General features: G+C 37.7%; 3 protein-coding genes, 1 non-coding gene and 2 pseudogenes across 27 annotated transcripts; all 6 read right to left on the bottom strand.

Moving 5' to 3' along the window:
• Positions 1–18865: 18865 nt before the first annotated feature.
• FKTN (fukutin) lies at positions 18866–121614 on the bottom strand. Of its 9 annotated transcripts, XM_077141054.1 has the most exons (12): positions 109565–109663; positions 108717–108984; positions 104853–104972; positions 84154–84213; positions 80810–80880; positions 69174–69282; positions 67492–67769; positions 65692–65824; positions 56201–56330; positions 53833–53966; positions 50042–50169; positions 18866–26491 (listed from the first exon to the last, which is right to left on the bottom strand). In XM_077141054.1, the coding sequence occupies exons 7-12, from the start codon at positions 67740–67742 to the stop codon at positions 26278–26280; spliced, it is 990 nt and encodes a 329-aa protein (XP_076997169.1). In that variant the 5' UTR covers positions 67743–67769; positions 69174–69282; positions 80810–80880; positions 84154–84213; positions 104853–104972; positions 108717–108984; positions 109565–109663; the 3' UTR covers positions 18866–26277. The 9 variants fall into 9 exon arrangements, with proteins under 9 accessions (XP_076997169.1, XP_076997134.1, XP_076997162.1 ...); XM_077141019.1 differs by lacking the exon at positions 69174–69282 and having other exon boundaries at positions 18867–26491; positions 80810–81013; XM_077141047.1 differs by lacking the exon at positions 69174–69282 and having other exon boundaries at positions 18867–26491.
• Positions 121615–124270: 2656 nt separating this feature from the next.
• On the bottom strand, positions 124271–259379 carry FSD1L (fibronectin type III and SPRY domain containing 1 like). 12 transcript variants are annotated; one of them, XM_077140890.1, is made up of 15 exons: positions 259221–259379; positions 207075–207170; positions 195031–195162; positions 183635–183736; positions 175503–175525; positions 170399–170520; positions 165585–165794; positions 164252–164350; positions 160149–160275; positions 156981–157013; positions 148109–148209; positions 147357–147608; positions 135821–135909; positions 130804–130922; positions 124276–128156 (listed from the first exon to the last, which is right to left on the bottom strand). In XM_077140890.1, exons 1-15 carry the CDS (start codon positions 259233–259235, stop codon positions 128120–128122), a joined length of 1557 nt encoding a protein of 518 aa, XP_076997005.1. In that variant the 5' UTR covers positions 259236–259379; the 3' UTR covers positions 124276–128119. The 12 variants fall into 12 exon arrangements, with proteins under 12 accessions (XP_076997072.1, XP_076997100.1, XP_076997040.1 ...); XM_077140901.1 differs by having other exon boundaries at positions 148109–148206; XM_077140909.1 differs by having other exon boundaries at positions 124277–127829.
• A 7987-nt stretch (positions 259380–267366) lies between these two features.
• On the bottom strand, positions 267367–473330 carry SLC44A1 (solute carrier family 44 member 1). 4 transcript variants are annotated; one of them, XM_077140868.1, is made up of 16 exons: positions 473233–473330; positions 406960–407049; positions 394671–394813; positions 370274–370410; positions 359664–359757; positions 352173–352342; positions 350087–350176; positions 344305–344444; positions 341359–341545; positions 340246–340411; positions 339347–339503; positions 338575–338658; positions 327616–327753; positions 319512–319748; positions 317545–317625; positions 267367–268234 (listed from the first exon to the last, which is right to left on the bottom strand). In XM_077140868.1, the coding sequence occupies exons 1-16, from the start codon at positions 473266–473268 to the stop codon at positions 268220–268222; spliced, it is 1965 nt and encodes a 654-aa protein (XP_076996983.1). In that variant the 5' UTR covers positions 473269–473330; the 3' UTR covers positions 267367–268219. The 4 variants fall into 4 exon arrangements, with proteins under 4 accessions (XP_076996983.1, XP_076996975.1, XP_076996992.1 ...); XM_077140860.1 differs by lacking the exon at positions 267367–268234 and adding an exon at positions 312214–314551; XM_077140877.1 differs by lacking the exons at positions 267367–268234; positions 473233–473330 and adding exons at positions 312214–314551; positions 472758–472861.
• On the bottom strand, positions 327215–327285 carry TRNAG-UCC (transfer RNA glycine (anticodon UCC)). Its single transcript has one exon. It is a non-coding gene; the product is annotated as a tRNA-Gly (tRNA).
• Positions 473331–519880: 46550 nt separating the features above from the next.
• LOC143659421 (nucleosome assembly protein 1-like 1 pseudogene) lies at positions 519881–525892 on the bottom strand (annotated as a pseudogene). The gene is made up of 2 exons (XR_013163527.1): positions 525810–525892; positions 519881–521213 (listed from the first exon to the last, which is right to left on the bottom strand). The product of XR_013163527.1 is annotated as a nucleosome assembly protein 1-like 1 pseudogene (transcript).
• Positions 525893–532691: 6799 nt separating this feature from the next.
• On the bottom strand, positions 532692–533545 carry LOC143659416 (large ribosomal subunit protein eL6 pseudogene; annotated as a pseudogene).
• Between the last annotated feature and the right edge of the window lie 43171 nt (positions 533546–576716).

Genomic DNA, 576716 nt, shown 5'->3' with positions numbered 1-576716 from the left:
TAAGTGAGCGGTCCGCCTCCCACAGGGGAGAGATGAACTGAGGGCGGGGGGTGGAGTGGGGGGAGGGATGTTATATAGTTAGGGTGGGCAGAAGGTGTCTGACCTCCAGCTCTAGGCACAGCTCTGCTTTTTGAAATTATTACAAAAGTAACGCATAGTTAAGAAAAATGATACCAAAGAGTACGCAAGTGCATAAAGTGAAAAGTAAAAGGTCCCTGCCTATCTACCTACCCTGTCTCACAGCTCAGCAGGCAACCGGATTGCTGTCTATTCTCATTTTGTCTGTCTATCTATCATCCACCTATTATCTCTCTCATATCTATCTATACAACTATAAATTATCTATACACACACACATATACATACATGCATTCATTCATACACACCTTTCAAAAATCGCTATACATACGCTTATGCAACTTCTTTTTTCACTTCAACGACTCTGCCAGTGCACGTGTTAAAAAAGAACTGAGTATACTTTGCACGCCGCTCCTCGGATCGGCCCCTAAGCGGCCGCTGTTCACAGGACACCCGGGCCTCTGCCACCTGTTGGTTCCAGCCCGCCCAGCCTGAGCTCTTGGCTGCGACACATCCCGGTTTCCCCGTTTTCATTGTATGACCTTTGCTTCTCCCTGCGAAGGCTCCTGCTAACGAATGAGCATTTCCAACGTCTAGCAAAGCATCTCGTGGCTTAAGTGTCGCATCTGCCGGGTGTCTGGGGAATGCTCACGGAGACGCACGGGCTCCCTGGGCGGTGCGCAGACATGCAACGTTCCGCGTCTTCCCACCCGGTCGTCCCCACGCCCCACGGCCCTCCCGGGAGAGTGCGGCTCGAAATCGGAGCCAGGCTACGCGCTAGATCCCCAGACCCACTAGCCGGGACGACGTACCTCGTCGCCGAGAGCCACAGCCCCGCGCCGTCGCCGTCGCCGCTGCCGCCGGCCTTGTGCGCCCTCGCCTGGCCGCCGAGCCGCCGCCTTTATAGGACACCGCCCTTTGTCCCGCGGGGCCCTGGGGACCCCGCCCGCCAGGGACCCCCCCGCCCTCCCTGTTTTCCCCGGACCTGCCTGGGGAGGGAGGGGTCCCTGCCACTCACCCGGGCTGCAGCAAGACGTCCGGGATGTCATTTGCCAACTTCCTTCCCTAAAGTAGACAAGCCGCTGGAGGTCCGTGCCAGGTCCTGAGTTCAACAGATGTTAAATAGTCAAGCACCCAGTGAGTCTCCAAATGTAGAACCACTTGCTTCAGAATCACTGAGAGGAGGAGAGGGGTGTTGGAAGGCAGACCCCAGGACCCACATCCCAGACCCACTTAATCAGGACTTCTGGTACTGGTGTCTGCAAGCTGCATTTTAAGTAGCCCAGGAGCTTAAGATGCCCTCAAAGTTTGATCATCGCTGCACTGGGCAGATTCTGGGATTTGTTCATCTGTCTGCACGGTGCCCCGCTCAGGATACGGTTATCTTTCTCAGAGGTGCCTCCCAAGGGGTCCCCCAGCCCTGCCCTTGGCTCTTTCTCCAAATATCACTAAGAGGGATCCTATAAAAACCTAAGTCAGATTCCAGTCACTCCTCTGCTCAGCACCCTTCAGTGGCTCCTCATCTAACTCAAAGTTAAGCAGACTTATCTATAGTCCCTGAAGACATCCTTTCCCTCTGTGATGGTCTCTCCTTCTCTCTCTGGTGTTCACTCAGCCCCAGCTGCTTTGGCCTTTTGGTTGTTTCAGGAGCACACCAAGCACCTCCTGCCTCAGGGCCTTTGCACTGGCTGTTCCACCTACCAGGAACACTCTTCCCCCAAATTATCCACATAACTCCCTCTCTCACCTCCCTTCATTCCTTCAACACATGATTATTGAGTTGCTACAACTGGCTAGATTCTATTCTAGGCCCTGGGGACACAACTGTGAATGAAACAGACACAAATCCCTGTCCTCCAGAAACTGATATTCTTCCGGTCTTTACTCAGGTATTACCTTCTCAGTGAAGCTTCCCTGACTACCTTATCTAAAATTGCACACACACACACACACACACCCAAAGACTCCCCGTCCTCCTCCTCTGCTTTGCTCATCTCCTTAGCACTCACCCCCATTTAGTAATATTTTACTTATTTTGTCTGTCTCCCCACACTTCCCCAATGAATACGTGTTTATCGAATATTGGCTGATGAATGAATGAATGAATAAGGAATGAATTGCTAGGCATTACTCTCTCTCTCTCTCTCTCTGAGGACCCCAGTGCAGAATTTGACATGATAAATTCACAAATACAGTTTCCTAGAGAAGAGAAAAGGGCTCTAGAATTGCGTTACCCAGGTTGAAATCCCTGGTCTACCCACTTTTATGACCCTAGACAAATTATTTACCTTCTTAGTCCTTCAGTTTCCTCATCTGTAAAGTGGGTACAATAATAAGATTGTGAGATTAAGTGAGGAAAGGCAGTTAAAGCATGTAGTACTGCCCCTAGCATATAGTCAGTACACTGCAAATTCTATTGTGTTTGGTTGTATTAATGTTCCCAGCTACTGATTTCCTTCCCTGTGAAAGGATAAGGAGCCCTACTCTTCACCTTGTGACCCGCAGGGCTTCCCTGTAGGTGCAGGGAGTGCACTTCCCTGCCCCAGTTCCAGGCTTGGCCACGTGTTGGGGATTGAATCAGGTCCCCTATAAAGACATGTTCGATTCCTATCCCCTGGCCCTGCAGGTGTGAACTCATTTGTAAAGAGGACCTTTGAAGAGGCTGTTATCAGTTAAGGTGTAGCATCACTGGGAATTGGATCTTGGGAGATCCTATTTACATGAGGCCAAATTGAATCAGGATGGACCTCAACCCATGCAACTGGAGTCCTTATAAGCAAAGGAAATTAAACACAGAGTAGAGGCCAGAAGTCTGCGGAAAGCGGAGGGGCAGATTTAAGGGGAGAGAGAGAGATTGCCATGTGACAGACGATTGCTGGATGGCTACAGTCTCCAGGAGAAAATGAACCCTGCTAGTACTTCAATGTGGTACTTCTAGCCTCCAAAACTGTGAAGCAATGAATTCCTGTTGTTTCAGGCAACGCACTGTGTGTTATTTTGTCTTAGCAGCCCTGGAAAACCATGGCATCATGTGATTTGTATAGGCCCATGGAATGTGAGCAGACTGGAATATGCCACGACGGAGCAGAGGCTTGGACTGCCAGCTGGACTCAGGCATGACAGCAGCATGTTTGGACCTGAGGTTTCGGCTGGATGCCGTGGAGCAAACCTGTCCCGCACACCAACCTCATGAAACATGAGGGAGAAATCAGCTTTTGCTGTTGGGTGCTGCTGAGACTCTGGGGTTGTTGTTCCCTGCCAAATCTAATGAATACAGTTCTTATTATAAATAAAAAAGGTATTGCAGGAATTACTAGGTTCTTGGTAAGGGTAGGTGAGGGTGAGGAAAGCTCTGATCTGCTTTCCGGGAGTTCAGGGATTAGGAAAAAAGGAGGGAAATGATTCTAGCTGGAAGAGCAGAGCATGCTTGTGGGAGAGGTGGCATTTTACTAGGCCGTGAAGCAGGCCCACCCTGACATCTGGGGCCCAGGTCAACAGGGCAAATGGAAATTCCCAGCCCATCCCCATCCCTGTTCTTTCCCCACTCCCCAGCACGGCCCTGACCTGTCAAGGACTTGGCATGCATGATGTGAACTCCTTGCTCACAGAGACTTGGGGAGAGCCCTGTGCAGGCCCTCAAAGTGGGTTCAGGGCCATCTGAACAAGAAATCCAGGGGCTCCAGGTACCCGAGAGTAATCTAGAATGTGGCACATGGGCGCTGCTGGTTATCCACCCTGGTGACTGATGGAGAGCCAGAACAGAGCCATCTAAAGTACAAAAGCCAAGGCAGGAGCCCCCTTTGCCTGGGTCTAAGGGCAGGGAAGGATGGAGAGGGTCTACAAATGTAGGGATGGAGGAGAGGGCAGTTCAGGTGAGGGCAGAGCCAAGGGCTCCTGTGTGCTTGTGAACATGGGAGTCCTATGTTTACATTTAGGCTAGAAGTCTCATATTGGAGGCAGTTTAGAGGATGGATTATGGGGTGGATTGAAGAGAATTAATTGGTCAGTTTGTGCATAGGCACAAAAGGGACCTTTAGAAACATAACCTAATATTCCCAGCAAATCTCTCCCATTGGCTCCTTTTCCTACTCCTCTGTTCTCTTTGTGTGCTGTGGCAGGGGACTCTCTGCAGAAAGGGGCCCAGGCTTTTCCCACCCTCCCCTATTGTATCAGAACTCTGATAGAGCACATTTTAGATTTTAAACCAAGAACCTCTATTACCCTTCATCTTAGTGGACAACCTGGGAGGTGATGTATCCTCTCAAGGGAATATTCTACAGCTATAAAAAAAAATAGAACTGTGGCACCTGGGCAGCAAGAGTGGAAATATACAATGCTAAAGGAAACAACAATAAACTGTAAAGCAGGGTCTGTGTTGCAACTGGACAAGGACTGAAGGTGGTCACAGAGAAAGAGGCACAGTTGGCTGGCACACGGGGACTGGAGTTGACTTTTTTTTTTCATTTCAAGACTTCCTAAAATACAATTGTTGGTTTTTTTTATTTTAAAAACCAGGGAAAGAGTTGCGGTGTGCCATTTCGCGAGCAGTGATCCTTCGGGGTGATGGGCTGTCTCCCATCCTAGCCTCCCAGCGTGGAGAGTTGAGGGGCCAGTCCAGCAGGGGAAGGGGTTGAAGTAGGAATTTACATAATCCGATTATTGGAGGATTAGGTTTGGGTAGCTAAACGCCTCTGTGTGCTTGAGCTAACCCCCTTACTATTCATGGCTCTCACTGCCCCCTGGAGAGTCTGCACCTGCGGGCTCCTGGGAAGGCGAGAGGGGGCTGGGGAGGAAAGGGCAGGTCGCTAGGAGAGCTTGGGCATTGTCGGGCTCTGTGGCTCTGCTGGTTTAATTGATCTGTCTGGATTAGCCTGTGAATACTGGGCCTCCAGACCCGTGTGCAGGCGTTGCCAGGTTCAGGAAGACCAAACAAACCTGGGGCTCTAGGAAGGGATTTCTGCCAGTTCAGGTGGGAGTAAGCCAAGGTTATTTTGGCTAGAGTTCGAGCTTCAGTCTTAAAAATATTCTCCTTCCTGTCCCCCTCCCCAGTCCCTAATTCTGCATGTCGAGGCCCCTGTTACCCAGTCTTCTCTCCATCAATTTATCCATCACATGATTAGCTGGATTTTGATGGTGAATACAATTGACTGGTATGCTCTTTTAGGGAGGTTTTGTTCTTTAACTTTTCTGTCTCTTAAGTCAATTTTGAAATTATAAATGTTGACATTTTCAGATTCATTAGTCGAGTGTGACATACAGTTATCCTCTGATTTCAAAAACTCAGTATTAGCTCCTTCCTCATTCTTAGTGTTGTGGTTATGACTTTCTTCTTGAGTAGCTTTGCAGAAGTCTGTCCATTTCATTGTTCTTTTAAAAGAACTAGCTCTGAATTCATTGGTTTTTAGGATTTCCTAATGCATTAATCTCTACTGTATCTTGATTAAGTCGGCTCTTTTTCATTTGCGTATGTTTACTTTGTTCTCCTTTCTTGCATTAAATGCTTATTTTATATATTTTCATATTTTTGTTGTTCAGGAAGAAAATCATTCCAGAACTTACCTTTGGTCACAGCCTGTAAGTTTCTATTTGCAGTAACCTTGTCACTAACTACTTTCTAACATGCGTAATTTATTTTAAAAATTTTTTAGAAAGTATTTTTTCTTTTTTTGGTAACAATTTACTATCATTTTCTAGTTTTATTGTAACGTAGTAAAAAATATGCCCTGTACATATTCTGTTTTGGGATATTTATTGACATTTTCTCTGGTAAAACATGATCAACTTTTATGAATGTTCCATGGGGATTAGAAAAGGAGGTAAACTCTGTTTGAAAGGTAGGATGTTTTCATACACATCCATCAAATCAATATTCTCTGTTCTTGGTATTTTAGTCTACTTGATCTATGGAAGAGAGAGTTGTGTGAAAATCTCTCTCTACTATTTTGTGTCTGTCCCTTCTTTTTTGTTTTCCCAGGAGTGTTTGCTTTAGACTTTTATACCTTTCCATGCATTACATTTGCTGCATAAAGACTCATGGCAGTTTTATTGACTTAGGGAAATTATACCCTACCTCATCATAAAATGGCCCTCGTCCTGCTTTTTGTCATGAATTCCATTTTGTTTTATAATAATACTACCTCTACTTTTTAAAATTTGTACTTTCCTAATAAAATTGCCCATTCTTTTCCAGTTAAATTGTGTGTGAACAAGCATGTATACGAATGTGACTCTTAATCATAGCTTTGATCTTTATGTGAAACTTTTTTTTCTCAGTAAATTTAAATTCCCTTGGTCCTATGTTTTCTATTTTTAGGGAGCCCAGATTTCCATGTGGAATTCTGCAAAACAGATTTCATTCTGGTTTACTTGCTTATTGTGTGGCTTGCCTACTAGATTGTAAGTTTTATGAGGCCAAGGATTTAGTTGCATTAATATGTAGACTGGATATACTGGGCACGAACGTACAAGGTGCTTGAGAAGATATTTGTTGAATGAATGAATGCAAGACAGGCTGAGAAGGAGAAAGAGGATTCTGGCAGCAGTATGGAAGGGGACAAGAAAGGAGGCTGTGACAGGAATGTAGGCAAGAGGGGATGATGGCTTTGCCTAATGGGTGGCACTGAGCACCAGCTCTGGGCCAGGCACAGAATTCTCTATCCCCATGATTTAGAACTAAGTGCTTGGTGGTGTGCTAGGCATTTCATCCAACTTTGGTCATTTAATATGAGAAATTATATATTTTAATTATGAAGTTACTTCATATCAAGTTATTATCCTAAAGCAAGTATTGCTCCCAAATAAGTATTTCACTAAAACCTATACCCAAAGGTACAAGCCTTCAGCATGCAGTCAATTCCAGTTTACTAGTGGTTTTTTTTTGTTGTTTAAATTCATTTTTTAAAAATTTGTATTGATAAATCTTAACATACAAACATTCTTAACATACAAACATTCCATACATGGTATAAAATCAATGGCTCATAGCATCATCACATAGTTGTGTATTCATCACCATGATCATTTTTTAGAATATCTGCATCACTCCAGAAAAATAAATACAAAGAAAGCCCACATCCATACCACCCCCTTACCCCTCCTTCTCGTTGACCACTAGTGTTTCCATCTACCCCATTTATCTTAACCTTTATCTAAACAAATAAATTTGTTTATTTCTTATCCATATTTTTTACTCATCTCTCCATACCCTATATAAAAGAAGCATCAGACACAGGTTTTCACAGTCATACTGTAAAAGCTAAATCATTATACCATTTTCTTCAAGAAACAAGGCTACTGGAACACAGTCAACAGTTTCAAGTAGTTCCCTCTAGCCACTCCAAAATAAAAAGGTATATCTATATAATACATAGGAATAGCCTCCAGGATAACCTCTTGACTGTTTGAAATCTCTCAGCCACTGATGCTTTATTTTGTCTCATTTCTCTCTTCCCCATTTTGGTCAAGAAGGCTTTCTCAACCTTTTGATGCCACATCCTGGCTTATCCCCGGATTTTTGTCCCACATTGCCAGGGAGATTTATATCCCTGGGAGTCATGTCCTATGTAGGAGGGAAGGCAGTGAGTTCTTCTGCTGAGTTGGCTTAGAAAAAGAGGCTACATCTGAGCAACAAAAGAGGTTCTCTGGGGTGACTCATAAGCATAATTATAAGTAGGCTTAGCCTATCCTTTGCAGGAATAAGTTTCATAAGGGCAAACTCCAGGATTGAGGGCTTGGCCTATTGATTTGGTTGTCCCCACTGCTTGTGAGAATATCAGAAATTCTCCAAATGGGGAAGTTCACTAACCTTGACAAACCAACAAAATCTCGTCCCCTATTCAAGACTCCATGTACTTACCGTGTTCAACTAAACTGACCATCAAGTTAAATTTGGAAATGCACTACCCAAAATATAAATTTTGCACCAAATAAACATTTCTCCCTTTGACTAGTGGTTCTTAGACAACGACCTTTCCAGAACAAGCAGAGGCTGCACATTCTCACAGGTGGTAATGTCACTTGATTTTTCAGGGCCCACAGGGCCACTTAGTGATGAGCTCACATCCTCTGTCACCTCCTTTCTCTCCCCACTTCAACCTCCCTCATTTACAAAAGTAATAAAACAAGTCACTGAAGATGCAAGCAGGTGATATAGGAAACCAGGGCATCTGGAAGGGAGAATGCCACTGACATAGCCCACATCTCTGCCTGAGCAGAGGGGATGGCTCCATGGCAGAGAGATCTTTGGTCTTCTCTCATAAGGAGGGAGAGTTCTGGCTGTTGCATAATCATTTTTGGACTTCCCTGGTGCCATTCCATAGTCATGACAGAGAAGTAAAGCTGCTAGAATCTGCAGGACAGAGTCTCTGCTAGTCACTTGTTTGGTGACCCTAATAGGTTGTAATATCCTTCTGAACCTGTTTTCTATAAATGGGAATAATTAAACGCTCATTGATTTGTTTGGATTAAATGAGAAAAGATATTGGGAAATAGCAAGTGGGATGCAGCTCTGTGCAGTAACCTGGATTTGGCTTTGGCAACAGACTGGCCTAGGTTTGAATCTCTGCTCCGATACTAGCAGTCACCCTGGGCAAGTTACTTAACTGCTCCCAGCCCTAGTTTTCTCAGTTCTAAATTGGACATAATATCAACTTCATAGGTTATTACGAAGATTCAGTGAGCTAATGTGTGTGAAGTCAGTGATTTTGGATAAACACTAAAAAATGGTAGTAATGGACATTAATGAAATCATAGCTACTCAATAAGTATTTATTATTTTATTTTCATTACCAGAAAAACTCTATCCCAAAAGCTAAATGGGAAATGCATGCACATGCCTCTAAATTCTTCCAAAGGGTACACTCATACTTTTTTCCGTCTGCCCAGTCCAGCATTCTAGCCCCCACCTGTCTCATTTCTCTCACTGTGGGTCCTGTGCCATTAAAAGTATTTATTTCCTTCCACTGTTTGGAGCAAACAGAGCCCAGGGCTGAGGGAGATGTGAAAGAGGGGAAATAAAAGCTTCTCTTGAGCATCTGGCTTTTCTCTCACAATTAATTTCCACTCTCTGTCTGCCCAGATCCAGGACCCCTTGGTAACACACACACACCCAGATGCACACAAGCACACACATTTCCCCCCCAAAGCACCTGGTGTGGAGGCCAGGGATTTCTGCCCAGAGCAAATGTTGACCATTGCAGCAGAAAGCAGGCACACAACTGCCTCCAGTGAGTGGGCTTTTCTTCCCATGGTTACCAGTCAGAGCCAGGCAAAGCCCTGGCCATGCCCAGCAGCTGACCTCTCCAGCTAGGGCTGCCTTGGCCTGGATTCTGTAGGCCTGGAACTGTGAGTGCTTCTATTTCCAGCCAATAAACCCAAGGACGGTAGGGAAGGTGAGAGGAGGGGCGGGCTGGGCAGGACCAGGTCCTGGAGCAAAGAAAGGGGTGTGGTGGGGGTAGGACTACCCTTTCTCTTTGTTCTTTGTTTAAGGGACATGACTCATCAACTGGTCCCTTCGATGAGGATTTAGATGCTCTGTGGGAAGCAGATAAGAGTGCAGCCTACTTATAGAAAGTAGATTCATTGAATACTCCCCATAAAGTCAATGGTGCTGGGCTTATCAGCTGTCCTCATTCCCCACTCAGTCCCCTGGGGACTGGGCTTGAAATACAGACTACAGCTCCAGGGGCTGGAGAGTGGGAGTGCCGACTGGGTGGGGAGGGGCCTCTGCCCCCATGGGCTGCATTTCAGGCAGGTGGGGAGATCTGCCAGGCTTGAGTTGCCCAGAGCTCTCAGCTTCCCAGATGAACGAATCCCAAACTGAACACACAGACCCGGGGATGAGGCAGACACCTGGTCATTCCTGAAATCCAGCAGATGTTTCCAGGCGTCCCCAAGGGGCTTCTTAGGAAAATTAGAGCATATCACCTTAAATTCAACCTTCACTCTGACCCCATAAAAAACCTCTATTGGGAACCTTGCTTTCCCCCCACCATTGTTCTCATTTTCACTTTTCATAACACAGATATTTCCACATTGGCCAAGTGTACATCCATATTTGCTAGCTGATGGGGATTTGGTTGCTTTGCAAGTTGTCTGAAATAAGTAGGTCGCTAGCTGGGGTTTCTGACCCCTTTCTGAGACTTACACTTAACTGAAGTGACTATTTTAACAAGATGCAACCTGGGGTTAGCTCCAGGCCAGGAGGAATTATGGGCTGGCCCAGGCCCCACCAGTCCCTGCTTGGGCTCACTGCACTGCCCCAAGAAGCACAATCTAACTGGGCTGAAGTAGGGAGGAGCCAAAATAGGAATGGACTTGGCCTGGCCTGATTTAGTAGCCTCCTTCCCAGTTGTGGAGGTGGGAGGGTGCGATGTATATGCGTGGGGTCAGTTAGCATGGACTGCCTCCCTAGGACAACTGGAGCAGCTCCTTTCTACCTTTGGGGCCCAGTTTCCAGAGGTGAAGAGGCAATAGGAGAAGGAGAACTTAGTTAAGATCCAGAATTTAGAATCTCTACTAGGTCCAATTCCTTTCCTGGCCTCTGCTCTCCTGCTGGAATACTCTGGTGTTCCCACATGAGAATCCATCCTGCCTTGGTTCCTGATTAAAGCAGCAGATGTAGAAACTGCTCCGGCTTCTTCCTCACAGCTTCTAGATGGCCTGTGTGGTGGTGCCTGGGTCCAACCAAGACCAATGGGCTCCTTTGTGGCCTCATACCCCTACTGGACATTCCAGAAATTGCCCAGAACCTAGGACTTCACTAATAGCTTTACTGTCCCAATAAGTCTGAGTTTTGGTCTTTGCTCTCAAATACCTATTTCAGTTCTCTGGAACACTCTGGACAAGACCTTGCTTTGGGCCCATCACACTTTCTCTCTGTGGCCTGCATCGCTGTTCCTGAGCTCCCCACCACCAGGGTAGCCCCTGCCCACCTGGCCTATGGGCACTCTCTGCCCCTGCACTCCCTGGGTCCCTGCCTGGTCCTGGCTGGGTGTCCTAGAGGTGTCCTTACCTGTACCTCCAGGGGTCCTCTACCCTCCAGGTTAAGCTCTGTCCTCAGCCTCATGGTCCCTGGCACCAGCCTCAGTGACCACACTGAAATTCTCCTGACAACCCCCTCTAGCCTTGAAGGGGCTTCGTGTATATTTGTTCAGTTCACTATTGAATCACTGAATGAACCTTGGCCTCAACACAGGCCTTCATGAGTAGTCAGCACACCAAAAGGGTTGACTGACGGCTTCATGTTCCTCTTCTAGATTTTTCTCATCCTCTCCTAATTTAAACTTCTTAGCAGGGTATTCAGTATCCCTTTCCCCACTATTCACTCCTTGACCATTTAACTAGTTGTATTTCTTAACTATTTATCCATATGAAGCAAGATGGTCTTATTCATTTTCTCACAAAGTCCATTCTGTGACTTTACTGATTCCTTTCCTTCAGGAATGCTTTCTTCCCTTGCCTCATGTATTCCATGTCTATCTATTCTTTAAGTCCTATGACCCAGCTGAAACTTGCTGTGCACCTCCCTACCCTTTCTGGAGTCTTCCCAGCCCTGGGTGTTCAGGTCGCTTTCTACAAAATCTGGGACCTTTGGTACCCTGACCTAAGCCTGGTCTTTGAGATGCTATAATGCTGTTATGCTTTAAGGCTACACCCTGTCTCCACAAAGGACAGGCCTTGCCCTGTGTCCTGGAGGCAAAAGTCACTTCTAATAACCAAGTCAAGACAGGGCCCACTACTCAGGAGGGTTCTGAAATACCTACTCTTAGGGAAAAACATAACAGAAAAATACAAGCCCAAGACATAATTTAAAAATGCAAATGGAATTAGTAATATTAACCATAGCTATAATTATTGAGCATCTCCTATATGTAGGTAATGTACCAAGTACTATAGATTTCCTCTCATTCTTTTAATAACCCTTAAAGGTAGGTACTAACTTTAGCCTCATTTTATTTGCAAAAACTCTTCAACTTGGAGCTTAAGTATTCACTAAACTAGGAAGATCACAAAACTAGGAAGTGGTAGCCCTGGTTTCAGTGCAAATCTCTTCAATTCCAAAGCCCTTCCTGGATTCCATCAAGCCCTCTAAATTTGCATTGCCTAATATGGTAGCTATAAGGCACATAATCCTATTTAAATTTAAATCAATTACAATTAAATAAAAGTAAATATTCAGTCCCTCAGTTACACCCCTGTTCTAGTTTGCTAGCTGCCGGAATGCAATACACCAGAGATGGATTGGCTTTTTATAAAAGGGGATTTATTTTGTTAGTTCTTCAGAGGAAAGGCAGCTAACTTTACACTGAGGTTCTTTCTTACGTGGAAGGCACATGATGGTCTCTGCTGGTCTTCTCTCCAGGCCCCTGGGTTCCAACAACTTTCCCTGGGGTGACTTCTTTCTGCATCTCCAAAGGCCTGGGCTGAGCTGCTAGTGCTGAGATGAGGAATGCTGAGCTGCTTAGGTTGTGCTACTTGGTGCTCTCTCATTTAAGCACCAGCCAATTAAGTCAAACGTCACTCATTGCAGCAGACACGCCTCCTAGCCAACTGCAGATGTAATTAGCAACAGATGAGGTTCACGGACCATTGGCTTATGTCCTCAGCAACAAGACTAGGTATGCTCACCTGGCCAACTTGACAACTGAATCTAACTAACACAACCCCATATTTCAAGTGCTCAACAGCTGCATGTCATTAGTGGCTACTGTGCCAGACAGTACAGGTATAGGTCAACTCCATCATCACAGAATATTCTATGGGGCTGTGCAACTTAAGATGTTCTATGGTTTCGCCCAAGGATATGGGAGAAGCAAATCATGGCTGGGATGATATGAGAGGACATCACCCTAAAGGTATAGCTTTTCCCTTCAGCTTTTAGTGTTTTGACACCCCATGCCAGAAATTTGGCTTTCCTGCTAAGCAGGATGCTGGTTGGATTAGAGGGTTTAAAATCCAGGTAAGGTTTCAAAACAAACACCACACTCCAACCATGAGATGGTCATTCTTCTACTAAGACACCTGAAATGCATTTGATGCAATGAAATTTCAGGAAATTAGCCATTTAATTACTTTTCCTGTAACATTTACTAGAAAACAGTTTCCAAATTATTGAGACTAGTTAGAGAAAACAATCTTTAATTTGGAAGTTTTAGGTGAAAAAAGACTGGTGATAAGGATGAAATTAATTAATATTACAGACACTTAAGAATGACAGCAGTCACTAAAGAACTTCTGCTGATAAACCCAATGGGGAAAAACTCAAGCACAAACTCAAGCATGCAAAATGAGAAAAATTTTTAAAAGCTAGGTTATTAAATTTACAAGTCAATAAAAAACTGGAGGAAAAAAAATGAGACAAAATGATTCCTTTTGATTTTATTATGAACAGTATTACTATGAGTGCCTGTAACATGTGTAAGAATGCTCCCTAATAGAATCATCATAAAAACAAACAACGCATAGTGCACGTTCAAAAAAACAACGCATAGTGCACAAAAAAAGAGAGAATAGCATTTAGCGTTATCACTATTTTTCAACTAGTCACATAGGTGTGTGATGTTATCTTATTATAGTCTAAGTTTGCATTTTTGATAGCTAACAATGTTGAACCTCTCAGTGAAATGTCTGTTCATCTTTTGCCCATTTTCTAATTTGATTTTTTTATTTTGAAGTTTTTTATATGTCCTAGATATTAGTCTTTTGTTGAACATACGGTTTGTAAATATTTTCTCCTAGTCAGTAAGTTGACTTGTCATCCTCTTCACATAGGCTTTTAAAAAGCAGGAGTTTTAAATTTTGATAAAGTTCAATTCATCAATTTTTCTTTTTATGGACACGCTTTTGGTATTGGCCTAAGAATATTTTGCCTAGATCCTGAAGAGTTTCTCCTATTTTTTCTAAAAGTTTCATAGTTTTACACTTCGTATTTCAGTATGCAATCCATTTTGAATTAATTTTTATGTCAAGTGTGAGCCTCAGGTCAAGGTTCTTTTTATAGCTTATGGATGTGTAATTGCCACCACACCATTTATTGAAAAGGCTATCCTTCCTTCATTGAATTGTTTTTAGATCTTTGCCAAATATCAGTTGAACCTATTTGGGTAAGTCTATTTCTAGGTTCTTTAGCTGCTCCCTTGATCTGTATGTCCATCTCTTTCCTAATACCACAATATCATTGATTGTTATAGTTATATAGTAAGCCTTAGTATTAGGTAAAAGTGATTGCTCCAAGAGGTTGGTATCAAGGCGTAATTTAAAAATATTCTTTCAGATTAGCAATGAAAAAGAATTGGTAGAGTCACTAATGGAATTCAAGTCAGAAGACAAGGGTTAAGACCCACGTCACCTCTAAATTGCAGCTTCCTCCTCTGCAAAGCAAAGGATAATAACCGCTTCCTTATGAAATCAGATGTCTAGGGAAATGTGAGGACAAATTACAGAGGCACAAAATTCTCTTGATTCTGAATCTTTTTGCTACTTTATTCTTCTTTGTCAAGACTGCTTGGGTTATTCTAGAGTTTGCCTTTCCACTTATTTTAGACTAAATTTGTCTATGTCTACAAAAAACTTTGCTGAGAGTTTGATAAGAATTGCATTTTCTAAAGATTAATTTGAATAGAATTGACATTTTACTATATTGAATTTTCTAATCTATGAGTGTGGGAGGTATTCTTTGTTAGGTTTTCTTTGCTTTCTTTCATCAACATTTTCAGCCAACAGATCCTGTATATGTTTTAAGTGTACACCTAAGTACTTTATTTTCTTTGGAGTGACTGTAAATGGTATTGTTTCAAACCTTGGTTTCCCTATATTCACTACTGGCATATAGAAATGCAACTGATTTTCAGGTATTGACCTTATAAACTGTGACCTTATAAACTCACTTGTTAGTTCTGGGAATTCCTTAAGATCAAGAACTTCTGTGCCTCAAAGGACTTTGTTAAAAAGGCGAAGAGGCAGCCAATTCAATAGGAGATGATATTTGGAAACCACATATTGGATAAAGGCTTGATATCCTGTGTATATAAAGAACTTATACAGCTCACCAACAAAAGACAAACAACCCAATTACAAGATGGTTTTTTTTCCTGAAGCACAAATACAGATGGCTAAAAAGCACAGGAAGAACTGCTCATCTTCACTGGCTATAAGGGAAATGCAAAATAAGATGAAAATGAGATATCACCTCGCACCTCTAAGAATGGCTGCTATTAAACAAAACAGGAAACTATAAATGTTGGAGAGGATGCGGAGAGATTGGAACAATTATACACTGTTGGTGTGAATGTAAAATGGTTCAGCCACTGTGGTAATCAGTTTAGCAATTCCTCAGAAAACTAAATATTGAATTTCCCTTTGACCCAGCAATACCAATACTTGGTATATACCCAGAAGAGTTGAGGGCTGTGACACTTTAGCAGACATTTGCACACTGATGTTCATAGAGGCCCTATTCACAATTGCAAAGGGATGGAAACAATCCAGATGCCCATCAAGAGACAAGTGGATAAGTAAAATGTGGTATATATATATATATATATATAGGTATATGATGGAATATTATGCAGCATTTAGACAAAATGATGTCCCAAAACATATGACAACGTGAATGAACTTTGAGGACATAATGCTGAGTGAAATAACTCAGACACAAAAGGACAAATACTGTATGATTCCGTTATAATGACTCTGATAAAGCTGCCAGTATTTTGGAGCGGCTAGAAGGAAAAATCTGAGTTGAGGGCATAGTAGCCCATGACAAACTCTGGGAACTGTTCTATAGCTGCTTGTTGAAGTGTGCTTTGAAAATTATTGATTTTTTTCTTTCTTTCATTTGTGTATATATGTTATATTTTCCAACTAAAAAACTGTTTAAAAAACTATAGGCATCAACATCCTTTCCTGTTGAAAACACTTCAAAAGATAGGAATACAAGGGAACTTCCTTAAAATGATAGAGGGAATATATGAAAAACCCACAGCTAACATCATCCTCAATGGAGAAAAACTGAAAACTTTCCCCCTAAGATCAGGAACAAGACAAGGATGTCCACTATCACCACTATTATTCAATATCGTGTTGGAGGTTCTAGCCAGAGCAATTAGACAAGAAAAAGAAATACAAGGTATCAAAATTGCAAAGGAAGAAGTAAAACTATCACTGTTTGCAGACGATATGATACTATACGTCGAAAACCCAGAAAAATCCACAACAAAACTACTAGAGATAATAAATGAGTACAGCAAAGTAGCAGGTTACAAGATCAACATTCAAAAATCTGTAGCATTTCTATACACTAGTAATGAACAAGCTGAGGGGGAAATCAAGAAATGAATCCCATTTACAATTGCAACTAAAAGAATAAAATACCTAGGAATAAATTTAACTAAAGAGACAAAAAACCTATATAAAGAAAACTACAAAAAACTGTTAAAAGAAATCACAGAAGACCTAAATAGATGGAAGGGCATACCGTGTTCATGGATTGGAAGACTAAATATAGTTAAGATGTCAATCCTACCTAAATTGATTTACAGATTCAATGCAATACCAATCAAAATCCCAACAACTTATTTTTCAGAAATAGAAAAACCAATAAGAAAATTTATCTGGAAGGGCAGGGTGCCCCGAATTGCTAAAAGTATCTTGAGGAAAAAAAACGAAGCTGGAGGTCTCACGCTGCCTGACTTTAAGGCATATTATGAAGCCACAGTGGTCAAAACAGCATGGTAGTGGCATAAAGATAGATTTATCAACCAATGGAATCGAATAGAGTGCTCAGATATAGACCCTCTCATCTATGGACATTTGATCTTTGATAAGGCAGTCAAGCCAACTCACCTGGGACAGAACAGTCTCTTCAATAAATGGTGCCTAGAGAACAGGATATCCATATGCAAAAGAATGAAAGAAGACCCGTATCTCACACCCTATACAAAAGTTAACTCAAAATGGATCAAAGATCTAAACATTAGGTCTAAGACCATAAAACAGTTAGAGGAAAATGTAGGGAGATATCTTATGAAACTTACAATTGGAGGCGGTTTTATGGACCTTAAACCTAAAGCAAGAGCACTGAATAAATAAATAAATAAATGGGAGCTCCTCAAAATCAAACACTTTTGTGCATCAAAGAACTTCATCAAGAAAGTAGAAAGACAGCCTACACAATGGGAGACAATATTTGGAAACGACATATCAGATAAAGGTCTAGTATCCAGAATTTATAAAGAGATTGTCCAACTCAACAACAAAAAGACAGCCAACCCAATTACAAAATGGGAAAAAGACTTGAACAAACACCTCTCAGAAGAGGAAATACAAATGACCAAAAGGCACATGAAGAGATGCTCAATGTCCCTGACCATTAGAGAAATGCAAATCAAAACCACAATGAGATATCATCTCACACCCACCAGAATGGCCATTATCAACAAAACAGAAAATGACAAGTGCTGGAGAGGATGCGGAGAAAGAGGCACACTTATCCACTCTTGGTGGGAATGTCAAATGGTGCAACCACTGTGGAAGGCAGTTTGGCGGTTCCTTAAAAAACTGAATATAGAATTGCCATACGACCCAGCAATACCATTGCTAGGTATCTACTCAAAGGACTTAAGGGCAAAAACTCAAACGGACATTTGCACACCAATGTTTATAGCAGCGTTATTTACAATTGCAAAGAGATGGAAACAGCCAAAATGTCCATCAACAGACGAGTGGCTAAACAAACTGTGGTATATACATATGATGGAATATTATGCAGCTTTAAGACAGGATAAACTTATGAAGCATGTAATAACATGGATGGACCTAGAGAACATTATGCTGAGTGAGTCTAGCCAAAAACTAAAGGACAAATACTGTATGGTCCCACTGATGTGAACCGACATTCGAGAATAAACTTGGAATATGTCATTGGTAATAGAGACCAATAGGACTTAGAAACAGGGTAAGATAACGGGTAATTGGAGCTGAAGGGATACAGACTGTGCAACAGGACTAGATACAAAAACTCAAAAATGGACAGCACAATAATACCTAATTGTAAAGTAATCATGTTAAAACACTGAATGAAGCTGCATCTGAGCTATGTTTTTTTTTGTTTGTCTGTTTGTTTGTGTCTTTTTCTTTTTTTTACTATTATTTTTATTTTTTCTCTATATTAACATTCTACATCTTTTTCTGTTGTTTTGCTAGTTCTTTTCCTAAATCGATGCAAATGTACTAAGAAATGATGATCATGAATCTATGTGATGATGTTAAGAATTACTGATTGCATATGTAGAATGGAATGATTTCTAAATGTTGTGTTAATTTCTTTTTTTTCTTTAATTAATAAAAAAAATTAAAAAACAAATTTTAAAAAAACTATAGGCAGTCACAAATATTAGGTAAAATAAATTCCTGAAATCAAAAATTTGAAAATACTTAGCAACATAGCTCACTACTATATATACTACAGCAAAGTTGATATTTGTAGTAACATTTTACTTGATATTTTGAGATTGCACACAGTTTTGATAATCAAATAGCATTTAAGATACTGTTTAATATTTAAAATTCAAGTAACTCTGATATTTGTATTTATAGATATTTTTCCTTCCTTGCTTTAATTTTAAATTGTTTTATGAAACATATTGTAGAAACAGGCTTTATGATGACTTCTTAGATATATATATATATATTTAATATGCCTATGGATAAGCTAACTTAGACATCCATTTTAGGCAGTCAAAATTTCCATGTTAATTGTAAAAATATTTGTATCTTCACATTTTCCTGAAATCAGGAAAAAATTTAGTAACACAGGTCATTACTATAGCAATGTAGATATTTGCAAGAACTTTATACTTGATATTTTGAGAACATTCACAGTTTTGACAGCTGATCAGATGGTATCTATGTTAGTGTTTAATACTTAGAACCTAAGAACTTTGCTATGTGAATACGTAGATTTTTTCTTTGTTGCCTTAATTTTAAATTGGTTTATCAAACTTACTATGCAGAAGCTTTACAATGATTACATGGTTACTTTATTTAACTATGCCTATGGTTAGGCTAAGATATCTATTGTTGGTGGTTCTAAGTGTATTGTTCTTTTTTCTTAAATAAAAAAAATTAACAAAAAAATAGATTCCTTGGTATTTTCTATGTAGACATGTCATCTGCAACTAAAGACAGTTTTATTTCTTCCTGTCCAACCCACATGCCTTTCTTTTTCTTGCCGTACTGCAGTGGCTAGAACTTCTAGTACTACATTGAAGAACAGCAGTGAGGGGACATCCTTGCCTTCCCTGTATTAGGCAAAAACATTTAGTCTTTCACCAATAAATATGATGTATAGATTTTAGGATGCTCTTTCTCAAGTTAAGGTAAGTCCCCTCTACTTTTAACTTGCTGGGAGTTTTTACCACAAATGGGAGTTGGATTTTGTTAAATTTTTTTGTGTGTCAATTGATATGATTTTTCTTTAGCTTTAGCTTGTTGGTGTGGTATATTACACTGATTGATTTTTGAATGTCTTATATACTTGAAATAAATCCCACTTGGTCATGGTGTGTAGTCCCTTTTTAGTTGTTGAATTTGAACACATTACTTTTTACTCGATATCCTGTGTTATTTCCACTTTACCACAGCTACTCTTCACTAATTCTGACTGTAGCTCAAAACCTATAAAAACCCTTTCTAGTTCCTTCTTTCTGAACCATGCTATGGTGGGTGCTCTCCCTTCCTGCTACAAGCTAATAAACCTTTCTTTTATCGCAGGTGTGTTCCTAGTGGTCTTTGGCTGGCAGGCTTTAACATTGAGAATCCTTGGATCCCCAAGTATATGAGTGCAGAATTCTAGAGTTCTCAGACTTTTAATTTTGGAAATATTGCACTGGTGGCAAAATTACTATTTTACAAGATTGTTCATGTATGTTAGTCACTGTTTTCTACTGCAAATTTTGAAAATAAACACAGAACACCCCAAGAGATTAGAAAAATTGTATTCATCACCTCAAACTGGTTTATATATTACAAATTCTGATCAAAATAATATTAAAGATATTTTTCAGTAGTACCACAAAGTATCTGTATCTGAAGATAAAACCAAATAAACTGGTAAGCATACACTGAAATCTACTCATGTTTAAAACATTACTTTTAGAAAATTCATGTACATTATTTCTTGTAATGAAATTGAATGGACACAAATAGCTACATACTTTTGATTTTCATTTAGCAAACACATGACCTATTTCCCATGCTTGTGTGAGTCATCAAAAGGCTCAAAATCTTATATAATTTCTAAAAGGTTCATGAGACAGCATCTCATTTTACATAAAGAACAAAATACAGTACTTCAATTTCCTCTACATAATCTCTGTATTAGGTTGCGTTGGGGGTGGCAAGGACAGACATTCTAGACTAGATGTTCTAAGAATCTAGAAAGAGATTTCTCATTAGAAAATGTGTACTTGTCCACTGTAGCACTAGTCCTGTACAAAAGGACCAACATTAAATTGGTCTGCTTGACTTATAAACTATAATTAGGATTCAATCTGATGCAGGACAGCTTAAAATGGCATTACATGCCCTGCTGATTCTTGTCTAGTTGATCAGGATTTTCAAATAAACTTGTCCATGTAAGAGAGAGAAACATAAACTGGTGGTGGTGATAGGGGCAAATGGTGGAAATGAGTATTTTCAATTTTCCTTTCTTAATACTGATACATTCATCAGCATAGGCAAGTAAATGAAACACATGATTCTTTCCTTCTCCAAATTGTGACATATCTGATTTTAGCTTGGTAGAGATTCACTAACAAGGACAGGAAGATTGACCTCAAGGAAAAGCTAGAACATTGAAAGGGAAGTCTAGGGCAGAACCAGGCACTAAATCAAGGAAGGTGCAGAGAATGAATTGCTACGGACCAAGAAATGAGGTAGCATAGGGGATAGTATAAGGATACCCTAGAAGACAATAGTTTGTTCAAGTTCTACTGGGAGAGGAGGTGACTTAATGTTTCTGAATTCATAAACCATACAACTTGCCTTCAATGGCCTGACAGAAATTAAATATTTTTTTCCTTAAGCAAATTCAACCAGCAACCTTCTGAATAAGGCAACATGTCCTGACATACCATTTGTTTAATCCTATTTGAAAACTAATCAGAGAAGGGACATGAAAGTAGGAAACAGAACATCTCTTGAGTATATACTTAAATCCTAGGCCTCATGCTAAGTACTTTAAATAATTGTCTCATTTCATTCTCCTAAGAATCCATAGAAATATGCATCACTTCCCTCACTCACTCATGTGGAAACTGAGGCTGAGAGGTACCCCAGCATAAACCCTAGAGAATGAAGGTGGGATTCAAACTCAGGCCTTACTCAAAAGTTTGCAGTCTTTTCATGACACCGTGGTGCCTTCCCTAAATAAGAGATTAGGGGTGACTTAGCCCAGGTTTTAATGATGGAGGAAAGGGAGGAGGAAAGAAATGCTGGGACATTTCTTCAGAAAAAATGGTTTTGAGTACTTAGAAACTGGAATTTCTCCATGCCTTAAAAATGTTACAACTGATGACTATGCGTTAGGAGGTGGGAATATCACTTTCTCTACTGTTTTGAGGGGACATTTCCCCCAGGGGATTTATAACACTGATGTTGAAAGAACTGTTTATTTTCCAGAAGGTGAAACTAAGGAGAGGACTAGGAACAATTGTGATATTGGGTGAAGTTTTCACTGGAGCATGGGAGCTTGTTCCCAGGGTGTTTCCCAGATGCACCTCTGGCCCCCAACCTATAAACCCACAGCTTTCCTGCAGGTAGAGCTGTGACACCATGTCTGTCTTGTGTGCCATTTGAAGCTTTGTAGTTATGTAAGAACAGAAAAAAATGGTTTGGGGGTCACAAAATAATAAAGGAATGAGTACAATCTAATATCAAATACTTGTACTCATAAGACAGTATCAATATGAATAACTAATAGCAGTCTAAATACTTGAAACTAGATACTCCAGTCTCCTTTGAAGCCATCCAGAGGAAAAATCCTGAAGACTGCAAAGCACTCCAGTTATACCTAGCTATTGCTCTCTTTGGTGAAAGAGACCACTACTACCAGGTAAAGATCCTCCAGCAAGACAAGAGGTTGATAAAGGGCCTCAGGAATGGCTGCTTAGGAAGGAGATGGACTCTTCAGAAAGGGGCATTAGGAAAGCATTTCTTTCCTCCTCCCTTTCCTCCATCATTAAAACCTGGGCTGACAATTCCCTGGGGAAGTAGAAGGGTAATGTAACAATGGGACACATTTTCAGCTTAGGAGAATCAAGTACTCCTGATCAGTAAGAATATCATGACCAAAGGCTGATATAACCAGGTATCATTCTGAATAAGGCATTCTTCAGATAAAGGTAAGAAGGTGCCTTTTGGACAAGAAAATAACATTTTTCCTTGACCTCTCTGCCACCTTAGGCTCTCAATCTGAGCTAAAAGATACTAAGTAGGGAATGGCAGAAATTCCCTGGAAGTTAGTCCCATTGAGGCTTCTCTGCAAAGCCTTTCAGCAGGGTGAAAGATGCTGTGTCATGATATAATGAAATAACACTGGATTAGAAGTCATGACACTCTTGTGTTCTAGCTTTAAAATTTCTTATGCAAATCACTTATTTCTTAAGTTATGAAATAAGAGGATGATAAAGGGCATATATGAAAAACCCATAGCTAACATCTCACACTGAGTGGTGAAAGACTGAAAGCTTTCCCTCTAGGATCAGGAACGAGAAAAGCATGCTTACTTTCACCACTGCTATCCAACACTGAGTTCTAGCCAAAGTAATTAGGCAAGAAAAGGAAATAAAAGATAACCAAACTAGAAAGGAAGAAGTAAAACTATTTCTATCTGCAGATGACATGATCCTACATATAGAAAATTCCAAAGAATCCACAAGAAAGCTAGTAGAGCTAATAAATGAATTCAGCAAAGTTGTGGATTACAAGATCAACAAAAAAATCAGTTGTGTTTCTATACGCCAATATGAACAATCCAAAAGGGAAATCAAGAAAACAGTTCTATTTATAATAATATATGACAGAATAAAGTATCTATGAATAAACTTAACCAAGGATGTAAAAGACTTGTACACTGAAAACTACAAATGTTGCTGAAAAAAATTAAAAGACCAAAATAAATGGAAAGGCAGCCCATGTTCATAGACTGGAAGACTTACTGTTAAGATAAAATAACAGGGTTAAAATGAACCTTGCCCTAAGGCCCCATCTTGGTTTTAAGATTCAAAAGCAAGATGATTTTCATTTTCACATGAGTGTTAACTTGTTTTTAGGGGATGCTCGTAGACATTCTGACAACTAGTAGTCACATTTCTGGGTCTGTACTAAGGAACCAAGGAAATCTGCTATCCCAGCTATTCTCAGGGACCATTTTGCTCCAGGAACTCTGGTTTTATACCAGATTTCAGTAGCTGCAGCAGAGGGAAGGACATGTGTTCCTGCTTAGAGGATTGTGTGGCTACTTGTACTCTGAGTTAGGGTGGAACCCAGGAGCTGAAGCCTGTGAAGCAAGCAGACAGACATGAAACATATTTTAGCAGCCAGTGGTCCATGAAGGGATGGATATGGAACCTCTGTCAAAAGGGCCAAGATATCTTGGATTTTTCACACTTTAAGCCCTTGCACCCCAAGGACAGATAGAAGACAGTAACTTGAACAGGGGTGAGTAAGATCCCCTGGCAAACAGTGGGAGTTCTAATTTCAAACAGGCAGAAATGTGGAATGTATACACTTGTAGATGCTGAGCACAAGCAAATGATTCTCACCAAATAGGGTGGATTTTCTGCAGGAATGCCAACATTATCTGTTATTATTTTTTTTACCATACAAAATGAAATTAGGATCAGCTGTCTGGAATTTGTGTGTGAATTTCATGGGCTGATTTTCTAGCAAAGAGACATGATTATGACGGCCTGCCAGTTTGGGACAAGTTTGCTGATATATAAAGGGCCCTGAAAACTTGATGATATTATTTAGGAAAAGACCCAATGATTTCGTGTTGAAAGCTCATCCTAAAAGAGGAAGGTTGCTGGATATTTGTCAAAGATTTTTGTTGTTGATTTTAAATTTCCAAATGAAATTGTTGCACAGTATTTTTTCCTCAATTTTGTTTTAGGGAAACTCTGACAGCCTGTTCCCTTAGACCCTTAGACCTTCTGGTTTCCATTTCTGAGACTCCTAGTGTTGGTCTCAATCTTCGGGGAAAATCTGTCAAACTTGCCCAAAAGTAGTCTTAAGCAGCCTAGACAAGATATGAGACTTAGTTTCCTTACCAAGAGAAAGAAAAAGGGTTTATCCTGCCTGTATTTTCCTTTATCTCTCACTTGGAATATATAATTGAAGGGACTTGTGAAAAGATGAGGGAGACAGAGCCATTCCAGCCTACTAAGGGAAAAGAAACCAGAGGGTTCCAGAGTGGGTGGTACTCGATAAAGTAAGGAAGTATAAGTTCCTGCCCCATCTATATTCAACAGATTGAATGATTAGCGATGGGCTCAACTTTATAAACACTATGATCTGGGATGGGCTGCCAGCTTCACCATTTATCCTCCATTTTAGGAGACCTGAGAGAGGGGAGGGAATGGGCAGGTTTACATGACATTTAAATTTATTTATAGGCTGCAAGTTAAAGATACAGAGCTGTAATTGATGAATGAAGAAACTGAATAAGAGCAGAGTTAGCAAAATTAGAGATGTTTTTATTATTATTTTAGTGTTATTATTAAAATGGGGTGCAAGAAATATAAATTTAGAAAACATGAAGTGTTCATGAATGGCACTTGGTGTTCTGGTTTGAAAGGATGTATGTACCCTAGAAAAGCCATGTTTTAATCAAAATCCCATTTTGTAGAGGCAGAATAATCCCTATTCAATATTGTATGTAATTAGATCATCTCCCTGAAGACGTAACCTAATCAACAGTGGTTGTTAAACTGGACTGGGGAGATGTCTCTCCACACATTTGGATGGGTCTTGATTGGTTTACTGGAGTCCTATAAAAGAGGAAACATTTTGGAGAATGAGAGATTCAGGAACAGCAGAGAAGAACAACACAGCCACGAGAAGTAGAGTCCATCAGCCAGCGACCTTTGGAGATGAAAAAGGAAAATGCCTACCAGGGAGTTTCATGAAACAGGAAGCCAGGAGAAGAAGCTAGCAGATGACGCCGTGTTCACCATGAGCCCTTCCAGATGAGAGAGGAACCCTGACCGTATTCACTAAGTATCTTTCCAGATGAGAGAGAAACTCTGTCATATGCCCTTCTACTTGAGAGAGAAACCCTGAACTTCATTGGCCTTCTTGAACCAAGGTATCTTTCCCTGGATGCCTTAGACTGGACATTTCTATAGACTTGTTTTAATTGAGACATTTTCTCGGCCTTAGAACTGTAAACTAGCAACTTATGAAATTCCCCTTTTAAAAGTCATTCCATTTCTGGTATATTGCATTCTGGCAGCTAGCAAACTTGAATACTTGGCATATGGAAACTCTTCAAGAAATGGTGAACAAAGGATCAAATCCAATGGTTCAAGAGTTGGGACTCTTTGCTGTGTCTTCAAGCTTGTCATTTTTCTTTGGCTCCCACTGATGTTTGACAAATAGTTATTGTGGTAGTTAATTCAGTTGTCAACTTGGCCAGGTGAAGGCACCTAGTTCTGTTGCTGTGGACATGAGCCAATGGTACGTGAACCTCATCTTTTGCTGATTACATCTGCAGTCAGCTAGGAGGCGTGCCTGCTGCAATGAATAACGTTTGACTTAACTGGCTGGTGCTTAAATGAGAGAGCGCAACGTAGCACTGCCCAAGCAGCTCAGCGTACCTTATCTCAGCACTCGCAGCTCAGCCCAGGCCTTTGGAGATGCAGAAAGGAATCACCCCAGGGAAAGTTGTTGGAACCCAGAGGCCTGGAGAGAAGGCTAGCAGAGATTACCCTGAGCCTTTCCACATAAGAAAGAACCTCAGATGAAAGTTAGCTGCCTTTCCTCTGAAAACTAACAAAATAAATCCCCATTTTAAAAGCCAATCCATCTCTGGTGTGTTGCATTCTGGCAGCTAGCAAACTAGAATAGTTATCTACTTTTTTTTAAACAGGTAACAACCTTTTTCTCAGGAGGTTAATTCTCCCATTTCAATCTAGTGTCTCAGTATAACTGGATAACCTCCTCCCACTCAGAAATAGGCCAGACTCCATTGGGCTGCACATTGGGGGGAGAATGCTTCCAGTCCCATGTCTTCACAGGAATCTTCCAGGTGCTACCATAGTTGGCTTCAATGTATTCAATGGTTTCACAGGGCACATGGACTTTCATGTCTACAAACTCCGTCCAGCACAGTGTAAACTTGGGAAACAGGTATCTGTGGCAAAACAGAGGCAAGGTGGGGAGGGGTTAGGCTTCAACAGTGGAAGTTCTAATGCATCCATGACTGAACAACAGAACTCTCATACTAAACAGTTCTGAAGATAGCTATATTGGACATTTTAATGTTTTTGACTGTCCAGCATCCTGTTCCCCTTGTAATGTTAAGAGCACCCAAATTTCCCTTTGAGGAACCATCCTTCCCCATTCCCAGTCCATATGGTTCAGGAAGGGCTGGCCCTACCCCAAAGCTCTAGAGATCCCAGGTGATTTTTGGTAACCTATTTAGCTCAGACAGCTGGGGAAGAAAATCCCAGGGCCAGCTAGGGTATTTTTCAAACTCCCTTCTTATCTCATGCAACAGTGCAGTGAGAATTACATACCAGAGCACGTGAACTAAGCTGGCTTCTGAAGTGAAGCTTCAAGCCCTCTTCAACCCCCCTCCTCCCATCCCAAAAAAGATGTAGGAAATAAAATATAGATCTAATGTTGGGGTATACTGCTCTTCCATAATACCTCTCTTAAAGGAAAGCCAGACCAACCACCTTTTTCCTGCTCTTCCTTTCATCTACCACCTGTCCCTCACACACTTTTTAAAAAAATATTTTTATTGACAAATCTTCACACACATACAGCCCACACATGGTGTACAATCACAATATCATCACATAGTTGTGTATTCATCACCATGATCATTTTTAGAACATTTGCATCACTCCAGAAAAAGAAATAAAAAGAAAAAAAACTCAGACCCTTACCCCTCCCTCGCATTGACCACCAGCACTTCAAGCTACCCAATTTATTTTATCCCTTAACCCCCTATTATTTATTCATTTTGTATTCATATTTATTTACTCATCTGTCCACACCCTGGATAAAAGGAGTATCAGATGCAAGGTTTTCACAATCACACGGTCACAGTGTAAAAGCTATTTTGTTATACAGTCATCTTCAAGAATCCAGGTTAGTGGAACACAGTTCAACAGTTTCAGGTACTTTCCTCCAGCCACTTCAATGCAACATAAACTAAAAAGGGATATACATATACATATATATATATATATATATTGTATAACAATGACCTCTAGGATCCCTCTTGACTTTGATATCTCTCAGCCACTGAAACATTATTTTGTCTTATTTCTCCCTTTCCTCTTCTGGTCAAGAAGGCTTTCTCAAGTCCATGATGCTGGGTCCTGGCTCATCCTGGGAGTTCTGTCCTACACTGCCAGGGAGATTTATAGCACTGTCCCCTTCTTTCTTGCTTCCTGTTCTCAGCCCCAAACTTACTTTTCTCTACTTATTTCCAGTAGGTTATACACTGTTAAATTCCCATCAAATTTAAACTACTACTAAAATAATCTAACTAAAGAACACTCAAATAAACAGCACATGTATAAGATGACTCTCCTTTTCCATCACAATGTGGAATTCCCAAGGATACAGAGTACCCAGGACACCAAAGTGCATTCCCAGGCTTCACCTTCGGTTCCATACCTTGTGTGATCCTACAAACAGTTTCTTCCTTTCACCTCAAACTACTACAGAATATCTCTAAACCAGCCCAAGGAATGTTAGTTATAATAAATTTCACTGTACCCATGGCAGAACTATTTTGATCAGCAGGTGAGTTCCAGAAATTAACCCAAAACTTGAAGGAAGTTTGGATCAAGTAAATTAAATTATATATTTTACGAGGGAAAGCTAAAACTAACAGACTTGTCCGGTTTCTTTTAAGTTTACGTTATAGTCTCATATTCTACTTTCGAGTTTTCTGAGAAATGTTTCTTCTCTTCACAACATGGAAGAATGTTCAATGATGAGATTTGAGGTGGCGATAGCAGAGATCACAGGAATTTAAAATATCCGAGGATTAAAGAAAAAAGGAACAGGAAAGTCAGCTGTCAAAACGTAATGGCATAGTGGGAAAGGGATATAACTGGGATGTTCTCCAAGGAAAGGTCTGCTGTAATATATTCTTCCCTTGAATATCATATTTTACCATGATATTCAAGAGCACAAGAAGCCATACCCAGAAATGAGAGACTGAACAAATTCTAAAGAAAGCAGTAAGCCCCTTCCACCCAAATTAATAGGTGCTGGTAGTTAATGGACAAGCCCAGCTGGCTTCTGTCAGACAGCCAAGGCAACTCTCATAGCTGAGGAAGAAATAAGATACAGCTTAGTCCCACCATCTGCTGTTCCCAATTTTACTCTGTACACTCATATTCATGGAATTGCTTATTTCGCCATCAAACACATCTATCCCTCATCAGCCCCCACCCTCCCCCATCAGATGCTGGTCAGCAGAATGTTCACCTGTCCCATTCTATACCGTTAACACAGTGAAGTTGAAATGAGGGAGAAATTATGGTCAATCTAATAACATCGGCCAGGAACACAATTCTTTCCTAAATATTAGCCTTGACAGTCTCATCAAAGAGCTGAAAGGGAGAAAAATAGTAAGTCCAAGTAGATAGGGTGGATGTGAAAGACTACAAATTTTATAAAGCAGTGCTTGGAACAATGAGGAATTTATGAGCAAAAACATGCTGAAGATGGATACATAAACCTAAACATCTTAAATCTAAAAAACAATGTGACAATAACTCAAAGACATTTTAACTCAACTGTTAATTCTTGTTCCTAAATACAAGCTTCCTTTAACTTAGTTTTTCTTCAAATATTTCATTTACTCTAGTCAACAAAAAGAAAATTCCTGCTTCCTAGGAGAAGAAGAAAGATAAACAAACCATAAAATGTGAAAACTGATTGTAAAATGGGATTGTGGAGAGGAGGAGGGTGGCGAGTGACACAGAACAGCCCATGCCATGTCCCATATCCAGGTTACCAGCAAATAGGACTAAGCTTAAAAGTCACCATGGTCTGCAGTACTGGCTTGGCTTTTAGAGCTAGCATAAAGTTCAGCTAAGCCGTTTGCACTTTCAAGGCCTGTGATAGAACCCAATATGTGAACTAAGGCAACCCTAATTCAGAATATAAGTTTAAGGGCTCCTAACGTGGTACCACAGAAAATCTTTCCATTCATTTTCTATTCCACAACGCTTTTTTTTTCCAACAGAAATTATGACAGATATGAATCTGATGTAAAATTTTAAAAAATTAAAAGAATGTTTTATGTCAAGTAAGCATGACATGTCATTCAGATTGTGACTTCATCTTACTGGCTGGGTTTACACCTGCCTTTATGAGCAAATAAGATAGATAATACTTCAATTTAATTAATCAGAAACAATCAACAAAGATAAGTAAAAATATATAAATGTCAATAAAAATGCATGCCCATTCTGTAATCGACAAAATAATAATAATAATAATAACCCAGACAAGGAGGGCATTGTTTATGTTGTCAATTAGTTAGAAACAAGTTTGTTGGATTTTAAGTCAGTGAACTATGAATCCATGACCTATAAATTTTTGAGTAGAACATATGTATTATTTGATTTTTGCTTAAAAGTTTACTTTCCTCAGATTAGTTAATATACAATGGGAATTTTATTGTCTTTATAATCACAGACCAAGTGGCATTTACCAAATAATTTGGTAAGTTTCCATTGTCCTGACAGAAAATAATGATGTTCTATCTTCTTTCCTGTGAAATCTTTATCAACCTAGGCATTACCTGGAGATATTATACCACTGTTAAAACCTTCCACAACACTCTTACTTCATTTTAGTTTTGTAAAAAATTTCAGTCAAAATTAACAATTAGTAGAGGAGATAATTTTTTTCTCTCACAGACATCCTTAAAATCTATGAAAGGATTTACTGACAATTGGATAAAGTAATCTCATCAATTTAACTGTTCATCCTGTGCACAGAATTGCTAAATAAAAAGGAAGCCCTCCCACCATCCAAGAAGAATGCTGTTTTTATTATCACTAGTTAGCTAGGTTAAGTGGGAGAGAGAGACACCATCAGTGGCAAATGAACTCCACCTTTTTAAACATGACTTTACATTAAACTCAAACTGGGGCAGCAGGGCAACTCTTTCAAAAGAACTGCAAAATAGCACAAATGGTCCAATCTCTTCACCATTTTCTCTCCTCTTTTAACTTGCAATTTCTTTTTCTTCCGTTATTCCATTGTGATGGCTCACTAGCATACTGTTTAAAAAGAGGGATAACAAGCATTTTTTATTTTATTTTTTAAATTTTCGTGGAAAAGCTTCTGACGTTTCATCATTAAATCTGATTGCTCACTCTAGGTTTTTGGTATATGCCCTTTATCAAGTAGAAGAAATTCCACATCCCTTCTATTTCAAGTTTGCTAAAAGGCTCTTTCTATTGTTAACTGTGAGATTTTTCAAAAGAATTTAATGTCATCTATTAAAATAATCATGTAGATTTTTTCCCACTTTAGTCTTTTAATCCTCTAATGTGGAGAATTATACTGATTACATGGACACACTATAAAATTCTATTCACATTGTATTTCATTTAGGATATTTTCATCTGTATTTCAGTGGTCACTGGACTATAATTTTCCCTATTTTTGGTACTATCCATGTCCAGTTTTGCCATCAGTTTCATGAAATGAACCCATTTTAGTTTTTTCCTTTCTATCCTCTGAAATAAGTTATATAATCTATTCTGTAAAGGCATAGAAAAACAGCCTGTCTAATTCTTAGTATCTTAGTGAAAGGAGGATTTTTTTTTTATTACTAAGTCAATATGTTTAATGAGTGTAGGTTGTCTAGCTCATCTTTAGTTCATTTTGTGTTGTTTATCTTGAAAATTTTATCATTTTCACATCTTACCTAATGATCACATTTATCAACCTAAAGTTGTTCATATTCCCTTTTGAGAGAGGTGGCATAGCACAGACAAGAGTAAGAACTCCAAAACCAGATGTCCTGGGTTCGAGTGCTGGCTTGCCATTTATTAGCTATAAAGTGACACTCAGTGACTCATTTGTAAAATGGGATTAATGATATCTTCTTACAGTTGTTTTGAGGAGTAAACCAGTTAATATTTTAAATGGCTTTGAACAGTATCTGGTACCTACTAAACACTATATAAATGTTTGTTTATATAGTGTATAACTATATAGTGTATAGTGTTTATATAGTGCATAGTGTTTATATAGTGTATATAGTGACAGCTGTATTTGAGACTCTCTTTTCATTCTGAATATTGTCTTTATTCTGTCTTTTTCTTGACTAATCTCACCAGATATCTGGTGATTAGTGTTTTTGTTTTTTTATTTTGAAAGTAAATTTACTTGAATCTGTTAGATTCACTCACAAAGATATGGATGGGCAGAGACATTCTCGGGGAAGAAAAATCACATTTTTAAGGTTGCTTTTATTGCCTAAGTCTACTATGAGAATTTGGAAAATAATTTAAATACCAAGTATGTGAAAGGTTTTACAGTTTATAACATTTATTAGAATTATAGATAACCTCTAAAATTTAAAGGAATGACGCTTTTTGGCAAACTATAGGACATCCACCTAGAAATAAATTTCTTTGGAATTTCTGTTATTTTCTTGTTATTTTTACCAGTTTTTGCCTAAGATAGGATACCAAGCAGTTCCAAAAGCATGAATTATTATCCATAGCTCATACCATCTTATCATTTTTGCTTAATGAAGTAAGTCTCTCATCTCTCTATCAAGAGGAATACAGCTCATAGCCATTTGTATATATACAGAATTTCTACATATATAATTCATCCTAGCTCATCTTTCTGGTACTTTTAAAAGGGTAATTCCATGCCATAGTCTATACACCAGAATGGCAGTAAATAATCATAAGATAAATGCCAGAATTTACCACTGCATGTGGTTTCTCATTAAGATTCTTAAAAATATTTTTATTGGAAAATCTTCACATACATACAGTCCATATATGGTGTACAATCAATGGCTCACAATATCATCAGTTTTGTGTTCATTATCATGATCAATTTTAGAACATCTGCATCACTCCAGGAAAAGAAATAAAAAGAAAAAAGAAAAATCTGATACATCCCATACCCCTTACCCCTTTTTCTCATTGACCACCAGTATTTCAGTCTACCCAGTTTTTACCCACCCACCCCCCCCCTTTTTTTTAACTCATCTATCCATACCCTGGATAAAAGGAGCATCAGATACAAAGTTTTCAAATCACATGGTCACATTGTAAAAGCAATATAGTAATATACTCATCTTCAAGAATCAAGGCTATTGGGACACAGTTCAACAGCTTCAGGTACTTCCCTCCAGCCACTCCAATACACCATAAACTAAAAAGCAATATCTATATAATGCATAAGAATAACCTCCAGGATAACCTCTTGACTTTGAAATCTCTCAGCCACTGAAACTTTATTTTGTCTCATTTCTCTCTTTCCCCCTTTTGGTCAAGGAGGCTTTCTCAATCCAATGATGCTGGGTCATGGCTCATCCCTGGGATTCAGGTGCCAAATTGCCAGGGAGATTCATACCCCTGGGAGTCATGTCCCATGTAGCAGGGAGGGCAGTGAACTCACCTGTCAAGTTGGCATAAAGAGCCACATCTGAGTAACAAAGATGTTCTCTGGGGAGATTCTTAGGCATAATTATAAGTAGGCCTAGCCAATCCTTTGCAGGAATAAGATTCACTGAGTAGGCCTAGCCAATCCTTTGCAGGAATAAGATTCACAGGGGCGAGCCTCAAGATTGAGGTTATCCCCACGGCTTGTGAGAATATCAGGAATTCCCCAGATTTGGAGGTTTAATATTTCCTCCTTTCTTTTTAATTTTTATTTTTTTAAGTATCAGCATTTGGATTTATTGATCTTTGATTCTGTTTGTTTTCTCTTTCATTCATTTATTCTCTTGGTTTCCTTCTTAGCTTTTCTTAGGCTGACTCTATTGTTCTTTGTTTTTTGTCAAACGATCCTTTATTAAATATTTTCCTTTGTAGTTCTTAACTAGCTAGACATTCCACTGCACCACTGTTGATGTCATCTACGATGTCAGGAGGATGGCAGTCATCAACTTTGCAGCCCACAGACCGAGCAGTCTCAGAATCTCTGATAGTTCCAGAGAGTTCTCTGGCTAAAGATCAGTGCTGCACCTATTGAGTAATGCCAACATCATCAAGTGATATTTCCACTGTGCTTAATGTTTTTCAGCTTCTTTCTGTCTTTGGGTGTTTCCTTAGGGGCTATCATGATCAGGGCAGAGGCAGATGATACCAACTCAATCTGGGCCTGTCTGTTCTGAATAGTCAGTTTCACAGTGATCCTTAGTCCCTTCTCTCACCAATTGCCTTGGCGATGTCATCTTTGAAGATGGACATCTTTGAAGATGGACATAGGAGGCTGATCTTGGGCGCCAGAGCAGATGTCGCACACTTTCCCCACTGGTGCACCTCAAGCACGTGACTTTGATCTGGCTGGAGTAGAACTTGGGCAGCATGGCAGACACAACTGGTGTTAGATGAACTCAGTTATGTGACAACCAAAGAAAGTTGTACCTTGTTCTCTTCCAAGCTGGACTCTATTGTTTTTTCACTTTCTTCATTTGAATGCTTTGTTTTTTAAATCTATTTTTTCATATTTGATGTTTTCAAGACTGTCAGTTTTCCTCTATTCCTTTAGCTGCATCCTATAAGTTTTGGTATGTAGCACATTCACTACCTTTGACCCTTAAATATTTTATCATATCCATTATGATTTCCTTTTTAACTTATGAGTTATTTAGGAGGGCATTTTGATGTTTCTTACATTAAAAAGATGTCTTTTAATTGCTGATTTCTAATTCATGCAGAATCTCTACCCTCTTCCTAACTATGGCCCTTAGTATACTTGAACTATTCTGTGAACAATGACATAACGTCTCCCAAACTTATTATCAAGAGTTTTCCTCTTTTGTTCTTTCTCTTTTTAACACATTAAATCTTTGTTATTTTTTTTACAGGTATAGTGGGTCAAATGATGGTACCCACAAGAGATATGTCCACCTGGAATTTGTGAATATGACTTTATGTGGAAAAAAAGGTCTCTGCAAATGTAATTAAATTAAGGATACTGAGATGATACCATTCCAGATCAGAGTTTAAGAGACAAGTGTCCTTATAAGAAAAGAGATGAGGAGAAGACACACAGAAGAGAAAGCAATATAAAGACAGAGGAGGCAGAGACCAGAGATGCATCTGTGAGTCAAGCAATCTCAAGGATTGCTGGCAGCCACCAGAAGCTAAAAGAGGGGCATGTAAAAGATTCTCCCTCAGAGACTCCAGAAGGAAGCAACTGTGTTGACACCTTGATTTCAGACTTCTGGCCTCCAGAACCATGAGAGAATAAATTTCTTGTTTTAATCCAAGTTTGTGGTAATTTGTTACAGCAGCCCTAGGAAACCAATACAACAGGCAATGTTAACTAATATACTGATATATTTTATCCATTTCTGTGTTCACAATTGTGCTATGTGAATCTATTATGTACCCTAGAAAAGTCATGTTTTAATCCTGACCCAATCCCACGGGGGCAGCCATTTCTTTTAATCCTACTTCAATACTGTAGGTAGAAACTTTTGATTAGATTATGTCCATGGAGATGTGGCACACCCAATTGAGGCTGTAGCCTTCTGACTAGAGGTAAATGTGACTCCACCAACTTCAGGTGGGTCTTGATTAGTTTACCGGACTCCTTTAAAAGGAAACATTTTAGAAAGAGCCAGGAATGACAGAAGACTCAGAAACAAGAGCCAACAGAAACTTAAGAGCAGAGCTGACAAAGATGCAGACACATGGTTAATAGAGACATGGATGTATGGAGATGCTTGGACTCCAGGATCATTCCCATGAGATGTTAAGCAAGCCAGAACCTGGAGAGAGCCAAGGGAAGCCAAGAGATGAAAGCCAGTTCTGGAGAGGCAAAGTGAGGAACACCTACAGGAACAAAGGCTGAAAGCAATGGAGCCCAGGAGTAAGGGACCAGCAGATGCCAGCCACAAGACTACCCAGCTGACAGAGGTGTTCTTTGAATTAAGGCATCTTTCCCTGGATGCCTTAGTTTGGACATTTTTATAGGCTTAGAATTATAAACTAGTAACTTATTAAATTCCACTTTTTAAAAGCCATTCCAGTTCTGGTATATCGCATTCCAGCAGCTTGCAAACTAACACAACCATTATTTCATCTATATCACGTCTTATTTCTGGGTCCTTTTCTTGGTCTTTAAGTATGGATCTGTGAGGCATAAACTTTCTTTGTATATCTACAAATCTCTTTATTTCAACCTCACTCTTGAATATTAGTATTAACTTTATGGAACATTCTAGATAGACACTTATTATTTCTCCTCAGCTTTTGGAAGATGTTAAACCATTATATTGTTGCTGAGGTGTAACTGCTGTTCCTTTGTGAGCAATCTATTTTCTCTGATAATCTCTAAAATTTTTTGTTCCTGATGCTACCATTTCCTTAAGAAGTATCTAGATGTAAATGTATTATGTATTGTGCTTGTCTGTCTTTGATTTGGAAAGACTCTTTAAATACTACTTCTTTGCCATCTACTCTACCCTCTTTTAGTTCAGCTATGTCTTTTAGATGTATTTCAATGCTTTTTGTGTAGAGAAAAGGGATTGTGCTACAATGAGGAATTACTGTACCACAATGATTGTAAGTCACAACCACCCATCTTGCGCTTAAGCAGTCACCTAAGAATAAGAATCAACTTTTGAAAATGAAAGTTTCCCTGCCTAGTACTTTTTAACCATTTCCACTAAACTTCTCACAAACCCACCAGATTATACAAAAGCAAAATTAGGAATTGCTAATGTATTTTTCAGAGCCTGGCTAGATAATAGTCTCTCTAGATCCTTAATGATCCTAAAATCCATCCCTATCTCAAATATATAGTCAATATATAGTCAATATATGTATACTGTCAATATATGTATATTGACAAAATATAGTCAATATATGTATATAGCATATGTTTTCATATAATAAAATTCCACCTATTAAAACTTGTTTACTCACTGACTGCCACTATAAATTTAATGATTTCATCAACCCTAATGACTTAATCTCAGTCACACAATTCCCATGGACCACTACCCCAGTGACAGAACTAACAACCATCTACGCCACAGAGATATATATACCGCCAATGAATGGACAAATTAAAGCTTATATGGCCAGTTATCATTTGATGCCTGAATGCACATATATAAGACTATATAAAAAACTATCACCAAAACATGTACAAAACTTTTCTGCAATTGTTAATGGACAAAACCTCAGGATATTTTTATTTCTACTGCATCACTTTCAAAAATTATATCTAAAGCTCATCAAAATCCAATTAGACTCTAGTTATGCTTGTTTTCCCTCAGGCAATTTTTATAGAATTTTTCTTTGGTTATAACAATGAGAAAGGGTGGTTAAAATTATTTCAAATTTCATAGTTAATACGAAAGTGTTATTTTCTTTTATTTTGATGTCAGATTATCAAATTAGGTCACAGCAGATACAAAGGCTCACCGATCAATCCACTGGTTCTGGTCCTATTTATGCCACAGTCTCAACTTGTAATCTTGACCTCTTTTCTCTTAGCATCTCTTTTCCAATTCATAAAGCAGAAATACCATCTTTTTCCGTTTTAAACTTTCAAAATAAACTTTTGACATGTAATTTATATACAATGAAATGCACCCACTTTAAATGTACTGTCTGATGAGCTCTGACAACTGCCTATCCCTATGTAACCACCACCACAATCAAGATAGACAATATTTCTACTACTTTTTCCTATAATTCTGCTCCTTTGCAGTTATGCATTCTTCCTTCTCCATTTTGGCCCTAGGCAATCACTATTCTTATTTCACTCATGATCAGTTTTGCCTGTTCTAAACTTTCCAATAAATGGAATTTAATTGTATGTACTGTTCCTATCTGACTTCTTTCATTTAGCATGCCCTGGAAATCTATCCATGTTATTGGGTATACCAGTAATGCATTCTTCTTTGTTGCTGAGTAGTATTCCACTGTTTGAAAATACCATAATTTGTTTATCTGGTCATCAGAAGATGGGTATGGGTTGGTTGTTTACCAAAATTTAGTATGAATAAGGCTGCTATGAACATTGGGTAAAAAAATCTTTCAGTTTTTATTTTTGTATTTATCTTGGAATGGCATCTACTTTTAAATACCTAATAAAATTACATTCAACCAAGAAAATATATGGCAGTCTTTAAAGTATTTTTCACTTCATGTAAATGAAAGATTTGCAATTCATTCTGAAGTAATCGTCTCTTAAGCAAACAAACAAACCTTGCTATATAAATAACTGCCACTTCAGTATATTGTCTAAGTATATAGTTAACATATAACTATCTATGACATAGTTAGTTGTCTCCTATGTCATAGGAGATCTATGACATAATCTATATGTTGTAAAATATAAAGGCATAAACAGCCGGAAATGTGAGAAGCCAAAGTTTTAAATAAACTCATTTAAACAAATTATTCAAATTTTGTCTTTTTAGCTTCACAGCTGTAAGTACTAAAAAGACAAATGTTTCTTGAAAATTAAGATGATGTTAGCATGGTATCAATCTATGAAGCTGAAAGAGCCTATGAGTGATGTTTCATCAAATATCTCTCAACCTCATGGCTTCAATTCTCCAAAGATGCCAGGTTGGATCAGGCCATTAATTTGGAGTCAACCTATATCATTAAACAAACTCAGTGCAAGAAGAGGCATGATTTGTGTTTATCTAGGGCTCAGGTTTCATTCAGTCTGACAGATTTACCAGGACTGATTCTACCTATTACCCCAAAAGGTCAGACAAATCCATAAAAGCACCCCAATAAAGTCTGAAAGAGAAAAGAAAAGAAAAAAAAAAAAAAAAACAATGGATATTCACAGGAAGGGGAGATTATTTCTAGCTAGAGATACTGAGAAGTTACTTTTAAAAGAAGGCAACTCAATGCCCTTGCATGGACAGAATGGTGACAGTCATGATATATGATAACTTGGTACTACTAGTAACATGCTTAAGATCTAGGATTAAAAGCAAGTTTCAAAAGCCAAGTATCTAAATGCAGTGTGGTATCCTGGATTTGATCCTGGAACAGAAAGAGGACATTAGTGGAAAAACTGGTAAAATCTGCAAAAAGTCTAGAATTTAGTTAAATGTAATGTACCATTGTTGGTTTCTCAGTTTTGACAAATGAGCCATGGTAACATAGTATGTTCAAATTAGGGGAACCTGGGTGAGGGATTTATCATAACTCTCTGTATTATCTTTGCAACTTTTCTGCAAATCTAAAATTATCCCCAAATAAAAAGTTTATTTAAAATACAGGGGAAATGGGCAGTGTGATGGTGGCTCAGTGGCAGAATTCTCGCCCTCCAAGCTGGAGACTCCGGTTCAATTCCTGGTGCCTGCCCATGCCAAAAACAAAAAACAAAAACAAAAAAGACAGGGTAGAATAAAAACTGCTGACAAGGAAAATCGAGAAGGCTGGTAAAATCTTTAAGAATTAAAGGAAAAACAAGACACTGAGAAATAAAATTCTGTACATTTACTGATATCATAACATTATTCACCATGCCTACTTCTCATGTGAACAGCACAATCAAATAAAAAGTGAAGATCCAATTCATGAGATTCCCATTACTGTTTATCTCAAACACCTCTATCTTTTAGCTCTCAAATATTACCAAAAAAAAAAAAAGAATTCTCTATCCTTTGCTTAGGGTTCACTAGGTTCTTCTTTGTATCTAGGAAGGATTTTAATAAAAACAATTTAAGAATTAGTATTAAATGCAGCCACAGAATTTATGACTTATCTTCTACTTTTGTCAATATTGTCAGATATCCACCTGCTATCCAGAAACTTACTCTACTTAGAAGTTAAGCAAACTTTGTCCCTTAGCATTACGTTCATGTAGGCTACAAGGATATTCTGCTGTAACAATTTTCAGGATTGCTTTTGAAATACTAATACTATTTAGCAGTTTTTAATTCATAGATTATTATCCATCCCACATCATTAAAATAGATTGCCACCAAAGGTATTCTTTAAGTCATTTCTTCTCATGAGTCACTTATTATTTGCATGGTGTATTAGATTCAGTTGTCAACTTGGCCAGGTGAGCATACCTAGTCTTGTTGCTGAGGACATAAGCCAACGGTACATGAACCTCATCTGTTGCCAATTACATCTGCAGTCGGCTAGGAGGCATGCCTGCTGCAATGAGTGACGTTTGACTTAATTGGCTGGTGCTTAAATGAGAGAGTGCCAAGTAGCACAGCCGAAGCAGCTCTGCATTCCTCATCTCAGTACTAGCAGCTCAGCCCAGGTCTTTGGAGATGCAGAAAGAAGTCCCCCCGGGGAAAGTTGTTAGAACCCAGGGGCCTGGAGAGAAGACCAGCAGAGACCATCTTGTGCCTTCCACATAAGAAAGAACCTTAGCGGAAAGTTAGTTGCCTTTCCTCTGAAGAACCAACAAAATAAATTCCCTTTTATTAAAAGCCAATCTGTCTCTGGTGTGTTGCATTCCAGCAGCTAGCAAACCAGAACACATGGCTTTACTACTTGCTTGTCTTTCTTTTTTTAACTTTTTAAATAGTAAAATATAGCATATATACAAAAAAAAAATAAAGTTCAAAGTACATTTCAACAAGCAGTTATAGAACAGACTTTGAAGTTTGGTATGGATTACAGTTTTTTGTTTTGTCTTCTGGGAGCTCCAAGACACTGGAGACCAAAGGAAATAGCAACATAATAATTCAGCAGTTATAATCATTTGTTAAATCCTACCTTTTCTGTTATACACCTCCTTCTGTCATGTTTTTGTGAAAAATAACATATATACAAAAAAGCAAATTTCAAGGTACTTCGCAACAATTAATTGTAGAACAGATTTCAGAGTTTGGTATGGGTTACTAATCCACAATTTTAGGTTTTTATTTCTAGCTGCTCTAAGGTACTGGAGACTAAAAGAAATATCAGTATAATGATTCAGCACTCATACTCATTTGTTAAATCCTACCTTTTCTGTATAACTCCACCACTACATGTTTTCTTATTGCTGAAAATTAACATGATTGGGGCTTTCATCATCTGTTGATGGTGGAACAAGTAATTTGAGCCAACCCCCCTTTTGACAATAACTAGAAAAGCTGCACAAAATATTTTTAAAACCTGCTTGAATCCCTTTTCAATATGGAAAAAGTTAGAATGGGCATAACCCAAATATCCCTATAGATTGGGTGTAAGACCAAAGGAGAAAAAGCAGTCATAACAGAAAAGACAGGATTCAACAAACGAGTATGACTGCTGAATCACTATGGTATTTCTTTTGGCTTCCAGTGTTTTGGAGCAGCTAGAAAGAAAAAACTGAAAGTGTCAAATAGTAACCCATACCAAGCTTTGAAATCTGTTCTGCAACTACTTGTTGAAATATGCTTTGAAAATTATTGCTTTTTTTGGTATATATGTTACATTTCACAATTAAAAATATTAAAAAAAAAAAAACTGCTTGAAAGGCAGGCTTGAGAGAGTGAGGATTTAGTAAGGCTGAAATAATGGGATGGGAAATGATATACTATGTAAACAATACCTGAAAGGAAAGGACTGTAGGGTCAGCATCTACGAAATGAAAGAAAAAAAAGGTAAGCCTGGCATTTCGGGCGACTTTTTACGTAGAGTATCTGCCAATTCCTGAAGAAGTAGCTGAAAGGGTGAGGTGAGCAGAGCTTCTGAGAGTTCATTGGGGCTAAAGGTGAAAAGATCTAATAGGAGATGAGGCAGAAGCAATATTTGAAAATAAAATGGTTGAAAAATGTTCAAATCAAGTCACAGAAAAGAAAAGAATACTTAAGCATGTCTTAGTAGAACTGATGAACACCAAAGATAAAGAAAAGCTTTTATGCACAGCAAAAAAAGCCATTGTCTTCATAGACTGATAGTTGCCTTTTCATCAGTAACAATGAAAACCAAGAGATAATGGAATGACCTTCAAAGGCCTGATAGGAAATGACTGCCAATGTACAATTACTCATCCAATGAAAATATCCTTTAAAATGAAACTGACATAAAGACATTATTAGACAAACAAAAACTTAAGAGAATCCATTTCTCGCAAACCAGCAAAAAGGAAATATTAAAGAGTTCCTTCCAAGAGAAGAAAATGATGCCAGGTAAAAAGAAAATGATGCTAGATGGAAGTTTGGAGATGCAAAGAAGAATGGAGAATAACGGAAAGAGTAAAATTGGGAAAATTGAAATAAATAGGGATTATTTAAAGTAAGAATGATAATTTTCACTTGTGAGCTTTAAAATGTATGGAAAATAGGGGCGGGCCGCGGTGGCTCAGCGGGCAAAGTGCTTGCCTGCCATGCCGGAGGACCTCGGTTCGATTCCCGGCCCCAGCCCATGTAAAAAACAAAATACAATAAAACAAGAAAATGTTTAAAGATGTTTCCCTTTCTTCCTTCTTTCCTTCCCTTCCTCCCTCTCTCTTTAAAAAAAAAAAAAAAAAAAATGTATGGAAAATAAAATACCTGACAAATAATACATGATGCAGGGTCACTGCAATGTCTATGAAATGGTAAGGGTAGTAATTTATATTAGACTTTAATATGTAAAGGATCCACATGCTAATTTTTAGGATAGTCACTAAAAGAATAGTAAGAAAAAAATTACAAGATAAGAAACAATAAATATGCAAATGGAAGATTTAAACCCCAACATAATAAATTACATCTGATATAAATAAGCATAGTTCAAAGACTGTCAGGGTTAAAAAACAACAACCCACCTATGTTGCTTATAGGAAATGCAATTTAAATACCAGGATACAGAAAAGCTGAAAGTAAAAGGGTAGGAAATGAAATACTATGCAAACAATACCTAAAAGGAAGCTAGGGTTGCTTATACAGGCATAGCCTGGAGAATATCATATTATAAAGTGAATACTGCAATAAAGTGAGTCACATGTATGTTTTGGTTTCCAATGCACATAAAAGTTATGTCTGTACTGCACTGTAGTCTATTAAGTGTGCAATAGCATAATGTCAAAAAAAAACAAAACAAAAAACAATGTACACACCTCAATTTAAAACTACTTTATTGGGTGGTGCAACAGTGGCTCAGTGGCAGAATTCTCACCTGTCATGCCGGAGAACCGGGTTCGATTTCTGGTACCTGCCCACGTTAAAAAAAAAAAAAAAGTTCTTTATTGTTAAAAAATGCTAATCATCACCCGAGCTGTCAGCAAGTGGTAATTTTTTTGCTAGTGGAGGATTTTGCCTTGATGTTGATGGCTGCTGACTGATCAGGGTGGTGGCCGTTGGAGGTTGAGGGGCTGTGGCAATTTTAAAACAAGAAAATGAAGTTTTCACCTTGACTCTTTCTTTCTCAAAAGATTTCTCTGTAGCACATGATGTTATTTGATAGCATGTTACCCACAGTAGAAGTTGGAGTCAATCCTCTCAAATTGCTGTCCCTGCTTTATCACCTAAGTTTCTATAATATTCTAAATCCTTTGTTGTCATTTCAACAGTGTTCACAGCATCTTCAGTAGGAGGAGATTCCAAGATTCCATCTCAAGAAACCACTTTCTTTGCTCATCCATAAGAAGCAATTCCTCATCTGTTCAAGTTTTATCATGAGACTGCAGCAATTCAGTGACATCTTCAGTCTCCACTTCTAATTCTAGCTATCTTGCTATTTCCACATCTGCAGTTACTTCCTCTACTGAAGTCTTGAGCCATTTAAAGTCACCCATGAGGGTTGGAATCAACTTCTTCCAAATTCCTGTTAATGGTGATAATTTGACCTCCTCCCATGAATCACACATGTTCTTAATGGTATCTAGAATGGTAAATTTTTTCCTTAAAGGTTTTCAATTTGCTTTTCCCAGAACCATCAGCAGAATCATTATCTATGGCTGCTATAGCCTTATGAAATGTATTTCTGAAATAATAGACTTTAAAATTGAAATGGTTCCTTCCATGCATGGGTTACAGAATGGATGCCGTGTTGGCAAGCATGAAAACAACATAAATCAAACTGTATATATCCATTAGAGAGCTCTTGATGATCAGGTGAACTGTCAATGAGCAGTAATATTTTGAAAGGAATCTTTTTTTTTTCTGAACAGTAGGTCTTGAGCTCAACAGTAGGCTTAAAATATCCAGTAAACCATGTTGTAAACAGATGTGCTATCATTGAGGCTTTGCTGCACCATTTACAGAGCACAGGCAGAGTAGATTTAGTATAATTCTTAAGAGCCCCAGGATTTTTTAATGGTAAGTAAGCCATGGCTTCAACTTCAAGTCACTAGCTGCATCAGCCCTTAACAAGAGAGCTAGCCTATCCTTTGAAGATTTGAAGCCAGGCACTGACAAATTCTTTCTGGTTATGTGGGTCCTGGATAGAATCTTTTTCCAATATAAGACTGCTTCATCTACATAGAAAATCTATTCTTCAGTGTTGACACTTTCATCAATTTTTTTAGCTAGATCTTCTGCTGCACCTTCAACATCAGCACTTGCTGCTTAACTTTGCACTTTTATGTTATGGGGACACCTGAAGGAACCAACTTCTGCTAGCTCCGAACTTTTCTTCTACTGCATCCTTACCTCTCTCAGCCTTCACAGAATTGAAGAGAGTTAGGGCTTTGTGGAATACAGCTAAAGTCATACTTAGAGATAAATTAATTTTCAAATAGGAGGCTAAGAAAAGCAGGAATGACTTAAGCAACTATTTCAATGAGTTAAAAAATACAGCAAATAAAATAGCAAAAAGTACAAGGAAGGGAATGAAATAGATGAGTAGAAATTAACGAAATACAAGCAAACAATAGCCAAAAGGTTTTTCTTTGAAAAGACTGATAAAATAATAAAATTTGGAAGGAATGATTTAAACTCTACTTTAAAAACTTCCTTAATTAAAGGCACATGTCCTTGCTGTTTTTTCCAGATAGAGCTGATTTGGTATCTCAACTGTACATTACACATACTTCATTTATTGCACTGCTGATGGAATACTCTAAATTTGTTTCAAGGTCTAGACTATGAAATCTTGAGAGCAAAACTAAGTGATAGTCATGTCAGTGTTCTTAGCATACAGCAGGTAACAATTAATTTTGCAGAAATGAAATGAGAAATTACACAGAAACCACACTTGGATAGGAGTTTAGGCTTACAGAGACCAATCCAAATTATCTGGAAAACTATACAATAAGCAGGAACTGCAAATATCAAATGAAATACAGAGCCACTATTAGCCCAAGGGGAAGAGTCATGGTATGGTTCGTGGTAGATTTCCTATTAGAGGATGAAGAGGTCATTGGGGGTGTTTTCATGGAATAAGTTTTAACTACCCCGCTCCCGCCGCCTTTTTTTTTTTTGCATGGGCAGGCTCCAAGAATTGGACCCAGGCCTCTGGCATGCAGGTGAGAATTCTGCCACAAGCCACCAATTAACTCCCTTTTAAAGAGAGATTTCATTATTGTCATCATTTTACAAATGAGGAAATTAAGGCAGAGAAAGACTCAGACTGAGGTTTGAGAGCCCATTCTTTTAGTCACCCATGGTGTTAGCGTCACCATGATTTCTATCTACTGTTAATACTCCTTCAAATGAGTATGACTGATGAATTACTATAATGGTATTTCTTTTAGTTTCCAGTATTTTGGAGCAGCTAGAAGGAAAAATTTGAAAATGTGGAACAGTAACCCATACCAAACTTTGAAATCTGTTCTGTAACTACTTGTTAAAATACACTTTGAAAATTATTGCTTTTTCTGTATATATGTTATATTTCACAATAAAAAGCATTAAAAAATTCTCCCTTATAAACTTATTGTGACAGTTAAATGAAATGATGCATATAAGAATGGCATAGTACCTGGCACATAATAAGTAGTTAACAAAACTCAACCATTATTATTACCTCTCAAATTTCTGACCTCTATCCATATCAACCGATTCAGATGGGAAGGAAAGAAACAACCCAAAGAAACCTGGGAAGTCTCTATAAAATCTGTGAGGTTGTGCTATTAAAACTTCACCATCCTAGAGTCATATTATATACGTCACTTTTTATTACTGGTGGACTGGACTGTAAAGAAAAAATATATAAAATCAAGGCAATATTTAAGAATGGGATTTGGATTATAGGTAAAATAATGGATTTAGTTAAAGGGGTGGACAGGTTGAAAACTAGGGATGGAATGCCCATCACAAATCCTGGGGAGAAAATGCTTGCCCACAGTCACAAATCCAAATTACCACTGTATTGAAGGGGATATGCTTTGTACCAGGGCAATACAGTAGTAATAACTATAGTCAAAGTGACAGTAACAGGAATACAATAGTCATTTCAGTAGAAGCAGTAGCTTATACTTAGATAACACTTTTTATGTGCCAGCTACTGTTCTAAATGCATTACATGTACTAACTCATTTAACCTACTAACTCTTGACAGAAAGCATTTAAGCTTAAACATCAAGCAGGTCTGGGGTTAAATTTTGGCTTTGCCATTAGTGATCTGATGACCTACCACTAGTTCCTTTACTTCTCTGAGGCACAGTCTCCTCATAATAACTGGGGGTGAGATTACCAAACCCATAGGACAGTATGAGGATGAAATGAGGTGATATACATAAAGTCCCTATCCTAATGCCTGACATTTAACAGATGCCCTGACAGCTATTTCTTTATTATTGCTATTAATATTACAATTGCTATTACATTTTAGAACCACAGACATCATTCTAAAGGAATCCAGAACAATGCTTTAAAAAGGGAGAATCTTTTTTCTTCCTTCCGGAATTTCCCTTAAGCCTTTTAAAAAATGGTAAGCATTTGATGATATTATTAAAATTTTCTCAGAATGCACTACACATGAATAAAAAATAGAAGTAAAGATAAAAAAGATCCTTACACCAGCTTTAAAAGGTTTTTACCTCCTAGGGTTGGTAATGTGAAAATATGTAAAGCTAAGATTCTGCAGTTCCTTAAAGTAAATCATGCTGAAAAGAATGAAAATGGCATATGGCTGGTGGAACCTTCCAAAGAATCTACTCTATGCAGCCATTCCCTGTTCTTTTCTCTGCCTTTTAAGGTCACAGTAACATGACAGAAAATCTGGGACGCACACCATCTGCACAGATAGTTTTGTTACTGCTCATTTCTCTTGTTAAATAATCAGAACACTTCACACTTTCCGAACACTGCTACTATAAAGAGCAGTTAAAGCAGAATGAAAGAAGTTTTTCCTATCCAGAAATGTAGTAGTTGGAAATGAACAATTCTTTTGAGGTTTGCAGATTTCAGATCATGTCCACGAGAAGAAAGAAGTTCAAGCCTTAGAAGGAAATTTAAGAATACCAGGATTCTAACACTGGGTCTAAAAATTATCTTTCTTAGAAAAAAAGTGACACTCTCAAATGTGTTTCCTAAGAAGAGACAGCAAAGTTTAATATTGAGATAATTATATAGGTTTCTAGTTTAGAAATTTCTCATAAGATTAAAGAAGAATAGTTTTCTTTACTACTACTACTGGGAGTTATACTAGTAGCAAGAGGAGAAGAAGGAGTATTAAGCAGCTAATAGTTACTGAGCACTCAGGACATGCTAGGCAATGTTCAAAGCCCTTTTCGTATATTAGCTCATTTAATCCTTAGAAAAAGCCCATGTGGCAATTTCTATTATTATCGCCATTTTTCAAATAAACAAGTCATAGTTCAATTTAAAAAACATATACTACCCTCTCCCCATTCACTTAGCTATAACAAGAGAGACAATGATATAGTCACCTGCCTAATTTCTGAGTGTCTGACAATCAGAGCTTACTCAGCTTGAAGGAATCTGTTACCATAAAGCAAAATAATTTCTTTTAATAAATAAAAGTTTCAAGACTATGTTCTGGTATCAGTATTAATTTGATGATACTTCATGACTCTGAAGAAAACATTTGGGTTACTCTCAAACCTCCAGAACAAGTTTAATCTTACGAGAAGGTACCCTGACTTCAAATAAGGATTCAGGGATCCCCGTAGAGTTGCATCAAGGTACCCCAGAGGAAGTCTGAGTTTAATCCTCTTCCTGTGTTCACAGAATACTCCTTATTGGAAGCAGAGGCTCAAATTCATTCACCAGCAGAAGCTCCAATCTCAGCTAGTTCCTGAGGCACATTTACTCCCACAAGGTAGTCACATGACTGCCAGAGGAATGGCAGTAATGATAGTAACAACACAAATAATTATAACAATATTAATAAAATAATATTAATAATAACCACCATTTACTGATAACTTGCTAAGTGCTAGGCACCATGCTAAGTGCTTCATAATGTCAGGTGTATAAAGAAGGCCATACAAATGGGGGTTAAAAGTAGGAACTTCAGGGACAGACTGCTATCTGTCTGATGCCACTTACTTACTGTGTGATCTTGAACAAATTACTTAAATTCTCAGGGCTTCACAAAATATCTACTTCCTAAGGCTTTTGTGAGGATTAAATATGTTAAGACTTTTATTAACCTGCTCAGAATAGTGCCTGACACAAAGAAAAAGCATGATAAAAAGGCTCTTACACAAGTCCCTCCCCCACACATGCATCATCTTTAATCATCTCAAAACCCTAATGAGATTAGTAATACTTATCAAATTTTATAAATGAGAAGATTAATGGTCATAAAAGCAAAAAGCCACATATTAAAATCTAAACATTAAAAATGCCAATCTAACAGAATATTTCATCATGTGAGATACTTTTATCCCCCATTTTCTCATCTGTTAATCACTTCTGTATTGGCAGTGCTCTTCCTTTCTTAGTCGAACATAGAATAATGGTGTATCTTACAATCAGTATCATTTTATATTTGATAAAATATAGTAGCTGTTAAGCCCAGTGAATATCCTTTAAGGATTAGCCTTCATATTAAAGGAACAGTCCAGAGTTTGACCAACATTTATAGCCTTAGCCCTGTTCAATCCCAATTTCCTATTTACACTTTCTTTACCTCGACTTTCTCCTTCTTAGGGACCCTTATCCATTTCCAACTAATTAGCAACACCCCATAGCGCTGACAGTTAATCAGTTTTTGGTTCAGGCTCTGGGCCTGATTTTTTTTTAAAACATATTTTTATTGATAAAACAACATACAAACACAAACATTCTTAACATACAAACATTCTATACATGGTGTACAATCAATGGCTCACAATATCATCACATTGTAGTATATTCATCATCATGATCACTTTTAGAACATTTGTATCACTCCAGAAAAAGAAATAAAAAGAAAAATCTCATACATACCATACCCTTTAACCCTCCCTCTCATTGACCACTAGTCTTTCCATTTACCCAATATATCTTAACCTTTGTTCCCCCTATTATTTGTTTATTTTTTTATTCGGATTTTTAACTCATCTGTCCATACCCAAGATAAAGGGAACATCAGACACAAGGTTTTCACAATCACACAGTCACACTGTAAATGCTCTATCTTTACATAATCATCTTCAAGAAACATGGCTATTGGAGAACAGCTCTATAGTTTCAGGCACTTCCCTTTAGCCACTCAAACACACCAGAAACTGAAAAGGGATACCTATATAATGTGTAAGAATAACCTCCAGGATAACCTCTTGACTCTATTTGAGCTCTTTTAGCCATTGACACGTTATTTTGTCCATTTCTCTTTTCCCCCTTTCAGTCGAGAAGGTTTTCTCAATCTCTTGATGCTGAGTCCCAGCTCATTCTAGGATTTCTGTCCCACATTGCCAGGGAGGTTTTACACCCCTGGGAGTCATGCCCCAAGTAAAGAGCGGGAGGGCAGTGAGTTTGCCTGAACGTTGGCTGAGAGAGAGAGAGAGAGAGAGAGGGGCCACATCTGAGCAACAAAGAGGTTTTCTGGGGGTGACTCTTAGGCCTAACTTTAAGGAGGCTTAGCCTATTCTTTGTGGGAATAAGTTTCAGAGGAACAAACTCCAAGATCAAGAGCTCGGCCTATTGATTTGGTTGTCCCCACTGTTTGCGAGAATATCAGGAATTCTCTAAATGGGGAAGTTGAATTTTCCCCCTTTCTTCCCATTTCCCCAAAGGGATTTTGCAAATACTTCTTTAATCACTGTTCAAATCACTCTAGGATTTATCAGGGCATCACAATAACCTGGGCAAACCTACAAAATCTTATGTCCTAATTCAAGGTTGCATGTACTTTTGGTGTTCAATTAAACTGTCCATATAAGTTAAATTAGGAAATGCACTAGTACCTTGATTTTTTTTATTCCTTGCTTTGGCTTTCCCTTTCTGATGACTCAAGGACTTCTAATCATAATGACTTCTTGGACTGACAAGCCCAGGGACACTCTCTCTTCACACACTGTCCTTACAGGCATAACTCACTTGGCAGGCATATTTGGGCTCTAAGGGTAAGCTGAGAAAGTACCACCTAAAGGTGAAGCCTTAACAGAGCATTTCCTGCCCATCCCCCTCCATTTTCAGTTACTTTCTTAATTCCACCTCTGAAATTATTCCTATAGCCCCTTTTGTAAGTACTTATCTGATTCATACTTAAATTTTTTTCCTGTTCTGGCCTGAGTGCCTCCATTCCACATATGGTCAGTCTCTTCATAGAAGAAAAAAATATCAAGTTTTACATTGTCTTTTCCCTGGAAGGACAGTTCCAAGCTGTCTTCTACCTAAGGGGAAGATGAAAACCTTCACAGACTGAAACAAAGGAAATACATTAAAAACATTTCTTTTAAAGGAAAAGATTCTTCTATTTTATATTTTTTCACATTTTTTCCAAGTTGGAACACCTCCGAAATTAGGATACATCTTACAATCTAATTACTTAAATTCATAATAGACAATGTTGCTTCTTAAAATTGTTCACAGCTCAGAATAAATGACTTATGATAGTTCAAGTAATACTCTACAGAGAAAATTGAAAAACCTTGTTCCAGAGTCCCTTTCTGACTATTAGGAAAAGAACCAAAGAAAAAGTACTTCTTTTATTAACCAAGTAAAGCTATTAAGAAATATTTATCACAATTAATAAATACTTCTATAAATGCGGCAATATATAAATCCACATAAATACCATAGATCATTAAATTACATATTTGAACGACTGTAAAAGGAAGTGAAGATAATGTAAAACATGGATTGTTGACTTTGGACATTATACATGATGCCCAATGGATGGAGGTGGCCGAAGGATACACTGACTGAGAAGCAGAGGGGTGAACTGTGGGGTATTCATATGATGGAATATTTTGTGGCTACAGAAAGGAACAAAGTCATGAGGCATGTAACGAAGTAAATGAACTTTGGAGACATTATGTGGTGTAAAATAAGCTGGGAACAAGGGAACAAATATTTCATGGTCTCTTTCAGAAAACACCTATAAGAAAATTGGGGCCCACATTGTAAGATCTTATAACAGTCACATTTAGTCCAGAGCTGTTAAATGTTATTTCTAGATTTTGAAACGCTGGCGCCTGGAATCTCCCTAGAACTTTGGCTACCTGTATGCCACTTAAGACTCAGAGTTGGAGTTCTGCAGCTCTGAAAATCAGCACTGCTACATACAGTAGCTGTTAAAGAAACCAAAAAAAGAGATTAGACTTCTATTAGAGATAAGAATGAAGCCTATAGGTTTGGGACTAAGGTGAATCAGAATACAAGGGTAAGAAAGACATCGTCTGTGTTTTAGAACTTCACTTACTCTCTGAGACCAAAGAAAGGGAGGTTTATTTTGTTCAAAACCTAATTTTTCTGTATCATATAATCTAACTTAACCTGTCTGGATAGATCACTTAAATGATTCAAGCACATGGAATCCAGAATGGGATTGAAGGCTTGTAATTATGTTTAGCTTAAGGTAAAACCCAGATATATCCCAGAGTATGTTGGGTGCTTAATTAAAAAGTAATGGCAAAGTCCCTTGAAGAACGAGAGAAAAGATGAGCTTTTCCACTGGGGAAACCCCTGATACCATCTCAAATATTAGGGACTCCTAAGCCAACAGGCCAAAACTTTGATTTGAGGTTTGCTTTTGTGAAGCTTATTTCTGTAATGGAGAACGTAGGCCTACCCATAGTTAACGCCCAAGAGTTACTTCCAGAACACTTCTTTTGTTGTTCAGATGTGGCCTCTCTCTCTCTAAACCCAACTCTTGCCCTCCCCTCTACATGGGACATGACATCCAGGGGTGAAAGTCTTCCTGCAAAGATGGGACACGACTTCCAGGGAAAAACCTGGCCCTGGCACTGTGGGACCAATAATGCCTTCCTTACCAAAAGGGGGAAAGAAATATAATAAAATAAGGTATCAGTGGCTAAGAGAGTTGAAATAGAGTTGAAAGGCTATTCTGGAAGCTATTCTTATGTGAGCATTAGCTAGATGGTGCTAATTACCATGCTTTGCCAAACCACAACCAAAATCATTCTTTCATTCCTATTAGACCTAAAGAACACCTAAGGCTCTACCTGAGATTCTACAAAAGTTTCACATACTAAGATTTCTATCCAGAAACCTTCACCCTCCAGATGGGTTCCTAGGCCAGATGAGTCCTAAAATCCAGAGATGCCAGCCTCTCCAAGAACATCAACTAGTTCCATCCCCTTATCCTTTATTATTGACACCCTATCCAACATGAAAAAGTTAGAAAGGACAGAGCCCAAATACCCCTAAAGATTGGGAGAAGGATCAAAGGAGAAGGAGGAGTTATAACAGAGAAGATAGGATTTAACAAATGAATATGACTGCTGAATCATTATATTGATATTTCTTTTAGTCTCCAGTGTTCTGGAGCAGTTAGAAAGAAAAAATCTAAAATTGTGGAACGGTAACTCATACCATACTCTGAAATCTGTTCTATAACAACTTATTACAATGTACTTTGAAATTGATTGCTTTTTTGTGTATATGTTATATTTCATAATAAAAACTGTTAAAAAAATAAAATTGGAAGAAATGATACAGGAGATGATGTGAATAATTCTACTCATTAATCATTAAAAAAATCTAAGAACTAGGTGTTTAACAATAATAAAATAGTATAAAATTCTGTTAAATAATTAGGTAATTATATTTTGGAAATGAAAAAGTGGGTAAAACAACTCATTGAAATACTTTATATAACATGCATTAGCTATATCAGGCATACTAATCAATAAATAATGACTCTGAAGAAAAAAATTATGTACTTGAAAAAAAAGTAGAAAAAGTTAAGCTGTAGAAAAAATGGACTCTGAGAGCATTTCCCTAAAGAAACCTATCCTACAAATAATCGTATTCCCTTTGCACTTGATCTGTTACAGGACTCACCACATAAAAATTATTTGCTCATGTGTTCTTTACTCCCAATTAGATAGGGAGCAAAGGGTAAGGGTAAGGACTATAATTTACGCATCTTTATGATTCAGTGTGGAACCCAGTGGCAGACATCCAGTGAGTGTTCAGTAAATGTTTGGCTGGATGAATAAAGCTCTACTGCTTCTTTTTTTTTTTCCTAAATGGGCAGGCACCGGGAATTGAACCCAGGTCTCCAGAATGGCAGGCAAGAACCCTGCCTGCTGAGCCACGGTGGCCCGCCCTCTACTGCTTTAATTTTGATCTCAGAAAAATATTTTACTGCAATTTTTAATAAACTAGAATGATTATTTATGATGGGGGAAATAATTTTCCAGTAACTAAACACACTCATATTTACTTTCCAGGATAACACCCTCCTGGGCAGTTATAAATTAAGAGGAAGATGATTGCATGGGATCATGGATTTGGGGCACAGGGAGATTTCTTCTAGGCCATGATGACCTATCCCTGCACGACCTCTGAGAAAACTGTTTGGACCCAGGGTAGGGTTCCTTGGACAATGTGAGATAAATAAGAAATTCAAGCATTCATTTGAAATGATTCTACATTTCTGCTTCTTAGCAATAAATGTAATGTTTCATTTAGACAATGATATCTATGCTTAAATGAATGTAAAATTAAAGGACTCATGAAAAACAATATGACTTCATGGAAGATGGGTGGGATTCTTACTTATTAAATTAATTGCATGTTAAATATTATATTATATAGTATGTTCACAATTACGTTTTTCCCTAATATAATGGTAATACATTTATCTGCAAGAGCCCCAAATTCTTCTCTCCTCATTGTTAACAGTAAGCCTGATTTTTTAGCTTTTCCTTAAATAGTGCAGGTGTCACAGTGGTAATGAACTCATCCTGGTCAATACTGAATGATAAAATGATTTATACAACATTCTTAATTATCTGAGTTGCTGAATATACACTTGGTTTTTGAGATATCTTACTTACAATGTAAAAGAGATTTTTATTACTAACCTTCCCAAATTTATGTTTAAGTGGAAGTCCTGCTTCCTGAAATGCTATTATAATATCAGATTTGTAATCTTGTATGAAAATCCCTAGGTCGACATCTTTGCTATATGGAATAATGTTGCACTGCCGATACCATCCTAAAAGTAAAGAATAAATTAAAAAAAAAATTTTTACACTTAAGTTCACACAAAATTAGTCATTATAATAGATGATCTGTTTATTAATGGATTTTATTTCATAGGATTAGACAAAAGGAGTATTACCAAAACTACTATTTTCTAAATTAAATACAAACTCAAAGACTGTCTGTAGTTATAACAGCCCCCTGTTGAAGAACGTACTTTTAATCAACTTATTTAGCACTTACCTTCATCAAAAAGTTTGATGATGAATTTTAATTTCTGAATAAAGATTTAGCTTTAAAAACGTTAACCTGGCCATCCACTAAAAAAAAGTTAAATTATTGTTGAAAATTTTTCATCATTAACCTCTAGTGATAGAACTGCCTTTAAGATTTGCTAAAATATATACAATTTAATTATTTTGCTTGACCAATCTCCCTTTCCTCCAGCAGTAATTTGTGCAACTTAAGAGCTCCAAACAGTTCATATCCGCTGGATCACAAAAAAGAAAAGCAATTTTAGCCTCAATTTTCAATACATTGTCAAAAGTTATTTCTAGGTGTTTATGTATCTATTTCTCAATTAGCTGCTACAGCATAGTCAAAAAAATAAATTTATATCATAATTCTAAGGGCTCCTGGATCTCTCCTATTATCTATCCAATCATTTCACCCAAAGGAATTAAAAAGTAAATGAATGCTTAGTTACCTTTATGGGCATGGCTGCCAGGTAATATTGTTTGGAATTCTAAATCTTTCATTTCATTTTAACATAGTAATAGATTTTAAAGAGACCTAAGAAAGGTCCCCCTTCAAGTTAGACAAAAACCTATAGATAAACAGTTCTTTATTTTGCTGAAGCATCCCCATCTATCAAAGAATAAAAAACTGTTAAAAATGGAAAGAAGGGGAGCACAAGGGTAGTTCAGTGGTAGAATCTTCGCCTGCCACACGGGAGACCCGGGTTCGATTCCCGGGCAATGCACTTCCCAAATAAACAAAGAAACCAATAAAACAAACAAAAAATTCAGAAATGATGCTGCAATAACGGAATATGCACATGATGCACATGGAGAAAAAAAGAATGAAATGTGACCCTGCCATACAGCATATTTAAAAAAAAAGAAAAGAAAAGAAAAGAAAAGTGGAAAGAGTCTGAATATACCTAATAAATAAAATTCCCTTGTTTCAAAAATGCTCCTTAATTCAAGAAAACTACAGGGTTATGAAGTCAAAACAAATTATGAAAAATGCTTAAGAAATATTTTTGATGATATATTCTATAAGGCAACCTTGTTTCTAAAAAGTTAAACTTTAAAACATATATCACATAAATGTGTGAAATGCACTTTTTTTTAGCCAACTCTATCTGTAATTTTCTTGACAGAAAGAACCGTGTGAAATCTCCACAATGTCTAATGGATAGGATGATCATATATCCAGTTTATGTCTGTTATATGCACATAATTATTAACGGCACTCCTGTTCACTCTTAAACGTGTACCAAGTTGGATAGTAAATTAAATGGTCATTCTATAAAACAGGAGCTGAATTAACTTTCATATAAACACAATTATAATCAAGAAAAAACAAACGCAATTATAATCAACTACAATTACAATCAGAGGGAACAAATAAAAACAGAACAAAATTTAAAGCTCTAAGTAATTTTAAATGCCAAAGACATTTCATCTAATGGATAGTGCGCTAGATGGAGAACCAGAAATCTTTCTCAATGTCCCTTTCAACAACAACTTGTTTAAGGACTCTAGAGAAGTCTACATTTCCCCATCTCAGAATTACAGAACGCTGGAAGGCAGCGATGTCCAATCAGTAACACTGTCAACGATCTCGAAAAGGGTTGTAAGAGCCCTCCTGAAACTCCCTTCAGTCTTCCTCTCATTAGAAACCTTTGGTGAAATGCAAAACAATTTGCACAATGTGTAAGTAAAGAAATGGAACAGAATTTTTTTTAAGAGGCAATAATAATCACTATAGCCTACATGCCCCAATATACATTTTATGCACATTACTTTTAATTTTGGGTAACCACAAACAAATGGTCTTCTTACTTTTCTATTTTATGTTTCTGAAATTTCTTTAAAGAAATCAATAAACGCTTGTTCCATGCACTAATGTTCATTATATCTATAAACAAAACACTTTGAATATCACCAATATTTTCTTAACTCAAGCTAGTCATCCCTAAAGCCTAAAAAAAAGACAAATGTAAAGTAACAAGAATTTTACCTAGACAAGTTCCACTGCTCAGCCAGAACTGTACTCTCAATTTCTTTAATATTTTGGCTGCTAACTGCAACAGTTCCTTTGCGCTCTTCCGAAAGGCCACAGCTTCCACAGTGTTATCATCAAGGTACTGCTGCAGATGTGATAAAGAGTTAGCTATTACAGCCCTATTCAAATGGCTGGAAACATTTTTGTAAATGTTTCTAAATTTAATGTGTTATGTGCTGTATCTTTTCTTTACTATAAGAATCATGTTTTATAGTTCTTTATCAGCTACATAGTAAAAAAAAGAACATAAAAGTAGATCCTAGGAAAGACAAGTTAAAGCAGAAGAAATATAACCAGTTTTCCCAAAGGATGAGACTTACACTTTTATCAGCCCCCTCCTCAGTGTCACAATTTAGCAGAATGGATAGTAAGGGAAGGGAGAAAGGCTAATTATGAGAGCTATAAGCACAGCTAAAGCAAAATGCATTCACTGATCTAACGATCACTAGCAGTCATTACACACTGTAGTATGATAGGAAGAGCATGAACTCTTTTGGGGTGGTGGGAGGGAGGGACTGCATGGGTTTTGAAAAAGAAGTGCATGAACTTTTGAATCAGATTATTTGTGTTCAATCCTAACTCATCTTCTTTTTAGCTATATGATCCTGGGCATATATCACCAAAATGCTTCCAGAGGAAAGTGACTTTGTTGTGTTTGTCACTATTATTTCCAATACTAGAATAGTACCCAAAGATTTGATGAATGATAAAATGGAAAGTGAAAGATTAAAAAACAGATCTCTCTGAGATTTGATTTCCTCATCTGTAATTTAAGGATAATAATTACACGTTGCAGGACTGCTGCAAAGATTTAATGCGATATGGATGAAATAAAAACGTTTTGCCAATTGTGAAGTACTATACAAATATTATCATTTCCATTTAGTCTTCTTGCTTTTCTAATTTTCTTCACTTTAGAGCCTTACAGAAGCAAGAAAAACACTATATATCCTTCAGTGATGCCTTACTACTAATAGAACAAAACCTAAACCTCTAGGCAGAGCAGACAAAGGCATTTGTGTTTGGCTCCTGCTTAGTGGTCCAGCCTCACATCCTCCCTTCTCGCATTTCATTCCAGCAGTAACGTCAGCTCCCCAAATACACCATAATTTTTCAAACCTATGTGTCTTTAAACATATTGTTTTCTTTGCCTGGACTAATAAAATATTATAAGTATCAGCGCTACCTTATGTGAAACATTCCTTGATTTTCCAAGGAAGCTGCAAATACTTCTTCTACCAGTACTCCTATTCAGTTAAATGTTATAGACCAAAGACTTATGTTTGGTGCTAGATACACAAAGACCTACCCAAATAATTTGTTCATTCCCTCAATGAGCAAATAATAGTAGTCTAATAGTAGTCTCAGTACAACTTTTACTATAATTCTTATCATATTTAATTCCATTTGTTGATTTTATTTATACTTCCTTCACTAGACCATAAAGGCGGTTCCTTCAAGGCAAGTATTGAAAGTCTCCATCCTATTTACACAGATCTAAAATGGTGCCTGATACATAATACATTAAATATATATATTGATGAATGGGTAAATGAATGAATGACTGATCAGGCTCCTCCCATGCCTACAATATCCCAAAATCCTGTCATTCTTTTACAATACAGCAGGAGAGAACAGAATTCCTAGAAGCATTATTGGGATCTTTTTTTTTCCCTTGAATGCAATATAGCAGAGTCACATTTCATTCTTTACCCATGTGAATCTCCCATTACTGCAGCACCATTTGTTGAATTTTGTTTGTTTTTTCTTTTGTTTGCTTGTTTGTTTGTTTTTGGGAACTGCAAGGTCCGGGAATTGAACACGGGTCTCCTGCATGGCTGGCAAAAATTCTACCACTGAACAACCCTTGCACCCCTGATTATTGGGATCTTAAGCAAAAAGTGTCCCTAGGCAAAAGTGAGGCTCCCGAAGGTAAGCTGCCTTTTATAGACTATACACACATTATATGAGATCCCTTCTAAATGGAAACATCCCTTTTCTCAGAGCTAAAACTTCCCTTAGAACATATGACTGGAATAAGAAATATGTTTGTAGCCTTTGGCTGGCACCAGCACTACGCTGAAGTGGGAAAAGCCTGGAGATATGAGTTTGAAGATGTAGGATTTAATTTATGCTCAGTCACTGATGGTTGTGTAACCTACTTCTTGAAGACATAAGTTTCTTATCTGTTAAAGGAGAATATGTATCTTACTCCCCAAAGTGATGGAAAGGATCAGATTTAAGAACAGATAAAGACTCTGGGTGCCACAAAAACATCAGGCCTAATACTTACGTCCTGCTGAGCCTGCCCCCTTGTCTGGGCATATGTCCATCCCTGACCTATCTTTCCTACCATGACACTCTCAGAAATTCCATTTCTTAGAACTAACCCTTATATGTTGTGCTGGTTTGAAATGATGTATGTACCCTAGAAAAGCCATGTTTTAATCCTAATCCCAGTTTGTAAAGGCAGCTGTTTCTTCTAATTCCTATTCAGCATTGTATGTTTGAAACTATAATTAGATCATCTCCCTGGAGATGTGATGTAACCAAGAGTGGTTGTTAAACTGGATTAGGTGATGACATGTCTCCACCCATTTGGGTGGGTCTTGATTGGTTTACTGGAGTCCTATAAAAGAGGAAACATTTTGGAGAATGAGAGATTTGGAGAGAGCAGAGAATGCTGCAGTACCATGCAGCAGAGTCCACGAGCCAGTGACCTTTGGAGATGAAGAAGGAAAATGCCTCCCGGGGAGCTTCATAAAACCGGAAGCCAATGGGTGGGCCACAGTGGCTCAGCAGGTAAGAATGCTTGCCTGTCATGCCCGAGGACCCGGGTTCGATTCCCGGTGCCTGCCCATGTAAAAAAAAATTAAAAAAAAAAAAAAAAACGGAAGCCAGGAGAGAAAGCTAGCAGATGACCCTGTGTTCACTATGTGCCCTTCCAGCTGAGAGAGAAGCCCTGACTGTGTTCACCATGTGCCTTCTCACTTGAGAGAGAAACCCTGAACTTCATCCGCCTTCTTGAACCAAGATATCTTTCCCTAGATGGATGCCTTTGATTGGAGATTTCTATAGACTTGTTTTAATTGGGACATTTTCTCGGCCTTAGAACTGTAAAGTGGCAACTTATTAAATCCCCCCTTTTAAGCCATTCTGTTTCTGGTATACCATATTCTGCCTGCTAGCAAACTAGAACATATGTGTTAGGATGTATATATATATATATACACCTATATAACTCATACCTCTATTATGGATTTTTAAAATTTTAGTATACATACTTTATTTTCATTTACATTTACAAATGTAAATCTTATATAAATCTTCGGACTACTGACCCTCTAGAAAAAGACAAAGTCCTAATTTAAATATCACGTCCATTTAATTTCTCCTCTTCAACCAAGGAATGAGAACATCAAACCCAAGAGGAACCCTGAAGCTTCAGGCATTTGTGTGACACCTGCGTCTCAGAACTAGACTTTGCATCTATGAAAGTCAGTATTACCCCATACAGCAACTGTTATAAACACTGAAAAAGTGAGCACACTTCAATTAGAGGTATGAATGAAGCTGATCTGGGTAAGACTAAGGTAAATCAAACTAAAGGTAAAGGATGATACTGACTATTTAAAACTTCAAATTCTGTGGGAAAAGACATTTATTTGGTACAAAATTTATATTTTTGGTAGCACATTATGTAATTTAACTTGTCTAGTGACCTTATTTTGAATACCATAATTACATAGAACCTTGAATAGTGAGTGGGATTTTGTTGGTTTATACACGATAATGTGATGCCCTGATACATCCCAGAATAAAGCGGGCAGAAAATTTAAAAGTATTTAAAAAGTCCCCTTGAGGGACTGTGGAAAAATGTATAAGTATTAACTTCCCCACCTGGGAAAGACCTGATATTCTTGCAAGCATTGGAGACTGCCAGTCTGATGGGCCAGGCTCTCCATGTTGGGGCTTGCCTGTATGAAACTTACACCTGCAGAGGAGAAGCTAAGCCTACTTATGATTATGCCTAAGATTCACCCCCAGAGAACCTGTTTTGTTGCTCAGATGTGGCCTCTCTGTCTACGACAACTCCACAGATGAACTCACTGCCCTCCCCTCTATCTGGGACATGGGCCCCAGGGATGTAAATCTCCCTGGCAATGTGGGACATGACTCACAGGGATAAGCCTAACCCTGGTAATGTGAGACTGAGAAAGCCTTCTTGACCAAAAAGGGGAACAGAGAAATGAAATAAAATGAAGTTTCAGTGGCTGGGAGATTTCAAATAGAGTCAAAAGGTCATTCTGATGCAATATATAGATATTCCTTTTCAGTTTTTGGTGTATTGGAGTAGCTAGAGGGAAATACTTGAAACTCTTGAACTATAATCCAATAGCCTTGATTCTTGAAGACAACTGAAAAACTATAAAGCTTTTAAGTCCTGTCAATGCGATTGTGAAAACTTTGTGACTGACATTCCCTTTATCCAGTATAAGGACAATGAGTAAGAAAAAAAAGACAACAAATAAATAAATAATAGGGGTGGTGGTGGGGATATTTTGGGTGCTCTTTTAACTTTTATTTTTATTTTCTTTTAAAAAATGTACAGAGTTCCTATTTGGAATGATGGAAATGTTTTGGTAATAGATGGTGGTGATGGTTGCATGACATTGTGAACATAATTAACGAAACTGAAATATATGTCTGAATGTGGTTAAAAGGGGAAATATTATTGTGTATATATGATAATAAGATAAAAGTTTTTTTAAATCCATGCAACTGTACTATACAATAGAGAACACCTAAGTTAAACCATGATTATAGTTAATAGTACAATCATAAAAATGTGCTTTCACCAATTATAACAAATGTACCACACCAATGCAAGATGTTAATAAAAGGGTGGTATATGGGAATCCTGTATTTTATCGATGATTTTTTGTATCCCACAATTTCTCTAACAAAATTTTAAGAAAAAAAGAGGAAGCCTGGAACCCAAGAGGTTAAACCCTCCCCTAAAATATCACAGAATGACAGAAGGTACCCACTCATTTTACAGATAAGGAAACTGAAGCTCAGAAATTTGCCCAAGGTTTCAAATTAACAGAAGAAAGAGAACAAGAATATAACTGCCTACATATTTCTAGGCCAGGTGTCCACACGTTTCCATATTAGCCTCTGCTTTTTAGTGAAATTCAATAGGCTGAATGCATGAATTACTTTTTGACAGTTCATGCTGAACCAAAGTCAAGTACAAGAAAATGTACATATTATGCTAAATCTGTTCTTCTTCATAGACTGTGAGAATAATTAAACATAGACAAAGACAGGAGAGCACTTCTCCTTTAACTTTCCCTCCCTTGCTGGAAAATTCAGTACTAGAGCCTTGAGGTGGGGTAGAGCAAGAAGGACTTCCATACAGAGGGTGGCTTGGATGGCGTGTCAGATCTTGAGCTGGTGAGCAGGGTGTCTACAAGTGAGGCTGCTTGGCAGGAGATACCAATACCCAAGTAAGGTACAGAAAGCGTCCATGTAGGGCAGGAGGCAGCAGCAGTGACAGGAAATTGGCTACATACAGGGACTGAACAAATTAGTAATATAAACTAATGGGAATCAGTTGGAGAGGGGAACTATAGATAATGGAAAAATGAACTAGAATGAATCCCTATGGCGTTTAATTGGACCTGGAGATATTGATATGCACTTGTGGATTTCAAGAAATAGCTACAGAAACACACACACATAATAAATATACATAAAAGGAACCAGGATTCAAAGAAATGGCTGATTCCAAGCCTAGGGCAAAGAAATTATAAGATAAACCTGGAACACCTTGTTGTGCCAGAAAGTAGAGAGCGCTCAAAAAAATGACAGAGGGTGCACAGGTGGTTAGTGGTAGAATGCTTGACTGCCATGCAGGAGACCCGGGTTCAATTCCTGGCCCATGCACCCCCCCCCAACCCCCACTCCCAAAATGACAGAGACATCAAAAAGACACAAAAACCACTGTGAAGGTGTTCTCACTGGCCAAACAAGAAAGAATCTGAGTAACAAAGATGCTATGAAGTAATGGATTATAATCCACTGAATAAAATAGGAAACCCAAAGTTCATACTGATATGAAAATTTGATGAGGAAAGGGATGTTTACACAGTTACAAAATACTTTCACATAAATATTTACAAAGGGAAAAAGAGTAATTTCACAGAGTGAAGCTAGCAGACACCATTTTAACCAAGTGCTTGATGTGGGACAAATTACAATTATGCCCCACCTGAGAGGATGTACTGAAAAGAGCACAGCATCATTTCTGTTTTATTCCTACTACACATGTATGACCTGAATCTAACATGAGGAAAAACAGACAACCCCAAATGAGGGAAGTCCACAAAATATATGGCCTGTAATCTTCAAAAGTATGGAAGTCATGAAAATAAAAAAAAGACCAAGAAACTATTCCAGACTAAAGGAGTCTAAAAAGACAGGAAAATTAAATACAACATATGATTCTGAACTGAATCATTTTATTATAAAGGTTATTATTGGGACAATTAGTGAAATTTGAACAGGGATTAGATGGTAATATTTAAGTGTTAATTTCCTGCTTTTTGTATTAGGATATGTAGAGAATGTCCTCATTTTTAGGTCACATTTTTTTATATTATTCACATTATATATTATGCTCTCAAATAGCACAGGGGTAAAAAAACATTATTTGCATTGTACTTGCAATTTTTTTGTAAATTTGAATTGTTTCAAAAGAAGTTATTATTTTTAAAAAAGAAGGAAGTTAGGATTAGCCTGTTATCTGAGATCTGTGAGATTAGTTCTTGTGTTTCACACCAGGCACTGTATTTAAGATTCCTTGGCGCCATCAAGCGTTCAAAGTTATATATGTTCACTTTCACTTGAAAACTGATCCTCTCGTATTTTCAATCATGGTTCTAACTTAAGAAATGATGAAGAAACAGTCAAGAAAATAAGGATAAAAAAGGCCACTGATCCCATTATGCACTCTTCATCAGTAATACCAACATACTAGCAGGAGACAAAGCCAAACCGGGAATCGCAAGCCTGTCTTATTGCAAATGAGGATACCTATAACATGATGAAGAATGAATACAAAGTTCTACCTGATATTGTTATGAACATAAACACCTCGTATTGTCTTTCTATTTGATGGTACTTTCAATGTCATTATGAGGCTACAATAAGCCTGATAAGCCCTTAGAGCATTTATCATCCATATTCATTTCTTGTATGTTGACTGAGTGCCTGTTTGCCCTTAAAACATTTTTTTGACTCAAAAATTTTTATGAGTGAAAATCTGAAAACGAGTTAAATGAATTTAAAAAATGGCAAAATTTTATATTAATTCATTTTTCTTTCTCCATTTTTTTTTTGCATGCATGTGCAGGAACCAGGAGTCGAACCCAGGTCTCTGGCATGGGAGGCAAGAACTCTGCTGCTGAGCCACCACTGTGCCGCCCGTGTTAATTCATTTTTAATTATTTATTTTTATTGATACATATTATATTCACATACCATATAATCATCCAAAGTGTACAAGCAATAGCTTATAATATTATCATATAGCTGTGCATTTATCACCATCAACTTTTTTCTTTTTTGTGAAAAATAACATATATACAAAAAAGCCGTACATTTCAAAGCACATTGCAACAATTAATTTAGAACAGATTTCAGAGTTTGGTTGGGTTACAATTTCATAATTTTAGGTTTTTACTTTTTGCTGCCTAAGGTATTGGAGAGTAAAATAAATATCGATATAATTATTCAGCAATCATACTCATTTGTTAAGTCCTACCTTCTCTGTATAACTCTACCATCACCTTTGATCTTTCTCTTACTCTTTAGGGGTATCTGAGCTATGCCTATTCTAACCTTTTCATGTTGGAAGGGGTTGTCAATAATGTGCTACCCTTAACATTTTAATTTCAAAAACAAGAGTAAAAATAATGTAGTTAAAAAAACATGACACTATCCACATGATTTTCCCTATTTGGAACATTTTGCATTTACACCGCCTTACCACAAAGATCTACAAAATAAGTATGGGCAAATACTTGCTGGGTAATGGAATAGCCCTAGTACGTGTCCTTAAACATTTGATTCAGATAAGCATCCCATGCATTTATCCCACATATAGGATCTCTTTGTGCCACTAACTATGCTAGACATTGGACGTACACAGAGGTGAATGAAACAAGATGTCTGTCATCAAGAAGTTCACTCAGTCCAGTAGGGGAAAAACACAAATACTTACAACTTGCTATGATAAGAAGTGACAGCCAGAACAAACTCTCTTAATGCAAAGAGAAAGTGATGGCGTTAAAGCCCCCAACGCATATCTCTGGCATCCAGGCACCATGTGCTGAGGTTATTTTGGACTTAAAGGTTTCCAGCTTTTCACCCATGAAGCTGACTGTTGTTTCACAGCTCCACAATCAAAGATGCTAAGAAGGCCCACCTTGGTTGTCGGGCCTCAGCCTTGGGTGTCAGCACAGCACACCAGAGAAACCTTGCATCAGTGGGGTCTTGGGCACTTGGCCAGAGATAAAGGGGTATTTATTTTCCCATTTCACTCCTGTCCTTATGTATACATCTTCCTCAGCAGGGAAGCTCAGAAAACAAAGGGTAAGTGGAAGGTTAAGGGTACCAAAAATTCACTGTAAATTTGCCTATTTTCATTGTCTCTCTGTTTCATGTCATCTAGAGCTGAACTTTTACGCCCTTTAAAATCAGCTTTTATTACCAGGGTCAGCAAGTTTCTGGGAAATAGGCTTTCAATAAATGTTTATTGAATTGAAAGCCAGAGCAGCAGAATAAAGTAAAGTTCAAAAGAACTTGGTCTTTGTGTAGCATTTATCTTGGAAAATCTTCATAAACACAAAAAATTATATTTAGTGCCAATCTGCTGAGAAAAACTTCATTTTCTCATGAAGTTTGTTCTAAACCTACATGATCCATCTTCTACAGTGGCTTCATCCTACTTAGATTACTTCCAGAACAGAATACACCACCTTTTCATCTTTTATAAAGTTTATGGGCTAGCTTAACTGAAGGCAGAGGCCAGTGCTAACTCTATCAAAGTTAACTGGTCTTTCAAGGATTCTAAGACATCTTATCAAAGAGACAAACATATGAAACATTGTACTTATACAGAAACTCAAAACAAAGAGTTTTGATTTACTTTGTTCAACTATTTTTTTTCTAATTGGATATTAATCCATTCAATTAGGAAAGAAGTAGTATCTTAAGGCTAATGTTTAATTCAAATTTAAAGAAAATTAAAACAAACCAAGCTAGAACAAAACCTTTTCTTATCTATTTTCCACAAGTCCCTTCATTTGCTCCCCAGAAATATTAAAAATAAACACACTTCTTCAATGTAAAAAGTACATTATTTGGTTATCACCAACCTGAAAAAATGCCCGAGCTTCTTTATACCTACACTCAATAAATCTAGAGTGTGGTATTTCCTCTAGAAAGCGCATGGGATCTTTTGGAATGTGAACTTCTAATCCATCAATGGTAAACTGGTGTAATTCTGGCCTGAAAACAAAAGTTAAGATTAATTATCAGGAGTTAACCAAGAAAATTGGCAGCCTCTTTAAAATACAAACAATAGTAAAACAGCTAAACACCAAGTATATACTTTTTATTTACCTCAGGTATCAATTAGCAACTTTAACAGGAGCTTGAACAATCACATATCAAATAGCAATTAAGTTTTAATTTTAATTAAGTATTTTGGTACTGTATTTTAAAACATTTTTGCAGTTACTCATATACACTTCGGTATTTTAAGCACAAAGGAAAGTTAAGTGATATAAAATTAAACTATCAATTTACTTTTAGAGAAATAATTTTATTAAGGTATACAAAGAAATTACAACACCTGAATGATAGTCTCATTAAAGGGTAAAAAATGCTAATCTGGGTATCAGTTTTACATATTTTGGACCCCATAATATACAAATATTCTTTGAGAGTTTCCCATTCCATTTTTTTGTTTTGTTTTGTTTTTCTGCATGGGCAGGCAAAGGGGTTGAACCCGGGTCTCCGGCACGGCAGGCAAGAACTCTGCCACTGAGCCGCCATTGTCCGCCCTCCCATTCCTTTTTATATAAAAGTATGCAATGTAGAGATGGTTTGTTTTTTCTCTAGCTACTTACAACTATTTATATTTAATAAATACTTGTGACTGACAATTTTGAACTTTATTGAATTATTAGTGGAACGTTGAAATAAATTTTCAAAGTTTTAAAAACTAAAAGATAAATGTCTTCCTAAAGCTACTTATTTGAAATATAAAATAAGAAGAAAAATATGCACAAAAGTAGTCTGAGAAGTAGGATTTTAACTAAAATAACTAACACAAGGAGCCAAGATTAATAAAAAAATATTTTTCTCTCAGTTATTTTATTTCTAATACTTGCCTTATATCAGTAAAGGTCTGACTTCACGTACATAAAAAGTGTAGAGATCCCAGTTTTGAATACTTTCTTGAGCTGTTTCTCAAATAAGTAATTTTTTTTTTTTTTTTACGTGGACAGGCAGTGGGAAACAAACCCAGGTCTCTGGCATGGCAGGCGAGAACTCTGCCACTGAGTCACTGTTGCCCTCAAATAAGTAACTTAAAAAAAAAAAATCTGTGTGTCTTATCTGCACCCTTACATCTGCTTTAAGCCCCCAGAGATAAACTCTGTTCTGTCTTTTCTTGTATCACTTCTTTAATTTTGGTAATACTTTTACCAAATAAATATAGATAATAAACACTGTGTTGTCTGTTTAAATTTTTAATCATAATATCTGCATTTTTTTGTGCCTTGCTCCTGTCATTCGAATATAGCAGGATTCATCGACATTGTGACACAGAGCTCTTGTGCATTTACTTTCACTGCTGTATAATAAACAGTCCATTACATGAACATATATATATTATTCCTCTATTATGTATATTTACATTATGAATGTAAAGGATATATAATTTATTCTTCTATTGTTGAAAAAAATTGGATAGCTTATTAATTAAGAACACTGTTGCCATGAACATTCTTGCATGTTCTTGATGAGTTTCTTTGTGTTGAATATTTTCATTTCAAAACTGATGCATGTGAATTACATATTAGATTGCATTACTATACATGAAAAAAAAAACATGAATTCATGATTAGACAATGGAGGTTTCACATTTCCACTTTTGATTCTGGCCTTACCTATCAAAAGCTCCAGGATAACGACCAAACTGTAACTTTCGAAAAGGAACAAACTTTCTGTCAATGTGTCCTTTGAGTCGTAAATGGCCATGCCAGAGGTAGTTGCCACTCCTCTCATGAAAGACTACCAGGTGGATGGCATGAGTGGCCAATTTGCAGATGTAGTGCAGGGGGATTTCAGTTCCAGAAAGTGAGTCTATCCCATCTAGTCGGGGATCTTTGCTCTGAATTTTTAAGCACTGAAATCCCATATTCTCAGCGATCTGAAACCAGCCTTCCTGGAACCAGAGAAACATCAAGCTTGAATGTTTAAAGCCAAATACTAATAGCCAAACTAGAGTGATTCTTACAGTGAATTAAGTCATCACATTTTTTGTACTAAACTGTTCTTTGCCTGAAGATTTTTAAATGAGGGTGGGGAAAGGAAGGTGGTGATGGGAAAATAAAATGAAAGTAGCAAAAAAGAGAAGCTACATAACATGGAAGACATGTCTAAAGACTCTATGAAAATCTACACAAATTTCTTTTGTGGAATGAGAATGCTCATTTTAGAGTTCTCTGGTTAATATCTATAAAGTAAATGTTAATATAAGTATAGCACTTAAACTTGTAATTCTCAATTTAACTTCTAATAACCTTTAGCTTCAAAAGTACTTCAGAAAAGTTGTTCTTTCACCTCAGAGTTTATATCCCAACATCTTAAACTTTAAATTAGTTCTGTATAACAGAACCCCAACATAATGCAAATCATTAGAAAATAGATTGAGACATACTGTAAAGAAAGTACCTTTCACTAGTTATAAATCTCATGTAACATGATAAACCTATAAGGTAGATTATAGTTCTAATTGCAACAGCCAGTACTACAGATGGCTAAACAGCATTTTAAAAAAATTTTTATATTGTGAAAAATAATATATATACAAAAAAGCAATAAATTTCAAAGCATACTGCAACAATTAGTTATAGAACAGATTTCAGAGTCTGGTATAGATTACAGTTCCAGAGTTTTAGGTTTTCCCTTCTGGCTGCTCCAAGACACTGAAGACTAAAAGAAATATTAATATAATGATTCAACAGTCATACTCATTTGTTAAATCCTATCTTCTCTGTTATAACTCCTCTTTCTCCTTTGATCTTTCTCTCAATCTTTAGGGGTATTGGGCTCTGCCCATTCTGACGTTTTCATGTTGGAAAGGGCTGTCGATAATATGGGATAGAGGGATGGAACTAGACATTCTGGAGAGGCTGGCCCCTGTGGGTTTCAGCTCTAATCTGGCCTAGGAACCCATCCTAGGGCCTAGGAACCCATCTGGAGGTTGTAGGTTTCTGGAAAGTAATCACAGTGCATGTAGATTTGTAGAATCTCAGTCCTATGTGTTCTTTGGACTTGACAGGAACAGTTTTGACTGGGATTTGGAAAACGATGATGAACAGGAGAATCTAGCTGAAGCTTGCTTAAGAGTAGCCTCTCGTCTCTACTTGAACTCTCTCGGCCACTGACACCTGATTTGTTACAACTCTTTCCTCCTTTTGGTACCATGGTGCCAGGGACAAGCTCATCCTTGGGAGTCATATCCCATAACTTTCACCCCTGGATGTCCTACGTAGAAGGGGGGGGTAATGACTTTACTAAACAGCATTAATTATTAAGAACACCTTATATCTGAATAGGAACTTACAATTTCCAAGGAATTTTTATGTACATCATTGCATTTGCTTATGACATCTACTCTATAAGGTAGATAGCACAGGTATTACAGATAAGGAGAGTCAGAGAAGTCAAGTTTCCTGTCGAAAGAAATAAAACTATTAAGCAGCAAAGATGCTTCCAGCATTTCAATCTTATCTAACCAAATCCAAGGTTCTTTCCACTATATAACAGTACCTCCCTAGTGTACATTTATATACTGTGTATAAAGTTCATTCACATTTGATACCCACAGAAACTATCTGAGTCCAGCAAGTCAGATATTATTATGTTTAGTTTACAGATGAGGAAAATAAAGTTCTAAGATCTACTACCAAACATTAAGGTTAATAAATGATGGTGCTGGGTCTGGAAGTTTGTTTCACTGGCCATGACATCTGCCAACATTTTTCAAGAGTATTTTCTCCGTACCACTTCTTATCACCTTTCAATGTTATTATCTGATCAGTTTTTCCCTTATCTATGCTCTCACAATACATGCAAACCTCTATAGCATTTATTGTCCTTTTTTAATCATTTATTTCAACGATTAACCTCCAATAATAGATTGCAAGTTCCTCAAATAAAGGAATCAAGGGAAGAGCAAAGCAGGTGTTCGATGGGTATTTGTTAATGCACCAATAATAAGTGTCTTCTCCTTCCTGGATATAGAGCTGAACTGGGTTCTGGTCAATGCAATGTGGATGGAAGCATCATATAACACTTTCAGGTCTGGCCTTGCAATATCCCGTGTATCCAATCTCCCTCCCCTGTCAGAACGTGGGACAGTGAAGAATGCTAAGATGAGAAAGCCACACAATTGAAACAGCCTGGATCTCTGAGTTAGTGCTTAAGAGGAATGTTGCCCAGGTATATGCACACTGGATTTCATATAAAAGATATTCCTTTATTGTGCTAATTCAATTGGATTTACCTTAATGTAACCTATCCTGGCTAATCCAATTTCACCTTGATTCTTATATTAGAATTATCAACTATAGAACTCTTTTTCTTCCTTTTTTTTTTTTTATAGTATGCCATGAGGTAGAAAGTACTGACTGAGGGCAAGGGAGGGCAAATTCAGAGGAGGAATCTATTGTATAGGAAAGGTATTATAAATTGGTAAATTCAGGAAAAACTGGAAAGGTCACCTAGACCCTGAGATGAAAATCAGACACTGAGTTGTGGGAGGAGAGAAAGACTAACAGATAAAACAAATGGAATCAGGAAATAAAGTCAAGAACTTTACCTTATAAATAGGTAAAAGAGAAAAGTCAAGAAAAGTCAAGTAAAAGAAAAAAGTCAAAAGCTATTTACAAGTAAATAGCTAGGAACTGTATGAACAACTGTTTGGGGGACCTCAGTGGCTGGACACACATCCTACACCAATCTGCAATGGGGGAATGGCCTAGATCCCACATAGAAATATAAATTTCCCAAGCTGTGGAGGTTGGTGCCCCTTCTGCACAGGCACAGCAGGCTGAATGAGAAGTCCTACTCCACTCACCAGAACCAGCCATCCCAATGGGTGCTCAGAACAGCCACTCCCCTCCCCTAGGTGCTGAGAACAACTGTCCCCCAGGCCCCAAGAATAACCACTCCACAAAAATAGGTGTACCACCCCAAGTCATCTTGCTCAACAGGCCGTCATAGTTGGGGAGAGGGGTTGCTAAGGGAAGAGGTCACTCAAGAGTGCCATCTGTTGGTAAGCTTCAAGTAGAATTGCATCCCCTCCATGAGATCTGGGCCTTGGTTTGGAGGGTAATTACTGACAAACCAAGTAGAAAAGGGGACCTTTAAGACTAACCCAAGCAAATACAAAACCCAGGATGAGTCAAGGAAATCCACTTGCAAAATAAACTCATCAAGATAAACAAATGCCCCACACACAATGGAAAATCACAAAGCACATGAGATTTACACAGATATGACCCAGTCAAATGACCAAATTAAGACACTGGAGGGGAGACAGGATTTGGAACAACTAATCAAGGATATTCATAATAAAATAAAGGATATTAAGAAGACACTGGAGGAGCATAAAGAAGAATTTGAAAGAATAAATAGAAAAACAGCAGATATCACAGAGATGAAAGACACTGTAGTCCAAATTAAAAATATACTAGAGACACACAACAGCAGCTTAGAAGAGGTGGAAGAAAGAACAATTGCACTGGAAGACAGGATGACTGAACTTGAATTCACAAAAAAACAAATGGCAAGAAAGAAGGAAAAAATGGAACAGGATTTCAGGAAAATGAAGGATCACACAAATATAAGAATCATCGGTGTCCCAGAAGAAGAGTAAAGGGCTAAGAAGGTTAGCTTAAGTGATAATGGGAAAAACTTCCCAAATATTATAAAAGACATAAATATGCAAATCAAAGAGGCCAAAATGAACCCCAAATAGAATAAATCCAAATAAACATACTCTAAGATATGTACTCATCGACTGCTAGATGTTGAAGAGAAGCAGAAAGTCCCGAAAATAGCAAGACAAAAGTGATTCACTCCATTAAGGGAAACCACAAGACTGAGTTTGGACTACTGACGCACCACGGAGGCGAGAAGGCAGTGGTATATATTCAAGATGCTGAACAATAAAGACTTCCAGCCAAGAATTCTTTATCCAGCCAAGTTGTCCTTCAAAACTGAGGGAAAGATTAAAATCTTCTCAGACAAACAGAGGCTGGGAGAATTTGTCAATAAGAGATCTGCCCTACAAGAAATTCTAAAGAGAGTTTTACTGGCTGAGAATTAAAAAGACAGGAGAAGGAGGCCTGGAGGAGGGCAAAGACTTGAAGAGCATCAGTAAGGATAACTTCAAGGATAAAAAGAGTGAGAAGGAAAAGAATATATAGATCTGACAAATAAAAACTAGAAGCATTAGAAATGCCTTCACAGTAATCACTTTGAATGTTAATGGACTAAACTCACCAATTAAAAGATACAGATTGGCAGAATGAACTAAAAAAATATAATCCATCTATATGCTGTTCACAAAAGATGCATATTAGATCCAAGGACACAAAAAGATTGAAAGTGAAAGGAGGGAAAAAGATGTTTTAGGCAGAAGTGGCTATACTGATATCAGATAAAATAGACATTAAATGTAAAGATGTCACAAGGACAAAGAAGGACACTACATATTAATAAAAGGGACAATTCACCAAGAGGAAATAAACATAAATGTTTATGTTCCCAATCAAGGAGTTCTAAAGTACATGAGACAAATACTGGCAAAACTGAAGGGAGCAACAAAGTTTCAATAATAATAGTGAGAGACCTCTAATACACCACTCTGCTCTATAGATAGAACAACCAGACAGGATCATCAAGGAAACAGAAAACATACACAATGCGATAAATGAATTAGACTTGTAGACATAAACAGATTGTTATACCCCAAAACATCAGATATACATTTTTCTCTACTGCTCATGAAATGTTCTCCAGGATAGATCATATGTTGGGATATATGAATGAAAATTTTTAAGTTTAATAAGACTGAAATTATAAAAAGCACTTTCTTTGATCACAATGGAATGAAGCTGGAAATTAATAACCACCAAAGAACCAGAACTTTCACAAATATACGGAGAATAAACAACACACTTCCAAATAATCAGTGGCTCAAAGAAGAAATTGCTAAGATACCGGTAAATAAATGAAGATAAATGAAAATGAGAATACAACATATGAAAATACAGGATGCAGCAAAGGCAGTGCTGAGAGGGAAATTTATTGCCCTAAATGCCTATATTAAAAAACAAGAATTAGCTAAAATCAGGGATTTCACTGCTCATCTGGAGAAATTAGTGAAAGAACAGCAAACTAACCCCAAAGCAAATACATGAAGAGAAATAACAAAGATTAAAGTAGAAATAAACACTGGAGAACTAACAAACAAACAAACAAAAAAATAGAATCAACAAAACCAAAAGTTGAAATGGATAAATTCCTAGAAACAAACAAACCTATACTGACTTGAGAGGAAACAGAGTATCTCAACAAACCAATTACAAATAAAGAGATTCAATCAGTCGTCAAAAATCTTCTTACAAATAAAAACCTAGGGCCAGACAGCTTCATAGGAACTTTATCAAACATGCCAAAAGAACTAATACCAATCCTGCTTAAACTCTTCCAAAAAACTGAGGAAAAAGGAGCATTACCTAACGCATTTTAGGAAGCTAACATCACTCTAATACCAAAACTGGATAAAGACACTACAAGAAAGGAAAACTACAGCCCAATCTCCCAAATGAACATAGATGCCAAAATTCTGAACAAAGCACTAGCAAATGGAATCCCACAAGACATTAAAGGAATTATACATCACATCCAAGTGGGATTTATACCAGAAATACAAGAGTGGTTCAACATAAGAAAATCAATCAATGTAATAATATAGTACATTAACAAATCAAAAGGGAAAAAAAATCACATGATCACTCAATTGATGCTGAAAAAGCATTCAACAAAATTCAGGATCCTTTTCTGATAAAAACACTTCAAAATGTAGGAATCAAAGGAAACTTCCTCAATATCATAAAGGGCATATATGAAAAACCCATAGCCAGTATCATACTCAGTGAAGAGAGATTGAAAGCATACCCCCTAAAATCAAAAATGAGACAAGGATGCCCATTTTCAGAGCTAACATTTAACAATGTACTAGAAGTGTTAACTAGAGAGATCAGGCAGGAGAAAGGAATAAAAGGCATTCAAATAGGAAAGGAAGAAGCAAAACTCTCATTATTTGCAGATGACATGATCCTGTACTTGGAAAATGCTGAGATATCTACAACAAAGCTACTTGAGCTAACAAATTCAGCAAAGTGGTGGGACATAAATTAATGTACGAAAATCAGTAATGCTTCCATATACAATTACCTAACTGAGGAGACAATTATGGAAAGAATTCCATTCAAAATTGCAACTAAAAGAATCAGTATTTAAAATAAGCTTAACCAAAGAGGTTAGGGACCTGTACACAGAAAACTACAAAATACTGTTAAAAGAAATCAAAGAAGAGCTAAATAGATGGAAAGACATTCTGTGCTCATGGATAGGAAGGTTGAATGTTGTCAAGATGTCAGACCTACTCAAATCGATCTACAGATTCAATGCAATACCAATAAAATTTTGACAACTGACTTTGGAGACTTGGAAAAGTTATCAAATTTACTTGGAAGGGAAAGAGACCATAAATAGCTAAAGACAACCTAAAAAAAGAAGAGTGAAGTGGGAGGACTAACACTACCTGACTTTAAAACTTATTATAAAGCCACAGTGGCCAAACAGCAGGGTATTGGCAAAATAAATAAATAAATAAATAATAAGACATACTGATCAATGGAACCGAATGAAAAGTGCAGAGATAGATCACTAAATCTATGGTCAACTGATCTTCAACAAAGCCCCCCAAATCCACTGCACTGGGACAGAATAGTATTTTCAATAAATGAGCATAGGCAGCTACACATCAATAGTCAAAAGAATAAAAGAGGTCTTATACCCTATACAAAAATTAATTCAAAATGGATCAAAGACCTAAACATAAAAGCTGCTACCAAAAAACTCCTAGAAGATAATATAGGGAAACATTTCCAAGATCTAGTAATCGGAGGTAGTTTCTTAAACCTTATACCCAAAGCACAAGCAATGGAAATAAAAATAGATAAATGGGAACTCCTCAAAATCAAATGCTTCTGTGCCTTAAAAGACTGTCGAAAACGTGAAGAGGCAGCTAACTCAATGGGAGAAAATATTTAGAAACCACATATCAGATAACATATAACATTTTAGAAATTTTAGAAAGTACTTATAAGAAAACTGGAGCCTAGACTGTAAGCACTTACAGCAGTCACACTTTGTCCAGAGTTTAAGTGTATTTCTAGATTCTGAGATGCTGGGCTGTATCTGTATAAGCCGGTATTTCCCTGGAATACTGGGTACCTCTGTGACATCTAATAGTCAGAACTGGGATTCTGCAGCTCTGAAAGTCAGTATCACTACTGATACTGACACTGATATTACTGAAATACAGCAACTGTTAGAGTAACCAAAAAAGAGAAAAGGCTTCAGTAAGAGACAAAGGTGAAACTGATGTTTGGGATCAAGGTAAAATCAAAATACAGGGTAAAGGCTGATTGTATGCATTCTAGAGCATATTGTATGAGACCAAAGGCAGAGAGGTTTATTGTGTCCAGAACCTAATTTAATGTAACACACAATCTAAATCAACCTGCTTGGATAGCTCATTTTAACAATCTAAACGCATGGAATCCAGAACAGGAATGAGGGCTTGTAATTCAATATGGCTAAATGTAATAACCAGCTACATCCCAGATTATGGTGGATTGATAATTAAAAAGTACTGGTAGATTTCTTGTGGAACTGGAGAAAGAAATGTAAGAAAAACAAGGTATCAGAGCGGGCCACCGTGGCTCTGTGGCAGAGTTCTTGCCTGCCATGCCGGAGACCCGGGTTCGATTCCTGATGCCTGCCAATGCAAAATAAATAAATAAGGTATCAGTGGCTAAAAGAGTTCAAGGTGACTCTGGAAGTTACTCTTATGCAAGCTTTAGCTAGATATCGCCAATTGCCATGGTTTGCCAAACCCCAACCAACATTCCTACTAACCTTAAAGAACACACAGGGCTCTAACTGAGACTCTACAAAAGTTTCATGTACTACGTTTACTTTCCTGAAACTTACAACCTTCTGAGAGTTCCTAGGACAGATAAGTCCTGAAACCTGGAGGGGCCAGCCTCTCCAGATTATCAACTAATTCCATCCCCTATCTTATATCATCGATACCCCTCTTCAACATGAAAAACTAAGAATGGGCATATCTCAAAGACCCCTATAGATTGGGAGTAGGATGAAAGGAGAAGGAGGAGTTGTTATAGGGAAGATAGGATTTAACAGACAAGTATGACTGCTGAATCATTATACTGAAGTTTCTTTGCTCCTCCGATATTTTGGTCCTCCTGTGTTTTGGAGCAGCTAGACAGTAAAATCTCAGGTTGTGGAAAGCTAACCCATATCAAACTTTGAAATATGTTCTGTAACTACTTGTTAAGATGTACTCTGAAAATTAGTGCTCCTTTTCTTATTAAAAAAAAAACCTATTCTTCACTTTTTGTTCATAGGCTATATTTCACAATAAAAACATTTTGTTTTTGGTTTTTTAAAAAGGTCCCAGACACGACAGGTCTGCGCCCATAGGAATGGATGAAAAGAACACATTTTCTGGGATATATAACAGCTTCAAAGCAGCATACTATATTATGAAGTTCACTAGTTAAGAAGGCCTGACCATAACAAAATGCTTCCCATAAGTTTTTGTCCCTCCTTTATAAACATGAACAAAACCAACAGAAAATCTGTATCATGGAAAATAGAAAAATAAATTAAATAAATTCACAAAGAAGGGATCTGGAAAAGTAGGAGGAAGCAAAAAATAAACAAAAAAGAAAACCCCAAACTTTAAAACCCACAGAGCAATAAAACACAACACTGCATCCATGAAGCAATAACAGATTATATTATAAAGAAAAATCTGAGTACAAGTAGCTTTTAGAAAATAAAAATATTAACATTTTTTTCCATATTAAAAAATTTCAATGGCATCCTTGAGGGACTGGGGAGAAAGGAGGAAATATTCAACTTTCCCATTTGGAGAATTCCTGATACTCTTGTAAGCAATGGAGACAACCAAATCAATAGGCTGAGCCCTTGATCTTAGGGTTTGCCCCTATGAAACTAATTCCAGCAAAGGACAGGCTAAGCCTATTTAAAATTAGGCCTAAGAGTCACCCCCAGAGAATCTCTTTTGTTATTCATGCATGGCCTCTCTCTAAGCCAACTCAGCAGGTGAACTCACTGTCCTCCCCACTACATGGGACATGACTCCCAGGGGTGTAAATGTCCCTGGTAACAGGGGACAGAAATCCCAGGATGAGCCAGGACCCAGCGTCAAGAGATTGAGAAAGGCTTCTTGAGCAAAAGGGGGAAGAGAAAAATGAGACAAAGTTTCAGTGGCTGAGAGATTTCAAACAGAGTCAAGAGGGTATCCTGGAGGTTATTATTATGCATTATGTGGATATTTCTTTTTAGTTTATGGTATATTGGAGTGGCTGGAGGGAAGTACCTGAAACTGTTGTGCTGTGTTCTAGCAGCCTTGATTCTTGAAAACAATTGTATAAAGATAAAACATTTACAATGTGACTGTGTGATTCTCAAAACCTTGTGTCTGATGCTCCTTTTATCCAGGGTATGGATAGATAAAAAAAAAAAATGGATAAAAAAATAAATAAATAATGGGGGAACAAAGGGTAAAACAAATTAGGTAGATGGAAATAGTGGTGATCAATGAGAGGAAGGGGTAAGGTATACGACATGTATGAGTTTTTACTTTGTCCTTTTTATTTCTTTTTCGGGAATGACCCAAATGTTTTAAAAATGATCATGGTGTTGAATATACAACCATGTAATGATAGTGAAACTTCTGGAGGACTTCTGTTGTTGCTCAGATGTGGCCTCACTCTCTCTAAGCCCAACGCTGCAAGTGAAATCATTGCCCTATCCCCTATGTGGGACATGACATCCAGGGGTGAAAGTCTTCCTGGCGGTGTGGGAGATGACTCCCAGGGATGAGTCTGGCTCTGGCACCGTAGGATGAACAATTCCATCCTGACCAAAAGGGGGAAAAAAAGCATAACTGATAAAGAATCAGTGGCAAAGAGAGTTCAAATAGAGCTGAGAGGCTACTCTGGAGGTTGCTCTTACACAAGCTTCAGGTAGACCTTGCTACCTGTCATAACCTACCAACCCCAATTAGGACCATTCCAGCCAATCCTAAAGAACATCTAGGGCAATACATAAGATTCCACAATGGTTCCAGGCAGTAGAGTAACTTTCCAGAAATCTACAACCTCGAGATGGGTCCCTGGTCCAGATAAGTCCTGACACCTAGCCCAACCTCCCCAGAACATCAGATAGTTTCATCTTTTTATCCCATACTAGTGAGAGACCCTTTTAATAACAAAAATTTAGAATTGCCATAGCCCAAACAACCCCAAAGAGAGGTATGGAAAGATCAAAGGTAATGGAATTATACATAGAAGATAGGACGTAACAAATGAATATGAACGCCGAATCATTAAATTGATATTTCTTTCAGTCTCCAGTATTTTAGAGCAGGTATAAGTAAAAACCTAATATTGTGAAATTGTAACCCACGTCAAAATCTGAAATATGCTCTACAACTAACTGTGGTGCTGTGCGTTGAAATTTATAGCTTTTTTGTATATATGTTATTATTCACAAAAAAAAAGAAGGAAAAAACATTTCAATGGCAGCATACAAAGATTTTGTTAAAAAGTAGAGCAGTTAGAAAGAGACAGATAATCATAGAGAAAAAACAAGAAAATCAGAGAATCAATTCTCGAAGGCCAACATCTAATTAATAAAGAGTTCAGAAAGAAAGAATAATTTTATTCAATACTATCCTAAGTTTTCTACCTAAAGCGATAGACAAGAAAAAGAAATAAGGTATAAAAGCTGGAAAGGAAGAGATGAAATAGTCTTTCTATGTAGACAATTTCACTGAGAGAGGAAGACAAAAAGAGAGAGTAAATTATTAGTTTTTCTATAGAGTTCAGTACAGGTGCCGGGAAACAAGATAAAAATACAACATTAACAGCATTCTCATAACCTATAATGAGTTAGAAAATGAAGAGGAAATATATCCACATTACCTGTCTCTCCCCCCAAAAATTAAAAGGCAGCAAGAAATAAATCTTACAAAAGCTGTGCAAAATCTGTAAGAAAACTTAGAATACTTTATTAAAGAGCAAAGAGCACCTAAATTAAAGGAAATATATTTCATGTTCATGGATAAGAAATCTTAACATTTTAACACGTCAACTCTTCCCAAATTAATGTATAAATTCAATGTAACCGTAATCATAATGTCAGGAAGGATTTACATAGAACTTGAAAAATTAATGATAAAATTCACATAGAACAGCCAAGGGCCTAAAATAGCTACAATAAATCTGAAGAAGAACAAGGTAAAGAACTTATTATTAAACTAAAGAAGTTAGGTGGTATTGGTACAGAAGAGTGAGCCCAGAATATGCCCGAAAACTTTATATAAGACAAAGGAGGTATTACAAAATGGCATAGGAGAAATGAAAGATTATTAGATAAACTGTGGGAGATAAAATAAAACTAAAGCTTTACAATACACTAAACAAAAACAAATTTCATGTAGAGAAAGGACCTATGTATAAAATACAAAATTTCAAAACTTTATGTTTTCAGGATAAGACAAGATTTCTTAAACAAGACACAAAGCATACATCCTACAGGAAAAGTCTGATAAATAAGACTACACTCAAATGTAGTATATATGTTGTATTTCACAATAAAAAAAAGTAAAAACAAAACAAACCTATGACACACCATCATAAAGACAAGTTACTTACTGGAAAAAATACATAATATATACAATCAACAACAAGACTGTTACCTGGAATCATAAGAACTCCTATGAATAAAGACACACAACTCAAGAGAAAAAATGGTCAAAAGACATGAACAGGCATTTCACAGGAAAACAAGAAATGCTAAGTTTTATGAAAAAAAACTCTCAATCTCACAGGTTATCAGGGACATGTAAACAAAAATAACAATAAGATTATATTTCAAACCAATCAGCAAAAGCTTTAGTCTCTTATTTTTTCAAAAAACAATATGAAGACAGTATTCTAAAATACTACAGCTGAATGGTAGAAATGCAAGTATTTATGCTGTTCTCCATTTTTCTTGAATTTCAAAATATTTTAAAATGTTGAGAGTGAACAGAGAAACTGGGCATTAAATTTCTCAATAGCAAAAATTGTTTCTGAAGGATAGGAGACCAAAACCTTCAGAGTTCTGAGGAAAAATACTTTCTAATCTAGAATTCTACAGGCAGCTTTGGCAGATAGCAAAAAAAAAAGAGTTCCAATTTCTTTCCCTCTCTGTGTCAATGCCCATTACAATATGACTACCCTCATGTATACCTTATATGGCAAATACTAAAATATCATCACCAAATTCCTTCCTAACTGACTCTCTACACTGTTGGAAAAGCTAAATACCTATCTTTTTAGCTCCCCTCAGAACTAATGGAGATATGATTATAGTTCTGGATACTGAGATATAAGCAATAGTTTACCAGAAGCTTGAGAAAATTTTCCCTTCAAGGGATGACTGTCACCATCCCTTTCTCTCACCTTCCTGCCTTCAACATGTAAGTGATGCCTGGAGCTAAGACAGCTATCTTGTGACCATGAGAGAAATGAAGAAAGAATTTCAGAGATACAAACCTGACTTCACTGGGCAGCTGAACTAATATGAACCACCACCAATTTTCAACCTCTTGTTATATTAGAAAGATATATCCCTTGTTTGCTTAAGCCACTATTAATTATTTATAGCTGAAAATATTCCTAAAACAACTTATAAAAAGCTTTAAGAAAGACTTTAAATGTTTACATTTTAAACTGATTAAATTCCTTACTATTTAATAAAAGACATATTCTATGGTCTAAAAACAAATCATCTTACCTCATTCTTCCACAGGTGATATTGTAGTGCAAATGCAGTAAAGTCTCTTGGAACACAGAAAAACTTGCAACCTGAAGCAGCGTCATGAGAAGTATTTTTGACTTGTTCAAAGTTTTTATTAATCAATTTCAGAATCAAAGGATCAATTAGGAACACTGGTACATTTTGGCTGGATGTTAGCATAATAAATTTTTTAACTGCACGCTGTTTGAGAAGAAAAGAACTCCCTTAATTCCACTAAATAAATACAACAATCTATTATATTAAATATTTCTTAATTAATTTTATATAAATTTGGAGTGCAATTTCCATGCTTATCGCTGTGCTAAAAATTAGCATATAAATAAATATACAAGCCCTGCTCTCAAGTAGTCTATAAATGAAGACGAACAAATATCTATAATATAAGGTGAGATATATTACGATAAAAATCTATACAACATATTGTAAAATTATAGAATAAGCTACTAACTAACTGTATATCCAAACGGATAAGAGAATCTTCATAGAGGAAGTGGCATCTGAGATAAAAACTTTGTTTGGGTTTACAAATCATTCACTTGGTATCAGCTAAATCTTCTCAAGTAAGAGTGGGAAGGGAAACACTAGATCTGTCAGCTTTTAAAAATCAATCATGTCAAACCTTATCAAAACTAAAAATCAATTATGTGCCACTATCTCGCATTTGTAATACTGCTTAATAACTTTCTTCAGCAAAAGACTCAAGTAAAACTATAACGCATCTTTGATCATTCCCATAGTTAGTTTCATTTTCCAATAATATTGAAATATTTTAAAATATAATTCTGCTAAGCATTAAGTAGGGTCCTTTCCGGAAAAAACAAATTTCAAAAATTAGAATGAAAACAGACTAATTTACATTTAGTGGTAAATAATACCTAAAAGCAGAGATAAAGATAATAACTCATTTAAGTTACTGCTTAAAAGCCTTCTTCAATGAAAGCAATACTGATTTCAAAGGGAAATACATCCATCCAACAGGTGCTTCACAATTCTTATTCAGAAAATCTGAAGGCACTTACAGAAATATATACAAGATTAAAAAATAAATAAGGTATCAAGAATTACAAGGGTAGAAAAGTAGTAAGACTGAGCTAGGGATGTCTGTCATCACTTGTTTTTAGTGCATGAATGAATTTGTTATAAAAAAAACCTGCCCTCAGGTACAAGGGTAGTTCAGTGGTAGAATTCTTGCCTGCCATGTGGGAGACCCAGGTTCGATTCCCAGTCTATACATTTCAAAAAAAAATTTTTTTTTCCATAAATGGTGCTGCAATAATGGGATGCTCACATGGAAAAAGAATGAAACGTGCCCCCCCTCCCACCGTATAGCATATATACATACACACACAAAAAAACTGTCCTCAAAACAAAACAAAAAAATTCCAGATGTAGATGGTTTCACTGGTAAATTCTGTTGAGGATTTAAGGAAGAAATGATACCAATCCTACCAAAACTCAGAAAACTGGGCAGGAGGGAACACTTCTTCACTCATTTTATGAGGGTAGAGTAGTCTTAATGTCAAAAACTGCCCGAGACATTACAATAAATAAAAAAAAAAGAAAATTACAGACCGCTATTCTTCATGAACATAAATGCAAAAATACTTAGCAAAATATTTACAAAATCAATGTCAGCTATTTTTTTCTAAAGACTAAAAAGAAAAATAAACATCATGACAAGGAAGGGTTTATCCTAGGAATGAAATGTTGGTTTAACCTTCAAAAACCAATCAGCGAAATTCACCATACTAACAGAGTAAAGGGGGGAACCCTATGACAGTTTCAATACAGAAAAAGCATTTGAAAAAAATTAATACCTATTTACAAAAATTCTCAGCAAACTAGGAATAGAAGGGTACTTCCTCAATTTGTTAAATGGTACAAACTCCTATTTGTGTTATAGGAGTTCTTTATATAAACTTAATACCGGTCCTTGGTCAAATCTATGTTTCATGGTATATTTATTTGTTCTTACTGATGTCTTATGATAAGCATATGTTTTATCAAAAAAAAATTTTTTATGGTTACTGCTTTCAGTGCTTTATGCTAAGAATGAAAGAGAAAGAAATAGTTTGAGGAGAAACCTATCGCCTTCAGCTGTTAAATACTGAATCTCAAATTCAAACAAATTATTTCACCGCTGGACAATAAATATGGTCCAAGTAGTATGTGTGTGTATTTCTTAAGGGCAGGATGGAGATAGGGAAGGGGTACAGGGAAATATACAAAATTTATTTAAAATGATTAAGTCTGCTAAAGTTCTATTTAAACTGTGACTGGAAAGTATAAATTCCAAGTATAACATGTTTCCCTTTCTCCTCAACTACCCCAGTTTACAGAGCAGGACATTTGCTGTTTTTAATAAGCTAAAAATTCATATGGAAAAAAAGAGTTCATATGATACATCTAGATGAGATAGTTGTGGAATGTGATGACAGTATAATCACAACTGTATCTTTTCAATAGTAGTTCACATCCAGCTGGTGTCAACAATAACCTAAAATTATCTATCCTTTATGACTCGGTCTTTTGCAAGCTCACTTCTAATCTAAAGCTTTCCATGTCTCTGCTTACAGAGAAGTCAAAGACTGAAACATATCCAAGAAAAATGTCTGGCCATTTGTTTAATGTTCACTAGTAATAGAACTGTAATTTTCATCAACTTTTTTCTTTTTTTTGGGGGGGGGTGCCTGATTTGGGAATCGAACCTGGGTCTTGCACAAGAAATGTGAGCATTCTACCACTGAACCACCCGTGCACCCTAAAACTGTAATTTTTATTAGTAACCTAGAATTGTTTCTCATTCAAAACTGAGTTAGAAAAAGATAAGAAAATATATTTTCTAATTGTGGAGGCTGTGAAATTTGTAAAACAGAACAAGGATATATAGTATATGTTGCTAGTTTTCCTTATCTAATAAAGGTAACATGTTGAAAGGATTTTTATTCCTGATCATTATTTCCTATTCATAGTTCAATTCTAATGTACATATTCATTCTTTCAGGGAAGCATCACAGCTCAGTGAACAAGAGTTCTGGAGGCAAACAACCAGAGTTAGACTCTGGACACAATTATCTGTTAGCAAACTAACCTTAACATTTCTAAGTCAACTGAGAATAACAATATATACTGACTTTTAAGGTTTCATAAGAACTAAATGAGATATTACATGTAAAATATTTGGCATAGGCCTGTCCCCTCCCTTCCTACTCTTTCAAAGTAACTATTATCATTCTTATCATTTGACAAATACTTACCGAATATATAAACAAATGAACTAAATGAGCATTGGAACTGAGAAATTTCTTGTTTATACATACCCACTGTATGCTATCAAATCCAATTCGGCTTCCCTTAGATTTTGATAAATTAGTTCCATTCTAGGAAGATAACAAAAGAACATTTTAGTAATTCAAAGCCTCGTACGCAACAACTACATTTACGGTAGGCATGAGATTCAAATTATACCATTGGCTCATAGTCATTAAAAAGCGTTAGCCCAATACCTATTTCCAGTCATGAGCTAGGGATTCTACAATTATAACAATCTGCGATGGAAAACACTGACAAATTACAGTAAGTTTATTAAGTTAATTAACAGTAAAGTATATATGCCTACCATCCCTGAACTGATTATTTTCCATTGAGGAACAGCAAGCTCTAAACTTTCTCTTTGGAATAAGTATTTTTTCATTTATCTCCACACACCAAATTAGTGTTTGTAGATTTGGCAAAGAGATCAGGGTATATAACATTTATGGAGCAGCACCTTGAGTGCCAGGTATCGTGTCTGACATTTCCATATACGAATCATCTGCTCCTCTCTGCAGAGCTCCTATGCCCACCCTTTATTCAAATGATATTTTTTTAAATACTTAGGTCTAGAGAATCATAAATGAGAAGAGCTTGATCAGTTTTCACCTGATATGCCCCCCAAATAATTTGAAAGTAACAGAAAAAGAGTATTGAATTTGTCTGGTGACCTACAGACAAGAAGAATGTTTCGAGCTAAAGAAGATCCAAAGAAGTTTCTTAGGCCTTGAATGTGTTTTTTATCTCTAAGATATAGATGCAGGAATGTCGTAGAACAATTAGTCTCACTCTAAAAATGAAATGTGCCCCAAGTCTAAATCCGGTTCTGTCATGCCCTCACTATACCACAAAGTCAATGGCAGGGATCAAGTCCTCCATCTTTGCATCACTGGTGCCTAGCATAGTGCTTGGTAATTAGAAAGTGTTCAGCAAATTTTTGTGAAATGGATGGAAGGAGGGAAGAATATACTGAATCATTAAGATAGAATCAGAATTCATCTCCCCTACAGCTCTGTAACATAGCCAATAATTTTAAGACCAAGGGATAGTAGAGAAAAAAAACAACAGAAAGGAAGTTTCACAATCTTTCATTCTTAAAAAAAGATTCAAATTCTACAATATTTTTGCTCATCACAGACCTACATCTGTAGAAATTCTGGGCAGTTTAATTTGTTGGGTTTTAGATAAGGAAAATTTCTAGTGAGCTAGATTATTATTTTTTTAATTAATTTTTAAAAAATATAACAACAAACAAAAACATTCTTAACATATGATCATTCCATTCTACATATATAATCAGCAATTCAAAATATCATCATAGTTGTATATTTATCATCATGATCATTTCTTAGAACATTTGCATCAATTCAGAAAAAGAAATAAAAAGAAAACAGAAAAAAACTCACACATACCATACCCCAATTACCCCTCCCTTTCACTATCATTAGCATTTCAATCTACTAAATTTATTTTAACATTTGTTCCCCCTATTTATTTTTATTCCATATGTTTTACTTGTCTGTTGATAAGGTAGATAAAAGGAGCATCAGAAACAAGGTTTTCACACTCACACAGTCACATTGTGAAAGTTATATCATTATACAATCATCTTCAAGAAACATGGCTACTGGAATACAGCTCTACATTTTCAGGGAGTTCCCTCCAGCCTTTTCATTACATCTTGACTAACAAGTTGGTATCTATTTAATGCATGAGAATAACCTCCAGGATAACCTCTCAGCTCTGTTTGGAATCTCTCAGCCATTGACACTATTTTGTCTCATTTCACTCTTCCTCCTTTTGGTAAAGGTTTTCTCAATCCCTTGATACTGAGTCCCAATTCATTCTAGGACTTCTGTCTCACAATGCCAGGTAGGTCCACACCCCCGGGAGTCATATCCCATGTAGAGAGGGGGAGGGCAGTGAGTTTGATTGTTATGTTGGCTGGAAAGAGAGGCCACATCTGAGCAACAAAAGAGGTTCTCTTAGGGGTGACTCTTAGGCCTAATTTAAGCAGGCCTGACCTATCCTTTGCGGGGTGAAGTTTCATATGAAAAAACCCCAAGATTGGGGGCTCAATTTATTGCTTTGGTTGTCCCCACTGCTAGTGAGAACATCAAGAATTCTCCACTTGGGGAAGTTGAAATTTCCCCCTTTCTCACCATTCCCCCAAGGGAACTCTGCAAATAGTTTTATATCCACTGTTCAAATCACTCTGCGAATTATTGTGGCACCACTCTGGACAAACTTACAAAATCTTATGCCTTACTCAAGGTTCCATGTATTTATGATGTTCAATTAAGCTGTTGTTCTAGCTTGCTAGCTGCTGGAATGCAATATACCAGAAACGGAACAGCTTTTAACAAGGGGAATTTAATAAGTTGCTAGTTTACAGTTCTAAGGCCGAGAAAATGTCCCAAGTAAAACAAGTCTATACAAATGTCCAATCAAAGGCATCCAGGGAAAGATACCTTGGTTCAAGAAGGCCAACAACACTCAGGGTCTCTCTCTCAAGTGAGACAGCACATGGCAAACACAGTCAGGGCTTCTCTCTCAGCTGGAAGGGCACGTGGCAAACACGGCATCATCTGCTAGCTTACTCTCCTGGCTTCTGGTTTCATGAAGCTCCCTGGGAGGCGTTTTCCTTCTTCACCTCCAAAGGCTGCTGGCTCATGGACTCTCTGCTTCGTGGTGCTACAGCATTCTCTGCTCTCTCTGAATCTCTTTCTCTAAAACGTTTCCCCTTTTATAGGACTCCAATAAACCAATCAAGACCCACCCAAATGGGTGGAGACATGTCGTCCCCTAATCCAGTTTAACAACCATTCTTGACTAAATCACATCACCCAGGGAGATGATCTGATTACAGTTTCAAACATACAGTATAGAATAGAGATTATTCTACCTTTATGAAATGATATTTTGATTAAAACATGGCTTTTCTAAGGGGCATACTTCCTTTCACACCAGCACAGCTGTCCACATAAGTTATATTAGGAACTAGCAGATTATTTTTGTAATAGCTTCATTGAAATATGATTCATATATCATTAAGTTTACCTTTTCAAAGTGCACAATTCAGTGATTTTTAGTATATCTAGAATTGTGGAACTATCACCACTATCTAATTCCAGAATATTTTTATCACTCCAAAAAGAAACCACATATCCATTAGCAGTCACATATCATTCCCCCTCTTCCAAGCCTCTGGCAACTATTAATCTACTTTTTGTCCCTACGGATTTGTCTATTATGAACAAATTGCTAGAAAAAATGCCATACTTGGAAGTGAATAAATGCTCACCCGATTGTGGAGAAGAATTTATTCACAATCTTGCAAGAACGGGTGTCCAGCAGAACATAGGAACGAAACCATACACTATGTGGCCTTTTGTGTCTGCTTCTTTCATGCAGCATAATGTTTTCAAGGTTCATCCATGTTGTAGCATATATCAGTACTTCATTTCTTTATATGGCTGTATAATATTCCATTGTATATCCATTCAACCACTGCAGAGATTTGGATTATTTCTATGTTTTGGCTATTATGAATAATACTACCATGAACATTTGTGTACAAGTTTTTGTGTGGACATGTTTTCAATTCTCTTGGCATATACTTAAGAGGTTGAATTTCTGGGTCATATGGCAACTCTATATTAGCTTTTTGAGGAACTGCCAAACTATCTTCTAAAGCAGCTATACATTTTACATTCCCAACAGCAATGTATGAGTGTTCCAATTTCTCCACATTCTCAACACTTATTATCTGCCTTTCTGATGATGGTAATCCTAAAGGGTATCTCATTGGTAATCCTAAAGGGTATCTCAAATGCAAGGGTTTGACTTGCATTTCCCTAATAACCAATGACCTCAAGCATCATTTTCGTAATTATTGGTCACTGATGTTTTCTTTGGAAAAATGTCTAGTCGAGTCTTTTGTCCTTTTCTTTAAATAAAAAAGTGTCAAATCAACAGATAAGTTTTACTGCATCTTTAAAAGATCACAAATAGGTCTTAGGAATCATCAGGCACCTTGTAACTGGACAATTCTTAGATCTTATTCATCAGCCTGCTAAACTATACCTTTATTAGAGATGGAGATATCATCCAAAATTTTTCTGATATCCTTGTTTTCAACTGTTGTGGTCTGCTGAATCAAAGCAGCATTGATATAAGTTCAGTGTCATTGCCTTCCAGATTTAACTCAACGTTTCTGGGCTTGAGAAACCAAACAAGAATTGCCTAGCCTTCCCTTAGCCCCGTGGATAAATATTTCACCTAAGAAATTTTGAATTTCAACAAAAAGACTCCCTCTCGTGAACAACATTGATGGGAAGTGAGCATACACACCTTGTCTTATCCCAAAAGCCCAGTGTAACGCCCTTCATCGTGTTCTGTACATGTTCTGTTCAGTGCGCGCCGTAGCCAGTAACACGCTATTTCCTCACCATTTGCCAACCTGAAACCTGTTCTTTTGCTTTCCAAGGAGGATGAGTTTTACATTGATGCCATTGAAGTCCCTCCACCGAGTTCCTCTGGGGCCCTTCACAATACTGTGTGTTCCTTCAGCATGACGTCAGCATTTTGTGGAATGTCAACAGTCTGGTTGCTGAGAATGGTCTTCATTCTTGCAGCACATGTGGCAAAGCTCTTTGACTTTTCTTTTTTTTTTTTGGTTTTAATGGCATATTTTTTATTTTTGTATTTTACTAGTACAGCATTATGTATAGTAAGTTACATATACCAATTTAAAATTAAAGAGAACAAAGAAAAAATCTACAGATAAAGCTATTAATGTTTTCTTGAATTCTAAATATTAAACACTAACTTAAATACCATTTGATTAGCTATCAAAACTATATACATTCTCGCCGGTGGCGAATTCCCCAGGCCAAGGCGCCCGGCGCCCCTCTTTGGCGGGCGGCTTCCTGGACCGGCTACGAGTCTCGGATCAGAGGGCTACCCAAGCCGTGGTAGCCCTCCCCCGCGGGCGGCTTCCTGGTCCGGTGGCGAATTCCCCAGGCCGCGGCAGCCTGCAACCGATGCCCCTCTCCCGCGGGCGGCTTCCTGGTCCGGTGGCGAATTCCCCAGGCATCAGCGGCCGGCGACCAACGCCCCTCCCCCGCGGGCGGCTTCCTGGTCTGGTGGCGAATTCCCTGGGTCCGCGGCGGCCGGCGACCGACACCCCTCCAGGGAGAGGAGGGAATTTCCAACAGTGGCAGGGACTGGGTCCAACCAAACACCAATAGGGGAATTAATAAAGGAGCCACAGGGTCCCCTCAAGCCGCGGCGGCTGACGCCCCCACCACGCGCGGCCCCCCGGACCAACTGAGAGAATTGGATCGGAAATCCCCAGGCCGCGGAGAACGGTGACCGAGGGGATCCCTTCCAAACACGTGAGACAAACGTGTGCCACGAGCGCCACCTACTGGGCAGGATAAGAAAAACAGAACCCAGAGATTTCACAGAAAAATCTTACAACCTTGTTGGGTCCGACACCCAGGGAAATCTGACTAAATGCCCAGACGCCAGCAGAAGATAACGGTCCAAGCTCAGAAGATTGAGAATATGGCCCAGTCAAAGGAACAAACCAATAGTTCAAATGAGATACAGGAGCTGAGACAACCAATGCTGAATATACGAACAGAAATGGAAAACCTCTTCAAAAATGAAATCGATAAATTGAGGGAGGACATGAAGAAGACATGGGCTGAATATAAAGAAGAAACAGAAAAACTGAAAAAACAAATCACAGAACTTATGGAAGTGAAGGATAAAGTAGAAAAGATGGAAAAAACAATGGATACCTACAATGATAGATTTAAAGAGACAGAAGATAGAATTAGTGATTTGGAGGATGGAACATCTGAATTCCAAAAAGAAGCAGAAACTATCGGGAAAAGAATGGAAAATTTTGAACAGGGTATCAGGGAACTCAAGGACAATATGAACCGTACAAATATACCTGTTGTGGGTGTCCCAGAAGGAGAAGAGAAGGGAAAAGGAGGAGAAAAACTAATGGAAGAAATTATCACTGAAAATTTCCCAACTCTTATGAAAGACCTAAAATTACAGATCCAAGAAGTGCAGCGCACCCCAAAGAGATTAGACCCAAATAGGTGTTCTCCAAGACGCTTACTAGTTAGAATGTCAGAGGTCAAAGAGAAAGACAGGATCTTGAAAGCAGCAAGAGAAAAACAATCCATCACATACAAGGGAAACCCAATAAGACTATGTGTAGATTTCTCAACAGAAACCATGGAAGCTAGAAGACAGTGGGATGATATATTTAAATTACTAAAAGAGAAAAACTGCCAACCAAGACTCCTATATCCAGCAAATTGTCCTTCAAAAATGAGGGAGAAATTAAAACATTCTCAGACAAAAAGTCACTGAGAGAATTTGTGACCAAGAGACCAGCTCTGCAAGAAATACTAAAGGGAGCACTAGAGTCAGATATGAAAAGACAGAAGAGAGAGGTATGGAGAAGAGTGTAGAAAGAAGGAAAATTAGATATGATATATATAATACAAAAGGCAAAATGTTAGAGGAAAATATTATCCAAACAGTAATAACACTAAATGTTAATGGATTGAATTCCCCAATCAAAAGACATAGATTGGCAGAATGGATTAAAAAACAGGATCCTTCTATATGCTGTCTATAGGAAACACATCTTAGACCCAAAGATAAACATAGGTTGAAAGTGAAAGGTTGGGAAAAGATATTTCATGCAAATAACAACCAGAAAAGAGCAGGAGTGGCTATACTAATATCCAACAAATTACACTTCAAATGTAAAACAGTTAAAAGAGACAAAGAAGGACACTATATACTAATAAAAGGAACAATTAAACAAGAAGACATAACAATCATAAATATTTACGCACCAAACCAGAATGCCCCAAAATACGTGAGGAATACACTGCAAACACTGAAAAGGGAAATAGACTCATATACCATAATAGTTGGAGACTTCAATTCACTTCTCTCATCAATGGACAGAACATCTAGACAGAGGATCAATAAAGAAATAGAGAATCTGAATATTACTATAAATGAGCTAGACTTAACAGACATTTATAGGACATTACATCCCACAACAGCAGGATACACCTTTTTCTCAAGTGCTCATGGATCATTCTCAAAGATAGACCATATGCTGGGTCACAAAGCAAGTCTTAACAAATTTAAAAAGACTGAAATCATACACAACACTTTCTCGGATCATAAAGGAATGAAGTTGGAAATCAATAATAGGCGGAGTGCCAGAAAATTCACAAACACGTGGAGGCTCAACAACACACTCTTAAACAACAAGTGGGTCAAAGAAGAAATTGCAAGAGAAATGAGCAAATACCTCGAGGCGAATGAAAATGAAAACACAACATATCAAAACTTATGGGATGCAGCAAAGGCAGTGCTAAGAGGGAAATTTATTGCCCTAAATGCCTGTATCAGAAAAGAAGAAAAGGCAAAAATTCAGGAATTAACTGTCCACTTGGAAGAACTGGAGAAAGAACAGCAAACTAATCCCAAAGCAAGCAAAAGGAAAGAAATAACAAAGATTAGAGCAGAAATAAATGAAATTGAAAACATGAAAACAATAGAGAAAATCAATAAGACCAGAAGTTGGTTCTATGAGAAAATCAACAAGATTGATGGGCCCTTAGCAAGATTGACAAAAAGAAGAAGAGAGAGGATGCAAATAAATAAGATCAGAAATGGAAGGGGAGACATAACTACTGACCTCACAGAAATAAAGGAGGTAATAACAGGATACTATGAACAACTTTACGCTAATAAATACAACAATTTAGATGAAATGGACGGGTTCCTGGAAAAACATGAACAACCAACTTTGACTCAAGAAGACATAGATGACCTCAACAAACCAATCACAAGTAAAGAAATTGAATTAGTCATTCAAAAGCTTCCTAAAAAGAAAAGTCCAGGACCAGACGGCTTCACATCTGAATTCTATCAAACGTTCCAGAAAGAATTAGTACCAACTCTCCCCAAACTCTTCAAAAAAATTGAAGAGGAGGGAAAACTACCTAATTCATTCTATGAATCCAACATCACCCTCATACCAAAACCAGGCAAAGATATTACAAAAAAAGAAAACTACAGACCAATCTCTCTAATGAATATAGATGCAAAAATCCTCAATAAAATCCTAGCAAATCGTATCCAACAACACATTAAAAGAATTATACATCATGACCAAGTAGGATCATCCCAGGTATGCAAGGATGGTTCAACATAAGAAAATCAATTAATGTAATACACCATATCAACAAATCAAAGCAGAAAAATCACATGATCATCTCAATTGATGCAGAGAAGGCATTTGACAAGATTCAACATCCTTTCCTGTTGAAAACACTTCAAAAGATAGGAATACAAGGGAACTTCCTTAAAATGATAGAGGGAATATATGAAAAACCCACAGCTAATATCATCCTCAATGGGGAAAAATTGAAAACTTTCCCCCTAAGATCAGGGACAAGACAAGGATGTCCACTATCACCACTATTATTCAACATTGTGTTGGAGGTTCTAGCCAGAGCAATTAGACAAGAAAAAGAAATACAAGGCATCAAAATTGCAAAGGAAGAAGTAAAACTATCACTGTTTGCAGACAATATGATACTATACGTCGAAAACCCGGAAAAATCCACAACAAAACTACTAGAGCTAATAAATGAGTACAGCAAAGTAGCAGGGTACAAGATCAACATTCAAAAATCTGTAGCATTTCTATACACTAGCAATGAACAAGCAGAGGGCGAAATCAAGAAACGAATCCCATTTACAATTGCAACTAAAAGAATAAAACACCTAGGAATAAATTTAACTAAAGAGACAAAAAACCTATATAAAGAAAACTACAAAAAACTGTTACAAGAAATCACAGAAGACCTAAATAGACGGAAGGGCATACCGTGTTCATGGATTGGAAGACTAAATATAGTTAAGATGTCAATCCTACCTAAATTGATCTACAGATTCAATGCAATACCAATCAAAATCCCAACAACTTATTTTTCAGAAATAGAAAAACCAATAAGAAAATTTATCTGGAAGGGCAGGGTGCCCCGAATTGCTAAAAACATCTTGAGGAAAAAAAATGAAGCTGGAGGTCTTGCACTGCCTGACTTTAAGGGATATTATGAAGCCACAGTGGTCAAAACAGCATGGTATTGGCATAAAGATAGATATATCGACCAATGGAATCGAATAGAGTGCTCAGATATAGACCCTCTCATCTATGGACATTTGATCTTTGATAAGGCAGTCAAGCCAACTCACCTGGGACAGAACAGTCTCTTCAATAAATGGTGCCTAGAGAACTGGATATCCATATGCAAAAGAATGAAAGAAGACCCATATCTCACACCCTATACAAAAGTTAACTCAAAATGGATCAAAGATCTAAACATTAGGTCTAAGACCATAAAACAGTTAGAGGAAAATGTAGGGAGATATCTTATGAATCTTACAACTGGAGGTGGTTTTATGGACCTTAAACCTAAAGCAAGAGCACTGAAGAAGGAAATAAATGGGAACTCCTCAAAAATAAACACTTTTGTGCATCAAAGAACTTCATCAAGAAAGTAGAAAGACAGCCTACACAATGGGAGATAATATTTGGAAATGACATATCAGATAAAGGTCTAGTATCCAGAATTTATAAAGAGATTGTTCAACTCAACAACAAAAAGACAGCCAACCCAATTACAAAATGGGAAAAAGACTTGAATAGACACCTCTCAGAAGAGGAAATACAAATGGCCAAAGGGCACATAAAGAGATGCTCAATGTCCCTGGCCATTAGAGAAATGCAAATCAAAACCACAATGAGATATCATCTCACACCCACCAGAATGGCCATTATCAACAAAACAGAAAATGACAAGTGCTGGAGAGGATGCGGTGAAAGAGGCACACTTATCCACTGTTGGTGGGAATGTCAAATGGTGCAACCACTGTGGAAGGCAGTTTGGCGGTTCCTCAAAAAGCTGAATATAGAATTGCCATACGACCCAGCAATACCATTGCTGGGAATCTACTCAAAGGAATTAAGGGCAAAGACACAAACGGACATTTGCACACCAATGTTTATAGCAGTGTTATTTACAATTGCAAAGAGATGGAAACAGCCAAAATGTCCATCAACAGATGAGTGGGTAAACAAACTGTGGTATATACATACGATGGAATATTATGCAGCTTTAAGACAGGATAAACTTATGAAGCATGTAATAACATGGATGGACCTAGAGAACATTATGCTGAGTGAGTCTAGCCAAAACTAAAAGACAAATACTGTATGGTCCCAATGATGTGAATCGACATTCGAGAATAAACTTGGAATATGTCATTGGTAACAGAGTCCAGCAGGAGTTAGAAACAGGGTAAGATAATGGGTAATTGGAGCTGAAGGGATACAGACTGTGCAACAGGACTAGATAAAAAAACTCAAAAATGGACAGCACAATAATACCTAATTGTAAAGTAATCATGTTAAAACACTGAATGAAGCTGCATCCGAGCTATAGGTTTTTGTTTTGTTTTGTTTTGTTTTGTTTTTACTATTAGTACTTTTATTTTTTTCTCTATATTAACATTCTATATCTTTTTCGGTTGTGTTGCTAGTTCTTCTAAACCGATGCAAATGTACTAAGAAACGATGATCATGCATCTATGTGATGATGTTAAGAATTACTGATTGCATATGTAGAATGGTATGATTTCTAAATGTTGGGTTAATTTCTTTTTTTCCGTTAATTAATTAAAAAAATTAAATAAAAAAAATAAAAAAAAACTATATACATTCTCAAAATATCAAGTAGAAAGGTATTAGAAACATCAACGTTGCTGTAATAATGACCTATATTACTGAACACTTTCAAGTTCTTGGTTTTCAGAAAATATTAAGATACAAATGTGTTTACAATTAACATGAAAATCTTATCTTATTATATTCTTGGGTCTCTTATGAGCAGCATATAGACAGATCATATTATTTAATCTGTTCTGTCAATCTGTATCTTTTAATTAGTGAGTTTAGTCCATTAGAATTCAAAATTATTACTATAAAAAAGCAGATCTTGGGCCAAGCATCTTATCCTATATTTATAAATACAGATATCAGAGTTTCTGAAATTCTAAATATTAAATGATAACTTAAATTACCATTTGACTAGCTTTCAAAACTGTGAAGGCTCTCAAACTACCAAGTAGAAAGTTATTGCAAATATCAACCTTTCTATAGTAATGACCTATGTTACTGAACAATTTCAAGTTTTGGGTTTCGAGAAATATTATAAAGATACAAATGTTCTTACAATTAATATATGAAAATCTTAACCACCAAAGATGGATATATTGGTGAGCTTATCCACAGGCACATTAAAGAAAATATAATCATTGTACAGCCTACGTTTGTACAGTAAGTTTCATAAACCAATTTAAAATTAAGGCAAACCAAGAAAAAATCTACAGATACAGATATCAGAGTTTCCTGAATTATAAACGTTAAACCCTAACTTAATTACCATTTGATTAACTATCAAAATTGTGTACATTTTCAAAAAGTATCAAGTAAAAAATTATTAAAAACATCAACTTTGTGATAGCAATAACTTATGTAAGTGAACATCTGCGAATTTTGATTTCAGGAAAATCTAAAGATACAAATGGTTTTACAATAAACATGTGAAAATCTTATCTCTTATGATATCATAACATTTAAAATCTATTTTATCTAACATTACTATAACTACTTGAGCTTTCCTTTAGTTACAACTTACATAGAACATCCATCTCCATCCTTTCACTTTCAATCTATTTGTATCCTTGAATCTAAGATAAGCCTCTTGTGAGCAACATATAGATAGATCATATTTTAATCCATTCTACCAATCTGTGCTTTTTAATTTGTGAGTTTAGTCATTTAACATTCAAAATTATTACTGTAAAAGCAGTTCTTAGGTCTAGCATATTTTCCTATATCTACATAAATACAGATATTAGTTTTTTTTAATACTAAATACTAAACTCTAACTTAAATACCACTTGATTAGTTTTAAAAACTGTGAAGGTTCTCAAAATATCAAGTAGACAGTTATTACAAATATCAACCTTGCTATAGTAATGACCTATGTTACTGAACATTTTCAAGTTTTGGGTTTCAGGGAAATATAAAGATACAAGTATTATAATTAATATATGAAAATCTTAACCACCAAAAATGGATATCTTGGTTAGCTTATTCATAGGCATATTAAATAAAATATAATAATTAAAAAACCTGTGTTTGTGCCGTTAAGTTTCACAAACCAGTTTAAAATTATGGCAAACCAGGAAAAAATCTAGAGATATAGATATCAGAGTTTCTTGAATTCTAAATATCAAACCCTAACTTAAATACCACTTAATTATCTATTAAAACCATATACATTCTCAAAATATCATGTAGAAAGTTATTAGAAATATCAACTTTGCTACAGTAATGACCTATATAACTGAACATTTTCAAGTCTTTTATTCCAGGAAAATATAAAGGTACAAATGTCTTTTTTATAATTAATATATGAAAATGTTTATAATTAATATATCCTCATCATAACTTTAAAAATCCATTTTATCTGATATTATTATAGGTACTTGTGCTGTCTTTTGGTTTCAGCTTATATAGACCATCTATTTCCATCCTTACACTTTCAATCCATTTGTATTCTCAGGTCTAAGATAAGTCTCTTGTTGCTTGTGCTTTGAGTGTCACATCTTAAAAAAAATTGACTAATTCAAGGTCATGAAGATACAGGCTCTATGTTTTCTTCTAGGAGTTTTAGCTCTCACATTTAGATCTATGCACCATTTTGAGCAAAATTTTGTATATAGTGTGAGGAAGGGGCCCAACTTCCTTCTTTTGCATGTGGATATCAGTTGTCTCAGCACCAATTTACTGAAAAGATGATTCTTTTCCCCACTGAATTATTTTAGTACCTTTGTCAAAAAACAATTGGCCATAAATATAAGAGTTTATTTCTGGAGTCTTAATTCTATGCCATTGATCTCTGACTCTCCTTATGCCATTACCACACTGTCTTCATTAGTGGAACTTTGTAGTAAATACTGAATCAGTAAGCGTAGGTTCTCCAACTTTGCCCTTTTCCAAGATTGTTTTGGCTATTCTGGGTCTCTTAAATTTCCATATGGGTTTTAGGATCAGCTTATCAATTTCTGCAAAGAAACCACCTGGGAGTTTGATGGGGACTACCTTATCAAATTGTGGTGTTAACAATACTGCCTTAAGGGTGGATTGGTGGTTCAGTGGTAGAATGCTCAGCTTGCATGCTGGAAACTCGGGTTCAATTCCCAGACTGTGCACCCCCCCAAAACAGGACCAATCTTAAAAAAAAAAAAGAAAAGAAAAACAAAGAAAAAATAATACTGCCTTCTTAACAGGGTTGTCTTTACATTCTTAAAATGGAAATTTTCTTAATTTCATTTGCATATTGTCCATTGTTAGTATATAGATATATAGCTGAGTTTTGTATATTAATCTTGAATTCTGAAATCCTACTGAACTCGTTTATTAGCTCTAACAGGGTTTGTGTGTGTGTGTATGTGTGTGTGTGTATGTGTGTGTATTTCTTAGCATTTTCTGTATCAAGATCATGTCATCTGAAAACAGAGAGAATTTTACTTCTTCCTTTCTAACACGGGTGTTTTTTCTTTTTATTATCTAAATGTGCTGGCCAGAACCTCCAGTATTATGATGAAAAGAAGTGGTGAGATCAGACACACTTGTCTTATTCCTGATATTGGAGTGAAAACATTCAGTCATTCACCATTAAATATGTCTGTGGGTTTCTCTCAGAGGCTCTTTATTAGGCTGAAGACTTTCCCTTCTATTCCTAATTTGTTGCTTTTATCATGAAAGGGGTGGATTTTGTCAAATGCCTTTTCTGCATCTATTAAGATGGTCAAGTGTTTTTGTCCTTTATTCCATTAATATAATATATCAACCTACTGATTTTCATATGTTGAACCACTTTTTCATTTCTGGAATACACCCCATTTGGTCATTATATATAATGCTCTTTACAGGCTTTTAGCACTTGGCTGAGGATTTTGGCATTTATGTTCATAAGAGATATTGGTGTGTTTTATTTGGGATGCATCAGTCTGGTTTCTATATCAAAGTAAAACTGGCTTCTTCGAATGAGTTGGGAAATACTTCCTTCTCTTTTAATTTTTGAAAACATTTGTGAAAGATCAGTGTTAATTCCTTGTGAAATGTTTGGTAGAATTCACCAATGAATCTATCTGGGCCTGGGCTTTTCCTTGTGGGAAGATTTTTGATCACTAAATCAATCTCTTTACACATTATAGGTCTATTCAGACATTCTAATTCTTCTTTAATCAGTTTCGATAGTATGTGTCTTTTTAGGTGTTTGTAAATTTCACCTAGTTTATCTAATTCATTGGTATATAATTGTTCACAATACTTCCTTAAAATCCTTATTTCTGTAAGGTTGGTAGTAATGTCACCTATTTCCGATTTTAGGGATTTGAATCTTTTCTCTTTTTTTATTGATCAGTCTAGTTAAAGTTTTGTCTAGTTCATTATCTTTTCATATAACCAATTGTTTTGTTTTGTTGTTTTTTCCTACTTTCTACCTTCTGTATCTCATTTATTCCTTATTATTTTCTCTCATCTTTATTATTTCATTCCTTCTGCATGCTTTGGGTTTAGTATATTTTTCTCTTGCTCCTTAAGGTAGAAGGATGGTTATTGGTGTGTCATGGGTCCCCCAAACCACCCTTTAGCTCAACAATTCACCAGAAGAACTCATAGGACTCAGAAGCTATTATACCCACAGTTACAGTTCTGATAGTGAAATACGTAAATTAAAATCAGTTAAAGATAAAAGTGCATGGGGTGAAGTCCAAAGGAAATCAGGCACAAACTTCCAGATGTCCCCTCCAGTGACACATGGTTAATACCCCCAGAACAATCAATGCATGACAAAATGTATAAAATGTTGCCAAAAAAATTAATAATATCACAGTTTACCTCATTCTGAAACTAGATTCAAATTAGAAAACGCATATCCTTCCCTTCTATTATTAGGAGTCAAGAAGGAGCCCTGAATAGGATCTTATTCTTTAGGATTCCATACCTTTACCAGCAGTAATGAAAAGGGGGCCAACAGTCCATTTCTCCCTACACAATCCTTCCAACACCCACAGCCTGGCCATTATATACAGACTTTGCAACCATTAGGGTCAAACTCATTATGTCCTTTATCTTCTTATCCTTTCTTATGTCAGTTACCATAAGAAGCTTCAGATTCCCAGTTCACACTTTATCCTCCTCACTGTAATCCCAAACCTCAAAAGGCTCTGCATATCTTCTTACCTGTATATCATGGCCAGGTTCATGTGGCAACTTGGCCAGGTGGTGGTACCCGTTTATCTGGTTGGGCAAGTGCTGGCCTGTCTGTTGCCATGAGGACATTTCATAGAATTAAGTCATGATCACGTCGGCTGCATTCACAGCTGACTTTGTAATCAGCCAAGGGGAGTGTCTTCTGCAAGGAGTGGCACTTAATCAAATCACTGGAAGGCTTTTAAGGAAGATTCAGAAGACATGATTTTTCTTCCTGCTTTGGCCGGCGAGCCTCTCCTGTGGAGTTCATCCAGACCTTCCATTGGAGTCATCAGCTTCACAGCTTGCCCTACGGGTTTTGGACTCTACATTCCCATGGTTACGTGAGACACTTTTATAAATTTTATATCTATGGATATCTCCTGCTGATTCTGTTTCTCAAGAGAACCCTAGCTGATACACTGTAGTTACACCTTAATATTCCCAACTCCTGAAATCTGTAGCGTCTAGGGTATTCATCAGCAGAATCTTTTATATACCCCCAATCTCTTTTTTGAACATTCCCTTCACCTTCTTGTTCAAAGTAAAGCCTGGCTCTTTCCTGAAGACACAGCAAATCTCTCAAATTTGTCTAAAATTTTCTTCCACACCTGCTGAATGTACTATTGGTTCTGGAGATATGTTAATTGTCTTCCTTGTTTCTCACTGATATTTCCAGACTATTTTTTTCTCTCTTTTCCTTTAAAAATCCCAGTTTTGAGTCTTATAACAAGAACTTACACTATCCACATCTTTCCTTGCTGCAGTCAACTACCAACTATTTGGCAATTCCCCCTCATATCTTAACAATTTTAGATATGCACCACTCCTTAACTTCGTGTGATCCTAAATGTTCTTGCTAAAACCCTGGCCTCTCAGTTTTCTGATTTCCTCTTATCTAATGATCTCCCACCTTCCCTCAGTGATGTGAACTTAACCACAGACTTAGTCATTACCAATAAATGCAACCCCTCCATAAATTCAATTCCCTGTATCACAATTCTTTGAGCACATCATCTTTACATCTTTCTAGCTCATACTCTGTTATTCTGACTCCAGCAGTCTTTCAACCATTGATTCTACTATGTCTTCTCTCTCCTACTACTCTTCTCTTTTCCTAACATACATCATGTTCCCATTTCCCTCCTTCTCCAGCTAAGTCTATGGTATAATTTATAATAACTCCCTTGTATATAACTGCAGCTTACCTCAATCTTACTTCACCTTTCTTGGTCAGCAAAATTCTAATTCTTCCCTTATTTAAGGCAAACAGAGCAAACAAATGGGGCTGCTGACCAGTATCACTTTAAGTTCATGGCCATTATTCTCAAGTGGAGTTGAAGGCTGCCCAGCAATCACCTTACATTTCCCTTGTCTATTTACTGATTCATTATCCTAGATGACTTTTTTCATACTTTCCACTCTACTCAAACTCCTAATGCCTTCTTCCTAACCTCTTTCAACCTGTGGAATTGCTTTCTATTTCACTGATAAATTTAAAATAAATTAGAGAAAAACTATGCTCTCCCATCTTTCCACCTACCAGAATTATACCCATATCAGACAAACTGACTATGTTTCTATATAAGGCTAACCTTTCCACTTAGTACATCCCCTCTTATCTGGTAAAGGACATTACTTCCAAAGTTCTTCTTTCTCTGCCTGATAATTCCTACCAGTATACAAATATGATATTACTTCTCCTATATTAAAATAAATAATTAAAACAAAAACAAAAACTCAGTTCCCCTTGTTCCAATTACCACCTCAGTTTTCTTTACAGTAGAACTCCTAAAGAGCTGCTGTTCCTGTTATCTCCAATTTTTCTTCCCATGAACTTACATGGACTTAAATTTACTCTGAGAGCATTCACCAACATCACCAATGACCTCCATATTGCCAAATCCAATAGTCAATTATTAGTCTTTACCTTATTTGACCTATCAAGAATTGCTGATCACTTCTTCCTCATTGAAACATTTCAATTCAGTTGGCTCCCAGGATCCCCAGATTTCTGGGTTTTATACTTTTTCTCTTGGGTTACTTTTTCTTAGTCTCATTTGCTGTTTCTTTCAATCAACATCATGACAGGACCCCAAGTTCAAACCTTGAGACTTTTCTCTTTTATTAATCCACCTTTACTTCCTTGGTATCTCATTTAGTCTGTAAATACCATCTATATAATTACAATCTCCAATTTATATTTCCAACTGATATAACTTGCGGTAGTTTGGAACTGTATGAACCCCAGAAAAATATGTTCTTAAACTTAATCCATTCCTATGGGTTTGAAACCACTTTAAGCAGAACTTCTTAATGAGGTTACTTCAGTTAATGTGGTATGGCCCACTTCAATCAGGATGGGTCTTAATTGTATTAGTGGAGTCTGAATGAAATTCAGACAGAGAGAGAAAGTCACAGACAGAGAAGCCAGAAGATGAACATCAAGGAAACCTAGAAGAGAAGGGAGAGACTGGGAGAAGCTGCCATGTGCCTTGCCATGTGACAAGCTAAGGACCAAGGACTGCCAGCAGCTAGCCCCAGAATGCCAGTCTTTGGGAGAAAGCATCACCTTGATGATGTCTTGTTTTAAACTTCTTTTCCTAAACTCAAAACTATGAGCTAATAAATTCCCATCACTTGGCTGACCCATTGTATGGTATTTTCTTTGGCAGCCAAGGAAACTAAAACATCACTTATCTAAACTCTAGACTTTATATCCAATTGTTTATTTACCCTCTTTATTTGGATGTCACATCTCAAACTTAACAGGTACAAAAAAATTCATGATCATCATCCCCCAAACTTGTTCCTCCCACAGTCCTTCCTATCTCAGTAAATAGCTACTTATTTCACCCTTCCTATTATCAAGGCCAAAAATACTGGAGTTATCCGATTCTAGTCTGTCTTTCATACCCTACATCTAAACATCAACAAATCCTGATAGCTCTACCCTCCATTTCTTACCAACACCAACACTGCCACCCTTGTCCAAGCCATCATTTTCCCTTGTACAAATTATTGGAATAGCTTTCTTGCTGGTCTCTCTCTACAGACTGTTCCTGCAGTTTATTCTCAATGCAGCAACCAGTTTATTTCTTTTAAAACAAAAGTCAAATCACATCATGTATCTGCCCCAAACCTTCCTATGGCTCTCAGTCTCACTAAGAACAAAAGCCAAATTCCTTATAATGGCTTACAAGGTCCTACACAGTGTGGAATTCTAACCTTACCTACTATTCTTCCCTCTTTCTCTCCTCTACAGTCACACTTAGCTCCTTGCTGTTTCTCAAAACCCATATTCCCACCTCAGGGCCTTTGCACTTTCTGTTCTTTCCACCTAGTAGGCTCCTCCCCTAGATATCTACATAGCTTATTATCTTTGAATAGGCTGTTTCTTTTACTTGTAATGGCCTTACTATCCTTCACCTGGAAAACTGCTACTCATCCTATAAGACCAACTCTAATATTATTTCATACATAAAATATTCAAACTTAACTTTTCCAAGTAGGGTATTCAACTGTTGCTCATTCCCTGCAAACTTTGTACTTACATAACCTTGAAAGGTCAAGGGGAGGGATGTAGGTGGATCCAGGTTTATAAGGCCTCAAGATTATAGAATTTTGGTGGCCACTTTTAAGAAAAAGAAAACAAAAATATGTATCTTTGTAAACATACTCCTAAGGCTCTTTCCAGGGCCTTGGAAAGGAGGGCCCCTGTCATTTAAATTTCTTTCGTTAATGGTTAATTCATCTTTAGGGAGGAACAGTCTCACTCAATAGCTGCAACTATAGATGCATAGGAGGAATGTAGTCACTACCAAACAATGGCCCTACAAATAAAGAGTCAAGAGAATAAATGATCTGATATCTCCTTCCTCTGGGTCTTCAGTTTCCAGCTATTGTTTCCTACTGGCTGTATCCAAAGGTCAAAGGAGCTCAATTACTGCAGTTCATAGAGGTCTGTCTCTGAGGCACAGTGTATGGTAAGGAGAGGATTTCAAGGGGAAAATGGAAATGATCCAAAATACCATGCTAAGGATTCTGAATCTATTCCATGGTGCTCTCACAACACTACATAAAAAGGATTACAAAAGCTAGAGATTAGAGACCAGAAGAGTTCCTAACCTACCGAAGTAGTAGATCAGGCAGAATAGGATTTTATGACATGTGCTTGAAGGGGAAGTAACATTTTACATTGTTATCACTTGTTTACATGTCTGTTTCTTAACCCTCTCTCTCACCCCCAAACTTACTCAATTTGTGAGTTATTGCACTAGATTCATCATTTTATCTCATAACCTAGTACCGTTCTTGGCACAAAGTAAACCCTCAACAAATACTTGACAAATGACTGAATGTTCTAAAAAAATGCCATAAAGTCAAAGTCAAATGGTTAAAAAAAAAAAAAAAAAGAACTAAAGATATTCTGAGACATTCCCTATAGGATATCTAGAGTGGAAATTTAATGGGAATGAATAAAAGAATGGATGGACAGAATCAGACGCTAAGGAGGATGGAATCAGATGTCAAAGTAGAAAAAGTATGGTGGCTATTGAAGTCCCCAGAAAAATGAGTAAAAATAGGAAAATGCCATCAAAAAGAAAGCAATAGGGAAATGGCAGGTAAAGAATTGAGGAAAAATCCTGCTTTTTTGAAAGGTAGTATACAACAGTTTCCCATAGGAACCAAAAAACACAATTCGTAATTCAGTATGATCATTAATCATGCCCATGAGATACAAAATAGTAATAAATATATTTTTTTTAATTTAAAGTCTTCAATTACTGATCGTCTTAGTTTTCCAGCTGCTAAAACAAATATTATATAATAGCTTGACTTAAAAACAGGAATTTATCAGCTTATGATCTTCAGGCCAGAAGTCCAAACTCAATGTGCCAGCAGAGTGATCCTTGGGTCCTTCGCTTTTCCCTCACATGGCGATATCTTCTCCTTTCTCTTCTGGGTTCCACTGAGTTCCAGCTTCTTGCATTTCCCATGGCTTCCTCTATGTGCAATATGGACTTCAGCTATATTGGATTAAGGCCCACCTTCAAGCAGTTTGCACACACCTTAACTAGTAACCTCTTCCAAGATCCTATGTATAAATGGGTTCACAACACAGGAGCAGGGATTGGGAGCTGAATATGTCTTTGGTGGGGGACACAATTTAATCCATAACAGTCATCTTTTAAAACTGTTTACAAATTTGCAAAACTAAAGAGCAGAAACACTAATCATGGTAAATTCACTAACCCTCACTTTCCCCTTCTGCCTCTCGGTGCCTTTCCTTCAGTAGAAACGTCTCTCTTCTATTTATACCTGGGTCATTAGAGTTCTTGGTGGATGGCCACAGTGACTCATAAACACAATGATCTGAAATGGTAGGAAACCTGTTAATTAATTATCACAACTGTTTGGCCAGAAAAACTATACATTCAAAAGTGTGAGAATAAATGAGTAAAAAAACATATCTTTCAATTCTAATGAAAGAAATTCTTTCACATTTCCTTCTGGATATGCAGTATTTATTAAAGTTTACCATACTAAATCAGACTATCAATTACAGTATCCTTCCTCCAGCGATGATCTATATATTACCTCTAGAGCAAAATGGATCTAGCCAACAGTCAAAGAAAATCAAGGGGAAAAAAATCATGCTTCTGGCATGATTTTAACAAGTTAATTAACCAACTCAAAATATTTTAAAAAATCTTTGTTGCGTATGATCTAAATGACTACAAGATTAATTACATTTCTAATAATGACATATGAAATTGTTCCTATGAATCACCATACCTGAAATTCAAACTTGCCCCTCCAACTCCACCCATCCCTGCTTCCAACCCAACATAGTTTTCTAAATATGTACAAAGTAAGATATCTAGCACACAGCCATAAAAATGTCTCCAAGATAACAAGAACAGTTGATTACCTCAGACACTGCTGTTGCTTGTTGGCTAAGTCAAGAACACCACAAGATTTGGTTTTCTCAGTGATTTACACTAATGTGGTTCACTGGCCTTGTTTTCCCTCCACCTAGGCATCAATATTTTATGATTTCCTGTTTTACTTCAGTATTCCTTAAAACCATCTCATCTAGAATCCTCTTATCAATCTTAGATTATTTTGTTTGAACATACTTATATTTACACATTGGAGTAGCTGTAGGAATGAAGGCTTAAGTTTTAGGACCTGAACTTTTTAGCAGGGAAATCTTAAACAAGAAATTTTACATATCTGGTCCCCAGTTAACTCAACTATGAAAAATATAAGCTCATAGGGACACTATAATAATGAAATATAATTTTATTTATCAAATACAGTGTAAATCTTAAAAGCCTTAGAAAGTATAAGATACTAATAACTACCATTTTCTGGGATGGTACCAGGGAACAGACATTAAATCAGATGCATTATAAACATTATTTCAACTGGCAAAGTTGCTATTAATAACCTCACTTAAAGAAACTGAGGCTCAAAGAGTTGAGTCACTTGCTCAAAACAAATGATCGAGGATTTGAACTTATACCACCCTCCCTAAAACTCAAGAATTATTGCTCCTTCCACTTCTAATGTGAGTTCCTTGACAGTAAGACCTGTGCTCTATTTATCTGTGTTTTTCTCCATATTGTCAAGTATGTAACAGGTAGTGAATAAACATAGCTTAGATGAGTACACAGATTTATTATCATACTATCCTGTTGATACAGTAAAAAACAAAGAATAACAGAACATTCCCCAGAAAGTCCTGGAGACATGTCCTTTCCTTTTCCTTATGAGCTGCAAGTCAATTACTTGAAAGTTTCAGCTCATAGAAAATGTTTACAAGGCCACTACATTACAAGAGTTTGTATGTCAGAGACTTAGAGGGTTGTTCTGGAATCTGAAAAAGCAGCTCTATCCAATAGGACAACAGGATATACTCAAATAGCTGTTATGAGAATTAAATGTATGTCAAGTGCTTAGCATAGTGCCTAGCCTATCAAGCATACCAAAAAATGTTAGCTGCTATGGCAGATGCTATAGGCAAGGTAACCAAACACCTCCTTTCAAACTTTTTCTCCACTATAATCTTTATAAGAGAGGACGGAAAAGCTAAATGGTGATGATTATGGTGATGGTGATGATAACAGTTATAGTAAAATTAATAATAATAATTTTAAAACTTTGTTTTCCCAGACTTTCTTGCAACTGGGAATCTCCTGGCCAATATTCCCTAAGTGGAAGCCTACTAATATCTTTTGTTTCTTCTTCCAGACTTGACCGACTCAATTTCTTGATTATAAGAGAATTTTAGAGGCTCTAGACTAAAAGATATGAGACAAATAATGTCCCCCCATGTGTTTAAGCTACTATTAGTCAGCTAATGTATCTATAAGTAATATAGATACCATTACTATTGTTAATTGCATTTATTATTTCCATATTTGGAAAAGTAACGGGAAATCAGGCAGGCTAGCTATGCAACAAATTCTGAAATGTGCATACCCTTGGACCCAGGAATTCTACTCTAGGAATTTATCCTAAAAAAATAACCAGGAAAATGCTGAAGAGGTCATATGAGGATATTCACTGCCTAATAACTAAAATATCAGGAAGTCTCAGCACTTGTCAGTTATTTTAGAATAGTACAGCCTGGAAAGAATGAGTTAGGTACAAATATTAGGTCTGCCTGTTAGAAATTGGGTGATGTGAGAAGGTTTAAGTTGTCTAATATCTCTGTTAGAGCTTGTTTTCTTATAAATGAAATGAGGTCTGGTAACCTCATATAACAAAGCTGCACCATAAACCTCCCCCAATCTGAAAGACCTACATATTCATTTTCTCCCTTAGTGATATGGGGCAGTTATGTTCTGGTCTGCTCCACACATTTTGTTTCGGGTTGGGCTAGAAACAGCATCTACTCAGGGACATTCTTCTCCTGGAATATCAGGGGAATACAAGGAGCAAGTCAAATTGCAACAGCCCATCTGAAGCCTCTGGGTATGTATGGCAACATTTCACTGGCTAAAGCAAGTCTCAAGATCAAGCCTAACATCAATAGAGCAAGAAAGATACTCCCCTCAGTAGGAGGGAGAGAGAGAAGTAACAATTTCTGTAAAATAACCCTAACTATCAAACGGCATTAAAAACAAAAACAATTTCCCCCAGGGTGTTATTAAAGTTAATTCAAGCATGTAAAAGCATCTGGCACTGTTCTCAACTCCTGAATGTTCCACAATGGAGGTTAATATTATTATAGATAAATCCCAGTGGGTAGTGTTTGGCAAATTTTTCACAATTTAGCAACACTTTCTCAACTTCGAAATTTCTTATCTGGATTACAGAACTATTTCCTGCATGATCTTCTGGGGCCATCAGTTTCCAAGCCATTGTCTCTACTTCTTTGTGCCTATAGATTTATAATAAAGGTAAGCTACATTATTACACTCCCCTGGTAAGTACTAAATTAAAACATACCTTGTACTAAAAAAAAACTAATTTTGTTATATTACCAAAATTACTTATTGCATTCACTTAAATAAAGGATAATCTGTTTAGCAGATTAACAATGTTTAGCTAATGAAATCAGAAAATTTCAACAGATCACTGAAACTTGGCACATTTGACTTTTAGTATATATCACAATAACATTTTATGTTAACAGATGAACTTTATTGCATCATTAAAATCATAGAAAGATCTGGCATCTTGTTCTATTGCTGAGCAACTCCTCAGATCTTATTCATTAGCCTGCTGAATTGTTCCTTTTTCAGAGACATAGAAACCATTCCCAAATTTTCTTATATCCTTGTTTTTCATTGTGGCTTGCTGAATCAAAGTAGCTGAATTTGATACAAGTTCAATGTAATTTCCTTCGAGAACTAACGCATCTTTCTGAGCTTGAGATACCTAACAGGTAACACCAGGCCTCACCCGAACCCTGCATATGTATTTTTCACTCAAGAAATTTTGGATTTCAGCCAGAGACCCTCTTTCCTGAATAACAACGTTGACGGGGAAGTGAACATACCCAGACCTCATCTTGCAACAGACGCCCCATGTGGCATTTTTGATCATGTTCTGTACCAACTACAGATAGTGCAAAACATATCCAATTTCTTTCTATTTCCCCACCTTTTGTCAACACAAAGTCTGTTCTTTTTCTTTCCAAGTAGACTTCTACATTGATGTAACCGAACTCCCTCGATAGGGTTCTTGAGCACCTTTACATTAACTGTGTATCTCTTCAGTGTGATGTCGACATTTTCTGGAACGTCAACAGTCTGGTTGCTGAGAATGGTCTTTATTCTCACAGTAGATGCAACAAAGAGACAGCTCAATATTTAATTGCGATTGTGAACTGCCACACCCCAAAGAGAGAAGAATCTATTAAGAAATGTTTCTGCAAGAATATGAAAAATTGTGATTAATTTTATGTACTACACCTTTGGAGATGAAGAAGGAAAATGCCTCCTGGGGAACTTCATGAAAGAGGAAGCCAGAAGAAGCTAGCAAATGATGCCAGGCTCGCCATGTGCCCTTCCAGAGGAGAGAGGAACCCTGACCATGTTCACCATATGCCTTCTCATTTGAGAGAGAAACCCTGAACTTTATCGGCCTTCTTGAACCAAGATATCTTTCCCTGGATGCCTTAGATTGGACATTTCTATAGACTTGTTTAATTGGGACATTTTCTCGGCCTTAGAACTGTAAGCTAGCAACTTATTAAATTTCCCTTTTAAAGGCTATTCCATTTCTGGTATATTGCATTCTGGCAGCTAGCAAACCAGAACAACTACTAAGGAAAATTCTGTTGGGGAAAATATACTGCTAAAATACAATCTGGGGATGCATGGGTGTTTCAGTGGTAGAATGCTCACTTCCATGCAGGAGATATGGATTTGATTCCCAGACCATGCTCCCAATTTCCCCCTGCCCCCCAAAAAATGCAGTCTGATGATAGGAGGAAGAAAGAAAATTACCTTTGCTGATAAATAGTGCTTGTAGTAGTACAACTGAAACAGCAGAAATGCAGAACTTGTCAATGTTAAAAGAGCCAAAATCACGTTCTTATTGATTCTACTCATTAGTCTGCAGTGCTCCCCTGGTTGTCTTCTGAAAGTAACTCAGTCGTTTTCATCTTTTTGGATTGGAAGATAGTCTTGCTTTCTGTGAACAAAAAGGTATTTCTAAAGAGACAAAAATCTATTTCTAATTTTCACCATGAAAAACTGGCAATACAACAAAGAAAATGATACCTAAATTCCCATACAGCATTGCTTGCCTTAGTATCTATTCTAAATAAATTACCAGATATGAGACCAAAGATGGAAAAAAAGTGTTCATTATGGCATTTACAGTTGCAACAAACTGAAAACATATATGGGATTTTTATAAAAACTCACCACATTCTAGATTACAAAGAAAATCTCAATAAATAACAAAGAGTTATCGTACAGACCATGTTCCACGATCAAAAATTTTCTCAATTTCTTTTATGGAAGTGGTTCTCAAATTTTTTCCGTGCTTCCTACATCAGCTGCATCAGCACCACCTAAGAGCTTACTATTGAACTTGCCAGAAATGCAAACTGAGGACCCTTCCTGACCCTGAACCTGCTGAATCAGAAACTTAACAATCTATGTTAGTCAGCAAAAAATGCTGAGATACATATTTTGTTCCTTCACCGTTCATCTCATCTCTGATTATTTCTTTTGGATAGGAAATTTAATATAGTTCTACTTCTTTCAACCTTCTTTCCACTGATAGATGTTGGTTAAACATATTATATATAGATCTTTAAGTGTTTACTTTTATTCCTTTAAATATACCAGCACCTCTATGCTTTGATTATTAAGCTTTATGTTTTTTGTTCTTCAACTATAAAATAAGAAGAAATAAGCAAACTTGTATTACCTCCTGTTTGTCTCCCCTTCAACCCTGATTTTATTAGTTATTTCTATTTTATTCTATAACCACAAATTCCATGGCTGCTTTATTCTTACAAGTAAATGGAGTCAAAGTTCACTGCCACTCCTTTTGCCATACCATCGCTGTTCGTGTACTGGATGACTGATATTTATCTTCTTGAAGTTTATTCAAAAAGAATTTTTATGGGTATTATTTACTTTAAATTCTTACAGTGTTCAAAAGTAGCTGGTCCACTAAAAATTTGGCTTTGAGGTCAAACTTTCCTTCCCTGATGACTTACAGGCTTTATAGCACTATCCTCTAACACCACATATTCCCTAACAATACCTCATTTCTACCCACCCCCTAAGAGGTAAGCTGATCTTTTTTCATGGGATGAGAACAGGAGTCATCCCTTACCACTGAAATCCAATTTTTTAAAAACTAGGTTATGTACCAATGTCAGTAATTATATATTAATTTTTCCTCAGTCTTGGTGTGCTCTTCCAATTTATAGACTCAAGATCCCTTTTCTTTGGAAAGTTTTCTTAAGTTATATGTTTGAATATATAACTTCTGTTCTAATGTTGAATTCTCTATCTGTTTTATCTTCTATCATTCCCATTTTACTTCGTTCAACTTTGAAAGGCCTATCATCCATGTCCTTTACTGAATTTTCAACTGTTAATTCTCCTTTTTGCTACTAATTTCTTTACTCCTTTTATTTCTAATTTTTTCTTTCTTTTATTACCGGTGCTCTGAGTATGAGTCACCAAATCCTTTTCTTTCCTGAGCTCTGATTATGATTTACCAATAAAAGACAAAGTTTCTTATTTTAAAGAAGTAATTATTTCATTAAATTTATTTGGCCAGTACAGTTTTCTCATGGGTTTTTTGTCACTTGCTTGTCCTTGTTTCTTTTCTCCATTTTTCTAGTATTAGTTAGAAATTAGTAGTATTTTTGTATAGATAACTGCACTCATTTCCTTTTTATTATTTATCTTTGAATGACTTCAGTGCCCCCCAGATCAGTTATTTGTAAGAAGACTGTGCAAGGAAGAAACAAGGCTGTGTTCTGGACTAGAAAGTATTCTCTCTGGATACAGAAAGGCCCTTTATGACAGAGTGCTGGTGCATGTGTCTATGAGAATGAGCAAGAACAAAATGTTTACCCACTACCTCTTCTAGATGTCAGGGAGAAGAAGCAGATGGCTACTCACAATCTCTCAACTTGGCCTCCTCAAGAGAATACTTACTGGAAAGATAGTAAATCTGTGTGCTTCCTCATTTGCTCTTTCTTCCTTGCTAGTTTACATTGCCAAACAGTCCAAAGAAGCTCCCAGTGCCTTCCTATGCATCCTGATCCCACTGTAAATAAAAGATCTATATCTTTTTGGTCTGCCAGCTCTAAATGAGATCTCTTTCTATCAGCATTCGCTTTAAACCTTTTCCTGCTAACATTTAGCAACCATTTCTCAAATACTTTGATTTGAGGTTTCAGATCTTTTAGTCTCATTTGAAAATGTAATTACATCTCTGTCTCTCAATTTCCTTGATGTGTCAGGGTAATTTCAGATACAAGAGGACACAAATGTCTTTACCATCTTAAAATCAGAAGCCTTGATTTGGTGATTTAAAACCCACTGCGCTACCAGAGCTGTAGCCTACAAAGCAAACAATATAAGAAACTAATAAAGTAAAAAAACTACATTAAGAGAAATGTTATCAACATGACAATAATAACTACTGACATAAAGATAATGCACACTAAGCAAACATAACTTAATAAATCATAATTATTTTCTATCTGCTAAAACTGTGAAAACTAGCAACATAAAACATCTTGTTCTCTCTTCAGAAATTTATCTCTAGTCTACAATTAATTCTTACATAAAACAAACCTCCAAAATACATCATCACCACTTTACTACATATTTATTAACAAGGTGATATCCAATTAATTTTACTTCATTATTTATTTATAAACACCAAGGCAAATCAGTCGCAAAGGAGGATTATTATTCTGTAAAAACATTCCTTTTCACTAGCAGTTATCTCTTCATTAGGAACATAGTCACTGTTAAAAATGAAGAAATTTTACACTTTAAAGAAGAGAGGCCAAGGCTTGTTGATTTTACATCTGAAATATCTCTGGCATTAACTCCCTCTTCTTCCTTTACTGTCATATTCTAATTTATATTCTAATTGTACCTAATGTCCTCATTTTAACCAATGTCCATCTCCACTTTCTCCCTACCCACAATCCTATCTATATATTCTGCCTGTAAACAGAAGAATCATGTTACATACACAACCAAAATTTTTCAGTGGTTCCACCACTTACAAGATAGAGCTCAAATTCTACAAAACAGCTTTCAAGGGCATTCACAATTTGACTGAAAACAGGCAAGCTTTTTGCGCATTCCCTCGTCTGAAATGCTCTCACCCCCTATCTCCTTAAAACCAGCTCTATTTCTCTTTCTTCATAGCTCTTCCCACCTGATCCTTTTTTTATGAAGCCTTCCATACTCTTCCCCAGTCAGAACTGTTATCTCCTATCTCTATACTCCTCTATTTTCACCTTCTTGCAAGAAATAAATCCTGATTGTCTACCTTAATAGGCACAGATGCCAAGAAAGATGCTAAGCACGGGAGATAAAGTAATGAATAAGATATGGTCCCTCTCTTCTAGGAGTTTAGAGATGAGTACAGGAGTTCTCAAAAGAAGAACGGTGGCAGGGTGGAGGGGTGTGTGTGATGTACCTGAAGAACAGCATGGGAAGTTGTTTCCAAAACGCACAAGCCACATCCCCTATCACTCCCACATCTCTTGAGAACTGCTGCTCTGGGTCATGATAGATTCTACCAAATAGAGCTCAATAGAGAGGCAATAATACAGTGTAATTGTTACGAAGCAGTAAGGACAGGTTACTGTGGAGCACGAAAGGCAACTAACCCTAAGGCTTTAATACTATCAATTTTGAATTACAGTTATTCAAAACTATAGCTCATCTCCCTGACCAGCTTAAACCTGGCTGAATTAAATCAATTAATAAAAAGCATGCTAAGTAAACTTAAATACACTACACAATACTCAAGGGCACAAGAACTACTTGAATACAAATTCCCTCTTCTATCCTGAAGGGCTTTTATGATAAAATGGAAAATATAAAAAGTGATTTTTTTAAGTTTAAAACCAGTACCTGACTCCAATTTCCAAACAGTAAACATTTAAAAAAAACCCAAGAACAAAAAAAAGAACCTCAACATATGGAAAAGATATGACATAGAACCAAAATAAAAATATTAGTTGTCTATACTTTTATTTTATCAGTGATATTTTAACTATCACAATAAAATGCTGGAGAGGATAGGTTATATATTTTCTTAGTTATACTTAGGCAATGCTTCTTAAAGAACTATACAACAATTATAATGGAAAAAAGAAGAAAGATATGGTAGAGAGAATAAATTAAAATGAGGAAGAAAAACATGGTAAATACTTTTGGGGAGAAAAAAAGTCATAACATGGACACTAAAAGGAGTTATGAGGTTTAAGTAACCTCATAACTTCTTATACTTCTAATGAAAGTATAAGAAGGTTATTAAAAGTACAGTGTATTACAGCATAGAACTACTCTTAAATGATATGGAAGCAGGACATGACTAATGCACGAACTTCTGGCAGCAAAGAAGAAAGGAATGGGTAGATCCATTTCCCAACCAAACCAGAGGAGTGGATCATGTACCAGTCTTAATCATTGGACCTGAGCAAGTAGAGCTGAAGAGTGGTTACCTCCAGTCAAAACCGAACACATTCTTTTATCTTTTTTTACATCCTTTATTATAAATTTCACTGTGTGTCAAAATATGAAAAAGGTGGAAAAACTGGTGGTAGATGAAAGGTACACAAATGTGAAGGAAAATTTATAAGATGAGAAATTCACAATGGTTCTCTGCAATTTATATTCTATCAGCTTCCCACTTGCCCTCTCACATCATCATCTGTCCTCTGAAGGTACTGGCATGAAACACTGACACATGGGTTACCTACCCTGACACCTTCCACTTTTTTTGAAAATCACCTGGGTAGGAGTTTGTCTGAAAAAATATCTGAATGCCTGTTTTTTAAAATTCCATCTCTCCCCACTTATGCATTCTAGCTTACCTCCCTTGAAATCAGAGCCCCTCAGACTAGCTGACCTGCTCTAATACCTACCTTATGTTCAGCATTGAGCCTGGTCCCTTCACTACTGCCATGTCTCAACTTATTCAGGGACATCGGAGGGTGGGAGGGAGGCATGGGTGAAGTGAATCACACAGAACTGATACTCAAACCTCTGTACTGCAAAATAAAACTTCCATAGGGAAGGAAGAGGCTAAATTTAATTAGGTAAAGCCATGGTTAGGTAAAGTCATGGTTAGAATAGCAGACTGGGAAGTTAAAAGAGAAAATGCTTCTGAAGATGTATTCAGAGTTATGGCAGAAAAACCACATGATCATCTCAACTGATGCAGAAAGGGCATTTGACAAAATTCAACATCCTTTCTTGTTGAAAACACTTCAAAGGATAGGAATAGAAGGGACCTTCTATAACATGATAAAGGGAATATATGAAAAACCCATAACTAACATCATCCTCAATGGGGAGAGATTGAAAGCTTTCCCCCTAAGACCAGGAACAAGAGAAGGATACCCATTGTCACCACTGTTATTCAACATTGTGCTGAAAGTTCTAACCAGAGCAATTAGATAAGAAAAAGAAATACAAGGCATCAAAATTGGAAAGGAAGAAGTAAAACTCATTGTTTGCAGATGATATGACTTTTCGAAAACACTGAAAAATTCACAGCTAAACTACCAGAGGCTAATAAATGAATACAGCAAAGTGGCAGGTTACAAGATCAACACTTAAAAGTCTGTAGCGTTTCGGGCGGGCCGCGGTGGCTCAGCGGGCAAGAGCGCTTGCCTGCCATGCCGGAGGGCCCCGGTTCGATTCCCGGCCCCAGCCCATGTAAAAAACAAACAAACAAACAAAATATAATAAAATAAGAAAATGTTCCCCTTTCTTCCTCCCTTCCTTCCTTCCATCCTTCCTTCCTTCTCTGTCTTTCTTTCCTTCCTTTCCTCCCTCTCTCTTTAAAAAAAAAAAAAAAAAAAAAAAAAAGTCTGTAGCGTTTCTATACACTAGTAATGAGCAATCTTGGGGGCAATAAAAAATAATTCCATTTACAATAGCAATCAAAAGAATAAAATATTTAGGAATAAATTTTAACTAAGGATAGAAAAGACCTCTACAAAGAAAACAACAAGAAATTGCTAAAAGAAATCACAGAAGACCTAAATAAATGGAAGCGTATATTGTGTTCATGGATTGGAAGACTAAATAAAGTTAAGATGTCACGTCTACCTAAACTGATTCAATGCAATACCAATTAAAATTCCAAAAACTCACTTTACAGATATAGAAAAACCAATAACCAAATTTATCTGGAAGGGAAGGGTGCCCTGATATAAAAATATCCTGAGAAAGAAAAGTGAAATCAGAGATCTCATACTACCTGACTTTAAGGCATATTACAAAGCTACAGTGGTCAAAACAGCATGGTACTGGCATAAAGATAGATATACCATCTATACTATTCCAATGGAATTGAATAGAGTGTTCAGATACAGACCCTCTCATCTATAGACAATTGATCTTTGATAAGGCAGTTAAGCCAACTCACCTGGGACAAAACAGTCTCTTCAATATGTGGTGCTTGGACAACCAGATAGTCACATGTAAAAGAATGAAAGAGGATCCGTATCTCACACCCTATACAAAAATTAACTCAAAATAGATAAAAAACTATACAGTACACCTAAGACTATAAAACTTTTAGAAGAAAATCTAGGGAAATATCTTATAAAATTTGTAATGGAAATTTCCTAAATCTTACACCCAAAGCATGAGCATTTAAGAAAGATAAATGGGAACTCCTCAAAATTAAAACTTTTGTGCATCAAAGACCTTTGTCAAGAAAGCAAAAAGGCAGCCTATGCCATGGGAGACAATATTTGGAAACGATACATCAGATAAGGGTCTAGTATCCATAATATATAAAGAGAAGATTGTTCAACTCAACAACAAAAAGACAAACAACCCAATTACAAAATGGGCAAAAGACAGGAACAGACATTTTTCAGAAGAGGAAATACAAATGGCTAAAAGGCACATGAAAAGATGCTCAACTTCCCTGGCCATTAGGGAAATACAAATCAAAACTACAATGAGGTATCATCTCACACCCACCAGAATGGCCAGTGTCAATAGAACAGAAAATGACAAGTGCTTGAGAGGATGTGGAGAAAGAGGAACACTTATCCACTGTTGGTGGGAATGTAAAATGATGTAACTGCTGTGGAAGGCAGCTTGGTGGTTCCTCAGGAAGCTAAGTATAGAATTGCCATATGATCCAGCAATATCATTGCTAGGTATTTACTCAGAGGACATGAGGGCAAGGACACAAATGGACATTCGCACACCAATGTTTATAGAAGCATTATTTACAACTGCCAAGAGATGGAAACAGCCCAAATGTCCATCAATAGATGAGTGCCTAAACAAGCTACAGTATATACATAACATGGAATATTACGCAGCTGTAAGACAGAATAAAGTCATGAAACATGTAACAACATGGATGAGTCAACATGGAGAATTCAGTTAAGAACAGAAGTTATCAGGAGATAGAAATAGGGTAAAGATTGGATAATTAGAGCTGAAGGGATACAGATTGCGCAACATGACTGATTGCAAAAATTCACAATACTACCTGACTGTAGTACAATAATGTAAGTACACTCAATGAAGCTGAATGTGAGAATGATAGACGGAGGAGGGCTGGGCACACATACGAAACCAGAAGGAAAGACAGACAATAAAAACTGAGATGGTATAATCTAGGAATGCCTAGAGTGTACAATGACAGTGATTAAACATACAAATTAAAAAATGTTTTTGCATGATGAAGAACAAAGGAACTTCAATATTGCAGGGTATTGAAAATAGAAGGTCATTCATATTTTAAAACTCTAAAAAAAGAATGTAGTACAATTAACAATATTAAAATAGTTAATAAGGAAAAAAAGAAATACTGTGGGTCAATGAGAGGGAGAGGTAAAGACTATGGGATGTATGGATTGTTTTTTTCTCTTTTCTGGAGTGATGCAAATGTTTTTAAAATGATCATGGTGAAGAATACACAACTATGTGATGAAAAAAAAAAGAGCTTCCATGGCTTATGTGGTACTATCTCCCACCAACACAGTGTAGACACCTCGGTGCCTTTGCCTATACTATTCTTTTATGTACTATGCCTTTCCCCCCACCACTGCCTATTCGGGAGTTGAGAATAGACTCTGGAGACAGACTGCTGGGTTCAAATCCTGCTCTGCCACTTCTGGCCTATATGACCTTGAGCACGTTACTTAAATCTCTCTATGGCTAAATTTCTCAAATTTTAAAAGGGATCAACAAATTGTACCTGATTCACAGGGATGTTCTGAAGATTGAAAAACTAATATGTAAAGCACTAAAAAGTGCATAGAACATAGCAATAAATGCTAGAGAAAATTAATAATAGTCACTTCCCAGACCATGCACCCCTCCTCCCCCCCAAAAAAACAGTAGTCATCTTAAAGGTCTATAACTCCCTCTGCTCTCAGACAAATTAAGGTCCCTCCTCTATATATTACTGTTGCACTGTATATTTGGACAACTATTTTGGCAGCCTTAAATTGTAGTTCCTTGAGACATAAGGCTGTGTCACATGCATCTCTGAATTTCCCAGTTTTGCCCAAAGAAAAATTCAAACATATACATAGATTTAAAAGGCAAGTTTCCAGAAGAGCTCTAGTGTGGCTAGAGGAGTGCAAAGGTATTGGAGAAGCATGGTGAATGCAAGCAGCCACAGATGACAGCTAGGGTTTATGCCAGTTTGAGTTGTTACCTCAATCATTTCATTCATTTTTCCATTCGTAAATATTGCTGAGCCCTCACTAAATGCAAGATAATGGGCCAGGTGCTAGATATACTACATTCCCCATCCTTAGAAGTGATTCCCAGGTACAAGACTCCAGAGGTATAAATAATAGATTATGCTTATTTCATCTGAAACAAACATTTACAAAAGTTATTCCATGCATTCATTTGAGATCTACCTTCAGTTAACATACACACCAAAACAATAAGTGTGGTAGTCTTTGGGTGGTAGAAGGATTGGTGCTTTCTCTTTCACCTACTTGAATGTCAGCTGAATGTGATATGAAAAAAAGAACAATTTTTAGCTTTAAAAACCCTACCCTCATCCTATGGTCCAATTAACAAATATTTTATTTAATGAGCATCAACTCATGGCTAGAGCCCACACATCTTTCTCTATCTTAGATCAGTAAGTTTTATTATGTTAATGTGTTCTCACTTCTGGAGTAATAGAATGGTGTTAAATCAATTTATTTTTAAGTGAGTAAAGTCTTCCTTTCAAAACTGCAAGTACTTAATTGCTTGGCTGAGAATATTTGAGTATTAATCTTAGCAAAACTATACAGGCAAAAGAATAGTATATAAAGTGTAAAAATATGTACATGTATAAAATCCGGATAGACGTTCTCCAAAATGTTTATAACAGCTATCTCTGGTTAGGGGGAATTTGGGATGATTTTATATTGTTCTTTATATTTTTCTACATTGTCCCAGTATTTTTCTAATGAGTATAAATTATATGATTAAAAACAATAAAGTTATTCCACCTTGAGAAAAACATGATGGGTAGTGGCAGTGGTTTAATAACTGCCACATTTGCTAAACAGGATCTAGGCCCTTGCTACTTAAAGTATGGCCCTCAGACTAGTAACATCAGCATCACCTTGGAACTTACTAGAAATACACAACTTCAGGCCCCAGCCTGGATCTACTGATTCTGGATCTGTATTTTAACAAGATCCTCAAGCGCACATGAAGGTTTAAAAAGTACTGCTCTAGCCACAAAGACTTTTTCATGCATGGACAATGTTTGTCTTCTCCCTATATACCTAAGATCAATTTGTTGAATATGTAACAATATAAATATTGCTTCTGGATAGACAATTAGAAAGACAATGGAGACCACATCTATTGGTATTATTTATTTTCTACCAGAGTTGTCAGAAGTGAGTGCTTAATATTTGCTATAAATGTTGTTAAATTATTTCAGTGATAAATGTCAGCTCCCAAGAACCATGTATGACTATGTAGCATCCTTTTCGAAAAGGAGTCCTTGTTTTCAGTGCTGAGATCTGAACGTCTCCTTCAATAATTTCTCTACCTTCTTATCAATAGGCACATCCTACAGTTACTCTCTCTACACTCTCTCCCTCAAAGTAAATCCATTCTCAAGATTTTAACAACTCTAAGAAAAAAAAATAGTATTTAATTTCTAGTCTATGCATTCTACTTACCTATATTCCCAACTGTATTTCCTACAACTCAAATTTAATATGTTCAAAACAATTTTATTCTCCCTCAACTATCCTCTCCACTTCAAGAAAGTAGCTCTCCATCCTCACAGACTCAACTTAAAAAAACAAAACTGGTTTTAGAGAAGAAAGGCCACCTAGTTCAAAGGCAACATTTTTCAGAGGGGAATAGTTTTTCAGAAGAATTAAGCCCAAGAAGCTAGTTATCAGCAACTTCAGGTTCCTGGTGATTCAAATTCTATCCAAGCTGAGTTCAGCTCAATCACAGCCTCTTGGAGCTTCCCTCTTTTCTCAGTTTCAAATGCACTGCTCTATCACTAAGTTCATATTTGTTCATAGGCTGATTTTTATTATTCAGGAACCTGCTATCTTCAAACGTAGAAAGAGTCTCAGATACTATCTAGGTCCTCTTTTTATATCTGAGGAAAGTGAGGAGCAGAGAGAAGTGACTTGCCTCTGTAACTCGAAAATCTGATGGCAAGAGTGAAATACGAATACAGTTCTTTAGACTCTTCAAAGCTTTTGGCAATCACCTCTAAACATATTCTCTCTTCCCTGACATACCCTAATAACTAATGTAAACAAAAGGCTAACACCAAAGCCATATACAACTTTTATTTAGCATGGCTGGACAGTGTCCACCCTACTATTAAACAAACAAAGCGGGCTTCAGCAAATACTCCACCAAATGGCCTAGAAACTGAACTCACGGGGAGTTCACGGGGAACAGGAGATTAAGAGAAAGGGATGATTAATTAAATTACCCTTCTCTAAGATGCTGTTGCAGATCCCCACCACTCCCGGTAGAACTCCACACTACACAGGACATCAAGGTCGGACCCAGATGAGCAGCACCGTTAGCTCCCACTACATTCTTGGCTTTTTCTTCCCCGTACACCCATGTTTCCAGTCATTAGCCTAATAAGCACGCAGTGCTGTCTAAACTGCAGTTCCTTTCAGCTTTCTTATCTTTGCACACGTTGGTGCCGCAACCTTAAACGTTCCGAACCTCGCGAATCCTCTCGCAAATTCCAAGACATCTTTCGTGAACCCACTTAAATGTCAGTTCCCCACCTCAGATCCTACAAGCATCTAGACTGCCCTCCAAGACGGAGGTGGGGATTTTACCTGCGGACACACCCAGGAGGGAGGACCGGCCGAATGGACATCTACCACGAGACGCTCGTGGACCGATCCTGTCAGAGACACCCAGCTCGCGGAGCGCTAAAGGGAGGGAAGGTACCCAGTATGCCGGGAGATTCCTGGTGAGGGTACCTGGGTCACGGGGGATACTGGCTGGAAGCGCCCGCCCACGCTGACTCCCAGCAGTACTCTCCCAGCCCCTGCGACAGAGCGGAGTTGACCGCACCTCACCTCCCGGAACAGCAGCGGCGGCAACCTCGCTTTACGGCACGTACGGCGGCCGCTGCAACAGGGGCCGTGAAGCGCAAAGCCGCGGGCGCCGGCGGGGTTGGTGTCCAGTACTTCCTACGGTCTGCATCCTGGCCTCGGTGGGTCTGCGGCTCCTCCCAACCCGAAGTGGGAGTCCTGGCGATTTCCTCACTTTGAGAATCTAATCATTTAGTCGCCCTTTTCATCTCTTGCGTAACACCTTACAGCAGCACATTGATGCGACCTGAGATTTTAGGAAGTAAACATCTCACCGTGGACAATGAAGTGAATATGTACCAGCTGTTTTCTCCCAGAGCGTGAGCTTGCTGGATAAAATACAGGACGCCACCTAAATGTGAATTTTAGATCAACAACGAAGATATATGTTTAGTTAGTGCATTTCCTATGCAGAGAGGGATTCAGAATAATTTCCTAAATTCTGTTGGGGTGCTATCAGTTGAGATGGGGGATAGGCTGGGACCAATAATTGGCGAAGAAAATATCCGCGTTCAGTATTGCTCATGAGGTTGTGGTGCCTACATGATATCCAAGCTTCAGCGGGCAGTTATAAAAAAAAGGGGGGCAGGAAATATGCAATTCCAGACCTGTTTCTTTAAGACTATAATTCGCAGAGTAATTATTAAAGCATTTCTAGGGCCTAGGCAAAGGTACAAATGGAGGTCAACCTTGGCATATTTTAAGTATCTACATAGTTTAGACCGGTTAAAATGCTATGTCTCTCTACCTTGTCAAATATTTCTTCTTAGAAATAGAAAGCTAGGTTCAAACTGGAAATTCTCAGGCTCACGTCAAGTACTCGAAATGACAGCCTACCTCACCCACTCCGTCCCCTCTTTTTCACGTCTAGCTTCATTCTGCCCCAAGGGCCTGGGCTTAAATGCATGTAAACACTTAGTTTGCAAATCTGAGCTCCATCCACACTCCCCACAAACCGCCATCCCTAGAGTATAGGGCATGTACACCTGTAGTGCATTCTTTCTTCAAGACAGACTTGGGGAAGAAGCCTGCACAGGTCCTGGAAGCAAGCTTGGGGCTGTGCAGGCAGGGAATTCTAGGGTCCAGGCTATCTGGTGTGTAGTATAGAAAGGATAGAAGAATGTGAACTCCAAGTGGGCACAATGCCTTGGCCTCTTCAGTTTTGTGTGTGTTGTACAAAGTTGCAAACCATTCAGTAATTTTTTTCCAGACACTGATCAATTTACAGGAAACAACTGAGATCTACATACAGTCTCAGTACTAAAATTTTCAGGGGTCCTTGTTAGGTATGATAGGTTGGTCTTCTATAACTTAGGCACTTTTAAATGGACTTCAAAGCTCTAATAGTCATGCACATGCTTTAAGCAAAAAAGAAGTTATATTAAGCAGAATCTACCCTGTATGCCAAACTGAGGCAAGCTACTAAGTAAAGCTTGCTGTCAGTATTTACTAAAAACAGAATCCTTAAGAGTTGTATTAACTTATGAAAAAGAACAAAGAACAATTTGGTAACATAAATATATTTAAAATAGATTAAAAGGAGATATTAGTTATCTTGGAGGCAAACTAGTTTGATATAAGATATGCAACTTCAACATGTATTTTTTTATCAATGCTCAAGGAAAAAGAAACAGGTACTTCGTATTTAAAACAAATCCTAATCAAATGCAAAATCTTTTCTGAGTTTTAAAGTCTATACGTTCAGAGACTTGTGTAGTGAACCATAGAAAGGTAAACGAGAAGAAATAAAAACAAACCATTAACTTCTTGAAAACAAGAGTTTCATCTGAACAAGGTAGATGAACTGTAACCTAAGCCTTCAAAACCAACAAAGTGGCTAGGATCTGGCATTCCATTCGCTTCAGCCTAGCACTCCCCAACTAGTCCTCTAGTGTGAATGATTTGCCCCCCTTCAGTTTTTCCTTCCATAGGGAGAGGCACAGTCAGGTTATAGTGGGGGTCAAGATAGGGATCCCTCTTGCCCAAGCATAGTGTGCATGTGCACACAAACCCACGGTATCATACTATATGTACTGGTGCACGACTTCAACAACCGTCCATTAACTGGGAATCCTTTAATGGCTCTGTAGCATTAGAAGGTAGCACCATAATCTGATCATGCTCTGTTGATGTGGTAGAAGAGGGATATAAAAATACTGCTAGAACCATGTAGTGTAAATGAGTTTAGTGAGGGAAAAACGTATATACAGAAAAGTAGCAGCGTGCATACAATTTCTGGAGTACTTATCTCTAAGAGATTCAAACCAGGTAGAACAGGAACAATATACCAAGGTAAGGGCTCTAATTGAGGAACCCACCTTCCACAGTGGTCTACATCTAAGAAAGGAGGAGGGAAGGTAAAGGATACATCTAGATAACTACACAATGGCAGCTTGCTGGAGCAGCAAGTTTAAGAAGGGGGGGCCTTAAAAAATCTGGCAGCTCATTCTTTCACTCAGATAACTTAAGCCTACTGAGCCAATTCTTTGCTTAGCTGCCAAAAAGCGGAAAGAAATTTGCCTCCAAGTCCATTCAGATTTGTGTCCCCAATTAACAATAAGGATACTTGTATTCTGCCATCATAAATTATGTTACAATGGTATTGGCTTATTTCTAAGTATATATACAAGTGATATACCTAGAAATGGAATATAGTGTTCAATCTTGAAATGAACTTATTCCCCAGAAACACTGCACCCATTCACACTCCATCTCTTATATGAGTATACTAGTTTCTTAACATCTTTGTCACACTTTTCTCCCTATGACTCATTCTTCTCTTCATGGAAATGATTTTAGTTGCATAAGTTCCAGTCCTGTCTGGTCACATGATATGTTTTTATTTTCTTTTCCTAACCTGGTTTCAAGTTAGAATACAAGTTTTAAAAAGATTTGGTTCTAGTTCTGACTTAGTTATGATCTACCAAAATGTAAACCAATATATGACAAGCTCCAAACAGAAACTTACGTCCCTGAGCTATAGTTTCCTAAGTTATAGTATGTGCTACCTTCCATCTATAGTTGCACTGTCCAAAACAGCAGTTATTAACAAGTGGCTCTTTAAGTTGAAATTAATTAAAAGTAAAAATTCAGTTTCCTAGCCATACTACCCACACTTAAAGTGCTCAGTAGCTGCCCATGGATACTAGCAACCACACTAGATAGCACAAATGTAGAACTTTCCATCATTGCATAAAATTCTATTAATAGCATTGCTCTAAAATGTAAGCTTTTTGGGAAAAGGGACTAGGACTTTTAAAGATATTTTCAATAGCATATTGCAGATATTCAGTTAAAGAATTGATAAATGCAAGTAATAAAGCAAAAGAAAGCAGGAAAAAAGGTTTAATTTTTAGATGACATATTCCAGGTGTTTTTGCAAACTTTTTCCTCAGTCATAATATACAGAATATACAATCATTTCAAGATACAAGTTATTCCACTCTGAATATCCCTATTTTTAAATTAAAAACAATTTGAAAGTCTAAAAGGTTTTGTCATGTTTTGAAGGAAAATGAGACAATATGCTTATTAAAACACTTTTTTGTAGCACTGAGTACATCATAAGTAGTTCATTCACATTCTTCATCCAAAACTTAAAGATTAAACCTGAGGAATTATAAATTTTATTATCAGAACTGTGCAGCAAAACCAAGTCCAAGTAACAAACATACCAAATAATTTGTAAATTAAGGTAACACATAAAATTTAATAAATCCAATTTTAAAGCAAAACAAGTATATCAGGAGAGATATTAAATGATGTCCTGGTTAACAAGGTTTGAAATGTTTCATATTATTTTTTTTTTTAATAACAATGCGAAGATGTTCAATCAGTACACCTTACATCATGGGTTTAAACAATGGCAACAAACCAGTGAAACATTTAGTTGTTTGGAAATATTCATTTAGGCCAAAGTCAGTCTTTACATGTGGCACTGAGCAGTCCTAAATTGAAAGTGCAAGTGCCTGGGTGGACTCATAGCTTAATTCATTTGTTTGCTCCTATTCTACACACAAATGCTGTAGGAGAAATTCCACAGCTCTAAAAAATTTTAATACAGTATAAAAGGTAAATGAGAACATATAAAAAAGCCACAGGTCATACACAAACTGAATAAACCAAATGTTAAGGGCATTTTAATTGTTTGTTTTTCTCTTACTTTTGTTTCACTTAAGCCTTTCACAACTTTTCTTCCTTTTTTTGTTTTTTTAAATCATATCTGATTTTACGGTAGTTAACACCAGAGGACACCAATTTTAAGCATATTCTCTATAAATGTAAATGCCATCTAGAAGCATCCAAATACTTAAATCCATTATTTACTAAACATATCTTAAACAGCACTGTACTTTTCTGAAGGAACTTCACATACTCTGTTTCATTTTGGTCCTCACAACAGCCCTGTGAGGTAGGCTGAACAAGTTACAATTATTTTGTAAATAAGGCAATGGAGGTCCAAAGACAAATGATCTATGTAGTGGTCATAAATACAGTATATGGTAGAGCTAAGGGGATTAATTTTAAATGCAAGCTAACATTTTTTATTCCAGAGATTTAAAACACTAGTGGTTTTTCATAAAAATTGCTCCAAAACTTTAGCTATTATATATTTTATGATGTGAATTAGTTATATATTTGATTTTAAAGAGACACCCTTGAAAGGTAAATTAAACTCAATTCTTTGGTATTTTAGGGATATTGGAAAATTTTTTTTAAATATGCATTCTCATAACCACATTACGGTCTCCAAAAAGTTCCAATACTAATAAAAATATCATTTACTGCCAATCACTTACAATTTGACTTATTTTTTAAAAAGGCCCAAACTTTAACTCCAAGCCAAAAAAAGACATTCACCTACCTTCTGCCCTACATGCTGTGAAATCCTCTACATGTCCTTTACTAAAATACTGAACAGGTACCAGTAAGAGAAACTTCAGTTTAAACTAATAAACCTTCAATGATTATGAATCAAAGGCCAGTATCTTATTGAACCAGAAATAACAAATACTGTTTCAGTTTAATAATTAGGAAGTCTGAGGAGAAAAGAACTATGGCAACTTCTGGTACTTATTTATAAGCTAATAATAACCTCTATCTGGCATGTCCAACAGTATCTTTTCAATGAAAATAATATATATTAAATGTTCTCCATTTAAATTTCCAACTTACTCAAAATTCTTGGAATATTTAGGTTAATCAAATATTCCAAGTTACAAAGTTATCATATGTGACATCAGGGTCACAAAAATTTGCAGAATGTGAATACTTTAAGATATACACAAAACTAAAACTACACTGAAACATGAGGTAATATTTCTATGATGATTAAGAACACATTCATGATCACTTATAATGCACTAGTGTCAGTTTTATGAAACGTATAACTGCAATAATCTTATGTTTACTGGGATGCTGAGTGAATTTATGCTGACCATCTACTCCCCTACATCCAGTGTAAAAATAAAATCAAGAAAGAAACTTTTCTAAATTCATTTTATGTGACTGTGTAAAAGTGAACCACATTATATGCAGTTAAAAACTATTAACAGGGTGCATGGGTGGTTCAGTGGTAGAGACCCAGGTTCAAATCCCAGACCATGCACGCCCCCAAAAAAAGTAACTTAACAAAATTACTTTTTAAACTTCGGATTTAGTAAAACATTTATTTTGGGGGAGGTGCATGGTCCAGGAATTATACTTGGGTATCCTGCATGGAAGGCGAGCATTCTACCACTGAACCACCTGTGCACCCAAAACATTAAGCTGCAAACTCTGTCACACTGCTCAGCAACAAAACTATATGCGCAGTAAATCACACTTCATTAGTTCTGGAAATCTGTATATAAATCAAATTGTGACTGCTACATCACAAACAGTGAAATTGTATGAATTACTCAGTGAATGAACACTGATCTAATAACCATGTTTTTTTCTTTAGAATTATTAAATATATTTGATGATCTGAAAAAAGTCCATAATTTTTTAGCCTCGTAGCACATATTTTATAGGAAGAAGCCCACATTGCAAAAATTACTACTTGTTGAAATAATCTTTTTCTCTATATATTCTTTTCCAGTTGTTTCCAGAAGAAACAACTAAAAAATATAGGGAATAATTGATTCTAGATAAATCGTGAAATAGAATGTCTTAGCCTAATTAAGAGATTCCAATATAAATATTTACTTTTATTTAAAGTAAGGATCAGTCACAAAAAATCAAATTATACATGATACCATTCATGCTTTACTTTCATAAATGCGCAAGTGAAAGCAAGCCAATATGGCTCTTTAGAGATAACATGGGGGAAAGGTACTGTTTGAAGAATAAAGTAGGCCAAGCCCAGATTTACAGCAGCAGTTCAGTTTGTCAAAATGGTACAGATGCCATCAAAGCCCATGTACAGACACGCATGGCCCTAATACTCCGAATTTGTTTTCCTACACCTGGAACACACAAAGAGTTGCTTTGTGTTAATTTGCTATGTGCACTCAGTTATGAAATGCTTGGTATGTACATATTTACCAAAAGTTAAAGACACATATGACATGGTTAGCGCAAAGAATCAATTAAAACGTCCTTTTCTAAAGTGCTTAAGGCAGCTCCTTCATTTCTTTATCCAGTTTATTAAAACCAGTTTGGACTACAACTATTAAAAGAGAAATGCAACACTAAATGCATGTTTTTATAAAACGATGTCTTTTACCACTGTGATACTCCCATTACAGTTAACCTCTCATGCATTTCCTTTATGGAAAGCAATCATGTTTGATCTGTGAAAACAAAGAATAAAGCAACAGAGTGTTTGAAAGGGTATAACAACTTTCCACAATGTATTAAATTTAGCAAAAAAATAATAATAATTCAAAAGTCAATATGAATGCTAAGTATTATTGTTAGGTTAATAGTTACCTTATTTTGAGACTACATAAACAGGCACAATTGCTGATTATATTCTAGTTTGCAAATGAGGGTGGCAAACTTCTTTAACTTAAAAACAAACTTCAAACAAATTTAAAAATGCATATTCTATTCTTTAATTTTACAGATCTTTAAGACGAAGCACAGCAAGAGGAAAACTTCAGATTCTTACTTTGAAGTAATAGTAGCATAATTTAATATCAAGATTTACATGTGATGAGAACTTGAACTCTGGATTTACTCAATTCATATCACTATAAACCTCTGATAAATTAAACATCCCTGGTGAAATTAATATATTTTCCAAATGAATATTAGAAAATTATTTATGAAGGGTCTCAAATGATGGCATAAGCACAGGAGAGAATCGTATGCACTCCTCCAGCCCCTGATTAATATTTCATTTTCCCGATTTCCCTGTAATAGAAGGTGCTTGTCAATATAGCATAATGCTCTCTGGCCTAAATAACAATTGAAACAGCATGGGGCATGGAGAAAGAACATGTTTCAAGGAAGAAGGCACTGAATTAATCAGAAGACGCAATTATAATTTATAAAACATAACAGTAAAAAAATTTATACAAGAACTTCTGGCTTTTTCTGTGTCATTTTTGTTAAAATGCACTGTGTAGCTGTTCACATAAAGTAACTCAACCACTAAATTACTGCTTTCAGGGTTGAGTCTATGAAAAGGGTTTATAACCTTCTGTTTCCTTAGGTCCTGGAATAAACCTACTGGCATCAGAACATATTAAAATTGCTTTCAAAATTCTCTATGAGGAACAAAAACAAAATTACATTTGTTTTAGGAAGCAAAAGAACATCAACTGACATATTTTATTCTCTAAACTGCCTTATAGTCTTTAGAATTAACAAAATAACATCGAATAATACTGCAGATATGAATGTCCCCTGGGAAAATAATACCAGTAAAATTCCTTATTTAGATGTGTTTTACCAATGAAACAAAACATCTTATCAGTAAGCAGTAAACTTTAGGAGAGAATGAGCTATTACTATTCCACAAGCCTTTCTGTGGAAAGTATCTCAAGTGCCACTTCGTAGGAGAAGGCTGTCTTAGCAAAAGATATTTGAAATGACAATGAAAGTCAACAAGAAAAATTAAAAGTTTTAAAAATTAATTAAAATATAAATTTAGATCCCTTTAAAATGCCCAAGGAATTCTTAAATACAGTAATTAACACTTTTGGTTTGGCTCAAAGGACTTGTGTTACAAATTTCTTATCCATTTTTAAGAATAGGTATGTTTTTCTCAATAACCACAGGTTTTGTTCATTGTTTAACACAATTTCCCTAAATTTAGGAAAGATTATTTTATGTCAATCATTGGGAAAATTACATCTTTTTATAAAGCAAATGAATGTAGCAAAAGTATTGAGAAAAATAACCTGACTGGTTATGCTTGAAAAACTCATGTGCCAATTTAGTGCTACATAGTTTTTTTCCAAAACAGTACTTTAAATCATTCCACACCTTATTAAAAATTACTCCATTAAAATACTTTTTAAGTTATCTCTCTTGATAACCTACCCTTTTTTGATAAAAGCTGAAGTGTGTAGGTTTTTTTGCCCTTCTACATAACTTTAATAAACTATCATTCCTACTAGAAATGTAAAAAATGAGTATAATAATTGGTTATTCCAAAATTCACATTGAAATTTTACCAAGGGTAACTATTAAAGGTGAGACCAAACTAGAAAACAATGAGAAAATATAAGGGTTTTTAAAATATTACTCATCCAAAATGACTGAATGAAAAGAAGTCTAACCAAACAGAGCAACATGTAAAGAATATCCCTTTATCAACCTAAGTTCAATAGGCACAAACTGAAATTTGGGGGATTTTAAGCTACTATGTCTAAAAACTCTCCCTATCCACTCTCTATTTTGAGTTATAAGCACAACAGAAATTCCACAGTATTTTGGAAAAGAAAAATGACATAGTCTCATAAACAAAAGACAATTTAGCAAAACTAAATGTATTTATAAAAGGGGAAACAGAAACCATTGTAAGACCTTTGTAGCATCCCCATCCAATGGTCTCAATTTTTTAAAAATTTAAAGGACTGTGTATTTTTAAGGCTTCAGAGTAAGAACTAAATAATAGGTAGTTATGAAATAGAATTATTAAGGGAAAAAAGGAAGACTTAAAAGCTTGCCCTAGGGCTACCATATGTAATTCAACATATTAGAAGAGCAAAAGCAATCCAGGAAACAAAAAAAAAAGTTTCTGTGTAGAATGAAATACTGCCTTTTCTCCATTTACTCTTCTAAACATCAGTTTCTCGCTCAATATCTGCTTGCTTCTATGAAATTGCACAGTAGGTTCCTGCGAATGCTTCATAATGAATGCTTAATGCTAAGAGATTCCAGGCCTTAAAGCAGAAGGTAGCAATCCTGATTTCCACCATTCATAAATTTCTGTGATTAGTAACTGCACAGAAAAAGCCTCCCAATCAAAATGAAGGTAAGCATTACTGAGTAGCATTGTTGAGGCTACTAGCTGAACCAGTCAATCCATTTTCACTTTTCTGAAGTGTTCTCACAGCACTTGGAACTTGCATCCCAGTACTCAGAGAAAGTCCACCACACCATACCTAAAAAAAGATGAAACTTCAGTCAGATTTCAAATCAAATTAGAACTTAAATGATCCTTAAATTTCTATTTGAAAGATAAAATGCCGTATATATGAACATTACCAAGTTCCAAATAGAAAACCTTCACATTTTTTTTTCAACAACAGAGTTTATTACTAGGCACAAAGTAGGAAAGCAGATGGCCTAGTAGTTCAAAATTTGTCGAAAACCTTCTATTTGATCTGAGAATAAGTGAAAAGGCTAACTCAGAGTCTTTTAGAACCACAAAGGACAAAGGAGGTCTTTGGAGCAAAACTTACTGGAGCCGCACACATGAGAGGGAACTCAGGGCTACGAAAACTGAGAGAATCCAATGCAAGCAAAAGATATTGGCTATCACTACTGTTCCTAAATTTCTAAACAAAGAACCAACTTCCCTATCCTGATTATTGTTTAATATTTTGAAAATGAAGTGTGGCCTGAGACAATAAGAATCTAAGACCCCTTTATTCAAAATCCATTGCAATTGCCATTTCTCCCCTACTTGTTAACTATGACTCTTACAATTCTTTAAGAAGGACTCTAAGAAAAAAACAAATGGCAATATCCAGATAAATGTGCCATATTCCATTAAATGTCATAAATGTGAATGAATTTACAAAAATACACATGCTTTGCTTATGAACCAAAGCTATGATTCAATAAAATAAAAAATAACTGCTTTGGAACAGAGTCAAGAGAAAATACGAAATTATGGATAATTTTAATCAGCAACTGCCATGTATATATATAGCAAATACAAGCACAAAGCATGGGAAATTCCAGAAATGGCTTAAGTATTCCATATTCAGTTATATTTTTCAGTGTTCAATACTTACTAAGTAACTAGGTATTCTACCAAAGATTTTACTGGCCTGTGAAATTCATAACTATACAATTATGAGTTTACATTTTCAAAACTAAATTCAGCAATTTAAGTTCAGTAATGGTAGCTTTATAAAATGTAAAATGGTTGCTCTCTGACTGTAAAACTACTGCATGACTGTTTTGGAAATTCTTTAAGGTACTCAGAAAAATATTTACTCAAAACATCTAGTTCAAAGGTGCAAAGACACATAAATGGAGAAAAGTTAGTCTTTTCAATAAATGCTACTGGACTTCAACTCATACCTTATACCACAAACAAAAAGTTACTTAAAAGGGCTCACAGTCTTAAATGTAAAACCTAAACCGTAAAATTTATAAAATAAAACAGAAAATATTTACGACCTTGAGGTAGGCAAAGAATGATCCATAAAAGATACAAAATAAACTGGATATCATTAAAATGAAAAACTTCTCTTTTAAAGATACTGTTCAGAAAAGGAAACAAATTACAGACCAGGAAAAAAATTTTTGCAAAACAAATAACAAAACACTCATATCAATAATATATAAAGCACTCTTAAAGCTCAATAATAAGAAAACAATTTTTTAAATGGGCAAAATATTTTAATAGAGACTTCACCAAAGAAATGATATGAATGGAAAATAAGCATATGAAAAGATGCTTAGCATCATAGTTATTAGGAAAATGCAAATTAAAAACACAATGAAGTACCATACATACTATTAAAATAGCTTAACAAAAAAATTAAAATTGGACAATACTAAGCAAAGGAAAGGATGTAGGAAGCTCTCATATGTTGATGGTAGGAATGCAAAATGGTATACCCAGTTTGGCAAGCATTTTGTTAGAGTCTTATTAAAGCTAAATATATACTCTCCATATGATCTAACAATACTCTTCAGTATATTTACCTAAGGGAAACAAAAACATACATTCACACCAAAACCCAAACACGAATGTTTATAGTGACTTTATTCATAATTTCCAAAAATTGGAAATAACCCAAATTCTTTCAACTTGTGAATGGATAAATAAACTGTGGCACCTATTTAGATATACATATGTATATAAAATAAATAAAAAGGATTACTGATACATGCAACCACATGGATGAATTTCAAATGCATTATGCCACAGAATAAAAAGGTTACATTCCGTATGGTTCCATTTATATGACATTCTGGAAAAAGGGAAACTATAGGAACTAAAACCTGCTCAGCAGTTGCCAGGGACTTGGGGTGACTGGAGAGCCTTACTGCAAAGGGGCATGAAGGAATTTTCTACAGTGACAGGTACATTCTGTATCTTGATTATGCATTTGTCAAAACCCATAGAACTATACACTACTATAAACACATCAATTAATGTGATTTTAAAAAGAAAGCACATAATCTTGTATGCAAAATATTTAATAGTCATGTACTTTAAAAGCAGGCTTTCCATGAAAGGAAAAAAAACTTTAACCAGTTGGAAAATATATTCCATAAATCATCTTATGACTTTTACTAATGTAATTAAAGTTTCATTATTTGGAATGAAAACTCAATAAACTCACCACATATCCACGAGACAGACTCAAATTTAAAATGAAATCTACCCTTTAAGAAAAGCCTACATAAGACTTGGGGGAAAGGATTAATTTTTTGAGTTTCATATATAAACAATTTATCCCTGATTGACTGATTTGGAAAAACAGCCAAAAAATGAACCCCACATACCCCACAAAACAGCAGCAGAGATCTGTAGGCAAAAAAAAAAAAAAGAAGAGAACTATCACTTTCGATATCTCTAAGTAGTTACCTATGAACAATGGCTTTATTCATGAATCACTCTTCCTTTATAATGTAAATTAACAGCCTTGGTTACAAGCATTATTTTAAATCAATTTTAAGATATCTAGAGTGAATAATTATCAGTTGTGAGATTTAAAAGCACCACATTGCTCCTCAGAGTTGGGGAGTTACAATTTGGGGTGATGATGGAAGAATACACACACAAAACATTCTACCAAGGCTGTAGATGGATCTACCATCCAGATTTGTAGAGGTAGCACCCATAATAAGGAATAATGGTGGCTTCAACTGGATCCCAGAAGTCTGCACAGCAGCCCAACCTTATATAGAAATGCAGAGGATCAAGTGTTAGGAAAAACAGTAACATTTGCTTAACAAAAGGAAAATTTTAAAAACGCACCTATTGCCAATTATGGACTATAGTAGACAGTAAAAGCTTAATATTCTTTCATCAACAGTAACAAACGTATGACACCAATAATAGGAATCAATGATGGAGGGGTAGAGGTCATTTGATGTTTTGAGTTTTCTCTTTCTTTTCTTTTTGAGTCATGAAAATGTTATAAAACTGATTGTGGTGATTAATGCATAACTATGTGATGATACTGTAAGCCACTGATCGTATACTTTGGATGTATTGTATGGTATGTGAATTATCTCAGTAAAATTGCATTTAAAAGAAAAAAAAAAATACAAGACCAAATTTCATTTTGTGTAGAGAAACATGAATTTTCCATATGTAAATCAACCTGAATTTGGGACCACACATAGTCTTTTGAGATTTGATAAAGGTGACACTGCACACAATGGAAAAAGGATGATTACTTCAGTAAATGGTACTGAATAACTGGATACCCTTATGTAATTAAAGAATGTATCTTTACCCTACATACCTTATACATGAATTCAACACTGAATTTGCATTGTAAGTACTGTCTATATCTAAATGTTCAAGATAAACCTTTTAGAAGAAAACACAAGAATATCTTCATGACCTTGGGGCAAATAAAGATTTTTAAAACAGAACACAAAAAAGTGCTAACCATAAATGAAAAAAAAATGATTTAAAAAAAAAGTGAACAACATTAAAATTAACAACTTTTGTTCATCAGAAGACACTAATAACAGAGAGGAAAGAAAAGCCGGAGTGAAGAAAATATTTGCAATACATTTATCTGACAAAAAACTACATAAAGGACTACAAATCAATCACTAAAAAATAGGAAAACAACTCAACAGAAATACAGGTAAAAGACTTGAGCAGCCATTTCACAAAAGAATATACCCAAACAGTCAATAAACATATGGAAAGGTGCCCAACAGCAATAGACACCAAAAAATGCAAATTAAAACAAGAATGCAATCCACATCATTGTATTTTAGCCTTAGAAAGGCTAAAAAATATAACAACACACAGACAAAACTAAATGTTGAGAAGGACTGGAAGAACCCCAACTATTACATACTGCTGGTGGTAAATTGGTACAACCACTCTAGAAAACCGGTTCCAAACTATACCTATTACAGTTTACTATAAACATACCAATATGACCTACCAATTCCAATCTTGGGTATATACCCAGTAGAAATATATGAATATATTCACCAAGAAACATGAAAAAGAATAGCCCAATAGTTCTATGTGTAAATGCCTCCAAGTGAAAACCACCCAGTTATCCAACTAAAATAGAATGGATAAATTGTGACATGGTTATATAATAGAAAACGATACAACAAAGAGAATGAATGAACTACATCCACATCTTATATGAATGAACCACAACCACATCTTAATATATGGACAAATAAATCTCCATAAGCCCAAACATAACCTGAGCCCAAAAGCATATTATATGATTCCATTTATTAAAATTCAGAAAGAGACAAAGTGAATTTATAGTATTAAAACTCAAAATAATGGTTCCTCTTTGGGAGCGAGCCATTAGAGGCTAGAAGTGGGCATAAGGAATCTTCTGAGGTTCTGGTAACATTCCCATCTAGGTGCGAAGTTCAATTTCATGAAGATTCATCAAACAGCATGCTTGTGATTTATGTACTTTTATATATTAACAATCATTTCAATAAAATGTGCCAAAAATATACAGCCTATCACGGAGGGTGGACTGGGCAAAAGGAGAGGACTATGAAGAAAAAAGGAAATTGGCTACTTCAAATATATAGCACAAATTATTCTCCTTATTCTCCAAACCAAATAAAATATAAATTAGGTACTAACCATGAAACCAGGTAGAACTGGCTGAGTAAATTTTGTCTTAAAGGAATATAACAACTGTTTTGAGTTTGCATCATAGAAAGAAAGTTGACCTAAAAAGAAGAAAAAAACAAGCCTAATTTATTATACAAAAAATAAATAAAACATTTAATTAGGCCTAACATACAGACATGCATAAAAGTAATAATTAAATGCATATTTGGGCATTCTTTTTTTGTTACCATTTATAAAGACAGGACTTAATACTCATTTGGAAATCAATAACAAGCATGTTTAAATAAAAGCCAAAATTTTCTTTACCTGGTTTTCAAGATTATCCATTTCTGGCACTATCTGATTTATTCAACTGTATAAACTATTTATTTTATCATTATTTAACAAATGGTCTCAGCCAGTAAAAACACAGTTATTCCTTCCTCCTTATTTATACTACAACCAGTGTCTCTACACAAATCCTATCACCATTTAAGGTTTACTCTATTAAAGTTTATCTTCTTACTACTTGAGGCCATACTTATTACTCCAGACTCTGAAATCATATTATAGTTATCACCACTTCAGCTTTAGTATTTTTTAAAATCCTCTTACAGTTTCGTTTATCTTTCAAGAGGTCCATGCCACTAAAACAATCTTGCTTTCTTACCTCCTAATTTCTAAACCTAACAGTTACAACTGCTCTCACGTCTTTAAATTCTCCTCCCACTGCTTTTCTCTTGGTTTATATCCGAATCCTGAAGATAACTTCTGTCTCTTCCTCTACTCCTATTCTACATGTAGATGATTTGTCCAGGCCCTCTTCTCTTTCTACAATTAACAATCGTCCCTTAATAAATCAACTACCACCAAACAGAGAAGTAGAAGGAAAAAAGCTAAAATTTATGCCTACTATTCAAGTGCTGGCTGCTTTACATGCATTACCTCCAAATAGAAAGCAACCTACATGTGTTCACAAAGCTAGTAAACAGCAGAGCAGAAAGCTTAATTACACTGCTCTTGGCAATCTCAAGTAGCCACTCTGTGATGCTCTCTCAGATATTAAGCTTCAGCTCCACTTCTCTCCTGAGTTCTAGCTCTGAATTACAGACTGCCTCCCAGCCAAGCCAGGTGATTGTCCTGCTGCCACTTCACTTTTCCCCCAGGAATCTTCATCTTCTCTATAATGTTAAAGACACAGTCATCCTCAGAAACCTCAGTCGTCTTCAACTCTTCTTTGCCTCTTCCCACAATCCATATTTAGCTACCAAGTCCCATGAATTCTACTTTCACACCATCAAATCCATTCTTCCTCTTTATTCCCTCTCTTGCTCAGTCCCTCATTACCAATCATTCAACAAACACTTACTAGAGGACACAGGCCAGACCATGAGAACACAAGAGATAGGCAAGTTCAAACCCTTCAATGATTAGACTATCAACCGAAGCGTCTTATACTATCCATGCATCCAATCTCTTCCACCTCAAACCCTTCTTCTAGTATTTCTAAAACTATATTCTCATTCTATGACTACAGTTTTCTAAGACCAGTGTGAACAGGGGAAGTTGAAATATTTGGTTCCAAAGCCCCAGGACATTCCACATGGGAGCCTGTGGACCACCAGATACATTGTGCCCACAAGCAGATTCTTTTTTTTTTTTTTTTTTTTAGAGAGAGGGAGGAAAGGAAGGAAAGACAGAGAAGGAAGGAAGGGAGGAAGAAAGGGAAACATTTTTAAACATTTTCTTGTTTTATTATATTTTGTTTGTTTGTTTGTTTTTTACATGGGCTGGGGCCGGGAATCGAACCGGGGTCCTCCGGCACGGCAGGCAAGCACTCTTGCCCGCTGAGCCACCGCGGCCCGCCCACAAGCAGATTCTTTAGTGAGGTACCCACTGCCCATCGACAGCCCCAGGATTGGGGACTTTTAGTGTACCCAGAAACCTGTGGCATTGACTGGTCTTGATTCTGCTTGGATGGCTGATGTGGTCAGGAAGAGAAGGGCCTAAAGGGAAGTGTGGACCAACAGTGCCATCTGCTAGGAAGACAGAGAAAGTGCATTCTGGCAAACTGCCTTTCTCCCTAGCTTTTAACAGATCATAAATTAGAGTTGCACCTCCTACATGAAGTCCTGGCCTTGGTTTGGCAGGAGTTAATGACAAACCAAGTGAAAAAGGAGACCTTCAATGCAAATCCAAGCAATTACAAAATCTTAGACAAGAGAGGAACATCAACTTTCAAAATAACCTACTGAGATAATCAAATGCCACAAAGTCAGAAAAAAATCACAAAGAACATAAAGATGCAAAAAGAAATGGCCCAAATGATCGAACTAAAACAGCAAAAAAAAAAAAAAAAAAAAAGAGCGATTTTGGAACTAATCAAAGATGTTCATAAAAATCTCCTAAATAACTTCAGTGGGTTGGCTAAAGACATAAAGGAAATCAAGAAGATACCAGGAAGAGTATAAAAAAGAATTTGAAAGAATAAATACAAAATAGCATACCTTATGGAAATGACAGATACTCTAGGTCAAATAAAAAAATATACTAGAGACACACAACAGTAGATTTGAAGAAGCAAAAGAAAGAATAAGCGAACTAGAGGATAGGACAACTAAATCCAAACAAACAAAAGACCAAATGGCAAAAAAAGATGGAAAAAAATGAGTTGGATCTTAGGGAAATGACAGACAACCCAAAGTGCACAAATATTGGAGTCATTGGTGTCCCAGAAGGAGAAGAGAAGAGTAAAGGGCTAGGAAGACTATTTGAGGAGATAACTGGGGAAAACTTTCCAACACTTAAAAATGACATAAATGTGCAAATCAAAAAAGACCAAAGAACGCACATAGAATAAATCCAAATAAACCCACTCCAAGACACATACTAATCAGACTATTAAATGCTGGAGAGAAGCATAAAGTCCTGGGAATAGCAAGAGAAAAGCAATCCACCACCTACAAGAGAAGCCACCATGGAGGCAGTAAGGCAGTGGTATATTTAAGATTGTGAAAGAGAAAAAATTCCAGCCTAGAATTCTTTATTCAGCAATACTGTCCTCCAAAAGTGAGGGAGAGATTAAAATGCTCATAGTCAAACAAATGCTGAGAGAATTTGCTAACAAGAGACTTGCCTTGCAAGAAATACTAAAGGGAGTTTTGTCAGCTGAGAAAAAAAAAAGAGAGAGAGAGAGAGGAGAGAAAGGTATGGAGGAAGGCACAGAATTGAAGTATATAAGTAAGAGTAAAAGGATAAAAAGAGAGAGAGGGAAAATATATAGATTTAACAAGTAAAAACCAAAGGATAAGATGGAAGATTTAAAAACTACAACTATAATAATAACTTTGAATGTTAATCGATGAAACCCCCCAATTAAAAAATAAAAATTGGCAGAATGGATTAAAAAATACGATCCTCTATATGCTGCTTAAAGAGATTCATCTTAAACCCAAGGATACAAATACACTGAAAGTGAAGGATGTGGAGAAATATAAATACTTATTCACTGTTGGTGGGAATATAGAATGGTGCAGTCATTGTGGAAGACAGTTTGGTGGTTGCTCAGAAAGTTAGATAAAGAACTACCATATGATCTGGCAATTCAGGTATATAGCCAGAAGGAGAAAAAAAAGTAAAAGGATGGAAAAAGATATTCCACACAAGCTATAACCAAAAGAAAGCAGGAGTAGCTATACTAATATCACACAAAATAGACATTAAATGCAAAGATGTCATAAGAGACAAGGAAGAATGCTACATATTAATAAAGGGACAATTCACCAAGAAGAAATAACAATCATAAATGTTCATGCACTCAATGAAGGAGTTCCAAAGTATGAGGCAAAAAGTGGCAAAATAGAAGGACGCAAAGGACGTTTCAACAATAATAGTGGGAGACTTCAATACACCACTCTCTTCTATAGACAGAACAACCAGACAGAGGAACAATAAGGAAACAGAAAACCTAAATAATTAATTAGACCTAACAGATGTATATAGACTGCTATACCCCAAAACACCAGGATTATACATTTGTCTCTTGTGCTCATGTAATGTTCTCCAAGACAGATCATAAGCTGGGGCACAAAACAGGTCTTAATAGATTTAAAAAGACTGAAGTTATCCAAAACACTTTCTCTGACCACAATGGAATGAAGCTGGAAAACAATAATCACCAAAGAACCAGACCTTTCACAAATACATGGAGATTAAAAAACACACTTTCAAATGACCAGTGGGCCAAAGAAGAAATTGCTAGGAATTCGATAAATATTAGGAGACGAATGAAAATGAGAATACGATATGTCAGAAGTTACAGGATGCAGCAAAAGCAGTGTGAGAGGGAAATTTACTGCCCTAAATGTCTATATTAAAAAAGAAGAAAGCAAAAATAGAGGACTTAACTGCTCACCTGCAGGAACTTGAGAAAGAACAGCAAACTAATCACAAAACAAACAGAAGAAGAAAAATTAAGATTTAAGCAGAAATAAATGCACTGGAGAACAAAGAAACAATAGAATCAATAAAAACAAAAGTTGGCTCTTTGAAAAAACAAATAAAATTGATCAATCCTTAACCACGTTGACAAAGAAAAAGAGAAGATGCAAATAAATAAAAATAGAAATGAGAGGGGTGTCATTAATTGAACCCTGAAGAAATAAAAATCCTAAGAAGATACTTTAAAAAACTATACGCCAACAAACTAGACAACTTAGATGAAATGGACAAATTCCTAGGAATACACGCACGACCTACAGTGACTCAAGAAGAAACAGAAGACCTAAACAAACCAATCACAAGTAAAGAGATTCAGTCATCAAAAACCTCCCAACAACAACAAATAAGGCCCAGGAACAAAAGGCTTCACAGGGGAATTTTACCAAACATTCCAAGAAGAACTAACACCAATCCTGCTCAAACTCTTCCAAAGAGTTGAGGAAAAGGTACACTGCCTAACTCATTTTATGAGGCTAATATCACTCTAATAACAAAACTAGATAAAGCTACTACAAGAAAGGAAAACTACAGACCTATCTCCATAATGAATATAGACATAAAAATTCTCAATAAAATACTTGCAAATCGAATCCAAAAGCACATTAAAAGAATTATATACCACAACCAAGTGGGGTTTATCCAGGCATGCAAGGGTGACTCAACACAAGAAAATCAATGTATGTAATACAACACATTGTATTGTACTGAAATCGAAAGGGAAAAGTCACACAATCATCTTGATTAATGCTGAGATGGCATTCAATAAAATTTAGCATCCTTTTCCTGAAAAAAGAAAAAAACAACTCAAAAGGTAGGAATTAAAGGAAACTTCCTGAATATGTAAAGGGCCTATATGAAAAACCCACAACTAGCATCTTACTCAATGGTGAGAGATTGAAAGCCTTCCTCCTAAGATTGGGGATAAGACAAGGACACCCATCATCACCACTATTATTCAATACCATACTAGAAGTTCTAGCTAGAACAATCAGGCAAGAAAAATAAATATAAGTTATCCAAATCGGAAAGGAAGTAAAACTTCCATTATTTGCAGATGATATGATCCTATACTTGAAAAATCCTGAGAAATCTGCAACAAACCTACTTGAGCTAATATACAAATTCAGCAAAGTGGTGGAATACAAGATGAATGTGTAAAAATCAGTAATGTTCTATACTATAAAAGTAATGACCTAAGGAGACAATTTTTAAAAAATTCCATTCACGATAACAACTAAAAGAATCAAATACCTAGGAATAAATTTAACCAGGATGTAAAGGACTTGTACACAGAAAACTACAAAACATTACTAAAAGAAATCAAAGATCTAAATAGGTAGAAAAGACATTCCATGTCCATGGATAGGAAAGTTTAATATCATCAATTCTACCCAAATTGATCTACAGATTTAATATAATACCAACCAAAACTCCAGCAACCTACTTTGAAGACTAGGAAAAGCATATCAAATTTATTTGGAAGGGGGAAAGACTTTGAATAACCTGGAAGGACTTATACTTCATGTTTTTAAAGCTTATTATGAAGTCACAGTGGCCAAAACAGCCTGGTTTGGGCACAAAGACATACATATAGATCAATGGAATTGAATTGCGAGTTCAAAAATAGACCACCAGATCTATGGTCAACTGATCTTTGACAAGGACCCCAAATCCAGTGAAGTGGGACAGAACAGTCTTTTCAATAAATGGGGCTGGGAGAACTGGATATCTTTAGCCAAAGGAATGAAAGAGGACCCTGACACCTCACACCCTATACAAAAATTAACTCAAAGGGATAAAAGACCTAAATACAAGAGTCAGTACCATAAAACCCTTACGAGAAAATACAGGAAACATCTTCAAGCCTGAGCAACAGGAGCTTTTCTTAGACCTTATACCCAAAGCACAAACAACAAAAGAAAAAAAAAAGATAAACGCGAATACCTCAAAATCAAATGCTTCTGTGCCTCAAAGGACTTTTGTCAAAAAAGTGAAGAGGCAGAAAATTCAATGGGAGAAAATATGTGGAAACATCTGATAAGGGTTTGATATTCAGTAATATATAAAGAAATCATACAACTCAATAACAAAAGAACAAACAACCCAATTATAAAATGGGCAAAATATATGAATATACCTTTTCTGAAGAGAAAATACAAATGGAAAAAAGCTTATGAAAAAATGAACATCTTCATTAGCTGTAAGGGAAATGCAAATCAAAACCACAATGACATTATCTCACCCTCACAAGAATGAATGCCATTAAACTATCCACATAAGTTATATTAGGAAACGCACTAGTCAAAATATAAATTTTGTGCCAAATAAACATTTTTTGCTTGAATAAAATATATTTGCAAAGTCCCCTTGGGGGAATGGCGAGAAAGGGGAAAAATTCAACTTTTCCATGTGGAGAATTCCTGATATTCTCAGAAGCAGTGGGGACAACCAAAGCAATAGGCTGAGCTCTCATTCTTGGGGTTTGTTCATATGAAACTTAACCCTGCAAAGGATAGGCTAAGCCTACTTAAAATTAGGCCTAAGAGTCACCCCCAGAGAACCTTTTTCCTTGCTCAGATGTAGCCTCTGTCTCTCAGCCAACACAACAAGCAAACTCACTGCCCTCCCCCTCTCTATGTGGGACATGACTCCCAGGGGTGTAAACCTTTCTGGCAACATGGGACAGAAATCCTAGAATGAGCTCGGACTCAGCATCAAGGGACTGAGAAAACCTTCTCAACCAAAAGGGGGAAGAGAGAATATGAGACAAAATAAGGTGTCAATGGCTGAGAGATTTCAAAGAGTCGAGAGGTTATCTTGGAGGTTATTCTTACACATTACATAGATATCCCCTTTTTAGTTAAGATATAATGGAGAGGCTGGAGGGAAGTGCCTAAAAACGTAGAGCTATGGTCCAGTAGAAGTGTTTCTTGAAGATGATTGTATAATGATACAGCTTTCACAGTGTGACTGTGTGATTGTGAAAACCTTGTGTCTGATGCTCCTTTTATTTACCTTATGGACAGATGAGTAAAACATGGATTAAAAATAAATAAATAATAGGAGGAACAAATGTTAAAATAAATTTAGTAGATTGAAATGCTAGTGATCAATGAAAGGGAGGGGTAAGGGGCATGGTATGTATGATTTTTTATTTCTTTTTCTGAATGGATGCAAATGTTCTAAGAAATTATCATGACGATGAATATTCAACTATGTGACAATATTGTGAGTTACTGATTATATATCAAGAATGGAATGATCATATAGTAAGAATGTTCGCGTTTGTACATTATATTTAAAAATTAATTAATTAATTTTAAAAAAAGAATGAATGCCATTAAACAAACAGGAAATCACAAATGCTGGAGAGGATGTGGAGAAAATGGAATACTTATTCACTGTGGCGGGTATACAATTGTACAGCCGCTGTGGAAGACAGATGGTTCTTCAGAAAAAGAAATATTGAGTTTCTCTATGACCCAGCAATACCACTATTCAGTATACACCCAGAAGAGCTGAAAGCAGATTCACGAACAGACAATTACAGAGCAATCTTCATAGCAGCATCATTCACAATTGCCAAAAGATGGAAACAATCCAAGTGCCCATCAACAGATGACAGGATAAACAAAATGTGGCTTATAAAGACAATGGTTATGCAGCAGTAGGAATAAATGAGGTCCTGACGCATATGACAACATGGATGAACCTTGAGGATATAATGCTGAATGAAATAAGCCAGATAAATATAGTATGATTTCACTAACATGAACCCCCTGGAAAATGTAAACTCAAAGTCTTAAAATGTAGACTACAAGGGACCTAAAGATTACAGAAGCCAGAGAAGGGGAAACAGTTACCTAATATGTACAGACTTATTAACTAAGGTGAATGTAAATGGATAGAGGTGATGGTAGTTCATTAGTGGAATTCTAAGTAATAATGCTGTATTGAAGGTGAATATGATTGAAAGGGGTTGTTTGGAGCCATGTATCTCACCAATTAGCACTACAAATATAAATAAGTTCTTACATGAAGTACTTGAAAAGTATGACACTTGTACAAAGAGTTGATAATAGAGAGACATATAGGAAAAACTTCTACTGCATGCTATGGTCTGTATTTAACAGAAATACCTCCCTAGTACCACAACAATACTAGGGATAAATAATTGGGTTGGTGGGGTAAGAGTTAAGAGGAGTTTTGGATTTTCTCCTTGGTATGCGTGCATCTATATATTATCTTTCTCTTTGGAGCAATGAAAATTGTCTAAAATTGACAATGATGATAACTGTACAACTAAACGAGGACACTGTGAGACAGACTATTTATCTTGGATAAATGTATGCTATATGAATATTTCTCAACAAAACCTGCAAATTCAAAATAAATAAACAGAAAGATTCAAGTGCTAAAGGAAATGTGGAGAGAGAGGTATACCTATTCAATGTTGGTAGGGTAGCAGAAAGGTGCAGTCCCTCCAGAGAGGAATGCAGTTGATCCACAGGAGACTAAATATAGGGTTACCATATGGTTAGGCAATCCAGTTACTGTGAATATACTTGGAAGAACTAAAAGCAGGGACTCAAATAGACATTTGCACACTGATGTTTATGGCAACATAATTCATGATACCCAATGGATGGAGGTGGCCAAAGAGTACATTAACTGAGAAGCAGATGGACAACTGTGGTGTATACATATGATGGAATATTGTGTGGCTACAGAAAGGAACGAAGTCATGAGGGATGCAACGAAGTAAATGAACCTTGAGGACATTATGCCGAGTAAAATAAGCCATAAATTAAAGGACAAATACTGTATGGTCTCTTTTTTTAAAATACTTTGAAGAAAATTGGGGCCTAGACAGCAGTAACATATATTCTTGAGCTTTAAATGTTATTTCTAAATTATGAGATGCTGTGCTCTATGTATATAACCTAGTATTTCCCTGGAACTTTGGATACCTATGTGACACGTAAGACTCAGAGCTGGTGTCTGCTGCTCTGAAACTCAGAAGTGCTCCATAAAGCAACTATTAAAGAAGCCAAAAGAGAAATGAGGCTTCAATTAGAGATAAAAAGAAAGTTGATCTGGTTGGGACTAAGGTAAATCAGAATACAGGGTAAAGGATGATACTGTCTAAATTAGAACTTCACCTACTATATAAGACAAAAGGAAAAGATGTTTGTTTTGTCCAAAACTTAAATTTTCTGTAGCACACACTCTAACTTGTCTGGCCAGTTCATTTAAACAATCTAAACACATGGAGCCTAGAATTGGAAAGGAGGTCTTGCAATTACTGTACAGCTTAATGTAATATCCACATAAATTCTAGAGTATATCGGACAGATAATTAAAAAGTACTGGCAAAGTCCCTTGAGGGATTTTAGAAAAAATATAGAACTACTAAACTTTCCCACCTGGGAAATCCCTGAGAGTCTCTCAAACATTAAGGACTTCCAAGTTAACAGGCCAAGCCCTTGAACTTGAGGCTTCCTCTTATGAATCTTATATCTGTTCTGGAGAAGTTAAGCCTACCTATAATTTTGCCTAGGAGTCAATTCCAGAGAACCTCTTTTGTTGCTCAGATGTGGACTCTCTCTCTTTCTAAGCTCATCTCTGCAAGTAAAATCATTACCCTACCCTCTACATGAAACATCATGTCCATGGATGTAAGTCTTCCTAGTAATGTGGGACATGACTTCCATAGATGATCCTAGCCTTAGCATCATGGGATCAAAAATGCCTACCTGAACAAAAGGGGGAAAAGAAATGTAACAAAATAGGATATCAGTGGCTAAGAGATTTCAAATAGAGTGGAAAGGCTATTCTGGAGGTTACTCTTACACAAGCTTCAGCGCTTCAGCTAGATACTGCTGTCACAGTATGCCAGGCCCCAGCCAAAAGTATTCCTGAAAACTCTAAAGAATACTCAGGACTCCATCTGAGATTTTGTAAAAAGCTCCACTCACTATTTATTTCTCAGAAACCAAAAACCTCCAGATTGTTCCTATACCAAACGGGCCCTGAAACCCAGAAGTACCAGTCTCTCCAAGAACATCAACCAGCTGCATCCACCCAGCCCATCATGTCGACTCCCCCTTTCAACATGAAGAAGTTAGAATGGTCACTGCCCAAATATCCCCAACGACTGGAAGAAGGATCAAACAAAAAGGAGGAATTGTAACAAACACAGAATTTAACAAATGAGAATGAATACTGAATCATTATATTGATATCTCTTTATCGTCTCCAGTGTTTTAGAGGAGCTAGAAGGAAATAACTGAAATTGTGGAACTGTAATCCACACTATACTTTGAAATTTGTTCTACAACTACTTGTTAAAATGTAATTTGAGGGCCGCGGTGGCTCAGCGGGCAAAGTGCTTGCCTGCTATGCCGGAGGACCTCGGTTCGATTCCCGGCCCCAGCCCATGTAACAAAAACGGAGAAACAGAATACAATAAAACAAGAAAATGTTTAAAAATGTTTCCCTTTCTTCCTTCCTTCCTTCCTTCTATCCTTCCTTCCTTCTCTCTGTCTTTCCTTTAAAAAAAAAAAAAAAAAAAAAAAAAAAAAAAAATGTAATTTGAAATTTATCCCTTTTTTGTATATATATTTCACAATAAAAAGTGATTAAAAATATTTCAAGCATAGGAGGGGCAACTGCTTGCAGCAATAGTGTAATAATGATTTTACACTGGGTGGCAGATGTACTAGGTAATGTCTAAGGTCTATTTCAATTTGAAAAATCTAATTCCACCACTCTTTACAAGTGATAAAAGAAGGTAAGGAAGGAATTTAAATGGATAGAAGGACACAGGTCTGAAGACTAAAATGAGTAAAATCTCAGATTTATTTAGTGTGCTATAGATGATGTCAGCCATCTAACTTCCTTCCAGTCAATCATAGAACTGAGATTATGCTTATGACCAAATCTTAGTTGTTAAAAACAACATTATAATACTAATGTAAATTCTGTAAAAGATGATTAGCAATGAAAAGTAATGAATTACAAGCAACTATGATGGAATGACTTAGGAGAAAAAAAGTAAACCTACCTCCATCAAAATCACAAAATACACCTATTCTCTCAGGAACAGTAACATCCAAGGCTTTGACTTTATTATTATGTTTTGCTGCAAATGTATTTTGTAGCCAGTTATTGACATGGATACACCAACTAGTATTTGTCTTTCCCAACTGATCAAATTTTCCCAAAGTCTTGTATGCTACGCCAACACTATAGGATTTACAATCCTTCTGTGCCTTGACTTCCCAATAATGTTGTCCGCTTTCAATAGCAGTGTCTCCTACAAAAGATTAGAAAAGTAGACTTGATTCTCTCTTCTCCAAGTGAAAAGGCTAAGTAGGCATATAGTATTTTACCTATCATTCACTGCACAAAATAGCACAAAACATTTGATTCTAATACTCTTTCTATGAGAATCATGTTAGCACAAAGACAAGAAATACAGAGTACCTGCTATAATTTTACTTTTATGCCTATTAATATTTTTCTGAATATAAAATGTTACTAAGTTTTTCCTCCTTACTATATACACCCTCAAGGGTAATACATGCGGAGCACTATGTAAGCTGGAAGTAGAGTTTTAAAAGTAGCATTAAGTCAGTTTGAACCTCCACTCTCCCCTCCTCCCCCCAAGTAATTAGGCTTCAACAGAAAGAAACATCTGCAAAGATTCATTCAATACACAAGCGATCACTCAAGCCCTAAATGAATGGAAAGCCCCTGCAGTGTGACTGTGATGCCTTTAATGAGACCATGAAGAACTATTATGTTTTATCCTACCCAGCACTGTGTACGATTCCCCAGTAAAACGATCTCTGCTGCCTCTTACTGCTGGTGGTCTGGAGCCTACAGATGTCCGTTTGGGGGATGGCGTTCCACTTCTATATAAACAGGAACAAAAAGAAAAAGAAATAATCTATGTTGTAAATGTTTCGTAAAACCACAAATCATGAAAGGAACTTTTGAAAAGGCTTTAATTATAATGCAGAAATAGCAACATTTTATTTATCTGAATAACTTATTAAAGAAAATTGTCAATTATAAACACTCAAATACAAGAAATTATCAACACAAAGGAGAAAGCATTAATGTTACACACACGGAGCAAGGCTTATACCAATAACACAGTTGAAATAAGAAAACAATGTTGCAATGGCACAAATATTACTAAAATAAAAAATACCTCAAAAACCGTAATGACTTAGACATCTGGGAAGATAGCCAACTAGAGTAGCTCAACATTAGCCCAGCTCCACAGAAAAGTTAAAGATGGGATAGGAGGGTGACTTAGGTGGCAATTCGGGAGTGCAGCTGACCTGGGAGAGCCTTCTGAACCACACAAGGCAGCCCAGGTTGCAGAGGCCAAGGAACTGAGAGGCAGAAAGCTGGAGTCTGGGACAGAGGTGCAGAGCCCGTGGAACTGCACGGATGGGAGTGCAGGACTAGGAAGTAAGCCAGGCTGTGTTCCTTGGGCATGCTACCCTCACCAGCGCAGCCCTGTGACCAGCAACTCACTCCCCACCCCACACCCCTGAACCCCATCACCAGCTCCCATTCCCTGTACTACAGGTGCCCCCACCCCACCAGCCGCCAGTGCATGGACCTGCCCCACACCCCACCCCAAGTGCAGCACAACCCACCTCTCTTGCACCCCTCCCAAGCACTACCTCCCTGACCCTGTCTCCTGCAGGCTGTTACCAGCACATAAAGGTTATGGGCACTAACCTCCATACCTTGACTACCCCTGGCCACCACCCATAGTGTTGCACAGCCTCACCCCACCCTTCCTGAGTTCAGTGCAGCTGTTTATGCACTCCCAGGCCCACACACACACACAGGCCCCCAATCACGTCATTCAGCTCTGGGAACCACACTTTATAGCAGTCCTAGAACCACGTATGCGCACAGTCCTCAGCCTCAATTCCCAGCACTGAGAAAGTGCTGACCTCACATCTGCCCCCAATCCATGAAGGTGTAATGCCGACCTGCTGCCATAGCTCTACACATGCACACAAAGGGCCCCATTCCTTAGACCAGCACACAACAGGGTTATACCACCGGACAGGTACACGGGCACAGGCACATGAATCCTCCCTGGCTGAGGGGCACCCACGTTCACAAGCATCAGTGTAACATCCTCAACCTGCACCCACACCTGCCCTGAAACAAATCACCACACTGAGTGCTCCACCCCATGCCCTGCTACCCGCTGTAAAACCATCCCGCAAACACAAGGCCTTAGATTACTGAAAGAAATCAATTTCCAAAGTAAATCAATCAAGACATTTACATGCGACAAAGACAGCAGAAGATCACTAAGCATATCACAATGAAGACAGATAATAGCCCTGCCTAATGACTAAATTAAAACACCAGAGGAGACACAGACATTGGAACAACTAATCAAAGATGTCCATACAACTCTATTTAATAAAATAAGTGGGATAGCAAATGACATAAGGAGATCAAGAAGACAGTAGAAGAGCACAAAGAGGAATTTGAAAGAATAAATAGAAAATAGCAGAAATTACTATAAATAAAATAGCAAAATCACATTAAAGACTCTGTTGATGAAATAAAAAACATACTAGAGGCACACAACACCAGATCTGAAGAGACAGAAGAAAAAATCAGTGATATGAAGGACAGGATAACTGACTTCGAAGACTCGAAACAGCAAATGGCAAAAAAGATGGAAAAAATTGAATGAGAGCTCAGGGAAATGATAGAAAAAACAAAGCACGCAAATATAAGAATCATTGGTTTCCCTGAAGAAGAAAGAGGAGTAAAGGGCTAGGAAGAATAGCAGAGGATATAATGGGGGGAAAACTTCCCAACCCTCATAAAGGACATAAATATACAAGTCAAAAAGCCCAAAGAACTCCAAACAGAATAAATTCAAAACATGCCTTCCCCAAGGCACATACTAATCAGTCTGTCAAAAGTTGAAGAGAAGCAGAAAATCCTGAAAGTGGCAAGAGAAAAACAATCTATTACATACAAGAGAAATCAAATAAGACTGAGTTCAGACTACTCAACTAGCACCCTGGAGGCGAGAAGGCAGTGGTATGATATATTCAAGATCCTGAAAGAGAAAGACTTCCACCAAGAATTTCGTACCCAGATAAACTGTCCTTCAAAACTGAGGTAGAGACTTAAGTTTTCACAGACAAAGAAGTCCTGAAAGACTCTGTCAACAAGAGACCAGCCTTACAAGAAATACTAAAAAGAGTTCTGCCAGCTGAAAAAAAAGACAGGAGAGGAGGTCTGGAGGAGGGCACAGAATTGAAGAGTAACACTAAGGGTAATTTAAAGAATACAAAGAGAAAGAGGGAAAAGAATATATAGATTTGACAAATAAAATAAAACAGATAAGATGGTGGACTCAAGAAGCGCCTTTTCAGTAACACCTTTGAATGCTAATGAATAAATTTACTAATTAAAAGATACAGATTGGGAGAATGGATTAAGAAACATAATCCAGCTATATATTGCTTACAGGAGATTCATCTTAGACTTAATAGATTGAAAGTGAAAGGATGGAAAAGATTTTCTATGCCAGGTATAACTAAAAAAAAAGGAGCAGCAGCTATACTAATATCGGACAAAATAGACTTGAAATGTAAAGACATCATAAGAGACAAAGAAGGACACTATATACTAATTAAAGGGTCAAATCACCAAGAACATATAACAATCATAAATGTTTATGCTTCCAATCAAGGAGCTTCAAAGTATATGAGACAGACACTGGCAAAACTGAAGGAAGTGATAGACATTTCAACAATAATTGTAGGAGAATATTACGCAGCAGTAAGAAAAAATGATGACCTGAAGCACATGAAAAGATGGATGCCTCTTGAGGACATAATGCTGAGCAAAATTAGCCAAACACAAAAAGACTGATACTGTATGATTCCACTTTTATGACCAGCATAAAGGTATAATCAGAGGCTTATAATACAGAATATAGGGGACTTAGAGATACATAGAAGCTAGAGATGAGTGAAACATTAGCTAATGAGGTTGAACTTCAATGTAAGGGAACAAATAGGAGTAAAGGTGATTCTCTAGTGGGTCTAAAAGTAATATCACCATATTGAAGATGAACAAGATTGAAAGGGGCTGGATAGACCTACATGTCCCACTGACTCACACTAGAAATATGAACGAGTTCTCATAAGAATTACTTCAAAGATATGATTCTTGTATAAGCGTGTTTAAGTCCAGGGTACAGGGGAAAACTGCTATTGTATGCTACGAGCTATGTTCAAAAGGAAACCATCAGCACTACCCCAGCAACTGCAGAGGTAAATAATGGGGTGAGGGACAAGAGTTAAGAGGAGGTTTAGATTTTCTATCTGGTGAGAGTGTATTTATTGGTTTTCTGTCTCTTGGGAACAATGAAAAAATCTAAAATTGAGAATGTTGACAGACTGTGGATTTTGGGCCCCCTACATGATGCCCGATGAATGCAGGTGGCTGAAGGATACACTGAGGGAGAAGAAGATTGGTGAACAACGGTGTATACTTATGAACAAAGGCTGTGCTGCTACAAAAAAGAACAAAGTCATGAGGCATGCAATGATGTGAATGAACATGTGGGACATGTAGTGATACAAAATAAGCCAGAAACTGGAGTGGTGATTATTATTTCTGGATTTTGAGAGGCTGTTTTATATATAACCTGATATTTAGAGATAAGAAAGAAGCCGAACAGGTTGGGGTTAAAATAATTCAGAACATAGGGCTAAGGAAGACAGGGTCTATATTTTAGAACCACACATACTCTCTGAGACCAATGGAAGAAAGGTTTATTTGATCTGGAACTGAAATTTTCTGTAGTGCATAATTGAAATCAACCTATCTGTATAGCTCATTTGAACAACTGAAACACAGGAAGCACAGAATAAGAAAAAGGTCCTTTAATCCTGTATAAATTATTGTAGTGCCTGGAAACATCCTAGAGTATATTAAGCTGATAACCAAAAAGTATTGACAAAGTCCCCTGAGGGAGGGGACAAAGAATATGGAACTATTAAACCTTACCATCAGGGAATCCTCAGATACTGTGTCAAACTTTAGGGACGCCCAAATCAATAGGACATGCCTGAGATCATGAGGCTTACTCTTGTGAAGCTTTTGTAGGTAGCAGAGAAGCTTGGACTACCTATAGGCATGCAGAAGATTTACTTCTGGAGGACCTCTGCTGTTGCTCAGATGTGGCCTTACTCTCTCTAAGCCCAACTCTGCAAGTGGAATCATTGCCCTACCCCCTACATGGAACATGACATCCAGGGGTGAAAGTCTTCCTGGCGAGATGACTCCCAGGGATGAATCAGACCTAGTACTGTGGGAGCAACAATTACATACTGACCAAAAAGGGGAAAAGAGGTGTAATTAATAAAATATCAGTGGCTGAGAGAGTTCAAATAAAGTTAAGAGGCTACTCTGGAAGTTGCTCTTACACAAGCTTCAGGTAGACCCTGCTACCTATCATAATCTGGCAACCCCCAACTGGGACCATTCCAGCCAATTCTAAAGAACACCTAGAGCAATATGTAAGATTCCACAAAGGTTCCAGGCACTGGAGTAACTTTCCCGAAACTTACAACCTCCAGATGGGTTCTTGGTCCAGATAAATCTTGAAACCTAGCCCAGACTCTTCAGAACATCAGATAGTTTCATCTCCCTACCCCATATTAGTGAAAGACCCTTCCAATATCAAAAATTTACAAGTGCCACTTTTGCTCTGGACCTTTTCTTCCTAAAAAGAGAAACAACTGACCAAATCCATGTACAGGATAATACCAAATACTATGAAGTATTTCACCTACTAAAATGGACAGGTTCTGGGCTAACTACCCTTACACAAACTGAACAGTACTAGGCCTTATACTAACAGAAACTAAAAAAAAAACAAAATCCCAAAAAATATTTTTCAAATAACATTTAAATTATATTGAATCAATACATTTTAAAAATAAAAACAAAAATTTCTTAGAGGGAACAGGGATGACTTTCACCATATATTCTCAGTAACCACTTTTTCAATATAGTTGTGCTAGAATTTTTCTTCTGAAGAAAAGATCAATCTAACAAATTTTACAATAAGCCATCAATTAATACTGAACAGCAATCCGTGACAAAGGCAAGGCAAGACAAAGCTATAATTCAATTATTCATATACTTCATTCTGCACTATTTTAATGCTGTCTTGCTGTCAGAAAGCAGATTTATTGGACAGTTTCAAAGATTAAAACTGTAAATTTGGGAACTTCAAGTATTTCCTAGTGAAAGATATTATACAGCATAATTATAAGTCTACAGCTACAGCATACAAAGATTTAGTTTAACTCTTTTCAAAATGTCAAATGTTCTTTTTGGTAAAGATTAAAAAAAGGAATCAGGCAACTTACTGCAGGTTCTATTTGACAAGACAGCACGAAACAGAGATGAATAAGAAAAGTCATATTAAAATTTCTGTGAAATTTGAGCTCAGGCAGTTAGCAATGTCTTCCTATTAAGAAAACAAAAAACAAAACAAAACTCGAGAGGAAAAACCTCAAAAGTTTTGTTAAGTCCTCTCTAAAATAAAGAGTAGAAATATAAATGAAGAAAGTTTCTGCTCTTTATTGTTTGAGTATCAATAATAATTTTTGTTTAACCACTTCAAACAAGTTTACCTTGACCTAGTTTCCTAAATTAAAACTTGTTATTCAATACTATTCAAAGTCAGTAAGGGGGAAGAAAATAAAACTATACAAACATTCTCTCCACTCACTGATACTTAAAAAAAAAGAACTGCATCGCAATTTTCTAATTTTTTTCTATAGAACCTGATCAAAATGTTACAAAACTGACTACAAAATATCTGTGTGCTTTTTAAATATTTTATCTGGGATTAAGGAGAAAAGATAACATTATGTTTTCACCAAAATTTTCTCCAAAATTAAAAGTTAAGTGTAGCTCTAATTTTCATGCTCCTCTGGTTGAAATCAGTGATTTTGAAAGCATGTTCCTGAAGGAAGAAAATTCACAGATGCCACACGGGCTACTGCAGGACTCTGGAAGAAGCCAGTTCCAGGGTTCCTTCCCTTCATTGATAGCTATACTTTTCTCTTTTTAGATCAGGCTTTTGGAAATGTTTTATTTGAAGAAACTATTCTTTTGTTTTTAAAAAAAATGTGAAAATCACTATTCTAGGCATAACATTAGAACACAAGCAACGGAAAGAGGTAAACATAAAATTGTTCTAACATGGCTTATAAATAAAATTTTAGGTCTCCAGAATCTCTATGCAATACAAGAACTTAGTATGATTCAGTTATTCTTCAAGAGCTCATTTGAAACTGATCATCTGAAATATAATACACTCTCCCCTAGGAAAAAATGGGTGGGCACTCACCATAGTTCATCAAAGACTACCTAATTCAAAAAGACATATTAGATATTAATCTTCTCCTTTCCAAGTTAATTCAACTGTAAATATCAATAAGTAGTAGAAAAATAAAAAAATTTTAATTAATCTTGAATATCAATATTTGTGGAAAATTAGTTTTCTAACTAGGGAAGGAAGACAGAATATGACAATGTCAGAACACTAGCTCTTCACTATATCTAATTTCACTTCAAACCCCAATGCTGATATCCTGACACTTCACAGTCATGACCTATGGTGCTTTTTAGTTGAAAGGTAAAGTAAAGAAAATAAAAAAGATTCTGCTGTGGGTAACTGAGCAAGAATCAGATGAAAGGAGATCAGAGCAGATACGTTATTACGAGTGAGGAATTAAATAAGCCATGAAAGATCAAAGAGCAAGCCCAGTGGGGCAAAACAGTGGTTCTCAAACCTGCTGCATATTAGAATCACTTGGGGAACATCTCAAAGTATAAATTACTAAATCCCACCCGGATTGCTGAATCAAAACATCAGAGGATGGAATCTAGAAATAAGTGTTTTTGCATTAAGAATTGTGTTTTTTAATTAAGGATTTTGATGCTCAGCTGGGTTGGGTGGCCAATGAGTTAAACAAACAAACAAAACTCTCTTAACAAGTGAAAGGGGTTTAACAGGTGGCCATGAAAAGACAGTACTTATACAAATTATCACATGGTGTATCAGTATCTGGTTGCTTAGAGCAAGCAAGGAATTTGAATGTGGGTCAGCTGAAGGAAGGAAAACAACTACTGGCAGGAACCACATCTCATCCCTGCAGCCTCAGTACAGAGCTGCTGTGCAATTTCTGGCTAATGAATGAACCCATACTAACTGAGTAAATGGAATATGTTATTACCTTTCTGAACTACATTTTCAAATTGAAGAAACATAGGTCTTCAGGATTTTGTAGTAAATTAGTGGTGGTCAACTGAGGAAGGCTAAAAACAATCAGAACCAATTAGGAAAACTTCTTGAAAATATATTTTACCTCCTTAGTTGGTAGTCTAGAATTTTTATTGGGAAGGAACATGCACTTTGAAATATATTCTTCAGGTGATGCAGGGCAATAAATAGCAGGGGAAAATAATGTGAATAAACAGAAATGTTTCACTTAGCACTGCCTCAAAATATGTTAGGAGCTCTTTTGATAACCAGGGAAGGGAATTTTGTTTAAGAAAAAATTTGCAACTTACCGGTAGTAAAGAAGTAAAAGGAAAGCATGGGGGAAAGAAAAACAGATACAATTATTAAGAATGGCAGCTTAGTTTCAGAGAAAAATTAAATAAGGAGAACTTTTCCACTGCAGCATCCCAGTCTTCTGAGCCTTAGAACAATGGCTATATTTTCCTCTCTCTTATAGACACCTTGGCCACTTTATCTAAAATAAGGCTCTCTGCCATTTCTAGTCTGGACTGTTTTGCCAACTTCTTGAATTATCTCTTTGCTACTCAATTCATCGTGTTCATTGGTACCAGACAAATCTAGTTCTGATTCCCTTACTTTAAAATCTTCAAATCCTTCCCTACTGCCCACAAATGACTTGGCTTGGCATTGCAGGTTCTTGATTTACCTATAACAAATCTAAAAGTATTAAAAAATATATAATTCTCTAACTATGAAATCACTTTCACCAATAATGAGCAAATAAAGAAGAGAGGAAGATAATTCTGAAAAGAAAATACATTCTGTTTTCTGGTAAAGACATGTAGTATCTTCAAGTTAGCACATTCTTTTTAGTGCAATTTGAAATGATTCATCCTCCTGCCCTGTCATAATAATCTAAGCAATGACTTTTATTTTATTCTGATGCTTTTGAAACTGCATGATTATTCTAAAATAAAGAACACTTCAAACCTGCACAGTGTCAAATACAAATAAAAGCAAAGCATGTTAGATATATTGAATACAGCACAAGAAGAAAGATGCCAGATATGAGTAAATGCAGAAAAAATCAGGTGTAGGAAAACAGTTCAAGGAAGCAGAGCTTACTGTTTTGTTATCATATATAATAACATACAAATAATAGCTAGCACACTATAATGTTGTAAATTCAAAATATAAGCTACCAATACAGACAGTCTACAAAGAGCAGTATTTTAGCTTATAAAGGCTGCTGCAATGGCTTCTGCTAACTGGTTAAAAAAAAATTAAAAGTTATTGAGCCAAGCTAAATACACTAAGTCCTAGAACTACACAGACATAGATCATCACCTTGTGTGTTTCTTCAGTGAAGTAACATGGACACTGTCAGATAAAAATAGGCAACTGTTAAGAGAGTGCTTTAAATCTTAACGTTAACACTTTATAAAAAAAATTAGACCAGAATCCTAATAGGGAAATGCCTTTTATATTTTTTAATTAATTGCTGCAATTCACTGATATTTATCTTGATTACTCAGTTTGAGCAAAATTGTCCTCTGTTAAGAAAGGCTCTCTCTCTCTCCAGTCAACACAACAGGCAAACTCACCACCCTCCCCCAGTCTACGTGGGACATGACTCCCAGGGGTGTGGACCTTCCTGGCAACATGGGACAGATATTCTAGAATGAGCTGAGACTCAGCATCAAGGAATTGAGAAAACCTTTCCAACCAAAAGGGGTAAGCGTGAAATGAGACAAAGTGTCAATGGCTGAGAGATTCCAAACAGAGTCAAGAGGTTATCCTGGAGGTTATTCTTATGCATTAAGATGTAATGGAGAAGCTGGAGGGAACTGCCTGAAAATGTAGAGCTGTGTTCCAGTAGCCATGTTTCTTAATGATGATTGTATAATGATACAGCTTTCACAGTGTGACTGTGTGATTGTGAAAACCTTGTGTTAGATGCTCCTTTTATCTACCCTGTCAACAGACGAGTAGAACATATGGAATAAAAATAAATAATAGCGGGAACAAATGTCAAAATAAAGTTAAAAAAAAAGAAAGAAAGGCTCTCTGAAACCCCGTTGCTCAGTATACATCTGGAGGAACTGGACAGGAATGGACATTTGCACATTGGTGTTTATGGTGGCAGTGTTTGTGATTCACAATGGATGGTGGTGTCCTAAGCGTAGGACTCAGGAATGGAAATGGAACTCTGGTGTATACATACAATGGACTACTGAACAGCAACAAGAAGGAATGAAGTTGTGAGGCATATAACTAGGTGAATGAACTTTAAGGACTGTATATTGAATGAAATGTGAGAAATAAAAAGATAAATATTATCATGCCTCACTCATATGGACTAACTATAATATAAAAACTTGGTGAACTGAAGTCATGAGTTAACAGGTTGGGGCCTATTGTAAATGGTCCTAGACTGTAAGCTCTTATAGGAGTCACTTATATTAAGGAGTTATAACTTTCATTTCTAAATTCTGAAATGATGAGCTATTTGTATCTAACCTGGTCATTCCCAGGTTAAATTGAGACAAAGAGTTAGAGCTCTAAAGTTAAGAAAGTCAGTTGTACCCCGTATAGGAACTATTTAAAAAGTTGAAAAAAGGATCAGATCTCAACTAGAGACATGAAGGAAGCTGATCTGGATAGGACTAAGGTAGATCAGAATACAGGGTAAAGGATGTTGTTGTCCATATTTCTAAACTTCAACTTCTGTGTGAGACCAAGGGGAGAGATGTTTAGTTGGTGCAAAATTTATAGTTTGGGTAGTACATTACCTAATTTAACTTCTATGGTCAGTTGAGTTGAACCAAAAGTACATGGAATGTTGAATAGGGCGTGAGATTTTGTTGGTTTGTCCAGTTTAATGTGATGCCCTGATATATCCCAGAGTAATCTGGACAGTTTATAAAGTATCTGCAAAGTCCTATACTTTAGGACTGGGAGAAAGGAAGAAATATTCACCCTTCCATCTGGAGAATTTCTGATATCCTCGCAAGCGGTGGGGACAATCAAATCAATAAGTCTAGTCCTCAATCTTGGAGTTTGCCTCTATGAAACTTATTCCTGCAAAGGATAGGCTAAGCCTACATAAAATTAGGCCTAAGAGTCACTTCCAGAGAACCTCTTTTGTAACTCATTTGTGACCTCTCTGTCTAAGTCAACGCAGCAGGTAAATTCACTGCCCTCTCCTACATGGGACATGACTCCCAGAGGTGTAAATCTGCCTGGCAATGTGAGACAGAACTCTTGCCTGGCATCATGGGAATGAGAAAGCCTTCTTAACCAAAAAGGAGAAAAGAGAAATGAGACAAAATAAAGTCTCAGTGGCTGAGAGATTTCAAACAGAGTCAAGAGTTTATCCTGGAGGTTATTCTTATGCTTTAAACAGAGACCCCTTTTCAGTTTATGGTGTATTGGAATGGCTGGAGGGAAATATTTGAAACTGTTGAGCTGTGTTCCAGTAGTCTTGATTCTTGAAGATGACGGTATAAAGAGAAAACCTTTACCAGTGATTGTGTGACTGTGAAAACCTTGTGTCTGATGCTCATTTTATCCAGAGTATGGACAAACGAGCAAAAAAAATATGGATGAAAAATAAATAAATAATAGGAGTATAAGGGGTAAAATAAATTGGGTAGACGGAAATACTAGTCGTCAATGAGAGGAATGGGTAAGAGGTACGGGATGTATGAGTTTTTCCTTTTTTCTTTTTATTTCTTTTTCTGGAGTGATGCAAATGTTCTAAAAAATGATCACAGTGATGAATACAAAACTATATGATGATATTGTGAGCCACTGATTGTACACCATGTGTGGACTGTATGCGTGCAAAGATGTGTCAATAAAAATATTAAAAAAATAAAAAAGGCTCCCATGCCTTCAGAGAACAACTAAATAAGTTCTGGCAACAATAAAACGTTCTCCAGCCTTCTTTTTCAGTTGGTAACATTGCTAACCAGGGGCAAGACTCAGGAGTAATACATGCTAACATCTGTCACTCAGTGCAGACCTTCAGAGGAGACACAGGCTACCTGAAAGTCTAAGAGTCAGTAATTATACTAGGAACTTTTCTCTAAGTAGTTCAAGTTTCCTTGTCTGTAACTTTAAAGAAATGGAATACTGAAACACAAATGTCAAAGAAGAGGATTAAAAAATCTAGAAGAAAAAATCTGAGAGGATCATATGGTTGCCCATGACAAACTCTGGGATGTGTCCTGTAACTACTTGTTGAAGAGTGCTTTTAAAATGATTTTTTTTTTTTTGCTGCTTTGCTTTGCTTTGTATATATGTCACATTACACAATAAAAAAGTTAATGAAAAATATTAATAACAAATTCAAGTATGGACAAGCCGTAATATATTTTTCACTTTCATGTTAGTTATTATATCATAAATCATATTCATCTATAGAATAAGAATTTCATTATTAAGTTACTATAAAATAAGAGTCAATGTGCAAGCATTTGTCCAAATAACAGATCTAATGAACTAGCTTACCTGCCCTTGTTCTCTTTTCCTTTAATTTTTTCTTGACCTTTTCCTCCAGTAGGATCCCACTCTACACAAGAATCTTCAACTTTCAGGTTCAAATGGGATGATGAGTTATCCAAATTGAAGTTTAGTGCTATCCAAGACAACATTTCAATTTTTTTGTTTAAAGTAGCATACCTTCACTTTATGAAGCACAGCTTTCATAATATAATTTTCCTACTTAGCTGATTCAACGTTATACACAGGGAATAATTTCCAAATTCTCAATTCAACATTTAAGGCCTTTGAAGATAGGGCTGCAATTTACCATTCCTACCTTATTTCCCACTATTCTTCTTTTCATACCCTACACTCCAATAAAGTACATTCTACTTGCATGCCCACTGGTGCTTCTATTCTCTCCGCCAGAATCTCTATCAGCACACAATAACCTCAGTTTCCTGCTATTAGAATATTAGTTGATTATCAATTGATGCTATAATTAAATAGGAAGGGGAAGTAGGTAAACTTAATTATGAGAAGAAAGTGATGTAGTAAAAATATATCGTGGCACACACATTTTCTCTGGCACTCTGTTGCTTAATAATTTTATACTGAAGCTCTGTTTCAAACAGAGAGAAACAGGAGCCATAACAGCCATGTGGAGAAAGTGGGAAAGGGGCCACTTAAATGGAAACAAATAAATGAAAAAAAAATCCATGAAACAAAACTATACTTTTCAGAATATCTGATATTTGGGGGAACTATCTACACTATTCACAAGACTCAATAAAAACTGCTAACTTAGAAATCAGTGTGGGAAGCTATTACCTTCTCTCTTTGGAAAATGAGGGTAAAATCATTTAAATTTACTGATTCACAGCAGAGCAATGCACAAATCTTATTTTCAAATGCAATTCCCAGAGTTTCTATCTCAACAAAGGCATCCTCTATTATGCAGTTGCCAAGTAATCTGCTTCTTAAGTTATATTTTCCTCCCAAAGTCCAAACTTCTGAACTTCTGAATTTCAGGATATTAAGGATATTACTTTCATTTACCTAAGGCTTCAGTGTGTCTATTAAGTATGCACCATCAAACAACAAAATAAGCATACAGAAAACCTAATGTTTACCTAGTGAATCAAGGATCCTTTTATTCTCTATTGTTCTATAAAGAGAACTTTAATTTCAACTATGCATATAATCCACTGTTCATTGTTTTTACTTATAAAACATTCTAAATCTAAATCTACTGACACAAGAGTTTCTAGTAAATGTATTACTTCCAAAGTTTAGTGGCTTTCAAAATCTACATCTAAGCAGAAATGAACTCAGAGGAACAAGAAAGATGCACTTATTCAGTAAAATGAAAACAGAATTCCTTAATTGATAGGTTACTAAAAAGTTAGGCTAAAATTTGCTTATACAGTGAAGCAGTGTAAACCAGTAAAAGCACACTAAGCTGCAGCGACACCCTATATTGCCAACAAACAATCTTAAGAAAATAAGGTTAACCTCTATATTAGATCTTAGGTAATTCACGTAAAAGCGTCTATATTTTTGAGCAAAATAAAAAATGAATTTAACTCAGTGGTGCCATTAAGTCTCAACGGCTTCTTAAAATCCTAGGATTTTTCTCTAATGTTTGATACGATGGACAGAAGAGCCAATACCAATCATGATGGCAAGAGTGGCAAGAAGAGATACCACCACCACTGAGAGCAGACCTACCAAATAAGACAGCACCCAAATGGAAATACACTGATCAAATCTTAGGGGTACAATCTCTCTCTCTCTTTTTTGCTTGGATACTATCCCTTTTTGTGATCTCAGCTAAGGCACACAAATCTTTATGATGACAGGATAACACTGTATAATTAAAAAAAAAAACAGACCAGCCCTAAAAGAGCAAAGATGGCCTCCAATGTTAGTCCTGGCTTAAGTCCAATAATACAGCTGGATTTCACTTTCCATATTTTTCTGGGAAAACAAGGCACTAAAGATCAGGGTACAGATATATTTCATGTGTTTAATTTGTGTTGGAAGTTGCTTTCTTAGTACTATAAAATTATAGCCATTATCATTTGAAGTTGGAGAGCTATTTATAACTTATTAATATAACATAATTTACCTTCACAGAGGAGGTTGGGATAATACATCTTAAAAATTATAGTCATTATTGTTAACACTATTGACAATTTCAAGGCCAGAAGAAATAGTGCTACTTATATTGGAGGGGCAGAAGTTAACAATGTACACAATTTTAAATACCAAGGATCGTAAGTGGTAGGATATGAAATTTTGATATGTCTTAATACCTACCTCTCTCTCCTGTCCTCTCCAGTACTTCATCCAAACATTTATTTCTATTGTTTGGTCAACAAGAGCAGCAGCCAGCCAAATAAAATTAGTAAAGAGTTGTTCAATGTACGATTCTATTGAATCTAGACTTCTCCTAATGAACTGATAAGCTCATCAGTAGCCACCTCAATGATATTCAATAACCCAGGAAACTTTGACCCACAGCCACATGAGTGAAAAATTTTGTCCTGGATCTCCCCGATGGTCAGGATCACTGTTTAGTGTGCCTCAAGGTTGAGTTTCAGTTTATCCCCATTCCAGGGATTTACCCAACAGTGATAAACTCACAAAAAAACAAAATCAACTTAATCTTTCTTCCAAAATCCCAAGGCCAAGAGTTTTACTAGTAAGTCCCAAATACTGCTAACAAGAGAAGACAGCTCAGCTCCAAGAAAACTACAAGCCAGAATTTACAAAAAAGGTACAATTCACTACATTTAAGTTCATGTTTGATCACCTAATATAACAGGTAAATGAAAAGGAACTGAAGAGGACCAGAAAAAATAAAAAGAAACGATGCCCCTAAAACCGGGATGATGATGATGATGATAATGCAGTTTCATCTTGACAACAGCTAAGAGCAGTTCAAGTTATATATTTATCTGCCTATAAATATGACTATATTTTGAAATGGTAAAAATCTCTGAAGAAAACCACAGTAAAATCTCAGTTTAATAATAAGTAATTGAATATAATTACATTTCTCAGGTGAGTATGTTACCTTAGTTCTCAAATAAAAACAGTGGATAACCTAAATAAATTTCTTGAAGTTAGTTCTTTGTAGACTTTGTGATACAAATACATTTTTCTGAGGATGTCTTGTCAATAACTTCTGGGCCTCAAACTTCGTTTTATTCTGATATGATAGTTTCCTCCAAAGCACAGCAAGTTTCTGGCATGTGAATCCACACAAATATGAACTAGAAGTCAGGGGAACACCCTATAAGGTTCAAGTACCTACAACAATGTGTAAGGTCTGATTCTGGAAGTGAACCAGACAATTATCTCACAACTAGGAAGATCCTTAGATTATGAATATCATATAGGGAAATATCTGAAAAATCATTTTCATTAAAAAGAGAGTTTAACTAAATGCAAACTTATCTCAGAGAGAAAGAGAACCTGCGTTCCTGGCCCACAGTAAATGTTAGTTCAAAAGTTGGAAATGGATTCTTATTCAGACCTTTCCCAGCCAGTTCAAGGGGTCTTGCTGGGCAAGTCATTTAACATATCTACACTTCACTTTCCTTATCTACAAAAGGGAATCAATTAATTATGTCTATTCTACTGATCTCGTTAAGATGATTTTAGTGATCAAATGAAGAATTGTGAAAAAAACCCTGTAAACCCTGATAAACTATATAACTGCAATAAGATTCAGGAAAACAAAAGTGGATTTGCACTATACAGATGTACTTCTCCATTATTGAGCCACAATTCAGAACCTGGGAAAACTGGGCAAATCTTAGAAATGCTTACATATTTATACTACACTGAAATCTTATAAACTAAGCAGTCACCAGAGAACGTATCATCATCTCAGGTGATTATATCCATTGAATACAATCATCATGGAAAATCTAATGAACATGGAAAACCACTACCAATGTCCTATTTTTATTTAAGTCCCATCTTATAATTCTTACTTTGGGGATTTTGGGTAGTTGGGAGAATGCAACCACACATGAAATACTCTCTGTCAATGAAGTCTTGAATAACTTCAGATGCTAAGATTTGTTTCATGCTGTACAAATAGCTACTGATCTTACCTTTGGTCTCCAGAGTCACTGGATCAGAGTACTCTCCAGCCACAGCCTTGTTACAAGCTCGCACTCTGAAATTCATATATTTTGAATCAAATTTTAAGCCTGAAAAAATGAGAATGATTTTCAGACATGAAAAATGAAAAAAATCTACCCCAAAAGTATGAGCATGAACCTTCTAACAGCTATATTTTCCTCCTTGGAAATAGCTCCTTATTTGAGAAGAGTAAGAACCTATGTAGTCGATAACACTTAAAATAAGAGGAAGTATGGCATCTATTATTTTTTCAGGAGAAATAAATTATATAGTTAAACAGTTTTGTTTTGTTTTTAACTCCGTGATAAAAAGGTATCCTCTGAAGCCTTGTTAAAGATGTCATTTCACATTAGGAGAGATGCCACAATTTAAAATTACATATTCAAATTCTGGAAAGTAGATAATCAAAAGAATTTTTAAATTTATAAACTACTGTCCTTTTACATGAAAACTGATTTTAAAGAGGAAGTGATACATAGAGATTAACAGCAAAAAATCTGAGGTTAGTCAGCTCTAGAAAAGAATCTTAGTCCAAAAATTACAAAGAGACCTTTGGCAACTTCACTGAGCCTGTTTTGTATCTATAAAGTAAAAATGATTATATCATCCTCATAGCTGTTGTAAGGATTAAATGAGATGTATGTGCTGTATCGATTAAATGAGATTAAAAGAGATGCACAGCTCTTGACAAATGGTGAGTATTCAATAATGGCAACTACTAATGTTGCTGTTTACTCATAACAAGTAAACACTCAGGTAATATCTGGCCATTACAAATATCCAAAGACTCCTAAATACTGACATATATTTTGAAGGAATTTCAAGAGGCCAGCATACAAATATCTAATATCAAGTAACAGCTCTATTTTAAGTGTTAACATGAAACTGACCCAAAAAGGGTAAAAGAAAGTACTTACAGTATCAGCGAAATGTGGGTATTGTGTGCATTTGAAAAACAGGGTTTTTATTTTGGGTTTTGTTTGTTTGTTCATCAGAAAAACATGGTAAAAAAATGCTAAAAAATAAAAATAAAATTTTTAAAATTAAATCTTACTCTGAAATACTGTTTCCAGAATATCCCTTCATGTGTGTTCTACATACATTGTTTTACCAGGTTCCAAATGTCCAGAAGCCACAAAAACAAAGTTTTTCTTGATATTTTAAAGGAAATTTACTTCTGTAATAAATATCTGAAGTCAGCCTGGATAAAGAAACTTAATCATCCCTTCAGGTGACTCAAAATATTTTTCACAATTACCCTTATTTTCTAAGAATGATATTCATGAAATGTAGTCATTTTACCTAATAGTGTATATTCACTACCCTTAATATTATCAATTATCTCCCAGCATCGCTCATCCTTTACACGTGGAAGTCCATCAAAATTAGTTTTCCTATGTTCCAGTATAAAATGGTCAATCTTTTTATCTTCTTCTGGCATTCTCCAAGATACTGTTACAGAATTATCAGCCACCAAACACTCTACTGGATCTATTTCTGGAGCTTTGGGAACTGCAGGGGGGAAAAAAAGACTATTGTAACACTAATCAAATATTTAAAGTCATCCAAACTATTCTTTTTCATTATGCTTTCAAACTACATTTATGTGGATTAGGTTAAGAGAAGGGATACTCCACAAATGCAAAATAACTATTTTTCAGAGCACCTTTTATTGCTAGACTATATAACATTCAGGTTTCAAAGTCTTTCCTGGACCTATCTAAACTTTATTAAAATCCTTGTTGGCAAAAAGCAAATTCCCACATGCTAAGGATAAAAAATAAATCAATTATACTTTTTAATCTGTTATTGTCAAATAGCTGCAGGATATGAAATAATTTAGTATTGACAAAGTAGAATAAATTGCTTTGAATCCAATGATTAAAATAATTCAAATAAAACACTTACTAAAGAATTGTAGTTTCTTAACACCAAACAAAAATGAATACCCTCCACACAAAATAATTAAGGGTTTTTAAATGTTTCTACTTCTTACTAAATGTTTTATGATTCATTAAAATAAGCTAGAGAAATTGGCCACAATTAGCATGCATGAACATTAATCAATTTCTTTTCCATGAAAGATATCTTTCCATATGTATTTTCAATGGCTCCTCAACATTAACAGATGTGCCATTTACATAATAGCAGGCTAAAGGAGAACATGGTACTCTAGGAACGTGGATGTGTATTATATGAAACTATGTAGCCCAGCAGGTACTAGTTGTAAATACTTTGCTAATTTTAAAAAATCCATTAACATGATCCATCACATAAATGGCTAGGGAAGAAAAACCACACAATCATATTAACAGATACAGAAAAAGCATTCCACAAAACACAAAAACCATTCATGATAAATAGTCACAGGAAGTTAGGAACAAAGAGAAACTTCTTCAACTTGATAAAGAACATCTACAGAAAACCTATGGCCAACATCATACTTTATGCTGAGAAAATAGATGCTTTGTACCTAAGATCTGAAACAAGGTGAGAATGTCCCCTCACTGCTCCTATTCAGCTTTATACTGAGAGTCCTGGTTAATGCAGTAAGACAAGAAAAGGAAATAAAAGGTATACTGATTAGGAAGGAAAAATAAAACTTTGTTCTCATATGATGTAACTGTCTACACAGCTGTGCGGGTTTGAAACTGTTATATACCTCCAGAAAAGCCAGGTTCTTTTAAACACAGCCAATTTTGTGGGTGCAGGCTTACTGTGGGTATGACCCTTTGATTAGATTATCTCCAAGGAGAGGTGACCCCACTCATTCAAAGCAGGTCTTAGTTAACTGGAGTCCTTAAAAGAGCTCATGGAGAACAAGAGTCAGAAGCAACACAGAGAGCAGAGAACGAAACCAGGACACAGACGTTTGGAGATGCTTGAGGAACTGATATAGAGAGCAGACGCCTAGACAGACATTTTGGAGATGCAAAAGAAAAGCCCCTGGTGGAAGCCAGAAGGACCCACAGCCGCTAAGAAAGGCATTTTGAAACCAACTGAGAAGGGCCTGCAGACATTGCCATATACTTTCCTTTGTGACAAAGGAACCTGGAGGTCACCTTTCCTGGTGGTCTTAATGTGGACATTTTCACAGCCTTAGAATTGTAACTTCTAACCTTAGTAAATCCCCTTTATAAAAGCAAATCCATTTCTGGTATACTGCATTTCAGTAGCTTTAGCAAACAGAAGCAATAAGAAATCCCAAAGAATAAAAAAAAAAAAATCCTGGGAACTAATAAGCAATTATAGTAAGATTACAGGACACAATGTAAATATGCAAAAGTCAACTGCTTTCCTATACACTTGCATAAAAATTTGGAATCAGATTTAAAAAAAACATAATACAATTGACATTAGCACACATACATAAAAAAAGAGAAATATTTAGGTATAAAATCTAACAAAATATGTACACAACCTATCTGAGGAAAACCACAAACCTCTGATGAAAGAAACTAAAGAAAATCTAAATAAATGGAGATGAGGAAGCAAAACTCCCTAAACAGTCAATGTCATATTAAAGAACAAAAACAAAGTCAAAGGACTGGCACTGCCTGACTTCAAGACTTACTATTAAATAGCTACTGTCATCAAGACTGTGATATAGGTGAAAGAGTAGACAAATAGATCACTGGACCAGAATAGGATTTCAGAAAATAGTCCCACACAAATAACGACAACTGATCATTGAAAAAGAAGCAAAGGTAATTTCAATGGAGAAAGGATAGACTTTTCAGTAGATTGTTCTGTAACAAATGGACATTACAGGCAAAAAAAAAAAAAAAAAATTAATTTAGACAGCTTTTACACCATTCACAAAAATTAACTTAAAATGGATCACAGACTCAAATATAAAAAGATAAACTATAAAACTTCTAAAAGACAACATAGGAGAAAATGAAGGTGATCCTGGATTTGGGAATGAGTTTTTAGATAAAACACCAAAAGTACAATCCATAAAAGAAAAAAAATGATAATTGGAAATTATTTAAAGTATAAACTTCTGCTCTGCAAAAGACACCGTTGAGAGAATGAAAAGACAAGCCACAGGCAGGGAGAGAATATACATAGAACACCTATCTGATAAGGGATTTGTACCCAAAACATACCCAAACATTTAAAACTCAACAATAAGAAAACAAGCAATCTGATTTTTAAACGAGCAAAAGATGTGAAGAAACACTTCACTAAAGAATACATACAGAAGGCAATTAAGTATATGAAGAAATGTTAAACATCATAATTTATCAAGAAATTGCAAATTATAACAATTAGATACCATTAACTACTCAACAGAATGACTAAATTCAAAACACGGACAATATCAAATACTGACAAGGATGTGGAGCAACAAGAAGTCTCATTCACTGCTGGTGAGATTGCAAAATGGTTCAGCCATTTTATAAGGCACTTTGACAGTTTCTTACAGGACCAAACATAGTCTTACCACATGACCCAGTAATCGCTCTCCTAGGTATTTACCCAAATGAGTTAAAAACTGATGTCCACTCAAAAATCTGCACAAGGATGCTTATATTTATAGCAGCTTTCTTTATAATTTCCCAAAATTGGAAGCAACTACAATGTCCTTCAAGGGTGAATGAATAAACAAACTGGTATATCCATACATGGAATATTATTCAGCAATAAAAACTAATGTGCTATCAAGCCATGAAAAGACAATAGACTCTTAAAAGCTTACTGCAAAGTGAAAAGAAGCCAGTATGAAAAGACCATATACTGCATGATTCCAACAATATAGACATCCAGAAAAGTCAAAACTATACAGACAGTAAAGGATCAGCGGTTGCTGAAGTGCTCAGGGGTGAGAGGTAAGTTGAAGAGGTGGAACATTGGGGACTTCTAATGCAGTGAATACATTCTGCATGATATTAGACACGTGACATTATGCATTTGTCAAAACCCATAAAACTGCACAATACAAAATGTGAAGGCTAAAGTAAACTATGAAAATCAATTAATAAATATTTAACAGTATTAACACATCAATTGTAACAATGTACCACACTAAATAAGACCTTAATAATAAGTGAAACTGTAACTGGGGAATAGGGAGCATATGGAACTCTGTAGTATCTGCTCATTTTTCTGTAAACCTAAAACCATTCTAAACAATTACTCCATTAATTAAAAAAAAATTATACACAAAAATCATAATGCCAAACAACATGAGATCTAGTAAGTAAACTAAACAATTTAGCAAAATAATCAAAACCAAGATGAAAGGAATTTGATTTAAATTTTCAAGTGAAGGAAAGGAAGAGGGAGGAATGAAGAAAGAAAAATCTCTATTAACTACAGAGTCTCCAAAGTTCAACTCCTTTGTGCTATGTAATTGTACAACAAATACTTAGAATTTGACATACTATATAAGCAGGACAGCTGACACAGATATATTTATTATTTGTCATTATGGTTGATTTCATTCAACTGCCTTGTGGAGTTTTTGTTCCTATGATACATAACAATGTTAGTCTCTATAATTACAACATAAGCAAAGCAGACCACTATTCTTTGCCAAGTTAACAGACCAAAAGCATTCATCGGTATAACATGCTCTGCTTTTGTCTCCATGTGTGGAAATACAAAGACTTATGGTCTGCAATAACTGTACAATTTTGCTGAGGCATAAATTGTACTGAATCACTCTGGGAGGCCGGTATAGAGAGAGTCAATTTGTGGGTGAGCCCAGCTTGGGCTCAACTAACTCCTCACCATCTACATACATCTCAACTCAGCTGCAATACTGGTAGGAATGCATTGGCAATTGGATACTTCTTTTTTATTAATAATGGCTTTCAAAAGAAAGCCAATTGCTAGGAGTATTGACCAATATGAAAATTTTAAAAATCTAAGAAAGTGGCAATACTTAGGAAAGAAAAAGGTGATTTGGATAACTTAGAGTGGTATGTCAAATTAAGGTTGACCTGGATCTCTAAAAATAGAGACTAGCAAATTTTCACTGTTTCTTAGCTGAATGAAGAGGAAAAAAAAATTCATGTTGCTTTAAGTTTTACATATTGATGTTCATCCAGAAAAATCCTGCAGAAAGAAAGCTTTTATGCGAAACTTACTGTGATGCAGATATTTACCTGGCAAAAACTTCAAAGTTTGCAGCATCTGTTTTTCCTGAGAGAAATCCACCATTAAATGAGTCATGTTGTCACTGACCTTTGGCTTCAAAGAAAGGCGAAAGGCTGAAGCCATTGTGACTCTATGGCAAACACAAACATACTTTTTAAAATAAAAGGAAGGGAAGTATCAAATCACGTTTAGTTTATAAAATGAAAAGAGAAATTATTTCGCTTGATTTTAGAAACTTATACAAAGGCAATAAAGTCAAAAGAAATTTGCTGAGAATCTTTTGAAAATTAACTAAAATGAAAAACTGCAAAATGACTTTTAATTTTAAGCCATATTTAGGACAATTTGTAACAATTTCCCACCTGCCAGTTTTATAAAATTGTATACATGTGTAATTGTTGTAAGAGACATATATTCAGTAGAAATAATCTTTAACAGACCCAACATTCACTGGAAACTCTGCACACTCAATTTCACTGACTTCCTGATGCCAACCTCACTCTTTTTCATATGCCAAATATTGAAATGTACATCCTGATTCATCCATTCTCCCTAGTAGTCACAGCTATTTCATGTACTCTTAAATAAGAGCAGAGGTAGATTGATCAAATAGTGTGTCGTCTGCAAAGGAGAGAAGTGCACTCCTGATCAGTGGACACAATACCAGTAGGTGATACTCCAGTGTGTCAACATCCCATTTACAAAGAAACATATCTTGAGAAATAGCCTTGGGAAACTACATGCCATGAAAACTGACTTTATCGAAAGTATTGGGAAACACTTCTGTCAATTAAAACTGGGGATTAAAAGAAATTCTCAATATATTAATTTGTAATTTTATCTCAAATCTGCTTCCATTGTACCATAAATTTCCACAAATATCACAAAGTAACTTCCTTCACTATCTTATTCCAAAGAATGGCACAAAAGTACTATTAGCAAATGTTTTTCCTAGTGGTACACAATTTAGAAAGGGAAGAAAATAGAACTGGAAGAACAAAGAGAATACAAAGGACAAATCTACCACAGAGATCAATGAGATGAAAGATGAACCTGTCGCTGTATTTAGTCATTTTATTTCACTTTAAAACTAGGAAAGCAATCACTTCATTTAACAGTAACAATACTAAACAACCACTGGTCTATTAACCAAGAAGAAAGTGCTATATTCAAATATAATTTGTGGAGAATGAACTCACACTCAGTGAACACTTATTATGTGTCAAGCATAATGCCCCATATTCCACACATATTATCTTCACTGTTGCTATTCAAATAATGACACTTCAGACCATACCAATAAGAAGTTAGGAACAAAGACTAAGTTTTAAATATGCTATTCTTTACAGCCCAAAGTATCTTTTAAGCTATATTCAGAAAAGTACTTAATAAATCTTCCTGAAGCAGTGAATGGGTTCAACCCTATCTGATTTCTTCTAAACTTGATCAACTATTTACACGTTTATTGAAAACTGTTGACACAGTTTCAGTTTCAGATACATATCTGAAAGTATTTTAGGGAATTTTGAATCCGTAAAATCTGTTAAGCTTGAATCAATATGACTCCACAAAAAAAGAATGTCCCCAAAATTACATTAGAAAGCATTATCAGAGCTTCAAAGAATAGTGATCCTGAGCAGGTCACAGTGGCTCAGTGGCAGAGTTCTCGTCTGCCATGCCAGAGACCAAGATTTGATCCCCAGAACCTGCCCATGCAAAAGCAAACAAGCAAAAAAAAAAATGAACAGTGACCCTTATTTTCTAATAAAAACTTCAAAATTTCCATGAATCAAGTCAGATATGCAACAACGCTATTAGATAATCTTATAAAGACTAAATTTTTCTTTTTAAACTGAATATATTTAGACAGTTAAGCCTCAAAGCCCAAACTAACAACAATCTAAAATTCATTCACAGGATCTTTGTGGTTTAGGTGTGTTTTCATTCACCTTGACTTTCTCGGTTTACTTCTAATAGAGTAAACTGAAGACAAGGATCCCTGTCTCCCAGCTTTATTTTTGCAAAGAGAAGAAAATACCTACAAAACACATAAACACTCCTGATCGAAAGGGGGAAAAGAAGTGTAACTAATAAAGTATCAATGGCAGAGAGAGTTCAAATAGAGTCAAGAGGCTACTCTGGCAATTGCTCTTATGCAAGCTTCAGTTAGAACTTGCTACCTATCATAACCTGCCAAACCCAACCAGGACCATTCCAGCCAATCCTCAAGAACACCGAGGGCAGTATATAAGATTCCACAAGGGTTCCAGGCACTACAGTAACTTTCTAGAGAAACCTACAACTTCCAGACGGGTCCCTGGTCCAGAGAAGTCCTGAAACTTAGACCAGCCTCTCCAGAACATCAGACTGTTCTATCTCCCTACTCCATACTAGTGACAGATACTTCTAATATGAAAAATTTAGGATGGCCATAGCCCAAACACCCCTAAAGAGAGGGATGGGAAGATCAAAGGTGATGGTGGAGTTATACATAGAAGATAGCACTTAACAAATGAATATGAATGCTGAATCATTAACTTGGTATCTCTTTGTCTCCAATATTTCAGAACAGCTAGAAATAAAAATCTAAAATTGCTGAATTGTAACCCATGTCAAACTCTGAAATATGTTCTACAACTAATTGTGGTGCTACACTTTGATGTTTATAGATTTTTTGTATATATGTTATTTTTCATAAAAAAAAAAGTCAATTGTGATGATAAAAAAATATTCAAACCCTCTAGTCTCCTATATCCTGGAGCAGCTAGAAGGAAAACTATGAGAGGATCATATGGTATCCCATGACAAACCCTGGGATCTGTCCTGTAACTACTTGTTGAAGAGTGCTTTGAAAACTATCGCTTTTTTATTTCTCTGCTTTGTATATATATTATGCTATACAATAAAAAAAGTTAAAAACAAAAAAAACCACATGAATGCTTTTAATATCCTCAACCTACCTAATTAATATGACTCTCCCCTCCCCTTCAAGATTCCTCTCTTTCAAGGACCAGTAACACCCACAATAAACTTCAACTACTCATCTTCCAATATTAAGTACCCAGAAGTATATTCTAGTGATATACAGAGATTTCCTATGCATTACCTTATCATGTTTGTCTTTCCCTTTCCCTCTCACTCCGCCTATTACTCCAGCATAACTTTTGTCACAGCAAATGATATCTCAGATAGTTTCATTTTATATATTTGATTCTATGCTCAGGAGTGTTACACTCTTTCTTAACAAACTCTCTCTGTCCTCACATAAGACATCAGCCCTTTCTTCCTTTGGTGAAAATAACTATTTTACTATGACTATACATTTAAGTTGTTTTTATATAATAAAATGGCAATGACAGGATGCTAAAAACTCACTTCCTTGGACAGCAACTGAAAACTAGAACAGAGGAATTTGAATGTTATGAATCTAAAAATCAAGTTTTAAAAATATCTGTCCATAATTAAGGTGAGACCCATAAGTATTCCTTAGGCAGGAAGTAAAAATTTTATGGACATTCCTCCCTCAAAAAAAAAAAAAAAAAAGTAAGGCTACAAAACAAACAAAAATAAATGGAGTTTGCAGTGGTAGATTACAGGAACTCTGACTCCTGAGATCAAACCAAGGGGCTGGCTTCAAACAAGAGGCAAAGAAGCCCAGGTTCAGAATACATTCAATCATGAAAACTGGTCGTACAATTAAATTCTGACTAAAAATGAAGGACAAAGAAAAAGAAGTCATGGGTAAGGACAGGATTCTGAGGAACACAGGCCATACAGATGCTTAAGAGAGAAATGTAAAGCTTTTGTAAGGTTTCTTGCAAAGTCTTTGGATAATCTATGGCCTGATTTGGAAATGACTTTCTCAATCCAGAAAATCAGAAACCTGAGTAAGACTTAGAGGAATAAGTGGCTAAAACAGGAAGTATAAACTCAAATCTACTTCATCCAAAAAAACTGAGCTGCCTAGCATCCATTCCTCATACAACTAACACTTTTCACCTTCAAACTCGCATAATCTCCCTTCTCAAACCCCTTCTACATCCAGGATTTATAAGAGTTGTTCAAGTCTCTTTAATCACTTGCTAATATAAAATATACAAAAACATAAAAATTACTTAATATTCATACTACGAATGCTATGACTGCCTTGTGAATCTTACCTCTAATCAAGTAAAATAAAACACGAGAAGTACAGATTTAGAGTGACATTTTCAGCTAAGATTAAACAACAGAGATTCTACTCTTTTTCACCTAACCCATAATAACTAATTTGTGAATTTTCTAATGGAGAACAAATTAATCTTGGATTCTGAGTAGTGCTTTAAATGCTGTGCCTTTCAGAGAATCCCACAATTCTCAGATGAAGAAACTCTGAATGACAATCTCAGTAAAGTCAATTCTCAGTGATCAGCCAGGCAAATTAAAGCATTCCTTCTGTTTTGACAGATTCCAAATACTGTCAGCAGACCCTTTAGCCCTTTGGGATGTTCATTATAGCAAGTACTGAACTCCCTTTCTTAATCCTGGCTCTACCAATAAGAAAGGCCTTTCAAGCCAAAACCTGTAATCATTTTCTTTAAATTTCTCTTCCTTTAGAGTTTAAACTAGATAGTGGCATTAGAAATAGAAAGAGATGGCACCAGGAACAGGATGGACTGAGATACAAAGATGTTAAACAGGAGGGCAGTGAAGTAGGAAAAATTTAGCTCTTGAGGACTATTCAAAATGCTGTGACTTCTCAGAAAATCGGACATGCTTACATTTAAATTTAAGAACAAAAAAATGCATTCCAGGAATATATACATATTTTTTAAGTATTCAAAATCGTTTCCATCCATTAGCACAGCTAATTAAGAACTATACTAAAACTAACTATATTATACCAGAAATGAAATTCTTTGGTAAGTACATAATTTTCTACAACTATGTTTAAAAAAACCATGCCAGCATATTGGTTATTCCAAGAAGATATATAAAGGACATATTCTTTTTTGCACTTAGCCACAAGGTATTTTCATTTTAACCAATGACATACTAGTAAAAACTGGTTTTGAATTTCATTTCTGACTTCATTATCAATACTTAAATAAAAACATAGGTTTTATACCATACCTATCCTTGATCTGTCTGGCAGCCTTGGAACAAGTCAGGGAGAAGAGAAAGAAGGCAGTTAGTGCTTTTCATGCAAGTTTCAATGGCAGTGACATGCAAGAAAAGTTAGGATATAAACCCTGCAACAGATTAGTTTATATTCACAACACAAAAAACAGGAAATTTTTATAGTTCATTTAAAAGCTTGCATAATGTGATGTTAGAACTATAGTAGAAAATCCAGACCCCACACAAACCAACTGAAAATGAGGAAATTAACACTTCAAAACTAATTTCAGGTGACTATAAATGTTTTTTCTTACCTTAAGATTATCAAAACATACCACCATCACTTTCTCTCATTTAATCTGACAGTCTTTAACTAGAACAATCAACCTTTTAATGCTGCACACATTTCTGCGAATTCTGATGGTTTTCTTGTACATTTCAAATCTGCTATCCTTTTTTTTTTTTCCAGAGATCTCTTTCACAACTTCATAATGGTTGCTGTAAGTTTTCTCTACATACTTTCACAGGGCAAGGACTTTGTATTCTGAGAGGTTGCTTGCTGACATTGAAACCAGGCTGAAGTTCTACAGTCTTTTAGCTCCAAAAATGAAGTTGCAATGGGAAAAATTCAGATAGGGAGAAGCTGGAGAAGTACTTCTAACAACAGGGTCTTACCCTCAGATAACTCTGTAGACACTGTCAATCTAAACCTACATTATTATTATTATTTTTTAAAACATTAGCACAACCTTAAAGGAGACATGGCTATTACTTGGTGCTGGACAGACACATAAAAAACATGATAACCCCCCCCACAAAAGCTGTTGTCCCATATATTTACATACAGTATAACTTACATAGTGTGTAACATATCCCAAAAAAGATTTCTGCCCCACACTGACCAGCGTATGTCAATACAGCAGATGTACACCTTGACTGTTTTACTCAACATTCCATGCCCAGTGCCTAACATAATGCTTGGCACTACAACACCTAACAATTATTGAATTCAACTGAATGCTATTTAGATGTAATAGCAATGTCTCTTTGGCCTCACTTTCTATTCTCACATGCTTTGGTAATTTTTATACCCACTACAAAGTATTTTGGCTTGAGAACATTTCAATAAAAAGGAACAGAACTGAGAATTAGGAGACGTTTCAACACTATCATTAATCAATTCTGTGACTCTGTATACTAAACATTCTATTTCTTTCTTTTAAGGGACTCTGGTCCTTAATATTTCTAAAGATTCTTTCCAAGCTCTACATTCTATGGGAAACAACCCAGTCCTGTGGCATCTAGAATATGTGCCATAAGTCATGACAATTATATTGATTTTTAAAAATTGCTTTCACTATAGCTTGAATTATAAATCAATTTAACAAAGTGTTGAAAGAAGAGAAGATTCTTCTCTGTTTCTGATGTATCGTTACATATGGAGGAAGTGCCACCAGCATTACCCCCTCAGCCTCTCTCGACTTCCTCAGTTCTCCTAGGAAGGTGATATGACTTCTCTGCTTATGGGTTTGAAAGGAACTACTGGGCATTAGTAGCTTGGCTACAGATGTTCCCCTTGGCAGCTTGGTGATTTTTAAAACTTCATATTTTTAAAACTTCACTAAACAGTACCCTATCACAGAACCAGGGTAGCCAGTCCAGAGCTGCCACTACCCAGATGGGGAAGTTTATCTAATTCAGGAGTTCAGTATTAGGAAGCTAGCCCATTGATATTAGCCATATTCTCCAATATAATTTTATCAGTATTTGGTTTTTCCATCAGCTTTATTCTTTTATCATATTCCACAACTGGTTTAGAACTTGGGTAGAGGAGTGTCACCTCCAGTCACCCTCAAATAGCCCAACATTATGAACACCATTACTTTTTTTTTTAACTGACCATAAAAATTCCATTTGGATGTAATGTTGCTTAATTAAGTAAGTAGGGTGTCATTTTAATTTTTGTATGCATGTGCATATGTGCACAAGCTATGATTACAGAGTATGATTTCATATATTGAGGCTGTTCATGAGGAACCAGAATAGGAAGAAATGAAAAGCCAAAGCCAAAGCCTGAAGAAAAACTAATGTCCCATGTATTTATAAATAACATATTAAATTAGTAAAACTGAAGACCTATGGCTCCTCTTTCACTACTACTCAAATTTTACCGCATATATACTGTGTAAATGCAGAAAGGATTGAAGAAGTAAATAAGAGGGGAGAGGGTCTTGAATTCTGAAGATCTTGTTTCTCAAAAAGGACCCAAGTTCAAAAAAAAAATGCCTTAAATCAGAAAACAGATTATTTAATTTTTTCCTGGAATTTCTTCTATTTTTGGATAAAAAGCTACCCAAAAGATACACATTAATATTTAGCTTAATTCCTTTAGGTTTCAATTGCATAATAGAACATTTTGTCATTTAAACATTTCAGTATAATAGGTACCAACTGATCCCAGGACTTAAGTCACCAACACATTTACTTTCATCAACATAATTCTATTTAGTGTGCTATGAAGAGGCCTCAGTGAACATTTAAGATTTCAACTTAGATTATAGTACTGTATATTACTGGAAAGCATCCAATAATTATTACTCAGATTATTTTGCTCAGCATCACCATTTAGATTTTCTACTGAAATCCTGTTTGCCAACTATTTATTTCTCTCTACTAGTATCAGAGATGGCTCCTTTCTCTATCATTTCCTCCCTCCATCATTACTTGTTTTTAGGATAAATCTTATAATGCTGCTCCTTTATCTTGTCAGTCATAAGAATGTGTCAACTGAATCCAAACTTTCTTAAGAAGAATTACAATAAAAATATGATGTAAGAAAAACAATAAACAGTCCTCCATAATTACCAATTAAATATGTTAAAACCAGTTCCTTCCCCAATCTTTCATTTCAAATCTGCAATGAGCAGATACCGAAATTTTCTTCTGTGAATTCATCAAGAACTTTGAAGATTAAGTACTTTATTCTTTCTATGTTTCTTCTAAATATCTTCATTTTTCTCCTTTCATAGAAAGATACTGGAGGCAAAGTACCCTAAATTTTATTCCTGAACTAGCTAATAGCATAGTATTTTCTAAACACATTTAAAATGAGAATAAGTTTTAGATCTTGCTTACTGCACTCAATGAATTATTTACCTAAACAGAATAAAATTTGAGATTTTCAAATTTCTTCTCCATCAGCAGAAATTTTCAAACTCATAAGCAGAAAATAAAGAGCATGAGAGCAAAGTTTAAGAGATACCCAACAAGTCCCTTCACTTTCATAGAATTCATTTCACCTATAAAACAAGCTCTGAGAGATCTTAGAGCCCAAAAAGTCCAGTGTAAGGCATCTTATTTGTAAATACTGAATTTTTAAAATTATCTGTTGACTCTGAAGTATGAGTTAGACTACCTTAATTAACTTCAATGTTTCAATTAAAATAAAACTTTTAACAATCTAAATTCTCTGAAATACAGGTTGAAATGAATGAAAGCAGCAAGGATAAAGTTAGTTACATTTGGAGCACTGATAAACAGCATAAAAATAAGAATTATACTGTTCCTAAAAGAAAATTACTGAGAGAAAAGCAACTATGACTGTCACAGTGATCAATATGATAAAAGCCAGGTGTTAGACATGGCATTTGTCTAGAAGGATTTATCTTTATTTTGATTTTCAGTAAAGCCTAAAAGAATTTCCAGTTAAAAATCTGAACACTATACAACACTGAGAAACTCTTCAAATTGTGTCTATATTCATATTGTTTTATGCTGAACCACCCTACCTCCCCAAAATACCACATTAAGAAATGACTTGGATGATGAAGGGAACTTAGAGAAAGGGAAAATCAAATAGTCTTAAATAGTATTTTTCTTAGGCAAGAATATCAGCCTTCAAAATAAAGTTGTTCACTAGCTGGATTAGATACAGTGGAAGTTTTATCTTTTCTATATACACATATTTATCTGTTTATAAAAATAAGTATTTTTCAAAAAAAAATAACTTAAAAGAACTTGTTGCAAAGCCGTGCGTAAATAACTTGAAATACACTTCGAAATGCAGTACTGCTTTATGACTAAGCACATTTGAACAATAAGGGACTGCAGTTTTCTAAGACATAAGAGGTGAAAATTTTAGTTTGAGCTACGCTTAATGAGTATTTACATTTGTTTTAAATTTCTTTCATAACTGAATTATTCAGGCTTCTGTTGAAGCTCTCCTCCTCAGCCAGCACTCCTGACACTGACCCACAGGAGCTGATACTTCCATTACCCTGAAAGCACTCAGTGAGCTTCAACCTCTCTCCTGGTTTGCTCCTCCCAGTGGTCAGAACTCGACACTATATTCCAACCGTCAGAATGGGGAAACACACAAAGCCTATTCTCTCTTCTCTTCATCTAGTGATTAAATGCAGAAGACAGTGTTCGCTTTCACCTTACCCTGTGCTTTTTATTCCTGTGTAGGCCTCTAGGAAGGAAATCATGCCCTCCCTCCCTCCCTTTTAATCTGGGAAGGAGGTGATTGTGATCAGGTGATTAGCCAGTTAAATTGACTTGGAAATTGTTCCACAGACCCAGCCTTTCTTACAGGTAGAACTCAAGGTCTAAATTCAGAGTGGGAATGGAAATATTAATTTTGGCAATGTATCCAAGCAGCGTTCGGCAGCCAGCTCTGGTGGCATTTTGGGTGCTTGTCATTCAACAATAGTTAATGATCTGGACCCCACTGCTAGTGAAATCTCTGCATATATTTAGTATTTATTAATCAAACTTGTAACAGTTAAAAAAAACAAACTGTATGTTCTGAAATCCTTTTCATTTGTGTTACTTATTCACTCCAGATAGTATAATGATGGTAATGCATCACATTCAATTCTCATACTGAGGTAATGTAACATCAGTACACTTCAAATACTCTTTTGGAAGATAATAACAACTAAAAACATTTATAGCCTGGATTTTGGCCTGTTATTTTCTGTCCTCATATGTTGATTATATTAAACTGATTAAAGCACTTTAATATGGATAGTCACATATAGTAATCCTTAAGAGAATTTCTTTTTCCAAGTATCTAACAATTTACTGCTAGTAAAATAATTAACCTTCAAAGTAATCTCTCCCTATCCTGTCAGCTTTAGGTATTCCAGGCAAGTAGGTAGTCCATGCAGCTAACTAGGGAAGTGAACTTAGTTTCTGACTTAGAATCAAACCATTATCTGAATTATATTTTGATACACTAAGAAAAGAAAATGCAAGCAGCTAGGTCTTAGTTGAGCATCTTTCTTTAGCAATAAACTCGGAGATTTCTGGCTCAGAAATACTCAAAAATAATTCATTTTATCACATCTCCATAGGAAATCTACAAAGCAGTGCTATAAAATGCAGCAAGGTGGAGACAAAAGAGGAAAGAAAAGCAAAGTGGCACATTAAGAAAAGATATTTAATCTGCAATGTGATTTATTTTATCAGAACCATTCCAATTTCAATCAGCTGGGAAGAAGTTTTGACAGAAAACAAATTGGAAAGATCAAAGGGGAGAAAAGGATACATGTATAAGGAAAGTGAAAAAAACTCTGATAAAGTCAACGGAAAGAGAAACTTGGAAGAACTAAGTTTTATCAACATTTTTCCTATCACCAGCCCCGTTCAAATGCAACTGGATTCAACTTATTTTGGAGTATGTGTGTCCAAATTTTATAGCTTTCCTTTCCTCTTCCTCACTCTTAGGCTGGCAGTAGTTAAACTTTGGCAGTTATGAATATACCTGCCATTAACAGCTGTCCTACCCCACTAGAAGAGCAACCTATTGATAACTAGGGAACACACAAAAAAACACAAAAATGTATTGGTACCATGTATAAATAAGTGTCAGCAGATCCTGAGAAACGATCATGAATAAAGGACATCAACTTCTGCTCCTAATCTCTATGACACTGATTTTGGCATCTCAGGTACCTTTTGCTTTCTGCATGTTTTTGTCTGTGTTCCAGATACTTGAGGTTATCACATAAATGACCACTGGATAGATGGTATATCATACTTTAAAAATACCTTTTAAATATGATACATTTTCCTCACAACTTCTTTATATAATAAATCCTACAAAGTATAATGGTAAGCTTCCATACAACACACTTCCAAATTTAGTAATCAGTTAGTTTGCTGGCTCATAGCAAGCGAATTTCTGTTTTGATTCATTTTAATAAAGGAAGGAATCAATTTCTAAAGTTCAATTTCAAAATGCAGAAATGGAAGCTAACAAATGTTATCTTCTCAAGGAAGTTTGTTCTACCTTCAGGTTCACAGAAAAATCGTAAATGAAAGCATGAGGTGGACATCAGTGAATAATAAAGGCACCTTTCTAATATGAGTGCATTCACTACCTAGTGTACAAAGACGGGATTTTTGATAAGACAATTACATAGAATACACTTTGCTAACTGTATGGTTTGGTTTTCCACTCTTTTCACACCACTTATTATATATTCTACACTCCCTGAGTTTGACTGGATAAGCTGGTAATCATTTAAAAACAGTCCTGTTTAAAGTAAAAATTCTTTTTTTTTTTCTCAACTGTGCCTACTGATACAGTTGAGAAAGTTCAATGGCTTCTTCTGCAGGAGAAATTCACAGCATCCCCAGGATCAACGTTAAGCATGGCCCTGCCCCAACTCTCAGTGGCACCCTAAGGACTGCATACCTGTTTTGAGAATTTCTGATATTCTTTGCAAGCAGTGGGGACAACCAAATCAACAGGCTGGGCCCTTGATCTTGGGTTTGCCCCTATGAAACTTATTCCTGAAAAGGAGAAGCTAAGCCTACTTGTAATTATGCCCAAGAGCCATCCCCAGAGAACCTCTTTTATTGCTCAGATGTGCCATCTCTCTCTAAGCCAACTCAACAGGTGAACACAATGCCCTTCCCCTCCACATGAGACACAACTTCCAGGGATGTAAATCTCCCTGGCAACATGGGGCAGAACTCCCAGGATGAGCTGGGACCTGGCATCAAGGGATTGAGAAAGCCTTCTTGCCCAAAAAAGGGAAGAGAGAATGCGACAAAATATAGTGCCAATGGCTTAGAGATTTCAAAGTCAAGAGGTTATCCTGGAGGTTATTCTTATGCATTATAGATACCCCTTTTTCGTTTATGGTACATTGGAGTGGCTGGAGGGAAGTACCTGAAACTGCTAAGCTGTGTTCCATTAGCCTTGATTCTTGAAGATGACTGTATAAAGATATAACTTTTACAATGTGACTGTGTGATCTTGAAAACCTTGTGTTTGATGCTCCTTTTATCCAGGGTATGGACATATGAGTTAAAAAATATGAATAAAAAATAAATAATAGGATAAGAGGCAAAATAGGTAGATGGAAATACTAGTGGTCAATGAGAGAGGGGTAAGGGATATGGAATGTACAAGTTTTACTTTTCTCATTTTATTTCTTTTTCTGAAGTGATGCAAATGTTCTAAAAATTAATCATGGTGATGAATACACAATTATGAGATGATACTGTGAACCACTGGGGATTTGTACACCATATATGGACTGCATGTGTGTGAAAAATTTGCCAAAAAAAATTTAGAAAAAAAAGAATCTAAATTTTAATAAAGCATCCCAAAAATTACTTCAACTAAACAGTGTGCATTTGTCTCCAATAATAAATATCAAAAAGTTACAAAATACTTATATGCATCAGTGATACGTTTTTCCAATCAGTTCACAGAAAGGAATACAAATCTAGATTTTAAGCATGTAAATAGCAATATCAACATTCTTTCCTTAGTCATGAAATGCTTATAACAAACATACAACTCAATTCAAGTACACAAGAACCTTAAAACAGATTACTTAAAACAGTAACTGAAAAAGACGCTAATTTGACTCATATGAATTAGTATTAAAGCAAAACTAAACTGAAATAACTCATGTTTATGATTTCAAAGGCACATAATTCTAAGAGTCAGCTTTGGAACAAATGAATAGCTAGCATTTTGCTTATTGAGAAACCTCAAGTCTTTTTTAGTATTAGAAATGATTGAACAAATCCAAAATTAAACGATAATACACCACTTTTTTAAAGGTATACTTTCCTTTTTAAGTGGGTTAGTTTAGGTTTTTTGGGTTTATTTCTTGTACCTTCGAAAATTCTTCAGGTTCCTTTATATCCAGTGATCGTGTTGCAAATTCTAGTAGTTCTTCTGAGTTCTCTAAGGCATTATTACATTGACTAAGCTGACTCTAGAAAAAAAAAATTAAACCATTAAAATAAAGTGTCTTAACACTACTAAACTCTTAAATATACATTATAATGAACTTAGAATCAACAATAGCAGTAACTAAACTAAAAATATTTTGAAGAGCTATTGAAGCAAGGTAATAATGACCAGTCAAATACATAATAAATTTGTACTTTATACAAACGTTTTTTCATAATTTGTTCAAAACAGCTTAACTGCACAAAGATAAATATATATTCATTTAAAGCAATTATTGACTAGCTGGGGATAAATTTACTTAAAGATTCTTCTCGATCAAGAGTCAGAAAACTATAATTTCTATTAAAATATAAAAAGAACTCCTCCACGGCGAGAGTTTTCCAAAGTTAAAGGACCCACAGCACCCTTTACTGGTGGGACCCGCAGACAAATGTGTGCCACGAGCGCCACCTACTGGGCAGGATAAGAAAAACACAACCCAGAGATTTCACAGAAAAATCTTTCAACCTGTTGGGTCCAACACCCAGGGAAATCTGACTAAATGCCCAGACGCCAGCAGAAGATAACGGTCCACGCTCAGAAAATTGAAAATATGGCCCAGTCAAAGGAACAAACCAATAGTTCAAATGAGATACAGGAGCTGAGACAACTAATGCTGAATATACGAACAGAAATGGAAAACCTCTTCAAAAACGAAATTGATAAATTGAGGAAGGACATGAAGAAGACATGGGCTGAACAAAAAGAAGAAATAGAAAACTGAATAAACAAATCACAGAACTTATGGAAGTGAAGGATAAAGTAGAAAAGATGGAAAAAACAATGGATACCTACAATGATAGATTTAAAGAGACAGAAGATAGAATTAGTGATTTGGAAGATGGAACATCTGAATTCCAAAAAGAAACAGAAACTATCGGGAAAAGAATGGAAAAATTTGAACACGGTATCACGGAACTCAAGGACAATATGAACCGCACAAATATACGTGTTGTGGGTGTCCCAGAAGGAGAAGAGAAGGGAAAAGGAGGAGAAAAACTAATGGAAGAAATTATCACTGAAAATTTCCCAACTCTTATGAAAGACCTAAAATTACAGATCCAAGAAGTGCAGTGCACCTCAAAGAGATTAGACCCAAATAGGCGTTCTCCAAGACACTTACTAGTTAGAATGTCAGAGGTCAAAGAGAAAGAGAGGATCTTGAAAGCAGCAAGAGAAAAACAATCCATCACATACAAGGGAAACCCAATAAGACTATGTGTAGATTTCTCAGCAGAAACCATGGAAGCTAGAAGACAGTGGGATGATATATTTAAATTACTAAAAGAGAAAAACTGCCAACCAAGACTCCTATATCCAGCAAAATTGTCCTTCAAAAATGAGGGAGATATTAAAACATTCTCAGACAAAAAGTCACTGAGAGAATTTGTGACCAAGAGACCAGCTCTGCAAGAAATACTAAAGGGAGCACTAGAGTCAGATATGAAAAGACAGAAGAGAGAGGTATGGAGAAGAGTGTAGAAAGAAGGAAAGTCAGATATGATATATATAATACAAAAGGCAAAATGGTAAAGGAAAATATTATCCAAACAGTAATAACACTAAATGTTAATGGACTAAATTCCCCAATCAAAAGACACAGACTGGCTGAATGGATTAAAAAACAGGATCCTTCTATATGCTGTCTACAGGAAACACATCTTAGACCCAAAGATAAACATAGGTTGAAAGTGAAAGGTTGGGAAAAGATATTTCATGCAAATAACAACCAGAAAAGAGCAGGAGTGGCTATACTAATATCCAACAAATTAGACTTCAAATGTAAAACACTTAAAAGAGACAAAGAAGGACACTATATACTAAAAAAAGGAACAATTAAACAAGAAGACATAACAATCATAAATATTTATGCACCGAACCAGAATGCCCCAAAATACGTGAGGAATACACTGCAAACACTGAAAAGGGAAATAGACTCATATACCATAATAGTTGGAGACTTCAATTCACCTCTCTCATCAATGGACAGAACATCTAGACAGAGGATCAATAAAGAAATAGAGAATCTGAATATTACTATAATGAGCTAGACTTAACAGACATTTATAGGACATTACATCCCACAACAGCAAGATACAACTTTTTCTCAAGTGCTCATGGATCATTCTCAAAGATAGACCATATGCTGGGTCACAAAGCAAGTCTTAACAAATTTAAAAAGATTGAAATCATACACAACACTTTCTCGGATCATAAAGGAATGAAGTTGGAAATCAATAATAGGCGGAGTGCCAGAAAATTCACAAACACGTGGAGGCTCAACAACACACTCTTAAACAACGAGTGGGTCAAAGAAGAAATTGCAAGAGAAATGAGCAAATACCTCGAGGCGAATGAAAATGAAAAAACAACATATCAAAACTTATGGGACGCAGCAAAGGCAGTGCTAAGAGGGAAATTTATTGCCCTAAATGCCTTTATCAGAAAAGAAGAAAAGGCAAAAATGCAGGAATTAACTGTCCACTTGGAAGAACTGGAGAAAGAACAGCAAACTAATCCCAAAGCAAGCAAAAGGAAAGAAATAACAAAGATTAGAGCAGAAATAAATGAAATTGAAAACAATAGAGAAAATCAATAAGACCAGAAGTTGGTTCTATGAGAAAATCAATAAGAATGATGGGCCCTTAGCAAGATTGACAAAAAGAAGAGAGAGGATGCAAATAAATAAGATCAGAAATGGAAGAGGAGACATAACTACTGACCTCACAGAAATAAAGGAGGTAATAACAGGATACTATGAACAACTTTATGCTAATAAATACAACAATTTAGATGAAATGAACGGGTTCCTGGAAAGACATGAACAACCAACTTTGACTCAAGAAGACATAGATGACCTCAACAAACCAATCACAAGTAAAGAAATTGAATTAGTCATTCAAAAGCTTCCTAAAAAGAAAAGTCCAGGACCAGACGGCTTCACATGTGAATTCTATCAAACATTCCAGAAAGAATTAGTACCAACTCTGCTCAAACTCTTCAAAAAAATCGAAGTGGAGGGAAAACTACCTAATTCATTCTATGAAGCCAACATCATCCTCATACCAAAACCAGGCAAAGATATTACAAAAAAAGAAAACTACAGACCAATCTCCCTAATGAATATAGATGCAAAAATCCTCAATAAAATTCTAGCAAATCGTATCCAACAACACATTAAAAGAATTATACATCATGACCAAGTAGGATTCATCCCAGGTATGCAAGGATGGTTCAACATAAGAAAATCAATTAATGTAATACACCATATCAACAAATCAAAGCAGAAAAATCACATGACCATCTCAATTGATGCAGAGAAGGCATTTGACAAGATTCAACATCCTTTCCTGTTGAAAACACTTCAAAGGATAGGAATACAAGGGAACTTCCTTAAAATGATAGAGGGAATATATGAAAAACCCACAGCTAATATCATCCTCAATGGGGAAAAATTGAAAACTTTCCCCCTAAGATCAGGAACAAGACAAGGATGTCCACTATCACCACTATTATTCAACATTGTGTTGGAGGTTCTAGCCAGAGCAATTAGACAAGAAAAAGAAATATAAGGCATCAAAATTGCAAAGGAAGAAGTAAAACTATCACTGTTTGCAGACGATATGATACTATATGTCGAAAACCCAGAAATATCCACAACAAAACTACTAGAGCTAATAAATGAGTACAGCAAAGTAGCAGGTTACAAGATCAACATTCAAAAATCTGTAGCATTTCTATACACTAGTAATGAACAAGCTGAGGGGGAAATCAAGAAACGAATCCCATTTACAATTGCAACTAAAAGAATAAAATACCTAGGAATAAATTTAACTAAAGAGACAAAAAACATATATAAAGAAAACTACAAAAAACTGTTAAAAGAAATCACAGAAGACCTAAATAGATGGAAGGGGATACTGTGTTCATGGATTGGAAGACTAAATATAGTTAAGATGTCAATCCTACCTAAATTGATTTACAGATTCAATGCAATACCAATCAAAATCCCAACAACTTATTTTTCAGAAATAGAAAAACCAATAAGCAAATTTATCTGGAAGGGCAGGGTGCCCCGAATTGCTAAAAACATCTTGAGGAAAAAAAACGAAGCTGGAGGTCTCGCGCTGCCTGACTTTAAGGCATATTATGAAGCCACAGTGGTCAAAACAGCATGGTAGTGGCATAAAGATAGATATATCGACCAATGGAATTGAATAGAGTGCTCAGATATAGACCCTCTCATCTATGGACATTTGATCTTTGATAAGGCAGTCAAGCCAACTCACCTGGGACAGAACAGTCTCTTCAATAAATGGTGCCTAGAGAACTGGATATCCATATGCAAAAGAATGAAAGAAGACCCATATCTCACACCCTATACAAAAGTTAACTCAAAATGGATCAAAGATCTAAACATTAGGTCTAAGACCATAAAACAGTTAGAGGAAAATGTAGGGAGATATCTTATGAAACTTACAATTGGAGGCGGTTTTATGGACCTTAAACCTAAAGCAAGAGCACTGAAGAAGGAAATAAATAAATGGGAGCTCCTCAAAATTAAACACTTTTGTGCATCAAAGAACTTCATAAAGAAAGTAGAAAGACAGCCTACACAATGGGAGACAATATTTGGAAATGACATATCAGATAAAGGTCTAGTATCCAGAATTTATAAAGAGATTGTTCAACTCAACAAGAAAAAAACAGCCAACCCAATTACAAAATGGGAAAAAGACTTGAACAGACACCTACCAGAAGAGGAAATACAAATGGCCAAAAGGCACATGAAGAGATGCTCAATGTCCCTGGCCATTAGAGAAATGCAAATCAAAACCACAATGAGATATCATCTCACACCCACCAGAATGGCCATTATCAACAAAACAGAAAATGACAAGTGCTGGAGAGGATGCAGTGAAAGAGGCACACTTTTCCACTGTTGGTGGGAATGTCAAATGGTGCAACCACAGTGGAAGGCAGTTTGGCGGTTCCTCAAAAAGCTGAATATAGAATTGCCATACGACCCAGCAATACCATTGCTGGGAATCTACTCAAAGGACTTAAGGGCAAAGACACAAACGGACATTTGCACACCAATGTTTATAGCAGCGTTATTTACAATTGCAAAGAGATGGAGACAGCCAAAATGTCCATCAACAGAAGAGTGGCTAAACAAACTGTGGTATATACATACGATGGAATATTATGCAGCTTTAAGACAGGATAAACTTATGAAGCATGTAATAACATGGATGGACCTAGAGAACATTATGCTGAGTGAGTCTAGCCAAAAACTAAAGGACAAATACTGTATGGTCCCACTGATGTGAACCGACATTCGAGAATAAACTTGGAATATGTCATTGGTAACAGAGTCCAGCAGGAGTTAGAAACAGGGTAAGATAATGGGTAATTGGAGCTGAAGGGATACAGACTGTGCAACAGGACTAGATACAAAAACTCAAAAATGTACAGCACAATAATACCTAATTGTAAAGTAATCATGCTAAAACACTGAATGAAGCTGCATCTGAGCTATAGGTTTTTTTTTTTTACTATTATTATTACTTTTATTTTTTTCTCTTTATTAACACTCTATATCTTTTTTTGTTGTGTTGCTAGTTCTTCTAAACCGATGCAAATGTACTAAGAAACAATGATCATGCATCTATGTGATGATGTTAAGAATTACTGATTGCATATGTAGAACGGTATGATTTCTAAATGTTGGGTTAATTTCTTTTTTTCCGTTAATTAATAAAATATATATATATATATATATATATATATATATATATATATATATAAAGAATCTATCTGCAGACAACATCCTCTATAAAGAAGACAATTTTGTGTTGATATTTAAGTATTTCAGTTGAAGCGTGTGGATCCAGACACAGGACCATTCAATTGAACCTTATCGTGGTACTTCACTATTAATTACATTAATCAAGTACTCTTCTACCATAAATGCTATTGTAGAGTGTCCAAGATTGGACACCACAGGAACCACAAATATAAATACCTGGATTTCAAAAAGAATTAAGGTGAGCAAAAGATGGCTAATGTCACAGTGATGTGCTCTGTCTTCATTGCTCGTGTATTAATGTGGTAGTTAGGTTCAGGTGTCAACTTGGCCAGGTGAAGGTGCCTACTACAGTAGTTATACTGCTGTGGACAAAAACCAATGGCATGTGAACCTCATCTGTTGCTGATACATTTGCAGTCAGCTAGGAGGCCTGAGTGCTACAATGAATGATGCTTGATTTAATTGGCTGTTGCTTAAATGAGAGAGCTCAACATAACACAGGCCAAGCAGCTCAGCATACCTCATCTCAGTACTCACAGCTCAGCCCAGGCCTTTGGTGATGCAGAAAGGAATCACCCCGGGGAAAGCTGATTGGAACCCAGAGTCCTGGAAAGAAGGCCAGCAGAGATCGCCCTGTGCCTTTCCGTGTAAGAAAGAATCTCAGTTGAAAGTTAGCTGCCTTTCCTCTGAAGAACTATACATTTTTAACTAAATAAATCCCTTTTATTAAAAGCCAATCCATCTCTGGTGTGTTGCATTCTGGCAGCTTTGGCAGACTAAAATAACTAATTTCAACTAACCCTATCTTCATAACTAATTTCAACTAACCCTATCTTCCTTATTCAGTTTATTCATTCTCTCTTCCTCTATTAATTGTAGGTATAAAAACTACACCTAGTAATATGAAAAGATTGTTAGTGATACACCTTTCAACAAAGAAAGAGACCCACTACTAAGCCATTAAATGCATCTAAGACAGTTCTTCAGAATCTTTAACACCTATTTATTCCATATTCAAATCTACTTTTTGTTTCCCTAAGAGCAGCATTAAAGAAAAACCACAGCTCATTTTTTTTTTGTTTTCTGTTGTGTTCTATTATTTTATTTTGGAAAAATAGAACACTTAGGCCATATTTGGGGTTAAACAGGTTTTCATGTATTAGTCTAAAAACTTAAACACAATCTCATAAACATACTGCTCCTCCTATAAGTACACTTGTTTGAGTTCCAAATAAAAATTGCAAACCACCATCTGAAATATCCTATTTATAGGCAAGCGTTACAGAAAGTTTAAGCAAAGTTACTGAAAACAGAATGGTAGATATAAATGGACTCTATTGGACTAGTGAGGGAGACAAAGTCTACGTAGTATTAAAGAAAAAATACCAAGAGAATAAAGAATACATCTCAAAGAATTATTAAAAGTAACAGAGTTCAATCTGAGGTCAAAATTTGAGATAAAATCCCATTTTAAGAATATGGTATGGAATTTTTTTAAATCAAGGGGGAAATATAAGGTAGGGAGGAACACAATTTAAAGAGTATTAATTTACCAACTATTCAAGGTATTATCAAAATATATGACCAAAAAAGCATGATATTGAATTTGTGAGCTCAAAGAAAAAACAGAGATGCTCTATTACCTCAAACCAAAGGAGGAAATGGCATCAGTGGCCAAGGTGTGATACTTTTTTATTTTGGCTTCTAAACTATTCTGGAGAGCTTTAATGGTTTGAGTTTTCATTCAGCTATTATCACTGCTTCCTGTGAATCATAACACAAGAAAGAACACCCTCAAGAATGAACAGTTATATTCACTAGGCTTTATGTTTCAATGACTCTCAGACTTATCTTACAAATCCTTTTTTATCCCCTCAGTATCTCCTGAGCACCCCTAAATCACCGTTTCTATAAAAAAGATTGCCAGAATTTTTGTAGTTTTGAGAAAGGGGAGAAAAAAGTATTAAAAATTACACACTGACTACTCTTACAGAGTGTGAGATTAAGGAAGAAAACAAGCAGGGAAATCATTGGAAGAAATGAAAAGCTGAAATAATGATACAGGAATAGAAGATTATGCTAATAATCAGCATTTAGAACTCAGTTTCTTCCGTTTTCTCAATATTTTCAATTTCCCATTGATATCAAATAGCTAATGATGAATCATTTGATAAAATACTTTGTGGCATAATTTTATTCTTGGCCTGGTGGCTTAGTCTCTTTCTCTCCCTCCCTCGCCATTTTGGCACGTCCCGTTCTTCTAAGCCTCTGAATTACAAGCCTCACCAGCGACTAGTGATGATGCAGCCTTGTCTCTCTAACCCTATTGGCCTTCTCCTTAGTCCTCCACCTACCCAACATCCTCTGCTATGGGTACACTCAGGAACAGCATCTCTATGGTCACAGTCACTCATCCGTCCTCCCTGTGTGATTGGCTACCCTCCCCTGGAGGCCACACCCTAACTCCGCCTCTCCTCAAACTGTATATAATCCAGGGCTCATCAAGCCTCGTGGTCTTTAGCTTCTGGCGGCCCTGGCATAAGCGTCTACCAACAATAAAGCTACCTCGCTTTGTGCCTTAATTGACTCGGCCTCCAGTCCTTTAGACCCGCAGCGAGGTCTCCTGCGCGCGCCCCTTGGACCCAGACCCCCGGCTCGAGCCCCTTTTCTGCGTGCGGCAGTGTCGTCTAGCAAGCACTGAGAAGCTGAGGAGTAGAGGGTCCCTGATAGCTTAGCGGTTGGGCCAAACCGCAATACTTGATCAAAAATCACAGTAAAGTCATTCCATTAAAAAAGAGCCCAAATACAGTTTTTTTTTTTCTTGTATGCTGTATGGTGGGTCACATTTCATAATTTGTCCATGTGAGTACACCATTACTGTAGCACCATTTGTTGAATTTTGTCTGTTTGGTTTTTTGTTTGTTTTGCTTGCTTGTTTGTTTTTTGGGAAGTGCATGGACCAGGAACTGAACTGGGTTTCCCACATGGCAGGCAAGAATTCTACCACTGAACTACCCTTGGATGCCCCAAATACAATTTTAATGGAATACTTCCATGAATCAGATTAGTTGCAAAAGAAAAAAAAAAATCATGATTTCCATTATCACTGTAATTGAGATTTGCAGAACCCAAAGTGGACAGAATTCATCTGAGATTCCAATCAAGGCAAAAGGAGTTTAAATATGTTTATATGACCCTATGATGTATTTCTGAGAACTCAGTCAAAAGTAGAAATTTAAATCCAATAGTTCACAAAATCAATAAATGCAATCAGTTCTAGGGAAGCACTGTAGCTTTTACATGTATGCACATATATCCAGCTCTCTATGAACCTGTCAGAAAATAAGTTCTGATATGAAAAGAACAGTACATCTTTTTTAGAAGTTTAAAGACATAATTGAAATAAAAATCCACAATGGGTAGAGAGTGTCTAATTCTGAAAATCTCAGACATCTTGAGTTAAGGACAACAGTTCTAAAGATTAACACTTAGATGACACAACATGAGTGATTTTATACCGCTCTTCCAAATCAGCACTGGCTTTGCTTCAAGATGATTATCAGACCCTCATGGAGTTTAAACTTGGACTATCTTAATGAATGAGCTGCCTCTTACTCTTAATATCCTATATTCTCTTTATTAAGTATGCCTTTCCTCCCTCAAAACTCTTCAAAACAACTTCAAAGAAAGTATTTCTTATCTCAGTTCATTTCTGCACTATGTATAGCTGGTACCATGCTTACGTTAACATTGCTGTTAAGCCAGTTATAAGTCTAATTCTAATAAGTCTAATTCCAAGCAAAGGATACGATTTTCCTTTCTTTCACCCTTTTTCTAAATTACCCTCTGTTAGAATGTGAAATCCGTGACAGCAGAAGCTGTTTTGTTCACTACCAAATACTCAAAATCTAATTTTACTCAAATTTTACTGAATGAATGCATGAAAGCTAGATACTAGCAATCAAATATTTTTACTGGCTTATATTAGCCCATAATAAATTGCACTGAGAGACATTTAAACTAGGCTCTCAAACATGAATTTTGAACAGTAAGGTACAGAACATTTTCAAGGCTTTTCAAATGACTTTACAATTTTAAACTATCTTTAGGGCAAGCATAGCTAGACATAATGATGAAGATGGTAAGTCAATTTCTAAAAACTCCATATAGTAGGATAATTATAAGTACAAAGTGCTAATAACAAGGCTATTCAAAAGCTATTATTATAAGACCTGTTTTTCAATATATCTGAACTCTGAGGAAAGGAAGGAGGGGAAAGACAAGAGAAAAAAGACCTAAAGGGAGCTATTTAGTCAACTGCCATTAACTAAAAGCTAGTATGAGATAATCAGATATCTGAATTAATACGAAACTAGAGAGTATTTTTCAAAACCCAAATAACTAATTTCCTGCACTCAAGATGCTGACAGTAATTTAATTTTACCTAAGCAATTATAAGTTTTTAAAAGTATCTATTGGCTGTTCTAGTTCCCCTACAAGCAATGGGAGAAAAACATATTATGCATATATCTAAGCAGAAAGAAGATCCCAACATTTTTCATCCAGGTTTGCTTCAGTGACAAGGTGATAGCAGAAATAAAACAGGCACCAACCAGGTATTTGAAAGTTAGACATTCAGAGAAAAGGAAAATATTTTATCAGTAACAAAGCAGTAGCAATGTAATGTTCTCCACACCAGGAAAAGGTGGCTGATATATATTGATAACGACATAAGCCACTGCACATTCAATATGCCTGAAATTTTTGTCACTGGCAGGAAAATGGAAAGAGAGAAGAAAAGATTTGACTCATAGACACATTTTGGTGATAGATTTGAGGTATGTGGCATGGACCTGGTTGAAAGAAATGTCGGCTGGTGGGAGATGAAGAAAAACAAGAGTTGTTAAGGAAGACAAAAAGTATGGAGAGGGAAAAGAAGAGGTTGGGATTATGCAACTGGAAGTGGAAAGGACATTCCAAACTGGTGCTGTGAGGGATTTGGATCCAAGACAAAAGAACAAAAATCTACTCAGAATGTGTCTATAGGTTTTCAGAAGATGCTGAGTTTGCCTTTCCTCTCCAACTTGTTTTTAAATGAATGAATTTCTTATTTATTGTAATTACTGAATTTGTAAATACTTTATGATTAATCATCTTTAAATGACTTAATACAGATCTTCTTTCTCCTTTAGATATATGTTAACATAAATAACAAACCTAAACCTGGGATGCCTGGACAGACTTGAAAAACTGTGCAGGAGAGAAAGACAACACAGGTAGTTCTTTCAGAGCTTTCCAATTCTCAAAGATATATATAACCAACATAAAGAACCACTCTTCAAAAGATTTAAGAACAACTCCTCTACAAAGTAAAGGAATAGTCATACACAGAAAACCACTAATTTTTGTTTTCAACAAATCAAGCATAGTATAAGTATTCAGACTTAATAGTTGTAGAACCTCACCTGTAACTCACGTGATTTGCGCGCTTGTTCCTGCTTGATACTGTTAATCATACTTTCTTTCACTTCATCCAATATAGAGTACAAACCATCAAATTCCTCATCTAACTCTGAAAGAATGTTAGATGAATTTTCCTGTTTAAGAAACAAACAATGATTTTACTGAAGAACTACAAAACATCAAAAAACCCAAAGGTACATTTATCAATGGAGAGAAAAGATTCATATTATATATTACCTTAGTCTAATACAAAAACAAAATTCTAATATTTGACCTAAAGCTTCAGTAAAAGAGAAGTGAAAGAGCTAGCTGCTCATGATTATAGTACTATTCACCTATGCCTTCAGTTAGGCAAACTTTTATAGACTAGATCATTCTCTTAAACTTTTATAACATTATTTATAAAGGACAATGCGAAAAGGCTGTTTGAAGGTTGTAAACTGTACCCAATCTACAGGCGCTAAGGCAAATCCTAGGCCAGTGATTATTAACACTCTTGGTGGCAGGAATAATCAGTGACACTTTCTAATAAAACATTCCAGAGATTCTGATTCAGTTACTCTGAGGAACAATTTCAGCATATGGGGATGGGGCCAGTTTTGAAAGTTTTAATAACTTCAAACTTTTCTAAAATACTCCTTTTAAAGATAAGATATGCAGAACTTAAAAGACTAAGCAATTCCTATTTCATGCTAAGATATTTATCAAGCAGAATTTCAGAGCTGGAAGGAACCTTAAAAGTCATCTCGGCTCACTCCTCTTCCCAAAACAGCTAGTAGACAGGCAGAAGCTCTCTGAAATAATTGTTCTGGGGCTCCGGAGATTAAGAGAGTACTGCACAGTATCCAGGGAAGAGCACGACAAAGAGACCAACCAAGAAACTGAGAATATCTGTGAGTAACTCCCTCAAGCTGCCATGCCTGGTGCCCATCCCCCACTCTCGAAACAAGCTGCTTAAGGGTGGCCGAGTCCATGCCTGTGGGTTACCACAATCAGGGCCCGCTGCAAAAGTTCTCCCCCAGCCCCAGGGACAGAAGGGGACATGGCACCACAGTACTAATACAGCTACTGCTGACAAATTTAGACCACTGGGACCCACTGCTTTACCCCACCCGAGAGGGCCAGTGGCCATTGTTTTGTCAGAGCTGGAACTGTCATAGGCCTAAAAATACTCTGCCTTCTTAGTACTACAGGGAATAGGCTGCCAAACAGGGCCATCTGCTGGGGAGGCCAGGAAAGCATAGCCTTGGTGGAGCTGGAACAAAAAGATTTTTGGGCATCTATCCTGGCCCTCTCCCTAGGACCCTCTGAAACGGCTTTAAGTGGGCAGCCTGGGTCCCGAGATGTGTTTTGGCTGGGAAATACTGATGAGTCAAGTCAAAAAAGAGTTTTAACATAAACCCAATCAATGATAAAATCCTAGACAAGGGAGAGTAATAATCTCATCAAGATTTTGAGATTATTCAGAATAATCTCACCAGATAATCAGATGCCTGATATCAGCAAAAATTTACAAGCCATACTAAGGAATACATGGCTCAAAGTAACAAACTAAAAAAGAAAAGATGCAGAATTTGGAACAACTAATCAAAGATATTCAAACAAATATCCTAAACCAATTCAAGGAGATGAAGGAAAATAAGGCTAAAGGGATATTAAGAACACACTAGGTAAGCATAAAGAAGATGAAAGAGCTTTGAAAGCATGCAAAGAAAAATAACAGAATTTATAGGAATGGAAGATGAGATTAAAAATATACTAGAGGAGTGAAGGGCTAAGATGGTGGCTTAGGGGGATATGGGATTTAGGTTGTTCTCCAGAGCAGCTAATAAATAGCCAGGAACAGTACAGAACTGCTGGGGCCACATCAGTGAAAGGAAACACAGCATACCCCAGTCTGGACAAGCTGGACTGGCTGCAAGCCCACCCAGGACCGTTAGTTCCCCAAACCGTGGTGGCCCAGCGCCCCTCCCCCACAGGCTGCTTCCCAGTAGGGAAAGGAAAGAGACTTTATCAGCAGCGGGAGCAAAGCATAACCAAGCTCCAACTGCTGAATTAATTAACAAATTCTGACTACTAAAAATAGGCCCCCACCTCAGCTGAACCTCGAGTAAAAGCTGAGGTTGCTGGTTTTTGCCCTGGTGCAGAGGGGGGCTGATGGAAAAAGAAAAAAGGTAAAAAAAACAACAACAACAAAAAAAAAAAAACAGGTTTTTCAGATTGGATAGCACATAATAGTGAAAGGGTCTGGGCCCTGAAGGAAAGGAGGGGGCATCTAGGACCTGGAGATACACAAAGCAACATACGAACTTAAGGTCTTGATTGGCAAGCCCGAGGAACAGGGCCCTGATCTGAAAAGGATTTTTCTTTTTCTTTTTGTTGCTGCGTTTCTACGGCTAGACCACTTGAGATATAGTTGCAGAGCTTCTTGGGCTGAACTGCCCCAGGTATGAGTTGAATTAAGTTGTTTGACTGTTTGTCTGGAATACATACCTTCCCCAGGAGAGGAGTAGAGTACAGCTCAGGTGGAATTCAGACCCCAGGGTCTGGGGTGAAGCGATTAAAGCCAGCCTACAACCTCTCCTCTGTCTCAACCATGCTGCCAGCAGGAAGAGTCTGCTGAAGTTTCACCTTATGCTGGTGGGACCCAAAGGCAGCAAAGTATCACATATTGGGCAGGACAGGAAAAACACAGTCCAGAGGCTTCATAGAAAAGATCTTCAACCGGCTACGTCACACCGTCAGGGAAAACTGACACAGGTAACTCTTTCCTCCTGATAGGAGGCCAGTTTGGCCTGAGAAAATCTGGCTACGGTCTCTAATACCTAAGTAGACCCTCCTAAGTGAGTGTGTGGGGGTGGGGGGGGGGGGGAGGCACCATACAGACAGGGCAAGAAACAAGGAAATAAGAACTGAAAAATTCTCATCTGTCAAACAAAACCTAAGCTAGAGGTCTAGAATAAGCTGAATGGAATGTCAAAGAACAAATAGACAAAAAAGTCATCCAGCAAGAATATTCTAGGTAAAAAAAAGTGAAAACAATCTCCAGAATAATCTTATTAAGGTTATTAAATGCCTACATGCAGGCAAAAAAATAACAAATCGTACTAGGAAAACTGAAGATATGGCCCAGTCAAAGGAACAAACCAACAATTCAAATGAGATACAGGAGTTGAAACAATTAATTCAGAATGTTCGAACAGACATGGAAAACCTCATCAAAATCAAATCAGTGAGCTGAGGGAGGATATAAAGAAGGCAAGAAATTAACAAAAAGAAGAAATAGAAAGTCTGAAAAAACAAATCACAGAATTTATGGGAATGAAAGGCAAGGTAGAAGAGACGAAAAAACAATGCAAACCTATAAAGTCAGACTTCGAGAGGCAGAAGATAGGATTAGTGAACTGGTGGATAGGACATCTGAAATCCAACAAGCAAAAGAAAATTTAGGGAAAAGAATGGAAAAATATGAGCAGGGACTCAGGGAACTGAATGACAACATGAAGTGCATGAATATACGTGTTGTGAGTGTTTCAGAAGGAGAAGAGAAGGGAAAAGGAGGAGAAAAACTACTAACGGAAATTATCACTGAAAATTTCCCAGCTCTTATGAAAAATTAAAATTACACATCCAAGGAGTACAGTGTACCCCAAACAGAATAGATTCAAATTGACGTACTCCAAGACACTTACTAATCAGAATGTCAGGTGTCAAAGAGAAAGAGAGAATCTTGAAAGCAGCAAGAGAAAAGCAATCCATTACATACAAGGGAAGCCCAGTAAGACTATGTACAGATTTCACTGCAGAAACCATGAAGGCAAGAAGACAGTGGGATGATACATTTAAGTTACTAAAAGAGAAAAACTGCCAACCAGGAATTCTATATCCAGCAAAACTGTCCTTCAAAAATGAGGGGGGACTTAAAACATTTTCAGACAAAAAAGGACTAAGAGAATTTGTGACCAAGAGACCAGTTCTGTAAAAAATACTACAGGGAGCAAGAGAGACAGATAGTAAAAGACAGGAGAGAGAGGGTAGAGAAGAGTGCAGAAATGAAGACGATCAGTAAAGGTAAAAAGAAGAAAAATTAGATATGACATATAAAATTCAAAAGGCAAAATGGCAGAAGAAAGTACTGTCCTTTCAGTAGTAAAACTAAATGTTAATGGATTAAACTCCCTAATCAAAAGTCATAGACTGGCAGGATGGATTAAAAAATAGGACCCAAGTAGATGCTGCCTACAGGAAATGCATCTTAGACCCAAGGATAAACACAGGTTGAAAGTGAAAGGCTGGGAAAAGATATTTCATGCAAATAACAATCAGAAAAGAACAGGAGCAGCTATGCTGATATTCAACAAATTAGACCTCAAATGTAAAAGAGTTAAAAGACACAAAGAAGGACACTATGTACTAATAATAGGGACAATTCAACAAGAAGAAATAACAATCATAAATATTTATGCACTGAGCCAGAATGCTCCAAAATACATGAGGCAAACACTGAAAAGAGAAACAGACACATCTACCATAATAGTTGGAGATTTCCATTCCACACTCTCATCAATGAACAGAAGATCTAGACAGAGGATCAATAAAGAAACAGAGAATTTGAATAATACAATAAATGAGCTAGACCCAACAGACATTTGTAGAACATTACACCACACAACAGCAGGACAGACCTTTTTCTCAAGTGCTCATGGATCATTCTCATGGATAGATCATACGCTGGGTCACAAAGCAAGTCTCAATAAATGTGAAAAGACTGAAATCATACAAAATACTGTCTCAGATCATAAAGGAATGAAGTTGGAAATCAATAGACATAGCACAAGAAAATTCACAAATACATGGAGGCTCAACAACACATTCTTAAACAACCAGTGGGTCAAGGAAGAAATTACAAGAGATATCAGTAAATATCTCGAGGCAAATGAAAATGAAAACAAAACATATCAAAATGTATGGGATGCAGCAAAGTCAGCGCTAAGAGGGAAATTTATTGCCCTAAATCCTCTATCAAAAAAGAAGACAAAAATCGAGGAATTAACTACTCACTTGGAAGAACTAGAGAAAGAACAGCAAACTAACCCCAAAGCAAGCAAAAGGAAAGAAATAATAAAGATTAGAGCAGAAATAAATGAAGTCGAGAACATGAAAACAATCGAGAAAATCAACAAAACCAGAAGCTGTTTCCATGAGAAAATCAATAAGACTGACAGACCCTTAGCGAGGTTGACAAAAAGAAGACGAGAGAGGATGCAAATAAATAAAATCAGAAATGGAAGAGGAGACATAACCACTGACCCCACAGAAATAAAGGAAGTAATGAGAGGATACTATGAACAACTTTATGCTACTAAACTCAACAATGTAGATGAAATGGACAACTTCCCAGAAAGGCATGAACAACCAACATTGACTCAAAAAGAAACAGACAACCTCAACAAACCAAATACAAGCGAAGGAACTGAATTAGTCATTAAGAAGCTCCCCAAAAAGAAAAGTCCAGGACCAGATGGTTTCACATGTGAATTCTACCAAATATTCAAGAAAGAATTAGTACCAATCCTGCTCAAACTCTTCAAAAAAATTGAAGAGGAGAGAAAGCTACCTAACTTGTTCTACAAAGCCAACATCACTCTCATACCAAAGCCAGACAAAGATATTACAAGAAAAGAAAACTACAGACCAATCTCTCTAATGAATATAGATGCAAAAATCTTCAACAAAATTCTTGCAAATCAAATCCAGAAGCACATTAAAAGAATTATATACCATGACCAAGTAGGATTCATCCCAGGTATGCAAGGATGGCTCACCATAAGAAAATCAATTAATGTAATACACCATATCAACAAATCAAAGCAGAAAAACCACACGATCATCTCGACTGATGCAGAAAAGGTATCTCACAAAATTCAACATCCTTTCTTGTTGAAAACACTTCAAAGGATAGGAATAGAAGAGAACTTCCTCAACATGGTAAAGGGAATATATGAAAAACCCACAGCTAACATCATCCTCAAGAGAGAAAAACTAAAAACTTTCCCCCTAAGATAAGGAACAAGACAAGGATGTCCACTATCACCATTGTTATTCGACATTATGTTGGAAGTTCTAGCCAAAGCAATTAGACAAGAAAAACAAATACAAGGCATCAAAATTGGAAAAGAAGAAGTAAAACTCTCACTGTTTGCGGATGATATAATACTATATGTCGAAAACCCTGAAAAATCCACAACAAAACAGCTAGAGCTAATAAATGAGTACAGCAAAGTGGCAGGTTACAAGATTAACACTCAAAAATCTGTAGTGTGTCTGTACACTAGTAATGAACATTTGAGGGGCAAGTCAAGAAAAAAATTCCATTTACAATTGCAACCAAAAGAACAAAATATTTAGGAATAAATTTAACTAAAGATACAAAATACTTATACAAAGAAAACTACAAGAAATTGTCAAAAGAAATCACAGAAGACCTAAATAAATGGAAGGGCATACTGTGTTCATGGATTGGAAGACTAAATATAGTTAATATGTCAATTCCACCTAAATTGATATAAAGATTCAATACAATACCAATTAAAATCCCCAAAACTTACTTTGCAGAAACAGAAAAAAGAGTAACTAAATTTATCTGGAAGGGCCAGTGCCCCAAATAGCTAAAAATACCCTGAGGAAAAAAAATGAAGTCGGAGGTCTCATGCTACCTGATTTTAAGGCATATTATGAAGCTACAGTGGTCAAAACAGCATGGTACTGGCATAAAGACAGATATACTGACCAATGGAATAGAATAGAGTGTTCAGATACACACTCTCTCATCTATGGACAATCGATCTTTGATAAGGCAGTCAAGCCAACCAACTGGGACAGAACAGTCTCTTCAACAAATGGTGACTAGAGAACTGGATATCCACAGGCAAAAGAATGAAAGAAGATCCATATCTCACATCCTATACACAAATTAACTCGAAATGCATCAAAGACCTAAACATTAGATCTAAGACCATAAAACTTTTAGAAAAAAATGTAGGGAAATATCTTATAAATCTTATAATAGGAGGTGGTTTCATAGACCTTATTCCCAAAGCACAAGCATTGAAGAAAGAATTAAATAAATGGGAACTCCTCAAAATTAAACACTTTTGTGCATCAAAGAACTTCATCAAGAAAGTAAAAAAGACAGCCTACACAATGGGAGACAATATTTGGAAACGATATATCAGATAAAGGTGTAGTATCCAGAATATATAAAGAGATTGTTCAACTCAACAACAAAAAGACCCAATTACAAAATGAGCAAAAGACTTGAGCAGATACTTCTCAGAAGGGGAAATACAAATGGCCAAAAGGCACATGAAAAGATGCTCAACTTCCCTGGCTATCAGGGAAATGCAAATCAAAACCACAATGAGATAGCATCTCACAACCACCAGAATGGCCATTATCAATAAAACAGAAAACAACAAGCGCTGGAGAGGATGTGGAGAAAGAGGCACACTTATTCACTGTTGATGGGAATGCCAAATGGTACAACTGCTGTGGAAGGCAGTTTGGCGGTTCCTGAGGAAGCTAAGTATAGAATTGCCATGTGACCCGACAATACCATTGCTAGATACTTACTAAAAGGACATGAGGTCAAGGACACAAATGGACATTTTCACACCAATGTTCATAGCAGCATTATTTACAACTGCCAAGAGATGGAAACAGCCAAAATGTCCATCAACAGATGAGTGTCTAAACAAGCTGTGGTGTATACATACGATGGAATATTATGTAGCTGTAAGACAGAATAAAGCTATGAACTATGTAACATGGATGGACCTTAAGGACATTATGCTCAGTGAGATTAGCCAGAAACAAAAGGACAAATACTGTATGGTCTCACTCATATGAACTGACATTAGTGAATGAACTTGGAGAATTTTAGTTGGTAACAGAGACCATCAGGAGATAGAAATAGGGTAGATACTCATAATTAGAGCAGAAGGGATACAGATTATGCAACAGGACTGACTGTAAAAATTCAGAAACGGATAGCACAATACTACCTGATAGTAGCACAATAATGTTAGAATACTGAATGAAGCTGAATGTGAGAATGATAGAGGGAGGAGGCCTGGGGGCACAAATGAAATCAGAAGGAAAGACAGATGATAAAGACTGAAATGGTATAATATAGGAATGTCTACAGTATACAATGATAGTGACTAAATGCACAAATTTAAAAATGTTTTTGCATGAGGAAGAACAAAGGAATATCAATACTGCAGGGTGCTGAAAATTGACGGTAATTAATATTTTAAAACTTTAACTTATATATGAGACTAAAGCAAAAATGCTTATTTAGTACAAAATTTATATTTTGCCTACTGCATTTCCTAATATAACTTATGTGGACATCTTAATTGAACACCATAATACCTAGAAACTTGAGTAGGGCATGAGATTTTGTAGGTTTGTCCAGACTGATGCCCTGATAAATCCCAAAAGGATTTGAATAGTGAATAAAAAGGTATTGTCCCGTTGCAGGAATGGTGAGAAAGGGGGAAAATGCAACTTCTCCAAGTAGAGAATTCTTGCTATTCTCACAAGCAGTGGGAATAAGCAAAGCAATAGGCTGAGCCCCCAATCTTGGGGTCTGTTTATATGAAACTTAACCCCACAATGGATAGGCTAAGCCTACCTAAAATTAGGCATAAGAGTAACTTCCAAAAGAACCTCTTCTGTTGCTCAGATGTGGCCTCTCTCTCTCAGCCAACAGGACAAGGAAACTCACTGCCCTCCCCCTGTCTACGTGGGACACAACTCCCAAGGGTGTGTGGACCTTCCTGGCAACATGGGACAGAAATTCTAGACTGACCTGAAATTCAGCATCAAGGGATTGAAGGGGGAAGAGTGAAATGAGACAAAAGAAGTGTTAATGGCTGAGAGATTGCAAACAGAGTCAAGACCTTATTCTGGAGGTTATTCTTATGCATTAAATAGATATCACCTATTTAGTTAAGGTGTAATTCAGAGGCTGGAGGGAACTGACTGAAAATGTAGAGCTGTGCCCCAGTAGCCATGTTTCCTGAAGATGATTGTATAACAATACAGCTTTTGCAATGTGACTGTGTGATTGTGAAAACTTTATGTCTGATGCTCCTTTTATCTACCTTATTGACAGATGAGTAAAACATATGGATTAAAAATAAATACATAATAGGGGGAACAATTGTTAAAATAAATTTAGTAGATTGAAATGCTAGTGATCAATGAAAGGGAGGGTTAAAGGGTATGGTATGTATGAATTTTTTTCTGTTTTCTTTATTTCTTTTTCTGAATTGATGCAAATGTTCTAAGAAATGATCATGATGATTAATATACAACTATGTGATGATATTGTGAGTTACTGATGATACAATAAGAATGGAATGATCATATGGTAAGAATGTTTGTGTCTGTATGTGGTTACATTTCATAAAAAAAAAAAAAAAGCCAACCATCTCTGGTGTGTTACATTCTGGCAGCTTTAGCAAACTAAAACAACCCCTTTCCAACATGAAAAAGTTAGAATGGGCATAGCCAAAATACCCCTAAAGACTGGGAGAAAGATCAAAGGAGAAGGTGAAATAATAACAAACAAGATAGGATTTAACAAATGAATATAATTGCTGAATCATTATATTGATATTTCTGTTAGATTCCAGCGTTTTGGAGCAGCTAGAAGTAAAAACCTAAAATTGTGGAACTGTAACCCATATCAAACTCTCAAATCTGTTCTACAATTAATTGTTGTGGTATGCTTTATAAATGTTATTCTTCACAATAAAAAATAATTGGAAAAAAAGAATGTTCTTCCATGAACTTGAATAAACATATGTCACCATTACAAGGTGTTAATAATAGGGTAATGTATGGGAAAAAATATTACTAATGCAAACTATGGACTATAGCATTCTTCCATCAACTACAACAAAGGTACAATGCTAAATGTCAATAATAGCAGGGTATAAGGAGAATGGGGTTCTTCTTTTTGTAGCAGCGAAAATGTTCTAAAATTGACTGTGATGATTAAAGCACAACTCTGTGATTATACCGAGAGCCACTGATTGTAAACATTGGATGAACTGTATGGTGTATGAATAAAATTGCTTTAATACAATCATCTTAATAACTGTAACATTTCTAGTCAAACTCCTAAATTTCATAAACTAAAATTCAGATAAAAGTAACACAGTTACTAGCAACAGAGTAAATAAAGCCTTTCAGGTCTCCTGACTTCCCAGGATTCCTCACTGCCTCCCTAAGAGGGATGCTGCTATTTCAACAAGAAATCACTTAAATATATTCACGAAATCCCTAGATAAGCAATATCCACATTTCAACAATTATGGAATAGAAGAAATTCTCTAGGCATTTTTCAGCTTAGTTGAATCATTCAATTAAGAGAAGCAAATTGACAATGGTTAAGAGAACTAATATATGCAATCTACTGTGATACCATATGTCCAAACATCTGCTTATAGTATTTTAAATAAACACACATCATCTCACCAAAGTCTCACCAAATACAGTGCCAATCATTTTACTAGTTTATTTATAGTGATAAGAACAAACTATGGAAGAAAATAATGTGCATTCCAGAAGGCAGAAGATCTAAGGCTGAATCCTATATTAACTACTTAGTAATAGTGTGATCTTGCATTCCTAGATCTAGAATTGTTTCATCATCTGTAAAAGGGAATTGGACTACTCTTTTCCTTTCCAACACCAGGTGGTACAATATGACTATCTTTCACACCCCGTCTTCAGTGGCAAGGGGTAGCTTAATCCCCCCTCTGTGTTTTTTTAATAACCTAATTGTTTATTTATCTATCAGAAGAATAGTTTGGGCTAGCTCTTATCTTTTTTTTTGTATGCTGCATAGTGGGTCACATTTCATTATTTTTCCATGTGAGTATCCCATTATTGCAGCACCATTTGTTGAATTTTTGTCTGCTTGTTTGTTTATTTGTTTATTGGGAAGTACAAGGGCCAGGAATCGGAACCCAGGTCCCCCACATAGCAGGCAAGGATTCTACTCACTGAACTACCCTGGCAGCCCTTTGTTTTTTTGTGTGTTTTGCTTTTTTCTTATCTTAATTCTTTTGTCCATAGATCAAGAGTTTTAGCACTACTGACTTTTCTAATTTGGAGAAAGTGGATTCACCAAATTTTCAGAAGAAACAGTTTGCAATAGTTAAAAAAGTGAAGATCATAACCAACTAACTTCATTTATACCAAATTGAAAACTAAAAAATATAAAGTTAAACATTATACCAAATTGAAAACTAAAAAATATAAAGAATCCAGCAATTACTTGGGTGTAAACAAACAAAAAAATACCTCTCTTATTACATAATAGGAAAGGAAACACTGCCACCAAGTGTTCTACAAAACTATGCTTATTTCATAAAGAAATGACCCAAGAATTCAATACAGCTTGTTCAAGGGAAAGTATCACAGTTTATCCTGATTAAGGTCCCTTCCACAATCAACATTTGATTATTTAAAGGATGGATTATCTGCCCAATCCTGGGACCATTTCCTTAAGTGTTCCTCTCCCTCTTCATTGAGCACTTTATCTTTTACCTTTTGTTTATGTTTTACTTTTCACCCAGCTCAAGAACAAGTCCTCTTAGCACCTATATCTTCTTTCCACTTACTGTAAAAGAAATGCTTTACATCCAGTATTTTTGAAAAGGCACAATTTGCACCTAACTGGAATCAGAAAAGACAAATGTCAAACAGAAAGAAACAAAAGGGAAAATTAGAACATCTCCTAGCAACTTACATTCTAGTTTTCCTTTTTCTTTACTATTCAATCTTTCCATGAAAAATGCAGAGACAGCAAGGATATCATTTTTATCTTATGCGACATTTAAAAATCCAGTTCTCATTTCCATTATATCTAAAATACGGAGTTGATGGAGTCTGCTTATACTTCTGATTTGACCCAACAATCATTCACTGTGACATTTACATGATTTTTAAAATAAAGGATTCATACCTGAACTCCTTTTAGTGTATGATTTAGTGTATCAATAAAGTTCTGAATTTCATCATTTTTATTTGCCAGAGTTGAAATGATTCTTTGCAGGGCATCCTAGAATTTAAGAAAAATTAAAAACATTATATTTGATTAAAGAGAAGTATAAACCTCATCACAACCATTTTCTAAAACAAATCTTTTATGTTATAAAATAGATCAGTTTATCAGCTGTAAAGTTTTTTTTTCAAATTTTCCAAGTACCTATAATTACAAATGACAGAAATACTTCCACTTCTTAAAAATATCTTATTCCTTGTATACAACTTAATCGTGAATATATCTTTCACAATAAAAGTATCAATAAATATCATGTAAAATCAATATTATTTTAGGTCATAAAATCAAGGCAAAAGAATAAAGGCAAACTTTTAAATATTACAAAAGCAAATGGAAACTTTTAATACACCATCAAGATATAAGGAATAAAAGCAAGGAGACACTGAAATTCATCAATATTTTTTACCTATTTTATTAATAAGAAAACAGATAAATAAATTTGTAGCTAGAATTACAACATTCCCTACAATACTTACAAATGCTGTAGAACCTTAATAAAAAAGTGAGAAATTTTAGTAGTAAACACACGAAACTATGATAATGCTTCCTATTTAAATAGAACACGTGGTTAGTCAGTTTTCTCATATCTACCAGTTCAGTGTTGTTCAACAGAATTTTCCACGATGACAGAACACTCCTGTATATGTGTTGTCCAACATAGTAGCCACTGACCACATAAGACTGTTTGAGGCTAGTACAACTGAGGAACTTATTTTCTAATTTTATTTTATTTTAATTAATTTTAATTTTAATTCCAAACTCTATTCACATGTGTTATAGTTCTACTTGCTTCACAACTCTTTACGGGTAACAATAACAAAAGCCACAACAAACAAGGCACTTGTATTCTCAACAAAAATCAAATGCAAATATTTTCAATTTATAATTTTCCCAGAAGCACAGGACTTGTTTCTTCAAACACCTTAAAGCTAAAATATTTTAATAATGCCCATAAGATGGTGTAGGATAAAGGTTCTCCTCAAAGTATAATCAGATCCTGATAAAAGGTTATATATAAAGAGACCAGGAAATAAATTTTAAAAAAAAGAAACCAGGAAATAATCTGACACAGGGATAAGATTTTGTACAAATGTTCATAAAGTATTGTAGTAGTGAAAATTTAAAAATAACTATAACCGTTTGCATTAACTGACGTATTATTATGTGTAAAGCATTATGCCAGGCACCTTACATGTATGTATGCCAGGCACCTTACATGTATGTATGCATTTAATTCTCATAATTCTGGCATAATGCCTTACATATAAAAAATGTTGATGAATTTCAGTGTCTCCTTGCTTTTATTCCTTATATCTTGATGGTGTATTAAAAGTTTCCATTTGCTTCATCCCCCAGAGAAGGTAGTAAACAGCCAGGAACAGTACAGAACAACTGCTTGGGCTACACATTAGTGACCAGACACACAGCGTACACCAGTCTGGACAAGCTGGAATGGCTGAGACCCCATACATAATAGTAAATCCCTCAAGCCATGGATTTACCACAGGCTGGTTCCCCAGGGGAAAGAAAACAGACTTCACAAGCAGCAACAGCTTACCACAACCAAGATCTAACACAGTTGGTGTTAATGTCATCTCTTGGGCTGTCTAGTGCTTTCTGTTATATTCACTTAACTATACCACCTCCCATCCTCACTGCTGGTATATTATAGTAAAAATAACACAATGAATCCATGCTATGGAAAAAAAAAAAGACTCCAAAACTTAGCTGTTTATCTTGTACCTGTTCTTCCCAGAACCAAGTATACCAAAATTTGGATACAAAGGAGACCAGAAGAATAGTAGAACGGAAGCTAAGACTTGGGGGAGAGGTGGGCACAGTTGGAGGGGTATGTTAGCATGAAGCTGTATGTACCCCAAAAATGTTCATGTTCTTTTAGTCTATTCCTGTAGGAGGAGACCTGTTGTAGGTAGGACTTTTTGGTTAAGTAATTTCAATTGAGTGTGACCCACCCCATTCAAGGAAGGTCTTAAACCTTTTACTGGAGTCCTTTATGAGAGGACAAAATTGACACAAAAACCAGAGAGCTCAGAGAAGCTAAAAGATGAATGTAACAGAGCTCAGTGAAAAAGTCCGTGGAGAGTCTGAGAGAGGAAGCTATAGAAGCCAGAAGCCAAAAGCAACGAAACATGGGAGAGAAAGACCAGCAGACAACAGCCAAGTGCCTTTCCACGTGACCAATGTCCCAAATGCTAGGAGCCTTTCTTCAGAGAAGGTATCATTCTGTTGATATCTTAATTTAGACATTTTCACAGCCTTAGAACTTTAAATTCGTAGGCTAATAAATCCCCATTGTAAAAACCAACCCATTTCTGGTATATTGCATTCTGTCAGCTTTAGCAAACTGAAACAAAGGTCAATGGCAGTGGGTCACAATGTAGATGTAGAAAAGTAGAGCAGAAAACAAAAACTTAAGAGAGAAAAGTCTTCCAGGGAGTCATACAAAAGCAATACAATGGATTAGTAAAAAAAAAAAAAAAAAAAAAAAATCTGCACAATCCCTGGATTCCAAGTATGTTTATAGTAAATTTCAATAAATAAGATTAGACTCTATCTGGTTAATGTACCCCACCCCTACCCTGTTTTCCCACCATAATGACATGGTTACATCCATACTGTAAAGATGATAAAATGGAGGGCTCAACCACTTACCCAATATGACAGTCCTAGTAACAGAGAGATTGTGCTGAGGCTATATGTGTCCAAAGCCCATCCTCTAGACCACTGTGGAATACCACCACCTCTATATCAAACCAAAATATCGATCATATGGAATACCCATATAATAAATGATATATCCTTTTAAATTTTGTTTGCTAAGTGTTTTCAATGACATACCATAACAAAAGGAGAAATACACTTTTCCTCCTGAAAAGTATATAGTACTCATTAACGCTTTCATTGAGTAGACTCATTCTGAGGATCACAAAGAGTATAAATACCCATGTCAAGGTTGGCAGCTGACAAAAACAAGACTTAACCTGAAAACAAATGACATGTCATACTCAAAAAATCATCAAAATAATGCAGTCCTTTGCTTATGGTACTGTCTCATACCTCTAAGAAATAATACCTGTTTATAACAGTTAATCTTATCTTTAACATTCCTCTTTACTTCATTCAAAATTGTGCTACTACCAGAGAATGAAAATTGGCCCTTCCCCATTTGTGCTGGCCCAGGAAGTATTAACTGCATTACTTTTGGGAAGAAACACTACAGTATGCATGTCAAAGCCTTTGGAGAAATACCATTCTGTATGAATTACCTAGGCCTCTAAAATATACTGTACTTCACCCAGAAAGTATCTGGGAAGAAGAGATCTTTAAAAGGCTGATACAGAATTTCCAGTCTCATAAGTATTTCCTGGTTTCATTCTTTGAAGAGAGAGCAGTTCCATGGCTCACTCTCTGAATTTAACTGGGAGCTCCAATCCAGCATAAGAGTCTTTCCTAGAAACAAATAAAAGCTCCACACATTGAGAACGACAACTCTGCCTTACTGCCAAAGCCACAAAAGTCTGAAGGCTGAGATTATGCTCAGGAAGGGCTATTTCAGTCTCCAGATGGGGAGAGCTTCTAGGACATGGATGGACCACATCACTGAGATGCTGAAAGAGTAGGTAAACCAGCTGTAGAGGGTTCCAGAACCAGAGCACTTAAGGCCACCACCATTAGTAAATGCACTTGTGAAAGAAGCTATCAACTAAATCAACAAGAATCAGAAACCCAAAGCAACTGAGATGACTTGGTGGCTAATTCAGATAAAGCACTACCTCTACCCCAAGCTGCTGCTTTTTTCCATAAATGGAAAAAAGGCAGTATACTGAAAGTTCCCCAAGGATAGACTTTCTGAGAGAGAGGTTACAGAAGCTCTTTCCCAAAGGAAGTTATAGGGAGAACAGAGGAAACTGTCTTTACTTACACGAATTCCTTTAATCACTATTTTAAAATATATACACAATATACTGTCAAACAAGTGTCAAAAAATTATAAATGAGGAGGTGGGGGAAGTTGGCAGCTTAGTGAGGTGTGGAATTTAGTTCATCCCCCAGAGAAGCTAGTAAACAGCCAGGAACAGTACAGAACAACTGCTTGGGCTACATATTAGTGACCAGACACACAGCGTACACCAGTCTGGACAAGCTGGAATGGCTGAGACCCCATACATAATAGCAAATCCCTCAAGCCGTGGATTTACCACAGGCTGGTTCCCCAGGGGAAAGAAAACAGACTTCACAAGCAGCAACGGCTTACCACAACCAAGATCTAATTGCAGAATTAACAAATTTTGACTACTGAAAATAGGTCGCCAGCATGGATAAAACTGGAATAAACCCTAAAGGCATTAGGAGTTTTTGCCCTGGCAGAAATGAGGTGGGGCTGATGGAAAAAAAAAAAAAACATGAGTTAGCACAAAATACTGGAAAAGGGTTGGACACTAAAAAAGGGGGGGAACACACACAGCCTGGAGATACACAGAGCCATGTACCAACTTAAGCTCTTGATTGATAAACCTGAGGAGCTGGGGTCCTGCTATGAAAAGAACTGTTTTTTGTTTTTTGTTTTTGGCTTTGTTTCTACTACTTAACAGCTCATTAGATAGAACTGGAAGCCTTCGCAGGCACCTGCACTGCCCCAGGCAAGGGAAGAATTAAGCTTGTCTAAGAAACAAAGTAACTAGTCAGGTGAAAGGAATTAATTCCCTAAAGGCTGTATATTCCCCAAGAGTAAGGTGGAGCCCAGCTCAAGTAGAATCCTTTCTTCAAGAAATTCCAATCCTAGAAACTGGAAAACCGAAGCAATTAATACCAACCTACAATCTCTCCTCTGTCTCACAGCACCCCCATCCCCACACCTGGCAGGGAGAGTCTGCTTAAATTATAGGCAACACATCACCTAAACTGAGGGGAAACTACAGACAGACAAGCACCACATGCTGGACAGGATAGGAAAAGCATGGAGTCTAGATGCTTCATAGGACAGCCTGGCAACGTCCTGGGTCTCACCTTCAGTGAAAACTGATGCTTATGACTCCTTACTCCTAAAACTGGCTAGTCTGGTCACGGAAATCTGACTGGGGTCTAAAATACCTGAGGAAACCATCTTCAAAAAAAAGGTTCCATGTACGTAGGGGAAGAAACAGAAAAACAAAAACTGAAAAATTCTGATCAGTTAAGCACAATCTATGCAAAAGGTCTAAAGTAAGTTGAATTGAATGTCAAAAAACAGATAAGGAACAAAGCCATTCAACAAGAAAATCCTAGGTAAAAGAGTGAAAACCACCTCCTAAATAAACTTGCTGAGGAAATCAAATGCCTAGACACCAGCAAAAAATAACAGGTCATATAAGGATAATGGAAGATACGGCACAGTCAAACGAACATGCCAACAATTCAAATGAGATACAGGAGTTGAAACAACTAACTCAGGATGTTCGAATAGACATGGAAAATTTCATCAAAAACCACATCAATTAGGTGAGGGAGGATATAAAGAAAGCACTGGGAAAACAAAAAGAAGAAATTGAAAATTTGAAAAACAAATCACGGAACATATGGGAATGAAAGACACAAAAGAAGAGAGGGAAAAAAAAAATAATGGAAACTTACAACAACAGATTTCAAGAGCCAGAAAAAGTACTAGCAAACTAGAGGACCAGACATCTGAAATCAAACATACCAAAGAAAATAGAGGGAAAAGAATGGAAGAACATGAACACAGTCTCAGGGAACTGAATGACAACATGAAGCACACAAATACATGTGTTGTGGGGGTCCCAGAAGGAGAAAAGAATGAAAAACGAGGAGAAACACTAATGGAGGAAATAATCACAGAAAATTTCCCATCTCTTATGAGACATAAAATTACAGATCCAAGAACTGCAGCATACCCCAAACAGAATAGATCCAAATAAACATACTCCAAGACACTTACTAATCAGATGTTCAGATGTCAAAGAGAAAGGGAGAATTTTGAAACCAACAAGAGAAAAGCAATCTTTCACATACAAGGGGACCCCAATAAGACTATGTGGAGATTTCTCAGCAGAAACCAAGGAGGCAAGAAGGCAGTGGTATAATATATTTGAGACTCTAAAAGGGAAAACCTAACAATCAAGAATTCTATAGCCAGGAAAACTGCCCCTGAAGTAAGATGGGGAAGGTTGGCCACGGTGGCTCTGCAGGCAGAATTGTTCCCTGCCATGCAGAAAATCCGGGTTGATTCCCAGTGCCTGCCCATGTTTAAAAAAAAAAAAAAAAGATGGAGAGATTAAAATATTTTCAGAGAGTCATTGAGATAATTTGTGACCAAGAGACCAGCTCTGCAAGAAATATTAAAGAGAACACAACAGGTACATAGGAAAAGAAAGGAAAGAGAAGTCTGAAGACACTCAGTAAGATGAAAAGAGAAAAGAATTTAAATATGACATATAAAATTTGAAAGGCAAAATGGTAGAAGTAAATACTGCCTAGACAGCATTAACACTAAATATTAGTGGCTTAAATTTCCCAATAAAAAGACACAGGCTGGCAGGACGGATTTAAAAATGGGACTGATTTATATGGTGTCTCCAGAAGATTTATTCTAGACCCAAGGACAAAAACAGGTTGAAAGTGAAAGGGTGGGAAAAGATATTTCATGCAAATAATCAGAAAAGACCAAGAGTAGCTATACTAGTATGTGACAAATTAGACTTCAAATGTAAAACAATTAAAAGGGACAAAGAAGGACACTATGCATTAATAAAAGGAGCAATTCAACAAGAAGACATAACATTCATGAATATTTATGCACCAAGCCAGAGTGCTCCAAAGTGAGGCAAATCTCTGAAGGGAGAAATATACAACACTACATAATAGTTGGAGACCTCAATTTCCTGCTCTCATCAATGGATAGAACATCTAGACAGAGGATCAATAAAGGAACAGAGAATTTGAATAAGGCGATAATGAACTAGACTTAACAGACACTTAAAGAATATTACAACCCACAACAGCAGGATACACATTTTTCTCCTCTGTCTCAACCACACCCCCAGCACGGAGAGTCTGCTGAAGTTAAAGGTACCACATCACCTTATGCTGGTGGGGCCAACAGGCAGGCAAGCGTCACATACTGGGCAGGATAGGAAAAACAGAGTCTAGAGACTTCAGAGGAAAGTCTTTCAACCTGCTAGGTTTCACCCTCAGGAAAAACTGACACAGTTTGGTCTGGGAAAATCTGACTGAGGTCTATAATACCTAAGTAGACCCTCCTAAGGGGCAAAACAAAAGGCACCATACAGGCAGGGCAAGAAACAAGAAAACAAGAACCGAAAAATTCTGATCTGCTAGACGAAACTGAACCTAGAGGTCTAGAATAAGTTGAACTGAACGTCAAAGAAGAGACAAACAACAAAGTCATCAAGCAAGAAAATCCTAGGTAAAGAAAGTGAAAACAATCTACAGAATAAACTAACTAAGGAAATTAAATAGCTAGATGCCAGCAAAAAACAACAAATCATACTAGGAAAATTTAAGATATGGCCCAAAGAAACAAACCAACAATTCAAATGAGATAAGGAGGAGAAACAATTAATTCAGAATGTTCAAACAGACATGGAAAACCTCATCAAAAATAAAACTGATGAACTGAGGGAGGATATAAAGAAGGCAAGGGGTGAACAAAAAGAAGAAATCGAAAGTCTGAAGAAAAAAAAACAGAACTTATGGGGAAGAAAGGCACAGTAGAAGAGACAAAAAAAACAATGGAAACCTACAATGTTAGATTTCATAGGCAGAAGATAGGATTAGTGAACTGGAGGATGTAACATCTGAAATGCAACAAGTGAAAGAAAATATATGGAAAAGAATGGAAAAATATGAGCCGGGACTCAGGGAACTGAATCGCAACATGAAGCACACGAATATACATACATGTTGTGGGTATCTCAGAAAGAGAAGAGAAGGGAAAAAGAGGAGAAAGACTAATGGAGGAAATTATCACTGAAAATTTCCCAACATTTATGAGACTTAAAATTACAGATCCAAGAAGTGCAGTGCACCCCAAACAGAATATATCCAAACAAACATACTTCAAGACACTCATAATCAGAAGGTCAGATGTCAAAAGGAAGACAGAATTTTGAAAGCAGCAAGAGAAAAGCAGTCCATCACATATAAGGGAAGCCCAGTAAGACGATGCATAGATCTCTCAGCAGAAACCATGGAGCCGAGGAGACAGTGGTATGACATATTTAAGATAATAAAAGAGAAAAACTGGCAACCAAGAATTCTATGTCCAGCAAAACTGTCCTTCAAAAATGAGGAGGAAATTAAAACATTTTCAGACAAAAAAATCAATGAGAGAATTTCTGACCAAGAGACCAGCTCTGTAAGAAATACTAGAGGGAGCATTAGAGACAGAAAGGAAAAGACAGGTGAGAGAGGTGTGGAGAAGAGTGTAGAAATGAAGACTATCAGTAAAGGTAAAAAGAAGAAAAATTATATATGACATATAAAACCCAAAAGGAAAAGTGACAGAAGTACTGCCCTTTCAGTTAATAACACTAAATGTTAATGGATTAAACACCCCAATCAAAAGACACAGACTGGCAGAAAGAATAAAAAACAGGACCCATCTATATGCTGTCTAAAGGAGACACATTTTAGATACAAGGATGAACAGAGGTTGAAGGTGAAAGGTTAGGAACAAATATTTCATGCAAACAACAATTAGGAAAGACCAGGAGTAGCTAGACTCATATCCAACAAATTAGACTTCAAATGTAAAATAATTAAAGGAGAAAAAGAAGGATATTAGGTATTAATAAAAGGAACAATTCAAAAAGAAGACATAACAATCATAAATATTTATGCACTGAGCCAGACTGCTCCAAAATACATGAGGTAAACAGTGAAAAGAGAAATAGACACATCTACCATAACAGTTGGAGACTTCAATTCCCAACTCTCATCAATGGACAGAACATCTAGACAGAGGATCAATAAAGAAACAGAGAATTTGAAAATTACAATAAACAAACTAGACCTAAGAGATATTTATAGAACATTACACCCCACAACAGTGGGATGTAACATTTTCTCAAGTGCTCATGGATTATTCTCAAGGATAGATCATATCCTGGGTCACAAAGCAAGTCTCAATAAATTTAAAAAGATTGAAATCATAAAAAAAAACACTTTCTTGGATCATAAAGGAATGAAGTTGGAAATCAACAATAGACAGAGGGCCAGAAAATTCACAAATATATGGAGGCTCAATAACACACTCTTAAACAACCAGTGGGTCAAGGAGGAAGTTACAAGAGAAATCAGTAAATATCTTGAGGCAAATAAAAATGAAAACACAATATATCAAAATGTATGGAATGCAGCAAAGGCAGCACTACAAGGGAAATTTATTGCCCTAAATGCCTATATCAAAAAAGGGCAAAAATCAAGAAATTAACAGTCCACTTGGAAGAACCAGAGGAAGAACAGCAAACTAATCCCAAAACAAGCAAAAGGAAAGAAATAACAAAGAGCAGAAATAAATTAAACAGAGAACATCAAAACCATTGATAAAATCAACAAAAACCAGAAGCTGCTTCTATGAGAAAATTGATAAGATTGATGGACCCTTAGTAAGGTTGACAAAAAGAAGAGCAAGGATGCAAATAAATAAAATCAGAAATGGAAGAGGAGACATAACCACTGACCCTGCAGAAATTCAGGAAGTAATGAGAGGATACTATGAACAACTCTATGCTAATAAATTAGACAATGTTAATTAAGATGATGAAATGGACAATTTCCTAGAAAGGCATGAACAACTAACACTGACTCGAGAAAAAATAGATGACTTCAACAAGCCAATCACAAGCAAAGAAATTGAATTAGTCAGTAAGAAGCTCCCAAAAGAGAAAACTCCAGGACCAGATGGTTTCACACATGAATTCTACCAAACATTCAAGAAAGAATTAGTAGCAATCTTGCTCAAACTCTTCAAAAAAATTGAAGAGGAGGGAAAGCTACCTAACTCATTCTATGAAGCCACATCACCCTCATACCAAAGCCAAAGATATTACAAGAAAAGAAAATTTCAGACCAATCTCCCTAGTGAACATAGATGCAAAAATCCTCAACAAAATTCTTGCAAATCGAATCCAGCAGCACATTAAAAGAATTATACAGCATGACCAAACTAGGATTCATCCCAAGTATGCAAGGATGGTTCAACATAAGAAAATCAATTAATGTAATACACCATATCAACAAATCAAAGCAGAAAAACCACATGCTCAATTGATGCAGAAAAGGTATTTGACAAAACTCAACAATCTTCCTTGATTAAAACACTTCAAAGGAGAGGACCAGGAGGGAACTTCCTCAACTTGATAAAGGGAATATATGAAAAACCCACAGCTAACACCATCCTCAGTGGGGAAAACTAAAAACTTTCCTGCTAAGATCAGCAACAAGACAAGGATGTTCACTGTCACCACCGTTATTCAACATTGTGTTGGAAGTTCTAGTCAGAGAAGTTAGACAAGAAAAACAAATAATAGGCATCAAAATTCGAAAAGAAGTAAAACTCAGTTTGCAGATGATATGATACTATATGTCAAAAACCCCAAAAAATCCACAGCAAAACTACTACAGCTAATAAATGAATACAGCAAACTAGCAGGTTAAAAATATCAACACTCAATAATCTGTAGTGTTTCTATACACTAGTAAAGACAATTTGAGGGGGAAATCAAGAAAAAATATCCCATTTACAATTGCAACCAAAAGAATAAAATATTTAGGAATAAATTTAACTACGGATATAAAAGACCTATACGAAGAAAACTACAAGAAATTGTCAAAAGAAATCAAAGAAGACCTAAATAAATGGAAGGGCATACAGTGTTCATGGACTGGAAGACTAAATATAGTTAAGATGTCAAGTCTACCTAAAACAATTTATAGATTCAATGCAATACCAATTAAAATCCCAAAAACTTACTTTGCAGAAATAGAAAAATCAATAACCAAATTTAACTGGAAGGGCATGGTGCCCTGAATAGCTAAAAATATCTTGAGAAAGAAAAATGAAGTCGGAGGTCTCACACTACCTGACTTTAAGGCATATCATGCATCTACAGTGGTCAAAACAGCATGGTCCTCGTATAAAGGTAGATATACTGACCAATGGAATCGAACAGAACGTTCAGATATAAACCCTCTCATCCATGGACCACTGATCTTTGATAAGACAGTCAAGCCAACTCATCTGGGACAGAACAGTCTCTTTAATAAATGGTGCCTAAAGAACTGGATATCCGCATGCAAAAGAATGAAAGAGATCCATATTTCACACCCTATACAAAAATGAACTCAAAATGGATCAAAGACCTAAACATTAGATCTAAGACCATAAAACTTTTAGAAGAAAATGTAGGGAAATATCTTATAAATCTTATAATAGGAAGCGGTTTCCTAGATCCTACACCCAAAGCATTAGCACTGATAAAGAAATAGATGAATCGAAACTCTTCTAAATTAAATACTTACGTGCATCAAAGAACTTTGTCAAGAAAGTAAAAAGACAGCCTACACAATGGGAGACAATATTTGGAAATAATGTATCAAATAAGGATCTAGTGTCAAGAATATACGAAGAGATTGTTCAACTCAAGAACAAAAAGACAAACAACCCAATTAAAAAATGAGCAAAAGACATGAACAGACACTTCTCAGAAGAGGAAATACAAATGGCAAAAGGCACATGAAAAGATGCTTAAATTCACTGGCTATTTAAGGGAAATGCAAATCAAAACCACAATGAGATACCACCTCACACCCACCAGTATGGCCATTATCAATAAAACAAAAAACGACAAGTGTTGGAGAAGATGTGGAGAAAGAGGCAGACTTATCCACTGTTGGTGGAAATGTCAAATGGTACAACTGCTGTGGAAGGCAGTCTGGCGGTTCCTCCGGAAGCTAAGTATAGACTTGCTGTATGATATGGCAATACCATTGCTAGGTAACTTCTCAGAGGACGAGGACAAGGACACAAATGCACACTTGCACATCAATGTTTATAGCAGCATTATTTACAGTTGCCAAGTGATGGAAACAGCCCAAATGTCCATCAACAGATGGGTGGCTAAACAAGCTGTGGTATATACATACAATGGAATATTATGCAGCTGTAAGACAAAATAAAGTTATGAAGTACACTACAACATGGTGGACCCTGAGGACATTATGGTCAGTGAGATTAGCCAGAAACAAAAGGACAAATACTGTATGTTCTCACTGATATGAATTAACATTAATGAATGAACTTAGGGAACTTCAGTTAAGAACAAAGACCATCAGGAGATAGAAATAGGGTAGAAATTGAGTAACTGAAGCAGAAGGGGCACAGATTGTACAATAAGACTGACTGTAAAAATTCAGAAATGGATAGCACAATACTACCTAACTATAACACAATAATGTTAGTACACTGAATGAACCTGAAAGTGAGAATGAGAGACAGAGGATGACTGGGGCACAAATCAAATCGGAAGGAAAGACAGACGATAAAGACTGAAATAGTATAATCTAGGAATGCCAACAGTGTACAATGACAGTGGCTAAATGTACAAATTAAAAAATGTTTTTGCATGAGGAAGAATGACGGAACGTCGATATTGCAGGGTGTTGAAAATAAACGTTAATTAATATTTTAAAACTTTAACTTATGTGTGAGATTAAAGGAAACAACGTTTGTTTGGCACAAGATTATATCTTGACTAGTGCATCTCCTGATATAACTGAAAACCTTATGTAATTGGAACCTTGAGTGGAGCATGAGATTTTGTAGGTTTGTCCAGAGTAATGCCCCCAATAAATCCCAGAGCAATTTGAACAGTGAATAAAAAAGTATTTGCAAAGTGCCCTTAGGGGAATAGTAAGAAAAAGGGAAAATTCAACTTCCCCGTTTGGAGAAGGTCTGATATTCTTGCAAGCAGCAAGGACAACAAACTCAATAGGCCAAGCCCTCAATCCTGGGGTTTGTTCATAGGAAACTTATCCCTGCAAAGGACAGACTAAGCCTACTTAATATTAGGCCTAAGAGTCACCCCTAAGAATCTCTTTTGTTGCTCAGATGTGGGCTCTCTCTCAGCCAACACGGCCAGCATACTCACTGCCTTCCACATCTCTACATGGGACATGACTCCCAGGGGTGTAAACCTCCCTGGCAACATGGGATGGAAATCCTAGAAAGAGCTGGGACTTGGCATCAAGGAATTAAGAAAACCTTCTTGACTGAAAGGGGAAAGAGAAATGATACAAAATAAAGTGTCAGTGGCTGAGAGAGTTCAAACAGAGTCGAGAGGTTATCCTGGAAGTTATTCCTGCACGTTATACAGATAACCCCTTTTTAATTTAAGGCATATTAGAGAGACTAGAAGGAAGTACCTGAAACGGTAGAGCTGTGTTCCTGTAGCCATATTTCTTTAAGATGGCTGTATAATGATATAGCTTTCACAAAGTGACTGTGTGACTGTGAAAACCTTGTTCTGATACTCCTTTTATCTATGGTGTGGACAGATGAGTAAAAAAATACCGATTAAAAATAGATAAATATTAGGGGGAACAAATGTTAAAATAAATGGGGTAGAGGGGAAATACTAGAGGTCAATGAGAGGGAGGGGTAAGGGATATGGTACATATGACCTTTTCTTCTTTCTTTTTATTTCTTTTTCCAGAGGGATGTAAACGTTCTGAGAAATGATCATAGTGATGAATATACAACTATGTGATGATATTGTGAGCGACTGATTGCACACCAAGTCTGGAATGTTCATATATTAAGAACGTTCGTGTTGTATGTTGATTGGGTTTAATTATTAAAAAAAAAATTGATGGGACGCACAAAAGCAGTGCTAAGAGGGAAATTTATGGCCTTAAATGCCTATATTAAATAAGAAGAAAGAACAAAAACTGAGGAATTAACTTTTAACTTTGGAGAACCAGAAAAGAACAGCAAACTAAACACAAAGTGAACAAAGGGAACAAAGACTAGGGCAGAAATAAACGAAAACGAGACTATGAAAACAATTGGGAAAAACAACAAAACCAGAGGTTGATTCTTTAAGAAAAATCAATAAAATCTATAGACTCTTAGCTAGGCCGACAAAAAGAAAAAGAGAGAGGGTACAAATAAATAAAATCAGAAATGGAAGAGGAGACATACCACTAACCTCCACAAAAATAAAGGAGGTAATAAGAGGATACTATTATCAACTATATGCTAATAAACTAGACAATGTAGATGAAATAGACAACTTCCTAGAAAGGCATGAACAACCAACAGTGACTCAAGAATAAAGAGATGACCTCAACAAACCAAGCTCAAATAAAGAGACTGAATCAGTCATCAAGAACTCCCCAAAAAAGAAAAGCCCAGGACCAGAAGTCTTAACATGTGAATTCTACCAAGTATTCAAGAAAGATTTAGTACCAATCCTGCTCAAACTCCTCAAAAAAATTCAGGAGGAGGGAAAGGAACCTAGCTTAATCTATGAAGCCAGAATCACCCTCATACCAAGGCCAGACAAAGACAGTATGAGAAAAGAAAATTACAGACCAATCCAATGAATACAGATGCAAAAATCCTCAACGACATACTTGCAAATTGAATCCAACAGCACTTTAAAAGAATTATACCCCATGACCATGTGGGATTTATTTCAGGTATGCAAGGATGGTTCAACATAAGAAAATTAATGTAATACAACATATCAACAGATCAAAGGAGGAAAACCACATGATCATCTCGATTGATGCAGAAAAGGTATTTGATAAAATTCAACAACCTTCCTTGATTAAAACACTTCAAAGGAGAGGAACAGAAGGGAACTTTCTCTACAGGATAAAGGGAATATATGAAAAACTCACAGCTAACATCATCTTTCATGGGGAAAGATTGAAAGCTTTCCCCCTAAGATCAGGAACAAGACAGGATATCCATCGTCACCATTTTTATTCAACACTGAGCTGGAAGTTCTAGCCAGAGGGAAGTGCAACTACTTGTTGAAGAGTGCTTTGAAAATTATTGCTTTTTTATTTCTTTGCTTTGTATATATGTTGTATTACGCAATTAAAAAAAAGTTAAAAGAAAAAGAAAAAAAAGAAAAGGTATCTAAATTGGAAAGAAAGAAGTAAAATTCTCACTGTTTGCAGGTAATATGATACTATATTTCAAAAATTCACAGCAAAGCTAATTTTTAGCTACTAGAGCTAATAAAAGAATACAGTCAAGTGGCAGGGTACAAGATCAACATCCCAAAATCAGAAGTACTTCTATCCACTAGTAATGGGCAATGTGAGGAGGAAATCAAGAAAAAATACCATTTACAATAGAAACCAAAATAACCAAATATTAGATGGGCCACAGTGGCTCAGCAGGCAGAGTTCTTGCCTACCATGTCAGAGACCAGGGTTCGTGTTCCGGTGCCAGCCCATGCAAAAAAATAGATAAATAAAAATAAGCAAATGTTTAGGAATAAATTTAACTAAGGATACAAAAGACCTATACACAGAAAACTACAAGAAATTGCTAAAAGAAATCATGGAAGACCTAAATAAATGGAAGGGCATACAGTATTCACGGATGAGGAGACTAAATATAATTAAGTTGTCAATTCTACTCAAAGTGATTTATAGATTCAATGTAACACCGATTAGAATCCCAAAAACTTACTTTGCAGAAAGAGAAAAACCAATAACCAAATTTATTTGGAAAGGCAGGGTGCCCTAAATAGCTAAAAATATCTTGAGAAAGAAAAATTAAGTGGAAGGTCTCATACTACCTGACTTTAAAGCATATTACGAAGACACAGTAGGTCAAAACTGCCTGGCATCGACATAAAGATATACTCACCAATGGAACCTAATAGAGTGTTCAAAAATAGACCCTGTCATCCACGGACAACTAATCTTGGATAAGGTGGTCAAGCCAACTCACCTGGGACAGAACATCTCTTCGATAAATGGTGTATAAAGAACTGTATATCCACAGGCAAAAGAATGAAAGAGGATCCATATCTCACACCTTATACAAAAATTAACTCAAAATAGATCAAAGACCAAAACATTAGAGCTAAGACCATAAAACTTTTAGAAGAAAATGTGGGGAAATATCTTATAACTCTTGTAATAGGAAGTGGTTTCCTAGACTTTACACCCAAAGCATGAGCACTGAAAAAAGAAATAGATAAATGGGAACTGCTCAAAATTAAATCATTTTGTGCAAAGAACTTTGTCAAGAATGTAGAAAGGCAGCCTATACAAAGGGAGACACTATTTGGAAACCACATATCAGATAAGGGTTTAGTATTCAGAATATATAAAGAGATTCTTCAACTCAACAACAAAAAGATAAACAACTCAATTAAAACACAGGCAAAAGACATGAACAGACAATTCTCAGAAGAGGAAATACAAATAGCTAAAAGGCACATGAAAGGTGCATGGGTGGCTCAGTAGAAGAAAGCTCTCCTTCCATGCAGGAAACCCATGTTCAATTCCCAGACCACACCAAAAAAAAAAAAAAAAAAAAAAAAGGCACATGAAAAGATGCTCAATTTCACTGGCTATTAGGGAAATGCAAATCAAAACCACAATGCAATATCATCTGACATCCAACTGAATGGCCATTATCAAAAAAAAAAACAGAAAACGGTAAGTGCTGGAGAGGATGTGGAGAAAGAGATATGCTTATCCACTGTTAATGAGAATAAAATGGTACAACCACTCTGGAAGGCAGTTTGGTGGTTCCTCAGGAAGCTAAGTACGGAACTGCCATATGATCCAGCAATCCCACCGCTAGGTATTTATTCAGGGGACATGAGGGCAAGGACACAAACTGATATTTGCACATCCATGTTTACAGCAGCAATATTTACAATTGCCAAGAGATAGAAATAGTCCAAATGTTCATCAACAGATGAGCTGCTAAACAAGCTGTGGTATATACATACAATGGAATATTATGCAGCTATAAGACAGAATGAAGTCATGAAGCATGTGACAATATGGATGGACCTTGAGGACATTATGCTGAGTGAAATAGTCAGAAACAAAAGGACAAATACTGTACTGGTCTCATAATATGAAGTAACATTAATGAGTGAAATTGGAGAACTGAAGTTAAGAACACAGGTTATCAAGAGACAGAAACAGGGTAGAGATCGGGCAATTGCTGCTGAAGAAATATACATTGTTCAACAGGAAATAGGACTGATGGTAAAAATTCAGAAATGGATAACACAATACTACCTGATTGTAGCACAATAATATGTAGGAGATAGGATTAACATAAGACCTGCGGAACTACTTGGGAGTAGATGGCATTAGGGTGGTGGCGGCAGTAAGCCGCTTTATGTTATCTGATTTATGTAAGACAGTCTAGGAGGAAGAGAATGTTTGTTTACCCCAAATGGTTATTTTAAGTACGAAGGAAGAACACTGAAAGATAAGAACTTTGTTCCCTCAGGAAATGCATGCATGCCTATTGTCATCCTGTGGTATATAACCAGGATCTGGTTAAGAATAAAATTGTCTGAAGTCTGTCTGAAGTAAACTCAAGCTTCAGACCCCCTGAGCCCGTCTCTGTCTTTCTTTCTCTCTTTCTTCCTTTCTTTCTTTCTCATCATTCCTTAATATCCTTCGAGCTCCGTTTCAACAGGAAGCAACAATAATGTAAGTACACTGAAAGTGAATATAATGGAGAAGGGCTGGGGGCACGTATGTACCCGAAGGAAAGACACAGGATAAAAACTAAGATGGTATAACTTAGGAATCCCTACAGTGTACAATGATGGTGATTAAATGTAAAAACTAAAAATTAAAAAAATTAAATGTTTTTGCATAAGGGAGAACAAATGAATGTCAATATTGCAGGGTGCTGAAAATAGATGGTATGTGAGAAAAAGTACAATCAATGAAAGCTAGGGTCTATAGTTAACAGTAACAACAAATATAACACTGAAGTTATATTCTTCCAGTGAATGTAACAAAGGTTTTTTGCCAAAACTAAATGTCAACAGGCGCGGGGATTGAGAAAGGGGTATGGATTCTTTCTGGAAGAAAAGGAAATGTCTTCAGATAGAGTATGGTGGCGAAGGCATATCTATACACTTAGCTGGATTGTATAATGTGTGAATAAACTGTTTAAAAATGAACAGAGAGGACTTCTGGGTCAAGATGGCGGCTTAACAATGTGCGAATTTTAGTTCGCCCTCCAGAACAACTACTAAATAACCAGAAACAGTACAGAACAGCTCCTGGAGCCACATCAGTGACTGGACACACAGCATACCCCAGTCTGGAACAACTGGACTGGCTACGAACCTCCCCAGAACCATGAGTTCCCCAAGCCGCAGCAGCCGGCACCCCTCCCCCACAGGCTGCTTCCCAGAGGGAAAGGAAAGAGGCTTTACAAGCAGCAGGGGCTGAGCCCAACCAAATGCCAATTGTGCAATTAATTAACAAATTCTGACTACCAAAAATAGGCACCCAGCTCAAGTGAACCTGGTCAAAGTGGAGGTTGCTCATTTTTGCCCTGGTGCCAAGGAGGCGCCAAGGGGGCAGGGCTGACAGAAAAAGAAAAAAGAAGGAAACAGGCTTTTGTGGCTGTGTTTCTAAAAAGGCTTGACTGCCTCTGGATTCAGTAGCAGGGCTTACCAGGCTGCAACTGCCCCAGGCATAAGCAGAGACAAGCTCATTTGAGGGCTTGTCTGGAGCCTGTGCCTTCCCCAGAGGAGGGATGAAGCCCAACTCAGGTGGAATCCCACTCTCAAGGAATTGAGACACCAGGGCTTGGTAATTTGTAGCCATTAAAACCACCCTACAACCTCTCCTCTGTCTCCACCATGCCCCCAGCAGGGAGAGTCCGCCGAAGTTAAAGGTACGGCATCATCTTACGCTGGTGGGACCTGCAGGCAGACAAGCACCACATACTGGGCAGGATAAGAAAAACAGAGCCCAGAGACTTCACAGGAAAGTCTTTCAACCTGCTGGGTCTTACCCTCAGGGTAAACTGAAACAGGTGACTCCTTCCTCCTGATAGGAGGCCAGTTTGGTCTAGGAAAATCCAGCTGAGGTCTATAATACCTAAGTAGACCCTCCTAAGTGTGTGTGTGTGGGGGGGGAAAGGAACCATACAAGCAGGGCAAGAAACAAGAAAACAAGAGCTGAAAAATTCTCCTCTGTTAAACAAAACTTAAGCTAGAGGTCCAGGTAAAACTGAACTGAATGTCAAAGAACAAACAGACAACAAATTCATCCAGCAAGAAAACCCTCGGTAAAAGAAGTGCAAGCAATCTCCAGAATAAACTAATTAAGGTAATTAAATGCCTAGACACCAGCAAAAAACAACAAATCACACTAGGAAAATTGAAGATATAGCCCAGTCAAAGGAACAAACCAACAATTCGAATAAGATACAGGAGCTGAAACAATTAACTCAGGATATACGAACAGACATGGAAAACCTCATCAAAAACCAAATCAGTGGATTGAGGGAGGATATAAAGAAGGCAAAGAATGAACAAAGAGAAGAAATAGAAAGTCTGAAAAAACAAATCACAGAACTTATGAGAATGAAAGGCACAGCAGAAGAGATGAAAAAAACAATGGAAACCTACAATGGCAGATTTCAAGAGACAGGACTTAGCATTAGTGAACCGGAGGACGGAACATCTGAAATCTGGCAAGAAAAAGAAAATATAAGGGAAAAAAATGGAAAAATATGAGAAGGGACTCAGGGAATTGAAAGACAATATGAAGCATACGAATATATGTGTTGTGGGTGTCTCAGAAGGAGAAGAGAAGGGAAAAGGAGGAGAAAAACTAATGGAAATTTCCCAACTCTTATGCAAGACTTAAAATTACAAATCCAAGAAACGCAGCGCACCCCAAACAGAATAGATCCAACTAGACATACTTTAAGACATTTACTAATCAGAATGTCAGAGGTCAAAGAGAAATAGAGAACCTTGAAAGCAGCAAGAGAAAAGCAATCCATCACATATAAGGGAAACCCAATAAGACTATGTTTAGATCTCTCAGCAGAAACCATGGAGGCGAGAAGACAGTGGCATGCTATATTTAAATTATTAAAAGAGAAAAACTGGCAACCAAGAATTTTATATCCAGCAAAATTGTCCTTCAAAAATGAGGAGGAAATTAAAACATTTTCAGACAAAAAATCACTGAGAGAACTTGTGACCAAGAGACGAGCTCTGCAAGAAATACTAAACAGAGCACTAGAGACAGATATGAAAAGACAGAAGAGAGAGATGTGGAGAAGAGTGTAGAAAGGAAGACCATGAGTAAAGGTAAAAAGAAGGAAAATTAGATATGACATATAAAATCCAGAAGGCAAAATAATAGAAGAAAGTACTACCCATGAAATAATAACACTAAATGTTAATGGATTAAACTTCCCAATCAAAAGACATAGACTGGCAGAATGGATTTAAAAACAGGACCCATCTATATGCTGTCTCTACTCAAAGGGCATGAGGGCAAGGACATAAACGGACATTTGCAAACCAATGTTTATAGCAGCATCATTTACAATTACCAAGAGATGGAATCAGCCAAAATATCCATCAACGGATGAGTGGCTAAACAAACTGTGGCATATACATATAATGGAATATTATGCAGCTGTAAGACAGAATAAAGTTATGAAGTATGTAACAACATGATGGACCTTAAGGACATTATGCTGAGTGTGATTAGCCAAAAACAAAAGGACAAATACTGTATGGTCTCACTGATATGAACTGACATTAGTGAAAAAACTTGGAATATTTTGTTGGCAACAGAGACCATCAGGAGATAGAAATAGGGTAAGATATTGGGTAATTGGAGCTGAAGGGATACAGATCATACAACAGGACTGAATATAAAAACTCAGAAATGGACAGCACATGTGGCATAATTTTATTCTTGGCCTGGTGGCTTAGTCTCTTTCTCTCCCTCCCTCGCCATTTTGGCACGTCCGGTTCTTCTAAGCCTCTGAATTACAAGCCTCACCGGCGACTAGTGATGATGCAGTCTTGTCTCTTTAACCCTATTGGCCTTCTCCTTAGTCCTCCACCTGCCCAACATCCACTGCTACAAGTACACTCAGGAACAGCATCTCTATGGTCACAGTCACTCATCCGTCCTCCCTGTGTGATTGGCTACCCTCCCCTGGAGGCCACGCCCTAACTCCGCCTCTCCTCAAACTGTATATAATCCAGGGCTCGCCGAGCCTCGTGGTCTTTAGCTTCTGGCGGCCCTGGCATAAGCGTCTACCAACAATAAAGCTACCTCGCTTCGTGCCTTAATTGACTCGGCCTCCAGTCCTTTAGACCCGCAGTGAGGTCTCCTGCGTGCGCCCCTTGGACCCAGACCCCCGGCTCGAGCCCTTTTCCTGCGTGCGGCAGTGTCGTCTAGCAAGCAGTGAGAAGCTGAGGAGTAGAGGGTCCCCGATAGTTTAGCGGTTGGGCCAAACCGCAAGCACAATACTACCTAACTGTTATACAATTATGTTAAAACACTGAATGAAGCTGCATGTGAGAATGATAGAGGGAGGAGGGCTGGGGGCATAAATGTAATCAGAAAGAAAGACGATAAAGATTGAGATGGTATAATCTAGGAATGCCTAGAGCGTATAATGATAGTGACTAATTGTACAAATTTAAAAAATCTTTTTGCATGAGGAAGAACAAAGAAATGTCATTACTGCAGGGTGCTGAAAATAGATAGTAATTAATATTTTAAAATTTCAACTTATGTGTGAGACTAAAGCAAAAAAAATGTTTATTTGGTACAAAATTTATATTTTGACTAGTGCATCTCCTAATATAACTTATGTAGATAGCTTGATTGAATAACATAAGTACATGGAACCTTGGGTAGGACAAGAAATTTTGTTGGTTTGTCCAGAGTGACTAGTGCATCTCCTAATATAACTTATGTAGATAGCTTGATTGAATAACATAAGTACATGGAACCTTGGGTAGGACAAGAAATTTTGTTGGTTTGTCCAGAGTAATGCCCCAATGAATCCCAGAGTGATTTGATCAGTGAGTGGAAAAGTATTTGCAAAGCCCTCTTCAGGGAATGGTGAGAACAGGGTAAAATTCAACCTCCCCAAGTTGAATTCTTGATAACAAGCAGTGTGGACAACCAAAGCTATAGGCTGAGCCCCCAGTCTTGGGGTTTGTTCATATGAAACTTAACCCCACAAAGGATAGGCCAAGCCTACTTAAAATTAGGCCTAAGAGTCACCCCCAAGCGAACCTCTTTTGTTGCTCAGACGTGGCCTCTCTCTCCAGCCAGCACAACAAGCAAACTCACCACCCTCCCCCTGTCTATGTGGGACATGACTCCCAGGGGTGTGGACCTTCCTGGCAACGTGAGACAGAAATCCCAGAATGAGCTAGACTTAGCATCAAGGGATTGAGAAAAACTCTAGAATGAGCTGAGACCCAGCATCAAGGGACTGAGAAAACCTTCTCGACCAAAAGGGGGAAGAATGAAATGAGACAAGGTGTCCTTGGCTGAGAGATTCCAAACAGAGTCGAGAGGTTATCCTGGAGGTTATTCTTACACATTAAGTAGATAACACCTTGTTATCCAAGACGTAATGGAGAAGCTGGAGGGAACTGCCTGAAAATGTAGAGCTGTGTTCCCGTAACCATGTTTCTTGATGATGACTGTATAATGATATAGCTTTCACAATGTGACCGTGTGATTGTGAAAACCTTGTGTCTGATGCTCCTTTTATCTACCTTGTCAACAGACAAGTAGAACATATGGAATAAAAATAAATAACAGGGGGAACAAATGTTAAAATAAATTTAGTTTGAAATGCTAGTGATCAATGAAAGGGAGGGGTAGGGGTATGGTATATAAAATTTCATTTTTTTCCTGTTTTCATTTTCTTTTTCTGGGTCTTTATTTCTTTTTCTGAATTGATGCAAATGTTCTAAGAAATGATCAGGATGATGAATATGCAACTACGTGATGATATTGTGAATTACTGATTATATATGTAGAACGGATGAGCATATACTAAGAATGTTTGTGTTTCTTTCCTGTAATCGTTTTTTTAATTAATAAAATATTTTTAAAAAACAACTAAAAAAATGATCAGAGAGAAACAAGAGCTAGAGAAAAATGTGGAAAAAGAGATGTACCTATTCACTGTTGGTAAGGAAATGAGAAGTGCAGTCCCTTGGAGGGCAGCGTGGTGGTTCCACAGGAGGCTAGGTGTGGGTTTGTCATACGATCCTGAAACCCCATTGCAAAGTTCTTGGAGGAACTGAGTGTGGAGACAGGAATGAACATTTGCACACTGGTGTTTATGGCAGCAGTGTTTCAGATCCACAAGGAATGGAGATTGCCTAAGGGTACAACGATTGAGGAATAGAAAGGGGAACTACATGAAATTCTGAATACTGCACAAGTCTTTGTTCGTTTGTCCAGGTTAGTATGTTGCCCAGAGATATCCCAGAGTAATTTGGGCATTGAATAAAGAAGTATTTGCCCCCATACTAGGAACCGTTTAAAAAGGTGAAAAAATGACTAGACATCAAGTAGAGATTTGAATGAAGTTGGTCTGGACAGGACTAAGGTATATCAGAAGACTGGGTAAAGGATGATAACATTCATATTTTAAAACTTCAACTTTTCTGTGAGACCAAAGGAAGAGATGTTTAGTTGGTGCAAATGTATATTTTGGGTAGTGCATTTCCTAATTTAATTTGTATGGTCAGTTGAGTTAACACCATAAGTACATGGAATCTTGAATAGGGCATGAGATTTTCTTGGTTTGTCCAGGTTAGTGTGATGCTCTGATAAATCCCAGAGTGATTTTGGACAGTGAATAAAGAAGCATTTGCAAAGTCCCCTTGGGGTAATGGGGAGAAAGGGGGAAATATTCAAGTTCCCCATTTGGAGAATTTTTGATATTCTCACAAGCAGTGGAGACAACCAAATCAAAAGGCTGAGTCCTCCTCAATCTTGGGGGCCACCCCTGAAACTTATTCCTGCAAAGGATAGGCTAAGCCTACTTAAAATTAGGCCTAAGAGTCACCCCCAGAGAACCTCTTTTTTGTTGCTCAGATGTGGACTCTCTCTCTCAACATGGCAACTGAACTCACTGCGTTCCCCACCTATGTGGGTCATGACTCCCAGAGGTGTAAATCTCCCTGGCAATGCGGGATAGAAATCTCGGGATGAGACAGGACCTGGCAATAAGGGACTGAGAAAACCTTCTTGACCAAAAGGGGGAAGAGAGAAATGAGTCAAAATAAAGTGTCAGTGGCTGAGAGATTTCAAACAGAGTCAAGAGGTTATCCTGGAGGTTATTCTTACACACTATATAGATATCCCTTTTTTAGTTCATGGTATACTGGAGTGCCTAGAGAAAGTACCTGAAACTGCTGAGCTGTGTTCCAATAGCCTTGTTTCTTGAAGACATTTGTATAATGATACAGATTTTACAATGTGACTGTGTGATTATGAAAACCTTGTGTCTAATGCTCCTTTTAACTAGAGTATGGGCAGATCAGTAAAAAATAGGGATAAAATAAACAAATAATAGGGGGAACACAGGTTAAAATAAATTGGGTAGATGGAAATAGTGGTAAATGAGAGGGAGGGGTAAGGGGTATGGTTTGTATAAGTTTTTCTTTTTTATTTCTTTTTCTGGAGTCACAAATGTTCAAAAAAATGATCAGCATGATGAATACACAACTATATGATGATATGGTGAGCCACTGACTGTATGCCATGTATGGAACGTTCGTATGTTAAGAATATTTGTGTGGGCTGCGGGTTCTTTCAGGGCGCGCGACCGGGCTGCTCTCCGGGCCTCCCCCAGAAACTCTCCCTTCGCCCCAGAAGTCCGAGAGCGAGCGGGGCCCCAGACGCCTGGCGCGGGGGCGGGCGCCGGGGTCCCTCCGCCATGGGCCGCCGGAGCTGCAAGCCGGAAACCCCCCAGAGGCGCCGGGAGAGCGCGACCCCCGGCACCCCGCGGCGGGCCGCCCCCTCAGGCACTTCCTCCCGTCCGCGTGGTGTGCAGAGACATCGGATTCTGAAGGAGATCCAGAAGCTTCAGAAGAGCACAGATCTGTTGATAAGGAAGCGGCCCTTCAGCCTTCTGGTAAGAGAAATATGTGCTATATTCTCTCGCGGTGTGGACTTGAACTGGCAAGGCCAGGCTCTGTTGGCCCTACAAGAGGCAGCAGAAACTTTTCTAGTTCATCTCTTTGAGGATGCCTATCTCCTCTCTTTACATGCTGGCCGTGTCACCCTTTTCCCGAAGGATGTGCAACTGGCCAGAAGGATCCGAGGAATTGAAGCTGGACTTGGCTGAGCTCCTGCAGCCAGTGTCTCTTGTAAGCCTTTCCTGCTCACCCAGAGAGCAAGTGTTTGTTTTGGAGGAAAAATACCTAGCTTCTCATCACTGGAGACAGAGTTTCTCAGAAGGAATTTTCCTTCTCCATCCTTAGTCCCTGGTTGTTTTGCCTTCCCTCTGTTCTTTAGCAAAGGTTGGACCTATTTTTAAATTTATGCGTGGGTCAAGATGGCTAAGGCCTTTTGTCCAATGTTAAATAAAGATATTTTTCTGCTAAGTAATGACCAGACGAACTGAATCTGACAGAGTTAAGCTTTCCATTTTATAAGGACCAAATGATCTCATTTTAAGAGAACTTTTTCTTAACCTTGTGAAAATGCCTTGTTAGTAAATATGTTAGTAAAATTTCAAAGACCCTCCCTGCAGCGATGAGCAGATCCATGGAGCTGAGTGCTGCCTAGAGTTCCTATCTCCAGGCAGTATGTGTGTTCTGCTATGTTGCTTTGCCCTTTTTTTTTTTTTAAAGAAGACTGAAGATTGCATGGCTTTCCACTGTAACAGAAGTAATATATGAAACAATCAACACAATTCCAAAGACACCTGAGTTATCTTCAGATAAAAGACTCCAAGGTTGACTTCAGTTACAAATTATTTGTATGACTGTTATAATTATTTTGAAGACATCAAATTTGCTTGTTAATGGAGAAAAGGACATTTTCTTGTTGTTATAGAGTTTTTTGTACTGCTTAGAATTTTTACCATGTGTATATTTCATTTATTTAAATCGTAGGGGAAAAAATTAAGAGACAACCACTGAGTTGCATGGAAGGGTCCAGCATGTCTAGTATGTAAATCTCAATCCACCAGATTAATCTCATTTTTATGGACATCAAGTTTTTGAGTGGACTGTACCTGTCAACAAATTTATAGCTTTTCAAAAACTTAATTGGGGTTGAAATACAAAATATTTGAGGTTTAATATTCTAATTCCTTCCACTGAATGGCTATCAATGTTATTCAGAAATTCTAACCTGTACAATTTAACATTTTGTTCTTACTTTTAAATCAAGATGCATAATAATTTATACTTTGGAATTTTTTATAACTGGAGAGATAATAGAAATAAGTTTTAATTAAAAAACTTAAAATGGATTCTTAGAGTATACACAGATTATACTTTTTTAGTATGTGCTAACATTAAGTTCTATATTTGTATATTACCTTTTCAAATTTAACAAAAAAATTGAGGAATGTTTGTGCCTCCAATGGAGTGAATATGAACAGAAAAAAACTTTGCCTTATTGCATCTGGAAGCAGTTTAAAAGATTTGAGAAATGAGAAATGCCACCCAAAGATTTTAGATTTTGTCTGTGCTAAAAGTGATTAGTGATGGATACTACTACTTATAATGTGTCAGTTAGCTGAATTCAGACACGAGTACTGTTTTTGACTGAACAAATTTTAACCCTTTAAAGAAACCTGTTATTTTTCCACATCAACTCATATTTATGCAAATATCAAAATAAAGCATATTTGTCCATGGGAAAAAAAAAAGAATATTTGTGTGTTTGTATGTTGTTTTATCAATAAAAATACTTTTTTTTTTAAAAAAAGAATTATTTGCAAAGCTCCCTTGGGGGTCTGGGGAAAAGAAGAAATACTCAACTTCCCCATTTGGAGAATTTCTAATACTCTTGCAAGCAGTAGAGACAACTACATGAATAGGCTGAGCCCTCAACCTTGGGGTTCACCCTATGAAAATCATTCCTGTAAAGGATAGGCTAAGCCTTCTTAAAATTAGACCTAAGAGTCACCCCTCCCCCGAGAACCTCTTTTGTTGCTCAGATATGGCCTCTCTCTCTAAGCTGACATGGTAAGTGAACTCACTGCCGTCCTTCCGCCTATGTGGAACATGACTCCCAGGGGTGTAAATCTTCCTTGCAACATAGGACAGAAATCCTGGGATGAGATGGCACCTGGCATCAAGGGACTGAGAAAACCTTCTTGACCAGAAGGGAGAAGAGAGAAATGAAAAAAATAAAGTGTCAGTGGCTAAGATTTCAAACAGAGTTGAAAGTTTATCCTGGAGGTTATTCTTATGCATTACACAGATATCTCTTTTTAGTTTATGATGCATTGGAGTGACTAGAGGGAAATGCCTGAAACTGTTGAGCCATGTTTCAGTAGCCCTGTTTCTTGAAGATGACTGTATAATGATATAGCTTTTACAATGTGACTATGTGATTGTGAAAGCCTTGTGTCTGATGCTTCTTTTAACTAGGGTATGGATAGATGAGTAAAAAATATGGGTAAAACGTAAACAAATAATGGGGGGACAAAGGTCAAAATAAATTGGGTAGATGGAATACCTGTGGTCAATGAGAGGGAGGGGTAAGGGGTTTGGTATGAATTAGTTTTTACTTTTTTCTTTTCTATTTCTTTTTCTGGAGTGATGCAAATGTTCTAAAAAATGATCATGGTGATGAATGCACAACTATGTGATGATATTGGGAGCCACTGATTGTACACCATGTAGGAATGTTTGTATGTTAATAATGTTTATATGTTAAGATTTATCAATAAAATTTTTTTTTTTAAATATATGAGGGTGGGCCATGGTGGCTCAGTGGCAGAGTTCTCACCTGCTATGCTGGAGACCTGGGTTCAATTCCCGATGCCTGCCCATGTAAAAACAAACAAAAAACACCTCATCCCCAAATAAAGACAAACTCATTTAAATAAAAAACTATGAGCCCCCTGTGGTATATATCTGACTCATTTCTTTTCTTATCAGAGTTGCAACGTGAAGAAGGGCAAAGACACCCTTCATCTGCTTTAGATTCTATCAACCTAAAAGGAAACTACAAGAGTATCAGATTTCATCTCTGATCTCTAGTCTCCTGTTACCTTCCAAACATTGATGGATTAAGTGATAGGGAATATAAATTATTGATGCGATCTAGATAATATCATGCACTTTGCATGACCTCAGGTACTCATGACAAAAAGTTCTCGGTGATGTAGGTTTGAACTTAGGCTTTGACAAATGTCAATACTGCTGGATATTAACAAAACTCACAGGATATAGGCTTCCAGAGAAAGTGTGCACAGGCAATCTCAGCCATTACCCTTTGGCTATACACCACATTATCAGGATGTCAAAAAACTACTTTATCAGGATTAAGCTTCTCAATTATTTGAACTCTGGGATTAGGCTTAAGAAACAGTCACTCCTAAATGAATTAGGGTTTTAAACACCTCAGCCAAGCAAAACTGCAGCCATTCCCAGGAATAGATCATAGTAAACTGGCATTTACTAAGGATCTTTAAATCCTTAAAGATCTCCTTAAAGGAATATAGTGTATAGTCACTATTAGTCATGTGAAGTAGAAGTAAATACAATCAACAGACTAAACAAATGCATAATAGTAACAGCTAGTTTTTATACCCTTAAGTGCCAAGCACTTTCTTAAACTATTTACATATATTAATTCAGTTAATCATCTCAATTATCTGATGAGATAGGATATTATTACTCTCCTCATTTCACAATAATGAAGCTGAGGCACAGAGAGGTTGAGTAGTTTGCCCAGAATCTCTGGGCTAAAAGGGGACAGAGCCTAGATTCTAATTCAGGCAGTGTGACTCCCAAGTCTTTGCTCTTAGCTATTACAATGAACTACTGGTAGATGAAGAGCAGAGGTTCATAAAAAAGAAGGCACCAAAAGGACTAAGACTTTACTTCAAGGCTGGAAAAAAACTGGAACTGATCAACAGGTTATTGTAACTACCCTTCATATACAAGGTCAAGAGAAATAGCTATTCATACTACAGGTATATCATCTTATGGGTGATGACTTCCACCTTTGAAGTGGCATGGTTTCACTGGTTTTAGCTTAATATAGGTGAGGATGTCAAATTCAAATATGAATGTTAATTCTGCTATACCCAACAAAAAATCTTTGCCAATTTGGTATACTTATCTAGAAACTACCCAGTGCAAAAGGTACCTGTAAATGATGCAGAGACTTTCTGTTCTCCGCAGAAAGGTGGGGGGGGAAAAAAACAAACACTATACCCAGGTGTTTTAGTTTGCTAAATTTGTCAGAATGCAGTATGCCAGAAATGGGTTGGCTTTTTTTATGGGAATTCATTAGGTTACAAATTTACAGTTCAAAGGCCATGAAAATGTCCAAAGTAAGGCATCAAGAGAAAGATACCATCTCTCAGGAAAGGCTGCTGGCATCCAGGGTGCCTCCGTACACGGGAAGGCATATGGTGATACATGCTGGTTCTTCTCTCCAAAATGTTTCTGAGATTTTTGGGTCCTTGTTTGTTTCTCCTGGTGCACTTCTGCCTCTGAGTTCTCTCTAAAGTGTCTCTGCTTTATATGCTCTCATTAAGGACACCGCAAGGAAATTAAGACCTACCATGAATGGGCTGGGCCACATCTCCATGGAAACAATCTAAGCAAAAGGCCCCACCCACAATAGGTCTGCCCTCACATGAATGGATTAGAACAGTCTTTTCTGGGATGCATAACAGATTCAAACCAGCACACCAAGCTACCCTGGATCAGAGAACATCAACAATCACATGGTCATAATCAGGGACACAGTTTGATGTATACGTTTCCCACTAGCATTTACTAGAACTAGCAGAGGATCTGTGAATCAAATTATACATTAGTATTCCAGGCAACTGTAATATACAAATCTAGAATAGCCGCAAACACCATTAGAGGACCTACAATCTCAGGGGGTCCAACTATTATTAAAGTCAATTCACTTACTATTTATTAACATTTATCAGGCTTTATATCAAGTTATTACTAAGGAACAGCTTTTCAATCAAAGCAGATGAAAGAAGTAATATAAGCCTCCTCATTGTACGGTTGAAGAAAGTGAAGGTTTGAGAAGTGAAGAAACTTCTTTTAAGTCATACAGCTATCAAGTAGCAGTTAGGATGCAGCTCCAAAAGGCTGCCTCCAGAGCCTATGCTTTACACTACCCTATGTTATTTACATTGCATACAGCTGAGGATTGTATGCAAGCAACACAGCAAAGGGATCAGTGAAACCAGCATGCAGCATTCCTGAAAAATGCCTAAGTGCACAAAGAATGATGCCACAAACATCACTCACCCAAAAGATCTCTCCTTTGAGTAGGTGACGAGAGTTGAAACTCACAAGTCCTATAACGCTGATAAGCTGAACAACCAAAATCTTATTACTTGTACATAGTCATGACAACATCAAAAAAGTATCATGCTCAGCGATGAGCTGAAAAAGTAGAATGAACCACTGAGGAATTCGAGAATCTAATCATCATAAAATAGCTAACTGATGGAAAGCTACACCCTTTCTAGCAGTGAAACCATTAGAAACACTGCCTCTATATAGCTGCAACTGAGGTGAGGCACAGAAAAAAATCTACTACCAGTAAAAGAACTGGTAGGGACAGCTGCCATTCCACCTTGAGGTTATCAAGGCAAAGAAGAGACACTCTACTGTCTGGGATTTGAGGGAATACAGCATGTTAGAGACTGATGAAAATGCCTTAACCATATGCAGTGGCCTGAACTGGCTGTTCCACCCAGTGACATCAAGTCTCATACTTTGCCAAAGAAACCATCTAATAAAGGAAGGTGAGTGAAAGTAGAGATGGAGGAGACAATGGGCACTCTCAGGTACTGCCAGTAGGAGTGTAAAGTGATGCAACTGTTTGAAGGAAAACTTGGCATATACATCAAAATTTTTTTAAAACACATACACACTGCTAAAGTGGTCAAACAGCACGGTACTGGCATCAAGGCACATACACTGACCAATGGAATTGAACTGAGAATTCAGAAATAGACCCTTACAGGTTCAAATGATATTTGACAAGATTGCCAAGTCCACCCAACTGAGACAGAACAATCTCTTCATTAAGTAATGGTGGGAGAACTGGATAACCATATCTAAAATACTGTTAGAGGAACACACCCTTGGGGTAAGATGATGGCATAGTGAGGTATGAAATATAGTTTGGACTCCAGAGCAGCCAGTAAATAGCCAGGAACAGTACAAAGCAATGCTAGTGGAAATTCAGTGACTGAACACACAGCAGACACCAGTTTAGACCAGGTGGAATAGCTGAGACCCCACACAAAACTGTAAGTCCCTAAGCCACAGAGTCCGGTACCCTCCCCCACAGACACAGCAGGCTAGTTCTGCCAGGGGAAAGGAAAAAGACTTTACTAGCAGCAAGGGCTTAGCTGAACCAAGCTTTAACTGTGGAATCAATTAACAAATTCTGACTACTGAAAATAGGCCCCCAGGACAGATAAACCTGAATACACACTAAAGGTACCAGGAGTTTTTTTCCCCACAGAGAAGGGGTGGGGCTGACAGGAAAAAAAAAAAAAAAACAACCTTTTTAAGTCGAACAGCACAAAATACTGGACAAAGGCTGGACCCCATGAAAAGGGGGCACACAGAGTCTACAGATACTTAAAGCCATGTACCAACTTAAGCTCTTGATTGACAAACCAGAGGAGTAGGGCTCTGGCTCTGAAAAGGCTTTTTTTCTACCCTTTTACAGTTCACCAGATAGAACTGGAAGCACTCCCAGGCTTCAGCCCTGCCCCAGGCAAGGGCAGAATTAAGCTCATCTGAGAGACCAAGTAAATAGTCAGGTAAAAGGAGTTAATTCCCTAAAGGCTGTATCTTTCCCAAGAGAAAGGTGGGGTGCAGCTCACGTAGAATCCCTCCTTCAAGAAATTAAGGCCTCAGGGCCTGAAAAACTGACACAATTAAAGCCATCCTACAACCTCACCACTGTCTTAACCACACCTTGACAGAGAGAGTCTGCTGAAATTAACGGCACCACATAACTTTAAGCTGGTAGGAAGCCTCAGGCAGACAAGCACCACATGCTGGGCAGGACAGGAAAAGCACAGAGTCTAGAAGATTCATAGGTAAGACTGAAAACCTGCTGGGTCTCACCTTCAGTGAAAACTGATGTGGGTTACTCTTTCTTCCTGATACTCGGGCCTAGTCTGGTGTGGGAAAATCTGACTGAAGTCTATAATATTTGAGAAGACTCTCTTCAAAAAAAAAAAAAAAAAAGTCCCCATACAGGCAGGGCAAGAAACAGAAAAACAAAAATTGAAAAATTCTGATCAGTTAAACAGAACCTATGCTAGAGATCTAGAATAAGTTGAACTGAATGTCAAAAAACAGATAAAGAACAAAGCCATCCAGCAAGAAAATCCTAGGTAAAAGACTGAAAACCATCCCCAAAATAAACTTACTAAAGAAATCAAATGCCTAGATACCAGCAAAAAATAATGGGTCATACAAGGATAACTGAAGATATGGCCCAGTCAAAGGAACAAGCCAAAAATTCAAACGAGATACAAGAGTTGAAACAAGTAATTCAGAATGTTCGAACAGACATGGAAAATCTCATCAAAAAACCCATTAACGACCTGAGGGAGGATATAAAGAAGGCATTGGGCAAACAAAAAGAAGAAATCGAAAATCTGAAAAAACAAATCACGGAACTTATGGGAATGAAAAGCACAACAGAAGAGATGAAAAAAAAAAACAATGGAAACTTACAACAACAGATTTCAAGAACCAGAAAAAAAGACTAGTGAACTAGAGAAGCAGACATCCAAAATCCGACACACAAAAGAAAATAGAGGGAAAAGAATGGAAAAATATGAACATGGTCTCAGGGAACTGAATGACAACATGAGACTCACAAATATATGTGTTGTGGGTGTCCCAGAAGGAGAAAGGAATGGAAAACAAGGAGAAACACTGATGGAGTAAATAATCACAGACAATTTCCCATCTCTTATGAAATATATAAAATTGTAGATCCAAGAACTGCAGCATACCCCAAACCAAACAGATTCAAACAGGAATACTCCAAGACACTTACTAATCAGACTTTCAGATGTCAAAGAGAAAGAGAGAATTCTGAAACCAATAGGAGAAAAGTAATCCTTCACATACAAGGGGAGCCAAATAAGACTGTGTGGAAATTTCTCAGCAGAAACCATGGAGGCAAGAGGGCAGTGGTATAATATACTTAAGACACTAAGAGAAAACTGACAACCAAAAATTCTATATCCAGCAAAATTACCCTTCAAAAATGATGGGGAGGGTGGTGCGATTGTGCCTCAGCAGGCAGAATTCTCGCCTGCCATGTCAGAGACCCGGGTTGGATTACTGGTGCCTGCCCATGACAATAAAAAAAAAAAAAAAAAAAGACGAGAGATTAAAATATTTTCAGGGAGTCACTGAGAGAATTTGTGACCAAGAGACAACTCTGCAAGAAATACTAAAGGGAGCACTACAGGCAGATAGGAAAAGGCAGGAAAGAAAAGTGTGGAGAAGTGTGTAGCAAGGAAGACTATTAGTCAAGGTAAAAAAGAGAAAAGAAATTAGATATGACATATAAAATCAAAAAGGTAAAATAGTAGAAGAAAGTACTGCCTTTATAGCAAAAAACATTAAATGTTAACCGATTAAACTCCCCAATCAAAAGACACAAACTGGCAGAATGGATTAAAAAAAACAAGACCCATCTATATGCTGTCTACAGGAGACTCACTTTAGATATAGGACAAAATAAAAGACTGAAAGTGAAAGGTTGCAAAAAGAAATTTCATGCAAACAACACTCAGAAAAGAGCATGCATAGTTATACTAATTTCCAACAAATTAGACTTCAAATGAAAAATAATTAAAAGAGACAAAGAACACTATATATTAATAAATGTAACAATTCAACAAGAAGACATAACAATCATAAATATTTATGCACCAAGCCAGAGTGCTCCAAAGTACATGAGACAAACACTGACAACACTGAAGAGAGAAATAGACACTGCTACCATAACAGTTACAGACCTCAATTTCCTGCTCTCATCAATGGACAGAATATCTAGACAGAGGGTCAACAAAGAAAAAGAGAATTTGAATAATATGATAAATGAATTAAATAACTGAACACATTTAACTTAAGCTCTCAGGGATCACTCTCAAGGACAGACCATATGTTGGGTCACAAAGCAAGTCTCAATAAATTTAAAGAGACTGAAATCATATAAAACATTTTCTCAGATCATAAGGGAATGAATTTGGAAATCAGTAACAGGCAGAGGGCCAGAAAATTCACATATATGGAGGCTAAACAAAACACTCTTAAACAACCAATGTGTCAACAAAGAAATTACAAGAGAAATCAATAAATATCTCAAGGTAAATGAAAACATAACATACCAAAATTTATGGGATGCAGCAAAGACACTGCTAAGAGGGAAATTTATGGCCTTAAAATGTCTATATTAAAAAAGAAGAGCAAAAATCAAGTAACTCACTTGTAAGAATTAGGGAAGAAACAGCAATCTAACCCCAAAGCAAACAAAAGGAAAGAAACAATGAAGATTAGAGCAGAAATAAATGAAATTGAGAACATGAAAACAATCGAGAAAATCAACAAAACCAGTGGCTGGTTCTTTAAGAAAATCAATAAAATCTATGGACTCTTTAGCTAGGCTGACAAAAAGAAAAAGAGAGAGGATGCAAATCAATAAAATGAGAAATGGAAGAGGAGCCATAACCGCTGACCCCGCAGAAATAAAGGAGGTGTGCTGGTTTGAAAGGATGTATGCCCCCTAGAAAAGCTATGTTTTAATCAAAACCCCATTTCATAAAGGTAGAATAATCTCTATTCAATACTGTATGTTTGAAGCTGTAATCAGATCATCTCCCTGGACAATGTGATTTAGTCAAGACTGGTTGTTAAACTGGATTATGTGACGACATGTCTCCACCTACTTGGGTGGGTCTTGATTGGTTTACTGGAGCCCTATAAAAGAGAAAACATTTAGAGAATGAAAGAGATTCAGAGAGAGCAGAGAATGCTGCAGCACCATGAAGCAGAGAGTTCACAAGCCAGCGACCTTTGGAGATGAAGAAGGAAAACGCCTCCCGGGGAGTTTCATGAAACCAGAAGCCAGGGGAGAAGAAGCTAGCAGATGACACTGTGTCTGTCATGTATCCTTCTAGATGAGAGAGGAGCCCTGACCGTGTTCACCATGTGCCTTTCCAGATAAGAGAGAAACTGACTGTGCTCACCATGTACCCTTTCACTTAAGAGAGAAATTCTGAACTTCATCAGCCTTCTTGAACAAAGGTATCTTTCCCTGGATGCCTTAGATTGGATATTTCTGAAGACTTATTTTAATTGGGACATTTTCTCGGTCTTGGAACTGTAAACTAGTATCTGATTAAATTCCCCTTTTTAAAAGCCATTCTGTTTCTGGTATACTGCACTCTGGCAGCTAACAAACTAGAACAGGAGGTAATGAAAGGATACTGTATGCTGATGAACTAGACAATGTAGATGAAAAAGACAACTTCCTAGAAAGGCATGAACAACCAACACTGACTTGAGAAGAAATAGATGACCTCAAAAAGCAAATCACAAGTAAAGAGACTGAACCACTCATCAAGAAGTTCCCAAATAAGAAAAGTTCAGGACCAGATGGCTTCACATGTGAATTCTACCAAGCATTCAAGAAAGAATTAGTACCAATTCTGCTCAAAATCTTAAAATTACAGACCTATCTTTCTAATGAATATAGATGCAAAAATCCTCAACAAAATTCTTGCAAATCGAATCCAGCAGCACATTAAAAGAATTACACACCATGATCAAGTGAGATTTAGTCCAGGTATCCAAGGATGGTTCAACATAAGAAAATCAATTAATATAATACACTATATCAACAAATTAAAGCAGAAAAATCACATGTTCATGTGGACTGATGCAGAAAAAGCATTTGGCAAAATTCAACATCCTTTATTAAAATACTTCAAAGGATAGGAATAGAAAGGAACTTCCTCAACAAGATAAAAGGGAAAATATGAAAAACCCACAGCTAACATCAACCTCAATGGGAAAAGACTGAAAGCTTTCCCTCTAAGATTAAGATAAGGATACCCACTGTCACCATTTATTCAATATTGTGCTGGAAGTTCTAGCTAGAGCAATTAGACAAGAAAAAGAAATACACATCAAAATTGGAAAGGAAGAAAAACTCTCATTGTTTGCAGGTAGTATGATACTGTATGTTAAAAATTCCAAAAAATCTACAGCAAAGCTACTAGAGCTAGAGCTAATAAATGAGTACAGCAAAGTGCCAGGGTACAAGACTGACACCCCAAAATCAGTAGTGTTTCTACACAATAGTGATGAGCAATCTAAGGAGGAAATCAAGAAAAAAATTCCATTGACAATTGCAATCAAAAGAATCAAATACTTAGGAACAAATTTAACTAAGGATACAAAAGACCTATACACAGAATCTACAAGAAATTGTGAAAAGAAATCATGGAAGACCTAAACAAATGGAAGGGTATACAGTGTTCATGGACTGGAAGATTAAATACAGTTAAGAACTCAATTCTACCCAAACTGATGTATGATTCCATGCACACTAATTACAATCCAAAAAACTTACTTTGCAGAAAGAGAAAAACCAATAACTAAATGTATTTGGAAGTGCAGGGTACCCCACATAGCTACAAATATCTTGAAAAAGAAAAATTATGAGGGAGGTCTCATAGTACTTGAGTTTAAAGCATATTATAAAGCTACAGTGGTCAAACAGCACGGCACTGGCAAAAAGACAGTTACACTGACCAATGTAATCAAATAAAGTGTTCAGAAATAGACTCTCTCATCTATGGACAACTGATCTTTGATAAGGCAGCCAAGCCAACTCACCTGGGACAGAGTAGCCTCTTCAGTAAATGGTGCTTGGAGAATTGGATATCCATATGAAAAAGAATGAAAGGGGATCCATCTCTCACACCCTACACAAAAATTAACTCAAAATGGATTAAAGACCAAAACATTAGAGCTAAAGCCAAAACTTTTAGGAAAAAAATGTACGGAAATACCTTCTAAATCTCCGTATAACTAGGGAGTCGTTTCCTAGACTTTATACCCAAAGCACAAGTGTTGAAAATAAGAAATAGATAAATGGGAACTCCTCAAAATTAAACAATTTTGTACATCAAAGAACTCTGCCAAGAAAGTAGAAAGGAAGCCTAAGCAATGGGAGATATCTGGAAACCACATAACAGATAAAGGTTTAATATCCAGAATATATAGATTCTTCAACTCAACAACAAAAAGACAACCCAATTTTAAAAAATGGGGAAAAGGAGGGGCCAGCCTCTCCAGAATATCAGCTAGTTCTATCTTCCTACTCCATACTACTGACGGCCTTTTCCAACATGAAAAAATTAGAATGGGCATAGCCCAAATACCCCTAAACAGTGGGACAAACATCAAAGGTGATGGTGGAGTTATACAGAGAAGGTAGGGTTTAACAAACAAGTATGACTGCTGAATCATTATACTGATATTTCTTTTAGTCTCCAGTATCTTACAGTAGCTAGAAGTGAAAACCTAAAATTGTGGAATTGTAAACCACACCAAACTCTGAAATCTGTTCTACAACTAATTGTGCGCTGTGATTAGAAATGTATTGCTTTTTTGTTTATGTTATTTTTCACCAAAAAAAAGAAGAAAGTCAATTGTGATGATAAAAAAAAATCTATTTATTCCTTCTAGCCCCTAATGTTCTGGAACAGCTAGAAGGAAAAATCTGAATGGTAGCCCATGACAAACCCTGGGTTCTGTCCTATAACTACTTGTTGAAGAGTGCTTTGGAAACCACTGCTTTTTTCTTTCTTTGCTTTGTATATATGTTATGTTACACAATTAAATCAAGTTTTAAAAAAAATGGACAAAAGATATGAACAGACAACTCTCAGAAGAGGAAATGCAAATGATTAAAAGGCACATGAAAAGATGCTCAATTTCACTGATTATTAGAGAACTGCAAATCAAAACCACAATGAGATATTATCTGACACTCACCAGAATGGCCATTATCAAAAACAAACAAACAAACAGAATGCACACCAATGTTTACAGCAGCATTATTTACAACTGCCAAAACATGGAAACAGCCCAAATATCCATCAAGAGAAGAGTGGCTAAACAAGCTGTGGTATATACATACAATAGAATATTACGCTGCTGTCAGACAGAATAAAGTCACAAAGCATGTAACAACATGGATGGACCTTGAGAACATTATGCTGAGCAAAATCTGCCAGAAACAAAAGGACAAATACTGTATGGTCTCACTGATACGAACTAACATTAATGAGTGAACTCGGAGAATTGAAGTTAAGAGGACAGGTTATCAGGAAATAGAAACAGAGTAGAGATTGGGCAATTGCTGCTGAAGGAATATAGATTGTGCAACAGGATGGCAAAAATTCAGAAATGGATAGCATAATACTACCTGATAGCACAATAATATAAATGCAGTGAATGAAGCTGAATGTGAGTATGATAGAGGGAGAAGGGCTGGGGACATATATGAAATGAGAAGGAAAGATAGAGGATAAAAGCTAAGATGATATAATTTAGGAATGCCTAGAATGGACAATGATGGTGATTAAATGTACAAATAAAAAATGTTTTTGCTTGAGGGAGAATAAATGAATGTCAGTATTGCAGGGCGCTGAAAATGGATGGTATACGGGGGGAAGTACAATCAATGCAAGCTAAGGTCTACAGTCAACAGTAACGCTGTAATACGCTTCCACTGAGTGTAACAAAGGCATTATGCCAAAAGTAAATGTCAACAGGCAGGGGAGTATGGGGGAGGGGTATGGATTCTTTCTGGAAGAAAAGGAAATGTCTTCAGATAGAGTACAGTGATGAAGACATGTCTGTACACTTATACTGGATTTTATGATGTGTGAACAAAACTGTTTGAAAATGAACAGAGAGAAACAAGTGCGAGAGAATGTAAGGAGAAAGAGATGTACCTATTCAGTGTTGGTAGGGAAAATGAAGTGCAGTCCCTTGGAGGGCAGTGTGGTGGTTCCACAGAAGGCTAGGTGTGGGGTTGCCATATGATCCTGAAACTCAGTATACACCTGGAGGAACTGAGTGTGGAGACAAGAACGGACATTTGCACACTAGTGTTTATGGAAGCAGTGTTCAGCATTCACAATGGATGGAGATGGCCTAAGGGTACAATGACTGAGGAATGGAAGGCAGAACTATGGTGTACACATTCAATGGGCAGCAAGAAGGAATGAAGTTGTGAGGCATGCAACCAGGTGTATGAACCTTAAGGACTATGTTGAATGAAATGTCTGGATGAAAAAGACAAGTATTACCATGCCTCAATCTTGGGGATTAACTATAATACAAAAATTTGGTGAACTGAAGTTGAGAACATGGATTATCATGTTGGGGCCCATAGTAAAGGATCCTAGCTTGTAAACTCTTACAGCAGTCACATATATTCAGGAGGTGTAACTGTTATTTCTAAATTCTGAGATACTGAGCTCTTTTTATATAACCTGGTTGTGCCAAGAAACTTCAGGTATTTATATGACATCTGAGAGTTTAGAGTTAGAGCTCTCAATCTATGAAAGTCAGCAGTACTCCATACAGGAACTGTTGAAGTGATCAGACTTCTAGTAGATACATGAATGAAGCTGATCTGGATAGGACTAAGGTAAATCAGAATATAGGGTAAAGGGTGATATTGTCCATATTTTAAAACTTGAAAAACTGTGTGAGACCAAAGGAACAGATGTTTAGTCAGTGTAAAATGTATTATTTTGGGTAGCGCATTTCCTAATTTAACTCGTATGATCAGTTTAGGTAAGCACCAAAAGTATATGGACTCTTAAATAGGGGGTGAGATTTTGATTTGTCCAAGTCAGTGAGATGCCCTGGTATATCCCAGAGTAATTTGGGCAGTGAATAAAGAAGTATTTGCAAACTCCCCTCGGGGAAAAAAAAAAATGATAGAGGACCCTATCTCACACATTATACAAAAGTGAACTCAAAAGAGATCAAGACCCAAATATAAGAGCCAGAGACATAAAACTACTAGAAGAAAATTTGGGAAGCATCGTCAAGATCTTGTGTTAGGCAAAGGTTTCTTGGACTTACACCCAAAGCACAAGCAACAAAAGGAAAAACTGGTAAATGGGACCGCCTCAAAATTTAACATGTGCATCAAAGGACTTTATCAGAAAGTGGAAAGGCAGGCTAAACAACTGGAGAAAATATCTGGAGACCACATATTTGATAATGGTTTAATATGCAGAATATAGGAAGAAATCCTACTATGCCAAAATAGAAGAAAATAACCAAATTTAAAAATGAGCAAAAGACCCGAATAGACGTTTTTCCAAAGAGGAAATACAAATGGCCAAAAAGCACATGAAAACATGTTCAATATCACTACATACTGCAGAAATGCAAATCAAAACCAAAACGAGATTTCATTTCACACCTATTAGAATGGGCACTATTTAAAAAACATAAATCTCCAAGTGTTGGAGAAGACGTGGAGAAAGAGGAGGACTTATTGACGGCTGATGGGAATGTAAAATGTGCAGTTGCTGTGGGAGACACTTGGGTGGTTTCTCAGGAAACTACGTACAGAACAGCCATAAGACTGGGCAATCCCGCTACTAGGTATATACCAAAAGAACTGAAAGCAAGGACACAAACATTTGTACACTGATGTTCAGAGTGGTATTATTGACAATTGCCCAAAGATGGGAACAACCCAAGTGTCCATCAACCAATGAATGGATAAGCAAAATGTGGTATATACACACAATGGCTTAATTAAGTGTAAAGAATGAAGTCCTAATGCATGAGACGACATGGATGAACCTGGAGGACATTATCTTGGTAAAATAAACCAGACACAAAAGGATAATTATACAAGCTCACTAATATGAACTAAGTAAAATAAGGAAAGTTATAAAGTTAGAATCTAGAATATAGGTTACAAGGACATAGAACAGGGGTAGAAAATGGGGAGCTGATGCTTAATTTGTGCATAATTTCTATTTAGTTTGACTGTAAACATTTGGAAATGGATAGAAATGATGGGAGCACATTACTGTGAGTATAATTAATAGCACTGTGATAGTTTGAAGCTATATATTTCCCAGAAAAAGATCATGTTCTTAAAGATCTTTGATCTTTAAGATCTTTTGCTCTAAGATCTTTTTCTAAAAAGAATTTTTATTGAGATATCTTCATGTACTATATAGTCCATCCAAAGTATACAATCACTGGTTCACAATATTATCACAGTTACATATTCATCATCATGATCATTTTTAGAACACGTATACTACTCCAGAAAAAGAAAAAGACAAAAGGAAAAAATCATACATCTCATACCCTATACCCCTACCTCTCAATGACCACTAGTATTGCAAGCTACCAGTTCTAGTTTGCTAGCTGCCAGAATGCAACACACCAGAGACGGATTGGCTTTTAATAAAAGGGGATTTATTTTGTTGGTTCTTCAGAGGAAAGGCAGCTAACTTTCCACTGAGGTTCTTTCTTACGTGGAAAGCACAGGATGGGCTCTGCTGGTCTTCTCTCCAGGCCCCTGGGTTCCAACAACTTTCCCCGGGTGACTTCTTTCTGTATCTCCAAAGGCCTGGGCTGAGCTGCAAGTGCTGAGATGAGGAATGCCGAGCTGCTTAAGCTGTGCTACATTGCGTTCTCTCATTTAAGCACCAGCCAATTAAGTCAAACATCACTCATTGCAGCAGACACGCCTCCTAGCTGACTGCAGATGTAATTGGCAACAGATGAGGTTCACGTACCGCTGGCTTATGTCTGCAGCAACAAGACTAGGTATGCTCACCTGGCCAAGTTGACAACTGAATCTAACTAACACATGTCCACCCCTTGGCAACTTGGCAACTTCAAGCATCACCTTACACAGATGTAAAAAATTCTCTTGCTGTGGACCTGTGAATCTCAAAACAAGTTGTCTGGTGCCAAGATGCAAAGGAGGATATTCACAGGATATAGATTGTCATTTCCATAGGGAGAAACTGGAACACAGATGTAAAACCTGCAGGGCAAGTGCCGTGGGATCTCAAAGTCTGAAAGTCATTTATCCTTTGGCTTTAGAAAGTGGCAGTCCCACCCCTTCCAAGGGCCTATGCAGTGGCCCACCTCTTTCCAAATCAACCTCGGAAAACATCGAGGAGACCACCTCTGGGCTCCACTCTCTCCAGGCATCAGGGCCACCCCTGGGCTCTCTGCCATTTCTGGGGCACACGCTCAACCCCTCCACATGGTGGCAGCCAGGCTCTCCCAGTCCCCCAAGGAGCGTGCTCTGCCTTCTCCAAGGCCTGAGGCTGCACAACTCTTCCACTGCAATGAGAGGGGAGACTCATCCTCGCCCTTCAGGGTAAACTCACTCTCTCCACACATACAGGTGGGTCCACTCTCCTGGCCGAGGTTTCTTGGCTTCAGACCCAAACTTCCATGGTTCTCACTCTGCAAACTCCAATCTCTCCCTTTTGTGTCCTCCTTTGTCAAGATTGGTAGTAGTTCCATTTACACCAACAGTCTCTTCAAGTCCTCCAGGACTTCTCCATCAATCTCTTCACGGTTCCTCCAAAGTCTTTCCTTTAGCCATCCAAAAACTGTTCGAACATATCTGGTATTTGCAAACCGCAGCAGCACCCCACTCTCCGGTACCAAATCTGTTCTAGTTTGCTAGCTGCTGGAATGCAACACACCAGAGACGGATTGGCTTTTAATAAAAGGGGATTTATTTTGTTGGTTCTTCAGAGGAAAGGCAGCTAACTTTCCACTGAGGTTCTTTCTTACGTGGAAAGCACAGGATGGTCTCTAGTTTGCAGAATGAGAACCATGGAAGTTCAGGTCTGAAGCCAAGAAACCTCGGCCAGGAGAGTGGACCCACCTGTATGCGTGGAGAGAGTGAGTTTACCCTGAAGGGCGAGGATGAGTCTCCCCTCTCATTGCAGTGGAAGAGTTGTGCAGCCTCAGGCCTTGGAGAAGGCAGAGCACGCTCCTTGGGGGACTGGGAGAGCCTGGCTGCCACCATGTGGTGGGGTTGAGCATGTGCCCCAGAAATGGCAGAGAGCCCAGGGGTGGCCCTGATGCCTGGAGAGAGTGGAGCCCAGAGGTGGTCTCCTCAATGTTTTCCGAGGTTGATTTGGAAAGAGGTGGGCCACTGCATAGGCCCTTGGAAGGGGTGGGACTGCCACTTTCTAAAGCCAAAGGATAAATGACTTTCAGACTTTGAGATCCCACGGCACTTGCCCTGCAGGTTTTACATCTGTGTTCCAGTTTCTCCCTATGGAAATGACAATCTATATCCTGTGAATATCCTCCTTTGCATCTTGGCACCAGACAACTTGTTTTGAGATTCACAGGTCCACAGCAAGAGAATTTTTTACATCTGTGTAAGGTGATGCTTGAAGTTGCCAAGTTGCCAAGGGGTGGACATGTGTTAGTTAGATTCAGTTGTCAACTTGGCCAGGTGAGCATACCTAGTCTTGTTGCTGCAGACATAAGCCAGCGGTACGTGAACCTCATCTGTTGCCAATTACATCTGCAGTCAGCTAGGAGGCGTGTCTGCTGCAATGAGTGATGTTTGACTTAATTGGCTGGTGCTTAAATGAGAGAACGCAATGTAGCACTGCTAAGCAGCTCGGCATTCCTCATCTCGGCACTCGCAGCTCAGCCCAGGCCTTTGGAGATGCAGAAAGAAGTCACCCCGGGGAAAGTTGTTGGAACCCAGGCGCCTGGAGTGAAGACCAGCAGAGACCATCCTGTGCTTTCCACGTAAGAAAGAACCTCAGTGGAAAGTTAGCTGCCTTTCCTCTGAAGAACCAACAAAATAAATCCCATTTTATTAAAAGCCAATCCATCTATGGTGTGTTGCATTCTGGCAGCTAGCAAACTAGAACACTACCCAATTTTTCCCCTTATTCCCCCCCATTATTTATTTATTTTTTGTCCTTATTTTTTATAAGATCTTAAGTTGTGATGTGACCCACTTCCTTCTGGATGAGTCAATCTTCTGACTGGAGTCCCTTACAAGAGGATAAATGACAGACAGAAGACCTAGAAAAAAGCCGCAAGAGATCAGACTTCAACTAGAGATATGAATGAAACTGATCTGGATAGGACTAAGGCAAATCAGAATACGGGGTAAAGGATGATATCACCTATATTTTAAAACTTGAACTTCTGTGTGCAACCAAATGTATATATGTTTAGTTGGTGCAAAATTTGTGTTTTAGGGAATGCATTACCTAATTTCACTTGTCTGGTCAGTTTAGCTGAACACTATAAATACATAGAATCTTGAATAGGGGGTGAGATCTTGTTGGTTTATCCAGGTTGGTGTGATGGTCTGATACATCCCATAATAATTTGGGCAGTGAATAAAGAAGTATTTGCAAAGTCTCCCTGGGGAATTGGGGAGAAAGTAGGAAATATTCAACTTTCCCTTTTGGGGAATTGCTGATATTCTTGCAAGCAGTGGGGACAACCAAATCAATAAGCCAATTCCTCAATCTTGGGGTTCACCCCTATGAAACTTAATCCTGCAAAGAACAGGCAAAGTGTACTGAAAATTAAGACAAAGAATCACCCCAAGAGAACTGCTTTTGTTGCTCAGATGTGGTCTCTTTCTCTAAGCCAATTTGGCAGGTGAACTCACTGCCCTTCCCCCTACATGGGATATGACTTTCAGGGGCGTAAATCTCCCCGGCAACGTGAGACAGAAATTCCAGGATTCCCCAGGACCCAGCATCACGGGATAGAGAAAGCCTTCTTGACTAAAAGGGGAAAGAGAAAAATGGGACAAAAAGTTTCAGTGGCTGAGAGATTTCAAACAGAGTTGACAGGTTATCCTGGAGATTATTCTTATACGTTATATAGATATCCATTTTTAGTTTATGGTGTATTTGAGTTGCTAGAGGGAAGTACCTAAAACTGCTGAGCCGTGTTCCACTAGCCTTGACTCTTGAAGACGACTGTATAAAAATATAAGTTATACAATGTGACTGTGTGATTGTGAAAACCTTGTGTCTGGTGCTCCTTTTATCCAAGGTATGGACAGATGGATAAAAAATAAATAATAAGGGGGATAAGGGGTAAAATAAATTGGGAAGATTGAAATACTAGTGGTCCATAAGAGGGAAGGGCAAGAGGTATGGGATATATGAGTTTGTTTTTTTTATTTCTTTCTCTGGAGAGATGCAAATATTCTAAAAATGATCATGGTGATGAATACACAACTTTGCGATGATATTGTGAGACACTGGCTGTACACATGTATGGATTGTATGTGCGTGAAGAAATGTCAAAATATATATTTTTTAAAGCCCCAGAGAAGCTGAGACACTGACACACACAGAAAAGCTCAGAGAGGAAGTCACTGAAGCCAGAAGCTGGAAGCAAGGAAATCCAGGAGAGAAGAAAGAGACCAGCAGATATTGCCATGTGCCTGACAATGAGACAGAGTAGTTTAGAATCATGGTAGCTGGTCTTCAGGAGAAAGTATTAGTGTGTTGATGCCTTGATATGGACATTTTCCACTACTTCAAAACTGTAAACTTGGAAGTTAACAAATCTCCACTGTAAAAGCCAATCCATTTCTGGTATATTGCATTTCATCAGTTTCAGCAAACTAAAACAAGTGCTGAATTATGTGTGTGAATGTGAATGAAAGGGGTACTTTTAGTTCACGTATGTTACTAAAAAGAAAACATGGGACTATGTAACATAGTGAACCCTACCTATGGTGGGTGATGTCTACAGCGAATAGTACAAATAGAAGAATTTTCTTTCTACATGAACATATGAACTATAACAAATGTACGTCACTAGTACAAGGGTGTGAATAATAGGGTGGTATATGAAGAAAAAATACACCTAATGAAAACTATGGAGTATAGTTAACGGTATTATCTTAATATACTTTAAATATAAATAACTCTATAGAGAAAGAATTAGATTAGTGGTAATGTAGGACAGGGGAAGGATAGCGGGATTGAGAGTGACTGCTAAGGGGTTTGGGGCTTCTCTTTCTGGAGTAATGATATTGTTGTAAAATTGATTGTGGTGATGAATGCACAACTGGGATTAAATTAAAAAACACTGATTGTACACCTTGGATGAACTGCATGATATGAGAATACATCTCAAAAAAACTGCTTTTAAAAAAAGTATATAAACACTGACTCAGTAATTCCATTTCCACTCATTTATTCTAAAAAAAATGAGGGTGTAAGCAGAGACATGGCTAAAAAGATATTCATTTCAATGTTATTTATATTATTAAAAGACCAGGACCAACATAAATTTACAACAAAAGGGCACTGATTAAATAAAATCAAGTAATATGTCTATACAAAGGAATTCTGCTGAATCATTAAAAGGACTGTAGAATAATATTATTAACATGGGAAAATATTCAAGACATGTAAATGAAAAAACAAATTATAAAGCAGTATACATAGCATGATAACATAATTTTTGAAGTTTCTACATGCAGTAAAAAAAGATTAGCCAATATACACTCAAAAGTTAAAAGTGGTTATGGTTATCTCCAGGTAGAAGGATTATGGGTGATTTTTATTTTATTTTCATTTATCTATATTTTCTATTTTCCTACCAAAAAACATATTAACAATGCAATAAAAGTACACAGTCTGGCTGAGGTCACACTTTATTAACTCAAAATAGCAATTAGCTGTCAATCAACAAGCATCAATAACTAGCAAGAAATTTTACTAGAACCTGTGACTACGTAGAAGGGCCAACTGGGGATGAAAAGTATACAAAGAGAAGGCTGGATACAAAATCCACAAAGTTCAAAATATCATCCACCCTAGGCTGGAGTGGAATATCTGTCACTGTGGGAAACATTCTATGTGTTTGCTGCGTGACTCAAATCCTGATTACATGCAGCTAGCACTGCAAAGAAGCATTATGTTGAAAACAAAAAAAAGTTTTGCTCCACCCTGTTTCTAATTTTTTAAAACAACCAAGCTCAGTACAAAGTGAAAATATCTGTATTTTGAATAGAGATCACGTCGGGTGCTCAAGACCTTTCCTCAGAAAAAGAGCTGGAGATTTACAGATATATAGATATTAGAGTATATACTAGAGAAAAAATAGTGATTTTATTGGGGGCAGCAAGATAGACCAAATTCAGATTTTAATCTAAATCATATTCTATACCATCTATCAACTATTTTCTCTAGAAGTTAAATAACAAATTTTTTTAAAAACTTTTTTATTAATTAAAAAAATTAACAAACAAAACATTAAGATATCATTCCATTCTACATATACAATCAGTAATTCTTAATATCATCACATAGTTGCATATTCATCATTTCTTAGAACATTTGCATCGATTTAGAAAAAGAAAAAGACAACAGAAAAAGAAATAAAATGATAATAGAGAAAAAAAAGACTATACAAACCATACCCCTTACCCCTCGCTTTCATTTACCGCTAGCATTTCAAACTGAATTTATTTTAACATTTGTTCCCCCTATTATTTGTTTTTATTCCATATGTTCTACTCTTCTGTTGATATAGTAGCTAAAAGAAGCATCAGACATAAGGTTTTCACATTCATAGAGTCTTACCGTGAAAGCTATATCATTGTTCAATCATCTTCAAGAAACATGGCTACTGGAACACAGCACTACATTTTCAGGCAATTCCCTCCAGCCTCTCCACTACATCTTGAACAACAAGGTGATATTTACTTAAAATAACAAATTTTTAAAAAGCCTCTACTACACAGCAGTTTATTTCTGTTAACATTTTCAGTTTTAATTACTTAAAACATACCACCACCTACAGGTAAAGAATTCAGGCAAGAAGGGTGGTAATTAAAAAGGCTTGGGCTATGAGCACAGACCTGGGTTTGAATCCAGACTCCCACTTGCTAGGTGTGTGTCTCTGAATAAATCATTTAACTTTGCTGAGCTTCATTTTGCACTATCTGTGCAATAAGAGCAAGAGGTGTTGTGAGGTTTTAAGGAAGTCTAACACAACACTGGATGCAGAAAACTCACATTTCCTTTTTCTTTCCTCAGAAAGCAGTATTTCTTGACAAGAAGGAGTAATTGTGGAACATGGGACAGTTAGTTTTCTAATATGGTGGGGGGTCTTTGAACTGCTACGGTCCAATAGGAAAGCACAGGATACCAAACACCAGGGTAAAAAAGGAGCCTGGGAGAAGGAAGCAAAGTGTGGATGATAAACCACTTGGTGAAGGCTGCCATGCCTTAAAATAGGTTGCCATTCTTTAAAACTCCCCCTAGTCTGTTCTGTCTCCCCAATCTAGGTTTGTCCAGACTTGCTCAATCAAGCCTTGCCTTTCTGTCGCTACTCTTTTTCAAGTACAAAGTAGAGTAAAGAATGCACAGGAAAGGGAGAGCAAATAACTGACAAATGTCTTAATGTCTTCCCTCCTCTGCGGTCCTTTCCCCGCTTCCTCTCCACCTTTATTATCCCTACAGTATGTATCTTTCCTAGAAGCAATGTGCCCTGTGAAAGTGAATGATTTCTTGTATAAAAATTTACCTTAAACTGCAATATTCCAAGCTCCAAGATTCAAGAGAGATGCAATGTATAATCTGTTTCAATGTATTCTTTGAAATGCACATTCCATGACATAAGGAAACTTTCGGGATTTTATCTTAAAACCACTTGAGGAGATAATCAAAAGATTTCAGTATTGAACAAAGCCACCTATCCACAACACATCCTGTTCTCAAAGTGTCCCAGAAACTTGATATAAACAAAATCCCTTTTTATTCTAGGAGATAATGCTGTGGTTTTCTGTATCCAACAGTATGCTTTACATACCCAAAGCAATTATGTTTTTTTCCTCTATTCAAACAGAGTATCTATTGCTAACCCAACACTGAGGACCAAGTTATTTTCACAGACAAAAAAAGCAGCTGGTCAAGTTAATCCATTTGCTGATCAGCCACCAACAAGCTTCTGTAAGACTGTCTAGTTAACTTAACCTCCATTGTCAGACTGTATGACTCAGAATTTTCAATCCTCTTTCAATCGGGATTTAAAAATTCTTTGGCACAACCATGGGAATTCTTTATTATAGCTATAATAACAGAAAACATACTTTAAAATTTAGGACAAAGATAAAAATGACTAGACTGGATTAGAAAAGTAGTCATGGAAGTAATAAACAAAAGTGGAAATTATTTTGAAGTTGGGATTATAAAACTAACACTTAGATATAGCTCATGTCTGGTAGGTACAAAGTGATATATATATATTTTTTTAACTTACAGCCCTCACAATAATCTCCCCCCACCCCACCATGGGCAGGCACCAGGAATCCAACCCAGGTCTCTGGCATCAAAGGCAAGAATTCTGTGAGCCACAGTCACACCGCCCCCTCACAATAACCTTCTGAGGCAACTAAAATTATTCCACCTTATAGATGAGGAAATGGAGCAACAAGGCAAATTATTCAAACTCATACAGATAATAAACAGTAAGACTGGAGACCTGCCCCAGAGTCATCCTCTTAATAATTCAAAGCTCAAATTCCAATTCTTTACAAATAGGTATATATTCAGGCCCTCCTCACTTTTTGCCACTTGCAATACCCACTGTTTCCTGACACTGACACAAATTCTGTAACAAGAAATCCTCTGAAAAAGCCATGTCAGAGCTGTACTCTTATATTATTTAAAGAGAAGGAAATACCCAGTTTAGTTCATTATGACTTGGGGCATGTAATCAATTCTTTCCAAATTCATATCCAATAAGGAAGCTCAAATTCAGAGCACTAAACTGATTCTGAGCATTAAATCATATTAAGCTATAAAACAATGTATTTTTCCATTAGAAAAGATTATTTGATGCCACCAATACAATTTAACAAATTTTCTAATATTGAAAAGTTGATTCTTGATGTTAACACAAATAAGATACGTTAGTACCAGTAGAAAGAACTGCTAATTCTTTGCTATCTGGACGGAAATGGCATATGGCACTCAAATACAGCATTTGCAATGACACTAAGTAGGTTCAAATCTTAGTCTAATAACTAGTGGCATGACCTTGCAGGAGTCACAACCTCTAACTCTTGATTCCTCCTTAGCCTGGGAGATAATTCATGCCCTACAAAACAAGATGACCCAAATGAAAACAGTTTTTTCTTATATTACAATACAGATTATTTTAGTATTTGCTCTTTACAAACTTTGAAACACTGTTTTCATAATGAATTATTTCATTTGATTTTTACAATAACCCCATAAAATATTCTTCCATTGCACACATGAGGAAACAGATGAATCAGTAAAGTGATCTGTCCAAGATCACTAAGCCAGTAAACAGGGCCCTGGAACCCAAGTGTCTGGACTCCAAGTTTTTGCTCTTCCATCTGACCTTACCTGATGTACATTCAGGAATCATGTGACTTTTATCTAAAAAGATAAGTAAGCTGCGAAATACTTTACAAATTTGGGTAGTGATGTTTTAAAAATTTGGGTAGTGATGTTTTAAACGTGTACATATTCAAAACACATAAAACGTAATTTTTTAAATGCCTCACTAAGAGTCATGAAAATAAACACTGAGTTTATACCCAATTGAGTTTCAAGATAAATGCATACAATGAAATGAATCCGCTGACAAAAAAAATTCCAACTTTTGCTAAATACTGTAATAGCCAACACTTAATACATTACCTACACTATTCTTACATGCTCCCTGTGCGCCTCAGGATGAATTCAGTCAAAATTAAAGAAAAAAACTGTTCTTGCAAGTCTTTCCAAGGCTTTCTATCTAATAATAGAAAGAATGCTTTGTGAATATGCCTTTGTTTTTCTTCTCTATTTTTTTTAAGCCTGCTACATTATTAATAACCCTTGTTTTTCCTTCCTAAACTGCCCTTTAATTGCATTCGCCTATTCTCTAACAAAGAGAAAAGGGTGGTTTGATTACTACACAGGGATAACTGAATATTAATAACTCACTTTTAGCTGTATTTAAGACTTTCACTATGTCCCCTATAATTCTTAACTGAAAAGGCAAGATCTGAATACCCTTTCTTAACTTGCTGGGAAAGTAGACACTCCACAACGAGCACTAGGTAACAGTGCCTAACAAAACCAACTGGCCAAACAAGGTGGGATCGCTGCCCTGGCAACTATAAATCTTTTCCCTCAATTCAACCAGCCTACTAAGACCTGCTTACCAGCATATCACCGGACGGGAGGCGAGGGGCTGGTACAAAAGAGATTCAGCCCGGACCAAAAAGCATGTCTTGTGCACCACGAGAGGAGAAGTGGTCGGGGGGGAACACCGGCTTCGGGGTCAGCAGGGAGACCCCAATAAGGTTGAGCCTGGGTTTCCTCCTTTCCGAGGACAGAAAATGCCTCACCAGCTTTTATGGGGCTCAAGGGGGGCCTAGAAGCGTTGCACAAACTGACCGATTAAAATGGGGGACAGACCCCCATTTGTTCTCGGAAGCCAGGACCCGGAACAAAGTGCAGGTCAGAGAGGCCTGCAGGGGTCACTGAGCGCCGCCTGGGCCAAGCCGCTGGCCCGCCAGGCCCGCGCCCCGCCTGGCCCCGCGCGCCCACCCGCCCCGCCCACTCTCCCCGGACCCGGCCGGCCTCAGCAGCCCGTGACCTCTCTCCCCTTACTTTCTGGGAGTCCATGGCGAGGAGCTGAACCCGCTGGGCCCGATACCGCGCCGAGGAACGGTGTGAGGAGGCGGACGGAGATCAGGGACCCAGTCACCCCGAGACCGCTAGGCGCGGCCGCCGCTCTCCAGCTCAGCCGCCGCCCTCGCCCGCACCGGCGCCGCCCGGCCCCGCCCCGTCCGCGCCCAGCCCGTGCGCGCGCCGTGGTCGCGCCGCGGTTGCCAGGGTGAAAGGGCGGCGCGCAGGGGGTGGGGGGTGGGGGGGCGCTAGCTGGGCTCCGCGCCTGCGCGCTGCCGCCGGGCGGGCGGGACAGGTGCTGCGTCGGGGGCGATGGAGAGGTGGGAGTGTTCGCTCGCTGCATGTTCTCCCGCTGCATGTTCTCCCGCGGGATCTTCTGGAGCTCGTTCTCCCTCCAGCCTTTTTCCTGCAGCGCGTGCTTATGATGCAGGCCTTGGAATGGGCCATTGGCGAGCAGCCGCAGAGCCTACGGGGAGGAGAGGGGCTCTGGGCCTGGAGCGCTTCCCTTGCCACACACCGCAGGCGTCTGAGGCACCTCCGCACCGGGGCCGAGAGGCTAGACCAGACCCTGCTGCCCAGGAAGAGGGAAACGAATAACCATCATCCTCCCCTATAAATGAAATGAGGAGGTAGCGGAGACGTGGGAGAGGGCCGTGGGGCTTGGGGGAGAGTGATGGAAATGTGGGTAAGGAACTAATAGGGGCCGTGGGTTCTGGTAGACCTCCAGAGAGCCGCCTGGGCTCCTTGCTACTTGTGATTTTGACCAAGTCATTTTTCCTGAGCCTAATTCCATCTTCTGTAAAATAAGAGAAATAATACTGACTCTGCAGAGTTGTTGTTTGAATTATATAAGGTATTTGAAGTCCCAGTACATAGTCATTGCCCAGTATACTATAGTCGTTTTGTTTTGGGGGTTGAGGGTTACTTAGATCCTGTTCAGTCTGGGCTGAGAGGGCACTGCAGACAGAAAGCTTAGGAAGGCAAACTGAAAAAGTTACTTCCCAGCAGAAGAGCCTCATCCTCCATCTGGATGATCCTAGAGAGGCTCATAGAAGTTCAACTGAGCAATCACTTATAGTCCATGAATAAAAGGGAAATATCTTTTGAGAGCCTATCATGTACCTCATGATAGGAACTGAGAATTCAGTAGTGACAAGGCCTTGCCCTTACCGAACTTACAATCTAGTAAGGAAAACCAATGTAAAATATGCAATACATAATGTGTGGTCCTTAGAGGTGCTATAAAGGAGAATTAGTTGGGGTAGAGAGATTGAGTATTGGGAGGGTTCAATTTTTATAGAAAGATCAAGAAAGGCCTCTCTGGGAGTGAGGTGAGGGAGAGATCTATATTCAAAGACCTATGGGAAGAACATTCCAGACAGAAGGAACAGCAAGTACAAAAGCCCTAAGCAGGGAATGAACACCATGTTTGAGAAACAGCATTTTACCTACAATCTGTAATGTCTGTATGCATGGATCTCCCCAACTATACTGCTATTTCCTTGAGGGCAGACACTTTTTCTGTATGCCAGTACAGGGCCTGCCACACAGTATACACTCAAATCCCTTTTTAGCTGGGCAGGTATAAGTAACAGGATGAAGGACATAAAAGGGAAAATGAGTTTGGCTCAGGCTGAGTAGGGTGCGCTTGCTTGGAAGACAAGGGTCCAGGAAGGGCCTGTGCACACAATTTTGCTTTTGCCAGCTGAAAAGAGGAAGGGCCTGTGGTCCTGCAGAGAGATGCTGCCTCTCTTGGGGTGAAGGGAAGGGAGCCCCCAATCCAAACCTCCCCTGTGAGCACCAGTGAGTTCAGTGCATTGCCCCAGCCATAAGCCCACCGCTGCAGCCAGGAAGGCTGAGAAGACTTTCCTCTGCACTGCGACTGCATCAGTTCCCCTGTGACAGAGCAGTGCAGCTGAGAATGAGAGTATAGAGACCTTCAGAGGTCAAACCATTTGACTACGAGCTTTCCAGCCCTGTCACAGTGAGACCCATTGCTGGAGGAAAGAGCATGTGGCACTGTCCCCAATTCTTTTGCTGCAGGCACTTCAACCATATAACTGTCAAAAAGATAACTCCTGTGTCCAACAGTTGACATAGTTAATCAAGTGGTATGTAAGATAGTGTTTAATATTTAGAATTTAAGAAACTCTGATATCTATAGCTATAGATTTTTTTTCCTTTATTACTTTAATTTTAAATTGGTTTATGAAACATCTTACAAACAGGCTTTATGATGATTACTTAGATAGTTTTTTAAAATATGCCTATGGATAAGCTATCTAAGATATCCATTTAAGGTGGTTAGGATTTTCATATGTTAATTGTAAAAATATTTGTATCAGGAAAATATTTAGCAACATAGGTCATTACCATAACAATGCAGATATTTGTAAGAACTTTCTACTTGATATTTTGAGAACATTCAGTTTTGACAGCTGATCAAATGGTATGTAAGTTAGTGTTTAATACTTAGAATTTAAGAACTTTGCTATCTGAATTTCTAGATTTTTTCCTTGTCTTAATTTTAAATTGGTTAATAAAGTTTACTGCGCAAACACAGGTTATACAATGATTATATGGATACTTTATTTAAATATGCCTATGGTTAAGCTAAGATATCCATTTTTGGTGGTTCTAAATGTAGTGTTTGTTTTCTTTAATTAGAAAAAAAAGAATTGCATTTTAAATTAAGTTCAGTCTGAAAACTGGAATGGTAACCCATAACAAACTCTGAAATCTGTTCTGTAACTACTTGTTGAAGTGTACTTTGAAAATCATTGCTTTTACTTTCTTTTCTTTGTATATATGTTATATTTAACAATAAAAAATATGAGAAAAAAAAGATAACTCCTGGATACTAACAGACACAAGGAGAGCAGGAGGCAGAAAGAAGGTTTTGGAGCCATAGAGTCATAGCTGAAATGTGATCCTAAAGACGCACCCAGCAGCTCTCTCCTGGCACCTTGCCTCCATGCTCTCCAAGTTCTTTCCCTGCAGTCCAACCAGGAGCCTGCAGCTTTTGACCACAGTTCTACCCCATCTGACTTCTGTCCTCACCAGATCTCGGTCTCTGGCCAGTCTGGCTCCCCTGCCCAGCTCACCCTGGCCTCTGGACAGTCCCTCTTTCCCATCAGGAGCAGCTAGACGCTTCTGTCTGTGGCGTCGGTTCTCCCCCGAATCACTCGCCAACGGGGCACTTAAGTCTTCCCACCCTCTGCCCCTGCTCGGTCCTTCTGGCCCGTAGTTTCTGTACTTGCCCTTTCACAGCCAGGTTCCCTTGGAAATTTTCAAGAGGAGCTTTACTAAGACACTAAAGCAGATGTTCTCAAATGTGGTCCCTGGCCCGGCTGACTCAACATAACCTGGGAACTTGTTAGCAGTGCAGATTCTCAGGCCTCATCCCCAGACCTACTGAATCAGAAACTCTGGGGATAGGGTTCAGTCATCTGTGATTTTTAACAAGTTCTCCAGGGGATTCAGGTGCACACTGAAGTTTGAGAACCATTGAACTAAGGGAAAACAGTTTAAAAAAAAAAAACTACAAAGGTATAAAAACAGATGATGTTTCTGATTCTGAGGTAGCAGAGCTAGCCACAGATTTTTATTTAGTAGACATTTCTGGGCCTCCTGGAACCCTTTTCTGAGGAAACCCTGTTAGAATAGCCTCAGGGTTGGCTCTGCTGATAGGAGGTTGATGAAACTGTCCAGAATCAGGTTTCCCTGTCCTTGCTGAGTTTGCCTGGTCTGAGCTGCCTTTTACATTCTGGAATCCTTGAGAAAGCAAGTTCCTTCCTTCAAGTGTGGCCAACAGTGTTGCCCTTTGGGAGTCAGAATAGGGTCACTGGTGTGGAGTCAGCAGTCTGAATTTAAATCCTGATCCTCTGGGACTTGAGCTAGAAGGATTAGACTTAAGACAAAGGTTGTACTAGCTGCATAAACTTTAAGGAGCACTTAACTCTGCAAACTTCAATTTCCTTTTTGGTAACACAGCAATAGTGATACCAATAATTTCCTCTCAGGGTTGTTGTGAGCGTTAAAGGAGATAACGTATGTAAAATGTCTGGCTTAGTACGCATTTCGCACGTGGTAGCTGTTCTATTCCTCCCATAACTTCCCTAGCATTATGTCCTTCTGTGCCTGCTTTGGGGATCCAGGGCCTGGGATTCTCCTCCATATTGAGAGCAGGACATTGCAAGTAGCTGCCTACATGACCGGAACAGACATTGAAGGTCATCAGAAAGAATGTACAGATGGTATCGTAAACAAGGCTTTGGAACTCCTCTCCCCTGATCACAGCTGATAACCAATCTCCAAACCCCCGTGTCATAAGACCCTGCTGAAACTCTGTTGTCACACCCCCTGGCACTCCCTGCCCTTTGCGGAGTGCTGACTTCATCTCCCAAGCAGCCACCAGTGGGAAGAATCCTCTCCTGTTCGTAAGTTTTAATTAACTAACTCCATGCCCCATGTATTCTTTGGTCTTGTCTAACTCTGTGCCCCGTGTATTCTTTGGTCTTCAGCCTTCCCCAGCCCAACCCCTCCAAGAACTGAGTTGGAACACCCTCTTATGTGCTTTTTTTTTTCCCTTAATGGTCTTTGGAATCTTAGAAGTCCTGTAACTCCCTTTTGAGTGTTATACCTGGCCATTCTGAAGTATAATCACTAGCCAGATGCTGCCTTTTGTTAACGCCCCATATCTTCACTCATTGCTCCCTATTAATATATGGCCTGAGCCTTAGCCTAAGCCCCCAGCCCTGGAACACCTTGAACCTCTCTAAGCCTCAGTTTCCCCAGCTGTGAAATAGAGATCATAATAATCCCACATATCAGGGTTGCTGAGAGGATTAAATGAGATAATTTATGTTGTGTTTAGTGCAGTGTCTGGCATGCAATAAGTACTTGATGTTAGCTATTATCATTTTTCTCTTCCCGATCATAGAAATCTATCTAATGCTCTTTTTCCTGCTTTCTGACTAAAAACAAAACTCCCCTCAAAGACCTGGAGCCCATTGGAATTCAGAAAACTAATCTCTGGTCCAAAGAACTCCTTGTAAACAGTCACATAGGGGAAAAGGGTGCTGTCCTCTGATGCGAGTGGAGCTCCATTCATGGACAGATCAAAGCAAAGCAGGGAGTGGTCAGTGAACATGAACTAGATAAGCAAAGGGTGAGAAGAGACACATTTGAAGTACCTGTATTTAGACTGGAGAGAAAAACTTCAGGGAGGATAAGATCCCTGACTTCATTCTCTCTCTAGGGCTGTTAAGTAGAACTCAACTTGAGGTCAATGGAAGGGGGACCTGAGCTGTTATCTGGCAACCGACAGGTGGAATTAGACTCCCCTGCTGGAAGCTACTCCAGCAAATTTCCACTCCGACACAAAGTCCAATTTTATCACAGAGCCATACAGAGCTAGAATGGATTGTATTCGAAGGTAGTGAGAGCTCCGTCAGTATAGCTGCCCAAGTAGGGGCTGGATATTCACTTAGCAGAGGTATCAGAGCAGAGACGACTTTTAACATCTTCCTGAACCTGAGGTTCCATCACTGTAAACCAATCCAATAAGTGTTCATTCCCTTTCTAACAGCTTTGCTCCCTCTATCTCCTCCCCTACCTCCACTTCTGTGTGGTCCATTGCAAGAGGCTGCCTCTTCCAGAGGGAGGCAGGACGCAGAAGGCAGTTAAACTTGAGCCATTATGTTTCTGTGTCACAGTAGCTTCTCCATGCGTGACAGCCTGCTTTATGCTAAAACCTGGGGACATTGAGATGAATAAGAGATTTGGAAGACACAGGCGTTTTCATCCCACCCTGCCTTGAATTTGGACATCTCTTGCTGAGGATAACCATGGACAAAGGAAGTTTATCTGCCTGTCAGTCTCCTCCTTGGGGAAGGATGCTGGCGCCCAGCCAGCACTCTCTAACACAGGGGAACAGACTCACTGTTCCAGTAAGAACAATACTCAGCATTTATTATTACAAATACTCTGGATTTCCTCCTCATGAAAATGATATGGGCCAGATTGAGACTGGGGTGTAAAAGAGCTACTGCGGATCGACTGCAATTCCATTTCATTGGTTACGCAGCCAGACTCTGGTGCCAGACTGTCTGAATTCATATCCCAGCTCTACCACTTACCAGTTGTGTGGCCTGGGGTGATTCCCTAACCTCTGTGCACCTCAATTTTCTCATTTGCAAGACAGGAGTATTAGCAGTAGCTATGGGTAGGATTGTCATGAGGACAAATGATTTACATTATGTAAAGCACTTAGGATAATGCGCCACCTGTTATTCTTTTCTAAAATAAACCTTTCTCCAGAGTGGGACACCAAGAAATAATGGTGTCTGCCAGCCCTGTAGTATTGCAATGCCATTGCTGTGTGAGGCTGGGATGGTACTACATCAGCACTTCTGGGAAAAACAAACCTCTTGAAATTCACCCCTCATTCTGAAGGTCAATCTGGACTCTTTCATGACATGGCAGTTTGAGGGGAATGATGATATGATTTGAGATCCTAAGGGTGGAACTTAAGATAAGAGACAAGAAGGGAAGACAGGATCCTTTCTAAGCCAAGGAGACAGCCTGAGCAAAGGTGGAAAGCAATGAAAAGACAAAATCTAGGGAATGGAGGTTTTCAGTAGGAGTTTGTGGTAGTTAGATTCAGTTGTCAGCTTGGCCAGGTGAAGGCACCTAGTTCTGTTGCTGTGGACATGAGCCAATGGTATGTGAACCTCATCTGTTGCTGATAACATCTGCAGTTGGCTAGGAGGCATGCCTGCTGCAATGAATGATGTTTGACTTAATTGGCTGGTGCTTAAATGAGAGAGCGCAACGTAGCACAGCCCAAGCAGCTTAGTATACCTCATCTCAGCACTCGCAGCTCAGCCCAGGCCTTTGGAGTTGCAGAAACGAATCACCCTGGGGAAAGTTGTTGGAACCCAGAGGCCTGGAGAGAAGGCCAGCAGAGATTACCCTGAGCCTTCCCACGTAAGAAAGAACCTCAGATGAAAGTTAGCTGCCTTTCCTCTGAAGAACTAACAAAATAAATCCCCTTTTATTAAAAACCAATCCGTCTCTGGTGTATTGCATTCTAGCAGCTAGCAAACTAGAACAGAGTTGAAGTGGGTGGAAAGGACAACCTTTGATGTCTAACAACTGGGAAAGTATTAGGAAAACTTTGGGACATAAAGACAGTGAAACATTCTGCAGCCATTAAAAATGATCTTTACGAAAAATACATAGCAACTTGGCAGAAAGCTTATGAAATTACAATTTTAAAAAAAACACCTTTAGTTAGGATTATTTTTTTAAATAAAATTATGTGATATCTACCATGGGAAAAGTAACTAATACATTTATAAAATGTTCCTTTGTTTACACCTATCTCCTTGGGTAAAGTGATGTAACATATGAAAGGTCCACCTGGCTTCCTGATGTCAAACACAACAACACCCTACAAGTATTGCATGAGTACTTTTCTGCTTAAATAAAAGCAAATCAAAGACAAATAATTTGGCTTTGAAATAACTCAAACTATGACTTCCTCATAATTAAGAGAGAGGAAAGAGAAGAGTTGTAGGAGTTAGATGCTATGGTCTCTGAATTCCAGGCCAGCATGTTGCGATTTGAGCATGTCCTAAGTGGGAAGGTACTTATGAGTTTATAAACAAAGAGCTATTTTAAGAAACTTGATTTGGCAGGAGGAACAGGAAGGACTTGTGTGGGATGAGTCTGGGGGTGAGACTCAAAGGCTGGGAACTGTACCCTTCACTCCCTGCTCTTTCCCTTTCTTCTTTCCATCCTTACAACCACCCCTTTCTACCCCCAACCACCACATTCAGAACACAATGATTATCTTAGCATTATAAATCTTTAAATAGTTTTTTTCAGCCAAATTGAAAAAATAATATATCGAGCTTAATGAAAACTGTCAATCCTCTTCCCAAGTCATCTAAAATAGGGTCAGCAAATTGTTTTTGGAAAGGGCCAGAAAGTCAATATTTTAGCTTTTGCAGATCAATTACATGGTCTCCGTTGCAACTAGGCCACTCTGCCTTTGGAGAGAGAAAGCAGTTGTAGACAATATAGATAAGGGAATGGGAACAGGCTTCTGTATTCTAATAAAACTTTATTTACAAAATAGGCTGGGGGCCAGATTTGACTGACATGCCATGGTTCACTAAACTCTGATCTGAAAGAACAGTGCTATTTTTATTGGAAAATTATTCAGTGATTCTTCTGTGCCTCTAAAGACTCCCTGATCCTCCCTCTCAGTCCTTCTCCATGTATACACATGCTGCCTTCCCCACCCCCATAAATAAGATGAAGTAATCCCACTGATGGCATGACGGAGTAATTATCTCTGGAGCAATAATAAACAAAGCATCATGTTAGAATAGAGGAGTCTGGGAATTAGATTTGAGTCCGAACTCTGGCAACTGTGGGTGGGGCCTTACGGCACATCCCATTTCCTCATGGGCAAAATGGAGACAACAGGTGCAACCTTCCAGGATCATTGTGAGGACCGAATATATGTCAAATACCCACCATAATGCTTTCCATACAAAAGGCACTCAATAAATAGGAATTATTAACCCACATCAACTCTATAAATAGCAGAGTCCAGCAGCACAGACCCTGCCTGGAAGGACAGAATTCCTCTGTGGATCCAGCCTTCAGGTCAGCTCTAGAGTGAGAAGCAGAGGCATCCTGTAAACATACCCAAGGCTGGATAAGAATGTGGCACTAAATGTGAAGACCTCCTGCAGGACAGACTTGTATCAAATGCTTCGGATGAACCATCTATTAGCAGCCCCACTGTTCCAAGTCCACTTGGCTGTTGGTGGTTGGGAACCTTGTTGGGTTTCCATTGAAGTAATAAGATCCTGCTCCTCATTCACAGACCCAACAGCTGGTGAGTAGGAGAACTAGTGTACACAGCCTCCTCTAAGTCCATTCTTCTGGGCTCCTGAGACCAGTCACCTTTTCTTCAGCTGAAAAATAAACACATCAAGGAAATGAATCCTTGTCTCCCAGGGGACTATGAAACAGTGAGAAGAATCAATAGCAAGAAATAGCATGTGGTCATCTTTAGAGAACACACTATGAAATGTAAAGCCAAATACTCAGACACACACACACACACAAGCTTACATGCACACATGCAGATTGACAAGTAAAAATGATATCTGAGAGCCTGAGTTCAAATCCTAATTCTGTATCCTTATCAGCTGTATATTCACAGGCAAGGTATTTATTCTCTGTGCCTACATTTTCCCACGCATAAAATGAAGATAATATGATGCGTTCCTATAAGGTTGTCATGAGGATTAAATGTGTTAATAAATATAAAGTGCTTAGAACAGTACCTGACACAGAGTAAGAAATATTAGATTATTCTTTGACAAAAAAAGTTTTTAGAACAGCTGAACAACAGAGTCAAGCAACCCCATAATGAACAAAATTCAAAGCTAGTCTGCAATGTCTGATTTTATGAGTCTCTCAAAGACCCAAACCTGAAAGTCGAATGGAATTTTGAATGTTTCACTCCTGTGCCTCTGTGGACAGTGTGACAGCTCAGGGTGTTCTTGGAGATCAGTTCCATTCAAGAAACAGTGTTTGAGCAAATGTCCTTAAGTTGATAACTATACTGTAGTTCTGTAAAAGAATGTCCTTTTTCTTAGGAAACACACATCAAAGGATTTAGGACTAAAGGAACATGGCATATGCAAATTATTCTAAAATGGTTCAAAATTATTAGGTATAAATACATTCATATTTATAGCTCCATCTGTATCCATATCCATCATCTATCTATGTGTCACTCTATTGGTTGATTTGCCTACTTACCTGTCTATCTAGAGCACACACAAATGATAGATCAAATAAGGCAAAATATTTAATAGGTTTAACAAGAGTCAATGGTGTTACATGTGCCATTCTTATTCTTGCAGCTTTTCTGTTTGAAATCATTTCCAAATATAAAGTTTTTAAACCCTATTGAGACGGAGGTGGGGGGAATTAAAAGAAATATTGACTCGGCATGATTATCAAACAAGCACTGGGCTGCTGCAAAAGAAGCAAAGGTGACACGATAAAGTCCTGACCACAGGATGCCAGGAGAGTTTGAATTCAGAGCAAGGGATGTATAGTGATTCCATGACTCAAATATCTAATGGCATGGGACTAAGATTGCCTGTTACGCTCATCTCCAAAATGGGCTATTCTTGATCCCAGTTGCCTAGAGCACGTTGCATGGGACACCAAGATTAACCAACATTGCTTGAAACCCTTGTCATAAGTTTCATTTGGGGGTTGTGGTCCTGAGATATTAGTATCATGTTGCCTCTTTGCAGATACACCTGCTAGATTTCTCCCTAAATTCAATCAATTTTGCAAACCGCTGAAAGAATAAATCCTTAAATCATGGTGTTTACTACATTGGACCCCTATTCAAGAAGTTACAATGGCCTCCTCTTCTCCACAATACCTTATCTGGACTTTGCTCTCTTATCAGTTACATGTATTATGATTTTACATATTTGACTTGGAGTTTCAACTTCCATAAATTTTCCCCCACCCCTGAAAATAAGAGGACCTATGATTAGACTGAATCTGATACTGGTTGATGCATAGTTACAGTTACATGGCCTAATGCTAGGCTCATGCCAAAGTTGCAGCTTGTCTTAGATTGAGATCAAATTTCTTTCCTCTGATTTTTAAAACTTAAATAAGCTTTTTATTTTAGACTAGTTTTAGATTTACAGAAAAGTTGCTGAGATAATACAGAGAATTCCTATTAAATGCATTTAGTTCCTGCTACTGTTAGCATCTCACGTAACTATGGAACATTTGTCACAACTAATGCACCAACACTGGCACATTTCTATTAATGAAACTCCGTACTTTATTCATTAATTTCCCCTAATGTCCTTTTTCTGCTCCAGGATCTCATCCAGGATATCACATTACATTTAGCTTTTGTAAATTTAAAAAGGTTTTTTAAAAGGCCAAATGTAACCTTCCAAAAGAAAATATTTTGGCTGATTGAATAAGATTTTATAGAACACTTTGATGCTCTATCTTTCCTACTGTCCTTGAACAAGAAAAAGCTCACAGCATAATCTATATCATCTCAAGGAGTTATTAGAACATTCATTCCAGTGCTTCCTGAATTTTCCTTTTGTGTCAGATCCCTTGGGAGGTCAAAACGCCCTTCTCAAACTTCAAGTCTAAGGTTATATCTAATTAGCTGATCCAAGCAAGTGTTGCTTCCTATACAATATGAAAGACTCCTCTACACATTAGCTCATATGGGGACTTCTTAAATATTATATTTGGCACAAATACACAGTGCTAAAATGAGCTTTCACAACCACCTATGGAAAGTACCTCAATAAGATACCTGCTGATTATTCCTTCTCAGACCAGGAGTATTAGAGGGTCCTTTATGGAATTCATGGCAGCATCAACTGCCCTTCAAGCTGCTAATGACTTTTCTCTGCTTCAGTCACAGCAAGTCTAGCCATCCTTTTAGGTTCATAGAGCCAATTAAGAGGCAAGGTTTTATTGGCCTTTTTGGTCTCCAAGTTGACAATGGATCTTCATTCTTTCTGATACTCTCTTGTCTTTTCCTGTATGGCTGGACTAGAAGGAAGTTCAGAACCCCTTTCATTATAGCATCTAACCAAGTGACCAGGCAGCCACTGGAGAGGGAAGAACAGCATTGGTGCTCCTTAAAGTCTCCATTCCCAGAAAATTATCATTACTCGACCTCTCTGGTGGTTCCCCAGAAGACCCCACTTGCAAGGCTGTCTTTATTTGACCTGATCCAGAGTTTACCCAGTGTGAAGAGCCTTTTCCCTGGGAACTTTGGTTGAAAACTACCAGAGGTGACTTTTAGCATTGTGGTTGCCTGCAGTGATGATAACAGTTGAAATAAACAGTTTTAGACTAACCAAAAACTTTAAGGGACTGGAGAATGAGATCTCTCTAGTGGGCTTTGAAAAGTTGTGACCCATTGCTGGTGATGTAGAAGTCCACATGCACATGTAGGGCTGTGTGCATGCTCAGGTCTTGTTTGTAAATGTTCAGGAAAGAACTGAGAAGGCCCTAAACTCTCACCTCTGGCTAACCATGGGGCTGTGCAAGCAAGGGAGTGAAAGCTAAAACAGAGCTGTAACTTGAACCCACATGAAGAACTACAGGACAGGAACAGGTAACTACAGAGATACATATGTCACTATAAATGTATTTATTTTGCTTATGGCACTTTTTTCTCCTATATGATTTATAAGACACTGCACAAAGCAATAATTATAAATCTATGTTAATGGGCACACAATATATACAGATGCATATGCACAGCAATAATAGCACAGAGGGGGAGAGAAGGAATAGAGCCAGACAGGAGCAAAGTTTTTGTATACTATTGAAATTTAGTTGTATGTACTGACCTAGATTGTTATATATTTAAGAAGTTAATTATAATCCTTAAGAAAATAACTAACAAATACAGTCAAAGAAACAAAAAGGGAATAAAATGTTACACTAGAAAATATCTATTTAACACAAGAATAAGGCAGTAATGTTGGGACAGAGGAACACAAAAGATGTAAAATACATGGAAAAGAAACAGCAATATGGCAGACCTAAATTTTACCTTATCAGTAATCACATTAACTGTAAATGAATTAATACTGTTAAGATGGCAATAGTCCCCAAACCAATCTACAGATTTTACAAAATCCCCTTCAAAATCTCAGGTGGGTTTTTGGCAGAAATCGACAAGCTGAACGTAAAATTCATATGGAAATATAAGAGATTCAGAATAGCCAACACAATCTTGAAATAAAAACAAAGTTGGAGGAATCACCCTCCCAATTTGAAAACTTATCACAAAGCTACAATAATCAAGGCTGCATTGTACCACGATAAATACAAACATATAGGTCGATAGAATAGTTTTGTGAGTATAGAAATAAATCCATACATTTTCAGTCAATTAATTTTCAAAAAGGGTTCCAAGACCATTCAATGGGGAACAGTCTTTCAACAAACGGTGATGAGACAACTGATATCCATAAGCAATTTTGCTATGGTATGAATTTGTTATCCTAACTCATGCTATATACGAAATAACTCAAAATGGAAAAAAAAGGCCTAAATATAAGAGTACAATAATAAAAATGTTTTCATCAATTGCAACAAATGTACCACACCAATGTAATGTGTTAAAATAGGGTGGTACATGGGAATCCTGTATTTTGTGCATGATTGTTCCATAGCCCCACAACTTCTTTAATTTAAAAAAAAAATTGTGCTTTAAAGCACTACATTAAGAAAGTGAAAAAATAGCCCACAGAATAGTAGAATATATTTGCTAGTGTTATATATTCGATACGGATCTAGTATCCAGAATATATAAAGAACTCAACAACAAAAAAGTAAACAACCCAATTTTTTTAAAAATTGGCAAACGACTCGAATAGACATTTTTCCAAAGAAGATAGCCACCCTATTGACCAATAAATACATAAAAAGATGCTTAACATTATTAGTAATTAGGGAAATGCAAATAAAAAACACAATGAGATACCATTTCACACCCAATAGGATGGCTATGATAAAAAAAAAGATGGAAAAATAGCACATGTTGATGAAGAGTAGAACAATTTAAACCTACATACATTCCTGACCAGATTATAAAATGGTGCAGATGCATTGCAAAACAGTTTGGCCATTCCTCCAACAGTTAAGCAGAGAGCTACTATGTAACTTGGTGATTCCACTCCTAGGAACATAACCAAGAGAATAGAAACCATGTCTACACAAAAATTTGTGCACAAATGTTCATAGTAGCATTATTCATAATAGTCAAAAGGAGGACATAATCTAAATGCCCATCAACTGATGAATGGATAAAAAAATACAGTATAGTCATGGAATGGATTATTATTCAGGCATAAAAGGAATGAACTACCGGTATAGGCTATAACCTGGTTGAACCTTAAAAACATTACACTAAATGAAAGAAACCAGACAAAAAGGCCACATATTGTATGATTCCATTTACATGAAATGGCCAGAATAAGCAAATCCAAAAAGAAATAAAGTAGTTTTGGTTGGCATGTGTTGAGACAGGTGAATAAGCACTGATTGCTAAAAAGAATGGGATTTCTTTATGGAGGAATGAAAATGTTCTGAAATTAGAGGTCATGAATGCATAGCTCTGTGGGTCGACTAAAAACCATGAAACTGTACCTGCTAAAGTGATGAATTTTATGATACGTGAATTTTGTCTCGATTTAAAAAGAAAAAGGAAAACTATCTATGAAAAATCTTAAGAAATGATTGAGTACTACCTGATAAGAACCACAATTAGGATATATACACTAAGAGACTGAAAAATTTGAACAGAATTGAGTTAATATCAAAGTTCTGCATAGAAAGAATAGTTACTTAAAAATATTTTTCCAACTTAATTTGTAGAAGTAATAGCCTCCTAATTAAAATTGCTGAGACCTTTTATTGACAGCTTTTTTGAGGTATACTGACATGCAATAAACTACACCTATTTAAAGTATAAAATCTGTTAAGGTTTGACATAGGTTTACACAGGTAAGTTTCATCTCACCCCTTTGTCATTCCTTCCGTTTAGCTCTCTTTACCTCCTCCATCCTCAAGTTACCACTGATGTACTTTCTGCCATTACAGATGAGTTTATATTTATATAGGTTTACGTAAATGGATTCATACAGTGTGTGCTCTTTTTTTCTGGCTTCTTTAATTCAACATAATTATTTTGGGATTGATCTATGTTATTTGGTATACTGATATTTCATTCTTTTATATGTTGAGTAGTATTCAACTACATGGCTATATTACCATTTGTTTATCCATTCCTGTGTTTGATTGCTATTTGGATTGCTTTCAGTTTCCAGTTTTGTCTACAACAAACAAAGCTGCTGTGAGCGTTCACTTACAAAGCTTTGTATGGACATATGCCTTCATTCCTTGGATAAATTCTTATGAGCAGGGTTATGGGATCATATGGGCAGTATATGCTTATCTTTTTAAGAAACTGTCAAAATATTTTCCAACATGGTTGTACCATTTTACATTTTGACCAGCAGTATATGAAAGTCTTGGTTGTATCACATCCTCACCAACCAACACTTTAATACAAAGAAGAACAAGGCAGCAAACTCCATATTACTCTGTGAAGTAATACAGAAAAATCCCCATAAATCCCTCCAACCTTTGAGATAACCTGGTTTTGCATCCGAACTTTTTGTAAATATGTTGAATATTTTGTAAATATTTACGTTTGTAAATATGGAAGTCGCTGTGAGGGAGTGAAGCTAACACTGGTTATATGGATGACGATGCGTTTTGTTTATGTTTTGATCATATAGTCATCTATCATTTGTATTGCATACAGTGGTATATCATAGTAGCTAATATGTACTGTACTGAATGTTCCTAGGTGACACACCCCATGCTAACTGCTCTACGTGCAGCACATAATGCAGTTCTCCCTACAATCCCTCTTTTATAGATGGGAAAATTGAGGATGAGGTGGGCTAAGTTACTTGCCCAAGTTAACTCACCAAATCCATAGTAGAGCCAGGACTCAAACTCAATTTTACTGACTACAGTATCCAAATTCTGAACTACTATACTTCTTGGAATGTTAAGAGACTACTGTGTCTGACCAAACATCTTCACAAATCAATGGAGGAAAGGATAAATAACTTAATAAATGATTTGGCAGAAATTTGTTTAATAGTCAATATGGGTCTTATTCCATACTATATAATAAAATAGTTCCTAGTTATTAGTAAATATAAAATGATGACAGAAAAAACACCTGAAAAATAGAATGCAAATGATATCTCAATTAAAAATAAAACACAAACAAAAAAAACAAAGAGAAAAAATTATATCTCAATTTAAAAAAGAAAAATAGAAAATATAGGCAAGTATTTTACTGATGGGGGGTTAACGAAGTTCTTCTGAACAAAAAATAGAAGATAACACAAAAGAAATGATCAATAACTTGTATATCATCAAAAGTTAAATAATTTACAGACAAAAAATTACTAATACAATTAAAAGGCAAAGTTACAAAGAAGGAAACATATTTGCCACAAATATGATTGAAAAAATGCTAATATATAAAAATGTTTTGTTCAACGGTAAGAAAAGCACTAACATCTTAATAGCAAAACTGGCAAAGGACATGAATAGAGAATTTACAAAAGGGGAAATACAAATGAAAATTGTTCAATTCACTAATAAAGAAATGCAAATGAAAACAATAAAGGACTATCGTATTTTGCCTTTAAGGCTATTAAAAGTGAGTAAGAATGATAACATGTGGGAAAATGGGACATCCGTAGATCTTAGTACAAATGTAAACTGTAGATTCTTCCTGGAGGGCAATTTGGAAATATGCATCAATCTTCTTTAAGAAGTACCTTCACTTTTTTTATCTAGTAATAAATAATTACTATTTTTTATGTGGCAATGATATCTCCAGGATAAGCAGATGATAATCTAAAAGCTTAATAATAAAACATTCGTATAAGAGAACATAACACTGTTAATAAAATCATATTTTGAAGAATATTTAATAACATGGAAAATGCTTATATATATACATAGTTAGACACTATTTTATATAATGTTAAATGACCAGGGAAGTATATTAAATTTTCTGTATGCATGTGCACTTTATTACCAATTCTATGAAAAGGAGTATAATATGTGAATAAATGTTATAGGTCTATATATGTGTAAATACATAAAAGTTTGGTAGGAAAGACACAAAAAATCATAAAAGTAGTTAGTTAAAGAATGCAAGATCAATTTTCTCAATCTTTTCTGGAAATATCTGGTACATGTTTTAGATGAAAATGTGTTATTTAATACTCAGTTTAAAATTATAACATAACAAAAGCCTTATAAAAGTTCATTCATTTTTCTCAATAAGTCTTCCAAGTTCTAGGAATGTATCTTTAAAAAAATGGGCAGAGATTTAGACAAAGATTTCTATCCAAAGATAATCATTGTGGCATTATTAATAATCCCCAATTTTGGGAGGAAACTACTAAATTCAAAAAATAGGAGGATGGTTAAATAAAATATAAAACATTCAAATGAAAGAATGTCATAAATCTATTAGATTTATACTTTCAAGAAAATTGTAATGACATGGAGAAATTTTCATATTTCCCAGATTATTTAATATATATTTCATTTAAACATAATCTTACATTTAATATTACTTGAATTATATGGATAGATAGATACATACATACATATTTACATAGTACTTACATATATACATATATAATTGAAGAAAATGTGCCAAAGGATTGACTGTTGTTATCTTTGGGTTATGAAAATGTCTATTTTTCTCATAGTTGCCTACTTTTGGTTTTATTGTTAACTTTTTTCTTGTATCTGGTATTTGTTTTATTCTCTACAATAAGCAAAATGATTTCTTCAGTTGATTTACTTTATCCAACTATCATCTATCTACCTATTTTATTTAGGTACTTATTTATTTGCTTATCTACCAATTTACCCATTTGATAATTTGTTCAAAGAGACTGGACTTGAATTCAGGTCCTGGCAGAAAATAACCGTATAACTTTGGACAAATTACCCAATCTTCCTTTAGCCTCTGTTTCCTCAATTTTAAAATGGGAAGAATACAATTATTCTGCAACAGTAAATGAGATAATGTATATAAAGCCATAGCACAACAACTCACTCACAAAATAGGTTCAAGAAATATTAGTTGTTATAATCTGATTATTATTTTTGAAAGTGGAAAGAGATGGAGGAAGCAAAGGAATGATGGGGAACTAAAAATGCGTGGGCAGAGATCTTCACATTCTCCCAGTCAAGAGATTTAACTTATAATGTTAAAGTGAGAACTATATAATGTCTTACATTCTTGTGACTTAAAAGGAATGCAAATGTCAGTGTAAATAAAAAATCAAACCATTTTAAAATAACATTTTAGGAATAATGCAAAGCTTTGAGTAACCCCAGCAAAGTCGCGAATACTGCTTAATAACTGTGACATTGCCACCTAGTGGAATTAATGATGCAGTGCATTATTCCAGGAATGAAATTTTATTTTGAAAAAATGTATATAGGAAGGATAAATTGCACTCAAATATTCTTACCAAAATATTAGCATACAATAATATGTGATTCATGCATAAGTTGTTCAATCCCATATTTACTTGAAAAATAAGAATCTAAAATATTAGAAAGTGAAGTTATAGGAAGTTTGGCATGTGAAAAATCACTGTAATTCAATCACTGCTAGGAAATGACATCATTTTTATTATTTTTATCTCATCCCATTTTCTTTTCCTTTATTGGTTAATATTATAGCATTGGCATTTTCCATGCTGTTACATTCTTCACAATGATTTTTAATGGCTGCATGATATTCATAAAATATCATAATGTGCCTTATCATACCTCAGCATTTCCTCAATACATGATGCCTGGGCAGCTTCCACCCAATGGTAGTTTACTGTATAATTAGGCTCAGGTAGATTTTAGTATATTTGTTGATATAAAAATTTAAAAGTGTTCTTGTTATAAAGGGAAAACACAATTCACATTTTAAAAGATAAGCAAAAATAAAATACACTCATAATTTCCCATCCCAGTTGACCACTCTAACATCTTGCAGATTTGCTTGCAGTTTTATTTATATATAAATGTATATGTAGCATATATTCAAAATTTTAAAAAACAAAAATGGAACGATACTCTCTATAGCTTGCTTTTTTTTTTTTTCATCTAAAATGGAATCATGTACAACATTATATGTCGGTAATACTCACCTGTACTGGATTGAATTGTGTCCCGCCCGCCCCAAACAGATATGTTGAAGTCCTAAACCCCATACCGGGGAATGTGACCTTACTTGGACAAAGGGTTTTTGCAGATGTAAATCATGTTAACATGAGCTCATCCTGGATTAGGGTGAGCCCTAAATCCAATGACCCATGATCTTATCAAAGAGAAGGGGATTTGTATGCAGAGACACAGGGACGCACAGAAGACACACAAGGAAGAATGCCATATGAAGATGGAGGTAAAGATTGGAGTGATGCAGCTTCAAGGTAAGGAATGACAAGGACTGCTGGAAACCACCAGAAGCAGAAGAGGTAAGGAACGGTTACTGACACCTTGATTTCAGACTTCTCCTCCCAAAGTGTAGGAGAAGACATTTCTGTGTTCTAAGCCATCCAGTTTGTGCCATTTTGTTGTGGAAGCCCTAGAAACTAGCACACCATCTAACACACATAATTTTATTGATATAATTTATTGGTGTACTTATTCAATTATATAGATTAATCACAATATGTACTAAGCAGTAAGCTAAGCCGTGATCTATACATTGTTGAACATGGAGCTTCCAATTTGATGGAGGAAACAGGCATTAAACAAATAGATAAGAAAAATAAATATATAAGCATAACTGATGATGAAACACCATGAAGGAAAAGAAGAGGATACCATGAGAGAAAATAATAGGGGTACTGAAGATGGCTGCAGAAGATCTGTTTCAGGGTGCAGAGAAAATTTGGACTTGAAGGACAGAGAAGTTGGCATGTAAAAATTGGAGAAAGAATGTTCTAGGAGCAGCAGATTTGAAGGCCCTGAGGTAGAATCCTTTTAGGTTCTAGAAACTGAAAGTTGGCTGATGTGCCTGCAGGGGATGAGGGGTGAGAACAGGGTGGCTCGCCCTTGGTAAGGTTGGGTCAGATGAAGCTGGAGGCCTTCCATGCCATGGCAAGGAGTATGCACTGCATTTTCAGTTGCATGGTAGCAACATGATCTGATTTCTATTTTAGACACAGGACACTCTTGCTTTTCCCTGCTGGAGAACAGATTGCGGCAGAGAGGCAAGAGTGGAAGATGGCAGACTAGTCAGAATTATTGCAATAATCCAAACAAGAGACAATGAGGAACTGAAGCAGAGGACTCTGAGAGAAATCGTTGGATGTGAGATGTAAAGAGTCATACCTTAAGCAGGGCTGGATGTTGGGACAGTCGGTAGGTCCAGCTTCAGAACATACCTTGAGGGGCTTCTTGGGCTTATCTGTGGACACTCCAGCCCCCAAGTCCAAGCTCCATCCACACAACCTGACACAATCATAGCCATGATGTACCCTTAAGAGGAACCTGGGGAAGAGACCCACGCAGGTTTTGTTTGGGCTAGGGGTTCTGGGGTCCTGGGTGCCTGGAGTGCAGTGTTGGTGGAGGGAGTGGGCTTCGGGTGGGCACATCACCTTAGCCCTGTGGAATTCTTGCCCTGTGGGAAAAGACCCCAAGGGAGAAGGACAAATTCAGGGGCCCTGGTGCTTAAGGGTCCAAGGGCAGAACTGATTATGTCTAGTCAAATTTAACACTGAAGAATCTCTTAAGTCACCCTTATAGTACAGTATATATGTTTAAAGTATACCACTGTATACTATCATTTTCTAATTCTTCCTTGTCCATATTTCTCCAAGTCCTCAGTTAATTTAATTTCATCTTCTAAGATGTTGATGGAGCCATCTCCACCCACTTCCCTGGCTATTTGAACAAAGTGCTTCCTTTTACATCAGTGGTGAGTAAATCTTAAAAGCACCCACATCTTCTTGATAATTACACACTGACTGTTAGGCTGGATGCCTTCTATTGTCTGCTTTAGTTAATATATCTATGGTATGACTCCCTTTATATTTGGGAAGGTGATAGGACTTGGAATGACAGTTTGAAAGACAGGGAGGAAAATTTAAGAATATGTGTAGCTTGAGCAACTGATTTAAAAGTGTGTCTTGTACTGAGATGGGAAAGACTATTGGAAGGGCAGGTTGAGGTGTACCCTAATTTGCTGACCCAATCCTTTACTGTTGGACATGATGGTTGATTGCAATATTTTATAATTAAGAACAAATTCTGATTCAAAGTAAAATCCATTAACATGTCCTTAATTTCTAGATACAGAATTTCTGAATTGAAGGAGCAGAAGACCTCATGTCAGGAAGGAGTTCCCAGCATGAGGGCCCCTCTCTGCACACTAGGACCAGCTTAGACCCTCTTAGTTTGAGAGTAAATTTCATACTACTTGGCTCTGACTGGGGAAAAATTGGGTTGTGGGCTTCCTTATCACTGTCACTCAGTTAAGGAGAATCCAACCTGAGGACAGTATTTCCTCTCCTCTGGAATGGCACCTAGAGAAAGATTTGTGTGTGTCTGGCATCATTTGTATTGCAATTAGGGATCCAAAGTTTTGGGAAGACTTAGGTCCTATGTATGGCTAGGAAATAATGTCAATGTATCTATGTGCCAAAGGAATTAAAAGAAGATTCTTGGAATATTGAGAACCTAATGCAAGACTCAATTACAAGTCTTATTGCCCTCTTTTTGGGTTGTAGGAGCCCTGAGCATGGGTTCTCACGGAATCCCCTAGCATCTGACTCTGGTGATGACTGTGGCTCTAACAGTTGCTAGTAACTTGTTAGAGGCTCTCTGACCTCTAGTAAGCTGCTTCAGCCATTAACGTTCTCACCTTTAAATTGCAGACCACAGCTCTGCCTTTCATAGCCCTTACAAGGATTTAAAGAGATAAAGATATAAAGCCCTTAGCACAGAAGCTTTTAACTAGTAGGTTCAGCAAATGGCAGCAGGCAATGTACACCATCCTAGCACACCTAAGCAGTAAAATACAAATGCATTTTATTTATCAGATCATGTATTCAAAAACCAGATGAATCATTTCCAAGTATTATTTTGTCGTGAAAAATAAGGCTTAAGATATGCTTTTTAAAAAAGAATATGATGTGGTTAAACCTTTGAAACTCTTGATAACTTGATATTTCTTTGTTAGTTTGTTCAACATTTGCTGAATGCTCTTTAGGTACCCAAATCACTAAGGTCATACCATCTGTCAGTGTCTTTATGAATGGGCTCCTGCAGTGCTTTACCTAGAAGGATATTGAAGCAACACAATAATCATTCTATCTAGACCATCCTATTTAGACAAACACAGCAATGGCTCAGAATCAGCTTCATCTTTCTGGCATCTTTATAGATGCTCTTACTTTGGAAGAAAAGAAACCAATATATTAAAAAAAAAAAAAAAAAAAAAGGTGGGGATGTGCGATGCTCAGGGAAAGGAAAGGAGACATTGAATCTTCCCCCATACCCCACCATGCACTTATATCTCCAGGACAAATAATAAAGAAAGCTGTGGGAACTTTAATTTCCATGCCCAATAGGAGGCCAACATTCATAAATAATAAAAGTTGCAGATGACCCAAAATTGTATTTAATTGAGTGCTTTAACCACTCCACCCCCCACCTTCCTAGGGAGCCTAAAAAGAAGTAAAACAGAGCCATTGGTTTCTTTTCTCTCTTCCTGTCAGTCCTTAGTGGGGCCAGCAGGGTGCAGACCATCGGATCAAAGACTCCCAAATGGGGAGGCAGACCTAGGAGAGCTCTGCACAAATGTTTGAAGGGCATCTAACAGCACAGGAACGGAATGTTCTAGAAGACAGAGCAAGGAGCATTCTGCGGAAGGAGCAGAGCAGCAGATTCTGTTCTCTAACCATCATAGCAGACAGGATGGAAACATACTGTCTTCTAAGAGCACTTCTGAACTGGGTAGAAAGTAGGGATGATGAGGTAAATTTCCATTAATTATTAACCATTGGCTGTATCTGGAAGTTGGGAGTTTCAGAGTCAATTAGAAGCTTCCTGGAATATAGTATGATTAAACCTTCTAAACCCCAGAATGAAACATAATGTCTGTCCAAAGGCTTTTTCTCCCAATTTGTGTATTTCCTGAAAGATATGCCCTTTGCACAACTACAGCGATGGTACAGTTCCCCTTTCTACCCTTTGAACTTATTTAACATTAAAATAAATTTTATTTTTAACATACTTTAAAATCCTTCTAGTGTAAGTAAAGGAAGGTCAGGTTTCTGGATCATCAGACTCAATCATGTCTAGTGCCACTCGGGCTTGCAGCCACCCTCAGGCTTGCATTTATATCAAGTATGATTCTTCTAAGTATGACTCACAAGTATTGTAGCTCCACAGACCAGCACGGCACAGATGTCTTTGCTAGCACTACATTTTTTTTTCAGCTTGTGAGTCTTTTCCTTTTGTGGCTTTTCCTCAATCTTTTGTAACCTGTCTCTATTTTGATTGCCAGGTTCACTGCTAAAGTTTGTTCAGTCACAGTTTGCCAACATTTCCAGGATATGAGAGACGAATAAAATGGAATAGGATTTGTGCAATGGGGACTGTCTCCCCAAAATGTTGTCCCTCTAAGTTAAAGATTAACTTTGGGCCGAATCTTGGAGCCTCATGGCCTTTAGGTTGTTGACTTGGCAGATGAGCAAGAAACCTTAGCGGATTAGATAATACCTGCCAAAAAAGAACGCCACACTTCAGCATGAGTGGCTTAGAGACCCTCTCCTGATTTAGGGCTGGGCCACTCAGACACAAGCTGCTTATCTAGCACATGGGGCCACCCAGCCCATAGGCCAGAAAAATCTGGTGTTGGGGATCACATCAGGGTTGTGATCCATGCCCAGTGGTGAGCAAATATTGACAGGCCCGAATTCTCTTGGCACATTAAGGGGGTATGGAAGTGGGTGGCTGGTTAATAACTGTCAGTTTCCATACCTGAAAGAGTTCAAAATCTTTACTGAGATTCGACAGAAAATCTATAAGAAAACTGCTGTCCTTTAGTTAACCTGTCTCTGAAGAAACCCGCATGGAACAGCACAGACCAGCATCAGCTAATGTCCACTCACCGCCGGGCAGTCTGAAGGCCGTGTGCTTCCTGGTCTCTTTCTGGCCCACGAGTGTCAAGGGGAGGATGGAAAAAGGAAGGCAGGAAGCTACTATTTATTTAGGGCCTGCAATACGTTGCGCAGTGGGCTCAGATATTTTATTATATACACATTTTCTCTCTTAATCTACACCTTTAACTTTTAGAGCTGTTATTATTATCTCCTTTGACAGGTAAAGAAAGAGGACAAGTTAAGGAACTCATCAAGGTAATGAAATTAGCATACGGGTTGGGCATGATTCAAATCCAAGACCATCAGATTCCACATCCCCTGCTCCTACCACTAGATCAGGCTACGAGCGTAAAGCTGTGCATGATATGGCTGAAGACCAGGCAGGGGGGAGGAGGGGGAAAAGAAGGGACTCTGTTTCTCCAGTGCTCTCACGAGGGAAGGTCTTGATTACATGGTATAGCCACAAGGCAAACAACTCGATTTATCTTGAAAAGCAAGATGAATGGAAATATAAATCCATCATCACTTTTTATTTTAAAAGGGTACAAAATTATGCACAGAATAATGAATTAGTCCATTTCATGCCTCATACTTTGTATATGGACGAATGCCTAGCTTTTGACCTTAAAGAGGACACCTCTGGGATTCTCTTGGGGTCTGTGCAAGGGCAAATGCTGGGTGCGGGGCCCTACTAGGACAGGGAGAAGACGCAGTGCAGAAGCTCTGGGCTCTGAAATAAAAGGCACAGAAATTCAGCCCTGTCAAATAACTATATAAAAAGAGCCCCCTCTCTATGTGAGAATCTACAAAAGTTTCATGCATCAAGATAACTTTCCAGAAACCTACAACCTCCAGATGGGTTCCTAGGCCAGATAAGTCCTGAAATGCAGAGGAGCCAGCCTCTCTATAACATCAACTAGTTTCATCCCCTATCCCACATTAGCAATACCGCTTTCCAACATGAAAAAGTTAGAGTGGCCATAGCCCAAATACTGGTGAAGTTTGAGAGAAGGATCAAAGGAGAAGGAGGAGTTATAACAGAGAAGATAGGATTTAACAAATGAGTATGATTGCTAAATCATTGTATCGATATTTCTTTTTAGTCTCCAGTGTCTTGGAGCAACTAGAAGGAAAAACCTGAAATTGTGGATCTGTAACCCATATCAAACTCTGGAAATCTGTTCCATAACTACTTGCTACAGTGTACTTTGAAATGTATTGCTTTTTTTGTATATATGTTATATTTCACAATACAAAAATGTTAAAACAAAAAACAAAGAGTTCCTGTTACATTACCAAGAATGCTAAGAGACTTTCCAAGTGAACCAGGAGTTTTTGTGTTGAATCTGCATAAAATTCTCAACTACTATATACAGATTAATATATATCTTAATCAGGAATTTTGATGCAGTTGGATTTGACTGTAATCAAATAAATAGGGGGTGCTATTCTCTTAAATGTAAACTCTTCAGTGGTTACTAACGGCCCACAGGATAAAATCTAACCTTCTCAGGAGATGGATGAGGTCTCTTTGGCTCCATCGCTCATCACTTCTGTCCTCAAACTTTACAATAACAAATTACTTAGAAGCTACTCCCCTCCTAATCACACACACACCAAATGCCACCCCAGACTTCTATGCCTGAACACAAGCCAGGCTCTCTTCTGGGAACTTCCCTCCTTCTCTGTCTGATTGAGTGACATTTATGCAAGATTTGGAAAAATGAATCCTTTTCAGACCTCATCTTATTCCCTGATCTCACTCCCTCTTGATAGGATAAATTATGTCCCTCTCTCCCTCCCCCTGTTTCTACACATTGGACACACTTTCATAACTTCATTGACCACACTGTCCCCTCTGTATCCATGGACTGTGAGCTCCAAGAGAGGAGAGCTTGCACATAGTAGCTGCTCAGCGAACAGAGGAACCAATTGCTCTAAAATGCCACCGAACCTTTTCCCTTTATCTTTCTGGAGTCGTCCATGAGAGCTCAGAGTTGTTTTCTCATTATTTCCCTAAAACAACCATAAAGAATAAGTTCTCCAAGCAAAGCATCCACCAAATCCTTCCAGAGGAAATCCAAAAGTGGTCAAGTTTCCAATGAGCATAAAAGAGGAATGTTGGCTCTGAGGCAACATGCAAGAAATCGAAGGATAATATTCTGCAAGTTTATATCAAAACGACTTGATAACTTAATGAAAAGAAGATGCAAATTTAAAAACTTATATCCCACAGATAGCTGAAACTTTGGGTGTTTTAAGCTTTGCTCTTAGAATGCAAACACTAAAATGCAACAATCTGCATTTTAGGTCCCATAAGAAAAAAACACCCCTGGAATTTTTGGAGCAGAGTTTGCTGATTATTACTCTCAACCAGCAGGTGTCGCGAGAGACAACCACATTTTCTACAGCTTCCCTCTCAAGGACAATCACCCAAAATCCTGCTCCACCTAGAACTCCTGAGGCCTCCTAAAGTCCTATCCCTTGGGAGAAAGCTTCAGTGGGACAGCTAAGATATATGCCCATAGTTCTCAAGTTTATTATACAGCAGATTTCACTGGGGGAGAAGAGGGGTGTCACACGTGTGTGTGTGTGTGTGTGTGTGTGTGTGTGTGTGTGTGTGTGTGTGTGTGTGTGTGTGTGTGTGTGTAGGTGGGGGGCTGGCTAAACGCAGATTCCTGAGCCCTGGCTGCCGATTCTGATTCAATCAGTCTGGAGCTGTCTGAATAATTTGCATTTTAAACACAGCCTTCCCCCCCGCAATGCCACTGTGATGCACTTAGTTCAAAGACCAGACTTTAAGATAGACAAGTTTGCACCCTATGAACACAATACAATATTACGTCATAGTCTGGCCATAACCTTGACTCAAAGACAACTGGCTGGAAGGGGGACTCATTTGTTCATTCATTCAACAGACATTGATTAAGTATCTACAGCATGCCAACCACTATCAGAAACCTTCACAAAGGCTGTAGCTCATCCTCCAATCTCAGGCTTGAGACCCCATCAAGGGATCTATCACAGAGTCCAATAAGTCCTCAATCTTTCATGGCTTATGTCCATCCCACCAAGAAGCCTGGCTTCTATCACAACAGGAAGAAAGTCCTCCTTTCCAAAAAAGATCATCCATAGACTTACAGAAATTCTGCCAATATATTGATCCCTCATGGTTAGTTTTAGGATGTAAACTTTCTAATAGTCCAGTTGGAATGAATCTCATTATAAAAATAATACAGGCAAAAATAACAAATACATTAGCATCTAAAAATCGAAATGCTGCTGAGAATGTTTTACTGCCAGGTTAACTTCATAAATCCAAGATAGATAAAAATTCCAGTAGTACAAAACTGGGATAGGTTACATTGCTACAAATAAACACAAACTCAAATTCTATTACAAACTTAAAATTGCCATGCTATAGTGGCCAGGGTGAGTGACGGTGAATACAGTCTTATAAACGGTCATGAAAACTGTGCATCGAATGCAGACTATAGAAAAGAAGGGGGAGGGAAAAAAAAAACATCTGTTTTGTGACCAAAACGGATTGTGCATCTACTTTTCTGTCTGATCATTAGGGAAAAAAATGTGTACTAGAATGGACAAAGGTTGTTGAATTCAGCCTTTCATTCTGTAATCAATATTGCCTTATAATATCCCAGAGGCAAAAGTGCCAATCCACTTCTGCATACTTTTTTCCAGGGTCAGCAGGTTCACTTTTTCTGCCAGGGCTCATTCCATCTTGGAACTATTCCCATTTTTAGGAAGTTCTTCCTCACATCCTGTCTGATAAACAGGAAAAGCCAGTGATTCCACAAGGAGAAGCCTTTTACACTGAGTACCTAGCACAGTGCCTGGGTGAGAAGTCCATCCCAGCTATATTTGACAGAACTCTGTTATGGAGGCTTAAATAAAGAAAGGGTTGCTTCTTATGTAACTAGAAGTCCAGAAGACAGTGAGTCCAAGTCTGGAGAAGCTGCATGAAGATGTCTTCCAGGAACAAAGCTCCTTCTATCTTTCTGCGCTAGCATCTTATTATGCATTTTTGTCATGCTTATAAGATTACTGTTGCCCCTCCAGGCATTGCATCTGCACTCCAGACAGGCAGAAGAAAGGGAAAAGAATGGAGGATGGGCAGCGCCTACATCAGGAAGGCAAAGTTTTCTTGGTAATTGTGGTAGTTAGATTCAGTTGTCAACTTGGCCAGGTGAAAGCACCTAGTTCTGTTGCTGTGGACATGAGCCAATGGTAGGTGAATCTCATCTGTTGCTAATTACATCCGCAGTGGGCTAGGAGGCGTGTCTGCTGCAATGAGTGACGTTTAACTTAATTGGCTTGTGCTTAAATGAGAGAACGCAATGTAGCATAGCCTAGCAGCTCAGCATTCCTCATCTCAGCACTTGCAGCTCAGCCCAGGCCTTTGGAGAAGTCACCCCGGGGAAAGTTGTTGGAACCCAGGGGCCTGGAGAGAAGACCAGCAGAGACCATCCTGTGCCTTCCACGTAAGAAAAGAGCCTCAGTGGAAAGTTAGCTGCCTTTCCTCTGAAGAACCAACAAAATAAATCCCCTTTTATTAAAAGCCAATCCGTCTCTGGTGTGTTGCATTCCGGCAGCTAGCAAACCAGAACAGTAATCATTAGACTTCTGCTTACATCTCATTAGTGAGAACTATGTCAAGAGGCCACCTCAAGCTTCAAGAAAGTTTTGAGAATGTGGATGTTTTAGTTGGGTACATTGCTGAACAGAACAACATTTGGATTATACTCATGAGAAGAAGAGGGTAGAACAGATATTGGGTAGGGCAACTAGCAATCATTGCAACAGTCTGAGGGTAGGAGATGATTAATATAGATTAATTGACTGATGAAAGGGAAATCTGTCTTTCCAACCATTAGAACCTTTTAGTGGCTCAGGACAAGATTATAGAAACAACTTGTTCTGTAACATCCCTTCAGATATTTGAAAACTGTCATCATTTCTTTTCCTTTTCCCCACCCCAAGTTGTCTCTTTTCTGAATGAAAGACCTCCAAGTCTTTTCCAAGATGGTCTTTTGAAAACACTGCCATTAGTTCATATAACCTATAAAAAGTTATGCAGAATCCTCTCCTTCCTCCTGCTGGATATCATGCTATTAACAGAACCTAAAATTCTCTGATCTGCAACATCCCTCTGCCAATTCTTATAGAGTGTTTCCTTAACTCAGATACTTGTGGGGAAAGGATAGAGGCAATGAGCACATCACTGAGTACGTGTCCTGTAATAGGCATTCTGCCACCTCCTTTAGAAAGTGTATTCCATTAAGAAGACCCTCATGCTGTTATCAATCTCATTTAGCCTTTGTAAGGCTTGTCTCATGGACCCAAGGGAGTACTTGATCTCCAGACTTCTTGAATAAACTCCTATCTTGTATTTGCCACTATTATTTGGAGTTTTCTGTCGAAGCTGAACATAATCCTAACTAATACCAGAATTGTATCACAATTTAGTCACTTAGAAAGCAGAAAAGACTGGCCATATATAGTTCATTGGACCCCAATCAGAAGTCAGGAGCAATGGACTAAATAAAACAGCACGAAGTTTAGCAATGAACATGTAGTCAGACCAGAGTTGTCATCATGCCAATTCCAGCCAGTAGAGAAGAGGAAATCTAGGTAGAGGCAATGACCTTTCCTTTTAAGACATCTACTGTGTAGTTCTATCATTATCCCACTGGCAAGAATTGAGTCACATGATCACAGCTTAGCTGGAAGGCAGGCTTGGAAATGCCATTTTTGTTCCGGGTGGTAATATGTCCATTTAAAAGTCAGATGACTGGTGCTATCAATGATTGAGAGATTGGAGTGTGAGGGATGACTTGTAGTCTTGGCCACTCCTTCCATTTCTTTATCTAAGTCAGTGGTAAAAATATTGAAGAGTTCAAGATCAAGGCAAGAGACCAACAATAATAAGAATTAGTATTTATTGAGTATTAACTATATGCCAGGCACTGCCCTATGCACTTTTTTTTTTTTTTTTTTTTTTTGGCATGGGCAGGCACTGGGAACCAAACCGAGGTCTCCAGCCTGGCAGGTGAGAATGCCGCCACTGAGCCACATCACACCATCTTTCTCTATGCACTTTTACAGTGATAATGTGGCTAATCGTCACAAGAGACTCTAAGGTGAGCACTATTATTACCCTATTATATAGATGGGAAACAGAAGCCGAGAAAAGAGTAAGCCAAGGTCATGTTAGCGGGGAGAGCTTGAATCAGAGCCCAGGCTCCTAACTACAACGTTTTGCCTTTGGGCAACGGGAGAGATAGAAACTTCTGTCTCATTTTAGCAACTGTTACATTGGAATTTTTTTTTTTCTTTTTGGTTACATCTGGTAATTGCCTCTTCTACTGGAGTGTTCTGTTGAGTTGAAATTAATTAGCAAGACTTAGGCCCTTCAATGACTCCTCACCCTGCCCCACCAGCCCCCATATTCTTCTCAGGTCTACTTGGCTTCTATAAGCCTTGTTCGTTATCATCAGGATAAACGGGGTCAGACCCCAGAACCAGACTTGTGATGAAAAAGTATGGGAGGTCTAACCTAAAAGCAGGGAGCAAGTGTGGCAGCCCAGCACTCACATCCTGGCTGCAGCGTGCAGAGTCTGGGAAATTTCAGGAGCTTTGGAGCAAGGAGGACTCCAGGTGGAAGGCTGGATCTGCCATTGGTCACTGGACAAGCACTTTAACCTCTCAGCCTCTCAGTTTCCTCATACAGGGTCTATCTTGTACATTTGTTGTGAGGATTAAAATACACACACTCACAAGCACATGTGCACACATCTGAAAACCACATAGCAAAGAATCTGGCATCTAGCAGGCACTCATCGCTTGCTTTATTACTCTCTGACACCAACCAGTGAAATCTCAACCCATGGCAGGAGCTCCAGGAATCTGCAGGAAGAAAGGAATGTGAGGGTTTGAAAGTAGAAAGAGGATGAAGGAAATAAATTGAGTTAAATCCTTTTTTTATCTTCTTTGACTTCTAGGAATCTATTCTAAGGAATAAATTCAACTAAAGCAAAAACTTAGATGCTAGATGTTCACTGCTATCTCTTACTGGTTAAAACCTCAAAGCCGTCTACATGCCCACACTGGGGAAGGAAGGGCTTAGTAGACAGGGCGCAGCAGCTTAATGGATCTGTGGGAAGCCATTTAGGAAGACAGTGATGGAGCCCTAGTAGCAAGATGGAATATTTAGGATATAATGTGAATAAAAAACGGAAGGCATGAGTGACATGATAGAATAAAAACGGATTTGGTCTAAGGATGTGGGCAAGGGGTGTGATTTTTCTTACAATGGCTAAAGATTGTATTTACCATAGATAAAACAAGAAAATTTAACAAAGTATTCTACCGTGCTTTAGGAGAGAAAGCCAGTTTTTGGTATTTTAATAATAGCTAACACAACAAGCATATCTAACATCCCATTCTTGTTTTCTTAATACCAGTCTCCAATAAAGGGAAGCAGACACCATGAAGAAATGGCTGATTCCAGGGCTGAACCAGGGAAAGCATAAGATGAGCCTGGAATATCTGGTAATGCCAGTAAAGAAGGAAGTATTCAAAGAATGATGGAGAGAGGGCAAAAGGGCACAGGAGCCAGCACAAATGGACTCTTATGGACCAACTGAGAGGTTTGGACAGAAAAGTAAATAATAGTGACAGAATCAGATAAGAACTCATGCTTCCATATTGGTATAAATAAATGGATAAATAAATAAGTGGGGGGAAAGGGAAAGTGCTTCCTCACAGTATAATACCAACTAAAAAATGCAAAAGGAACGATGGAATTAGAAAATCACCACTTGACAAAAACCACCCTAATAATTGTTTCAGAGTCAACTCATCAAAAAAAAAAAAAAAAAAACAGGATTTTTACATAGTTTCAAAATAACTCCCCATAAGATACTTAGTTACAAAGGGCGGAAGAGCAAATGTACAGTGCAGAAACCTGGAAAACTTACCTTAACCCAATGGTCAACGTCAACATCACCAGGAATCAGACAAATAGGTGTGACCTACCTCCCAATAGGATGCACTGAGAAGGACACAACATGGCTTGGGAGACCGGGAGACATTCCTGCCAAGAATGTATAACCTGAACCTATTCATGAGGACTCATAAGACAACCCCAAATGAGGAACATTCAACAAAATAAATGCCAGACCTCTTCAACACTGACAAGGTCACAAAAGATAAAGACTGAGGAATTATTCCAAATTAAGAAGACTAAAGAGAAATGAAAACGAAATGCAATGTGTGACTCTGAATCGGATCCTGGGCCAGAGAAATATTTTTGTTTTCCCATAAAGGATTTTCAGGAGACAACTGGCAAAATTCAATGAAGGTCTGTAGAGATGATTCAGATCTATAGATAATGTATATGCATATGCTACAGGTGCACATTTACAGATACTAAATTCAGAGGGAGATAGGAAATTACAAAGCAAGTGTAGTAAAATATTAAATTTAGGGAATCTAGACGAGGGATATATAAGAATTCTTTGCAGTGCTTTTGCGAGATTTCTGTAAGTCTAAGCTTATTTCAAAATAAAAAGTTTTAAAAAATTAGCCACTTGTGTCATTTCCTTTTATGTGGAAAACTGGAGTGTAGACTCTAGCTTGTGTTAACTTCTATATGTCCAGCCTCTAACACAGAGTAAATTCCTCTTAGGTAATGAATGAGTGAATGAGCAAATGATCATTAGACCTCACAAAATCCCTAGGAGACATTATTCCTGTTTTACAAAGGAAGCTAATGAGCCTCAGAAAGGCTGAATGGTTTTCCCATGCCACTCAGCATATACAATAAACAGCAGAGGCAGATTCAAACCCATGTCCGTCTAGCTCCACAGCCCTTACTCACTCTCTTATGCTATGTTTGCTTCTTAAATTATGAGAAAACAAGGAGCTAACAACTCTGTCCTACTTAACTGCTTTCAAAGCACGTTCATATCCATTGCTTCATTTAATCCTCACAATAATCCATTGCAATAATCCTAATAATCATCTATACCACATTGGCACCTCCAAGTTCTCATTACTGGCTGTGACTTCCCTTCTCCCTCCTGGGGTCCTGTACTGTTTCTGGCAGACTGACTGAGCATGAGTTGGGAGCTGGGTTTTGTCTCGTTAGTACATTTATACACAAATTCTTCCAAATTGAGAGAATCCTTTCGTACTTTAATGCCTTCACAGAACAAGCAAGCCAAACACCAGTACCACTTTTAGATAAGGAAACTGAGGCACAGAGGACTAAAAAGCCTGTAATTCAATTGGAGGGGGTGGGCATGAATCTGATGTTCTAACTCCTAATCCAGTGCTTTTTCTGTTACATTGTTGTATGTCTTTATTAAAATACAGGGCTTTGAACTTAAAGTGGGTCCTTCCAGGAGAAAAGTGACTTATCTTCCAATGCAGTTTTGTATGCAAACCAGGACCTGGAGAATCATACTCGATTCCCATCCTTCTCTCAGTCCTTTAAAACCAATCAATCACCCCAGTTTGGATGATTCTACCTCTTCATTAGCTCTCAAATGCTTTACCTTCCCTCTGGGCTTGGTGCCTGTGCCCCACGCCAGGCTCTGTCACTTGGCTTGTTGCACCAGCTTCCTAACTGGTTTCCCTGACCCAGCACCAACCCAGCAGCCCATCCTCCCACTGTCAGAGTGCTTTTTTTTTTATTCTAAAATGTGACTATCAGCAAGACCTAACTTGCTGAAAAATTTTCAGTGAGTTCCCACTTTTTTCAAGCTTCTTAGCATGAACCTCAAGATCTGAGCCCTGTCAACTTCTCCAATTTCACTCCCCCTGTCCCCACACCCATTCTTCAGGACAGATTCATGGAGTCACACGTCACCATTCCTGCGCACATGCTATTCCCTCTGCCTGGAACAGTCTCCCTTTCTCCCTTTTCCTTGAGTCTTCTTTACCTTACCACATCCCTGTCTCCCTGTTCCTCTGTATTATTCAAGAGTTAACTGTGTTCAGACAGTTGGCACAGTATATTAAAATCGTCTGTGTACCTCTTTCCCTTCTGAAACCGAATGAAACATTTTGGAAGGTAGAGAACTATCATTTTTGTATCCTTAGCTAATCTAGGACTCAGTAGATGTCTTAGAAATGAACAAAGGCTACCTTTCCATTTCATTTACCCTTAAGAAGGTGTCTTGTAGATGCTAATAGAGGTAAGACTGGGACAAAGTATGCGATAACGAACGTTCGGGTAGCTGGGTTCCTGCAGTGATAATATGTTTTCATATTCAGTTAAAGCCTCTGGAAGTTATATACTAGGACCTCACAAGTTTAGCAACTACAAACCCCAATTCAAGAGCCATACAAAGATCATTTTTGCATTTACAGTAACCTGAAGAACAGATACACCTTCCTCCACCAAAGAATAAAATTTTTGTAAACGTTGGTATTTTCCTTTCTGTTCAGGTTGCTGGGAAGCTCAAGCATTTAATGTCTCAACTTATCGTGGCCATACAGCCCTGGAGTCTAGTATGTTTGTTTCTTATTTATGTCTCTGCATTTCTATTATTTTTAATAATCTTTACTATAGATATTCCTTTTTGAAAAAGGGTAAGGCATATATACACACACACACACTAAAAATACATTGTATTTATTTCTTGTTAGCACAGAAAACACACAGATGGTTATAGTGACAATGTGGCCAGCAGAGTTGGAGCCACTGAGTCATCTTGAGGGCAGCTGCCTAAGCCACACAAGCCATTGTCAGATCACGGACTCTTAACTAAACACCAGAAATTAGGTTAATTTCATTCCTTAGCAAGTGAAAAATTCTCATTGGGGCAGAGAAAGATTTTCCAGGTGTCACGTTCTTCTCTATTTGACTCCTTCTCAGTATTACAGGTTTTTGCCTCAGACAACCTTGAGCATAAAAGGTAAATATTCCCAGTGTTCACAGAATTAGAGAATCAGAGCCAGGATGAATTGGCCCACCCGACCCAAATCCCTATCTTTAAATGAGTTAGTGTGCACCATGCCGGGGGACCTCCGCTATATCTCTCCCTTCCAACACTTCTTGGGTTTCAACCTTGAATCCTCCTCTTTCCTGGTCTCCTGATTCAGGTCCCCTTCTGCCCAGGGTCTCCCCCTTCCAGGGGTCCCCTCCAATACTGTCTCCAATCCAGCCAATTGCTCCCCTGCTCAGAACCCATCACAGGCTCCCCACAGCTCCCTGTTGAAGTCTGAACTCTCCAGGGTCACTCTGCCACACCTCCACACATTCTTTGCTCTGGTCATCCTGAATGACTTGCGTCTGCTCATGATATTCCCTCTGGGTAGAAGGATTCCCCCCTTGCCTGTTAGTTCCCACTCATCCTTCAAGACTCAACTCAGGTGGCTTCTTCTAATGACCCAGCATCCTAGGTGCTCCTCTATCACTTTCCTCCAAGCATCATATTCTGCCCTATCATCTGCCTTCCTCATCAAACTGTGAGTAGCATGAGGCCAGAAATGGAATATTTCCCAGAATATATGACAGTGTGCAGAATTCAAAGACGGCTTCTGGAAATGCTTGTTAAATCAAAGTGGGCACACTTAACACATTGCTGTAGTCATGCCTAGTGAATATATCTGAAATGGGCCTCACTCATCACACTTTCCACGAAATGTGAGAAGTAGATCTTACCAAATCCTACCAGCCTATTGTTTGTTATTTTTCCTAATCCTTTGAAGCTTATCAAGTCTTCCACGCTTCTCCCCCTAAACTTTCCCTTGCTTAATTAAAAAAAAAATCCTTAAACACTTATTCATTGCTGATGGGAATGTAGAATGGTGCAGCCACTGTGGAAGATGGTTTGGTGGTTCCTCAGAAAGCTAAGTATAGAATTGCCATTTAACCTGGCAATCCTGTTACCAGGTATATACTTAGAAGAACTGAAAGCAGGGATATGATAGACAATTGCACACTGATGTTCATAGCAGCATTATTCACAATTGCCAAAAGATGGAAACAACACAATTGTCCATCCACCGACGAATGGATAAGCAAAATGTGGTATATACATACAAAGGAATATTATTCAGCTGTAAGAGGGAATGAAGCCCTGATGCATGCGACAATATGGATGAACCTGGAGGATATTATGTTGAATATAATAAGCCAGACACAAATTGGAAAATATTGACTGCATGGTATTACTAATATGAGCTAATTATAATGAACAAATTCATGGAGTTAAAGTTAAAATCTAGAGTATATCCCAGGGATCTGCATGGCTTGAGTATTGTAGGATTGAGGATGATTTCTTGACCAAAAGGGGGAAAAGTAATGGAACAGAAAAAAATTTCAGTGGCTAAGAGATTTCAAATAGAGTCGAGAGGTCATTCTGGGGGTTACTCTTATGCAGACTTCAGTTAGATATTGTGTTGTCACAGTATGCCTCAACTTTGGCCTCAACCAAACTTCAGCTAGATATTGAAAGTTGTCACAGTATGCCTCAACTTTGGCCTCAACCCAAAATCCTAAAGTACACCCTAGGCTCTATCTCAGACTCTATCAAAGACCTTTTTTTTAGTAAGTTTATTTGTTCAGACACTTAAGGGTTCCAGATTGTTCTTATGCCAGATAAGCCCTGAACCCCAGAGGTATCAGACTCTCTAAGTACATCTACCAGTTTCACTCCCCTACCGATAAAATCAACACCCCTTTCCGGCATGAAGAAGTTAAAATGGTCATTGCCCAGATATTCCTGAAGATTGAGAGAATGATCAAATGAGAGGGCAGAGGTGTAACTGAGAAATTAGGATTTAAACAAATGACTATGACTGCTGACTCATTATATAGCTATTTCTTTTTTGTTTCTAGTGTGTTTCTCTTTGATAAAGCTGATGAAATGTGATACTCCAGAAATGGGTCAGCTGTTAACAATGCGGTTTTATGAATTTACAAGTTACAATTCTAAGGCCATGGAAATGTCCCACTTAAGGCATCTACAAGAGGATACCTTCACTGAAGAAAGGCTGATGGCATCTGGGGTTCCTATGTCACATCACATGGGAAGGTGTCTGCTGATCCTCGCTCCCAGGTTCCATTGCTTTTAGGTTCCATGTGTCCTTACTTGCTTCTCCAGGGACACCTCTCTGTGTCTTGCAGGTCTTCTCTTAGCATTTCTGGAGCATTTCTCTCTTTCTCTGCCTCCTTCATTTGGTTTCATCTCTTTGCTCTCTGTATGTCTCTGTGAATTCTGTCTTTAATCTCTTCATAGAGGACTCCAGCAAAAGGATTAAGACCCACCTTGATCCTTGGATGGGTCATATCTCCATGCAAACAATGTAATCAAAAGGTCCCACCCACAACAGGTCTGCCCCCACAAGAATGGATTAAAAGAACATAGTCTTTTCTGGGGTACTTGACAAATTCAAAACAGCACATAGTATATTAGAATAGCTAGAAGGAAATACCTGAAATTATTGATCTTTGATGATGGTTGTATAACTGTATAGCTTTTGTTGTATGACGACATGATTGTAATGGCCTTGTGACTGCCACTCCCTTTGACCAGTGTATAGGTAGGTGAGTAATAAAATAAAGACAAAAATGTATATATAATGGCCAGGGTGGGGGTGGAGTATGGGATGTTATGGTTATTCTTTTTTTTTTATTTCTTTATTTGGAGCAATGAAAATGTTCTAAAGTTGATTATGGTGTTAAATGCACAAATATATGATGATACTGTGAGCCTTTGATTATTTAGTGTGTGATACCTTAGATGGATTATTTAGTGTGTGAATATATCTCAGTATAATTGCATTAAAAATTAGAGTAGAGGTTACTACACGATAGAATGAGGGTAGAAGATGGGGAGTTGATGCTTAATTTGTGCAGAATTTTTAATAAGGTTTACTGTAAAATTTGGAAATGGGTAGTGGGGATGGTAGCACATTACTGTGAATGCTTATTAACAGTGCTGAATTAAGTGTGTGATTGTGGTTGAAAGAGGAAGTTTAGTGTCATGTATGTCACTAGAAGGAAAGCTAGAGGATAAAACATGAGATTGTATAACAGTGAACCCTGTTATGGATGATGTCTGTGGTTAATAGTACAAATATAGGAATGTTCTTGCATGAACTAGAACAAATTATTATTATAAGGTGTTAATAATAGGATGGTATATGGAAAAATACAACTAATGCAAACTATGGACTATAGTTAAACAATAATGCAATATTCTTTTATCAGCTGTACCAAAGGTACCATACCAATGCTAAGTGTCAATAATTGGTGGGTATAGGAGGTATGAGATTTTTCTTTTTGGAGCAATGAAAAATTGATTGTGGTGATGAATGTATAACTATGTGATGATACCAAGAGCCATTGTAGTATATTTTGATGGATTGTATGGTGTGTGAATAAAACTGTTTTAAAAAATTCCTTAATCATTTGGATTTGACTTTGTTTCCAAACTGAAATCCATCTTTCCTAAACACCATTTATTAAACTAATTCTTCCTATCTTTATTCATTTGAGATATATCTTTAGCTTTTATTAAATTCTTATGAATAATAGGATTTATTTGCGACTCTCTCTTCCATTCATCTATTATCACACTGATTTGGTTAATGTAATTTTATTATACTTACTTGGCTATTTTCCTGTTTTTTATTGAGGTGAAATTCATGTAACATAAACTTAACCAATTTAAAGTATACAATTCAGTGGCCTTTAGTATGTGCACAATGCTGTGCAGCTCTCACTCTTACCTAGTTTCAAAGTTTTTCATCACCCCAAAAGGAAAACTTGTATCCATTATACAGTCACTCCCCAAAACCCCCTCCCTCCCAGTCCCTGGCAACTACTAATCTGCTTTCTGTCTCTATGGATTTACCTATTCTGGATATTTTATGCAAGTGGAATCATATGCCTTTGATGTCTGTCTTTTTTCACTTAGCATAATTTTTTAACTGTGGTAAAATATATATAAAATTTGCTATTTTAACCATTTTTAAGTGTACAATTTCTTGGTGCTAATTTCATTCACAATGTTTTGCAACCACCGCCACTATCTAGTCCCAAAACTTAAAAATCTCTCCAAACAGAAACTCTTTCCCTATTAAGAATTAATTCCCTCCCCTATACCCAGTAATCTCTAAACTACTTTCTCTGTGAATTCACCTTTTCTAGATATTTCTTCTAAGTGTACCCACACAATATTTGTCCTTTTGTGCTTGGTTTATTTCACTTAGCATAATGCTTTCAAGGTTCAATCGTTATGGCATGTAATGGAACTTCATTCCTTTTCATGGCTAAATGATATTCCATTGTATGGATATACCACATCTTGTTTCCCCATTATGGGCACTTGAGTGTCTCTACCTTTGGGCTATTATGAATAACGCTGCTATGAACATGGGCATACAGGTTTGAGTCCCTGTTTGCAAATTGCTGGTTTGGAATTGCTAGTCATATGGTGAATATATGTTTAACTTTTTAAGGACCACCATACTAATTTCTATAGCAGCTGTACCATTTTACCTTCCCACCAGCAATGCCTGAGGGTTCTAATTTCTCCACATCTTCACCAATACTTGGGTAAGAAGTATCTCATTCTGGTTTTGATTTGCATTTCACTAATTATGACTTTACATGTCATTTCATGTGCCTTTTGGCATTTTGTACATATCCTTCAGAGAAATTTCTATATAAGTTCTTTCTCCATTTTAAAAGTTGGGTTGTTTGTTTTTTGAGTTGTAGGAGTCCTTTATATATTCTTGATATTAATCCCTATTAGAGTTATGATTTGGAAATCTTTTTTTCCATTTTGTAGGGTGACTTTTCACTTTTTTGATAATGTCCATTGATGTACAATTTTTAAAAAATTTTTCAGAAGTCCATTTTACCTACTTTTTCTCTTATTGCTTATGCTCTTGGTGTCATCTCTACAAATTCATTGCCAAATCCAAGGTCATAAAGATTTACCCCTATGTCTTCTAAGAGTTCTGTAGTTTTAGCTCTAATATTTAGGTCTTTGATCGCTTTTGAGTTAATTTTTGTATGTGGTGTGAAGTAGGGATCCAATTTCATTCTTTTGCATGTGGATATTCAGATTTCCCAGCACCATTTCTTAAAGAGACTATTCTTTCCCCCATTGAATGGTCTGGGCATCCTTATTGAGAATCAATTGGCATTAGAAAAATGGGTATATATCTGGACTTTCATCTACTCCATAAGTCTATATCTATCTGTATGCCAGTGTCATACTATTTTGATTACTGTGACATTATTTTGAAGTCAGAAAGAGTGAGTCCTTCCATTTTTTTCTATCTTTTTCAAGGTTGTTTTGATATTTGGGGCCCCTTGCAACTACAAACAAATTTTCAGATCAGACTTTCCATTTCTGCAATAGAAAGCATTGGGTTTATAGTAAGGATTACATTAAATCTGTAGGTCCCCTTGAGGACTGTTTTAGTTTACCAGGTGCAAAGACAAATAGTACACAAGGGGTTGTCTTAAGCAATTAGAATTTATTGGTTCATCGTTTTGAGGCTAGAAGTCCAAAATCAAGGCATCTACAAGGCAATGCTTTCTCCAACTCGTGTCACATGGTAATGTTCTCTCCTTTTTCTTCCTGATTCCATTGTCTTCTGGCTTCCAGCTCCTTCCCGTGGTTTTCTCTATGTCTGAATTTCTTCTACTTATAAAGTCCTCCAGTAATCCAGATTAAGACCAAACCCAATTCAGTTGGGGGCCACACTTTAATTAATAATAACATCTACTAGAGATCCTGTTTAGAATGGGTTCATACTCATAGGGGCACAGATTAAGGACATATCTAAATTGAGGTACATAATTCAGCCTAAAATAAGGAGTATTTCCCCGTTAACAATATTAAGTTTTTAATCCATCAACATGTGTCTTTCCATGTATTTAGGTCTTCTTTAATTTCTTCCAGCATGGTTTTGTAGTCTTCATTGTACAAGTTTTGCATCTCCTTGGTAAAATTTATTAAGTCTTCTATTCTCTTTCATGCTGCTGCAATAGAATTGTTTTCTTAATTTTTATTTCATTGCTAGTGTATAGATATACAACTGATTTTTTTGTGTGTTTATCTTGTATCCTGCAAATTTGTTCAATTTGAATTTTAGCTCTGTGTTCCTGTATATTCTTTAGGATTTTCTATATATAAAGTCATGCCATTTGTGAATAGAAGTAGTTTTACTTCTTGCTCTCCAGTTATATTCCTTTTATTTCTCTTATTGTCTAATTGCTCTGCTAGAACTTCCAGTTCAATGTTGAAGAGAATTAGCAATAGTGAGATTTCTTGTCTTGTTACTTCTGTTAGGAGGAAGGGTTTCAGTGAGAATGATGTTAGCTGTGGGCTTTTCATAGATCTCCTTTATAAGGAAGAATCTTTCTATTCTCAGTTTGATGAGTGTTTTGCCATTAAAGGGCATTTGATCCCATCGAAAACTTTTTCTGCATCAGTTGAGATAATCATGTGGATTGTCATTCCCTCATTCTATGAATGTGGTTTATTACATTGATCGATTGTCTTATGTTCCATTCCTGGGATAAATCCAACTTGGTCATGGTATTTAATTATATGGTGCTGGATTTGCCTTGCAAGTATTTTGTTGAGGATTTTTACGTCCACACTCATAAGTGATATTGGTTTGTACTGTTCATTTCTTGTGATATATTTGTCTGGCTTTAATATAGGGTAAAATTGGCATCATAGAATGAGTTAGGAAGTGTTTCATCCTCTTCTACTTTTGGAAGAGTTTGAGAAAGACTGGTGCTACTGTTTGGTAGAATTCATCAATAAAACCATCTGGGCCTGGATTTTTCTTTGTTGGAAGATTTTTAATTACTGATTCAATATCTTTACTTGTTATAGGTCGGTTCAGATTTTCTTTCTTCTTGAGTCTGTTTCGGTAGTTTGTGGGTATTTCTATTTCATCTAGGTTCCTGTATTAGTTTGTTAAGCTGCCAGAATGCAATATGCCAGAAATGGAATGGCTTTTATAGAGGGAATTTAGTAAGCTGCAAGTGTATAGTTCTAAGCCTATGAAAATGTCTAAACTAAGGCATCCAGAAAGAGATACCTCAATTCAAGAAAAGCCAGTGGGTCTGGAGCACCTCTGTCAGCTGGGAAGGCACATGGCTGGCATATGCTGGTTTCTTATTCCTAGGCTCCATTGCTTTCAGCTTCTGTTCCTGTGGGGGTTTCTCACTTTGCTTCTCCAGGGCTAGCTCTCATCTCTTGGCTTCCCTTGGCTCTCTCCCAGTTCTGGCTTGATTTACATCTCATGGGAAACCACATGGCAATGTCTGCTGTGCTCAAACATCTCCAAACATCCATATCTCTGTTATCCAAGTGTCAGCATCTGTGTCAGCTCTGTTATGAGCTCTCTCCAAAATGTTTCCTCTTTTAAAGAGCTCCAGTAAACTAATCAGTATCCACCTGGAATAGGTGGAGTCACATCTCCATCTAAACAAAGGTCACACCTACAATTGGATTACTGGGAGGTAATCTAATAAAAAACTTCCACCTACAATATTGAATAAGGATTAAAAAGAAATGGCTTCCCCCACAGGATAGGATCAGGATTAAAACATGGCTTTTCTAGGGCACATAATAGATTCAAACCAGCACAGTGACCTAATTTGTTGGCATACAATCATTCATAGTATTCCTTTAAAATCCTCTTATTTCCATAAGGTTAGTAGTAACATCCTTCACTTTCATTTATGATTTTAGTAATTTGTCTTCTCTTTTTTCTTAGTCAGTTTAGTTAAAGATTTGTCAATTTTTAAAAATTTTTCTAAGAACTAACTTTTTATTTCATTGATTCTTGCAATTGTTTCTCTAGTTTCTATTTTATCTCCAGTCTAATTTTTATTATTTCCTTACTTCCATTAGATGTGGTTTGAGTTTGCTCTTCCTTTTGTAGTTTCTTAAAGTAGAAAGTTAGGTTATGAGATTCTTTTCTCATTTTAATGGAGGTTTTTAAAGCCATAAATTTCCCTCTGAGTACTGCTTTCCCTGCATCCCAAAAGTTTCGCTATGTTTTGTTGTTCATTTCATTTCATTCATCTCAAAGTATTTTCTAATATCATTTGTGATTTCTTTTTGATTCATTGGTTGTCTAAGAATGTGTTGTTTAATTTCCATATGTTTGTGAATTTTCAAGATTTTCTTTTGTTATTGACTTATAGTTTTATTTCATTGTGGTCTGAGAAGATACTTTTTATGAGTTAAATTTATTTAAATTTATTAAGACTTGTTTTGTGGCCTATTATATGGTCTGACCCGGAGAAAGTTCCATGTGCATTTAAGAATGTTCTGTTGTTATTGGGTGAAGAGTTCTTTTCATGTCTGTTAGGTCTAAATTGTTTAGATTATTGTTCAAGTTTTCTATTTCCTTATTGATCTTATGGGTGTTTTTACTATCCATTATTGAAAAAGAGGATAAGGTACTGAAGTCTTCAAACTCTTATTGTAGGGTGCATGGGTAGTTCAGTGGTAGAATGCTCACCTTCCATGTGGGAGACCCAGTTTGATTCCCAGACCATGCACCACCACCACCATCCCCCCCAAAAAACAACAAACAAACAAACAAACAAAAACTCTTATTATAGAACTGTCTATTCCTCCCTTAAATTTTATCAATTTTTTGCATCACATACTTTGGGGCTTTGTTTTTAGGGGTATGGTTTTGGTTTGCTAAATGCTGCCAGAATGCAAATACCAGAAATGGAATGGCTTTTAAAAAGGGAATTTATTAAGTTACATGGTCACAGTTCTAAGGCCAGAAAAATATCCTAACTAAGACATCTAGAGAAAATACCTTGACTCAAGGAAGTCCATTGTCTGTCACATGGGAAGGCACATGATTGGTATCTGCTGGTCTTTGTTCCCAGTTCCATTTTCTATAGTTTCTGATGCTAGTGGTTTCCTCTCTAAGTACCTGTGGGCCTTCATTTAGCTCCTCCAGGACAACTCTGAGTTCTGGCTTGCTTAGTATCTCATGGGAAGGCATGTGGTGACATCTGCTGGGCTCTGCATCTCCAAACATCCTGTCTAGGCATCTGCTTCTTCAGCACCCCACACGTCTCCAAATGTCTACATCTCTGTCAACTCTGAAGCAATGGTGTTTTCTCCAAAATGTCTCTCTTTTAAAGGACTCCAGTAAATTAATCAAGGCCCACCTTGAATGGGTAGAGTCACATCTACTCAAAAGGTCACACCCACAACTGGGTATGTCACATCTCCACGGAAACAATCCATCAAAGTTTCCAACCCACAAACTGAATCAGGGTTAAAAGAAACATGGCTGCCTCCACAAGATTGGGTAAAGACTAAAACATGGCTTTTCTGGGGTACATAATAGTGTCAAACCAGCACAGGTATATATACTTACAATGGTTATATCTTTTTGATGCAATAATGTTATTCTTTGTCTCTGGACATACTTTCTGACAAAGTGTATTTTGTCTGATATTAGCATAACCCCTCCAACTCTCTTTTGGTTACTGGTTGCAAAGAATACCTTTTTTCATTCTTTCATTTTCAACCTATTTATGTCTTTGGATATAAATTGAGTGCCTTGAAAACAATATATACGTTGGAAAATGATTTTCTTTTTAAAATCTATTCTGCAAATTTCTGCCTTTTATTTGGAGAAGTTAATCTATTTACATTTAAAGTAATTACTGACAATAATGTGGCACTCTGATTATAATGTGTCTTGTTGTGGATCATTTTGCAAAGAGTCTGCTGTGATTCTTGGACATGTATATTCATGTTCTTTAACAAATTTGGGAAGTTTTTGGCCATAATTTCTTCAAATATTCTTTCTGCCTCTTTATCTTTTTCTTCTCCTGGGATTGCCATTATGCATATGATGGTATGCTGGATGGTGTCCCACAAGTCTCTTAGGCTCTGTTCATTTTTCTTCATTTTCTTTTCTTTCTGCTCCTCAGACTGGATGATGGCAATTGGCATATCTTCAAGTTTATTGATTCTTTCTTCTGTCTGCTCAAATCTGTTGAAACCCTCTAGTGAATTTTCAGTTTGGTTATACTTTTCAGCTACAGAATGCCTATTTTGTTCCTTTTTATAATTTCTTATCTCTTTGTTGATATTTCCTATCTGTTGAAACACTGTTCATTTGGTTTCCTTTAGTTCTTTATTCATATTTTCCTTCATTCCTTGAGCACATTTAAGGCATTGAATTTAAAGTCCTTATTGACTAAGTCTTAGGTGCTTGCTCAGGGACAGATTCTGTTATTTTTGTTTCCCTGTGAATGGACCATACTTTCTTGTTTCCTTATATGCCTTATAGTTTTTGTATGAACATTGGACAGTTTGAATATTATTATGTAGTAACTCTGGAAATTAAATTTTTCCCCCACTTCAAGGTTTGTGTTGTTGCTTCTGTGTCTCTGTTACTTTACCTTGTGGTCAACCAGTGGTCTGACAGTGATCTCCTTAAATGCTTAGATGAGAAGGAGAGGGGAGGGAGGGAGGATGAAGGGGGGAGAGAGAGAGAGAATGAGAGAGAGAGAGAGAGAGAGAGAGAGAGAGAGACAGAGGAAGGAGAAGGAGGAAGAGGAGGAGGAGGAGGAAGAGGAGAGACTCTTCAAGTATTTGCAGGTTGGCTCTGCATAGGGGCACTTCCTCAGTGCTTAGCTAATCCATTCACTCTTCTTTAGCCTTTGCTTTCTGCCTGTGCTGAGCCTATCCATCAGAAATGGATGGAAGCTTTGGGTCATTTCAGGTCTTTTCTGTGCATGTGTTCTGCCCTGGGCATATGCATGGTTTTCTAGATTTCCCATTACTAACATGAGATTTTTTTAAGTCATTAAATATTAGTAGCATCATAATATTTATGATAGTATCAATATCCTGTTGAACTTCTATTTATGCTTCCTTCTGTTAGACATTTAAAACCATGCAGCCTTCTTTATTTTCTCTTTGCCAAGACTGATAGAAAGCTTAGAGTTATTCTTATGTTCAGTCTTGGGTTTCTTATATAGCTAATCTCCTACTCCCAATTGTCACTTACCTTTTTATAAAATTTTAATTTTTGCATTAGGAATTGCATATTTTATTTTTTTGTAAGCTGCAAGAATCCTTTCCAGAAGATGAAGAGAACAGACCAAATACGAATCCCTTATATCCTGTCACTAAGCATGAGGTTACAGGATAGGATATGAGGTTGACTGAGAGCCTCTTTGTTTTGCCTTGAAAAAGGACAGCTCTTTACCACCTGGACATATTGGCCAGGTGGCTAGAGAGTTTAAGACTTCTATGAAATTGCTGATAAGTCCATGAAGTTGTCAAATAACTAGATTTGCTTTTTCTGGAATGCTAAATCTAACCTAGGTGCAACTTCTAGAGATATTTTTCTCAGGATTTAGACAGTAAATGAGACACAATATCAAATTAAAGCAACCCAGTATTGCTTACTTCCACTGCTATTCACCACAACTAAGAAAATAATATGAAAAGGCACGATCTTGGGGGTTAGTCCCACAGCATCTAATCGAGTTCTACAGAGCCTGTAACAAGGCCAGAGGTTCACAGGAAACTGGCTTCTTTCTGAATCTTTCAAAGCCTCTAAGAGCTCTGAGTAATAGAATTATTTGAAAAAGCTCATTTCATCTTTACTTACACATGAACTTGGAGAGCACCAGTAGTGTTTCTCCTGAAAGAACCCTCAAGACTTTTCTTTGTCTTCTAAAATTTGAGACTGAATACAAGGTATATGTTCCAGGGTCATACAGCAAGAAAAGACTTCCGGGTACCTGAGAAGCGAGGCTTTCCACAGGCTCTTTAATCACTAGGTGATTAACAGAAATTGTGCACATCTGCATCAGAGTCATGCAAAAGAAGAATGAACAGTCCAGAGAGGTTAATATTCTTCAGTATCTCAAGCACCTCTAGTGTTTGCAGACTCCTCAAACTCCTTTTTGCAGGGGAGGGTGAGGGGCGGGGGAGATAAAACACTAGGGCTAGGATTTGGGCATTAGTCATATTTGTTAATGAAGGCAACTCTGTAGAGGACTCTCTCAAGAAAAACTCAAACTTACCAAATGACTGCGAGGTTAATTCATTTTGCAAAAAGTCTCCCATTTAAGAACCTCTCCTTAATCCCTAATGCATTAAAAATACAATCAGTTTTAAACAGGCTTTATGTTTCCCGACTTTAATGAGACCCAAATGCTGCCTAAATTAAGGGACACCAATTTCACGAACCTATTAATTTGGTGCAGACCCAGACTTCAGTTTACACACAAGACACTGTACTAGGCACAATATGTGTTTCCCATGGTGAACTTTACCTAATGGAGGCTTTTCTACCTTACAATCTCCTATAGCATTATCACCTATAGCTTAAACACAAACACACACACACAAAAGCTTTGTTATTCACATGACAACTCAGACTCCAGCTGCGAAGCCTGATTTTAGTACACTTATACTTCATATTCCAAGAAAGGAATGGCTGGGGAATTCTGGGGCACTCTTGCAGCATACTGACCTGATCTGAAACCAAGATGCTGCCCATGAGCATTTTCCATCCATCACTACCCTGGGCAAGGGAAAGTGTTACAACACAGCAGACAATGGCATTCTTTCCTACAAAATTTTATTTATTACATAAAAAATTCTATACATTTGTTAGACTAAAATACAGTTTTCATTATAATTCTGTTAATGGAGTCAGTACACAGAGAAACAGCATTAGATCAGCACTTTTTTTTCTAGTTCAAGTTTCTGCACAAGAAAAACACGTCAAAGCTCCATTTCATATAGGCTCATTGTACTCTGAAGCCTGATGGAATTCCATCCAACTGGGAGCTCCTGCAAGTATGTGATAGCTCCAGAAAGTTAATTGCTTAATATACATACATAAAGTCCTCAGAGCATAATTCTCCATCTGAGAAGTCTGCACTGTGTCAATAGGACAATCGCAAATACTAGCTCAACAACTGTGTCTGTGGAGTATTTCAAGCACCTACATGTTTCCCCACATGAATACAGTGCAATGACACTGTAATAAAGAAAAACACAAAACGATGCTATGGTAAGTGATGTCAAACTACGGTATTCATGGAAGGCATAGCTGTGATCCTACAGCTCATAGTGGAAAAAGATAGGCCCTGATACAAAAATTCATTCTGACATTATGAAATGGAATAGATACGGCAGAAAGGGGGGGGAAAGGAGAAAAAAGGCATAGTTTGCATGCTGGGTTACACAGCAGTAAGCAATCAAGACACACAAATATGTTTTCTGTTCATCTCACTCCATACTCTGGGCTGGGCCTGACACTGATAGACTCAAATACCTAAGGGATCAGTGGCAGGTTCTTATTTCCTCACTGCATTGACTGATCTTAAAACTTGGCTGTCCTACTCTAGGAGCTCTCAAGTTCGGAAAGACTCTGCCACCCAGCCCTTAAATGTGGACCTTTGGTCTTCAGAAGATATGCCTTTTATCTTTGTCTGTTTTCCCAGAGCCCCTGTCCTTTCATTAGTGTCCCCCACATTTTTTGCCCCATCTTTCTGTTGTTAGTTTTTAAAATATTTTTTTTCCTCCTTTAATCAAATCAGCTAGCAACCCACTGAACTATTTCCTGGGAGCAAGACCTATTGGAGGTGCACGGCATACAGCGGTCTAGAACATTCTAAGACAGTATAATTGACACTTCATTAGGGAGCTCCAGGGCCTTTATATAGGGGGGAAGAAATCAGAAGACTTCAACACAGTCTAATAGCACTAAGGCCACAGAGTAAAAGAAAGGTAAATTTCCCCACGTGGCGTCACCTCTGGAAATCAAAACCACCAAGAAAAAGAGGGACCATAAAGAAGTTCTGAGTCCAGGCTACTGGAGTTGAGAATGGGGAACTTTGCTTAACAACCTGTCTCAAACCATCAGCCCCCAAAGCTGTTCCACCACTTTCACATTCCTCTGAGCTGCCTATATGATTTATGAAAAAAATACTGACCTGATTATCATGAGGGTAAATGCTGATGAGTTTTCGTATTTTCCAGTGGTGCATAAGAATGCCCCGTGGGCTGCTGCATAACTTCACCCGGTTCTGTGCCCACTTATTTCTCAAGTCTTTCTTTTCTCAATACTTTATACTCATGTGGAATAGCTTAAAATATATTCCTAGACCTCAAAAACCAACTCAGACTTTACTCCTAGCGACAGGATGGGGGGATCAGATTCATACACAAATATTAGAACGTACTCTTTCACAGATTTCTGTGATAAAAGGACATATCAAATTTAGAGATTCAGCACTGGACTTAGGCCCCATTCTACCGATATGGGAACTTCTACCAGGGAAATCTCATGGCGGACACCACCAGCACAGGTCTCGCCATTCACCACTGTGGAAGGTTCATTAGGCTTTGGTGGGAAAAAAGGGTATGGCAGAAAGCTGACTTTTCTCCTTTTTTCACCAGGCAGTTAGGAAGTGATCATTGCTTCATTTGGCCTGAAACTGTAGGTAATGGGCAAACATCTGAACATAAATAATGAACCACTGGAAACAGATCTTAAAAGAACTGCAAATTCCTTAAGAATTTCCCTCTGCTTTCTTCAGGGGCCAGAGGGCCTTCCCTGTAGACAGAGCAGGCTTAATGAGGTGCAGTTGCGAAGAAATCCCCCCCATTGCCCTCCCCTAAAGAAGGAAGATGGTATGACTCTGGGAAAAGGAGGGGCAGTCCTGCCACCAGGGTGGTCCAAGACTGCTCCCGTAGGCAACTAGGAAACACTTGAAAGGGGAAACAGCTCTCTGCCATACGCATTTCCTTGGCTTCTGAATTTCTTCCCCTAGGATATTCTCCTCCAACTTCCTACTATAAGACTTTTGTAAATCAGGACTGCACTGAGTTTGCTAATTTATCCTCATGTCCAATGCTTTAGTTCTTGTTAAGGCATTTTCCGACATACTGATTAACACTGTGTCCCATAATGCCACATCTGAACTACAATAACACAAATCAGATGTGCTGGTAGATGGATAATTACAGGGATTTCTTATCCATTTCATCTTGCTTTTTTTTTTCTTCCTTTTTTGGCCTATTTAAAATAATTTGGGACCTTGCCACCTCTACTCCACCCCACTTCTCCATCCCTTGCTGAGGATGCACACATCTTCACAACCTCCAAGGAAAGAAATCTCACTGTCTTCAAGATTCCGTGTTGACCATCTTGTTACTCATTCAGATTACATTGTTTCTATTTCCAAACCCGGTTCTAAATCACACAAAGTCTTCAAGTTATAAAAATCCGGTCCTGAAGGTGATCTCATCTTAGATGGCCTATCACCACCTCACTTCCATACATTTTCAAAACAAGGTCAGAACAGGCTTGTTTTACTCGTGTCCTTTAGTCCCTGTGGGGGGGGGTGGGTAGGTGAGGGCTGTTATCTGAGGACCCTGAAATCCTATGAGCAAGTTAAATGTTCATAATTGTGCTGTGTGCATTTAGAGAAAGGGAAGTCCATAGAGTAAGAGTGTCAAAGGGATCCATGATCCCCTTAAAAGATCAAGAGCCTGTTTTTGGATATCAAATATAAAATTCAGGTCTTAGCAAATAAAAGTGAAAAAAAAAACTTTGAAGCATTTGAAATGCCAATGTTTTCACCTTCAACTAGACCTTGACTAGACCCGAAAGCTTTATTAATCTGAGCTCACTGGTCTGGAGTGTTTAAATTGTAGCTCTGAATACAAAAATGGAAGAAAATGGCTTAATTTTCATGTCCCTAAGAGTTTCACATATTTACTACTGAATTGTCTTAGAAAATATCAAACTTAAATCTTGTCCATGTAATTTACAAAAGTGGCAGTTGTTCATGCAATATTAAAATGAAACATCATTTCTTTTTTATTCATATAAAAACCAAGGAGATGAGGAAAAAGGTATAATAGTATTTCAATAGAAAATAAGGGGTTTCCACCAAAATCCTCAAATTTAAAAAGTTTATGTTGAAGTTTTCTATAAGAAAGATATTTTTAAAGATTTATATCTCAGATTCAATTTTTCCTCTTAAATTAAAACTTGAAGTATAAGAATTTAGCTCAAGTCTAGGAAGTTTGAAGGGGTAAAGTATGCTATTTTAAATTTATAAAGATACATAACATGTTCGTTTTTTTTAAGTTTGCAAGCTTTAGGTTTTCTCTTGGCAAACTCAAGTTTCCCACCTTTTCAAAATTTGGGCTATGTGCCAGTAAGCAAAGATGAGCGAATTCCAAAAGCAGCCACTGCACATGAAAGGTGCCTACTTTTCAAAAGGGCTGACATGCATTCCTTAGTACACAAAGATACATGAATATGCATTCAAAGCAAAAGGCATTCTATGCTGTGAATACAAAATGCACAATTCTCTGCCATATGTATTTACTTATGATCCACAATTTTCCAATATATATTCACAGACCACATCTTAACAATCCTAGGCAAGCCATTATAGTGCACTCTTATCTGTCAGATGGAACGTATGAAAATTAAGTCAGAAATTTACTGTGGCAGGTGCACTGATAAGCTGCCAGACTCTGAGGAGATATATTTTATGGTGACTACCATAAAAAAAGCAGTAAAGAACTTATTAAAAGGGGGAAGTTTAAATGCCTTTCTGAAGGAAGCTCTCTCAGAGGCTATGTTAAACTACAAAAACTCAAATGAGAAGGCTACTGAGCAAAAGTTAAATAAAATGTTCAAGTTACCTTAACTGGCAGCTCTGGCTTTGGAACTGACCCCAGAATTCTACTTTGCAGGCTGGGGAACCGCTTGAAATGGTCTTTAGTAGAAAGTGGTGGTGCATGGTTGAAGCCTTGTGGGCAATGAAATGGCCTTGCAAATGTTTGGTGGTTGCAGTTCCTGTAGCTGCTTTGAGGAAGACGAAGAGAGCAGTATTATTCTGGTTTAAAGCAGCCCAGGAGCAGCAGAAAGGAAGGGGTCAGCTCCTCACCAATCCCCTATTGGGGTGCAATCTCAGAAACTGTCCTGGGAAGACAAGGGAGCCCTTGACACACACCAAGATAAACGCTGTTGGGAAGAGCTTATAATCAGTAGCTTAATGACCTCTGCTGCAAAAAGAAAAAAAATGAATGAGAGCATCTCTATAAAGGGAAAACTTATTTCTGGCATAACTGAAATAGTCACACTCTAAGCTACTCCTCAACCATTATGGAAAAAGCTGGGGGACCAAACATAGCTAAGACACTTAAGTTCCAGTGACTTAGGACTTGATTATGCTATAGGATGGGATCAAAGCTTTAATCCTAAACATCACATTGCATGGTTTAAAGAAGCACCCGGCTTTGAGCTCTGATCATCCATGAAAAGATTACAGAATCTCAGAGCTCCAACAAAATTCTTAATGGTTTATTACTATTGTACTAGTAAGCCTCCCACAGAAGATGGGCCACTTGCATTTACATGGAAATATAACCCTTTCCCTTCCATATTATATCATAGTAGAACTTATTTTTCAGCCTGGAGCCCAAAAGGTCTAAATTATGTTTTCTGATGGTAATAATGAGAATGATACTCAGGTAATCATCACTTTTAGAAAAGAGGACCCTATAACTTTAAAGATATGAGTCCTGAATAGTTTTGGCAAATCCACCACAGAAAAAGACAAAAAAACAAAAAGAAACCACACAACACAGAATCAAGGGTTTATAAAATTAGTCAGTTATTCACATCTCACAGACAATTTTTGTTCTTCCTCTATTCTTCTCACTTGGGCAGAAGATGAAGATTGTGAGTGAGCAGCAATAAGGCAGCTCATGGTTAGCTGAAGAATGACTTGCAATGAATGAAAGAGGCAGCAGAATATCCATCCATAACCTCAAAACATTAAAATATTACTCATAAGCCTCTGTGAGACTTAATTGAACTAATCAAGGAATGAAGCTTGTATGAAAGGGATATTCTATATATCAAATATCTCTCCATGTGTGCCTGTGGAATATATATGCACAATTGCATATATCTATATGGCACATATATTTGCTCAGAGAAAACCCCCTGGCAATTAATTTGGAAGTGAAATGACATAGTTAAACATAGATCATAATTTCTAAACACAATGTTAGTAAAACAGAATTTATTTGTAAAACAGGACCTGTTATATAAAATGGCACACAATCAAGTTATACAAAAATACAAAATTTCTTTCTGATTACAGTTCTAGTTGCAAATGATAATTAGAAAGCATTCCTGGTGGCTTCCAAATAGCTGAGATTGCGAGCATATGGAACAGGGAGCAGCAAGAGTCCATGATGCTGGGATTTCCAAGTGAGTAGAACCTAATTTCCAAATTCAAGACTTCCATCAGTTCACTTTGTAGGGATACCTCCTAAAATAGCTAGCTCCTGGAATGTCTTCTGTTTTGATACCCATCTTCCAGAATTTCGCCAACCCTAAATTTAGTCCCCAATATTTGAGTGTCCAAAATCTGTCTCTATGAAGCATCGTGTTCTGAATCTTCTTACATCATCTGCTCTCTCACCAATCTGGACAACTGTTAGTTACATAACTATATTTATTCCATTTCAAATGATATAAAAGAGTACAGAGATACTGTTGGCAACACTAGATGTTAACTTCTGGAGAATTATTGTTTCAGAACTGCTACTCTCAAAATGTTGGTTACCCAGATCGTGCTAAGACATGAGCTCTTAATTGTCTTCCTAAAAATCCAGACTCTTATTGCAAAGATTCTGAGAAATCAGAAATGTTATGCAAACTTTGAAATAAAACCAAGGCATTTAGCAATTTTTAGCCTAGCTAGAGAACACTGACACTTAAAAAAAAAATACAATTTACCTTTTGCAGCAATTTAAAGGTCCAACCCTTTGAAAGGAAGCACATTAGCAAACAGCTGCTTATTAAGCCCTAGTGACATTAATTGTATGCATTTTCAGAATACCATTCTAATTCACTGTCTATTTCTGGTAGGAGGCAATGCTTTCTTTCAAAAGATTCTCCTTCCATGGAATGATAAAATGCTGAGGCTTTTTTTTTTTTTTTTTTTTTTACAGAGCCTGTATTTAGTGCAATAAGTTTAAAAAATTTGCTCTGAAATATTTACTTTACATTAACAAAAATAGCCTTTTTTTAAAAAAATGTAACAAAAAGGTTTTATCGCATAAACAGATCATGAATTATTCTTAGCAAATTACATTTTTTTCTTAAAGCATTCACCATTACAATAAGCAGAACAATGGAATATTAGCCATTCATATCTGGTAAGCTTCAGGAATAAAAACAAAAACAAATCCCATCCCCAAACATAAAGAACATTCAACATCTGAAGATCAAAACATTAACCAATTTTTCAGTTAAACATTGTAGAATTCTGGATACTCAATGAATTTCTAAGGAGAGGAGCACCTGCCAGCGTGTTTTCAGATTTTATAGCAAGCATTTGAATCACATGGCTGTTTAGCCCTAAGCCACTGGAGTTCCTCTGAAACAGAAGCCCAAGCTCCTGAATTTTCAATGCACTGTGTTCCATGTTTCTCTCCCTTCGTTATTCCTCCCAGGGTTACTTAATCTGCAAACCAATACACAGAAATTTAAAGGCTAAACTTGCTGGGTGCCCCAGCTTCCTTTCAAATCAGGCACACAACATGTGTGGAGGTTGCTACTAAAGTCAAAAATGAAAGACAAAATACAAGAACAGAGTTTGCATAAGAAAGATTATCTACCCTTTTCTTTTACCTACTCTCGTTTATAGAAGCGTTAGGGTAAACTACAAATACCTGAGGAGTTGGTTACTTTTTAATGTTGCCTGACAAATGTATGACCTATGATGAAAAGTCCCATATTACGCTCACTTGCATGTTTCTAAAAGTAAAATGGCATGGCTTTTTTGATTGGGGAAAAGTGATTGGAGTAATTTCCTTATTTATCTGAAAGCATATGCCTAGTCGTGTCCTACTAGGACTTATGCATCAGTAAAATAAGATCTTGATTTTATACACACACCAGGGAAATCATCCCTGAATAAACTTTAGACAGAGAATTTGGTTCAATAATTTTATCTAATTTAAATAACTAAAGTTAAAATCTCCTCTAAGTTATTAAAAATGTTAATCAGATATGAATCTTAACATTTCCATTAAGACAATTACAATTGAAAACATTAAATGACGGAAGTTGCCTTGTAAAAGCCACCCGTATGAAAGGAGTACATGTTTGACAAAAATAAGCATAAAAAAGGTATTAAATCCCTGTTCCTTTTCTCTGATTTTGGCTGATTATGTGTGTGTGTGTATATACATATACATATCTACACACATACATATACATATATACACACACCCACACACACAAATACATAGTCATGAGTATATATTGTTTTGGAATGTCAGTGGGTTCCATAACGGTCGGCTACGTTCAAGCAGAACTTGCTCCCGAAGCCTAGAAAACAAAGTCATACAGAGCAGAATCTTAGACAATTACCATTAAAAGGAGATCTCGAAAGATGTTACAGAGACACACATGGTCACAGATGGCAACAGGTGGAATGGACTGAGAACCCCTCATCCTTGAACCTGCAGTCTAGGGGGCTGGAGCTCCTATGGGTGTCGTACTTCTTTCTGGATGACCTTGGAGGCATACAGACATACATCTCTAGCCCATGTTCCTGGAGTGCCCAGATTTCTCCCTCCTATTCCTCTGCAAATTCTATACCATACGATAGCAAACAGGGAGTCAGAAAAGCTCTTCCCTAAACCCCTTCATCATATTTGGTACAATTTTCCAAAACCATTTCCAGTGAGTTGTAGAAAGACATCACGCACCTTCAAAGTTTTTTTTTGAGCTAGTGAGGCTCTCTCTAGGAAAAAAAAAGTTCAAGAGGAAAACCGGAGGGGCTTATATTTAGTGCAATGATCTGCCAAATGGAAAATTTAAAACATTTTCCTGAACATTATTTTTCAGGCTAAAAATAAACCCTAAGTTAACATATCTCATTTAAAGCGGAAGAGAGAGAGTTAGCACAGACAGCAGTGCTTCTAGAGAGACTGCAAAATAATCGTGATACGCTTTTATGGAACTTTCATCTAAATGAATAATAAGGTGAATTAATAACAAGCAAATACAAATAAGCAGTCTTAAATTCTACCAATCCCCCAACGTTAGAGGGACTTTCTCAGATAATCCTTTAAGGATGCATTCAAGGGGGAGGTGATAGTAGGGGTCAACTTTAAGCACAGGAAATAGTTACTGGTGATGTGGTTGTGCTTAAAACACTACCCGTCACTGTGAACAACATTTTACACTTCTCTTTGGGGGTTGTTTTTTAACCATTTAAAACACCATTCTTAGGGACGAAATACAGCAATGTCCACTGCACCAGGAGAACATGCATTTAACAGTTGCATCTTGGGGCAGGCACTGGTCTAGGCCATTAATCTGCAAGCAATGAACTAGGTGAAAACTGTAAAATAAAAGCAAAACTGAATAATGATTTAAATGCATTGTTGAGGTAAGGGGTGTTAATGTAAAACTGTAGGTAGTAATAGCGACAAATCTCTTTAAATTTTTTGCTTCTGATAGAATGTCATATAAACTGAGTAATTCTCCTAATATTATTACCTATGAATTAGGGGCTTAGGTCAGTTTGCTTGCATTCCACTGTGTCACAATGCACCTACCACTCATGAAAGAATAATGCAGAAACACATGCCAATTTATGGCCAAATTAGCTAGACCTAAACTTCCAAATATTTCTATCTTTCTTTAAAGGCTAATTGCTGAAAAATAATTTAAGGGAAGGTTCAATGATTGGAAAGAGGGAAAAGATAGTTTATTCTAAATGGAAGGTTTATGATTTAAGATTATATGCTCTTTTAAGTTTTAGGCTTAGAATCTTTATTTCCTGAACAATTTAGGACAAGCCAGCAGTGGAAGGAAGGAAGCCCTCCTCATTTCTCCTTATTGCCGTAGAGTTGGCAGGGTCTCCAGCACTGTGCCCCTCAGCCCATGTGAAGTAGGAGGGATAAAGAAATTAGGGGCAAAAGAGGCAAGGAACCTTATTGGAGTGATGGCTGAATTAGCACCCCTTTCCCCATTCAATTTTAAGTGATGCACACTTAAAACTAAGAGCTACATGGCCAGTCTACATCCTTTCACTTAAGAAAAATCTGAAGGAACAAAACTTTGACGTTTTGACTTAATAATCAATGCTATTAACTATTAGCAAAATAGGCATTGGAAGGGGTTATAGAGGAATGAATTTATATCTAAATGTTTGGCTAAGGCTATTAATTTAGGTGGAAGATGCGATTATTTTACATATACATACAGTGGCATCCCCACTCCCATTAAATGTACCTATTTCCTTTACATGTGCATACTTAAACAGGCTTTTTTCTACAATGTATTTCTCAAGATTAAAACCTATAAATCAAATAGTTTATTTAAAGTGTAAGGAAGGAGAATCTTCATACTTTGCGACGCCATATGTAATTACATCACATATTATCTAAATTAACTGTTTAAGGATCTACGTAATGATATGCTATCTTGAAATTAAGCATATATCTATATATATGAACATATAAAAAATTTAAGCAACAATGCACTTGTAAAATGGGGTAGTAATTAGACCAATATATGTTCGAGATATCTGTCAGTAAGGAAGGTGTGATTATCTATCAGAAAAACTCAGGATTTTCTTGCATTGATTAACCTTAAATTGCTTTTTCAAATAAAAATTGAGTGGTATTTTATACATATGTATATATCACTCAGACAATAGTTAATTTATCCATCTCACGATTAAACTAGGGGTGAGAAGAGGCAGAAGACCTGAGAGAACGTGGATGTTGATGGAAGATGTCTTGTGTGCTACTGACAAAGAGCTTAAGAAACAAAGAAAATACAATCCAGGCAATAAAGGAGAAAGTTTCAGTAAGAAAGAAAGACAGCAAAATAAACAGAACAATATTAAAAAAAAAAAAATGGGGGCGTATGTATTTTAGCAAGTTGAAAGGAAGTGCTATTATCACCTGCAAAATGACAGAAATCAAAGCCCTGGTTCAAGTGCAAACCAAATGTTCAGTGAGGGGGAAAAGGAAACACTGACAGTTAAAAAAGGAAAAAAGAAAGAAAAAAAAAAGAGTAACAGCAATTTCACCTTAGGGACAAGAATATTACCCTCTCTCCTATTCTGTGCACTGAAAAAGGTGCCATTCCTTTCAGCTTACTTTTACAGAAGATGGTCTGAGTTGTGACAAGAATCCTGCCACCCAAGTGAGAGGCAAGCACACAAACAGAAAAAGCAGCATGTCCTGTGTGATGCAGATGACAAAAGCCTCTCCCGAAGAAGTGCAGTCAGTGAAGACAAAGAGAGACAGGAAGTGAAAGTGAAATTCTTGGAGCGCAGCCCCCTCCTCATCTCCACCTACCATCGGTTTTAGCTCTCTGGCGTCAGCAGCGCCTCCCTTACCAGCTTCTTTCATTGCTCTCCTACTGTTTTCCACAAACTCCTGCAAAATAGGGACCAAATTGCATAAATGCTTACATCCCTCCAGGTTTCAGTTGGTAGAGGAGTTCTAAAGGACAGGCACAACTTTCTCAATCTTGGTAAGTGGATGGCCCCCAAACAGCAGTGTGTAACATTTAGTACCACACACAAGAGCTGCAAACACTTGTGGGGATGGATTGAAATCCCTGATGTGGAATCTTGTTTCCATCCATTCATTGTGACAAGCTCACCAAGGCTTAAGAGACAGTCATGTTAGTTCTACCCAGAAGAAAATGTATCTAGCAGTTTTTGAAGAAACTATCTTCTCACGCTCTGAAAAATGTTTTATTTGTTGTTTTTATTTTTTCCACATCAAGGTTAAATAAACAAGAATATCTTACTCCATAAGCCTCCTCTTTTTTTCTTTTTTGACATAGGCAGGCTCCGGGAATCGAACCTGGGTCTGTGGCATGGCAGGCGAGAACTCTGCCTGCTGAACCACCGTGGCCTGCCCCCAAGCCTCCCCTTTAAATGACCCTAAAAGGTAAGAGAAGGTGTTGCTACTAAGCACAGAATATTGTCTCTGAATGTGTTTTAACAAACTATAAAAAAAAAAACACAAAAAAATTGTCTACCTGAACTTAGCATTACTCCATAAAGCAGGAAGACAAAGAGTACCAACTGGAATTTGTGGTCAGAATTAGTTAAAATGGGAACAAGCCTCAAAGGAAACATTTCTATCCTGTCAACATTTAGGGAGCACTTCATTAAATAGCCACATCATTCTTACTGGAAAAGCTGTATTGTTTTTTTTAACCCTGCTTTTGATCAGTGGATTAAAAAAAAACTCTTCTTCTAAATGCCTTCACTGAAAGAGAGATGTAATGCCCACAGGCCAAACTCTATTTTGAAAATAACCAAGGAGTTATAATTTAGACATTAAGAAAATGTCCAAAATTTAGTTGATGGCATTCTCAGTAAAAAAGGTAAGAGTACCAAAGAAATCGGATAAATCACTTGAAATTTGTGCTATTAAAATAGTAGAGAATCTTGCCATTTATGAATATATTTATTCTAGATTAAACCGGTCAAACATGCTCTTGGAAGATCACTTGGTATTTCAATGTCTAATGTGTACACTTCAATTTTAGCCATTCTTGAGATAGGATTATGTCACAGCTTTAAGAGCAAAGTACTGTTATTAAAAAGTGTCTTTAACTTTGCAGCATTTGACAATGATGATAATAATAAATGGTTTAAACATTTCCTAAAATTTTTAAAATTTTAATTGGGGCTGAAATAGAGGGAAGCTGCAGAGACCATATAACTGTGAAGAGTCTGAATATAACAGGGTAAATGTTCAGTTCTGGATAGATGGAAAACAATGCAAACCTCCCTTCAGGAATCTGTTACCTGTGCTCACAAATGAACACCTTCACCTGCCTGGCATATTTAAGATGCTGAGCTTTAACTAGGGCTGGCAGCAATTACATTTGGAAAGGTGGTGGAGGGAGAAATATAGGTAAGCACTAGAACCTGGGAAACAGGACATTTGTCCTTAAGCCCCATTTTAGGAAAGGGCACTTAGAACAATCAGTGGCCCAACCTTCCAATTCCTGGGTTAGGAGGCAGGTTAATGTCAACTCAGGCCTGGCCCCCTGCAGTAAAAGGGTAGCGATGCACAACAGTCTGACCTCTCGGACCATCAACAGCCAGGTGGATCCGAATTGGTCTCGTCCATGCCAAGACGGCCTTCTTCCCCGATTTCCCTAACATGCACCTCATTTGTGAGTGCAGCAGGTTTAATTCTGCATTACTCACAATGGGAATTAAACACAGAGAACGGGTTGGCTGCAGCATATTTCTACTTTGATCCCCGAGGCAGGAGAGGGCAGGCGAGGTACTCACCATCAGCACTTTATCCATATAAAATTCTCTGCCAGGGCTTCCATCATTGTATTTTGTATCAATGGCGAAGCACAGGAATAAAACATCCACTACCATTTCATAAATGGACAGGAAACAGTGGGCGACGAGGAAAGCAAAGAGGCAGACGATGATGAGAGGCAGCACCCAGACTGTGTAATCTTGCTGGTAGTTGAGAAGCATGATCCCGGCCAGACCTGTGCTGCAAACTATCAGCACCTGAGGCAAAGAGCACAGAGCCTGCATCCAATAGCTGCTGCAGAAATAGAAGCGGCTTCATCACTTCAGACCCACCATTTAGAAATTTGAGTACTTTAACATTCCAAATATTAAATCTTAATATTTAGAAATGATGCTTGCATAAGAGCAATCCATCTCAAATTGGGAAATATAATCTGCACATACTCTTATATACACAGAGTTTTATATCATGTCATATATTATGTTATAGCACATTGTCTTATACACGTAACAGTATGTATCCTATAAATTAAAAAATCACACTTTACATGATCCTGCCTTACCTACATATAATTAACTTTTCCTAATGCTATGATGTCCCCTAAAATTTACTTATTTAGAATCTGTGGCATTTTTTAAGGTGAACATATGCATGTTTTAGAAAAAAAAAAGATACATAATCTTAGCACCAAGAAAAAAAGTAGGAACATTTTAGGGTGTTTCTATATGTTTTTTCTAAGCATCTTTAAAAATATGAAATTGAATTTGATAAACAAATCATGAAAAGCTCTTCATTAATAGCTACAGTATGATTATAAATGCTTCATAGATACTTGGCTACATAATTTCATTTTATGGTTGATTTATAATTTATTTAACCATGACCCTACTGCTGGAGATTTATATTCTTTTCAAATAATAATGGCACAACAAATGCCTTTATTCTTACAGCTTTTCCTGCGTTTCATGCTTTATTTCACATATACTATGTGGTAAATTCAATAAGACTTGCTAGGAAGTTTAGATTTGTGAAAAAGAGGTTGTCACGAACATCCATGCTATAACAATAAAAAGAAAGTCCATCTGCCTATTGCCAGGAAGCACCTACACTGATAGGCTACCCCCTCACATTCAGTGCTTGAAATTTTTGGTGGTTTTTAAATACATTTTATTTCAGTCTTTCAATAACCCTATAAATGCTGTGTGGCAAATATGATCATCCTCATTTACAGATTGGGAAACATGCTTTGAGATGCTAGCAGTGTCCAAGACCACAGAGTAAATAGCCAACACCGCTCAAATAAAATGGTTTTAGGGTGTAATTCCAGGTTTCTTTCCAGGCAAAGACTCAGCCAGTACCTCTGTGTCAGCCAGAGATGGATTATGTTGAATCCCAGACATGCTCTTGCTCAGCCCTGTAGGTGGTCTAACATCAGGTTTTAGCTAACAAAGGAAAAGAGCCATCCAGAACCACAACAGACTTTCCTTGTCTGGTGCTGAGGACAAGCAGACTTAGAATCCTTCTTCCTTTCCGCCACTATTTACAGGCACCAAAGCATCTCCCATTCACCATTAACATAACCAGGAGCTATAATGCATCAGATGATAAAGTTATCAAACTACAAACTGATGCCCTTCTCAGTTGCTTTTAGGGGACAAATACGAATCTGCCCAAGTTTTGGCCAAACCCTTCATTTTTGCAGTCTCTTACAGAGACTTGCTTTTCTGGGGTAGTTTCCACAGGTGGCTAATTATATCTATTTCCTTTCACTTTCATGGTTTTAATTTTAGAAAGGGTTATCTCACACTCAGGGCCGAGGTTCTTTATGCTCTCACTATACCACTAAAATTCAAACTACATTTGGAATATCTAACTCAATCATGAGAAAAAGCTATGGCTCAAACAAACTAGATTCTGAGACAAATTAGATGTTGAGACACAAAGATGCTGGAATGGAAGGTCGGGAATTAGGCCGTAGGAGAAATAACTTCAAGAATGATGTTTAGCCACAAAAAGGTGAAGAACTGTAATAAGGGTTTCCAAATATAATAAAAGGCTACCCTGCATTTATTCAAGGAGAGACTACATCACTCAAGAGAGTTTGTGGGCAATGCAGATGCCTGGGCCCTGCCCTCAGACTGTCTGGATATGGAATGAGGCCCAGAAATCCACATTTTTAAAGTACCCCAGGTAATTCTGAAAAGCCCACATTCTACATCTCAAGAAGTATGGCCCCCTATCAGTGGCCTCCAGGGAGGGGTAAACATACCAAGGGAGGGGCGAAGAGGATTACCTGGGACTTCTATTTATACTTACCTCACATACTTAAAGTTTCTTTCTTCGGAAGCTTTATAGTGTATAACATTAAGAAAAGTTGCACATATATCACTAATAAATAAAGGTAATTACATTGGGAATGTGTGCTCAACTTCTTTTTTTTCCTTGTATGATGCATGATTTTTTTCTTTCTTTTTTTTTTTTTTACATGGGCAGGCACCGGGAATCAAACCCGGGTCCTCTGGCATGGCAGGCAAGCATCCTTGCCTGCTGAGCCACCGTGGCCCGCCCTGATGCATGATTTTAATAGTTTAGACACCACTGGTCTAGATGATAAATTATTTGGGATGCAGGAGAAGGAATTCACACACAGGGTAAGAGGGAAACAATGGAAAGGAAAAGATGCTACAGTCAGAAAGATGGAGATTTCCATTGCAGACTAGATACTTCTTAGTCTTGTAACTCTAATTTCTTTATAACCTTTCTGAGCCCTTTTCATCTTTACAAAGAGACATAATAATTCATACCTCCCATAGTTGCTAAAATAAGCGTTCTGAAAGCATTTAACACAGCGTGTGGCAATGTTAGTTTCTTTCCTTTTTTATTTTTATTTTTTGGCTCCCACAAACCCTGCATTTAGATGGCCTTCCCTCATGGAACCCATTTTAAAAGATTTAGTTCACCAATACAATAGCGCTTATAAATGCTAATTCATGTTTTCCTTTTTTATTAATGAAAGCCAAATAAATTGACCATCAGAACACACAATCAGTATTAGAGAAGTATTATCAAGTAGAGATAAAGTAATTTCAAACCGAAGCAATGAGACTCAAGATTTTCATTTTTGTGTAACTACATTGGGGCAAATATGCAATTTCTGTTCAATTAAAAACTTTTGCATAGCTTATAAATCTCTATTCTTACCTTTGAGGGCCATCAAGGCCAATGACTGCAGTTAAGCAGCCACTAATTCACAGACGGTTAAGGTCCCTCCAAATCTAATTCACCACTCCACAACCCGTGGGGCCCCAGAGAAATGGAAACTGTGACAGTGTCCTTATTTATTTTTCCGTGTTAAAGTCAGAGTTTTTTAATTAATTTTTTTTTTGTATGGGCAGGCACCAAGAAACAAACCCTTAATTAAATTTTTCCTGTTGAGATAGTTGTGTGTTTGCATGCACTTGTAAGAAATAATTGAGAGATCTTGCAGACTCTTTACCGAATGTGTCCTAATGGCAACGTCTTGCAAAATTATAGTACAATAACACAGCCAGGGTATTGACACCGTAAATGAAGATTTGGGACATCTGCATCCTCACACAGATCCCTTACCATGCCCTTTTTTTTTTTTTCACATGGGCAGGCACCAGGAATCGAACCTCGGTCCTCTGGCATGGCAGGCAAGCATTCTTGCCTGCTGAGCCACGGTGGCCCACCCTACCTTGCCCTTTTTAAAGCTCTGCAGCCCTCTCTCTACCCCATTCACCAACCTTGAGTGACCATTAATCCATTCTCCATTCCCATGATTTTGCCATTTCAAGAAGGTTATATCATACCTTATGGAATCCTATGAGATTAGCTTCTCCCACTCAGCATAATCCCCTCAAGAATCATCCAAGTCATTTTACGGATCAGTAGTTTGTTTCTGACACTCTTTTATAATGTTTATGATGATCTGTCTGATTGAAGAGTTGATCAAAAAACTATTTCTTACACTAGAAGTTCTTAAATTGTGATGAAAGGAACTCTTTTCAGAAGATTTACTGCATTTTATCATCAGAACTGTTTTTAAAAAAGGAAAACCCAAGACTGCTTGTCTTAATATGTTGGAAACTCAGAAGACCTTCCCCCTTATCGCTCTACTTTGTGGGTTTCTTAATAAAATAAGTTGCTTTTCATGGCTTTTAAAGTCATTTTAAAAATATCACACATATTGCATTATTCAAAAATATGTCTTTCTGGGAGGCAATTTGGCAATGGATGCCAAGAACCCTATTATAAGACTTTTTGATTCATTACTTCTACTTCTCAGATTCTGGCCTCAAGGAATAACTTGATGTGGGCAAGGACAGGTACACAAAAATTCCACTGCCACAGACCATTTATTAGTAAAACATTGAGGATGGTTTAACAGTTAAAAAAAAATAAGAAAGAAATTTGGTAAATAAACAATGATACAAAAATTGTGTAATCATGTTTAGAGAAATTGTAATTAAATAGGAAAACATTCATAATACCGAGTGAAATAAATAAATGGTTTCAAAACTGCCTTTTCTTTTTTACTAGATTTTAAATTCTATTTATTGACTAGCACGGAACCAGCACTCTGAATCGCCCCTGGCATATTACTAAGTAGGCAATCAATAAAATTTTTTCGAATGAATAAAAGGAAATGATAAACCCATAAAAAATTTGGACATATAAGTCACTAGGCTTTAAAAAGTCATTTTTAAAACAGTGCATTTTACCATCTACATGTTTTTCCATTATAAAAGGAATACATATGCAACACAGAGAATATTATCTTATTATGGGAAAGTGCAGGGGGAGGGGTTGGAATCACCCACAGTTTCATTATCCATTAACAATCTGAGGTGTTATTAGCTTTTGCCCATACATGAACTTAAACATTTTTGTGATAATCAAATTTCACTCATCCTTTTCATTTATTATATTATAAGCATTCTTCATATTATAAACTCAATTTAAAAAATGGTTTAATAGTTAAACAACAGTCTGTTTACTATTACTACCAATCATTTACCTATTCTGAGACATTAGGTTATTTATAATGGCAATTGGTCACTTAATAAATAATGCTGTTTTTTTCTGTATAAAAACAGAGAGAAGTTTATTATCATCAGAATTACTGAATCAAAAATTGCTTTTAAAAGCAAGTTATGTGGGACATTTTGTGATGCAAAATAAGCCAGAAACAAAACAGCAAATATTGTATGGTTTCATTTAGAAAATACTTCTAAGAAATTGAGGCCTAGATTGCAAGGTTTTATAGCAGTCACATTTAGTCTGGAGTGGTAATTGTTATTTCTAGATATTAAGAGGCTGTGCAATACATGTATAGCCTGGTATTTCCCTGGAACTTTTGGTACCTGTGTGACACCTAAAATTCAGAGTAGGAGTTCTGCAGTTCTGAAGGTCAGCACTGCCATATACAACAACTGGTAAAGAAAGTGAAAAAGAGATTAGGCTTCAATTAGAGGTAAGAATGAAGTCAATCAGGTCAAGATTTAGGTAATTCAAAATACAGGGATAGGAAGACATTGTATTTTAGAATTTCCCCTACTCTATGACACCAAAGGAAGAAAAGTTTATTTTATGCAGAATGCAAATTTTCTGTAGCACATAATCTAACTCAACCTGTCTGCATAGATTATTTAAACAACCTAAACACAGGAGCCCAGAATGGGAATGAGGGCTTGTAATCTTGTATAACTTAATGTAATGGCGGAGTATATTAAGCAGATAATCAAAAAGTATTGGCAAAGTCCTTTGAGGGATGGGAAAAAAAATATGGAACTTTAAACTTTACCACCAATAATACTCCTGATGCTATCTCAAGTCAACAGGGCAAGCCCTTGATCTTGAGGCTTGCTCTTATGAAGTTTATTTATATAGCAGAGAAATTTAGCCTACCTATAGTTATGAGTTATGCCTAGGGGTTACTTCCAGAGGACCTCTTTTGTTAGTCAGATGTGGCCTCACTCTCTCTAAACTCAACTCTGCAACCATTACCCTCCCCACACCCAATGTGGTACATGACACCCAGGGGTGAAAGACTCCCTGGCAACATGGGATATGATTCCCAGGGATGAGTCTGGCCCTGGCACTGTGGGATCAACAATGCCATCCTAACCAAAAGGGGGGAAAGAAGTGTAAGAAATAAGGTATCAGTGGCTGAGAGAGTTCAAATAGTCAAGAGGATACTCTGGAGACTACTTTTATACAAGTTTAGTTTGACATTGCTACTTATTAAAGTTTGCCTAACCCTACCAAAACCATTCCTGCCAACCTTAGAGCACCTAGGGCTTTATCTGAGATTCTACAAAGGTTCCATGCACTATGATTACTTTCCAGAATACTACAACCTCCAGATGGGTTCCTAGGCCAGATAAGTCCCAAAACCCAGAGGGGCCAGCCTCTACAGAAAAGCAACTAGTTCCATCTCCCTATCCCATATTATCAACAGCCCTTCCAACATGAAAAAGTTAGAATGGCCATAGCCCAAATACTCTAAAAGGAGAGGGAGAAAGATTAAAGGAGAAGGTGGAGTTATAACAGAGAAGACAGGATTTAACAAATGAGTATGACTGCTTCATCATTATATTGATATTTCTTTTAGTCTCCAGTGTCTTTGAGCAGCTAGAAGTAAAAACCTAAAATTGTGGAATTATAACCCATACCAAACTCTAAAATCTGTTCTACAACTAATTGTTGTGGTGTGCTTTGAAATTTATTGCTTTTTTGTATATATGCTATTTTCACAATAAAATATATATGGTCAAAGGGCAAATTTAAAGTTCAGTTGAAGCCACTAAAAATTCAGAAAAGTGTAGAAGCAGACAGACCTGAAATTGAACTCCAGCTCTGCCACATGCTGGCTCTGTGATTTGGGCAACTTACTTAACTCTCTAAGCTTTAGATTCTAAATCCCTCCTGAATCAGTCATGGAACATATTATTAATAATAATAATAGCTAATAAGAGTTGCTGGATAACTCTTCTCAGACCTTCACATGGATTAACTCATCCAATCCTTATTATAAAAAATGTCCTCTTATGCAAATACAAGATGAAAAGGAAGCCAACAATCATCACATAAATTTAACTACACGCTTTCAAAAACATATTTATCTGTACAGTTTTCTTCTCAGTTCTTTTCAGATGACAATTGTAAGTACATTTCCCTTTCAAACTATACAGTGCTACTGTATAGTTACCAGGTTATAGTGGTGGGGTTATAAGTCTTCCTCTTTCTGCACCTTTTCAAATTTTCAGGGTATTTTGTGATTTGAAATACAGAAACAGTGAAATTCCATTATAATTCTAATTATTATTTTACAAAGCTTGATAATATAGAATAAATCATCTCTTCTGAGATACTGCTAAAGAAGGTTTCAGTCCCATTCCCTAAAAGCTAGATTATAAGGGCAGCTAATGTTCACTGAGAGTTAACAAGTTGTCAGGCACTGTCCTGAGTACCTGCATGTACTAACCGGTCCAACTCTCACAACCCTAGGGCGATGACACTACTATTATCCCGATTTCAGAGCTGAGCAGACTGAGGGACAGGCTGCTTCTGTATACTGCCCCAAGTCCACATCTAGTGAGTGACAGGGCCAGGATTCAAGCCTAGATGTGGACACTAGAAACAGAACCCCCAACTACTACGCAGACTGTTTCCTAATTCATTTTATTGGGTCGGGCGGTGCATGGTCCAGGAATCGAACCTGGGTCTCCCGCATGGAAGGCGAGCATTCTACCACTGAATCACCCATGCACTCCCATTTCTTAATGCTTTACAGTTCAAAATGTATAAGGAAGAACATGAACAAGTGGCTGTATCACCTTGGGCGAGTTACTTAATCTCTCTGTGCTTGATTTTCCCATCTGTAAAATGAGGCTAATCACAGAACTTACCTTGTGAGGATTAAATGAGCATAACACATACATGGTAAACTACTTAGAACAGTGCCTAAAACATAATCAGGGCTTTGTTAAGTTGCTTTTAGTTTGTGGGTGGGATTATTTTTCGTTTTTTGGTGTTTTTAATTAAAGAACCAATATACACACCTGCAAACAATGAACACATGCCCGACCTTAGTCTTACCTTGCCCAGGAATAACATGAAGTCCCCCACTGTGTTAATGGCAGCCACCCGCAACGCATTCTCCACCAAAATGACAAAGGCATCCTTCGCCGAGGTACAGAAGTTGGTGCTGTTGATAGCTGTGGCTGTGTATGCATTCTGGACAAAATGCAGAAACGGTATTTTCATCAACAAGCATAATCACCCTTTGTCAAGACATAAACCATGCATAGATGGAACACAGCTTTGAAAAATATTTCACAGTTCAACCTGTGGCTTTGATGAGGTACACTTTGGGATTGAGCACAAGGAAATATAAGAAATTTAAAAAAAATACCTGATACCGTGAAAAGAGTTTTCTAGTTGGCTTTTCAGTTTGGGTCCTTTAAAAACACTGATACTTATGGAAACACGTACAAATCTTCCTAACATCCTTTAACTTCTTCCCTGTCTTAGTAAATCAAACATAATCCAACCTTTTTGAGATACCTCAGGTTCATCACTATGAATATCAGTGATGCATTATGGCCAATTCAGTGACTCTTTAAAAGCTGCAGCCACACATAAGGGCTGGTGGCTTGAACAAGAAATGGTATCAGATTGCTGTGCCATTTTATCTGGATCTCCCCAGTCTCTTCTGCCTACTGGCTCTCTTTTTGCCTGTCACTTCTCACAGCTCTTGCAGTAGACAGCTGTTGTTGGCCAGGATTTTATACCCCCTCCTCCATGGGAACAGAACCCCAAATCTCCTCTGAGAAGACACCCCTTTCCCATTTTTTGACTTGGGGCTGATAAGGAATTGCTTGAGCACTTTTGCTAATACACTGAGTAAAGCCCAGGGCTGCCAGAGGACAACATGGAGGAAGTTAGAGCCGAGAGAAACCAGGTCTTTGAACTTGGAGATGATATTCACATCCCTGGAAACCTGTTGGATTTCTGGATATTTCTGCTTAGTAGTTAATAAACTGCTAATATATTTCCAATCTTATCCATTCTCCTTCTCCCTTCCTCCTTTTCCCTCATGCCAGACTGAGCTGGGTTCTCTGTCCCTTGTAACACAGAGTCCCAGGTGATAAGTTTTATTCAATTATGCCTTCTTTTGCTGCACTGTGTCCTTTTTCTTTTCTGACCCATGAGTCACAGCTCTGATTGCTTTTTATATGACTTGCCAGAACAGCATTGATATTTTCTGGGTCTTAGGAAGGGGAAAAAAAATGGACTTTGTGAATAAAACTTTTTTTTTCACATTCAAATGTCAAATTCCTGAGGAATTTGAGGTTTAAAGCTGACTTAAAAAATTATATGTGGGTCCACAATGTTGAAATTGCTGGAAAATTGCAGGACATGTAAGGGGTTACTTTATTTTGTGCTGTCTATACAGTTTAACACGCTGAACCCAGGAGAAGCGGTCTTTAAGTTAGGAATATTCCATTTGTATACTGTTAGTTATTAGGAAACTGGTATGAAGATAAGGTTTGAGTCATCATAAAGTTAATTTGCCAGTATATGATTAGATTCATTGACTAAATACACAATATCTGAAAACAAGTGTCCTGGTAGATCACTAGCGCTGGTTTTTAAACTTTTTTCAGTGTTAGAACAGCAGGAAATCATGATGTACTTTGAAAAACACAATATGGAATCCCATGATAAAACTGGGGTAGTTTACTATCAGAATTTATTGCTATATTATATTTCTCTTCATTTCTCTGCTATATTATATAGTTCTCTTCATTTCAAAAGCTAATCTATATTCTGAGATACTGAGCTATATGTCTACCTGCTGGTATTTTCCTGGAACTTTGAGTAACTGTCACACCTAAGACCCAAAAATGCAAACCTGCAGCCCTGAAAGATAGCATAGTATTATACAGTAACAGTTAAAGTGACTGAAAAAGAGATCAGGTCTCAATTAGAGATAGAAATGAAACCAATCTGGCTGGGGTTAAGGTAAATTAGAACACAGGGTAAAAGACAACAGAGTATGTACTCTAGACCTCCACCTACTGTGAGACCAAAGGCAGAGAGGTTTATTGGGTCTAGAACCAAAGTTTTCTATAACACACAATCTAAATCAACCTGTCTGGATGGCTAATTTAAACAACCGAAACTTCTAGAGTCGAGAACGGTAACGATGCCTTGTAATTCTGTGTAGTTTAATGCAATAACAGGATACATTTTAGAGTATGGTGGGCTGAAAATTAAAAGGTATTGGTAGAGTCCCTTGAAGGTCTAGAGGTAAAAAAAAGGAACTATTAAACTTTCCCAACTGGGAACCCCCAGGTACCCTCTCAATCATTTGGGACTCCCAAGAAAACAGCCCAAGCCCTTAATTTTGAGGCTTGCCCCTATGAAACTTATTTCTGTAGTGAAGAAGACTACCTATAAAGAAGTCTAAGAGTTGCTTTCAGGAAACCTCTATTGTTGCTCAGATGTGGCCTCTCTCTCTCTAAGCCCAACTTTGCAAGGAAAATCATTACCCTCCTCCCTATGTGGGACATGACATCCAAGGGTGTGAGTCTCCCTGACAACCTGGGACATGACTCCCAGGGATGAGTCTGACCACAATGCCTTTCTGACCAAAAGAGGAAAAGAAGTACAATAAAATAAGGCATCAGTGGCCAAGAGAGATCAAACAGAGTCAAGAGGCTATTCTGGAGGCTATTCTTACACAAGCTTCAGTTAGTGCTAATTGCCATGGTTTACTAAACCCTAACCAACATCACTCCTGTTAACTATTAAGAACACCCAGGGTTTGAACAGAGATGCTATAAAAGCTTCATGCACTAAGTTTACTTTCCTGAAACCTATAATTTCCAGAGCGTTCCTAGATTAGAGAAATGTTGAAATCCAGAGGAACCAGCTCTCCATGCTTATCAACTAATTACGTCCCCCTATCCTTTAGCATTGGCACACTTTCTCAACATGAAAAAGTCAGAATAGGCATTGCCCAAAGATCCCTATAGGTTGGGAGAAGGATCAAAGAGAATGAGGAGGTAGACAGAGAAAATCGGATTTAACAAATGAGTATGACGGCTGAATCACTATACTGGTATTTCTTTTAGCCTCCAGTGTTTTGGAGCAGCTAGAAGGAAAAATCTGAAATAGTGGAATGGTAATCCCTAGCAAACTGTGAAATATGTTCTGTAACTACTTGTTGGAATATGATTTTTTCTTTCTTTTCTTTGTGTATATGTTATATTTCACAATAAAATGTTTTTTTAAAGCCAATCTATAAAATATTTTGTAGATACACTATTAAGTTTTTTCTGTTAGTATTCATTTGCTGCCAGCTCTCTCAGATTGTCATCTGCCAGCGTTTTATCTGTTAAGACAGCAGGCACTAAAAGGCTAATTACCTAACTGCTCTGAGCTACATTTCTTCACCTTCTACAAAAGCTTCTTTTGAAACAGTCTGCCAAATGCTTCAATGAGATCTTCTGATCTTGCATGTGTGAGAGAGAACCCTGCTGAAAAGGATGGAACAGGACTGCCCAAACCTCCTCTTCTCAAAGAAGTCTCTAACCCCCACAAAAACACCCATTTAACAATTTACTCTAAAGGAAGAGTTGTGAATCTATGGCAAATCTGGCTTCCCACCCACATTTGTACATAAAGTTTTACTGGAACACAGCCACATTCATTTGTTTACATACTCCGCTAGCTGCTTTCACTAAATTGGCAGAGTTGAGTAACTGCAACGGAGACTGCATAGCCTGCAATGTAAAAAATATTGATCCTTTACAGAGGGATCAATAAAAAAAAAAATCTGCTGATTCCTGCACTAGAGTGTTGCCAAGGATCAATATCAACCTCATTGGTTTATAATCTATGGAACCCACCTACTCATCCTTTTTGAAAACTAAAACCGCAACTGCTCATTTCAGGCCCTTTAGCACCTTTCTCTACAACTTCCAGTCCTTTAGCATCTTTGACTACAATTCTTAAGTTCAACAATTTCTTTGACAAATGGTTTCAGTGAGCTGAGATTTTAACTCCCCTGAAGATAAATAGCACATTTCCCCTATTTTAGAAATGATTAAGAGAATAATGAGTCATATAAGAACACATTTTCAGGGGAAACACCCTACACTATTAAAAAATATATGGTGATCATGAGATGTATCTTGATGTAAAAAACAAAACAAAACAAAACAATTTAATGCCTAGAATCAAGGAAATGGGACAATACACTTAACTCAGCCAGGTATTGGTCTTATATTACTCCCTTATGGGGAACAACAACTCACTCTTACCTCTGCTCCTCTACCTTTACCAGGAAGATGAGTCTCCTTGAAAGAGGAGACAGAAGCAAGAGGGAATAGCATACTTCCGTGTTCTCTCCATCATCATCAGACCAGTTGACACTAGGAGAGGGCCCAATGCTTCCACAATAAACTCGAAAAGCTTTTGATTACCCTCATTAATTTTCAGAAGCTTCAATTCATTTGAAAATATGATTATTCCTTTTTCTTTTCCTCTCGCTCTGCCCCATTCCTTCTGCTTTTAAAACAGAAGCCTATTTATTTGTAGACAACTTTGGAAGCAGCTGTGGTTTCTTCTCTCCAGTCCTTGGTTCTAGGGTAGGATGCCTTATGGAAATGAAGCCTTCCTGGCAATATTCCTATAAATCTGTTTAACTCTTTTGTATATATTCTACCTAACTGAAAAAGAAAGTGGGTGGCTATTTTGTAAGTTCTTTCATTCTCTTCCAGTGCAGGAAGATGAGCTGAATGTGATATGCAAAGAAGGTCAGATGAGCCCTTCTGGAAGAAAAATGTGCTACGGAGCAGAGTAGGCCAGTGAAATTCCTGTCTCCGTCCCTCTTTGTCTGAAAGGACTCACACCAAGGTTCTCAAGAAGTTGGCTGTCTCTGATAACAACTGTTGTCTCGAGCTTTCTGAACGTTGAGATATTTAGCCCCCGACTCCCTTCATCATCTTGAGCTAAGCTGCCCTCAGAGAGGCAACACTGATGAATATCTAATTCATGACCCATATCTGCTCAGGGAGGATATAGGCTTGAGACTCAACTCCCCAAGCGAGATAAAGGATGATCAGCATCAAGGAATCTTTTTAAAAGGATGTTTACCAGCCCAAATGATCCCTGGGAACATTTCTGGAGGACAGGAGAGAGAGAAAGAGAGAGAGAGAGAAAAAAAAAAAAAAAAAGACAGGCCTGTGGACAAAACATGTGAAGACAGAAAGAAATCACCTTGCAGGTGGCCTACACCTGTGTGGGTACCTGCCCAGGGCACAACTTCCACATTTTCACACGTTCTTTCCTTCTTCACTTAAGGACCCAGAGCTTTTCTTAAAGTTTAAAAATCTTTATATAAATGGCTCACCTAATACTGACAAGCTGGCAGCAATGTAGGAAAAGGGTATGAAAAATAACTATGTATGGGTCATTACAGATTAAATAAGGGAGGGAACACAAGCCCACACCATCGGTTTCATTCAGTTTGGTTCTAAATTTTTAGACTTCTTAAGGGTTATGAGAAGTAAAAGTATATTGCAAACCTTTATTTAAATAGATTTTCTTTAAAACTATCATGTGTCTTAGTTTATCCTCAAGCACAAAACTTGAGGATCTAGATGTTGGCATAAGTTTCTAGAATAGACTTTATTTCTGTTTTCTTTCCACTCCACCAGACCTGTATGTACTTATATGGCAGGTAGTGTGATATGATGGAAAGAGGTAGGCAGACTGAAAACTTCTGCTCCCCCTTGGTCATGTGACCCACCCCAAATGTCAGTCTCAGGGCTCTGAATTATAAAACAAGAGAAATAATGCTTTCCATACAGAATTGTGGAGAGAAAATGAGAATATATTATAAAATGCTCAATATAGTATCAAGCATATTGTAGGGAACTCAAAAAATGTTCTCTACAATCCCCATTCATAGCATGTAGAGAAAAGTTTTACTATCTTAATACTTATCAACCAGAGAACAGACATCCTCCAGCCTTAAATATTCTATTAGTATAACTGATGTCAAGGTAAACCAAGACCCGAGAAATCCAAAGCCAACAGGAAACAGATTCTGGTTCTAACAATCTCTTTACCTCAGTGAATCCTGTTAGATAATAAAACCTTCAGGACACATACAATAAGCACCTGAAGAAACAAATAACAGTTCATTCTATTTGCAAAATTCCAGCACTTACCCTATGTGCTGGTTTGCATCTATTGTGGACCCCAGAAAAGTCAAGTCCTTTAATCCTCATTCAGTATTGCTGCGTGGGAGTTTTTTGATTGTTTCCATGGAGAAATGACCCATCCAGTTGTGGGTGGTTAACCTTTGATTAGATGGTTTCCACGGAGATGTGTCTCCACCGATTCAAGGTGGGTTTGCTTACTGGAGCCCTTTAAAAGGGAACCATTTTGGAAAAAGCTTTAGAGCCCATGAACCCAGGATGGAAGAAGGAAGAAGGTAAATGCCCCGAGGGGAGCTTCAGGAACCAAGAAGCCAGGAGAGAAAGCTAGCAGACATCACCATGTGCCCTCCCAGTGGAGAGAGAAACCTTGAACTTCATCAGCCTTTCTTGAGTGAAGATAACCTCTTGTTGGTGCCTTAATTTGGACATTTTCACAGCCTTAGAACTGTAGGCTCACAACTTAATTTAGTCTCCTTTTTAAAATCCATCCCATTTCTGGTAGATCGCACTCCAGCAGCTTGTAAACTAGAACACCCTATATATACTAAGGGGCTTATTTTTAAAATCTAAAGTTCTATTTTGAAGGCAGCTTTATTTTCCACAGTTTATGCACTGAGGTATGGTTTGGGATTATGGAATTTCATATTGTGCTGCGGAATGACTCTGGCCTATCCTACTTCCCTATCGACATTCCTCCTTCCTCGTACTGTCCTCTAAACCCACTAACACAGGAGAGCAACTATCTGGTGGCCCGATGTGTGTGGCCCACTGCTGTATTTGCTCTGGCTCACTGGGAGTTATTTTTAAAACTAGTTTCCAATACTTTAATACTAAGAGGTAAAATGTAAATGACTGGAATTGTGGCTTTTTTTTTTTTTTTTTTAATTGGAAGAGCTAGAACAAATGCCTGTAAATTCTCACAAGCTAATGGTCTATCGGGGCTAAGCAGTGACTGGCCTCTTTACTGACACGAGCTCTCCAGATTACCAGTCCCCACAATTCTCTGTGGCCTTCGACCCAGCCTGCTTCCCTCATCTGCATGATATCAATTGTCCCCCTTGGAGTTGTGAGCTTGACTTCAAGGCTTTTGAATTTCAGCTACATGCTTCTCTCACAAACAGCAGCAAAAGAAAGGACAGGAGGAAAACAAGCCTAAAGTGATCGGAACTTAACAATCTTCCAAAAAATACTAGAAAAAAAATAGAACTCTAAATGTGGGATAATACATGTGAAGTGTGAGGCATTTCCATCGTTCAGTAAATGTTAGCTCACATTACAATTAATGTTATATACTCTATAGAATGCTCTAAAGCTAATTTGGAAGAATAAACAGGTGATGTAGACAAGAAATCGTTGAAAAATAAGAATGAGAGACATTTGCATACCTTATGCATCACAAGATATTTAAGATATATAATAATACAATAAATCCTGTAATACTGGTATAAAAATAGACAGGTCAATGGTATTGAGGAGACAGTCCTAAAACAGACTTGAGTATGATACCTAAGAATGTAATACATGACTAAGTTGGCATTTCACAGTGACTGGTCCTGGGACAACCTGTTAAATTCCAGACAAACAAAGAGCTAAGTATTAAAAAAAAAAACAACCTTAAAGGATTATAAGAAATTATAAAAGAATAATTATTTGATCCTTGGGGGGAAGACCTTTCTAAGTACAAAAGCCAAGTAGAACATCACAAAAGACAAACTAAAAGAGCCAACAAGAGAAAAATATAAACAGCTGCACATTAAGAAAGATTAAGAAGAAACTAATTGGGCAGGCCATGGTGGCTCAGTGGCAGAGTTATTGCCTGCCAGGGTTCATTTTCCGGTGCCTGCCCATGTTAAAAAAAAAAAAAAAAAAAAACAACTAACTGGACGCGTGGGTAGTTCAGTGGTTAGAATGCCTGCATTTCATTTGGGAGACCTGGGTTCGTTTCTCGGACCATGCACCCCCGCCCCCCAAAAAAAAGAAAAAAGAAACTAATTGTGGATATTGTCACAGAATAAGAGGTGCCACTCAATGATTTACCACTGAGAACTGGCTGTGCTTCATGCAGTATGACACTGTATCTCTTCATCCTTGCAACTCTCTTAAAATAAACATTATTATTCCCATTTTACAGATGAGCTATATTGATTATTTGATATCACTACATTGAAATGAAATATTAAAACCTTTTTTTTTTCCAAAGCCAATAAGTATTTGAATGATAGACATTGTTGCATATTAGATTGATGAAATTTGGGGTGATGCTTTGAAATTCCTCTTTCTTCAATATTTTATATTACTTTTATTTTTAGAGAAAACATATCTTTAGAACAATTTTTTAGATTATCTTTGCTTTGCCCTTTTAGTAAAAATTCGGGCATTTGCGTCATGAAGAATGGGGTGGAGGGATGATAACAGCATTTATTTGGTGTCTGCTGAGAGCCAGGCAATCTACAAGTTAATTTACCTGTATTATATTTCACCTTTACTCAACGATTCTGAGGATAGGTATGTTTTTCTCTACTTGCTTAAGAAGGGAACCAAGGTTCAGAGGTTTCACTGAATTTGCCAAAGAGTGACACTGCTGGGATTGCACACAGGGGTGGCTTCAACATCTCGGTTCTTTCCACTCTACGTCCCCCCAATTACCCACTGTACCTTCTCAACAAGGAGATGATGAGCTCAATTGTATGCAATGGGAAAGAGGGAATTTCATTTACAGAAAGCGATGGTTAATAATGGAGACAAAATGGCGCCTGCCCTGGCTTGACCTCTGTAGAGCACAGCACTCAGAATGGCTGGCTCTGTGTGGCAGCCCTGGGAAAAATGGCCCACCCTACATCAACAGATCCTGCTCTTATGCCTGACTGTTCTTTAGAATTAAAAAAAAAAAAAAATGGTTCTGGAGGTTGTCTGTTCAACACTGCCATGGTCCTCGATCATCATGAGATGGGGGCCCACTCAGTTCTGAAACAGACTACAAGAAGGTTTAAAAAGTTCTACTGGAAACTGAGCCTAACGCTCAACCTCTCATGACAGGAAGTTTCCTAGTATCTTCAAGGTGTTTCACATGAAGCCATTCCCTGTGTGCACCGGAGACAGGAAGCACATGGCTGACTGGTCTTCACACTGTAGTACTTTATGTTCTCAGACCGAACGGAAGCATGAGTTCAATCCTCAGCTTAAGGAATCACATTTCTTTAAACCTCTTCTACATGTTCAATTTATTATTTTGAGTAAACTTTACTGCTTCCTTCAAATCCTTGAAACACCACCTACACATAATGAAGTACAAATTGAATAAAAACTGTGCAACAAAGAACAATCTGCAGATTGCATACACATCCCAAATCTGCAGAGCTAAATTGCTGACTAATGTCTTGCCTGGGCTATGCTGGAAACTTTGGATTTTTTTTCACCTGTTGATTGACCATCTTGATGTCCTATTGTTTGTCTCCTGCTCTTGGTATAACTGCACATCTCCTTTTGTGAGAGTCTTACTTCCAGTTTTATATCAACTCTGTTGGTCCTTTAGAATCCAAATGTTCACTGATTAATTAATAATATGCTCAGGAAATATTTAAGACCTCCTATGGTGTACCGGGCACTGTGCTAATTTCTGTCTAATTAAGATTTCTGTCTGCAAGGAGCTAAAAGTTTAAAGGTGAGGACATCAAGCAAATAGACAATTTCAACATAGAGGGCTCAGTGTTTTGACAGTGGGATAAGCTGGTGCTGCAGAAGCTTAGCAGAGAGGCTGTGGTCATGAAGGAAGGCTTTTTGGAGGAGGTGATGCTGAGGCAGAATCAACAAGGCTTAGTTGGACATAGGTGGTGGACAAAGTCAGTCTTTTCAACAATGACCTTCCAAACATTTGTACATCCATAAAAAAGAATATATCTAAAGGAATATATTTGTTAATAAAATGTCATACCTACTTTCTCATTTTAACCAGATAACCCCAACAAAGCAAACCTCAGCTATGCCCCATCCCATGGCCACAGAATGACTGTCATCCTTTGACTCTCCTGGAGGGAATGGAATGCGTACCTCTACTCTTCAATCAGTTCGAGTTAAAAGGGAAGAAAGTCAGTTTTGGTTTTTGGTCTACTAAATGAGGACATCGATACATTAGAATTATTTTCAGGGAATGGAGCAAAGTAGTAAAAAAAGAAAGGGAGGAAAAGATGGGAGAGTGCTGCACAGCGAGTCCTACATGCTCACAGAGAAAAGCAGAGGACCTGCCTACTCCCCCAAACTGTTATCTCAGGAAGCCTCAGTTCCTTCATCTGACATCTGATTAGAAATCGCATTTGCTTTGATAACATTGCCAGGCAAAAACAGATTTTAGCAGATGGACCAAAACAAACAAACAAATGTAATGAGCTCAAACTAGTTCTGAATAACAGTAAATAGCGGCAAAGAAAGAATAAATGTCACAACAGTTTTTCTCTAAACTGAAGCTTTCAAGCAACGTTTAAAAGAAAGAATGATGGCTAGAGCAGACAGATTCGTGTGAGAGCCAGAGATGAAAGGATGTGAAATAAGGGATAAAGGATACATGTCTTTCCTGAGAGAGGAACACTAATGATTTTTTATTAGTGTGTTAAAATTAAGACAAACAAAATAATTAGCCTCGGTAAAAACATACGTTGATTTTTAAAAAAAAAAGATGAATAGACAAGATGCAATAACAGCACAATCTAAGACATCACAAGAAAAACAGCATCTTTCAAGGAAGCTCAATTATTTTACCTAGGGAGAAGAAACAACGAGTTTGTCTTTGAAACTGAACGTTAGATATATTTTTATAATATTTTACCTGATTTAAATAATTTAGGCACTTTTCAAGACACCAAAGGCAACAAATGCAAGATTTCAGCACACATCGAGCACAAGCATTTTCCTGAAAATGGGGAAAAATCGGAATAATTAAAAAACCAAAGAATCAAACCATTATATAGTTACTTCAAATGTTTAAAAAAACAGGAAAATTTTTCTCCACCCCTGCCCCTTTTCTCACTCAGAACATACTAGCTGAGTTAATTTTAATCAATTCAATTCAACATTTAATTAGCATCCATTGCATATAAGATAGTGATATGCAGGACTAACACGGAGCTTATGATCTAGTAGGAGAAACAAAATACTAATAAGGAAAGGTTCGAACCAGAATATAATATGAATTCCAAGTGCTGTGAGAGTGCAAACAGCGAGAGATAGCTTCATTTGTGGGGTGGGAGGAATCAGGAATGTTTTCTAGGAAAAGGAGGGCATTTGAGCCAAGCCATGTTGAAATACATGTTATTTCCACAGTCAAGGATAGGGAGGAGGTTCTAAGAAGAAACGTGTGTGAAACAACACAAGCAAAGTAGAAAAGCACAGGACATTTTGGTAACCAGTGATTTGATGGATTTTGCTAGAGTTTAGTTGGTGCACGAGTGGAAGCTGGGGGCAAGAACTGGATTCCAATTTGTAAAGACTGTGAGTGAAACATTCACAGCTCTGGGCTTAACATTGTTGTGTGCCTTACTATGTGCAGGACTAGAGTCTGGGAGGTGTTCACAGAGCGTCGGAAAACATTTCCCCCTTACCTTTCCTTTGAGCTGACTGTGAATGTACATAAGGATCATTCGTGGGATTTTGACGAGTGTGATAATAAAAGAGCCTTTTGCCACAGTACCAAGGTGATAACGAATAAGGCGATTCACTGATGCCAAAATAGGTGTAAATGGCAAATTCCTTTTATCCCTATTTTAAAAGTGACCAAAAAAGACAATTAAAACAAAGCCCAGACCAAGAGTTTGGAAACAGGGCAGGTTTGGAGTCTAATACAGTGAACAATCAATTCATTATTCTAAATCAGGCTTTAAGACAAAATGACATAGGAGTATACAACTAATACAGATGCTATGGATGTAACATCTAAAATCAATGTTTCATTCTCTGTGGGGGTTTCATGGGGTTCTTTCGGTCTAATACTTTAAGTTAAACAGAACTCTGCTTTGAAAGCTTTTATTAGTGAATACTTATGGCATTAACTGTACAATCAAAACAGAATTCCGAAAGATGGAATCCTAGCACCTCAGTAGAACGGGAAGCTGTGAGGCCTCCAGTGTTGAACTCCGCTCTGCAGCTAGGAAAGGGGACTCTCAACACTTGTTTTCCAACCCACATTTAAAAGGCTTGGTGTCTTCTGAGGGACTTGTGTATAAAGCAAAAGTACCATATAAAGTACTATTAACTCATTCTTCCACTACATATAACTCAAGTTTCAGCATGACCTGCTGGAGAGAGCTACAGGAACCAGTAAGGAATAAAATAACAGCCTCCCAGAATGATCACCTATTAACACCATCATATTCATGTTCAATTATTTTTTTTTAAAGAAATGAAGCTCTTCCCAACTCAACCGCAGGCCCATTCCCTTCCCGTCCACTCTCTAGATGAAAATTAGATGAACTTGAGTTTTCTGACAAATATAAATTCTCACCTAGTAAAATAGTACGTTACCACAGCTCCCGCCACCGTCATCTGCTGACATGCTAGAATGAATTCACTGATCCAAATTAGGCCTACCATGTGATACCACCACATGTACTGCAAAGGCCCAGAAACTCTGAATTCCACAAAGCCTTGGTCATTCTGAACAGCACTGCCTAGGAAAATACCCGAGAAGGGAAGAAGTACATAATATTTAAACCAAGCAACAGTGCTATCATATATAAGAGATTAATTTACAATGATAGTTCCTCAACCCCCCAAGCTTCATGATCATAGCGTTATTTATTAAGGAACAAAAATAATTATCACTTGAAAAAGTTGTGAATTTAACACTGTAACAGAACATTTCAAATTCCTTCTAGACATCATATAATCTTTTAAAAGTTGTTCTATTTGGATAGAGTTCTTACCATCTTATCAGTTATTTAGGTTAGGTACGACCTTTCAGACACTTCCTGTTTTTTAAGGCTATTACTTGTCCAATAATTATAGATCTTAATTATTACAACAAAGCACAGAAATTAATATTATATTTAATTGATGACTGTGGAGTGATTGGCCAGAGAAATCACATACAGATTTACTACCCTTAAGCTGTTCTTCACTATTAAGTACATGTAGGCCCAACCTTTGCTATTGAGTATGGCTGCAAGTGAGTCTGGGAATCTAACTGAAATTTCTCAACACTAGGCACTTTTCTTGGACGCAGTCATTTCCAATCTAGAAACTCCAACAAAGCAAGTTGATCTCTGGCTGGAGCTGCAGTGTGAATCTACTCCATCATGACAACTGCATTCTTGAGTTCATCTTAGCATGGATTCAAATGTCCAAGTCAGTATAGGAACTTACTCCTACTCCACAACCATCTTAAAACTAGGATGGAATTTCAGGCCTGACTTGGTCTTGACTCACATCATTAGGATGACCTCAAAATCATGTGTACGGAATAGATTATTCAGAAGCCATTGCCACAGCTAGTTCTGCTTGGTCATTGCATCTTGGGGCAACCAGTGTTTGAAGAATTCTCTTTCTCCGACCATTTAAAATATTTTAGTGCAAATCATATGTATCACCAAAAGAGAGAAGAAACATGTCTTCTTACCGGTCGTGCCAAGAAAAAGAAGTGTCATGATCCAGTACATCCAAAACAGGACAAGAGCAAAGAAAGTCCAAAAGGGTTGGAAGACTAGGAGAGGCAAGTGAATGAAGACCTTGCCTGCCACGTGGAACAAAGCGATGGTGAGAGCTACACGTTTGCGCATAACCAGCATTATCAGGAACAAGATAACCTACACAGGGAGAAGGGGTTGGGGGGGGGGGGCAAACATTCCAGTTACTGTATTAAGCAGTGAAAATAGAAGCTGAATAATGGTGGAAATCTTTAACATAACTCTCCACTCCCAAACCTGGAATAGCATTGCAATTAATACTTTATCAGTCTGTAGCTCTCTTGCCATTCTTATTTTCAACTGTCTGTTATTGTTGCCAAGTGCCCTTTAAAATTAAACATAAAAGGATTTCTCAATTTATTAACAAATCCTAGACTAATTCTCCCTTTCTCTCTTCCATTCTGTGCTGGTTTGAAAGGAAGCATGCCCCCTAAGAAAAGCCATGTTTTAATATAAATCCCATTTCATAAAGATAGAATAATCTCTATTCAATACTGTATGTTTGTAACTGTAATGAGATCATCTCCCTGGCTGATGTGATTTAGTCAAAAATGGCTGTTAAACTGGATTAGGGGATGACATGTCTCCACCCATTTGAGTGGGTCTTGATTAGTTTCTGAAGTCCTATAAAAGAGGAAATATTTTGGAGAGAGAGATTCAGAGAGAGCAGAATGACATAGCCATGAGATGCAGAGAGTCCACGAGCCAGCCAGCAACCTTTGGAGATGAAGAAGGAAAATGCATCCTGGGGAGCTTCATGAAACAGGAAGCCAGGAGAGTAAGCTAGCAGATGACACCGTATGGTCACCATGTGCCCTTCCAGCTGAGAGAGAAGCCCTGACTGTTTTCGCCATGTGCCTCCTCACTTGTGAGAGAAACCTTGAACTTCATTGGCCTTCTTGAACCAAGGTATTTTTCCCTGGATGCCTTTGATTGGACATTTCTATAGACTTGGTTTAATTGGGACATTTTCTCAGCCTTAGAACTGTGAACTAGCAACTTATTAAATTCCCCTGGCTAAAAGCCATTCTGTTTCTGGTATATTGCATTCCAGCAGCTAGCAAACTAGAACACATTCATTAGGAAGGAAAACAGGTTCTTTGTGACTAACAGTCAGTCAGGGTGATACCCCTTTGCTTTATTTGAATAGATACGGGTTTGCCAGCCTGAAAAATGGGGAGAGGACTCAGGCCATCACCACAAAGCACTGATTTGTGCCTCATCAACCTTACTGGACCAAGAGCTCCATATGAGTAGGCTCCGTGCCCCGAATCACCCTTTGCTACTGCCTCCTCCCCTCTACCCACCTGGCACAGTGAGTTGTATTTAAAAGATAACTACTAAATTTTTTCAGAATAATAGCAAACAAATATCTTTTGGTATCAGTGCTTTTATGTGGCTGGTTTTATTTTTCCTTCCTAATGCTCAATAAAAAGCTAAGGAGTGCTCCTAGGAATAGATTAAGATTTTTCTTTCCTTTTCAAAGAAATGAACCAAAGAGATGGGTATAGATTATTTTGCCACATGTAATTAGTAATTTTAACTAATTAGTAATTGTATAGTGGGTAAACAGGGAATATCATCTATATTTTTGAAATAATACACAGTACTGAAAGAAGAGTCTGAAGGAAGAGAATGGGCAAATAAACAATTAGTGAACAAGAAAACGGAAAGAAGTGACCTGAGAAGTATATTCTCAATATATTTTTCTACATAAAAGGAACTGATTTTTTTTCAAGTACTCACATTTTATTACGACAGTAGGACAGGTGTTCTTCCTCTCTTGTTGCTCAGATGTGGCCTCTCTCTCCAGCCAACACAACAAGCAATCGCACCACCCTCCCCCTGTCTACGTGGGACATGACTCCCAGGGGTGTGGACCTTCCTGGTAACATGGGACAGAAATCCTAGAATGAGCTGAGAGACTCAGCATCAAGGGATTGAGAAAAACTCAAGAATGAGCTGAGACTCAGCATCAAAGGATTGAGAAAACTTTCTCGACCAAAAGGGGGAAGAGTGAAATGAGACAAAGTGGCAATGGCTGAGAGATTTCAAACAGAGTCGAGAGGTTATCCTGGAGGTTATTCTTATGCATTAAGTAGATATCAACTTGTTATCCAAGATGTAGTGGAGAGGCTTCAGGGAACTGCCTGAAAATGTAGAGCTGTGTTCCAGTAGCCATGTTTCTTGAAGACGAGTGTATAATGATATAGCTTTCACAGTGTAACTGTGTGATTGTGAAAACCTTGTGTCTGATGCTCCTTTTATCGACCTTGTCAACAGACGAGTAGAACATATGGAATAAAAATAAATAATAGGGGGAACAAATGTTAAAATAAATTTGGATTGAAATGCTAGCGATCAACGAAAGGGAGGGATAAGGGATATGGTATGTATAAATTTTTTTCTGTTTTTGTTTTATTTCTTTTTCTGAATAGATGCAAATGTTCCAAGAAATGATCATGATGATGAATATACAACTATGTGGTGATGTTGTGAATTACTGATTATATATGAAGAATGGAATGATCAAAATAAGAATGTTTGCGTTTGTTTGGTGTATTTTTGGTATTAAAAAAAAAAGATACGTGTTCTTGTTAGCACCTGGTCATAGACTATGAGCGAACACTGTGTGAGAAAAACCCTCTCACAAAAAGCAGGTGGAGCAGAACAATTTGTTGCATCAAATAGCATTCATCAATTAGGAAAGCCTTCTGAAGACGTTTTAGTACTTTATTTACTATGGTACCGAGAATTTTTTTTTTTTAAATGGCTATCAGGGTTCAGAGTGCAAAAACTAGAAGTGAGTTTCAACTCCATCAATGATGTCCTGAAAATAAAAACACAAAACTGGAAGATACACCCCAGCCTCCACTCACTGTGAACACCGTAGCTGAAATGGCATAGATGAGGAGGGCTCGGAGATTGTCTTCAGCTATCTGAAGCTGTTCAGGAATAACTGTTTCTTTGGGAGACCTTCTTTGCTTTGCATACAGCCACCACAGCACACCTGTGCCACCTGGAGACACAAAGAATTAATTTTGTAATAGTTAGTATAGGAAAATGTGTAACATAAATCCTCAATTATCTGGACCCTTCCTATACATTGTCATGGGATTCTGCAGGGAGTGTCCACTTAGAAGAGAGATGGCTGAGAGCTCTTTGCCAGCACTAAGGGGAGCTCCAATTACTCCATTATCATCTTCCACATTAGGCACTTACAAATCCTTCATTGTATCAAATCAACTTCCTTCAATTGTACTTTTTATGGATTCAGGAGCTGAGAGAGAGCCAACAAAAATAGATAGTGTTTCAAGACTCCTAAGAGGAACTAGTAAGAAAGAAAGTGCCTCAGTGTCTGTTTAAACTGGGGAGGCTATAAACACTGAGTAAGGGTTACAGAAATTAGCCTTGGCCTTGAAGCTGGAGGAAGGCAAATCTTCTCTGCTATACTAGGTCCAGCACCTAGCACAGATGCCGAGTCACACAGCTGATTAAATAGTCATTGAATGAATAAATGAAGATCAAAGAATAGTTGCCTCTATTATGAAGCATGTAATAACGTGGATGGACCTAGAGAACATTATGCTGAGTGAGTCTAGCCAAAAACTAAAGGACAAATACTGTATGGTCCCACTGATGTGAACAGACATTCGAGAATAAATTTGGAATTTGTCATTGGTAACAGAGTCCAGCAGGAGGTAGAAACAGGGTAAGATAATGGCCAATTGGAGTTGAAGGGATACAGACAGTGTAACAGGACTAGATACAAAAACTCAAAAATGGACAGCACAATAATACCTAATTGTAAAGTAATCATGTTAAAACACTGAATGAAGCTGCATCTGAGCTATAGGTTTTTGTTTTGTTTTGTTTTGATTTTACTATTATTACTTTTATTTTTTTCTCTATATCAACATTCTATATCTTTTTCGGTTATGTTGCTAGTTCTTCTAAACCGATGCAAATGTACTAAGAAATGATGATCATGCATCTATGTGATGATGTTAAGAATTACTGATTGCATATGTAGAATGGTATGATTTCTAAATGTTGGGTTAATTTCTTTTTTTCCGTTAATTAAAAAAAAAATAATAAAGAGAAGGGGTAATTGGAGCTGAAGGGATACAGACTGTACAACGGGACTGGATATAAAAACTCAGAAATGGACAGCACAATACTACCCAATTGTAATGCAATTATGTTAAAATACTGAATGAAGCTGCATGTGAGGTATAGGTTTTTTTTTGTTTTTGTTTTTGTTTTTTTTCTTTCTATTATTGTTTTAATTCTTATTCTGTTGTCTTTTTATTTCTTTTTCTAAATCGATGCAAATGTACTAAGAAATGATGAATATGCAACTATGTGATGTTATTAAGAATTACTGATTGTACATGTAGAATGGAATGATTTCTAATTGCTTTGTTAATTCTTTTTTTAATTAATAAAACAAAAATTCACTTTCTCAAAAAAAAAAAAAAAAAAGAATAGTTGCCTCTAAAGGTAGGAGCAAAAATAAGAAATCTCTAATAGAGTAGGCTCTAGGGATGGGAGTTTTCATCTCCAATGCTGGCTCAGACATTCAAAGAACTAGACTGGAGAGGGGGGCAGACCTACCTGCATATAAGAGAGTTGCATTAGACATATTCATTCATTCGTTCACTCCACTCAGCAGACATTATGAGTACAAACCACCTACTGTTCTAGGTGCTAAGGATACAGAGGTGAGCAAAACAAAGCTACAGTATTATACAGCGACAGGGAAACAAAAACTAAGGAAACAAGTAAATATGAAGTATATTAAGTCTTAAGAAAAGAAACCACTCAGTAAGAGGACAGAAAGTGTTTGAGTTAGGAAAGTTTGCAATTTTTTAAAAGACGGGTGTACTGCTTTGAAAGGATTATGTACCCTAGAAAAGCCATGTTTTAATCCTGATCCAATCTTGTGGAAGCAGCCATTTCTTTCAACAATAATCAATAATTGCAGCCATTTCTTTTAAACCCTATTCAGTCCTGTATGTTGGAAACTTGATTAGGTTATCTCCAATGAGATACGACACACTCAATTGTGGGTATTAACCTTTCATTAGACGGAGATGTGACTCCACCCATTCCAGGTGGGTCTTGATTAGTTTACAGGAATCTTTTAAAAGAGAAAGCATTAAGGAGAGCCCACATAGCCAGAGACCTTTGGAGATGAAGAAGGAACACGTCCCTGGGGAAAGCTTCCTGAAACAAGAAGCCTGGAGAGAAAGCTAGCAGTTGTCACCATGTTCGCCATGTGCCTTTCCAGTTGAGAGAGAAACTCGTAATTTCATCCACCCTCTGGAACCAAGGTATCTTTTCCTGGATGCCTTTGGTTGGACATTTCTATATCCTTGCTTTAATATGGACATTTTTTGAGGCCTTAGAAGTGTAAACTAGCAACTTATTAAATTCAACTTTTTAAAAGCCATTCTGTTTCTGGTATATTACATTCCAGCAACTAGCATACTAGAGAAATGGGTAAGCAAAACCTTGCTGGTAAGATGATACTTGAGCCAAGGGACTCAAAGGAAGGGAAAGGGGAATCCATGAGACTTCCCAAGGAAAAAGTATTTCAGGCAAGAAGTAACAGCAAGTTCTAAGAGGCTGAGATGGGAACATGGCAGGAGAGAAAGAAGGAGGTCTTTGTAGCTACAGCAGTGAGCAAGGGGGAATGGTAGGAAATGCTGGCACAGTGGTAGCTGAGTGCCAGAGCTTAGCCTATGGCCTTACAGGTCACAGCAAGGAAATGGAAGCTTCCGAGTAGAGGTGGGTATGTGGGTGAATGAGATGAATACCTGAGAGATAAGAAACTGGGCTAAGATCTCTGTATATAAACCTGACCTCCAGCTGAACTCAAGTAAACAGTGAATGGAGTCAAAGGGCAATTCCACACCCTACCTCTTGGCAAATACTGAGTATGAATTTTACTTCTGTGGAACATGAGTAAACAAACAAACCATCAAGGAATATATGAAAAATGTGTCAGAGCAAGGGGAAATGCTTCCACTCTGAAATCCTGGAGGTATAAGAAATTGTTCAATATCCTTAAAAAAATGGAAGAAAATATCTTCTCAACAAAGAGGAATAAAAAGCTGTAACGGGAGAAAGGCAGAAGTTCAAGGAAGATATAACCGGATAATAATGCTGACCTTGAGGAGGAGATTGTGCATAGTAGCCACAGTAGATGGCATTTATTAAGCTTTTAAATTTGTGCGAGGAACTGTGCTAAGCACTTTACATGTGAGACCTAATTTAATCGCTGCAACACCATTAAGCGGGTATTATTAGCCCCACTTCGCAAACGAAAAAATTGAAATTTAGAAGGTTAAGTAACATGCCACTTACCCAGAAAGTGGCAGAGCTGGGATTAAAAGCTAGATTTACTATAAAATCTGCCCATCCTAACAGAGCATTAGATACAAAGGCTACAAGGTGAAATGAAAAATGAAATTGGAACAGCAAAATGAAAGTCCTTAGTGTAGGTAGTCAAGTATAGAACTGGTAGTGAGGAGAAATGAGTCAGTGATACAGAAGATAAACTTTAAGAGCTCTCCCAGAAGTAAAGGAAAATGACAGGAAGATTAAAATGATAATTTGGATGATGATAGCAGGAAGAATGAACAGTGATGATCTCAAGAAAAAAACAATTGGAATAGAAATGATAATCAAATACAGAAATAGAGAAAACTAGAGTTGAAAAAGAGCACCCCCTCAAAAAAAAATTTAAAGGACAAAGGCAAACTTAAGATTGAGAATCAGACAGAAATTTTTAACTAGAAGGATAAATTTAAAAATTATATAAACATCTCAGTAGTTGAAACAGGTTATACACAAAGGAACAAATTCAGACTGGTTGGTCTCTGACTTCTCTGAAATAAAGCACAGACAAAGGGAATATATTGTGCCTCAAACATTTTTTACCCAGCAAATTCAATGGTTGTATGTTGAGGCAAAGACAGCTTTAGATAAGAAAGAGTTGAGAAATACTAACTCTTTTATGAGTAGGTTACTTGAATTCACATTCTAGTCAATATAAAGATGAAAGGAAATGAAGGTTTTTAAGAACAGAGTCAGTAGTAGTCACTAAAGGATCAGCAGTGCTCACTAAAGCCACTAAAGGAAAACAGAAAGTGTAAATATAATTAGGAAACATTTTTAGAGAAAAATAGAATTATTTTCAAAGAAAATATGTTAAAATAATATTTTAACTTTATTAGTAACCTGGGGGTAGAAGGGCTTAGGGGAAGAAACTGAAGAAAAGTTCATAAAAAATTTAAAGGAGGTAAGAGAAAACTCAACATATACCATTTAATTTCAGCCTTTAATCTTTAATTCACAGAATTGTAGATTAAAGAATGTTTTCTGATAATGTTTCGGTTTCCAGCTGTAGAATAAAAATACAGTTTATACCATTCAAAACAAGGTGAAGATAAACCAAAGAAAATATAGCCCATATAGTAAATATAGGGAAAACAAACTAAGAGAACATGAATTTAACATAAAACAGATGACATAAGTAAGAACAAAATAGCAGTTAAGATTCTAAATGTAAATAGGACAAATTTCCCTACTAAAAGAGTTTCACACTGGGTTAAAAATTTTCTAATTATATTATATACAAACATACACGTGCACCATGTACATATACATATACAGAGAAAAAAGTTCTGTATTTTTCATGTGATTTTATTAAGATATAAATATATTCACACACCACATAATCCATCCAAAGAATACAATCAATGAGTCACAGTATCATCATATAGTTGTGTGTTCCTCAAAAGGGCTGGATTTTAAATGCTAACTGGTGAACTAAGGGGAAGGGAGTAAATATAATTGTGAAACTTTCTAAGATCAAAGGTAAACCAATTTCTTAAGGAGAAGATAAATAGGTAAAAACAATATTTTTATTTTCTTCTTCTTTTTACATGGGCAGGCACCGGGAATCAAACCTGGGTCCTCTGGCATGGCAGGCAAGCATTCTTGCCTGCTGAGCCACTGTGGCCCGCCCTATTTTCTTCTTTATACTTGTATTTTCTGTCATGAGTAGACATCCCATTTACAAGTAGGAGGGAAAATTATTTAAACAAACGAACAATAAACCAGAAAACAGTTTCATTATGAACAGGGAATATAATAGAATGTCAAGAGAATAATAAGCCATTAAAATTTAAATACACACATGTCAATAGAATAATAAGTAATTAAAACTTGAACCCCAACACACTCACACACATGCACAATTTTCATGCCAGGGACACTTTTCAACCAGAAAGAACTTCAACACCTCAGAATGGCTGATTCAGCCTTTAAAAAGTACAAGTTAAAGGAAAAAGGTCGATTCACTTGCCAAGGAGGTGAAAATTAAAGAACAAGAGGCAAAACAGAGCCCATTTGCTTTCTTTTCTCTTGGGATCTTCACCCCAAAATGCCAATGAAAATGTTTTATTTGATTTAGTGATATTCTGGCAAACTAACTGCAATGTAACACATTTACCAGTCTTTTTACAGTTTATAAATCAATTCACAAGCCTCACAACAGGGAAGCTATTTAAAATAAACAACGTAGTTCTGAACGGAGTTGGTGTTGAAAATCAATTCCAATTAATAAAAACAAAGAAATAAGCAACTTACCAAGTGAACCCAGTATGACCAGAGTGGTTAAGATCCATACAAGTACTCTTGATATATACCTGATTATCACCATCAAAATCATGGATAGAACTGCAGAGAAGATAAATAGAGAACATGCAGAATATTATTGGAAAACATAGGAAAATAAAAGAGAAAATCTTTTTCAAATGATGTTTTTCCCCCAGGAAAATAATTTGGTGCTATTGACTAGTTCATGACCACAGTTCAAGTTAAAAAAGGAAACTGGCTGCGTTTTGCATTTTGACTTTGCTACTTGTGCTGCTTGAATAGCATCACTCAAAACCAAAGGCATCTAGCTGTGCAGGTTTATAAACGACAGAGAAGGATACATGGAGATGCACACGGTGACTTAAAAACAGCACAGGACTGCTGTGAATTCACTATGGGAAGACATCAAAACTTGCATGCAAACATACATGCCAACACACAAAGTATAGATAATGACATGTCATGTTGGTGAAAAGAAAAGTACCACATGAAGACAGAGATCAGGTCTCATTAGGTGCTACACTTCCTTGAGTAATCTATAAATCTTAGGAAAAACTTCTCTGATGGTCAGTCAACAGACTAGATGGCATTTTAGCTTTTGCAGGTTGTTTTTCCTCTAGAACTCCGAGGGATGGTCTGACACTCTGGGATATTATCCTTAAACCCTTGAGGCCAACTTCTGCTGAGCTCATTTCTCAACTGCAAGCAGAGCTCCTAGTTGAGGAGTCTTTGCCCAAGAGGAGCAAAGCTTATTTGGAGTTACGTAGTCAACGCATCTACCTTCCCAAACTACATCCCAATGTGTTATATTCTTGAGGAAATATCTCAAATAAAAAGAAAGGGGAGGGGGGATTTATCCCATTGGGAACATATGTTTCTGAAATCATAACTTGTTCATCTTTAGTTGTCTAAATGCTCATTTGTTTCACAAATGAAAAATGTTGGGGTTTATGTTATATCTTAAGCCTTAAAAGAGAAACATTCTAAAATGAAAAAAAAAAAAAAGGAATACCAATGGACTAACACTATCATCACTAATTTTAAGGCTTGGGTTTTTCTTTTCCGGGTAAAAGTATGCAACTTTTTTCAGAAATCAAGTACTTCTTATATAAAGCTAGCCTCATAGTCAAGTTTTTTGGGGGCCACCTGCAAAGCCAAATAAATGGTTGGGATTTGTATCTAGGTAACATTATTAAGGTACTCACTTTTGCAATAAATGTACAGGAACCAAAAACAGATGGGAGCCTTTCAAATACCACAGAAATAGATTTTCATATGGACAGCATTATTTCAATTGAGTCAAGTACTACCTAAGCAAAAAGAAAATACTCTCTAATGACAGGAAAGACGGAAAAACAGCTTGTATCTTCTTAATGACTATAGTTACTCTTAACAGTCATAAATATTAATTTCACTTGTATAATGAAATAGTTGCTTAGTCCTAGGACTGTTTATATCTCCCAACAAAGAAGCCACTGGTCTATAAATTCTGATATGGCTACATATAGTTTTAGGATAATATAGGGAGTTTGCATCTTGAACAAGAAACTTTATTATTTCTTTGCTGACCAGAAAACCCAATAGCTAACAAGTGGAGATTTCCTAATTTTTCCAGAATTACAGTGATGCTATGAACTGTAACAATGAGAAAATATATATATATTTCATAAGTTCTCTATCAGAAATCTATGTTCTAAGATGGGAATGTATTAGAGAATATGTGGCCTCTTGAATAAGCAAATATGCCTTTTAGAATCATAACTAAAAACAGAGGCCTGTTGATTCATTAAAAGAAGCCTTCTGCTACCATATTAAAGGTAGTTACAGAATTAGGAATCAAAGTTTGGGAGAACATCCAATTTTCGCCAATGAGAGAAAAAGAAAAGAAATGAGTTTCAGATGTATATATTTATATATGTATGTAATTACAACTATATATAATCTGAAACATTTATTTTGGCTATGGGAAGTTAAACATTTTACAAGTAGCCCCAGTTGCACTCATATCTTGGCTAAAAGACAAAACAGTCTTCTACTCCAGTACTATGCAATGGCTAATAATGAGAAAAACAATTACCTAGTGATAACAAGCAAAGTCCCAATATAATTTCTTTGCTGGTCATTACTCCACTAATCAGCCTGTGTAAGACACTATTGTCACTGACAAAGGTGATCAGGGCCTCTGCAAACTTGGCATAGCAGGAAATGTTCACAGGAGCACAGCGATGGAAGAATGGAATAGGTGCACTGGTGACACAAGAAAAAAAATCAGAAAAAAAATTACTCCTACTTAATATAAATGCCACATCAAACACACAAATGAAAGGTGAATATGGCTGCAATACACTCCACCCTCCACACACCATTATGGGCGCTAAGAGCTGTGAGCTTAATGCTATGAAAACAACTGTAATGGGGAATGATGCAAGTCTTACCACAAGCCCTGTCAGAGAGGGTGGGGTGCATGTTCCAACAGAAGACATTGCCCTCCCCTTCTGAAAAGAAACACACACACACACACACATACACACACATACACACACACAGAACGACCGAAAGCAAAACCAAACACTTAACACCTTGGCCTGCACGTCTATCAGTCGAGGAGCAGACGATGAGAGTCATACACACAGACACTGCTGAACTGAAAATGAACCTTTGCCATCAGTGATTTAAAAATAAACAACACATGCTTTTGCTTGAAAGGTGACACCATTAATAGGACATTTCCTCTATCAGAAGAGCACACACAACCTTAGGTTGGTAAAGGAGTTTACAGCACGAGCTTAACATCTCTCGTGTATATTAGTCATGCTGAGACGTTAACATACAACATAATATGCAGCTATTTAAAATGATAACCAGGAATACTGATATAATAATAAGGAAACACTTATGATATAATAGTAATAGAGAAAAAGCACAAAGATTTATATATAATGTGATGCATTCATTACAACTCAGTAGAAAAGATTATATATATATAAATGAGAACAAAAAAATATTTAAGAAGTGAAAAATAAATGGTTTGTTATGATCATAAGGGGGCTCTGGGCTATTTTCTTTTTATATGTTAACTATATTACATGACTATTTGCGTCATTAAAAAGGTAAAATAATTAATTACTTTATCAGTTATACCAGGCTTTTATTGAATTCTGCTTTAACCCATGGAGGGACAGAGCTTGTGTAAACTGTGTTATAAATCTGGCTTGTAACTGGGTTTTATATCAGCTTCTGAGAGGATGGGGAACATCTGTTCCCCATCTCAACAGGAGATTTTAAACAAAGAACTATGAATATGGGTTCAGTTGTGATTTGTTTGGATTCTAATCATGCATGAAGACATTACTCTCACGTGTACATTAAGTTAAATTTTAGCCATTATTAACAAGAATCCCATATTTTCAGAATTGCATACAGGACTATAAGACTAACATAACATTTTGACTAGAATGATATAAAGGTCTCATTTTTTGTTGGCATTCCCATTTTGGTGGAATTAGTGGATAAAGACCACATGGCTGAACATCAAGTTCCAAGGTTTCTCATCTCAGTGAAGTTACTCTGTGACCTGCAAGAAAATGTTATCTTTGTTTCCTTCTTCAAAGGTAGTATTTATTTTCAAATAAGAATATGCATGCACCAGTGGGAGAAAGAATAAGCAACATTTTCCACACTGCTATCCCTCATGGGACAATAAAATAATATAATTTTAAAGAGCTAGCCTTACTTTCATTATGTGTCAGTAAAATGCATCCAAAATGATGATGCAACAATGACATGAATATGCCTTTAAAAGAGTCACCCGTGTCTCCCTGGGTATTTGTGTATACTTCCAAAATGATGTAACGGAAAGTTCAGAGATTGCAGAAAAACAGAGCATTCTTCATAATGCTTGATTACATATATGTAAGTCATTATGTCTTTTTTTTTTGGGGGGGGGGGGGGTACATGGTCTGGGAACTGAACCTGGGTCTCCCACATGGAAGGCGAGCATTCTACCACTGAACCACCTGTGTACCCCTGCAAGTCATCATTTTTTGACCCAAGGTTCTTTCACTAATGATGTAAAAAGATCCAAAATTACATAATACTGATAAATGAGAATAGATTTAACTAGAAATATTACAAGGATCAAAAAGGGTTAACTGAGTTCCTGCATCAATGGAGCTGGTTGGGACAAAAACTGACAACTTTGTCGAGGTCTACAACAGTTTCTTTCCCGATGTTCTCCAGACGCTGCCCCTGAGAGGTTAAATCCTTCCCTGTCTAATTACATCCCTGGCCCTATTTTTTACTACAGTCGAGCTCTCTAACCTTCAGAACTGGACCTCTCTGGTCTAGGATGATCTACATCTTCATTCTCTTTATTATCCTGTCATCCCGATTACAGCCTCTTCTTGACTCACTTGCCTCTGACGTTGAACATGCAATATGCTTTCCTTAAACACACTGATGCCTTTTTCTTATTTCCAGTGTCCAAATGGCCCTGCTTTTCTGTTTCCTTTTTTTCCTGTCGGGTAACCGTGGGTGAACTTGTCCAGAGGTGACGCCACCTACATTTCCATGCTAACAGGAAGCTGGTATATTTTTATACTCAAAGGGAAATGCACATTATTTCCAAAAGAAAACTGGACTCAGGGGCAGAAACCCCATAAGACTCTCCTAGCACTGCTTAGCTGCGTGTTACTCCATCTCTCTCTAAGCCGAAAGGGCAGAGAGAAACAATCTGGAAGTCTCTTCAGGTCTTAAAAAAAACAGTAACAAAGAAAGGGCCCATCCATAAATCAATGATTTTAAATTATTTAGGATCAGCATGCACAGTATCTCTGTGTTTTTATGCTTTTCAAAAATGGGATGAGGATAGAGGATCTGAAAAAGGAAGAATTACAGTCTCAAAATTCTACTCCTTCATATGTTTTCTTTTTTAGGAGGAAATGCTGAGTAATATCTGCTCTGAACTTACCCTTCCAAGTCATTTTCACACTTGGTAAATTGTAAAGAGTATTTTACAATATCATTCAAAGAACGGGAGCAAAATAACAACGGGCCCTTACCCTGTAATTCAATACATGTCAGTTAAAAAACTGACAGCTCTAAATTTGAAGGTATAAAATTAGCACAAGCTGATTAACACATGGTGTAGCGGATGGTCCAAACCTGCTTGTGGTAGTAATGAGTAACAGAAATTGCAAGCAAATGAAGGAGGAAATAATCATTGGACATTTTTTACAAAAATAAAATGAAGTGGTAGAATACTCGCCTTCCTTGCAGGAAACCTGGGTTCAATTCCTGGACCATGCACTCCCCCTCCCCCCCCAAAAAGAAATACTTAGCTTTAAAGTAAAAGGCACTAGCTTCTTTGTCTCATCAACTCCTCAGTAAACAATAGAAACTCAACCAGCCACATTTTTTCATACTCGAATTATTTTCTTAAGAAATCTAAGCAATCAGGGCTTTGAAATGCTTGTCTTATATTTTATCATTTAAATCCCATAAGACATCATGGATTTTTTCTCCTTTTTCTTTTCTTTTTTTTTTTGGCATGAGCAGACACCGGTAATTGAACCCAGGTCTCTGTCATGACAGGCGAAAATTCTGCCACTGAGCCACCGTCATGCTGCCCAACATCACGGATTTTAAATTGCGATGAGTTAGCCAATTTTATATAACCTCTGAGAAAATAGCACTGCGGAGAACCCAGTATATGAGTTCATTTCTACATTAGTGTCTAACCTACTGTGCCTCTTAATTAAGGGTGATGGGCATAAAGGATTCTACTAATGGTAAACTTTTCTACCTTTTGAAGCCCACACGGCTCTTTCAGAAGTCAATGAAACCCCATTAGAAACTGATGCTGTTTCACATTTTCGAAACATTACTCAACAAGAACAAAATAAATTTATAATGAGTCTTTTAAAGATTTTCCAAATCAGCTGTTCATAGGACAATTGTACTTTACCTTGGCAAACCTACTATTTGCCGGGCCATGAGAGTTACTGAGCTCCCTGGAAGTATGACCAACAGTGCCGAATAGCTCTTGTCCATACACCTTCGCAAGCGAAGGCAGGAGTTTGCACCTCACACAACTATTTTAAAGCCTCAAATTACAAACAAGCAGCTACAAGGGATTCCTAGCTAAAAGTTTTATTTAAGAAATCTCTCTACATCTCTCTATATGCATATGTATGGTAACATCTCTATAGCATAAGCATATAAAAGTCGAGAATTTAATGGCAATATGGAGTTCTTTTCATACATTTATTTTTACTTTTCTCTGTTCTTTCATTCCTTTACCAACTATGGTCGTGATTCTACAAGATCCTGGTTTCAAATTCTTGATTCCCAACAACAAGCTGTGTTGCCTTAACCTCTCTTATCTTCCATTTCCTCATCTACAAAGTAGGGACCAAATCATTATAGACAATATCGCTGAGAGGGCTAAATGAGACAGTACAAATGAAATAAAGCAGGATGGTGGCCCAGAGTGGATGATCTATAAATGCTAATTTACCATGAATCCTCCATTTAAAAAATATGAGAGGTGACATTTTTCTACTTGGCTGTTAATTTCTCATCTCCATATTATATTATTCATTTCCCATCACCTAGTATGCTTTTTGGCATCCGAAGGTGCCCAAATAAATGTGTGATGAGTAAACTGAATTTATGTAATCTGTTTCTACTTCTGCTGCTTTCTCTGACTATAAGTAAAGGTTAGCACAGAAAATCTATGGGTGAACTATTCTCCCTGTTGCTTAGCATTTCCCCCATAAAGATTATGAATTTGGATGAAATACGGCCCTTTCTAGGCATTTCCTTTTAAAGTTCAAAAGCTTTTAGGAATGGCAATCATTGGTTATTATGTCTCACTAGTGTTTGTTTTATTGCAAATTAGTTTGCCATTGCTTTCCTCTAAAACAGGTATTGCCTTCAGCCACGGGAGGTCCCTGGGCACAGAGGAAGGCTGGGGGAGAAGGGGAAGCTTTAGAAATTGACAGAAATAATACTCCCTAAGCCTAGTAATGGAAGCTTTACATACATTAACTTATTTAATTCTCACAATTCCATGAGAGAGGTTTTATTATTCTCATTTTACAGACAAGGAAATTCAGATTACAAAGCAGTTAAGAGACTTGCTGAAGCTTACAAACACAAAGTAGATGGAGAATTCACCCCCAGGCCAAAGCTCTTGCATTTTCTGCCCCACTAGGACATCAAAGGAGATCTGAAAGATGCTGAAGGCCACTTTTCTGCATCTCAGTTTTGCCCACTGTGAGTCTTTTGGTGCATCTAAAACATAAGTCACCAAAAACACTGTCCCTGTAAGACCAGGTCAGGGACGAGGTCTTACTCGTCTTTGGAGACTTGGTATAGAAAACAAGATGTGGGAAGGGATGGCATCCAAGACATTTTATTTTACTAAAATGAATGTATTCTTGTTCTCTGATCCTTTCACTTTGCTTTGCCAAATACGAAATGAAGGGATATTTGCAAGGTCCTGATTTGCCTTCCTTCTGTTGGCAGTTTCTTTGCTTTTACTTTCCAGCTGACTTAGTTCAGACAAAAAAAAACAAGGTACTCAGACTGTGAGGTACTGAAAAAAAGTAAAGCAGGAAGATCCTCCACCATAGCATATGGGGAGTCCGTTTGCAGACGGTACAGGCTCAGCATTTCATCTTAGATTCGTGGGATATTATACGGCCTTGTTAGAAGCCAGGTCTGTCCATGTATAAAACCCACGCCCCTAATACTGCACGCTTCTGGTAAATGCCCTTAGGATGCAAGAAGGGAGATGTGCATGTGGTGTTGGCAGCAGGACTGGCACACACAGGCTAACCCAGGAGGCTGCAGCAGGGGAGGGTCTACAGGCGAGCTGTTTGCCCAAACCCCACCTCCCCACTGGGTAATGCAGGAGCAGAACAATCCCATTCTCACATGAAGACTTTCTCGGTTATCTTTTCATCATCTGTTTTGGCCTGAAAAGAGTGACTCTATACTCAAAAGTGCATTTTAAATGGGTTTGAACATTTTAAACGGGTAGATGTGGGTACAGAGTTCTTGTTTTTCCATTGATAAACTGTCTCCAATGACTCTATTCAAAGCATCTCCTCCTTTTCTTTACTCTAGCAGCCTCCCTAACATTCTCAATTTTTATGAATGTATGCTCCTTACCTGTTGGTCTAACGTCCTAATCTATAGGTCCCTCTTACTTAGTGTCTTTTAAAAGAGTTCCTTTATTTTTAAAAGACTGTAGCCTCTACATTTCCATTTTCAGTAGCAACTTGACAAGACTAAAAGAGCAGGAGTCAATGTTTTCTGCTTTTAACAGAAAATTTCAGATTCAAGTTCATAAAGAGTAAGTTACACCCATAAGCAATCCAAAGGAAAGTAGTCACAAGTATTACAGGTTATATCCTCTAGGTAATTCTCTGTATGCTGTTTGCCATATGTTATCCAAAGTCTTATTCAATAAACATTTATTATTAAGCACCTACTGTGTGTAAAACCCAGATCTTTCTGACCACAAAGTCCATGCTGAACAAGCCATGCTGCCTCCTTACCATACTCTCTATTACCATGTATTTTAAATTACTGCATACAGCACACGTGCATTCAGATGATATGTCATGACTGGAAATAAACGGAATAAACTGATAAACTTGATAAATTGATAAAAGTGATTCCCAGTTTTCAGATAGTTTATAATCATTTAAATTCAACCCTGGATTGAATATGCAGACCCCCATCTCTTTTTCCTGAAGATAAAAAAATTTTACCCAATAGCTGACTAAAATATATTGAAATAAGATATAAGTGCCTTCAAGTTAGCAATACACACTGTTCTCAAGAACAGATAAGTCTAAGTCCTATATATCTAAGTCTGAGGATATATTATAAATACTTGAAAACATATATCCTTTTAAAAAATTAATTTATAATTTTTAAAATCTGCTTCCTTATAACTACTGTGAGATCCTTCCTAACAAAAAATATTTCTTGATTCATCTTTGTATCCATAACACACAGTAGGTACTTAATAATAAATGTTTATCGAATAAGACTTTGGATAAGATATGGCAAACAGCATACAGAGAATTACCTAAAGGATATAACCTGAAATGAACTAGGAAGAATAATCACTACCAAAGGTTTTACATTTACAAAGTAAATTTAAAAATAATCCCAGTATTAGCAGGATCAATTTTGGAGACTATGAAAGTCAGCTTCTAAGTTTGCTGCAGATTTTATAATGAGTCAACAGTTTTACGTACTTAAAAGTTATGACGTGAAGAAATAAAATGTGAGCCCTCAAAACAGATTTATAGTATCTGAGAATGAGAAAAGTAGTATGCCTGTGAGTGTGCATATATGTGTTTTGTAAGATATGAATTACATGTCATCATTATTACTAGTTTTTAAACTGCTATAAAAGTCCCAAGCCTGGGAAACAGGTATCAACAAGTGACTACTTTCTTAGAATAATATTCACAGTTTAAAATTTATTTCCCCCCACCACAAAAAAAACACACGACAGTTTAACAAACATTACAGTAAAATTTACCTCGCTGGAACTGGTAATTTGGGGCAAAGAACAGAAGCTTTTAAAGATGTAGTATATTCAGAAGGCTTTAGGCTGTAGTTACATAGTGCTGAGCCTATGGAAAGAAAAGTCATATATTAGCTAGCAGAACAGAGACTGAACACATTCTCTTTGTGATTTACTTCAATTCTATTTTATATGTCAATATTAACTTGGAATATATAAGTTTAAAACATTCTAGAATTAATAAGAATCTAAATTAGCTTGTATCATCAGACCTCCATCATTTAAAACTGGCTCTTCTCCAGTAACTTATACACCAATTTTAAGGGTAAGTTCAATAAAAAGTATCGGAACTATCTTTATTGAGTGTCTGCCATAAGCCAGCCCCTGCACAAGATGACCTATGTTATGTCCTTTACTACAGCTCTGTAAGGCAGGTATTATTAAGCCCATTTCCCAGAGTAGAAAACAGAGGTTAATATAAGATAAGTACCTTGCACAAGATCGCACAGCTAGTAAGTAGGAGGAGGGCTAGGATTAAAACCCACATCTTTCTGACCACAAAGTCCATGCTCAACAAGCCATGCTGCCTCCTTACCATACTCTCTGTTACCTATGTTTTAAATTACTGCATATAGCACATGAGCATTCAGATGATACATCATGACTGGAAATAAACGGAACAAATCGATAAACTTGATAAATTGATAAAAGCAATTCCCAGTTTTCAGATAGTTTAAAATCATTTAAATTCAACCCTGGATTGAATATGCAGACCCCCATCTCTTTTTCCTGAAGATATACAGTCCACCAAATCCTTGATCAGTCTTATTTTGCAATACAGCAAATAGAATGCTGTAAAGTTCACTGAGGACATCTGGGTTCCACTTCTAATTTTGCTGAAGAGTAACTATATTGCATCATTTCTCTACCATGCAGATTGTTTATATTTGATCATTTGAAGTTCCTACCAGTTTACTAATTTGGTCAAGCACTTTATTATTAAGTAAAGAAATAACACAACCACAGACTATCTTTGAATTTGTATGATAGCAATGACAGATTTTTCTATTACAGCACCATGAAAAAAAAGCTTCAAATAGAATGTGAAATGAAAATGGCAGACTTCAACATTGAATTAATTAGGGGAAAGCCATGTAAGTATATATGAGAAGGAACTGGAGGGGACTACATAAAAAAAGAACACAGATTAATTTGTTGGGACAAGAAAACTGGGAGTAAATTTATTTCATTTATATCTTGTCCTACCAACCAAAAGAATTTTTAGAAAGCTACAAATCAACATTGAATTCAGTAATGCTGCTCCAAACCTGCAGCCACCCTCCTAAGTGTTTAAATATGTGGGCCACAATAGCATAATGTCATATAAATACATGTAGCATCTATTTTGTATGAAGATAATCCAAGTACCTTCACAATGCAAAATGTTAAGAGCTACTTGAAAGCTACATTGCAATGCTCTTAAAGCCTCTTCAGCTTTTTAAAGTTGCTTTTTAACCATTCTTTTACATTTTAATGACTTAATTAAAAAAAAGTTAAGCATGAATTTTAAATATTTAGCTCTTCTAAAACTGACTTTCACGTTTGAACATAATGCCACTAGAATCTATTTATAGCCGTGTTAGAGAAAACATGACAGCAACAGCAAGCAGACTTGAGATTCCTATCTGGAATAGAGTGAATATGAATAGAGACCTATTATGGAATTGCTAACGAAAAAATAGCAACTGTGCCAATGATTGCAGCACACCCACGTGATCAGTAACGCCCAGATCCAAAATCGCCAACTTGTTTCTCTCAGACTCCAAGATGGAATCTATTTGCACAATATAAAAGACCCTAACTAAAGCACTCTGTGTTAATGCCGTCAAACACATCGCTTCGTCTGAATTCAGCAAACACAATCTCCGTCCCCACCCTTTCTTCATTAAAAAAAGGAGGTCACCAGGTGCAACAGGGTTCAATTTTATAAATACTTTCCCAGCATAATACCCCATGAAAGGATAATAGCCTTATCTCTGATGGTATTCTGGGATAGAGGCCAGTACTAAATAGATCCTGTACTAAATAGATTAAAGGGAAAAGATCTCCACAACATGTCAGTAGGACATGCTTATGCTGCTTCCTGCTCAAAGGGCTGATGGGTGGGGAAGCCTGGAAGAAGAACATTCAAACATCAAGACCACAGCAATCATTTTTCAGTTGTTCTTCTTTTTCATATTTATGATCTAATGCATTTTCAGTGAATATTTTCAAGGTAGGCTCTGTTTTAATTTTTTACAGTGGAAGTATAAACACTTGGCGTGAGAAGTTTTGGAATAAAGACAAAATAATGACAAAGTTGCTTTTTCAAATGCAAAGAACATAGAAAAACCACATTTGAGTAATGAAAGGTCTAAAACAAAAGACAAAGGCTTATGTAAAGCCACACCAGAGACAATCTATGCAACTCAATGTTATCTAAAGGCCATCAAAATCCGAGAACTTAGGAACCTAACTTGGTTATATACTCATCTGTCTTAGTAAAAGGTTGCTTGCCCTCTAGAATGTTTAACTACTAAACCTTTTAAAATGCCTGATAATATTCAGTTATTCATTCTTTAGTTCAATATCAGTTATAACAACTCCCCTACAATGTGTGTTTCCATCATTATGCTCCAAACATGGTGGTTGAAAAAGAAGTAATACTCTCAAGGCCTCACAAGCAATCGCTGGTGAAATCAAAATTCTTTACTCTCATGTCACAATGCTTCTTTTTGGTCATTACTTGTAATAATAAACAAGTAGTCAATAAGCTCTTGGGAAAAAAATGTACATTCTATTGATGCCTTGAAAACAACATGTTGGGGAAGAAAATCATTTCTACTATCCACTCTCCAACTCCATTCTGCCTCCTCTTGTATACTTTCCAACCAAGAATTTCCTGATTAAAGTCTTGCTGTTCAACAAGCTTCAAGACTTCTGTGCTTGCTGATCCCTCCGCTCGGGCTGTCCTTTCCTGACTAAAACCAGAACAAGTATTCATGTTTGAGCAGAATTTCTACAACCTACTCAAGCTTCACCTCCTTGGTCAAGCCTCTCTGATCCACCTAAGCAAAGCTATTAACTCCTGAGGTCTGCTAAAAAACTTAGACTATTATTTTGTAATTTTTTTGTTCTATGTTGTCTCTATTTTCAAAATGTGACCACTTTCAGAACCAGGACCTTATGCCTTCAAATACCTGGAATCCCTATCTCCTGTCTCAGAGATGGCACCCGAAAGCCATCTGTTGAATCAAATGTACATCCTCATTAGAAAATAAAATGTATGAAATGCTTGTTTTTAATCTCTTATATTTTGGTATTATATGTTATAATAATGTTCAAATGTTTTTCACCAGTCATTACAAAGTTTGCCATTTACAACGGGGTTTCTTAACTTGGACACAATTAGCATTTGGGGCTGGATAATTCTTTGTTGTAGGGGCTGTCCTGTGCATTGTAGGATGTTTAGCAGCATCCCTTTGGCATCTCTTTAGCAGTGTTAGTGGCCTTTATCCACTAGATGCCAATAGATCCCCCTTTCTGTGAAACCAAAACTGTCTCCAGATCTGCCAAATGTCTCTTGGGTGCAAACATCACCCTCACTTGAGAACCACTGGTCTAAAACATCAACTTTTAAAGAAAGTAACATAAAAAACAATGAGTTGATAAGTTAGGACCTAATTTTTTTGCTTTAAAATTTTATTTAATTTACCATTACAGTATGATACATTAATATTAAGAGAAAAAAGAGTCCATAAAATATGATACAGAAATTTGCAGTTAATGAAAAAACTCTCTCAATGAACAACAATTTTCAATAGGAAAGAAATCTACAGTGTTTTGTGAAGTCCAATAAATTTAACCGCTCTCTCCCTAATTAGGAAGGAGTTATATATTTAGATGCTGGAGGAAGGCAAGACTTCCAATTTTGATTTCTAGTAACCCATGAAAAATATGGACATATTTGCAATTCCCAAGAAGCACCCATCTACAGAAATTAACCAGTTGGTATGATATCCAAGCAAAACTGCCACATACTAGGCACACAATAAATATTTGCTGAGTAAATTAATCTTTGGATATTTATGTGAAAGACTTCTATGAGGTGTTATAGAGGACAAAGAAATGTTAGATTCTCTACTAGATGGAGTAGAGTGCACCCTAAAATGCATCCTACAAATGTGGGGATCTATATTTTGTATATTCAGTGACCCTCATTAAATAGTGTTGAATGAAGGAATTAGTTTAAATTGCACTATCAAATGTAAGGATTTGTTTTAACTTTTTAACAGTCAAACTTCCCTTGCTGATCTCTGACTTGGAGGCAATTAAGTCAGTTGCTAGGGTTGATCACTTTGATAATTTACAAATGATTTTGATTCACTGTGCCAAAAAATCCTTACTAGCTCTGAGGTTCAAGTTGATATTGTTAGTGACTGGTAAGCGAGAGGACAGTGGACTTATCATCTATTGATATTAATTCTAAACCAAGGGCACCTGCTAACAACTAGATTAATGGCTTACTAGTATTCACAAATAGCAGTTATCTGAACGGATCACATAATCTTTGAAGGTCTTAAAAAAGTAAAACAGTGATCACTGAAAATGCACCATAGATGTGTGGCTCTACTCAGAATGTGGATATGCTTCAAATGGCAACTGAGAAAGCTCCTTGAAAAAATACAGTGCAGTGAACAAGCATGCTTAAATGGGAGTGCTTTTTCACTACTATACATACATATACTTTTTGCATGGGCAGGTGCCGGGAATTGAACCCGGGTCTCCACCATGACAGGTGAGAACTCGGCCACTGAGCCACCATGAGCTGCCTGCTTTTTCACTACTATAAATGGCACGTAAACAAGAGGGAAATAGATTTCTACCAGAGTTTACTACTGTATTAGGAAAGCCAAAATCTAAATAACAAAAGAGTTTGGTAAGATTAATGCAAAAGATAATACACATCCTGTGTAAAATATTAGCAAGAACTGAGAACATGCCGTCAGCCTCTAACGCTCACAGGTGATGCTCATCCCTAAATCCACTGTTTAGAATTCAGATGCCAAGTGAAAAGAATGAAATGATGTATAAAGCATCTGCTGCAGCACACGGCACACAGCAGATCCCAATAAATGGTATGTGAAAACAAAACCCAGGGCTTAAGTATCATTTATCTACTCAGACTCAGCTGCCCCTACTGAACATGTCTATGATGGTGGCAGTGAGGTGAACTGAAGAGCAGACCATGGGCTAGAGAAGGTGAGAAGGGCCAGAATCAGAGTCGGGAGAGAGGGATAGAAGGAACTGGCTGATCACACAATCCCTTCCTTTCCCTCTACCACCTGTCATGGTCTACTGGGTTGAGATGAAAATCCCATATAAAGCCAGTCAGCTGCAGAAGGAGGGGGATTTTCCCCCCTAGAATGTATGCATTATTTGAATTTTCAAAAATAATGATACTACAGGAGGAAAGAAACCTGGTCATAAGAAACTGAAGGAAGGGAAGTGTGAGTCAAGATGGAATTTGTGCCCTGCTGAAAATAAGAACTTAGATGGGAGCTTTCACCAGTTGGTTCCAATTTTCCCTGGAGGGCATAAGGTTAGGAAAGAGGAAGAACAAGAGGCTTACGAGAAGAAAAGGCATGAATAATCACTTGAGGGTATGTATGAGAGAGATAAACGAATGAAGAAAGTGAATTATTTAGAGATGAATAGAAAGAACCGATTCACAGCATTTCTGGTTAGAAGAAAGCTAAACAATTTACCTGCTGTGGCAACACACACGGGTGCGGCATTGAGCAAAGAATAAAGTGTGTTGAGAGAATGAGAAATTATGAATTGGTATTAGAGATGAAAGTAGAAATCCAATTCATTATTCTTTCAGAAAAAATTTATGTATAATATATGACGTGAGGACGTGAGGTCCTATATTATGGCTTGGGTTTTCGGAGATGAATAGAGCATGATCCTGCCCCAGGGAACTCATACGCCACTGTGGGAAGATGAACAAACAAATGGAGGACCGGAGATGTTTAATACTGAGTCCTTAGGGCATTTGGCAATTTTAATATTTTAAGGTAATTTTAAAATTGTTTTATTCTCTAGCATCACATATTGATGATATTTGTGTCACATATAAATTAGGAACCATAATAAAGTGCCCATTTGTATGCCTACCACCCAATTCACACACTAGAACTTGTACCTTTTTATTCACCGAAATTATTCCTTTTGCCTTTCAAAGCCCTTTGCATTATGCACTATCTCCGAATAACCAATTTAATTTCCAACTATTACTTCCAAACTGTCTATTCTAGTTAGATATAACTTGATAGAGGCTTTCCACAAATTCTAAGTGTCAAAAAAAAAAAACAACAACTTTTCTTTCTTGTCTCAAAGAAAAAGAGTTGGTGAAATAAGTTACTTGCCCAGTAAACACATACCTTTAAAGCACTACTATAGGAGCCAAGAGCTTCCCCTTATAAAGATTTTAAATAATTTGTGAAGGTAATAAAAGTTCACATAAATGGATAGTTGCAAATACAAAACTAAAACGAAAACAAAAACTTGTAAATGTTGTCATGGAAATTTAAAACTCTTTGAGAAAGATTTATATTATCTTTTGAAAATGCTGGCAAGAAAAATATTACTTTACCTTGCATTTTTAAATAAGGTCTAAAATTAGCATTTAAGAATTCATTACTTGGTTGAACAAGATCCTTGTTTTTCATGGACCTCTGCCAATTCTCTCATACAAATTTGAAAATTTCCCACTTAAACCTAAATTATCTCTTGAGGATGATCGTTCCTGAAAACAATGAGTGAGATCTATATATTTGAAGTCAAAGGGCCTGTGTATATTTCCAGACAGAAATACAGCTGTAATAACACACAGATACAGATATCTATAAAAATTATGTACTCCTGAATCAATGCGCGGCTCAACTGACAGAAAGGACAACTTAAAGGGGAAAAAAAAGATAATGCAAAAGCAGAGAGAATTTTTTTCGGTGATGACAAGGGTAATATTGGAAGATCCGGCATATCTCATAGGCAGATGAATATCCACAGTTCCTATCTGACCTTATAATATGGAAATATCACAGTTCATGGGCCAAGATTATAGAGAAAGGAAGAGAAAATTTTACAGAAGGAATTTGATAATAAAGGGAATTAAATTTTACCAGGTCCAGTTTTAAGTCACCAATCCAAAGAACAACATAGGCTGTTTTCAGAAATTCCAATTTATGATTAGAATAAGGTGTTTAGGTCCCTACACCTTACTCTAATTTTTCTGTTTTCCTTTTTAAAAGTACTGTATTCTCCATCCTCTATTGCTATGCTCCTTGATGCTATCAGTAAGATTTTCGCAAAAACCTAAGCTGTTGTCTTATTTTACACACAGCTGGCTCAAAAAGCCTAAGGGTGTTTTTGTAGCTAGGTGCTCATTTAAGGTTATTCTTGAAATAAAATTTATTCCTTAATGCTTCTAGAACACCTACTTGGCACAAAGCACTGTGGGAAATGCAAAGCTGCAGCACCTACTGAGGTAGGCTGGGGCAGGGCGGGCAAGGGGTGCTTCCTAACCAGACATTGAGAGCAGAAGACCTGAGCAGGCCAGGCTTGGTAGCACAGCCACTTAGAAAGATGCTGGCTCCATCTGGCTCAACAGGGTGGCCCTCGGCATTTCTCCACAGTGGGTCACTATAGCAGGCCACCCAGACGTCCAGGAGACAGTTCAAATGCAAAGGACCAAGTCTCACATTGGTCAGTTCGAGAGCTGCTCTCACTTGGTAGTCCCATGTTCCAGACAGAAATCAACATATCTGGTAACTGATTCAGGCATAGCTTCCAGGGTCCCTGTAAGGGACATGCCCAGTTACAAAAGTCATTTGAACTCAGGGAAGCCCAAGCTAAGGCTTCCTATTAGATATCTGCAACTCATTTACAGAACTCCCAGACCAGATATAATGGGGAGACAGGGGTAGGGAGAGTGGGGAGAGAAAATAAACAAAAATCAAATATGTTCTTATAGAAGGAGTATGGATTCCATTGACCCTTTGCCCATAAAAGCTGGAAAGGACAAGCTGCCTGCCCTTAATCAGGAGAGGTAAGAGATCTATACCAACTATTAGGATTTAAGCTGGAAAGTGATGAAGAGTGAAGCAGTATGGGAGTTGAGGCCCATCAAAGTAGGTTTAAAAGAGTAAGTAGTATGTGGGACACTGTTGTTCACTAGAACTTTCTATAACAATGGAGATGTTTTATATTTACACTGTCCAATATGGTGTCCACTAGCCTCACATGCAGCTATTGAGCACTTGAAATGTGGCTAGTGCGAACAAGGAACTGAATTTATAATTTTATTTAATTTGAATTTAAAGAGCCACAGGTGGCTAATTCCTGCTGTAACATACAGCATAGATTTGGAATACGGGACCTGAGGAATGGGCAGGATTTAGACAAGTGGGGGGGGTCAAAGCAGTACTTGGAATGAAGTACCATGACCAGGAGCTGGTAGCATCATGCACAGGGAACAACAAATATTTCCAGGCCTCTGGAGCCCAGAGCAGCAATTAGGAGGATGATCAGAGCTTTGAATGCCAGCGTAAGACAAAAGACGTTTATTTTTTTTGCTACCAATGATTTCTGAGCCAAGGATTGATGTGCTTGAAGCTCTAGGAATAAGTATTATTGTGGCAGCAGGATGTAAGGGAGCTAGGAAAACAGAGAGACTGGAGCAGGAAGACGATCGTCCCACTGGCGGCATAGTAATGTTGGTGATGATAATGATAGCAATGGCCTATGCTTTTATTGAGCAACTTAGTATTTGCCAGACTCTATTCTAGGTATCGCATATAGTGACTCCTCATAACAACACATGGGGCAGTTAAGATGCAGTTATTATCCCTATTTCATAGATGGGGAAACCGAGGCACAGAAAGCTCAAGTCACCTACCCACAGTCTCATAACTTAAGTGGTGAGCCCAACAATCGAACCCAGGCTATCTCTTACTCCAGAGCCTGGACTCTTAACCACTGTTGAAATAAATTTATTCATATTTATTCCGATACTATATATAAATTTATTCATATATACCACCTATTAGGAGCACTATTGTACTGCCAGTATCTAAGAAGATTTGGGGAAAACTCTCAAGGAATTACTTATTCCTAAGAAGCGTGGTAATGACCAAACACGAGAAGATATCATGGAGGAATAGAAAACGAGACTTTAAAGAGAAGCTGGCCTCTCTTTCTTCAATGTCCACCAAGTACCTGGTATTCTTTCTACATCACGTTTAGTTCCTTAGTTCTTACAACAACCTATGTGGGAGGGATTATATTTATCCATGTTCTTTCAGACGAAAGAAATCTAGTTACAGAGAGGCTACATCAGTTATCCCCTGGTCAAAAAGCCAGTCAGCGACAGAACCCAAATTGGAATCTAAATACAAATCAATCCCAAACTATTTCTACTGTTTTATGTTGCAAGGAGTAGTAGGAAAGGAACACCGCCAGTCTGGAAGGCCGTGGGTCCTTCTCCCTTGAGAAAGCTAGTACCCCATCTGACAGACCTGAGCTACACTGGTGTGTGCGTAACTATGACCCCAGGCTCTTTCTCCACCCAGCTAGAAGAATTATATAAGATGGAAGCTTGAGTTAGCCTTTGTACAAAAGATAGAACTAGCCTGTGACCTGGACAGGACTGAAGAAGCTCTGAAAAGTCCCATGCAAACAATAAAAACAGGAAAATTCCTGTATGTGCAAAATCCTGGGCTTGAGGGACTATCAGTATGTGGCTGCACCCCCCTTCTGCCCCCGCGCTTCCTGCAAGAGTGGTTTAAAAAAAAGTTTTCAGAAGAGAACCAAGGAGAGTGATATGAAGCTGGGGATAGCACATTGAGATTAGAAACCCCAAGTGAACAGAGCTTGAGTTCAGGAAACTGACCATGTTGGTTTTCTCATCTCATTCTCAGAGATTAACCTCAAAGTTTCTTAAAATTTTATTCTTAGAAAAATGGTTATGACATCATGTTAATTTTTTTTTTTTAAAGCAGAACAGAAAAAAATATATATATCAACACACTGAAAAAGAACTGATGGTGGAATCGGTGTCTACGTTTCAATGTTTTTTCTGAACTTTTCAAATTTCCTAGGACATACATATATTATACTGTTAAATAGGGATTAAAAAATATACTAAGTTAAATACTTTTTATCAACACTTGGGGAGTGGGAATAGAAAAAAAACACCAAATTTTACATAAGGTCTAGTCATTCCAAAATACTCAACAGGTGACATCAAAATCATTTGAAGCCTTTGTAGAAAACACAAATTTCCAGAGCCCAGAGACCTACTCAATCAGAAACTCTCTTTGTGGGGCCTGGGAATCCAAAGTTTTAACAAGTTCCCTAGGTGATGATATATTTTTTATCAAGGAAATCCAAAATTACTTTCAATTCTCTTTTTTTTTTAAAAGTTCATTGGTGGTTTATTTAATGCTGTGACAAATTTATGCAGGAACATGACAATGAGAGGAGGTGCCTGGGGCATCGATTTGCACAGCCTAATTTCTCACCATTCATTTCTGCAAACTTCTGAACATCACTCAGGGTTTTCAGCTCTTGTCTTGGACATGCTGCTACACACAGAGCTACAGACTTGATCTTCCGGTTTATCAAGTCCAGATTGCACGGATCCAAAAAGAATACATACCTAAAGCATGGAGAAAAAAATTGGGATATTATTTTGCAAAATATATTCTGGTTCACCATATATTTGAGCCTAAAAGCAAAAAACATCTATTCCATACTCCTTTCACATTAAAAATTTCACGAATCTAATCATGGATGAATTTTTTAAAATAATTGCTTATAAATATACTGTTAACTGTGGGAATGAAGGGAATTGTAGGTCTTTCAATTTTCATTATCTATTTTTCAAATATTTAAATCTTTGTACTGTGCATTCAGGCATTTTTATAATCAAATCAGGCATTCATTAAAGTAAGTCACTTTAGTTTTTCTTTTTGTCAAATTTCAGTTGCACCCCAAAAAGATGAAAGATGACAATGTTGCTATATAAAATCTCATTTGGCATAATATAGTATAATTATAGTTTATATATAAATTTTAGTTAATACATAATTATAAAAGTTAGTATATATAAAAATGGAAATATATAGCTGAATGGAAGCTAGAGTGAAATACAACATTGTAACAGCAGCTGAGTATTAGAATACAAGAAATTTTCTTTCTTTTCAGAATTCTCAATCTTTTTCTATAATAAATACAGATTACTTTTGTATTTATAAATATAATAAACATTGTCCATTAAAGAGGTCAATTACAAATAAACAAAGTAATCCCAATATCTAAGTTATCCCCTCTGCAGCCTATACATTGATATGTTAGAAAAGGGGAGCGTAATTAAAAATCACACTAAAACCAATTTTCTTAATGTTATCAAATAAATGAGATGACAAAGATTATAGACGTTATCATTTACCCAAAGAGAAAGCAAGGGACAACCACTCTTACCTGAGGTCAGCAAAGTATAATATGGGTCAAGGGAGTGAGACGTACAGGTAGGAGCTCATGCTAAATAAAAATTAAAGAATCCCTAGCTCTGGGTTCAATTCTACTTAGTCCATGGAAAGTCTTATAAAATCATTGATCTGTCAATAGCCTTTCCCAATTGTTAAATTCTATTGCAATGCAGAGTATGACTCAAGTTTGGAACAGGAAAGAATTAGGTGAGAAACTGAAAACAAAGTCAACACATTTGCTGGGATGGATAATATAAAGGGGTCCCAAAGGGGCCTTAGCAAGGGGAGAAACACCGCACACTCCAGCAGAGTCGGGGACCAAGAACCTGACCTGAAGGTCAGGTATAAAACTACCTATAGCTGAGTATAAGACTACTCAACTAAGAAAATAATAGTCATCCTCTTAGTGACTCCCAAACCACCAATTTTATACACAAATAAAAGGAAAGAAAAGAAGCCAGGCAGAATCTGACAATTCTAAGATGATGTGATCTGGAAGTGGGATTCGGAGACTGCTTCTGTGCAGTTCCCAAGGAGTGGGGCCCAGAGGGAACCGTTCCTAGCAACCTTTGAGTAGAAACGAGCGTTCCCTCAGAACCCTCCCCCTGTCTGTTCTGTGCGTGTCAGTGCTTGGGACCCCGTGCAAAGTGCTGCACAAACCAGCCCCCAAGCAGAGAAAGGTCAGGTCCTTTGGGAGGTGTCAGAAGACTCTGAATCACTTACTACTACTGCTGCCACTAAACACTACTAACAGTGAAAAGTCCAACACTGTTAGTCTACATTCACTGAGCGTTTACTATGAACAGGCACTGTCCTGTACTAGACCCTTTACATATATGAACTCATCTATTTCTCCTAACAATGTGTGTGTTTGTGTGTGCGTGTGTGTGTCTATGTGTGTTGGGGAGTAAAACTGGGGTGGGAGAGAGAAGTTGGGTGCATAGTTCTAAGTGATGATCAAAAGCCTTGAGAAATATCTAGAGATATCACATAAGCCAACGACAGTAGAGAAACAGGTTTCAGGAAGAAGAGAGGAAAAGCCAAGCTCTCACCTGAGCCCAGCCAGATCAGTGACGCTGCCTTTTATGGCCTATGAGTACAGATGTGCTGCCTGATTGTCCTGTAAGCTTCTGCCTCCTCCAAGGTCCAAAGTACCCCCAGGATATTCTTTACTTACTCTCTTTTATACCTCAAAATATACTCCCTTGTTTTATCCTGGTGACTGGGCAGCAGTCACATACTGTACTTTATCAAGCCAACCAGAGCTTGCCTTCTGGTTCTTTCTCCTAATAGTTCTCTGACTTTGGGTATAGAATTATCCTGAGTCTGTTTCCTCATCTGAAAAACTGCAGACCACCTATTTTACAGGTTGTTGTAAGACAGATGATCATAATATATATAGAAAGCACCTAACATACAGAATATACCCAGACATTCATTATTCCTTATTCATCATCATTATGAAAATGTATTTGCCCTTCACAAGTCTTATATTCGTCAGTAAGACTCTAAACTCAACACTTTCTGATATGGGCATAAAACCGGTTGGCAATACTAGTGTTTAGCTTTTCTTGAGAAGGAAAATCTACATACCATGAACGGTCCTAAGCTTTGATCAGAATTAAATGGGCTTCCAGAACAGATATAGCACCAAGAAAATAAGAATAGGGGGTGGAGAAGAACTCGACAACGAAAACTCTGTGGGACTAACATTGCACATTTTTTAGCCTGTGTATACGGTTTGGAAAAATCTACCCCAATAAAATATAAAAAAAATAACTTTCAATGCTGTTCCTGGGAAGTACATCCCCACATGCACACATACCATCACACTCAAAACAGTCACCTACCTCCACAGTCTAAGAACGCGTCCCATTTAATTCCCATTTCACAGATTCAAATACACACACGCACATGTGCGCACAGACACATGATGTTAAAAATAACTTAAGACGCTTCAGGTTCTGATGCTAGGAACATTTACTGGGTGTCTGGGTGCTAGGTGTGGTCACATTCCTGACCTTACTTGATCCTTACAACTCTAGGAGGCAGGAGTCATCACCATTCCACGATGACAAAACTGACACCTTGAAGGCCCACCTGCCCGTCTCGAGAGCGTCATGGGTACCAGACCAGGAAGTCACACCTATCAAAATGCTTCTGATTCTGAGTTTCACTCTATTTTCATCCTGTCCTGTTCCCAAAGTATTTCCTACAAATATCATTAATAATTTTAAGTGTCCTATATTCACTTTGAATATTTCATTTCCAGCATTCAGAAGTTTATCCAATCCATGGTGATATATTTTAAATAATTATATTTAAACCGATTAGTATTTAATGAGTATTTACAGAATACGAAGCGTGCCAGAATCCAACAAATTCATGATTCATTAAAACTGCACTTTTTTGCCTTTCCATGTGACAATGCCCTTAGCTAGATAAATACGTTCTTATATCAGCTTCATTTTCGCTTTTAAACAAAATGAACTTTACGTGGCAATTTAAATTTTTGTCAGTGAAACAAAACCAATTCTCAAATAAAGCATGGTATTGGCTAACCAGTTCATTGTAACTAACTGAATTCTAAAGATGAGTTGTTTTCAACTGAGAGGGCAAGAGAAAAGGGACAGTGGGTTGTAAAACGTTCTAGAAAAGTTTCTTAAAATATCCAGCCTGCCTTACCTCTGTCTCCAGGCAAATGGCTACAGGGAGGGATTGGGCAATATGAATTTCAAAAAAGCTCCAGGCAATTCTTATCATACCCCTTGCCCCTCTCCCCATCCCACCAGGATTGAGAACCACTGTCACAATCTGTGAGCCTAAGTTAAGAGGAGGTTTTGCATTGCTATCCTCAGTGACTCTTTTACTAGACCTATTAATAACTTAAAAACAGCTTTGCTTAAGCTTTCACATTCTTTAGAGGAGCTGGAATGAATATCGTGAGTGGGAATGAAAGAAGGAAGAGAAACAACGAGACAAAAATACTCCCCAACTTAAAAAAGCTCTACACAGCAGCGGGCACTGGCTTATCCGATATGCACACAGCACGATCGTATGATATTGAGAAGAACACATTTGCAAAACAGACGAAGTGGGCTTTGAACTTAAAAGTTAGATGGGAATGGAGCAAAATGCTCAGACAAAACTGTAAAGCAAATGGTGCAAAGAACAAGTAAGACATGTAAAGATGAATAACAGTAGAGATGGTTTCTGGGAATTATGTGAAGGGTAGAGAAAAAAGTAAATTCACTTTAAATTGAAATTCTTGAAATACAACAATAAATTATCCCCAAAAGGCAAAGGAAAGGGAGCAATAGCTAAATGCAGCGTTCTGTCTACATAGGATGATGAATGTATGAATGATGAATTATGGTGAATTCTTGCGGGGACAGACGCACCAAAGGTGAAAGTGGGTCAAGAGGCACCAAAGCTCAAGGGGAATGGAAGCTCAGGAAAACAGACGAGAGCCACACAAAGGGGTGCTTTTTAAAGCTATGCTCACAAAAGAAATGAACAGTGAATGGTCTGACGAAGAAAAAGATGTCAGAGAAGGTTCAAAACTAGTTCAAACTTCTGTTTTGCTTTCATCTTCACTGAGGAGAGGGCAAGGTAAGAAAGCAGGGTTTACTGAGAATTTACTCTGAGTGCAACATCCTAATTCAATAAATAGGGAACTGAGTCTTTTAAGGTAGGCAACTAACCCAAGGCCTAACTAACACGGGCTTGAACTCAGGGGAACCTGATTCCCGAATCCTGTTCTTTCCACCACCGCTGCTCCAATTCAAACTGGAAAAGGCAGAATAAATGCAATGGAGAAGGAGTCACAGACTGGCCAGGTCAGCTGCTTTCCATGGGCCAGGAGCAGATGCCGGCCTACCTGGCAATGACACAGTGCTGTATTCTGTGTGCCATTCAACACACACATGATAGGGATGAGTCAGACTGCTAGGAAAACACTCCGCTCATCCAACAAACCTTCCTGAGTGGCTGGGCCCTACGGATAGAAAATGCATAAAACATAGTTCATGAATGCAAGTAATGTGCAGTCTAGAGAAGAGGCAAAAGTAGAGAGTCATTTCAAAACCAGGTGATACATGGCAGTGGGATGGAGGGATCTGCATGGAAGATAAGGGGTCAGGGGGAGCTCTGAGGAGGAGGTGGTAGTTTCTAAGCCACAGTTTGAAAGTAAGTGAGAATTTTCCACACAGATGGGGAAGCAAGAATCCTAGGCAGAGGAAACTGCAAGTGCAAAAGCACAAAAGCATGAAAGAGCATTTCAAAGAAAATGCCAGTAGTGTGATATGGTGGGCTAAAGGGCAGGAACCAAGGAGCTGCACTCCAAGGGGAAGCAGGAGGTAAAGGAGCAGCTACCCTTGTGATCTGGAAGATCCCACAGCTCTAGCTCCATTAGGCCAGTGCTGCCCTGCTGTAGCAGCAGCAGGTGGAGGACTAGAGACGAGAAGGATGGGGTACCAGCAGTGCTATTCCAAAAATGACCATTAAATTGCCGCCTGCTGCCATGGCAACTCTCTGCGGCAAGATTCCTAGGAGCAAAATGAGGCAAGCAGATACCAGGGCTGTAGGCCGCTTCCTGCCGAATTTGGCTTCCCTCCTCTCTAATCAGGGACAGAAGCATCATAGCACTGGTGCTGGAAGGCCGGATAAAAAATCCCCCAGTCGCCTTCTGCTTTAGTGACTCCTGACACGAGGTTTCCCCAGAGAGGAATAAAAATGGAGTCTGATCATTTCTCCAATTATTACTTCCTATCAATTTACAATTTATAGCCCCTTTCCACCGAGAGTATTAGTGAATCATGTCAAAGGGGAAAACACAACGGTGTCGCAGAGCTTCTGCTGGACTAAATCTAAGCTACAGAGAGGCCCGTGGATCTGCGCTCCACCCACAGTGGGTTCTGCCAGGATGCCTCTGATTTCCTGAGGGCATGCCAGCAAGGCAAGCCACCCATCCGGGGTGGGACCCTGCTGACCCACAGAGGGCTGTGTTCTAAGAGGACAGACCCATGGGGACACACCAAAGCCAGTAAAACCCAAACTAAACTAACCCGACTAACGGCAACACACACTTACCTAAAACTTTGCTGGCCCTGAACTTTCTAGACCAAAGCTAAGGGGAGAGAATGGAACAAGGTGCCCCTGCATAGTCACTGAGAGAGTTGTACAGTGTTTACTGTGTACAGTACACACCTCCTAAAATGCACGGACATGGATCAGAGAACCTAAGGAAACCAGACCTGAGGCGAGCTGAGGGAAACGAGACCCACCTCCCCAATTCTAATGAGGTACAGGCAAAAATCTCTTGAGAAAGAGGTACCACTTGTCAAAGAAATACCTAAGCACGTATCTCATTGACGCCCAAAGAGGTAACTGGGTTCTAAAGAGCATTGCAGTTTCCTGCTCTAGCACTTCTATAGCCCTAGATTTTTAAACTCAAATACAGAAAGGGAATATTTCATAGTCCTTTCTGGTAAATTAGAAGTAAGGAAAGCTGATGGCAATGCTCAAAGAATCCATCATCCAATGGATTATTACCACTAGCGTCCTCCTGGCTCACCCCCTCCGGCCCGCATTATCTCCTTTCTGTTCCTCAAACAATCCAGCACCCTCTCAGGTTAGGACCTTCGCTCGTCTATCTTTCTGGAATGTTCTTTGCACAGAGTAGCAAGGATTAACTCCCTCACTTTTTTCATGTCTTCATTCAAAAATCACTTTCTCAGTGAAGCCCTCCCTGGGCACCCTACCAGAAATGCCAGTTTCCTCCTTTGACACGCACTATTTCCCTTTTCTGCTCTATGTTTTCTCCTCAGCACTCGCACTGCCTAACACACTACGTTAACTTACTTATCTGTTTATTATCTGTCTCCACCTCCGAGAGCAGAGATGTTTGACTGCTTAATTCCTCATGATATCCCCACTGTCTAAAATAGTGCCTGGAACAAAGAAGGCATTCCACAATTATTTGGTGAGTGAATAAGTGAGTGGTAAAAGCTGGGTAAGATTTTGCAAAGTGGGGTGGGTGGGGGTAGACAGGAGGGAGGGAAGAAGATATTTCAGGTAGAAGGAAATATTTTCGTTCATTCAACAGAAACATGGGGCTAAATAAGCACTAGAGATGCAGCAATAAATAAAACCAACACTAACAAGTTTCTCCCTTCCCAGCTTTTACAGAGCAGAGGGTATGGAGGTAATTAGAAAACAACGTGTAAGTGCTACAGCAGGGAAAAGAGGATATAGAAGATGCCCCACCCCGCCAAATGGAGACTTAGGGTAGGTAACCAGACAGGAAGTGATATCTAAAGTCAGCACTTACAGAATGATTAGGAGCTAATTAGGTTGGGGCAAAGAGGTGGGAGCAGGGAGGGAACAGAAAGTGCAAAGTCATAAGGTGGAAAAGGCAAAGGTCAGGAAGACTGAGGTGGAGTGAGACGGAAAAGAGAGATGGCTGGATAGGGAAGCTGGGGCACGTGTAGGCAAGCTGGCACACGTGTAGGCAAGCTGGGGCACCTGTAGGCATGCAGTCATACAAGTGCCTAGATCATGTGGGCACTTACAAGTAATATGAAAGATGCGTTAAAGTTTGGAGTTCATCCTGAAGACACCAGGAAGCTGCTGGGAGTTTTCAGAACCTTGGCTGAAATGGAGAATGAATCAAGGGAGCAAGAGAGAAAATAAGGAGGCTGGTCAGGAAGCTACCGAATCTCAAGAAATGATGATTTGGGTTAAGGTGGGAATGAGGATGAAATGGAGCAGCTTTCAGAGCAGGTTTCCAAAGCATTTCTGCATAAATAAGAAAACATAATCATTGACTAGATATGAAGGGAAAGGAAGAAATTAAGGATGTTTAACATTCTGACTTGGGCGTGGAATCCTGTTGCATTTAATAAGACAGGGCACTCAGGAAGAGGAGCAGAACATGAGGGATAAAAACGGTGTTTCAACTTTAGATGCATTGAGCCTACAGAGCCAGTGGGCGTTGCAGACCATTGGCACTAGTTCTCCTGCAGAGAAATCTGGACAGGGGACAGCGATTTCGGAATTATCAGCATATAGATGATAACCCCACCCCAGGAAGTGGATGAAATCACCAAAGTGAGCATGGACAGTCCCATGGAGATTCTCCACCTGGGCAAGATCTGTGACCATCCTGAAATCGTGAGCAGGTTTGGTGTGCAAACTCATCTGTGTTTTCTAATGAAAGACTTCGTGCTTCACAGTTTCTAACAAATTGTCAAAGGACCCCAAAGAGATTAAAACCAAGAGCAAAATAAGAGGAAAAAAGAGACACTAATATTGCAAAAACAAAGGCACAACTGGAAACGCATGGGGGAAAACGGTTCTTCTATTTAGCTACAGCATTGTCTCTTTCTTGTACATGAACCAAAGAGTGAAAAAAATAACCTCCAGAATGGTATTCAAGAATCACTGACATCAAATTGTGCCCCTTATATTAAATTAAGGCAAGAAAATAAATTAAAACACCCTTAAAAAATTCCACAAGAGGGCAGGCAATGGTGGTGCAGTGGCAGAATTCTCGCCTGCCATGCTGGAGACCTAGGTTCAATTCCTGGTGCCTGCCTCATGCCAAAAAAAAAAATTCCATAAGAGCTACCAAAAAAAAAAATAGCTTTCATTTAATCCAGGATACAGGAATAACACTCTTAAATCCAAATTCAGTGGCAATACCATGTGTATTGCTCCAGCACTTACACTGAGAAGTAATATGTGCCAAGAGTCAATGACCACACATTTCTTTTCCTTTTCTTTATTGGACAGCTTTATTGAGATATAATTTACATGCTTTAACGTATTTCAACAGTGCAATTCAGTGTTTTGCACTGTATCTTACAGAGTTATTCAACCATCACCATAATCTAATTTTAGAACACTTTCATTACACCTAAAAGAAACTTTGTATCTATTCAGCAGTCACTGCTCATCCTCTATACCCTCCCCACCCTCAGCCCTGGGCAGCACTAACCTACTTTCTGTTTCTATAGATTTGCCTATTCTGATTATTTCATATGAATTTAATTATACAACATGCGTTTTTTTGTGTGACTGGCTTCTTTTACTTAGCATAATGTTTTCAAAGTTCACCCATTCTGTGGGATGTAGCAATACTTCATTCCTTCCTAAGGCTGAATAATATTACACTATATGGAGAGACCACACATTTTGTTTATCCATTCATCAGTTGATGCATATTTTGGTTTTTTCCATTTTTGGGGCTATTATGAATAATGCTGCTATAAACATCTATCAATAAGTCTTGTGGACATATGCTTTCATTTCTCTTGGGTAGAGGCGTAGGAGTGGAGTTGCAGGGTTATGTGGCACCTCTAACATGCTGAGCAACTACCAGACTGTTTTCCAAATTGGCTGTACCATTTTATATTTCCACCAGCAATGTATGAGGGCTCCGATTTCTCTACATCCTGGCCAGCACTTGTGATTTACGTTAAGTGGTATCTTATTGTGGTTTTGGTTTGCATTTCCCTGATGGCTATTGACGCTGAGCATCTTTACATGTGCTTATTGGTCATTCATATATCTCCTTTGGAAAAGTGTCTCTTCAAATCCTTTACCCATCACCGATTTCTTTTCAATCTGTGAGAAAAACAGAGTGAGGCAGAAACAGGCAATAGCTATTGTCCCAGCATTATAAAAAAATTGTATTACAAAAGAAAATAAGGATGAAAGTAGAGAGAAAAAAGAATAATTTGGGAGGTTGAAGAATGGCTGCAGTGGATCAAGCAGGACAAAACACTGGAAGGCCAGAAGCTGGTCAGAATGGGAAATAGTTGAATTGGTGTGAATTGATTTTATAAGTGGAGCAATTAAGGGTGATAGCAAAGAACAATCTGTGACTATGGAAGAGGGAATCCCTAAAGCTCCTCTGGAAAAAAAATTCCAATGGCTCGCAGGACTAGAATGAGAATCAATGAGACTGGACAACTATAAAGTTTGTTAAGACAGCTGTGTTTTCCCCATTCATGTTAAAAAGGAAAGAAGCTTTGATAAGTCACTCTGAAACTTCATTTGGAAAATGATAATAAAGAAGATGACGATAATAAATAGCAGCTAACATTTGCAGTTCCTGGCACTGTGCTAAGGAGTATGCATCATTAACCAAATGTATTCCTCTAAAACATCCTAGGAAATAGGTACTACTTTTATCCTTATTTTTACAAATGAAGAGCTTTAGGCCAAACATATTATTGGTATTTTCCTTGGTGCAAGCAGTCCTTTGGTTAGGTATCCACTGGATAAACTCTTATAGATGCATCCTCAACTATACAAAGCATCTTACTACCAGACAATAACTACAAATACTGCTCCCACTGGATTGCTTTTATCTTTACAGCAGAGAATGATATTTCTTGATCAAACATGTTCACCCTGGTACTACTTATTTCTTTAACAATCAGTAAATTGTCTCCTCTTCTCCACAACAAAGATAGGTATAATAACCCATTTAAAAATATTTAACTCATCTGGAATTTATTTTGGGTGGTATGAGATTATGACAGACCTCAATATATATTTTTTCATATTATCATTCAACCCAATAGTTTTTGTTAAATATGGATCGCTTTCAGTTTTCATTTTACTTGTTTTCTCATATATCAAATCATCACAGTTTATTTCTTTTTCTATTTTTGTCCCCTTCACTGTTTTTAACCTACATTCAGGTATTGTTATTAATATATTTTGTAATGCATTTTGATCTAGAATGGCAAAACTTCTTCTGTTCCCCTCTAAGCCATACAACCATTAATTAGACAATGACAGCTACAGATGCATAATCCTTACCCAGACAATGAGTAACCACCCCCACCCCCCAACACGCACATGTTCTGCATGACCAGTACCACTAATGGCCAACATTTAAAAAGCAAAAGATAGATCATCTGTGCTTCTCCCTCCAACACATGCACACGAGCACACACAAATTTCTGACTTCTCTCGAAAATTAGCATTAGTGGGTCCATCATCTCACATGTGAAAAATCAGCTAAAACCAAGTAGTAGCTATCTCCTTTTTACAGGTCACACACATATAAAGTTCAAAGTATCCAACTTTCCCTGTTGTCTTACACTCAGCTCACTTAAGTGACATGGAGCATCTTTCTAGAGGCTTTTGAATTTGCGACCTCTGGGGAAACCAACTGAGTTTCCCTTCCTGCTTTCAAAGCCAGAAAGTTCACAGCTAATTTGGTGCTCAACTGTAGCAGCTCACTTAACCTAGATTTCTGGTCTATGCTCTTCTCCACTTCTGCTGTGTGGCTCCTGATCTTTTATTCCCATTTAATTATCTTATAATACATGCATCTAATCCTGGTCCTCTCAAATTAATTTGAGAACTGGAATAATTTTTAGTAACTTCTTCCCCCCCCCCCCCCAAACTCTTGCCTGCTCCTTCACCCTGTGATTTACACTATCAATCAAGTATAATTCAACATCCTATTGGGATCTTAACTGGTACTGTATTAAATCTATAAATTAACTTTGTTAGTATTGTCATCTTTATTATGGTAAGACTGTTCAACTAGGAATAGATTATATTTCTCTTATTATTTGTTTTCTTTCTACTGAAGTATTACAATTCTCCATTTGGCCATCTGTATTTCTTGCCAGATCTTATTTTTTAATAAAACAAGTTCTCCTTTTTTCATCATATTGTTTGTCTACTGATAAAATGAAAGATGGACTGATTTTTCATTGGGCATATGTTTTATAATCAATGATTTGAGCACGTCAAGATGTGTTTTCGTTAAGTGCCATTATCATTCCAGGTCACAGCCCCTTATCACTGGCGAATAGTATTTTTCTCTCTACTGGTGTGCACCTATTCAGTTTATTTCTTTCATATGATTTGTTGGAAATCATATGAAATCTTTCATATGATTTTAGGTAGAATATTTATATTCCTCCATAATGCTGATACATGCCACTACTAGAGAGTCCATCAGCCTCCTTTCATGCTTTCAGACTTGAAATAAAATATACGATTTTCAACAAAGTTGCCAAGGTAATTCAGTGGACAATCTGTTCAATAATGCTGTGGCAACATCTGGATTTTCATGTGGGAAAAGATAAACTTTGATCTTTTCTTCAAATAATATACAAAACTTAAATCAAAATGGGTCATATAAATAAACTTAAGAACTAAATAGAAAATTTCTAGAACAAAACAGAGAACCTCTTTTGTTGCTCAGATGTGGCCTCTCTCTCCAGCCAACACAGCAAGCAAACTCACCACCCTCCCCCTGTCTATGTGGGACATGACTCCCAGGGGTGTGGACCTTCCTGGCAACGTGAGACAGAAATCCTGGAAAGAGCTGAGACTCAGCATCAAGGGATTGAGAAAAACCCTAGAATGAGCTGAGACTCAGCATCAGGGGATTGAGAAAACTTTCTCGACCAAAAGGGGGAAGAGTGAAATGAGACAAAATAAAGTGTCAATGGCTGAGAGATTCCAAACAGAGTCGAGAGGTTATCCTGGAGGTTATTCTTACACATTAAATAGATATCATCTTGTTAGTTATGATGTAGTGGAGAGGCTGGAGGGAACTGCCTGAAAATGTGGACTGTGTTCCAGTAGCCATGTTTCTTGAAGATGATTGTATAATGATATAGCTTTCACAACATGGCTATGTAATTGTGAAAACCTTGTGTCTCATGCTCCTTTTATCTACCTTATCAACAGGCGAGTAAAACACATGGAATAAAGATGAATAATAGGGGGAACAAATGTTAAAATAAATTTAGAGTGAAATGCTGGTGATCAGTGAGGGGGAGGGGTGGGGGTATGGTATGTATGAATTTTTTTCTGTTTTCTTTTTATTTCTTTTTCTGAATAGATGCAATGTTCCAAGAAATGATGATGATGATGAATATGCAACTATGTGATGATACTGTGAATTACTGATTATATCTGTAGAACGAAATGATCAAAAACTACAAATGTTTGTGTTTGTTTGGTGTTTTTTGGTATTTTTAAAAAGATTTAAAAAATTAATTAAAAAACAGAGAAAAAAACTTTATGACCTTTGTACAAAACATTGGTTTCTTACACAGAAGGTAAAAAGCATGATTCATAACAGGAAAAAGGTTGATAAATTAGATTTCATAAAAATTAAAAGCTCTTGCTCAACGAAAGATACCACTAAGAAAATGAAAATGCAAGCCACAGATTAGGAGAAAATATTTGGAAAACTTTACCTAACACAAAGGTCTTATATCCAGATGATATGTCAATAAGATAACAAAACAAATAATTTTTTTTAATGTACAAAAGATTTGAATATCTTACAAAAGAGAAAATAGGAGTGCTCAACAAGCACTTGAAAAGATGCTCAAAATCATTGGTCATTAGAAATATGAGTTAAAACCATAATAAGGTACACTACACACCCATTAGAAAGATTGATAATACAAAATGTGAATGAGAATGTAGAGCAACTATAACCCTTCTATCTTGCTAATAGGAATGCAGTTTGGCACTTCTTACAAACTTACTCTTACCATGTTTAACTCTGTAGGAATTGCAAACCACGTCCTAGGTATCTCTCCAGGAGAAATGAAACATAACAGCCACACAAAATTTCATACATGAATTTTCAAAACCATTATTTACAGTAGCAAACTAAAATTTGAATGTAACTAATCCAAATATCCAAAACTAGTGCGTAGATAAACAAAATGTGGATATCTGCACAAAGGAATGACTACTACACAGCACTTTAAAAGAAATGAATTACTCATTGATTTAAGAACATTGATGAACCTCAATAACTTTATCCTACATGAAAAAGCCAGACATAAAGACTACATACTGTAGGCGACAGTTAAGTTCAAGTGTCAACTTGTCTGGGTTTTGGTGTCCATTGTTTGGTCAAGCAAGCTCTGGCCTGCTTATTACTGTGAGGATTTTCATAGATGGATTTGTATGTGTAGTTTATTGCATCCACAATCAGCAAAGGCAGTTGCCCTCAGCAATGACAGGCGATTCCTTACCCCATCAGTTGGAGCTCTTGAAGCCAGAACTGAGGATTTCAAAAGTAAGGAAGTATTTCTATCTCTACTTCACCTAGCCAGCTTCTCCTGGGGAATTTGAAATCATCTTCGTTGGAATTTCCAACTTGTAATTTCTTCTGGGGAATTCGACTTTACCTTCATTGGAGTTCCCACCTCGTAGCCTGTCCTGTGGAATTCAGACTTGCTGTTCTAGTTTGAAAGCTGCCAGAATGTAATATACCAGAAACAGAATGGCTTTTAGATAGGAGAATTGACTCGGTTGCATGTTTACAATTCTAAAGCCGTGAAATGTTCAAATTAAAGCAAGGCTATAGAAATGTTTAATCTAAGGCATCCAGGGAACGATACCTTGGTTTAAGAAGGCTGATGATGTTCAGGGTTTCTCTCTCAACTGGAAAGGCGCATGGGGAACATGGCGATATATCTGTTACCTTTCTCTTCAGGCTTCTTGTTTCATGAAGCTTCCCCGGGGGCGTTTTCTTTCTTCATCTCCAAAGGTCTCTGGCTGGTGACTCCTTGGTTCTCATGACTCTGGAGATTTCTCCAAAATGTTTCCTCTTTTAAAGGATTCCAGTAAACTAATCAAGACCCAACTGCAATGGATAAAGTCACATCTCCCTCTAATAAAAGGTTCATACCCACAATTGGGTGTATCACATCTCTGTAGAGATAATTTAGTCATGTACTGAATAGGGTTTAAAATGAACAGCTGCCTCCACAAGATGGATCAGGATTAAAAGACGGCTTTTCTAGGGGACATAGTCCTTCCAAACAGGCACATTTGCCAATCTCCACAGTCACATGAGCCAAGTCCTATAATAATTTAATATCACTTATATTTTGTTTGTTGGTTTCATTTCTTGGAAGAACCCTGACTAATAATTGTATGACTCTCTATAAAAGAAATTCTAGGAAATGCAAAGCTGTAGTTAACAGAAAGCTGATCATGGCTGCCTGGGGGCAGGAATAGATGACATAGGGCCACAAGTAATTTTGGGGGTTGATGGTTGTACGGATTGTGGTGGCAATGGTATAAATTTACCATCACTCAAGCTGTACTTTTAAAATGGGTAAATTTCATTGTACATATAACTAAATAAAGTAATAAAAATTAAAATATTTCACATTTCTTCTTGAAAATGCACTTTACAAAATCCATAGTATCAGGACTAAACCATCAATACTAGATACACTTTACAAAATCCATAGTATTTGGGACTAAAGAGTCTAAAGTAAAGATAAATAGGTGGCAAACCAATAACTAAAAATTCATAGTTGAAGTGGTCAATGGTTCACATCACAAAGGTCAGACCTATGCACTTACGCACAATGACAAAAGCCTTTAAAAATCTTTACAGCCACCAGGTTAATCTGGAACCAAACCAGCAGTCAGGAGCTCGACTGGGCTTGTGTGGCAACTTTTTTAGATATGACAAATAACACAGAGAGAAACCAACCATCCTGACCTTGCCTAGATGTATACACATCATCTAATTCTGTTAAGTAGTATTTCACTTCCCAACTTTAGAATTTGCAGCACAACCTTTTGACTTTCAATTCCTGCATTTTTCTAAAGCAATGCTGTCAGACCTCTTCTTTCAAAATTCAGAGCAAGTATTATCCTAGAGGTAGAGCTACACTAGCAAAACTAAATGCTACCTTAGTAAAACATTAAAGCAAAAGAGTGGTTGTGGTCATAAAATATGACAAAAAATATTTTCTAAAGATGTTTTCATAGAGACTTCTAAATATTTAGCTATTATTTGTGCAACTCCTAACATTTTCCATGAGAAATGACAATATTTTTAAAAAATGTGTAAATAGTACTGTAATTAGCTTCTGTTTAGAGCATCATAAATGTTACTGCTTTTGAACTTATAAACTCATGGGGGCAGGAGTTCACAAATGCAAGTTCTGGTGAAGCATTCCCCTAGTCTGCTCTTTTTCTTACTGATCTTTTAATATTGAAATCAGAGTAGTTGAGAGGAGGAGAAAGGATAGTTTTGCCACAAAACCAAAATCACCAAAGCTATAGAGGACATGTTGCTCAAATATAGCCCTAAGTGTGGCAATGAGCAGGTATAATCTATCGGGCTACTCTTAGGAGTACCTCAATTACAGGTGAGTAGGACATTCAGTAAAAGTGAAGCACTGATGCATTGGATAAATGTTCTACCTCTCCTAAGCCTCGGCAACTCCACAAGACAGCACCAGAAGCTTCTGCCTGTGTGTACTCGGCCTTATATAGCCTGGACTACAGAGCTCCAACCTGTAAACTCAGCCCACACAGTTCCTCCATCAACAGGAACCAAGCTTGGCATCCAACTGGAATCCCATCCTCACTAGAAGGTGGGCTCTTAGAACTACTGCTCAGTGAAAGAACCCATAAGACGCCAATTTAGCAGTCCCTGCCCCACCATACGTGTGCTTCCCTTTCAGAGACCCACTGTGTTTGACTTGTTTCCTGCTAGAATGGAAGCCCTCCCCCAACCCCCAACTCAACTAACTGGATCTCTAAAACCCCACCCAAACTTATCCTATCCCCCCAGTCTTTGGCTGAGGAATGGCTTCAATCTACACGGATGACCTGGAACTAAGATGCTGCTCCAAAGGAGAAGGTCAGAGAGATTCAAGTGTGAGGAGGATTTGACCTCCATCTTTGAAGATGGAAGGAAGGGGACCATAAGCCTAGGACCCACACTGTACTCATCCCTTCTTTTTAGCTATTTAGATGGTTTCCTATTTTATTATTCCTAATAGAGGACTCTAGCACCTATTAGCCTTTCATTAAATGTTTGCTGAGGGCTAAATTAAATAATAAATAGACTCTTTCCCAAACATGTACTCTAAAATATTACTAATTTCCAAGGATGGTGGAGGACGTCATTCAGAAAATGGCAATTTGGTTAAGTCATGGAAAGAAGAGAAATAAGTCCTAGTCATATAAACACGACTATACCTAGTTGATAAAAGCACCCTCAGAAGCAAGTGTTTTAGCAAGTTTCATCTGTATTTCCCAGTGCTTTTTCTTTTTCAAACAGGGACAGTCAACAAGTTGCACGGTCAACAAGATTTGATAACTCTTTTAAAAGTCTTCAAAGGCAGCAAATTTCTTTGCAAAGAAAAACGTTCTTCCTAAAATGGAAGTTTGCATAGTATGGGGTAGGATCAGAAAACTTGGTAGTCTTCTCATGGCTAGTTTAAAGAGTGAAGACATTGTTCATATTGGTATATAGCACTATTTACTCTCTAAACAAGACTTTATAGAAGTTATTAAGTTATTTAACCATCATGGGATAGATTGAACCAGAGACACTAAATCTACAAAGCTCTGAGCTTTAGAGAAGGTAACTGATGGTCACTAAAGTTCTACTCTGTTTCCGTGTAAAGTTTAAAAAACAGAGTTTCTTTCAAATGAGGTTATTGTCTATTAAAATGATCAAGTCTCTAAAAAGCAACATCATCAGTTTGAAGTTACATGTTTTTCAGTAAAACTCAAAACATTCAAATTATAGAACGACCCAAAATAAAAAAAATAACACTAATATGGTTCTTCATTATAATAATTCACATTCTTCTCTAGCAGAAAAAGAAACAGTCAAAACCGCCTTCAAATTATGGAAAGACTTCAGTGGCAGATTATATAAATGCTTTGGTTCCTTTCAAAATTTTTAAATTTAGTTATAACCTTATTAATTTATGTAACCTGCCCCTTCTTCTCTCCAAGTCCTCTTACAAGTTTCTTTCATCTTTAAATGTTGGGAAGGACAGGCTTTAAAAGGGAAAAGACAGGAAAAGGCTGGGATTGTTGTGCAGTTTGCCAGAGGCTGTGTACTATATAATGCAGAGTGCACTGGACTGAAGGTGGAGAGCACATTTCCCAGACCTCAGTTTCCTCACCTATAAATGAAGGGGCCCTTCCAGCACAGAAATTCTAAGCTGCAGCATTCTGGGGAATGAAAACAGTTATGGAAAAAAAAGAGCTAAAACTCACACTCTGGTTCAGTTTTTTGCTAAATACCCCAGCCAAAGTTATGAAGAAACTAAACAAGGTCTCCAATAAAATGGCCCCTTGAGACTTTATTCACACATGCCAACGCCCTTCTCAGGCCTCTACCTCCTTTCCATCCTGTTCTCACCGGTTACCTGATATCTGAGAGGCATTTGAGGGCCATGGGGCCTTTATCAATGATTGTAACTTTAATCGCAAATGGCTTCCTTAGTGGAAAGACAAAAAGATAAGGAATATTAGATTTGTGCAAAAACATACCTTTAGAACCTGAATGGAAATCAATATTGGGAAAATTTCTCAGGGTAACAAAAAAAGTAGACACACTGTTCTGTGTTAGGACTGTTTGCAGAATGGAAGACAGAGTTCTAATGATGATACAATGCTTACATCAAAAAACTTAAAAGCAATTCTCTACTAGCCCTTGTCCAGCTTTAAAATAACGTAAGTGCCACCTGGCCATAGATTTCCCAGCCAGACACCCAGGAAATGGGAACATCCATGGCAGAAGCCTAACACCCCCACCCCACCCCACCCCCAAATCCTCTCCCTAGAGGCCAAAGGAACTGGACAGTTTTGCCCCAACACTGTCCCCACACCCATTAATTCATTTATCTCGGAATGAGATGCACCCCTGCTCTATTCAAACTAACATGGAAGACGGGGATTCCTCTCTGGGAACAACTACTATAATAATTTTTTTTTGTTGAAAATTTGACAAATGGCTGTACCTCCACCCAGTACAGCCATGGGCTAAGGAAGACATTCTTCTCTCCAGGTCTTAGGCCGCTGTTCTGGTTTGCTAGCTGCCGGAATGCACACACCAGAGATGGATTGGCTTCTAATAAAAGGGCATTTATTTTGTTAGTTCTTCAGAGGAAAGGCAGCTAACTTTCCACTGAGGTTCTTTCTTACATGGGAAGGTACAGGATGGTCTCTGCTGGCCTTCTCTCCAGGCCCCTGGGTTCCAAAAACTTTCCCCGGGGTGACTTCTTTCTGCATCTCCAAAGGCCTGGCTGAGCTGCTAGTGCTGAGATGAGGAATGCCGAGTTGCTTAGGCTGTGCTACGTTGAGCTCTCTCATTTAAGCACCAGCCAGTTAAGTCAAACGTCATTCATTGCAGCAGGCACGCCTCCTAGCCGACTGCAGATGTAAATCAGCAACAGATGAGGTTCAGGTACCATTGGCTCATGTCCACAGCAACAGAACTAGGTGCCTTCACCTGGCCAAGCTGACAACTGAATCTAACTACCACAGCCGCACTGAAAAATATTTGATGGGATGCTTTAAAGATCTCTTTCATTTCTGATACTTTATGGTTCTAAGATAAATGGGCTTTTCTGAGTTGACCCAGCAACAGAATTTTATTTATAGAATTGTTTCTATGCATAAAAGTTTCACATATCTCAAGCAACCAACTTAAAAGTCAAATTTGGGAACAAAAGGCTTTTGAAATTGGAAGCCCTCCTGCATCTTATTCAATAGTGCCAGCCATGCCCTATACATCCTTATTACTACAGTAAATATATTATCAGGTCAAAAATATTACTTGGAAAAAAAGAACATGTTATAATTGGAATGAAAAGGAAATAAAATACTGCAACTTTTCTTTAGTAACTTTTCTTTAGTTGGCATCTTAAACATTATGGTTAAAACATGTCACTTGTGTCCCCATCCTATTCCCTGACTCCTGACTTTCCTATTATACTGCAATTTAATGTCTTTATTAAGCAACTCTTGGGTGCTCAAATCTGGAAGTTATAAAAGTGTGGTGCTCCAAGGAATAGAGTTGGGCAATGTAGCAGACACACTCAAAGTTGCCCCACTTATCCCTCCCTCCTGGCATTAATACCCTTGAGAATTCATCCCCTCCGCTTGAGTTAGGGGGCATCTGTGACTTGGCAAACATGACGAGATGTAGAATACGGCCAACATGATGAGATACCACTTTCGAGATTACCCAAGATTGTAACTTCCACCTTCCTAGCAGACTCTCTCTACTGGCAGTCTTCCCTGCTGACTTTGAGGAAGTACTGTCATCACATGGAGAGGCCCTTGTAGCAAGAAACTGAGTGTGGCTTCTGGCCAAGAGCCACCAAGAAGCCAACAACCTTCATGGAACTGTATACTGCTGATAGTCACGTGAGTTTGGAAGGGCACCCTGCCCCACTGAGCCCCGGGTGGGACCCCAGCCCTGGCTGACTTCTTGTGAGACATCCTGAAGTGGACGGCCCAGGTAAGCCAAGCCCAGATCCCTTATCCTTAGATAACAGGGAGATAATAAATACATCTTGTTTTAAGATGTTCCATTTTTGGTAATATTATTATCTAGCAACCGATAATGACTATTGGCAGATGAAAAACATACACAGTTTCATTCAAAGACAACAGCAAGGCTATAGAAAAACAAGTTCAGGTATTAAAGAAAAGCATAGTATGGAAAAAGTTAGCTTTGAAATATTTATAAAAGGGTTATCTATGAGGTTCATCTTAAGATTTTTCAAGAATTCAGATTGGTGGAGGGAGAGAAGGAAAGCACAGAGGTAGAATCAACTGGATATCACAGATAGAAATAATTCAGAAGACTGACTAGGTACGGTGAGTCCAGATCACAGGAGCCTCGAACAGCCAGGGCTAGGCTGGTTCATCTTATATATATATATAGGCAACAACTCCAAAAGAAAGGCTCTTGAGCAGGGAAATGACAAAAGAACAGCTGTGCCTTAAAGAACTTTATGCTATCATTGGATAAAGGGAGAAGCAGATTAGAAATAAGAAGACTGAGACTAAATATGTTCACACAACAGTCTTCATGAGGCAACGGAACATGTGGCAGGTGGGGAGAGGAAGGTTCAAGCTAATTAATAATCAAAGACATGCAATTAAAACTACAAAACATCATATTTTGGTCTCTCAAATTGTACAGAATGAAAACTAATAATATTAGCAAAAATAAAGCCATCTCAGACACTGTTAATCAGAATATAAATGGAAGAGCCTTTTTGGAGAGTCACTCAAAAGTATGAATTAATAATCTTAAAATATCCAGAGCCTCAGATCCAGTAATTTGTTCCTTAGAACATATTCTAAAGAAATAAGGTACCCGTTTAGCAAACATTCATTGAGCACCTACTACATTCTAGGCACTGAACTGGCAGTGAGGACATAGCAGTGAACAAAACAGACCTCACCTCTTCTCACCTCACGCTTACTAAATAATCACAAACTAAAGGTCTAATTACACATAATTCAGAGCAAAATGTGAGAATATTTAAAGTTAAAATTGTGAGATCAAAGAAGCCCTCCCTGGGAAGTGAAATTTCTTCTGAGAGCTGAAGGATGAGTAGAATTTAGTCTTGTGAAGAATGCAGGATTTTATTTTCTGATAGAGGAATGAATACTCACGAACACAAGAAAGAGCTGAGCTGCATTTAAGATTTTAGTGGATGCATTTGTTAATTTATTCAAGTACGTACAGAGGTCTGGGTAAGTACCAGGTACCACACTAAGTGCTCAGAGCAAGAGATGGCAGACAGCAATCAAGACTGGGATATGATCCCAAAACCCAGAGGCACCAGACTCTCCCAGAACATCCACCAGTTTCATTCCCCTTCCCCAGAATGTTGACATCCCTTTTCAACATGAAGAAGTTAGGAAGATCACTGCCCAAATATCCCTGAAGAGCCAGAGGAGGGTCAAATGAGAGGGAGGAGCTGTAACCGAGAAGTAAGGATTTAACAAATGACTATGACCACCAAATTGTTACATAGATATTTATTTTTAGTTTCTAGCGTATTAGAACAGTCAGAAGGAAACACCTGAAATCGTAGAACTGCAACCCATACTATACTTTGAAATTTGCTCTATAACTACCTGTTAAACTGTACTCTGAAATTTATCCCTTTTCTGTAAATGTTATATTTCACAATAAAAAAATGGTAAAAAAAAAAAAAAAAGATTGGGGCATGGGAATAGCAGACAAAACAGGTATTAAAAACAGGTATAGCTATAAAAAGGCCAGGGAGCCATGATGAAGCCAGAGACACGTGAGGAATTCAGTGTGAAAGGAGGAAGCCAATGTACACATGGCAGAAGAAAGAAGGGGATGGATTAAAATAAAGGTACAAATCACAGACTCCTGCCTTCTAGTCCCTCCTGCTTCAAATATCAAACTTACCTGAGAAAGGTACACTCAACAAATTCACTGTTTACAGATAGAAATAAGTTAGCACTAAAAAGGTCATAATACACAGAGAAGAGGCAACAGAGATCAAAATAAACTTTAAACCTGGATACTTGTGAGTTAAGGACTAGCTATACTTGAGAAACTGTTTCCCCTACAGCTTGTATATGAATGGTTCCCAACAAAACTAAGCTTTCAGGGAAAAGTGACCACTTTTTTTTGAATAATGAGAAAGTCTTTCATTGCAAGAGGCCAAAATGTACATAATTAATCCAGGGATTTGAAATCTCCATTGAAATTAAAAGCTGACCAAAGGAAGCACCGTAAGATTAATCGTAAAGAGTAGCATTTATGCCAACCCTATGGTGAAAATAGGCTTGGAGTCATCAGCAATTTCTAAAGGAGGTCATAAATATGGTTATTACTGCATGTATAACCTGAGGGAGAAGAGACCTTTTCCTCTTATCACCTCAATTATATAAATGATAATATTTTATATCAACAGCATTAAAGTGTTAAGTGATGTTCAACAGCATGGATGCTACCGACTTAAAATAAAAAAAAGACAAGTGGGACTTTGTTCTATTTTTGTGACTTCTCTGAATCCCAAACTATTTCACCATAAAAAGTTAAAAATCAAAGTGAACAAAAAGATATGGATATTCTTGCCACAAGAAACAATGCAAGGTCTAAAATTGGTGTTAATTTCATGAGACAATCATAGAGAAAGGTAAATCAAACAATCCTCAAAATTGCTTTCTAAAAACCCAATTTTCACTTCACCTGTTAAGGGATGCAGGTGGTATCTAGAGAAAAGCTTGTGGTCTGCTTTGGCTCTCCCAGAGCCCAAATGTCGTGTGACTTTGGGACAGTCACTTCAATTTTTCTAAGCCTCTGTTAAACCTACCTCATAGGGTGGTACACATATGCTTGTCCACTATGGCAAACTACATAAATATCCATTATTATTCTCTAAAATTTTATTTACTTGAACTACATCATCTCATCTTTATTCAGGGAAGAATACCTCTGAGAAATTACTGAATTTCTGCAAATTTATGAAATTATCAAATTAATCTTATATTTCCCAGCAGGAACCCAAATTAACCAACAGATTTATGTAATAATAAATATATTTTATATTATAGTCTATTATATTATATTATATGATATATGATATATTATATTAAATTATATTATATTATATTATATTATATTATATTATATTATATTATATTATATTATATTATATTATATTATATTATATTATATTATATTATATTATATTATATTATATTATATTATATTATATTATATTTATTACACATTGCCTTCCTGGAAACACTTCATAATAGAACTATAAACTAAAGAAAACTTTTTTTATCTGCTTAATCTTTTCTTATACAGTATACTAATTGGGTCAGTTAACCTATTACCTTAAAATTTGTTTTTAATTCTGAAGACCTGTTAGATGCCTGAAATCTGTAATAAGTTTGATAAGGCATAAAATACAGTTTGAAAATACCAGCATCATACATAAAATATGCTACATGAAATATATGTTCCCCAAAGACATTAAAAATAAAATAGTTCTTTTGAAGAAAAAAGGCAATGAAGTCAATAATTTCACGAAATCCAAACGATGGATACCGAGAACTCAAAACAAATTTAGAAGCCTGACAAATAAAAGGAATCTTTTACAAAATTGGAATTTGATATGTACTTATCAATGTTGCATTACAAAATGTTTCTTTATAACTTTAATGTTTCATATGTCATTATCATCCCTCTACTTCACATCAAGTATAACCTTGCGGAAAAAAAAATCGTATTATTATTTGGGTTAAAGCTGAAATTTGCAACCTAAAAGCTAGTGGGAAAACAAGAGTGTAAGCACAACCCTCTCAAATCAAGTTTTACCCCATTAAAAACTCAAGTCAGTCCATTTTAACATGTCAGATAATTTTGTTTTCTGGAGAAATGTATTTTGTAGACTAAACAGGAATGATTCAAGTATACAATTTTTTAAAAATCCCCAAATACCAACAGGAGTCATATGAAAATAATATTCTTCATAGCAGTCAGAGAAGCAGGATTTTCTCCACACCACCCCGCCCTCCCCTTCAAACTTTCCATCTTGTTCATCACCAATGTATTTAGCAACAGGCTACTCACTTCCGCAGGGTGTGGTCCATGCCACTGTTTGGTATTGCTTCCAACTTTGCATTTTTCTGCCCACAGATATTTCCGTAGCTGTCATATCCTGACACTAGTCTTGCTGCTGCACCTGTTGCTACTGAAAAGCCACAAATAAATCCCTAGGAAAGAAGCAGAAAAAGACACACAAATAAACCATTTCAATAGAAACTGTCACTACTTGGTACAATAATGAGCTTCTTTTGTCTGTCCAAGGGAACAAAGAGCTATCTTTCTTTATTGCAAACACTATTGCACTGTTTTTTGTTTTTGTTTTTGTTTTGGGGGGGGGTTCACATGAGCAGCACAAAGCAGTCCACAGGGAAACACCATTTACTACCATAACAAAACAAATCCCCAGCTTTTACATCATACGGTTGTCTTTGCATTTTATTATAATAATAGCAATGTCTCTGTGCTGAACATCTGCCTGGGGCCAGGCTCTGTACTTAGCACTTCCCAGACATTATCTCCCTCCCCATGGGGAGGAAACTGAGGCCAGAAAGGTTAAAGAGGGTGCTCAGGGCCACAGAAGCTAGTAAAAATCAGAGCACCCAACTCCCTTCATTCTTTGTTTTTATTTGGTTACAAAGGGCTTCTGTTGAAATGAACAACAGCAAACAACGGAAAGAAAAAAATTCAAAGAACAAAGAGCATGTGGTGGGTTTTGAATTATCATTACACTTCACTGCACACAACACTTCTGCTTCCCTCCTGCAGCAAAGCTGTATACAAACCAAAGGACTGTACCATGAAGCACTGCCATGCTCTGAAAATTGAAGACTCAAGGAGAATGAGGCACTGGCTCTGTGTACCACAAAGGTCACTTCATTTCAGGGGAGCATGCTTCATTCCATGGCCAAAGACAAACCATAGATGCTTCAGAATCGTATCCTGCTTGCTAAGTCAAGTATTCACGGACCAAAACAAAGCAATGCAAGCCTATACTCAATCCCATGTCACTGGGCATGAGCACATGAAGTAAGGCAAATCACTATTGATAAAATGATTGCACTTGGGGAAAAAGACTGGGGCTAAGAAATATCCTTGCAACATGGTCATTAAAGGATTGAGTTTTTGTTTTCACTGAAGTGGCTAATAAAGGCAGAGATTATCACTGTTTAATTCCTTTTAGCTAAGTGCCATGAGTCTTAGTATCTACATAGTCCTGCTGGATTTCAAACCAATAGGATAAATTTGTACCATACAAAATTCCTTGAAGAAAAGCATTTTTTTCCCTTAAATATACTTACCTTTAAAAGGCAAACAAACTCTCTTTTCTAAATAATGCCCCTCCCTATTTTTATTGTACAGGTAGAGGAGGTGAGTGGAGTGGGTAGTGTAACTCTACCCAGCATACATTGCTTGAAACCATACTTTATAACAAGGTGGACTAAGAGTAAAACTACTCCTGATTTGTTACTCTCTGGTCCAATGATCTTGTCCAAGTGGCTTCAATCTCTATACTTCAACAGACACCCTACATTTATTTTGCCTAAAACCGGCATTGCCTGTCCCCCCACCACTGCCCCCACTTTAATTTCTGTCTCTATGAGTTTTCATATTGTCCGATATTTTCTTTGTAGCTACCGCAGGACTATAAACGTAACATCCCAAACCTGTAACAATCGTGCTTGATTTGATACCAACTTTTAACAACTTCAATAGCATACATAAACTATGTTCCTATACCTTCTGTCCCCCCCACCTTTAGGAGTTCTTGTCATAAATTACATATTTAAACATAATGAGTACAAAAGCGTTGAATTATCATTAAATTTTATGCAATTGCCTTTTTGGATCCTATAGAAGGTAGAAAGTAGAGTTACAAATAAAAAATACTACAGTACTGGTCTTGGTATTTCCTATATCACTATCTTTACTGGAGATCTTTATTTCTTCACATGGCTTCGGTTAATTGTCTAGAGTCCTTTCCTATCAACATGCGTAACTCCCCTTAGCATTTCAATTTGCACAACTCACTTTAGATCTGGTCTACTGATGATGAACTCCCTTAGCTTTTGTTCATCTGGGAATGTCTTAATGCCTCTCATTTATGAAAGACAGTTTTACCAACTATTCCTGGTTGGCAATTTATTATTATTTTGTTTTATCTTTATTTTATTTTCTTGCTTTTGGTACTTTAAATTTATTTTGCCACTGCCTTATTGCCTCCATGGTTTCTGGTGAGAAATTGCCACTAATAATCTTACAGAGGCTCCCTTGTTCTGTAACATGTTGCTTTTCTCTTGGAGCTTTCAGAATTCTCTCTTTATCTTTCTCATTTGACAGTCTGATTATAACATGGCATGGTGGAGGTCTATTTGAGTTTATCCTGTTTGGAGTTTTTAGGTATCTTGGATGTGTGTATTCATGTCTGTATTAGTTTGTTAAGCTGCTGGATGTAATATACTATAAATGGAATGGCTTTTAAAAAATGAATTTATTAAGTTGCAAGTTTACACTTCTAAACCTATAAAACCATCCAAACTAAGGCATCCAGGAAAAGATACTTTAATTCAAAGAAGGGCGATGGTACTGGAAAACCTCTGTCAACTGGGGAGGCATGTGGCTGGTATCTGCTGGTCCCTTGCTCCTGATCTCCATGGCTTTCAGCTTGCTTGACTTTGCTTCTCTGGGGATGGCTTTCATCTCTTCACTTCCCATGGCTCCCCCAGGTTCTGGCTTCCTTAACATCTCATGGCGATGTCTGCAGCGCTCCAAACACCTTCAAGCATCTGTGTCTCTGTTGTCCTAGTGTCGGCATCTGTGTTAGCCTCTGCTCTCTCCAAACTGTTTTCCCTTTGAAAGGACTCCAATAAACTAATCAAGACGCACTTGGAATGGGTGGAGTCATGTCTCCATCTAATCAAAAGATCACACCCACAATTGGGCCTGCCACATCTCTGTGGAGATAATCCAATCAAAAGTTTCCGACCACAATATTGAATCAGGATGAAAAAAAAATGACTGCCCCAAGATTGAATCGGGATTAAAACATGGCTTTTCTGGGGTACGTAACTGCTTCAAACCAGCACATTCCACCCCCTGGACCCCCAAAACCACGTTTTTTCCAGATACATAATACATTCACTTTATCCCAATATCATAAAAACCTTAAAACATTTCAGTAACAATACAAATACAATACGAAGTTAAAATCAGTACAAAATCTCATCAAAGTCAGCTATAGGCATGGTCTGTCCTAAGGCAAAATTCTCCTCTTGCTCTGGACTGTAAAACTCAAAACAAGTTAACAGCTGCCAATATACAAAGGAGGGACAGTCATAGGATACATTTTTACATTGCCATAGGGAGAAATCAAAACATAAACTGGACCAAATTGGTTCTGAAAACTGCAGGAGAAGCTCCATTGTATTTCAAAGTCTGAGAGTCATTTAACCCCAGAGCTTTGGAAAGCAGCAGTCCTACCCTTTGCAAGGACCTATGCAGTGGCCTTGCTCTCTCTCCATATGCTGGGGTGAGTTGCAACAGTGGGATCCATTGAGGGGACCACCTTTTTCTTGGCTATACACTCTCCATACATCAAGGCAGCACCCAGGATCTCTGCCATCTCTGGGGCATATGCTCAGTCCCTCCAAAACAATGGGGTAGCATCCAGGCTCCCCCCAATCTCTGGTTTATATGCTCCACTCTCTCTGAAACCTGAGGCAGCACAACTCTCCCTGAGCAAAGAACAGAAGGCCCACCCTCAGCTTCCTGGGCAAACTCATCTTCTCCAAGTGCATGGGTGGGTCCACTGTCCTGGCCTGAGGTTTCGTGGCTTCAGACCTTAGCATCCATGGTTCTGCCTTTGAAGTAATTTTTCCTTCAATCTGTCCCTTTTCTGTCCCTTTTAGTTCAGGCTGGCAGTGCTTCCTTTTATACAGATCCCACAGCGATACTGTTGGTTTCTATGTAGCAGGCAGGGATCATAACCATCAGACAATAGGACTTTCCACAAATCCTTTCTGGATAACTCCATCTCCAATCCTTACTTGTCCTGTGTGATGGTTTGAAAGGATGTATGTCCCCTAGAAAAGCCATGTTTTAATCTAAATACTGTATGTTTGAAACTGTAATCAGATCATCTCCCTGAAGATGTGATTTAATCAAGAGTGATTGTTAACAAGCTGGATTAGGTGATGACATGTCTCCACCCATTTGGGTGGATCTTGATAAGTTTCTGGAGTCCAATAAAAGAAGAAACATTTTGGAGAATGGGAGATTTGGAAAGAATAGAGAATGCTGCAGCACCATGAAGCAGAGAATCCATGAGCCAGCGACCTTTGGAGATGAAGAAGGAAAACACCTCCTGGGGAGCTTCATGAAACTGGAAGCCAGGAGAGAAAGCTAGCAGATGATGCCATGTTCACCATGTGCCCTACCAGCTGAGAGAGATAAGCCTTGACTGCATTCGCCATGTGCCTTCTCACTTGAGAGAGAAACCCTGAACTTCATTGGCCTTCTTGAACCAAGGTATCTTTCCCTGGATGGATGCCTTTGATTGGACATTTCTACAGACTGGTTTTAATTGGAACATTTTCTTGCCTTAGAACTGTAAACTAGCAATTTATTAAATTCCCCTTTTTAAAAGCCATTCTGTTTCTGGTTATTTTGCATTCCAGCAGCTAGCAAACTAGAACATCCTGTAATGGATGTCTGGTTAAATCCTTTCATGGGGCACTATTTACTGGGGTCTCACTTTCTGGAAGACCAGAATTTTCCAGACCATCAATTTCTGTTTTCTTTATACTCAAAAGTTCAGTAAAATGTTAAAAGTTCAGCTAAACATCTTTCATTAAATTTGTGACATTTCAGCTATTATTTCTTAAATATTCTCTCTGCCCCTCTCTTTCTTCTCCTCTGAAGCTCCTGCAATGCATATATTGGTACACTTGAGGGTGTCCCCCAGGTTCCTCAGGCTCTGTTCATTTTTCTTTATTCTTTCTTCTTTTTGCTCTCAGATTGGATAATTTCAGTTGTCTTATCTTCAAGTTCACTAATTCTTTCTTCTACCAGCTCCAATCTGCTTCTGAACTCCTCTGGGGATTTTTAATTTTTGTTACTATAGTTTTCAGCTCTTTTTGGTTCCTTTTCATCACTTCCATCTCTATTGTTAGTCTCCTTGTGTTCATCTGTCATTTTCCTAGTTTGCTTTAGTTCTTTGTTCATGTTTTCCTTTAGCCCATTGGGCACATTTAGGAGCATTTTTTTTTTTGAGTCTTTGCTAAAATGTCCCCAGTGTGAGTCTTTGCTAAAATGTCCCCAGTGTGATCCTCCTCATTGAAGGTTATGAATGCTTTTATCTTCTCCTTTGCCTGGGTCATCACTTCCTGCTTTTGTATGTTTTATAATCTTTTGTTGAAACCTAGACTTTTTGATATTTTGGTGTGTTATCACCAAACATTGCAGGGTCTGTTATATGTGTGAGGGCCCTAGGAATTCCCCCAACTATGCAGTTATGAATGTCCCCTCCTCCCTAGGAAACAACTTCTTCATGGTCCCAGGCACTGCACTGTATTGTCTACAGCCAGCAATCCTTTGGCCCAGACAGCACAGCTCAACTGCTCTCCCACAGTACTCTGTAAGAGAGTTTGGTGAGCCACCTTCTACACACAGGGAAAGCTCTGAAGTGGGGTTCCTCAGGCTATCACCAGACAGACTGGGGCAAAAGTACAAGCTCCTACTATGTGCACAAGGCTTATTCTACTCTGTCTGCAACTGGGATGAGGGATCTACATAGGGAGCATGGGCTAGAGCCTGTGAAGGGATATGAATGGGGCCAGCCAGTACACCAAGAGATACCACCACTTTTAAGTAGCCTTTTTCTCAATTAATGCAGTCCTTTAACTGTTTTCTGGAGCTCTGAGAAAGATGTATTGCCAGTTCTTGCTGGCTGGTCATACCTTCTGTAGAAGGATGGAACCATGAACAGTCTCACGCGACCCTCCTGATCTAAATCTCCTAGCATACCATTTTAGGCATATTCTTGAACCCTGAATTAGGAACTCTTTAGTAAGCAAGACCTGCAAGTGGAGGTAAACATTAGGAGGTTTGAGTTCTTTAAGAAGAAGCATCACAGAGGACCAGAAAGGGAGTGGACTTGGGCAGTACAATGGTGGTTCAGTGGCAGAATTCTTGCTTACCATGCCGGAGACCTGGATTTAATTCCTGGTGTCTGTCCATGCCAAAAAGAAAGGGAATGGGCATGGTGTTCATTCACAAATGCCTGGACTCAAATCCTCACTCTACAATTTACCATGTGTGCAACTTTGAGCCATTGACCTGCTTAGAGCCTGTTTCCATGTCAGTCCTAACACAGAGTAATACCATCTATCTACCTCCTCTCCATCTAGCCTAATGATGAGATAACATAGATCTAATCCCTTGCTCAGTGGCTAATACATGGCAGGTGGTCAGTAAACAGTAGCTGTTAGTGGTAAATCTGAATGGGAAATTGAGACTGGAGAGATTGATCATGATAATTGGGGATTAACCAAAAACCCCTTTGGTTCTCCATTTTAGAGTAAAAATTTCTAGGGAGAAAAGAAAAAGAAATATCACCAGTAATTTTGTAATTACACCAAAACATTTTCAGACCACAATTACAATCTTCTTTCACTACCGGTCTAAAAACTATTAGCAAAGCGCTAGCATAATTAAAAAGGTATGTTCTTCTTTTACTTTTACGTTTTACAGGAATTTCCTTCTTGTGTTTGGTAAGTACTTTATGTTGTTCCTTAAACAGTTTCTGATTCCTCTTTCTGACTATTTTTAACATTAGTTGGACATGTGGGTTTTTTATCGTAAGCCACCGCACATCCCTTTGGGATGTACGCAGTGTATAAATTATAAATGTTATATATATATGCTAAAATAGGACACTGACATATTTTCACAGAGGCCACTTAAACTTCTTAGTCACTTCCAGCAGCATTAGCGTAGAGAGGGTGAGAAACTAAAGGAAGGAGAATAGTAAACTAATAAGATAGGAGAAAGCCATGACTGTTATCCAAGAGACTTCTCATTTGGTCCAAATACTGACAATGGGGAACTAGGCCAAACATAATTAAAAATATAATCTTAAAAGTTCTGAAAACTGAAAAAGGAAAGCAATATAGTTTCATGAGCAAAAAATGTAATACACAAAATTGAAATAGAGTGAGAGGAACTTTACAGAATACACTCAATAATTTAATGGCTCCACAGAGAGGGAAAAAGGGTATTTGACAGAAGGAAATCACTTTAATGAGGCACATGATAAGGGGTATGAGGAAAGCTTTTATAAGCATATCACAGGAAGCAATCACTAGAGAAAGAGCAAGTCTATTAGTAAGGAAGAAAACGAGGGCTAAAATCTTAAAATGATTGAGCTATTGAAGTGCTTTCAGAATTGTTATTTTAAGAGGGGGGGGATCCGACAAATAAATCACAAACAGGAGGTGACTGGAATCAAATAAAGGCATACAGGGATGGGGGGTCAAAGGCAAGACTGGGCAGCTAACAAGAACCCATTGCCTAAGCGATAGAAAGACGATTTGCTAAACAAAAGGTGCTCATTCTTTCTTTGCACAATATGGTTTGGTTCTACCAAAGTAAGAGCTTTTGTATAGTTTCATTCACTACTAGTAAAAAAAAAAAAAAAGATATGCTTTTATTACTCAAGCATGTTTGAATTTCAAACCAGAGCCTTTACTAAGACAGAAGGCCTTAGTTTAGTTTTCTGGGTGAGGGGTAGGGGGTGGAAAGAAGTCAACAAACATGGTGGGGGAAGGGAGAGACATGAATATGGCAAAGTGTTTCCAAACAAGATGGGGAATGAAAGAGTATGTGTACAGCCCTTTCTCAGGGATTAATAGGAACATATCCAGATAATGCTTGGGGGTCAATTTGTAATAACTAATTTGCAAAACCTTGGGAGTATCAATCGGCTTCTGCTCTTCCTCCTGTGAGAAGCCTAAGACAAGGAAAGTTTTTGGGAACCAGCAGAGAGGGTAGGATTAGAAGGCCTGAAGTGGTGCTAGAATATATGCAAACAAAATTTTAAATATATATATATAAAACTTCTGCCAACTTGCCAAAGATGTCTGGATTCCTTTAATGTTTAATAGGATACAATGCTCTAAGAAAAAAGAAATTGGAGGGGAAAAAGTAAGAAACATCACTCAGTAAGCATTTATTGAGCACATACAAAAGTAAGGTACAAAGAGTTATAACGCATAAGGTTTATCCTAAGAGAACTGAAGAGAAGAAAATAATGGGGCACAGGGAAGGAAAGATCAGAGGTTCAGGTTCATGAGCACCTCAGGCAATGAAAAGAACACAGATGAAGAATTTGATCTCAACTCTGCCACTAATGCTCCTTAGGATGGAGGCAAGTCATTTGAAATTCTCTGTTTCCTCACCTGTCACGAAATTAATCTCTAAAGCCCCAAATTTTATGATTTTAAGGCAAAGTGGGTACAAATGAAAAATTTTAAGAGTTTTCTGGGCCAGGAGAAATACAAATCCATTTGGTTCATTACAGTGACTGAGAAAAGAAAAAGCATGAGGAGACTGAAAAACAAATGGATCCAACAGAAACTGTACGGCAATTTTTAGCATGCTCTTCTTCCAATTCTATGATCCTGGCCAAAACCAGACCATTAAACAGGTAACAAAATACCGAAGTGCCTCTCTGACTTGGTGCTGCGTGTTCAGCAACAGTTAATGAGGTAGAAACACTGGGCCCTGGGAACCAGACTAATGTTAGGAAATAAAAAGGACCTTGAAAGTAGTCTTAACAGACAACCTATACAAGGAGTCTCCTAAATCCAGCCCCAGTTCAGAACATTGTCCAGAATTCCAGCCTTGCATTTCCAATTGCTTATCTCCACCCATAAGTCCTACTTGCCCAAAACTCATTTTCTCATTTCACATTTCCCCAAACCATTTCTCTTTCCTGCATGACCTCATCCCCATTTGCATCATTATCCATTAGATGGAGCGATAAAGTATGTTGGGAGGGAACTCTTAGGTCCCTCTCCCCATGCTTTTACACCCTCTCTTACTTCTCTCCAGAGGAAAAGAGAATGCTAATCTATTTCATAAGAGTCTCAGACCTTGATGAGACCACACTTGGCTTGCAGAATAAGGTGGTTATGTCTTACAGATCCATGTCCCCAGGGCAGGGCTTTTACGGTTGCTTCTCAATTACAAGGGACAGGAGCATAAAAGGTGGGTCTACCTCTTGAGGCCTTGCCTTCTTCCACTTCTCTCCTGGGTTCAGATCTGTCATTTTTAAATCTTGGTCTAGTTATCTGTGCCTCTGTTTCCTGATCTGTAAAATGGGGATGGTGATGATAGTAGTAACTACTTCACTGAGTAGCTGTGAGAATTAAATGAGCTTCTATACGTCACCTGCCTGGAAGCAAGGCCATCTGGCCTCCTCTCTTTCCTGCCTTTTTGGGGTTCGCTGATCCTCCCATCTCTTCTCTTCCCTTATTCTCTTTCTGTTCTTCCCATAACACATACCTATCTCCTCTTCCTGAGACAAACTAAGTACCATCTTGCCATACTAGATGTGGTAGGGCAAAACTTTGGCCCACTTAGCCAAAGCTTCATTCCACAATTCATTTTAGCCTAAGGGTGCTTTATTGGGGGTATCAGCCGCTGCTTGGTTGCTAGTAAAGCGGGTTCTCTGTTATTCATCCTGTCCTTGTTCCCTTGTGTGAACAGAAACCGCACATGGGAACCTAGGAGGAGCTGGGTAGGACTTGAGCTGAAAAATCCTACCCTCCACCCTTAACACAGAAACCTCTTAGTCATTCTTGATCTGTCTCCCAATTTCCTCAACATTAATGATACACAAATATTATTGATCCTACCTCTGCATTCTCTCTTCTCCTCTCCTTTACCACTACCATCGTGCAAGTTTCTTACCTCTCACCCTGTCTACGACATTAGCCTCCAGAGTGGTCTCTCTGCCTGAAATCCTAACCCCCTTCCATGCCATCTTTAATGCTGGCTGCCAGGGCATCTTTCTAAATCCAGTCATCACTCCTTGCTCAAAACTCTTCTTTTTTATCAGTCCCTACAACAGTGGAGCTCAACCCCAGCTGAACCTGAGAGTCACAGAGTTTAAATCAGAATCTCAGAGGTGGGGCCAAAGCTCAAGGACTTTGTAAAAGATCCCAGGTGGTTCTAATACGCACCCTGAGTTTACAGCCACTTGCTTACTACCCTAATGGAAAACAGACATTTATAAGGGCAATGCTATATGTCATTTTTTAGATCAGGGAAAGCAGATATCCAGTAAATTCAAAATAGTGATGAAAGCTCAAGTATGGAAGACAGCAGCTCTCAAGAAGGCTAGTAGCAATCTACTTTGAAAAGTACCTTAACATCTAGACAATTTAAGCATGGAGTAAACTTGAGACTCAGGGAATAAACGAACAAAAGCAAGAGGCACAAATATTTATGAAGAGATAAGCAGGTATAAATAAAAAGATTTAGTGGTGAAAATGAGTGGAAAATGACAAGAATTTGAAATATTTAATAGAGCATAGATATCAAGGGGCCAGCACAGAACTGCAAGTGAGAACAGAAGAATAAAGAGATGGTTTGAATATTAGGCTGCAAGACGATTGAGATATAAGCTGTAAAAGCAGCAGGCAGCTGTGACCAAGAGTTGAAAAGAATGTAGCCAGGAACCACTTTCTATTCTATCTTCGTCACTTACAAACAGCAGCATATTCTTTCACAAGCTAATATTTAACCTCACTATGCCTTGTTGGTGAGCTGGGAATAAAACATGCCTTGCAGGGTAATTGGGAGAATTGAATGAGATGAATACACATGTGACTAAGTACACATATGAAAGCTGCAAGCACAGATTACTGCTTGACAAATATTAGTTGGGTGTTTCTCTTAAAAGTACTAAAGAATGTAATTCAAAGGGGAAAATCTTCTAAAAACCATCCAAAACAAATACTCAAAAGACAAAGTCACTTAAAACTACTTTGGGGGTGCACAGTGGTGGGCAACAGAACTTGGAGATTTCTTCAATTTCTGCATGGCAAAATTTGATGATTTCACAACTCCCTGGAGGTAATCCATTAAAAGAATCATTCCAAAACAAATAACAATGATGCTGTGCCTGTATTTAAAGGCACACACTGTGGGTCTTAATTACCATGGCACTAAAATCAACATTATATTAATTACCACTGCATTAAAACGTTTCAGTAAACAAATCACCCTTTACTCTCAAGTCACTTCCGATCAGCCTATTAGCAATAATGACTGCCCTTTCCAGAGCTATTTCAGCACAGAAAATCAAAAGCACCTCGGGTGGCAGGGTGCATGTTTATTTAAACATAATTCTGAAAGGTCAGTTGCTTTTTTCATAGGGTTAAATTCAGGAGGGAAAAAAGGTTGTGGACTAACTCTGTTGGTGAAGGACCTTTCCCCACTCAGCATGCATATTTGTGCATGCTGCAATTCCACTGCCAGTCCATTAAAGTGAGTAGACTCTTTCTTTCTTTCTTTCTTTTTTTTTTTAAGAGTAAACAGGCAGAAAATTTATTGAGAATGGATGTGAGAGAACAGGTAAGCATTCTTGCAAGAAAGAGGTGAGAGGTGAGAGGCCTTGGCAATGTGGGGCAATCTGCTTTTATAGATGAGCTTCACTTGACCGCATTCCCCTTCCTTGTTTGAGGCTCTTTCTTCTACCCTCCTTTCTCTCTAGAGCGGTGCCTGGTGGTACACAGTGCATTTGGGTGGGTGGGTTGGTTGGCTCCACCCTTCTCCGTAGATGATTCACTCAGATGGGGGTCCTTTGGCCACCAGGTGCAGTTTACTGTTGTTCTTCTCAGAGATATCTTTCTCCTTGAGGTCTGATCATTTCTGGGAATTTGCCCTTTGTTGATTCAGCCATTGCCCTAATTCTAACCCTACCTCATATCCCCCTCAGAGATTTCTAGCTCCTTTAATCTTAAGGAAATTTGGGTCTATGGTCTGTCTTCTGTAGCTGCTTCAAGCTGTCAGTAGAGTTGCAGGCACTACTTGTGGGAGCATAGAAGTCTCTGGCTATGCTTTGATGGTGGCTGGCTGAGCATAGGGAACAGAGGCACAGTCTCTGGTAAGGAGAAGTTTGCTGTGAAAGGCTTCTAATCAGTTCAGATTGTTCAGAAAGAAGCTCCTGGCTCCTGCCAGATTTGATCTAGGTTCCTAGCCATGCCGTGCGAAAGAAGTCAAGGGCCCAGCACCTGTGGGGTGTCCTTACCATTCCAATGCAGAAGAGGACGAAGAGCAGCAGCCATGGGATATCTGTGCAGCTACGGTCCTCCAGGGGCTTCCATTCTCGTTTGGAGCTCTAGTTGAAAATACGAAGTAAGAGAGAATGGTAGAGAGTAAGTTCAATTAATTGTTGGGAGTGCATAAACACACAATGTATGCTTAGATCCCTTCTTTACTATAAGTTTTTATTTATTTTTTTTACATGGGCAGGCACTGGGAATTGAACCCGGGTCTCCAGCATGGCAGGCAAGAATTCTGCCACTGAGCCACCATTGTAGTGCCCACTAGGGAAGTTTTTATGGACCTTCAAGACCCAACCCAAAGGGCACCTTTTCTCTGCAGTGTTTACCCTCCCTTCCTCAGCCAACACCCCACAGACCATGCCCATCCCACCCCCATCCTTCCTGGACAGGCAGGGTGCTGCTTTCAATATTTTCTTGGTGTCTCTAATAGAGTATTTTTATGTGTTAACCTGCATCCTCCAGCAGCTCTTGAACTTATCTCATTTTCCAGCATCAGCATGATGTCTGAGGGTTCATGATTGTACTCAGTAAATGATATTTAAAATGAAAAACAAAAGAACAAACTCTTCCAACTTCCATCTTAGTGGTACCTTTTTCTTTGTATGTCCAGATGCTAGACTTAAAAATTTAGGGCATGTTTTCTATATGGTCTCTTTTAGAAAGGAAGCCCAGTAATATGGATTCCTCTTTAGAGGCAGATTCTTCTATGGCAAATAAAATTCAGTTTCAAGGAAAACCACTTAAAACACTATAAAGATCTGGGTAACTCGAACCACCATCCCTGAATTTCCATTCTGTTCCTAGAAAGTGTTATTAAGAGTTTCTAGATCAAGCACAGATTGCCTAATGAACAAGAGACATTCTAAAAGTTAATTTGCAAACTATCCACTGGATTTCTGAATGCATTTTTTTTTCTTACAGCAATGGTCCTAGGTTCTCAGGTCAGTTCACAAAGTCTTTATTTTCCAGAATGTAGCTGAATAATACTAGAGTTTTCTAATTAACATAAAGCCCTGGGTTTTAAACCCTCCCTGGAAAGGGTAAGTAGGGAAGGGAGAGAGAAGGCAGATGATGGACAACTTTCACAGCTTTTGGGTAGCTTTGGGAAAGGTTTCCAACAAAGAGGTTGCCCCCACTTTGGTTGCCAAGACAAGATACAGGAAGCAATCTGGGTAAGGCTTGTCAGTGGGATGAGGGCACAGGCAGAAGAGAGCCACAGAGAATGGAGGCCTAGTAATAAGTATTATTAGTATTTAGAGGGCCAGAGTGGGAGCTAGTTCTCAACCAAGTTTACCTCATTTTCCCTCCCACTAAAACAATGGTTTCTAGCCAAGTGCTCTTTGATGACCTGATGGGCATTATGGATTCTTTATTTGGAAGGTGAGTATATGTACCCATACTTTACATAAAAGTTTAAGGGATCCAGGGACCCCAGGCTAAGAAACTCAACTTTAAAATGTCTATCAACACTGAGAACAGACTGAGCTACAACCACTTCTTCCTGACTCCAAAGTGTGAGCCAGACAAATGCCTTTTTCCTTGCTAATGCCTTACACTTGTTTAATTGTTACAACTCCCACAACAACAAACCACCACCCTAGATAGCTGCTCCCACACACACACCCACACAAGCAAACAAAAGAGCACTCATTAGTCCTGGGAAAAAGCCTGGCCCCAAGATCCTAACCAGCCTTAAAAGTCAAAAGCAAGTTTTTCCGAGGAATGCAGCCCTGTGGCATAAGGGATAAAGGACATGTCTTTCACTGGCTCTGTCATTAGCTAACTACATGACTTTAGATAAATCGTTTCATCTCTCTGGGTAGTGAGAAAGAGTTAGACTAGATCTCTTAGGGTCTCCTGAAAAATAAAAAACACAACTCTAAGAGTCTATTATCAGAAATGAAGTTTTGTGGAGATATTTATTATGATGAGAAAAATTTACAAAATCAGTTGACGTTATTCCCTGGCTTACTCAATGCCTATGCTTGTGGTCTTTGTTTTGGAAGACAGTTGCTCACAGTATGAATGAAGAATGTTTCTTTGTAATAAATAATTTCAGCCTTGAATAATACACATCACAGTAAAATTATTTACAAACAGAATTTGGAAACCTCTTTGAAATCCATTATATTTACTCTATGGCAACTTACAAAGCAAAGGCTACTTTGAAATATTATATTTGTTTGTCTTAGCAAACAGTATCTATGGAGGGGAGGACCTTAGGTTGACTGAGCAAATCTTTATGCATAATTTTTTTTTTAGTATTTTCATCTCAAACCAAAACCCAGTTTGGTAATGCTTAAATTTTTCATCTGTAACATAAAGGAAGAGGGATTCCACTCTTGACCAAAGAAACACAAAGATTTGACATCTCAACCATTCAATTCTGTGCCAGATATATGGAAAACCTCTGACTGGGGATGGGGAAGAGAAGTGGGGAGGGATGGGCTTGCAAGGAAAAGCTAGTGCTAGAACCTAAAGCAGAGTGGAAGAGCTCACAGGAGAAAGGCAGGCTTCCACGGGAGGGTCTGTGCTGAATCAGGAAGGCTAGCTGAGATAACCAAGGGATGGGGGCAGCGACCCTGACTTTGGGTAGAAGACACAACAAAGCCAAGGTCACACAAAGACACTTCCTCTGAAAAAAGCAAATCCTCCAAGACAGAGTCCTAGACTTCTGGCTTCAGTAAGTAAAGTACTTAGTTGTGTGACCTTGAGCAAGTTACTTGTCTTATATAACCTTTATCGTTTATCTTTAAAGTGGGAATAATACTAGTGCTTTTACTTCCCGGGGCTGCTCTGAGGATTAAATGTGAGCATCTGTCACATGGTAAGCACTAATGCTTGGTGACTATTATTTTTATCAATACTCAATTTTTTATTAATCCTCTCTCTATTCTTAAAACACTCCTTCACTAGGTGGGCCTTTTTATTAAAAGGGATAAAAGAATATTAAATTTTCCTCTCATACCAATTTTGACAGAATGGTGACATATTTCATTTTAGCTACCATTCTTAATGCTATCAGCTATTAATTATTATTAATGAGGCACTATAACAAAGATTTACACACATTATGTCCTCTACCTTCAACGTAGCTATCTGTTACAGGTGTCATCCCTGCTTCATAGGTGAGGAAAGTGAAGCTCAGAAGTTAAATCATCAGCCCACAGTTTCACAACCATGCAAACAGGAACCAGAGTCTGTGACTCCAAAGCCAAGTCCTGTGAGATTATGATTCATTTGAACTAGTCGGTAAATGGTACAAACCTCTATTAGTTTCTCCTCACACTGCAAAATTTGGGAGCCAGCCCAATAACTGAAAGCCCGAAAGGTACAGAAAAAGAGAGTGAGACGTGTTATGAGCCATGAAATTGCTCAAGTGAGTCGGGAAACCCAACAGTTGAATAATTTTAATGATTCTTTAACAGATGTAACCAAGTGGCAACTGAATTTAATGCTTTCTGTTGCTTCCAATGAAAATCCACATAGACCACAGACCTGGCGAAAGTAAATTGTTTTGCAAAAGCACTTTCTAAATGCAATTTTATCCCTTTTTCTGAGTCTACATGAGATTAATACAGGTTGTTGATGGATATTAAGTCCCTTCTCCTTTACAAATCTTAAAATTTAGGAACTAAATAGGGCCAAAATGTAAAAAGCGTACAGTCCAAACTCATAATGGAAGTGATTAAGACCCAGTGAAGGGAAAAGGGACTTGCCCGAGGTTACATATTTACTCTATCCATGATCTCATTCAATCCTCAAAACAATTCTCTTAATTATTACTTGCTCTACTTTTTTTATTTTGTGAAAAGAGGAAACTGAGAACCAGAGAAAATAAGTAAAAAAGCTATCTTGAATCTAACTACTCAAACTCTAGCAGAGACATGGAAACCACAAGAAAGAGTTAAATGGAAATGCTAAATTTTTTTTTTTAAGTTTTTTTAAATATGGTAACAGATGAAGAATGCCTTTGATAAGCTCATCAGGAGATTCAACAGAGCCAAGAAAACAATCTGTAAATTTAAAGATAGGTCAACAGAAATTACCCAGACTGAAACACAGAAAAAAATAAAGTGAGAAAATAAAGTGAAAATTAAAAACAGAACAGAGCATCCAAGAGCCATGGACAACAGCAAATGATCTAACATATGTGTAATTGGAATCCCAAAAGAAGAAGAGAGAAAGGGACAGAAGAAATTTTTGAAGAAATAATGACTGAGAATTTTCTAAAAATAATAAAGGGAACAAAGCACAGATCCAAGAATCTCAGAAAACCCCAAGCAGGACACACACACACACACACACACACACACACACACACACACACACACACACACACACACACACACACACACACACACATCCCTACACTTATTATATTCAAAGTATTGAATACCAAACAATAAAGAGATGATTTCCAAGGCAGCCAGGGAAGGCTGGGTGAGACACATTTTGGGTAGAGAAAAGATTATAGCAGACTTCTTGTCAAACCGTGCAAAGCAGAAGACAACAGAGTGATATCTCCAAGTGCTGAAAGAAAGAAACTTGTCAACCTAAAATCCTACACCCAGAGAAAATGTCTCTCAAAAATGAAGACCTGTTCAGACAAACAAAACCTGAGAGAATTTATTATCAGCAAATCTGAGCTACGAGAAATGTTAAAGTACCACACATAAATTTAGATGTATGTTAAAAAATGGACATTTCAAAGGCTTGAAATTTTTCATAAAAAAGACATTTAAAAAAGTAAGGATGTTAAAAAAAATGACATTATATGGTCTTTTGCACTTGCACAATGCTAATAATCCAGAAGGCAAATTACAATTTTATTTTATTTTTTGCAAGGGCGGGCAGGCATCGGGAATTGAACCCAGGTCTCCAGCATGGCAGGTGAGAATTCTGCCACTGAGCCACCGTCACACCACCCAGAATTACAATTTTTAGTACTAGTCCTAGACCCATAAGAAATGATTCGAAGTCAGACCACAGCTGGCATTAACCTTTTATTCGTATTATAATCATTTCCGTAAATGTAAGGAGGAACAATGTTTAACAGCCTCACGTTCGTTCCTGCATTTTGCATAGCACAGATAAGCCCCAGTCTCTCTTCTAAAAGTCATAGCACAGGTCAGACTCTGCATTCACCATGAGTCTTAACTGCTAAACCTAAGGCCTCCCAATGACTCTGAGATGTCCTAGATTTTAGGAAACAAACCTGTAGAAAATTTTAACCGAAATTTCCATGTTATTAGGAATGAAGATACAGTTGGAGATTAAATGTTTCTGTAGTTACTAGTTTCAGCAAGAGGTATGTTATGACCAGTTAGGTCAAATCCAGTGTCCTTGAAGGGCAAAAGCAGTTAGCAGGGCAGGCAGGATGGGCTACAGCCAAGGGATGAGTCAGGTAGGAACAAGTCTGGCAGATAAGAATCTAAATTCACAGAAACAGGCAGAGCAGGATGGATTAGGAAGATAGCATTAAAAAAAAGATCCGTGGGTAATAGCAACAATCCAGAATTAAGACAAAAAGAGTCAACCAAGTCTCAAAGAGGGAGGCAGGTAAGGTCCAAAATCCAGGAAATCAGAAGACTCCAAGGTACTATCTTATCTTAGGGCAAGGATTGAAAGCTCCCTGCCCTTTTTTATACTCTGTGCTTACTTATTATCTGTTTGAGTTTCTCCTAATTAAAATAAAGCTTCACCCAAGATTCTATAATGATGCAACAACCCTATTGCCCAATGCTGTGAGTTGTTCCTTTAGATACCAGGCTTTTGTAGACAGGGTTTGAAAATAATAGAAAATGTACTATAAAAATGCTGCGGCCAATTATATTAAGTTACTTGACTTTCCGACAATACTCAGCATTTCAGGGGTTCCTCAAATAAATATTGAGCACCACACGAAGTACTTGGGGTTAAAAGGCAGGTAAGATAGCCTATCCTCACTGAGCTCTGGTTTAGTGGAGAGAGCCAAAGTGCTATGGTATTATGAGCAATGCCAAAATAGAGGTGTGTAAAAAAAAAAGTACTGCAGAAATAGGGATAAGGGAACTACTAAGCAAATATTCGTGAGATCTGCTGAAATTACCTCTTAAACTTTTGCAGCTTATATTCTGAGACAAACATTGAAGCAATCCTTTGGTACCTAAAATAGAATGTGTTCTGTGCCTCAAAACATACTAAAAATTCTTACCAGCCATGACAGTGACTGTCAAATAAGAATTATTTTACACAGAAATGTTCAGTGACGAATAAACAGAACATTAGGTTAGCTAAAAAACAAGAACCAAAACAAAAACAAAAACAAAAACAAAACAGGCATTTCTCACTAAGCCATTAAGATTTCTTTATTTACTAAAGATCTTGTGTCTCCCATTAGGAAGGGGTCTTTCACTCTTGGAAATGAAGGGAACTTCTTCCTTTTCTGGCACAATCAGTGCAGGGCTATCTTTACGAAGCTGCTACAATAATTTAACGCATGTGTCATAAGCAAGATCCTCACTAACACTGAGTAAGTATTGTCTAGACATAGAGCTAGAGTTCCGGCAACTTGAAATTTCTGATGGGCTAGTAGATAAAATTCCATGGGAGTAAACCAGAGAACCCCATTCAAAAGCAGGACCTAGAGTCATGCAACCAGGTGAATGAATTTTAAAGACTGTATGTTGAATGAAATGTCAGGAACAAAAAGACAAATATTATCATGCCTCACTCATATGGACTAACTGTAATCCAAAAACTCAGTGAACTGAAGTCGAGAGCATGGGTTATCAGGTTGGGGCCTATTGTAAAGGGTCTTACAGCTGTCACATATATTCAGGAGTTGTAACTTATTTCTAAATTCTGAGATACTGAGCTGTTTACCTATAACCTGTTCGTTCCCAAAAACTTCAGGAATTTATGTGACACCTGAGACTCAGAGTTAGAGCTCTGAAGCTGTGAAAGTCAACACTATCCCATAGAGGAAACTGTTTAAAAAGTTGAAAAAGTGGTCAGACTTTGACTAGAGATATGAAGGCAGTTGATCTGGATAAGACTAGAGCAGATCAGATATACAGGGTAAAGGATGATATCATCCATATTTTAAAACTTCAGCTTCTGTGTGAGATCAAAGGGAAAGATGTTTATTTGGTGCAAAATTTATATTTTTGGGTAGTGCATTTCCTAATTTAACTTGAACGGTCAGTTTAATTGAACACCATAAGTATGTGGCATCTTATATAGGGCATGAGATTTTGTTGGTTTGTCCAGGTTAGTGTGATGCCCTCATATATCTCAGAGTAATATGGGCAGTGAATAAAGAAGTACTTGTAAAGTCCCCTTGGGGACTGGGGAGAATGGAGAAACTTCCCTATTTGGATCATTTCTGATATTCTTGCAAGAAGAGGGGACAGCCAAATCAATAGGCTGAGCCCTCGATCTTGGGGTTGGACCCTATGAAACTCACTGCCCCCCACCCCCCATGTGGGGCATGACTCCCAGGGGTGAAAATCTCCCTGGCAACATGGGATAGAACTCCCAGGATGAGCTGGGATCCAGCATCCTGGGATTAAAAAAGCCTTCTTGACCAAAAGGGGGAAGAGAGAAATGAGAAAAAATAAAGTTCCAGTGCTGAGAGATTTCAAACAGAGTGGAGAGGTTACCCTGAAGTTATTCTTATGCATGATATAGATATCTATTTTTAGTTTATGGTGTATAGGAATGGCTTGAGGAAAGTGCCTGAAACTGTAGAGCTCTGTGTTCCAGTAGCCTTGATTCCTGAAGATGACTGTATAATGATATAACTTTCACAATGTGACTATGTGATTGTGAAAAACTTGTGTCTGAGGCTCCTTTTATCCAGGGTATGGACTGATGAGTAGAAAAGTGTGGATAAAAAAAAATAGTAGGGGGAATAAGGGGTAAAATAAATTGGAAATGGAAATACTAGTGGTCAGTGAGAGGAAGAGGGAAGGGAAATGGGATGTATGAGTTTTTTTTTTTTCTTTTCATTTCTTTTTTCTAGAGTGATGTACAGTGTTCTAAAAATGATCATGGTGATGAATACACTACTAAATGTGATGATACTGTGAGCCACTGATTATACGCCATGTACGGACTGTCAATATTGAAGATTTGTCAATAAAAATATTTTTTAAAAAAATAAATAATAATTTTAAAAAGCAAGAGCTATTGGCAGCTTGGAAACTGGTCTAGAGGAAGAGAAGTGGAGTTCAGGTAATACTAACCCTGCAAATAAAGGGCAAACTGGCTTCAATTCCAGTCCCACTTAGGCCAGCAGTTCACAACCGCAGCATTCCCCTATCAGTTGGAAGGGGTACTACCAGTATTTAAGACTAAAAACAGAAGACAAAGTTTAGACTTTTAAGCAGAACCAGGATTATCCTTAGGGTAAGGTCATCCCAAAGCACATGCATTCTAGCATGCTTTCTTGAAGCCCAGTAATATGGAGAATTCAGCTGGTGGGCCAGGAACTGTGGATTCCTAGTGGCAGCACACCATTGCCACCCTTTGCGTGTGCCCAGATCTGTGCAGCATGGATCCACTACTCCTGCCTTTCCCAGATTCCCTGAAAAATCAACTAAGCCTCAGGGGAAAGCAAGCTGAGACACTGCCTCTCACCCAGCAGATTCCCACAATGTGTCCTCAGAAAGTATGTGTTAGTTTGTTATCTACTTAAATCTACCACCCCACCCACCTCCACTCCCACTTTTTTTCTTGAACACCATAGTCTCCGTTTCTTGGGTAAACAGACCAGCTCCTAAACGGACTCATCATTGCAGCAGCCCTGCTATGTTCCAACTCCATCTCTGCAACCAAGAGGGAACCTAAAATAGCCACCTCTAAATTCACTGCTACAGAGCCATTTCTGTGACTTAAGTACATGGAGGACAAACACTGGCCTATCCATCAAGACTTTATTTTGTTCATGCCATCCCTTTTACACAAGAACCTCCAATATTAAAGACAAATAGCTGTACACTCAGAATCTTCAAAGCTCCCTCCAAGGACATACTGCTTCATTAAATTCCCCAATATGCTTTTATTTGAGCAGAGTAGTAACAAAAGAATAAAAGAGCTGATGTGTATCATTTTTGTCACAATTTTCAATAGAGCAAGCAGGCCTGATGAAGTTGGGTAGCAATAAAGCATGGACGCTTTCAGCCTCTTGTTCATAGCACCTGCAAATAAAACTTGGTAATAGGATTTTGAAAGAAACTGCCTGTCCTTTGGGAAGGCTCTGTCAAAGATTTGGAGTACATAACCACTTACACTTAACATAAGTAATCCATTTCATTTGCTCAAGCTGGTGATGGCAATTCATATGTGAAAGGTAAAAATAAAAGCGTGATTTTAACAGGCAGTTAAAAGTAGTACGATACATAGAGTGGAAAGATACAGGCATCTGTAGCCAACTGCTTTTCTTAGCTCATGAACTTTATGCTAAATCACAAACATTGATCCATTTAAGGTGAAAGGAGCAAATGGGAACTAGAGGTGCTTTATAAATTATGTATTTACATAGTGATCAAAAGTTACAATGCCAATGATTTCATTCTTCCTCCAAAAGCCCTATATCAAATGACATCTGCCTTCCCCATAGCTGTCTTTCTTGCATACGAGCAAAGGATAATTACTGGGCAGAGGTCATGTTAAGCCTTCTCTGCAACATTGCTAGTAACACTTTTTTCAGCTTTTACCTTCATCATCAACGAAACACAGTCACAATCAGACAATATGGATGAACCTTGAAAACATTATGCTAAGTGAAAGAAGACACACAAACGGTCACATATTGTTTGATTCCATTTATATGAAATATCCAAAAGACGTAAATCCATAGAGACAGAAAGGAGTTAAGTTGGGCCAGTGGGGAGTGAGCCAAATGTGGAGTGCCTGCTAGATGGGTACCAGGGGGTGACGGAAATGTTTCAGAACTAGGTAGAGGTGGTTGCTGCATAACACTGTGAAATGTACTAAAAGCCACTGTATTGTACACCTTAAAATGGTTGGTTTTACGCTATGTGAATTTCATGTCGATAAAAAATTGGCCTCTATTTTGATAAAACTATAAAATGCACTTAAATTTTTTTTACTATACAGACCAGTCTTGCCTGCAATCCTGAAAGAGCATTTCTAACTTGTCTTTCTTTTGAATCAGTGGTGAGCAAGCTATTTTATTTAAAAATTACTCTTTAATTTTTAAAAATTAAAAATTTTTATGGGCTTTTTTTTCTTAATTAAAAAAAAATTTTTTTTTGTATGGGCTTTATTTTTTCCCCATCACATCCCCACAAGCATCTGGACTTCTTCGGTGCTTGATGAAGATTGAATAGACAGAATGACAGAACAAAAACCATCCTCTGCATCTTCTACCTGCTCCAGATTTGTTGCTATTCTGTAACCAGTTTTTCAAAGTAGGAATTCAGGGATACATAGTATAGGCTTCTTATTTCCTTAGTGGAATCCTGGTTTCTTTCCACCATGGAACAAAGACCTGATTTATGAAGACTGCATGGACTTCACCAGCATGAAGGTTGCACTGACCACATAGCTAAGGGGTGGGTCTAAAAGGGGTTGAGAAAATTTGATTTAAAATCAAAATTCGGTATTGACTTTGCCAAGGAGGGTGTTTTTGGTCCGCAGCAATCCTGCCCAGAATCAGTTCTGTGGTAGTGGTCAAGATCTCTCAAGTGAACTAAACCCCTAGTTTGAAAATAAACTAGTGTTCATGGATTATCTGCTTTAGTTGGTAGTGAGGGGAAGTATTTAGGGAAAAGGAAAGAACTCAGAGTAGACAAAAAAATAAGGTGGATTTGAAACAAACTCTCACCCCCAATAAAAAATTTCATAACCTAAAACATATATATATATATGCTATATAATACATATATATGCATATATATATGCTATATAATACAAGCCTCCAGTTTTGTTCATTTCTGGAAAAAATCAGTAAGGTTTTATATTGAAATTCAAAAGTGAGGTTTTGGAAAACAATCTCAAATTCGCTAGATATGAAAAATTGTTAAATATGCAAAAGTGCAGAGAATCTCTCTTTTTTCTCATTGAATGACTGAACTGGGGACATTAAGCTGCTATTTCCTCATTCCCACCCACTCAGCCTTCAGAATGGAGTCAGGAGGGTAACTGGCTGCTTTTGCCTCTTTGCCATCTTAGGGTTTAGGGTTTTTTTTGACACCGACATTGGTAGTTGAAGTTATGGGCACTGGCTCTGGCTCTGTTCTCCTCGACTGTCCTGGTCCTGTCCTGTGGAATTGCAGGATATAAACCCTGGTACATAGGCTCATTCTAGCACGTTCTTCTGCGTGCCAGTTGCCAGCCCCCTCCTGCGTAAGATGATTGGAGTTTTGTGGTTGATGCCTAGAGAGGTGCCTCTATGTATGTGCTTGATGCCACTTCTTCTGGGAAGCCTTTCCTGACATCTCTCCACCCCTAAAATATGACTTAGATTCGCTTCGTCTTCCCACAAGACACTATGCATACCACTGTCATGGTAAGTAGCATTCCATATTAGTATTTATGCCTCCCCAGTTGACAGTGAACTTCTTTAGGATAAGGATAATGTGTCTATTTTTTTGTTTAATCAGGGGTCAGCATTGTCTAAGGCAGGCATTCAAAATTCTTCAAATGAAAGCCTGTTCCATGGCGTGCAGTGTGTGCAGAACCATCCTCTAAGTGGCTGAGCACTTAATGGTCATTCTTCCCATCCTTTCCCCTTGGGGTTTGTTTACTGTTGTATCCCTTGTAGTTGAACAATGCCTGACATACAGAGGCCCTCGGTAAACTGAATGAATGAATGAATGAAAGGCTAGGTCCTCTTAGCACTGGGGTGGGATAGATGCTAGAGCAGATACTTTTACTGAGTTTCCTGAGATAATTTCCCTAAAAAGTATTCTACTGCATCATATGCTGTCTCTTTTTCTAACAGATATTATACAGAATGGCATTTCCCAATGATGTTTATGGGGTCCATGAGAAAAAGAAATTCTTATTTAAGTAAGTTTGGGAAATGCTGGTGAACAAACTCTAGTCTTTCTGGTGGGACTTTCTTGAGCCTTTAATTTGAGACTTTCCAAAACTTATCTGGTCATGGACACAATGGGAAACGTCAGGGTGAAGATGATACTCCTCTGGAAAAGCATCTTCAGAAGTAAAGGCTGGGTACAGCCATACAATGGAATTTTATTTGGCAATAAAAGGAATGAGGTGCTGACATAGGCTACAATATGGGTGAACCTGACTCGGTAAGTGAAAGAAGCCAGACAATAAAGGTCGCATGTGGCATAATTCATTTATAAAATGTCCAGAATACACAAATTCAGAGAAACAGAAAATACATTAATGGTTGCCAGGGGATGGGAAGAGGTGGAAATTGGGAAGTATGGGGTTTCTTTTTGTGATGATGGAAATATTCTGGAATTAGATGGCGGCAATGGTTGTACAACATTGTGAATATACTAAAAACTGCTGGATCATACACTTCAAAATGATTAAAATATGAATTTAGTTATGTGAATTTTATCTCAATTTTTTATTAATTGTGGCTTTACAGAACAATCGAGCAGAAAATACAGGAATCCCACAGAGACTGTGCCAAAACTGAAAGCAATATAAATTGGTTTGACACTTTTGGAAAGCAATTTGGTAATACATTTCAAAACCCAACAAAGTATAATCTGAAAGATGAAAAAAGCTGCACATGAGATGTTCAGTACAGTGCTACTATAAGAAAAATCAGACTATACAATAATAGAGCATAGTTAAATATGAGAATGGAATATTAAGCCATCATAAAAGCAATTATGAAGACTCTGAAGTGACATATAAAAATTACTATGAGGGTGCACGGGTAGTTCAGTGGTTAGAATGCCCGCCTTTCATACTGGAGACCAGGGTTCAATTCCTGGACCATGCACCCAAACAAAACAAAACAAAAATTACTATGATAAAAGTTGCATTAAAAATATGATACACGACTATAACCATGTTGTGATTATATATAGTACATGCTCACAGGGAAGGTAGGCAATTTTTAAGCTTAATTTATGTTGTATTTCTCCCATTTTAATTTCCTTCAATTCTAGTTTGTTGTGGAAATATAACGAAATAAAGGGAAATATTGGCTCACATTTGCCCAGAATATTCTTTCCCTCCTCTTTCAGTTTACTTTCAACTATAAAGGGATGCAGTATCAAAAGCACCCGAAAACGCTGAAGTCATTCCACCTGACATTTTGTTGACAGGCGCTCAGAACACATCAAACTTCATTAGAAAGTGGTATGCTGAGTATCACCTAGGCAGAGTCAGATTTCCCCTGAAGAATGCAGAGAACTGGCAATGTCAGAGAACTACCCTGGTGCAGGGAGGGGAGGAATGCAGACCTGTGCTTGGACTGTGGCTCTTCTTCTACAGAGAAGTATGGTCGGCTGAGTGGGTCTCCCCTCTTGCACAGAAGGGTGAGTGTCCCCACACTGGGTTTTTCAGGATTAAGGGAGGTGTTCTAAGGAAAGCTCCCAGGCTCAAACCCACCCCACTGTTCACGCCCTTTGCCCATGGGTGCTGGGGAAAAATCTTACCGTGACACATAGAAAAAACGTGAATTCCCACTAATACCTATCTCAAACACCCTTAAGTTGCTCCCATAGTATACACATTCTAAAAAGTGTGCCTGCAAAAGGGAAAAATGAGTCATCAAGGAAATGCAACCAGGAGAAGTGAACGAGTGTGCAGTTGTAGACAATCATGGTAGACTTAACAAATTTATGGTAACTTTCAAATGATAATATCAGCAACTGAAATGCCTTTCTTACATTTTTAAAGGAAGTTGAAGGAAACTTCAGTTCAGAACCCCATAGTCAATCAAAATATAAAAGAATCCAGTCATTCAATAAATGGTTAATCATTACATACAAGGAACCATGCTGGAGCTTAAAAGATTTGTTACTTTCTCTTCATCTTTCTGCTCTGCTCCTCTTGATCTTTCTTGTCTCTAGTTCTACTTTCTCCCTCCTTCCTTGTATATACACACAATCCATTTGAGTTCACACATGAGGGTTGGTGAAACGACAGGACAAAAATGCACATTTTAATGAAGGTGGAAAAATGCCACGGACCAACCTTGAATAAGAAAGTTACCAAAGTAATCTGCTTTATTATAAGTACTTAAAGTTATCACATAACACCAAAACATATTATACAAAGATGAAGACTATAGCTAACATTATTGTTAAGTATATTCCATATTCTGCTCTCAAATTTTAACACATTTAGTATTCATAACAAGTCTTTGAAGTTGACTCTATTATTATTCCCACTTTACTGAGAAGACAACTGAGGTGGGGATGGGGGGTGGATAAGTAACTTGCCAAAGTCACACAAACAATAAGTAGAGTGGGGAAGTGAAGCAGGCAGTTGGGCTCCAGGACCAATAACCACTCTGCTTAAAGTGTTTACTCTGGTTAGTATATCTTGTGCAGTCAATGTGGAAGGATCTATGTGGAAGAGAGGTGGGAAAATAAGAAAATAAAGGCATAAGAATTGCAGCAAAAATACCATAGTACATTCTTTGGCTTAATTTAAACCATTAAAAAAAAAACAGTTTAAAATGTTTATTAAAGGAAATCTATAGACCATAAATCAAGAATAACATTTTATTAACATTATTTTGCATTTTGCTTTCAAAGATAATTTCCAAATGGCCAAATATTACTCTTGATGTTTGAAGAAAACACTGGCAACGATGTTTAACAACTAGAAACAACCTGATGATTTCTTCCAGCCATCTGTAACTTCCATCTATATTTTTCATAACACTTGTTCGGATTTCAAAGAGTACAACACTGAAAGTGTTACTTTGGAATTGAGACATCATGTACAAATGTGCATCAGCTAATGAGCAGATAAATGAAATCCATACAATGGAATATTAGTAGAAAAGGAATGAAGTACTGATACATGATATAACATGGATGAAACTTGAAAACGTTATGCTGAGTGAAAGCAGCCAGAAACAAAAGGCCACATACTATATGATTCCATTTATATGAAATGTGCAGAATAGGCGGGGAGTTAGGGGAAATGAGGAATGACTGCTAATTGGGTTTCTTTTTGGGGTAATGAAAATGTTCTAAATTTGATTGTGATGATGGTTGTATAACTCTGTGACTATACCAAAAATGACTAAATTGTACATTTTAATTAGGTAGATTCCATGATATGTGAATTATATCTCAATTAAGCTGATTATCTATCTATCTGTCTATCTATCTATATCTACCTATCTATCTATTAAGAGAGAAATCACATAAAAATACTTAAAAGGGGAATAATCTGACAATGACCACTTCACATGTTGCACTGTACTGATTTCACGAGGGACCCCATATGAACACATTGAATATAGTAACCACATCAGATATACAACAAGATAAAGCAAAATAGCTCAACTAAGGTAAAGAGTTGGGTAATGATGAAATTTGGTAAATTAAAGCATTTTTCAGAGAAATCAGATGTTACTAGAATGACTAATGTGCTGATTTTCATAGAACAGTCCAACCCCTCTGCAGGTATCACAAGGGGAAAAGGGAAATACAGTTGAGGAGAATTAAACTGTAATACACAATAGACTAAAAGAGAATTAGAAAAGTCATCTTAAAGAAACCAAAGGATACACATGCCAAGGCAAAAACCAGACTGGAGTAAACACAGCTACAGAAGAATGGACAAAAGGGGCTAGACAGGGCAGAGGCATACACACAGATCATTTATTTTGCACGAAGATCTGTACTTGGCCAGTTACACTGAAAATTAAATAGCCTGAGACAGCAATGTGGACACTGCCCTTTCAGACTGCCGTGGGGAAGAGGTGCCGGGGGCTGCAGCCTCTGGCACTCCTGCCTCTGGTGTATTAATGCTAAACAGGCAATTTCGGCCAATGAGCTGCTACTGCACCAGGACTCATCCAGCTTCCTCTTATTCCCCCAAGTCCATCCCACCAGGCCCCCTTTTGACTATCCACTGGCTTCCCACAAGGTGCCAGGCAATACGCACCAAAACGTGAGAACTATGGACAGATCAAGCAACAGAGCCATAGAGTTTATCACACGTTCGAAGAGTCTGGAAGAATATACACCAACTGGACTGTTAATAATCATTATCTCCTGAGGTGGGATCAGAAAGGACATTACACTTTCCATATTTGGATTGAGCTTTTAATATGAATGACATACAATATACATGTATAAATAAGCAGGTAAAAATAAGGCTATAGAAACAACAGATGTTATTACATGTATGAAAAGTCTAAAAAATATATACATATCTCATGAGACGGGATCACAAGGAAACTTCTACATGCACATTTCCATATTTGGATTGGACTTTTTAAAAATAAGCTGGTACTACTTTTCAATTAAGAATAAACATGGCAATTAATAATAATTTGGCTTTACCTTCATGCTGATCTGCATGACAGTTGGGTCTTTAATAAATGAGCCTTCTGAGTTGACATGTGTGTCTTATGATCATGGTTTACCTGAATATATTATTAACAGAAGGATGCACTCTAAATGTACTAGCAAACTTAAGTTTCTGAGACTCAAAAGCCCAAGGACGTGATGAATTCTAAGGTGAGTGCTACCTGCCCCACTAAAACCTGAATCACACCAAGTACTCTCCATTCAAATTACAAAAAGGCCACAATATTAAAAAGCTACAATTTAGAACCCTTCTAGTGATTCTAACATTTCAGTGTAAATTACAAAAAGGCAACTCCTGGACCTGCCTCAGTCTGCTAGTTTTGGAAGCAAGAGAGGTTGGTTTTACTCCATTGCCAATCTCCAACACCTACCGACTTCCCCTGAATAGATCACAACCATGGAGGGAGCCCCAAGAGTAGGAGAGTGTGGGTTTAGCCTGGTCCTAAATTTGGGTCTAAGTCCACCACCACCACCAGCCCAGCAGGGGAGGTTGAAATATATAGGTCAGGGTACCCTATAGTAGGGACCACTGGATGTTATCAGCATTTCAGCATCAGATAACCAACCAGCCCTTTATGGCCAACTGGTTATCTACAAGTGCCTGCTGGATATGAAGATGCTATATTGTCACAAAGCTCCCCCGCCTCCACCCCAAATCTACTTCATAGTAAATTCCAACTATTCAAAATCACAACATTAGTTATTTATGTCTGAGATGGAAAAAAAAAAGATAATACAGAGGACTCAAGCATCAAACTGACAGTTGGATTAGAAGAGATTCAATGCTTCCATGACCAATGAAGGTTTTCAGGAAAATATGAGTACATCAGAAGATGAATTAATGAAAACTAGTTAATAGTCTGAAGTGATGAAAGAAAAAAATCACACAAAAAAACTAGAAACACCCAATAAGTGAGGCGGAACACTGAATTATCTAATTAATAGCCCTCTAAATGACAGATACTAAACTCGTTCTTAAAATATCAACCATGAGAAATGAATGTTAATGGACCAAACTTGAATAAATAAATGTTCTAAAGCCATGAGCATCTGTAAATCTCCATGTCCAATGAGTCATTAAAACATCCCACTCTTAAGAAACCATTTTTCTCCCATCTCCAAAAGCCAAGTTCCAAGCTCAAGTTGAACCAGTTTACATCTTGATGGGATGGTACCTAAATCTGACAACCCATCCTGCCCATCAGTCTGTCCCCAAGTATCTGCTAAAGTTACATTTCTCCTAAGATCACTCTTCATTAGCCTCTTAAAAGTAACTGTTTTTTCTCTCTCCACTCTCCACATCCCTATCCCATGGTATGCAACTGGTTCTTTCTGTACTGCCCAAAGTAATGACCCTCAAGCACAGGTTTCAAAGTAACTTGGGATTTCTAACAGTAGCACTCCCATTTTCAGAAAGTCTTTACATCCTTGAAATCCAGGTAAGTCCTGCTTCTCTCAGCAGAGTCATCCTAAAATTAAACCAATCTCTACACTAAAGTATTGCAAAGTATTAATAATGGGGGTGGGGGACAGGGTACAGGAACTCTGCATTTTCTGTACGACTTTTCTGTAAGCCTACAACCTTGCTAATAAAAAAAAAATGCAAAAAATAAATAAACCAGTCTTCTATTAGAACTACAGTTATGATCACAAAGGGACAACACTCTCTAAGGTGGTATATCAGTTTGCCAGAGCTGTTATGAAAATTACCGCAGAATGGGTAGTTTAAACGATAGAAATTTATTGGAATGTACTGGTTTTGGAGGCCAGAAGTTCAAAATCAAGGAATTGGCAAGGCCACGCTTTCTCCAGAGTCTATCACATTCAGGGACTAACTTTCCAGCAATTCTCCATCACATGGTAATCTCTATGGCTTCTCTTACTTCTGGCTTCCCTGACTGCCTCCGAATTCCCTTTGCGTATAAGGACTTCAGCCATATGGATTAAGGTCCACCCACATTCATCTTGGCTACATCTAAACTAATAATAGCATCTTCAAAGGTCCTATTTACAAGTGGATTCACACTCATGGGTATGCAGATTAAGATTTGAATATGTCTTGTGTTGGGTAGCTCTCAGACTGGATTGCCAAATGACCAGCTCTAGTCCACTGTGGAATAAGAAGTACAAGCCCCTGGTGGAGGCCCATTGTTCTACATAAGCATGAGACAGGGCCCAAGGCTCCTTTCCTGACAATATGACTCTCTGGCAACCATAAGATACATCTCCAGCCTCCACTAGAAGATGTCACCTTGGTAACTAAGAATTGTCTAGATTGACACAACCTTTGCTCTCACAAACCACCACTCCCCAATGACTGCTCTTTCTGGTGACCTCATGCAAAAATCAAACAAACATTACACACAGTAATTGAACAATATTAGAAGGGAAGGGAAAGAATGAGAATATAAATATCAAAAAGATACAGGGCTCCCAGGATGAGCCAGGACCTGGCACCATGGGATTTAAAGAACCTTCTAGACCAAAAGGGGGAAGAGAGAAATGAGACAAACTTTAGTTTCAGTGGCTGAGAGATTTCAGACTGAGAAGTAATCATGGAGGTTATTCTTATGCATCACATAGATACCCCTTTTTAGTTTATGATGTATTGGAGTGGCTAGAGGAAAGTACCTGAAACTGCTGAGCTGTGTCCTAGTAGCCTTGATTCTTGAAGACGATTGTATAACAATATAACTTTTACAATGTGACTGCATGATTGTGAAAACCTTGCATAATGATGCTCCTTTCATCCTGGATACGGACAGATGAGTAAAAAAAATATGGATAAAAAATAAATAAATATTGGGGGGATAAGGGATAAAATTAATTGGGTAGATGGAAATACTAGTGGTCAATGAAAGAGAGGGGTAAAGGGTATGGAATGCATGCATTTTTTCTTTTTTCTTTTTATTTCTTTTTTGGAGAGATGCAAATGTTCTGAAAATGATCATGGTGATGAATACATAACTATGTGATGATATTGTGAGCCATTGATTGTACATCATGTTTGGACTGTATGTGAAGATTTCTCAATAAAAATATATAAACAAACAAGCAAATAAATAAAAAAAATAAAAGACTTGAATATGTCTTGTGTAAGCTACCTCTCAGACTGGGTTGCCAAATGACCAACTCTAATCCACTGTGGAATAAGAAGTACAAGTCCCTGGTGGAGACCCTTTGTCCTGGATAAGCATGAGATAGGGCCCAAGGCTCCTTTCCTGACAATATGTCTCCCTGGCCACCATGGCCAGCTTCTATTACAAGATGTCACCTTGTTAACTAAGAACTGTCTAGATAGATACAACCCTTGCTCTCACACACCACCACTCCCAGTGACTGCTCTTTCTGGGGACCTCATGCAAAAATCAAACAAAAATTACAGACAGTCATTGAATAATATCAAAAGGCAAGTGAAAGAATGAGAATTATCAAAAAGAGACAAAGACAGTAAAACACATGTGTCTCTACCAAGAGTACCTTGAAGCTTCAGAAGGAGAAGAACACCCTCTTCTCTGGTCCAACTGCTCCTTTTCTGGTAAGTGTTTGCTTAGCAACATCTCTCCCCTTCGTCCTCAGCCACTGTGTGACTTTGCCCCCAAAGCAGGTGTTCCGGAGCAGGCCCCAGCTACCATACAGGGCTCTCTCGCCAACCCAGAGGACCTTTGCAAGTCCGATTCCCTGAAAAGTCCCTCTCCATGATACAACTCAGTGAATTTTTATTCTCAATTATCTCTGCCATGCTTCCTGGGGAAGACAGCTTCAAGCAAGAATGTGCTCTGGCCTGGAAGTTGTAGGCTCACCTCTCTAGGCAAATTATCTCCAGGTGGTTTTTTGGCATCTCTGCCATGCCTAGGCCAGTGGATGCTGCAACCAGTTTGAACCAGTTTATACCAGCTCATGAGAGTGGACTGTGAGCATCCCTTGCTAACTCCTCATTCAGGGATGTCATGTGGGTAGCTTGAAATCAGTCATGGAAGGATTATTTACACTACGGAAACCAACAAATGCTACAAATCAGGGTTGCAGTGTTTTTTTATTTTCTCCTTTCAGAGAGCCAGTTGTTAAACTTTTACTAACACATCACAGCTTGAACTCAGCTTGCATACATTTTGTGAGTCTTTCTTTTAGAAGTATACATTTTTTGTGTAGCTAAATCAATTTGCCTTTGAACCTCTTCTCACTGCTTTGAAGCTCTTCAGCTGTTTGATAAATACTGTTTTCGTCTACTTGCTTATGGTTTGATGGAATTCATTTTGATGTATAGTATGAGTGACCCAAAAATTTTTAATTAAATTTAATGTCTGATCAATTATCTATTGTTACAAAATGATTCCTTTAACAAATAATCAATTCTTATCTATGCCACTTTAAGACTATTCTCTTCCATTGGCCTAACATACTCCTGTGTCAACAATGACACAACAGAAGCTAACATTTACTGAGGGCTTCCCTTGTGCCAGGCTATGCTCAGTTCCTTATTAGTATCATCTCATTTAATCTCATGCTTTACAGATAAAGAAACACAGGCTTGGACAAATTAAGTAACTTGGTTATGATCACATGGCTGGTAGGTGGTCTGTTCTAGGTCCTACTTCACAACTTCTGTGCTAAACTGCTCATGTTATTGACTGGCTTTATGTCTTATTATCTGATATTAGTCCCCCCCCCATCTTTATGCTTATTGCTTAGAATCATCTTGCTAAGCACCTCTATAAATACATATATATATATATATATCAAATTTTTATTCAAATAACGTTAAGTTTAAATTGATTGGAAAACATGACATCTTCCCAATATTCCAATTTTTGCATACAGGAACAAGGTGGCACCTTCTTGAACTTCATTCAAGTTTTACTCTCAGTATCTCACGAAAAGTTTTATACTTTCTTCATTTTGATCACACATTTCTTGTTTAGGTTATTCCTAAGTATTTTGCATTTATTGTTACTATGCTGAATGAATTTTATTTTCCCATTATATTTTTCTAACTGGTTATTTCCAATACTTGGGAAAGTTACTGACTTTTTATGCTTCCTATATACAACCATCACTAACAAATTTTAGTGAGTCTCTTGCTTTTCGTATTTTACCTCCTTTCCAATCACTACACTGCTTATTCGTGTTTAACTTACTGCACTAGTCAGAACTTCTAGAACAATGTCAGAAAGTTTGCTTATCTGTTTCTGAAGCAAACAGAAAATTCTCTAGTGCGTCACTGTCAAGTATGATATTGCCTGCTGGTTCAAGATAGTAGATCTTGTTAAAAATGCAGTATGTCTTCCTAGCTTTTAAACTGCTCTTTTAAGGAATATGTTGTATGTTGTCAAATGGTTTTTGAGCACATTATTGGGATAATTTTAAGGTTTTTCTTACTGGATACGCATTTTAAATGGAAAAATTCTAGACTATGCTGTAAGGAGGAACGTCCGAGCTTGGTCCATGACTCTATGTCAAATCTGAAGAGCTCTAGGTCAGCATGGTCTGTTCTGCCACAACACTTTTCTTTGATACATTGTTTCATCCACGACTGACAACAGATGGATGATGTCAGTGTAATGATGAAGTCACATTGGCTCGGATACAATTTTTCCCAGCACGTTAATGCTTTCAAGCAATCAGATGTACGTTTTCTCACGATTATTAAATAGCAAGCCTTAGCAATATAAGATGACCTCAAGGAAAAAAAAAAACCCCAAATCTACAGAAGTAACATACTTTAGCACAAGGGGTAGCTGATTTAGTTGCTTCAAAAACCACTGTTCTTTCCTATCTGGCAAAGCTGCAAGTATAGACAAGAAAATTACAAAAACATTTCTCCCTGTATTAAAACAATGGATTTAATTAAAACGGTTACATGCTGGATCAGATTTTTAATTTTGATGAAAATGGTCTGAATATTAGACATGAATACCTTCCAAGACCTACTTCTCAAGGAAAGCATGAGTCACAGGGTTTCAGACTACAAAGAATTTTCTGCAAATGTCATATGAAAAAGAGTTAACACTGCTAGGTTTTTAGTACTGTTATCAGGACCCTTTGGTTACAAGTCTCCTTCAGTTTTGCCTGTTCTGTCTTAACTCTATTTTTGCCATCAGCCCTGATGTTTTCCATGCCTGCTTTTGCACAACGTGGGGTTGCTTATTTTTTAATTGCTGTTATATCCTCCTTTGTTTTCTCCAGTTCTGCCTATATGGTGTGACAATAGAAATGTGGCTCATCATAGAGCCACTGAGTCTAATGCAACCTTCCTACCAGTGTACCCCAATTGAGATTTGAGATTTTCCAAAACACAGTTAGCTAACAGACATGAAGTACCTGCCACCAAGGAATTTAAGACATTTGATTTAAACATCAAAAAGTTTAAATAATTTGTCATAGATGGAGTATCTGCAATGAAGGGGTGTGTGTGTGTGTAAATTTCTCAAATATACTCAAGCAATGAGGCTGACGGTGCGCCCTCCACAGTCTGGTTCACAACGCCTATCTGCTGCCAACCTCCTGAGCTCTGCATTCACTATTCCTCTGACAGCCTTTCCCAGCTCAGCAGACCTTCCCAGGCATTTAGACTAAATGCCTTCTCCTTCCCTTTCTCATAGGATACATCCATTGCATCAGGAAATGCTAATGACTCCATTTCCAAATATATCCAGAAGCTGACCACTTCTCACCACCTCCCCACTGCTACCAGCTGGTTCCAGGAGCCGTTCTCTCTCACCCGGATTACTGCAATAGGCTTCTATCTGCTTCATTCCCTGTCCCCTCCATATAGGTCTCAGTGAAGTGAAAGCCTGATCTTATCATTCCTCTGCTCAAAACCCCACAAGGTCTTCCTGCCTCGCTGACAGCAAAAGCCAGTCTTTACAACCGTTTACTGCTCTAGCTGATCCCGTCTCATCCTCTCTGAACTATTCCCTCCCCTCCACCCGTTTTTCCAGCCACTCTGGCCTTCTTGCCACCCCTTCAGTCTTTCATGCTTGCTTCCCTCTCCTGGCTTTTACAACTGCTCATCTCACTGCCTGGATTATTCACTTCCCAGAAATTTATTATTTATTATGCTGGCTTGCTCCCTCACTTCCTTTGGATTTTTGCTCAAATGCTTCATCTCAGTGAAGTTCTTCCTGACTCTATTATAAATTAGATGCACACACACAATACCCACCCCCTTTCTTACCTTACTTTTCTTCACTGCACTTGTCTCCATCTGCTAAACTGCATATTTTACTTGTTTATCCATCTCATCCACTAGAAAAAAAGGCTGTTGCTCTTTGCTGCATCCCCAGTACCTAGAACCATTGCCAGCACATAGAAACACTTAATAACTACTTACTGAATGTATGAATCAGGCTTACAATGTGATGTAGTGCAGGAAAAGACAGACTGAGATTGTGGCTCTTCAGGCAATATGGCCTTAATCATCAGATTCACGGGACATTGGAAGATGGTGAAGCAGGGCATGGAGGTTTACTTTAATGCAATCAGATGGCTAGGTTATGAAAACTTGTTCAAGAGATTTACTGAGCTGCTCCCTTAGATCAAGTACACTTGGAATTAAAGGGCTTTGAGTGGTTCAACCCCCCAGTGACTCACAAGATTGTTCTTCAATGATGTGACAAGACATCCGAACATACTAAAACTGAAACTGCAGGTGAAAAAAAACAGGAGGGCTGTTGACAGGATCTGGGAAATATAAACTGAACATGTGAATCCAGCAAGTGGAGGTGGTATTTATTTTCCACTGCTGACCAGCCCCCAAACTCAATGGAATCAGTGATTCTGAAAATTAGAGAATATTTATTGGCAATCATTTCAAAATGGTTCATAAATTTTTTTAAGAACGAATCATACATTTTGTGCCTGTGTTTGTCTCCTTAGTGAATCCCTCCAAAATTGACCTGAATGATTTAGCAAGCATTTGTCCCAGTGGCATGTCTCACATTTTCACAAACAAAATGCAAGAGTTGGAAGCAAAATTTGGCCAATAAAATGGTCAATATTCATAAAATTCTGAAGAGGAATTTACAAAGCTTAAAGCTATCTTAAAACTTCCGACATGCTCAAATTCTGGAACATGTTTACAATCCTGTGATACTGTGAAAACACATTCTTTTTCGTCAAGGAACTGAAATCAAAGCTGGAGCTACCATCTGTAACGCAAACCTAGAGTCATGCTGGATTGATATATGGCTGACTAATTATACCCTGCAGTAATAGAGGGTGATTGTTTCTTTTTTTTTTTTTTGGCTTTTAATAAAAGGGGATTTATTTAGTTAAAAACATAGTTCTTCAGAGGAAAGGTAGCTAACTTTCATATGAGGTTCTCTCTTACATGGGAAGGCACAGGGCTATGTTTGCAGGCCTTCTTTCCTGGCTTCTGGTACCAATAGCTTTCCCTGGGGCAATTCCTTTCTGCATCTCCAAATGTCTGGGCTGAGCTGCAAATGCTGAGATGAGGTATGCTCAGCTGCTTGGGCTGTACTGCATTGAGCTCTTCTGACTTCTCTCTTTTAAGCCTACAGCTAATTAAATTAAACATCACTCATTGCAGAAGGCACTCCCCTTAGCCGACTAGAGATGCAATCAGCCATAGATGAGTTTCACATGCTAATGATTCAAGTCCACAGCAACAGAACTGGGCACTATCATCTAGCCAAGTTCACACCCGAACCTAACTACCACATGTCCACCCCTTGTCAGCTTGGCAGCTATATACATCACCTTAAACCACACTTAAAAGCCAAAAATTCGCTTCTGGCTCTGCATCTGTGAAACCCAAAACAAGTTATCTGCTGCCAACATGCAAAGGACGGGCAATTGTAGGATATATGTTTTCACTATCATAAGGAGAAACTGGAAGGAACAGAGGGGTCACGTGACCCAAATAGTTCTGAAAGCCTGCAGGGCAAACTCTGTTAGATTTCAAAGTCATTTATCCTTAGGTCTTTAGAAAGCAGCAGTCCCACCCTTTCAAGGGGCTTTGCAGAGGCCTTGCTCTCTCCAAACACTAAGGTGGTTGGAATTTGGAGGGACATGGGGGAGTCCACCTTTTTCTTGACTCCCTCCTCGCTAAGCTTCAACTGAACCCCTCTGGAACAATGGGGTGGCAGCCAGGCTCCCCTTAGTCCCGGTTTATGCGCTCCACCCTCTCCAATGCCTGCGGTGGTACAACTCTCCCTGAAGAAGGAAGCAGAAGGCCCACCCTCTGCTCCTGGGGCAAACTCACCCTCTCTACATACATGGGTGGGTCTCCTGTCCTGCACAAGGCTTCTTGGCTTCCAACCCTAGAAGCAAACTCTGCAAACTCCAATTTGTCCCTTTTCTGTCCCCCTTTGTCCAGACTGGTAGTGGTTCCATTTACACCAATAGTCTCTTCAAAACGCTCCAGGCCTTCCCCAGCAAGCGCCATACAAATCCTCCAAAATCTTCTTCTTATTCATTTAAAACAACCATTCCAGCATGTCTGGTGTTTGAAAACTGCAGCTGTACCCCACTTCTCCCCTACCAAAATCTGTGTTAGTTTGTTAGCTGCCAGAATGCAATATACCAGAATTGGAATGGCTTTTTAAAAAAGGGGAATGTAATAAGTTTCAATTCACAGTTCTAAGTCTGTGGAAATGTCCAAACTAAGGCATCCAAGGAAAGATACCTTAATTCAGGGAAGGCCAATACATCTGCTTCACCTCTGTTATCTGAGAAGGTAACAGAAGTTACGCTGCTCCTGAGCTCCACTGCCTTTAGCCTCGGTTCCTGTGGGGGTTCCTCACTTTATTTCCCCAGGGCTGCCTTTCATCTCTTGGCCTCCCTTGGCTCTTTCCATGTTCTGGCTTTAACATCTCACGGCGATGTCTTCTGGGCTCCAAGCCTCTCCAAACACCCATGTCTCTGTTCTCACATGTCTGCACCTGTGTCAGCTCTGCGTGAAGTTGCTGTCGGCTCTGAGGCTCCTGTCATTGTCTAGGTTCTGGTTGGCTGTTTCCTTTTCTTTTCACATGGGCAGGCTCCAGGAAGTGAACCCGGATCTCCAGCACAGCAGCCGAGAGAATTCTGCCACTAAGCCACCAGTACACCACCCTGGTTGGTGATTTCTTAAATGTCATTTTCTCATCGTCAATCGATAATGCTTTATGACTACAGCCAGGCATTTTAATATGCACTTTGGAGGGAAAGCTCTATTAAACAGTTTTCAAAATGATTTCGTATTAATTTTTGAAGTAATAAAGTTACATATCTGTTATAGGTGGAACTGTTTCCCTCAAAAAATACGCTGAAATTCTAACTACCAGTACCCCAGAGTGTGACCTTATTTGGGAATAGGGTCTTGTAGATGTAACTGAGGTAAGATGAGGTCAGACTGGAGAAGGGTGGGCCCTTAATCCAATATGACAGGTGTCCTTATACGAAGAGAAGAGACACAAAGACACAGACACACATAAGAAGACACCACGTGAAGACAGAAACGCACAGAGAGAAGTCAGCCACGTGAAGATGGGGCAAAGATTAGAGTTCTGCTGTCACAAGCCATGGAATACGAGGGGCCATCAAAAGCTAAAAGAGGCAAGAAAGGATTCTTTCCTAGGACTTTCTAGAGAGCCTGTCCCTCAACTCTGCAAGTGAAATCATTGCCCTCCCTGCTATGTGGGACATGACATCCAGGGGTACAATTTTTCCTGGCGACAGACATGGAAGATGACTTCCAGGGATGAGTCCAGCCCTAGTACCGTGGGATCAACAATGCCATCCTGACCAAAAGGGGGAAAAGAAGTGCAACTAATTAAGTATCAGTGGCTGAGAGTGTTCAAATAGAGTCCAAGGGGCTACTCTGGAGGTCACCTTTAGACAAGCTTCAGTTTAGACACTGCCACCTATCATAACTTGCTGAACCCCAACCAAAATCATTCCAGCCAATCCTAAAGAACACCTAGGGCAATATCTAAAATTATACAAAGGTTTCATGAACTAGGGTAACTTTTCAGAAACCTACAACCTTCATATGGGTCCCTGGACCAGATAAATTCTGAAATCTAGAGGGCCCAGCCTCTCTAGAACATCAGCTAGTACCATCTCCCTACCCATATTATCGACAGCTCCTGCCAACATGAAAAAATTAGAATAGCCATAGCCCAAGTACTCTAAAGAATGGGATATAAAGAAGGGTTTAACAAACAAATGTGATTGCTGAAATCATTAAACTGATATTTCTTTTAGTCTCTAGTATATTAGAGCAGCTAGAAGTAAAAACCTAAAATTATGGAATGGTAATGCATACCAAACTCTGAAATATGTTCTACAAATAATTTAGTACTGTGCTTTAAAATTTATTGTTTTTTTGCATTTATGTTGTTTTTCACACACAAAATATTAATTGTGATGATAAAAAAATATTCATTCCTTCTAACCTCCTATATTCTGAAGCAGCTAGAAGGAAAAATCTGAAAGGATGTTATGGTAGCCCATGACAAACTCTGGGATCTATTCTATAACTACTTGTTGAAGAGTACTTTGAAAATATTGTGTTTTTCTTTCCTTGCTTTGTATATATGTAATATTACACAATAAAAAAAAGTTTAAAAAAAAAAAAAAGAGAGAGAGAGAGCATGGCCCTGCTGACACTTTGATTTCAAGCTTTTAACCTTTAGAACCAACTGGTACAAAAGTACCCAGTTTATGGTACTTTATACAGCCATTCTAGGAAATTAATACAATATCTAACAGGCATTTTATATGTTAAGAAATTAAATTTCATATGGGCCCAAACATGTGGACTTCAAATTATGTACCTCATTTCTTTTAAAACATGGATGCTTACAATTCAAAAGTGCCAAGGTCATAAAAGATAAGAAAAGGCTGAGACACTGTCACAGATTGGAGGAGTTAACTTAAGGTACACGATGACTAAATTCAATGTGAGAGCATAGATTGGACCCTGGAACAGAAAAAAAGACAATAGTGGAAAATTTGAGGAAACCTGAATAAGTCTGTAGTTTAGTTAATGGTATTGTACCAAGGTCAAAGTCTTCATCTTGGCAAATGTATTACAGCTATGTAAGATGTTAGTTAACATTAGAGGAAGCTGGGTAAAGGGTATATGGGAACATTCTGTATTATTTTTACAATTCTTCTGTAAATCTAAAGTCATTTCAAATACCATCAAGAAAGTGAAAAACAACCCACAGAATGGAAGAAAATATTTGCAAATCATATATCTGGTAAGGGACTTGTATCTAAACTATACAAAGAACTGTTACAACTTAATAATAAAATAACAAATAACCCAATTAAAACTAGGTCAAAGGATCTGAATAGGCATTTCTCCAAATAAGATATATAGATGGGCAATATGCACATGAAAAGATGCTGGAAGTCACTGGTCAGCAAAGAAATGCAAATCAAAACAACGAGATACCACTTCACACCCACTAGGATGTCTAGAATCAAAAAGTCAAGTAACAACCAGTATTGAGGAGGATGTGGAGAAATCAGAACCCTTATATGCTGCTGGATGGAATGCAAAATGGTACTCTGCTCTGGAAAACATTCTGGCAATTCCTTAATATTAAAAATATTGACCCAGAAATTCTACTCCTAAGAGCAGTGAAAACATGTATCTACAGAAATCTGTGCATGAATGTTTATAGTAGCATTGATCCTAACAGCCAAAAGATGGAAACAACCCAAATGTCCATCCATGCACAAAAGGATAAGCAAAATGTGGTAAATCCATACAATAGAATGCTATTCAGTCATTAAAGGAAATGAAATCCTGAGAACAGATGAATCTTGAAAATATTATGCTAAGTACAAGAAGCCAGTCACAAAAGACCATATACTGTATGACTCCACTCATATAAAAACCCAGAACAGGGAAATCTATAGAGACAGAAAGTAGATCAGTGGTGGCGGACAGGAATGTGGGGAGACATGATAACTAAAGGATATGGAGTCTCTTCTTGAGGTGAGAAAAATGTTCTAAAATTGACTGTGGTAAAGCTTGAACAGATCTGTGAATATACTTAAAAAAAACATGGAATTATACATGTTAAATAGATGACTTGTACAGTTAAAAATGTATTTCAAAATTTAAAAATAAGGTGCTAATTTTGAAACCACAACAAACATTCTATTGCTTTAAGGTAATCTAAGTATAAACACCCAAACACTTATAAAGGAAAACTACCTCAAGATAATCACAATAATCATATCCATACGCAGTGACAATGAAGATTAGAATAAACCATCATTTCAACTAACACTGGGTATGAGTGATGCCCTAAATTTGGAAAGGACTTAAAGTACATAATGGGTATCTCTATGTTTTAGAATTTTGAATGATTTTCATTTTATTCCTCAAATTTTTCTCTATAATAAACGTATGAAATTTACAATCTGAACAATAAGCATAAAAACATTTTTATATAAAGGACTTCTCAAGGATTTGGGAACGAAATAACGGGAGGTGGTGACATCCCCTGCAAACTTGCACACTTGTTCCTTTCTCTATATACCTATTGTCCTGCACAGGTTTGCATTCTGATCAACTCTCCTGGCCTACTACATCAGCCTCAGGTGGTCTTTCTATACCCCTTCAATCATCAGTTTATTTTCCATTCTCAGATGTGATCTTCCTAAAATCCAAGTTATAAGACATGACTTTTCTGCCAAAACAAAACAAGACAAAACAACAAAAACTCAAATGTCTCTCCCCATCATCTTGAGGACAGAAAATATTCTTATTGAGGTGAAATGATTCATCGAAACCACACTTACCAATCTACCTCTCAAACCCCAGGCCACTGCATCTGGGAATAAACCCGTCCACAACCAACTCAACACTCATCTTCGAGTTTCCTCCATGCCTTTGTCCTTGTGCTTCCTCCATTAATTACACTAATTAACACAGCTAACATTTACTGGAGTGCTTATTAAGTGCAAGGCACAACGCTAAGAGATTTACAGGTGTTTTTTTCTACAGTCTCCTCATCATTTGAGCTAAGTACTGAAGAAATGAGGAAACCATGGATTAGACTTATTAACTAACTTTCCCAAGTTTATCCAGCTAGTAAGTGGTGGTATAAGAACTGGAACCCCAATCTGCAAGTTCCAAAGTGTAAACTCTGAATGCATCCTACTTCTACCCAACTTCTACCCTTTCTTCAAACCCCAGAACAAATGCTAACTCCAGTACCATACCTAATCCTCTGATCAGAAAAGATAATCTCTTCTACGAACCCACAGCACTGTCTGTATCTATCTCTCCATATTATCCATCAGCTTCAAGGGGTCTGAGGTCAAGACTAGCTAAACCTTTATCCTTGACAACCTGGACCCACAGTGATGCCTTACAGTGCTCAGTCAATGGCTGTCAGAGAAGAACATCATGTTAAGAGAAACTAAGACATACGCTTCATTCTTTCAGTTCTACACTTTAGAAAAATGTTACAAATTGGGGATAAAAAGAAGTTTGGCATGTACGAAAGCAAAGTACAAAGGGCAAAGGCTTTGAAGCTTGACAAAATCTATTTTCAAATCCTGGCTCTACTACAAAGCTACTTTCTGACCATGGGGCCTTGGGGTAATTCAACCTATGAATGCCTTAATTTTCTCATCTGTAACAGTTGTGAGGCTAACAACACTATATGTAAAATACATGTGATAGCAGTGGAAGCACTTGATAAATAATTGAGTTGTTCCTATTTAATTTCGTATGTCAATCTCCAGAATGAAAGGGCCTCCTCTCTATGCTTTATAAAGTTCACTGTTTCCATAGGTAGATGGCCTGAAATAATACCCAGGAGAAGATATGATTAAGAGCTAAGTGTTCAGGGATGGAGTGGTCAGTGTAGACGACAGGGGAAGGCTTCGTGAAAGAAAGGAGTATGAGCTGACTCCTCAGGACAGGATTTGAAGAGAAGGGAGAAATTTTTCAAACAAGAACATCCTCAGTAGCAAGTGAGGCAGAGGTGAAAATACTGATTCAAAAACGCCAGTGCAATTCTAGCTGAGAGACAAAGGCCAGATGAAAAACGGGAGGGCAAAACCCTTGGAAAACTTTGAATCTGATGCTGGTATAAAAAAATATATACGGCTATACCAAAAATATATATATATATATATTATACTGCTAAATAGAACAAAAGTGGGAAAGGAGAAGCTTCACATTGCTTGAGGGACAAAATCCAGGAAGAATAGAATTAGTGGTTTATCTAATGAATGAATAAGAGTTTGCTACAATGAGGAAGTCTTACTGATAGATTTAGACTTTTTTTTTTTATTAAGTCACTATTTTTAATCTCTAACCTCAATGTCAATACTCCTACCCACTGAGTCTTTTGGCACTGGGAAACACATCTGTATGCATAGAGAAATAAGTTAAAGAGCTATCATATTCATTAATGTGACTGTGTGGGTGTGGATAAAAAGAAGACATCAGGGCTGAGAGTTCCTAACAACTTAAAAATGCTGTTTGATCTCTAAAGAGCATCAGAGCCAGTAAAAGTAGTTTACTAGCAATATTATAAAAGAACCAAATATTAGACACATGAGAGAAAAAAGCAAAAGACAATAATTTTAGTGCAATGCCAAGCAGGTTAATGAACTATGACATGATGCGTGCCGTGGGATGAGTGATCACTGCTCTGTGGCTGCAGGTAAAGAATCAAACAATGTACCCAGAACAAAACATTTTCTAGCAATGGACTCACATCGAGGCTCCTATTGCTCAGATGCAATTCACTCAGTTGTAGTGTTACACAAATCATCTACCATGAAATTGTACAACAGCACAGCACCCTGAGTTTACATATGGATTTTCAAATTAGTGAGCACCTGTTCAATCAGAACTGGAAAAACAAGAGGAAAAACATGGCTAGCAAGCATCAATGAAAGCAAAAGTAGCCTGTTCGTCTGCTTTTAAGACACTCTCCACAGTCACAATGTTGGTATTAAGGAATAACCCACTCCCCTCTAATTCATCAGCACTTTATGTTCTAGAAATATGTTGGTAGCTCTTACTCTAAGTAAGATTATCCATCAACAGCAACAGTCAATGCCAAAAGGAGAAAACCCTTTTAAAAATTACAAAGCCACTGTTGAAAGTACAGGAAAGAAAAATTCAAAATTAAACCAGCTCAAAAAGAAACTATTAAACCAGTTCAATAAAATTGTTTTCTTTTTAAATAATATTTGTTTTCTTTTCGCTACCTATTTTCATACATGTGTCACAAGGCCAGAGGCTTTAGATTTGCTTGTATCCCTTAGCAGTGGGGAAGGTCCACTTTCAGCATGCGTACCAGGCAAAGCTGCACAAATTGCATTGTTTTCAATTGGCCAGCAGGCCATTCATCAACCCTAAATGGAATCTGGAGTACCTACAAAAGAGAGGAAACAAAATAACATAAGACCTGCATTCGAGATCCAGCTCTTTTGCTTACTAGCTGAGCAAATTTATACCATTAACTTCTAGGAATCAGTTTAGTTAAGAATTGGGACACACGGGGTTGTTCTTAATGGCAGCTTCAGATTTGTTTCACTGATTGGAAAGTGGTACATGAGGATCCCTCTGCACAGCAGTGCCCTGAAAATAAAGAAAATATTAATTGTCCTATCAAAGAATGGGAACCCAAAGGAGATTATGGTGAAAGCTAAATATCCCCCAGGAGCCTCCCTGATGAGTGCACTGCTTGTTGTGGTTGGTGATCAAATATTATAAATGGGAAAAGTAATGTGGGAGATTCAAAGAGGATGAAAAAATGAATATCCATACCATATTGCAGACTCATATAAGGTAAGCAATTTAAAAAGTATGTATCTTCTTCTTCAGAGTAGCTCAACAGAAAAAGTCTGGCCTTCTAGGTTCTTGGGAAAACAAGATCCACTAATGGGAATTCAATTCAACTGAACATTTTTGAACACCTACTATATATATGTAAGCTACTACTGTTGAAGACAGGAGAAGAAAAAAGTTGTTTGACTCCAATGAAGTATAATGTAAAAGAGAGCAAAACAATTCCTACACTAGAAATATAAAATATTATGACACCAGAGTTCAAAACGCCCATAACCCTGAGCCTAGCAAGGAAGGTCAAAATCTACCTTTCCAGCCAGACCCCAAGCTATAGATACACACATACTCCAGACATCCCAAACCACTTCTACCAAACACACTGTGCATTTCACACTGATGTGCATTACTCATGCCATTCCTTCAGGGTGGAGTTCCTTAACCTATGTCTCACTGCCGTAATTATTCATTCTTTGAGGCCAATTCCATTCCTTTTCTTCTGCAAAGCCTTTTCCATGCCCAGCTGGAATTAAGGGAGGAGGTAAATTTTTAAATAAATACAAGGATATCAGGGAAAAATAGAGGAAGAAGTAAAGGAATGAAAAATGAAAAATATGCACCAGAGGATCTATGAGACTAAGGATCTATCAGAATCTTCTAGAAAACCACACTCCCATGCGACACAGAAAATTATCACAAGACTAACAAGTCCAACAGGAAGAATCTAAGAAGTTAGAGAAAGCCTGTCATAATTATGGGATAACACGAACAGCAGCAGCAGAAATCTGAGGACTATATCTAGGAGTTGGGAAAAAGAAGGACTTAGAGCCAAAGCTGGTCTTTTCATTTGTTATTCCAACAGGAATAACAGCATCTGGAAGGTTAACCACTGGTTACACGGATAGCTCAAAGACTAGAATTGAGTTGTTGCACAGTTTTAACACGCAGAGGGAAGCTCATTAAGTCTGGAATGATGCCTTGCTCAGAAACCGGCCTCTCATCAGAAGGGCTAGGAACTAAAAATGGAAGTAGAAACAGTGTACACCGATACTATAAAGCATCACTCATTCAACAAGCTTTGACTGCACACCCCGTGGGTGCCAGATACTGTTCCAACATCTGAGGTGGGGGTTGGGGGGATGCAGCGGCAAACAAAACAAACACCTGAGCTTATGGAGCTGCTGGAGGGAGAAAGCCAATAAAAATAAGTATGTAATTTCAGGTGGTGATCGCAGCTTAAAGAAAAATAGAACCAAGGAAAGAAATAGAAAATGACCTGGTGGGGACAGGATGGCTGTTTTAGAAGTTGAGGGAGCGCGCCTGACAGATCTCAGGTGAAGCCAGTCAGAGAGAAGTAGGTGGATCTTGACATATTTGAGAACAGCTGACAAGGCTAGAATAGAATGAATGAGAAGAATGCTAAGTGTAGAAGTGAAGAGGTACGCAGAGCCAGATCAAGGTAGAGAGGCAGTCAAGGAGTTATATTTAACGGAAGTAGAAGCTACTGGAGGCATCTAAGCTCAAAGGAGAGGCGCTCTGGGTTATCTTTTCAATCACACAGGCTGCTACATCAAGAAAGGACTTCAGGTCCCTAAACAGGAGACAGTGGTGACTTGGACGAGGGTGGTGGTAGTGAACTAGGTACATACCAGAGATGATGCGTAAAGAAAGACCAGAGGCAGTCTTCGGAGAAAATTTTTGGAGAAAGGTTAACGTCACATACATGTCCACCGATGTCACTATAAAATGTGCAGAAGATGGGCAGGTAATACACAACACTTAGCGTTACCCCTGCTTGACTCCTCTCCTCCCCATGGGGTGGAAAGCTCCAGGGCAGCAAGAGCTGTCTGCCCGGATGCTCTATCCCTAGTGCCCAGGACAGTGCTTGGAACACCAGCAGGTACTCTGAAAGTTGTTTTTTTTTTCTTTCAGTAAATCTTCACATTTTAATTCAAGAAAGTAGAACCCTCCAGGTATCACCAACATTTAGTGGGATGAGACTTCACATTGGTCTGTAAGCACTGAAGCCCTAATAGGTAAATAGGTAAGATGGGGGGATAAGGGGGTGGTCAGAAAGAACCCCCAGCTGTTCTGAATAAACAAGATGCCCCTAATGAGTACTGAATATGTTCCACATGTTAAGACTAGTGCAGGATGCCTGAAACACACAAACAGAGGCTGCCTGCCTGCTTCCTATGAAGGGTACACACCCCGGTGGTGCAGACAAATTCCAGGCCTGAGCACCAAGAAGACTTGTACAAACTAGACTGGTGAGCAGCTGTGGGTCACCTTCATGCCATGGCAGATGAGAGGAATGCAACATGAAAAACAGGGCAGCATCCTCATCTTAAAAAGGAGGAAGGAAGGGAGTGCTGCAAACTTTATGGCTGAACCTAATTCCAACTCAAGGTAAAAGTCTAGCACAGGATATCAAAGGGAGGTTTGTGGGTACTTGGAAAAGGAAGAGATGGACAGTGAGGGCCAGCGCACAGGAACCTAAATAAGTTGTTCCTGGCTAATGTTATATTCTTTCTTGAAGAAAGAGTTAGGAGAACAAGATCAGGAAATGCATGATATCACTGAAGTTAATTAAAATGCGTTGATCCCATTTCTAATAATATCTCTGGGGATAAGGTGGGGGGAAATACAGATTGAAATAAGGGTCCACTGCTGAAATATATTTGGAACTGCTAGAATGGTCTCAAGGAAAGAGTTGATTATGTTCAGTGACCACTGAAAGAGGGGTCTTGAAAAGAACTAAAAATATTTATTAGAATATTTTATGTCTGTGAAGACATAAGTGGTTCACTGACCAAATCATCAGAAAATGCAAAACTGAGAAAGAAATAGCAAATAAACACAACAGGTACTAAAGTCAGAATTCAAAAGCTCATGATAGTCTTAAGCTGGGCAAAATCGGCAATTTAAAATTTCCTGGTTCTTGAAATTTAAAATTTCAAGTTCTGTACTTATGTTTTAAAAATCCAGCATCACAAGAACATTGGTATAGTTGGAAAAAAAAAAGTCAACTTAGGGCTTTTGGTGGATGCAAGCTGTTCTAGTTTGCTAGCTGCTGGAATGCAATATACCAGAAACGGAATGGCTTTTTAAAAGGGGAATTTAATGAGTTGCTAGTTTACAGTTCTAAGGCCAAGAAAATGTCCCAATTAAAACAAGTCTATAGAAATGTCCAATCAAAGGCATCCAGGGAAAGATACCTTGGTTCAAGAAGGCCGATGAAGTTCAGGGTTTCTCTCTCAAGTGAGAAGGCATGTGGCGAACACAGTCAGGGCTTCTCTCTCAGCTGGAAGGGCACATGGCGAATATGGCATCATCTGCTAGCTTTCTCTCCTGGCTTCCTATTTCATTAAGCTCCCCAGGAGGTGTTTTCCTTCTTCATCTCCAAAGGTCACTGGCTGGTGGACTCTCTGCTTCATGGTGCTGCAGCATTCTCTGCTCTCTCTCAATCTCTCTGAATCTCCAAAATATTTCCTCTTTTATAGGACTCCAAAAAACCAGTCAAGACCCACTCAAGACATGTCATCCCCTAATCCAGTTAAACAACCATTCTTGACTAAATCACATCACCTAGGGAGATGATCTCATTACAGTTTCAAATATACAGTATTGAATAGGGAGTATTCTACCTTTAAGAAATGGGATTTATATCAAAACATGGCTTTTCTTAGGGGGCATGCTTCCTTTCAAACCAGCACACAAGCTAACATAGTGAAGTTTGTGAAGAGGTTAATTCAACCTTTGGCAACACTACAAATGCGGAAGTAAAAAGGACTGACAACAGCTGGTGAAGCTGAGTTCCTTTTTGTGCACCATGCTTTAAGACTGTTAAACTAGAACTCATGTGAGTGAAAGAGACAGTAGTACTTCCAGTCAGTGCTGACTGAATATGAATTTAACTCCGCTCTCTTCCAAAACTTCACTAAAATGATAATAAAGGTATTTAAAATATTGGAAACTAGGAAATAAGAGGAAGAGAGAGAACGGACTTAACAGACCCACAGAACTGAATCCCGAGTCAGCAGAGGGAAAGCCAGGAAGCAAACCAATTTGACACAAAACTCCCCCCAAAACTCAGGAATTCGTGGTACAAGATATCTCTGGAACAGAATTGTGTTGTTGGGAATAAAAACTGGAGGATTCATCGAGAATCTGCCTAAAAGCCATGAAACACTCAATGCAGATGGACAACTACTATCCCCTGTTGTGGGAGACATACAATCCAGTAAATAAGAGGATTAAGTAGAATTTACGTACTAAACATTAAATCCACTCCTAACCCCTATTCTTTCTCCACCTGGGTCCCAGAACGCTGGCAGCCAGCCACACTCTTCGAAAGACTTCTTTGGGGGAAATCTGACCAGTCAAGAGAAAAAACCCAAAGATACTGACTGAACAGACACTGGGGCTTTCCCAAGGAAACTGGGCAGCTGGACTACCCTACAGTAAACTCCACACACAACAAGCCCATCCCCAAATGAATACAATGCTTTCAAGCAACCTTTTAGCAACCTATTCTTAAATAATGGATAGGTAAGTATCACCAGACTTAAGAAAACAGATGCAGAGAAAAAGTAAGTTAAAACAAATGCACACTTGTATACATATAAAGAGTAGACAAGATGATTAAAAACAAAAAAAGAATATTGAAGAGAAAAAAAAACACTGAAGGAAATAAAGACATTATAGCTGAAATAAAAATACAACAGAAATATTTAAAGATGATTTGAGAAAATCTACCATAATATCGAGTAGAAAGACAGAGAGTTGAAAAATTAAAGAAAATTAAAGAGGAGGGAAAACAGAAAGGAGGGAACCAGAGAAAAAGCTCCCCAAACTGAAAAACACAAATTTCCAGATCGAAGGAAATCACACAGTGCCCAGCAGAATGGATGAAAAGAGACCCACACAAGGCACATCACCAAAAAATTGCAGAACATGGGTTAAAAGGAAGATCCCAAAAACATTCCAGACAGATTAAAACAAGTTTAATACAAAGGATCAAGAATCAGAATGGCAGACTTCAACAGCATCCTAGAAACAAAAAGAAAATGTAAACAACTCATTCTGAGGAAAAATAATTTCCAACCTAGAAATATACTATCCAGCCAAATAGTAGATATATATGAAGAATAAATACATGTGAGGTTTCCAAACAGTTATTTCATGTAACCTGTCACAAGAAACTTACCAAATCAAAGGATTATACCAAGAAAGAAAAATACCAGGACAAAATCACTGTTGAAAGAAATCAAAGGTGATGCAAATAAATGGAGAGCTATACATCCACAGATGGGAAGACTTAAATTTCGTTAAGTTGACAATTTTCTAATCTATAGTTTCAACAGAAGCCAGGGCAAAATCTTGGCAGGTTTTTTTTTTTTTTGCAGATATCAACAAGTTGACTCTAAAATGCTTAAAGAAAGGCAAAGGAACTAGATTAGCCAAAACAATCTTAACAAAGAAGAAAAACGTTGGATGATTCACATTGATTTCAATACACACTATAAAGCTACAGTCATCAACACAATGTGGCATTGGCATTTAGACAATTAGATCAATGAAACAGAATAGAAAGTCCAAAAATAGACCTACATATAGATGGTTGATATTTGAAAAAGGAACAAGGGCAATTGAATGGAAAAACTGTAGTCTTTACAACAAATTGTGCTGGAATGACTGGACATCCATATGCAAACAACAAACCCATTTCAAGTTAAACAAAATGTAACTTGAAATGGATCATAGACCAAAACGTAAAATGTAAACTGAGAAAACTTTATAGGAAACACTCTCTGTGACCTTTGTGACCTTCAGTTAGGCAGAGTTCTTTGATATGTAACCAAAAACACAATCCATAAAAAGAAAAAAGACTTGTATCTACAATATATATTCTGTATTACATCATTGAAAAAAACTCAGAATTAAACAATAAGAAACAAAACCCTATGAAAAGATGAGAAACGATTTGAACAGATACATCATAAGAATGACATCTGGATGTTGAATAAGCACATGAAAAGATACTCAACATCACTGATCATTAGAAAAAGACAAATTAAAATCACAAGATATCACTACATGCCTATTAGAATGGCTACAATTTAAAAGATAAACCGACAATACCAAGTGCTGACAAGAACATGGAGCAATGCAACTCTCATATATTGCTTGTGGGAATGCAAAAATAATATAGTCACTTTTGAAAAACAGTTTGGCAGTTTCGTAGAAGCATTCACTTACCACGTGGCCCAGCAATCCCCCTCCTAGATCTTGTTTTCCTAGATAGTTACCCAACAGAAATAAAAACTTTTGTTCACACAAAAATCTGCATGTGAATCTTTATAACAGTTTTATTAATAATCTCCCTAAACTGGAAACGACCTGTTAGGGATTGAATTGTGTTCCCCACAAAAGACCAAAAGACATGTTCGAGTGCTAACTCTGCCTCCTCTGAGTATAAACCACTTGTAAACAGGGCCTTTAATGATGTCATCGTTAGTTAAGATGTGTACTCCTTTGTGAAGAGGAACTTCAAAGATCCTATTCAAAAGAAGCCAAATAGAAACAGGGTGGATTTTAATTCACATGACTATGACTGCAGTTCTTATAAGCAAAGGAAATTCATCAGAAGCCAGAGAATAAGGCAAACTGTCCTGTGACAGAGATGCAAGCTAAGGAACCCCAAGAACTGCAGTAAGCCCGCACCAGAACGCTACAGATTCCAGGAGAAAGCACGGCCTTTCCAGACCTTGATTTTGGATTTCTATCCTCCAAAACTGTGAGCCAATAAATTCTCATTGCTTAAGCCATTCTTTGTTATTTACCATAGCAGTCCTAGAAAACTGAGACACAACCCAAATGCCTTTCAGCTGGTGAAAAGACTAACTATAGTATATTACTCAGCAATTAAAGAGAGCAAACTCTTGATGTATGCAAGCCATGGATTAATCCCAGATGCATTATACTGACTGCAAGAATCAAAACTCAAAAGGCTACAATATTATGATCCTGTTTATATGACTCAGAAAAAGCAAAACTACAGGACAGAAATCAGGGGTACCAAGAGTCAGAGTGAGATATGACTACGAAGGGGCAGCATGAGGGAAATTTTCGAAGTGAGGGAACTATTCTTTATTTTGATGGTAGGTGGTGGTTCCAGTGCCCTGTACAATTGCCAAAGCTCATACAATTGTACAACAAAAAGAAGTGAATTCTACTGTACGAAAGTTCAAAAACAAATTTAAAACAACAACAAAAACGTGCTTAGGATCCTAGTCACTGGAAACCCAACACAAGAAAAAGCCTAAGGGAATCCCCAGTAGGTGAAGGGAGACTGTGATTGACAGCTCTGCAGCAAGCCAGAAGGTGGCCGGCCCAGAAAGTAGCTGAAACTGAAAGAATCTGAAATCGAAACTGAAAGAATATCTAAGGTATCTGAGCTAACTCACAGGAGATTTTCCCAACTGGGTGAGAGTTTGAGATCAGTCATAAGCACATAGAAAAGGAGATGAACAACAAAACAAGACAATTATTATCTCCAAGGTCAACAAAAGATTGTGAGTGAATAATTAAATACCCCAATGCAGCTGTGCATGGCACTCATGGAGTTATAATGTAAAAAATGGGCACTGATCCAACCCAAACTACATCTGCAGTCAAGGATAACGGGGGGACAGGAAGTGTGTGTGGCAGGGGCAAAGGTGGTGGTAGAAAAAAAGCTCAATCGTAATCTTCTATACCATTGCGTGGAAGCCAAGGATAATGCCAAAAACTGAAGAAATCAGGAGGGAGCAGTATGTTAGATACAGAGGGGAATAAACAAAAGAATCAGCTCCAAGATTTGAAGTGATGGCCTTAGTTAGAGCACTAGAAAATGGATGGAGGCTTTATTTCAAATTATAAGCTCATTTTAAAGTATAAACCCTCTAGAACTGCTAGAAATTGTTGGGTACTTTGAAGTCTGTGCATGTGTATACCTTTGAAAAAAAATTAAATTTTTAAAAATTAAGACATAAGAAAGAGGGGAAAGGGTGAGCCCTATGCAATTCCTTTAAACAATCTGGAATCATGATATTTAGAAATAGTTCTATAAACTAAGGGTTTTTAAGTTTAAAACATGCACAACTTGGTGCACATTAAAAGTTGACTTCAGCTTTTTTTATATCCAGTGGGGGCAGAACCAGGACCAGTAAGAGAACTGCACAGAGTTCAGCTATGCAAAAAGGAGAAATTCCCAATAACTGCCTAAGTCAGGAGGCAGTGAGTTCCCTGTTGTTGGAGATATTTAAGCAGAGCCTGGAAAAAATTCACTTAGTGGATATGATATAAAACTTATTCATTTCTGCTATGGTGCGGTGAACTAGAGATCTCTAAGTCCCTGGTGGCTGTGGGGTTCTGTGAAAGGACCCCATGCACTAATTTCCTTTGTATTAAAACCAATCTGAAGTAGGGGTAGAAACACCAGCAGGTGAAGCAGTTTAGGTACTTAGTATGTTTGTGTTGCTTCTTTCTTCCTTCCCACCTCCACCTCCTTGTAGCTTTTGCTTTTTCATTTTGAAGGTCTTAATTATATTTATATTTGAAATCACCTAAGATATTTTTGAAAGCTGATGAAATATAATACTTAAAAGAGTAGGACAGACAGTGCATTTCTGAGTAGGAGAAGAGAAACAAGAAGGTGGTCTGCTGCAATGGTAAGCAGTGAATTGAGGAGCTGAGTGAGGATCTCTGGCTCCAATCTGGGCCCTGTGGTTCGGCAGCCAGGGGACAACCAACAGCTCACTGTACCCAGTTAGGTAGGTAGAAGATAAGAGTAATTGGGATTCCTGGCAGGGAGAAAGGGCTGAAGCTCAGCTCGGTAAATAAATGTGAAAAAAGCAGCCCAAGAGCCACCTAAATTTAATGACCAACAGAAAATGAATACTTTTGGTTTGTTCTGCTTTAAAGTTTATAAAACCATATGCTAGCAGAGAAAAAAAGAAGTCAAATTGACTTCCGGGAAGATGGCCAACTAGAGCAGCTTGAGATTAGCCCTGCTCCAAGGAAAAGTTAGAGAAGGGACAGGAGGACGATTTGAGGCAGCGATTTGGGTAACCTTGGTTGCAAAGGCCGAGGAACTGAGAGGCAGAGGGCTGGAGCCTGGCGTGGAGGCTTGCAGGACTGTACAGACCAGTACTGGGACTAGGAAGTAAACAAGGTCTTATTCCCAGGGCACACTACCCTAGCTGGTGCAGCCCTGTGACTGGCGACTCACCCCACACACCTGACCCCCCTCACCTGCTCCCATTCCCCATGCTCCAGGCGTCCCCACCCCACCAGCCCCCAGTGCATGTACCTGCCCTCCACCCCCATGCCAAGTGCAGTCCAACCCACCTCTCCTGCACCCCTCCCAAGCACTACCTCCCCCTCCCTGTTCCCCTGCAGGCTATTACCAGCACATAAAGGTTGAGGGCACTAACCTCCCTACCTAGGCTACCCCAGCCCCCCCACCCCCCCACCTCCAGGGCACACAACACCAGATTTGTTCTCACCAAAGCATGAGAACATTCACAATGGTATGGAGATTATAAAACACTCTTAAAGCAACCAGTGGGTCAGACAGAAGAAAGAATAAGTGATATGGATGACAGGATAATTGACTTTGAAAACTCAAAACAGCAAGAAATGGCAAAAAAGATGGAAAAAATTGAATGGGAACTCAGGGAAATGATAGAAAAAACAAAGGGCACAAATATAAGAATCATTGATGTCCCAGACAGAGGAGAGAGGAGTAAAGGGCTAGGAAGAGTAGTTAAGGATATAATGGGGAAAACTTCCTAACCCTCATAAAGGACATAAATATACAAGTCAAAGAAACCTAAAGAACTCCAAACAGAATAAATCCAAATCGGCCTTTCCCAAGGCACGTACTAATCAGTCTGTCAAATTTTGAGGAGAAGCAGAAAATCCTGAAAGTGGCAAGAGAAAAACAATCTACTATATACAAGGGAAATTAAATAAGGCTGAGTTCAGACCACTCAACTAGCACCCTGGAGATGAGAAGGCAGTGGTATGTTATATTCAAGATACTGAAAGAGAAAGACTTCCAGCCAAGAATTCTGTACCCAGCCAAATTGTCCTTTAAAATTGAGGGAGAGATTAAAGCTTTCACAGACAAAAAAAAGCCTGAAAGAATCTGTCAACAAGAGACCAGCCCTACAAGAAATACAAAAAGGAATTCTGCCAGCTGAAAAAAAAAGAAAGGAGAGGGAGGTCTGGAGGAGGGCACAGAATTGAAGAGTACCACTAAGGGTAATTTAAAGAATACAAAGAGAAAGAGGGAAAAGAATATATAGATCTGACAAATAAAATTAAAAAGATAAGATGGTAGAATCAAGAAACGCCTTTTCAGTAATAACTCTGAATGTTAACAGACTAAATTTAGCAATTAAAAGATACAGATTGGCAGAATGGATTAAGAAACATAATCCAGCTATATGCTGTTTACAAGAGACTCATCTTAGACACAAGGATACAAATAGATTGAAAGTGAAAGGACGGAAAAAGATATTCCACACAAGTTGTAACCAAAAGAAAGCAGGAGTAGCGATATCAATATCGGACAAAACAGACTTTAAATGTAAAGACATTTATTTATAAGAGACAAAGAATGACACTATATACTAATTAAAGGGTCAATTTACCAAGAAGATATAACAATCATAAATGTTTATGCTCCAAATCAAGGAGCTCCAAAGTACATGACGTCGGCAAAATTGGAGGGAATGATAGATATTTCAACAACAATAGTAGAAGACTTCAATACACCACTCTTCTCTGTGGATAGAACAACCAGACAGAGGATCAACAAGAAAATAGAGAAGTTAAATAGCTTAATAAATGAATTAGACCTAACAAACATATATAGGTCATTGCATCCCAAAGCACAAGGTTATACATTCTTCTCTAGTGCTCATGGAACATTCTCCAAGATAGATCATATGCTAGGGCACAAAACAGGTCTTTATAAATTTAAAAATATTGAAATTATTTAAAGCAGTTTCTCTGATCACATTGGGATGATGAAGGTGGATCTCAATAACCACCAAAGAATGAGAACATTCACAAACATACGGAGATTAAATAACACACTCTTAAACAACCAGTGGGTCAAAGAAGAAATTGCTAGAGAAATCAGCAACTGTATGGAGATGAATGAAAATGAGACTACAACTTATCAGAACTTATGGAAGGCTGCAAAGGCTGTGCTGAGGGGGAAATTTATTGCCCTAAATGCCTATATTAAAAACAAGAAAGAGCAAAAATCAAGGACTTAACAGCAAACCTGGAGGAACTTGAGAAAGAACAGCAAACTAATCCCAAGCAAATAGGAGAAGAGAAATAACAAAGATTAAAGCAGAGATAAACGAATGGGAGGACAAAAGAACAATAGAAAGAATTAAAAAACCCAAAAGTTGGTTTTTTGAGAAAATCAATAAATTGATGGGCCACTAGCAAGACTCACAAAGAAAAAACAGATAGGATGCAAATAAGCAAAATCAGAAATGAGAAGGGGTGTGTTACCACAGACCCTGAAGAAATAAAAGAAATCACAAGAGGATACTATGAACAACTATACGCCAACAAATTAAACAACTTGGATGAAATGGACAAATTCTTGGAGACACACGAACAAGCTATATTGACTCAGAAAGAAACAGAAGATCACAACAAACCAATTACAAGTAAAGAGCTTCAATCAGTCATAAAAAAATCTTCCTACAAAGAAAAGCCCAGGGCCAGATGGCTTCACAGGCGAATTTTATCAAACATTCCAGAAAGAATTAACACCAATCCTGCTCAAACTTTTCCAAAAACTTCAGGAAAAAAGAACTCTACCTAACTCATTTTATGAAGCTAATATCATTTTAATACCAAAACTGGGTAAAGATGCTATAAGAAAGGAAAACTACAGGCCAATCTCCCTAACGAACATTGATGCAAAAATTCTCCATAAAATATTAGCAAATTGAATACAACAACACATTAAAAGAATTATACACCATGACCAAGTGGGGTTTATACCAGGAATGCAAGAATGGTTCAACACAAGAAAATCAATTAATGTAATACAGCACATAAACAAATCAAAAGGAAAAAAATCACATGATCATCTCGATTGATGCTGAAAAAGCGTTTGACAAAATTCAGCATCCTTTTCTGATAAAAACACTCCAAAAGATAGGAATCAAAGGTAACTACTTCAAAGATAAAGGGAATATATGAAAAACCGATAGCCGGCATAGCACTCAATGGAGAGTGACTGAATGTCTTCCCCCTAAGATCAGGTACAAGGCAAGGATGCCCACTGTCACTACCATTATTCAACATTGTGCTAGAAGTTTTAGCTAGAGCAATCAGGCAGGACAAAGAAATAAAAGGCATCCAAATTGGAAAGGAAGACGTAAAACTCTTATTATTTGCAGATGATATGATACTAAACTTGGAAGATCCTGAAAAATCTATAGCAAAGTTACTTGAGCTAATAAACAAAGTCAGCAAGGCGGCAGGATATAAAATTAATGTGCAAAAATCAGTAACATTTCTATACACAAACATGAGCTAGGTGAGGAGTCAGTTTAGGAAAAAAATCCATTCAAAATAGCAACAAAAAGAATTAAATAGTTAGGAATGAACTTAACTAGGGATGTAAAGGACTTGTACACAGAAAACTACATAACATTGCTAAAGGAAATCAAAGGAGATCTAAATAGGTGGAAAGACATTCCCTGCTCATGGATAGTAAGGCTAAACACAGTTAAGATGTCAATTCTCCCCAAATTGATCTACAGATTCAACACAGTACCCATCAAAATTCCAACAATCTACTTTGAAGATTCGGAAAAGCTAACTACCAAATTCATCTGAAAGGAAAAGAGACCCTGAATAGCTAAAAGCATCCTAAAAAAGAAGAACAAAGTGGGAGGATTAACACTCCCTGACGTTAAAACCTATTATAAAGCCACCGTGGTCAAAACAGCATGGTACTAGCACAAAGACAGAAGCACTGACCAATGGCATCAAATCGAGAGTGCAGAAATAGACCACCAACTCTATGGTCAACTGATTTTTGACAAGCTCCCAAATCCTCTGAACTAGACAAAACAGTCTTTTCAATAATTGGTTATGGAAGAACTGGATATCAATAGCCAAGAGAATGAAAGAGGAGCCCTATCTTACACTCTACACAAAAATTAACTCAAAGTGGATCAACACCTAAATATAAGAACTAGCTCCATAAAGCTTCTAGAAGAAAATGTAGGGAAACATCTTCAAGACCAAGTAATAGGAGGTAGCTTCCTAAACTTTACACCCAAAGCACAAACAACAAAAGGAAAAATAGATAAATGGGGACTCCTCAAAATCAAATGCTTCTGTACCTCAAAAGACTTTGTCAAAAAGGTGAAGAGGCAATCAACTCAATGGGAGAAAATATTTGAAAATCACATATCAGACAAAGGTTTGATTTACTGTATATACAAAGAAATCATACAACCCAAAAACAAAAGAACAAACAATCCAATTATAAAATGGGCTGAAGATATGAATAGGTATTTTTCTGAAGAGCAAATACAGATTGCTCAAAAGCACATGAAGAGATGCTCATTTTCACTGGCTGTAAGGGAAATACAGATCAAGACTACAATGAGATACCACCTCACACCTATAAGAATGGCTGTTATTAAGCAATCAGGAAACTATAAATGTTGGAAAGGATGTGGAGAAGCTGGGGCACTTATGCACTGCTGGTAGGAATGTACAATGGTGCAGCCACTATGGAAGACTGTTGGGTGGTTCCTTAGGAAACTTAATATCGAGCTGCCCTATGATCCAACAAGAGCACTATTTGGTATATACCCACAAGAGCTGAAAGCAACAACACAAACAGACATTGCAACAACACAAAGAGACATTTGCACACCAGATGGAAACAAACCAAATGCCCATCAACAGAAGAGTGGATCAACAAAATGTGGTATATACATACAATGGAATACGATGCAGCAGTAAGACACAATGATGTCCTGAAGCACATGACAAGATGGATAAGCCTTCAGTACATAATGCTGAGCCAAATTAGCCAGACACAACAGGACAGATATTGTATGATTTCACTTTTATGACTAGCATAAAGGTATAATCATAGACTTATAATACAGAATACAGGGGACTTAGAGATACATAGAAGCTAGAGATGTGTGAACCGTTAGCTAATGAGGTTGAACTCCAATGTAAGGGAATAGATAGGAGTGAAGATGATTCTCTAGTGGGTCTAGAAGTAATATTTCCATATTGAAGATGAACAAGATTGAAATGTGTTGTATAGACTTACATGTCCCACTAACTTGAACTAGAAATATGAATGAGTTCTTGTAAGAATTACTTCAAAGATATGATTCTTGTATAAAGTGTGTTTAAGTTCGGGGTATGGGGGAAAACTGCTATTGCATGCTATGAGGTAAGTTCAAAAGAAAACCATCAGCACTACCACAGCCACAGCAGATGTAAATAATGGGGTGAGGGACAAGAGTTCAGAGGAGGTTTAGATCTCCTGTTTGGTGAGGGTAAGTTTATTGGTTTTCTGTCTCTTGGGAACAATGAAATTATCTAAAATTGAGAATGTTGATGGACTGTAGACTTTGGGCCCTCTATATGATACCCGATGAATGCAGGTGGTTGAAGGATGCACTGAAGGAGCAGAATGGTGAACGATGGTGTATACTTATGAATGAAGGCTGTGCTGCTACTAAAAAGGAACACTGTCGTGAGGCATGCAATGATGTGAATGAATATGTGGGATATTTGGTGAGACAAAATAAGCCAGAAACAAAAAACAACAATGATATGGTGACCTTTAGAAAATGCTTATAAGAAAACAGGGGCCTAGACTGTAAGCTTTTAGAGCAGACACACTAAGTCCGGAGTGGTGATTATTATTTCTGGATTCTGAGAGGCTGTTTTATATATATAACCTGATATTTAGAGGTAAGAACAAAGCCGAACAGGTTGGGGTTAAAGTAATTCAGAACATAGGGGTAAGGAAGACAGTGTTTATATTTTAGAACCACACATACTCTTTGAGACCAATGGAAAAAAGGTTTATTTGATCTGGAAATAAAATTTTCTGTAGTGCATAATCTAATTCAACCTATCTGTATAGCTCATTTGAACAACTGAAACACAGAGAGCACAGAATGAGAAAGAGGTCCGTTAATCCTGTATAGATTATTGTAATGCCTGGAAACATCCTAGAGTATATTAACCAGATAATCAAAAAGTATTGGCAAAGTTGCCTGAGGGAGGGGAGAGAGAGTATGGAACTACTAAACCTTACCATCAGGGAATCCCGATACTGTGTCAAACTTTAGGGATACCCAAATCAATAGGCCACGCCCTCAATCATGAGGTTTATTCTTGTGAAGCCTATGTAGGTAGTATAGAGGCTTAGACTACCTATAGGCATGCTTAAGAGTTACTAAGAGTTGTTGCTCAGATGTGGCCTCACTCCCTCTAAGCCCAACTCTGCAAGTGAAATCAGTGCCCCCCCGCCCCCAACATGGAACGTGACATCTAGAGGTGAGTCTCCCTGGCAATGTGGGAGAGGACTCCCAGGGATGAATCCAGAGCTGGCACCGTGTGAGCAACAATTCCATCCTGACCAAACAGGGGAAAAGAAGTGTAGCTAATAAAGGATCAGTGGCAGAGAAAGTTCAAATAGAGTCGAGAGGCTACTATGGAGGTTGCTCTTATGCAAGCTTCAGATAGACCTTGCTGCCTATCATAACCTGCCAACCCCCAACCAGGACCATTCCAGTCAAACCTAAAGAACACCTAGGGCAATTTATATGATTCCATAAAGGTTCCAGGCACTACAGTAACTTGCCAAAACCTACAACCTCCAAATGGGTCCCTGGTCCACATAAGTCCTGAAATCTAGCCCAGCTTCTCCAGAACACCAGAGTTTTCCATCTCCCTACCCTGTATTAGTGACAGACCCTTCCAATATCAAAAACTTAAAATTGCCATAGCCCAAACAACCCCAACAAGAGGTATGGAAAGATTAAAGATGAAGGTGGAATTATACATAGAAGATAGGACTTAGCAAATGAATATGAATGCTGAATCACTGAATTGATATCTCTTTTAGTCTCCAGTATCTTAGAGCAGCTAGAAGTAAGAACCTAAAATTGTGAAATTGTAAACCACGTCAAAGTCTGAAAGAGACAACTAATTGTGGTGCTGTGCTTGGAAATTCAGTTTTTTTGTATATATGTTATTGTTCACAAAAAAAAGAAGAAAAAAAGTCGATAGTGATGATAAAAAAGTATTTAAGCCAGCTAGCCTCCTATATTCTGGAGCAATTAGAAGGAAAAATATGAGAGGAATGTATGGTAGCCCATGACAAACTCTGGGATCTATCCTGTAATCGCATTTTGAAGAGTGCTTTGAAAACTATTGCTTTTTTATTTCTTTGCTTGTATATATATTATACTACATAATAAAAAAAAGTTCAAAAAAGTCACACTTCGGCCTAAATGTTGGTTATTTCAAAAAAAAAAAAAAAAAAGGTATTGTAGGAAACATCTTCTCTCCAGAATAGCCTCAATAGTTGTGTGATATGTCTACAGGCACCTGAAGCTTTATGCTCCACTCAGACAGTACGTTTTCATTCACTTCGTGTAATAAAAAAAGACTATTGTGTCTACAATTACAATAAATTTGTCTTCAGGTTTACTGAACTCCCATCCTCACCAGTTAAGCAAAGACACAAATCATACTTCAAAAATAAAGTCTGTGCTCCTTTAGGGTGCTGTTTAAATTTTTAAACTCTTAGTTGTGAAAATTCCGTTAGAATACACCAAAAAATCATCAGTGCCTGAAAGTTTGTAGCCAGCGTGTTTTGGCTTTTTAATGGAGACCAGGTGCTCCCCGGTGCCCCTGCGCATGAAATGATTATGTTCATGTTTCTCTCTCTTAATAGACCGCGTAGTTCTAGAGGGAGTCTTGCTCTCTGCTGAACCCATTATTTGCAGTGTAAGCAGCGCACCAGTCAATAAGTGTTGACCTAAATGGAGCATGTGGCCAGCCTGGAATTTCCGTTTCATCCCACCAACATTCTTCATTTTTTAACTTTTTTCCTTCCAGGGCCTTCCCACTGCCTTTGGAGAGTCCCCACTTCGGTGCTGCAGTCGGAAGCAGGGTCGTTTCTGCGGTGCTCCTCTCCACCTTCCTGGTGGCACTTTGAACAAAACGTTTAGGATCCACAGCTCAACTCACTCAGCTCTTGGCAGGCACCCAGAAGACAGGGCAGAAGTTTTCATCACGCTCTGCGCTGTGGGCCAATAAAGGTGGAGGGGAATAGGGAAATAGGCAGGGTGGAAAGGTAGACAGGAGGGAATTTGGCCTCCAAAAAGAGCTCTGGCCTTTATCCCCACTCCTGGTAGGTAACTTCAATGGCCTTGGAATTTCTCAAGTGATAGGTGCGACTTTGTAATTCCTACTAAGCACTGCCTCCCCTCCCCGCACCCACCTGAGTCTATGCCAACAAGAGGCCATGCCAGAAAGACAAACTATGTGATTAGAAGGATAGGGCTTCAAATCTGGTCTCCAAGAATGGGGTGAAGTGGGGTGGAGAATGAGTTCAATAACATGGGCATCATTTCATGAGTGCATAATGAACCCAAATAAAAATTCTGGACCCAAAGCTCAAGTGAGCTTCCCTGATGGGACATTACACATCAGTGTGCTGGGAAGATGTCGTGTCCTGACTCTGCAAGGAGAGAACATGGAGCTTTGTGTGGGATTCTCCCAGACCTCGCCCTATATGTCTGTCTCTTCTTTTGAGCTCTTATTTGTATCCTAAGTATAATAAGTATAGCACTTTCTTGGCTTCCATGAGTTGTTCTAGCAAATCACCAAAACCTGAATTTCAGACCTCTGAATTTGTAGACAGTTGGTCAGAAGTGAGTATGACCTGGGAACCCACAGAACTGGGGAGGACTGCACACTGAACTTGTGGAGTCTGCACTAGTTCTGAGTAGAGACGGAACTGCATTGCCAAAAGGAGCCCACAATCCTTCAGGTCTGTTGGCCAGTGTAGATGACCTGGCACATGCAGGTTGTGGGTGTTGGTTGAGTTTATGGTACACTTTTTTTTTTTTAATCTGCTGACAAGGATAGTATTTTTTTTTCACCAAGAATTCATTATAATGTAAGGAACACATGCTAGTGAGGTCAGGCTCAAACACGCATCCAAATCAACTTAAAACTATTTTAAATAGTTGCCAGCTGTAATTTTCCGTTTCATTCCTATTTCCTCCATTGACAGGTTCTACTTGTTTAATAGTAATTTTGGTTAGTAACATAATATCATGAACTAAATTTTGTCCTCAAATACACTACTACCCAGCACATTTATTCAATGAGCTTCCATTGAGAACCTATTGTTTGCTTAGCCCATATAGTAACATCATCCCTGTCAATTACTTCCCAACAAGACAGTGGCAAGTTGGTCCAAGAGGTCCCAGCTTCAGATGGCCATTTGGAATGTTAAGTGATAACTAGAACTGTCCCTCGTGTCACTACAGTAGACCTGGAGAGAAGAAAACTCCCAAATGGAGAGAAAGGGCTAGTGCACACACCAGGCCATTGGCCCAGCTGGTCTCCAGTAGTTCAGATTCTCAAGTTTCCAACTTGAAGGATCCTTTTGTAAACCACTTACCTTAACCCAATTTCTGGGAGATCTCAAATGACTAATCTGAGAAACGAATCACATGAAAGCTTTGTGCCTTTTACACTCCATTTTATATTTCACTTGAGCACCTTGAGATTTGTTTACATTATCTTGTCAGTATTTTAAAAAAAGAACATGTTGAAGTGTGTAATGTGCTCAAAGTCAGTTTCAGATCTGCTGAACACTTAAGGGTTATCAGATCCAACAACATCTTTCTTGTTGCTTCTGTTTCATTGCACTAACTTTTGTTGTCACTTGGAATGGAACTGAGAAAGAGTATTTCAAGCCCTGTTTTTCCAACTGTGTTCTGCAGGAGAGTAATACCTCAAGATGTACTCACACACACACACACACACATACACAAACGGACTTTATGAAAGGTAAGCTGAATGAAGGCCAGTCAAGCAGCAGGAATGGGGGTGAGGTAGGCAGGGGGGTTGATGCAGGGTGTTGATCCTTTACTAGGTTGATACGTACTATAAGTCTTCCAAAGGGGTGGAGACTCTTGTGAAGCTTATGTAGGTAGTGGAGAAGCTTAGCCCACCTATAGGTATGCCAAAGAGTTACTTCTGGAGGGCCTCTTTTGTTGCTCAGATGTGGCCTCAGTCTGTCTAAGCCCAACTCTGCAAGCGAAACCATTGCCCTCTCCCCTACATGGGACATGACATCCAGGGGTGAAAGCCTCCCTGGCGACATGGGAGAGGACTCTCAGGGATGAATCCAGAGCTGGCAGTGTGGGATCAACAATTCCATCCTCACCAAAAGGGGGAAATGTGTAATTAATAAAGTATCAGTGGCAGAGTTCAAAGAGTCAGAAGGCTACTCTGGAGGTTGCTCTTACACAAGACCTTCAATTAGACCTTGCTACCTATCATAACCTGCCAACCCCAACCAGGATGATTCCAGTCAATCCTAAAGAACACCTAGGGCAAGATATAAGATTCCATAAGGGTTCCAGGCACTAGAGTAACTTCCAGAAACCTACAAACTCCAGATGGGTCCCTGGTCCAGATAAGTCCTGAAACCTAGTCCAGCCTCTCCAGAACATCAGATAGTTCCATCTCCCAACCCCATATCAGTGACAGCCCCTTCCAACATAAGAAATTTTGAATGGTCATAGCCCAAACATGCCTAAAGAGAGGGATGGAAAGATCAAAGGTGATGGAGTTAAACAGAGAGGATAGGAGTTAAGAAACGAATATGAATGCTGAATCATTAAATTGGTATCTCTCTTAGCCTCCAATATTTTAGATCAGCTAGAAGTAAAAACATAAAAGTGTGGAATTGTTACCCATGTCAAAGTTTGAAATATGTTCTACAATGAATTGTGGTGCTGTGCATTGAAATTCATAGCTTTTTTGTATATATGTTACTTTTCACAAAAAAAGAAGGAAAAAAAGTTTATTGTGATGATAAAAAAATATTTAAGTCCTCTAGCCTCCTATATCCTGGGGCAGCTAGAAGGAAAAATATGAGAGGATCATATGGTAGCCCATGACAAACTCTAGGATCTGTCTCATAACTACTTTTTGAAGAGTGCTTTGAAAACTATGGCTTTTTTATTTCTTCACTTTGTATATATGTTATACTATACAATAAAAAAAGTTTAAAAAAAAAAGGAAACCTTTCCCCTTAGCTAACAAGCAGTATAGTTAGGAAAGTTGAATATCATGCACATTATCTAAAACTTGTGTGAAAAATAAAGTGAATGGCTAATAAGCACAATACTCATGATAAAAAAAAAAAAAGGGCAGAGGCATGGAGTGAACTTCCCAAACTCTTCTGACCTCAAGACCATTTGGAGGACGCTTCTGTAGCTCTGATGCTTTGGAGACACACACTTGGTGTTACGGAATGAACTGTGTCATTTGGTGAGTCCTAAACCCTGGTTTTGCGCATGTGAACCTATCTGGAAATAGGATCTTTGAGGATGTTATCAGTTAAGATGAAGTCAAACTGGATTAGGGTGGACCCCAATCCAATGACAGGTGTCCAAAGGAGGCAGCGACTGAGCTAGGCCACACAAACCGAGGAGTGCCATGGACTACCAACCACCCACCAGACGCCAGGAAAGAGGCATGAAACGCATTCTCCCCTTTTCAAGGGGGAGCATGGCCCTGCCACCACCTTGATTTCAGATTTCTAGCCTCTCACAGAACTGTGAAAGAATAAAATTCTGTTTAAACCAACTAGTCTTTGGTACTTTGTTACAGCAGCTGGGCAAACTAAGACGCGTAGAATCCCTGATTCCACATAGTAAACCTTTGTCTCCATCCCTAAGTGGTATGGCACATGGAACCCAGAGGAACCCAGAGCCTGGGAAATCGGTCATGGTGATGGGTCCCTCCCCATGCAGGAGGCCCTGCTCCTTTGCTTAGAACTCCCTAGGAGAGGTACAGGTTTCCACAAAGCATCCCCCAGCTGATCTTGGCTTACTTTCTAATATTAAATAAAACTATAAGCCTTTTGCCAAAACTAGCACTGCCCTCAATTTTAAAATGAAGTGTCTCCTAAAGCATTATTTTCTAAATCTTCATGACTGAAATCTGCTTCGACTTTTTGTATATTCCAAGATGTTTTTCCTGAGGGAAAAGTATGGCTAGTTTGAAAACAGATTTTAATATGCCAGACTCTGATTCTGAAAACTTGATGTCTTTAGAATTGTCTTCTATCATTTGACATTTTTAGATTGTTATGAAAATACAAAATCACAGATATGATACAAAAAGTTTGAAAAAACTTCAGGCCTAGCAAGCAAGGTATAAAAGTCTCTTAAATAGGCAGAATTTTTAAAATATTGTTTAGTAAAGGAAATTCCAGCTCCGGTCCTGGTGTTGAAAATCTCTGCCACTGTCACTTGATCCTAATGTATGAGTTAATTACTTGTGTGTCAACTCTGTTGTGACCATTTTCCTCACCATCTCCTTTCTGACTGCTTTCCAGAGCCTTGCTGGTACTCAATATTAAATAACCTCAGCATCAATTACATTAACCCTTTCAGAGGCCCTAAAGCCTCTGAAGGCTTAAGGATTTTGGATTTCCAAAAAGTAAATGTGCAAATATATATATATTCTTTATTTAAAGCTGTATTCTCAAGATTTGTGAGTTATGGGGAAAGGACACAAATGTGGCCACATTTATTAAACTTGCTTCTGTGACAGACCTTTAGACTCCAGTTCATGGGAAAAATCATTCGGGGGCCAGAAGGGAAGGCACGTCGGCCATGGATCCCTAAAGTCTGAAGTTTAGAACCAGCAACCAGACTCCCCTAGAACCGTCACACCTAAACCTCCAGTTTGAGGAGTCCTGGTTTAAAATCAACCCACCCACACATTTTAAAGAAAGGATGAACAGTACATGCAACCTCTGAATTTAAGTGCAGAGAAGTGATATTTAAGGTACATTCAAATACTATTTAAATGTAGCAGAGGTAGGAACAGACCCCTGCAGAAAATGTCCAGGCTTTGAACCTGGCCTTGTTTCCACTCCCGGGTTTACAGTACTTGGGAAATCTTGGGCAGCCTACCGAAACCTCCTGAGACTCAATTTCCTAATCTGTTAAATGGGGCTAACACTGGCACCCATCTCACAGTTGTGAGAAAATGACAAATGCGCATAAAGCACTTCACCCAGTGCCTCAGTGCACAATAAGCCCCGGTACGTGCTTATTCGGAGCTCACTGCCCAGCTGTCTGCTCCCACATTTCTGGGTCCTTTCCTTCCCCTCGGAGACTACCCAGCCTCAGGGCCTCTCCTCTATGCTTATGATGCAAAGCAGTCCCTGAAATCTAGTTCTGAGTTCACTGGCCTATGAGAAACTTAGTTTTAATAGATGCATTAATACTGAATGGCCTCAAACTCCGCCTGTGCAAAGCTGGATTCATTTTGCCTCCCCACCATAGTCCACATCTCAGTGCCCTTGTCTAGCAACTATAATACCCAACTTCATTATGCGGCATTCAAAACTTCTGTGTCGTCCCTCTCCTTCACCCCATGCAGCCAGATTAAATCAGGAAAGTCTGTCCTACTTTGACTAAATAATGTCTCTTCTGTTCCCCATTATTCCCAGTTTGGTTTTGAGTTACTGAAAAACATTCTGGGAGGCCCTGCCTTCTATGACTCCCACTTGAGGCATGCTGTCAGATTAATCTTCCTAAAGCCACCCCGAAAACCCCTCCACACTGTCCGTTTCCTTCCCCTTTGAACACTGACACCTTCCCTCCATGGAACATTTTTTCCTTCTACTCTGGCCAAGTTTCCTGTCCAGACTCACATGCACAAAAACTGCCTTTGCTCAGGCTGCTCCTTCCCCGTTACCCTCTCTTTTCACTAAAAAATCTGCCTACCCTCCCACTCTTTCTAACCCCCAATCCTCAAGCCGGATCAGGGGTCATTTTCCGGAAGCTCACTCTGACTATCCCCAGCTCTCCTGGCCCTCTCCATTCCCTTAACACCTAACCACTCCTTATTGCTATTTGTTTTGCTCTTAGCACTTATCTTTCGCACACAATTTTAAATTAATGGAAGTCAGGGTCCCTTTTCCAAAATCCGAATTGAGTATATAACCTATGACACAAGATTTTATTGGAGGGTTTAATGGATATGAGAATATCTGGGAAATCTGGTTTATACTCATATCACACTTTCTGAGGTATTCTCAAGGGGTGTGTAGGGTTGTCCATAAGCCTATGTCATAGGTTTTATGAACAGCCCCCTTTTTACAGTTGGGAAAAGTGAGGTACCAAAGAGTGAAGAATTTGCCCCAAATAAACCAGCTACTGAGAGAGCTGAGACTCAAACCCGGACAGTCCAGCTCCACAGCCCACCCCCTGTGTGAGGCATGGAGTCAACATGATATTCTAATATCCTGAAGAACAGCAGGAGAGAGAGAGAAGGCGGCAGAAGGCCACTCACCTTTATGGAGGGTAATTTAGTTGGGGATGAGGAAGTAAAACACAAATTGACTAAATTCAATTGAATTTTATATTAAGGAAGAAAATACATACCATAAATGTTATGTTTAAAATTAAAGTCTGTTGCTATTGTAAACAATGCTGCAATGGAAAGATTTGTGCATATAGTGTTACTTTACTTTTGGATTACTAACGAAAGTGTGTCAATATTATTTTATGGTTTTCAATGTATGTTGTCAAAAAAGCGTTCCTGGAAGGTCATTCCAATTTATTCAGCAAATCCATAAAGTAGACCTGCTCCATAATCACAAGCTATGAATATTATTCTGTTAACTTTTACCAAAGTTACAGGTATAAAAGGGTGTCCCTTGCATTAATTTAATTTTATTACTTACAAAATTGTAAGTAATAATTGAATGTAGTTAGAGCACTGCAATGCTGGCTCAGCAGGCAGAATTCTAGCCTGCCATGCTGGAGACCCAGGTTTGTTTCCTGGAACCTACCCATGAAAAAAAAAAAAAGAATGCAGTTTACTATTTCCCTTTCTGTAAATGAGCTATTTACAGAAGTGATTCTTTTTTTTTTTTTAACCATGGGGGCTCTTTATAACATAGAGACATTGTTTGTCTAAAAAATAATGATGTGACTCTTCAGTTTTATTAATTTATACAAAAAAAATTAAACAGGAAAAGAAAATAGAAGCATTCTTTTTTTTCTATATATTCTATCCTAGTATAGTCCATTCAGTATGATAGCTTCTTAAGCGCATCTGATGGGGGTGGGAAAGAAAGAAGAAAATTCTAGGCCTAAGGGGGGAAAAAGAAAAAAAAATTGTACTGTCAGACAGAGATAAATTCACACTGAAGTGAGAAGTGAGAAGTAGAAAAGGAAATGGAGGACTAGAGAGGGAAGAGTTTATACTAACCCCCAGTGATCTCTTAGGGGCCACTGCCTGTGGGAATTCTAATTAGTTACTTAACCATTCCTGTAACCTCACTCCATCTTGAAGCTCTCTGAGGCTCAAATAGGAAAGTGGTAGTATAGAGGGTAGAGAAACATAGGAGCTCCCACAGTGCCCACAGCAGACATGGGTGATAGAGGGGGACCCTAGGACACTTAACTGTGTTGCTTTCACCAATGAACTGTGAGAAGTTTTATAATGGAGATATAAGTGAAATGTTAGTTTATAAATGTGTGACTTTACAGGCAGAAGAAAATGGCAAAACTATGTAGCAGAGACTATTGGCTGCCTACCCAGCCACCATTCCTGCCTTCTGCCTTGCTGGCAGAGCCTCAATTTTGTTTCAACATCGCCTCCCACACCCTGCCTCCCAGGCCTCCAAATGCCTCCCCACGTCCCCCCCACCTTGACTCAGAGAAATCTGGGTTAGTCTAGGACAATTAAGAGGTCCTTTGCCTCCTCCTTGATAGAGATTGTTTAGGTTTGAGTATGCTGCCCTCCCTAATTCCCATCAAAAGAAAAGCGCTGGAAATTGTTGGGTTAACAAATGACAATTAGAAAACCCACTGTATACTAGAATCATGAAGGTGCTAAATGAGGATGTTACCTTCCTTAAAATGGCCAAAAGGAAACATGGAAAGAACTTAGGTTCTTGCTGACATCCTCAAGTCACCAAACTAACCAACCAGGAAATCACCCGACCTCTCAATTCACGTAAGAAGAAACTTTCCTTAACGTTTTAGCTATTTAGATTTAAGGGGTTTGTTTTGTTTTGTTTTGTATACTGTAGGTGGGGTCACATTTCATTATTTTTCCATGTGAGTATCCCATTATTGCAGCCTCATTTGTTGAATTTTTGTTTGTTTGTTTTTTGGGGAAGTGCATGGACCAGGAATTCAACCCGGGTCTCCTACAGGGCAGGTAAGAATTCTACCACTGAACTATCCTTGCACCCCCTAGATTTAAGGGTTTTTAAAATTTCTTATAACTGAAACATCCTATGTGGTTCATAATGAAAGATCTTACACAAAGCTACAAAAATAAGCAATCTCAATATCTTCACTGTTACTTGAACATCCTGAAGAAACCATCTACTTTCAAATATTTTTCATCTTCTTGCCCTTTCTTTAATTTACATTCTACAAATGTATCCAGAAATCAAACACTTCTGTTTAACAATTTTAGCCTATCTGGAAACCTTAAAAATTAGAATAAAAAATAGCTTTTAAGGATTTCCTTACTAAATTCAAATGTTTAAATAGGTGGTTTAGAGTGCAGCTAAAAAGAGAGCAACAAGTAATAATACTTTCGAGTCCACCAAGGGGGAAAACTGGCACCTCCTACAACCGTCGTGTACATTAAAACATACTGAAAAAAAATTCATTAGCCATCACCATTTAAAAAAAATCATTGAATTTGATGCAATGATTAAATTCAAATTGGAATGTTATGCTGTTATAGCCCAAATAAATGAAAGAAGACAAAGTAAAAAAAAAAGGGAAAAAATAATCACCTTGCCAACAATATTAGCCATCTTCACAGAGGGAATCCCCACGGAAGAGGTTAACAATGCCCAACTGTTCCACACTAAAGTTTTTCACCAACTCAAACCACTTTTTCTTTAGACCCCTACACAATACATGATCTACACATGTGATCATGTCTGTTGTAAAAACACCAACACTGAAATGACCCCCTATTGGAAAGGACAAGTCTTTTCCCATCCACCTTGAGCAGTAAACTCACACCACTGTAAGAACACTCATTTTACACGAGAGACGTATGTCTCCGATGGGCAAGCTGTTTAAGAATTCTGCTGAAAATTCTGTTGAGACTCTTCTTCTAAAGTATTTGTCCTTCTAAAAAAATTTTATTAAATTTTAAAACATCAGAGCTGCTAAAGTAGGAATTCACCCACAATCATCCGTGGAAGGACAGAGAACATTTGGCAATTGATTCAAATATGTCAAGACCACCCACCACGTGCCAGATACCAGCTAAGCAGAGGATAAGAGCAATAAGCAAAGAGACAGGCTTCCTGCCTTCGTGACCTCAGTGTAGGTCAGGGGTCAGCAAACGTTTTCTGAAAAGGCCAACATAATAAATTTTTATGCCTGTAAGCCAAAAAGTTCCGTCACAACTACTCAACTCTGCCACTGTAACACGAAAGCATCTACAGATAATATATAAACGAATGAGAGTGGCTATGTTCCAATAGAACTTTATTTATGGATCCTGTAATTTGAATTTCATATAATTTTCCTGTCTCCCAAAATAATATTCTTCTGATTTGTTTCAAGCATTTAAAAAATGTAGAAGCTTTCTTAGTTGCGTCTACATTTTGCAGGTCATATAAAAACACAGCAGTGGGCCAGATTTGGCCCATGAGCTATAATTTGCCAACTCCTGGTCCAGACATTAGTATTAATTGCATAATTAATTGCGTATTGTTTTAAGTGTTCAAAGGGAAAACACAAAAGATTATGAAAGTTTAATGAGGGGACACAGCCTGGTTTGCAGGACCAGAGAAGCCTTGTCCAAGGAAGTGACTTTTAGGCTGAAACAGAAAGGATGAGTACTAGCCAGCCAAAGGCCTGGGAGAAGAGCAAAGAGACTTCCAGACCAACAAACAAACATGTACAAAAACCCTAAAAGACCAAGGTTTTTTAGGCCAACTGAAGAATCTGAAAGACTGAAGCTGGAGTACAAGAGTAAGAAGAGATGTGGCAGGAAATGAAGCTGGGAGACAGGAATCAGCCCACACAGGGTCCTGTTGGTCAAGGTCAAGGATTCTCATCTTTGTCCTAACAGCAATCAGAAACCCTCAAAGGATTTCATGTAGGAGAGGAACACAATCAGCTTTGGGTTTTTCAACTACCCCTGAAACTGCACTATGGAGAAAGAGCAGACGGGAGCATGGGTGGATCACAGGAAGCCTTGTCTGTCTTCAACAGTTCCTACTAGAGACCACTGAGACTTGGGCCAGGGGGATGGTAGAGGAATTTAGGAGGTGTGAGTTGCTTATGAGATATTCTAGTGGAGGTGCTAAGTAGTCAAAGGTCAGGAAAGGGTTGTTTCAGTTCGGAAATTGTCAGAATGCACTCTATAACTAAAATTACCTACAGAAAAGGAATGGAGCAGTGGTTCTCAACCTTCACTGCACGTGAGAATCACCAGAAAAACAAAAAACCTGCTGCCCAAGCATCGTGCAGCCAAGGTTGAGAAGATAAAACAACACAGAACATTAAGAATTAGCAGTACTACAGAAAGAACAAGAGATTTACGAGAACAGGTTTCCATCTCTCCAACCTTAAACCACTTATCTCTAAATTCTAGTTTGCTAAGCAGAAAAGTGAGATAGTAGGACTAATTTAAGTCTAATAACCCTTAGAATTCCAAAAATCTGAGCCAAAGTTACGAACTGAAGAGTTTAATTTTTCCATTTGTAGAGGGCAGAGTGGTAGGGACATGGGGGAGGGGAGGTTTTGGGTGGGGGGAGGCAGCTATAGTAAATAATAGGGCTGTTAACACATTAGACAGAATCTGTTAAGGTTGAGTGCATGCTAACTGGCTTAGCTTTGCCATATTATTACACTATGCTACTCTCCCTGGCTGCTAAATTCAGAAAGTTCAATATGGTGGCATCAATTTAACTTGGAAATTCTTTAATTCAACAGTTAACTGAGTGGTCCTATTCAAGGATAAGAAAGTAAGTTGCAATTTAATATCTGGAAACCACATATGTGGACAGAGAAAGAGGAGCCCAGGCTTCAGATTCAGAAGGCCTGGGCTCAAATTTGAGTCTAATGCTAGTAGCTTTGCCTCTCAGCCAACTTTCCTAATCTCCAGGTCTCAATTTCCTCAACTGTAAAATGGGACCAGAATCAACTGTCCTAAGAACTTCTGAGTTATTATAAAGATTAAAACATGAAAATGACTGTGAAAAATGGGCAAAAATCATTACCATTTCTTAATTATTCTTCTGCCAATTTTAACATTAATTTTTGATTTACATATTTTGAGGAATGGACCTTCCATACCAATACAATATACCAAAGGAGGGCAAAGAATTGTCTTCATGCTGTGACTTTTTTGTTCCAATTAGAGCAAGTCTACTTCGCAGGACATATTTTAATGAAAATATTTAGTCTCTGTTGATAATTCCCACTACACTCTTCAAATTTCATTTTTACCATCTGATTTCTGATTCCATTAAGTAAATGTAGACTGCAGTATTATTAAAATTCTGTTAAAACATAGTTAACATACTCAGATGTTAATTGAGATTTGTGAACCATTTCAGATTGTTTTTCATCACTCCCAAGATAAGATGTGAGAGTCAGAAAAAGACAGTTAAACACAGCTCTCAAACTGAAGACCATGGGACAAGAGAGTAAACACATATAATTTCTCCTAAAGACAGGCAGACATGGGGCTGTTCAACCAGAAAGATTCTCTCCCATCCCTCTCACAATTTCTGAGGCTAGAACTGAGGGACACACAACTTCAGAGCCCTTGCAAAATCTCCTAACCTCCACTGTACTGCTGTGAGAAATAATGATTTGGCATTAATGACCTCAGCTTAGGGCAATTTGCTAAGTAATCTTTCAAAAGCCTCCTTCACTCAAACTGGTTTGTCAATGGGAAAGAGCATTTAATAAATCTGAAGATTTACAAGTGAACTCTGAAGCCTAACATTACAAGAATAGAAATTATGTCAGGTTGTAACAGAACAAATGAATTATGGAGGGACGGGAATAAATTTTAAGAGTCTTAGAGCGGATTAGCACTGTGAAAAGAAACCCAAGACTACCTCACTCTTGTTTTCTTTGAAAAGATTTTCAGGAAAGGAAATCATTTGCTGGCTTGTTTTGAGCAATTGCTAATATCAGTAAACTATTTGCAGTGGTTGCTAATAAATATATATATATAATTAAGAGTTCCATAAGAACCCTGACTCGTGAGACATCATAAAATTCATGTCATGGATGTGTATTCCCAATGTAGCACAAATTATCTTGCCAATAATCTCCTTCAACAATGAAATACATGTTAGTATGGAGTGCAACACTGTTCTTTGATCTAAACCCTAAAACGAGACAGTTATTTTGATGGTAAATTATAAGAACTGACACTGCCAAGGAAACGAAAATAATATCAGAACAGACTACAAAAGATGAAAAAGTTTGAAAGACCATAAACTCTTTTATGAGAGTTTACACCACAGCAAGAGACTGTGAGAGAAAATAAATGTTTATTTCAAAAGTGAATCCCTACAACAAAAAGGAAACATTATATTTACATTGATAAAACATACCAGGGTTTTAAAGTTGCCAACAGTTCCTCTGAGAAAAGCGAAGCTGAACTGCAGATTACCTCAAAGCACGTCGTTTTGATGTGCTGTGCAGGTTATCATTAGAGTTTGGAGACAAGCTCTTTTAAGTTATTACAGTCCCGTATCAACTAAAATTTAAGTATTGAGCAAGACATCTGGAGAAAAGGGAAAACCTGTTCAATTTTGCAAAGTGGTGGTACAACTGACAGAAATAGGAAGGAAGGTGGCAACGGCAGGTAAATTTTAACTTAAACAGTTAAGTCTGAGGTTAGAAGAGGATAACTTGGAATTAGCCCACCAGCTGGTAGAAGGAAAAAGCCCATGGATCTGGGCTGCATTCATTTTCAATGTCACTTGTTAGCTAGACGTTCAAATTTATACACACACATTTCCATTCACGGAATACTGCAGAGTAGCAGAGTAACTTATGTAGAAAGTAAAGGGAGGCACCGCAATGAATACAAAAATGAGGAAAACAAAAAGCAGTTCCTATACTAGAGAAGCTGGCAATCCAGTAGAAGGGATGAAAGAAACATTCTGCTTGACAATGCAAGCAAGGTCTCTAACAGAGGCTTCAAGTGATGTGGAGGTTCACATCTGGAGAGGATTTGGGATTTGCATCCCTATTTTGTTTCAATACAACACATACAAATACACTATTTTTCTAAAACTGGTGAGCTCCTGAAAGAAACATTAAAATACTAGCAAATTGGTAAAATTTCACAAAGAACAATGCTAAAATCTCAAGTGAAAAAGAAAAATTATAACCAGCTCTTTTGCACGACACCTGCTCCTTAATGCTCCACTGAACACTACAAGTCCCTAAAGCTGAACTTAAAGGCATGTGACAGATGCTGATTGGTTACAGAAATCCACAGAAAAAAATGCTCCCCTCAGGGTGCATGACATGCATCTTGTCTGTAGAACATGGTACGAAGAAAACAGTGGCTGCAAAAGGAGGAAAAAGGAAAGAAAATATATGTGACAGCACTGGGAAAAGCGTGATATGGAGTTAGACAAATACAAGACCCAGTACTTGTTAGTAATGCAGTTTTGATGCAGCATCCATCCCTTCTGAATTTAACTGTTCACACACTGAAGAAGTCAGCTATAAACTATTAGTATTTTCCTCTCTTAAAGGCATTTCACCACCAAAAAAGAATTTAAAGCAACCAAATTCTTAAAGGAAAGGCACTATGTTTAAGACACCTTCTTGATGAAGATTACATTTAAGGGAATATTAAATCAATAGATTCCCACTCCCCTCCAAAAAAAAAAAAAATACTCTAACCGATTGAAAGGTATTGTGTACTTTTAAACCTTTTTATATGTTAACATGAAATTCCTGGTAACTAAACCCTCTCCTAATGACACTAATTTTCCTTTGCTATTCTAACTGAATAGGAAGGTTTAACTAAACCAATCAGCCTGAATATGAACGTACAAGAAAAAAAGTGCCAGGGTGAGCAAAACACAAAAAAAGAATTAAAAAATAGGATGGACACTTAATGAAACCTAAATGTCCTCCATTCATCTGCAATTCTAGTCATTTTCTCCCTGACAGATCTCAGATTTTCTGAACAAGTATGCAGGTTATTTAAATCTGAGTTATATATAGTCATTTAGCAGCAGCAAAACACTTCTGGCATTATCACAGATGCTAGATCTCTGGAGGAATTTTCTTCCCCCAAAACTAGCATTTTTCTTCACCAAGAACCAACCAGCTTTCATTTCTAAACACAAGAACCCTTTTCTTCGCGCCCCCTCCCCGGCCCCAAAGCAAACAAATCCTAGACCGCAGTTAAATTCTACACTAACAAGACTGGGGAGATTACATCCCAGGCGTTGTCAAAGCCTATTTTTCATACAACACCATCAGACAGTTTGTTGCAGTATTCCTGATTGCTTTTTATCGTATTTGTAAATACACTCACTAATCCACTAAATTAGGTCATTTACAAACAGGTCCTCTCAGTTATTAGTGGCCAGCAGTCAAGTGCTATTACATTTGATCCGTATACAGTTGTCTAAACATTTCCATCCAGGTTGAAGGGCTCGGATCGGAAAGAAATAAGGAGGTTAGCGAAATTTGGATGGGGGCAGGGTAGAAGCTGGGAGAAATCTCTGCATCTCAGCCCTCAGCGACAACATGCAGCCAGTGCCCACAGAAAAACTAAATTCGGAACCTCTTCCTCCTGTTACACTGGCAACAAAGAGGGAGTTTCCGTAACGCTCCCGTCACCCACCAGGTGCCCAATCTCCTTCCCAGCCGGGTCTCGGCGCTCCCACAGGGGCCTCCGGGCGCGCTGAGGCCGCGGAGCCCGGGGGTCAAGGCACAACGGGGGGATGGGACGGGGTGGGGGGCGAGCGGGTGGGATGTGGGAAATGGGTCGCGGAAGGGCTCGGTACCCGCAAAACACTTGAACCCAAACCGAGGGAGAGGGCGGCGGGCCAAAGAAAACGGACAGACCATACCTAATGGAGCAGAAACGGGAATAAGGTGGGAGGGAGGTGAAGAGCCCGTGCTGGAGTACACCTCCTGGGAGCACAAAAAATAATACGGAGGTGGGAGAAGAACGAGGCCCGGCAGACGAGGGCAGAGGGTGCCACCTGGGGCTGAGAGGAGGCGCCCGCGCTGCCTCTACCTGCGGGCGGGCGGGACGGGCCACTCAGGTGTGACTGGGGGAAAGGAGGCCAATCGGGAAGGAGCCCCCGGAGAGCCGAGGGAGCAATGGGCCCGCACTGGGGCGCCCCCGGGTCGGCAGCCGCGGAAGGCGGCGCGCGGGCATCTGCGGGACGCGCGGGTGGGAGAAGCGGGGTGGGGGGTCTCTGGAGCGCACAGCGGACGGCAGGGAGGCTCGCGGCGGCCGGAGGCGTCGGGACACGGGCACCCGCTGCGCGGAGCGAGAGAGGCATCCGGGTGGGCGGCCGGGAGGCGGGCGCCCCTCACCTGCGCAGCGGAGGAGGCGGAGCTGCAGCAGCCCATGGCGGGGCCGCAGGAGCCCGGAGGCGGCGCCGGGCGCGCAGCTACGCCCCGGAGCCCCTCGGCATGCGAGCCGGCGGGCGCCCGGGGAGGGCGCGGCCTGGCCCGGCTCGGCGGCGGCGGCGGCGGCTCGGGCGGCGGCGGCAGCGACTCAGGAAGCGGCGCGGCTCGGGGCGGGCGCCGGCCACATCCCCCGGCGGCGGCGGCTGCGCGGCTCCTGCTCGGCTCCTACTGCTGCAGCTGCTCCCCAGCGGAAAGGGGCGGGCGGCGGCGGCGGCGCCTCCCCCTGTCCCCCGCCTCCCGCGCCCAGTCCCTCTCCCGCTCCCTCTCCCGGGCCGCCGCCTCCTCCGCGCGGCGCGCGTCTCCCATCAGTCTCCCCGCCCCCAGTGCAGCGCCGCGCGGGCGGCCGGGCGGCGGCGGCGGCGGCGGCGGCAGCTAGAGCGAGGCCGGGCCCTTCGGTACGGCGCGGCGCCTGCGCGGCGCCGGGCCCATTTCGCAGTGGCACCGAGGCAGAGCGCTGCCTCGAGGCTAGAGGGCTCCTGAGGCTGGAGCGCCCCGGGGCTGGGCAGGCTCGCTGCCGAAATGGGGCCGGGCTGTTTCCGGAGGGGCGCTCGGGGCCGCCCCTCCCGCTGCCGCAGCGCACCTGGACGCGCAACCCGAGGACCCTGAACGCGCTTTTCCGCTCAGACGGCTGCTTTCTACGCCGGAGGAAAACATCCCTATTAAACCTTCCGTGGAGAAGGAACAGGCGATAGAAGACGAGGAGAAACAAGCTTTTGTCGCTCCTGGCCCCATTTTGCTGACGTGGAAACTGAGTCTTGAAAAGCAGCAAGGCCTAATGAAATGCACCCAAAATCGAAATTATGATAGGGAACCGGATATAGGAAAGGTCTAAGGGTTCTCCAGGCCTCACTTCAGAGTCATGTTGGATCTAAACTAAACTTTCTTAAACAGGACGGTCCACAAAAACAAACAAACAACAACAAAAAAAAAAACTAGCAGATATTCATTCATATTTAAAATATTTGCAGAGGACATACTAAGTTCCAGTGACTTATAAGCACCGGGAATACAGAAGTGAACAAGAAACGAGTCCCTGCTCTTACAAAGCTGCTTCCTTGATTCACTGTGGGCAGAAATGTTTACAACCCCACAAGAGTCGGTGGGAAACAGTGTGAGGTGAAGACAATTAAAAGGTGGCAGGAATAAAACTAAAAATGATAGAGAATACTTATCCAATGCAAGGCGTTACTATAAACTCTTGACATGTCTCATATCGTACTGCCGAAGGGTGGATGACTCAAGGACAGAATCCATTACAAAAGAAAAAGTTTGTGAAGATCCGAAGGAAATCAGAAGGACCGATGCACCAGATAAAAGACAGCTTTTAAAGCTTATTCAGTGTAAGGGGAAGAAAAGGGGCACAGAGGTAAGTTAACTTTGTGGGCACTGAAAGGGAATCTGAGGAAGAAAGAGTAGGGATGGGAGCCTGGGAACCACCAAAGAAAAGGCCAGGGAAGGAGGAGAACCCATAGCTACAGCTGGTGTATTCCAATACCGTTCCTCCTACTGCCATTTCTCTAAACCTCAGTCTCATTCTCTGAAATGGTGATAACAAGTGTGACCTCCAAGAGTTCATGTCAAGATTAAGTAACATAAGGAAGCAAATCTAATTAGGTCCATATACACTCAACAAGTACTGATTGAGACCAGTAATTCCCCCTGGATTCTCCCTGTGTTCCCACCATACCACTGTGCTGGTGAATCCATTAGATTATTGAATGGAAGCCAAGAAAGAAAACTTCAGGGGCTCTGACCCCAATTCTGATTGTAAACTCCACAATTAGATTGTAAACTCCCTGAGAACAAGGGAAAGCATTTTCTCTTTCGTATCTCCCTCAGCTCTCTTGAATGTTTGTTGAATTATTCATTGCAGCTAGGAATAAAAAACCTTCCCTTGAGATTTTCCCTCAAAGCCAGAAAAGTACATCTTGTTTTTAACCGAGGGAGGAGGCTGAAAGTAAAATTACAGTTTTAAACAAGAAGCCATCTGTCTTCTTTCTTTATAATCAAGGAAAAGGGAGTTGTTTCTCTTAGCAGAGTCAATATGGGAGCATTTTCCCTCAGATTATAAAAATCTTTTTGGCTAGTGCAGTTGTTCCGTGTAGTAGCTAGTGCTTATTTTGTAATTAGAACAGCAGAGGCAGATAAATATGCTACAGGCTGCAGCAGTGCTTCAGAAAAACATATTCTACCTTTTTTTGGAGGTGTCTTTCCTAGACATTGATGATGTGTGAATATTATTGAGAGCGCACATCTCCTCGTGCTGGACTAATCTGAACTTCATTTTTTCCCTTTAAGGGTTAATAGAACTAGGAGTTCCAAGGTTCTGCAAGGTGCTTTGTAAATATACTAATTATGTATGTATATACCATATATGCATATGAATGTGATGTTTTAAAATTATACCTCATCATCAGCATGAGAGAAACCAAAGGCTCCTGCACTGATATTCTGTACCTTCTAAGAACCAGTCTGTTTCCCATCCCCCTCACGCCCAAAGAAGCCTCATAAATAGAGTGGTTTAGAGGGGGGCAAATTACTGTTCCTTTTCACTTTTCTCATAAACAAGCACATACGGTATTCAATGAAATTAAACTCCAGCAAATTCAGAAGTCACCAAGGGAATATTTTTTCTCCCTAACCAGTGATCAAGGCACCAGTCTCATCACTGTGAGATGTCATCAGGGCAAACCACTTGGGAAGGGCTTAGTTTGTTTTTCTTTTGGGGAAAAAGAAAGTGTTTTTGTTTTTTAAGAAAAACTTATATAAGCACAGCATCTGCATTAACCAGAATAAAATTATAAGATCTATCAGTCTTGGTGCTGCAGGGTAAAAGCAGATCACCAGCTGAGCCAGCCAGAAATGCTTCCCAGTGGTCTAGTATTGTGTAATTGGCCGTGTGAATTCCAAGGTTTCCAGCTTAGGATGGAGGGTTTGGTGCTGGTCACTCATCCAGGGAAAACACTGGAATAATGGTCTTTTTGACTATTTAAATAAAGCCTGACTCGGTCACATGATTTCAGATTTTGGGGTAACAGAAATAGAAGTGCATCTGTACGTGTATGTCTAAAACTGCTTAGAATAGTCCTGATTTAAAAGCCATGGCATTTGGTGTCTTGGCTGTGTTATTTACATTTAGCATATACTGTGTTCACAGCCATATCCCACGAGAGCACATTTGTTTCAACAGAGCCCTGGCTTCCACTTCCGCCTTACAACCTCCTCAGAGCATTTGCATGTCACCCCAGGGAGATGCTCTAAAAGTGAAAACTAATTGTAACCAAGGGCTGTAACTTTTCTTTCATTACCAGAGGGGCAAGAGCAAATCTCTTTTTGAAAAGATAGAAATGTATCTTAGCATCCCAGTTGAGCCCAGAGGTTAGAAAAGAACCTGAAAAGAGCTTCCCTGAAGTCTGGCTCCTGAGGGAAAATGACAACATTGTTCCCAGCAAGGTTCTGGTGAGATTCACAAATCCTTAGCTCTGCAACTTTGTTTCTGCCCACCCTTGTAAGGTTGATGTCTCTGTAGTGCTAATTAATAACTCTGGCTTTTATTTATGGTCTCACCTGGATCTTGGTTGCGTATCAATCAACTGATAAATTTTCTTAAACTATTGCTGTGCATCTATATTTAGAGGGGTGTAGTATTTCCCCTATTACTTAACTGAATGACATTTTTCTTTCATCTGTTGTCACTCAGTTCATTCAATAATTGTTTTTAATTGAGTCCTTCCTATGAGCTAAGAGCCATGTATGTTTGATGAAGTAGCATATCCTCAAATGTCAGTCCTAGTATATTTGAGCTGTTTCCAACATAAAACTAGTGTTAGTGGTTTTTTTTGGGGGGGGGGGATAAGGAAAGAGGAGAAAGGGGGATGCAGGCTTATGAGTATTAATTTGGAAAAGAAAGGCAAATTATGAAGTGGGAATTCCATTTATTTAACAATATATTTCTTGATCTATTATCATGAGTCAGATATCTAGCTAAATGCTGAGGATACAAAGATGAATAAGGTATATTCCTTGCCCTTAAGGGAAGACATTTAAACCAAGGATTAGAGTCTTATTTAAATGTCATGAGAGGAGTGAACTATACAAGCTTAGAGGAGGTCCACAGAAGTTGATTTATCTTGTTTATAAAAATGTTTCATTACATGTTTTCCCTATTGACCCTTATAACCCCTCCTCCACAGGATTTCAGTTCTACAGGTCCAGGGACCCTATTTCTACTATGTACCAAAAACCTAGAAAAGAGCTTGGTATCCAGAGATGTTTCATAAATATTTCTTCAATGAATACATGAATTTTGTCAATGAGTCCCTAAAAATTTAGATTTATAAATGCCTAGAAATTCTCAAAGGAAAGGTCATCTGAAATACTAAATAATTGCTTTTCTATAAGTTGCTTGTGTTTTTTTCCCTGTGAAGTTTCTGTAAGAAAATATAGTTGGAAGTAGAGAAGACCTTTCTCTGGATGACGCTATAGTCCAACACCTTAGCGAAAGACAGATAGATTAATTATGTAAACATTTTTAATCCCCAGAGGCCAAAGGTACCATAAATAAACACAAATGACAAACAGAGAAATATCCTTAGAAGTCTGTATAAGAGGGTGCAAGGGTAGTTCAGTGGTAGACTTATGGCCTGTCATGTGGGAGACTGGAATTCAGTTCCCAGACCATGCACTTCCAAAAAACAAACAAAAAAATCGACTGGTGCTGCAATAACAGGATGCTCACTTTCTGGAGAAAGGATGAAATGTGACCCCCACCATACAGCATACACACAAAAAAGCCAATAATAATTTTTTAAAAGTCTATATAAAATCTTTACTATTCAGAATTCTCACCTGCCAGGCTGGAGACCCGAGTTCAATTCCCGGTGCCTGCCCATGGGAAAAAAAACAACAACAAAGGAAAATATTTACTATGCATAAAACATCATAACACATGAAAAGCTCCTATAAGAATAAACTAAAACATTCCATGGAAAAGTGGGCAAAGTGAAAAAAATCTACAGCATAAGAGATAAAGAGATTAATAAAATGTGAACTGTTAACCCACTAATAATAAAACTTCAAGTTAAAGAAATTAGGTTATATCGTTCCTCACATAACAACTTGACAGTGATTAAGAGGCTTGATAATACCCATTGTCAGGGAAGACCATGGTGCTCTCACACACCATTGATGTAAATAGGAATAGCTACCTGTTTTCAGGAGAGGAATTTAAGAATATTTATCAAATTTTTAAAGGTGCATTTCTTTGACCCTAGCAATTTTAGAAATGGATCCAATAGCAACACAGTCTCAATCCCAAAGAGGAAAAATTGGGGAAAAAGCTAAGTTTCCATAAATAAGGTATTGGCAATAATTGGTTAAGTAAGGGGGAATACTATACAGCTGTTAGAAATATGAAATTGGTCTGTATTACTGACATGGAAAGATAAGTACCATATGCCTTTGACTAAAAAGGCAGTTTACAAAACATTATGTTGGGATCCTATTTATGTAATGTGTTTGTAGAAGAGGTATGTTTTTGTGAGGAATATATACCTATCAATATTGTTTACTTTTGGAAAGGGTTGGGGGTAAATTGGGGTGAGGTAGGGAAAGACAGAAGGGGTACATTCTGAATTATAAATTTCTGTATTGTTCATAGTTTTGACAAAAGCAGGTACTATTTTTAAAACCAATTAAGATATATTTATAAAATGACAAGGGGAAGAGTACTCCAAATGATCTAATAGTTGTGGAGAAAATATAAAATATGTTCAGAGTACCAAAAAAGAACAGATCACCATGAAATGCAATGATTAGAAAAGGTTTCATGAAGTGGCATTTGAGCTGATCCTCGAAGGACAGGTAGATTTGGATAAGTGAAAATGGGAAGAGAAAAAGATTGTTCTCCAGGTGTCTTAGTTTGCCAGAGCTGCCATGATAAATACCACACAGTGAGTTAGCTTAAATGACAGGTAGGTATTATCTCACAGTTTTCAAGGCCAGAAGTCCAAAGTCAATATGTTGGCAAGGCCATTCTTTCTCCTGGAGTTGAAAGTGTTCTGGTGATGGCCATCCTCAGTCACATGGCAATCAATCTCTCTCTCCTCTCTGCCTTCACTTCTGGCTTCTTCTGGTTTCTGGTTTCTACTAACTGACTGAGTCTGAATTTCCTCATTTTATAAGGCCTCCAGTAATATGGACTATCAACTACCCTGATTCAGTTGGCCACAGCTTCATAGAATGATCTAAGATCCTATTCACAAGTGAGTTCATACCCTGAGCTTCCTTATAGCATATGACTGGGGCAGAGAGTGCACATCCCAAGAAACCTAGGCTGAAACTTTTCTAACCTGGCCTCAGAAAGCACACAACATCACTTTTGCTGTAATCACAGGCCCACTGAGATTAAGGGAGAGGGACCATAGGGTTGATGAAGGAAGTATCAGTGTCACCGTATAAGAAGAGCATATGGAATGGACATCTTGGCATGTGTTCTCCAGTTTGCCACAGTCCCCAACATTCCCTAGTGTCTCTTCTGACAAGATCCATATTGCCTCCTGGCAGGCATAGGCCTTGGAATTTGTACATCCTAAAGAAAGGAGGACCCAGAGGGTTTTGAGTAGAGTGGTAATGGAGTGAGCTTTTCACTTAAAAAATATCACTATGATGATATTGTAAAGGAAGGTCTAGAGGGAGGAGAGATTAATTAATAAAAACAGTAGGTGCTAAAGCTGTTGTTTCTACTCATCAGGACCCTGCTTAATTCAGCAAAATGATGCCCAGAGATGATTGATGGAGGTCATCCATATTCTTTACCAAACATTCAGTCTTCAGAATGCTAGCAGTGGGCCTCAATTCTTGTAGAGCCAGATGCTTCTGTGCCTAGCATCTGGCCATAAGAAGGAATTGAACTTTTTAAGAATATCAGGGTACTACTTCAGGGTTACTAACTGACATTTTTCCAGCTGAATAAAGGACATAGGCTACCTGAAAATTAAGCCTGACTTGACCACTGTACCAGTTTGAAACTTTTGTGTACCCCAGAAAAACCATGTTGTTTAATCCTCATTCAGTATTGTTTGAGGGGGATCTTTTTGATTAACTTGTTTCCAGGGAGACATGACCTACCCAGTTGTGGGTGGGACCTTGTGATTAGGTGGTTTCCATAGAGATGTGTCTCCACCCATTCAAGGTGGGTCGCTTACTGGAGTCCTTTAAGAGGGAATCATTTTGGAAAAAGCTTCAGAGCTGTTACAGAGAGAGATGTTTGGAGATGCAGAAAGAAAACTTCCTCAGAGAAGCTATTTGAAACCAGAAGCAAAAGAATCAGCAGACACAAGACACGTGCCTTTCTAGCCATCTTTCTTGAGTCAAGTGTTTTTCCCTGGATGCTTTAGTTTGGACATTTTTATGGCCTTAGAACTATACATTTATAGCTTAATTAATCTCCTTTATAAAAGCCAAAACATTTCTGGCATATTACATTCCTAGCAGCATTAACAAATTAAAACAATCACCAACTCACTTTTCAAGTACTCCAACATGTCTCTGCTAGTCTGGTGCTGCAGAAGAAAATGTGAAGAGGGGTGCTGGCTATGAGGTCTGAAGCTTTACCACAGTGATTCTCAGCTTCCCTCAAGTCCTGTTAAAAAATGCATGTCAGGCAATGAAAATTGTAGCATTAGCCTGGTTTTAAAAGTATTTTTCCCCTCAACTATTATTATTTTATTGAGCAAACTGTCAAAATCCACCTGTTCTTTCTTTATGAACTGACTTCTTCCTTTTTTACTGGTGCTAGACAGAATCATTTTCTGTAATACTATGTAATTTAAAAGAGGCTATGTCAAGTGCATAAAATATTTCTAATCTCCATAATTAAGATGCTATTGGTCTGACAGCTTTGCTCTCTCCCTTAGCTAGTTGCAAGGCTGTAAAAAGACATTTAAAAAGACTACTAAAACAAAAATGACATGCTGTTGCCCCACCCTCCACCCACCCCTGCCAAGGGCCTGCTTATGACTCTTACCTGCCCCAAGACTTCTTTATGGAGGATTTCATTTATGGTGGATTTCATTTATGGCCTGTCCAAAAGTGAGAAACAGAAACCCTGCCAAGCTTCTCCAAACCATCTTATTTGGATTCAAAGAAAATCCAGATTGTCCCTGCTATGGCCTGCCCTTGAGGTCAGTACCTAGCACAGCGTTTGACTCAGAATGACATCAATAAATCTAGGTTAAATGATTGAGTGATTGAAGTCTTCAATCAGAGAGAAATTTAGAGGTGAAAATAGTAGGAAAATACATTTGGTGGCAAGAAATCTTTGAAGATCATATGAACTATTTTCCTTTCCGTTTGGAAAAAACAGGGAGACAATAACTGCTGAGATTACCATATATTTGACTCTTGTCTTCTGGCTCTTGCTAATTTAACAATATATTCAGGTATAGCCAATAAAAGGAACAGTCGCGGAATCTGCCTTTTTAAAAGTGAGTTGAAATGAAATCATCATCATCATCATCATCATTATAATGGTCAATATTGAAGTTGATTTTGAGAATTTACTCTGAGCAAGGCACCATGCCAAACTTCACATACATCATTTCATCCTCACCATAATTGTTTTAAGTAAAAATTGCTATCATTATTTTAGAAATAAGGAAAATGAGGTGTAAAGAAATAGTCAAGACAACCAAATCAATAGACCGAATCCTGAATCTTGGGGTTTGTCCCTATGAAACTTACCCCCACAAAGAATAGGCTAAGCCTACTTAAAATTAGGCCTAAGAGTCACCCCCAGAGAACCTCTTTTGTTGCCAGATGTGGCCTTGCTATCTCTCAGCCAACATGGCAAGTGAACCCACTGCCCTCCCACTCTCTATGTGGGACATGAGTCCCAGGGGTGTAAACCTTCCTGGCAACATGGGATACAAATCCTAGAATGAGCTGGGATTCAGCATCAAGGGATTGAAAAAACCTTCTCAATCGAAAGGGGGAAGAGAGAAATGAAACAGTGTCAGTGACTGAGTGATTTTGAACAGAATTGAGAGGTTATCCTGGAGGTTATTCTTATGCATTATATAGATATCCCCTTTTTAGTTTATGGTGTATTAGGGTGGCTAGAGGGAAGTTCCTGAAACTGTAGAACTGTGTTCCAGTAGCCATGTTTCTTGAATATGGTTGTATAATGATATAGCTTTTGCAGTGTGACTGTGTGACTGTGAAAACCTTATGTCTGGTACTCCTTTTATCTACAGTATGGGCAAGTGAGTAAAAAAAAATGGATAAGAAATAAATAATAGGGGGAACAAAGGTTAAAATAAATTGAGTAGATTGAAATTCTAGTGTTTGATGAAAGAAAGTGGTAAGGAGTATGGCATGTATGAGTTTTTTCTTTTTTCTTTTGCTGTAGAGGTGCAAATGGTCAAAAAAATGATCATGGTGATGAATACACTACTACGTGATGATATTGTAAGCCATTGATTGTAACCATGATAAAGAATATTCGTATGTCAAGAATGTTTGTATATTTGTTAGTTGTTTATAATAAAAATGTTAAAAAAGAAATAGTCAAGAGAGACTGGGTTATGCTGTGGCCTTAACAGCATGCTGTTGCTGTTATGCTGTTATGCTAGTTGCTATAACAAACTAACCCTCTAATATAAGTGGTTTGATAGAACAATGGTTTCTTTTTCCCTCACAGTATATATAACACAGCAGGGAGCCTGGCTGGGAAGTGATGGACACATCTGCCCCACATAGTCATTCAGGTCCCCAGGCTTATAGAGGCTCTAAGATGTTTGAGCTGCACCTCCTGTGACTTGAGGTCTTTTGTCTCTCAGGGGAAGAGAGAATTGAATAATGAGAGCTGTTTCATTGCTTCAGCCCAGAAATGATACATATCATTTCTGGTCACAATGGTCTTGAAATAATCGTATCTTCACATGTGACTGCAAGAGGGCAGGAAATGCAGGAAAATTGGAATATTTCGTAAGTATTCACATCACTGCGATGAGATTAAATCATTTGCCCAAAATGACATAGGTATTGAGTGGCATGATTGGCATCCAAACCCGAGCTGTCTGATTTCAGAGTCCATTCTCTTAACCACTGGATTTTCTTCTCATACCTTCATAATTCTGTTATGGGAATGGAAGTGACCATGTTGTGGGGAGGCAGTGGTAACATGCTGGAAAGAGACCTAGATTTTAGAAAAATGAGTTTGTCTATTTTGCCACTTACTAGCTGTGAGGCCTTGGACAAGTCTCTTCACTTATCTGCAAAAAGCACCTAGAAATTAGGGATGAAGAAAAGGCTTTCATTATATCATAGATGGAGGTATGGGAAACTTCAGAGTATATGACAGGCCCTCAACAAATGTTTAAGTCCGAATTGTTATCATTCCTTCTCCCTGTGGCTTGTTCACCCAGGCAAGCTGGCTGAAAGTAAGTCCTTCCATACTGAGAACTTTTGCTGAAAGTTCTAGTTAAAATTTTGCCAGAGTAGAGACTTTGGTAACCTGATCCCAACTTTTCTGGCTTTAAAGTTCTATTACTAGTCCTTTTCCTGCTATCAGCAATTTTCTTCATGTGTTGCCAAGCACAACTCATTCATGTCTCTTGGTAAAGTGAAAGGATAATGTCACCCTGGAATTGAAAATTGTGTCTGGAGATCAGTGTCACATTTAAAAATACTGCAAATGCTGGAGCCTCTCTAGGAAGTAAATATCAAGGCACATGTAATACAGATTGAGCACGAATGCCTGGAGGTATTCATCTGTTGTGAAAACTCATTTAATTCATCATTGTAGCTTCTTCTACACTCTGAAAATAGGCCCTTTATATTATTTTAATATTATTTAGAAAAAAATTAAATGCCTATTAACGTGATCAGATAATTGGGAAAAAATGTCTTATTTAGAAATTTAATGGCCCTTGTACTCCTGGGAAAAGAAAGTAAATTGCTTCCTATGAGAAGGTGCATAAACTCTTTCAGCCCCTGGGTAATTGCTTAGGACAGTATTTGTAGAGATAATTTACAATCTAGGGACCAATGTCCACAGCAAAAGTAATGAACTTCCCTCAAGCAAGACTCCTTTTTCAAAGGAGCCTAAAGCTCACAACTCTTACTCCTCACTTTGCTTCTCTTGTTAGCGACTCCAACATCCTGACACACAGGCTACAGTCTTGAGTTCTGGAGTCAGACAAATGTGGGTTTGACAATCAGTTCAGAAAATCGCTAATAGCAGGGCCTAGCCCATGTCCTTAGCTGTGACACTGCATCATGGTTATCAAATGAGGGGACGGCCGTAGAGCATCAAATGGCAGGAAGGTTTCAGTGGCGTACCTGGCATGTTTGACACCTGAGCAGATCATTTTTAACTACCTCCTCCTTTTTGTGACAAAATTACTATTAATAATAATCATGTATTAATCATCAGTAATAACATTTTCTTAGTTAAGTCTGTATTTTTAAAACAAATAATTAAAAATAACAAATTTCAATTTCTAGGAGCTAAAATCTCTATACTTAATAGAAATTACTAAGCAAAAATATTACACCCTGCTCTTCACACTGTTTCATGGTTTTATATTTTAAACTCAAATGAAAAGTTCCAATTGTCACAGAATAATTTAATTAAATTAATCAACTTTTGTCAGTTTAGAGTCACTGTACTGTCATTATTTATTTATATCTACTGTTTAATTGCAGTAACTTATCTTCTTACTGGGCTTGGGGATGCCAATGATGCCCTAATAAGCTTGAACAATTCCTAACCATAGTTCTAGAAGCTTCATGGGCTGTGTCCACATGTGTCAGGGTTGACTGTGTAACTGGAGGGTTCTCTGGATTAACTTCCGCGTAGAATAACATGTTTGTTGAGAGATAAGTAATGCATATTTGCTAATTTAAAGTTTCCAAACATTATGATAACTCAAGAGTTTAGAAGGTAGACCAACCAAATATTTTTTAGGAAAGTGTATTTTATCACTGACATTGTTTAAAATTGCTAGCACATGGTGATAATCGAATGCCGACCAGTAGGTTTCATTATTTTTATGTAAATTATTAACTATTATTGTTTTAAATTCTCTACAGAAGATGCACTCCCTTCATGCTGCCTCAGGACCAACCACACCCAGCTGCCTCACCTTTGCATGCTACTGCCTTGTTCCTGGCATGGATTACGCCCCCAACACATGGAAGCTATCTTGGTTTCACTACAAATCTTTTAAAACCAGAGAGATTCCTAGGCATACTTTGTTTTGCAAATAGAGAAACAATGACATGGAAATATGACTTAATTCCCCAATAAAGAAGTAGCATCATCTTTTTAAAAGGATAATGTTTTTTCCTGTAATAATAGCAATACTGTAGATGGTTTCTCATTTAGAAAATACACAACCGTAATTTTTTAACTATAGAAAAGACAATAAGAGCCCTTGTACTTATGCTACCCAAAGACAATAAAAATCCTTCATTCCATTGTTTTAATCCTTTATTAAGAACCCATGAGGTAGGCGATACTACCCTTTTTTTTTAATTTTTTACAGAGGAGATAAATGAGACCTAGAGAAGTTATATAAGTAGTCCAAGATTGCGAGTCCGAGCTCAAAATGGCAAAGACAGGATTATAAAAAACAGCTGGGTTTAACTAAAAGCCCAGTCATGTAACAACTATGCTATTTTATAATAACTCTGTGTTCCCTGCCGAATGTCATTAATATTCTAGGGTTTTTCCTCTCAGTCTCTTTTTTTTTGTATGCATGTGTGTGTTTTCTAGATATATGTATGGTTTTTGTTCTTTTTTTTTTTTTAACAAAATTGGGATCGTGTGTATAATGTTGTATATCCTACCTTTTTTCATTTTATGTAATATTTTATTAAATTACAAAATTATCAGTAATGAGTACAATACGCATTAGCAGATTTGGGATGAATGCAATTGACTGTGGGTAAGCAACAGATCAAACTGTTAAGTGCAGAAGTGCATGGACATTCTAAAATATGATAAACCAGCTATGGAATTTACTATGCTCTACAGAAGGATGGAGAAGTGTAGTTAATATAATTTTGAATTAAATGGAGATTCAGAGAATTTCAGTGTACCTAGTTTATCTGTATTGTCTTTTTCTACCTCTCTGCTAAATAAGTTTGCATCTCCATACAAATAGGCCTTAGAATAATTTATCTTTTAAAAATTTTTTTAATGAACCCTTCCTTGGACCTGTGTCCTTCTTCTCCTTTTGTTTTTTTTAAATAAAAATAGTTTATTTAAAGACAAATATTGTCAATAATAGTACAGGCAATATGACAGACAATAATTATTAAGATGTTACTCAACAGAAATGTTGAAGTAATGCCATATATTTAAGCAATACATTTTTGCCTAAACAACTTTAAATTTGTTGTTTCCTATGCTCAGCTTATTTCAAATGGGGACTGAACATATGACTTTTTATTTCACTCCTAGTGGTATCCACACAATATGTGTGTTTATATTTAAGGTAAGTAGTAGAAGGTAGTAATAACTGATGTTGTCATACAGTTTGGGTTTTTGTATGTCTTTGGCAAATGTATTCTAATGTAGGTGTATAAAAATATATATGGGAGCAAAGTAACCTGAAAGCAATGTCATTGCTGCTGAAAATTGGGTTTTATGAGGGAGCAAAGAAACCATTATAATAAAAACAATGTTTGTACTAACAATATGTTGCACCAAAGTATGAATTTTTGTTTATCCAAACTATGCATTCCCTCCACCTTTATTATTCTTTCATTTTTTATTAAAGAAAGTGTAAGTTTACAGAAAATACAGAGTTTCTATACATCCTTCTCACACATGCAGTTTTCCCTATTATAACACTTTGCATTACTGCGGTACCCTTGTAACAGTGGATGAAAGAATATTATTACAATTATACAATTAGCAATGGTCCATATTAGGGTTTGCTGTTATGTTGAAAAATCCTGTGGTTTTTCAAAAAATTGTTATTCTAACAACATATATGCAATATAGAATTCTCTCTTCTAGCCACTTTTGGATATAATATAGTGGTGTTAATTACATACACAATGTTTTGCTACATACCATCACCACCATCCATTACCAAAACCTTTTCATCTTCCCAAACAGAAACTCTGTACCAATTAAGCATTAATTCCTCATTCCCTACCTTCACCCCAGCCTCTAATAACTTTATCCTAGTTATTGACTCTATGACTTTGCTTATTCTAGCTATTACATATCAGGGAGGTCATACAGTATTTTTCCTTTTGTGCCTGCCTTATTTCTCTCAGCATGATGTCTTCAGGGTTCATCCATATTGTTGCATGTATCAGGACTTCATTCCTTTTTATGGAAGTAATATTCTGTTGTATGTACAAACCATATTTTTTTTATCCTTTCATCAGCTTACAGACACTTGAGTGGCTTCCATCTTTTGGCAGTTGTGAATAATGCCATATTGAACATCAGCAAGCAAAAATCTGTTCAAGTCCCTGTTTTCAATTCTTTTGGAAATATACCTAGAAGTAAGATTGCTGGGCCATATGATAATTCTCTACTTAACTTTCTGAAGAAGCACCATACTGTTTTCACAGCAACTGTATCATTTTACATTCTCACCAACAGTGAACCAAGTATTTGTAGCCTACCTTTTTAACCTAGGTTATATTGCAAGCATTTCCTTGCGTCATTTCATAGGTTTCAAAAGTATGATTTTCAATAATCCATCATATGCTATACCATTTTCGTAAACAAATTACCTAGTGTTAGACTCATTTTGTTACTTTGAATAAAGTTCTTAGGAATGTAAATTATTACAACCCTTCTGAAAGTCACTTCAGTAATATCTCAAGAGCCTTGCAAAGATTTCCCCTTTATAACCTCACATCTTGGTATTGATTCGAAGGAAAAATGACAGAGTGGTGGCCAAAGATGTATGAATGAGGGTGTCTGTCATGGTGACATTTGTAGAAGTATATACATGAAAGAAAGATGTTTTAGTTTCCTATGCTGCTCAAGCAAATACCAAGAAATATTTCAGCTTAAACAAAGGAAACTTATTTGCTTATGTTTTTAAGGCTAAAAGAAAGTCTGAATTAAGGTATCATCAAGGCAATGCTTTCTTCCCAAAGACCGGTGTCATCAAGGCAATGCTTTCTTCCCAAAGACCGGTGTTCTGGGGCTGGCTGCTGGTGATCCTTGGTCCCTGTTACATAGCAAAGCACATGGCGGCATCTCCTGGTCTCTCCCTTCCCTTCCAGATTCCATTGGTTTCAGCTTCTTACTTCCAGAGGCTTTCTCTCTGTCTGGATTTCACTTTCATAAGGATTATATAAAGAGGATTAAGGTCCTATTACTGATTGAAGTGGAACACACTTTAACTGAAGTAACCTCATCAAAAGGTCCTACTAACAATTGTTCACACCCACAGGAATGTATTAAATTTAAGTACATGTTTTTCTGGGGTACATACAGCTTCAAACCATCACAAAAGATTTTTAAAAAGGAAACAAAAATACATTAGCAATGATTAATACTTCATTATTAATTTGTATTATTGCTTCTATTTTTCAATATTTTCCAAACATTTCTTCAATAAACATGCATAACTTCTAAAATTTGAAAAAATATTATATTATAAAACGTTGGTAACTTTTTGGTGAATCCTCAACTCATCAATCATTAAATCCTGATTTCATGTACAAAATTTGATTAAAATATTTTGTACAGCTCACACTTTCCAACAATGTCTGGTCTTGGCTGGAATTAAGTGTCCCTTTCTTCTTCTCAACTGTTTGTGGCCTTTACTCTATCAATTCTTTCATTGATTCTTACTTTCTCAGGTAGAAGACCCTCATTTACTTCAACTGATGGTTTTATGCACATCCAATTCTTTTCTCTCAAAAGGAAATTCAACAAAGAAATATTTATACAGCCCAGTTTCCTCCAATCAGAGGGAATTCTTTTTTCCATTTTGAAAAATTTCTTCATTACCACTAGCTTTCTCCAGAAATTTTGAAATTGTTTACAGTTTTCATTGCAAGCAGAAGCTTCTTGGATATGTAGGCAATGAAATATTATTTTCTTTACTTGGGCTTCAGTTTTCTCATCTTTAAAATGCAAACTTAAAGTCATTGAGCTTTAATGTCCCCACCCAGTCTTAATCCTTAAATGAACACACACCAGTAAAGGACTGAATGTTAGTTCTTCTGGTCCCAGTTAAGATTGTCATAAATATTGCTCTTTGAATGGGTATCTGAACAGAGGCTTAAAATGAGGAGGCTTTTAGTGTGGCATGGCAGAAAGATGATGAATTTAAGACTAAATGACCCTGAAAGGAGGCTCAACTCTGCCATTTATTATCCACATGACCTTGGGTGAGTTTGTAAACCCCTGGTTGCTTTTCAGGTTTTCTCTTTGTCTTGGTGTTCTGCAGTTTCTGTATGGAGTATCTAAATATGAGTTTCTTTTTGTTTATCCTGCTTGAGAATGGTTAGGATTTTTTAATTTGTATAACGGATATCTTTTATTGGTTTTAGAAATTTCTCAATGTTTCAGCATTCAAATATTGCCTTTAGGGGCAAAATGATACAAGGTTTGGGTATTGCTTTAAAATATACCAATAAAAAAAGAAATAGGAAAACAAATGAATAAATGTGACAAAATCTTGATAATTGTAGAATCTAGGTGATGGGCATATGAAGTTTATAGTGCTGTTCTCTCCATTTTATTCTTTCATGAATGCTTAAGAGGTTTTTATAACAAAAAAATTTAAGGAGAGATAAGTGATATAATAATGATTCTGTCTCCTTTTCCTTCTAGAGCTTCAACTCAGTATACATCAGATCTTCTCATTCTGTCCTCCATGTCTTTTAACTTTCATATTTTCCATATTTTTATCTCACATGTGACATTCTAATTTCTTCAGACATATTTTTTAGTTCATTTATTCTGTCTTCAGTTATATTTTAATCTGTTATTGAGTGTTTTTAGTTTCCATTTCCATATTCTATTATTCCACTCAGAAGTGAGCTTTCTCCAGGAATTTTTTTAAATAGCCCTGTTTTAGTTTGTAAAAGTTGCCAGAATGCATTATATCAGAAACAGAATGGCTTTTAAAAGGGGGAATTTATTAATTTATTAAGTTCTAAGGTCATGAAAATGTCCAAACTAAGGTATCCAGGAAAATATTCCTTGATTTAAGAAAGGCTGATGAGTCCAGAACACCTGTCAGCTGGAAATAAACATGGCAACATCTGCTAGCTTGCTCTTCTCATGACATAAGGCTTCCCTGGGGGCATTTTCCTTCTGCATCTCCAAAGATCTCTGGCTGGGTTATGTGGGCTCTGTTGTCACTAAAGCCTTTTCCAAAAATGGTTCCCTCTTAAAGGACTTCAGTAAGCAACCCCACCTTGAATGGGTGGAGATCACATTTCCATGGAGACCATGTAATCAAAAGTTACCACCCACAATTGTGCAGGCCACATCTCCATGGAAACAATAAAAAAGATCCCACCCAGCAATATTGAATGAAGATTAAAGAGCTTGGGCCTTTCTGGGGTGCACAACACATTCTAATCAGCACAAGCCCTTTTCCCCAACTATTACCAATACCAAAAAAAAAAAAAAAGGCAAACCTAACAGTCATGGTTGTTTATTTTAAACATAGTTGTTTTATAGCTTAGGTCTTTTGATTCTAACATCAGAAGTCTGTGAAGGTCTTTTAGGTTGTCTGTTTGTTCTATTGCTTCTAAAGGTTCTTGCTCATGGTGCTTTGTTTATGTGCTTGGTTTTTGGTTTTATTTTTTTTTTCTTTACTGTGTGCTGCTCATTTATTTGAAAAATTACATGTGGGATCCTTTGCGATCTAAGATGAAGGTGTTTTCCTCTAGAGAGGATATGCATTTGATTCTGGCAGGTGCTCAAAGCATTGCTTTTTAAATAAATTCAAAGGTTGAGAATTTTTGGATCACTCAAATTCAGTGATGTGACTATAGGCTGCAAGGGTGATTCTGACAACTTCTCAGAATCTTTCCCCCCCTGTTAGGCTCAGCAAGAAGGCAGTTTGATTGCAGTTCCCTGGAATGGAAGGGATGACTCTTTGGTGCCCTATCTTCATGGGATGGAGGGGTTCTCTCCTTAGGGAATCTACCTGGGGCACAGCTTGGGGCTTGGTTTTCGTCCCCCTTGCCTGTGAGAGGTCATCAACACCTCTGGCACCTTAATGCTTTCTCAGTAACCATTATTTTTATCTGTGTCTTTGCTTTTTAAAAAATCTTGTCAGTTCTTTGATGCTTTTAAAAGAATATGATTTTTACTTTTATGAAACAGTTTAAGTTTTTTTTAAAGGGAAGATTGGTCTGAATAAGCTAGCCAGATATATTCCTGGAAAAAGATGAATAGTAAACCCTTCTGAAACCCAGTTTCTTTGTGAGTAAGATGGGGTTAATAATGCTTCACTCACAGAGGTCTAAGTGTTAAACATAATACAAAAAAGCCCTTTGTAAACTGTAAATCTCAATATAAGCCAGGATTTCCTTATTTTAGAACCCTCAGCCTTTTAATGTTTGGGGACTCCCCCTCAAGTTCCATGTTTAATTTGTGGATATTTTTTGGGGAGGGGGGGTGGCCAGGACAGGGAGGGAGTGCTCATGTAGGTAATAAGCTTTTCAAAGGATCCATTGACTCCCACAATATTGATAAAACAATTAATGGGAATTACTATTAGAAATCAAACAAGAACAGGAAAAGGACAGCAGATTAGAGTGCTGTTCATTTATTTGGGTGTTGCTGAATTTTTTATTGTTGCCAATCACTATAGGCTGCAGGTGTGATTCTGACAACTTCTCAGAATCTACCAAAATAATGCTTGTTTGCTCAATTAAACAGTGTTTTCCCTATTCTTTTCTAAATTACAGTTTCACATGTGTGAAGTTCAAGGGTAAGAAAAAAACAACACATACTCCTAATTAAGACTAACTGATCCATGTTCAAGTTTAGCATCTGGTAGGAAGAGCATTTTGTTCCTTTCAAAATTTATTCCTTGCAGATTTCCATTCATGGAAACATAGACTCTTAGAATGTTAGAACTGGCTCACTAAACCTCCTTGATTTACATGTAAGGGCACTGAAGAAAGAGCAAAGATAAATTTTATTAGGATTATAAAAGCAGTCAATATTCCAGAGACTTTTTGCTAATTAAAATATTTCCTTCCTTAAAAAAAATAACAAAATAGTCAGCATTGTCTAAGATTTTTTTTCCTCTATAGCATTATCCTTCAAGACCCTGATCAAATGTTCTCTGTTTTCTGAAGTTTTCCTGGGTCAGACAAGATAACCCATCTCAGCACACACAAGGTTTTCTGCTCTACCAGAATTTCTGCAAAACTTTTCAACTATTTTTTTTTTTTTTAGTATTGCCTGTTCCATCCAGAACCAGGGCAAAAGAGAAGTCAATGATGAGAAGCTTGATGATGTATAGATTTAATTCCAAAACTGGCAGGAATCATTCATTCTTTTATTTTATAAGTATGTATTAATTATCTAAAGTATGTTAGGCTCTAGGGTTATAGTGATGAACAAAAGATATAGTCACTGCCCTTTCATCATTCTACCTTATCTGAATAGTTACTATTATCTTCCTTTTAGACAGTTCCTTTTACCTTGTCATTGTTGGGTCTGCTTCCATTCTCATTTCCTTTTGATCCATTCCTCACCCACAGCCAGAAGAATCATTTGATCCTGCTTACAACTCCTCCTAAGGGTTTTACTTCAGAAGTTCTATGTCTGGAATGGCATAGTCAGCTCCATGGACCCACTCCCCAGTGAAACATATATATGTAAAACCTTCCAAAACCACTTAAAGTCTTAAGGAATTGTTCTAATGTCATACAGCATATTAAAAAAAAAATTAACTCAAGAAAAACTACTAAATCTTGGGTAAGAGCAGTGAAAGTCTGTGGTATTTGATTAATTTCTGTTCTCCCCCTGGTGCTTTTCCATCTCAATGCTTACTAAAAAAGCTCTAATCCAGGCAGATGCTACCAAGAAGATGGAGGTCCCTCTCCTATCTCAGCTCGCAGTCAAGGGATATACTATCACTCCAAGAGAGGTTGACCATCAGTATTTCTCATCCCCCCAGCCCTGAGGTGTGTACACAAAATTCCGAGCAAGTTCAGCCAAGAGGTCAGAGGTTCTATTTTTCTACCCAGCTCGCATTCAAAGGTAGAAGTTCTGTCCTAGGCATGGCAAGTGGAGAATACTGAAGCCCCAGTCACCCTGTCCCAGATCAAGAGGCAAACCAAGAAGACCAGAGGCCACTGTTTCCACCTAGCACCCTACTTCTAAGTAAGAGTGTAGTCCAAGAGTACAGGCCGCTGTCCCTGACCCTGAACCTGGAGCAGTGGCTCAGAGATTTTCCCCAGTGGAAGAGGCAAACTCTGAAGCTCTCACTGAAGGAATGAACTTTATTTGAAAGACTATGGAGAAATTCACGCCTAGAAACACTCTCCAAAACAATGGAGATTTTAGTGGTAAACCATTAAGAGGAGGCTGGTTGCACCATGAGATCAAAAAGCTAAACTGCAGTTCAACTAATTTATCAGAGAATCAGGGAAAGAGACAGCTAAGAAGAGCCCTCTTGGGGGATGAAAACAAACTTCAAACTTCAAAGACTGACCTAAAAAACGGGCTCCTTTTTTTTTTCTAGTTTATTTTGCACAACACATTGTCCCCAAAGTTCATTCAGTTCATTGCGTGCCTCACAACATCATTCTTTTTGTAGCCGCACAGTATTCCCATAATATATATATATCACAGTTTGCCTCTTGGCTTGTTTCAGCTCCCTCCATCCATTGGGCATCATGAATAATGTTCAAAATAAACAAGCTGTATTTTACAGTATCCTCACTTGTACAGCCAGCAATATTCTCAATTTTCATTGGTTCAAAGACACAAAGAACTGATAAACACAGCCTCACTAAATATCAACTCAAAACCCATTTGGAGGTTGTAGGTTCCTGGAAGTTGTTCCCTACCCCAATTATTTAAAAGGGGTTGAATTTAATTGGATTAGATGATGGAGGAATTTATGCCCCAGGCATTGTCAAGTAGAGCAATAATGCAACAATAGAGCAATCACCAGGAAATCACCTAACAGAGGGAGGCAGTTTAAGAGAGGGATACACAAAGAGAGCTCCTAAAACCACTGCAATCCAAGATGACTGTGTATACCCAAGCCTGTATCCTTTGAGGAAGACATTAGATGTTTCACACTCCAAGGGAAATAGATTTTATTAAAACAATCCAGCCAAGTCGCTAAACAAATAAGTACAAAAACAACCCCTGGCTTAGGGACACCCAAATCAATAGGCTTACTTTTGTGAAGCTTTTGTAGATAGCAGAGAGGCTTAGACTACCTATAGGCATGCCTAAGAGTTACTTCTGGAGGACCTCTTTTGTTGCTCAGATGTGGCCTCACTTTCTCTAAGCCCAACTCTGCAAGTGAAATCATTGTCCTTCCCCCTAAATAGGACATGACATCCAGGATTGAAAGTCTCCCTGGTGACATGGGAATGACTCCCAGGGATGAATCCAGACCTGGCAGTGTGGGATCAACAATTCCATCCTCACCAAAAGGGGGAAAAGAAATGTAATTGATAAAGTATCAGTGGCTGAGAGAGTTCAAACAGAGTCAAGAGGCTACTCCAGAGGTTGCTCTTATGCAAGCTTCATGTAGACCTTGCTACCTATCATAACCTGCCAACCCCAACCAGGACAATTCCAGCCAATCCTAAAGAACACCTAGGGCAAGATATAAGATTCCATAAGGGTTCCAGGCACTAGAGTAACTTCCAGAAACCTACAACCTCCAGATGGGTCCCTGGTCCAGATAAGTACTGAAACCTAGCCCAGCCTCTCCAGAACATCAGATAGTTCCATCTACCTACCCCATATTAATGACAGACCCTTCCTACATGAAAAATTTAGAATTACCATAGCCCAAACATACCTAAAGAGAGGGATGGAAAGATCAAAGGTCATGGTGGAGTTTTACAGAGAAGATAGGATTTAACAAATGAATATGAATGTTGAATCATTAAATTGATATCTCTTATAGTCTCCAGTATTTTAGAGCAGCTAGAAGTAAAAGCCTAAAAGTGTGGAACTGTAACCCTGTCAAACTCTGAAATATGTCCTACAGCTAATTGTGGTGCTGTACTTTGAAATTTATAGCTTTTTTGTGTATATGTTATTTTTCACAAAAAAAGAAGGAAAAAAAGTGGATTGTGATGATTAAAAAAATATTTAAGCCCTCTAGCATCTTATATTCTGGAGCAGCTAGAGGGAAAAATGTGAGAGGATCGTATGGTAGCCCATGACAAACTCTGCGATCTGTCCTGTTAACTACTTGTTGAAGAGTGCTTTGAAAACTATTGCTTTTTTATTTCTTCGCTTTGTATATATGTTATTCTATACAATGAAAAAAAGTTAAAATTAAAAAAAAGGAGAATGGAAGCATTAGGACCTCAGTAAATGCTTGTAGCATAGTGATTAGGGGTACACACTTTAGCCCCTTGGAACCAGCATTTCCTCACATGTAAAATGGGGCTGATCCCCATTATGTAGGAGAAGACATCCGGGGTGAAAGTCTCCCTGGTGATGTGGGAGATGACTCCCAGGGATGAGCCTCGCCCTGGTACTATGGGATCAACAATGCCATCCTGACAAAAGGAGGGAAAAGAAGTGTAACAAATAAGGTATCAGGAGCTGAGAGAGCTCAAATAGACCTACTCTGGAGGTCACTCCTATGCAAACTTCAATTAGACATTGCTACCTATCATAACCTGCCAAACTCTAACCAAAACCAGTCCTAAAGAACACCTAGGGCATTATATAAAATTCTACAAAGGTTCCATGCACTAGGATAACCTTCCAAAACCTACAACTTCCAGATGGCTCCCTGGGCCAGGTAAATCCTGAAATGCAGAACATCAATTAGTTCCATCCCTCATCCCATATTACTGACAGCCCCTTCTCACATGAGAAAGTTTAGAATGGGCATAGCCCAATAACCCTAAAGAGTAGAAGAATGATCAAAGGTGATGGTGGAGTTATACAGGTTTAACAAATGAGTATGAGTGCTGAATCATTTTGCTGATATTTCTTTTAACCTTTAGTACTTTAGAGCAAATAGAAATAAAATCATAAAATTGTGGAATTGTAACCTATACCAAACTCTGAAATCTGTTTTACAGCTAATTGTTGTGATGTTCTTTGAAATTTATTGCTTTTATGTATATATGCTATTTAAAGAGAAGGAGCAGCATAACAGAGAAGACAGGATTTAACAAATGAGTATGAATGCTGAATCATATTGATATTTCTGTTGGTCTCCAGTGTCTTGGAGCAGCTAGAAGAAAAAATGAAAAATCACAGAACTGTAACCCATACCAAACTTTAAAATCTGCTCTATAACTACTTGTTAAAATGTACTTGGAAATTCCTTGCTTTTTTGTATATAATGTTATATTTTACAGTTTAAAAAAAGTTTTAAAAAATAGAGCTGATAGTCCCTGTTTCTTAGGGTCATTCTGAAGATTAAATGAGATAATTATATTATAAAAAAAAAAAAACAACAAAACACAACCCCTGGGGGTGGGGGTGGGAAGAGTATAAAGTATCCAGAGTTGCTACACTATTATTACCTAAAATGTTCAGCTTTTGACAATGATCAAAAGCAGGAGTTCTCTGCTTGATGCACTCAAATAACCAATTCTTGAAACACCAGGGTTTCAAAGAGAGAAAGATTTTATTGCTAAAGCATGAAGCAGGAGATCAGTTGGCCTATTGACCTAACAATCTGTCTCCGTGAACTGTAATAACTCTGATAGTATTATACTATCAAGAAATGGGCAGGTTTTAGGATAAAACAACTTGAAATGGCTCAAGTTGACAAAGTTAAAGATGATCTCATTATTGAGCATGCACAGATTGATTACATGCTTAGTCACAGGATGCATGTAAGAAAATATCAGCCTTCACATGATAATGGGCATGATTTTTAGTAACATGATGAGGTATAGGTCACTTATAGGTTAAGGTTTAAGCTACTGTGCATGTCAGGTGGGCCAATATTGGTTAGATACAGCTTCATCCAGTAAGATAGTTTAGGAACTGGGGTGGATGAGTTCTAGGCTGACTCAGATTCCTTCATGAATAAACACTAGGGGCTATCTTTTGTGACCATAAGACTTAAAGTTGAAAAACAGGATGGGGGGTACTAGTGGGGCCAGTCACAAGTTTTTTACAATGACAAGATAAAGGTTATGTGGTTATACAATCATTATCAAACATCAAGGCAGTAGCTGGCCCACACATTTCAGCAACCTCAGGCATTTACCTTTGGTCATTTTATAGAATAAGAGAAAATAAGAAGGGCAACCATATAATGATTCAGTAATCATAATTATTTTTTAATTCTTAACTCTTGGTTACATTTTCAACCAAAAAATTCCAAGATATACAAAGAAAGATGAAAGTGTGATTCATGCACAGAAAAAAAAAAAAAAACTGGTCAGGCAATGGAAACTGCCTGTGGGAGGGCCCACATGTCAGTTTTAAAAGACAACATAATCAAAGCAGCCATTATAAATATTTTCAAAGAACTAAAGGAGACCACGCTTAAAGAGTTAAAGGAAGGTTGGGGATACATGTTATCCAATAGAAAACATAAATAAAGAACCTAATGGAAATTCTACAGTAGAAACATACAATAACTGAAATGAAAGAAAATTACTAAAGGGGCTCAATACTAGATTTGGATAGAAGAAAAAAGCAGCACACTTGAAGATAGATTAATAGAGATTAAGCAATCTGAAGAAAAGAGAGGGAAAAGAGTGAAGAAAAATTACAAAGCCTCAGAGAAGTGTTACACCATTAAGTATATCAGCATATGCACATTGGGAGTACCAAAAGGATATGTGAACGAGAAAGGCATAAAAAATATATTCAAAGAAATATAGCTGAAAACTTCCCGAATATGATGGAAAGCTTTAATCTACACATCCGAGAAGTTCAATAAACTCCAAGTATTGTAAATACAATCTACTCAAAGACAAAGAGAAAATTATAAAAGCAGAGAGAAAAAAATGACTCATCACATACACAGGAATCCTGATAAGATTAACAGATGATATCTCATCAGAAATAATGGAGGCCAGAAAGCAGTAGGGTGACATATTCAAAACGCTAAAAGAAAAAAAAACTGTCAACCAAGATTCTCATATCCAGTAAAACCCTGCAGTGTCTTACAATTACATGAGGATAAAGTGAAGATAGCTTACCATGTTATACAAAGCCTGTCTACCTCTCTTGATCTACACTTCCCTTGGGGGCTTTTTTTGAGTTCCTCCTTCTCACCATGTTTTCTTTTGCCATGGAGTCCTTTGAATATGCTGCTCAACCGGTCTGGAATACTATTTTTTTACTGCTTTAATTAAATCTTATTTACCTTTATATCTCGGCTCAAACTTCACTTCCTCTGGGAAGCCTTTCCAGATCTCCCTGCCCAAGTGAGATGCTACATATTGCCATGTACCTTTCCTTCATCTCCTTATTGAAATTTTAATTGAGTTGGTGTATTTATTTGATTAATGCTTGTAGATTATAAATACTACAAGGACAGGAACTGTGTGTGTGTTTTGTTTTAGAAAGTCACTGAAAGGTTTTAATCAAAGGAGTTGTATAATCAGATAAGATGTTTTTAAATGTCATTCTAGCTTCACTTTTACAAAGTATTAGAGACATCCATACAGTGGATAAAAGAAGAACAGTAAGGAAGCCATCACAGTATCCCAAAAGAGAGGTGAACACAGTGTTCAGACCAGGGTGGAGGTGATGGAGATGGAGACCATGAGGGCTCCTTAGGAAATAAAATCAGAAGGATTTAGGAATAGGTAAGAGAGGAAAAGACAATTGTCATTGGATGAATCCTAGGTTTCTGACTTGCACTACTCAGTGTAGTTGTTCCATTATTAAGAGAGAGGGGACTAGAGAGAAACCAGTCTTTGGGGGTGAATGTAGATCCTCAGTTCAGTTTGGATCTGTTGAATTTGAGATACCAGCGAGACCTCCAGTGGAGATTTTGGGCAAGCAATTGGATACAGGTTTCTGGAACTCAGAGAAGTTGGGACTGCAGATCTGCAAAGTCAGCATGGGGAAAATGTGGTTACCTCTGAGCAACCACCCCCCTCTTTCCCTCACAGGCCTAAGGCTCTGAAGATACTGGATGATTATCACTGCTGACTCAGTTCCATTTCTTTCTTGCCCCAAGCTAATCAAAACCCTGGAATATCTGTTCCCCACCCCTCTCCAGCTGACAAATTCTTGCTCATTCTACAAGGCTCTTCTTTCTCTGAACCCCACCCAGCAGTAGGAGTGTATGCCAGGGCTCCTGGGGATTCGTTTGTCCTGAGCTGGTACCAAGGAGAAAAAAACTCCTAAGAACTAATGAAAAGCTCTGTTTGTGTCTCTTTAATTTGATCCTGTCTGCTTGAATCCCAGAGAAGGTATGTGTACAGAATTTGAATTCTGAGAATGAGGGCATGTTTTTCTGCTTGCATATTAGTTCTCAAAGGTCAGACAGCAAGCCTTAGTCATGCTAATGGACTTTTAACCTTTCACAGAACCAGAGTTTTCTGACTCTTGAGATTTAAGAGCTCTTTTAAATAAGGCCTTTGTCTCCAAATCATAGTGATAAGTACTGGCAAAATAGAAATTGAACTCAGGATTTCTGGATGGTAGCCCAGGGCTTTTTCTGCTCATAGCACTCCTGTGTCATAGCTGGCTTTCTTGCTGTCTTTTTCAGCACCAAGCACCATTCCTGGCAGATAATGGGGTGTACTTTCTGCCTAATTTTTTTTTTCCCTAAAGAAAGCAAACTGGAAGACCATGTTTGGGGGCTCCAAGCAGCATGAGTTTATGGATGAATGATGCTTGGAACCTCTGCCACCCAAGACATTCAATCAAGTGAAAATCCAATCTATGAAGAATGATTGACCATTCTTAGTACAATCCTGAAGGGATACAAAGTACCAGAACTTCGCTGGTGGATTTATACAAATAGCAGTAACAGGTATAAAGGTAGAAGGGCGGACACATTTCTAAAGCATACATCTGGTTAGAAACAGAAAACTCCCAGGAAGTCTTAAGGTGTTTGTTATGAGTTGAATTTAATTAAATTAGACTCATTTCGCCTGAGATTTCTTAAAGGGCTAGGGCTTTATCTTTCAATGTACAGATACAGTAGGACTCTAGAGGACATCTGTTATATTTTGCTGCAGTGCATAAATTCACCCTCTTCCCAGAAGCATTTGGCTTTACCTCTGGAAAACTCCCTTCCTCCATTCCCAGGACCTATTGTAGCCAAGAAATCAGAATTTGAGGGAAGATTTTAATTACTGAATCATTATACAATATACGTTTTTGTTTCCTGGCACATTGGAGTAGACAGGGAAATACCTGAAATCTCTGAATTGCAATCCAGCTGCCTTGATCTCTGATAATGGTTGTATAGCCCTTATCTTCTGCCCCTGTGATTGTAAAAACCTTGTGACTAACCTTCGTCTGTACATAGTTGTCCAGTTTTTCAACTTTAGAGTCTTGTAATCACTAAAGATGATCAATTCCATACTTTATAAACTCATGCTACTTGTTTGTTAATGAAGGGTCTTGGGTCTACCTGGGATTAATCCAACCCAAATCTAATATTATCTTGATGATCAAGACTGATTTAATTTAAGTGGGCCCACCTGACATGCGCAGTAGCTTAAACTTTAACCTACAGGTCACCTATAACTCATTCTGCCGTTTTCTTTCACACATTCTGTGACTAAGCATGTATTCAGCCTGCACATGCTCAGTAATTAGATCACCTCTGATTATACCATCTGGGGCCACTGTGCTCATTATCCTAAAGCCTGCCCACTTTTCCTCTAATAAAACTATCCGAACTACTACAGTTCAGGGAGACAGATTTTGGCCTACTAGGCCATCTGCTCTCCTACTATGCACCTAGTAATAAGCTCTTTCTCTCTTTGAAACTGTGTCTCAGGAATTGGTTACTAAGTGCACTGGGCAAAAGAATCCACAGTCTTTGTCTGGTAACACTGTAACATCTAGAGGTTCCAGAAGGGACCATGGGTTTTAGGCACAGCTAGTTATTCCAGAGTCAATCAGACATATGAGGTGCTCTTTAAAAGACTTTGGACAAAGGCTCTTGCTCTTTACACTTTAGGTGGATTTAAGAGTTTGTAGGAACTTGGGCTGCTGCTGACATATTTTGTCAAGATGCCCAAGACTAAAGCCTAGTCTTGGAAGGCAGAGCCAAGAGATTGAGAAAAACTAAGAAAGTCCTGATGACTTCAGTTGAAGCTGGAATCCACTAGCACAAGTCCTAGGTTTTTCAGTTAAAATATGACTCAAAGTATAGCTTTTCTTTTTTTTGCATAAGACATTTTGGTTACCCCTCTCACTTCTCTTTCAGTGTTCTTCTCTATGAATCCTATAGCTATGGATTTGCTATAGCACAGCACATAGACATCCATGCAATGGGAAGGAAAGTGGGTTCACTGTGATTTTCTCTTCAATCTTCACCTTACTGCCAGCATGAAATCTTTAAAACACAACTTTGACTTAGAGAGAAGCGCATATAGCCAGTAAGGTGGTGAAGCTAAGATCACAACCTGGGGTTTTGGATCCAAATACTTTGTTGATTACATTATACTTTTGATTTCTTGGAGCCAGCATTGACCTCTTCCTTTTTCAGGCTACAGTCATACACTCTAGAGTGGCACTGTTCAATATGGTAGCCACTAGCCTCATGTGCCTATTCAAATTTAAAAAATCAAAATTAAATAAAATTAAAAATTCAGCTTCTCAGTCATGCCAGTCGCATTCCATTCACTCACTAGCCACCAGGCTAGTCATAACCGTATTGGAGGCATAGACATGGAACATTTACATAAATCACAGAAAGTTCTATTGGACAGCATTGCTCTAGAAACGGATTTCCTATTTTATCCAAGGTTATTGAGCTCAGGACACCTGATAGAATCTTTCCTCTCTCCAAATAGCAAATGAGGCCAATGGAAAGATGATGAACTGTGAGCCATTTAGTCACCAATCAATTCCATACTTTATAAACACTTAAGTGGAATTGATAGGGCCTAGCTATTCGTCTTGGGGATGGCTAAGTCTGAAACATGTTTCTTAGTAGTGATGATTAATCTGTTGCCACATATCAAGCCCCTTGTAAATATTATATAAATACATATAAATTAAAACAAGCATCTCTCTACTCTGATATATGATGTGAGAATATATATTTCTTGGGATTTAGAAGAAGACTGTTTCATTCTCAGGCTGGTGATTCATTAAGGATACATTTCTCAATAATGTTTCCACAAGTCATCACTCTTTGAGCTGAAACTATCTTTTAAGGTCTCTGGGACTATGTCCCTTCCAGATTAAAACCTCTGGGAAAAATATCCAATCATTTCAATTTTGACAGGAAGTAAAGCTCTCTAACTGAAAATTTGTAGCGGATATTTAAATCAGAAAATGGTAACAATGGTATAAAATAAACCTTCCTTATTGGACAGAATGTACAAATGAAAAATTATATTGTCACCTAGATACCACAAGTAAGTTATTTTCCCAGAAAGAAAAAAATATATTGCTTTGCTTTGTGGTATGTCAGATGACAAACAAACAAAACACACACACACACACAACAACAGATAACACATACAGGACCCAGGATGACAATTTCTTTTTAGTCTGACATAAATAGTTAGAATTTGCAAACATTCCCTGTTTGCTTGTGTGAAATAACTGGAAAAAAAAGCATGCAATTTTCACAAAATTGGAGAATGGAAGTTGTCACTCTTCAATCCTAGTGCTCCCTTGTTGGATGGGTAATTTGGTATCAGGAGGTAGCCATGGTGACCATAAAAGTTACTCATGTGACTAACGATGCAACTAATGATGCCCACAATTACTTAATTGCAGGCATGCTTAACTGCTTTTGCCATTTTTGGAGGGTGCTTGTGGCTAATTGTGGCTGCACGTAGGTAACTACAGGTGCAATCAGATGTGTTCCTAATTTTTACATTTGTGCTGACAGCAGGAAAATAAACTGCCCCTTCTAAAGACGGGCATTTATAAAAAGAGGGCTGAAACTACTTCTTGAAAGTTCAGGGACTATGGTGCAGCTCCCAGTATGAAAATAAACTGCACATGCCTTAACATTTCAGAGAGGAGAGGCCTGGGTCATTCTGCTGACCCTCTGCCAGACTCCGCCCACACTGGACATCTTCCTGTTTCCCCTGAGTTTCTCGCACCTGGATTCCTGCTACTACACTTTCAAAAGGGCCTTTTACTTTCTCCTCTTAACTTTACAATTCCCATCATGGACTGGATATTATTTCCTTATGTTTTATTGTCTGTATGGTATTTACTTTAGAAATACTTTTTGTAAATGGTGTGATATATATGCGTACAAGTGAATTCTAATATATACCCTTTGACAATTAGCCTTTGAAGTTCTCTCATCAGAAATTAACACCCCAGAGATGGTTACGTAGCACCTCAAATATTCTCATAAACTCTCAATTGAGGGTTTTTAAAAATGAATATAAAGAACACAAGAAATATTCTTAATTTTTGGTATATTGATTTAGGTATATTGATTTCCTAGGGCTGCCATAATAAAGTACCATAAACTGGGTGCCTTAAAACAACAGAAATTTATTCTGTTAAGTTTCTGGAGGCCAGAAGTCTGAAATGAAGGTGTCAGCAGGCCATGCTTCCTATGAACTTTCTAGGAAAGAATTTGTTCCTTACCTCTCTCCTGGCTTCTGGTGGTTCCATGGCATTCCTTGGTTTATGTACGCATCACTCCAGTGATCCCTTCATCGTCACATGACTGTCTTTCCTCTATGTCTCTCTCTTCACAAGGCATTCTCTTCTCTGTGTCTGTCTGTGTCTGAAATCCCTTTTTCTTATATGGATACCAGGTATACTGGATTAGGATAAGTATAGCCTTATCTTAATTAATTACATCTCTAAAGACCTATTTCCAAATAAGGACATATTCACAGGTACCAGGAGTCAGTACTTGAACAGATCATTTTAGGTATATACACTTCAACCCGTAACAATAGGCAAAATAAGCGATGATCTAAGACACGTGTTTGGTTAGAAAGATAGAGGTCCCATTGTTTGTTTATGAATGAGGTATATGAATCCAGCAAGCACAGTGCTGATACTTTTTGTACAGGCACAGTGTTGATACTTTTTGTACATCTAGTGTCACCTTAGTGCTGTGACTCTCTCCTTCATGAAGGCTGTCACTTGTCCCTTCAAAAGTATACCTGCCCCTTTTACTGTTATATCCTTGGGTCCACCCTAGAGGGAACCTATCAGGCTTGTCTTACCTATAGTGTTGAAGACAGAGAATGGTTCTTCCCAAAAGGTTGTAGGACCATTCTGGTACCTGTCGACTAATAAACATTTATAGCTTTAACAGAATTTGGTCTAAGGCCTCACCTGGTATGGAGATTGTAAGATAGAGAATCTTACAAGCTCTACCCACCAAAGGCTGCTGATATTTATCAAAGTAACCTGGCAGTTGCTAAATGGCCAAATTAACTCAGGTTAGTACACAACATCTTGGTGTCTTTTAAAATAGTTCCCACAGGCTTACATTTCCAAAAAGGATGGAATAGAAAACAAGCATGCAAAAGACATAGTTACAGAGGGCACTAAATACAGAGAAATGGATACCTTTTCTAGGAACTGGAAACCACATTCACTTCATCTTGACCACCTCTGGTGCTCCTGGACTCTGCCTTTCCCCAAGTGTTATGTGTAATATTTTCTCTGGTCAGAAGAGATGCTGGTTAATCATTCAAACTACTCTTCTTTCCTTAAACAGAAACAAATACCCACCACATGTGCTGGATGTTGCTCTAGGCACCACGAGCGTTCTGGGATGAATAGGATTGGCTTCTCACCAAGGATGCATTCATAAGTCCTCTGTTCTCTTAATCATCTACTCTTCTAATTTGGGACCTGGGATATACAAGTTTTATCCACGGCCAAATGGCAAAATTGCAAGAGCTGGCATGTAATGAGGTGGAGAAAGTGTTGGTTGTCAGAACCCTCTTAGGGAGTTCTCTGTTTGGTTAGAAGGAATAGTTAGATATGACATTTGAGGTGGAAGATGAAACCCCAAGGGCCTTCTCCATCAACACAAGATGTCTGCTAAACTCTTTTGTATGAGACAAGGAGAGGAATTGTATTACTCCTAAGAGAGGTTGGAGAAAGACTGGGTAGTGCAGGGAAATGGAGAGAATGCAAGGTATTCAATGGATTTTTGAAAAATGTATTCAGAAATGAACAATCGGGGGGAGGGGTGGTTCAATAAGACAGAGATAAGTGAAACAGTTCATACAGGAATCAAGAAGGAAGTAACAGGATCCTGAGGGAAAATGTGAATTCGGCAAAAGATATTGAGAGGAGGGGACCAACTCTAGAAATATTTATAAAGTGGAATGTACTGGACATGGTGATTGATTGATGGGTTGAGGAATTGGTGAAGAGAAAAGCGTCAAGGATGATCCCCTGGTTCCTGGTTTTGGTGACTGCTTGGATAGTCATGGAAGATGTGCTGTGACAACTAAATGATACCTATAAAGTTTTAAACCTGGTGCCTGGTCCAAAGTCAGCTCTCACAAAGTGTTAGCTGCCACCATCATTATGGGTATTAGTAGAACTTTTTTCTTGGTAATCTTTCAAGCCATAGTTCCGTGATTTAATTTTAGTGTAATGAAACTTAAACAGCTCCAAGTTCTTTTGTTAATTCCATTCTACCCAATCATAATAATGAATGTAGCCATCTCTATGGGGGTAACTCCTGGTGCTTTCTCACATGCCTGGGGTAGAAAACTTGTTTTAATGAGAAACCTGAGGTGGGTCCCTGAGAGTTGAATAAATGCCACTTGACCCTAACAAGGGCAAGTGTCTGTTTGAGACTCTTGCTTCCTCTACTCTGGCCTCACCCTGATCTTTCTTAGAGCTGGGAAACAAAGTTTTCTCACAAACACTGAGAAGTAAAAGTTGGATAAAAACCCCAGGGTTCCCATTTCTGAACAGGACAATTCTGAGGTGTGTTCTAGAGGATTCCCAACAGAATAGAGCCTGGTTGGTCTGGCTCATCAATGTAACTTTTACTGTTTGTTTGTTTTTTCAGTGAGTGGTGGTACATGGGCTGGGAATCAAATCCAGGTCTCCTGCATGGCAGGCGAGAATTTTACCACTGAACAACCAATTTTCTTGAGTTTTCTCCTTATCTCTACTATCTCCTTTGAACTTTCTAGGATCACCTCCCAAATATTCCTAACTTCTTTTTCAGGGCATGTTTTTGGGAAAACATAAAGATAGGAAGTGATTTTATAAGCTACCTCACTTTTTTTTAGAACAAGTGAATATAAATGCTAAAATCAATAGAATATTGAGCATTATGTGCTGGGTCCATTCACAAATTCACTATCTCTAGTCCTAAAAGTGAGCCATTAATATTCCATTTTTCAGATGAGAAAATTGAAAATGAAAGACATTAAATAATTGATTGAGATCATATAACTAGTAAGAACTGAGACATAAACCCTTATCTGCCTTCAATCTTGTTTCCTGTTCTCCATTTTGTTTCTGGTAGATGGTTTTCTCTAACAGCTAGTGAGTTTCCTTTCTTCTTTCTCCCTTTTTTTGAATTGTTCTATTTACTTATCTATATTTTGAATGGGAGAATTTCCTGCCAGTTGAACTTCAAGTTGTAAGTAAAAAGGCCCATCTTGATGTGGTCTCCTAGCAACAATTTATGAAATACTTTAAAGCAATGATTCTTCTCAAGCACACTTCCAAATGTTGAAGCATGTTCATTCACTTCGATCATTAAAATCCCCAAGAACATTCATTGTGTAGCACACAGTTCTGGTAATTAGGAGCTCGTCAACAGGTTGCTTAGTGAGCTGAGAGGGAGCACTGAACACCCTCCCCCAGAAACTGGGCACTTTGTCTCTGGCCCAGCAGGCTGGGACAGACTCACTCCTTTGAGTTGGATGGGGGAAAGTGGGGGAGGAAGGAAAAGAACATTTAAGCTCCAAATAGTCATGTGTAAAATGTGGAGCCCATGACAAAACACACAAACCTTGGGAGGATTTGAAAATCTAAGGCCAGGGTCCACTAAGTAGACAGGTTCCTGCTCCTCTTTTGGGCCCTCCCCTCAGCGCACCCTGCAGCTGGAGCACCAAAGTCACACAAAAGATACAGTTCCCCTTTCCTGATTCTTCAAAAATGCCATTCTAGGGTGGTGCCATGGTGGCTCAGCAGGCAGAATTCTTGCCTGACATGCCGGAGACCTGGGTTTGATTCCCAGTGCCTGCCCATGGCAAAAAAAAAAAAAAAAAAAAGATGCTGTTCCTCTGCCTGAAATCAAACTCTTGCCTTTAATTTGTGCTCTTTTCCTAAGAGTGCTCTTTTTTTTTTTTCTCTTAAATATTTTGTTATAAAAGTCTGGATAGGGATCTGGATCATTGGTGGTCACCCAAAGAGGTAGCCAGGCCGGGACACATCTCTTCAGGCGACCTGTCCAAGGGTGGAGCGAACAGGACTGTAAGTATGACAAGTTAGAGAGTTGCCCAGCTGGCCATGGTTTGCAGAGGCATCGAGCCTGACTTTAACTTCATTAGTGAAGAACTTGCTACCAGCATGGATGGAGCCTTTAGACAGTTAAAAACGCCTAGGAAGTTTTAAACCTTAGGGGAAGGGGAAGATTAAATGTCCTGTAACCCTGGGCAGGTGTTTTTTATTTTATTATTATGATTTTTGTTTAATACTAGTACGTTTTTAAAGCATTGTTTTATTTGTATTTATTTATACAACTATAGTGAGATGTATTCACACATCATACAACCCATCCAAAGTATACAATCCCTGGTTCACCATAACACCACATAATTGTGTATACATTCTCATAAGTATCATTTTTAATTGCTGTGTAATATTCTTTCATATAGATATACCATCCTTTATTTAACACTATTTCCACTCTTTTGCTTTTCTGAAGCATCTCGTGAGGATTCCTTTTGTAATTTTTCCTCTTTGAGTTTCTAATTATTTTCTTTGTTTCAATTCTAAGGACTAGAATGTGCAGTTCAAAGGGATTGAACATTTCTGGCTTATGATTCATAATGCCAGACTGCTTTCTGGAATGATGCAAAATAGTAGTTGGCGGTGCTAGAAGCAAAAACAGAAAGTGAAGAGAAGGATCAGGATGGGGTCAGGTTTTCCTGTTCAGAGATTGCTTGCAAGGCTGGCTCCAGAGCTATGGCTTGTGTCGCAGCAGTGCCCAGACTTACCACTGTGTTTTGTCGGGGCAGGTGCAGAGCAGACTAGTAAAATTAATCATAAGCTACTTCTACAGCTGCAGCATGATGTCTTTACTAACTATATAATATAGTTATTTGTTATTTGCTCCCCATACCATTTCATACGTTGTAAAACAGAAGTAACTCACATTCAATCATTTTTCCTTAAAAATACTTATTTAGTGAACATACCACATTGTAATAACAATGTAAATTTTAAAATCAGAATGAAAAAATACAATCCCTTCACAGTAATAAATCAACTTATTTTTCCCTTTTTCATATACATATATAATTTCTTTCTTTTTTTTTTTTAGGTGCATGGTCCAGGAATCGAACCCAGGTCTCCTGAATGGAAGGCAAGCATTCTACCACTGAAACACCCGTACACCCACATATTTTAGGTTTTGCATGCCATATGACCACTGTCTAAATCACTTCACTCTGCCATTGTGGTGTGAAGGCAACCACAGACAATACGTAAATGAACAAGCATGGCTATGTTTCAATAAAACTTAATTTTAAAAAATAGGCAGTAGCTTGCCCACCCCTGTGTAGACAGTCGTCCTTATAATTTAGATGAAAATATCTGTTTGGCCATTCATCAGCTGAATCTCCAACTTTCAGAGTCTGTTTTAAATTTTTAATTATTTACGTTTCACTTGTTATTTTTCCCAGATCTTATCAACTACATTAGAATTATGGACATAAAGCTAAAGTTCCACACATATTTGTTTTTGGTATCTTTATCAATTCAGTACATTTATTGATCATAAACATACAGACTATTTATTTACCATGGTCTTCAAGGGTGATTTTTAAAGAAAAATATTCATCTGTAACCCCACACCATAGCAAAAGAGTTATAATTTTTCTGTCTTGGTTCTTGAACATACTTTTAGATTATTGTATTAATGGAAAAGATGATAGAGGAACAGTAATTTTGAAAAAAAGATCACCATCAGTTCCACTAAACTTATACATCTATTTCTAGTACTTGACCACCTGCAAATGTATCTTTGCTTGACTGTAATCATGTACCTATTCCTTTAAAATATTTTTACATTTACTATAATGAATACATTTTCCAAATTATTAAGTAGCCTTGATCTTCTACAGGAATTTGAAAATGCTTTTACCGCATTTAGTATATCACCCTTCCCTCCTTTCTGAAGCAGCTTATTTATAAAATTACAAAATTATTTATTTTATACGTTCAAGTTTTTTTTTTGCATGGGCAGGCACGGGGAATTGAACCCAAGTCTCTGGCATGGCAGGCGAGAATTCTGCCACTGAGTCACTGTCGCACTGCCCTAGTTTCAATTTTTTAGTATGAATTTTTTTAATATTAGAAAAATTGAAAGAATAATATGATAAAATTTAAATATTCATCACCTGGATTCAGCAATTTTAATATTTTGCCCTATTTTACATACACATGCACTCACAATTTTTTTTCCCTAACCATCTGAAATTAAATAGCAGAGATCACATTTCATCCTTAAATACTTCGGCACACATCTCCCAAGAATAATACCATTTTCCTGCATGACCACAATGCCATTATCACACCCCAAACAAATCATCTAGCCCATATACAAATTTCCTCAATTGTTCTCAAAGTAATTTTTATAGATGACCCTTTAGGAACCAGGATCCAATTAAGGCTTTTCTATCACATTTGGTTTATTTATTTTTCACTTAAAAAAATTTATTAAGAATTCTTCACACACATACAGTTAATCCATAGTATACAATCAGTGACTCACAATATTAGCACATAGTTGTGTATTCATCACCATGATCATTTTTGGAATATTTGTATCACTGCATTTCTGGAAATAAAAAGAAAAAAGAAAAAACTCATATTCCTTACCCCTTACCCCTCCCTCTCTCTGACACTAGTATTTCCATCAGCCCATTTTTTTTCACCCCTTATCCCCCCCATTATTTATTTATTTACTTTTCCTTATATTTGTACTCATCTGTCCATACTCTGGATAAAAGGAGCATCAGACACAAGGTTTTCAGAATTGTCAGTTTTAGACAGAAGCCGACTGAGAAATCAGAGAAACTGAGTCTGAGTTTAAAAAGTTTATTGTCCCGGGGTGAGGTTCCCGGGTCCGGGTGCTCAGGGTGCTGGCCGGGGAAGTCGCGCCCAACTAGGAGAAGCAGGGCTAGATATAGGCTAGCTAGTGGGGTTGCTGATGATGCCTACGGGGCCTCCTGTGGTAGGTTAGGAGTTTCCTGTGCTTTAGGGCCGGGGGCATAGCTACGGGCTGTGGCTGGGGAGGGGGGGGGTGGGGGGGTGGGGGCATAGCTACGGGCTGTGTGCAGTGGGGGGGGGGGGGTCCTTTGTTTGTCAGGGCAGGTCCTGATTGGCTGAGTTTGAACAGCTGTATGCCCGGATGTTCACGGGTTTTAGTTCGGGTGGGGGCATTCCATCCAGAGGCTATCGGGCCAGGCCTTACAACCATCACACAGTCACATTGTAAAAGCTATATAGTTATACAATCAGCTTCAAAGTCAGGGCTACTGGAACACAGCTCAACAGTTTCAGGTACTTCCCTGCAGCCACTCCAATATACCATAAACTAAAAAGGGATATCTACATAATGCATAAGAATAACCTTCAGGATAACCTCTAAACTCTGAAATCTCTCAGCCACTGAAACTTTATTTTGTCTCATTTTTCTCTTCTTCCTTTTGGTCAAGAAGGCTTTCTCAATCCCCTGATGCTGGGTCCTGGCTCATCCCAGGAGCTCTGTCCCACATTGTCTTTACACCCCTAGGAGTCATGTTCTTTAAAGGGGGGAGGGCAGAGGGTTCACCTGTAAAGTTAGCTTAGAGAGAGAGGCCACATCTGAACAACAAAGGAGGTTCTCTGGGGGTGATTCTTAGGCATAATTATTAGTAGGCTTAGCCTATCCTTTGTAGGAGTAAGTTTCATAAGGATGAACTCCAAGATCGAGGCCTCAGTCCATTGAATTGGTTGTCCCCACTGCTTGCAAGAATATCAGAAATTCTCCAAATGGGTAAGTTTAATATTTCCTCCTTTCTCCCCATTCCTCCAAGGGGACTTTACAAATACTTTTTTATTCTCTACACAGATTACTCTGGGATATATTGGGGCATCACACTAACCTGTGCAAACCAACAAAATCTCACACTAAGAATATCAGAATTTAGAAATAACAGTTACAACTCCTGAATATATGACTGCAGTAAAAGCTTATAATCTAAGACTCTTTAAAATAGACCCCAACCTGATAACCCATGTTCTCAACTTCAATTCTCCAAGTTTGTATATTATAGTTAGTCCATATAAGTAAGGCATGATATTATTTGTCTTTTTGTTTCTGACATTTCATTCAACATACTGTCCTTAAGTTTCATTCACCTAGTTTCATGCCTCACAACTTCATTCCTTCTTGCGACCACTCAATAGCCCATTGTATGTATATACCACACACAGTTCCTGCTTCCATTCCTCAATCTTTGTGCCCTTAGGCCACCTCTATCCATTGTGAATCTCAAATAATGCTGCCATAAACACCACTTTTCACTCTCTTTTAATCCAAACAGTACTCCAATTTTTGCTTCCCCAGGACACTGACTTTTTGAAGAGATCAGGCCAATTATTCCACAGTCTGGGTTTGTCTGTTTATTTCCTCATGGTATCATTTAAACTGTTTCTCTGTCTCCTCTACTTCCTGTAGACTGGAGACCAAGTCTAACAGTGAAACAGAGTAATGCTAAGCCTAAAATGATAAAAAGATATCTTGCTGTTTATTCCCATCAACTTTGTTTCATCAGACATTCTCTGATATATCTGAAATAAGAATATGTCTCAGGTGGCATAGTGGACAAGTTCTGCTTTGGAATCAGAGGTTTTAAAGCTGGAGAACTTGGGAAAAGTATGCAATTGCTTGAATAATTTTCTCCCTATGTGTGAAAGGGAAGTGGTAGGCACTCAGTGAATGTTTGCTCTCTTCCCCTCCTCTCACAAAGCACCACCAGGAGAGATATCTCAAGCTCAGTTGAAGAACTTGAGTTCCCTAAGTAAGACAGCACAGCCAGACTGCAATCATTTCTGTGGAGACAGTATCATCATAATGCAATATTAGCTACTGTGATCTTGTATCATTTCCTTCCTGGAGAGTTATGACTGTGGCATTGAGGATTTAAGACCTACAGCCAGAACACTACTTACTACAAATCTCTCACAAAGCTACTGCAATAAATCTAGTAGAGGAAAGTCATTGCATAAAAAATCCCTAACTCCAGGGAACTGGCCATTTGTTTTCCTAGAAAAGAAGGGTTGTGATGAGGCACTCCATACTCTTTTAACTCCATGAAACAGAACCCAAGAAAATATTCATCATGGAATGTTGAGTCCTGGGCCCAGTGCAAAAAGCTGGGGAAGGGAGATGGAAAGCACCCCTATCTAAGCCCTGCCCCTTTCCTAGCTTTGGTCCCAGAGGATTTCCTCTTGACTTGGGGTTTGGATCTGCCTAGAATCAACAAGGCTAAGGATTTAGTTCCTGAAGACAAACTGTCTTTACAGATGCTGAGCCAGTGGCTTCAAAACTGGACCCAATCTACCTCACAGTCTTACTTAGTCTGCATAGTATTTACAGATTTGTTTATTAATGTCTGTCTTCATTTGCTAGGTTTGTCATAGTGAAGTACCACAAACTGGGTGGCTTCAAACAACAGAACTGTCTCGTAATTCTAGAGGCCAGAAGTCTGAAATCAAGGTGTTGGCAGAGCCACACTCCCTCTGAAGTCTATAGAGAAGAATCTATTCCATGTCTCTCTCCTGGCTTCTGGTGATGGCTTGCTGGCAACTCATGGCTTCTCTGCTCAGTTGTCACATGGTGCTCTTCCCTCTGTCTATCTGTCTGTGTCAATTTTCCCCTTCTTAAAAGGCTAAAGTTATAGTGGTGTAGGGCTCATCCTAGACCAGTTTGGGTCCATCTTAACTAATAACACCTTTAAAGACCTTATTTCCAAAGAAGGTCATATCACAGGATTGGCTGTTAGGACTCAAACATGTCTTTTGGGGGGGTCACAATTCAATTCATAGTAGTTCCCGATAATAAAAATGGAAAACTTCACAGAGAAAAATAAAATCCAGATTTCTGGCTTTTCTAAACAAGTGGAACTATCTGATGACAGGGTGTCATATTTCACCAACCCTGTCTCCCTTAGATAGCTTGTGCTCCCCAATTTGGTAGGCTATCTCCTCATTTACCTTAAATGCCCTGTAGCAAGATTGTTTGCTATCCTCCTATTAATCCATCACCTGAGGCCCATTCTCTCACCCATCCATCCCCACCTTTGTCTTCATCTCCTAAATTTAAGAATTGAATAGGACATACAATTGACCAGTCTCACCTAACTATAACCTCATACGTATTCAGGCAATCAGGTGATATTTCTAACATGGTAGGAGGCAACCTATGTAAAGCAAAGAACATGGGCTTTGCTTGGAGGCAGACCTCAGCTCAAATCACATTTATGCCATACTCATACCCAAAAAAATGTTCAAATCCCAACCCCTGGTTCCATGTATGTGACCTTATTTGGAAACAGGGTCTTTGAAGATGAAGCCAAAGTAGATTAGAGTTTCCTAATCCAGTATGTCTGGTGCCCTTAAAAAAAGTGGAAATTTGGACACAGACAGATAGAAACAGAGGGCACAATGTCATGAGTGGCTGGAAAGCCACAGCCAGAAGCCAGGAGAGAAGCAGGAAACAGATTCTTCCCTATAGACCTGAGAGGGAGCATGGATGCCCTGTAACACCTTGGTTTTGGACTCCTGGCCTCCAGAATTGTGAGACAATGAATTTCTGAGTGCATGATAATTGTGGATTTGAGGCATGTTAGATAGGGAAGGGAGGGAGGGGAAAGTGACCCTAAAATCCTTTTGGCATGCCTACACACCTACCTAGACCCACACACACCTCACTCAGGGCGGCACCTGAAAAGAAGCAATGAAAAGGGCAGCTCATCAATCCCTTACTAGCATAGCCAGTGGGGGAAGAGCCCTTCTGAGTCTTTACAATGCAAGGATCTCCCCAAACTGTTTCTTCTCCTTTGGAGAATAGCCCCCACTCTTCTTCTTTGGCGCATTAAAGTTTTGAGCTGTACACACTGGCTAGTTTTTGGATTCCTTGGCTGTATACACTGACTAGTCCTTGAAGTCTTTCCTGAGACAGAGTTAAGAACCCTCATAGCACCAGTCCTTGGTTGAGGTTTTGAATTCTCTGAAAAGTCCTGGAGCCATCCAGCTTCAGATTTAGTTCAAAATTTTCATAAATGACAAGTAAAGCTTGGAATTCTTTTAAAATCCTCTTTGGCTGTTGCACAATGTTACTTGAATGTAGTAAATACTGTTTTGAGACTGACCTACATGAATCCTTGGATTAATAAAAATTATAATAGATTTATGTCAGTCTTCCTCTCCAAAAGACTTGTGGCAGCTTACAAAAATATAAATATAATAAGGTAAAAATTTAAGTGAAGAGGGCTGGTCCTGATCAAGATGGTGGAGTGGGACATTTCAGGGCCCCATCCCCCCAGGAAGCTGTGAACGACCGGCAGGAAACAGGCAGAAACATCTTTCTCAAAGCTTTGGAAAACAGTTAAAGGACTACAGTAACTGGACAAGCACTGGATTAAAAAAAAAAAAGGCTACTTAAATGCCGTGGGATCTCTGATGCCCTGGCTGGTCCCTTCCCCACCCTTCACAGGCTTGGCATGGAGCCCAGCCACACTTCCTGTGTGGGTCTGTTTCCCGATTCCGGAGGGAGCAGAGTACTCACCGTGCATCTATTGAGAGCATATATGTCTGAGCCAATCTGTTCCACACAGAGCCAAGGAGCAACAGCTTAATGTCTAACTTTTCTTAAGGTGGGTTTTAAAAAATGAATGCCTAGGATCTTTTCTACTGTGACATCTAGATAGGTAAGACAATATCTTTAAAAGTGGGCATGTTTTATCTCCTAACTCATATGTCTAGGTGTGGAGAGTCAGAGAAAACAACATCTAGATTAAGGGAGGGATGGGTCCCATCCAGCTGAAAAGAATGCTAATTTGGAAGAAAAGGAAGATGAGCTGGATTCAGTTAATATGTTTTAAATGCTTGCTATGTGCTAGGAATATTGACTAGATGGTACCATTGGGCCAGGATAGCTTTGTTGCTGAATGGAAATAAACTGATGAAAGTGAAAAATAAAACAAAAAACAAATTTGGTAAGGAAGTAGGGGACAGCCACAACCAAGGGGATTCTGCTAAAAAGGAAGCAGCAGGTAACTGGCTATTTATGATGGTTTGGCTGCTGGTTATTCGAGGGGTGGCCATATGGTTGTCTTGGGATTCTTTTTGTTTTGTTTTTTAAGGGTTTTTAAAAAAATAATTTTATTGAGAAGTTTCCACACACATACAGTCTATCCTTAGAATACAATCAATGACTCACAATATCAGCATATAGTAGTGTATTCATCACCATGATCATTTTTAGAATATTTGCATCACTGCATTTCTGGAAATAAAAAGAAAAAAGAAAAAACTCATACATCCCATATTCCTTACCCCTTCCTCTCATTGACCACCAGTATTTCAATCTACCCAATTTGTTTTTACCCCATAATCCACCCCCATTATGTATTTACTTACTTTTCCTTATTTTTCTTTTACTCATCTGTCCATACCCTGGATTAAAGGAGCATCAGACACAAGGTGTTCACAATCATGTAGTCACATTGTAAAAGCTATATTATTATACAATTGTCTTCAGGAATGAAGGCTACTGGAACATAGCTCAATAGTTTCAGGTACTTCTGTGCAGCCACTTCAATATACCATAAATTAAAAAAGGATATCTATATAATGTATAAGAATAGCCTCCAAGATAACCTCTTGATTCTGTTTGAAATCTCTCAGCCATTAAAATTTATTTTATCTCATTTCTCTCTTCCCCCTTTTTGTCAAGAAAGCTTTTTCAATCCCAAGATGCTGGGTCCCAGCTCATTCCAGGAGTTCTGTCCCACATTGCCAGGGAGATTTGCATCCCTGGAAGTCATGTCCCATGTAGTAGGGGAGGGCAGTGAGTTCACCTGCAGAGTTGGTTTAGAGAGAAAAGCCATGTCTGAGCAACAAAGGAAGTTCTCTGGGGGTAATTCTTAGGCATAACTATTAGTAGGCTTAGCCTTTCCTTTGCAGGAATAAGTTTCATAGGATCGAACCCCAAGATTGAGAGCTCAGTCCATTGAATTGGTTGTCCCCACTGCTTGCAAAAATATCAGAAATTCTCTGTCAGGTATCAGAAAATAAAACTTAACATACTAAATTGATTCTGTGGCACGGGGACCCTTTCAGTTTCTCTCTCTCAGAAGCTCTTCTGACAGGACCTGATGTGACAGTAAGATAGTGAGCACAAATGTGCCAACACCCCACCTGCCAGAGGCCAGACCAGATAACCATGAGCATGAATTCATGATCTGCACCAGCCTGATATCTGCTGGTGATGCCTGTGGCCACACATTACCCCCACCCCTCTTGGTGCAGTTTTCCTTTAAAATCACAAGCTGTCAGAAAGAAAGTTGAAGCTATTTTTCCTTTCTCTTTTACTAGCAGGTTTCGCTGGCTCCCACCTGCCTGCTGTACTTTTGCTCTCTGTCAATCTATTCCTTTCTAACAATAAACCCCTTAAGCTTTAACTCTTCCACATGCTGTCTCATGTGGAATCCTTTAGTGGCCCTGTGCCTAACATAAATGGTGCCAAAACCCGAGATTGAGATCTGACTAAAGGCTTAGCTTTCTGGTCCCACAAGCTACAGAAGCAGTTTTCTGGCCACTCCATTCCCTGAAGTGACATGTTTGCTATGGTTTCCATGTGATTGATGGCTTGAGTTTCCGGCTTAGACCATCTTAATGTGATGCCAGCTCACATCCACGGCATTCAAATGGCTACACCCAATCTGTCCCTAGGTAAGTGATGCCTTTCTACCCAGATCCCCTGTGAGAATTTTGTTCAGTGTCCTAGCAACACCTTGGCCCACCTCAGTGCACCTGGCCCAAGTCTGAGTTTGGTCTAAACTCTCCAGCTCTATGAGCATTTTCCTGTATGGCAGTCAAAAAACAGCTTAGGGGATGCCCCGTGTGAAAGACTGCCCACTTCCCTAATCCCTGACAACAAACCAGGGATACCTGCTTTGTTTTTGTGATTAGATCTTGGATCTGGGTAAATTAGCCTCACTGAATGCTACACTGGCTCATAAGCTGCCAATGGAGCTGGTAACTTCTGTAAGCCTCCTGTCCACAGAGCCCCAACAAGAGTCAGCACATCCCAGACACAAGTCCCTAAGGGGATTGTAAGCCTTCAACAGAACTGGTAACCATCAGCCTCGAAAGGAGCAGTTCAACATGGTGAGCAACCTCCTTAACCTCCTGCAAGCAAATTCTCTAGTATATAGCAAACCTTTCTGTCCATATTAAAAGTTAGCAAACAATCATGAGTAACACCCTAACAATTCCTAACTCTACACCTCTTGGACATTTACTTTGTAATCTCAGTAGACTCCAATTAAAAAAAGAAGATAAACAAACAAACAAAAAACACTCTGCAATTCATCTTGGCTATGATACCCTTTAAAACAATAAAAATGTTGCCCCACAACATGGCCTTCTGAATGAACATATGGTCTGTAAGTTCCACCTCCCAAACTTAATAACTTTATTCCTCTGTGCTATTCTATCACATAAGTGCTTCATGTCTGTTTAATTGTTAACTAATATATTTGGTATGTTAAATATTTCATGCCTGTTCATTAGCTAATGTATTCAGTCTAATTATTAATTGGTATGGTCCTACATTTATATTAGTCAAATGCTCATAACTAGTTACTAATTTCAAAAATTCTTTTAAAAAGGGAATCTTTAGCTGTATTAAAAATTAAAAGCATTTTAGTTCTAAGTCTATAAAAAGGTTTTATTTCTATAACATAATCTGACCTCACTATAATTTAAAATAAAAATACTACTTCAAGCAAGAAATTGAATGTGTTGTTTCATCCCATTTTTATAAAAAATGAAGATAAGTTGAGATGGTGTTCTGGTTTGCTAGCTGCTGGAATGAATATGCCAGAAACAGAATGGCTTTTAAAAAGGGGAATTTAATCAGTTACTAGTCTACAGTTCCAAGGCTGAGAAAATGTCCTAATTAAAACAAGTCTATGGAAATGTCCAATCTAAAGCATCCAGAGAAAGATACCTTGGTTCAAGAAGGTCAGTGAAGTTCAGGGTTTCTCTCTTAAGTGAGAAGGCATGTGGTGAACACAGTCAGAGTTTCTCTCTCATCTGGAAGGACACATGGCAAACATGGCATCATTTGCTAGCTTCTTCTCCTGGCTTCCTGTTTCATGAAGCTTCCCAGGAGGCGTTTCCCTTCTTTATTTCCAGAGGTCTCTGGCTGATGGTCTCTGTTTCGTGATGCTGCAGCATTCTCTGCTCTCTCTGAATCTCCTATTCTCCAAAATGTTTCCTCTTTTATAGGACTTCAGAAACTAATCAAGACCCACCCAAATGGGTGGAGATGTGTCATCCTAATCCAGTTTAACAACTACTCTTGATTTAGTTACATCTCCAGGGAGATGATCTAATTACATACAGTATTGAATAGGGATTATTCTGCCTTTATGAAATGGGATTTTGATTAAAACATGGCTTTTCTAGGGTACATACATATTTCAAGCCAGCACAGATGGTATATCCAATCCTTTATTTATCCCTCTCAAAAATAGTTCTGTTTTTCTTTTCAAATAATGAATTTCCTATTTATGTCTGTATGCATATTCAGTTTCTAGTCTCATAACTCTGGATAGTAACAGCAAATTAATAAGAAAATTCTTAAAGAGCTCCAAGCCTAGTATCTTTTTATCTGTGCAACCAATTAAAAAGTTTTCCCACATTTAAACTTTAAACAAATTCAATGAGCTCAGTATAGTTCCCAGAACTTAATAGTCAATATACTTTTATTTTTGTACTTGACATTTTTATTTTAGGCTGCAAAAACAAAATCAAGCAAACAAACAAACAACAAAAAACTTGAAATAGGCTTGTCAAATGATGTAAATTCATCCTTTCCCGGAAAGCAGAAGGTAGACCATTCTGCTTCACTGCTGCTTGCACTCTGCTGGATTTTGTTCCTTCTTGGGGTCATAGTCTGGATCATTTTCCTCATCTCTTTCTTCCCCTTCTTCATCATACTCATCATCATCATCATCTTCAATAGTTTTTCCAGTAAAGTATAACACTGATCTTGCAATTATATGCTCATGTAAAAAGTGACCAGTTTTAAAGTCTGCAGCAAGGATGGCTTCAGTATCATCATCCATATCTCCACTCTCAGGATCTTCAGGAGGAGCAAAAAAATTAAAGAAAGAATCATTGGAGATGGTTTTAGTCACAGTATGAACTGTCCCATGTCCCTTGTGTTTCTGCTTCTTTTTAATGGTTTTCAAAATGACATTCTTTCCTTTTTCCCAATATATCTGACACCCTGTATAACCCAATAATTTCTAGTTCATCAAAAGAAAAGGGATCAGAATGATCTGGTTCTGACCGCATCATATATGTCCACATTTCATTTGTGAAATACTCACTGGGTTCAAAGTGAAGTTCTAAGACAAAGCTCATTGGCTGATCATCATCTGAGAACTTCACTTTAGTAGCCTTCAAGTGCTTCAGAATAGGTTCATCATGTTCTTGAACCATATCACTGAGCAAGCCAACATTCTTCAAAACAGTCAGCCAAAATTCAGAAATTCCTTTGGGGTCTTCTTTTCTTCACCCTTTCTCTCCTCTTCAATCTTGGCCTTTTCCTTCATTTCCTCTGAAACCTCATCTTCCTCATCTGGTTTCCATTCACATTCTTCTTCCATAGGTTTATAAATTGCATTGATGATCTCAAATCACTTGTCAAATAGAGGCTGATAGAGAACAGCATACTTTCTTTCAAGATCATGAACTTCCCCATAGAAATTGGTTTCTATCTGTGCACACTTAACTTGAAGGTTTTTGAGGGCACTTACTTGTCTTTTAACTATCCTAGGCAAGCTTTCAATGTATCTTGTTGGTGTTTCTACCAGAAGTCTTTCTTGAAGAGCTGCAAGAATCTGAGGATTTTGCATCATTTGAACAGTCAGCTGACGTGCTTTGATTTTTGTTTCTTCACCAGTTTCTTCTTCTATTTTTTCAACATCATCCAAATCTTAATCAAGTTTAGACTGTTCTTTGTTGTTGATGTCTGCCATGTTGTAAGAACTTCAAATAACAGCAGTTAGTACCAAGAGCCAGGCAGCCGGAGATGTGCAGGCAATGACTCAAGGTGGCAGCAGCAGCAGAAGAAGGAGGAGGCAACACCACAAACAGATGGTGCCAAAAAAGGAGTCAATATATTTTTAAAATTCTTTGTAATTTTAGAATATTATAAGAACAATAAAAAAATTGAATAGTGAATCTTTCAATTAAGCAAATGCAATTTTATTCTGCTTAAGTATATTCTCCCTAAACTTAAATAAATTTACCAATAAATGAACTAATATTGTAAGTACATTCTCAAAATTCCCCTTCAAGTAGCCTAACAGGTTGCATAAACTGAGCAATGTACCCAATAATAATAACACATGTAAAATACAATAAAATTTAAAATATGCTAATACTTCAAATATATTCTATTTAAGAAATCAGTTAAGTTTGATAAAAATATAAATGGATTTTTTATAACTTTAACTGAAGTTTAAAAAATCTGACTTTTCTTAGTTAGCCATTTGTTACCTCAATGTATATAAAAATTTGAAGTTATAATAACTTTACTAATTCCAGTCTGTCATAAATAAAAAGACATAAATCTTAGCTTATGAAGGTTTATTTCTAGTTTAAATATACCCTATTAAGGCTTTATATAAAACAGTGGTAACAAAGGAATAAAAATGCCGAAAAAACTGTAAAAAGCAATGAAATAAAAGAAAAAACCTAAGAAGTCTCCATAAAAATAACATGTATAGGGCAGGCCATGGTGGCTCAGCAGACAGAATTCTCACCTGCCATGCCAGAGATGCAGGTTCAATTCCTGGTGCTTGCCCATGTAAAAAAAAAAAAAAAAAAAAAAAAAAGCTATATAAAAATAACATGCATAAAATCTTTAAATAAAATAGCATTTAAACAAACAGAACTCTAAACCAGCTTTTAAAAACTATAAATTAACACATTCCTGGCATTACTTAGCAGTTAAAAATATTTTTTAAAATTTAAGTTTTTGTTAAACTAAAAAATGTCAAGTATATTATAAAATGATCATTTATGTGTTCTGAATATAAAGTATATACATGTCTGTCCATATATTTTAAATCGCAACAGAAATTTCTTCCCTTCCTCCATTATTTTATGAATCTCTGGCTCTTTTTCCCTTCATAAATACTATGGTTCAAACTCATTATAAATGTGTTATCAAATTTATTTCTAATTATATACAGTTTAAATAAATAAAAACTACAGGTAAAATAAATACAAAAGGTAATTAAAAACGTTAAAAAATTAGTTTCATTTGTTAGAGTCATTTTTAATTATAAGTTCTAAATAATTATAAAAAGTTATAAAAAAGTTTATAAAAATGAATTCTATCTGTCATAAAATGGTTGTAAAGAGTTATAAAGAAGGAGTTTATGAAATTCTCTGTCATAATTAGTGCTAACCAAAATAATAGGTCTGTTTACCACATATTTCAAAAAAGGAAAGCTTTTGTGTTATGCTGAATAGTCATACAAAACTAAAGTTTTTTCTATGTTCTATTAGCATGAATTGTAATCATGTTCTTAATATAAAGTATTTTAAAAAACAATTTTTCTTAATTATCCAAATACTTTTTTGTATAAGTTGTTATTTTGTATAAATACAAAATAATAGCCTTATTAATGTTTACGCTGGCATTATCTTTTATTTCAGAAAACAAGCCTTCTCACTTAGGAAAAAACTGTTACAAATAATTTGTTCTTTCACCCTGCATAAATAAGGTGCTAAGGTACTAAAATAACTTTGCCTATTGCATAAAAAGTGTTTAAAATATATAATAATGGTTAAAAATAATTTTCTATCTTGCTATTAATTAAATTTAAATAAATTAAATATTCATGTATTTAAACATTGTATAAATTCCTAAAAATTTAACAATATTCTCACTATCAATGTTATATACTAATTCTAATCTATATAATGTTAAACAATGGTATGGTGTTATTAATCATGGTTTTAATTATTTTAAAAAGGCTACAAATCATAAAAATAGCCAATTATCAGTTGTATTGCTTTGCTGTAATACTTCTCTAAAAATGTATGTGCTTAACTTAAAAAAAGTTAAACAAATATATATTATATTTTAATATATTATATTATAAATAATATAACTCTGGTAAAAGTGTAAAAATATAATAGAACAAAACCTCTGCTAAGGTTTCTGAATAAAAAACAACTGTCTAATGTTTTTATTTCTAAAAAAGCTTCATTTAAAAATACTTATAGTGAGCCAAGTAGTTCTGTTTTAAGCTATGGCTTTTCTACTTCATAGCCGTGTAAACTTACGAAATTTACTTAGCCTCTCTGAACCTTACTTCTTTATGTGTAAAATGGAAACTCCTCTTCGAGGCCCACCAGCCTCACCATCTTGGTTTGTGTTCTGGGCACTGCCCAATGGAGCCCTTGAATAGTCTTTTCCCATCCGCAAAGCTGCCCACCTGGAGTTGATTTCCCTGGGTTATCTCCTGTTTTCTGTTAGCTTTTTAGCTCATAAGGCCTGCTCTCCCAGACTTCCTCCCTAGACCATTTTATCTTATGTTCTTTTCTGCTTTTTTGAGCGCATCATTTTTTTTTTTTTACTAAAAAGGCCTCTAGGAGCTCTGTGTTTTAGGACTCAGGGTGGCTTAAACCACCACTTCCTACATCTAAGATTCTCATAGTCCTTTTTGGGGAATCACAGGTTACTTTGGCAAGTTAAATACAGCCACTGAAGCCCACAGAACTATACAGGATAAAGAATGAACCCTAACATAAACTATGGCCTATAGCTAATAGTATAATTGTAATGATATTATTATATAAGTTGAAACAAAGGCATCATACTAATGCAAAGTATTAATAATAGGGAAAACTGCATGTATGAGAGGAGTCATGGAAACTCATTACTTTCTGCATGATTTTTCTGCAAACTTGCAACTGTTTCAGTGAAAAAAAAGAAATGAAGTACCGATAAGCCATAACATGGATGAATCATTGAAACATTATGCTAAGTGAAAGAAGCCAATCACAAAGGACCACAAGTTATTGTATGATTCCACTTTTGTGAAATGTCCAGTCTAAACAAATCTATGGGACTGGAGAGGAGGGGTTGGGGTAAAAGGGAAAGTGACTGCTAATGGGTAGGAGTTTCTACTTGGGTCAATGAAAATATTCTAAAATTGATTGTGGTATGGTATGTCAGTTATTTCTCAATAAAACTGCTATCAAAAAAAAATAAAAATACTTATAAAAATTAAAGCTCAGATTGTAAAAGTTAACTATTATCATTAAATTCTAAGGTATTTACTCTTATATAACCTTCAAACTTCAATTAAAAATGTAATGAAACTGATATAGTTAAAACCAAGATAAATCAATATACAAGGTAAAAAAATAATATGGTCTGTATTTTAAAGCTTTAATTTTTGTATGAAATTTAAAAAATGCTTATTTTGTCTAAAATTTTCACTCTCTAATTTAATCTATCTAATAAATTAAACAACCAAATTAAACTTTATTTGAAATAAAACCTGGAATAAGGAACAAAATCTTGATGTTTCTTACAAGTTAATATTTTAAATGAAAAAGTGTCTTCAAAGTCTCTTAAGGAATTAGGGGAAAATAAAACTATTAGGAATCCCCCAGGAAGCCAATGCCTCAATTTTAAGGCTTGCCCTTATGAAACTTATTTCTGTAATAGTAAACTAAACCTACTTAGAATTAGTTTCTAAGAGCCATCTCCAGAAATTCTCTGCTGTTGTGGTCTCTCTCTAAACCAAACTTTAAGCTTCCCCTCAATGTGGGACATAATTTCCAGGAATATAAACCTGGCAACTAACAGCATGATATACAACTGACCTTATCTTTGAGAACATGGCTGGCCCTAGCACTGTGAAACATAAGCTCCAAAAATGAGCCTGGCCCTGACATGGATGAACTGACCAAAAGGGAGGAAAATAGAGTTTCAATAGCTAAAAAACATCAAATCGAGTTGAGAGGTTATTCTGGAGGTTACTCTTATGCAAACTTCAGCCAGATATTACAAACTGCCACAATATGGTATATTCCAATCAACAATATTTCTTAGAAACCCTAATAAATACCTAATATACTTATTAAGTTTGTTTTTCAGGAACTTAAAACCTCCCAATTATTCCAATGCCAAAAAAAGCTCTAAAACCAGAAGATGCTGAACTCTCCAAAAATAACAACTAGTTTCATCAATTCATCCTTTTGCCCCTTAAATCTTATTAACAACTTACTCCTCTTTAATTATTCTCCTACTAATTCTAATTTTCCTCCTAAATCCCTGCCTCTTACAATGTCTAAGTTTGTTCACAGGTCGACAGCAGCCATGACCTGCCAGCAAAATTCAGAAGATAGATTCCTGCTACATCAAAAATTTGAAATCTTCTCCTGTCACAGCCCAATTAATAATGCCTTTGCCCAATTTAAAGCAATTTTTCTTCCCCACCTTTGCCCAGACATAGCTGGAAGGAGCTAAAAAGAGAACATGCCATCCCTACTCCCTACAAAAATTGCTTCAAGCTAAGATAAGGCATCCCCCCAATTTAATCCCAACTCCAATCACTTTTATTAAGATAAAAAGACAGGAATGTCAGGTATCAGAAAATAAAACTTAACATACTAAATTGATTCTGTGGCATGGGTGCCCCTTCAGCTTCTCTCCCTCAGCAGCTCTTTTGACAGGGCCTGATGTGACAGTAAGATAGTGAGCACAAATATGCCAACACCCTACCCACCAGAGGCCAGACCAGATAACCATGAGTATGAAGTCATAATCTGCACCAGCCTGATATCTGCTGGTGATGCCTGTGGCCACACACCACCCCCACCCCTCTTGGCATGGTTTTTCCTTTAAAACCACAAGCTGTCAGAAAGAAAGTTGGAGCCATTTTTCCTTTCTCTTTCACTGGCGGGTTTCTTCACTACTCCCACTTGCCTGCTCTACCTTTGCTCTCTGTCAATCTCTAGCAATAACCCCCTTAAGTTTTAACTCACTGTCTCACATGGAATTCTTTAGCAACCCTGTGCCTAACATTCTCCAAAAGGGTAAGTTTACTATTTCCTCCTTTCTCCCCATTCCTCCAAGGGGACTTTTCAAATACTTTTTTATTCATTGCCCAAATTACTCTGGAATGTATCAGGGCATCACACTAAACTGAACAAACCAACGAAGTCTTATGCACTATTCAAGATTCTGTGTACTTATGGTGTTCAAATAAACTGGCCATAAAAGTTAATTTAGGCCAGAGACCCAGGTTCAATTCCCGGTGCCGGCTCATGTGAAAAAAAAAAAAGTTAATTTAGGTAATGTGCTATCCAAAATATAAATTTTGCATCAAATAAACATCTCTTCCTTTGGTCTCACACAGAAGTTGAAATTTTAAAATATGGATGCTATCATCCTTTACCCTGTATTCTGATTTACTTTAGTCCTATCCAGATCAGCTTCCTTCACTTTTCTAGTCAAACTGATCCCTTCATCAACTTTTTAAACAGTTCATGTATGGAACTGCTGACTTTCATAGCTTCAGAGCTCTAACTCTGAGTCTCAGTTGTCACACAAATACCCAATGTTTCTGGGAACAACCAGGTTATATACAAACAGCTTGGTATCTCAGAATTTAGAAATAACAATAACCACTACTGAATATATGTGGCTGCTATAAGAGTTTACACTCTAGGACTCTTTACAATAAGCCCTGATCTAGTTTGCTAGCGACCAGAATGCAACACACCAGAGATGGATTGGCTTTTAATAAAAGGAGATTTATTTTGTTAGTTCTTCAGAAGAAAGGCAGATAACTTTCAACTGAGGTTCTTTCCTACGTGGAAAGGCACAGGGTGGTCTCTGCTGGCCTTCTCTCCAGGCCTCTGTTTTCCGACAACCTTCCCCAGGGTGATTTCTTTCTGCACCTCCAAAAGCCTGGGCTGAGCTGCCAGTGCTGAGATGAGGTATGCTGAGCTGCTTAGGCTGTGCTACATTGAGTCTCTCATTTAAGCACCAGCCAATTAAGTCAAACGTCATTCATTGCAGCAGGCACGCCTCCTAGTGGACTGCAGATGTAATCAGCAACAGATGAGAGTCACGTACCATTGGCTCATGTCCACAGCAACAGAACTAGGCATGTTCACCTGGCCAAGTTGACAACTGAATCTAACTACCGCAGGCACCAATATTATAATCCATGATCTTGATTTCAGTTCACTGAGTTTTTATATTATAGTTAGTCCATATAATTGAGACATGGTAATATTTGTCCTTTTGTTTCTGATATTTCATTCAACATAGAGTCCTTAAGGTTCATTCACCTAGGTGCATGCATCACAACTTCATTCCTTCTTGGGGCTGCCCTGCAGTCCTTTGTATGTAAACACCATAGTTCCCCTTTCCATTTCCTCAATCATTGTACCCTTAGGCCACCCCATTCATTGTAGACCGGGAACACTGCCGCCATAAATACAAGTCTGCAAATTTCATTCGCATCTCCAGACTCAGTTCCTCCAGGTATATACTGAGCAATGGGGTTTCAAGATCATATGGCAAACCCACCCCTAGCCATCTGTGGAACCACCACACTGCCCTCCAAGGGGTTGCACCACTCATTCCCCTGCCAATGGTGAATAGCAGCATCTCTTTCTCTGCATTTTCTCCAGTACTTCTCTGTTCATTTTTAAACAGTTTTATTCGTACATCATACAATCCAACCTAAGTAAATAGGCATGCCTTCACCACCATAAACCTATGAAGATGTTTCTTTTTCTTCCACAAATAATCCATACTCCCTCCCCCTTATCCCCTGCTTGCTGACATTTAGTTTTGGCATAATGCCTTTGTACAATGTTACTGTTCACCATAGACTTTAGCTCTCATTGACTGTATTTTTTTCCTGTATACCATCCCATTTTCAACACCTTGCAATGTTGACATTCATTTGTTCTCCCTCATGCAAAAATGTTTTTTATATTTGTACATTTGATCACCATCATTGTCCACTCTAGGTGTTCCTAAGTTCTACCATCTTAGTCTTTATCTTCTATCTTTCCTTCTGGTGTCATACGTGCCCCCAGCTCTTCTCCCTCAACAACAGTCAGCTTCATCCAGTGTACTTGTATTTTTGTGCTACTATCACATAGCATTGTGATATCCATTTCTGAATTCTTACAATCAGTCCTATTGCACATTCTGTATTCCTTCAATACCACATGCCTAATCTTGACCTCTTTCTATCTCCTGATAAACTGTGTCCTTTTTAAAATTTTTTTATTATGATCATTCCATTCTACATATATAATCAGTAATTCATAGTATCATCACATATTTGCATATTCATCATCATGATCATTAGAACATTTGCATCAATTCAGGAAAAGAAATAAAAAGACAACAGAAAAAAATTCATATATACCATACCCCTTACCCCTTCCTTTCATTGATCACTAGCTTTTCATCTAGATTTATTTTAACATTTATTCCCCTATTATTTATTTTTATTCCATTTGTTTTATTCATCTGTTGATAAGGTAGATAAAAGGAGAATCAGACACAAGGTTTTCACAATCACACAGTCACATGGTGAAAGCTATATCATTATACAATCATCTTCAAGAAACATGGCTACTGGAACACAGCTCTACATTTTCAGGCAGTTCCCTCCAACTTCTCCATGACATCTTGAAAAACAAGATGATATCTACTTAATGCATAAGAATAACCTCCAGGACAGCTTCTTAACTCTGTTTGGAATCTCTCAGTCATTGACGCTTTGTTTTGTCTCATTTCACTCTTCTCCCTTTTGGTTGAGAAGGTTTTCTCAATCCCTTGATGTTGAGTCTCAGCTCATTCTAGGATTTCTGTCCCATGTTGCCAGGAAGGTCCACACCCCTGGGAGTCATGTCCCATAAAGACAGGGAGAGGGCAGTGAGTTTGCTTGTTATATTGACTGGAGAGAGAGGCCACATTTAAGCAACAAAAGATAACCTGTGTTAACTTTAACTTTCAAAGTTCACTCATGAATGCTAGTTCATATTTGTGCAATCATACAGTATGTGCCCTTTTGTTTCAGGCTAATTTCACTCAGCATAATGTTTTCAAGATTTGTACACATTGTTATATGCTTCATGACTTTATTTTGTCTTATAGCTGCATAATATTCCATCATATGTGTATACCACAGCTTGTTCAGCCACTCATCCATTGATGGACATTTGGGTTGTTTCCATCTTTTGGTAGTCATAAATAATGCTGCTATAAACATTGGTGTGAAAATGTCCATTTGTGTCCTTGCCTTCACTTCCTCTGTATATGTACCTAGTAATGAGATTGCTGGATCATATAGCAATTCTATACTGAGAAACCACCAAACTGCCTTCCAGAGCAGTTGCACCATTTTACATTCCCACCCACAGTGGATAAGTGTGCCTCTCTCTACACATCCTCTTTAGCACTTGTCATTTTCTGTTTGTTTGCTTTGGTAATGGACATTCTAGTAGGTATAAGATGATATCTCATTATGGTTTTAATTTGCATTTCCCTAATAGTCAGTGTAGCTGAGCACCTTTTCACTTGCCTTTTAGCCATTTATATTTCCTCTTCTGAAAAAATGTCTTTTGCTCATTTTTAAATTGGGTTGTTTGTCTTATTGTTAGTTTGTAGAATTTCTATATATTCTGGATATTAAACCCTTATCTGACATGTGGTTTTCAAATATTGTCTTCTATTGCATTGGCTGCCTTTTTACTCTTCTGACAAAGTTCTTTGACACACAAAAGTGTTTAATTTGAAGAAATCCCATTTGTCTATTTCTTTTTTCATTGGTCATGTCTTAGGTGTAAGGTCTAGGAAACCACCTCCTATCACAGGATTTATAAGATATTTCCCTACCTTTTACTAAAAGTTTTATGGTCTTAACTCACTTTAATGCTTAGATCTTTGATCATTTGCATATGGCTAACCAGTTCTCCAACCACCATTTGTTGAAGAAGCTGCTCTGTCCCAATTGGGCTTCTTTGACCGCTTTATCAAAGATCAATTGACCATAGATGAGAGGGTCTATTTCTGAATACTCAGTTTGATTCCATTGGTCAGTATATCTATCTTTATGCCAGTACCATACTAATTTGACCACTGCAGCTTTGTAATATGCTTTAAAGTTAGGTATTGTGAGACTTCCCACTTCATTTTATTTCTTAAGATATTTAGGGCACCCTGCCCTGCCAGATAAATTTGGATATGGTTTTTCTATTTCTGCAAAGGTAGTTATTGGGATTTTAATTGGTACTGCATTGAATCTATAAATCAATTTGGGTAAAATTGACATCTTAACCATATTTAGTGTTCCAATCCATGAGCATGGTATGCCCTTCCATTTATGTAGGCTTTCTATGATTACTTTTAGCAATTTCTTGTAGTTCTTTTTTTTTTTTTTTAGGTCTTTTGCGTCCATATTAAAATTTACTCCTAAAATTTGATTCTTTAGGTTACTATTGTAAATACAATTTTTTTCTTGATTTCCTCCTCAAATTTCTCATTAGTAGTATATAGAAACACTACTGATTTTGAGGTGTTTCTCTTGTACTCTGCCACTTTGCTATACTCATTAATTAGATCTAGTAGCTTTGCTGTAGATTTTTGGGATTTTTGACATATAGTATCATATCATCTTCAAACAGTGAGACTATTACTTCTTCCTTTCCAAATTGGATGCCTTTTTATTTCTTTTTCTTGTCTAATTGCTCTGGCTAGAATTTGCAGCACAATGTTGAATAACAATGTTGACAGTGGGCATCTGTGTCTTGTTCCTGATCTTAGGGAGAAGATTTCAGTCTTTCCCCATTGAGGATGATGTTAGCTGTAGGTTTTTCATAGATTCCCTTTATCATGTTGAGGAAATTCCCTTCTATTCCTATTCTTTGAAGTGTTTTCACCAGGAAAGATGTTGAATTTTGTCATATGCCTTTTCTGCATCAATTGAGATGATAATGTGGTTTTCTTCTTTGACTTATTGGTATGGTGTATGACATTAATTGATTTTCTTGTGTTGAACCATCCTTGCATACCTGAAATAAATCCCACTTGGTCATGGTGCATAATTCTTTGAATGTGATTCAATTTGAAAGTGTTTTGTTGAGGATTCTTGCATCTATATTCATTAAAGTGATTGGTCTGTAATTTTATTTTCTTGTAGTATCTTTGGCTTTGGTATGAGGGTGATGCTAGGTTCACAGATTGAGTTAGGCAGCTTTCCTCCTCTTCAATTTTTTTTTGAAGAGTTTGAGCAGGATTGGTGTTATTTCTTTCTTGAATGTTTGGTAGAATTCACGTGTGAAACCATCTTGTCTGGACTTTTCTTTTTTGTGAGCTTCTTAATGACTGATTCAATCTCTTTATATGTGTGTGTTACCACACACAAGTATGTGTTATTTCTTTTCGAGTCAATGTTGGATTTTCATGCCCTTCTAGGAAATTGTCCATTTCATCTACATTGTCTAGTTTATTAGCATATAGTTGCTCATAGTCTTCTCTTATTACCTCTTTTATTTCTGCAGGGTCAGTGGTTATGTCCCCTCTTCCATTTCCGAATTTATTTGCATCATCATCTCTCTCTCTCTGTCAGCCTAGTTAGTGGTCTGTCAATTTTATTGATTTTCTCAAAGAACCAACTTCTGGTTTTCTTGGTTGTTTTCATATTCTCAACTTTATTTATTTCTTCTCTAATCTTTGTTATTTCTTTCCTCTTGCTTGCTTTGTTCCTTCTCTTGTACTTCTAGGTGAACAGTTAATTCCTCAACTTTTGCTCTTTGTTCTTTTTTAATTTGGCATTCAAGGTAATAAATTTCCCTCTCAGCACTGCCTTAACTACACCCCATACATTATGATATGTTGTGTTTTCATTTTCATTTGTCTTGAGATATTTACTGATTTCTCTTGTAACTTCTTCCTTGACCCATTTGTTGTTTAAGAGTGTTTTGTTTAGCCTTTGTATATTTGTGAATTTTCTGGTCTTCTGCCTGTTATGGATTCCAATTTCATTCCATTATGATATGAGAAAGAATTTTGTATAATTTCAATCTTTTTAAATGTATTGAGACTTGGTTTGTGACAGAGCATATGGTCTATCCTTGAGAATGATTCATAAGTGCTTGAGAAAATGTGTGTCCTGTTGTTGTGGGGTGTAATGTTCTGTAAATGACTGTTAAGTCTAGTTTGTTTATCATATTATTTAAAATCTCTGTTTCCTTATTGATCCTCTATCTACATTTTCTTTCCATTGATGAGAGCAGGGAATTGAAGTCTCCAACTATTATGGTAGAGGCGTCTACTTCTCACTTCAATGTTGTCAGTGTTTGCCTCATTATTTTGGAGTACTCTGGCTCAGTGCATGAATATGTATGATTGTTATGTCTTGTTGAATTGTTCCTTTTATTAATACATAGTGTCCTTTGTTTCTTTTTTTTTTTTTTTTTGGTTAAACTTATCAGTTATATCATTAGGTTCTTTGCAAATTTAGAATACCAGTTTGTGAGGATAAATTCCATTTGTGAGAGAAAAGACAGAACACAGGTATCCTTGGAACTGAGGAACAGCTTTGATTCTTCACATAAGCTGTGAGTCCATAGTTTTCTGATCAACCTTGTGCTGCTCTGTAAGCTCATCATTCTCTTTCTCTTTGTCAAAGATCTCACCTTCTTGTTATCTGGGCTTATGCAGCTTCTTCTTGAAGTAAGCATCAGTGAGATGTTTTGGGATTTTCATATCAGTTATGTCAATTTTGGTGGAAATGGCAATGAAAACTTCTGGTGTGTCCTAGAGGAATTCAATTGAGGACCAGAGATCCAGTCACAAGCAGCAAGCCACTGCCTAGCTCCTTAAGGAAAACCACTCTCTTGTCCCTGTGGCCACCAGGGAGGATGATCAGAACGGTCCCAGGAGTGATGCTAGATCGCAACTTTTTCACATGCTGAGTGGAGGGGTTTTTGCTATGGCTTAACAGCTTTTGAGGCATATCTTCAGTAGGATAATATCTAGGCATTTTGTGATGTTAAACCACTCTGGTACCTCCATTTCTGTCACCACCAATGGATTTTGTGACAGTACCAAGGATCTTCTTTTTCTTTTCAACCCTGAATTTAGTTGCTGAATACTTCCTCTTGTACATGGTCCTTCTGGAATACATTGCAGATTGGGAATATCTGCCAATTCCTCTGATGAGGGCCAGGTTTTGACTGCAGTGATGCTTCCCCTTCCTGAGCTTTTTGGTCTTGAGGCTACCCTTCTTAACCTTGCCACTGGTATCAGCCTTCTTGGCTTCAGGCTTCTTCTCCATAGTAACCCGCTCTCTCACTCTTTTCACCCACCATCTTGCAAATTGGGAAAGAGACCTTTTCTTCATCTCTTTTAATTGTTTTACATTTGAGGTCTAATTTGTTGAAATTTAATATAGGTACCTCTGTTCTTTTCTTTTGTTGCTTGAATGAAATATCTTTTTCCAAACTTTCACTTTCAACCTATTTTTGTTCTTGGGTCTAAAGTGAGTTTTCTATACACAGCATATAGATGGGTTCTGTTTTTAAATCCATTCTGCCAGTCTATATCTTTTGATTGGGGAGTTTTATCCATTAACTTTTTTTTTTTTTAAATTTCAATGCACAGTGAAACATTTAGTTGTAGAACAGATTTCAGAGTCTGGTATGGGTTACAATTCTGCAATTTTAGAATTTTACTCTTAGCTTCTCTAAGGTACTGGAGGTTAAAAGAATTATCAATACAATTATTCAGCAATCATGCTCATTTGTTAAATCCAACCTTCTCTGTGTAACTCCACCATCACCTTTGATCTTTCTATCCAACTCTTTAGGGTTATTTGGGTATGGCCATTCTAACCTTTCCATGTTGGAAGGGGATGTCAGTAATGAGAGGTAGGGAGATGGACTTAGCTAATGTTCTGGAAAGTCTGGCCCCTCTAGGTTTCAGGACTTATCTGGTCCAGAACCCATCTGGAGGTTGTAGGTTTCTGGAAAGTTGCCCTAGTGCATGGAACATTTGTAGAATCTTACACATTGTCCTAGGCATTCTTTAGGATTGGCTGGAATGGTTTTTTTTTATTATTAATTAAAAAAAGAATTAACAAAACAATTAGAAATCATTCCAATCTACATATACAATCAGTAATTCTTAATAACATCACATAGTTGCATATTCATCATTTCTTAGTACATTTGCATCGATTTAGAAAAAGAAATAAAAAGACAACAGAATAAGAATTAAAACAATAATAGAAAGAAAAAAAAAACAAAAACAAAAACAAAAAAACCTATACCTCACATGCAGCTTCATTCAGTGTTTTAACATAATTGCATTACAATTGGGTAGTATTGTGCTGTTCATTTCTGAGTTTTTATATCCAGTCCCGTTGTACAGTCTGTATCCCTTCAGCTCCAATTATCCCTTCTCTCTTTTTTTTTTAATTAACGGAAAAAAAGAAATTAACCCAACATTTAGAGATCATACCATTCTACATATGCAATCATTAATTCTTAACATCATCACATAGATGCATGATCATCATTTCTTAGTACATATGCATTGGTTTAGAAGAACTAGCAACATAACCGAAAAAGATATAGAATGTTAATATAGAGAAAAAAATAAAAGTAATAATAGTAAAATCAAAACAAAACAAAACAAAACAAAACAAAAACCTATAGCTCAGATGCAGCTTCATTCAGTGTTTTAACATGATTACTTTACGATTAGGTATTATTGTGCTGTCCATTTTTTAGTTTTTGTATCTAGTCCTGTTACACAGTCTGTATCCCTTCAACTCCAATTGGCCATTATCTTACCCTGTTTCTACCTCCTGCTGGACTCTGTTATCAAGGACATATTCCAAATTTATTCTCGAATGTCTGTTCACATCAGTGGGACCATACAGTATTTGTCCTTTAGTTTTTGGCTAGACTCACTCAGCATAATGTTCTCTAGGTCCATCCATGTTATTACATGCTTCATAAGTTTATCCTATCTTAAAGCTGCATAGTATTCCATCGTATGTATATACCACAGTTTGTTTAGCCACTCTTCTGTTGATGGAGATTTCGGCTGTTTCCATCTCTTTGCAATTGTAAATAACGCTCCTATAAACATTGGTGTGCAAATGTCCGTTTGTGTCTTTGCCCTTAAGTCCTTTGAGTATATTCCCAGCAATGGTATTGCTGGGTCGTATGGCAATTCTATATTCAGCTTTTTGAGGAACCGCCAAACTGCCTTCCACAGTGGTTGCACCATTTGACATTCCCACCAACAGTGGATAAGTGTGCCTCTTTCTCCGCATCCTCTCGAGCACTTGTCATTTTCTGTTTTGTTGATAATGGCCATTCTGGTGGGTGTGAGATGATATCTCATTGCGGTTTTGATTTGCATTTCTCTAATGGCCAGGGACATTGAGCATCTCTTCATGTGCCTTTTGGCCATTTGTATTTCCTCTTCTGATAGGTGTCTGTTTAAGTCTTTTTCCCATTTTGTAATTGGGTTGGCTGTCTTTTTGTTGTTGAGATGAACAATCTCTTTATAAATTCTGGATACTAGACCTTTATCTGATATATCATTTCCAAATATTGTCTCCCATTGTGAAGGCTGTCTTTCTACTTTCTTGATGAAGTTCTTTGATGCACAAAAGTGTTTAATTTTGAGGAGTTTCCATTTATTTATTTCCTTCTTCAGTGCTCTTGCTTTAGGTTTAAGGTCCATAAAACCGCCTCCAGTTGTAAGATCCATAAGATATCTCCCAACATTTTCCTCTAACTGTTTTATGGTCTTAGACCTAATGTTTAGATCTTTGATCCATTTTGAGTTAACTTTTGTATAGGGTGTGAGAGATGGGTCTTCTTTCATTCGTTTGCATATGGATATCCAGTTCTCTAGGCACCATTTATTGAAGAGACTGCTCTGTCCCAGGTGAGTTGGCTTGACTGCCTTATCAAAGATCAAATGTCCATAGATGAGAGGGTCTATATCTGAGCATTCTATTCGATTCCATTGGTCGATATATCTATCTTTATGCCAATACCATGCTGTTTTGACCACTGTGGCTTCATAATATGCCTTAAAGTCAGGCAGCGCGAGACCTCCAGCTTCGTTTTTTTTCCTCAAGATGTTTTTAGCAATTCGGGGCACCCTGCCCTTCCAGATAAATTTGCTTATTGGTTTTTCTATTTCTGAAAAATAAGTTGTTGGGATTTTGATTGGTATTGCATTGAATCTGTAAATCAATTTAGGTAGGATTGACATCTTAACTATATTTAGTCTTCCAATCCATGAACACGGTATGCCCTTCCATCTATTTAGGTCTTCTGTGATTTCTTTTAGCAGTTTTTTGTAGTTTTCTTTATATAGGTTTTTTGTCTCTTTAGTTAAATTTATTCCTAGGTATTTTATTCTTTTAGTTGCAATTGTAAATGGGATTCATTTCTTGATTTCCCCCTCAGCTTGTTCATTACTAGTGTATAGAAATGCTACAGATTTTTGAATGTTGATCTTGTAACCTGCTACTTTGCTGTACTCATTTATTAGCTCTAGTAGTTTTGTTGTGGATTTTTCCAGGTTTTCGACATATAGTATCATATCGTCTGCAAACAGTGATAGTTTTACTTCTTCCTTTCCAATTTTGATGCCTTGTATTTCTTTTTCTTGTCTAATTGCTGTGGCTAGAACCTCCAACACAATGTTGAATAATAGTGGTGATAGTGGACATCCTTGTCTTGTTCCTGATCTTAGGGGGAAAGTTTTCAATTTTTCCCCATTGAGGATGATATTAGCTGTGGGTTTTTCATATATTCCCTCTATCATTTTAAGGAAGTTCCCTTGTATTCCTATCTTTTGAAGTGTTTTCAGCAGGAAAGGATGTTGAATCTTGTCGAATGACTTCTCTGCATCAATTGAGATGATCATGTGATTTTTCTGCTTTGATTTGTTGATATGGTGTATTACATTAATTGATTTTCTTATGTTGAACCATCCTTGCATACCTGGGATGAATCCTACTTGGTCATGATGTATAATTCTTTTAATGTGTTGTTGGATACGATTTGCTAGAATTTTATTGAGGATTTTTGCATCTGTATTCATTAGAGAGATTGGTCTGTAGTTTTCTTTTTTTGTAATATCTTTGCCTGGTTTTGGTATGAGGGTGATGTTGGCTTCATAGAATGAATTAGGCAGTTTTCCCTCCACTTCTATTTTTTTGAAGAGTTTGAGGAGAATTGGTACTAATTCTTTCTGGAACGTTTGGTAGAATTCACATGTGAAGCCATCTGGTCCTGGACTTTTCTTTTTAGGAAGCTTTTGAATGACTAATTCAATTTCTTTACTTGTGATTGGTTTGTTGAGGTCATCTATGTCTTCTTGAGTCAAAGTTGGTTGTTCATGTCTTTCCAGGAACCCGTCCATTTCATCTAAATTGTTGTATTTATTAGCGTAAAGTTGTTCATAATATCCTGTTATTACCTCCTTTATTTCTGTGAGGTCAGTAGTTATGTCTCCTCTTCCATTTCTGATCTTATTTATTTGCATCCTCTCTCTTCTTCTTTTTGTCAATCTTGATAGGGGCCCATCAATCTTATTGATTTTCTCATAGAACCAACTTCTGGTCTTATTGATTTTCTCTACTGTTTTCATATTTTCAATTTCATTTATTTCTGCTCTGATCTTTGTTATTTCTTTCCTTTTGCTTGCTTTGGGATTAGTTTGCTGTTCTTTCTCCAGTTATTCCAATTGAACAGTTAATTCCTGCATTTTTGCCTTTTCTTCTTTTCTGATATAGGCATTTAGGGCAATAAATTTCCCTCTTAGCACTGCCTTTGCTGCATCCCATAAGTTTTGATATGTTGTGTTTTCATTTTCATTTGCCTCGAGGTATTTACTAATTTCTCTTGCAATTTCTTCTTTGACCCACTCGTTTATGAGTGTGTTGTTGAGCCTCCAGGTATTTGTGAATTTTCTGGCATTCTGCCTATTATTGATTTCCAACTTCATTCCTTTATGATCCGAGAAAGTGTTGTGTATGATTTCAATCTTTTTAAATTTGTCAAGACTTCCTTTGTGACCCAGCATATGGTCTATCTTTGAGAATGATCCATGAGCACTTGAGAAAAAGGTGTATCCTGCTGTTGTGGGATGTAATGTCCTATAAATGTCTGTTAAGTCTAGCTCCTTTATAGTAATATTCAGATTCTCTATTTCTTTATTGATCCTCTGTCTAGATGTTCTGTCCATTGATGAGAGTGGTGAATTGAAGTCTCCAACTATTATGGTATATGAGTCTATTTCCCTTTTCAGTGTTTGCAGTGTATTCCTCACATATTTTGGGGCATTCTGGTTCGGTGCATAAATATTTATGATTGTTATGTCTTCTTGTTTAATTGTTCCTTTTATTAGTATATAGTGTCCTTCTTTGTCTCTTTTAACTGTTTTACATTTGAAGTCTAACTTGTTGGATATTAGTATAGCCACTCCTGCTATTTTCTGGGTGTTATTTGCATGAAATATCTTTTCCCAACCTTTCACTTTCAACCTATGTTTATCTTTGGGTCTAAGATGTGTTTCCTGTAGACAGCATGTAGAAGGATCCTGTTTTTTAATCCATTCTGCCAATCTATGTCTTTTGATTGGGGAATTCAGTCCATTGACATTTAGTGTTATTACTGTTTGGATAATATTTTCCTCTGCCATTTTGGCTTTTGTATTATATATATCATATCTGACTTTCCTTCTTTCTACACTCTTCTCCATACCTCTCTCTTCTGTCTTTTTGGTTCTGACTCTAGTGCTCCCTTTAGTATTTCTTGCAGAGCTGGTCTCTTGGTCACAAATTCTCTCAGTGACTTTTTGTCTGAGAATGTTTTAATTTCTCCCTCATTTTTGAAGGACAATTTTGCTGGATATAGGAGTCTTGGTTGGCAGTTTTTCTCTTTTAGTAATTTAAATATATCATCCCACTGTCTTCTAGCCTCCATGGTTTCTGCTGAGAAATCTACACATAGTCTTATTGGGTTTCCCTTGTATGTGATGGATTGTTTTTCTCTTGCTGCTTTCAAGATCCTCTCTTTCTCTTTGACCTCTGACATTCTAACTAGTAAGTGTCTTGGAGAACGCCTATTTGGGTCTAATCTCTTTGGGGTGCGCTGCACTTCTTGGATCTGTAATTTTAGGTCTTTCATAAGAGTTGGGAAATTTTCAGTGAAAATTTCTTCCATTAATTTTTCTCCTCCTTTTCCCTTCTCTTCTCCTTCTGGGACACCCACAACACGTATATTTGTGTGGTTCATATTGTCCTTGAGTTCCCTGATACCCTGTTCAAATTTTTCCATTCTTTTCCCGATAGTTTCTGTTTGTTTTTGGAATTCAGATGTTCCATCCTCCAAATCACTAATTCTATCTTCTGTCTCTTTGAATCTATCATTGTAGGTATCCATTGTTTTTTCTATCTTTTCTACTTTGTCCTTCACTTCCATAAGTTCTGTGATTTGTTTTTTCAGTTTTTCTATTTCTTCTTTATGTTCAGCCCATGTCTTCTTCATGTCCTCCCTCAATTTATCGATTTCGTTTTTGAAGAGGTTTTCCATTTCTGTTCGTATATTTAGCATTAGTTGTCTCAGCTCCTGTATCTCATTTGAACTATTGGTTTGTTCCTTTGACTGGGCCATATTTTCAATTATTTGAGCGTGATCCGTTATCTTCTGTTGGCGTCTGCACATTTAGACAGATTTCCCTGGGTATTGGATCCAAAAGTTTGGAAGATTTTTCTGTGAAATCTCTGGGTTCTGTTTTTCTTATCCTGCCCAGTAGGTGGCGCTCGTGGCACACGTTTGTCTGTGGGTCCCACCAGTAAAAGGTGCTGTAGGACCTTAAACTTTGGAAAACTCTCGCCGTCCGGGGGGGTTCGCTAGCCGAAGCGGCTTGAGCCGGCCCGGGGTCCGAACGCAGGGAGGGTTGCTGGTTGCCGCAGCCTGGGAAAGAGCCAGTCCGAATTTCCTAGTCGGCCCTGGGCGACAAGCGTGGCGGGAGGGCACCAGCGGCAGCGGCCCGCCCGAGAGAGTGCACGTTCCCCGGGAGTCACGGGTTTGGAAGGGGCCTCCCCCACCCGTCACCATTCTCTGCAGCCTGGGGCTTTCCGATCCAATTCTCTCAGTTGGTCCAGGGGGCTGCGCGTGGTGTGGGCACCAGTCGCCTTGGTTTCAGGGGACCACCTCTCCAATTCTCCCAGCCGGCCCGGGAAGGGGGAAGGGAGTAACTCCGGCCGCTTGCCGCCCCGCCCGGTGAGGCCCGCGCGCCTCGGCGATCTCACCCGAGCTGCTTCTCTCAGCCAGCCAGCCGTTCCAGGATGGGGTACGCTGTCTTTTTTATCTCTGTTGTGGCTTTGGGCGCTTTCTGTATCGTTTCTACTCCCCTAGTAGCTGTCCTGGGGAAGAAACTAAGATCCGCGCGTCTTACTAAGCCGCCATCTTCCAGGAAGTCCTGGCTGGAATGGTTTTGGTTGGAGTTTGGTAAGTTAGGATGGGTAGTAATGTCTAACTGAAATTTGCATACAAGTGACCTCCAGAATAGCCTCTCAACTCTATTTGAAGTCTCTCAGCCACTAATATCTTATTTGTTACACTTCTTTTCCCCCTTTTGGTCAGGGTGGCATTGTTGATTCCATAGTGCCAAGCCCAGACTCATCCCTGGGAGTCATCTCCCACACCACCAGGGAGACTTTTGTCCCTGGATGTCATGTCCCAAGTAGGGGGAAGGACAATGATTTCATTTGTAGAATTGGGCTTAGAGAGAGAGAGGCCACATCTGAGCAACAAAAGATGTTCTCTGGAGGTGACAGCTAGGTACACTTATAGGTAGGTTAAGTTTTTCCAGTACATACATAAGCTTCAGAAGAGCAAGCCTCAAGATCAAGGGTTTGGCATGTTGATTTGGGTGTCCCTAATGTTTGACACAGTATCTGGGTTTTCCCCAGTGGTAAAATTTAATAGTTCCATTTTTTTTTTATCCCATCTCTCAAGGAACTTTGCCAGTACTTTTTGATTATCTGCTTAATATATTCTGGGATGTATCCAGGCATTACATTAAACTGTACAGGATTAAAGGCTCTCATTCTTATTCTGGGCTACCTGTGTTTGATTGTTTAAATGAGCTATCTAGACAGGTTGAGTTAGATTACATGTTACAGAAAATTTAGGTTCTGAACAAAGATAAACCTTTCTTCTTTGGTCTTAAAGAGTTAATGATGTTCTAAAATATAGACAATGTCTTCCTTACCCCTGTGTTCTGAATTACCTTAATCCCAACCTGATCACCTTCATTTTTATCTCTGAATCCCATTAACACTTAATGGTCATTAGTATAAAGGCAGTACTTTTTTCTACCATTTTGTCTTTTGGATTTTTTATGTTGTATTTAATATTTTTCTGTTTTTACCTATACTGATAGTCCTCATTTTCTACACTCTTCCCTAGACTTCTCTCTCCTGTCTTTTCCTATCCGCCTGTAGTGTTCCCTTTAGTATTTTCTGTAGACCCGGCCTCTTAGTCACACATTCTCTCTGTGTCTGTTTGTCTGAAAATATTTTAATCTACTCCTTATTTATTTATTTATTTATTTATTTATTGGCTGTTACAAAGGAGATTTATTAGGTTACAAATTTAAGGTTCTAAGACCATGAAAAAATCAAGTTAGGGAATCAACAAGATGATGATACCATGACTCAAGAAAGGCTGATTGCAGCCAGGATTGCTCTGTCATATGGGAAGACACATGGCAATGTCTGCTGGCCCTTCTCTCCCAGGTTGGTTTCCAAAATGCCTCTCTCAACTCCTGTGGCTCCTTCTTAGCTTCTCCGGGGCAAACTCTAGATTTCATCTCTTAGCTTTGCATCTCCCAGGGTATTTTCTGCCTCCAAGTATCTGTGCTTTTTCCAAATTTTCTCCCTCTTCTATATTAATAGAATCAATCAACATATAACATGAACATTCTTAACATGTGAACATTCCATACTTGGTGTGCAATCAATAGCTCACAATATCATCACATAGTTGTATATTCATCACCATGATAATTTCTTAGAACATTTACATCATTCCAAAAAAAAAAAAGAAATAAAAAGAAAAAAGAACAAATTTATATACACCATTCCCTTTATCCCTCACTCTCATCAGCCACTAGTATTTCCTTCTACCCAATTTATTTTAACATTTGTTCCCCCTATTATTTATTTACTTTTAATCCATATGTTTTACTCACCTTTTCATACCATAGATAAAAGGAGCATTGGAACAAGGTTTTCACAATCACACAGTCTCTTGTGAAAGCTATATCATTATATAATCATCTTAAAGAAACATGGCTACTGGAACATAGTTCTACAGTTTCAGGCACTTCCCTCTAACCTCTCTAATACACCTTAAACTAAAAAGTGGATATCTATATAATACCTAAGAATAATCTCCAGGATAATCTCTCCATTCTATTTGAAATCTCTCAGCCACTGACTCTTCATTTTGTCTCATTTCTCTCTTCCCCCTTTCAGTTGAGAAGGTTTTCTCAATCCCTTGATACTAAGTCCCAGCTCATTCTAGGATTTCTGTCCCATGTTGTCAGGGAGGTTTACCCCCCTGGGCGTCATGTCCCACATAGAGAAGGGGAGGGCAGTGAGTTTGCTTGCTGTGTTGGCTGAGAGATAGGTCACATCTGAGCAACAAAAGAGGTTCTCTGGGAGTGACTCTTAGGCCTAATTTTAAGTAGGCTTACCTTTGCAGGGATATGTTTCATATGAAAAAATCCCAAGATTGGGGGTTCATCCTATTGATTTTGTTGTCCTCACTGCTTGTCAGAATATCAGGCCTTCTCCATATTGGAAAGTTGAATTTTCCCTCTTTCTTACCAATGCCCCAAGGGGACTTTGCACATACTTTTTTGTTCACTGTTCAAATCACTCTGGATTTATCAGGGCATTACTCTGGACAAACCTACAGAATCTCATGCCCTGCTCAAGTTTCCATGTACTTATGGTGATCAATTAAACTGTCCATACAAGTTATATTAAAAGACATACTAGTCAAAATATAAATTTTGTGCCAAATAAACTTTTTTTGCTTTATCTCACACATAAGTAAAAGTTTTAAAATATGAATTATCATGTGTTTTCAACACCTGCAATACTGACATTCCTTTGTTCTTCCGCATACAAAAACATCTTTTAATTTGTACATTTAATTACTATCCTTATACACTCTAGGCATTCCTAGATTATATCATCTCAGTCTTTATCACCTATCTTTCCTTCTGATTTCATTTGTGCCCCCACCCATCCTCCCTATATCATTCTCACATTCAGCTTCATTCAGTGTACTAATATTATTGTATTACAGTTAGGTAGTATTGTGCTATCCATATCTTAATTTTTGCAATCAGTCCTGTTGCACAATCTGTATCTCTTCAGCTCCAATACCAAATATCGACCTTATTTCTATCTTCTGATGGTAGAAACTGTTCTTAACTGAAATTCTCCAAGTTCATTCATTAATGTTATTTCATATCAGTGAGACCATACAGTATTTGTCTTTTTGTTTCTGGCTAATCTCACTGAGCATAATTTCCTCAAGGTCCTTGCATGTTGTTACATACTTCATAACTTTATTCTGTCTTACAACTGTGTAATAATCCACCGTATGTATAAACCCCAGCTTGTTTAGTCACTCATCTGTTGATGGACATTTGGGCTGTTTCTATCTCTTGGCAATTGTAAATAATGCTGCTAAAAACATTGGTGTGCAAATGCCCATTTGTGTCCTTGCCCTCATGTCCTCTGAGTATTGACCTAGCAATGGTATTGCCCGATCATATGGCAAATATATACTTAGCTTCCTGAGGAACCGCCAAACTGTCTTCCAGAGCAGTGTACCATTTTACATTTCCACCAACAGTGGATAAGTGTGCCTCTTTCTCCACATCCTCTCCAGCACTTGTCATTTTCTGTTTTATTGCTAATGGCCATCCTGGTGGGTATGAGATGATATCTCATTGTAGTTTTGATTTGCATTTCCCTAATAGCCAGGGAAATTGAACATCTTTTCATGTGCCTTTTGGCCATTTGCATTTCCTCTTCTGAGAAGTGTCTGTTCATGTCTTTTGCCCATTTTGTAACTGGGTTGTTTGTCTTTTTGTTGTTGAGTTGAACAATCTGTTTATATATTCTGGATACTAGACCCTTATCTGATGTGTCATTTCCAAATATTGTCTCCCATGGTATAGGCTGCCTTTTTGCTTTCTTGACAAAGTTCTTTGATAAACATAAGTGTTTAATTTTAAGGCATTCCCATTTATCTATTCTTCAATGCTTGTGCTTTGGTTGCAAGATCCAGGAAATCACCTCCTACTATAAGATACATAAGATATTTCCTTACATTTTCTTCTAAAAGTTTTATGGTCTTAGATATAATGTTTAGGTCTTTGATCCATTTTGAGTTAATTTTTGTATAAAGGTGTGAGATTTGGACTCTCTTTCATTCTTTTGCATGTGGATATCCAGTTCTCTAGGCACCATTTATTGAAGAGGCTGTTATGTCCCAGGTGAGTTGGTTTGACTGCCTTATCAAAGATCAATTGTCCACAGATGAGAGTATTTATATATGAATACTCTATTCAATTCCATTGGTCTATATCTATCTTTATACCAGTACCATGCTGTTTTGACCATTGTAGCTTCATAATATGTCTTAAAGTCAGGTAGTGTAGAAGCTTTGACTTCATTTTTCTTTTTCAGAACACTTTTAGCTATTCAGGACAACCTGCCCTTCCAGATAAATTTGGTTATTGGTTTTCCTAATTCTGCAAAGTAAGTTTTTGGGATTTTAATTGGTATTGCATTGAATCTATAAATCAATTTAGGTAGAATTGACATCTTAACTCTATTCAGTCTCCCAATCCATGAACATGGTATGCCCTGCCATTTATTTAGGTCTTCTGTGATTTCTTTTAGCAATTTCTTGCAGTTTTCTTTGCATAGGTCTTTTGTATCCTTAGTTAAATTTATTCCTAAGTATTTTATTCTTTTGGTTGCAATTATAAATGGAATTTTTTTTATTGATTTCCCCCTCAGATTGTTCATTACTAATGTACAGAAACACTAAAGATTTTTGAGTGTTCATCTTGTAACCTGCCACTTTGCTGTACTCATTTATTCGCTCTAGTACTCTTGCTGTGGATTTTTCAAGGTTTTTGACATATAGTATCATATCATCTGCAAACAGTGAGAGTTTTACTTCTTCCTTTCCAATTTTGATGCCTTGTATTTCTTTTCTTTGTATAATTCCCTTTATCATGTTGAAGAAGTTCCCTTCTATTCCTATTCTTTGAAGTGTTTTCAACAAGAAAGCATGTTGAATTTTGTTTAATGCCTTTTCTGCATCGATCAAGATGATCATGTGGTTTTTTTGCTTTACTTTGTTGATATGGTGTATTAAATTAATTGATCTTCTTATGTGGAACCATCCTTGCATACCTGGGATGAATTCTACTTGGTTATGGTATATAATTCTTTTATTGTGTTGCTGGATTCAATTTGCAAGAATTTTGTTGAGAATTTTTGCATCTATATTCATTAGGGAGATTGATCTATAATTTCTTTCCTTGTGGTATTTTTCTCTGGCTTTGGTATGAGGATGATGTTGGCTTCATAGAATGAGTTAGGTGGCCTTCCATCCTCTTCAAAAATGTTGAATTGGTACTAATTCTTTGAGCAGGGTTGGTATTAATTCTTTCCTGACTGCTTGGTAGAATTCACATGTGAAGCCATCTGGTTCTGGACTTTTCTTTTTTGGGAGCTTCTTAATGACTGATTCAATTTATTTATTTGTGATTGGTTTGTTGAGGTCATCTGTTTCTTCTTGAGTCAATGTTTGTTGTTCATGCCTTTCTAGGAAATCATCCATTTCATCTACATTATTGAGTTTGTTAACATAAAGTAGTTCATAGTATTCTCTCCTTATGTCCTTTATTTCTGCAGGGTCAGTGGTTATGTCTCCTCTTCCATTTCTGGTTTTATTTATTTGCATCCTCTCTCTTCTTCTTTTTGTCAACCTCACTAAGGGTCCAGCAATCTTATTGATTTTCTATAAAACCAACTTCTGGTTTTGTTTATTTTCTCGATTGTTTTCATGTTTTCAATTTCATTTATTTCTGCTCTAATCTTTGTTATTTCTTTCCTTTTTCTTGCCTTAGGGTTAGTTTGCTGTTCTTTCTCTTGTTTTTCCAAGTGAACAGTTAATTCCTCAATTTTTGCTCTTTCTTCTTTTTTGAGTTAAGCATTCAGGACCATAAATTTCCCTCTTAGCACTGCCTTGCTGCATCCTCTAAGTTTTGATATGCTGTGTCTTCATTTTTATTTGCCTTGAGATATTTACTGATTTCTCTTGTAACTTCTTCCTTGACCTGCTGGTTGTTTAAGAGTGTGTTGTGGGGCCTCCATATATTTGTGAATTTTCTGGCTCTTTGTCTATTATTGATTTCTAACTTCATTCCTTTATGATCTGAGAAAGAGTTTTGTATGATTTCAGTCTTTTTAAATTTATTGAGACTTGCTTTGTGACCCAGTATATGGTCTATCCTTGAGAATGATCCATGAGCACTTGAGAAAAAGGTATACTCTGTAGTTGTGGGGTGTAATGTTCTCTAAATGTCTGTTAAGTCTAGCTCATTTATTGTATTGTTTGAATTCTCTGTTTCTTTATTGATCCTCTGTCTAGATGTTCTGTCCATGATAAGAGAGGAGAACTGAAGTCTCCAACTATTACGGTAGATGTATTTATTTCTCTTTTCAGAGTTTGCCTCATGTATTATGGAGCACTCTGGCTTGGTGCATAAATTTTATGATTGTTATGGCTTCTCACTGAATTGTTCCTTTTATTAATACACAGTGTCCTTCTTTGTCTCTTTTAATTAGTTTACATTTGAAGTCTAATTTGTTGGATATTAGCATAGCTATTCTTGCTCTTTTCTGAATGTTATTTCCATGAAATATCTTTTCCCAACTTTTCACTTTCAACCTATGTTTATCCTTGGGTATAAAATGTGACTCCTGTCAACAACATATAGATGGATCCTGTTTTTTTAATCCATTCTGCCAGTCTATGTCTTTTGATTGGGAGGTTTAATCCATTAACATTTAGTATTATTACTGAAAGGGCAATACTCTTTTCTACCATTTTGCCTTTTGGATTTTTTTTTTTTTTTTTTAAGGAAAGACAGAGAGAAGGAAGGAAGGATAGAAGGAAGGAAGGAAGGAAGAAAGGGAAACATTTCCAAACATTTTCTTGCTTTATTGTATTTTGTTTTTCCGTTTTTGTTACATGGGCTGGGGCCGGGAATCGAACCGAGGTCCTCCGGCATAGCAGGCAAGCACTTTGCCCGCTGAGCCACCGCGGCCCACCCTGCCTTTTGGATTTTATATGTAGTATCTAATTTTTCTTCTTTTTACCTTTACTGACAGTCTTCATTTCTACACTTTTCTCCATACCTCTCATTCCTGTCTTTTCCTATCTGTCTCTAGTGCTCCCTTTAGTATTTCTTGCAGAGCTGGTCTCTTGGTGACAAATTCTCTCAGTGATTTTTTGCCTGACAATGTTGTAATTTCCCCCTCATTTTTGAAGGACAATTTTGCTGGATATAAATTCTTGCTTGGCAGTTTTTCTCTTTTAGTATCTTAAATATATCATACCACTGTCTTCTCACCTCCATGGTTTCTGCTGAGAAATCTATGCAAATTCTTATTGGACTTCCCTTGTGTGTGATGGATTGCTTTTCTCTTGCTGCTTTCAAAATTCATTTTCTCTTTGACATTTGACATTCTGATTAGTAAGTTTCTTGGAGTACATTTCTTTGTATCTATTCTGTTTGGGGTATGTTGCACTTCTTGGATCTGTAATTTTAAGTCTTTCATAAGAGTTGGGAAATTTTCAGTGATAATTTCCTCTATTAGTTTTTCTTCTCCTTTTCCCTTCTCTTCTTCTGGGACACCCACAACCTGTATATTCATGTGCTTCCTGTTGTCATTCAATTCCCTGAGTCCCTGCTCCTGTTTTTCCATTCATTTCCCTATATTTTCTTTTGCCTTTCAGATTTCAGATGTCCCATCCTCCAGTTCACTAATCCTATCTTCTGCCTCTTGAAATCTAACATTGTAGGTTTCCATTTTTAATCTCTTCTGCTGTGCCTTTCATTCCCATAAGTTCTATGATTTGTTTTTCAGGCATTTGATTTCTTCTTCTTTTTGTTTGTTGCTTGTCTCTTTTATATCCTCCTTCAATTCACTGATTTGATTTTTGATGAGATTTTCTATGTCTTTTAGAACATTCTGAATTAATTGTTTCAACTCCTGTATCTCATTTGAATTGTTGGTTTGTTCCTTTGACTGGGCCATATCTTCAATTCTCCTAGTATGATTTGTTATTTTTTTATGGTGTCTAGACATTTAATTACCTTAATTAGTTTATTCTGGAGATTGTTTTCACTTTTTTTTACCTAGGATTTTCTTGTTGGATGACTTTGTTGTCTATCTGTTCTTTGGCATTCAGTTCAATTTATTCTAGACCTCCAGCTTAGGTTTTGTTTAATAGATTTGAATATTTCAGTTCTTGTTTCTTGCATTGTCTGTATGGTGCCTTTTTTTTTCCTTAGGAGGGTCTTCTTAGGTATTTATAGACCCCAGTTAGATTTTCCTAGACCAAACTGGCCCCCTCTTAGGAGGAAAGGGTACCTGCATCAGTTTTCCCTGAGGGTGAGACCCAGCAGGTTGAAAGACTTTCCTGTGACACTTGTAGACTCTGTGTTTTTCCTATACTGTCTTTTACATGGCACTTGTCTGCTTGTGGGACCCCCAGCATAAGGTGATGTGGTTCCTTTAACTTCAGCAGGCTCTCCCTTTTGGGGATGTGGTCAAGGCAGAGAAGAGGTAGTAGGCTGGCTTTAGTCACTTCAGTTTTCCAGACCCTGGGGTCTGCATTCCTTGATGGTGGGATTCCACCTTACCTGGGCCCCACCCCTCTCCTGGGGAAGGCACAGCCTCCAGACAAGCTTAATTTCACTCTTTCCTGGGACAGTTGGAGACTGAGAACCCTTGCAGGTGGATCCAAAGAGCAGTCAAGCCACAGAAACGCAGCCAAAAAAGATAAAAGAAAAAATAAAAATGCTTTTCAGAGCAGGACCCCTGTTCCTCGGGTTTGCCAATGAAGAGCTTAAGTTGGTATGTTGCCCTGTCCTATGTGTCCCAGGTCCTATGTGCCCCCTCCTTTCCTTCTGAGTCCAGAGCCTTTGAGGTATTTTGAGCTGTCCAATCCAAAAAGCCTCTGTTTTGTTTTGTTTGTTTGTTTTTTTCAATCAGCCCTGCCCCTCTGTGCCAGGGCAAAAATCAGCAACCTCACTTTTACTCAAGGTTCAGCTGAGCTGGGGGTCTATTTCTAGTAGTCAGAACTTATTAATTAATTCCACAAATTGGAGCTTGGTATAGCTCATTTCCTTGCTGCTAGTAAAGTCTCTTTCCTTTCCCCTCTGGGAACCAGCCTGTAGGGGAGGGGTGCCAGCCATGGCGTCAGGGACTCACAGTTCTGGATGGGATCACCGCTGGTCCCAGCAGTAGTTCTGTACTGTTCCTGGCTATTTACTAGCTTCTCTGGAGGATGAACTATATCCCATACCTCACTAAGTTGCCATCTTCACATTTCATCATCCCCCTCATTTTTGAAGGAGAGTTTTGCTGGGTATAGAATTCTTGATTGGTAGTGCTTCTCTTTCAGAATCTTAAATATATCATACCACTGCCTACATCCATGGTTTCTGTTAAGAAATCCACACATAGTCTTATAAAGCAAGCTTCCCATGTATATGATGGATTGCTTTTCTCTTGCTGCTTTCAAAATTCTCTCTTTGTCTTAGACATTTGACAGCCTGATTAGTAAGTATCTATTTGGATGTATTCTGTTTGGGGTATGCGCCACTTCTTGGATCTGTAATTTTATGATTTTCATAAGAGATGGAAATTTTCAGTGATTATTTCCTTCATTTGACTTTCTGCTCCTTTTCCCTTCTCTTCTCCTTCTGGGACACCTGCAACATGTATATTCATGCACTTCATGTTGTCATTCAATTTCCTGAGGCCCTGCTCATATTTTTCCATTCTTTTCCCTATATTTTCTTTGGTGTTTCAAATTTCATATGTCCAGTCCTCCAGTTCACTATCTATTCTTCTTCCTCTTCAAATCTATTGTTGTAGGTCTCCATTGTTTTTTCCGTCTCTTGTATTGTGCCTTTAATTCCCATAATTTCTGCAATTTGTTTTCTCAAGCTTTTGAATACTTCATGTACACCCAGTGTCTTCTTTGTATCCTCCCTCAACTCATTGATTAACTTTAGATGAAATTTTGCATGTCTGTTCAAACATCCTGAATTAATTATTTCCACTCCTGTATCTCATTTGAAATGTTGGTTTGTTCCTTTGACTGGGCCACATCTTTGATTTTCCTAGTATGTCTTGTTATTTTTTGCTGATATCTAGGCATTTGATTTCCTTAATTAGTTTGCTCTAGAGGTCATTTTCACTCTCTTACCTAGGGCTTTCTTATTGGATAGCTTTGTTCTCTATCTGTTCTTTGGCGCGTACTTCAACTTATTCTAGACCTCTAGCATAGGTTCTGTTAAACTGATCAGTATTTTTCAGCTCTTGTTTTTCTGTTTCTTGGCCTGTCTATATATGGGAACTATTTTTTTTTTTTTTTTGAGGATGATCTCCTCAGGTATGATTAACCCCAGTCAGATTTTCCCAGACCAGACAGTCCCACATCTTAGGAGGAGAGAGTAGCCTTTATCACGTTTCCCTGAGGGTGAGATCCAGTAGGTTGTCAGACTTTCCTATGAAGCCTCTACACTCTGTGCTTTTCCTGTCCTGCCCAGCATATGGTGTTTGTCTGCTCACAGTTTCCCACCAGTGTAAAGTGATGTGGTACCTTTAATTTCAGTGACCTTTCCCTGCCAGTGGTATGGTTGAGACAGAGGCTGAAGTAGAGGGCAGGCTTAGGTTGCTTCTGTTTTCTAGCTCTGGGGGCCTGAATTCCCTGAAAGAGAGCAGCCACTTGAGTTGGACCCCATCCCCCTTTTCTTGGGGAAGATGCATCCTATAGGGAATTGTCCCCATCCACCTGACTATTTACTTAATCTTTCAGATTTGCCTTAATTCCTAACCTTGCCTGGGGCAGTGCTGGAGCTTGAGAATGCTTGCAGTTCTATCTAATGAGCTGTTAAGAAGTAAAAAAAAAAAAAATCTTTTTCAGAGCCAGACCTCCATTCCCTGCATTTGTCAATCAAGAGCTTGAGTTGGTACATGGCTCTATGTATCCCCAGGTTCTATTTGCCCCTTTTCCTTGGGACCTAGCCCTTTTCCAATATTATATTCTGTCTAACTCAAAAATCCTCTTTTTATTTCCTGTCAACCCTACCCCCTCTCTGCCAGGGAGAAAACCTGGTTCCTTTGGTGCTTACTCCAGGTTTATCTGTTCTCAGGGTCTGTTTTTCAGGAGTCAGAACTTGTTAATTAATTCCACAACTGAAGCTTAGTTGAGCTAATTCCTTGCTACTAGTAAAGTCTGTTTCTTTTGCCTAGGGAAACCAGCCTGCCATGCCCATGGGGGAGGGGCATCAGCCTCTGGGGCTTGGAAGATTTAGAGTTCTGTTTGGAATTTCAGCCATTCCACCTGTTCCAGAGTGGTGTACCATATATGTCTGGTCACTGATGGCACCCCAGCAGTTGTTCTGTATTGTTCCTGACTTTTTACTAGCCACTCTGGAGGACAAACTGAATTCCACATGTCACTATGCCACCATCTTGCGCCACCTCCTGTCTTGGGATTTTATCTCTCCTTATGGAGTAATGTCCCTCTTCAGGTCATCAGAGTAAATTAATGAAGACAAATAATAACATTGTACCAAGCATTTGTGGAGACTTTATTGTCCATGGGAAACCAGTTGGCAGCACAGAAATAGACAATGGAAAGTCTCAAAATTTTCTTCATTGCAACGTCTTTCCCACTCTCCTCCAGATTAAGCATTGGTTTCCTGTTATAGATTAGCAACTGCATCCTGTAAGTGGGACTGTTACTGAGAGAAGTGGAGAGGGAGCATTTGCTGTTTGTCTTTGAGGAGACCATCTCAATGTTCTTCTTGTGGCTTCCTGGTGTCTTGCATCCCAAGGAGTCAATGATATCTGGCTTTCTGGACATCTTGGAACCAAAGATACACTTAAATGCACATGGTTCTTCACTAAATTTTTACAGCAGAATGCCATAAATCTTAAATAGCAATAAGAGAGAAGGAAAGGTTCCTAGCTGTTAAGAAAGTTGTAAAAAAAAAAGTTTTCAGGCAAGAGAACACAGACCTGCTTTCAGCTGACTCTATCCTCCAAAGTGATAAAACCCATATGTTAGGGAAAGTAAGAAGTGGAAGGCAGGCTTCATCCTGTAGGCTGAAACAGTACAAATTAACCCCGCTCTGCTTGGGTGTCCTTTCTCTAAGCCTGAGTAAAACCTTGGAGCCATTGCAAATCAGTGGAAAGTGGGGGGATGTTTTTGGTTGCTTTTGCATTTTGAATCCCTGGGAAGTTCATTTCTTCCAGGAAACCTGGGAAAAGGGAGCAGTTAAAGAGCAGCCTCAAGAGGTCCAGACAGCAGAAGAAAAGTCCTAGAGTCAGGAATTTTGGGAAGATAAAAAAAATGTCAATGTACTGATAGATCTATCACAGTCCCTACTATCCTGTCACAGGAAATGAAACATTTGCTCTGATGTTGAATTCTAGGAACAGTCAGGAAAGTTTGTAAACCTAGCAAAACCCCAGTTCAGCTGTTTCCTTTTACTTTGCACAAGCATTCTGAACACTGTTCTTTTCTTCCCTTGACTGAATGTCTGGATCATGAGCTTTATGAGCAGCTTGATGGCTCAAATGTGAAATAGCTCAGCTGTGTGGTTTCCTGGATGTCCCTTCAGCCAGCCATTCCCACGTTTGCTGCGATTGTGAGGTTACCAGACATCTGACCCACAAAACTATGAGCTAACAAATGGTTGTCTTTTTCCTTTTTTTTTCCCTCCCCCCAAATAGATGTTGTTTTAAGGCAGGAAGTTTTTGTGGTACTTTGTTATGCAGCAGTAGAAAACAAATACCCCTACCTTCCTCTCTCATTCCTCTGGAAGATTCATTACTCAGCTGGATGCTCTAGGGAACGAGGGCATCCCTGCACTGCCCTCTGGTGTGGACTTCTGGTAAACAGGCATCTGTAACTGCAACTCCCTGTCTGGGAAAGAAAAATTAACCCAATCCTGGTTAATTAGATTGCAGAAATATTAATGTCAACCTAGTACAGGAGTCTCTCCTCTGTAGAGCAAAGTAGATCCGTGGAACAATTGTGTCACATCCAAAATTCCCTAAGATGTGCAGTGAGAAATCTAGTGAATGCAGTAACATACCATTAACAATAACAGGATAAGAAAAAGGGTCAGCTTATGAGGGGCAGCTTATCCAAAGACTGACATCCCCTCCTGACCAGTTTATGGTCCACCACCAGGGAGTACCCCAGCTCTGCCTAGCTGTCTGGTGTCACTGACTCCAGGATCTTTGTGAGTCTGTTCGGCTCTCACCAACCAAACAGAAGTTCCTGGGGAGGAAGCTTGGCTCTCTTTCTGCCTTAGGTTCTTAGGACCGCCATAACAAAATACACAAACTGTTTCAAATAGCTTGAAACAACAGAAATTTATCGTCTCACAGTTCTGGAGTCTAGAAGTCTGAAATCTGGGCATCAGCAGGGCCATGTACCCTCTGAAACCTGTAGAAGAGAATGTGTTCCATGCCTCTCTCCTGGCTGTTGGCGGCGGTCAGCACTCCTCGGCATTCCTTAGCTTACGGCGTAACTGAATTTCTGCCTCCATCATCATATAGCTCTGTCTGTCTGTGTCTAAGTTTCCTCTTTTTATAAAGTTAGTACAGAGAGTTCCCATTTATCCCACATCCAGTCGCTTCTATTATTAATGCCTTCTAATAGTATGGTATCTTTGTCACAATTAACAAACCAATATTGATATATTATTGTTAACTGAAGTCTACACTTCATTTGCATATTCTCAGTTGTCACCTAATATATTTTCTTTTGTTTCTGGGACCCCATCCAGGGTATCACATTATATTTAGTCATCATATCTCCTTAAACTCTTCTTAGGGGTGGTGACAGTTCCTCAGATTTTCCTTCATTTTGATAACCTTGTCAGTTTTGGGGGAAATTGGGTAGGATGTCCCCTTGTTGGGATTGCCTGATCTTTTCTCATGTTTGTAAGAGGAAGACGGCAGAGGTAAAGTACCATTTTCATCACATCACATCAAGAGTACATACTATCAACAAAATCTATCACTCCTGTCATTGACCTTGATTACCTGGTTGAGATAGTGTTTGTCAGGTTTCTCCATGGTAAAGTTACTCTTTTCCCCCCTTGTTTTCATTTCCAACTCTTTGGGAGGAAGTTATTTTGTGTCACCCATGCTTAAGGAGCAGGGAATTATGCTCTAACTCCTTGAGGATGGAGTATCTACATAAATTAATTGGAATTGTTCTGCCCAGGAGATTTGTCTATTCTCTCTCATTCATTTGCTTGTGGAATCATTTATTTTTATCAGTATGGACTCAAAGATATTTATCTTATATTTTGGTTTATAATCTAATGCTACTTTATTTAGTTTATTATACATAATTTGATTTTAACTTCCTGTTTTGTTTTACAATATCATGCTTGTGGTCTCAATAAGATGACATAGAGATGGTATTTGACCTAAGATCCTATACACTGGTATTCTTTCTTGCCATAACCACTCCTCTTGAGGTTTCCAAAGGAGATAAATGGCAGAGTACAAGGCCAGGCAAAGAAGCTCTTCTCATCACTGTCTCAATCTCAGTTCGCATCAAAGTATAATTTTCAAACGCTGAAAATATGACTCTCTTAAAAATATAGAACGAACATGTGTCAAAGATTTTGTTTAACTCACTATTATTGAGGGAGCCAGTAAAGTGATGAAGCTGGTTCAAAAAAGTATTTGAGGAAAAGGATATTTGTAGCCAACTTGAGAAAGAAACATCAGAATAAGTCACCGGGTTAGATATAAAACTGGTTAATGCCCTGCACGGCAATAAATCCATAACCGTTAGAGTTATCTCATCTACCATCAGAAATCATTTTATCCCTACCAGTCACAAATCTACATTAACATGTCATGCCATCAAGTCTGAACCTTACTTTGCATTCCCATGGGAAATTAATTTATCTTTGGATGGGCCTGTTAAACAATGGTTCAGTATGACATTGAAAGGACAGGTTTTATTCTCTGGAATTTATCACATTTTGGATAATATTTTTAGTAACTTATACTCCAAAGGGAACTGCAAGAAAGCATTTTCTAGCCTAGTAGCTTTCCCCTAATCCCTACTCTGGTTACAACTCTGGTAGACAGAAGATCCCTCCCAGAGAGGAGGTAGCCCCAGGTCCCTCTTACTCCACTAGTCTAGTGAAAGAAAGAAAATTGCAAAAAGACAATAGCCAAAAAGGTGTCAGAGAGAGGCCAGAAAGAACCCTGATGTGGTATATCCATGCAATGGAATATTATTCAGCCACAAAAAGAAATGAAGTTCTGATACATGTTATAATACCACTGAACCTGGAAAACATTATGCTGAGTGAAATAAGCCAGACACAAAAGGATAAATATTGTGTAATTCCACTTACATAAAATATCTAGACTAAGCAAATCCATAGAGACAGAAATTAGATTAGAAGTTATGAGGAGTTGGAGGAAGGGGGAATGGGAAGTTTATTGCTTAGTAGATACTGAGGTTCAATTTAGGTGGTTGAAAAAAAATTGGTAATAGATGATGGTGATGATAGTACAACATTTTGAGTGCAATTAATGCCACTGAATTGTATATTTAAAAATGGTTACAATGGAGGGGTGCAAGAGTAGTTCAGTGGTAGAATTCTCACCTGTCATGTAGGAGATCTGGGTTTGATTCCCAGCCCATGCACTTTCCAAACAAGCAAACAAACAAAAAACCTGTGGGATATCTGTGAGACCAAAATATAAGAAGATATATTTAAAATATTGACAGCCCCTTCCAATGTAAGAAATTTAGAATGGCTATAGCCCAAATACCCCTAAAGAGTGGGATAGAAAGATCAAAGGTGATGGTGGAGTTATACAGAGAAGGTAGGGTTTACAAACGAATATGATTACTGAAGCATTAAATTGACATTTCTTTTAATCTCCAGTATCTTAGAGCAGCTAGAAGTAAAAACTTAAAATTGTGGAATTGTAACCCATACAAAACTCTGAAATCTGTTCTACAACTAAATGTTGTGCTGCGCTTTGAGATTTATTGCTTTTTTGTATATATATTACTTTTCATAAAAAAGAAGAAAAAAGTCAATTGTGATGATAAAAAAATATTTATTCCTTCTAGGCTCCTATATTCTGGAGCAGCTAGAAGGAAAAATCTAGAGGATCATATGGTAGCCCATGACAAACTCTGGGATCTGTCCTGTAACTACTTGTTGAAGAGTGCTTTGAAAACTATTGCTTTTTTCTTTCTTTGCTTTGTTTATACGTTCTATTATACAATAAAAAAAGTTAAAAAAAATGGTTACAATGGGGAATTTTATGCTATATGGATTTACCACAGTAAAATAAAAAAATTGCAATTCAGAAAAAACGGAGCCCTAAAGAGCACTGGGCCTTCAACTTCCTTACTCACACCAAAAGCACCATTCCCTGGCGTTGTAGTCCAAGAAATACTAAACCTCATCAATTCATACCAACAGTTTTTAGAAAGCAAAATATCTTACATGACTTCCGAAGTTGAACATCCCCTAATTAGCTTTTATTTAATGTTCTCTGGACTAAGCTATGAAGACAGGCCTATGCTTCGCATTCCCTACAGCCACTGGCATTGAGGCTGGCATATTGTAGGTGCTCTGAAAATGGCAGCTGCCTGATATTATGATTTGGGGGTTCTGTTAAAAATGGGGAAAAGAGTTTTGAAAAAGGCTGCACAAATGACTTGCTGTTTTGTCATGCAAAACATGCACATGTCATGCAAAACATGCACACAAGGTCATGCTGTGAGGGAGTCTGCCTTGAGAACACAGTATTATGAAAGAAGTAATTTCCAGAGGCACAAGAACACCTATTTTTAAAAATGTGACCCAGATGGCAATACCAAATAATAATAATTATGATGATACATCTTACAAAAGAGTCCAGGCTTGACAATGTCTGGCTTTAGATTATAAATTGGATTATTATCAGGAAAAAAATATTTATTGAAACACAGCAATGATCAATGGCTCATTATCCTACGGTGGCAGCCCAGGAGTCCTAAGACTGCTGGAAAATCAGGCAGTTGTTTGTTAATTTGATATTTGGTGCATAGCTTCTCAACAGAAATAATTTTGTTCCAAAATGGGTACCAAGGACAGGAAATCAGACTTTGGGGTCCTTGTCTGATCTTCTGGAAACTAGGATTAACTGGGCTCCCTCCCTCAGAAGTTTGCTTCATTCATGTTTGGTGAAAAGCTAGAAATCTTTGAATCAAAGAGTCCTCGGCATGATGCTCAGCCTTATTTAAATACAAAAACCTCATGCTGCTTAGCACCGTAGGGATGCTGGCTGGGTGTGGGGCAAGGGACTGACACTGTTTTTTCATTTGGACCAATAAGAATAATCTATAAGAGTGAATCTTCGTATAGCATTAACTGCTCCAATTCATAAGAGTTTACATATACTACACCATCACATTCATAACAAAGGGCGATAGCCATATTTTTATCACTTCCATTTTACAGATGGGTAAACTGTAAAATGACACAGAGTTCAATTTGAGCTCAGGCAGTTTGTTCCATGCCCTTGAAGGCCACAGCAGCTGCCTTCACTACTTCAAATTTTTTGTGGCCTAATGAAGTAGCTGAGCCATGATTTTTGGCTCTGGACATAGAAAAGTTTGAGCGGTTAGTCCTCTCCACTCCCCCACATATGTACACGGCAGGAAGGATTCTCTGCTTATAAAATAACACAGTTATTTGCTTTTGTTTTTTTTAATCTGCTGTCAATTGTTATTATTACATGGCTCCATTTTACATTAATTTGCTTCCAGAAACATAAACCAGCATAAACCTTAAGGGCATCTGCATAGACTACCAGAGAGTGTAGGTTGGTCTCAATAAAAGATTCCCTGTGGGAAGTGAGTCCCTAAGCCCTTGAGCATAGAACATTCTCTCTCAGGTCCTCCCAAGTGTCAGTCCCCACAGTGATTGCCTGCTCTCACTCCCGCCTCTTCACTGTCATTAACTGTTGCAGCTTAATTTTATTGCTACACCAGACAATCAGTTTTAATTGTCCGTTTCCACCTCCAGCTGTGTCTCCTCCTGGTGGGGTGGGTGGGGACTCTCTCTCTTAGGGGTTGGCACCTCCCATCTCCTGGATTGGTTGTCCAGGATGGCAATGACAGGCCAACTACGGTATCCTCAGCAACATCTGACCCTGAGGTTCCCCATTTTCCTGGGTTTACAGGGAAGTAGATGAGGGTTCAAGGGGCTGAGTCTCTCCTACTCACCTGCCCCTGCCATTTTATCCTCCTCTAGTAGGTGGGTTGTGCTGTGCCCTTATCTTTTTCTTGTCCTTCCAGACTCACTCTGGCTTTCTCCACACTGCTACCTGCCTTCCATTGCAGTACTCCGTTACTGCTTCTCAAATGCTTGGCCCTGCTTGTGGCTTTCCTAACTCACCACCTGCTTTCATGTGGTCTCTGGACTGGCTGATAACCTTTTTTTTTTTAAGATAAAAAAATGAGGTTCTGGCTCTCAAATACTACATTTAAAGGGCCCTTCCACAGCTCCTAAATCCCTCTTGCCCTTCTGAGATTCTCTCTTGGCATTTGAAGCAGTTATTCCTGCTCAAGGAATAGTCAACATGGTATCTAAGTTTTTGAGCAGCCTCATTAGAGTTTCTCTGTTTAAAGGGGCCTACGTGCTGTGGCAATGGGTATGGTCTCCAAAGAAATACTAGTAGTGCAAAGTTTCTAGCTCTTCTGTAGGGCATTGAGTGCCTCCAAGGCAGGAATGGTGAGTTACTCATCTTTTTATATATCCCCAGTGCCTGGCATACAGGAATTACTCAGTGTTTGTTAGAAATTCCATCTAAATTAGCAGTGGGAATAGGGAGTAAGATCCGGAGAGGGCACAAATGTTGCCAGCCAATTGCCGAGAAAGCTACCAAACATATAATCTATGAGCTGAGAGGCTGAGGTCACCACATTCCCTGCAGTGAGGGCCTCCAAGCCTGTCAGATGTCAGTTGCATTTGCAAAGCTAGGAGTTGAGGTGGAAGGTTGGATTTTTCCTCATTAAACTTGTCATTCCCCAAGGTGGGGTTCTGACAGGAATCCAGTGAGATGTCAAACTGAGACAGCTGTTGCCAAACCTGGTGGAGGCATTTCAGACAGCAGGGAGACAGCTGCTGCCTCAGACTTTATGGGCAACATCCTTTTCCTGTTTAAGAGGGTCAGAATGCTTAACAGATAAACAGCAATAGTGAAGCAGCCAGAGGTATGACAGAGGCAGAACCGGATCTGAGGCAGATCACATGGATTTGCGTTTAACTCTGCTTCTTATTAGCCATGTGTCTTTGAGCACGTCTTCTCTCTGAACCTCAGTTTCCTCACTGAATGAGATGATGTATATTATATGGAAATGTTTTATAAACTTTAGAGCACTGCTCAAATATTTAGTAATTAGTATATATTAAAATTACTTTTAGTCTTCACAACACATACAGACACATAAGGTATAGGATGGCCAAGTTGATACAGCTCTCTGCTGGCCACTGTGATAGATATGGAATTTTATATGCATCTTAGTTTCTTGACTTAACAAATTTGTAATCTAGTTTGGAAGCCGAGAACAATTTATTCTTCATTTCCCATGTTTCTAAAGAGGAGAAGAAATTTCTAGTCCACAACCAAAGAGAATAGTTCTCTGTTTTTTTATTTCCCCTTTATACCTCCCAAGGGAGAAGGAATTACTTCCCTGATTGGTGAACTTGGTCAAAAGGACTGAGCCTGGCAGCTCAGCAATTTTTAGGGTCTCCCTTTCTGATCTAGTGGATTGCTAGGATGCATGCTTTCTCTACTGTCAGCCACAAAATAAGTCTTTGGGTGGGAGGGGGTTGGGGAAGAGCAGTAGTTGTCCAGCCCTCTCTGCATGGGTGGCTTAAATTCTGAGAGAGTATTGAGAGGTGAGTAGTACCTTGACATGTAATACCTTGATCCCTTCCACAGGTAGCTTTCTTTCTTTAAACCTGCACTGTGCAAATCCCCTCTCAGCTTTTAGGATGTACTTGTCACCTCCCCATGGGGCTCGGACTTATCTCAAGACCTGACTACCTACCCAAGTCTAGATTATTTAAACTAGACCAATGGGCCTTGGAATTCTGCAAGGCTCTTCATTTAGACTTGCTACTCCAAGTCCTACAAAACCGTTCAGAATGCATTCCAAGACTGATAGTCTTCTATGTGTCCCCACCAATGTGAGTTGCTGAGGTGCTTCTTTATCTTTGTTTTTGAATACTCTTAAGTGTGGTTTTCTTTGTGTTTATCTTACTTAGGGTTTGTTGATAGTCTTTAATCTGGAAATTAATGTTTTTTTTTTTTTTTTTTTTACCAAATTTAGGAAGGTTCAGGCCATTATCTTCAATTTTTTTTTCCTGCCCTGGATCAGTCATGGTTCTACCAGAGAAACAGAACCAGTAGTACGTGACTGTTTGTCTGTCTCTCTATCTCTTGTAAAGAATTGACTTACATGATCGTGGAATCTGGCTAGGTAAATCTGAAATCCACAGACTAGGCCATTTGGAAGCAGGCTGGAAAATCATGGGCAGAAGCTGATGCTGCAATCCTCAGTAGAACTTTTCTTCTTCAGAGAAAATTCAGCTCTGTTCCTAAGACCTTTCAACTGATTCGGTCAGGCCCACTCAAATTATCTAGCATAATCTCCTTTACTAAAGTCAACTGATTACAGATGTTAATCACATCTACAAAATTCCTGCATAGCCACACCTGGATTAGTGTTTGATTGAATAACTTGGTGTTAAGTAGACACATACAACCATCACATGACATCTCTTCACTTTCTGGAACTCCAATTATATGTATGTTGGAATATTTGACATGATCCCACAAATTTCTCTCTGTTATTTGGTTTAAATAATTTCTAGTAAGTTTTCTTCAAGTTCATTAATTCTGCCATCTCAATTCTGCTGTGGAGCCCATCTAGTGAGTATCTCATTGCTGTTATTGTAAATTCCTACTTAAGATTTTACATTTGGTTCTTTTTTTTTTGCATGGGCAGGCACCGGGGATCAAACCTGGGTCTCCGGTATGGCCAGTGAGAACTCAGCCTGCTGAGCCACCGTGGCCCACCCCATTTGGTTCTTTTTTATATGTATTTTCCATTTATCTACCTATAATTTTTCTATTTGTCTACCTATAATCAACATATTTTCTTTTAATTTTTCACATGTACTTTTTCTCTAATTCTTTGAACATATTTATAATAGCTCATTTGAAATCTTTGTCTGCTAAATTTGGGCCCACTTGACCCATTTCTATTCCATTCCTCATCCAGCCCCCTGCATTTGAGTTGAATTTCCGGTTGGTTTGCAAGGCTAGCTGTTATTGGTTGAAAACTGGACATTGCAGTTTTTACATTGTAGCAATTCTGGATTCTGTTTTGTCTTTCTGAGGGATTTTTTTGGGCATGGGGTAAGATGTGTAAGGCAATTAACTTGCCTGGACAAAAATCTGTCTCCCTGCAGTATGCAGTAGTCTCTGCTGTCTCTGCTCATTAAAAAAAAAAAAAAAGAAAAAAATCTAGATCCCTAGTGGAACTCCCAGAACCCACTAATTATGTGGACAAAGCTTATTCTAAGAAACTGCAAGCTACTAAGCCATTTAAAAAAATTTTTTTCTATTGTATAATATAACATATATACAAAGCAAAGAAAGAAAAAAGCAATAGTTTTCAGAGTACTCCTCAACAAGTAGTTATAGGACAGATTTCAGAGTTTGTCATGGGCTACCATACCATCATCTCAGATTTTTCCTTCTAGCTGCTCCAGAATATAGAAGACTAGAAGGAATAAATATTTTTTTTTGCATCACAATCAACTTTTTATTTCTTTTTTTTGTGAAAAATAACATATATACAAAAAAGCAAATTTCAAATCACAGTACAACAATTAGTTGTAGAACAGATTTCAGAATTTCGTTTGGGTTACAATTCCACACTTTTAGGCTTTTAGTTCTAGCTGCTCTAAGATACTGGAGACTAAAAGAAATATCAGTTTAATGATTCAGCAATTATATTCATTTGTGATACCCTACAAGTCCACCATTACCTTTGATCTTTCTATCCTATTCTTTAGCAGTATTTGGGCTATGGCCATTCTAACCTTTTCATGTTGCATGGGTCTGTCAATAATATGGGGTAGGGAGATGGAACTATCTCATGTTCTGGAGAAGCTGGACCCTTCAGGTTTCAGGACTTACCTGGTCCTGGGACCCATCTGGAGGTTGTAGGTTTCTGGAGTTACCCTAGTGCATGGAATCCTTGTGGAATCTTATATATTGCCCTAGGCATTCTTTAAGATTGGCTGGAATGGTTTTGGTTGGGGTTCGCAGGTTATGATAGGTAGCAATGTCTAATTGAAGCTTGTGTAAGAGTGACCTCCAGAGTAGCGTCTTAACTCTATTTGAACTCTCTCAGCCATTGATGCTTTATTAGTTACACTTGTTTTCCCCCTTTTGGTCAGGATGGAATTGTTGATCCCACAATGCCAGGGCTGGAGTCATCCCTGGGAGTCGTCTCCCATACTGCCAGGGAGACTTTCATCTCTGGATGTCATGTCCCACTTAGGGGAGAGGGCAATGATTTCACTTGCAGAATTGAAGCCAGTAAGCCTTTTACCCTTTATTGTAAGTCCTTAAATGCCTGTAAGACTGGTTAATGAGCTCAGTTAAAGAACTGGAAGAAAGGACTAGCAGGACTAGCAACAGAGGGTAAAAGTGTATGAGTTGGGGAATGCATTTAAAGGCACAGCAAAATTTAAAGTGTCTCAAGCTTTCAATTTTTTACCAGACTCTGTGTAGTCTCCTGTGTTCTTGTATAATTTAGGAATCTCCTGTGTTTTTTGTATAGTTTAGGGATGTATGGATAGTTTATTGTTTCACTCCGTCCAAATCCCCCCTTAAATTTCTCTGAACATCTCTGAAATTATCCCATCACCTCACGCTGTTAAAACTGTGTCTAGGAGACATCAGTGAAACTTGAGCTGGGGGTCGGGTGGGAATGAGAATACTCCCAGGTAAGTAGGCCACAAATTCATTATTCTTATCTGATGCAGAAGCCAGTTGTTGTTTTCTTTTTTAATGACTAGTCACTTTTTGAATCTTTGCCCACTTTTTGGATGTTAAAATGGTTGATTTTAATGATATTGCCCAGTTTTATATTTATTTTCTGCAGAAGGGGAAAATAAATATATGCCATTTTGAAACAGTTATGTAGAAAAGCCATGTTTTAATCCTGGCACATTTTAGGAGGCAGCCAATTCTTTTAATCCCTATTCGGCACTATAAGTTGAAAACTTGATTAGATCATCCCCACAGAGGTGTGACTCACCCAATTGTGGGTATTAAACTTTGATTAGAGGGAGATGTGACTCCATCCATTCCAGGTGGGTCTTAATTAGTTGACTGGAATCCTTTAAAAGAGGAAAGGTTTTGGAAAGAGCACAGAGCCACAAGAGCAGGAGACCCATGAGAATCACGAGAGCCCGCACAGCCAGTGACCTTTGGAGATGAAGGAAAAGGCCCTTAGGGGAGCTACATGAAACAAGAAGCCTGGAGAGAAAGCTAGCAGATGTTGCCATGTTCGCCATGTGCCTTTCCAGCTGACAGAGAAACCTTGAATGTCATCGGCCTTCTTGAACCAAGGTATCATTCCCCAGATGCCTTAGATTGGACATTTCTATATCCTTGTGTCAATTTGTACATTTTCACAGCTTTAGAACTGTAAGCTTGCAACTTAATAAATTCCCCTCTTTAAAAGCCACTCTGTTTCTGGCAGCTAGCAAGCGAGAACACCTACCTCCCTCATGTTGTCATTACTGGAAATAGTCTGAGGTGGTTCTTTATCCCTCTGAGGGCCCAACTCAGAGTTTCCCAACTTTCTAGCACCGTTGCCCCCTTTCATATTTGTAATACCACCTTTAGTGTCTAAAAATAAGTCCATAAATAATATAATTTAACTACATGCAAATTTTAAAATATCAATATAACATCCTAACTTTAATATAGAAGACATATTAAAGAAAAGTAGTTTGTTATAAAGTTATACGTGTAAAATATTATGTTCAAGTAGACCATGCTAAGAGGCAAAAACATCATTTCAGGTTTCCAAACGCCCCATAGGGTTGGTTCTATGTCCATGGGAGCACACACAAATACACGCACATACACAAACACAAGCGCTCTTCTGTCAAAGGCAAATGTTAACTCTCAGACGAGTTAGAGATCAACCCAATAAGGGAGAAGAGAGTCATATTTTACCCCCTGCCCCACAATTTAAAAGTCTATCACCATCTTCAATGAAGCTTATTTTTCTCATCGTTATACAGAGGAATATTAGTGCCTTTCATTTAGCCTCCTCCTGCTTTCAAATTATGCCTCTTCTGGACCCTAAGAGAAATCATAGATTAGGTCCATTAGAACCCCATATATGGCCTCATGGCCATTCCCAAGACCTTGAAGTTGCTTGTATTGACTGATTAAACCCATAGACAGGGTTCCATCTCCTTCTCCTGCTAAGTCTTGACTAGAATAGAAGGAGCAGAGAGGGGAGCGGGGGGAGTGTCATTCTTCATTCTTCCAGACTAGCTTTGTTTGGATTATTTTATTTTCCTAATCTTTAGTCTTATCTTTAATTGAAAAAAATAGTATTTAAACTACAAAATATGTCCATCAAGGTAGTAGTTTGGAGGAGAGTGCACTCCTACATGAAGGAGACTTGATGATATTTTTCTCTCTGTGGGTATGTTTGCAATGCTCCTGGCTCCCACATGGCCATTGTTTGTCCAACATATCATCTGTCCTTCTTTTAGGAACAAATCCCACTCCCTGGCCACAAGAATGGAACACAATTGTTATTGGTTAACCTAGTAATTTCCCCCCATTACTCTGAGCAGAGTGATAGATAAGATGGGCACACATCTAAGTCAGACCAATCAGAGAGAGTTAAAAATTCTTCAACAGAATTTTAGTTTTTTTTCATAGTTCAATACTATTTATGGGAATATTAAAAACTAAAAATAGTTGAAATGCATCATACATACAAAATATCAAGTGCAAATGCATGTGCAGTTTCAAGAATAACAAAGAAACAAATACACACAACCATCCAGTTTAAGGAACTGAATTTTACAATTTGAAGTCCTCAGTGTTTTTCTTCAGTTGAATCACCCTCCCAACTATAAGTAAAGTTCAAAATGTGAAAGACAATACTGTGTGTTATTATATAAAGGTTTAAAGAATGTGCATAAAATGATAAAAACCAAATTCAAGAAAGTGGATACTTCTGGGAAAGAAGGAGAATGGAATGAGATAGGATTACAGAGGGGTTTCAACTCTATTTGTAATGTTTTATTTTTAAAAAAGATTTCAAGCAAATGGAGCAAATTGTTAAAATCTGACGAAGTGGGTATAAGAGACGTTTTATTCTCAGAAGCATAAACGCAAAATTCACATGGGTGAGAGCACAGGTTCTACGGCCAAACTGCTTTAGATTCAATTTTGGCTATGTGAATTACCTGTTGTAGAAATTTGCACAAATTACTTAGCCTCTGCCTCATTTTCCTCATCTGTAAAATGGAAATCATAATAATACTTCATGACATTGTTGTGAGGATTGCACTAATTAGTATATGGCAAGCACTGATATATAAGTACCCAATAAATGTTAATTATCATTATTATTACCCTTAGTTGTATTAGTAATAATAGCAGTTCAGTGGGTTTTTTTTTTTTTTTTGGCTTTTAACAATGGGGATTTATTTATTAGCTTACAAATTTACAAGTCTAAGGCCATGAAAATGTCCAAATTAAGGCTTCAACAGTATGATATCTTCTCTAAGACCGGGTTAAAAGTGGCTTGGGTTCCTTTTTCAGATAGTAAGGCACATGGTGACATCTGCTGGTACTTCTCACCCACATTTGTTGCTTTCAGTTTCTGGGCTCAGTGGCTTCCAGTCTATTCTCTGTGGGTCCTCTCAAATTGTCCAGGCCTTTTCTCTGTGAGCTTCTTTTAATTTCATTTCTTGGCTTCTGTATGTTTTTTTTTTTAATTTTTAAAAAATATCTTTATTGAGCAATCTTCATACACACACAGTCCAAACTTGGTATACAGTCAATGGCTCACAATCTCATCACATAGTTGTGTATTCACCACTGTGATCATTTTTAGAAGACTTGCATCACTGCAGAAAAAGAAATAAAGAGAAAAGACTCATATTTCATAAACTTTTCTTAAGTAACTGCAAAATACATAAAACACACACACACACGCACACACACATATATATAACCAGGTATTTAGAGATAAGAATGAAACCGGCAGGTTGGGATTAAGGGACTTCAGAAGACCGGGGTAAGGAAGATGTTGTCTGTATTTTAGAACTTCATCTACACTTTGAGACCAAAAGAAGAAAGGTTTATTGTGTCTAGAACCTAAATTTACTGTAGCACATAATCTAACTCAACCTATCTGGATAGATCATTTAAACAGTCCGAACACAGGGAGCCCAGAATAAGAATTGGAGCCTTTAATCCTGTATAGTTTAATGTAATGCCTGGATACATCCCAGAGGATATTAAGCAGATAATCAAAAAGTATTGGCAAAGTCTCTTGAGGGATGGGATAAAAAATATGGAAATACAAAATTTTATCACTGGGGAAACTCTGGATACTGTGTCAAACATTAGGGACACCCAAATCAAAAGGCCAAGCCCTTGATCTTGAGGCCTGCTCTTGTGAAGCTTATGTATATAGCGGAGAAGCTTAGCCTACCTATTGGTATGACTAAGTGTCAGCTTTGGAGGACCTCTTTTGTTGCTCAGATGTGGCCTTTCTCTCTAAGCCCAGCTCTGCAAGTGAAGCCATTGCTCTCCCCCCATATGGGACATGACATCCAGGGATGCAAGTCTCCTTGGTGGTATGGGAGATGACTCCCAGGGATAAGACTGGCCCTGGCACTGTGCGATTAATAATACCATCTTGATCAGAAGAGGGAAAAGAAACAAATAAGGTATCAGTGACTGACAGAGCTCAAATAGGGTTGAGAGGATACTTTGGAGGTAAGTCTTACGCAAGCTTCAGTTATACATTGCTACCTATTGTAACTTGCCAACCCCCAACCAAAACCATTCCTGCAATCCCAAAGAACACCTAGGGATTATTTAAAATTCTACAAAGTTTCCAGGCCCTAGGGTAACTTTCCAGAAACCTACAACCTTTAGATGGGGCCCTGGACCAGAAATGTTCTGAAACCTAGAGGGGCCAGCCTCTGCAGAACATCAACTAGTTCCCTCTCCTTATTCCATATTATCGACAGCCCCTTTCAACATGAAAAAGTTAAAATGGGCATAGCCCAAATACCCCTAAAGAGTGGGAGAAAGATCAAAGGTGATGGTGGAGTTTTACAGAGAAGGTAGGGTTTAACAAGTGAGTATGATTACTGAATCATTATATTGATATCTCTTTTGGTCTCCAGTGTCTTGGAGTAGCTAAAAGAAAAAACAAAAAATTGTGGAATTGTAACCCATACCAAATTTTAAAATCTGTTCTAAAACTACTTGTTAAAATGTACTTGGAAATTTATTCCTTTTTTGTGTATGTTATATTTCACAATTTTAAATATGATACACACCACACACACCACAAAATTCCCACTTATAGTTCACAATTCTTTATTTGAAACCTCGGAGGCAGATGTGTTTCTTAATATGTAATTTTTTGGTTCTATATTATGCACTATCACTAGTGGGTCCTGGGGTAACACCCCCAATCAATCACACTGTTGTCAATCTCATTATTGTTTCCTCATTGAAAATTATAACTATTCATTAAGAGACGGGTAAAGACAATGAAGAGGTTCATGTTAGTTCAGGTCAGGTTTTACCACCAGATGAGTTGGTATAAACTTTCCCAAAATTGTTCCATTTTCAAAACATTTTACATTCTGGAATTACCTATTCCAGATTATGGACCTGTACTATATTGCATCTACCTTATAAATATTGTTTAGTCTTTAAAAAGAAAGAGGCAAACTTATATACGCTGAAATCAAGGCATACTATTAAGTCATTATTTCCTGTATATTACAGTACTCAGGAATTGACCAAACAATACATATTATGTGAACTCCACATACAAAAAGAAGACCTCCACATTTTTATACACATATGTAACAGATACACTAAAACGAGACTCTAAAGATACCTGGCAAAGTGGTGCGACTGGTCACCCTTGGAGAAGGGAGCTGGGGAGGCTGAAGGGGGACTGCCACGATTTTTTTTATACTTCTGAGTTTTTAAGTCTTCTATAAAACATTCACACATATTTGGTTAATAAAAATAGAAAACTGCTTGGGAAAGTAAATTGAGAATAACCTGGGAAACCAGAATGATAAGTTTGCATTTAAATCAATAAATCATGGATGTTTTTGAGCAGGGCAGTCACAGTAGGCTCAGGAGAGTGAGTCAAAACTGTGTGATACGGGTTTGAGTATGGGAAGAAGAGATGTATGGCATCAGGCTGTGCAGATTTTCCACTGGAGTTCCAGCTCAGGATCAGAATACTAATACGCTGATTTGTGATATAACACTTTGGGCATTTGAGTCGACCATCCCAAATGTTTGTAACTCTTGAAGTACCCAGGGGATATTTTGTCATAACAATAGAAATGAACCTAAAGAGAGTTTTAACTTCTATCAGAGATCCATGATGTGTCACAGAAGGAAAGGAGGAGAAAATTTCATTAAGGTACTGGTCAACAAGGTCCAGTGGCATTTCCATTTTTGCCTCTGTCTAGTCTGTCCTTCAAACAGCAGTCAGAAGAATCCCTTAAAAAGCAGAAACCTAGTGGTGTCATTAATTCCATGGCTTCCCTAGGATCATTTGAAAGATGATTGAGGAGAAAGAGCCCTCTGCTCTTTTCTGGTTGGAAACTTAGAGCTGCCTGAGCTCATATTTTCCTTCTCTTCCCCTACTTGGAGAAGCTGGTTTGAGAAAGAGATACAGACAGAGTAGAGAGAAGCAGAGATATAAAACAGAGAGAGGGGAGGCTACTAGTATTTAAGTTTCTAGATCCACTCACCCCCTGGAGGCCTGCTGCACTGCAGATATTTCTGAATTTGGTTCCAGTGTTTTTGCCCAGGCTATTTTGAACTGGAATCCAATTACTTGAAACCCCCCTCCAGGGGGTGAGTGGATCTAGAAGCTTAAATACTGGTATATATAGTTTGCCATATCTTTTCAAAGCCTGTTATTATTGGTGACCTCTGGTTCTTACCATTATTAACTCCTCAAATTCAATTCAATTTGTATACACTCAAAACAGAGGCCACCCCGCATTTTAAAATTAATTTAAAAATTTTTTAAGAGTAGTTGTAGGTTTACAGAAAAATCATGCAGAAAATAGAGTTCCAGTGTACCCTTCATCCTTTATAAGCACATTTCCCCCTTTAATTAGCAATTTCTATTAGTGTGTACCTTTGTTATAATTGATTAAAGGATATTATTATAATTATACTATTAACTATATTCAGTTTACACTAGGGTTCATTATGCTATAGATCTTATGTTTGTATTTTTTAAACATTTTGCTCTACTTACATTAAAAACAACTTAAAATTTCCCTTTTAACCGCATTTAGGTATATAATACAGTGATGTTAGTAACATTCACAATGTTGTAATCATCATCATCCCAAACAGAAATTTTGTCCCAACTAAGTGTGAACTTCCCATTCCCAATTCCCACCCTGGCCCCTGTATTCTGGTTTCTGACAATATGAATTGCTTCTTCTAATGATTTCATATCAGTGAGATCATATAATACTTGTCCTTTTGTGTTTGGCTTATTTCACTTGATGTCTTCAAGGTTTATCCATGTTGTCAGAACTTTCTTTCTTTCTATGGATGAATAATGTTCCATTGTATGTGTATACCACGTGTTGTTTATCCAGTCATTGGTTGATGGACACTTGGATTGCTTCCATCTTTTGGCAATTGTGAATAATGCCACTGTGAATACTGGTGTGCAAATATCTGTTTGAGTACCTGCTTTCAATCCCTTTGGCTACAGACCTAAAAGTGGGATTGCTGGGTCATACGATAATTCTACACTTAACTTTCTGAGGAACCAACAAACTGTTATTCAGTAGCTGCAACATTTTACGTTCCCATCAACAATGAAAAAGTGTTCCTATTTCTCTATATCCTTGGTGATACGTAAATTTCTGTTATTTAATAGTAGCCATTCTAGTGGGTGTGAAATGGTATCCCATTGTGGTATTGATTTGCATTTCCCTAATGGCTAATGACGTCCAGCATCTTTTTGTATGCTTTTTAGCAATTTGTATACCTTCTTTAGAGAAACGTCTACTTAAATCTTTTGCCCATGTTTTATTGGGATCCTTTGTCTTTTTATTATTGAATTGTGGGATTTCTTAATATATTCTGGATAGTAAATGTTTATCAGATATGTGATTTCCAAATATTTTCCCCTATTCTATAGTTTGTCTTTTCACTTTTCAGATAATGTCTGTTGATACACAAAGTTTTAAAGTTTGATGAAGTCTCATTATAGTTTGTCTTTTCACTTTTCAGATAATGTCTGTTGATACACAAAGTTTTAAAGTTTGATGAAGTCTCATTTATCTATTTGTTATTTTGTTGCTCATGCTTTTGGTGTAAATTCTAAGAAACCATTACCTAATGCAAGGTCCTGAACGTGCTTCTCCATGTTTTATTTTAGGAGTTTTATAGCTTTAGTTCTTATTTTAAGGTCTTTGTTCCATTTTGAGTCAATTTTTGTATCTGGTCATTTTTATTTTGCATATGAATACCCAACTTTCCCAGCACCGTTTGTTGAAAAGATTTTTCTTTCCCCATTGGGTGGACTTGGCACCCTTATCAAAAATCAGTTGTCTATAGATTTAATGGTTTATTTCTGAACTTTCAATTTGATTATTGGTCTGAATTTATGTCCTGCCCAAACCATGCTGCTTTGATTACTGTCACTTTGTATTAAGTTTTAAAGTCAGTGAGTATGAGTTTCCTAACTGGTTCTTCTTTTTCAAGATGGCTTTTGCTCTTTTGGGCCTCTTACTTTTATATATAAATTTAATGATTTGCCTTACCATTCTGCAAAGAAGGATGTTGGAATTTTAATTGAGGTTGCATTGAATCTGTAAATTGTGTAGCATTGACATCTTAACAATACTTAGTCTTCCAGTCCACAAATATATAATATCCGACCATTAATTTAATTCTTTGATTTAAGTTAGCAATGTCTTGTAGTTTTCCATTCACAAGTGCTTTATATCCTTGGTCAAATTTATTCCTAGATGTATGATTTCTTTGCTTGCTATTATAAATAGAACCTTTTCCTTGATTTCTTCTTCAGATTTTTCATGATTAGAGTATAGAAACACTGATGATTTTTGCATGTTGATCTTGTACTCTTCCACTTTGCTGAATTTGTTTAGCTCTGGGAGCTTTGTTGGGGATATTTCAGATTTTTAATATATAGGATCATGTCATTGACAAATAAGGAGAGATTTACTTCTTTATTTCTAATTTAAAAGCTTTTTTTTTTTTTAGGTGGATGAATTTTTTTTTATTCAACATACCAACATACAAACACAAACATTCTTACCATATGATCATTCCATTCTTGATATATCATAAATAACTCACAATATCATCACATAGTTGTATATTCATCATCATGATCATTTCTTAGAACATTCGCATCCATTCAGAAAAATAAAAAGACAGAAAAAATATTCATACATACCATATTCCTCCCTCCTCTCTTTCATTGATCACTAGCATTTCAATCTACTAAATTAATTTTAACATTTGTTCCCCCTATTATTTATTTATTTTTAATCAATATGTTTTACTCATCTGTCTATAAGGTAGATAAAAGGAGCATAAGACATAAGGTTTTCACAAACACAGTCACATTGGGAAAGCTATTATCATTATACAATCATCTTCAAGAAACATGGCTACTGGAACACAGCTCTACATTTTCAGGCACTTCCCTCCAGCCTCTCCATTACACCTTAACTAAAAAGGTGATATCTATATTATTTGCAAGAATAACCTCCAGGATAACCTCTTGACTCTGTTTGAAACCTCTCGCCATTGACGCTGTATTTAGTTTCATTTCTCTCTTCCCCCTTTTGGTTGAGAAGGTTCTCTCAATCCTTTGATGCTGAGTCCCAGCTCATTCTAGGATTTCTGTCCCATGTTGCCAGGAAGGTTCACGCCCCTGGGAGTCATGTCCCATGTACAGAGGGGGAGGGCAGTGAGTTTCCTTGTTGTGTTGGCTGAGAGAGAGAGGCCACATCTGAGGAACAGAAGAGGTTCTCTTGGGGGTGACTCTTAAGCCTAATTTTTAGTAGGCTTAGCCTATCCTTTGTGGGGTTAAGTTTCATGTGAACAAACCCCAAGATTGGGGGCTCAGCCTATTGTTTTTGTTGTCCCCACTGCTTGTGAGAATATCAAGAATTCTCCACTTGGGGAAGTTGAATTTTCCTCCTTTCTCACCATTCCCCCAAGGGGACTTTGCATTCCCCCAAGGGGACTTTTTTATTCGCTGTTCAAATCTCTCTGGGATTTATTGGGGTATCACTCTTGTCAAACCTACAAAATTTCATTGCCCTACTCAAGGTTCCATGTACTATGGTGTTCAATTAAGCTGTCTACACAAGTTATATTAGGAAATGCACTGGTCAAAATAAAAATTTTGTACCAAAAAACATTTTTTTGCTTTAGTCTCACACTTAAAGTTTTAAAATATTAATTACCATCTAGTTTCAACACCCTGCATTATTGACATTCCTTTGTTCTTCCTCATGCAAAAACATTTTAAAATTTGTACATTTAGTCACTATCATAATACACTCTAGGCATTCCTAAATTATACCATCTCAGTATTTATCATCTATGTTGTCTTCTGATTTCATTTGTGCCCCCAGGACTCCTCCCTCTATCATCCTCATATTCAGCTTCATTCAGTGTTCTAATATTGTTGTATTACAATTAGGTAGTATTGTGCTATTCACTTCTGAATTTTCACAATCAGTCCTGTTGCACAATCTGTATCCCTTCTGCTCCAATTACTCAATATCTACCTTATTTCTATCTCCTGATGGCCTCTGTTACCAACTGAATATCTCCATGTTCATTCACTAATGTCAGTTCATATCAGTGAGACCATACAGTATTTGTCTTTTTGTTCTAGCTAATCTCACTCAGCATAATCCTTAAGGTCCATCCATGTTGTTATGTACTTTATAACTTTATTCTGTCTTACAACTGCATAATAGTCCATCATATGTATATATCACTGCTTGTTTAGCCACTCATCTGTTGATGGACATTTTGGCTGTTTCCATTTCTTGGCAATTGTAAATAATGCTACTATAAACATTGGTGTGCAAATGCCCATTTGTGTCCTTGCCCTCATGTCCTCTGAGTATTGACCTAGCAATGGTATTGCCCGATCATATGGCAAATATATACTTAGCTTCCTGAGGAACCGCCAAACTGTCTTCCAGAGCAGTGTACCATTTTACATTTCCACCAACAGTGGATAAGTGTGCCTCTTTCTCCACATCCTCTCTAGCACTTGTCATTTTCTGTTTTGTTGCTAATGGCCATCCTGGTGGGTATGAGATGATATCTCATTGTAGTTTTGATTTGCATTTCTCTAATAGTCAGGGAAATTGAGCATCTTTTCATGTGCCTTTTGGCCATTTGTATTTCGTCTTCTGAGAAGTGTCTGTTCATGTCTTTTGCCCATTTTGTAATTGGGTTTTCTGTCTTTTTGTTGTTGAGTTGAACAGCCTCTTTATATATTCTGGATATAAGACCTTTATCTGATATATTATTTCCAAATATTGTCTCCTATTGTGTAGGCTGTCTTTTTACTTTCTTGATGAAGTTCTTTGATGCACAAAAGTGTTTAATTTTGAGGCGTTCCCGTTTCTTTCTTTCGTTCTTCAGTGCTAATGCTTTGAGGGTAAAGTCTAGGAAGCTGCCTTCTATTATAAGATTTATAAGACATTTCCCTACATTTTCTTCTGAAAGTTTTATGGTCTTAAATCTAATGTTTATGTCTTTAATTCATTCTGAGTTAATTTTGTAAAAGGTGTGAGATATGTATCCTCTTTCATTCCTTTGCATGTGGATATCCAGTTCTCTAAGCACCATTTATTGAAGAGACTGTTCTGTCCCAGGTGAGTTGGCTTGACTGCCTTATCAAAGATCAATTGTCCATACATGAGAGGGTCTACATCTGAACAGTCTATTCTATTCCATTGGTCTATGTATCTATGTTTATGCCAGTACCATGCTGTTTTGACCAGTGTAGCTTTGTAATACGCCTTAAACTCAGGTAATATGAGACCTCTGACTTTGTTTTTCTTTCTCAGAATACTTTTAGCTATTCAGGACAACCTGCCCTTCCAGATAAATTTGGCTATTGGTTTTTCTATTTCTGCAAAGTAGGTTTTTGGGATTTTAATTGGTATTGCATTGAATCTGTAAATCAATTTAGGTAGAATTGACATATTAACTGTATTTAGTCTCCCAATCCATGAACATGGTATGTCCTGCCATTTATTTAGGTCTTCTGTAATTTCTTTTAACAATTTCTGATAGTTGTCTTCATATAAGTCTTTAGTATCTTAAGTTAAATTTATTCATAAATATTTTATTTTATTTTTTTGGTTGCAATTGTAAATGGAATTTTTTTCTTGATTTCCCCCTCAGATTGTTCATTACTAGTGTATGGAAACACTACAGATTTTTGAGTGTTGATCTTGTAATGTGCTACTTTGCTGTACTCATTTACTAGCTCTAGTAGTTTTGCTGTGGATTTTTTTGGGTTTTCAACATATAGTAGCATATCATCTGCAAACAGTGAGAGTTTTACTTCTTCCTTTCCAATTTTGATGCCTTGTATTTCTTTCTTGTCTAATTGCTCTGGCTAGAACTTCCAACATAATGTTGAATAACAATGGTGACGGTGGACATCCTTGTCTTATTCCTGATCTTAGGGGGAAGTTTTCAGTTTTACCCCATAGAAGATGTTAGCTGTGGGTTTTTCATATATTCCCTTTATCATGTTAAGGAAGTTCCCTTCTGTTCCTATCCTTTGAAGTGTTTCTATTGCTATCCTTTGCAGGATTTTTTCTTTTCAACAAGAAAGGATGCTGGATTTTGTCAAATACCTTTTCTGCATCAATTGAGATGATCATGTTCTTTTTTCTGCTTTGATTTATTGATATGGTGTATAATATTAATTGATTTTCTTATGTGAAACCATCCTTGCATACCTGGGATGAATGCTACTTGGTCATGGTATATAATTCTTTTAATGTGCTGCTGGATCCAATTTGCAAGAATTTTGTTGAGGATTTTTGCATCTATAGTCATTAGAGAGATTAGTCTGTAGTTTTCTTTTCTTGAAATATCTTTGTCTGGCCTTGGTATGAAGGTGATGTTGGCTTCGTAGAATGAGGTTAGGTAGCTTTCCCTCCTCTTCAATTTTTTTGAAGAGTTTGAGCAGGATTGGTACTAAATTTTTCTTGAATGCTTGGTAGAATTCACATTGAAACCATCTGGTCCTAGACTTTTCTTTTTTGGGAGCTTCTTAATGACTGATTCAATTTCTTTACTTGTGACTGGTTTTTTGAGGTTGTCTATTTCTTTTTGAGTCAATGTTTGTTGTTCATGCCTTTCTAGGAAGTTGTCCATTTCATCTACATTGTCGAATTTATTAGCATAAAGTTGTTCATAGTATCCTCTGGGTTACTTCCTTTATTTCTGCAAGGTCACTGGTTATGTCTCCTCTTCCATTTCTGATTTTATTTATTTGATCTTCACTCCTTGTTTTTTCAACCTCGCTAAGGGTCATCAATTTTATTGATTTTCTCATAGAACCAACTTCTGGTTTTGTTGATTTTGTCAAGTTTTTCAAGTGAGTTTTTCAACTCAATTTCATTTATTTCTGC

This window comes from Tamandua tetradactyla, chromosome 2, assembly GCF_023851605.1.
Source record: "Tamandua tetradactyla isolate mTamTet1 chromosome 2, mTamTet1.pri, whole genome shotgun sequence".
Taxonomy (NCBI): domain Eukaryota; kingdom Metazoa; phylum Chordata; class Mammalia; order Pilosa; family Myrmecophagidae; genus Tamandua; species Tamandua tetradactyla.
This window is presented reverse-complemented; position numbering and strand designations above follow the sequence as displayed.

What these genes read in the sequence shown, in the direction of transcription:
- SLC44A1 (XM_077140850.1), bottom strand. Translation starts at nt 473,268, where the DNA reads ATGGGCTGCTGCAGCTCCGCCTCCTCCGCTGCGCAG. An exon ending in GGTCATACTGGGTTCACTTG is followed by an intron (nt 344,445 to 350,086) that starts GTAAGTTGCTTA and finishes TTGTGTCTCCAG; the next exon opens with GTGGCACAGGTGTGCTGTGG. An exon ending in ATATGGATAAAGTGCTGATG is followed by an intron (nt 317,626 to 319,511) that starts GTGAGTACCTCG and finishes CCTATTTTGCAG; the next exon opens with GAGTTTGTGGAAAACAGTAG.
- FSD1L (XM_077140890.1), bottom strand. An exon ending in GCCAGACAGATCAAGGATAG is followed by an intron (nt 170,521 to 175,502) that starts GTATGGTATAAA and finishes TGTTTGCCATAG; the next exon opens with AGTCACAATGGCTTCAGCCT. An exon ending in CAGTTCTACCTGGTTTCATG is followed by an intron (nt 130,923 to 135,820) that starts GTTAGTACCTAA and finishes ATCTTTTTTTAG; the next exon opens with GTATGGTGTGGTGGACTTTC.
- FKTN (XM_077140999.1), bottom strand. Translation starts at nt 109,669, where the DNA reads ATGAGTAGAATCAATAAGAACGTGATTTTGGCTCTTTTAACATTGACA. An exon ending in GATTTGATAGCATACAGTGG is followed by an intron (nt 81,014 to 84,153) that starts GTATGTATAAAC and finishes CTTCTCAAACAG; the next exon opens with CGTGCAGTTAAAAAATTTAT. An exon ending in AAGCTCGGGCATTTTTTCAG is followed by an intron (nt 56,331 to 65,691) that starts GTTGGTGATAAC and finishes TCACATCTGCAG; the next exon opens with CAGTACCTTGATGATAACAC.